Source organism: Meriones unguiculatus, chromosome 15 (assembly GCF_030254825.1).
Source record: "Meriones unguiculatus strain TT.TT164.6M chromosome 15, Bangor_MerUng_6.1, whole genome shotgun sequence".
Classification (NCBI taxonomy): Eukaryota; Metazoa; Chordata; class Mammalia; order Rodentia; family Muridae; genus Meriones; species Meriones unguiculatus.
This window is the reverse complement of record NC_083362.1, coordinates 68,290,703-68,857,051: the sequence shown is the minus strand read 5'-3', so window position 1 is coordinate 68,857,051 and position 566,349 is coordinate 68,290,703. Positions and strand designations below refer to the sequence as shown.

Here is a 566,349-nt window from a genome sequence, read left to right as displayed (position 1 = left end):
ACACACTGCTAGATGTCCAGGGAAGTGGAGAGGAGTGGGACTGTCTCCTGCTGGGGGAAGGCCAGACCACCCCACTCCACCCCACCCCACACCCCTAGCAAGCGATTTCACTTTGGTCACAGGAGGTTCAGCCAGCCAGACTGCCTCAGATCAGTCCCTGAGACTGCAGCTCACCTCTCTGGGAGCTGCTCTGTCTCTCAAATTACTGCTTCTTAGCTACCCAAAGTTATTTGAAGTACTGTTTCCTGCCTGCTCTCGACTCTCCCTGCAGGCTCCAAATGGCATGTATTTTCTTCCCTGCTCCGCTCACACACTCACAAACTTCTCTAAACTGAAGGCCCGGAGCTCCTTGTTTGTGGAATGGATGCATGACGTGTATCTTGACCATCTTCGTGGCTTGTACTTTGAGCTAAGCATGACTGGTATTTCCATGCCACCAACTGGGAGTATGATGCGCTGGGGTAAATTTACTGCGGAATTCACCTGCGTAAGCCAGAGTTCCAACCCAGGCCAACTGCAACAGCCACTTTTTGTTGCTGCGGGAAATCACTGCCAGCTCCTAGGGCAACCTGGGGGTCGAATGAACCGTTAGAGGTATCGCCTAAGACCATCGGAAAACACAGTCATTTGCATTACTGTTCATAACCATAACAAAATGACAGCTACAAAGTAGCAATGGAAATAATTTTACGGTTGGGGCCACCACAACCTAAGGAACTGTATGAAAGGGTCACAGCACACGGAAGGGGGAGGACCACTGCCACAAGGTATGAGAAACCACCTGAGCCCTCCCTTCTCAAAGGAGCATGGGGAGACTCAAGAGAGCTCAGTCTCAGTATACCATCCCTGCCCCCAGCACCAATGGAGTGGTTTTCACAGGAGGAGAATTCAAGGTTCTTAGCTGGAAATGCTGAGTCAGCCCAGGGCGCTGTCAGATCAGCATACCATTATTATTAATGCTGAGAGGATTTATTATTAAAAGAGGAGGGACAGATAGGTTGCTTCATGTGTTTCCAAACTGTTTCCTTTGTGCAAAATACTAAGCCATCCTGAGTTCCTGAGTCACCAGGAATCCTGAGAATCCCAAGTTCTCTTTCAGCAATGATCATCACATGCCTCATCTTGCCTCATTGGTATCCTAACCCCATCTCTCTGTCCCCTTTCCCAGTTTAAACTGTCCCTATCATATCCTTTATCTTAAAAATAAATCCACTCTTATTACTGAAAAAAATTTCAGGACTGAAAATGTAGCTCAGTGGCAGAGTGTTCATCATGTCTAAGCAGATCCTGGTTTGATCCCCAAGCCCTGGGAGAAAATAAGAACTCCCCCAGCCCCTCATCCCTGCCCTCCTTCCCTTTTTCTGCCTCCCCCCACCCCACATAACTACAACTAGTACACATAGAAAGTTAGGACTAATTCCTTGAAGATCATCAATTGTCCCACCGCTGTTGACGTTAGTGCTGGTATTAGTATTTTTAGAGTTTAGTACTTCCCTGACTCGTTAGGGGACAGTTGTAGTTAGTAGTTTTAGAGCACAACCCAAGAATGGAGTCCTAGGAGGAGGCTTCTGAGTGCTTAGGAGAAGACGCCAAGAAACCAAGACAAGGGTTTTGTGACCTCGGTTACTTCAAAAACTCAGAATCATCCTTGGAATGTATTTTTGGGCCCCTCCCAGGTGTATCAGATCGGAATAAGTTTACTTCGGATCACTCATTTACCGCTGGCTGTTGCCATTTGTTGCCATGCCTCTATGGGAACAATACTCGCACCTCTCCAACATGTCCTCCCCACACGGCTTGCCCTTCTGACTGTACACTTTACTCATGTGAGGTCTCTTAACCCTCAGAGTATAAATTGTCTGGTGCTCTGAACAAAGCTGAGACTGGTTGAGACTTCAGTCTGCCTTTTTTTAGCAGCTCCATTCCCCCAGGCCCCACTGCCTCTAGAGCTGTAAACAGGTGGAATGTCTCACACAGCCTGTTTCTGCTTACATTCTCTCTCTCTTTCCCATAGTCTCTCACTGTCTGTGTCATTTACTGTACCCCCAACCTCTCTGTTGTCTACAAATAGGAGGTTAGATCTAGTTTGTTTGTATCTGGTTCAGTCTGGGCAAGAGTATTATGTGTTTCCATTAAGAGGCACATAGCAAGGGATGTCTTTTCATGATATTAGCAGTCACTGACACTTAGTGCCTACAATGATTGACAATTATAAAACGATGATATTCTGGTTCTGTCATTCCCACTTCTACATTAGTTTAGCTGAAGCATGGTGACTCGTCCTTTTAATACTAGCACCCAGGAGGCAGAGGCAGGTGGGTCTCTGTGAGGTCCAGACCAGTCCAGCGTACACAGCAAGTCCCAGGCCAGCCAAGACCACATGGTAAGATGTTGCCTCAGTCAACCAATCAAAGAATCTTCCCCACTTCTACTAATTGCATGACAGAAAGACAAGATAAATATCTGATTCCTTGCCTTTGCTCTCAGATTTCCAGGATCCTCCCTTGGTGACCCTCCACTGGTCTCATTTCAACTTCCCATAGCTATCACAGTCTTCAGGGGTCATTATGATCAAGGGTGGAGAGATATTTGATCCATTAAACCTCATCATTGCTGACATCCTCTCACCATTGACCCACGAGAGATCCGGACCAGGCTCTCGTGTACTTTAACAAAACCCAGACTTGTGATCTGTGAGTTGTGTTCTGGCAGGGTCCTGAGCTTACCACGAGATGAGGGCATGTAGAATGCAGGCCTATCAGAACAGAACAAAAATGCTGATGCCACTCTGACTAGGGCACACCGCCACAGTCTCTTACTGGTTACCAGCTAATGCCTTCCACACCTCTTCCCCAGCCCTGCACACCCCCTCTCACAGCCCTCCACAGCCCCCATCCTGCTTCTATTTTTGCAGCACTCATTTGTAGTTTGTCTGCTTTCCGGTTGTTTCATCTCTCCTGTGGTCTATCATCTGGTAAATACCAGAATAGGAAAGGTGGATAGCAGCGGCTTATACAGCTAGTCAAATGAGTGGTTGTCTTTGTCGGGTGTTTGTTGTGGAAGAAGGATGATTTCCAAGCCATAGATACAGAGCCAGCTCAGACTCGTGTGAAGTCCAAGGTGTTTTGTCTAAGAAAAGCTGGCCCACTCAATGCTAGCTTTCTCACATATGGTAAGAAATCTATGTCTACTTTTAAAACAGTCAGAGAATAACTTGTGATACAGGCAGGCTTTATTTATTTTCATTCCTTTAAGCCCCTCAAGAACATGAGAGATATTATTATCACATTTTATAGACAAGGAACCTGAAGCTTTGAAAGGATGTCTTCTCCTCTGAGGCCATGTGAGTGGTGAGTCATGCAGTCAGGACTCAAACCCAGATCTGGCTGCAAGGGGCTGGCCCCTCCATGCTGTGTTCATTGGATTAGCCGAGCAGAAAGTCCTTAAAGGATGTTAGCTCTTCAGCCAGAACAATCTTTTCAAAATGCAAATGTCATTCAGGCATCCCCCTCAGAAAGCTCCTCCTACCCCCTGTTAAACCTTTCAGTGACTTCATGTTGCTTTTAAGATGAAAACCCAGGGGGCTTCTTCCATTCTGCAGCCTAGACTGGCCTGAAACTCACCACTTAGTCTAGGGTGACTTGGGAATTTCTGTCCCTCCCACCTCCACCTGCCCAGTGTGGGGTTACAAATTTGTGCCATAAGGCTTAATTTTATGCTGTACTTCGTACTGAATCCTTCTGAGTGCAACAGAAGCACTCTGCTAAGACCTGAGCTGCCACCCCAGCACTCCAAGAGACTCCTGGTCTACAAAATTATGCCTCACGGGCCCAGCTTCACACGCTTTGGGTACCAGCGTAAGTCTTCCGCATCGCTCTCCAGCTCTCCTTCTAGCTTCATATGCACTCTCTCCTCCCAAAGGGCCTTTCCACACATCATAGTTTTGCCATCCAAAAATGGCTTCTGTCTCTGTCTCATGTCACATCCATCATGCCCAGCTCAGATCTTGTTTTGTTTTTGAGACACCTCCCACAAAAAACAAAACTCTCTCTCTCTCTCTCTCTCTCTCTCTCTCTCTCTCACACACACACATACACACACACACAGAGAGAGAGAGAGAGAGAGAGAGAGAGAGAGAGAGACAGACCAGTCCCTACTTCTTGATAGTCTGGAACTCACTACACAAACCAGGATCCACCAGTCTCTGCCTTCCAAATGCTAGGATTTCTTCCAAGTGCTGGGACAAGAGCCATACACCAACACACCTAGCCCTAGCTCAGGACTTTCAGAGATCTACCTAACTAAGTCCTTTCCCACAATATATATTGATAACCCATTTACTTCTTCTTTACAGCACTCAGTGCCTTGGCTACTTACATTGCAGTGTGATTTTCATTTAGATCTCTCATCTTCCTGTACACACACACACACACACACACACACACTCACAGCTCTGCAGACTTTATTCAGGAAAAGACCGGGTAGCAGGTCCCAGAACTGCATTATTTCTCCAGCACCTAACATACTCTTGGCACTTAGAAAGGCCTTAGTAAATATTAGTTGAGTGAATAATAAAAATGCAGCGACAGATTGCCAAATAGTAAAGCTCTCCTTGGTCTGAAGCAGCAGGGTTCAGCATTCTGTTGTTGTTGTCTCTGCTGTTTTGGCTCCCAGAATGGTGACGGTTCTGCCAAAATGACAGTGGTTTTATTAACGAACTTGCAAATTCAGAAATCAAACCCCCAATGGTTTAAAAAAAAACCAAAAATCTAAAACCTCCTTGAACACTCTAAGGCCCTGGCCTGTCTTATCGCTAGGGGTGAGTCAGAGAAAATGTGCTGAACAAAAAGCCTGGTATTTGAGAGGCCCCACAGAGTCAAAAGCCAGCTGCCAACTCATTCTCAGCTGTCCCACCCTCCACGCTGTAGGCCAGGCCCAGAGGCGGAGCCTTGAGAGCAAAGCAAGATAAGCCATAGCAAACCTCACGGTCTGTCTGGTGGAGGTTTCAGCCCTCAGTGGTTTTGAATGGAAAGAAGAGGGCTTCCGCTCCATGGAGGACCTCGCTTCAGACTTCTGACAATATCTGTTTCTACAGACTCGCAGAAATCCATTGCCGGACCCAAACCTGTCCTCTTGGTCCTTTTTGCTACCTGCAGTGTAGTCTGAGTTCATATTTTTAGTAGCTTGGACTTAGGTGGTGAATAGGGTTGCCCTATTTAGTTTTCCTGGGTGTAAAAGGTATAGGTTTTATGTTACTTACTTTTGCGTTGCTGTGACCATATATACCCTGGACAGAAACAACTCCAAGGGTGAAGGGCTTATTTTGGCTCATGGTTTTGGGAACATTTCAATCTACCATGGCGGGGAAGGCATGGCTGCATTCATGGGACCAGGAGTGTGTGGTAGAGGTTTATTTGCGTGTGTGGCACAAATTAGCAAACAGAGAACAATAGCTGGAAACAGGGCCAGATATTCAGAAGCTTACCCCCAGAGACCAGCTTCTACCCATATCCCACCCCAACCCCAAGAAAGGACTCCAGAGCCTTCAAAATACCGCCATGGGCACTTGCTTCTACACCGTCTCTGCTAAACTTGGAATGGTACTAAGATAATTTATGTGGTCCCAACAGAGATGGTGTTATAGGCTTGTATTCCCAACCATTCAGGAAGCCAAGGCAGGAGGATTGCAAGTTCAAGGCCTACCTCGGCAACTTAGTGAGAACCTATCTGAAAGTTTTGTTTTGTTTGTGTTGTCTTTTGTTTGTTTTAATGGCAGGGAAATAGATAAGAGGCATTGCATTGGCCCAGTACCCTCAAGGTCCTAGGTTTAGCGCTGGTGTGTTGGTTTGAATGAGACTGTCCAACACAGGCTTCGGATATTTGACTACGGGGTCAGTGCCCTTTGGGTGGTTCTGTTTAGAGGACTGTGGAAATTTGGGGGAGGGAGAGCCTTCCTGGAGAAAATACGTCGCTAGGGGCAGCGTCACTCCCTGTTTGGCTTCTCTGCCTCCAGCTTGCAGTAAGGGCTGTAAGCTCTCATCACCTGCTCCTGACACCATGCTTGCTGCTTTGCTGCCCTGCCTCCTTGCCATCGTGGGCGCTCATCCCTCAGACCTGTAAGCCCAAATAAACCCTTCCTTTGATAAGTTGCCTTGGAAAAGTAACTGATACCCCTGGGTACCACACACACACAAAAATAATAATAATAATAATCACTAAATACGCAACCTATTGAGCACAAAGTATTCAAAAACATGAATCTGTGGAGGAGGCTGCAGATTCAACCCCCAGCAGTTTAACTACTTTTTAAAGATATCTCCATTTGAGGCCCAGTTTTTACTTTTTTTTTTTTTCAGATCCTCAAAAAATTAAGATAAGCCTGAGTTCTCTCTATACTTACTTACTTACTTTCCTCCCTATCACTCCCAAGCCCTGGTTGTCCTGCCTGGCCCCAAAATGCATAGCTCAGAGCCAGCCTCCAGGTCTTTTCCCAAGCTCTCTATCTTGGCTGGACATTGGAGAGCTCTGGTCTCCACTCTTGGTCTTCAGCTCTTCCTTCATCTCAGGCTTCTCCTCCTCCTCCACCTGAGGCTGACTCTTCAAAGAGGCTGGAGTTAACTGACAGCCAGAAGGATTTAGAGAGTAAGGAAACCAGAGTTGTGGGTTTTCTTCTTTGATGGACAATCTCCCGTCCCTGTGGCATGACTTTTTCCAGCTTTGGGCCAAGGAGTCAATACTAATTTTTATGGCCCGTGTAAGAAATGCAAAGGAACAGTTCATGTTGGCCCCACACACTCCTCCAGCCCCTCCCTACCCCTCCGGTTCCACATGGCAGAGAATCACTCAAGTATGAAGCACTGTGGAAGAAGAGCCAACGTGATATTTTCCCTTCCTTTTCTTTCGGTAGTGCCTTCCATCAGCTGTGGTTTGCTTTTTTTTAAAAAAAAAAAAAAAACAAGAAACATTGCTTCCTGGCTTACTCTTTCAATTTTCGAAAAGCACTGAGCTAGAAAGGGGAGGGTGGGGGAAGAAATTACTAAGAACCAGCAGGCAGCGTGCACTTCCTGGAAATAGGGTTGTTCTCTGGGTACGTGCAGACAGCACCCAGAGTGTCAAAACCAGATACCCAAAAGATGCGTGTTCCTCACTACCAACACTGAAAGGTGATCATGTAGCTGCTGCCCCCCTCCCCCGTCACGAGTGTCTGTGTCCCTGCGATGATGCCTTCACACTGAACCCTTGCTGCTGAAGGCCTGCTTTGTTGCTTACACTTGAATTCTCTCTTCTGTACTCATTTTAAACGTTCTCCCACCAGCTGAATTCAGTGTGTTCAGGGTATTCTGGGACCTGGCCAGAACTTTTGTGTTTCTTACTTCACTGGGCCATAAAAGATGATACTCCGGTTGGTTAACAAGAGCCCACCTCAGGCCATTCCAGAAACCAAAAGCAATCTCCTCTGGCTTCATTAATTCACTTATCAGAAGAACAGTTCCTGGACCTTCGAGAGAAACCAGTGCTAGCTTCGAGGCTTCCGTCATCGTCTATGTACTGAGGAAGGGCTATCTGGCAGACAGCAGCGTGTGAGACACAATGTGTCATATGGGGGAGGAGGATGAGGCCATTGAGGGGGGAGGGGAGCTTTGTGTCCCATGTATAGAGTAACAAGCCAGATAACTCAGAGGCCAAACGAAGCAGGGTGATGGATACACGGTGAAAGGAGCAGACTCTACAGGGTGGTCGGTTCAGCCCTGAGAAGGTGAAGGAGGGACAATCCTCAGACTTGCACATCTGAGAAATGACGTACAGCGTGGCCCAGCCTGGAGACTCTGCACCCAGCAGCCTTCCTTCTTCGTCAGTCTGTGCCAGAATCAAGACTCCCAGGCTGCCCTGTTGGCCAGCACAGAACTTGAATCACAATCTTTGGCAGCCAAGGGAAAGAGAAAAAGCTCCTGCCTCTGCAACAGGAAGAGTCTGGGGTAAGAAATGCTCCATTCACACTGTCAATGGAACGTTGTTCTTGCCCATGACTGAAAAGAGAAAGGGGAGCTTCCCTTCTGGTTCAGGGGAAAGAAAGAGGCCCCTGTGGGCAAAAAAGAAAAAGAAAAAAAAAAAAAACCTGCTCTACTTATCAGAAAGGAAACCCCCACAGGGCTTTCTGGTCCCACAGAAAAAGGCAAACAGACCCTTCCTGTGGCTCCTTCATTTGAAGGGAACAGGTAGAGTGATGTTTATTATTACAGTTTGCACACACACCCATGGAGCCATGGGCAGGTCAGGAGTGACTTCTCTCTACCATGTAGGGCGCAGGGATCAAACTCGTGTTGCCAAGCTTGGTGAGAAGCAACTGCGGGCCCAGAGAGAGGGATTTTAAAGGTGGATCTCTAAAACACTTATCGCTTTTCTGGCCAAATCCCAGCAGTCAGGCCATGGCTTTGATTCAGCTTTGGGTGAACTGAGCATAAAGTACCTCCTCTGAGCCACTGACACTCCTGAGATGAGATGTGATATTTGCTCTGAGCTACATCCGTGACACCTTGATAATAATGTCTGGCATTTCCTGCTACTAAGCACCTTCTGTAGAGTGACGCCCCCCACCCCATTAATCCCTACAGCAGCTTTACAGATGAAAAACTAAGGCTGCCAATGAACTGACCACTGTGCTGCTGTCCCGAAGCTGGGAAGGGGTGGCCTGGGCTGAGAAGGAAGATGGTTCTTTTTTTTTGGAGGCCATAATTTAACCAAGGTAACACGATAGCCAATCCGGCAGGATCCAGAATCACCTAAGAGACAAGCCCCTGGGTGTATCTGTGAGGTCTTTTCTCCCTTACGATAATTAATGTGGGGGTATCCATCCAAACGTGGGCCATGTGGTTCCACTGCGGAGGCCACAGATTGAAGAAAAAGAAAAACAAAGAGCAGGGATCTGAGTACAAGCATTCATCTCTGTCTGCTTCCTGGTTATGGATACAAGGTAACCAACTTCCTCCTGCTCCTGCTGCCTCACATAAGCCCTTCCTTCCTTCAGAGGCTTCTGCCAGGTCCTTTGTCATGGCCAGGAGAAAAGTGACTGTATTAACCTCTGCAGGTCTCTGTTGTAACCTCTTCTTGGGAATCTAACTGTGTTCTCTGTCAGACCAGGAAAAGGCTGATGGCGAAAGTCCAAAGGCAAGAGAGTCCCTCCTCCCATTTCAATCAGGGGACAAGACTTAACTGGTACCTTTGACCTGAAGCTCACCTCTGGAAGGATGCTACCAGGTCCCCAGAGCCTTAGTCTCCCCATAGGAAAGCTCTTCACCTGAAAAGTTATTCAAATCAGGGAAATTTCCTGAAATTCCCACACACATGCACAGGAACTCACGAATGCACGCACGAATGCACGCACACAAACCATATCCCCCACGGGGGAAAATGCTCTGAATATGCACTCTGATCACTGTTCCTGTTCTGATCTGTCATTGGTGCTGTGCTGAGAGACTGGAGTGAAACGGCCATAGAAACGAGGAGATCCCTGGAGCAAATGTACAGGAGCATATGCCTCCAGTCATTTTTACTGTAAATAGTTCCACAGTAAAATTATTTATCTCTCAGTATCCTGGCCCTGAGACCACTCACGGTTCAGAAGGTGATGGCTGGGCGTAAGTGATAAACTACGCTCGGTGAAGCTCCTATGCCACTCGGGTGACCATCACTACCTGCTCCCCTTGGGGTTTGAACTTCCCCTTCATTCATTAGTGTATTTGTCACCTCAAGGCCATCGCATCAGCCACCGAGGCAGTTTAGCTGTGATTTCCAGAAGCTTCTGCAAGCGAAAATCCCCTCCCACTCATCTTCCTTACCCAGAGCACTGCTCCACCTTGATTAACTGGAGTCACTGTGGTCGGAGTGGCCTGGAAGTCACCCAGCGGCCCTTACCGAGGGCTCCGCAAGTTTTTATTTGTTCCCAGTAAATACCCGATGAGGTTCAGTTCAGTCCATGTGTCAGATGAAATGCCCCACACACTGCTAGCCACATAAACGGCTTGTCCACTTATTAATGTTTAACCAGAGGAAAGGAAGTGGAGTATTGTGTCTGTGTGTTTTTAGGAAACGGGGTCCATCTTTAACTGGTGCTGGATTCTCCTGTGTGTGCGTGTCCTCGAGGAGCCAGGAAAGCAATGGAGGACTTCAGAGTCAGTCTCAGTTCCAACCTTACGCCTCTCTCTTAAGGACCTTCAGCAATTTGTTGAACTTCTCTGTGCTTCAGTCTCCTCACCTGAAAAAAATGAGGTGGTGGTGGGAGGGATCTTACTAACCTCATGAGGTTGCTATGGCAATTAGGTGACTTTCATCAATGATTTCGGATGGGCCGGAAATCAGCCCCCCACCCCCACCCCCACTGTTGACCCAGGTAATGGTGAGGACTCTGTTGTGGATTCCTGCGGCAGGATGTGCCCGCATTCTCCGCCAAAGCCAGGAAGACATTTAAGTAGCAACCTATGCACCTCGAAAGTGGTATCGTATCCTATCGTGTCCTTTTCTGGCCTTTAGAAAACTGGGTTAGCCCTGCATCTTACGGTTTGAATGCAGATAGATAGGAAGGTTGCAGGAACCTCTTCGGTAATGCTAACTGTGCTGTGGAGACTCACCTCTCCTGCCTGGGAAGCCCGGAAGTGGGCATCGTTCACCCCTGCACCATTCCTAACCAGCGCTGGGTTGCCCCCATGACCCCCGGTGGCTGGGAGCCCTGCCCTTGTTTGGCTAACCGATCTTCTGACCTCACCTCTGCCCCCATGTGACCGGATCTCTGTAGTTCTGTTTAAACTTCCTGATGGCTTTCCTTGCCGCAGCTGAGGCCTAGAGACGTCTCTTTCTAGGGCAGCAATCTCTCCTAGGATTTCTTTGAATAGCTCTACTCCTGTATCTGTGGCCATGCGGAATAATTAAGAACCCTGAACACCCTTGCTTAAATGGTTCTGAGGCTGACAAAGGCTGGGACAAGAGTTCTTTGGAAGTTTCATGTTTGATCTTATTATAGGCCTTAGCCCTTCTGTCTTAATTTTTCTGAAGCCCTCTTACTCATCAATAAATGTTTCCATTTTCTATTTCTATAGCTTTCTACCTATCTCTCTGTCTGTCTGTTTCTGTCTGTCTTTCTCTTTCTCTCTGTCTCCCCAATTCTTTTTTTTTTTTTCTTTTCCCATGCCTTTTCTGTATTTTTCGCTTTAGACTTTTGGCAAAATCTAAGCTACATCATGAGAGCAGTGGTTCTCAACCAGTGGGTCATGACCCCCACAAGGTTCACATATCAAATATCCTACATGGCAGATATTTGCTATGGTTGTTTTTTGAGACAGAGATTTTCTGTGTAGCCTTGGCTGTCCTGGCCTCACTTTGTAGACTAGGCTGGCCTCGAAATCTCAGAGATCCGCCTGCCTCTGCCTCTTACAAGCGTGTGCCACCGAACCCAACTAACCTCAGACTTTCTATGCAGCACGGGAGGAGCTTGTATTTCTGATCCTCCCGTTCCACCTGCAGAGTGCTAGGATTCCAGGTGGGGCTCCCTGGATGGCTTATGTGGTGCTAGCAATGGGATCTAGGGCTTGATGCTTGCTGGGCAAGCACTGGAGCAACTGAGCCACAGTCTCATGCTCTTAAGTGTGATTTAAAACGATACAAATCAAGGAGGATCTTCAACACTTTCAAATGTGACTTCAGAGAGTAGTAATTTGGTTTCTGTACTTTCCACACTGACCACTGGGTTCTCCTGCCTTAGTTAGGACTGTTGCATTACTACTCACCCAGGAAAGCCCCATGTCCTCTGCTCAGTATCTGTGTCCTCTTCCTACATAACATTCACCAGGGGTGGGAGAGCTGGCTTAGTAGGTAAGAGACCCTGCTGCTCTTCCAGAGAACCCAGGTTTGAGTCCCAACACCCAGAACGCTGCTGACAATCATCTGTAGCTCCTGTTGCTAGAAATCCAGTGCCTTCTTCTGGCCTCTAGGGGCACCAGGCATGCCTATGACACACAGACATGTATGCAGGCTAAATACTCATACACATTAACAAACAAAAAAGCAAGACAAAAATACCCTCACCAGACCCCTGCCTGGGGTTTTGACTCAGCTGGCCTGGATAAATCCTTACCTTCTCTCCATCTCGTTTCGATCTGGGGCTGTCTACAGTCGACCATATTTGATATGACAGTCTTACTACCCCCCGCACATACCAGCTCTTTCTGTAGGAACTTCCTAGATACCGCATGGTTGTCATGTATTATGTTTGATGTCTTAACCAGGCCCCATGAGACTGTACGGTCTAAGAAGGCTGGTGTCTTCTCTGCTCTTTTCTCTAATGTATTCTAATTGCCTTAAATGGGGCTAGACACTTAGCAGGCTGTTACTTCATGATGATGGGGAACAACTGAACCCTTGGTTCCGTACTGAATGATGATTAGCAGTCAAAGCGTCAACTCTAAAACGTCTAGGAAGCCAGAACATGATGGAAAAACAGCAGAAAAGATTAAACTCTGTGGCGGATGTCGTTTGCTCTTCACTCAGTATATACTCAGTGACGTTGTTTACCTGGTTTTCGTTTTATAACATAACGTTCTCTTTGTTCTATTTATTGTCTCCCCCAAACTTTCCACATTTCAATTTCATAACAGTTACATTTATTATATACGCCTTCTGCAGTACAGAAAAATAAGCAGAAATACTGCAGTTCACAAATGATGTATTCCAAACCGTAAGTATGGACCACGTGTTCAGGAGTCTACTTATTCATGCCGGATTCTTCTTAGAAGGGATCACCTAAGAAATGATTTAAAAAAAAAATTACACCTCACTCCAATTCACCCTAGTGCCCCTTCCCGTCTGCCTCTCAGCTTTGCGTCATCTTTCAGTTTTGTTTGTTATTAATAATCTTACTTTTGAGTCCAGCTAGGGCTGCGCATGTGCGGGTATTATGTGGCCATCCACTAAGTATGAGCAACCTACCGCCAGGGACCACACTTCCTTCCCAAGCAGCCATGAAACGTCAGTGGTGCCTCCAATAGGGGGTTTTAGGGAGGGTCCCTCCACGGTCGGTCTGGAATTTTCTTCATGCCTCTTTTTTTTTTTTCCTTCATCCAGATCACAGTTTCTCCTCCCTGTGGTTCTCTTCAGAAGAGGGCAAGCCTCCTACGAATATCAACCAAATACGGCTTCAATTATTGCATATCAAATCGAAATAAGAGTAGGCACCTCCCCTTGCGTATTGAGGCTGGACAAGGCAACCCAATAGGAAGAAAGGGTTCCAAAAGCAGGCAACAGAGATAGAGACAGCCCCCGCTCCCACTGTCAGGAGACCCACAAGAAGACCAAGCTACACAACTGTAAAATATATGCAGACATCATGCCTCATATATATATATATATATATATATATATATATGAATAAAAAGTATGGTAATTTTTCATAAAGCAGTAAGGTGGGGTTTCAAGAAAAGATTTATTATTTATGTTTTTATTTCTCTGTATATGTGTGTGCCTGTGTGAGTTTATGTGCAGCATGTGTGGGTACATAGTCAGGAAGACCAGAAGGCATCCGATCCCCTGGAACTGGACTTACAGACAGCTGTGAGGCACCTCATGTGGGTGCTGGGAACTGAGCCACGCCCTGGGCAAGAGCACTCTGAGGCACCTCTCCAGCTGCCTGTTTGACTTTGTGTAGAGGGCTCTGATGAATCAACCGGTTTCTCTTCATAGAAAACTAAAATTAAGCCAGGTGGCGGTGCACACTTTTAATCCCAGCACTCAGGGAGGCAGAGGCAGGAGGATCTCTGTGAGTTCGAGGCCAGCCTGGTCTACAAAGCGAGTCCAGGACAGCCAAAGCTACACAGAGAAAACCTGTATCAAAAAACAAACAAATACACACACAAAAAAAAAAAACCACCCTGAAATTAATATACAGTCAAGTACTTAAAATTCAAGTGTTTTATGGGATCCCACCTGGCCCTTAGAATCTCGGCGCAGATGGCTGTTGTTGAAGGAGAAAAGATGTCTGCTTCAGTGATGTAGCCACTGGCAAGGTGCACACATTCCTACAAACTCCTGCCTCCACCTTGTAAACAGCCCTAATAAAATTCATGGGGTCACCAAAATGAATAGACAGACTAAAAAGTAGAAGGGGGCTAACGGAGAATGAGAAGTGGACTAATGGGAGTAGGATGGACAGAAGGTAGAGCAAGGAGCTAAACGATGGGATGGCTTATACTTGCCACCTTTCAATGACTGACAGTATACTTTTGCATACAGACACGAAGTCATGTGACTGGGAGCCAAAAGCCTCAGTGAGACTTGCTGTCTAGACTGTTGAGACAGACCAGGGGTCACACTAAGCCAGTGAAACTTATTCCCGATCTGTAACTACCGCCAAACCCAACTGTGGGGGAGCTGCAGCTTTGCATCAAAATGCTGACGATGCTGGGAAAAGAAGACATCATAATTGTATCAGGGTCTGCTGCCTGGGGATGTTACAATTGTGTTCATAACCCTCTGAAAGCAGAGAGCAGACCTCTTGCACATATGCAGAATAACGTAACAAAATACACATACTTTGAGTCTTTGTGATTAAAGGAAAATGTGCCCCCCCAACACTGTTTTGGGCAAAATAAACAAGGCCTCTTGCATCTTAGGCAAGAGGTCTATCCCTGAGCTATAGCCCCTGTCTAGGAAAACATGACTTTTTCCTGGCTGTTTGTGTTCTAAGGATTTGAAGAATGTTTATTTTTTTTCTCTTCAACACCCTTTACAAGGTTGTCTTTCACAATCTTGACTCTGACATGATTAATTAAGCATACACAATGGCATTTTACTGCTCAAATCTGAAAAAAAATACCTCGAGTCTAACCTTTTAAAGAAATGTCTGTAACTGTCATTACCTGGTGAGAGGCAACAATAGAAGTTTTTTTTTTTTTCTGTTTTTTGTTTTGTTTGTTTGTTTTTCTCTAAAAAGAAGCAGCAGCTTTTTTGCTGACAGAGAAGGGGATAGCTTTGTTTTCTTAGACAAGGTGGCCTCATGAGAAACTCGGGCCATCTTTGGAGGCTGGTGTGGTTTCACAAAACCCAGTCTTCCTCCTAACTGCCTTCACAGCCCACAGGTATTAATCAAGGCAGACGGGAAGTCATTGTGGATTCTCTGTGGCCTGCTACTGTGAGAACTCTGTCCTGCTTGCCCTTTGAGTATAAACCTTTTCCATCACATGGGGCTTCCTTTGAACTCTGACTCATCCTCTTTAAGCCACGATCTCTTGAGAGACAGGAAACACTAGGCTGAAAGCATACTCTCTGCTCCTACAGAGCTCATTCTCTCTTCAGATCCACCTTGTCCACACTGCCCTGTCCCATTCTAAGTGGTGGCTATGAGCTTTAGGTCTAGAGCCAGGCTAGTTGTGTATATTGCCTGCTCTGGCAGGACTCATCAGTGAAGCTTCAGGTTGTCCATGTCAACTCTCTTGTGCCTTGCTCTTCTTGTTTTATAATGCACACAGCAATCCTAAACACACTGGAGTGTTAAGTGAACAGGACACGGGCTGCTGGGCTAGCTTAGTGGGTAAAGATGCTAGCTGCCAAGCTGGATGAACTGAGTTCAATCAAAAGATCCACACAGTAAGCAGAAGAAAACTCACCCCATGGGTTGTCCTCAGACCCCCACAGAGGAATGCAGATAAAATTCAAAAATAAGAAAAAAAATGAACAAGGCATGGAGCATATTAGCTGTTGCTGTTTCAATGTAGAAATCTATGTATTTGGCTCTAAGCAAATTCTAAGTCTTCTATGGTGTTTCTTCAGTCTTGATTTTCAGTCTTGATCTCATATAGCCCAGGTTGGCCTCAAAGTCACTATGTAACAGAGACTAGCTTTGAACTTGTGTTCCTCCTACCTCTACCCCCTGGGAACTGGAATTACAGGGTGCACTACCACACCCGGTTTTATACGGTGATATGACCAAACCTCAGGCTTCATGCATGCTAGACCGGTACTCTACCATGAATAGAGTATGATGAGCTACATCATCAGGCTCATCTCCAGATTTCTGGATGTGCTGGTTCTTGGTTATTTCACTTACCATAATTATAGCCTGGCTGGCACGTATTCATCCGAAAGGCACCATTTACTAAATAACCAGATTTGACAGATTTTGGGCTCAATGCCTTTTCTGATTGAGACAGTATCTTACTCTGTAGCACTGGCTAGCCTGAAACTCTCCATGTAGACCAGGCTGGCCTCAGACTCACAGAGCTCTTCCTTCCTCTGTCTCTCAAGTGCTGAGATTAAAGATACATAACCACAATACCTGGCCTCAATGCCTTCTGCTACCTGACCCCACTCCTTTCTTTCCTGTTTTGTGTTGCATAGGTTTAAAGCAGAATCTCATCATGTGTAGCCCAGGCTGCCCTCAAACTCAGCATTCTCTCATACCAGTTTCTCATGTGCTAAGATTATAGGCATGTGCCACCAATGCTGGCTCATTTGTTCTTGCAAAGAAGTGCTAATAGCGTCCATCTGACAATAAAGAAACTAGAGCACACGCAGGTAAGCTACTCCCCCATCACAAAGCAAGTATGGTTTAACTCATTTGGCCATCGTCTCTTGCTTAGCTTTCTCTGCGCTGCCCGTCAAACGAGAAGCTGTACTTAAACACCAATCACTGGTTTGAAATGAAGGTACTGTTTGGGTGCTGGAGCCCCATATAATAAAAAGAAGTGGCATTTACATGGCATTGTAAACTTTGCAATGCATGTTCTTCTAAGAGATACATCCTCACTATCTCCAGTTTCCACGGAGCAGGTTGAGAGGTTAATTGGCAGTCCCCAACCCAAATTTCCACCAGTGGTAGAACCAGAATGTAAATACAGACAGGCAACGAACGATACTCCCATCTGCTGTTCTACAGGAACCCCACCCCACCCCACTGCCTCTCTCCTAGGACCATCTGAGACTCGACAAACGGCACCCCACCTTGACAATTCAAGGTGCCTCTGAAGAAGCAGTGAGCACAAATTTGCAAAATACTGTGAAACTATCTTGTCTAAGTTCAAGCTTCAGAAAAAGGAAGGGCAGAGAGACCTAAAGCCAGGCCCTTGAACGTTAACTCATCCTGTGTGAGAAAACAGACAGCTGAAAAGTATTCTTTTAATTGAAATATGGATTTATATACATTAACAGGTCAAAGAGGTTTGGGAACCTAATTTATTTTCCTTTAACCATCTAGGAAGTTCATATCCATCAACAATTCCAGGGCGGATTCGAGTGCCATTGGGAATCTCAGGGGAGTTGTTAAGTTAGCGAACCTTGTAGGGAAAGCACACGCTGTTAACAATGTAAAGATGTCTCTCTAACACTTACCTCCGTGGCTTCATTCTCAGCAGAGCACGCGTGTAAGGAACTCTCCCCGCTGGTCTTCCTCATCCTTAAGGAACCCCTTCCAGCGACTGATTTAAGGTTTGGGATACTGTCATTTCATCAACTCTCTGGCAGTGATCCCTAAAAAAGAGGTTAGGAGGTGATGTAAGCCCCCTCCTCATTTCTAATTGTGAAAACACTCGGTGGGTTATACAACAACAGGTGTGTGTGTGTATGTGAGAAAGACCATGGCTGTGGGTTTAGTAACAGTCCCCATTTCTGTAACCGGCCATTCTCTTCAAGGAGTCTGCTCTCTGCAGATACGCAGAAAGACACAGAAACACAAATGCTGACAGGTGTTTGCTGAGGGAGGAAGATTGCGACATCAGCTCAGGGGGTTGATCTGACACCGGCCTTTGCCTTTCCTCACCTGGGACTGCTGATGGGGCCAGAGGGGAGCTTAACTGCATTATCTCACACTCCAGATGGACATGCTCAGGGCCGAGCAAATATCAGGCAGAGACGTGATGTCTAATGGGTCATTCATTTAACATGTTATCTGCTGAGCTCAGTGTACAAAGTCCAATGTGGTGTTGGGGAATGGAAGGAGCCACCAGATGCTGTTTCTATCCAGAGGCTTTCCCGTGGTGCGGGAAGGGAACGTAAATGATCCTAAAAGTCACAAGGCAGTGAGATAATGTGGGAAATCTGATTTCCTCTTCGGTGGAGGTGGCAGGCTTTGGAACGAACATGGCCCCAGGAGAAAGGAATGTCTCTGGCAAAAGAAAGAAGACAAGCAATTAGGAAACACACAGGGACAGAACCCAGAGGGAGAGGTCTGTTTATGGCGTAGGGTCTCAGAAGGTGAGGTGAGAGCTGGTTTTTAACTTTTAATACTAATTCCTGCCTGGGTGTGGTAGTACACACTTTAAGTCAAATGCCCAGGAGAAGCAGGAGTACTGCAAGTTTCTAGTGATGCTTCAAAAGCACTGATAAGTACCTTTGAATAGGATGAATTCCTGTTAACCAGGCATCAGCGGAACCCTCCCGCCAAGCCCTGCAGATATGTCCACAAAGACAGAAAGCCGCTTGTACAAAGTAGGTGGTGGGACAGAGTTACATGCCAGGTGGCAGTCTAAAGAGCAATGTTCAGCCTTCCCAATGAGACCTAGTTAGCAGGGCCTAAAACAGCCATTCCGATGACAGAGACACTAGTAAAACCTGGGCGTGTCCTTCCTCCCAGCGTGCACTAAAGCAGCTGTTTAATTTCAAGCCTTCCAGTGAACACCAACAGCATATAATATTTGCATGGAACCATCTGCACACCTCATGGTTTATTTCATAATCCAGATGTGTTGAGTCAACTCTTTTCACGCATCAGTGAATACTGTCAGAAGAGGTGGGGGTAGGAAAGGGGGGAATAAAACAGAGAAGGAATGAGGAGGAAAAAAAACAGTATTTTATGACCAAGTCTCCAATTCTACATTTCACAATTCAGTGGACTCTAGGAGCCTAGTATGATTTGTGTCCCAAACAGGAAGTAGGGTGATGCAAGTGGAAAATGTCACGAGGAGTATACAGACTTGGCTATGATTTTTAAGCCACCTGGTGGCTTATTTCAATCTTTTTTTTTATGCTTTTCTGACTATATCTTAGCTTCATCTGTATATGAGGTATGCTGGGCTTGAATGCAACAACAAAACTGACTTTTTTTTTACTCCACTTAAAAAATTACATATTTATCTATTTATTTGGGAGGGTAGCATGCATGTGCATACAGAGGTCAGATGACAGTTTTCTGAAGGCTGAATTTTTGCTCTAACTGAATTAGTGGCACTCTACTCCCTTGTGGACAAACATACTCTGCAGTGCCCTGTTAAGAGGATGTGTTCCCATTGTCCCTGATGTGCTTTCAGCATCAGCACATTAATTATGCTGTCACCAGGCAGAATACAAGACAGGGGAAAGATCCATCAGACTATCAGAGTTCATCTAGGGAGCAGGCCACATCTCCCATGAGGGACAGTGACAGGACAGCTTAGGCTGGTGACTGAGGAAAAGTTTGCCCTGTGGAGTTTTGCCCTGTACAGCTTTTAATATTTGAAAATGTTTCCTGCTCAGAGGGAGACGGATCTTAGGATGGTTTTGCCACTGAGATTGGGTGAGTGGGTCCCGGCTCCCTTCAGGGTTATATCCCAATATCTGGATATATTTTAGGGTGTCTCTTCTCAGGGGAAGGGATTGTTTCTACTGGGTAGAGGCCAGGGATTCACTGGGTACGTACATGCCACAGGATGGCCCCCACAAGAGAAAACTAGCCTGCCTGTGATGACAGTGGTGCTGTGGCAGGAAACCCATGATAATCTTGTCCTATTATCTTTTTCCTATACTCTATACTGCTAGGGATCCACCTAGAGTCTTACACACACATCAGGTAAATGTTCTACCTCAGAGCTACAGATCTGGCCTTTCACTAATTTTTTTTTAATATTTAGATTTATTGAATGTTTTGCCTACATAAATGTGCACGAAGTCTGGTACCCATAGAGGTCAGAAGAGAGCATTGGTTACCCAGGAAACAGAAAGGTAGAGATGCTTGTGAGTCACAGTGTGTATGCTGTGAGTCTCCATCTGGATGCCAGGAACCAAGCCCTGGTCTGCTTCAAGAGCAGCAAGTTCTCTGTACCTCACTGCTTGCTTGCTTGCTCAGCTGTTTTTGTTTTTGTTTGTTTGTTTGTTTAGTTTTTTGTAAGACAAAGTCTCATATAGCCTGTGCTGCTCTTAAACTGACTACATAACCCAAGTTTATATAGGCAGAGCATATCTTTGAAGTCCAGGCAGGCTTACGTGAGAAGGTTTTAATAGTGTACTATTATCCCAAGAGAGCTGAGTGTTTGTCCCCTATCATTGCCACCATGAATTCTTTGTTTGCTTGCTTGCTTGTTTTGTTTGTTTGTTTGTTTATCTAGACAGGGGTTCTCTGCGTAGCCCTGGCTGTCCTAAAACTCACTCTGTAGACCGGGCTGGTCTTGAACTCACAGAGATCTGCCTGCCTCAGCCTCTCAAGTGATGGGATTAAAAGTGTGGCCCACCACTGCTTGGACCTATTAATTCTTTTTTAAGAAGAAAGGAAAGGAGAATAGGGCAAATGATGGAGAGGTAGAGCAAAGGAAGGGTTGGGGAGGAAAGAGAAAAGAAAAAGGCAAGAGGAAGAAAAGAGACAGACATAAGCATTGTCTCTGCAGATCTGAAAAGGCCTCAGCTAGCAAACGTTTCCTGGTTGCCTGTTCTGCACCCAACTAATTTGGCACTGGCCTTGATATCATCTATAAGGTGTGTTTCAGAGCTGAACATGAGGGGTGAATCAGATGAAAAGATGTGCTCCAAAACCATAATTGCAAATATTTAGTTTTGAGAAGCGAAGAATTAGTATTTCCAAAGACCAAAAGCTATTGCAAATCCTTGGGTAGTCCAGACATATTTAGAAACCTGAGAAGCGAGCCAAACACACCAAGAATCTTTGTTACCTATTTTCACAATATGCAGCTTTAAACTGTTGATCGTCATCAAAATATCTCCTTATACATTTGGAAAACAAAGAACACCTGCCCTCTATAAGAGCTATCTCTACCTTGAAATGTTGCCAGGTCACTGCCTTCACCTGCATCCTCCCACACAGCCCTCTCACAGAGTCAAAGGTTGAGCTGCTGAGCTGAGCTAAATTAAAATCTGTTGCCCATTTCCCATGGTGCTAGCTGTACGTCTGATCTTTGGATATTTCCTGATGTGTCATGAGAACAGTGCAGCTAAGGACCAGAGGAGGTGTCTGTGGTGAAATTTAGTACTTGAAGCGTGTGTACAGAGCTGCAGCAGAGACTGCCCATCCCTCACTGTTGGACTCACTCACATTCCTCTCATCACAAATGGAAATGCCAAGGGTAACTCAAACATGAGCTCTCCACTTGGAAGACAGCCCCGCTGAGCCCCAAAGAACTGAGAATCGATCAGTCAGGGTCTGACCTCATCCTGACTTTTTATTTTACTTGTAATCATAATGACCACTATCTGTGTTCACGGTATATATATATGTATATGCACGCCATGCAGGGAGATAGAAAAAGTAAAATTTCCCTTTCCTCTCTGAAAGCCCAAGCGCTGTGAGCTCAGCACTATTAATAGTCTCTCGTAAGTTCGCCCAAAAGTTTTTAGAGAGAATAGAAAAATTATTTTTTTTCCTGTGCCCCAATTTCTTTTTCTTTTTCCCCAGAGTTCTCTCTGTATATTACCACAAAGCCTTTAGCAGGCCAGTACCAGAAATATCTTAGTATTTCAAAGAAATTAGAGAGACAATCAGAGAAAGTAAGAGATGGTCATTACTGTATGTGACAGACCAAATAATTTTTTTCCAGCCTTCAGTGGTTTTCTGCTTATGGTATGATTTTAATGCATATTCACAAGTTCTTTGAATTTTTTTTCCTTATTTGCAAGCTTCTAAAGTCACTTTTATTTATTTATTTATATTTAATTTTTGTTTTTGAGATGGGGTTTCTCTGTGTAGCAGCCCTGGCTGCTCTGGAACTCACTTTGTAGATCAGGCTGGCCTTGAACTCACAAAGATCAGCCTGCTTCTGCCTCCTGAGCGCTGAGATGAAAGGCATGCTCCACCATCCCCTGGCACAAGTATTTTTTTTAATGATAATGTTTATAAAATAAAATTAAAAAACCAAAATAATTTTAAAGTAAAATAATTTAAAATTAATTTTAAATAATAATTTTAAAAGAAACTCTATAATGTTTTGATTAAAGAGAGGGCTTAAGTCCCAGCATTAAGTGGGGTCTTAAACCAGCGTTGGTGGAGCCAGTGAGAAGGCTCTGTCAGTAATGGCATACTCTGGCCAAGCTTGGTGACCTGACTTCATTCCCCAGGACTCATTTGGTGTAAGGAGGGAACTGACCCTCACAAGTTGCCCTCTGACCTCCGCACACATTCTGTGGCATTCCTATACCCCCACACAAACACATGAAGATATAATTTCAAAAATTAAAGTTTAGTTTATAAAAACACAGTCAATGATCATTGTTTGTGGAGGCTGCAGGGCTGGTGTATCAGTTCCGTCATGGAACGGAGTGTGGTGGTCTCAGCCACGAACCTCTCCTTGCTTCAGTATACTGACATCTCATTGTTTACCAGTTACTTCTCTTTTTTCAGTGGTGTAATAATCTATCTTGGCTCACACGGAGGTCTCCATCCACTGTCTCTGGTTCTGTTGATTCTGAGTCCACGGGGAGGCAGATACCATGGTCTCCAGAGTACCAGAGGTGGCTGTCCACCTCATAGAGGAGAGGAAGGAACCAGGGGCTAGGTAGAACCTTCAAAAGCACCCATCCAATGGTGACCTATTTCCTGCCATGAGGCCCCATTTCCGAATGCTTCCAGAACCTCCCAGAATGGCGTCACCGGCTGAGAGGCAGGCAGTGGCAGACACTTGAAATTATTCCACCAACCACAGCCTTGAAATCCTAAAGCAGGATTGTGTCACTGGCCTAGCTTGTCCTCCTGGCAGGCGTTTTGTCTCCCGTGGCTATAACTTAATCTTTGTTCCTTGATCACCTGCTGGGGTAAGTATCCATGTATCTGATTTGTGCCTGTAGAGTACTCAGAGGTAGAGGCATTTTGGCCTCTGGTCTGGCTAAGGGGAGATGCAGCAACTTCATTCACAGTCTCTGTCTGCTCACCTTCTCGGGCTTTTCTTCCTCTTAGAATCAAAGTCCCATTTCCTAACCCCATCAACAAACCAGAAGTCACCCGCCTTCCTCTGTCAATTGCTTGTCTCACCTAACCGTTCTCGTCATATTAGCACATGTCATCGAGGGCAGAAAGTAATGGAAACTTAATACGTTCTTAAATTTAGGCCAGCTAGGTGCTGAAAACAATATGTAGGTCATTTGCAGGAAGAGAGACCTAACTAAATCCATAGCCCGACTGAGGGTTGACAAGGAGCTGCAGCCGGACTTCAGGATCAGCCTTCCTTACTCCTGGCCAACTGGTTCAAGCCATTACCTCTCTCCTAGGCAGCCCACAGCTCCTCAGGGGCAGCTGAGCCCGTGGGGGGTCGGAGGGGTGTCTGAAGAGCCATCCCAGCTGCCCGCATGCTCACTTGAGCTGAGTTGGGAGAAAAGGCGTCCTGGGGCCTTCAGGTAAGTGTCGGCAGTGAAAGGAGAAAGCCAGATGAGGGAAAGGGTCTCTGTCTCCCTCAGGGCAGGACTACAAGCTGCTCCCTCTGGCTGTTAGGCTGTAGCTGACTCAGCACCCAGGGCAAGGTAGGCTAGGGGGAAGGGGAACCTCAGCCGTAGCCTTGGGATCCCATCATTCCTGCCCCTGCCACCAGGCCAGTTTTCCAGTCACCGTGCAGAAGCCAGCTGAATCCAGTGTCTGCTGGACACTGAAGACATTTGAAATGACAGAGAGTTTACTAGAGAACCAACAATTCTACTTTACAAACCACATTTGTGCCTTTGGGCGAAGGAATGCTTTGTGAGACAGCACACTGTGGATACTTCTCAACACCATTACGGTTCCTTTGAATGTCCTTAACGTTCAGCGTGTTTGTTTTGGATTGCCTTTTTTTTTTTTTTCTTTAGGAAATGACTCAAATTCTGTGGGTTTTGTTCTGCCAACTGATTTCAGACATAGTAAAATTTGCAAAAAACAAAACAACAACAACAACAAAAAAACAGGATCAATAAAAATAACAGTTGCATTCAGGGCACTGTGAAGAATGTGGAAATCATTAGAAGGCACTGAAAAGCCCAAGGAGGAAAGGGGCACTTGGTAGAGGATGCTCTGTTCCAATTCCATGCTGTAGGAGCTGAGAAAGAGCAGTCGGGGTCGGTTATCTAGTACCAAGCAGTCAGCTCTGAAATCATGTACATACGAGGAACATGTATAGACTAAGCAGATTGCGTTTATTTATTTAGCACTGTCGTACATATAATTATATATATATTTAAAACAATTAAAAAGAGGCCATGAATTTGAGAGAGAACAAGGGGAAAGAGGTTCATGGGAGGGCTTGAAGGAAGGAAAGGATGAAATGATACAATTGTACTTCTTGTTTCAGAAAAAAGAAAAAAGATTAAAAAGAGTATTAAGGGCTTGGGATCAGGGACTGGTGAAGGGGCTGTCAGCACCATGTCTGGCCACGAAGGTGGCAAAAGAAGCCCCTGAAACAGCTCAAGAAGCAGGCCAAGGAGATGGATGAGGAGGATAAGACTTTCAAGCAGAAACAGAAAGAGGAGCAGAAGAAACTGGAGGAGCTGAAAGCCAAGGCGATGGGGAAGGGGCCCCTGGCCACAGGTGGAATTAAGAAAGCTGGCAAAAAGTAAGCTATTCCTCGTATCTGAGGTGATGGTGACCCTCTTCCATTCCTATTTAAACATCTGGATCTCCTGCCATAAAATCTTTGCCACCTACAACCAGAATGAAGTGTTATCCTGGAGCCTATTGTACATTGTAATAAACTTTTGTAGTAAAACAAAAACAAAACAAAACAAAACAAAACAAAAAAGTATTTAGGAGTAAAAATAAAAAAGTGAAAAGGGACACTTTACCTGAGTCTGACTTTGTTTTCTTCGTTTTTGTTTTTGGACACATTCTGTATCCTCAGGCTGGTCTCAAACTTGTTATCCTCCTGCCTCAGTGTCTGAAATCTGGGATTACTGCCTTGGGCTCCATGCTTTTGTTTGCTTCATAAAGTAATGTCAAACTTCAAAGTACCAAAAATTGTAGAATAGATGGTCAGGGACATAGCTACTTTTAAAAATACTATCACATTATCATCTCTAAACTTCAAAGCTGGGCTTGGTGGTACATACCATAATTGAAGAGCCTGCAAATTAGAGGCAGGCGAATCAGGGATTCAAGATGATCTGGGACTATCTAGATAGTTTGAGGACAGCCTGAATTGTATGAGACCTTGTCTTAACAACAACAAAAAGTAAATAATAAACTTTCTGATTTGGGGAGAATTCTAGATCCACAGGCAGCCATGTTAACAGCTTAACCAAGGTGCACGAAGCCTTTGGAGAGTTGTCCTGAGAAATGAGTAAGGCGGAAACAAATCCCAAGAGGTTTGGGCTGCACCAAGATGGAGGACGTGATGGGAGAGTCTTTAGAAAGGGATCACAGAAGCAGAACAAAAGATTTGAGCCAAGTGGAACAGAAGCCTAAACTCATGTGCACATACCCACAGACAGACACACACACACACACACACACACACACACACACACACACACACAAATAATAATAATAATATACCTAAAAAAAGAAAGAAAGAAAGAAAGGAGCAAACAGGTGGCAGCTTCCTCTGCTTCCTCTGGTCTGTTCATGCCTGACAATAAGCAGGAAGCCACAGTCTCTCGGTGAGACCAACTGCTCAGCCATGGGTCCTCTCAAACCTTCACTGCCTATCGCACAAGACACAAGACTGAAGACACCTGGAACCAGAACACCCTGTGCCTCAGCACACGTAAACATGCGAAAGCCTTTGCAGCGCTGAGTAAACTTTTAGAGCCTGCCCCTCCCCCTTTGAGTGGGAACAGCCTGGCACTGAGAAATATGTGTGGCACCTTTTCCCACACTTCTAGAGAAACAAAAGAAATAGATACGGTAGAAGATGAGTTTGGATAATGAACATAGCTCCTACCCATTGCTTATCACATGACTTGCTGCCAGGAATGTTCATCCAAGAACAGTTAACCCAGAAGGGAAATTATTGTGGTAAAAGCCAAGGCCTTACTAGTATATGTCACCGGTGTACAAAAGGGTGAAATAGTCAATGAGGGATAAAAAGACAACCAGTTGAAAATGATGTAAATGAACAACCAACGCTATGTTTCTTAAAAATATGTTTGTCAGTCGATAGCCATGCCACCCCAAACACACCTGATTTGAGGTAGCTTGCCTAGTTAGTACATGGATGGGAGAAATGCATTTGTCAACAATTTAGAATGGGTTTTGTTATATGCTAGAGAGCCTCAATCAGAAAGCTTTTGTTTAAGTCTTAAGTAGGGAATGAGAGCTTATTTTTTTTTCCAGTACTTTTATGTGTTTTGCTGGAATTCTTACTAAAATAACTAACCCTCCCCAAATTCCTAAGCTCAGAATGACCACATCCGAGTTAATCCCCAAGGGCTGAGAAAGCTAAATGTCAGTGATAAGCAGCCAACTATAGTAGCTGCCGGGCCACGAGGCAGAGTAGCAAGAAGACCCCAGAAAAGCCTTTCAGAGACAGACATTCCTGTCGCCAGCCCTGAAACAGTTCTTGTCTGTTTCTCTCCACCAGATTGTAGAGCGCAACAAAACATTTGGCAGAGGCCAGTTTCCACTTTCCACTTCCTTGGGTCTGGCCAATTGCAATGTTTTTTTGTTCTGTTTTGTTTTGTTTTTTCTTTTCTTCTCCCATAGAAGAAGAAAGCTCACAAATATAGATGCTGCAGGGAGGTGGTGACACATGCCTTTGATGCTCCGGAGGCAGAGGCAGGTGGATCTCTGTTCTACAGAGTGAGTTCCAGGAGTTCCAGGACAGCTCTGGCTACACAGAGAAACCCTGGAGAGACGGCTCCGAGGTTAAGAGCACTGGATACTCTTCCAGGGGTCCTGAGTTCAATTCCCATCAACCACATGGTGGCTCATGACCATCTCTAATGAGATCTGATATCCTCTTCTGGCCTGCAGGCACACATGCAGGCAAATACTGTATACATGATAAATCTTGAAACAACAACAACAAAAGAAAACCCAAACAAATAAACAAACAAAAACAACAACCCACAAATATAGATGCTAAAGAATGTAGTGGAGCTCAAAGCACACACACACAGACACACTGTAATTATGGAGAATAAAGCAGTAATTTCACCATGGGGAAACCTGGCAGACAACTCCATATCCACACGGCCAAAGTTAACCTTGCTGCATTGTGACCGGTCAGCTTCAGGTGTCTCCTAACAGGAGGTACTGGAAGGACTCTGCATCCCTCCTGTGACAGTCTTGTCTAAAGGGACTCCCTTGAGCCCAGCTTGAGTGAGCACACAAACCCGAGGGAACTGAGCAGTGTGTACAGCAACCACCCCGTGTTGTGAGATGGGGACTCACTTGTCCTGGACCCCAGGACACCACAAGGTGATGGAATTCAAACTTTGGGTTCCTTTTGCTATAAAAGATAGCACCGACAAAACTTAGTGAGGTCTGCAGAGAATAGGATAGCACCGTTCAGAGCAAATGCTTGCTTCTGGTGATCGTCCTGTGGTCACATGATGGAATCCGTGGCTTTAGGAAATACAGACAACATTTAGCGAGTAAAACATCATCAAAGCTACAATTTATAATGGTTTGTTGGTTTTGAAACAGGGTCTCCCTTTACCCCAGTTGCCCCAATACTCATTTGTAGCCCAGGTTGATTAAAATTTACCACAACCCACCTACCTCAAGCTCCCAAGAGCTTGTCTGAGCTGTTTTTAGTTGTGTTTCTTTATGTTATATGAGGAGAGATGGCACATGCCATGATGCATGTGTGAAAGTCAGAGGACGACGTACAGGAGAGAATTCTCTTCTTTTACTGCCTGAGGCCTGGCAAGCAAACTGAGGCTTAGGTACAAAGTGGCTTTCTTTGACTGCCTCCCCTGTCCCGTCAGAGAGCTTTCTTTCTTCTCTCCTTACTTCCTTTTTTCCTTCTTTCTTTCTTTAATGTGCATGAGTATTTTTCCTGTGTGTATGTGTGTGTACCAGGTTTGTGCTCAAAGAGGGTATCAGGTCCTCTGGACCTAGATTTAACTATGGTTGTTAGGTACCGTGTAGTCATTGGGACCCAAACTTGTGTCCCATACAAGAGCAGGCAGAGCTCCTAACCTCTGCGCCATCTTTCAGTCCCATCAGAGAAAGTTTGACTGATGAAAATATTCTATATCTCGATTGTGAGGCTGACTGTAATAGTTACTCGGAAAACGCACAGTTGGCAAAGTTCGTTGAACTTAAAGGCACCCATGCCGCTGCTTATAAACACATCTCAAAAACCAAGGCTGTTCATTTTTAATGTTCATTTTTATTTATGTGCGTATCTGTGTTTCTCTGTGTGAATGCCTGTACATATACACATGTGTGTCATTGAAGGCCAGGAAAAAAAAAGTGTTAGCTCCCCTGGAACTGGAAACAAAACTCCGCAGGAGTAGTGAGTGTTTTCAACCTCTGAGTCATCTCTGCAACCTCACAAGATTTTTTTTTTTTAATGTTCATTTTGATATCGTTCATTTTGTTCTGCGGAATACAGGCACTACTCAAACGTGAAGTATTTCTGTTTAATGTTTTATGCCCTAGGGGCATAGCTGGGGTCATCAGGCAAGGGTCATGCTAACTGGCCTCACAGTAGTTATGTCTGTTGCTTAATACTACCTATCGATTGACTGACTGCCCAGATGACTCACGGAGCTCAATGAGTTCTCACTGGCTTGTTACAAACGTGTTTCCCCTGATGTGTCCTTTCCTCTCATCTCTTCTGAGCAGGCAGCAGCACGTCTCGTAGAGTATCGTGTGCACCTTGCTTGCTTTTTAAACAGCTGCAGGCATTTCTTCTCTCAAAAAGACCCTTCAGGCCAGCATGATGGCTTGGTGGTAAAAGGTATTTGCTACCCATGCCTGATGACCTGGGCTGTGCCCCAGCCTATACTAAAGCAACCTTTGGACATTTGACGTCTGACTCTTGTGATTCTACCCCACAGTTCCTGTCAGAGCTCTCCTCCGGTTTTCCCAAATTTCCTAATATTGTGGCGATTGTTATCTAGAGTGCTCCACGGGACGTTCTTCATTCACGAGGAGAGGCGTAAATTATTTCCTTTGTGGGTTTTGCTTACTGGGAGACACGATGTGTCTTTATTTCTACCTCATTTCTGGTGGCATCACAGAACTCCCCACAGCATGTCCAATAATAGACGCAGAAACATCTAGCAGATAAAAATACTTAGGGGGCTGGGAAGGTGAGTCAGCTAGTAAAGCATCTGCCAGACAAGCCGGACGGCATGAGTCTGGAGCCACAGCACCCAGCTGTAGAGCTGGGCACCACGGCAGCTCCTGCATCCCAGCGCTGGACTTGCAGAAACTGGCGCTTTCTGCTCAGCCAGGGCAAGGGCAAGGTTCAGTAAGAGACCCTGCCTCAGGGCTGGAGAGATAGGTCAGCAGTTAAGAGCACAGGCTGGGGCTGGAGAGAGATGGCCCAGAGGTTAAGAGAACTGGCTGCACTTCCTAAAGGTCCTGAGTTCAACTCCCAGCAACCACATGATGGCTCACAACCATCTATAATGAGAGTTGCTGCCCTCTTCTGGCCTGCAGCTAGACATGCAGACTGTATACATAATAAATAAATCTGTTAAAAAAAAAAAGCACAGACCCAGTTCCAAGGGCATTTAATATTTCCTTCTGGCCTCCAAGGGATGCACACACACACACACACACACACACACACACACACAAATGAGAGAGAGAGACACAGAGATACACAAAGAGACACAGAAACAGAGATGGGGAGAGAGACAGAGAGAGAGAGACAGAGAGAGGGAGGGGGAGAGGGAGGAAAGAAGAGGGAAAGGGATAGAGGAAGAGCGAGGAGGAGAGAAAGAGTGAGAAACATACACATAAATAAAATACATCTTTCGAAAATCAGTACTCACATATGGTGGCCTACACACACACTAAAACTCCATTCCCAGGGGATCTGGTGCCCTCTTCTGGCCACTGTGGGTACTCAAAACTCATGGTGCACAGACATTGAGTGAAGGCAAAACATAATATCAAATGAGGAAAATGTATCAATTATTTAAGAAACAAGACCCTGCCCGCCTTCAGAAATAATGTGGGGAGAGATCGGGAAAGGCACCCAGCATCAGTGTCTGGCCTGCACGTACGCACGGGCACACACATGGATGGGCAACCCATGCACACGAACCCCACACACAGACATACAACACGCCGATCTCTCACCTTCTGTCTTTGAGAAACTTGTTAATGACCTGGTGGACAGCGGTCGCCAAAAAGATCTGCATGAAGCAGCCTGTAGCTTCTCTCATTAGCGTTTACAAATTAAGCTAGGGATTCAAAAATGGCTAGCTCCATAAGCAAACTTCCTTTTCTTAGGCTGTGATCAGGAATGAGCAGAAAGGACCGGCCCAGCCTGAGAGCTAGTTCAAGCCCCAGCCTGAAACATGATGAAAATGGTTGTTTTAAGCCCAGCCTGGGCTCCGAGGCTGCAAGGTGCCCTACCTCAACTATAACCCTGGCACAAACTTTTCTTTCTTTCTTTCTTTCTTTCTTTCTTTCTTTCTTTCTTTCTTTCTTTCTTTCTTTCTTTCTTTCTTTCTTTCTTTCTTTCTTTCTTCATCAAAGAAGAAACAATCAAATTGAGAAAAAATCAAATCATGGCTCAGTAACATGCTAAGCATGAGGACCTGAGTTCAGTTCTATAGAGCCCACAGCGGTGGGGGGCAAGAGCTGGGTGCCGGCTGGTGAGATGGCTTAGTGGTTAAAGGCACGTTAGACCCTTCGTGATGGACGGAGCAGACTCCTGAAACTCTGAGCTCTACACATTCATGGCGACATGGTGACGTACCACCCCCCCCCCGACATGCACACATAATTAAGTAAATATAGATGATAGCTTTTTTTTTTTTAAATGCTGAATGGTGGCACGTGCTTGTCATCCTAGCTCCGGGGAGGCAGAGTCAGGGAGGATCCTTGAAATTTAACTATGAACCAACCTTAATCCTGTTGTGTCTATGGATTGGTTTCTGGGAATTACAGCAAATTCACAGTTGTAACGTGATTTACCTTGTTGCTAGCCAGCTGGCCCTTTAAGAGTTCTTAGCTGTTAGAACTGCTTGACCCCATGACCTTCAGTGTAGGCTGTAAAAAACGCCAGCAGAGTCTGAGAAAGGGATGTCGCGTAGTTTGAGAAGGGAAGGCAGCTGGGGCAGAAGATATTGTCGGAAGACAGCTGAGCCAGGAGAAACTGAGCTGAGCAGATAGGCTGGAACAGTTGTTCTATATGGAGCTGCTAGGCCCATACAGTCTGTTCTCTACCCTTGCTGTCCTCTGGTCTTACCTCTCACCGTATTCATCTCTTATTGAAACTGCTTTAATAGTTTAAAAAGTTTTAATTATGTCTGTCTGTCTGTCTTTATATGGTGTGTAAGCGTGAAGGCTCATGCGTGTGCCATGGCACACACACATGGACATCAAAGGGCAACATTCAGAGTCCATTCTTTCCTCCCACCGTGAGTTCTGGGATTGAACTCAGGTCCTCAGGCTTGCCCAGCGAGTCCTTTTGCACGCTGAACCATATTGCCAGCTCACGCTTTCATAGATTTTGATCCTCTCCTTACTAGAACGGCATCTGGTACCTCTGGAATGATACTGTGCATCTGGATGACCTAGTATCTTAGTTTCCTGTCCTGTGGCTGACCAAGCAGCTAACTGGAGAGAGTAAAGATTTGGCTCACAGTGTCAGGTTTCGCTCAGTCACTGTCCAGAAGCCACAGGGCAGGAGCTTGAGGCAGCTAATACACTCACAGTCAAGAGCAGAAATCATATATATATATAAAATTGTACACACACATATACATATGTACTTATGTACACATACATATACATATATACACACACATACACACACACATATATATCATGAATATGAGTTTGCGGATGGGAGCCCAGTGTCTTTTGTTGTAGTTCTGAGACAGTCTTCCCCCTGTAGACAAAGCTGACCTTGAACTTTCTTTCTCTACCTCCTATGTCTTGAGTTAAAGGCATGTGCCATCTTCCTCATTTTCTTTTCTTTTTATTTTTTTTTCATAAATTGCAACCATAGGGCATTTTATACAATTCTTGATTTTAATGTCTTTAAAATGGGGAATGAAGAAAACTGTAAAGTAAGATCCAATTTTTTTTTCTTTATCTTTTACAATTAGGTCTTTGCCCACGCCTAATTTAACAGCATTGTTGAAAACCAAGCTATAATTATCAAATCCCTCAAAGGCTGTAATTTAGTTGCTTCCCTTTTTAAAACAAACATCGTATTTTGATGTAATTTTAGATTCACATGTAAGTAGCAGAGCTGGTGCTGAGTTCTGGATACCCTCCCCAGACTCTTTAATGTCGCTGCAGGCTTTACGGGGGCCCAGTTGTCAAGACTGAACAAGCAACACTGGCCTACCATCATTTACTAAACCCCAGACTTCATTTGGATTAGTACCATTTTTCCATCATCCCATTTCTGTCCCAGGATCCAATTCAGGTGCTTTGCTGCATTTAGTTGTCCTGTCTCCTCAGAGCCCTCTGGCCAATGACGATTTTTCTTCTCTATTTTTCACAACCTTGACTGTCTCGAGAAACACCAGCCATGTGTGCTATAGGATATCTTCCAAGGCCGGGCCATCCGACAAGTTTGTCTTGGTCAGAGTCAAGTTATAACATTTGGAGAGGATAGAGACAGTGCCCTTCCTTGGCCCATGACAACGATTTGTGTCACTGTTGATAACTGGGTTTTTAAGAAAACAATCCTCACCCTTTTAGCACGCATTACCTTGAATCTTATATTATTTTCAATGAATAATGACACATAGTGTGCATAGGATTGGGACACAATGAACTCCTGGAAAGTGTGGGTCTCACCTTGGACAGCAGGAGCTGGGACCTCAGCCCCATCAGGCGTGGGTCAGTGGGCTTCCAGGATGGTATGGAAACAAACCGTACTTCAGTAGTGAGACTCTACTGTGATGCTGAATGCAAGTTAGCTGCTGATATTGGAGACCGGCGAGTCCCCTCTCTGTACTCACAGAGGTGGGTGCTGAGACCTCACAGTTACTTGTTTACTGTTTCCCTCCTCATTGGGAGAGCCCGGAGCTTGTCAGCCTTAGTCATCGCTGTGTCCCAGCACTCAGCAGGAAGCTTGGCACACAAAGCAAACCAATTCCACAGCCGGATGAATCAACAGAGCCGGCTTTAAATGTGCATCTGGCAGGGTCCAGTCAGCAGATAGACGCTGCATCAGTTGTTTCAGCAGAGGGGATTAAAGGCACAATGGTAATGCTAAACTCACACAGAGGCAGCCCATACAGAAAGCAGCCTTCTGTCTCCTCTGCTCACCTAGAGGGCTTGGGAACAAAAGGAATCGACCGAGAGAGAGAGAACACGATAGTGGGAGGAGACACCGCGGAGGACTTGCAACCTGACTCAGAGTGGGGTGCCCCACAACAGAGCCGACGTTTCAAGGGAGGTGTGCTGCAGCCGGTTCTGTAGGTTACGAGTGCCGAGAGCTGCTGACTTGACTCCCCTGGGCCACAGGCAGGACCTGTGGCTGTCAGGCGAGGAAGTGTGACAGGGCTCCAGGTCTCAAAAGCAAGGAGAAAGGAGCACGGACTTCCCCCTCCTCACCCTTCGACTCCAGCATTCCTCTGTAGAAAGATCCTTAGAGGGAGCCAGCTCAGCTGTCGGGCTGTAGTTTGCACATCTCCCAGCCACAGAGTCACAAAGCAGATTATGGAATACGGGAGCTGTGACTGAAACAAATGCTCAGTGCCTGGTCATGGCTGGGATCAGATCCCAATGTGCTAACCCAGTGTCTAACCACCTCAATAGCCCCCTTTCTACCCACAGTCCTGTGGAGCTTTAGCCTTCCTTCCTTCCTTCCTTCCTTCCTTCCTTCCTTCCTTCCTTCCTTCCTTCCTTCTTTCCTTCCTTCCTTCCTTCCTTCCTCCCTCCCCCTCTCCTTTCCTCCCTCCATCCATTCCTCCCTCCCTCCATTCCTTCCTTTCTTCTTTCCTTCCTCCCTCCATTCCTTCCTTTCTTCTTTCCTTCCTCCTTCCATTCCTTCCTTTCCTCCCTCCCTCCCTCCCTCCCTCCCTCCCTCCCTCCCTCCCTCCCTCCCTCCCTTCCTTCCTTTCTTCTTTCCTTCCTCCTTCCATTCCTTCCTTTCCTCCCTCCATCCATTCCTCCCTCCCTCCATTCCTTCCTTTCTTTTTTCCTTCCTCCTTCCATTCCTTCCTTTCCTCCCTCCTTCCCTTCCTCCTTCCTTCCTTCCTTCCTTCCTTCCCTCCCTTTTTCCTTCCACACACATATATATATGTTGTTTGTTTTGTTCTGTTTTCCTGGACACAGGGTCTCATGTAGCCCTGAGCTCCTGATTTTCCTGCCTTTACATCCCCAGTCCTAGGCTTAATGATGTGCACCACTGAATCTGGACTTAGGCCCTATTTCTTGATTTGTTCCCTTTGCAATAATTTGGGGGACTCTCTGGATATATCCTGGGTACCATAGGAATAACTCTAGGGTGTAGTTTTTAACACTGCCATGTTTCCTGGCCAGTGAGCCAGGAATCCTGACGTTTCTGTCAGTGGGGCTCATCTCATCCATCCATTTGAGAACAGCTCCACCTTCTCCATACTTTGAGCTACAAACACCCGAGGGAAAACATGATCTATCTCTGACCCACACAAACTCATAACCAATTTCTCTCTTCCATTTCCTAAAATATTGGAATTCTTGGGGTTATTGAAGCCTCCGTTGCTGGAAATGCCAAGTACTAAATTTTAATTTCAGCCAGGATTTGGTCCACAAGCAAAAATATGCATATACATGTAACACACACAATGAGAAAGAAGAAAGAAGAGAAAGAGAGGGAGAGGAAGGGAAATAATAGTAGTAGTAGTAGTAATAATAATAATAATAATAATAATAATAATAATTCATAGTCTCAACCACATCAGCCAGCACACTGGAGCAAACCTGTAATCTCAGCATTTGAGAGAGAGAGGCAGGCAGACCCTCAAAATGTATGTGTGTGAAGAGTACACAGGGAAGAGAGATCTCGCAGTGCTTTCTTAATAAAAAGCATCCTTCCCTTCAAAGGCCCCTGAACCTTCACCCTGGCAGTGTGGCCTGACCAGAGCAGGAATCACAAAGAAGTCATGGCTGGACCCATTTCTCATAAAAAGCATTCCTACCCTAGGCATTCTTTCTTTTTAAAACTGAGTCAGCTGGGGTGGAGTGCTTGGCTAGCATGCATGAAGCCCTGAGTTTGACGACTAGGAATGGTCATATATGGTGGAGACAGCAGAATCAGAACTCCGAGGTCATCTTCAGCTGCATAGAGTGAGTCAGAGGTCAGAACCTGCCTCAAAGAAAAACTGAAATCGTTGCTAAGATTTAGGGATTGGGAAATTTCCGATGCAATCTGGGTCTCTGTCTTCCTGTGAAAAAGCAGAAGGCTCGAGGGCAGCTGGCCACAATGGGCAGAGTAGGAGTGTGGGGTGGGGCTGTAGCAGCGGCCCGCGCCACTAGCAGACTTTAAACTGCCAGGCCGGACACGAGTTTCACCCAGAAAGGGGCCTTGCTGGGGGAGAAGCTAATGTTGAGAGCTGCACTCTGCAATAAAATTACACTCACGAAAATTCTGGTCAGTTGGGACCAAGCTTCCTGGAATACAAGCTTCAGCAGAGGGTCACAATAATGTAATTGTATTGGGTGACTTCAAGAAACGAGTGTCCATTTTTATAAATAAGACTGATTGTTCCTCTCTTCCCTGTGGTCCACATGCCCCACTGTAGATGGCAATAGAATGGCTTCATTTTTATATCACACGTATCTCTGGGTCAAAAGTCCAAGCAAAGGTAAGTTTCTCGCACATTCATGAATGACCAGTTTACCATGAACTCAAAATAAGGAAATATTGTTATGAGAAATGGCTGAATGATGAAATTTGTGCTTATTTGAAATACCATTTCCTAGTGGCATTTCCCTTTCCGCTGCCTCGGCGGCATTAATGCAAGAATTATTTATGACTTGGAATTTCCCCACAACAGCTGCCCACAAGTCAAGAGCAGAACTGAGGGCAATGAAAGAGCTATGCTGGCTGTACCCGGGGCATATCAGCACTCATGGCCAAGGCTAGACAGCAAGCTCCTGGGGAAGAGCAGGATACAGGATACTCTGGTGTCCATCTGAGTTCAAATACTGATTCTGGAATGTACGGGCAGTATGAACTGAGACAGTCCCGTTACCCAGAAGTCAGTAGATGATGTGAGGTACCAGCTGGGCAGCACTTCCCGCTTCGCTGACCCTGTGTAGCTTGATACCATGATTCAGACAAGCAAATGCCCCTGGCCTCCATGGGCCTCCCCTCCCCCTTACCTTACTGATTCTTGGGGTCCAGGACCTCCTGCCTACCAAACAAGCACTCTAACACTGGCACACATCTTATCTCATCAAGTGCAAATTTTATGGGATCCAACCTCATCAGAGGCTTTAATTCATTATGTGTTTAAAACAACAACAAAAACTGTACTGCAGGGGTGATGGTGACACACGCTTTTAATTCCAGCTGTGAGAAGGCAGAGTTAAGTGAACCTCTGAGTTCGAGGCCAGTCTGGTCTACAGAGGAGTTCCAGGACAGCCACGGTTACACTGAGAAACCCTAGCTCAAAAAACCAAAAATGAAATAAAAATGAAAAAAAAAAAAAAAACTGTACCAAAGCTAGACGTGGTGGCACATGCCTGTAATCCCCGTTCTTGGGAGATGGAGGCAGGATGACCAGGAGTTCAAGGTCATCCTCAGCTACATAATACATAATGTGTTCAGTGCTAGCTTGGCCTCTATGAAACCCAGTCTCAGTCTCCTCCCATCTCCTCAGATCTCCCAAAGTAAAGAGTTCAGTGTGTTAAATATTTAATCACTAGGGTTAATAACATATTATGATTTCACTATATGTATAATACATGTATACACACACATATATACGTACATGTATAATACATACACATACTTTACATATAAACTTGTGGTGCTGTGAATCAGAGTCAGAGCACTGACCGGGTTAGGGACGCAATCCAGCCAGCACTGAGTTCTAGCACCTCACCCCTCCCTGAAATTTCAGGTGTGGGAACCTTCCTCAGCCAAATTCATGTTAATTCTCTCTGGAGATGGGACGTTTGGTCAGACGGGCCCCGTCTGAGCCCGTCTGAGATGGATTCCTGCATTTGTGGTCAGCGGGCTATTGAAGGAGTGGATTTGTTATGCAAGCTGGGACGAGCCAACGCGTCTGCTGTATCGCTATTACACAGAACATTCTCCACCACGTTCCTCAAGAGGAAGGCCTTCGCCACCAAGCAGATGCTGAGCCCATGACGGGGAACTTCCCAACCTCCACAGCCACAGAGTGACCCGAACCTCTTTTATTAGTAAATTACCAAGTTTTAGGTATTTTTGTTATAGTAACAGAAAACAGACCAGGACAGCACAAGAGCTTTGCTAAGAGAACAAACAGTAGGTCCTTCTGCCATACTCAAGAACTCTTCGTGAAATAGAGGACGTGCTAATTCATCCAACTCTGAAAATCATTTTAGTCTAGGTAGACGACACACTGAGGGAAAGAGCAAAGGCTTGATTCAGCTTCTTGCATAATATGTACAGAAATGGGTAAAACTTGACAAAAGCAGGTCCTCATGGGAGGGGGAAACAGACAAACCTAAGTGTTTCCCAGCCACGTAGGTCCTGAAGTATGGAGTGCAGGTCAGCTGTCTTCCTTTCCTTCCTTCCCATACACCTTCCCCCAGAGCACCTCTGTGTGTGTGTGTGTGTGTGTGTGTGTGCACATGTGAGTGCAGGTGCTCATGGAGACCAGAAGAGGGTGCTATCCCTTAGGGCTGGAGTTACAGGCAGTTTGTGAACAGCCTGAAGCAGGTGCTCAGAATTAAACTCAAGTCCTCTGACGAACAGTTCGCACTGTCAAACACTGAGCCACATCTCCGGACCGTGACTGGTGTTTTTGTTTTCTGCTTTGAGATGGAGTTTCATTATGCTGCAAGGCTGATCTCAAACTTCTGAGCATAAGCGATTCTCCTACCTCAGCACCCATGCATCCATCCTCCCAACCCATCAATCATGTGCTGGGATTCCAGGTATACGCTACCATGTCCTGCCTCAGTTCTGCCCAGGAGACCCCCTCGTGAGTCGTGAGTCTTTTCTCCCAGGGCTTCTCACTTGGCTTCCTGCATCTCTGCTTGCTCCCTCCTTCTCCTCATGGCTGGCACCTGCTCTTCTCAGTCACTCAATGCTGGGCTTCTTCCTGCTTGGTATATAATTCCTCCTAACATGATCTCATCTACAGCTCAGATCTCAGTTGTCCTCTATACACCGACACCTGCTGAAAAAACATTTCCTCCCGTGAGCTACTTGCTCGGACATCTTCCTCCCCATTCCCTTAAGTGACTACTTCCAGAATTTCGTATTGTGAGTCCAGGTTGTCTGCTATTTTTTTTTCCTCGCAGTACTATAATCTCTAAAGTAAAATTAATTTCCCTTCTATAACTATTTCCTTTGTTGTTCTTCCCTGCTCTGCTTGGGCTTGCAGATTAAGGAATTCCCTTTTACGGGCTTTCCAAAAATTACTATTCCTTCGTTGTTTTGATTAAAGCAAGACAAACATTGGCAAAAGCAGCTTAGGGAAGGGAGGGTTTACCTCTGGCTCACAGTTGGAGGGGCTACAGTCTGTCTTGGCAGGAAAGCCATGGCTGCAGGAGTGGGAGGCAGGTGGTGACACTGTTTCTACCGTCAGGAAGTAAAAAGAGACTGATGCTGACACCCTGCTTGCTTTCTGTTTTATCATTTGGTCTAGGGTCCTAAACTATAAAACAGTGGCTCAGTGATTCCCACATGAGGTGGGTGTCTAATGTACATTTTTGTCCTCTCAGCACACCATAGATTCTGCCATTTTAGAAGGATCTCAATAAATACTTGTGGGCTGATGGAAAAAAAAAGCTTCATTAATTAAACCCTTTGAGAGGCTGAAAATTGTTTGAGTTCAGTTCTGAGCATTTTGAACTGGGCTCTGGTTACTCTTTAATGTCAAGGTTTCCTCCGTTTGGATGCTTCTCAAGGTTACATCCCCCCATACCCATAACCATCATCAGATGAAAATACTGGAAATCTAAAGCATATTTAGCTGATGAACCTATGAACCTAACCTAGAGTGTTGGTATGGCCAGGCCTGACACTGGCTCACCTTAGTAGAGGTTTGATAAATATTTTTAATGCCTCCAAATGAGGTCACGTTTTAGTAATATGTAAATCAGGCATACCCTGTGCTTGGGGAACTCATACTATCCATAGCCTGGGTTGGGTGGTTAGTGACAGATATGAAAGACTGTAAAAGATAAATTAAGCCAGGTGAGAACACTGAGGAAAGAAAGGGCAAAGATGGTGAGTGTTCAGCTCTGGGGATGAGGGAGCGTCTGTATGAGACAACCTGAAGTAGGACCTACCTACTTCATTCTCTTCCTCTTTTGCTCCTTTGTAGACAGAAATGCTGCTCCACAGGGTCTCCAGGGCTGTGAATGCCTCATTCCAGCTCCGTTTGTCTGGATGGGAGCTGTGACAAAACAGAACGAAAGGTTCAAGAGATTCTGGCCTTTGCAAGCATGTGAGTTCCACCTGGCGGGGGGTGGGGGGGTTGGTGTCAAGGTCGTGGGCTCAGTGTCTTCATCTGTAATTGCTGATATGCAGACCAGATAAGGGACAGAAGAACAGTTATGTGTAATAGAACCACTGTCTGGGGACAATAGGAAAAAATGAAACCCTAGGAAATCCCCGTATATCTGGTGGGTTCAAGAGTTGTCAAATTGATTTTTACTCTGCCTGCCTATTGGGGTGGGGAGAATTGAACAAAAGACAACCAACTTGAAATAACTAGAAGCATAAGACTGTACCAGGAAGCCTCGAGGATCACACAGGCCCTAGAGGGTCTAAGCACACTGTATGACAAACCTGAGCCTGTAGGCCAAAGAACCTTTGCAGATAGGATAACTGGTCTGCCTGTGTCCCAGACATAGCGCCTTCCCTTTCTATACTTGTGGCTTCTCTTTAAGTAGCAGGAATGGTTGCTTTGAATTCTTGCTCTCAAAGGTTGGACTTCAGTAAAACTGTAAAGACAGTATCTTTGGACTTAATAATAGCTGCCCAGCAAAATTCTAAAGACAGTACCTTGGGCTCAGTAATATCTGCCCAGCAAGCTCCATGAACTTTCTCCTGTATGGTCATGAAAAGGAAGGAGTAGGAGAGGCAGGTCTCCCACAGAGAATCCAGAGAGCCTGCAGAGTCCATAACCCAAACACAAGCCCCCGCACCCCCTTCCCTTCTCACAATCCCTCCAAGCAGAACAGCTTGCAGTAGGAGGAGGTGGGTCCCGGCTGTCGCAAAAGACACACGAGGCAGCCCGGGGCTACCAGGAGTTGTCAACTTATAAATAAAGTGTTCAGACAAATGGTTCAACTGTGAAAAGCAGTTGAAAAATTAGTGAGGGTGTCATACATTAAGATTTAGGAAGCAGCTTTTTCCCCCCTTTAAGAAGCTTTTAATTGTTCATCAGACCTCAAGTTAACAGTAAGCTGCTGCCAGCACAGCAGGAGACAAGCACACAAGAGTGGATCCTGTTCCACAGGCTAAGAAGAGAACATACACACTGTCATTCACGAACCAAGGCAGGTCCCTTAGCGAAGAAACCAGACTCTTCTCTCAGACCCCCAAGGGTATCAGATTTGCACAATCTGTTTCTTCTGAGCTATTAAAACTAAGCAAAGCGATTTTTTTTTCAATGTTAGGGACTTTGCATTGCTGGAAAATTTTCATTTACGTATTTATTTATTTGATATGGTCATTCCATAGTAGTGTAGGCTAGCCTCAAACCCTAGCTCCTTCTGCCTCAGTATCCTCTACACCATGCCCTTCTTTGCAAAAACATTAAAAAAAAAAAAAAACTTACAGCAGCTGTTGTGGGGCCAGTCAGCTCCTAGCTACAGGGACAGAGCAGGTGCATCTTCCTAGACCCAGCCAATGCCCTGAATGCCCAGTGTGTCCCAACAGGACCGTGCAGTGGGGAATTAGTTGGATCTCCAGCTAGCTTTTTCGCTGAGTCTTCATAACCAAAGGCCTTGCATGAAAACCTCTGAGCCCTCATTTTTCAAGACAGAGGCCCCTCTCTCAGTGTGAAAGGAGAATGAGTAATTAACATGATTCATGAAAGAGGAACTGGGTATCAAGGGATAAGAAACTTGGGAACTTGATCACAATGCCACCACCTTTCCTTTAGAGGAGTGATCTCTCATCAAATACCGATAGAGGCCGGGCTTTCGCTGGACCAAACATGCTAGTACACATAGGACCAAATGATGCATATTTGATATATTTGCTTTTAGGAATTCATCCAGATTTAGACAGAAAGATGTTCCCAAAGACATACGCAAGTTGGGTCTCGTGGAGCATGTCTGTAATCCTGGCACTGGGGGTGGAGGTGGGAGGTTGGGAGTTCAAGGCCAGCCTGAGCTGAATGTTGAGTTCTTATCTCAAAACAAAACAAAAATGTGAGGTTGCTCAGTGGTGGGATGCTCGTTAAATATGTTCACTGACGTGTTTAGAAACACTCTTTGGAAAAGTTGTAAGACCTAGACATATATGCTTGGCTCCTTTGGCAGGAAACAGGTGACCAGTGAGCAGGGAATGCTGCGGATTTCCACCGTTTGTGCATTTAAACCTTTAAAAAACAGTTTACAGGCAGTTGTGAGCTGCCTCCTGTGGGGGCTGGGAACTGAACTTAGGCCCTCTGCAAGAATAGTGCGTGAACCCTTAACCATGGAGCCACCTTGCCACCTCTGAGGATTGTTGTTTCCAAAATTTTTATGTATGTAGACATGTCTGTGTTGGTGTATGGTACATGTGTTTGGGGATCACAGAGGCCAGAAGATGGCATTAGATTCCCCTCGATCTGGAGTTCTAGGCAGTTGTAACCTGTTTGGTAGAGGTGCTGGGAACCAAACCCAGGTCCTCTGGAAGAGTACCTTAACTACTGAGCCATCTTTCTAGCTCAGTTTGAAGCTTTTGACATTTGTAGGAAGTGTATGATCTACTCACAAATAAGTGGCTTTAGAAGTATATCTAGGGCTGAAGAGATGGCTCAACAGGTAAGAGTGCTTGCTGCACAAGCATGAAGACCCGAGTTCAAATCCCCAGAACCCACGTGAAAAGCTGACTATGGTTGCATGTTGTAACCCCAGTACTGTGGTGGAGGCAGGGTGGGGTGGAGTGGCGCGTGGGGTGGAGAGATGGGTGGATCCGGAGGGCTTGCTAGTCACTTGATCTAGCCCCAGGTTCAGTGAGAGACTGGAATGAAGGGAACAGGAATTTGATAGAGCAGGACACCCTTCATTCTCCACCGGTCTTAGCACAGGCACGCTCAGGCACATACACTGGTACATACACCACACACATAACCCACGTATGCATTTACATGCATCATTCATACGCACACACACATGCAAGTACACAAGAAAAACAACAACAACAACAAAATAAAACAAAACAAAACAAAACAAACAAAAAAAAAAAAACCCAAAAACCAAAATCAATCAAACAAACAACAGCTACTCATAGTATATACGAAAAAATTTTCCTGGTGTTCTGAGGTCTGTAATCTCAACTATGAGGAGGACAAGTTTAAAGCCTGCTTATTAGACTGTGAGGCTAGCCTCTTCTCAAAATAAAAAGAGGACAGGGGTGGGTTCAGCGATGGTGATACTAGCCAAGAATGTGTGAAGCCCAATGGCCAATGCCTAGTAACCCCCCCCAAAAAAGAAAAAAAAACAACAAATCCGAAATCTTTATTTTTCTGTTATAAATCACCCCTTTCCCTCTAAAGTAAGAAATGTTCTGAAGGCCCGAGGAAAATAAAAGAATTAAATTCTTCCTGACAGGAAAGAGAGAGTCTGGAAATTATGCCTGATGGATAGAGTGGGGAATCCTGGCGAGGGGCTGGTGGCTGACAGACGACGAGAAGCTTGTCTGACAGGATTTGGACTGTTCACAGAAACGGAGACGGAGCAATTATGCAAAGCACGTTGAGAGAGCTGTCTTCCTCTCCGTCAGCTCGTTCAACGAACCCAAGCACGTTCTCGCGGTCACTTTCAACTTCCATCCTCCCCTGAGCATGATAGGGCCTTTTCTAGTTTGGTGTTTTTCTGTTTGTTTGTTTGTCTTTAGAATCAGCTGAGAGAGTTCGCTTACAGTGAGGAATGTGGCGATGCCGGGGTTCGTTTTTTTTCATCAGACGCTTTGTGTCCCTTGTGCATTAACGAGCCGCTGTGAGCACCACGTGGCTGACGCAGGGCAGAACCAGGCAGTAGGTAGTACAGGAGCTGGACTACGGAGGGACACCGATGAGTCGGGGAGGCGTACATCCACCTGGCTGAAAGGTCACTGCACCTGCGTATTAGGGCCAAAGCCCCCAACTACAACCAGCCACACCGACCCACGGGAACAATAAGATACTCTTGTCTGGCAGGGAGTGGGAGAGAGAGACTCAGGCGTTGAGGCAGGATAATGGGAGGAGGAATGAGGAAAGCGTCACAAAAATCAACATAATGAAAAAACAAGTTGACGAACAGGAAGACTGGGAAAGGCCTCCAGGTTCCATGAGAGCATCCCACTGCTGTTTCGGGCGCACAGTCATTCCAGAGTGCCAGGATGTGACACATAGCTTAAAGCACACCTCGAGATGGAGACAGGAGGATCAGTAGTTCAGCACTATCCTCTGCTAACAGTAAGCTCAAGGCCAGCCTAGGTTACAAGAGACCTTGTCTCAAAAGAAAACAAAAGAAAACAAAACAACTGTACACCCAATATATGAATGTCCCAGCTATGATGCACAAATGCCCTGTCCTTTGTACCATGGGAACATTTGAGCTCTAACCTGCTTCTCCCTTGAAAGTGTACACACACATACACAAACACACACACATATATTGGGTTTTGTTGTTGTTTTGTTTTTTGAGACAGGGTTTCTCTGTGTAGCTCTGGCTGTCCTGGACTCGCTTTGTAGACCAGACTGATCTTACAGAACTCTTACAGAACTGACCTTACTGAACTCAGAGATGCACCTGCGTCTGTCTCCCTGAGCACTGGAATTACAGGCCCATGGTGCCCGGCAGAAGTCTATATAGTTTTTATTTGCTCTTAATTCATGTTTAATACTAGTTTCAATCCTTCCAGGCTCTTTAGGAACGATTTTTACACAATTCATTGAGTTTAAAGTATTTTATTAGTATATGTTAATTATACATAATAATAGGCTTTCCATTTTCATACTAGAATACAGTGTGGTTTGATCCTATTCACCCTGATTACTCTTTCTTGCCTTCCTCCCACTCATCTTTTCTCTCCCAACTACTTCTCCTTTTACTTTGATGGCTTGTCTTTCTATGTGTGTGAGCCAATCAGTTTCAATAGGGTTTCGTGCAGGAGGAGTAAGGTCACCTTAGCAGAGGCTACATGAGGCCCCAAAATGTCTTTTCCTCCCCCAACAACCATGAACTGCCTATATAGGTCCTCAGGGAGGGGTGGGCCCTCATGAGTACCCTCCCCCCTGCTTCATGATAGGATGTTGATGCCCCTAGTCTTCTGTAGATGTTTAGGTAATCACAGGTACTTTGAGTTCAAGAGTGTAACATCGGGCTGGAGAGATAGCTCAGAGGTTAAAAAAACTGGCTGTTCTTCCAAAGGTGCTAAGTTCAATTCCCAACAACCACTTGGTGGCTCATAACCATCTATAATGAGCTCTGGTGTCCTCCTCTGGCTAGCTGGCACACATGCAAACAGAATATTGTATGAATACTAAATCTTAAAAAAAAAAAGGTTGTGTTTAGAAGACAGGGTCCCAACATTCTCCTCCTTCTTCCAGCTCTTACATTCTTTTCTCCCTCTTTTCCATGATGTCCCCTGAACCTTGGAGGTGTGCATTTAAACTGTGGGTACTCTGGAGTGTCTGTATATCTCATGGAACCTGGAGGCATTTAACTATCACTCTCATTTTTACCAATTATAAGTGTGCTGGATGGTTTTTGCCAACTTGACGCAAACCCAGACATATGTGAGAAGGACTTCTTCTTCTTCTTTTTCTTCTTCTTCTTGTTCTTGTTCTTGTTCTTCTTCTTCTTGTTCTTCTTGTTCTTGTTCTTGTTCTTCTTCTTGTTCTTGTTCTTGTTCTTCTTCTTCTTCTTCTTCTTCTTCTTCTTCTTCTTCTTCTTCTTCAAGACAGGGTTTCTCTGTGTAGCCTTCCTGTCATGGACTCCATTTGTAGACTAGGCTGGCCTCAGACTCACAGAGATCCACCTGCCTGTGTCTTCCTGGGTGCTGGGATCACAAGTGTGCACCACCACGTCCAGCGGAAGAAGGACTCCTTGGAAGGACTCTTGGCTGAGAATACGTGTCTGTGAAATTGGCTTGCAGGCAAGGCTGAGGGGCATTTTCTTGGCTGATGATGGAGTGGGAGGATTCAGCTCACTGCGGATGGTGCCATGCCCAGGCAGGTGGTCCTTAGTTGAAAACAGGCTGAGCAATCTACGGGGAGCAAGGCAGTAAGCAGCACTCTTTCATGGCTCCTGCCCTGACTTTCTTCAGTGATGAACTGTGATGTGGCTGTGTGAACGAGACAGACCTTTTCCTTCCCAAGCTGACTTTGGTCGCGCAGTTTCATCTCAGCAGGAGAAACCTAACTAAGGAGTAAGACTCTATAGCAGCGGTTCTCAACCTTCCTAATGCTGCGACCCTTTAATACGGTTCTTCACGTTGTGATCCCAACCATAAGATTATCATTTCATTGCTACTTCATAACTTCAGAATGTTGCTACTACTATGAATCAGAATGTAAACATCTGATATGCAGGGTTCTTGGCTATGTAAGCCCCTCCCCCCATGAAAGAATTCTTCAACCAGATAGGGGTCGTGACCCACAGATTGAGAACCACTGATCCACAGCTACTGCTGCTCACTGCAAAAAGAAGTTGCTTTGAACAAAGCTGACAGCAGTCTATGGCCGTAAGCATAATTATCTAAAAAAACAAAACAAAACAAAACAAAACTTGAAAGGCTGCCTGTGATTCATGTATCTCTGTCCAGTTCTTTGCTTCTAGGACGTAAAGACCTTGAACTCCTCTGGAAATTCCCATCAAACACTGACATTAGCTTATATTAATGATATTCATAACCAGAGGAAAGTGGCCTTTCATGTGGTGGGTGCATACGTGTTGCATCTCATAGTGGGTGCTGTGTGCACTCGTGTGTGTGTGTGCGTGTGTGTGCATGTGTGTGCGTGTGTGTGTTGAAGCTTGCTTGCTACACAGCTATTTCTGTTCTTATTTCCTCAAATCTTCATTTAAAAAATAGTTAATGGCAAAGTATTAGAATACCGAAAATCTGTGGGTGTGATAAAACACAGTGCTGTGGTCTAGTACTTGAGGCATCTCTGGTCCCTACAACTGTGCTGTGGATTTGGGAGTTAAGAGGAGCCAGAGCTTGCTTCCGGCTGAAGAGACCGGGGAAGGTTCCAATGGGCAGGGCTGTGCATTGTTCAGTGGGAACTTCAAATCAGGGAGTAAGATGAGGCCAAGCCAGAGGCATCAGATGGCCTGCACAGCCCTCCCTTCAGCAGCACAGCCTTGGCGGGGGTGCTGGAATCACCACTTGCCACTCGCCAGTCAGATAAACCGGGAGCAGATGGTGCCTACGAGAAACATGGCTGCCGGCCACGACTGGAGAGCTGACTGTGTGGCTCACATTCCCTCTCTAAGCAAGAATAGATGGTGGTTCCTGCCACCTGGGAAGGCTCCCAGAGAAAAGAAGAGGGGAAGGAAACGTGCTAGAGGAGGTGGATTTATGTCTAGGAGGGTCTAGGCCTTTTCCATTTTGCACTGGACTGCATTCTGTGCCTTGGACTACAGCCTAGCACATAACACATGCACAAGTACATCCTCTTTAGTGATCTGGACAGTCTGTGATACCACTCTTCCAGTGGTGGAGTCAGGAAGAGCAGAATTTCAAGGCCAGCCCGGTTTACACAGTTGAGTTCAAGGCTAGCTTGGTCTGCATGAGACCCTTTCAAAACCACAAAACCCAACCCAATCAGCCAGCTAACAAAGAAACCAATTTCCCCTCCAGTGAATGAATGGCTTTCTTTAAATAGAAGTTTTAGAGACTAAAATCAAGACAGCCTCAGATTTTCTGTGGCTCAGAGTCTGCCTTTTAGAACACCTTGGCACATGACAGTCTAGATGATGAGGCGCCCTGGGCTCTGTCCAAGTGTCCGCATTCTTCCCCATTCCTGGCAAACTGTCTCTACATGCTGACTTCACATTGTGCCTCAGTGACTAGACTTGAGGGCTAACCATGCTGGTTCCCAAAGCTCTTTATTAATTCCTGTTAGGTCTGGGAGGGCAGCCAGACATTCCAGGAGGAGGGAAAGGACTGAGCCATAGGCTTGATGGGTGAGCATACATCGCCCTCTTGTGTCTGTAACGCAGCTCGCAAGATGCTTTCCTGCGTTGGCTCTGCTTTACAGAGACAAAGCCTCTGTAATCCAGTTGACATAAGACTCATCATGTTAATCCTCCTGCCTCATCTTCCCAAGTGCTAGGATTACAAGTCTGAGGAGCCATGTTAGTCTGGAATTAAGCTTTTGTAGTCTGTCTTTTCTGTTTCTTCTGAATTGTTTCACAGCCTTTAAACCTATAAGCCTCAGAAGCAGAGAAAGAAACAAAGGAGGGGGAGAGGGAGAATGTATAAATGGAGAGAGCACACACACTTGCATGCCAGTTTCCCAGGATGTCAGCATCAGTTTAGAATTTTGTGACGTTGACAGTGACAAGGGAACTGCTGACCACACATGGGACAGAAGATTATAACGCCCTGCTCTCCAGATAAAAGAATCACCATGGCGTTCTGGGTCTGCATCCAAACACCAGAACATCAGACTGCCTTAGTTGAGCTGGTTGGAAATGCTAGGCTTCTGAACCGCACCCCTAATTTCATTCACATTTCTTCAAAGCCTTGGAAGGTGGTCCTGGGGACGTTCAAATGGCTGCCTCCTGCTTTACGATAAAGCCCACTTTTTTTTTTTTTTCTACCCAGCATCTCTCAGACACGGGCTATCCCTTTGGCAAGCTCAAACCGGAACCTATGTTAGGTAGCAAGCCCTGACCCCTTCTCCAGCTTTGGTGAAGATTTAAGTTGTGCCCTAAGTTTGCTGTCATCACAGTTAGTGATCCAGATGTGGCCCCAATGAGCCAGATGGCTCAAGCCTGTTTGCTCTAGCTTTTCAAGTACAGAAACCAGAATCAAAGATACTTTCACACAGACTTCTGAAACCACCATTGAACATTCAATTATGCATTGAACTGGATTAGGTAGAAAAAACAAGGGATGAAAAAGACACATTTTGCTTGGTAAATGTACCAAGCAAATATACATTTGCTTCATAAATGTACATTTTACAACTCCACTTCTCACACAGGTGTCCTGCCCCTATAGGGAGCTGCCATCAGGCCCTGGCAGTGATTTAACTCTTTATTTACTCCTGTAAGTTTGTGGTACCCAACTTGGATATCCTTGCAAGCAGCTGGACAAAAGAGCCTCTTAAATGAATGAACGAATGCCTAACCATGGTTTTTAAATCTTGTGTAGGAGTAAGACAGACTTTTTAACCTTTTTTTTTTTAATCCCATCAGTGGCAAATTTTCCCTAATGAAATCAGTGCCTACCTTGTGTTCTTCAGTGTGAACCTTGTAATGAGGTTTCTTGTCTCAAACACATAGAGATAAGCCAGCAAATTTACAGACCATGCTCATGATTGCAAGCTCGTGGGCTTTTTTTTTTTTAACTAGCGGAGCCATTCTTTGGCTTCCTTCAGTATTCTGTCTGTTCTAGAATTGCTTTGTTTTGTTCAGACAGGGTCTCATGTAGCCCTGGCTGATCTCAAAATTGCTATGTAGCCAAAGATGACCCTGAACTTTTGATCTCCCTCCCCCTCTGAGTGCTGGAATGACCAGCTTGCACCAGCACACCCAGTTTATCAGCACAAGGTGTGGAATCCGGGCATCAGGCAGGCATGCTTGGCTGTCCAGCAGGTGATATATAGCTCTGGCCCGTAAGCATGCTTTCTTTAGATGTTCTAAATCACCATTTATTTATTTATTTATTTATTTATTTATTTATTTATTTTGTGTGTATGCTTGTGGAGGTCAGAGAACAAGTTTGGGGAGTTGGCTCTCTCCTTCTAGCATATGGGGACTGGGAATCCCCCATATGATTTGTCAGGTCACCAGGATTTGTGGCAGCTACCTTTGTCCACTGAGCCATCTTGTCAACCCCATAAACTATGTTTATACAGTCTAAGTCTGTCTCTGTCGTCTCTATGAGAAAAGGGCCTTTAAGCTTTTCTCTGTTTGCTTTTCACAGATCAAAGGACACAAGATACAACACCAGGAAATAAGTCTGACCTGCGCAAGCAGCAAGCAGCAAGCAGCAAGAAGCACACAAGGCTGTGATTTGCGACATGCTAGATGAGTTGGTTACCTGTTATTCTTCCTGCTTTCCTCTTAAAGGTGAGCTCAAAGGTGAAGACTGGAATGAAGTCTCTTGGCTTTCCATTGTAACAGAGTTTAGATTCTAAACTCAGTTCTGATGTGATCCCGTTCACTGGTTTCCGGGGAGTTTCCTCTGTCTTAGCATGACAGGGTCACTTGGTAGAAAGGGTTCTGCTCCCACCTCACTGTCACTTGTGTTTGCCGCTCAGCCTGCTGTGACCTGGGTCAGTCACAGCGAATTCACCTCACTCCAAAGTCTTTCTTGGGGCACCCTGGCTGGCCACAAGCCATTGCCTCCTCTCCTTCACACACTGTTCTCACCTTCTGTTTTCTTAGTGCCGATGGAACAGCTGTATATTCCCCCCCCACACACACCTAGGTCTTTTGCATGAACAATCCCCGTCTAGACCTTCTCCTGAGCTCTGGGCACATCCTCCTATCAGCTCACTGGCATCTCCATGGGCATGCTCACAATCTTCCAATGCAATCTGTGGACTCTGAGGTCAGCATCTTGCTTTGCCACAACTAGTCTAGCAGCCAGAGGTTCTCCATCCCCTGTGTGCTCAGGCCAGAGCATGGAGGAATTCTTGACTGCCACCCTTCTCCAGCACCTCTCCTATCCAATCAGTCATTGTGTTCTTCCTAAGAATATACCAAGGGGCTGGGGTGATGGCCCACTGGTCAACTGCCTGCTGTGTAATTGTGAATTCCAGTCTCTAACATCCAAACAAAAGCCGGATACAGCGACAGCCCCAAGCACTAGAGAACCAGAGACAGACAGATCTCTGGAGCCAGTTACTTTAGCTGAATAGGTGAACCGCAGGTTCAGTGAGAAGGCTGGTCTCAAAAAATAAGGCGGAGAGTGATTGAGGAAGACACTTGACCCTTTCCAGGCACATGTGCACATGCACATCCATAGCTACACGAGAGCATGCACATACACCACACACAAAATGAATGTTCATATAAATCAGTGTACGCCAATTCCACTGGCGCCATGCACCGCTGCAGCTGCACCCAAATGCACTCAATAGCATCTCCATCTCTGCCCACGCTAGGAAACTCTTCCTGGCGGGGGGGGGGGAATCTCCATTATTATCCCTTTCACCACTCTGTCCTGCCAGGGAGGCGTGCTCAACCCAGATGGAATTATCACAGTGTCGGAACCTCACAGGTCTTGGTAGCTATCCTTCCTTTTTTCCTTTTCAGTTCACATACTTGCAGACTCCTTTCTCCCTCAGCACCTCCAAAGTTGTTCTTGCCTTTGACCAAAATGCTCTCCTTTGCCTACATTTTCATTTGTCAGATCCTGTTTAGCTCTCAGCTGTGTTTTCCAGAGCACCTTCCCTGACCCAAAAATTAATGTAACCAAATATGCAGTCAAGCTGGTGCTTCTCTCTCCTCTCTCTCTCTCTCTCTCTCTCTCTCTCTCTCTCTCTCTCTCTCTCTCTCTGTGCCTGTGTATGGTGTGTCTATTTGTCTGTCTTCCCACACACCCAGCACAAGTATTTTCCAAAAGTAGTGGAAACTATTCAACTGAAGGGCCATTTAGCCAAGGAACATCTTAAGGAGCCTAGGAGTGGATGCTTATGGGAGGACCACGGTGTTCTGTACACAGAGAGGCGGGAGATTAACAGCAACATCAACTTAGACTTCATCTAGAAATACCAGCAAAGGAGAAAGGAGAGATAGGTGGGTGGTGTGAGACAGAAGGGCTCAAGGAGGGTTCAAGCGGACTGACTGGGAAAGCTTTTGAAGACCAGAGTTGGCACTGGAGCTGGGATGCAGTTCTGTTGGTACAGCGCTTACTGAGCATGCATGAGACCCTGGGTTCAGCATCACATAATAGCAGTTATTCATTAGGGCATATGCCTGTAACCCCAGGACTTAGGAGGCAGAGGCAGGAAGTTCAAGTCACACTTGGCTACACAGTGATTTCAAAGCCAGCCTGGGATACACAAGACTCTGTCTCTAATTAATTAAGCCAATTAATTAATTAATTAATAAGAATGACTCTTATTTGGGATGGTGAAGGAAGCTTGTTATCCCAGCATTCAGCTGGCTGAGGCAGGAAGTCTGTCTTGAGTTTGAGGCCAGTGTGAGCTACATGGAGGACATAGGGATATATATAATAAGGCCCCATCTCAAAACAAGATAAACAAACAAACAAACAAACAAAAAAAACAGGAAACACCACCAAATAACTGGGCCTGGAGGAACAGCTTAGCAGTTGCTGCACTGGCACGAGCAAGTACTCTTGCTGCTCTTTCGGAGAACCTGGGTTCATTTTCCCAGCACTCCTGGGGTAGCTCCTGTTCCAGGGGATTCAGCTCCTCCCTGGCCTCTTCAGTCACCGGGCACGCACACAGTGCACATCGGTCAAAACACTCATACTCCTAAAACAAAAATAATAAACCTTCCACAGGTGTTATCAACCTAAGACCTGATAAGAAGCACACCTGTCTGTACAAAAGACTTCTCTTTCACTAATCCAGCTCCCATCAAACTCCAGTCCAGGAAGGCATTTTCCCTTCAAGTGCTGAGCTCTTGCCAGGAAATGAAATGTTTGCAGGAACTGATTAAGATCAAGCTCACTGCTCCACCTGTGCAGGAGAGTGTCCCATCGACGTAGATCTGAGGAGGAAGGAAGTGCAGAGTGAAACAGGGGCTGAGGGGAAAGGCAGGGGACGTTGCAGTGGTTGGGTTGGTGGCTCTGGTGGACGGGAAACAGGTGCGGGGGTCAGGGTGGGGCTCTCCTGGACCCTTCAGAAAGAGCTGGATCCCGGGGCGGTGGCAAAAGCTGTAAATACCATTTCAGAAATTTCCCAGGATCGATCGTCAGTTGCAAGTCCGTTCAGTGTTCCTTATAAAAGATATTTATAGCTAATCAACATATTCTCAGACACACCCAAATGGGAATAAACCCTTGGTCCATGATAAGTGCACACTGCGTCAGCAGGGAGGTGGGATCTCCTGGTGGCAGCTGCTCCTCTGGCTTATAGATTGCTGTGTTTTGCAAGTTTTGAAAATTAGCCCTGAACAACAACAGTAAGGATTAATCAAGAAGTAGAGGTCAAGCATGGTGGCATGCCTGCAATCCTAGCCTGAGCTACATGAGCTTCTGTCTCAGGAAAAAAAAAAAAAAAGGATTTCACTCCATCAGTCGTGTAAACCACAAACCATAAATGTTTTGGGAAGGAGCCAGCCCTTAAAGCTCTCATGCCTGGCAACCCGCCACCCACTGCGCCTGCCATAGACTCCCTCCCTCTCTCTTTTCTCTCTCTTGTCTTTTTCATCTTTCTCCCCCTTCTCTTTCTCTCTAACAATATAAATCACCATGAGTTCAAGGACAGACATGCTGACCCTTTACTTTAAAATAGGGAGGAATAGTTACTTAAAATTTGTCTTCTATCTTTCAGGCATAAAACATGGTGTTGGGAGATAACATCGAAGTAAAACGATTATTATGATGGAACAAATTAAACAAATCTATCATCTAACTTAGTCACTCACTTTCCGTCTGTGGCAAGACCATACTCATTTAGTTAACATCCAGAAGGCAGTGCGCTGCTGGCTGTAGGCTTTGTGGAATGGGAGCTCTTTAAACTTTTCGTTCTCCGTCTTTGTATCTTCTGACTTATGGCTCTCTGTCCCCACTCTCCTGTTGCTATCTTTGGGGGTCTGTCTTATCACAGTTAGCATAGGGCTTGCACTGTTACTATTTAGGTTTTCTGAGGTAAGGTCTCATGCTAGCCTTGAATTTATTTTGTACTTAAAGATCTTTCCACCTCTCAAGTGATGAGGTTACAGGTGTATATACTTGTAGGACCTTCTTTTTCAGGAATTCTTTCCTTCCCTCTCTCCCTCCAACCCCCTCTCTTTTTTTCTCTGTGGGTATGCACACACACACACACACACACACACACACACACACAAACATGTGCACATGTATCCAAGGAGAAGAAGGTGTTAGATCCCTTCTTGTGGTGTAGAGACCATGGCTTGGGGAGTGCAGGGATCATTGGAGCTATGGGTACTGGACCCACAACTGTGAGAAATTTGCTATTACAACAATTATACATGATGAAGGAAAATAAACAAGAAAATAAACAAGAGAAAGAATTGCAGTTATAGGTACTATCAGAGAGGTAGTACATAAGACCCGGGGAAGACTTCCTGGGAAGAAGGGCAGGAGGCCAAGACATCTGGGGAGGAAAGTAGATGCTGAACTAGAAGAACCGGGTGAGCTTTGTTTGTTTGTATGTTTTCAGGATCAGGTCCTGTTGAGACAGTCTCCTTGTGATAGTCAAGGACAGAGTTTTATGTCAACTTGACACAAACTAAGGTCATCTGAGAACGATGACTTACTTAGGAACCTTAATTAAGAAAATGCCTTCATAAGATGGGTTTGTAGGCAAGCCTGTAGGGCATTTTCTTAATTAGTGGTTGAGGGGGAGGGCCCAGCCCGTTGTGGGTGGTACCATTCCTGGCCTATTGCTTCTGGGTGCTATAAGAAAGCAAGCTGAGCAAGCTATGATGAGCAAGCCAGCAAGCAGCACCCCTCCATGGCCTCTGTATGAGCTCCGACCTCCAGATTCCTGCTCTGTGTGAGTTTCTGCCCTGATGTCTCTCAGAGATGGATTGTGTTAGCTGTGTAGTTTCCCTGCCCCTGGGATGAGGCTGCTGTGTTGGTGTCAGTGGTTTTCTCACCTTCCTGCCTTTCTGAGCCCTTGCTAAAGCGAAGAACATCATCTCGTCCCAGCCATTAACTTGGTTTTCCTCAAAGTCTCTGCATTCAGTCACTAGCCAGGTGTTGTGGCTCATGCTTGTAGACACAACACTTGAGAGTCTGAGGCAGGGGCATTGGGAATCAAGACAGACTTAGATACATAGCACAACATTGTCTTTTTTCAAAAAAGCATACAGATAATAGGAAGAAAAGAACACACACACAAAACATAGTCGCAGAGTGGATTTTCCTTTCTTGACGGATTCTGGCAAAGGTGAAGAATGCAGTACCTGAGGTGGGAAGAAGCTCATTCTGGAGGCCGCACTGGCCATGCTGGTGCAGGGACTCTCTAGGAAGGAGCTGAGGACAGAAGGCGGCTGGAATCTGTCTGACAACAGCTGGCCAAGCCACCCTGAAGATGTGATTTTCCTTTGGAAAGCTCGGAAAAGTGGGAAGGAGGGTTGAAGTAGCAGGAGGAACTGAACAGGAGAGGGAAGTGACCAGCTCAGAAAGAACAGAAAGAACTGAAAAAGCGCTTTGGAGTCCTTACTCCTGAAAGGTAGCTGTAACTGAGTCATCACAACCCACATCCTCCATAGGGCTATTTGGCTTCTTCTGTTTGCACTGATTCTGAGGGAAAAGGTCAGCCTCAGCATCCAGATTAGCTTCAAGAAAACATGTCAGCTAATCCTTGTATTGAGAATTTGTACAACACACACACACACACACAGAGGGAGAGAGAGAGAGAGAGAGAGAGGGAGAGAGAATGTCCCTCTTCATTTTACTTTATGTGCATGTTTTGTCTGCATGTATATCTGAGTACCACATGTGTGCCCAGGGCCCACAGAGGCCAGAAAAGGGTGTTGGATCCCCTGGAACTGGAGTTACAGATGGCTGTGAGCCACCATGTGGATTCTGAGCATTAGATCTTCCCCTTGGAAGAGCAGCCAGTTGCTCATAATTGCCAAGTCATTTCTTCAGCCCCTGTATTTTTGTTTTGTGTGTGTGTGTGTGTGTGTGTGTGTGTGTGTGTGTGTATGCCTCTTTGTGCATGCCATCTGTGTGTGGGTGCCCACAGACACCTATTTTTGTGGGTGCTGGGTAGAAAACTTTGGTCTTCTGGAACAGCAGCCTGTGTTCTTGACCACTGAGTCATCTCTCTAGAGCCCCCTGAAATTGAACAATGTTGACTGTCCCTAGAATCGTATATACCTGTTAGTTAGTCTTACATCAGAATTCGGTATGAAAATTTGACCCTTTTTCTAATTCTGTTTGTCAGTTACCCTCTGTGTTTTCACAAATAGTCTGACATCCTCAAAGAGTGGAAGAGGCAGTCTTCACCGCAGGGGAGGACAAAGCATGCCAACACTCCTTCTAACACTGTCCTAAGCCCATTACGCCCGGGCTTACAATGACACGGCTATAAATGATCTGCCATCACGACATATTAAAAGTTCACGTAGTGAGCATGTGATGGCTGTGTGGCTCAGAAGCTCCAGGCAGGAGTGATAAAGAGAGCAGAGCGGCTCCAGCAGATACCCATGGTTCACCTTTCCCGCAAACTCAGGCTCTGACCTAGCCAGATCCAAGACTCTACATCAAGATAGTGTTATCACAGGAGTGAGACATGAGGCATGAGCTCCAACGCCTGTTACCTGTTGGCTGTGAGCCTAGATGAGCCTAGAGTGAGACTCGTCCTTTTGAAGCAGCTCTTATAACTGGAGGTGGGCTCAGGAGAACCTAGGAGAAATGAGAGTTCTGTTTTCTAAGTGAAAGTCCAGGAAATAGACCTGGAACAACACGGCAGGTCCTCAGCTAAACACAGTCAGAGGCCAAGAGGTGGAGAAAAGATTGAGACACGGGAAACGTCATAAAGGAGAGGTGAGTTGAAGCATCAGGATAGATAGGAGAGCCTTTTCACTGGCTTCATCCAGGAAATCGACAAAACCAGCCTCCTGTGGCCACCTAGACCTGGCTTAGAGTCCCAGTTTTCAGTCACCACCTGGGAGACCTGAAGTAAAGTACTGAAACTCTGACTCAGTATTATCACTGTCATTCCATCCTTTTCTCATTCTTGCTTTCTTTTGGTCCTCCCTCTTTTTTTTTTTTTTCTGTAGCCCTAGGTAATCACTAGGCAGCCCAGGCTGACCTTGAGTTTATGGCAATCCTCCTGCCTCAGCTTCCTGAGTGCTGGAACTACAGGCATGAGTCAACACACCCCAGCAATATCCTCAGTTTCAAAACTGAATACTGATGCCTCCAGGCTCCAAAGAAAATGGGTACAGGTCAACAAACAAGCAAACTGTTAAGAGCAGCAGTGAATCTAACTTAAACCGGAATTAAAGTTTCACAAACATACCATTTAGCAACATTTGGCTAACATCCTATCTTTAACATTAAACAAAAACATACAGATATTCTTTTATAGTCAACAAAACATAGTTATGATGACAACTACGTATCCCTTTTTAGAAAGGAGAATGACTCAGATTTGTGGCAGAGTATTTGGCCTGGGTTTGGCAGCACACTCCATGCTGGAGGGTGTTGTCAGCTTTCCTAAGGTCTCTCTTCACATTTGACAGGCAAAGACAACTTTCTATTTGTGGCATCCCACTATCAATAGATTTCTTACAAGAACAGACAGGCAATGGACAAAAGCAATCATTTTCAACTCTCATTTAATTTTGACTTTACGAAACACACACACACTTCTATTCAGGGAATGTGGTAAATAAGGAACAAGGTCATTTCTTTTCTCTCTCTGCAAAGGCTTTAGAAATTAGGTTAGATGGGCAGTAGTGGCACGCACCTTTGAACCCAGCATTCAGCAGGCAGAGGCAGGATGAGTTCGAGGCCATCCTGGTCTACAGAATGAGTTCCAGGACAGCCAGGGATACACAGGGCAACGGTGTCTTGAAAAACAAAAGACAGTAAATGAATGAATGAATAAAAAATAAGTAAATTCAGATTAAAATGGAAGAAAAATGTAAGGTAAAGCCAGGTGTGGCAATGCACGCACTCAAGAGGCAGAGGCAGGCAGATCTCCTTGAGTTCAAGGCCAGCCTGGTCTACAGGGTCAGTTCCAGGAGAGCCAAGGCTACACAGAGAAACCCTGTCTGGAAACAACAACAACAAACCAATCAATCAATGTAGGTTAAAACGGAAGAAAAACTTCTTAAGGTAGAGCCAGCTCAGAGGACAAAGGCAGCCCTTGGGGAAGAGGTGGAAAGGATGCCCATGTATTGTGGACTGATCACTGGACATGAGCACAGAGGACTGGCAGGACAGACACCTTTGCAGACGTGTATGGCCTCGGAGGGCATAAGAATTAGGTGAAGGGTGGACTTGGGGAGATCTTCTGGGACAGTGTGTGAAGCCCCGCCTGTTCGCAGTGGTTCCAGAGTCACAGGCGCACACCGAGGAGATGGAAAGCAGGGCTTGCAGGGTCTTGGCATGGGGTGTGCAGCCTGCACCTCTTTTCAAAACTCACCCTCCCCTTCAACACCATCTTGTTCTGCAATTGACCTCTCTACAACTAATTATTTTTTAGATTGCTTGTATCGTATGCCTTCGTCTCATTTTAAAAAGCTGCCTATGAGCACATACTGCATATCAGATTTTCATTGGAACTTGAAAAGCCACCCACAGACTTCTGTTTTCCCCGATACTGCTTTTCACTGAACTTATCACATCAACATTGCATGATAACATCATTTCCTGTCTTCTCCTGTGAATACAGAAGCTTTGGGACAGCCATGCTTTCAACAGAATGAAATCTCATAAGTTAAAATGAACAATTGTTTGATTTCTGTAAGTGAGCAGTATCCACAGGCAACAAGATGTGGACGCTTCAGGTAGAGAATTTGCTCACGGATATCAAGTGCCTGCTACACAGTAGATGCTCAATAAATGTTCGCTGGGTGAGGTCAATTAACCAAGGAGCTGAACTTCAGTTCTCTAGTGACATGTTGACAGTCCCGAGCAGTGCCATGGGTGCTGTTGAGTAACCTTCCACATGCACAGAGCTTCCCAGGAGCAAACCCTCCGCCTCACAGATTAGAAGTTGCACGGAAAACGTTCTTTTTGTTTTGGTTTTTGAGACAGGGTTTTTCTGTGTAGCCCTGGCTGTCCTGGAGCTCGCTCTGTAGACCAGGCTGGCCTTGAACTCACAGAGACCTGCCTGCCACTGCCTCCCGAGTGCTGAGCATGTGCCACCACTGGAAAACATTCTGATGAGCAATGGCCAAAGTGACTGGCTGTTATCTTACTTATTACTGTTTACTGTAGACATGTACAAGATGGCTCTTAGAATCACGACTCTTGTACCTGCTCCTTTCCCGCCTCGAAGTTTTCATCCTCCTCTGTCCCAAGATGCCAAATGGCTGATTTTCACTCGACTTTTTTCTTCACTCTAATCCAGAGTTATATTTTTGTTTCCCAGGATATTAAAAAAAAACGAGAAAAAAATGTTTTGTTTTGTTTTGTTTTGTTTTTCTTAAGAAAATGTTTCAGGTCAAGCCTGTGGGTAGAGTGCATTTTAGAAAGATGAAAAATGATGAATGGCAAGGTTTGTGCTGAATGTAAACTGAAATCTCATAAATGAAAACAAGCAATGTTTGTTTTCTATAAGCAATGTCCATAGACAAGGGGATATGGACTGTTATATAAGATCATGGGACAGGTGATGGAGAGATGGGCTAAGAGAACATTCTGTTTGAGTGAGTGTGCGTTACTCTGGATTGAATACAAGGCCTGCTGCATGCTAGGCGAGTGCTCTACCCACAGAGATACATACTCCCAGTCCCTCAAAACACTACTTGTGAGAAAGACATAGGAAGCAAAAAGGGTTCACATAAGCTGACTGTGTGGAGAGCTCCTCGTGTATGCACCGCACTGTGTTTTTAAAAAATACGTCGTGACATCTCTCTCAATGTCACAGTCAATAACACCTCCCCAAATTATTCTATCTATAGCTTCCTAGGAACAAGAAAAAAAATAGACTACACATACCATTTTAAAGAATGCATTCCCTTTTCTCTTAGTCTGTTTTTGCCTTGGGGGATTTGAGGAAGAACAATGTCGGGTCCTCGTTTTCTAAGGTGGGGGCAGGTTCTGTGAAGGTGAGATTTGAGCTGGTTCTATCCAGACCACACCTTCCAAGTCTTTGCAGAAGGGCAGTAAGTGGCATATTGGGGCTGCCCTCATGGAGGACATAGTTTAAATGAGTTAGCTCACTGCTCCTTTAGGAAGAACGATTCATTTGTTCCATGGGCTTTCTTCTGCCCATGCCTAAGCTTTCAGTGCTACCCTTGGGACAAACACAACCATTGTTTGACAGTGGCTTTCAGGTATCCCCCTGGATGGCCTCGTCTTTCCCAGGGTTCCCCCATGCTCCCTATTCTCCAGTCCTATTACCATCGTGTGTCCTGAGCGCAGCCTGCTGTCTGAGTCTTTCAGGCCACTCTATTCCTGGGCCCAGATGTCCAACACTTTCGTATGCACACAGGCCCATCCTGATTGTTTGAAGAACAGGAGGTGTCAGTAAGCCAGAAACCTAGAGACAGGGTTACTAACAGACTTCAATAAAATGCACTCTATCCTTCGGCCAACATGCTCTCCGAGCAACAAATAAAAAGCAATATGCAAATTTATGGGTTTCGGTTTTGGCTAGGTAGTCAAGTAATGGTTTAGAATATAGGAATTGGAAATAGCATAATAAGTATATACAATTTTGGCTGGGTGGGGGTGTGCACGCCTGAAGTCCCACTTTTCAGGAGACCGAGGAAAGCAGATGGAAGGTTTCAGGGTATCCTGGACTACATTGTGAGTTCCTGTATTTAAAAACAAATTTACACAATTCACTGATTATTATATATTCATTCCAGGATGTTTTCCTTCCCTCTGGTTCAGCAAAATTATTGAGTATCTGTCAAGTTAAGATTTAAAGATTTATTTGCAGTGTGCTGATCATGACTTCAAAGATTAAAATGTCTAAACTATGTAAAGTTTGCATATATTTTCATCAAGAGGACAAGAGAGTGTATTTGTCACATGCCTAAAAGTTACCTTCTTTAAGCCTGGTATGGTCGTGTGCACATACATTCTCAGCTATCCAAAGAGCTGAGAAAGGAGGATTGCTTGAACTCAGGAGTGTGTAAACACAGGCAACATAGTGTATAGGACCCCATTTTTGAAAGAGAGAAAGAAAAGAAACAAGTAGAAAAAGTTACATTTCTTGAAAAAGTCATCAACATTACATACAAAAAAAATATAAAAGGTTCAAATTACTAGTCATGAGCATTTAATTTTTTGTGTACATGTATGCATGCTGTATGTGCGTGCACACATGTGTGCAGGCACAGCTGCCCATGTGGAGGGCAGAAGCTGACGTCAGGGTGTTTTTCTCCTCCTTTATAGGTGAGATGGGGTCTCTCATGTTGCTCGCCGGTTTAGGCTCGCTTCCCTGATCAGTCAGCTCCTGGTCTCTGCCTCCCCAGTGATGGGGTTACTGCGTGGGATTTTTTTATTTGGTGTTAGGTGTTCAAACTCAGGTCCTCATGTGTGTGGCAAGCATTTTGTCCAAGCTGTCTCCCTAGCACCCGAACACTCAGCCTTTAAATGAAACCACTTAAGTGAGTCCATAATAGTTAGTCACTCTTTTAAAATAGGTATTTTTTTTTCAAAAATGTTTTGAAGGCAAAAAATAATCATAAGTTTAGTGTCCATTTACTGCCAAGTGAAGAATCAATGACCTGTTATGTAACGCTGCATTTAGACTTTAATGTGAGCAAATCTAAGGAAAATGCAAATTGTCTATTGTTAAAAGCTCTGTTCCGCTCTGGTGTGCAGCAGCTCCCATGTTTGTCCTTAAATACTTTTACCACATGGCAGGCTTGGCTCCGTGCCTGAGCAGGTGTGAGTGGTTTTGTGTGCGGTGGTGAGGGCCTGTGCATGGAGCTGTGTGGGGGAACACGTGTGGGCTTGGAACCCTCAGCGTGAGGTGGACAGGCAGAAGACATCCGGAGGTGCCACAAGTATGGGAGAGAAAGAGAAGGGAACGGTGCGTGCATGACGAAGAGAGATGCAACTGGGTATGCGAGTTTGGTGAGGATCAGCCTGATGTTGAGCACGCTATCACCTGGGGCCATGATGAGGTCCTAGCTATGTCTGGGCCCGAGGACCTGCAGCAGCAGGAGCCTGTGTCAATGTACATGCCCCATGTTTCCACCAAAGGCCATGCGGATGTCCCTGGAGCCATCTTGATGTCCAAGAGCCAAAGATTCGGCCCCGAACCTTACCAGCTCTCTGGCACTCCAGAGAGCTGGTCCTGCCCTTTGCCTGGGCAGCACAGTAGAGCCACAGTAGAGGTGGGTGGCGTAGGTGCAGGAGAACTGGTCCTGAGGGCATGAGCATGGGAGAGCTGGCAGGCCTCTCAAGGACTGCAGCACTCCTGTGGGCCACCTCTTGCCTGGGCAATGAGGTAGAGCTGGCCCTGGTGGCATGGGCTGAGAGAGCCGGCCTTTAGGGTATGAGAGCAGGAGAGCTGGCCCTGCCTTTTGCTGGAGTGTGAGTGTTAGAGAGGTGGCCCTGGTGGCATGGGTGCAGGAGAGTTGACCCTGACAGTGTGAGAGCTGTAACACCAGTCCCTGTTCTTGCCAGCCTGCACAAGCCGGGGAACTGGCTTCACCCCTTCCCCTGGGCCAAGCAGGAGAGCTGGCAGGTCCAACAGCATAGCTATTACCTAGGCTTAGATCCAGGGCCTTGAGTTGGCACATCCCAACATCTACCCCATCTATGAATTGTTGGAGTATGTTTAGGGGACAGCCCTGCAGACCCAAAGCTGCAGGAACTCCATGACACCAGGCAACAACAGGACAATCCTAGAGGAGTCCCAGAGAGGAGTCCCAGCGAGAATCCGGCATTGATAGTTTAGCAGAAGCCAAAGGCCTCAAAGCAGACCAATGAGTCATTGCAATGAACATTTATAAGAAAAGCTTATACTCTGTGACGCACCGTGACACACCACAGCTTCCACAGAGGTTTTTTTTAATGTTCTTTTTTTTTCTTTTTTTTCTTTGTTTTAATTTTTACTTTTTGTCTTCTTTGGAGGGGGTTTTGCAGATATGTAGGGATGGGGAGATGAATGGATGAATGGAACTGGAAATTCACAAAGAACCAATAAAAAAGTTTAAAAAAATGTATATTTTTATCATGCAGTCTTCCCCCACACTCAGAAGCAGTCAGCCACAGACATAATACTTATTAGTGACAGCCATCTCTGGTTTCAGGCCACGGAGCAGGACATCCTGGAGGCCTGAGCTGTGTTAGTCACACAGCAGAAGGACAAGGCTTGGAGGCAGAGAGGTGTTATTTATTTTTGTGTGTTTAAGTGTGTGTGTGTGGGGGGAGTGCGTTTGTGTGTGTGGTATATGTGCACATACATGAGTAGGGGTACAGACTCGGCAGGATACAGAGGCCAGAAGAGGACATCGAGCGTACCACTACTGTTCTATCCCTCTCCACTTTATTCCTTTGAGGCAGAGTCACTCCCTAAGCCTGGAGCTAGGGCGGCTGCTATGGAGCCCGGAGGCTCTGGCCTCTCCACACGCACACTCTCTGCTATGCCTAGCCTTTTATGTGGGTGTTCGGATCCCAACTCAGGTCTTCCTGTCCGTACAGCTGTCTTGTTCACTGTGCCACCCTTCTACTTTGCCTTCGCTTTCAAAAAAAAAACAGTGAGATTCTGAAGTTCAGTCAATAGCCATGACAAGGGCACCTCTTATCTAGATTTGAGGGAGGTTGTGGATGCATGAAAAATCCCTTTGATTATTGAAGAACATGTGAAGACCTCTGCTGTTGCCCCTGGGACAGATGTCCCTTAGCACTGGGCATTGAAATACATGCTTAGAGGCTGTCTCTGAACGCAGCGGCTGGCTCTTTGATCACCTTCCCATGTGGGGAGCAGCTTTACCAGGCCACAGAGGAAGACGATGCAGCCAGCCCTGATGAGATCTGATAGGCTAGGGTCAGATAGAAGGGGAGGAGGACCTCCCCTATCAGTGGACTAGAAGAGGGGCTAGGGGAAGAAGAGGGAGGCAGCGAGGGATAGGTAGGAGACAAGGGAGGGGGCTACAGCTGGGATACAAAATGAATACATTGTAATAAATAATAATAATCATAATAATAAAGAAATACGAGCTTACACAGACACTGTGGCTGCAGTGCAGGATCCTGCAGGCACGGAGACTAAGCTTACAAGGGAGATAAACTTGTACTTCATTCTTGGGTGTATTTCAAGGGTCTTCTAACACTTTTGTTTTCTTACTATTCCCGCTGTCCCAATTATGGTGCCATAGAAGGACACCATACCACAGGGGAATACTGTCGCCCATGTGACCAGGAGGCACAGGGCCGACGCTGTCTAGATGTGTCATTCGTCCAGGTAGACTTCATGTGGTTCATAGTACAGCAGCTCCAGGTGTCACGGTAAAATGCCGGGAGATTCCTCTTTCTGCTAAGTTTTGAGGTGACTTTCACTATCTCTCTTAAAAACCAACCAAAACCAAAAACCCCTTGCCTATTTATCCTTTGCACTGCCAGGATCAAACCCAAGTTACTGCATGCGTGTGGCAAGTTCGTGTACACTCTGGAAATGTTAGTTTGGAGGCCTCCGATTGGCAGATCCTAAAACAGTATTTCTTTGCATCATCTCTGCAGAGATCGGTGATGACATGGAAAGACTGTGGGAAAGGGTTGGTCTCAAGAGTCCAGTAAAAGCTAGGTTCAAATACAAACTTGACGGTGAGCCTCTCATTGGCCATGCAGACAATAGTATGTAAGCAAACTAGTCCAGAGCTCAAACGTAAATATACTTTCAAAACAAATCCGTAGCTAAAAATAAGCTGTTTGTGAGGGCAAAGTTCCCGAAGAAGGAAATAAACCTGAAGTGCTGAAGACGTCTCTCAAGGAAGCTGAGGTAAACAATAGAAACCACATGCTTGGGTCATGCCTGCCTTAAGATGGTATATAAGCCCTGCCTCCAGCAGAAGAAGGCATCAGACCAACCTCTCCTCTCCCAAGTCACTCTTCTGCTCATTTGACCTGAGTCCTCTCTACTGACACCATGGGTTGCTGTGGTTGTGGAGGCTGTGGTGGCTGTGGCAGCTGTGGCTGTAGCGGCTGTGGCTGTGGCGGCTGTGGCTGTGGCAGCTGTGGCTGTGGTGGCTGTGGAGGCTGTGGTGGCTGTGGTGGCTGTGGCGGCTGTGGTGGCTGTGGTGGTTGTGGCTGTGGAGGCTGTGGTGGCTGTAACAGCTGCACCACCTACAGGTGCTACAGGTGCTGTGGTGGCTGCGGCGGCTGCTGCGGCTGCTGTGGCTGCTGCTGCTGCAAACCTGTGGTCTGCTACTACTGCCGCCGCTGCTGCTGCAACTCCTGTGGCTGTGGTGGCTGTGGCTGTGGCTGTGGGAAGGGCTGCTGCCAGCAGAAGTGCTGCTGCAAGAAGTGTTGCTGCTAGCATGGCTGCTGGCCTTCTGGCCTCTAGGCAGGTGATGCTAGGATCCAGGCTCATATACTTAGAGTGTTAGATGCAGATGTACTGTAATCCCTCCAACTTCACCCAGATATCAAGCTGTAAGGGTTAATAGAAATATATCTGAGTAGAAAGCAGGAGACTAAAATCAATCTATGTTTTGCTGGAGATGCCTAACCATGGATAAATGATTCAGCCCTCTTGAACTTGCTCATTTATTGATGAAATAATAAAGTTGAACTCAGAATGTCTAAGGACCTCTTCTACTTTTTCTTTTCTAATTCCTGATACTCACATTGCTAACTTAAATGCAGGGAGCATTATAATGTATTTATATTTTAAAATTCACCCTCAGCCCACTACAAACTGTCAATTATAATCTGCATTGTAACAAAAACAGGACTTCACGAAGGTCCAGAAAAATCCACATTAATGATCTCAGCTGAGGGAAAGTGGTCTTAATATAACCTATTGTTTTGAGATGGTTTACTTCTGATGGAATGCCTGTACTTTTATGTCTGTTTACCTTGGTTGTATACTCCATGTGTCTTAACTTAAAAGTGTTTCCTTCCTTCCCCAATATAATTTATTAATAAAACAATGGAAAAATACCGTGTGTCACTGTCTTTGATTTGATTTTTTTTTTTTTGAAGACTATTGGAACTGATCTTTTGGCAACACAGGTTGCAAATTCCAGTGAAGTTATAAGAAGACAGAATGTAATACAGAAACGAAAGCTACAAAAACAAATAGACATAAAAATGTACAGCGAGTCAATGGAATAGAAGTTTTTTTCTGGTTGATGTCAATAATCCTGGGTAATTTTAGGTAGGCAGAAGGGAATATGAGCCAAAGGCTCCATTCAGTTATTCAGGAGCTTGGCTGAAGAAGGCGTTGACGTGATCAACGCATGACTTTCTAAGACAGTTTTGTTGTTCCCAGTCTGTGGTGGACAACAAGGTAGATAGAGCCCAGTGCTTGCAAAGAAATTTGGCTGGATGGTGACATGGTTTTCTTTTCCTGTCTTTCCATTGGTTGAAAGTAGTCATGTGAGCTTATTTAGCTGTAAGTGGGTAGGGCTGAGAACTGTGTAAGTGTGGAAATGAATAATAATATAAGAGAAAATCCATAAACATATATTCATATATATGTCTCAGCAGTTACCTACGCTGCATGTGTGTCATGTATAGCTGCTGCTCTATCAAGACTCTCGATCGATCTCAGGAGACATGCTAAGTTAGCTTTGGTGAGTATTTTCTACCTGTTTATATCCCGTAAATCCTTGCTGGGGTAGTTCAACAGGTCAGGCAGCAGACTGCACGGTTGAGGCCCGGCTTGACATCATGTGAACCATTTACAAGGGGTAAAGCTTCAGAGACAGAGGGCTGAGAAGACAGTAGGAGCAGGAGAGCCCTGACTTATTCTAAAAATATTACATGTCATTCTAGACTGATAAGCACAAACACTGTTCAAACCACTGTCAAACGATCTGGTGTTGTAACCTAGATAATCTAGCAAGTTTTCACCGTACAATTTAATAAGGTAGCTATGGTAGTCCTGGTGAACTGTCTTGTTTATTACCTATTTCAGTGTCTTTCTGGTTGTCCTTCCTGTACAACAAAGGGGGACGCTTTCCCCAGGGTCCACTGCATCCTCTGCAACGGCTAAGATAAGCAACAACAAGATGGATCTTTGAGTGAGATACGGAAAGCAGGACAAACTAAGGCTATCTTCTCATTCCTCTGTCTATTGCTGTTGAAAAGGCATACGCTGGACCCTGAATCCTCCGTGTTTTATGGCTTCTGTGTTTCATGTGTTTCGCAGTTGAAATGGGTAAGGTCAGTGTTCCAGGGCTCATCCACCAGCCTGGAGTGTGCCGTACATAGGGCACTGATGAAAACTGTGGCATTGCTCTCCTGACCTCCACCTAAATTAGTGTGTGCTTGGACTTGCTTATGGCAGAGGTAGCGGCCTGATTTTTCTGCCTTTTTGAAAGCAGCAGAGGCAGCGGCTCCTTTCAGGTAGTTTAGTTGTCACGTTCTCGGAAGGCTTCCTGCAGACAAGCTAAGACCTTGGCCTTTCCTCTAGCCTTTTCAGCAATTTTGTACACAGAATCCCTTAAGGGCATCTCTTTTCACTTAACACAGACAGAAGAACTGTGATTTTTTTGTAAGTGGCTGACATGGTTACAAGAATGTTTCTGTCACCACCCCTTTGTCAAATTTTAGCCATTTTCAAAGCGTAACAGAACACTGATTCGCAGCCCATGTGAATAAACTCTTCTCTTCTGAGCATTTGGACTCCTGCTTTTGTCAAGCTATGTGACAAAGAATGAGCATACTTTCCAGCAGCTGGTTTTAGTAGCCTTCTGGCTTTAGCTCTCGTGGTTACAGAAAAATAGAAGCCCAAAAAGAGTAGGGCTTATTATGGGACTACAGGATAGGACTCTAGTCGTTCTTTGTAAGGCAGAAATCAAGATGTAGAAAGCCACTGAGAGGTCACTCAAGCCGCTCCTTTCCAAGCACACTTGTTTTCTCCCACCCCCAGCAAATCCAGCAGGTTCCACGATGATGTACTCCCTTATCCTCTCCAACAGCATCTGCAGAATCCGTGCTCTGGGAATGAAAGGAGGGTGTTACAGACAGGTAGATCGAGCTGGCTGATGTTTGAGTGTTTCTCCTGGATATACTCATTTGAATTTTACTACCCACTCATAGTCAGGTGTAGCCCAATGACTCATCTTCTAGCGAGTGAACAGAAATGGAGCAGGCAAGTTCAGGCAGTAACGAGAGCAGCTGCCTTTCAAAGCATGGTGTCAGTGTATACGGGAGCCTGGATGCAGCTGTCGCTGCTGCTCACCTGTGTCTCTCGCGCAACCCAACATGAGTGAGGCCTCCTGTGGGCTTTGGGGACTGCACAGTGTGAACAAGCACTTTTGCATTTGATTGAGTCTTTCTGTGAGGGAGTCAAAAAGATAGCGGGAGAGAGCACAGAGCCGCAGTCTCTAAAGAGAAAGTGGTACACGGTTCAAGGTCTGATAAAGCCAGACACCATCATCTCCTCTCCAGTCTCCCTACCGTTGATTTTGTCATGGTTTCCATATCGGATCACTTCCTTCCGGTGACGTTAGCCAGACTTTCCAGATGTCGTAGGTGGGCTGTGTGCAAATCATTTACAAGACTGGACTAATTCAGAATTAAAAATGCTGCATGTGAAGAAAAAGCCTGAAATAGAACACTAATATGTAGTATAATCGGGGATACTGAGGGGAGGAATATTTTCCTAATCCTACACATGTTCATATTCTCACTGAATAACTCCAAAATAAAGATACTTCATACATAATAGTGTTGACAAATGAAAAGTAGTTTATTCTAATTGGATACGCTTGTCTTCTTACTTTTTATAAGGCGTATCAGTAAAGGAATATTTTAGAAGAGTTATGCCAAACAAGCCCATTTTTGTCAGTTTTCTTACTCGCTTATCTTCGTGTGTAAATTCACCACATAGAAACCATAGACTTTTTTTTCTGTTTTCCTTCATCCCATCATAATATAAAATGATTAGTGGTTCCCGTCATAATCCTCATAACTTCCTGCCCTACTGGACTCTGAACTGGAACTGCTTTCCGAAACTCATTTTTCCTAAGTGCTAAACTTTAACCAGAGCACTGGGATAAAAGACCAGGCGGAGCTCCCCAAGCCCAGGCACTCTGAGGAGGGTTCTCACTGCATCAGGAAGACCATGACGTGCTGCGAGGGGTGGACATCCTGCAATGGCTTCAGCCTGCTGATTCTGGTCGTGCTAGGAGTGGTCATCAACTGTATACCTCTGGGTATCAGCTTAGTGGAGGGAGACTCAGCTTCTCAGAACCCCATCTCTTGCTATGAGTGGTGGTTCCCAGGAATTATAGGAGCAGGCCTGATGGTGAGTAATGCCTACCCGACTTGACTTGGAGAAGGGTGTACTATTTTTTTTTTTTAACCAGTGTCTAAAGTGTGACTTTCAGCCTTGCAGTCAACTATGTCTTCAAAGGATACGGTTAGAAATCCAGTTTGCCATTTGTTTGTACTGTTATAGTCTGAAGACTGATAATTTACATAAGGAAAACTATGGTCCATTGCAGAGACCTTAAGGCAAAAAGTTGACAGAAGTTGGTTAATTCATTACCTACATCATTTTTTCACTGGTGCAATACTTTCGAACCTTATTGTTTTGATATTAAGAAATTTTAGTTTTTTTCTTTTTTAAATGTGGTACCAGAACTCTGGGCTTTACATATTTCAAGCCACCAAGCTACACCCCTGCTCTGTGGGGTATCTTTTAATCCATCACCTCATCTTTTTCTTTGTCCCATTCTGATTTGCAGGTATTTATAGGGAACGTGGAAGAAGTGGGAAGCCGCTCCACAGGACTGAAAAGCCTTCTGTGCTTGGGTGGTCTTAGAGATGGCACAGTGAGATTCAGCCTGCTTCTTAAGGGAGCTGGCCCAAGACATAGAGATCAAAATCCTGGGTCTCTTTTGTAAGCGGCTTGGCGATGGTCATGGTGTTCTATTGCAGCAATAGAGAAGCAATTTAAGGCAGTGTCTGACCTCACAGGCCGTTTGTTTTGGCTCCTGCATAGATCCCAGAATGCCACAGTCTTACAGTCTGAGCATATGGAAGGGGCAGGCGTCTTTGTTGAAATCGGGTGGAGAGTGGTACAACACAGAATTCCTGAGTTCTTGACAGTGAACTGTTAGAGCATTTCGGAGTCAGTTTTCTCCTAGAAATCCTGAGGCAGCTAGTCTGGCAGAAGCCACTTGTAGAGTCCACTTTTCAGACCTGGAAGAACATGAAAGCCTATGGGTCTGTCTCTGATATAGTATGACTACTAAATCACGTATCCTAGTGCTCTGCTTTGGTCCCTGTGTGACAGGTTTAGGGATGCTGAAATTGGCAACTCAGCACCTAGGAACTTGCTTTTGTTCTATAACTTGTGCCGTGAAACAGTGGGTATAGAAAGTGTGAGAGAGATGAGCTTGAGAGAGAGAGAACTATAAATGTTTACATTACAAGGGTTCTGTAGATAAGGTGTCACAGAAGTAACTCTTAAAGAAACTAAGAACATAAAAAAGGAGTTCTCTACTTGTATCTAATTAGTTGGATCTAATTATTGGAGGAAGTGTCTTAGCCCCTTCCTCATTTCATTCTTTTTTCTCCTTTATCCACACAGAGAGTCTTGCTGTGCTTATCTGAGTGAACAAACAAGGCTTGAATCACTGTATTTATAATATATAATATATACATGTATACACACATGTATATATATATATATATATATATGTGTGTGTGTGTGTAATATATACACACATACTCTGCATGTATATGTGTTTTTGGGTTTCTTCACATAAATGCAGTGCCTGTGGAGGCCAGAAGAGGGCATAAGGTCTCCTGGAGCTGGAGTTACAGGAAGTTGTGAGCCTTCTGATATGGGTGCTGGGAACCAAACCTCAGTTCTTCACAAGAGCTGTACCGAGCTCTTAATTCCTGAGCTGTGTCTCCCACCAATGGGTCATTAATTCCTAGTGAAGACCAGTTTTCTCCTACTGGTTTCTCCTTAAGCTTGCATAAAAAAAAAAACATTCTTAGAGCTGAGTATGGTGACATACACTTGGGATTCTACCACTGGAAAGAGTGAGGTCAGAGGATTGCCAAGTCTGAAGTCAACTTGTGCTATATAATGACACGGGGTCTCAAAAAGCCCACCCACCCATGCAGCCAGCCAACCAGCCAACCAACCAACCAGCCCTAAAATAGAAAACAGCCAACAAAAAATACACCCAAACCCTAAGCAACAAAACCTATTAGGCCACAGTATATAAAACTTTGTATATAAAACTGTGCCCTTTGGCTGACACCTTGGGTTTGAACCTGTTGGGCACTGCAAATCCATTCAGGAAGCCTTCCCCACAGGTTGATGGCTTTTCCTTTGCCAAACAATGATCTAGCCATCTGCTTCAGGCAGGCACAGCCACAGGAAAAGCTTTCGCAAAATCTGGGCCACCTCTTCGAACGGTCATGACAGCTCTCTTCCAGGCTGACCAGTGGGAAGCAAAAGCAATGCATCAGGCCCGCATCCTTCTTCTAGGAGGCTCCCTGGCCTCCTCTTCACCCTGTACAAGCAGAGTCAGAAGCCTATAGAGTGCATCTGAGCTAGGCAACTTCTGCAAAGCTCCCATGGGTGCCCCAGCTGAGACAGGCTGTTTAAAAAACTCAGCTATCTCTAGACATGAACTGGCATTTCCCCAAAGCACAGGAGAGAACATTTCAAGGATCTGAGTATTAAAGAAAACGGGGGGCCATTTACATCTCTTGTGCATTTTATTTTATTTTATTTTATTTTATTTTATTTTATTTTATTTTATTTTTGAGAAAGCAAGGAGCCAGAGCAGAGACTAGACAGACCAACAATGACAAGAGAGGCATAGAGCTTTCGCATGCTGACACCCTGCTGGGGATGCAGTTTCATTGCAATCATCCTGGCTGCAATTATCAGATACTTGTGCTTTATAGGCCAGAAAAACAGAAGGTTGAGAATGTTACCCAGGTCACACGATGGGTGTGAAACCCAGTTCTAGATTTATCTAATGCCAAAGCTAGTTAAATGCCATGCTCTTTAATTCTTGTCTCAGGCCCACAGGGGTCAAAGATAAAATCCATAAAGTAGAAGGACCAGGAAGCTGAGTCATAGAAAGGTCTACACACCGGAGAAACACTTCAGAGAATCTGGACTCCTTGTACCACAACTAAGTCTATCTTGCTTCTCTCAATAAATATTAACCAAAATTGAATAAAGCCTCAAACTCATGAAAAACTCTCATGCTCTTCGGAGGCAGTCCCTGAGGCTGGAGGTTAGCCCCTACAAGCAGACAGGTGGCTAACCCTGAAGGCAAGTGTGTGTTCATGATCCGTAGCTCCACATCAAAGGAAGAAACACACCTTTTTCACGGGAATTATGTCCCTCGTGGCATCTGTCACAACTCTGGCTTCTGCAGGACAGTTTGTAAGGAAGACTCCCCTAAGTGTGCTGAGCCCTTGGTCATAGCCCTTGAGACCTTTGGGAAGTTGCTACATTTAAAATTAGGATCTCTTCAGAAAGGGGGATTTTTACAGAAAAACTACAAACTACAAACACAAACTCTGGGGCCCATGACTGATTACTTTATGAAGTCATTTATTTTATGATTTTAGGACCAACCCCAATCAGAGGTGAACCTTTTTTATCTTTGGAAACTGTAACCAAGTAAAACATCACCAAGTTAATTATCTTTAACATTATCTACTAAGGCTCGGGGAAATGTCAATATAAATGAGACTTGACCAAGCGTTTAAAGCACTTTAAAATGTCCCTTGGAAAATACAAACATAAAAGCTCTTTTACTTTATATAGAGTTAATTGTAAGTCTGGTCTTAATCATCCTTTTTATTGATTTTACTGACTACATAAGGATAATTTGTCAGAAGCAGTTATTAAAATCTTAATGGAAAACAAATGGCTTCAAGTCAAACAGATTAGAAGATTGCATGCAAAACCTTTACAAACCAGAGCTTCTATGGTCATGCTGAGCTAGGGCTTTGCATGTTGTTCTCGTGTTCAAGAGCCTAGAGGATTCCCCATAGTCCTACTTCTATCACAGTTTTTAACTGTCTAAGGCTCTTGTGAAACTGAAGCTTCCTTCTGAAACTGTACCATTTCTAAAACTGGAGGAAAACATTGCTTCCTGCCAAGAAACTGAATGGTAATTATTTATAAAACCAAAAGACTGAATTTCACAAAACCTCATGCACTCAAATATGCTTAGGAATATTCAGTCCTAATATTTTAATGCAAAAGCAGCTACAGATATTATGCAAATGAGATAGGATTCCAATAAAACTTTATTTATAAAAATGAGGTGATAGGGGCAAGAGTGTATACTCACCAGTGTATAAATGATGACAAATATTTCTTTTCCCTTTCTTTCTGGGCTTTCAGTTATGCATAGGGATGACTGGGCAGCCATATGTACTGGAAAAGGAGCAGTACTCAATGGATGAACAAAGCTCGGCAACATGGAGTGACATGGAGTCAGCATGGGATTAGATGGGGTGACATGTGTTGGGAAAGCTGCCTTATGAAAGACATAAATCTGTTCTAAAATAACAGGTAGATGTGTCTTTGGAAGAGAATGGAGGAAGGAACAATTAGAGGGAGTCTGAGAAGAGCAAGGGTGGTGGGGTGCCAGGAGACAAGAATGGGTGGCTTTGTGGCTTTTAAGAACCAGTCAGTGTGGGGCAATGGGTTAGAGATCACAGGTGTAGCTTGGCTCCGAGCTCTCCGACTTTGTTAGGCAAGCTCCTCAGACTTGCCCCATCTGACTTGAGAGTGGTAAAATGGGGGATCGAGATAAGAAATACACCAGTGCTCCATCTGAGGACTGTGACAAGGACATCAACTTCTGATTAACAGCTGTTATGTAGTTACAGAACCTGGTCATGTTAGCAAGGCGGAACAGTGGGAGAACCATTCCAGGGTGCCCAGGCTGAGCTGGCAAACACTGAACACAGCTTGTCACAGCTGAACACGGGCAAGTGGAAGGAAGCAACTGACATTCTGTCCTTCAATAATGCAAAACTCCTAGTGAGGAGTTTCCACTCAGAGCTGATACCTAATTCTTTTTAAAAATAGAAAACTGTTAAGAACGTGATACCATTTACAGCTCTCCTCAGCAGTGTACAATGCCACATACACTAAATTTCTTCCTGCCTTTAATCCCAGTACTCAGGAGGCAGCCACAGGCAGATCTCTGTGAGTTTGAGGCCAGCCTGGTCTATATAGTCAGTTCCAGGCCAGCCAAGGCTATACATAGCAAGATCTTGTCTCAAACAAACAAATGAACCACAAACAAAAAACCCCAAAGACTGCTAAGCACCAGTGTAAAGTACAATCAGTAAATATTAAGGATGCAGGAGCAGAAAAGAACATGGGGCCCAACAGTCATTCTCAAATACAGGCTTGAGAACACTTTGCAATACGATGGTGGCCTGGGGTGCAGAAACTGGGGCAACTGGGGATGGCTTGAACTGGTCCCTACTGAGTGCAGGCAAACAATGTTGATTTCCTTCTTTCTGGATTGATTTGCTTAATTTACAGGAAATGAGATATGGCTGCAGGTTATAGTAGCTTAAGGAGAGGGAGGGGAGCCATACCAGGGGAGAGAAAGGTAGAGAGGGGAAGAGAGAAAAGGGAAACAGGGTGACAGAAACAAAATCTTTAAGATTCCTCCCCAAACTCATGCGCTAATAAGCCTACTCTACTTAAAATCCAGGAGGCTGTAGCCAGCTCAGGGTAAACAGGAAAGCAGACAGAAAGCTTCATAACTGCTATCGACTCTTGCCCTTTCGATCTTTATGGCTGGAACCGATCCAATGTTAAGGTTCACAAGCCAAGGACGTCGCCAGATTTCCTCTTTCGTTCTCCTGAGCCCTGAATTCTCCCAAGGGGCAATAAATGGAAGGTGGTGATGACTGGGATTTCATCTGATGAGAAGGGATAGTACTCATCTTTCCCGTAACGTTCCATTCCAGGTCATCCCGGCAACAACAATGTCCTTGGCAGCGAGAAAAAGAGCATGCTGTAATAACAAGAGCGGGGTGAGTACGGAGCAGTGGGCTTGGATGCAGTACATTAGCAGCCAATGAATGACATTTGAGCAAAACCACCCTGGGTCATCAGCCCCTGCTAGGCCTCAGCCTTGGATAAATGCTGGTGAGGTTGGCTATAGTCATGTTAAGAGTAAGAAGACTTTTTTTTTTTTTTTTGGCTCCATGTTTGTAGCTAGCCTTTGGTCCTTTCCTCAACTTCCACGTCACCTAAGGAATTGTCCAAGTGAGAATTTATGTCACATCCAGAACTGTAATGGATCCATTTCATAATACTAAAACACTTGTTTTGAATTGTATATAAAATACTTACGGCAAATGAACCCTCAGCTTTTTTGTTTGTTTGTTTCATTTTTTGTTTTCATAAGCTAGGGTAACTGCTCTTAATTAGGTCAGATTAATGGTTCTTAAGAGACACCAATTGTTTTTTAAACATTTAATGCCTACCAAACCCCAATGTGGGCAATAGTCAGATCTTAGTTCATTTTAATTAATTAATGAATTAATCTGATGAGGGGTGTTTGTTTTTTAAGACAGGCTCTCCCTATGTAGCCCTGGCTCTCTTGGAACTCACTAGGTAGACTGGGCTGACTTTGAACTTGCAGAGATCCATCTGTCCCTGTCTCCTGAGTTCTGGGAGTAAAGGCATGTGCTATCATGCCTTGCAGATGTCATTATTGACCAAAACACTGATGGAAAAAAGGAGAGAGAGAGAGAGAGAGAGAGAGAGAGAGAGAGAGAGAGAGAGAGAGAACAGAAAATAATTCACCAGGATAGTGTAGTATTTTCTAAGCCCACTATACTCCCAATTCTACTTACACCAAGAACAGGACACCGAGGGTCATTCTTCAGAAGTACCAGGAGATTGCAATGTGAGGTGGGTAAGATCCACTGTCCTAAAGGCAATAATGTCCACAGAAGATAGGTTGTGGGTTTAAAAAGTTAGTTATTTTATGTATATGGGTATTTTGCTTGCATTTATGCCTATGCCTGTGGAAGCCAGAAAGGATGCCAGATTCCCTAGAGCTGGAGTTACAGAAGGTTGTGGGCTGATAGGTGGGTGCTGGGAATTGACTCTCAGTCCTCTAGAAGAACAGCAATTATTCTTAACTGCTGAGCCATCTCTCCCATCCCAGAAAATAAGATTTTTTTTTTTCACTTTACTACAAGTCAGTTTTACGTAAATTGGGACTGTCCAACAAAAACATTGTTAGCCACTCAGGATCTCAATTTTGATGTACGAATTAAATTATGGTCCACATTAAAAGCCATGAGACATTTGTTTTGTAATAAATAAGGCAGTGGAATTACTCATTGGTAGCCTTCTTAAGATAAGCTGCCCTTTCTCCCTTCTTCTTAATTCCAGTGAAGATCATTTTTGTCCCAGGGATGTGCTTTTTGGGATTCTCCAAACCCTCCTTCAGGATTTCCTCTCCCCAGGTGATCCTTTGTTCTTGTTAGCTTCTGTGTAGGAGAATCCAGCGGCCTGACCTGTCTCCCACCCAAAACCCCATGGAGATTGGGTCCAGTCTTATGCTTGCCCCCTTTTCCACAGTGAGGCCATTCTGAACAAAGATCTTCTTGCCTTTCTCAACATCACCCATTTTTTAATTCGCTCTGGGCTGGTTGACACCACACCCCGCTCTCTAGCCCAAGGACACGCCAGCTGGTGCCTATGTCAGATTTTTTTTTTTTTTTAAATAAGAGAGCCTTCTTTTGGTATCCTCTGTATGTCTAGGATTACAATTACTTTAACCCTGATATTTTTAGCCTGTCTTTGCTCCTATTACTTTGTAAGTATTCAGTAAGTCTTGGTTTTCCCTTTTATTGCATGTCACTTTTTGTTCCTAAACCATACCTCAGTGCACTTTGACTTGACTTCACTTCTATGTGATACTCACAAATTCTCAAGACATCCTGCTTTGCTTCTGATTCTTTGAACTTGGAAAGTATCTGAACACTTGAACTTTTCTCAATTTCTATTAAAAATTTTTTTTGCACATAACCGTTCAAGAAAAATGATCATCTTTTAAATCACCTTTAAAAAAAAGTTCTGTCTCCTCTGAGGATTAGAGCAGGTGGGAATAGCCAAGCTATTTGCAATTTTTCAATTATGTTGCATCTATGTTGAGTATGTGCTGAGGTTAGAAGAGGATATTGGATCTTTGGATCCAGGAGCTCGAGTTAGAGGAGGTGGGACTGTGGATCCTGGGAACTGAACATGAGTCCTCTGAAGAGTAGTATCTGCCCTTCGTCACTGAGTCACCTTCCCAGCCCTCAGCAGAGGTACTTTTCATGTAGCTACTGGCTTTAAGTTACTAGGTTGTTTTGCTTAACACCAATCTTAAAAATAATTCAGTCATGCTTCAGAAAAATCACAGGTTATTCAAAGCTGAGGACCTTCAAGGGGTTGTGTGTGTGTGTGGGGGGAGTGTGGCACAGAGGCATTCTGTAACATTACTCATGCCGTTAGCAATAGTTTGAGTCACTTAGTGATTGCCTGATTACATCAATGCCATAAAACCTCCTTAGCAATACTTTCAGTTGCTGGCAGCCAGGTGTCCAAGTTACAGTTGGTGCTTTCTGGGTCAAGATAAGACCAAGGTGGCATAAAATTCCCCTCCCCTCTTGGCAGGGCAGGAAGCAGGCACAAGGGCTTTCTCTGTCTCAGTTGTTTCCCACTTAACAGTTCTTTGCTTCCTTCCCCTTTTCTTTGTTTCTCAATATGGTATGATTTTGCTGAATTACTTGAATGACTCCTCACATGGGAAACAGACACCTAAAATCATGTGCAGCAAGGTCCCTTAGTATCGACAAGTCAGAGGTAACAGTGGCACTTCTTGATGAGTAAATTCGGCAGCTGTACAAGTCACAGTAGTATTGGCGAATCAGGATTTACAACTGATCCCAACTCCCATTACTGTGGGCTTTCAGCTAAGGATACCAACTGCCAAGAACCGGAGCACCAGTGTTTCCTAAGATGAGTTTCCTAACAAGCTGTCAGCCTCCTTTCTAGTTTTCTCTTCTCCATAATGAAAACACCAAGAGATCTCTTAGGGCTGTTCAAAGAAAGGGCTGCGTGAGATAATGTACGTGGGGTCACATGCCCTTTGACAAACCTTCATCAAGGCTCTGAAGCACACCGCACACAACCCTCTAGGAGCCAGGAGAAGTGTTCTCTCATTTCACTTTTGATTTTGAAATAATCACCATCACTGACAACTTTGTGAAACACAGGAATTGTTCTTTGGGGAAAAAATACATTCAACATTAATTTTCATCTTTCTTATGCCCAATTCCACACTTTATCTGTTTGTGTGACCCAGATTCATGAGAGGCACAAGATTTCCCTCCAACATGTATTTTCAACCATGAGCAGATTTAAACCCTCCACCCTGACTCCAAAGGGACATGTGGCACTGCTGAGACAGCTTTTAGCTGTCACACTGGACTGGGAGAATCAAGTGACACCAGCACCTGGGGTGGAGACCAGGGAGGCTGACTCATCCCACCCTGCCTCGGAAGGGCTCCAAGAACAAAATGCCCACTTCAGAGCACAGAACTGAGCAGCCATGCTCTCGAATCTACAGCTGATTGATTTCTTCAGGACGCTAGCCACTGACCACTTACAGCATTAGCCAAAGATGGATGGAAGAGTTGGGAGGCAAGAACCCAGGAATCAAAATTTAGGTGGTTAAGATCTAGTGGAGGTTAAATGTGGTCAGAACTATATACACTAGGAAGGAAGAACCAGGTATCAGTGGCCAGGAGTGGGGACAACCCAGGGATATAGAAGTTGAGATTTTTCTTTTGGCAACTGTAATTCAATGGCAGGCTTTGATCTCTGCCCCTTTCATAAATCCTCACCTAATTAAGCTGCAGTCTGGAGACTCAGGACCTACCGCACACACAGCTAGGGAGATGGCAGCTAAGTCAGGGCATGTCCGACAGCTAAGCGTGAGGATCTGAGTTTGGATCCCTAGGGCTCACAGTGGCACCTCCCTATAACCCCAGTGTTCCAGGGGCAGAAAGGCAGATGCCAGAGCCCAGGGCCAGCCAGCTTAGTGCGATGGTCGAGCTCCGGGTTCAGCGACAGACACTTGTCTCAAAAACAAGGTGGAGAATGAGTGATAAAGAAGACACCCAACACCAACCTCTGGTTCACACCCTTCATACATACACAACAAAGAAAAAAAAAAATCTAGGACCACAGACTGGAGAACTGCAGTCAGTAACTGACTAAATGAAGTGCCACACGCCGCTGCTGTCTAACCTGAAACAGATGGACATACGATGATGTGTGCAAATGTCCCTGCTTTGTTTTCCAGATGTTTCTTTCATCGCTCCTGAGTGTGATCACCATCGTTGGTGCTGTGTACTGCATGCTGGTTTCACTCCAGGCTCTCATGGCAGGACCTCTCATTTGTAACACACAAGCCAACAGTACCGTTAGTTGTAAATTTTCATTGAGAAACTTGAGGTGAGTGGCACTTTGTTACAGCGTCTCTCTCACCCGGCTGCAGCTGTGGTACACCATGCTAGGCTTTCCCCTGTTCTGACTACAGGGTCATACATTCTTAGAGAACTGTACATTAGTACTAACATATCGGACAGTGGAGGGGCTGCCACGTTCGGAATGCTTTGAGTATGGTCTCCTCTAAATGGTCTAGTTGATCTCAACATTCTCGTGAACATTCATGGTTCTATGTGCGTCTCTTAAAAGTTCTGGGAATCTAAACTTAGTTTAAATACTTGGGGAACAGGAATGGGTGAGCAAAAAAACATTAGTTTCTACAAGTCTGTAGTTTTTTTAAAAAAAGTTTAAATTTATGCATGAGGGTTTTGCCTGCATGCAAGTGTGTGCAGTACCTGTGGAGGCCAGAAGAGGGCATTATACCCTGGAACTGGAGTTACAAGCTTTTTCAGCCATCGTGTGGGTGCTGAAATCTGAATCCAGGTCCTCTGCAAGAGCAACAGAAGCTCTTAACTGTTGAGCTATTTGTCTAGTCCTTAATTATTAATGTTTGTACTGTAAATGTAGCATCTATGGCGGCCACAGGTGGTGGATCCCCATAGAATGGGAGTCAAGGCAGTTGTGAGCTGCCCTCGGTGGGTGTTGAGACCTGAACTTGGGTCCCCTGGGAGGGGAGCATGTGCTCTAAACTGCTGAGCCAACCCACCTGTCCATAATTACTAAATTTGCAAACCAAAGATAATTTGTAATGTTTGCTGGTGTGGGATAGATACATGTGCAGACGTGGGCCAATGCATAAGGTCAGGGGTTGATGACAGTGTCCTCCTCAGTTTCTCTCCTTGATCACCAAGGTAGAGTCTCTCACCTGGAGCCTGATAACTCAGCTAAGTTCAGGGGCTCCCTTGTTTCTGCCTCCCCAGTGCTGGGTTTTTATATGGGTACTGGGAATTTAAACCCTGGTCCTCAGGCTTTATTCACCCCAGCCTCTCAACTTCTGAAATAAAAATAAACAAACATAAGAAACAGCACCTAGTAGATTCATGTGGTCATCCTATATATATATTTATAGACAGGAATAAAAACATTTAAGTCATGTAGTAACATTGGAAGTTACATATAAATGGTCCATTGAGACAATTCTATGCGTGAATTTAGGCATAATTTTCAAAAACAGAAAGACAACACAGTTCATTAGCTATCTTTAATTTGCCATTCAGTTAGGGAAAGCCACCAGATTTAACTTTTATACTTTACTAAACAACTGTTTTCCCCCATTACTTAGAAAAAAAAGAAAGAAAGAAAAAGAACAAAAGAAAATCTCTCAAAATCTGCATAGCAATTTTTACTGTGAACTAATTAAAACTCAGAGAAATCCTTTTCCTTTAATAGTAAGGAAAATAAACTTCCAACCACCGCTACTGCACACATTTAACCCTCAAGCAATGACAACAGCCCACAGATGTGGTGGGCACAAGGCTACTTGTGAGGACAGCATCACTCAGACATCCAGGGAGGCCAATACAATAGGGCAATCCCGTGGTCCAGGCAAATCCATGGCATCATGTCCATATGCTGCAAATACTGTTATTTTCTCCGGTCCAAAGTCAGTTGTTGGGATCCAGAAATGTGTACTCCCTAAGAGTAGTCCATTTTATTCTGATAAACCAAAAAAAGAAAAAAAAGATCACCTCGAGATAGATGTGTGAGGACTAAAAAAGATTCTTGTTTTAGGTGATAGTAAGTCATTTGAAACGTCATGAGTAAAAACCATCCATCTAGCCTCAGAGCAGATCTATGTGGAAAACTGAGCTGTGTGTGTTTGCTTCCCTGCCTTTGGCAAGTGGAAAGGCTGCATGGACAGGTTCCCACACCTGACACTCTCAATATTTATTTTCTTCCTAACGTGAGAGCACATTGGTCTTACATGGTTCATCTTAAGATCAGGTGTTCTAGGGAGAACAATACAATATGTGATACGTAAGGACTTTAAGTATTAGGGCTATGCATATGTGCTCAGAAAACTGGATCTTAACTATGGGTTCTGTTGAGTTTTACTGTGCTGGGACTTTTATTTTGTTAGTAGGCATATTAACCCTTCTCTTCTCCCCCCAGTAACTTTGATCCTGAATCTTTCAACTTGCTGTGGTTCTTCAATGACACTTGTGTTTCTCCCACCGGGTTAAAGACCACCACCATCAATGACCTTGGGAATAACTGGAGAATACCCAACTCCGGCTCTGAAGAAGACAGACACAGGATTTTCCACTTCTCAGTATTCCTGAGTCTCCTGCTCGTTGGAATCCTCGAGCTCCTGTTTGGGCTCAGTCAGATACTCATTGGTTTCCTTGGCTGTCTGTGTGGTGTCTCTAGGCGAAGGAATCAATTTGTATAGTAGAAAGGGTAATAAACTAGTATCAGTACTTTGAATAATTTGAAAATTGCATTTTATACATGCTTTTGTGACTTCAATAATGAAGCATCTTCTGGAACACTGAGTTCCAGTACAAACAACTTAGTGCAAAAAGTTGTTTTTGGAATCATCTCTGATACAACTTTAAAAAAAAAAAAAAAAAAAAAAAGGGCAACTTATCAAGCTGGGTGATGGTGGCACAGATCAGAATCCCAGCAGTCGGGAGGCAGAGGCTGGTGGATCTCTGAGTTCAGGCTAACCTGGTCTGTAAAGCAAGTTCCAGGACAGCCAGGGCTACACGGAGAAACTCCTCTGTTGAAAACAAAAACAACAAACAAACCTTTCACATGTAAAGCAAACTGTACATGCAGTACAGCTCACTGGGAAAAAGTGGTTGATACTGGGAAGAAGTATAGAGAAGCTTTTTTATTTCTTTTTTTCCTGTGAGTGTTGAAAAACAATTGTTAGACCTGATGATACTTTGATAGTTTTAGTGTTAAGAAATATGTATTATATGTTTAAGAGAGAAGGCCCTGTTTTTAAAATACTTTACCCCACAATCTGAAGTGACAAAACAATGCTGTATTTAGCTAACAGGCCCATGGCACTTCATTTTACTGTATTTTCTTATGTTTATATCTTGTCATGATTTACAGTAATAGCTTGAAAAAAATCAGCCATTTAAAAGCTGGTTTCTATTTATGCTGATCTTTAAATTGTATTAAAATATTATGAACAGAGAAAACTAAAAATTATAAATTTCTGAATGTTTTCCGTCCTGCAATTGATTTCAATTTCTTGTCAATTTTACTGGGCTATGATTTACAAAGTGGGCTGGAGTGATGCCTCTTTGGGTAAGCACTCACTGTTCCTGCAGAGAATCGGACTGTGGTTCCCAGCACCCACAATGGCCTGGAACTCCAGTTTCCAGGGAGCCAGTACATCTTTCTAGACTCCAGGGCAACTGTGCACAGGCAAATACAAATAAATATATCTGAAGAGGTCTCTTTTGACGTACTCTGGACAGATGTCTCGGTATTTAAGATCACTTGCTGCTCTTGCAGAGGACTTGGGTTCACTTACCAGTGTGTACATGGTCACTTCCAACTGTCTTTAATCCAAATCCCAGGGGATTCAGTACCCTATTCTGGCCTCTCTGGGCACCAGGCTCATAGGCACTCACTTACATGGCAGGCAAAACACTCAGACACATAAAAATTTTAAATCTTAAAAACAGAACGACAACAAAACTCTTTAAGGTAAATGTAATACCAATCATGACTGTCCAAATAAATGACATCAAGAGTCTGAAAGCCTTTTTCTAGCCCAAACTGCGCCATCACATTTTCCCTAAACCTCCCCGTTCCCACACAACTATTAACACTCAAGACTTCGCTTAAGGACAAAGGAAATCTGAGATACAACTTTGACTTTTCTTGTCACCCTGGAAAGAGTCTATGCTTCTGCTCCATCAATTAAAAAAAAAGACTTAAGTTCAAAAAGAATGGCCTTTGACAGTAACACCACTGGTGGAAACAGCTGGCGGGTTATTCTACGCTCTTTAGTCTTAATGGAAACTGATGCTACAAATTGCACTAAAGCCCACAGGTGCCCTGACGTTATCTTTTGAAGGCATTCAGTATTTGATCTGTTATCCAAACTAGCAATGCTTGTCTATGTACATGGGGACATGCATCTTTCTCACCCAACACTGAAATCACCCATCTGTAACATCCAATGTTTCTTTCTTTCTTTTCTTTGTTTTGGGGGTGGGGTGGGTGGGTTTCTTCTGTGTAGCCTTGGCTGTCCTGGACTAGCGCTGTAGACCAGGCTGGCCTCAAATTCAGAGCTCCGCCTGCCTCTGCCGCCCCAGTAGTGGGACTAGAGGTGTGCACCACCACTGCCTGGCTTCCAATGTTCCTTGCTAATGTGTGTGGATATGTGTGCGCCACCACAGCGCTTGTGGACGTCAGAGACAACTTCCACGAGTCAGTTTTTCAAACTCCAGCCCCATGGACTGTCCACAGCATCTTCATCCGTTAAGCCACACCAGTTTACAGCCCGCATTATTTAATGTGCTTTATTCATTCCCACACTGCTGCCCTTCATCTGTCAATTCCTTAAAACAGAAAATGCTTATAAAATATTTCCAGAAATAGAAAGGCAAATGTCAGAAGTAGTGTGGTAGTATCTGCTCTTCTTAGTTTTTTTTTTTTTTTTAATGTTCATAAGCCTTAACAGTATCTTTGGTCATCCAGGTCCCAGATTCTTTTTTTGTTCTCTGCTTATTGAAATTTCAATCCATCTCTGCTTAAGTATCTACAAAGTATTTCCTAATTATCCTGACTAGGATTGGATTTGTTCTTAATACCCATTCCTATGCCCTGCCCCTACCCCTGTAATTAGCATATTTTGCTTAACCAATGTAGGACATTCTATCTAAGAATGTCCAGGTCTTTGTAATCAGGAAAAATGACAACTTCTTTATGAATCTCCCAGGAGTTCCCTTTACTTCCACCAGTCCTTTTGTGAAATCTTTTCCATGCCTGCTCAGCAAAAGACGTTATACATTTAATTTATCAAAGCCACATAATCTAAGAGCAAGACAGAACCCTCCTCCTGGATTAACAGAGAAGCAAGAACAGCAATGTGAAATCTACCTGAATCTTAGGACTTCCCTCAGACTCTGTCGAAAGATAACTCATAATGTGCAACGATGTTCCTAGCTGAATTCTACCTGCTCTTGAAAAAAATACTTTTGAATAGTAAAGGCTCCTAAAACTTAGCTTTACTCATGGTTAGTTTGATGAGATTTAGTGTATTTAACAAGCAAATACTACAGTAAAAAACAGGATACATACTTTTATAAAGGTTTTTGTGTTTTAAAATAAACCCAAATCATTCTCATAAATATAATAAATTAGCAAACCATTCACAAGTGCCAGCAAGCCATGCCCTGGGGTAGAGATCTGAGAAACCCAGGAGGCTCTTGTGACCCAGAGGTCACTAATGCACTACCTGCTCCTAGGACAGGAGGACTCAGTAAAGATATTCATATGATGAAATAAATTTTCCCATAGACATTGCTTTGGTTGACAGTTTATTAAGTACACTACATTTATACCTTATTTTTTAGGTTTTTAAATCATTCACACATGGACTTGGTAAAAACATACTTTATAGAAAACTAAGAGGAAAGTCAGAACAACATATTGCACACAGATAAACTGCTCAATTGTTGGGAGGTTTAAACTCCATCTGTACAGGTGATCAAGAACAGTTAGGTGGTTTGATTTTTCTTCAGTCCTGCACCAGACTATGACTTCAAAAGCATTAATGTTGAGATGCAGATACAAAAAACATCTATCAAAGAAACTGTTTAATCATCTGAGAAACAGGACGAAACACTTTTACAGATAGTTTTCTAATCTCACGCTTTATGACTGTCATTTCTGTTTAGAGAATTAGCTTACAGACTGATGAGGCCAAAAACTAATTTTCTTTAAAAACAACAAACCTAGAGCCTATTTACAAAACATGCAGAAGGAAAGTGAGTAGGTGCCACTGCAGAAAGGGCTGAATGCAGACCAGCAACCAACAGGCCTTTATAGACACAGGTCCTCGCCTGCTTTCTGGAAGAAATACATTTTCAGGGCTTGGACTAGAAAAACGGCATACAATGCAAAGACAGAAACAGTGAAGTTTGCAAATCCTTTATATTTCCAGGTGTTGAGACAATATATGTGAATGCTGAGGTTACCTCTAGCGTCGAAACCACAGCCAGCTATTAAGCAGCCAGAATGCTACCGTAATTGAATACATGACCATTTCTCTTTTAGCACGTTCTTTATTCTCCTCTTCCAGAAGTTGTAGACGTCTATTTAATTTGATTATCTAAATGAAGGACAAACATAAAATACAAAATAGTACTAATGCATGCAGCAATCAGGTTTTTAAAAATATATTAATTTGTCAAAGAAATTATTACACTGGAAGCTCCATTTGTACCGCAACAAACAAAACTAAAAATAGAAAACAAAACACTATCCATAACAGGTAAAACCGATTTAAACATGCTTATTCACTTCCATTCTGTAACTCTGAGTGAGGGAGCGTGTAAGGACACTTGTTCCATTAGTGTGACAGGTGGCGCTATCACAGAAGGAGCACAGGATGCCTTCTCCTCTTTGTGCCTCCTACATGAGCACCAGTTGTGCAGCCTTGGACTTGGGTAACTGTGTTCTCAGTCCACTCTAAGACCCAGACAGCCCCAAATTACCTACTATAGTGAGCCCTCTGATATGCCACTCAGACCTTCATTATATATTTGGCAGACATAACGAGAACACCAAATATGCCTTAACAGCGGGAAAGCATGTTAAAAATAAGCACATGAACTCTACACACTGGGCCTATGGTAGGGTGATGAATTATGTATGGAGAGGCAGTGCAAAAATTCAAAGCGGTGTTTTCCAAAAAGAAGAAATTACATATAGTAAAAATTGTCCCCCAAATGACTGTCCATGTATCAAAAGCAAAACACAATACAGGACTAGACTGGTTTGTAAATACATCAAGATTCTTTGATGCTAGCCAGATTAATCATTTTGGTAGCAATGTTTTATGTTGATAAAAAAGATCTGAATGGTGATTTAACAAATCTTTAATAAATCTGAAAGTCAATTACAGTTTACTAGATAATCTGAATTCATGGGATCCATAGGGTAAAAAAATAAAATTATGCAAGCTATTCCTCTGAAATATTTCATAAAGATAGCTTTAAATTACATTTTACTTGGGGCAGCAATTACCTGGCGTCTTAAGGAAGCTGCGTCAACCACAGTCACGTCGTCCGATGCTCCTTCAATGGCTGCATCTATGCTTGGCACGCCATGCCTAGCAGATAGGACATTGAGACGCAAGTTAAAAGCTAAGAGCACTTGCCAAGTCAAGCACTGTGCTGCACGCCACTCCTGCCTAACAACGGGGTAAGCAGTCTCCATCTGAACGGATTCAAGTAAGTTAAAGCAGCTCAGGGTGACCCTCTGGGATGCTGGCAAAAAGGAGGAAAAACACTGACTAGATTCTTTTTTCCAAGCCAGAAAACACAGCAATGTTATAGAAAGGGTCCCTGTCTGAAAGGACCCTAGAGCTGCTACTTTAGGACACAATGACAGACAGGAATCATATGAACCAGTCATTTTGCAGACATACTCAATGGCAGAGAATGCAATGTAAACTACAAACAGAACACTGATCACGTATTACTCTTTCACTTCCGCCTGCCTTTCTTTGCTATTTTAATTTACTTCTGACTCGCAGTTACTATTACATTCTCCCACAAACATGAACATATAATCTTCTAAATCTCTTGCTACGACACTCAGTTATAGAACTTGTGTCTCAATAATAAACCAACAAGGAGCTGCATATAAAGTAATGATGCTGGAAAACCACCAGGATGATGAAGAGAAGGAACATTGGACTACTTTTTGTCAGAATGCACTCAACTTGGTGATACAGTGGCATTTTAGAGATGGAGTCTCAGATGACTGGTCTCAAACTTGCTATATGGCAGGGGATGGCCATCTACTCCTGATCCTCCTGCCTCACCTTCTTCCCAAGTGTTAGGATTACAAGCATGTGCCATCAAGCCTGCCTATAGGCCTAAAATTTTAAAATAAAAATTAAAAAAATAAGTACATCGAAATGCCATTTCTTCCATGTGTCTAGGTTTCTACATTTGTAAGAAAAGAATCTGAAACGTGGTGTGTGTGTATCTGAGAGTACTCCACGTGTGTACATGAGGAGGCCAGAGAGGGCACTGGATCCCCTAGAGCTGGAGTTACTGGTGGTGACTAAGCTGCCCACATGGTGCTGGGAGCTGAACCCGAGAACTCCGGAAGAGCAGCAAGCACTCTTAACGTGTCTAACTCTCTAGCACCAGGTTTCTACATTTTAAAAATCATTTTAATGAAGACTTTTAATGAATTATATTTTATACACAGTGCAATTTATTCACATGTATATCTACTTTATATTTATATAGTTATTTCATGAAATGACATAACCTTTCTACATGAGTGGAATACACGTAAAATTAAAAGTTACTCTTATGTAAGCTACACAGAGCTGGAACATGGATCATTACTCTCACATTCCCAGCAACTCTCCATCAGAAAAACTATATAGCCTCATATAAAGGAATATGAAGGAGAATTATATATTCCTTCAGGCATGCTTATGTGTCTACTCACAAATCTCTATTGTTTTAGTTGTTAAAACAACTCCAAAACACTTTAATAAAGCATGCCAAGAAGAATTTAAATAATAGATGGCATGTATCCATTGTAGATAATCCACAGTAATCTCTGACTTGCAGTTTCTATTATGTCTAGGTCAAATGGTTTACACTAACCACACCTTTTCTCTTACAAACAATGTGTCCTAAAATACTCAAAATAAATAAACTTGATAAAGAGAAATAAACTTAGTTCATAAGTAAATGTTGAAAATGTTTGTAAACTGAGCAAATTACTCTTATAAATACTAAGATAGAACTATTGGAATTAGGGGTGTGACTCAATAGAAGAACATTTGCTTGCCTCTGTATGTCCCTGGGTCTGTTCTTAGAACCATAATAATATAGCCTGCCTCCCAAGTTACTAAATGATTAGTGGGAAAAAATATGGATCAAAGATATTTTTCCCTATGTCTTATCCTCAAAATAATAAAATTTTCTACTACCCCAAGGCCACACCATGAGGTGAATAACTGAAGGGAGGAGTCGTCCAAGAACACCAGCAACTGCCTCAACAGTAAACGGAAGGCTGGGGTGACACTCAGCCAGACAACGCTTACTGTCCAAAGCTGAGAACCGAAGTTTGATCCCTAGAACCCCTGTTAAAAACAGAAAAGCTGGGCATGGTGGAGCATTCTTGTAATCTCAGTGCTGGGGAGGCAGAGGCAGGATCCCTGTGGCTTGCTGACAAGCCGACTTAGTCCAATCAGCAAGTTCCAAGCAAAGTGAGAGCCTTTGTCTGTCTCAAAAACCAAGGTGGCTAATACTTGAGGAATGACTCCAGGGTTGATCTTTAGCTCTCTGTGTATATGTATTTGCACTGACACATGCAACCGCACTCCACCATACACAAAGGTAAAGGAACAGGGATGCTCATACATACCAACACACACACAAAGAGAACTAGCCTCAAAAAAAAAATAAAGTCTAAATGAAAAAAAATTACCATTTACATACTGAATCTACCAGAGTTTTAGAAATCTAAGATAATCTGCATTTGTAAAAAACATAAGTACATACCAAGATTTCACTGTTAATTTAAAACAAAAAAGTATTAAGTAATTTTAATCTAAAACTATATCTTTCAGAACTAAAAACTCTAACAAATGCTGTTATACCACTCACTGAAAACTCCTTCACAGAAAGTTAAAGAGATTAAAAACTAATAAAAAGCTACCAGGGGAAACTAGTGTGGACTAAATTAAGTGCAAAAGAAATGAGTAAGCACAGTGGTTAGGGACCACCAATGCAGCATGGATGAGATTAACAAGAAATGAATGGTTCTCTTTTCTCTTGCTTGGAAGGTGTCCGCCTCTTCTAAAGAAGAGAAACAATGCTGCCAGTTTTAAACCTACTGTAACAGTTAACACAATTCTACTTAAAACTGGCTTGGAAAATTAGAATGACAGCATCTGATTAGCAATTTGTCTGTGCAGAAGATAGGGGAACTACCTGATGGTTTTGGCCCGCCCCCAAGAGCACACTTGTACCTGCCATTCCTTGTCTTTGCATATGACTTGGGCTAAGCATATCTGATGGTATAAAAGGGGCAAATACAGGAGACAAAGGCTCAAATCAACAGATGATAAAAGTTAGTGTATATAAAGCAAAATTTATGATTAAATCTTTTCTCTGCTTTAGCATGATCCCCTATAAAGTTACTAAAATACTGCTACAGAGTATACTGTATATTCTTTTCATATCATGCCATAATTTTGGGAGGAGGGATACTGAGACAGGGTCACTCTATCCAGCTCTGGCTGGCCTAGAACTCACTATGTAGGATTAGGCTGGCCTCAAAATTACACAGATCCACCTGCCTCTGCCTCTTGAGTGATGGGATTAAAGGCCTGTACCACCATAGCCAAGAACAGCTTCATAATATATAATTAATTATATAATATTCTCATCCTGTTCTTAGCAAAACACAGAATTTCCCCTGAGAGAAAGCTGCAGAGGCCTCAGCGGTGTAAGCGTGAACAGTCATGGCTGCGGCATGCATTGCGGTGTCCTGCACAATACAAGCTCCATCAAATCTGTGTCCGTTGGTAATCACAAAGTCTCCAAGTTACCTGACGTTGTCATGATGAGGATTAGAAGTGGCGGCAGCTGACCCACCACGCAACACAGGTCTAGGGCAGGTTTTTGCAGAAGACACAAGACAGAATCAGGAAACAGAGAAGTACGAAAATAAAGCAAAAAAAAAAAAAAAAAAAGACAAATAAATGTCAGATAGGATTATATTGTATGCTTCAGTACAATATAATATTCCTCAAATGCTTTGAAAATCCTTATTTCATGTGTCCTCCCCATTTTAAATGATTTCATAATTTAACCCTTCGTAATCAAAAAAGACAAAAATATGACAAAATAGCACCAACAAATCCTCTAGTGCTGTTTAAAAAGTGTAATTTCTCTTTTCCAACTGAAAAAAGCAAAACCCTATCAAGGACCTGTTAGTAGCGCCTGCATGATCATGGCTGCTCGTAAATATAAACTAGAAATTGAGAGAAATACCCTCTGCCCACAATTCCTTCCCTCTTGCTTCATTAATTCTGATGGGTCAGATAAGCGTTCTGTCTTAATGCGGCTGTTCTCATTCACACACTGAGCAGGGTCAAGACAGTCGAGAAAGCGTAGGGAGAATACCCAAGTGCCATCAGTGTGTGAGCGGCTCTGAGCTTGAGACAAGCACCAGCGACAGCCAGGGCTGCTGCCTAAGGATCAGCGTGCACGGAAAACTTTGTGGGGCTGGTCATTTAGTTTCAACACAAGCGCTGGTGGGAGAGGACAGTTAGTTCAACCTGGTTAAGTTGTGAGCCTTTCCAGCTAAATTTGCTACAATTAAGAAACAGATTCTAAATCTCCACCAGTTAACTGCCTTTAAAATAATAATGTTTATTAGTCAGAAATATGGGATATTTTCTAAGTAACTAATCAGGTTTGCCTCAATTTAAGTATGACAATCATGATAGGGTTTAGAAGCACATTTCTAGCCTTTTTCTAACGTTGTTACAGATGTAGAATATAAACTAATATTTTCTTCCCTGCTTTAAATTTTTTCCTTCTTTCTTTTGACACAAGGTTGCATTTAGCAAAATTTGGCCCCAAGTTCTGTGGTGCTGAGGACGACTTCAGAACTTCAGATCCTCCTGCCACCACACCCGACTTCCTGTGGTGTTCCGGATCAGAGCTGGGCCCTCATCAATGCTAATCAAACAGTTCAGCTGATCTGCAATGCTAGCCCTCTAAATGACTTAAAAAACAAAACAAAAACAACCCAGTTTACACAGGAAGAATTTAACGTTGAGTTTCTACATGCCCTCAAGTGACTAAAGGATAGATACTCTTGGAGCTCAGAATACAAGGGAGTAAGAGGGAGGAGAGACCGGCTTGGCTCGTTTTGCTTGCTATAGAATCCTGATGAATCGTACATTTATTTTGAAGTCTTACTAACTTCTAGTTTGTGCAATAAGGAAAGCAATGTCCTGTAGTAATTTAAATTATAAAAATGTGAGAATGGCTACTGAAATGAAGCCACTCTTGTGTGCTTCCTAAAGCCTTTAAAAACATGTGTGTTAATATGGCCAAACTGATCTGCCATACTGAGCATATTCCACCACAGAGATTTCCCGTTTACAAATGCAGAGCGAGAAAACAATACAGTTACCTTTCACAACGTATCTCATTTTGTCTTCTCACACTGGCAATTGATACATATAATATAAAAGTAAATTAGACATGTATTTGGCAAAATTAGAAACTTCATTCAAGCACCAGTTTCTACCATAAGAATGATTTAATGTTAAAGAAATAGTTCAATAATGTATTTTGTAATTAGAGTGGCAAAAGGGAAGGAAATCTAAGGCTACCAAATTTTTGTAGTGATTTGTATACTGACATTTTTGAGTAAGTAAAATGGGCTAAATTAAGAGAACGCATTTCTTTTCTACAAAATTATTGTAATTAAACAGGCTGGAGGACCAAAACTAAACATTTTTAAAAAGAAAAGTTATAACAAATACTGTATGAACTGTAATCTTCCAGTTACATATAAATCATTCATACACTGGTTTCTATTCCAGTCATTCAAAAACCCCAAAATCTAAAAATAATCGAGCCCTCCGATAAAGCTTATGCACAACTCATATATTAATACTTAAATAATGATTTACATATAAGAGACTAAGTTTCTCCAGAAGACGTTAGTATTTTACACTGTGAATGAGATGCGCAGCTCTAACAAATAGACGAGATGGGCAATTTCTGCCCAGCAAAGGACAAATCTCAACAGCTTTACGGCTGCCAACAGAGCAAAGAACACCTGGTCCTCCTCCTTCCTGATGTATGGGCAGGTTCCTAAACCTACAGCACTAACTTGTGTGCATGAACTCTGTGACAAAACAAAGAAATTCACTTGGCTCTCATGCTTGCCTCTGTTTAGATTACCTACACCCAAGTTCCCAGAGAAGCAGAAAATCCAGGATAGGTACAGTGCCACTTGATGTAGCTCTTATGCTGAGAAACTAGGAATCTCCACCACTTTACAGGAAAAAACAAACGGAAAGCTCTTGCTTTTTTGACAAGTAGTTCCAGTTTAAATTCACTACATTTAATGTGCAGTCCCCAAGTGCAAAGATACTGCATTAGCATGATAGCCAAGAGCAATAAAACAGAAAAGAAAAAAGATGAATAGCAAGGAACATAAAAAAGCTGAAAACTGTACAAGCAAGTATATTATTTTATAATCATGCAAGAACATTATCCAAATTTCACATTCCAATTTCTTTGAAAAATCAGCCCAAACTCTTCAAACATTTTCCAGTTTTTTAAAAACAAAAACTGGTTTGGCATTTAAAATTCTGATTAAACTTTGTACAATTAAAAGACAAAAGCAAAAATCAAAATCCTTTTGTAATGAAGCACTGGCAAGACTGAGGAGAAACTGACTCTCCAAATCTGAGGTGCTAAGTCATGAAATATCTAGAAACAATGTAGCCCTGGTGGCCTGGGACTCTCAGACTTTTGTGCCTCTTTGTCCCGAGTGCTGCTGGGATTAAAGGCATGTGCCACCATACCCTGGTCTTTTTTGCTTTTTGATTCAAAGCTCTACTCTACACCCCAGGTTGGCCCTGAGCTCAGGGCAATTCTCCTGCCTCAGATGCCCCAGTTTGGGATTAAGGTGTGAGCCACCACACACAGCTTTCTTCAATTTCAGAATATTTGTTTGGGTTGATATGATAAATAGGACATCATTAAAATATTATAATGTAAAAAAAAAAATTCACTTAGTGTCCCAAATAGGTTTTCATAGTAAAAGCATACAAATTTTACACTGGTAAGATTTCAGATTTTGAATGCTTGAGCTTTAGGTAAATTTTTTCCTGCCATAGAGGAAAAAAAAAAAATCATACTTCTCCAAGTTCCTTATCACTGTATTGAGCTATGGATGTGCTGTCAGGAGGTGGGATTGGAACAATGGACTGTAACTCTGTCTTCTAGTGAGGACACCTACAAAGGATGTTTTCACTACAATAGTATCTGACATGACAAATTCTGACCCATGAATACGATGTCTCCAAAGGAGCTATCGTAACAAAAAAGTTAAAGAAGATATCTGGTGGAAAAAAATGTTTGAAAGAGAAAGGTGAAAACAGCCTTTACCGATTTTAGCTCCTGAGGTCAGCGTCTTCTGTTCATTACCTCCAAGCTCTCCAACTATACCAGGGACGACCTGAAGCATCAGCCCCATAGTTTAAACAATAGTGACGGGCAGAGACTTGTCACAAAAGAGTCTAATCAGCCAAGTACAATCCCTTCTCATCTTAACAGATGAGGAAAAGGAGGCCAGAGAAGAGACACATTGATATGCTTAGGGCTAGCACACAGCTAGCTGTTTAGTGAAGGAATTAAGAAAGAATCTGAGATTCCCTAATCTACACCGTTTCATCTGAAACCTGTTGCTGTTTATCGCTTCCAAACAGCCAGCATCCATGAAGCTTCAGAGAGCAAAAAAGGGCCTCTAAGCACATGGAGAAAAAGAAACAAACCATAACCATAAATGTATATCTGTATTTACATAGATATGGCTCCTTTTCTCAATACAGTGTGACGGTCTATGGCCCAAATGCACACCATTGCGTTAACCTACAGCTACAGAGAAGGCCGTGAATTCAACAACATGAGTAGTCCAGACACTCGTGGCGCAAGTGAAGAGCTGGGTCTGCGAGGACTAAAGGTGCAGCAAGAACAAAGTTGTTCTGAGCAAGCAAGAGACACCAATTTAAGAAATTAAGGCTTAATTTATTGGGATTCCTTCAAAAATGCAAACATTAACAGTATAATAAAATGAAAACAAAATTTCAAACACTGACGTTCAAAGCACCAGACCAATGTTTAGAGATGGAGTGAAGCTTATCTGACTTTCCCACAGGATGCCAACAAAACTCCCAGACTTCAATCTTTTTAAAAGACAAGGTAAGGTAATGAAGCAAAAAGCAAAAGTATTTTAAATGATTGGAAAAAATTACTTGTTTAAACAAGCTGAAGTAAAAATCTAACAATATTACTGGGAGATGCTCAAAAGTGAGGTATTATCTATGAATATACTGAAAAAATATCAGCATCATCTAAAAATGGTAATAGCACTTAGAAATAGAATTTCTAGTATGGGTTTAGAATCCGCAGCTAACAGAAAAGTCCATGGGGAGCTACTGCAACCTCTCCTTCCTGCTTTATTACTTCACTCCTATCACTAGTATAGGTAATTAAATCAAAAGACTGACGACAACTCGTATCCCAGATGCCACACTCAGTCCAACAGTCCCTTGACAGTATTTCCAAGTGGAGCCAAGCACTTCAACAGGTCAGGAAGGCCTTTGAAAACAGTTGTTACATTTCCTACGTACAGAACCAAGGATCTTCCACAACTGAGGAAGCTAATGGAATCTTGCGAAATGTGAATTTTGGACAATAATTTCAAATTAAAAGCAAGCAAGCAAGCCATTTCAAACCATTGCAACTTAGAGACTAAAAGGAGCAAACAAAAAAGACAACACCACAGTCCACTAAATAAGAAGCCAAAACATACGCAACGAAGTGGCAAGGCCACTGCCAACCAATCACCTGCGGTTTTCATCCAGCACATCCAAGATCTGCTGGTAAGCCCTACGAGTAGAAGACTGGATAAGCGACAAAATGCCACGGGCAGAGGAAAGATTAGCTCCATCTTCCGGTAGCATATGGGGAGGACAGACCCGAGCCTGCGGTGGCGATGGTGTCACACTGTTCACATAAGCACAGCAAATGAAGAGAAAAACACTCACGTCAGATTTTCATAAAACTTCACCAGAGCAGTTTTTAATCTGTTTTTTTTTTTTTTGCCCACATTTCCCACCCTCAATCTATCCAAGAGAACAGTCCAACAGAAGAAGTTTTTAAAAAACATTCTGAATTGCTTTTAAAAAGCAGCTGTGGAAAAAAAAAAGCAGCTGTGATGCAACACTTGCAGGTTTGAAATTATAGGTATCAGTCTAAGCAGAAGGAACACCTGGAAGGAACCAATCCAGTGATGAGTGTGCTCAGGGCTTGGCATGGAGAAAGGAGGCATTGTTTCTTCAGTGACACACATATACGCAATTCAGTAAAGCCAAGGCCTAAAAATCAACGCTGCACATGACTTATGGATGACAGAGAGCGGGACACAGAATTGTTATGTAAATATCAACATCTAAACGCATGAATCCAACAAGATTCCATAAAGACACCACTTCAAATACTTCACAAAGACAACGACGTGAGCCGAGTTTATAGCGGGAAATAATTAAATGATGAGTGAAAACCTCAGAAAGCTGTACTTGCATTTTGATTGTTTACTTTAATTAGCTGAATTTCTAAAATAAAAACTTCCCAGGAAGGAAGACAAAGACACTTAAGTTAGCACAATGGCAGATGAATGACTATTCTTGATTTCTCAGTGACAAAAATCAAATTATTCCCTCATGCCAATAGCTGAGATTCACAATTTCTTTTAGTGCACTGATCACATTTAGATAAAGCTATTTGTATAGTTCTGACCTAAATTCTTAATATTTGTGTTGACATCTTCAGAGAGCTGTTTAATATTGAAGCATGAGGCATTTGACTAACACGTGGACTTGAGGCTTGTTCTTTTTACAGAGAGAAGACCATGACTACCGTGAGGGTTTAGTAGTTTCCAGGTACAAAGCATATGAGACGAATCTTGTTCTTAATTTTCTTTTCTTTTCTGAGACAGGGTCTCATTAGGTAACCCTGGCTGGCCAGAAACTATGTGGCCCAGGCTGGCCTCACACTCACAGAGACCTACCAGCCCCTGGGAATTAAAGGTATGAACCACAAAGGCTAATCTCAATTTTTTGTTTTTTTGTGTGACATTAAAAAAAAAAAAAAGCAGACTCATGAACAGTTGCATACATGGAAAATCTTTTATGTACTCTTCCTCCTTTAACATGTACTAGTCTGAAAACTAAAATTAAAAAGTAGGACATTTTTTTGAAAAAATAGTTACTGTCACCTAACATCTTCAGTTTCAAAAAATGAAACAAAATCTCTGAGTTTATGAATAACTTTGAGTAACTTCATGATCTAAAGAGAATGGTACAATAAATATAAAAACGGTACTTTCCAAAGACTACCTGGAAGAGAAAAATCTAAGTCAAATCTTGTCACATACAAAAATTCTAAAACTTAGCCAAATGATGTCAAGACAAACTAAAGGTTTTAGATATCAATTTAGAGACTAGAAATCTTCATTCCAGAAGAATGAGTGTGTATACACATGAGTGTGTATGCACACACACAAATATCCACATATAAGTCAATGTATAATCTTATATATACATACCTACATATATATTAAAAAGTCAGTGTATAATCTAATCCATAGGACTTGGCAAACCCCACAATAAATACCGGAAAATAGCAGGGAGATAAAAAGAAAACAAGAAAAGCAAACAAAGCAAACTCTCAGAGCGGCTGGGGCGCAGCCTATGTGTGGAGGCTGCGTTTAAACGTTCTTCACACAGAGTGCAGACCTGACGCGCTGGTGTGCCAGAGGCCAGGCGCAGCTCATGTTAATGATGTGTCACCAGGGACAGCATTGTAAACGTAATTCTGTGTCACTATTTGCTGGCATCTTGGGGATGTGGAATGGGGGGATGAGGTGGAGGCTCACAGGGGAGAAACCCTTAGCCAAGAGTCACCTTTCCCCCTTGGGGCTGAAACAGAGAAACAGACAGGTTGACGAAGATGGAAAGACAGACTGATGCTACAATAGGGGAGGAAGAAAATCCAATGCATACCATTAAAAATGGGTTACAGTTTGGGAAAAATACAGTTCTTAATAAAGCTGACAGCAAAGCTGGCGGAACTGTTAAGCAAGTTTGAAATCTGCACTGTTTCTCTGATTTTAGGGTTCACATGAACATTTTTATACATCATATTAATAAGTAAACAATTTTTAGAATAAGCACATTTTTCATTTTTAGTACTTTAAATCAAAGCAACAATGTCAATGGATGGATTCCAAATTTAGAATAAAGTCTATTGGATTTCTGTTCATTAAAATATAAAAAAAATAGTTATTTACTATTTAAATTTGAAAAGCAGGCTGAGGATATAGTTCACTGTAGAGTACTTAGTTTGACTGAAGTGATCAGGTGTAAGGAAAGAAGGAATAGGAGGGAAGAAAAGACAAAGCAAGAAACAAAGAAGAAAAACCTCAAAGTACATACACAGAAAATGAAGTGGCTGTCTTACAGAACAGTCAAGCATAAATACATAAACTGACTTCAGATTAATGGCAACCAATTCTCAAGACAGAATGAATAAAAGGTTAGATTCTATAATAATCTACAGGTGCACATTATATCCCTAATGATTAATTTTAATGAACATCAGGAAAATCAATAAATTGAATATAAAGAAATCTACATATCTAAGACTCTGAGTATATGAAATGCTGATTCAGTAATAAACCACACCATAAACAAGACTTATTTTGATATTTAGCCCTTAAGAGAAATGTTTATGTAGAACAGTAAAGGATGAAATTAAGTCCTGCAAAACAAAATACCTTAAAAAAATTTCCCCCAGTTCCAGGGATAATACCCCAGGGCTTGTACATGCCAAGCAAGTCCGTTCTCTACTGAGCTACACTCCCCAGACCATGACATCAAGTATATCAATACTATTAAAGATATCTGATCAAAGAAAACATTAATGCTTAAAAGACTGGTAAAAAACTTAACTTTTCATTTACATAGCTGTTCTCTAGACATAGCAAAAACAGGACAGGAAGGGTTACATTTAAGCTGATTAATTTTACTATAAGGCAACAAAATTATCTTAATTAGAAACAATAACTTAGTAATTTTTATCTAAATTAGGAAAATAATTTAGCAACCTCAGGTACTCCTGTATACATTTTAAGCAATAAATTTCATTAAAAAACAACAAAGAAAAATATGTCAACACTCTAACAGTTTTAACATAATCTATTGCAATCAACTGTGGAGGGAAAGAGTGATTTTGGAGTTGGGTTTTCACCTTTGTCCAATCACTAACCAAGTAATTAAGCAAGACTTAGTTACTTTTTTGTTTCTATTGAATCAACTATTGTAGAAAATAAAAACATAATTCAAGGCACTGAGATCAGGCATTTAAACACAAATACAGTCTTATACATAATTTAATAGAATGCATTTTGATAATAAACTGCTTCTACTAATGTTATAAAACAGAAAAATCTCAAGTTTAGTTTTTTAAGTAAAAGCTTAACGACTTCTCAAGATGCATTCATGCTTACCATGTTATGTCATTAGTAACAGCTCTACCTCATGCTCACAGACTCTTACATAGACGGGTTAAGTAACAATGGCTAGTCAATGTCAGACCTAAATGAAAACCAGTGACTCAGCACAACCCATCAGGAGAAAAGTTCAAATAGGAGAACTCTCTACACAGGCTTTCATAGGAATGATGTTTCTCAAACTGTGAGGTTAATGAATGCCTCTGCTGAAGAACTAGCCTCTGAAAAAAAGCAGGAAAAAACAAACAAACAAACAAAAAAAACCTACCCAAAACATTTTTATTGAAACACAAACTCTGTTCATTTCTCTGGGACATTTATGTATTTTTTCCCCTGGGAAAATGTCTCAGCATACAATCCTGGCTCTCCTGAAACTAGCTCTGGATACAAGGCTGGCCTTGAATTCGCACAGCTCTACCTTCCTCTGCTGGAATGTGTGGGCGCCACACATGGCCTCTCTGAGACCCTAAACAGAGAGAACTATAATTTGCTGTCCTACGACTGAGGCAATTTAGTAAGTGCTAGAAGCACAGTAACCATCAGAGCATGAGAAGAGTCACTGGTTATCAGTGTGGTTTGTCTGCTGTTTGGAGACGGCACTCACTGTTCATTTGCACATTCATGTTTTGTGCAGGCTGAGTACGGAATCTAGAGCCTTGCATGTGCTGCTCAAATTTTTACACTTCCTACCAAAATGTTCTACTCGCAGAAGCAGGCAGTCATACTTAAATAAAGCCAGGGTTTAATGATTTCAGAAGATTGCTTCAAACATAATTTTCTACAGGGAAACAAAACAAAAACAATTTTAATGACAAACCACACTTAAGACTCCATTTTTTCCTGGATTAAAATAAAAAAAAGGAAAGCTTTTGAATGTAAAAACATGAGTGAGATTTGCTGAGCTTTGCTAAGGGTAATCTGCAGAGAACTCAGAGGCCAACCCAAGCAAAAAACAGAAAATGGAAAAGGGTTTGGTCTTTCTGTGCGGAAATTAGTTCATTTTCCTTTCACCTATATTGCAAACCATGTAACATGTCCCTAATTGCTCTCCTAGGCTCACTTTATAAGGTATACAGTGACAGTTGAGAGATCTTGATGGAGAAGTACTAGAGCAGCGTTAGGAGATTACGTGTCAGTTCCAGGACAAACGGATTAGTACTAACACAAGCCTGCAAACTTATCAACCCCTATGTGGGAAAAGTAGAGCAGATAAAATCTTACGTGTACTCCGGTGTAGAAATCGATGCCTGGAACCTTGAAATTTTATTTCTTGGGGCAGAATCTGATCTGTGCCACCTTAAATAATAATTATGCTCTTTTACATATTCAGCTTTTATAACAAAGAAAACGCTACATGATGCTACTGTCATAGTTCATGTTTGTGCCAACAGATGACAACAATCAACCTCATTGCCTCTTTAAAGTAATTAAAAACACAAAGGCCCATGTCTCTGCCCATCTGCACTTCTCGAGCTACAGAATAAACTAGAGTGGAGGCAAACAAAGGTTCATGCATAATGGACCATAATCAATCTAAAAATCAGAAAGCTTTAAATAGAAATTATATTATAAATTATAAAATTAACAATGGTAGGAGAATGGGCAAGCTTTTATTAATATCAAGATCTTTTTATTAAATATCACCATGACAGCAATATAAAAAAAAAGAAAATAAAGTATTAGTTTGCTCTTAATATTTTGTGCTAAGAACTGAAGATTTTTTTCCTTCATCTAAATTCATTCATCAATACTATATACTTTGTGAAAAGGTGATAACAATACTGAAGTAATCATGTTTTAATTTTAATGATATAAAAGGTCAATTAAGGACCTTAAAAGCAGGTCGTAACTAAATAGCAGGAAGCCTACTAGAAGACTCTGCTGCCTTACAAACTACACATTACACGTAGAGCTGGTTTTACAGACATTAGCCATAAGACTACATTGTGGAGTCTTTTTACTATTTTTGTATCTGGAAACAATTTTAGAAAAATTAGTTTCACGGGTCTGTTCATATCTGCTAACCAGATAACTTAGAAAAACATATTCAATCATTTTTTAAAAATCATGCTAATAAATGGTAGAGCCTTTCAGACAATCTTTCATGTAAGAGACATACATTCAGTTAACCCAATTTCTTCCTATGCAATCTTCAGGATAACTGCAACTGCCATGAGAGACTTTCCAATCAATCAAAGCACTCATAGTTTTCCCTTGCACCCAACATAAAAGAGAATGGAATTTCAATAAAGCAAGCAAAAACTTACATTTGAGATATAACTTCACTGATAGACAGATGCCAATGAGTTTGTTCATTAGGCTTCTTTCAAAGCAAAGACAAAAATAGTTTTTTTTTCAACTCTGACTATTAGTCTCCTGTCCCCATAAGAACCCATGCTGTACCTCTGTACTCTAGAGCCAGGTCTGAACTTAGTATGGTATACTCTAAGAATGGTAACTGTACTGTGCTCTAGTTTTTAGTAAGCTCTCAAAGGAGATATATCATCTCCTGAAGTTTTCTGAGTTTCCAGGGAAGCTAACATGTTTGACATCACAAAGGGATGAGTTCACAAAAACTGGCCAGAAAGTGAATGGTAGAGAATTCTTACTTTACCTAAGTACCAGACACAAGAGAAAAATAGGACTGAGAAATTCTCACAACAAACAAAATCACCAGATTTTACGACTATAAAAAAAGTTCAAGTATAAAGTGATATCCACCAATGTGAAACAATTTTAAAAACTATGAAAATTATTTAGAAAAAGGTACGTAACGGACAAAAAAAAAAAAAAAAAAAAAAGCCTATAAAGATACAATGCTATGGCTCTACTCACATAGAATCATTTCTGACCAACTGTCCATTCTGGCGAACAGCATTTTCACTCATAGAACGCTCTCTTTTTAGCCTGCCAACTGCTCGGATCTGTTAAGGCACAAACAGAGAAGAAAACAAAATATTCTTAGCTTGGAAGCTATTTAGCATAAAAAACATAAAAGACTTTACCCAAGGCTATTCACAAAACTACAAGGAGCTAAGAAAAGCAAACCCAGAAGTAAAGCCTGTGCTTTACTTGTTCTTTACTTGTTTTTTACTTGGAAAGACTTGTTCTTGATTTCTTTTTCCTCTCTCTCTCTCTCTCTCTCTCTCTCTCTCTCTCTCTCTCTGTGGGTGTATGTGTGTATGTGCACACAGTGTGCACACTGGAGGTGAATGTCAGGCTTCTTCTTCAAGCACTCTCTACCTTATGTTTTGATGGGGTCTCTCACTGAACCCAGAACTCACTGATTCACCTGGTTTAGCTGGCTAGCAAGACAACAGGGTCCTTTTGCCTTCATCTCCTCAAGGGCTGGGACTACACAGGTATGTGCTAGTGTACCCAGCTTTCCACATGGGCCCCGTGGCTCCAAACCAGGCCCTTGTGTGCACAGAGCAAGCTCTTTACTGAGGCGCCATCGCCCCAGCCACTGATCCCATGATTAAAATGCTCATAAACTTTCCTCCATGGCCAAGGAAAAAGAGAGTAAAAGAAATTGCTACTGGACTGTGATGAGATTCGCATCCATAAATTTTCTTTTTCTTTTCTTTTTGCCATTGTAGGGCATATCGGAATATTTCCTGAGTACCTGGGAGTCTTCATCATCAGGAAGCTCAGCGGTATATTAGAGCGGCTTGTTATAGACTTCAGGTCAGCTATGATCTTCTGCTTCTCATTCTCAGAGTGGCTTTTATCAATTCTATTGGGCCACCATATGGCACTGATAACCACCTGCTGCCTTGAATGACTGCTACATTAACTTTCAGACTAACATTCCTAGCATTATGTATTATCTTCAGCCCCCAGGGCCACTGCTTTCTCTGTGTAATTTCTGATAAGCTGGTTTAGCTGGATATAATTTCTCTTGATTTCTCTTGATACTTGAGCTCTCTGGATGCACATCTGAGCAAGACCGATGTAAGATTTAGCACCTGAGGATGACGCTTGACAGCTTACTGAACAGTCCATTGAACAACAAAAGTTCCCTTTCTGAAGGCATACATTTTTTTCTTGTCTTCCAAAATTGGGTCATGGTTTACATACACCAACTGACTTTGTTTCTTCTAGATCACCTAACACTTCTAGCTACATTTGGGGTTCAGTCCTCTTCTGGTTTACTTTACAAATGGATGGCATTTCTCTTAAGTGGGAATTGCTAATTTGAGCAAAAGCTATTATAACCTGTCCTTTAGGGTCTGTTTCCTATTTGTACTTCAGTGAACTTTTTCCAAGAGCCTTTGGTAGTTTTTTGAGCTAATCTTTCAAAGCATACTGCTACTTGGATATGATGGTAGGTTCCAAATCTCTAGCTTGAACACTCTTGCAGGCATCAAAATACAAAGACATAATTTCTAACCCTTCTTCACAGACTTCTTTTCATACCCTCTGAAAGAGCTCACACTGGCCCTAGCTGCTTAGGGAAGTTCCATTTTGAGAGGCAACATCAGTGTCAAAGCCTCTGCCTCCCTAGTCACATAGCCAGGTCTACTCTAAGAACCTTGAGAAGTGCCACGACTCTGGCACTCTGAAGCCCCAGCTCTGCTCACATGGCTTACTGCACAGCCCTTTTTTAATACAGGGAGAACTAACAAGCAATGTTTCTGTCTAGAGATGCCTTTCAAATATTGGTAAACATTAGGCATAATGTCTTAGGGTTACTGTGGCTGTAATGAAACACCATGACCAAAATCAACGTGGGGAGGAAAGGGTTTGTTCAGCTTATGCTGCCACATCACAGTTCATTATTAAAGGAAGTCAGGACAGGAACTGAGGCAAGGCAGGAACCTGGAGGCAGGAGCTGATGCTGAGGCCATGTAGGGGTGCTGCTTACTGGTTTGCTCAGCCTGCTCTCTTAAAGAACCCAGGACTACCAGCCCAGGGATAACACCAACCACAATGGGCTTGCCCCATGGCCCAATCTTACAGAGCTTATGAAGGCATTTTCTCAGTTGGGGTTCCCTCCTCTTGTGACTCTAGCCTGTGTCTATTCAAGATAAAATTATCCAGGACATGTACTGAAAGAGTCTGCTGACTTCTTCCTCTGTGTATTAATGTCTTCTCCTCACCTCCTCCCACTGTTCTTCCGAGAGTGGAGCTGGAAAACGTCCAGAGGGCAAGGTAGTACTATTTAATTTTTCCTATAGTGTTTCACACATAGAATCTCAAAAATTGGTTGTGAAAAAAAAAAAAAAAGTACCTTGACAATTTTTGGCCACAATTAATACTCAAATATAGTGCTTTTCAATAAGCAATATGCAGGATATGCATTCTGGCACCTATGAACATAGCACCCCAATTATCTGAGCAGAAGCTAAACCTAAAATAGCAGCAAGACCCAGTACTAAGAATCATACTAACATGGTTTACATGTATGCTTAGCCCTCTTTGGAAAGGACTACATGCAAATGAAAGTAGACAGTTTTAAAACATACATCTGCATATTGTCTTCAAGAATAGAAACTTCAATACTGGTCTTGAATCAACAGCATTGGCAAGGCTTTAATTACACTTTTAATACCCTGTAAGTCCATTTTACCACCAACTTTAATGAGCGACATCAATGTTATCAAACGAGTGGAGAACTTTCATCAAGCAGCAAGAATGGTAGTGTCAGAGGGTTTTCCTAGCTTTGTTTGCCAGGTGACACATTATTTCTTAGTACAGAACTTCCTTTCCCAGGAACACAGTGGTCAGGCATTCCCCTAGCATGTTTAAGGGCTGGTTTAATCTCTAGCACTACAGAGAACAAAAACAAACTTGAGACTCTGACTGCATCATTGTAGGTGTGTTAGAGCTATTCTTCCTTTAAGTCTACACAAATGGTAGCAATACTTGCTCTAGATTTTTACTTTCCCACCACAACTGTTAAATTAGGAAAACAAACAAGCAAATGAACATACAAACCCATTAACATCTCATTTGGGGAACTGTGAAATCAACTAATACCAATATCGCCATATGGAAAACTTCCATTGTCTAAGGCTAAGGTATGCTTCATTGCTTAACTCTAACTTTAGCCTATATTCTTTCACACGTAAGCAGTGGTAATTCTACGTACTTCTTCATTTTGAGGAGTTGGAAGCGGCCTTTCTAAGTCCAGGAAATCTAGTGGTCTCTCGCTCAGCGTGAGCACACGTGGTGGTGTTTTCAGTGCTAGAGGTTTAAAGGGAGTGGACTGGATAAGGTCAAGATCTGCTGGTCTTGAAAATGAAACATCTTCATTATTTCCTAGGAAAGGAGGGGGAAAAAGAGAAAAAAAATGTTCATAGTCTTCATTTGATAGTTCATGAATATTTAACACCATGGTGCAGAAATTATCATGTGTGTGACCGAAACAAACATACACAAGCAACCTGTCTTCAAGTATATAAAGAACTCTCACACTGAAAATTTCGAATTGGCAAAACATTTGAATAGATGCTTTAAAATGTGTTGGTTTGAATGACAAGCATCCCCTGTACTCTTGGTCATTTGAACACTTGTTCTACAGCTGATTGCTTTTTGGGGGACATTTTGGATATGGGGGTCTTGGTGACAAAGTACTGTGGAGGGAGGCTTTAAGATAAAATGAGATAAAAAGCCTTATTCCATTCCCAGTGTTTTCTCTCTCTCTCAGCTTTGGGATTATTGTAGCAAGAATATCTTATATATTGTATGGATGTAACACCTGTCAATTAAAAAAACAAACAAACAAACAAAAACCAAACGAACTATGGCCTATAGGAAAGGGTAGAATAGAAGGTGGGACATCCAGCAGGCAGAAAGGATTCTGGGATAGAGCTGGGTGTGGGAGATTTACCCAGGAGGATGTGAGGAGGGCAGATGCATGGTACCTGAGCAGAGGTAACCAGCCACGTGGCAGAATGTAGATTAGTATAAATGGGTTATTTTAAGTTATGAGCTAGTCACAGAAGTAGCTACCTCTACGGCATATATTTATAAATATATACAAGTCTTATGAGTCATTGTTCTGGAAGCTTGGGTCTGGGAGGAAAAACATACACCCTACTACACTAGCAGTTCAAGATGTGAGGTCTTAGCTTGCTGCTCCAGCCACCATGCCTGTCCATGTCATGCCTCCCCAAAATGACAGTGATGGACTTTTTATCCCTCTGGAACCATAAGCCTAAATAAACCCTTTCTTCTATGAGTTGCCTTGGTCATGGTATTCTATCACAGTAACATAAAAATAACTAATACATAAATAACTCAAAACCACATACACATATGTTCAAAATTATCAATCACCAGGGAAGTAGATATAAAGCAACAAAAATTCTCTAAAATATCACTGACAGAAAAGAAATGTAGCACACCAGTTGTAAAATAATTTGTCAACATTTAAAAAGTTAAATATAACATAATATAGCCATTTCACTTCTAGAGACATGAAGGTCTCTATCCTCCTCAAAGTATGAACATGAATATTTAATGCTCTATGAATCTAAGAAAGAAAACAACAAAAATGTCCGTTATGTCAATGAATAAACCCATGAAAATGGACCCACACATTATTTAGGATAAACATTTGGGATATTTTAAAGCAGTTAACTGGAATGAACAGATAATACTTGCAAAATGTGGAAGAATCTTAAATTCTACACTAGCCAAAAAAGTAAGCATAAGCCTGCAATTCTAGCACTCAGGAGTTAAGGCAGGAGGACCCTGAGTACCACTTGGGTGCACTAAGTCTGTCCAATACAAAAAGTGAAAAGTGGGTTTGGTGGGGCAGGCCTGTAACTAAACAGTTCAGAAAGATGACAGGTACAAAACCTGAAGGTTCTTCAGGGTAAATTCAAGGGCAGAGTGAAGAACTCAAGCTCCGCCTCTTGAATGAAAAATACTGGGAGCATTGTTAATAGAGCTGGGTGGCTCAGAACTTTTCCAGAATGCCCAGACCCTAGCTTCAAAGGTGAGGAAAAAAGTAGAAAGAAAAAATTACTCTTAGCAAAAAAAAAAAAAAAGCAAGGCAAACCAGAATATACTGTAGGACTCCATTTATAGGAGAGTCTAAGAAAGACAAATCTATTGTCTAGGTACAGAAAGGAGAACACAGCTGCTGAGAGCAAAGGCCTGAGAATGATGGAGAATGGGCAACAGTGAGCTTTTTGAGGTGACAACAATGTTCTGTAGTAGATTATAGGGGTTACACACATTTGTAAAACTTGTACAAATACCTCTTTTCAATAATACTTTGAAAAATCTAAAATGTTTATAAAAATAAATAACAAAGATTTACTGGGACACTTTCAATCAAGTGTGAGGTACCTGTAACAACGATCCTCTCTGGGACTTGCATTATCACACTGGCATTTGGAACTCCTTCTTGAAACCCTTGTTCCAGGTCACCACTTGGTGGTGCTACTTTTAATTTTTCCGGGACCCTCATTCGCTGACTAATACCTTCAGTGTATTCCATTTCGTATTGAATTCGACTAATCTCTGCCATCTCAGCAGCAGTGGGAGAAGGAAACGCTGCCCCACTCACCCTACAGAAGAAAAATTTTTAGATCAGAATAGCTGAGCGTTAGAATGTCAATCCCCTCAATGCAGCGATGTCAGAAGACAATACCTTATAGCAGAAAGAGCAAAAGAAAACCTCTCACTTGTAAGTAAAGAAAATAAAGGATCAAAGAACACAATTTCCTCAATATAAAGCTTCTGACTTAGCATCTGAAAACAAACCCCGATGACATCGATTAGTGCAAATTTGTAAAGTATTATACAATCACAGTACAAACGCGCACACATAAACATTCTCTGTGTGCAAGCAGACATACATGCTCCTTATAATTCAAAAATGCCTGAAATAAAATTAACAATTCCCCATGAAAAGGCCCAGAGCATAGTTCAGAGGCAGGCTGCTTGCCTAACATGCACAAAGCTCTGCTTCAATCTCTAAACTGCAAAGAAAAAAGAAATCCCAATTAAGTAGAAGAATGTTGCCTGGACTTTACAGCAATGCAGTTGCCATCGTGCGTGAACTAAAGCCTTCCCGCAAAGGAAATCAGACTCCAAAGGTAAATAAGGCTAATGCTCAATTTATCAAAAGAAGTGTAGTCTCCTCAAATCACATAAGGCAAATAAAAACTTCTTACTGTACACAAATGTGATGAGTGAGATCCAATGAAGGCCAAATACATAGATTGCATCAGTGAGCCCTTAATGTATGCATTCATTTTAAGGGGTTAAATGTCCATGTTCTTAACCTATATTTAAGATCATATTTATACAATAGTTTTAAGAAGTATCAAATATCTGAGGGAAAAATAGTACAAATGCATTGAGTAACCTTCTAAATTGGAGAGGGATCCATGATTCCAGGGAGATGTGGTCGAAAGAATGTTGCCCCCAAATAAAAAATGCTAAGAAAAGCATAAAAGAGCATGGTTAGCTTATGGCAAGCAGCTTTTAAGCTCCTGTCTGTCAAACCTATTAATACCAGCTCAACTGAAAAGAATTTCACTGACCTTCCTATTGCCGTGTCACTGCCCGTTTTCTTACTCATTTTAATAGAGCAAACACACGTCTACAATAGCTATTAAGTGCTGCTACCCTGCAGTTGTTTACTTTACACAACAATTCCCCTACAGATCTGAACTGTTTTTGGAGGTGTACATAACAACACGGACACTGCTTTTCCAGCTGTAAAAAAGAAAGAATAAAAATCAGTATTTCAACAATTCATTTTATAAGAGAACTATGAATAAAAGTAATTATTTACTTAAAATGGCTTGATTTGAGAGACCACATTTCAAACGTTCCAACTGTCACTCTATAGTCACTACAAGTCAGAAAGATGGTTTTAAGCATAGTGCCTATTTCATGACTTTGCAATTATGGTAAATGAAAGTTCTGTCATTACATAAACAAATGTGAAGTCTAGACTGGGAGAAGGATGGCTACCAGAAAACTCCTCAAACCATACTCCAATAGGATCTAAAAAATAATGAAGAAAATAGAAGGGTAAAAGTAAATATATTTGAGGTTACCTAAAAATTTGGTGTATAAGTGATAGTTCCCTGAAAAGAAAGGCAAATTACACTAAATTTCCAGCAAAGTATAAGTTGAGAGCAATACAACACTACAGGCAATATAAATGTTTTCATCACAGAGGTCATTTTGTAAGCTAGGGTTAAGGTAATACATTTTCATTGTCTTACATACCCCAGGCCTTAGAGTAAAGTCCTTGGAGATTCTCCAATATAATAAGCCTAGTGGGATTATGACTGCCAACTAGCTTCTCCCCTCCCTAAATGTCTGCATTTTAAGGAAATGACATACAGATGGCTTAAAGACTAAGAAAACAGAGCCAAAGAGAAAATTTTACTTACAAATGCGAAACAGGCTTGCTATTTGGCACTATCTGCTTCTGGGCTTCATATTAAATCCTTAAATTGCTCCGATGCGCATGTGCTAGATTGAGAGCCACTTTTGTCCCTGAGGGAGAAGAACAGCGACTGAGAAACTAGATAATGTGATTATTAAGAGACTTGGCTGGAAACTCTTCAAATAAAAGCCATAAAGATATACAAGTTTACACAAAGAAACAAAAGAATAAACAAAGAACTGCAACCTTATTACAAGTTTCAGTGTCATAGACAGGGCTCTGTGACTAGTAACCATTAAAGCACTGGTTTTCCCTCTTTCACAGGGGTGGCCTGCAGATATTGACATTACGATGTATAACAGTAGCAAAATTACAGTTATGAACTAGGAACAAAAATAATTTTGTGATTGGGATTACAACAGGAGGAATAACTATATTAAGACTTAATACTACCACAACAGTTTTTAGATTTTATGTTTCAATAAAACAGATGAGGACCTCCTTATTTCTCTTCCACATTAAACTACAGTATTTGGCGTAATATTCTTTGGTAACAAATAAACTTACTTTGGGGAGTAAAGTTTTGATCCCACAGGTTTTGTCACGCATATCAATCTCCACTGGACACCTGTCTAACACACAGGCCCACTTTTTAGGTCATTCCCAAACAACATGAACGTTTTCAAACTTCATGGGGGCCCACACATTACACTTAATTTCTTCTTTAACTTGGCTGTACTTTTTTTTCCCCTAGAGCTGAGGACTGAACCCAGGGCCTTGCACAAGCCCTCTGCCACTGAGCTAAATCCCCGATCCCTTGGCTTTACGTTTTAAAAACAAATCTATTTTTAAGAAAATATTTAATCATTTCCTTAGAACCAGAAAACTGCTGTATGCAGTTTTGTATATAAAAAACAAAAAACAAACAAAAACAAAAAAAAAACAACAAAACAACCAAATTATTTCAAAAATTTAGTCAAAGGGGATCAAAAGTCTTAGCATAAGAACTGATGAAAGTCTGCATTTGCTACAGGAAAACAGGCAAAACCCTCAGAGTACAATAGCCATAGGCAAGGACTTCCAGCAAAGGACTCCAAGGGCTCAGGAAATGACAGCAAGAACTGGTAAACGGCACTGTATTAAATAAGACGTTTCTGAAGAAAATATGAGTGGAGAGGGTCTACAGAATCTTTGTTGGGTAGACATTTGACAGGGGATTCATATCTAGAACTTATAAAGAACCAAAAAAATTAATAAGAACTCCAACCCCATATTTATTAACAACAAAAAATTCACAGAGAGTGACAAAAAAAAAAAAAAAAAAAAAACAACAACAACAAAAAAACCCTGTAAACCTAAAATGTGGCAGCCCTATCAGACAGGAAGGGCGCCAACCCTGAGTTCCTCTTGGTGGACAGTAGCAGTTCAGTAAAAAGCGTATAAAGAAACACCACTGAAGAGTTGTTTTCATTCACAAGTCCTCCAAACCAAAAGATACCCCCCGCAAACATTCTAATTGCATGTTCAGAATACTAAATAGGGCTAAGTCGTCCTACTTCCCTTAAAGGTTTTTCTTTGGGGAATCTCATTAGTAGCCAACGGGACTGAGGGAGAAAGGAGTGTTTCTCACCAGGGAAAAAAGGCATTCTCATTCACCGTCTCCCTGAGGGAGGCAGGCATAGCACTATTGGGCACAAGCTTTATTCTTCTGCAATTAGGAAGCGCCAACAATTCAGAGAGCGCTGCTCTTCCCTGAGAACGTGCCCTGCTCCTGAGCTAGTTGGACTGGGACGCTGGTTCAGTTTTTGGTTTTGCAATTAACACGTTTTTTGCAAACGGAGGTCGGGGGCTTTGGAGAATCAGAACCCAGGTCCGCGGGGCCGGGGTTGGGGCGGCAAAGAACTAGCCTGCATAGCCACCAGTGAGCAAGGATGCTTTGGCCAGCCCGGGGGCCTCTCAAAGGCCTTCCTCTAAGTACACGGATTTTACACAAAACAGTTTATTTACTTCTAAACGGGACGGGCTCAAGGTCATACCGTGATGTGCGTGGGCCCGTGGAAAAGATGCCCGAAAAAAGCCCACATCCAAGCTCACGGGCGTCCTCCGTCTCCTAACCGCGAACTAATAGGTGTCTGGTTTTGTCAGTAAAATTCGATTTTCTGTTCCACAGAACAGAATGCCGAGCGAGGAAAGGGTGAAGAGGCTAGCCCCAGGTATCTGCAGGGCAGGGCCCTACTCCGCCCGGCCCTGGAAGCGAGTGTCCCTGCCCCGGCGCTAGGCCCGCAGCCCTGCTTGGGGAGACGACAGCACTCACCCTAGGCTCGCTGGAGAGTCCCCGGGGAGAGGGCCGCCGCCCGCCGGCTCCGGGGCACTCGGGCGAGCGCTCGCACAGGCCGTTGGCCGAGCGCACGGAGGCGCCCGGGCAAAGGAGCGGCGGAGCGGCCGCGGCGGGCCGGGACGGACGCGAGAACGGCCCGGACTGGCCCCGTCCGGGAGCCGTAGCGGAAGTAGGTTCCCGGCCATGTGATTAGAGAAGGGCGGATGTTGCATTCAGGCTCTCGGGACGTCCGTCAGAAGCCATTTTTGTTGTGGGCAAAGCGCTCCTCAGGTGCTTCCTCTTGAGGGCTTTCCGGACCTCGCGTTAAGAACCTCAGGTTAACAAGGTAAACCAGCAACCTGTTTGAAGGCACCGCCTGAATAAATATTCTTATGGTGGCCCGAGAATCTGCACTTGTAACCAAATATTGGGAGTAATTCTTCAGCACTCTAATTTTGATTTTCCCAAAACTTACAAATTAAGAGTCGGAGAAAGGGGAATCCGAAGGGGTTGGAAGATAGTAGCTGTCAGAAATCTCGTTCAAGTCTAATCACCCACCTTGTGGCTCCCCTCAGGAAGGACCAGGCTGGAAAACAAGAACCAGGCACGCTCATAAAAGGATAGACCAGAAGCCAAATCAGGAAATAACGGTGTGCGTCTCGGTTTTCGTAAACAGCCTAGCAACAGTTTCCCTTCCTTGGAGTCAACCAACCAGGGTTGAAGAAGTTTTTCTCTTTCAGTCCATTCATATTATAGTTAAGCCTGGTGGTACACTCTAGAAATCCCAGTACTGGGGACTTGGGAGGTGGAAGCTAGAGGATCAGGAGTTCCAGGTCAGCCTCAGCTATGCAGTGAGTGGGAACATACACACTCTTTTCATTTTGGTTATTCCCTCCTAATAGAGTATAACATATCTATATTGGATTAAAATATGTAATCTAAAGACAGTTTCAAGTGTTTGTGGGGATGTGCATAGGTTACTTTCAAGCATTAAGCCATTTTTTTATAAGAGACAGACATGTAGATTTGGATATGAGCTGTGGTTCTGGAATACATCTCTCAGTCCCTTGTGCAAAGGAAGAGTATTTACTCAAGTGATGTGGTCTTGTATCTAAAAAAAATATTCCAAAGGCAGTCTTATAATTACACTATAATCACAATATAATTACTCCTATTATCACAATACTTAGGCGTCAGAGGTAGGAGGATGGAGTGTGTGTGTGGTCGGGGGTGGGGGAGATTGTTTCAGGCTTGCCAGTGCTACACATTGGATCCTGTCTCAAAACAATAGCAAAACCTCACATGATAGATAGCCCAGCACCGTTGTCCTTCAAAATAATTTGGCAAGCTTTTTGAATTGCATTTTTGCACGTTCTTTCTAATAAGGATAAGTAAAATTTCCCTTTATCCTCTTAAGGTCTCAGTGTGCCCCTAATTAAATTGACATAAAACAGTAGGCGGACAGGAGGGAAACATACAACTTTTATTTAGTAATTTTTGCTTTATGTTGGAGTAGAAAAATGGAAGACTCAAAGAATCTCTCGGGGTCTAAAATCCATTAGACACTGGCCTCTGTTTTTAAGTGCCTTTGTCTTGCAATAATTTTTATTTCAAAGTGGCCTACTTTGAGTGGTGTGTCCTGCTACATTACAGTGACAAAATCCTTCTCTTTGGTTGCATTAAATAATATTATTCTGTCATTCCAATCAGTAGGGGTTATTCTGGGTAGACCATCTGTGATCAAGACCTTTAAAAGTGAGTTTCCTACTGCTTCCATTAGCTCTCATACTTCTGAAATGTGGCAAATTGGTTTTTCTTTTGTCCCTTCTTTTCACATTCTTTTAAAATAACTTTTAAATAAAGATCCATAATTCAGTTAGGAAACCCTAGTCTTTTCCTGGAACTCTGATTTATCATTTATCTTCTGGCATTGTGTAAGTCTATTGAACAAGACTCTAGTTTTTTCCCAGCAGGTCAGAGCACCTGATGGTACAGTCTTTAAAAGAAAAATGTATGTGGTATGAAGAGTGTTTCCCCCACTCATGTGGAAAGTCTGTTCCTTCCTGTATGTTATAGATTCATGCTGGGTCTTTCTTTTCTTGTTGACCTAAACATTTCTGTTGATGACTTAATCTGTCATTGGCTCTTTCTACAGCCTCATAGTATGTAAATCCAAACAATCTCCTACATTTAGTTTAGTTTCATTTGGATGCATGACTTCTAGCCATTTCTGACTAGGTTCTCCATTAGGTTAAAGGTTTTACTAAATCTTAAATCCTAATAAGGTTTTACATAAAAAAAAAAATTTCCTTTTTAAAGTTCAGACATTCTTTCTTCAGTTACTGTTTTTCAGTTTTGGTATCAAGATTCAGAACATTATAGTTATTTTTTACTGGCATAATTTGATGGTTATTTTGGGTAAGAATGAATATTAAACAGTAGGAGGTTTGATATTCTTAACTTCAAAGTTGCCTATTGCTTTTACAGTGACTTTAATTTTTATAATCTAAAATAAACTTATTTCCATTAAAAAAAAACAAAGACCTGATAAGTTGTTCTTTCAATTTTATTTTGACAAAACAATAGAACTTTGGTTATATTTACAGAAACATTAGTACATTGTAATATATCATAATTTTGTCAGTATATAACAATATAAAATATTCAATATATTTTAAATAAATTTCACTTGGTTATAGAGAAAAATATTAAATTAAGTTTAGTGGCAGTAAGTTACATTTGAAATATAGAAAACCTTTGTAAAATTAGCAATAAAATTCAAATTTAAACATTTTTAATACTTTTATAAATAAATTAATAACGTTTTTCTTGCAAAAACAAACAATTGACAAGTTGGTTGTTTTAGCACACTGTGAAATTCCAAAGTTAAAGCACCAGATTAAAAGCAAACATTTTGTTAATCAAGTTAAAAATGTTTAAAGATTTGCTTTTACTTATGTGGCTGTGCCTGTGCTAATGAATGCCACCGATGTGTGGGTGACCTTGGAGACCAGTTGGATCCCTCTGAGCTGGAGTGAGTTGCCCGACCTGGGTATCTGGAACTGTACTGGAGTCTTCTGCACAGAAGCCAGCATTCTTAAGCACTGAGCCATTTCCCCAGCCACATAGGAAGTTGAAATTTAACTTTATAATTTACTCATAAACACCTGGGAAGTAATATGCACGGGCTGTATTTTAATGGTCACTCTTAGAAGTATGGTTGAATAACTGTTGATATGGCTTTGTTGGGAATTAAGGGGTTCAGTATTACCTGTCTTTCCCCAGAAGCTAAATACTGATAAGAGGACAGGAGTCCAAAGAGGCCTATGGGCAAATGAGGGCAGCCATTTGACTTCAGCACCAGTCTGGTAGTAAAAGAGATTACCCTGAACGTCACCTGTGAGTTTTTAAAAGAGGCAAAGGTAAGAGCATTGTGGCCAGTTTCTTGGGTGTTTGCCTAGTGAGTAGAGTGCACCAGAGCACGAGGAAAGCTTTTGAAACAAAATTCCGGGTGGCTGAGGCAGAAAAATTGGGGTGATTTGGGGGTTAGCTTGGGCTATATAATGAGATACTTCTCATCAAAGCAAAACACAGTTTTCTTGGTTTCCAATTACAACTTCTAATTTTGCAGGTTTAGAATGTTCTGGAATTGGCATTTATACAAGCTCCTGGGTACCGCTGCTTCTACTTGGGGATCCCTCTGGCCACAGAGACTAGTTTCTTCTTTTCACTGATAGAGTGTAACTGGGACAGGAGGGTGTTTTTTGAACAGAAAACTCAGGTGAAATAGATGATTGAAATGAGATGTCGCATGTCTTAGTTCAGGTGTAAAAAGTGTCTTGGCAGCAGTCACATGAGTGGTGAAGTATGACAACCCTTGGCTATGCTCTTGGGTTGCATTTTCCAATACCAAAGCAGTGGTTCACAGCACCAGCCTGAACTTAAATATCAGCACCATCAGTTCCACCTTGGTGGATCAAGAAATGTAGTCAAAGCTTTGCCTCTCAATGCCCAGCCTCTATGAGTCATCAAATAGTGCTACAACTTTAGCTTCTGTGGTACCTAAGAGAAGTTAGAGGTTTTGAATTTACCCTGGGCATAGATCTTATTTTTAAATTTTTAAAAATTTGCCTATGTGTGTATGTGGCTGTGTGTGCAGGGGCCAGAAGTGGGCATTGAATCCCCTGGTACAGGCCACTGAGAAACACCCAGTTTGGGTACTGGGAACTGAACCAGGGTTTTTTGTAAAGGCAGCAAGTGCGCTTAATGGCTGAACCAGTCCCATAGTTCTTATTTTTAAACCTTTTATCAAGCCTGCTGAATTGTGAAGAAAAACAAAAACAGTAGTAAAGGAAAAACAATTGGAGAGAGCCACACCCATATATGAGGCTCTTTTTGTTTGGTTGGATTTGGTGCAGGGGTGGGGTGGGGGCTTGGAGGTGGGTGTCTTGCATGTATGAGACTATTTATATGCAGAATAAGTTGCCTTATTGGAGAGTAAATCAGAAACAAGTCTCTTTCACTGCGCCACCATTACCCCCAGCACAGTCTATGGGCCAGGGATTGGTACTGAAGAAGATACTTGTTCATCTGAATTAAATGAACTTGGGAATGTGTCAATATAATTAAAAGCTGTGTACAGTAAGGTTTTCATCTATGGGTCTCTCTCCACATGGTTGGTGAGAATATATAACAAAAATGTGGTGAGTGTGTGTTTGTGTGTGTGTTTTCCAAAGGAAAAGTTGGAAAACTAACAAAGGAACCAGTCTGTGAAAACATGTTATGAACTATTTGGAACAAAGAAAAATGTTTGGAATCTGGTAAACCAGCAAGGGCCTCCTCGCCTTCTTTCCTGGGTTATTGAACTACTGATAAAATTATTTAAGATCAGTATTTATAGAAGTGGGGATAAAGTGCACATCTAGAAAGAACTTTCCTTGTTACTTTCGAGTACATTGGAAACAATAAAGAGAATATTCCAATGTATGTGTATAACATCCTCCTAAAAATTAGCTTCCTAAGGGTAAACGTTTAACTCGCTTTGACTCTATTGACATAGTAAAATGAGCTCAGCGAACAAGCAAATAGACATCGTCAGCAAAATAGAAAACGAAATTGTACTTTATATCCATGCCTGTTAGGTCTCCCTTCAGGAAGCTTCCTTTGGTCCTAGCTTTGGGAATATTTAAATGAGTCCTAGAACATCACGAGCCTCATTTTCCCTGGGTTCTTAGGCCTTATACCATGTAACATTTCTGACCATCCAGTTCTTTTCTTGGTGTGCTTGGATTCTGTATGTCCTCATCTCCCACGGTCTCGGGAAGGTGGTGGAAGGAAACCACACTCCTTGCGTCAAGAGTGGGAGACAAGAAACACATTGTGGATCCCTGGAGCCAGTCTCTCTTAGCTTGTAGGTCAAGCTTCACACAGTCACCATTTAGTCAGTGCTTAGGGTACAAGTGGAATGTGACTTCAGTGACATTTTGTGGAAAGCTGTTGCCTTTCCTCGGGGAACTTTGAAACCAACAAGTTTAGAGACTGACATCACAGACTCTCTTGAATGAAATGCTTTCTTGTGTGGTGAAACTCTTCACTACGAAATCCTCACAGAGCAACTTTGTAAGGTTGGAGAAAAAGACGTGCTCAGGGTTATGATTTTGTCATGTAAGAAGGAAGAAAAAGTGGTTCTATTTTCTTTGATTTCTTCAGTGTCTTTTCTTCATGCACACCCGACAGCGGCTTATAATTTTTTCTAAGTCTCCCGCTTTCACGGTTGAGGGAATAGGTTTTCTGAAATAAACACAAATCAAAGAATTCATTGGTTGGTGGATAAAAGAGAATACTTAACTTGCTTTGAGTTTTGTTAGTAAATATTGTTGGTTATTACAGAAACATCTCCCTTTAGTAGAAGAGAATTTATGAAAAGATAAATTTATATTCACATATATACACATATATCAATATTTTATATTTTCGTTGTGTTTCATCAGAATTCATGGAACACAGGCTTCCTGAAAACCTACAGATAGAGACTATTTCTTCTTTTTAAACACTCATAAGCTTTGTAATACATTACTTTAAGACCAGCAGATCAGCTAGTGTTTTTATTCAATACTTAACTATAAACCCATATATGTGTTCAAATATGCTTAGGAATAACATAGTCAGATGTACATTTGGCCTTTACTGACAGACACAGTGAGAAATAAAGTCTTCTTGTTGATGTCAAGAAAACCTCTAACCTGGTAGTAAGAAGATAAACAGGATTCTGTTGGTAGGACTGAGAGAGTTCATGTAAGTACATCCACCCATAGGCAACAATAAAAAGCAGATATGGTGGCCTTTGAACCGTTCTCCGGTCCAGTCATCGGATTAAGGCCGGCATTGCAGTTACCTGAACATTCTCTCTGGGTTCAGTGAAGCCAGCCAGAAACTATAGGAGTTTGAGTAGTAGCTACATGTTCCTCGTCCGTGGCATTCTATAAACGGACTGGCTCGGAATTCCTCCAGGCAGGAGCCGGGCGATGCCAGCGCTTGTCCAGCACCCTCCGAGCCTGCGCTTGTGAACTGTCACAACAAAGAGATCCCAATGAAAAACACTGCCCATTGGAGCTCAAATGCAAGTCTTCCACACTTTTGGCTTGGGTGGAGAACAGTAATATAAATTTAATAACAATCAAACAAAAGAAAAAAACCCAGAAAATACTCTCTTATATCTAGATTTGCTAACACTTGGGGTGTCTTCTAGAAAGAGACACAGTCACAGTACACGACTCAACAGGCAATATTTGTTACTTGAAAAGTGCTAAGGTTGGTTTTGTTTTTTAAAATCTTACCATAATAAAGGAAAAACCTTTCCAGAGAGAAACCCAGCCATGGGGACAAGACGGGATAACAGTGGTTTGACTGTGAACAGCTATGGCCATTGCAGGACCTTCACAGACAGTACATCTGTAAAATGAAACCAATAGTATGACAGCCACATTCCATTCCTTACAAGTTAAGTGAGTCACTTGATCCTCTTTTAAAATGAAGGGATTGAGTTTTTACCTGCTAATATAGGGTTCAAGAGCTCTGCCACTAATTGGAGCCATGTCCATTGGCATCAGAGCTGGTGTTGACAGCCAGTATGAATAATCATTTCGTGATGCAAAATTACATACATTATTGATGTTACAGAATAAGAATGGCATTGTGGTGAATCGTTGCAGGCAGCTTCCCAGAGTACCTGATAAAACATGAAGCTGAGTATCACTTCCAGTAAATTACAGTTATTCTGACTATTATTGTTTAGAAATAGGTTAATTATCACATAACCTGTGGAGAACCTGGACAAAGATAAAATAATTATTTGCAAAATGTGGTATTGTAAAGCTTTAGGAATGATGGAAGTCAAAGCCTCAAATGGGTAGAACCAGCCCTCCCTCCCCTATCAAGAATGCTTCCCACAGCCCTTTCTAACCTGCTTGGATAGAACTTGGGACCCGATGTTGTTCAGTTGGGACAATGTCTTTGCTTCAACTATTTCCAGATATTCATAAGAGCAAATAACCAGAGGAAGCTTTAGAAAAGATTAATTTGAAGATTAAGTTAAGAACAAAAGATAGATGGTTGAGGTTAAAATTGTTGGCATTGACCAGTCTAGCTGGGTTCCCTCCAGCAGTTCACACGCCGTGATAGAAACTAAACCTTGGGCAGCAGGTGCTCTCTCAATTGCACCAGAAGACACTGGCAGCATTTACAGAGACTTTCAGAGGCAGCCCCCATCCTGCAAGTACGTTACACTTTGCATCATAAAGTGACTTACCAAGGTCTTGTCCATGTGCATGCTCGTTGCCTTGTACAAAAAGCAGGGAGAACCCACTATAGAGTGGCTTTGTTCCTTCAGGACATGAAGGAGTGGCCACAGTTTGACTGTGGCGTGTAAAGATGAAGCCTTGAAGTCTTGTCCCAGTGGCAGGTGTTCCCCGGTCTCCAGGTTTTCCCTTTAAACCAGGTACTCCATCCAATCCAGGTGGGCCTTTGAAAAATAAATTATACATGTTGCAATATGACCAGACTCTCAAACTTGTTTTTCAAAATAATCATTTAAATGTGTTTATGTAGCTGGTAAGCCTGAACTATGAAAGGGAATGTTAGGGCTATGATGGCTTGAATCTGAAATGCTCCTCAGAGGCTTACGGTTTGAATGCTCAGTCCTTCCTTGGCTTGTGGCACTATTTTAGAGGCTGTGGATCCTTGGGAAGGGCAGCCTGGCTGGTAGAAGATTTTACCTGCCAGTAATTTTAGTTTGCTCTGTTTGCTAACTAACCCACCAAGAGGTGAGAACTGCTTCTATTGTCACAAACTGAGCGGTTGTCACTACTGTGCCTTTCCTATTGGTGACTAACCCTTCCCCCCATAAGTTGCTTCTTTTTTTTAAATGTTTATCACAGCAAAAACAACTACTATGGAGCTTAAACAAAAGATGGTTTCCATTTCTCCATGGCAATTATAAAACAGTTAGCTGAGCAGGGCAGAAACTGGAGGCAAGATTTCATGCACATGTGCGCTGTGCAAGACTATGCTGCTTCACTCTGGATCTAAGCTTGATCCTTGTATCATTCTTGTGAGGCCTCTATAGCATTTGACTACTTGCTAATCAACTCCCAACACAATTTGTATTGCAATATCCTGTGCTTGCTGTCACCTCATTATAAAACCTAGCTTTGGTCATTAAACTGTATAAATTAATAGAACCATTAACAAAAAGCACATTATGAATGAAATCAAATGGGTTGTCCCCTAATGTAGATTCCCAGCAATACTAAATCAAAAGTAACCCTATGGTTAATATCACAATTAATATTACAGCACCATATTTGAAGTGTCTAACCTACTTAGGAAATCATACTTGAAAGTTATGCCTTCTTTAACAAAGTCAGTAACCTCAGGCAGTTAGACATTTCAGTATTTTCCAGAGGCATGCTTTTGAGACTTTTGCAGAAGGCAAATTTAGATCCAGGTTATCAAATTGGCATGCAGAGCTTATATTCCAAATAGAACATATTTGGAATATGTTCCAAATCCATTAAGAGGCCTTTTTACAGAACATACACCTGAGTTATTGACTTGTATTAAAAAAATAATACAGTTAAAGGGCGGCTTTCCTAAATAAGGAAGCAAAGTTGTTCTATTCATGTGAAGGTAGTATTTTAAAAAAACAAAACAAACCAAAACCAACATGATGTATCTTTTGAGAGCTAGACCAAGCCAAGGTATTCCCTGAAGCCCTAATTTATAAAGAAGGAACATAGCTCCTTCTCTAAACCAGAAACATGCTTGGCAGAGTCAGTAATAGCCTGGGGTCAGGGTCTTGCCCTCCCTATCCCCAACATATGGAGAAGGAACAGTGTTCTTTCTCTAAAAACAAGTATGTGCTTGGCAGAACCATAATGGCTTTAGCCAGGGCCTTAGCAGAGTTGTGGTTTAGGACCTTGAGAGCCCAACTCCACCCTGAGGGGATTTGGCCATCAGTCCCAAGGCCGCCCTGCGACCAGTCCCTGACGCCCTTGAGTTAGCCTATCTGCTCCTTGTGCAACATTGGTTGATTGGCGTCCCTCTCTAACCCAGGTCATTGTGCTCCTGTAAGAAATTGTTAGCCAATGTAACTTCTGTAGATAATTAAAAAACAATTTGCCTTTCTGAAAATAGGGTACTAACTGTGCCTGATCAGCTCAATTAGTTCTTAGCCAAAGATTTACATCTTGACTAAAAATGAAAAGTAAATCTGCCCAGAGCAGAATGGACAGTATATTCTGGTTTGTGACTCCTTTTTCCAAATGAACACCTGGTACTCTGCCCTTGTTCTAATCTGAACGCTGGTTAACTGGAAGACCCAGAATACTCACTCTTTCTTGCAGTCACATGATCACACGTATACATGAGTCCCTTCTGGACACTGACACAATACTGCTTCAACAAGGAAGGTGGGCTGGATGCTTACCTTGCTGACCTTTAGAGCCTTTGCTGCCCTTTTCACCAGCTTGTCCTGGAGTTCCTGGTTTTCCATCCTTGCCTGGTGTACCTTTTGGCCCACAGGGTCCTAGGCAAAAGGCTCTGTTATATTACATGCCATCATATTAGAATAAAAGGTGACAATGCCACCCACCCAAGTACGGGCAGGCCTTCTGCAGTTTCATCAGCCAAGACTGACATCACAGGATGGCCTTTAGCCCTGAGCAAACTGTGATGTTTGCTGATTTTTCCCAAAGGCCTTAAGAAACCATGAATAGTGATCAAGACAGTAAGTAATACCTCGCTTATCGCTCATGTGATTCAGATAAGCTTAGAGAACAAGAGTCCTATTCATAACTTTATTCCAATATGCTACGACTATGTAAAGGGTTCAGTTAATTTTCAAATATTGGTAGTCTGGAGAGACTTTAAAGTCATTTTCCCCCTAACACTTGTGTACAGTTGTTAGAAGAGTCCACATTTACGGAACTAGGATGTAGTTAGGTATTCATTTAAAAATTGAGCCCCATAGCTGATGTTTGTCAAATGAGATGGGTGAGATGAAATGAAACACGACATTTTGAGCTGTGTTTTTCCTACTTTGTACGATGTCTAGATGTTTTAACAAGGGGTCTAAGCTCTTTTTTTTTTTCCCCTGCTGGTCAGGGTAAATGAGCCCAGTCCTAAAATGGCTATACAAAACATTGAAGTGTTTAGTGTTTTCTGTGGAGTTGTATTGTCTGCTTCTAAGCTTTACAGATTTTCATTGTTCACCATTTCTTAAAGATTCAGGTCAATGGTGTTAACCCCACACCTGGGAATCCTGGTGGTCCCAGTGGCCCAGGATCTCCTTTCATTCCTGGCTGTCCAGGTGCACCAGGTGGCCCTGGGCTTCCCGGGAGGGAGATGACCTTTCGTGTTCCAGGTTTTCCAGCTGTACCTATTGGCAAAAATACAATGAGAAGATGGCTTCATGAAACTGCCCTTCTTTATACAGAACAACAACAGAGAAACAGATCTGTTTACCAGGTGGTCCTTTTGGCCCAGTTGGTCCTGGATGTCCAATTGATCCAGGAAATCCTGGATTACCCTTCTCTCCTAAGAAAGAGAAGAAGAGTAAGAAAGAAAAAAAGAGGAAAAAACCCTTTAAATTTTAAAATTCACAGGGAATAAGTGTTTAATTTTTCAGTTTAGGAACCTGTGAAGTCTTTTGGGTAAGCTATGAGGTCTCACTGAGCCAGTGTTCTCTGGATGAACAGTTGCCTCAGTTATCTACATTCTTATTTTGTTGCTTCAGCTGTACAGATAGCCCAGAATTTATGCCAAGAATTCTCATATAAAATTTTGTATGTAACAAAGTGTCTAGCAGTTCACTGCTGTTCATAATATTTTGTACAGATGATTAAAAAGCTACCGAAAAATAACCATTGATTTTGAGAAATACTCCTTCAAATAGTATTAAAATTGTATAGACATGTGCTGGACATGGTGGTGCATGCCTTTAATCCCAGCATTTAGGAGGCTGAGGCAGGTGGATCTCTGTGAGCTCAAGGCTAGCCTGATCTACATAGCAAGTTCCAGGATAGCCAGGACTACGTAGAAATGCCATGTCTCAAAACAACAACAACAACAACAACAACAATGAATTGCTTAGACATTAGATCTAATTACTTAAAAATACTTTAATATTAAATAGGATATCAATAGGTGAAATGCAATAAGCTTGGCCTTAGTGATAGAGGCCTGTAATCCCAGCATTTGGGAGGCAGAGAATTGCAAGTTCAAGACTGTTTCAAAAAAAAAAAAAAAAAAAAAAAACAGAGAAGAGATAAAAGAAACAGAACAAAATAATTACTGCACCAAAAATTAGCTGACAATGACTCTAAAAAATTATCCATTTACTTTGAGAACCAGAAGAAAGTATGAATGTTCACTTATGAGTATTAGAAGCAATATAAATATTTTGGTGATGGAGCTTTTTCCAGATAAAGTAGTGAAATCATTATGTAAACTAAGAGTTTTATTCTGAAATCCGATTGTGTCCAATGGGGTATATTCACAGGAATTGGTTGTAAGAATCTCTTCCCTGCTTATCTCTCAATATTTAAAAAAAAAAATTAAAGGATACTTTTCTTTAGTGGAGCTTTTATATGCTTTTCTCATTGTTGATATTTTTATTCTGAGACTTGGGAAGATGGAGTCATTAACCTGACCCAGGCTGAGCTGCCTGTATTCATATGCCCCACATCCAGTGAGAGTCCTTAAACTCACTCAATGATTTATCCTCAGCTAACTGCTCCTTAGAAGGCAGGCCTTTAAAGAAACTGAAAAAGATGTTTTAAAGCCCACCTGGTCCTCCGTTGAACCTAGAAACAGTTTTCCTTCATGGAAAACTTGGCTGTGTTCACAGTGAACACAATTGTTATTTAGTACCTCTACAGGCTCTGAGAAGAGATTCCTTCCCTTATGAAACTCATTACAGGGGAATGAACAGGTAAACAAAGAATCTACTAAAAATTCACTTGCATTACAACCTTCCCACCCCCAACAGAATCTCACTGCATAGCTCTGGAATTCACAATGTAGAGCAGGCTGGCCTTGAACTTCTAGTAATCTTCTTGCCTCTGCCTGGCATATCATACTACATCCAATATTAAGGCTACAATGGCATGGATTTTGGTGTTAGAGCTTTTGTCAAAGCTTTGGATTCAGTCCCTGTCACTATAAGTAAATAAACCCCATAAAACACAAATGTATAAATGTATGCATAAAAATTCACTTTTCCCACATTAATGGTCTGGTGGCTGTTCTTTTAGATTTTATCAGCTTTCCAAATTATGAAATTAAATGCACATGGCCAAAACTTAAAAATATTGCTGTTAGTATTGATGCAGTATGCCACCCCTCATCCCAGTACATTTGAATTTTTTCAAAGGCAACACTTTTCAATTGTCTCTAATTGTCCTAGAGCTTCCACGTCAAACCCGTTGGTTCAGATGTTAGTAGAGTGCCCTGACCTTACACTGAAATCCTGTTCGTGGGTCCTCATGCTAAGGTTTGTACTTTTGTACTGTCCCTACTGTCTCTGGTGGCCATAAAAGTTCATCGAACATGATGTGCAGTTTTACAAATGTGATTTGAGTGGCACTTACCGTTTTTTGGATCTAAGAGCAATGGTGTCAAAATAGTACCTTTTAAGCCTGGAAATCCAGGGAATCCCGGATCACCTCTGAGACCTGGATGACCTGGAGTGCCTGGTGCTCCCTATATTTTGAGTACAGGGGAAAGAGCAGAACCACAGACAAACTTTTAAAAGCGTAGTATCCATGACATATTATTTTTAAGCAAAATATACGACTTCATATTGGATAAGAATAAGGTAAAAATGATGTCAGTTCAGCATTCTGCCTACCTTTAGCTCTTACGTTTCCTAGAGCTCTTCTTAGGAGCTCTTATTTAAAACTCCCTCCACTCCACCCTCCACACATAGACTCACACAGACACACAGACACAGACAGGCAGACACACACACACACACACACACACACACATACACACAAAACCTTCCCATCTAATGTTAGTGTATATTGTTTGAGTGTTGAATGCATTTAAATGGAACTGCCCTGTATTTTGGGTCATTTCAAGAAGAATGAGCCTGTAATTGTTCAAGGACTGTAGAGCCATTGTGTAATCCAAGTGTCATTCTGCTAAGCTAGCGGAGTTGTAAATTACTCCTGATAAGGCTCACAGGAGAACTACTGTCTAGAGATGGGATCTGAAAGGGCAGTAGGGGGAGAGTTTGAGCCTACTGAGTAGGAGGTACTCATAGTAATTGCTGTTGGATCCTTAAGACACTCAAGAACAGCCATAAGAGAAGAGAGAGAGCAGGGCTTCCCAAAAGAGCCATACCTTAGATCTACTCTCATGCTGCTCCTAGGAACTGAGACAGAATGCTATTGAAAACAACCAACTAGAAATCATGAACAAGGTGCCAAGAATAACAAAGGTTGCCTTAGAATCTGCTGCCTTGGGAGGAAAAGGACAATGGTCCAGGTGGGGTGAGCTAGGATGAGGTTGAGAGAGAGAGAGAGAGAGAGAGAGAGAGAGAGAGGGGGGGGGGGGGGAGAAGCCATCTGATCTGATCAGGGACTCTGTGGCTTCTGGTAACTGTCTGTTGTCTTCAGCAAAAAGCAGCAGCTAAGGAGAGTTGGATACTGGGCTCAGCCCTTGGGTGGAAAGGGAGGTATTTTATTTTATTCAAAGAGAGTTGTTAAGAGGGTCAGATAGGACATTCATCAAGAAGATTTCCATTGGAAATAACTAGAAAAGCACCCAAAGAGCTAAGAGAGGTCCTGTTTACAGCCTGGACGTTTGATCTGCCAGTGTCCCTGGAAGAAATTTAGATGCAATCACCAGATCAATAGTGGCAACTTTCAAAGTACCATAGACTACATGAGTTACAGCAGCAGATTGGTTGTGGGTGGACGATATCTCAAAAAGTAGATTCTAGAGACCAAATAACGAAAGAGATTAACATGCTTCTAATAATAGTCATGCCACAGAACCTCCATATTTACTAGTGGGGTGTTAGAGGTGGGGTGGTAGGTTGGGTGATAGAGAGTCTGTATTTTCACGTGATCTCTCCACCATGCCTTTGTGGTCACAGTGACTGCAACATAGGGCAACTGGGAGAGGTTTCAGGCTTGGTGAATGACTAAAACAAAGGCAAATTATTTAAAGGATTAATTTCAACTTGTAGAGGAAGCTTGACATACATTTTTGAATGAAGAAGTATTGTACTGATTCTTGTTTTTTTAAGGTTTAGTTTTAAGTGTGTGTGTGTGTGTGTGTGTGTGTGTGTGTTGGATAACTTGGAGCAGGAGTTACACTTGGTTATGAGCTGTTGTTGCTGGGAACTGTATCCAGGTCCTCTAGAAGAATAGCAGGTGCTCTTAACCACTGAGCCACCTCTGCAGCTGTAATGTATTACTGCTTAGTCTAGAAAATGAGACCCTCTTGACCTGAACTCTTTGCAGTCTTTGGTCTCCTCTGGATGGGTTCACATTCAACCGCAGCCTCCAGCTGCACCCTCCCCCATACTCACACTGTAGCTAGTCTTCAGATTCTGAAGACTCTCCTTTCCTCACAGCCTCCACCCTTGCTTTCTTTGTTCTCCTTGGCAACTGATGTGTATCTTTTCAGACTCAGGCCCAGAGCACATTCCACAGAGGAAATGTGGAGCCTTTGCTGTGTTCCTTCAGCCTTCGATCTTTCATCATAGCACACAGCATGAAAACACTGTATTTCAGTATTTGTCTTCTTCACCTTACACTAGGCCCTTTGAGAGAAGAGGACTTCCTTGACCGGTAATTGTACAGAGCAGATACTCTGTAGTGAGCATTGGAACACATTCACTTATTCAACACCTATTTCCAGGAGACTGAGAAACACAGGAATGAACTCACTGAATGTGAGTGAACTCAGGGGAGGTGGTAGAGGTCGAGGGAGGGACTCAGAAATGAGAGGTCTTGGGCTGGGATCCTGAGAGTATGGGCCTGCAAGAACAGAATTGCATTTTTCGAGGTAAATGTGAAAGTTCTGCACTTGTGTCTCAAACACCAACAGCACAAGACTTGACAAGGAAGACATGAAAGAAACACTGATATAGGAGAAACTCAAAGTATGAAGTTGGTGTTGTAAAGGATTTACTAATGGGTTTGCTTAGGAGACATCGATCATACAAAGTGGAATTTAGCTGAAGGAGTTCTGCCTCCAAACAAGCCCAAAGATGTGTAGCTAGCTAGGCCTGATAGAGAGAAACAAGGTTTGAGATGCGAGGATGTAAGTGTTACCAGGATTGACCAGCCAATCACCAAAGAGCATGCCTCCAACAGGATGCTCAAGGAGCACACACAGTCACAAGCAGTAGTAAGTCCCAGCCTGCCATAGAGCCCCCGGTTCTCTTCCTGAGAAAAGCTAATTCTGCCAGTTGGTCAAGATGAACCAGGGCAACCACTATTAGGAAAAAGTACAACATTGATGAGCTTAAAACAATTCTAGCAGTATCTTTGTTGTGAAAATCCCCCATTTGCCTAAATGGCTGGATTTACAGCCTCCTGTCTCAGTTTAAATTGTTCAGTGTGACCTGGAGCTAGGACCTAAGAGGGTTTTTTTTTTGAGGGAGGGGGTAGATGGTATCGTATGTGAAATGTATAGGCCCAAGGTGTATATAAATTAGTAAAACCTATGCCAGGCTGGTGTCTCTTGGGCATCAGCCAGGGCTGGACGTGTGCTATTAAAGAGCTTTCTTCTTTTCTCACCAGGAAGGCATATTATTTCTACAACTACAAAGTTGAATTTTATGAAGAAAAGGCTTGTTAGCACAGCTGGTTCTAAGCTCAGTGTATCATTACCATTGTGGCTGTGAGTCAGCTGAGTGACCTAAAGGGAACTTAGGTTGAAGTCCTAAAATGGTAATGTTGAGGGCAGTGAGACACTTCCCTCCCTTAGCCACTCACTGGAGGACTTAGCTCTTATTTCTGAAAGTTGTTCTATTGCTGGCTTCATTTTAAAGGGAAATACTGTCAAACTGGGGTATACATTCATGGTAGAGGGAAGGCTGATGAACAGTGAAACTGAATTTGCCAGAACCAGGCAGAAAATAATAGGAAGAAATGGAAGTTACATTCAAACATTTCATGGTATGTGTGTGCGCGTGTGTGTAGGGGGTTATAAAATGCAACATTTACAAAATAGCAAAGGTCATTTTGAAAGTGTAGTAATAGAGGACAAAATGACTATCATTTAAGGTAATTTGAGGGCAGTTGCCAACTACCACGTACTTAGATTCTTCCTCATTGGAACATCTGAGCTTACATAAGCAGGAGTCAGAGGTTTGTACCAGATAGACCCATGTGTTAGAGGCTTTGTAGAGGTCAACTCTTTGCAGCCCTTAGGATTTTTTATTTCCTGGGCTCTGTGGGACCTTGGCTGTATCTCCTCACTGTGCAGATGTATCATAAGTGGTGAATGTGCTGCATTCAGAGGCTTCTGAGCACGCACAGCAGTCAGCTCACTAGAGTCAACAGTACAGTTCGTGAAGAGTGAGCACGCGCGACCAGTACTGATAAATACGATATGACTGCAGTATAACAACCGCAAGTCAGAGCTGCACACTAACATTCCACACTCACCGGGTGACCTGGTGGACCCATGTCTCCTGCTGCTCCGGGTAGACCTTTGGGGCCAGGTAGGCCCATAAATCCTTTGTCACCTTTTATGCCATCTACGATATGTCCTGGAGGTCCAGGGGGACCTGGCTTACCTGGATTCACAAAGAGTTCGTCAGAGTTGTCAGTAAGGGAGTCTTGAGAGTCCTATCATGGATTCTTTGAAGTGAAATACAAGCCCCATGCCTTATTATTGACCCTTTTCATTGCTGCTGGGAGGTGGGACTGTGGTGAAGACAGAGCAAAAGCAAGCCAGAGAAACATGAGGAAAAGCAGGAAGGAACCATATCTCTATGAGAAAAGTCTGTGGGGAAACATCTGGACTGATGCAGATTTCATGCACAACTAGCATACTTAATTCAACTTACTAATATTTTACCCAGGCCACTGTCCCTCAACATCATACCAGCTCACTGCATATGAGAGTCAGAAGACCAGGAGTGAAGCAAGAAGCTATGAGGTAATGTGAGAAAGAGCACATCTGACAGCAAATGTGACTTCCATTCCAACACTCTACCTGGATTTCCACTTAAGCCAGGGAGACCTCTGTTTCCTTTTGGGCCAGGGACAATTGCCCCAGGTAGACCTGGAGGTCCTGGGACTCCAGCGATGCCTGGGGGTCCTCGAGGTCCAACATCTCCCATGGCACCTTTCCTGCCAGGGAGGCCAGGCAAGCCTGGAACTCCCCTGTCTCCTTTGACACCTGCAAAGAAGAAAGCTCATTTGGGTGTACAGTTTGTGGTTAGCTTTGGTAACGTAGGCAGTTTCTTTGAAAATGTTAAGATTCATAGTCTATTTTCTTTAAAAAAAAAAGGGGGGGGGGCTGGAGAACAAAAATAGAGGCCTATAGGTCTTCCTCTTGTTTTATTTTATTTGGTGTGTGTGTGTGTGTGTGTGTGTGTGTGTGTGTGTGTGTGTGCGCGCATGAGCATGTTACCTCGGCGAGCTTAGAGATCATTGATTTGGCTGTGGTGCCTAGTTATTAAATTCCAGGGATCTGCATGCATGTCTCAGCTTTCCCAGTGCTGCCGTTACAGATCCTGTATATTTCATACTAACTGAGCCATCTCCCCAGCTCTTCATTGTCTTATTTTAAAAGTAAAACTATACCTGTCATAGCTCAGTTCTCTGAAAAACATTTAGCCAACATAGAGACAAAAGGCATGATACAAGATCTAAAGTGTCATGCATATGTAAGCCACTGTTATTATTTGGTGAACTTTATAGTGATATTATTTATTTACTGATAATTCAATAGAGTAGAAAAAAGCTAAACTTCACGGCAGTGACGTGTGCTCGGAATTGTTAGACAGAGATAGTTATAATCCTGCTCAGTTTCCCTGCTAAATTTTTTTTCTACAAGTGTGACACTGAGTCTGGGTGGGGTGCAGGCAAACATGGCAAGAGGTATGATAGAGGATCCCAGAAATGTCACAGCTTACTACCAAGTATTATTTGTCATCTCAGAAAACCTTCAAGAAGCTGTGCTTTGGCATTTCTGGATGAAAGATGTAGTACAGGTTGAAAACAATCTTCCCTCCATTTCCCCATCTCTATGGAGTATTTTTTAAGTTAAAAAATGATTTATGTATTTTATTTTATGTGTATGAGTGTTTTACCTATGCATTTGTATGTGCTCCATGTGCCTGGTCCCCAGAGCAGCCAGAGGATGCATTCAGTCCCCTGGGCCTGGAGTTACTTGTGGTTGTGTGCCACCGTGTGCATGTTGGGAACTGAAGGCTGGTCCTCTGCAAGAGCAACAAGTGCTCTGAACCTCTGAGCCATCTCTCCAATCCCCGCTCCCCCCGTGTTATTCTTGAGAGTCAATGGCATGAATAAAGAAGTGAAAGTGAGGCTGGTGGCTGGAAAAGGTTGCGGGTGGGTCACTGTTGGGTAGATAGTAAAGACCTAAGGTGATAAAGAAAATGAATCAAACTATTGACTCTTAGGATGTTGTCCTTAGTGGATTTATTCATCAGCGTTGTAGTGCTGGGATTCATGCTGTTAAAGTGGGCAGAGGGCTTCAGCTTGTTTCTGGCTCTGTATTACTGTCTTTGCATAGCAATGACCTCATGCACTTATGTCGTGGGTTTTATATTACAATTTTGTTAAAAGTTCATTCTTTTTCTCTAATATGAGTTATCTTGAGGATTTGGGAGAATAAACTAATGAAACCAATCCGTATCTTCCAGGTTTCACTGACCTTGTCGTGTTTTGTTTTCTGAGAAGCATTGAAGCATATATATATAACTAACTGGACTATTTTATTTTATTTTACTTTTTTGGTCTAAGCTGTGATTTTTTTTTCCTTTGACATTTTATTTGCAGTCAAATGCAAAGTAATACAAATACAGAATTTTTCTTCCAGTAGGTTTTAAGCTTAGCCTAACAATATAACAGAAACTTTTTCTTTTGCCTACGGCTCTACAACTGGCAGGGGCAAAGGTTCCAAGCTCATAGGGGATGGAAGGCTCTGGGACACGTGGAACACTGAGGTTGATCAGAAGGACAATCAAGCCATTAAAAAACAAAGGGGAAAGAGCAGCTCCTGTCTACTTCACATTCTGACTCTAGCACAGGTCAGTTCCACCATCGACTCATCTTTTGCAGGTTCTCATAACATCAGTCGTTATGAATGAAGCATAATGGCTACTTTAACCTAATAAAGATCATCAAAAGGTACAAACAGTCTGATGTTTCTCTTGGCTTCCTTCTCTACAAAAGAGGAAAGAGTTCAAAGAATCTGCTCGTCCTATTGCACTAGCTTGAGAAAGGTGCACTTGCGGTCTGTTGAGAAAACACGCAGAGACTTTGAGAAACATGTTAGATAAGTTGTCATGTCCCAGATGTCGAGAGAGGCACAGCGGAGCCATTGTCAAAGAGTGACGCGAACCACAAGCTCCGTGCAGAACCTGGGATCAAGGTGGGAAATGGTGGCACTGACACTGTACCTCAGGAGCAGGGAGGGTGCTCACAGGGAAGCCAACTCCACCTGTATCCTTTTAGGAGTCAAGTCACCAGCTGACACCAACAATGCAAATACATATGAATTCTTTTTTATCTTTAAAAACTTGCATAGAAGGAAATCCAAAAAGCCAGAATGCAGCTTTGGATCAGTTTCCTTTGTTGTGATAAGTGGTTTTGATTGACTATTAAGACTATAAATATTTAGTACCATCATTGGGACATTTTTCATTTGCCAAGTTATATTGTTTGACAAATTAAACATGGAGAAGTAGATTCTGCTCTTGGAAATGTGTATTTTAAGGCCAGGAAAGAAGAACTGCCTACCTGGAACACCAGGGCTCCCCATTGGGCCTGGATAGCCCCCCAGCAAGCCTGTAAGAGGTAATTTGATACATTAACATTTGATTGATCTTGGTACAGCCTATATATGAAGTACGTATAATTGATGCACACTGAGAACGTGTCAGAGGACATCAGTTCCATCAATGAAGGATGATTAGAGCCACATGGAATTAAAATGCTATTAATAAAGCAGTGGGTAGATCAAATATTAAAAGCAAGGGTCAGTGAGGTAGCCCTGTGGATAAAGGCTCATGCCGCTCAGACTAATAACCTGAACTCCATCCCCCAGAACCTGTGTAGGGTAAGAGGAAAATCAGCCCATGTAGCGCATCCTCTTGACTTCTACACGAATGGATCCATTTACATATGCACACACAAACACACACACACGCACACAGCTGTACCTGATTCTCCCTTTTGTCCTGGAGGACCAGGAATTCCATCATGTCCTTGGTTACCTCTCATACCCATTGGTCCAGGGAGTCCTGGGAGTCCTGGAGGGCCTGAAACAAATAGAAACCCAAACCATGCCATTCAAAGACAGGACCTCTCTTTCTCTCATGGCCTACTGTGAATAGCAGGAGATAGGTGGGAAGTGCTCAAGGTGCTGAATTTTCAGAACCATAGTCACGCAGAACTGCATTCATAGTAAAAACAAACAAACAAACAAAACACAAAAAAACTATGCTTAGATCAATACCACCATGAGATTACCACAGTGTTTTATACTGACAGATACTTCAATTAGATTGTTAGTGTTATTGACTCCACTGTTCTGCATTCTACAGAAACAGTGAGCTTAGACAGTTTAATCTCAAGGAGAAAGTGTGTTTTCTTTAGGCAAAGGGGGTAGAGTAAGTTTTAAAATAACACCTGGAGGGCCAGTGCTTCCGGGAGGGCCTGGGAAGCCTTTCTTTCCTTTAAGACCCATATCACCACCAGGACCGGGTTTTCCTAAAGATCCAGAGACAGGAGAGAGAAAGTAATACCAAGACATAAGTGGTCAGTCACATCAGTCCCTGAGACAGCCAGTTCCTCCCATCAGCCATTTTCAGGCTGCCCTCAGGAGAACTCCTGACAGGTCACCTCAGACATTTGTCAGGAAAGATGTTGTCTCCACAAAGGTGTGATTCCCTTCTATGTGGAAGTTCTAACACCCAGCACCCCATAGTGCCATTGTATTTTGCAATGTGGTTGTTAAATGCCGGGGGCTGGTAAGACACCTAAGTGGGTAGCAGTGCTTACAGACCAGCCTGACAAGCTGAATTTGATCCTCAGGACCCACGTGATGGAAGGAGTCAACTGATTCCCACAAGTTGATCTTCTTGCACCTTGTCCCCTGACCTCCACAAGTATCCACACACCACCCGCATATACAACAAATAAATAAAGTAAACAAAAATTACAAGTTAAACAAAAGTGAGGACTCCAATCGGACACCTGTGGCATCTTTGTAAGAGATAAGGATGCAAACACAAGGGGAGACAGGAAGAGACAATGCTAGCCAACCCCAGGGGTCTCCCAGTGCCCTACCAGCCCTTTGGTCTCAGAGTTCTGGCTTCCAGACAGTGAGAAAGCAGGCTTCTGTTCAGTCACCTAGTCTGTGCATTTCTAACAATTCTCGCTATCTCGTTCTAACCTAAGCTTGTGCGGGGAAGTGCCATTTCATGCTTCTAGGCTGAATTTGTTTAGACGGCACTTCAGATGTTTTGATGACAAGAGCAGGTGTTTAGATTTCGGTCCATTGAACAGTGAAGTGAGGCCCCTCCTGATTCATTCACTCATTCATTCATTCATTTTAGTGGTGTGGGATTTGAAGTTCAAAGTTGAATCCAAACAATTGTAGCACATACAACCAAAATTGTAGCTTTCTGTTCTGAAAGGGAAGGGCCATCCTGCACACACTGCTTGCCCTTTCCAGAACTGTAAAAACGGGTCTCACCTGGGTGGCCAGGACTCCCGGGACTCCCAGGGGCTCCATCAGGTCCAGCAGGCCCCGGTTGTCCAGGTGGCCCCGGTGGGCCTCTCTCTCCTTTCTTGCCTCTGTCGCCTGGCAATCCTGGATCGCCCTTAAAATTAGTCAAACACCTTTAAAGTTCTCATATAAGCAGGGTATGTGGTTAGGATTAAAGTAACAGAAACTGCTTATTCCTTATCAATCCCGCTAAGTAGCTTCTACAGGCTAGCACCACGAAACGTTCGGGGAATAGGTTAGCCACATGCTTCGTGAGGCAACATGCAAAATGACAAAGCAGCTCTCTCTTTTTAAAGACACCCAGAGGGTGACAGCAGAATATTTAACTAAGCTGGTGTCCCGCACAGCACTGGTCCTAGTGATGATAGAATATCTACCCACATATGATGCACACAGGCCCTGCCTTCATGGACTTTAGAGTTACCAAACAATCATACAAGTGGAAAAGTGCAAAAATTAGGATGCCTGATGGGAATAAGAAGTAGGCTAAACAGATAAGTTTCCTGCAGGTACTATGCTTGAAGACGCATGTCTACAGTCACACAGTTAAAAAGCCATTTGGCTGATTTAATATTCATCACGTCTGTATCTCAGATTAATGATAATTCAGATGAGGCATGGTTGATGGTGGCTTACAAAACTGCCATCAAGGCTGATTAGAATACTATTCTCTTACAGGGACTCCCTAACGAGAGAAAAACCAGCCTGTGGCCCAGAATGAGCTCTAAACATTTCATGTGAAAATCTGAGCTGGAATTGAACTGTACAAGAATCCATTCAAATAGGATTGCTCTTTGAGAAAATGCTTCAGTGGAAGGCATCTCCCTGGTATTCTGAAAAAAACACTCTAACCAGGAAGGAGGACACTTGTGCTTCAAGTAATAAGAGCTTGTTTTCCCAAGTCATTGTGGCTTCTAAAAGATTTCCTTCTCATTTTGGCAAGGACTACTGGAGGAAATGGAAATAACAATAGCAATTTGTTGTTGTTGCTGCTGTCTTGAGACAGGATCTTGTAGCTTGGGCTGGCCTCCAACTTGTGTAGTCAAAGGTGACCTTCATGACTGCTCATCTGCCTCCACCTCACAAGAGCTGGAATGACAGCCTGAGAGACAGTGCTACTCTGCTGGCTCAAAAGAGACAGTTTTCAAGGCAACAACTTCATGGTTGGGATCCCTAAAGCCTCAAACATCCAATGAAAAAATATCTGCCCCCTTTACAAAGACATGTACCCAAGGACTTCACATCCAATTTAGGAGGTTAGTGTGTCTCTTGGGATGCTATGAATTTCTCCAGAGAGGACCATGAAATCCCATGTTTAAAAGTTCTGCTTACTGGAGTATCTGTTATTGACTATATCCTAGTGTAGCTCTGACTGTTCAGTGCAGAAAAGGGGCGGGTGGATGGAAGGAAATAAACCTAGAAGAACAACCAAGCCCTGCTTAAATGTGTAGTAGTTGTCACACCTGTAAAGAGTTTTGATAGCCAACTTTAGCCTGATGGAACACAAGCCCTGAGGGGCGAAAAAAAAAAACACTATAACAATGTAAAAAACATTCTGTGTAATGAAGTGAAAACACTTCAAAATCTTCTAGCACAAAAACACACACTTAGGATTTTGTTTGCTTTTTAATGATGCTCTAAAGTTATTTTATTATATCTTAATGAGACAAAGAGTTCTGCGTATAGAATGCAAAATTTCTGTTCAAAAACTTTGTATGGGATAAACCCATGGTTTCTATCTGGAGGAAAGAAACTCAGCCCTGGTCAGTTTGTGTGGACCTATCACTACTGCCCCTGCTGGGAGCACTCTTAAGTGGCAGGGATAGAGAAATTGTCCAAATTGAGAGCACGAGAGATACAGCTTCAGTTGTAGAAATAGGAATGTGTAAAAATACAAAACAAAACATCTCCCCCAACCAAACCAAAACAACTTCAACAACAAAAACAAACAAACAAACCATAGCAGCCTGAATGTATAGAAAGCTGTTCTTTTTTTTCTCCTTTCTACACGGAATCTGGCCTTTGTTGATATCTTAAGGCTCTCCATCTTTGCCAAAATGTAACCGTGCCAGTGGTTTATATACCTTTGGTCCTGGTGGTCCTGGCCTTGCACCTTCTGAATAACCTGGCTCCCCCTTGTCTCCTTGGGGACCATGGATCCCTGGCAGGCCTGGTCTTCCAGCTAGACCCGGCATTCCCGAAGTTCCTTTTTTCCCTTTAGGGCCTGGAATGAGGATAGATATCTCGTAAGAGATGAGAAGGAGGGATCTTGAAGCATCCCATTTTGATGCGTGTGTGAATCATTCTCCAAGAAGATGGTGTCTTAGAATCAAAAATATTGGGCTATATAATATATGATTATTATACAATGTATGTATGTTACCACTCATATTAAAGTTGCACACAGTACCTTTGTCTAAAAGCAAAGCTTTTAGTTGACATAAACTTTCTATTAAATGAAAAAATGAAATACAGAAAATCTACAGCTCTGACTTGTGAGCTCCGTGGCTGGTCACGGCAGGATGATAGCATTACCTGGCATACCCATGTTCCCCATGCTTCCTGGCATGCCTTGGGGTCCTGGTCTTCCGGGATTTCCACTGCTCCCCATATCTCCTCTAGGGCCTTAAGAAGAAATAGAGTCACATGACCCAGTTCCTGAGCATACGTGCTCAACACATATCTTCTGCTTGCATGAGTAGATAAACACAGAACTTTCTATTAAACGAAAAATTAAAACAACCCAAACACAGAAAATCTGCTGTTCTGATTTGCTGTGAGCTTGAGGGCTTATAATAACAGGATAATCGCATGAGTCGGCACATCTATCTTCCTCAGGAGTATGTAAGTACACTACTCCTAGGCCAGCTGGCTAAGGGTTAACTGTCCTTTTGTCTCTGTCCTTAGGCTCACCACAGGATTGGGGACTTATGATGTAGAAAACTGGGAAGGCGAGAGTCCTATTATTAGGCCTATTCAAAGCCACTCAAAGACCAGCATCAGCAGAAAAGCAGGGCTCCTCTGACCATCTGCAGTGCCGTAGTTCCTGACAGCATCCTGAAAGTTAATTGCCACATAAATTACTTTGGTATCAAGGTGGCTATGGATAGAAGACTGCTTCAGTAGCTTAAAATTGCTTTTTAAACACAATAACTTGTTTACAAAAGACGCAAAAGCAAAAACGACTAGAGCACTAATTTTTCTCTCTGACATGTTAAAAATAAAACTTTGATTATAAAAACGGAGTCACATGTAGGATATTTTTTAGCCAATAGATGCCGGCTACTAAACACCTTCACTTTGGTTTAATTTAGAGCAAACTTCTCCTGGAACCCTTTCGGGGCAGATTTGATGTTTGACCTAATAAATTTAGAGGTAAATTTTATAACATTTAGATATAGGAAAGCTTAGAACATGATTTTTTTTTTTTTTTTTTTTTTTGAGAGCTAGCCATACCTGGAGGGCCCGGTAGTCCAGGCAGTCCCGCAAGGCCTTTTGGACCTGGTAATCCTGGAATGCCTCTGTTTCCTTTTTCACCTGGATTTCCTACAAATCCTAAAGACAAAGACCAGATTTTAAAGATATACATTAGGGGCTGGAGATATGGCTCAGTAGTAAAGTGCATGTATATAATTCACGAGGCTGTGAGAGACAGCCAGCACTGAAACAATCTGGAAGTTCATCAGACTCATCCACAATGGGCTACTGCCAAAGTGCAGCATCACACATTTATTAAGAACACAGACAGATGTGGGCTTCTCTCTCTCTCTTTCCTTCCTACCTTCCTTCCTTCTTTTCCTTTTTTTCAGAGAAATTGAATGAACTAAGATGTAAAAAGCATTAGTGTAGTGTCTGGCTTGAATCAGTTCTTAAACAAGGGCCAACTATGCATTTGTGCAACACTTAAAAGGTTCGTTCAGTGGTAGATCTCTTCCCTAGCATGTGTGAGGCAATGGATTCAATCCCTAATGCTGCAAACAACAAGATATTTCAAGATTTAGTAGCCGAAATACCTCTTCATTTTTTTTGTAGTAAGGCAGTATATGACACTATTCTTATATAAACAATTCTACTCTCCATTTGTTAAGATTTTTTTAGGCATTGGGTAAGTCAGAGACTCTGTCTAGAATCACACTGTCAATCGGCAATAGCACTGGGACTCGAAAGTAGTTTTGCCTAGCGAGGAAGCTCACTAACGTCCCAAGACACCCTTCCATCCCTACAACTCGACTTTGATCAGCCTATTCCCCTGCTTATTGATATTCACTGATACTCTTTACCAGTGGTCAATTACAAACTTCCCTAACTACATGGAACATTCTACAGTCTGCCCTTGGCCTGGCTTTGTGCCCCTTTCCTGTTTATACACCTATTTTCATGTGGATTAAGTGTCTAATTAACAGACAGGTCTGGGGGTGTTTTCTGGAAACAAAAATAAGTCACGTTCCTCTTCCTAAGTTCTCTGTGCTTAATTAAGGAGACAGCCAAGCAACAAACAGTTGCCATCCAGTGAGATAGGTTCAGTAACACAGGGGGGCACAGTGGGCGACCCAAGGGGGAATTTCTGGAAGACAGACTGTTCTGTGGCTCAGCTTTGAAGATGTGTAGCTAATTGGATGAAGAAGGCAGGGAACGAGACAGGATTTCCAGGCTACACAGTAGCCTATGCAAAGATAGGCATGGTGAAAGGGTTAGATTGTTCTGTACCGCTGCTTTTCCGCTCATCATCATCTAAGCATGCATATTGTTCAGTGCATGCGTTTGCTGTAGCCCGCAGGCCATGGATAGCTTGACTTTATTCATTCATTCATGTACGTACTTAGTTGGCTCTCTCTATCTGCCTTTATGTGGTATCTGAAGACTGAACTGAGGTCATTAGGTTTACATGGCAAGCGCTCTTACCCATGAAGTCATCTCACAGGCCCCGGCTTGATTTTATATGGCTCTAGAGCAAAGGATGATTTGTACAAAATGTATAACAGCGTAACAATGTAAATTATTAAAGGGTTATATAAACAAAGCCATAGAAAAATATACAGCAGAGACCTCACATGGCCGACAAGCCCAACATCTCCTGCTGGGATCGAAGCAGTGCTCAGGTCTCAATTATGCTGTTACATTGTTCATGTTTTCTTATAGAAATGTCTTTTTCCCGTACAGACTCTTGAAGTAATGGCAGCCGCTACAGATTTTTACCCTCAATGTCTCTTTCACACTTAGAAAGAATGAATGTCTCTGTGTATGAAATTTACATTTTATGAAAGTGGGTGTGTCATTGCACCCCCAAGTCAAGAGGAGAATCTTGAGTTTGAGACCACCCTGGCTACATAGTGAATTCAAGGCAAGGATGGACTATATAGTGAGACCCTGTCTCAAAAACAGACTTTAAAAAATAAATCATGCAGACATTAGAGAGCTTTAGATGATATGTTTCTTGTTGTTGTTCAATCTGTGATCCTCAACTGTGTGTCAAAAGCTAAGTGACTTTGCTTAAGGAAATGATAGCTATCCCTTTCCAGCTTTCCTTTATGAAAAATAAGTAGTCCTATAAATTAATATTTTCCCAAAGATCGTTAATTTTCTCTGTTGGCAGATGTTAATTCCAGGAAGCTCGTGGGTATCCCTGGAGAGACTCTATTCAGCCTTTGTAGCATGGGCTTTACAGAATTTGTGCTTGTTTTGAGACACGGTCTCATTATGTAGCTTTGGCTGGCCTGGAACTTGCTGTGTAGACCAGCCTGAGTCTTTATCTCTCAAGTATCGGGATTAAAGGTGTGCATTTCCACAAAAATTCCATGCAGGATTTTCAAAGCAGATATTCTTTCAGCCTGTAAAAGCTTATGTGCCGAGCACACCAAGGTTATAGACGGCCTCCTGATTTCTCAAACCACGTGAGGCCTTTCTCCACCATAATGTGCCTCTGCAGCCACAGTGCATTTTTCTTTTAATGCTTTCTCTTCTGGGAGAGTTTATCCTCAAAGGCAATGCTTTATCCAGAAATTCTGTTTGTTTAAAGTTGCTTGAGATCTAATCTGAATAGGAGAACTACATCTGAACCTGCTTAAGATTTGGCTTGATACTGTGTATAAACTGCAATAGCCAGGTGATTTTAAATAATTTGAATGGATTTGACTTTAGCCAATAACCAAACCTAACAAGTAACCATGTGCTGGAAGCCTAAAGTTCAGGATAACGTATGTTTTCCTTACTGTTATCCTCCAAGGACTTTAAACATGAGAAGATATTTTGTGATACAATCAGAAATATCTATCTTGATAGTTAACAGAATAAAGTAGAATTTGGAGCAGAGGTTTCAATTTCCAGCAGAAGCATTGTTTTTGTGGCTGTTAATTTGTTGTTGTTGGTGATGTTTTTGTTTTTGTTTTTGTTTTTGTTTTTTTGAGAGGAGATCTTACTCTGTACTCCAGATCACCTTCAAACTCACTATCCCCTCATCTCATTCTCCTGAGTGCTGAGATTACAGGTGTGTGCTATTACATCTTGTTACTTGGCTGGCTCAGAGAACTTTAAAAAAGAAGATAACATTATTTATTTATTTTATTACAGTGATTTTCATAAGGCCATTTTCTTGCAAGAGTAGAAATTACTTTGAGCATATTCTGCTCAGTACCCCACTACACTCTCCTTTCTTCTCCTGCTATTGGTCCTCTTTGCTTCCTTAGACAGTTTTGCTTGCACTTTCATTTCATATGCACTACACGTATAAAATATAAGTATAAAATCTAGATACACATATGAGAGAAAACATATGGTATTTGTCTGAGACTGAATTAGTTAACTTAATATAGTTATTGTTGGCCGCATCCATTTTCCTACAAGTGTCTCAGATTTGTTCTTCCTCCTTACTTTAAAAATATTTCCAGTGTATACAGACACCAGTTTTTCTCTGTCCATTCCTGTGTTGAAGGACTCCTAGGCTGGCTCTATGACTTTGGTGTCATAAACAGGACTGCAGTGAGCATTGCTGCATAGGTGTCAGAGAAATAATGTCTTATAGTCCATATACTTCTCAAAAAACACGGTTTAGAGGATTATGATAAAAAACTGGGTTTAGAGGCTTATGATTAAAAAATCAATTTAAATTAAATTTAAAAAAATCAAATTAAATTTAGCAACCAGAATGTAAAACTAATTTAGTAATAAGAGCGAATGCTTCCAGATGGCTGTGTGACTGAGCACGTAGCTCAACACAGTCCTCATTTATCAACTAAATGAGTTTGCTAGGGTAGTTTGTTGGTCCCAGAATCAGCCAACTCTAAGCATGAACCATTCTTTACCTTTGATTCCAGGTTCTCCTTTGTCCCCCTTTAAGTGCGGTAGGTGGGAAGGCCCAGGGATCCCCTTCTCTCCTCGTTCACCTTTGTCTCCCGGGCGTCCTCTTTCCCCTTTGATTCCGGGGATTCCAAGACTACCTGACAGACAGATGTAACCACATCAGGCCCTTCACTTTTCAAGTAGTGCATCAGAATTCAGTGTTTAGCAGAGTGCACAATAACGTGGAACAAAGAGTGACCAGGGCTGAAAACTCTATAGTGTTTCTGAACTCTCCGCCACTTGGCAGTGATGGTGTGAGTTTGCAAGGTGAAAATAAGATCCAGTCAAATGGGAGAAGGGATTAGAGTACACAGAAAACTCAAATATGTTCTTTGCTGACAACTATTTTTTCTTAAAGTATGAATGCCATTTATTTTGCGATTATGTGAACACTATCCATACCTCATAGCACTGAGAAAGATGTCATCACTCACCTCTCTGCCCCTCTGAGCCTGGTTTCCCAGGAGGCCCCGGAGGTCCAGTGGGTCCAGGAAAGCCCATCATTCCAACCTCTCCTTTCTCGCCTGTGGAAACAAATGAACACAAAGTATGTCCTGATGTATAGCCTACGAAAAACAAAATATTCCAGAAAGTTAAATAATGTAGACAGAGAAATTGGTAGTGGATGGTTTTTGTAAATAGGAAAATAACAAGGTTTGTGTAAGAGATGGGTTGGCATCTTTTACAATTTCATCGGCCTGTATTGCAGCAAATCACACCATGGCTGACAACAGAGTGGCCTGAGTTCCCAGTGCATCTGTCCTCTTACTCCTTCCCAGTATAATTTTTACTTGATCAGGTTTTATTCTGACATTTTATCTTATGCATTTCATTATGCTTTGTTCTTATGCATCCTAAAGCTGGTTTTATAATGTAGGTTTTATTGCTCTTCTCTGATGGGAGATGTGCCATAGACTCTAGTTCCAAGAATAGAGTTGGCACACGAGAGAAGCCCAGTAATAGGAACCAAAGTATAATGTGTCAGTTAAGCAGTTATCCTGATGTCCTCCCTGCAGCAGAGATCAGTAAGGTCCTTATGTCACGAGTAAACAGAATATCTTCACAAATGAAGGAATGATGAAAACAACCACAAATTAAAAAGAATTAGGAAGATATACTATTATGAGCAGTTCTATGACCACACTGTGGAGGACTTAGATACAATAGACACACATCTAGAGCAGCACAGAACCAAAACCAACTCAAAAGGAAATAGAAAACCGACTAGTACTGTTTCTAGTCATTATAAATTTACACTGAAGTGATAATTATGTGTATGGGTGACCAGAGAGACTAGGGGAGGATGGAAGGGTCCCTGGAGCTGGAGTTACAGGGGGTTATCTGATGTGGGTCCTTTGGGAGAACATTGAGTGATTTTTAACTGCTGAGCCATCTCGCCAGCCCCTGAACTGATTAAAGACTTTCCACAAAAAAAAACAACCTAGAGCCAGATGACTTCTCTAATGAACTCTATCAAATGGCCGAGGAGCAGATATGCTTCATAAGCTCTTCCTTATGAAGAGGACCCCTTCTCCTACAAGGCAGGCGCTGACCCAGACAGGATTGAACCATCCCAAGGAAACTACTGATCAATGGTCCTTGGGGATATAAATGTGAAAACCTCAAGAAAATACTAGTCTGTATCTTATACAAAAATTACTCCACCACAAAAATAACCACAAACAGGTAATTATAAAATATAATGAGTCTACTCCCCAACTCTCCTGTCCCTTGCTCCCTGCCCTCTTAAAATTAAATTAGGAGGAAAAAGAAAAGGCACACAGCATGCCCGAAGAGTTAACTGAAGGGAAAAATGAGGAAGAAGACGTGGAAGACACGGGCAGCAAGGATACCTGGTAATCCTGGGAATCCTGGAGGTCCTGGAGGTCCTATTTGGCCAGGTGGTCCCATCCCACCTGGATGACCTGGCATTCCTCGTGGTCCAGGTTGTCCAGGAACTCCTGACCTATCCAAGCCTGGGATGCCAGGGTCTCCCTTTGGCCCTGTATCACCTCTTCTACCTACACATGAATAGATGAATAGATGAGAGAGGGAGTTAACAAATGCTTTCCCTACCAACTGCAAATTGTTCAGCTACGTGAAGTTGGGTAAACAGCCCATTTATCTGTGAGTTTGCTTATTGTCTCTCCCTATAATCCATCAAATCCCCATTGCTCTACCATTATCCATTTCAGGGGTCATGCAGAGATGAAGGTAGAGTATGTATGTCTGTTTCTGAGGGCTGCATTCTGGCATTGTGCTTTATGCCCATTTCCCAGTCTTTCCTTAGATCTACATAGCAGCTCCTGAGAGGTGAGCTCCCATGCGCTCTGGAAACAGCAGTGCCACTGTGATGTAATATGTTGGCCAAGAGTTTATTTGTGACAGGTAAGCAGAATGGTTCTCTACAGATACTAATGGAGATCTGAAGAATGTTCCCCAGGAACCACCACCAGATCTGGTCAAAAGGGTCCAAGGAGGAGAAGTATGTTCCGCAGTACCTGATCATGCAGCCTGACTCACTTAGGTTTATTTTCATAAATCTTGGTTTCATGTTGCTTATGAATCAATCAACTGTGTATTTTACTTTATGCTTTATTAAGTAGGTAACTTTGTGTATACTATTACCATTTTAATCATCGTAAAGTTACGGCTTCCTTATCCTTATGGAAGTTTTAAAAGTAAAATATCGATTGAAAGTTTATGTATATGCATTCATACTGATGACTCATCTATTTGTCAGTCTAGCTTTGTCATCTTATCTGTCGATGGGGTTCATATTTCCTTACATAAAAGGAACAAGCCAACTCACTGTATTGCTTGAATCTCTTCCTATGACCAGGACATACTGCTATCTGGGATATCCATGAAAGCCAGGCTTATATTTTCAAAAGAACATGTCATGCTGAACAGTGGTCACGGCTTGTTGCTGGACAGTTTCCATGCCAAAGAGCTAAGTACAGAGGCAGAGGACACATCACCTGCCTACCTAGTTCCTGGGTGGGAAGCCTCATCCTACCTGGTTGCCCTTTCAATCCGTTTAAGCCCGGAAGTCCTTGGGCGCCCCTGGGTCCCTGTGTGCACCTCCCTGGGGGTCCTTTTGCTCCAGGTGGTCCAGGCTGTCCTGGGTCTCCTGCAATAGAGAGCCCAGGAGTTTTCTCAGTTGGCAAGGTCCAAGGCCCTAGAGTTGCTATCCCCTCATCTTTCTGCAATGTCACCTTCCCAAACCGGACCTGTACTTAATACCATCCACATGCTTGTATAGAAGACACTCATGAAAGAGGAAAGATGTATGGAGGGAAGAACGTAGAAGAGCCACATCAAATGGAAAAAGAATTAGGGCTCAGAGCCCCCTAGAGTACCGCAGTGGTGCTCCCTGAGGAGAAAGGTAACCACACTTGGCATTGTACCTGGAGGCCCATCAAATCCATCTTTTCCTGGAGTTCCAGGGAGTCCTGGGAGCCCAGGCAGTCCAATATCTCCATTTTCCCCAGGATTGCCTCTTTCTCCTGGAAGGCCTGGTTTTCCTGGCTCCCCAGGCCTACCCCGGGCTGGTTCTCCCTGTAGCAGAGACATGAGGTTACTGTCTCTAACGGAATGCTTCTCAGTTCAGCTTGGTAGGGGTGCTCTAAATTTGTTTGCATAGACACCATATCTCAACAAATATTTCCCTTTCAACTTTAATCACTGACTTTGCTGCAAAATCATACTTAGTGCACATTCAGGATATGTATTCCACATCCATTGAAGAGAGTGTGGGTGCCCTTATAGACTCTGAATATTTAGGAAGTCATTCATAAAGGAATAGAAATGTAAGTTTCCACAGGAACTTAAAATTAGTATTTACAAATACACTGAAAAAATAATATCTCTATCTACAAATATGCTGACAACTTCTGAACACCAAGTGTCTTGTCTGATAAGGGCATTGCAACTGATGATTGTAATTGCCCCTCCCTGAAATCAGTCTGTGTTTTAAGTCTCTGCAGACCTTGGCTCCTGGGATGCCTGGTTCTCCAGGACGGCCAGGCTTTCCCATTTCCCCAGGACAACCAGGCGACCCTTTTGTTCCTGGCAAACCTTGATCTCCTACAGAAAAACACAAAACAAAAGCAATTAGCATCAGAGATTAGTCTCATAGAAAGTTTATGAGCAATATTTCCTTTATCAAATACACTTATGAGCCATCCAGGTAAAGAGATGTTTGTATGAAAGTTTGGATGATGATAAAATCAACTGATTAATCAGTAGTTAAAAACAAAACAACAGCAGCAACAAAACAACAAACAAACAAACAAACAAAAAAACCAAACCCAATCAAACTGAGTTCCAAGTCAAATTAGATTAGCTTTGAAATCTGGTTCAATTTAAAAAAACAAAACAAAACAAACAAACAAAAAAAACCTCAACCAATCAAAATGCAAGTTATGGAGCTCAGTCCCAATGAATACATCTACAGTATAACTCCCTGATCGTCTAGCTCCTACACTAGTTCTGCTTCCCATAGTTGCTGCCTTTGCCCAGCAAGTGAATCCAGAGTCAAAAAGTTAGCATTCAAGGGTCCAGGAGGGACTAGGAAAAATCTGGGCTAGGGTCCATTACTTCACAGAGAAAGAAATCCATGAAATTAATGCCAAAGCTGTTCTTAGGAATATATTTTCATTTACTAAGTATTCACTTACTTAATGGGCAGAATTGATGTGCAATAAATAACCGACAATGACTTGTTAACAATACATAAAACACCAAAATGTTGATTGTATTTTTAACAAACAAGGAAATCATGAAACAAACACACAGTTATCATAAAGCCTACTATTCTATGTAATAGTCCATAGCCTGAAGTGTTTTTTTATTTTTATTTTTTATATGGATCCTGGACAGGATTTTGTTTGATATGCTTACGGAGGAACAACTCAAGTTATTATCCAATATGAGCAACTGGAATTTTCAGAGTGTTTCCATTCTGGTAAAAACAGCATGTTTCTTTTTCTTGTCAGAAAGATTTATTTTATCATTTTAAAATTACTTTTTTGCATGTGGGCACATGCATGTGAGTGCCAGCACCCACAGAGCCTGGAGGCACAGGTCTCTCTGGAGGTAGAGTCACAGACAGGTGTGAGATACCTGGCAGGTTCTGGGATCAAACTCCCGTCCACTCCAAGAACAATATACATACTCTTCCCTGCTCAGCCGTCTCCTCAGCCCCCAGCATCTTTTATTAAAGGAAAATAACTTCTCTAATTTACATTCAAACTCACAGGGCCGACTAGGTTTTTGTTTTGTGCTGTTCGACGCTGCGGGATGAATTCCGTGTTTCTTCCATGCTAAGCACACTTTACTGCCGGGGTATACCCCTGGCCCAATTTGTGATCTAATAATTAATTTCTTACTTAAAATGTGTGAACTCAAGAATTATAAAAACCTGGGAAGCACAGGATTAAATAATAATAATAATAATAATAAAGCTTTTATGACCAGAAAGAATTGCTGTTACCGTTTTGGTGAATTGCCTTCCAGTTTTTTTGTTTTTTGTTTTTTTTTCCTGTGTGGTATGACTGACAGGCCTGTGTGATGGCTCAGCATATAAAGTTTCCTGCTGTCAAGCCTGACGACCTGAGTCCGACCTCTGGGACCCACATGGTAGAGAGAGAGGATGGTCTCTCTGGCTTCCACCTGTGCTCCCCATGCCCAATGGCACACAAAATAAAGGAGTTAAAATGTAAAAAGAAAAAAGTACGATTGACATGTTACCGCATGAATCAATGTGAATTCTGTCCTCTCACCTGATATTGTCCTAAGACTTCTGAAGATTCTTGGAAAGCATTATTTGGGCAGCATAAAATAGGTAGTTTCTGTTTTATTCACTATTCGTAGTTACAGCTTTGGAATATCTACAGTGAGCCTTATATTGTACCGTTTTTAAATTTACCCTTCAGTCCTGGAGGCCCTGGAAATCCAATTCCTGGAATCCCTGGTTCACCATCAGGTCCAGGAAGACCAGGATCACACTTTCCCACAGGTCCAGGCAAACCTTAAAAACACGTACATGTGCATGTCAGTGACTTATCTTCATTTGGGAACAACAACAAAATGTCTGTATTCTCCATATCCTTCCAGCACTTTCTGGAAATTATGGAATAATTTTTTTTCATCTTTTCTTCCCATTCCTATGGCGTGGGCTAGAGGTTAGGAGTTGCTACAAATTTTAAAAATATAAGTTCATTCTTTAAAAATGATCCTAGATATCTTTAACTATATATCTTCCTCTGTAAATGCAAAACTTAAGTTTCAACTCACTTTAGCAAAGCAAGTTTCAAATGAAGTTGCTGAGGAAAACACCCTGGTTCGTGGGGGGGAGGGGGACATTGATTGCTCTTCCACAAGAAGCCATGCCAGGTCTCTTTTGGAGTACCAGGGGAGCATATGAGCAATCTCAGGGACAGCAGAAAGTCCCCCTGCCAGCTGGAATTTTAGAATGGTTACCACTTATATTATACTTTCTTTCAGACCCAACAACTGTATTTTTTCTTTATATTGGGAGTAGTGTTTTCTGAGGGAAGTCTGAGTGCCTGCCATCTGATGTCATGGATTATACTCAGCAAGAGGGGTACTCACCAGGTAGACCTCGGGGGCCAGCCTGACCAGGGGGTCCTGGAGGGCCTGGGGGACCTGGAACTGGTGTTGCTACACCTGGCTCCCCTTTAAGACCTTAAAAAGAAAACATGGTTGTGTGATTGGGTTGCATGTTAAAGTGTGTTTTTACAACAGTGGGAAATATTGTGAGGGAGTTATAAACACAGCCCAAGAAAAATAAAAACCAATCCCTGTTTTTATGTGTTTCAAAAGTAGTTTGGGGTGGCCAGTCTGTAGAAACATTTCTACTTGATCTGCAAATATTTATAAGCATCAGTTTAAGCCTGGCTTTAATTAATAATGCAGAAGGATGGTCTACTGAATGAAAGATTGTTCCAGAAATAGAGACTAGACATGAAGTTGGTGAATGGTGGTAGGGTACCAGTTTATTCGACGGCTGGTATTCATGGAAAGTAATGGGGTATGTTGAACAAAACAACAAGTGTGACTCAGCACATGGGCCTGGGTTTGAAATTTGGCACTGCTGTTTGCAAGCTTCTTGGGTTTGGGCAGATTTCTTAACCTCTTTGGGAAGTTCCTTATCTGTCCCTGTGGAAATGATGCTTACCTGGCAGATGTTCTGAACATAGTGACTAATGTTAACCCATGTTTGTGATAAGTCTTCCCACAGGCACATATTTATTTAAAAAAAGGTATGGTTTACACCATGTAATAGAAAATTGGATAATGTATTTTGTGAAAATGAGCTCCTTTGTTTAGATTCATATTTACAGAGAACAAAAGAAGGTTGGATGAGGGATTAAACAGAAGTCCATAAACTATATAAAGAGCCGGACAGTAAATAGTTGGGTCTTGTTGTTCTGATCTGTTGCAACTACATTCTCTGCCTTTGTGGAGCAGCCAGAGAGGACACAGAAGTGTGGCTATATTCCAATAGCCTCATGTACGAAAACTGTAGTTTGAAGTTTATAGATTTTAATGTGTAACAGAATGTTGTGAAAAATTTCTTCAGTTGTTTAAAAGCATAGGAACCATTCTTTACTTTTGAACCACATAAAATCCATTGATGGGCCAGGTTTGTACTTCCATACAGCATGATAAAATCCTGGATCAGAACAACAGTCTCCAAAGTAATGTGTGGGAAGAAATAAAACAAACAAATATCTTAAAATAAGCTTTACATACATGTGGATAAATGTACATGTTCACTTGATGACATATATGAATACCATGAAAGGGTACCCAAGTCTTGGTATAAATAGAGACTATGCTATCCTGGCAATCACTGTTCGAAGTGACCTTGGAAGTGATAAGTGACCACATAGGCATTACTTGTTGAAAACCCATAGAAAGAACCCATTTCTCCTGGACAGAGAATTATTTTCAGTACTTGTAGGTCCCCGAAGGCCCACCAACTTAAAACTATTATCAATGATTTTTAATATAGCTTAGATATTTTGAAATTTTGTGTTTGTAACCTGGAGTCACGCATCTAAGAGAAGACAGTTCTTCAGATCAAGTGTGTGGCTTTTTGCCTCTTCAAGTGTCTTGCAATTGAGTTCTACTCAGCCCTTGGGAAGGGATTCATTTCGTGTGTTGATAGTAGTCATAGATACTGATGATTACAGGAAGTTTCAGATGAGCAGCTCATGACAGGGAAACAGGATTTTGTCTGTCATGTCTTTACTTGTCCTGTCCCAGTCTCTGAGGAGACATATTTGCCAGGAACAAGTCTGCATGTATATTCACTAGTTGTGAAGGAGCTTTGTTGGCTGTGGGAATTGTCCCCCACTTCACAGAAAAGCAAGACTGGAAAAAAACTAACCAACCGGCTTCTCCAGGTGGTCCCCGGGCTCCAGGGACTCCTTGGGCTCCCTTTGGACCTGGTTCTCCTTGGGGTCCATAGCCTGGTGGTCCAGCTGGTCCTGCAGGTCCTGGTGGCCCCGGGGATCCAGGTGCCCCTGGAGGTCCCTGGTCCCCTTTTCTTCCACTCAGAGCCTATGACAACAAGAACATGTTTGGTAGTGCCTCACTGCAGTGACTCTTTACCACAGATTCGTATTAGCCCATACAGGGGGACCAGACAGGCTAGTCTTTAGATGCATCAGGAAGAATAGTCTACCATATCTACATCTGGGAAAGTCAAATTTAACTTGTTAGAGAGTCTGTAAATTAGTGTGTGTGTGTGTGTTTGTGTGCACACATGCGAGTATCTGTAAGCAATTCTTCAAACTTGCTTATCAAGTTTTTCCAAACTGCCCCAGCTGAGAGGTCCCTTTTATTAGATAAACCTGATTAACACTTGGAGAAGCAGAGAAGTTGGCATTGTTGTAAACTAATATGGACAAACTTCTCACAAGTCCTTCGTGGAGACCCTTGGTTTGTCACTCTATGACATTTTTAATTGGGTATGTGAGACATTCTGTCCAGTGAAAAGAATAAAATTTGCATAAAATGAAATGTTTTATACATTTTTCTTTATTTGACTTTATTTACCATTAAATATTTTATCTTAGAAGAATAGAAATAGCCCCAGAAATGTTTACTAAAAATTTTCTGTGTGAGTAACATTCTGTTCTTTCCTTTCCCTTCCTCCTTTTTCAGCCCTGGTTTTCTGTTACTTTTTGTTTGACAGGATTTCACATAGGCTGTGTTGGCCTAGAATTTCCTGTGTTGCTGAGAATGACTGTGAACATCTTCTGCTATCACGTCCTCCATGGCTAGATTATAGGCATGCACAATGATGAACAGTTTTTGGTGTTGAGGATCGAATCCAGGGCCTCCTCTGTGCTAGGAAGGGTACTGCCAGCTGAGCCGTAGCCTACTCTGACATTTCTGTTCTTTTCTACAAATGAATTTGATGTCCATATTGAATTATAAGTTGTGAACCATAGTCAGTGTAGAGTTAGAGCTAGGCTAAGCTGCTGAAAGGAACTTATTTTGTCAAAATGCCGTGCATATTTGCTCAGATCCTTAGTTATTTTGAAGATGCCTTGTGTTGGTCTAGAGTGAAGAACGGTGTACTTTTTGGTGATTACAGTGTCTCCTAACGTTTCACTACAGGGTGGGAGAGGTGAAAGGGTTCTTCGATACAAACCGGTTCACCCCTAGGTCCTGGTGATCCTTTCACTCCTGGATGTCCAGGATTTCCATCGAAGCCCCTTCTCCCTGGCGGACCCCTGGGTCCAGGATCACCTGGGTCACCCATTTGTCCCCAGGGTAGGGGTGTTTCACCTTTGCTCCCTTTAATTCCTGGATGTCCTGGGTCACCTGGGAATCCCTATGGCGATACAAAAGTGAGTCGGCCTGCTGTTTTGGTGGAACTGTCCTTGGTAAACATTAAGACATTATCGGTATGAACTTTTCAATTTTCATAAACATGGATTTCCCCCAAAACACATTTAATATTTATATGTTGATAGACATATGAATGTGTGTGTTTATATAAAATATCTAATGTATACATGCTATGAAACACACACGTTAGAGACTGATTTGTAGTTGTAACACTAAGCCCCATGAAGCTGCTTTGTGGATGAGTAGACAACCCAATACCCGTACCACAGAGACTGCCCACATGCTGCCCTTAGTCTCCGAGTCTTTCTTCTGCTCTAAAGACTGGATAGATATGGCTATCTCTTGGCATACATTACTTTTGGTGGAGGGGCTTGCTTTTTAAGACAGGCTCTCAAACTGTAGGCCAGGTTGACACTAAAGACACAGTCATCCTGTCTCAGTATCTAGTGTTAGAATTACATGTGTAAGCCACCAAGCTTAGCTGTTATGAACTCTTCTGTCCCACAAATGAAATGTCAAACATTTTACTTATTTTCTTTTCTTTTGTTTTGTTTTTTAACTTCCGGAACAGAAAAAGAAGCCAGGTAGACAGTACAAGTCAGTAAAATACAAACAATAATTACTTGAGAGGGACATAGTAATAGAAATTCTACATGCCACACCACTGTCATAATTATCACTGTTTGAACGTTGATGAATTCTAACATGCATCTTAGTTATCAGACACAACGTTTTGATTCACTATAATAATGAATAGTATTAATAACAAGGTTACATATAACACACTATAATGACAGATGATCAGTAATTTTAATAGCTATATTGACATATAAATTACATACTATAAAACTGACCCTTCATATGTGTATATGCATATATAATTATATATGAGTAACATTCAATGATAGTTACCATAATCAGCATTAAAACATTTTCATTGCTCCCCAAGAGCCCCTAAAATCCATCTATAGTAAATCCCTGTTTCCACACTCAGCTGAGGGCAATGATCTGATTTCTATTTCTGCTACTAAAAATGACATATGGATAAATAAATTCACTAATTTGCTCATTTAATCATACCTATGAAGTACCTTCCAATTAAAGACCTACACTTTGCCATGGACTGCTGACTTATGTGAGATGTAATCATATTTTCAGAGGGCTCAGCTTGCCAAGCTGAAGCTTAAGTTTATAACCACAAAATCTTACTGCAAATCCGGGGAGACCTGTGCTTCCTGGGGGCCCCGGATTTCCTTTCATACCAGGTGCACCTCGTCCTCCTGCAAAGCAATTTATCATGAGCTACTAAGCAGAGCCAATGTATGGGGGAAATACATTTCCTTGTGAGAACAGAAAGACAATTTCCATCTTAAAACATCCATGCAGTCAAAAGTTGTCAGGTGGAACATTTAGATCCTAGCTTTTCAGTCCTCTTGTCCTTGTAAGTTTAAGGACACATATATTTATACTTATTTTTCTCATAATAGAGATAATATGTGCTCATTGAAAGAACACTATACAGAAGCAAGTAACATCTGTAAATTTACCATCAGAAAGATAATGTTTACTCAATTTTAGTAGATGTTGTACATGTTTTACATCCATAAAATCCTAAGACTCATGTATATTCCATTTTAGAATCATACAATATACATGTCAATACATAAATGTAGAGGTATAGATTCACATTAAAACTTCTTTGACTATTATCTGGCTAAGCTATCAATTTTTTTTTTTTTTTTTAGCTAACTTGCTTTTAGACTTATAGATGTGTTTTCAACTTTTAGCCGTTGTTGTCAGTGCTAAAAAAAACTCTCTTCAGATATTTAGCTCTTCAAATGTGCAATTCTTTATCTGTCTTAGAGATGGAAAGCTAACACAGCTGGTAAGGTTTTCCCCATCAAAATTTTGATTTAGCACCTAACGTTAAATAAAACATTATAATAATAAATATATTATATTATAAACATAATATAATAATAAATAATACAAAAATAAATAAAATTAAAATCTTTTGAAATAAGAAAATCTTTCTCATGAAAAAGAGCTTAAAATAGTGAAGAGTATAATCGGCTAGAGCAGAGTGACTGACAGGCCTCTCTCTCAATGTGCCTGCAGGCCTCCTTCCCTGAATTTCGATAGAATTCAGTTTCCCAAGTATAACAGGGCCAAGATACCAGGCTTCTGAGATTTTGGCTCACTTTATGGTAGCCTAGTGTCTCCAGAACTCTTTAAATTCATTACAGCATCCCTGCAATCTAATACTCCTTTAAACGTCCCGTGGTGTTTAATTTTCTGTCCCTACAAAGCTATACTTTTTTTTTCATGCAAAGTGTCCATACCTGGGATTCCTTTGACACCATCTAGTCCTGGAGATCCTGGGAGACCGGGGGGCCCTGGGATGCAAGGGCACTGTGCACACGGGAGGCCCGGCTCTCCTGCAGCGGGACAGTGCAAGCATTGCTTGCCAGCCACACAGAGAGGTCAGAAAGGACGGGTATTCCCCACCCACCAGTGTTGGCGTAAACGGTTTTTTTTTAGTGTTGTGGAACTGATCACTGTATTGGCTCACAGTTTCATGTGTGATACCTTCTTGTGAGCTGTAGCTTTTTGAGAGGGGAAGTGTAAGATCTACACAAAGCATCTACCAGCCCAGTCTCTCCCTATGCAGGCGGGATAGGTTCGCGCTTTAGGCTTAGCCAGCGATTCATTGCATGTTAAATGGACTACCAACTTACAGGTAAGTGACTACTCACCTAAGTGACTACTTCTAGGTAATTTGTTTGGGAAAGGACTCACTTTCTCACTGTTTATGATCACTGCTGTCTTGAGGAAGCAGTGATGGGGAGTGGGCCTTTCTAACAGAACAACGCTGGGTTTGAACAAACCTTTGGGTCCATCAACTCCTGGGTCTCCTGGAGGTCCTATATCACCTGGCACTCCGCGGTCACCAGGTGGACCCGGCTGAAAACTAATGTCACCTAGGAAAAGACACCATGAGAGCTCAGTTTTGTTTGGGGGCGGGGGTGTCTGATGGGATAGCTCAGTGGTTAAAGTGGTTGTCTGATACACACAAGATGCATGAGGCCCTGGATTCAATTATCAACACTGAGAAGACACAAAACAAACATAGAAAAGCCCAACACTATCACCAAACACACACACACACACACACACACACGCACACACACGGTTAATTTTTTATATATGTCACACGGTTAATTTTTATATATGTTTTTCCAAAAAGCAAATTTTCAATACACATATGATTTTTCCTGCATCTTTTCATCTTTCTGGTAGAAGATGAGCCTTTACAAGTTGAGCCACAGTGGAGAAGATGCATGCTAACCAGCTCTTACAAAGATGCATTGTTGTTTTATCTTCTACTTTCTGGGACTGTCCTACAGGCACGGCAGCACGGGCCTGAGCTTACGTGGGTTTCATGTAGCTGTTCTTTGCACCAAGAGTCACAAATAAAACAGACACCTAAACAGCCCCATTTTATATCTTTACCTGGACTTCCTGGAGGTCCTGGTGGGCCTGGTGGACCTGGTGAACCAGGACATCCTGGGGGTCCAGCAGGGCCAATAGCGAATTCTCCAGTGGGTCCTCTCTCCCCTTTCCTTCCTTTCAAGCCTGGCTGTCCGAGGGATCCTTTAGGGCCAGGCCTAGACAGTCCTTGGAGGAAAGAGTCATTTGTAAGGTTTTAATATTTTTTTCTGATAAACATGTTTTTCAGTTGAAAACTGAATGACACATTTTTATTTACAAGGGTTGTACAGTTGAAAGCCACATAGAGCATGTAAAACAAAAAGTGAATATCCTTCCTTGCTCGGTGGCCTCGTAGGTCACAAAGATAAGAAGCTAGGAACCCTTTTAGATCAATAAATGGAAATCTGTCTTTTATGAATAATGTGAACTTACAAGAACAGCGGGTTTTCCCCTTTTACAAAACATTTTTATGTGTGTTCAAAGAAACAAGGACATACCAGGACTTCCAGGAACTCCGGGGGGACCACTAGGACCTGGGAATACATCACATTCATTAATTGCTTACAAGTTAATAGGTGCTACCCTGTCCACTTTAAAATCATCTATGATGTAGTAGTTCTTCAACTTTTAAGATATACTCCTTACAGCATTTTCATATAAAATATAGAAATTGGAAACTCAAAAAATATCTCTATTGAAATAAAAACTTTCCCTTCCTACCTCCTACAGAAACTATCATAGTTCTTTTTTTTAAATTTAAGTTTTATTCACTTTATATCCCAATCGTAGCCCACTCCCTCATTTCATCCTGGTTCTACACTCCCTACCTCTCCCCCTCCCCCTCCCTCACTCCTAGGCCTCAGAAAGGGGGAGCCCTCCTTTCCTGACCCCAGCCTATCAAGAAGTCTCTTCAGGACTGGATGCATCCTCTTCTCCTTTGGCCTGGCAAAGCTGTCCTTCCAGGGGGAAGTGATAAGAAGCAGACAACAGAGTTCATGTCAGAGATAGCCCCTGCTCCCCTTTACTAGGGAACCTACTTGGAGACTGAGCTGCCATGGGCTACATCTGAGCAGGGACCTCGTCCTCTTCATGCATGGTCCTTGGTTGGTGTGTCAGTGTCTGCAGGACCCCTGGACCTAGATTTGTTGGCTCTGTTGGTCTCCTTCTGGAGCTCCTGTCCCCTCTGGGGTCCTTCTATCCCTCTACTCCTCCATAAGACTCTCTGTGCTCCACCCAAAGTTTGGCTGTGAGTCTCAGCATCTGCTTTGATCCCCTGGTGGGTGGTGTGTTTCAGAGGACATCTGTGGTAGGCTCTTGTCCTGTTCCCCTTCTTGAACTTCTTCCAGTATCTATTTACTTGCCATTCTGAATGAGAATTAAGTATCCTCCCTAGGGTGCTCCTCGTTACTTAGTTTTTTTAGGTCAGTGGGTTGTAGTATGGTTATCCTGTATTATTTGGCTAATATACCTTTATAAGTAAGTATATACCATGTTTTTTTCTGAGTATTATAGTTCTATAAACATTATTCATCACCTTGAAAGACAGAACAATGACAGTAAAAGCTCTAGGAAGAAATGTATCCTTACCCTGTGGGCCACGAGCTCCTTTGGGCCCAGGTGGGCCTGGCATGCCTTTATCTCCCTTTTCCAGGTATGCATCATAATACACTGTCTTAAAGGAGAAGGCAAAGAATAAATAAAAGGAATAACTACCAGTGGACTGCTTGCAACCCCATTTATTTCAGTCTCTTCATTTTGGCCTAAAAGGGAATTTCCTTGTTTTCCTCAGTTCAAATATTTGTATATTAGCAGAAATACGGCGGCCATGCCCCGACAAGTGAATAGATGTAAAGACAAAGATGACCTTCCTGATATTATCATGTATTACATGGGATTTCAGCTAGAGCTACATTTATTCTAACTACATTTTTAAGTATTTTTTTCTGTGATGAGCATCAAATCCAGGGCCTTATGCATGTAAGCAGTGGACCACTGAGCTATGTCCTTCACCCTAGAAATCAATGTTTTAATAATGTGATTTAACTAACATGTTTATATATTTGTTGACTCAAAAAAAAATGAAGTAACAAGAGCCTCTTGTATTAAATCACTAAAGGTATCAGTAACAATGACAATATTTATCATCATAAATTCTACAATGTTTTGTGTGTACCTGCTGGGTATTTGACTCTGCTACAATTTATGGTTTCACAAAATAAAGTAGCCCATCAAAATTTCCTAGCAATTCCATAAAAGCTATGTTGGGGTGATTTGTCTCTGAAAAAGAAAGATATAGATTTTTGGGACCTACCTAACTTCAGTGAATTAGCTTGGGGAGGGGGGAAGGTCTCAGAACTTCATTTTTTAAAAAAGACTTATTTTATGTATATGAGGGTTTGCTTGCATATGTATGTATGCATGCACGTATATATGTATGTATGTATATATGTATGTATGTACCACTCATGTGCCTGGCACCCAGAGGGCAGAAGAGAGCATTTGCCCCTGGAACTGGAGTTACAGGTGGTTATGTACCACCGTGTTAGTGTTGGGAAACAAACCCAGGTTCTTTGAGGGACAAGCAGTGTTAACTGCTAAGCCAACTCTTCAGCACTTTACTTTTAATTGTGTGTGTCTGTGTGTGTGTGTGTGTGTGTGTGTGTCTGAGAGAGAGAGAGAGAGAGAGTATGTGCATGTGTGTACAGATTTCCAAAGTGGCCAGAGGCTCAGATTCTCTGAAGCTGGGGTTACAAGTGATTATGTGCTGCCCAGTGTGGGTGCTAGGAACCAAACTCAGGTCCCCTGAAAGAGCAGTAGGCACTCTTAACCTCTGAGCCATCTCTCCAGCCTTGAAAACTTCATTTTAAATAAGGTGCACGCCATGACTCTTCGCTATCCTGGGCCATTTTTACAACCTGTACCTTCAGACATAGAAACTCTACATTGGGTACGAGACCGACCACTTTGGGGGAATGAGCAGATGCCACAGCTGAGAGCCAGTGGTCCCTCTCATTCTTCTCATGAGGCCTGTGGTGACATCAGATCCATGGTTATGTTGGGCAGCGTGATGTTCCCAGTGCAGTGGTACTTGGGTTGTAGGGACTGGTTCTTGTTGACTTGCATTAAACCCATGGCTGAGCCTTGGCTGCCTGCTGTTAAAAGTGGGCATACACAAAGAATGACCGAGCACTCTAGTTCCCTGGTACCCTGGCTGTCTTCAGCAGCAACCTTCTCGTTACACCCCGAGAACACAGAATCACCTTGGGCAAACTGTGACTAGGCCAGGTTTTTTCTTTTTTGTTTTGGTTTTGTTCTTTTATTAGTCAGAGTTCAAGATGTGCTTTATTAGTGCATTCGAGGAACCAAACACAATCGAATCAGAATATTTATCCATTGCCAAACAGGTAACTAACGCTACAACAAGTTTTTGCCTTTGCTTGATAAATGTAAACGCTCTTCTCTTCATCACAACAGTTAGTGAGAAGTGCCGACTTAAAATTTGCTGAGTACTTAGAAGAACTTAACTCTGACATTGCTATCTGTAGTTGCACTTACTGGACCACGGAGTCCTGGGGGGCCAAGGTCTCCTTTCCATCCCTAAATTGAAAGAGAGCTACAGATGAGTATGCAAGCCCAAAGTAGCATAGTCAAAAAAACCAAAATGCATCGTTGGATAGGAAGTCACCAGTCAAGGTAGTGTCATTTAGGAATAATATGCAAACAGGACTGTAGGGTTTGTAATTGCCTTTACGTCATCTTCCCAGAGAGCCCTTGTCTAGGTGGGGGTTTTGTCTGCAAGGCTGGGAAGAAGTGAATGTTAGCCTGTCTGTTGTCCAGTTCTTCGCTACGTCACCTTCACCTCATGGTCACATGACTTGCACACCCACATTCTCACACACTTTGTAGTTGTAGGATAGCCAGGCCAGGCTTGTAGTTAATGACCAGCATCCCCAACCCCGTTTGTTTCAGGAGGGCAAGCCAGAATTCTCCCAGGACTGATTATTAAAAGACAGACTTTGAGTCTGAACGTAAACTTCTGCAAATGTGAGTTACCAGTGAATATCTGCAGCACATCAGAAGCAGGTAGTGTGGAAAACCATCCACAACTAGTCGATTGTGACCTTTCAAGGACACGTGACCCAGGCTGGGTTTACAGGATTCAGGCCTACACTTAACCTCAGATGACCAGATGGGTCCCAGCTATTGTGGGCCTTTTCTGATAGCCTCTTCATAGAGGCTGATACCTCACTGAGGAGTCCTGAGCCAGCTAGTCTCTGCTTCAACAAGCAGCTAAGACTGTTTTCTGGCTCCTATCATTATTTCATTCTCATGCATTCAAAGAAACGTGATCTAAAAAAAAAACATTACATAGGTTTTCCCCTTCCTTTCAAACTTTTAGCAATTATCAACAAAATAAGTTTATCTTATTTCAATGAGAAACCTCTGTCTAACTCAAGACTGAACAAGCTTGCTTTACAACGCACAGACATCCATGATCACAGCCCTGTTAGAGGGAAAAGGCAGAGGAAAAGACTCAGGAGCAGGAGTCTTTCCACAGGACTGACAGAATGTCTGCCCACTGTCAAGGGTTCTTCACATATTTGTCATTACTGAAAATGAAGAACATTTTTCATTAGATGATTCCCTTAGATTCCTGACCAGTGGTCAAGTCACAACTTTAAATCTCAATACTTTGTTAACAGAAACATGATGATGATGATGATGATGATGATGATGATGATGATGATGATGATAGAGCAATATGTATGGGGAAGCGAGATGGTTCTTGCACGAAGCCTGATTATTCAACTGATTCCTCAAACCCACATGGCAGAAGAGAGAAGCAACTCCCACAAGTTGTCTTCTGCTCTCTACCAGTATGCTCTGCTCTAATTCATGTGTCTTCCCCCAATAAATAAACGTGAAATGAGAAATGGTACAACAACGACAGAAAAATCTAAAGGAAATTGAAATTTAGGGAGACAGACGGGCAGGGATCTGTGAAGCAAATGTGTGGGATTGTGGGTTACACTTGCTCTTCCTACCCACCGGAGAAGTAACCACTATGGCAGGTGGCGAGGAAGGAAGAGTGTCTCCGAGAGCCTGCCACGTGATGGGTATTTGCAAGAGACAACCATCCTGACTGTGAAATGGGACTCGCACCCATTTTCCAGGAGTGGCTTTGGGATCAAGTAGGAATATCTAAGCAGCAGTCAGCTGGGCTCATATCATGCTTCCTAATACTGACAGCTTTCATTCTATGTGGAGACCTCAGAAGACAGTCATGAAAAAAATTCACAGCAACTCAGCGTAAACTGATGTATTTTTACAAAGTCTGCGGCTGCAGTTGCTTGTTCCTGAGAAGGTAGGCAATGCCTAATCAGTTGGAAAAGGCTGAAGATAGGATGTTACCTTAATGCCGGCTTCGCCCGTTAACCCAGGAAAGCCCCTGTTGCCCTTGGCTCCCTACAGAAAAGATAAAAGGAAAGTAGGTCAGAAGACACAAGTAGATTGTGTCTGTGGGAAGCATGTGTGGTCTGGACTTACTTAATTTTTTAAACATTTAAAATTCATTTTCCCAGTCAATGTATACACATTTGGTAAATGATGTGATGTTTCAAGACCACACTGGTTGTGATCTCTATAATCACATTCTATCTATTGGATTGTGTACTTCGTGTGTTCGTCAGGCCAGGGAACTAGCATATTCCCTCCCCCCCCCCCAACTGTCCATCATTTCCTTATGAGGTTAGAGATCTTCTTAGGTACTTTCACGTAGACAAGATACCATTGCTGATTGGGTTGGTCTTGCTGGTTAAGTGTGTTCAGTTGACCTTCCCACTGTGGGTCTACAGACTCGACTGTAGTCTTTAAGAGCTGAAACCACCTGATTGTGCTTTCTCAAACAACCTTCCATTGCTATTATGGCTACTCAACAGGCACGTTTTACCTTAGTGCCAGGGAAGCCAGGAGCTCCGTCTTTTCCAGGTTTTCCCTAAAACAAAACACTTAAGTCAACAAAAAGGTTAACTTTAGTTAACAGAGAAAACACCCATGGTACAGTCTCCTTTTGACATCAGGCAAAAGCTCCTCAGGGAGGTCCCTCACCGTCTGATTCTCTCAGGCAGGACTCGTAGTTACTGACCCAGCAATGGGCAGGCATCTTTTACTAGGGAAGGTGGAAGGCAGGTCAGATCAGTGATTAGACTCAAAAGGAGGGAGGGAGGACATTGGCTATGCTTTGAGCGGAGTTCCTGTCTCATCATGATCTTGGAAGGAGAATCTGGGAAGCACCAAGCAGATAGGAAATAAGGAATTTAGAAAGAAGGAAGGGTTTACAACTTATTGATTTGAAACATAATTTCTTAAATCCTTGATAAGTAGTATGTATGTATGTGTGTATGTATGTATGTATGTAGATACGTATGTGAAGCATATTGTGATGTCTTCCCAGCCATGGCTTTCAGATGAAATATTGTGATATGGACCCTTTTTGGTAGAATTAAAACTCAGGCAAGCTGCACTATCTTTTTTTCTCAAACACCCCTACTCCACTTTCTCCTCCTCAATACATGCTTTTTAGGGTCTTTACATGCTATAGCTGTTTAAATCTAACAAAATGGAGCTGAGTGGGGAAGTGGGTCCTTTTTGCTTCTCTGTTCCCAGCACCCCACTTCCAGACACTCAGTACCCTATTTTCTTTGGGAGCTTTCTGTCCACACTCTGGCGGATTCTGATGTGCTGTCACTCACAGAAGTTCATTGTCTAGCCAATCATGGACATTTTCCCTGTGGCCATAGCCATTATTTCAGAGCGAGACATATGAACAAGCAAGATTGAATCTCTGGAGTTTTCTATAGGTGTGTGTGTCCGTTGGTCTGTCTCTCTGTCTGTGGCTGTACCTCATTTCTTATCTTCCTCACAGAAGGTCCTTATCATTTATTGGACAGAATAGGCCTGGAGCCTAGAGAAGAGCAGAAGTGAGGTAGAGAGAGTCATGCCCCAGCTTTCAGGTTCTGAAGTCCCTGGGGCATGTTTTAGTCTTGAACTTTCCGGATACTTGGAAAAATAAATCCTATCTACGAAAACTTCAAAAAAATCATTTTTTCAAAAAAAACAATAGCTAGTTGGAGCATCTCTGTCACCCAAAGAGTCCCAAGGCCTGCCTTCCCTGGGCTGCACATGGCGCTGAATTGTCACCTTACCCGAGGACCAGGCTCTCCAGGCACACCCTTTACTGCCCCATAGGAGTCTCCGGGTGGTCCCTGTGTGATCAGAGTTATGAAAAAGCTTTAGAAATGACTGTTCTTTTCTTGATTAAAAGAATAATTTGTCTCCTTTATCAGCCATATTTAAAATTAAGTAATCTAAATCTTATTATAAAAATTAGTTCTAGATAGCTATTCAAAATCAGGTGGTCCAGGTAAGCCAGACATAAAATAGTGAAGAGATTTCACCTAGAAATTGCTGTAAAATGATTTTGAATATTCCTGGGCCTTTACTTAATATCAATATTTGAAGGTTTAGCATTCATCACAATATGGATGAAGTTTACACTAATTGAACTCCATGGATTATTAAGAATAAGGCATGAAGGTGGTTGGGGGTGTGTTTGAGGAATGGGAGGATGGGCGAGAAAAGTCATGAGTAGATATAATCAAGATACATTGTATACATGTATAAAATTGTCAAAGAATGAAAATAATCTTAGCACTATGTATTAAGGCTCTGTTTTATGTGTCACAGGAACAAAATAACACAAATGACCTACCGGGGGTCCAGGAAGTCCAGGTTCACCCATCTCTCCTTTATCTCCTTTTTCTCCCTGGAAGTCCTGTTTATAAATAGAGTTCAAAATCACTATTACAAAACAACCAAATAAGATTAGACCAGTTGTATTTGGAAATACCCTCTGTCCAGAGAAACTAGGTCTGAAGACCAGTATTGGGCCTCATGACAACAGCCAGCATCTCTTCTTGTTTCTCATTTTTTCACAATTTATACATGAGCTCACATTAACACAAAAGTAACCTTTAGGACATACGTATGTATGCATATGTGTTTGTAAGCAGCCATGTCAGCCACCTGGCTTACAACCTGCCATGTGACTCCATCATATTAAGATGAACACGTGGTATAAAGCACCAACTATAAAGCTTTTTTTAGTCTTAACGAACTCCCTGTTTACTATTTTTACCTCCTTTTTGATTAAGAAAGCAACAGGTTTCATTTTAAATTTCAATGGATTTTTACAGTAATTGAAAGTTATGCTTTTCACAACATACTGTATATATGACTCAATGCCGATACAAAATGTTCTTTATATGATGGTGAACTTTTAAAGTTATAAAGGTCTATTCAGATTAACAAGCTGATTTAAAGTGTATGTCTAACTACTTTATCTTTGCTAGTTCTTGGATGCACGAATGAATGTAGTTTCTTCTTTGTGAACTTAAAAGGAACTAGTGCAAACTACAGGAAATCCACCTGAATCCACTTCTCAGGTTAAATGGATTCCAGATAAATGCTGTCACTCAACAGCAAGTTTCCCACCGATGGCCTATTTCAGAGGGTGGGATTCCTCCCCCTTTCGATAGTTTGGGGCTCCCCTCCCCCAGCTACCAAAACCATGGGTCCAACAGCTTCAAATGTACACCTAAAAAAGAATTTTCTTCCTACCCTACTTATCTTTGTCTTCTGCCCATGTACGTGTTCCAGTATCCTGGCAGGCCCAGGTGTTGCCTACATTCAGGACAGCAACAAAGTAACTATCCACAGGTGGTCCAGTCTAACCTCGCAGATTGTGTTTGCTGGACCCGTGTTTTCCATCCCAGCCGTAGATGTTCTCACAGATCCCGGACAGCACTAAAACAGCGGCTCTCCCCGGACTTCTCCAAATTTTCCTAGGGTCCCCAGAGATGTCTGTCGCCCTCAAGTCAGCAGGAAGCAGCCCTTTTTTAACTCAAGGTGTCCTCATTCCCGCCTCACCATCCCTTCCTAGTCCCTCATTTTTTTATTAAGTGAAAAGGGAGAAACGTTGGCGTAAGAGGAGACTCAGCTGGCCTGCCTTCAGGGGCTTCCATAGGCCTAGAAACCTCTGACGTCATCACCTGCCCCTGCCAGGTATGTGCCTGATAAGAGGACCCACCCGCCAGCCTCCCTAGCTCTCTTTCTCTTATACTTTTGGTTTCACTTACTCTCTGTGTCCCTCTGTCTCTCTCTGCCATGGGTGCCCCCCTCCTCTCTCTTTATTTCTCACCCCTCCTCTTTTCCCACAGCAAACCTCCTTTATACTAGACTGTTAACCATTATTATAACAGGTGTATGACATGATGTTAAAAGAATTTCAATGAGTGTTTGAAGCCCTCCAAAGGGCAGCTTCTTAATCTGTGTATCTTTGGGACTTTTGAAGAAATTTGATCCCTTGGAAAAGGAACTGTTGTGAGAGCTGGTAACTTGGCACCTGAGTGCATGTTTTATCCATAAACATATTCCAATCCCAGCACTCAGGGAGGCAGAGGCAAGCGGATCTCTGAGTTCAAGGCCAGCTTCAAACTTGTCTATAGCACAAGTTCCAGAACTGCCAGAGCTGCACAAAGAAACTCAGTCTTGAAAAAAAAAAAAAAAGGATAATTTGGACCTAATTACATTAGTTTACTTACCAAATTCATTTCTGTCATAGCGCACTCATTTCTAAAACATTAAATTTCTTTTTATTGGAATAATACTTTTCTGTTCAAATGCCATCATGATGAATTGACTGGGTTCCTGCGAGCCATTATCCCACTTAATTAATCAACCCTCCCCTGCCCCACAATATCTTTCTCTTCTTGGAGACACTAGTTTTTTCCCAGGTCAAATGTTGCAGATGTACATTCTGTAAATGGAAAAGTGTATTTTTTTTTTTAAGAAAATGATGCTTCAGGGTTCATTAATTTACTTTTTGCTGATGGCCTCTGAAGAATTCAGTTATTTTTCCTCAAGTCATTTTTTCCTCCTGTCTTCTGTGTGAGTTATTTATCTCATATTAAATTTTACCATGCTTTCTCTGAACTCTTTTTAGTTTTTTTTCTGGTCATTTATACTATGAACAGGCAGATGGTGCCTCTAGGGTTTCTTTTTAGTATAAAGATAATATTCTAAGATTGCCAGTGGTGATAATTAACCAACCCCATGAGCATCAAAAAGCCAATGAGTTGATCATAAATGAGTGAATGCTGTGGCCTGCATTTTACACTACAAAATCTATTAAAACCCAAGAGGTATACTTTAAAAAAGCATATTTTATATTTAGATCATGTTTCAACTAAATTATTGTCTGAAGCAATTGAATGTAATTTTCAAAGAGAAAAAGGATTTGAGTTTTTGGTTAATTTAATGCCGTCTGAATTCTTTATTTCCCCTCCCAGACTTTTCAAGTCCAGGCTAGTGTCTGGATTGGTATATGGTACTGTGGAGTCATTTCCTAAGTTCAGCTCCATCTGCTGGTCCTCTTAGTCATTCCGCTTTGGGGGAAAAAAGCAATCAGTGTCTAATATGACATGGGGTAGCGTTCTTGGAGAAGACTGGGCGTGTCCTTGAGGTTATACTGGCCATGCAAAGGGTCCCACTAGATTGTAGCACTCCTCTACCCTGTCTAGAGGTCCCTGCCATCCTATTGGATCAAAGCCACACACAGTGTGTAAGAGACAATGAGAGAGAACAGAAAAGAGGTGTGAACAAAGTCAGTTCTGTGTCTTGGGGCCGCTTGTCTCAGCCTCCTCATTGGACCTTTCCATCCCTCACCATGAAGGATACAGGAGGAATTAAAACTAGATGTTTAGACTGGCCAGGCATGGGAAACTGGGGTGAACGGGGCTCCTGGGGATCACTAAGATGTCTTTGCAGAAATAAAGGCACAGCTGTAGTCATGATGCTGCAGCCTTACCGATTTGTTGTATGGGCGCCTGAGTGTGACAATCACTGTTCCGGGCAGCCCGGGAGGGCCTGGGGATCCCTTCTCACCCTAAAGACAAGTACAGATAATGAGAGCCATGTAGCAGCGTCATGGGCACATCAGCTGTGCCCTCTCCCAGATCCGGTTTTTTCTGCTCTCTCAGACACAGCGGAACAGCAAACGAAAGTGTTGAGGTTTCAGCACGGCCAGTGGATACCCTGGAGGCAACGGCACTGCGTGCTTAGAGGTTCTGCCCCACTAACACCCATAGTGGGACGGCAATTACCGGGTCTCCTTTCTCTCCGATCATTCTATTGCCCATGTGACCCTGTAAGAAAGCATGAAATACCATGGTTAGGTCCCAGAAAGTCCGTATGTCTGGTTCAAGCTAGACTATAACAAGATTTCTGAAAGTCAGGGAGAAGCCGGCATTCCTCAGGAACTTGTGAAATGTCCCCCACAAGAGTCATTCCCCTTGCCTCTGGCAGAGGGGGGACATATGTCTCCACTGATGCGCACCTGTGGTTGTTCATCAGAGCCCATGCCCCGGGCTCCCTCAGTCCTCACTCACAAGTGCTTGTTATGTGTTTCAAAGCCCCCACAGTAGCATCCTCTCTCCTCCCGGATACCTGTTTGTGTTCTCTATAAAGACAAAGCGTCCCGTCACCCCCGCCCCCCTCCTCCCAGCTATCTCTCACTACCTTACTATTTCGTGCCTTCTCTCACTCCCTGTCCAGTCTCTGGTTATGCCCAGCCTGCTGTCTTTTATCTCTGTTCTGGACTATTCCAAATACTCGGGATGTATATTTTTCTCTCATTAAAAATCCTTTCCCCTAATAATGGAGCAGTCTTTTTGGCAGTTTTCTTACTGTACCCCATCACATTCGGTCATTATATTAAAAAAATAAATAAGAATAATTGCCCTCATTAAACTTCTAGTCTTTGTGAGGGAAGATATTTTCATCTTAGTTTTGAAATTATAGCTATATTACTTTTTTTTAAAGTAGAAAAACAGCAATATGTGTCTCTTAAAGCTGGTGGTTTTGGAGTACAAGAAACAGGAGTCTCATTGAATATTACGGATGGCACAAATGCTGGGGGCAGGGGTTGGAAGCCAGCACAGGTTATTTTTCTGGCCAAGCCACTATCTGGTTTTGATCCTATTGGCTGGCAAGTTTCTGGTTAGCCCTTAACTTCTTGGCTACCTAATTTCCTTTACTGACTGCTTTACTTCCCGATGCCTTACTTTTGTCATGCTAAAAATAAGAGGGATGAGTAACTGGACTTCAAGATTCTGAAATTCAAGTCAGAAAAGCCAAGAGGGGAATGCAAGCCATGAAATGTCATTAGTAATTCAGTGACAGGGAACCACTTGAGGTGAATAGATCCCATCCATCAAAATGCCTGCTGTGGTTTGAATACCCATCTCAGTTCAGGAGAAAATCCAAAGCCAGCTGTAAAGTATCAAGAGGAGGGAATGGGTGGGACTTTTAAAAGTGAGCAGATTCATTCATCGACGGATTAAGGGAATAGTGAGTTGTGGGGCAGTGAAGCAAGCTCTCTGGATATCTGGTTCTCCTCGTATGGTACCAGCATTTCCTTGGGTCTCTGTAGGGAATCCTTTACCCAGGGGCTAAAAATGGCTCCATTGGTAAAGGTACCCTCTGGCAAGCCTAACAATCAGTTCCATTTCCCAGACCTACAGAGTGGAAGGAGAGAACTGACTTCTTTAAGCCATCCTCTGTCCTTCACACATGTGCCTTGTCGTGTACTCTTTACAAATAAAAAAATAAGTGTAAAAAAAGATTAAAAGGAAAGAAAGATCCTCGACACCCCTTGACATTGGATTCCTCAGTATCTAGATATGTAAGGAATAATCTTACAAAAATGTGGATCAGTGGCATAATCTTACCAATTAACACTCTTAACACACATGTAGGGAATCTTACAAAAACTACTGTAAAATCAAGACTTTTCACTTTGCAGCTTTTTCTAAGAAAACAGCTTAAGGTGGCCACATAGCAGTCTTTGTGGCAATATCCATAAAATAACAAATTTTATGTGGACATTTCCTAGTTTAGAATATGCCATTTCTGCTTTAAAGAAACTTCCAGCAATAGCCTGGCACAAGTTTAGGTAAGAGAGAATCTTTGCTTTGGAGATATGTTTTTATTGTTATTTACCTGACATTTCCTTTCTATCAAAAGTTTCTGCTGAATTGTGGCTTTTCTTTTTTAAATTTATCTTTAGCATAGAGTAGCATGCCTTGTGGCATTTCTATACATACGTAGTCTGGGCTGTTTCTGCCCCTCCACCCCACGCCTGCCCCTTTCCTGAAGTGTAATCTTGCTTTTGTGCCCTAGAGGGTGTGGCTGTTTGGTGAGGTGGTTACCCTTGATTGTCAACTCCATGGGACTTGGCATCACAATGGAGTTGACCCCTGGGTATGTCTCTGGGATGATTTTCTGGATTAGGTAGATTGGGGTTAGAACACTGGCAGCACCATTCCATAGGCCGGGGTCCCGGACTAAATGGAAAGAGGAAGATCCAAGCAGTCCTATTCATGGTACTCACTCTTCCTGACTATGGATGCAGCATGACCAGCATTTCTGCTGCCATGACGTCCAACTTGATGGACCATATCCTCAAACCCAAGCCCAAATTAGCTCTTCCTTCCTCAAATTGCTTTTGTCATATACTTTGTTGCAACGATAAGAAAAGCAACTGCCGCCTTCTCTGTCCCATGAGCATAGAAATCTCAGGGGAATCAAGTTATTTCAAGCCTTTGTTGTCACTCATGTAATCTGAACCTCTGAGAGGGAGGGGTAGGGGATGGAGAAGTGAGAGGGACAGAGAGATGCTTGTGTGTGTCTGACAATGAAGTAATAAATGTGAAAGAGCTTTGGGGTGTGTCCTGCACACCAGGTCATTAATATTAATAAGAAACACTGCTTAATAATACTTCCTTGGTGAGGCTCGGCCTTACTTAATATTTTTACCTTTAAACTACAACTTGATTTTTGAATAGGAACACCTGAAGCACCCCAATTAAAGACCACAATGAAGTCTCCTTTCATTTAGTCACATAAGAGCAAACGGATTTCGCAAAGCAGCCCATGACAAGAATTGATGAGATGAAGCAGGGTTACCAGAAATGGAAACCTATACTTGAGAAACCTTTGCTTTTTCCTAGTGTTCGGAGTCAGGGATCAAGTCACCGCTGGTCCTGTCCCTTTTTCCTGCTGGGGCTCCTGTGATCCCAGGAAGGTAGTCACAGTGGTCTCCTAGGATTTTGGACTGGCTAGGATGCTCTGACTACTACAAGTTAGGTTACTTAGACTTACTTTTGATCCTCTGGGTCCCATAGCTCCAGGAAAACCCTAAAAAAGCCACAAACACAAGTCACAGCAGGAAATCTCACCCAGCTGGGAGACTGCTCTAAAACATTTTGTTATCCCCAATGTACACATTTAGAGTGCATAGCAACAATGACGTCATACTCACAAAAAGTCCAGGAGGACCTGGTGGACCAGCAGGCCCTGGAAAACCTGGGGGTCCTGGAAAACCCTTGAAGTTAAGGGAAGAGTGAGTTTAATGTAGTCAACAATTAATGACAAAACCCATTAGTCAGACATAGTGACATTTCAAGGAAATCTCAAGAGTAAACATTTAAGTGACTGAAGCCAACTACAGTAAATTCCAAATGTACTGCTGTAGGCATCTTGATTTGGGCAGTGTTCAGGCTATCTCTCTCATTCCCTGTCTTTCCCTCCCTCTCCGTATTTGGATAGTCGTGTTTCTCCTCCTCCTTTAAGGCTGTCCCCATCTGCAGTGCTCCTGCCTAGTTTTCCTTCTACCTGTATGAATGACTATTCCCCCTCTTACCACTGTGTCACCCTCTCAGAAGGCTGCATGCTTTGCTGGCTCAGTGCCCTCAGTTAGCCAACTGTGCCACTGAAATTCTGGGTTCCTCTCAGCCCATCTAAAGTTGGCGTCTTTTTTTCCAGGTTGATATTTCTATCCCGGTTCCCTGCATTTTTTTTCTCATCAGCATTCATTAATGTGTAACACACCATATGGTTATTGGTTGGTGTTTTTTCTGTCTGCTCATTAGAACGTAGACTCCAAGAGGGCAAGAAGTTTTAGAACTGTTTATTTATTTATTTAGGCTCATCTGGGCCCTAGAGCCTAGAGATAAGCCTGCTGTGTAACCGGCATCTAAGAAAGCCTTCTTATAGGAGGACATTACACTGTCTTCAGCACCTGCATAATAAGTAGTGTACAGAAGACCCTCATGTTTCTGGTCATTGCTCTTCTTTCTGCATAGTTGATCCCTGAGCAAAGGATCAAGAATCGTCCTATTTCACGCCTTTCTCGGAAGCCTATCCCAGCCCCTACTAGAATTCCTGTGACGGGTCAGCTCCAAGCTTATCATCAGTTGGCCCTGGCTCACCAGAAGAGCACACCGATGACCTCAACTCCAACTCCAATTCACTGAGGCAAACTCTTCTCAGAGATCTCCACACTTCATTATGAACCAAGTTAGGTCACTTCTGGTTAATTAGCCTGAAATCTAGCAATTATAGTACCTATCTACCTAAGGAGCCTTCTGAATCAGAATGTATATACACAAGCCCCAAATAGCTGTGTTTCCTTGGATCTGTTATGGAATACCTCCAGGCTAGCTACCGATGAACTAGTGAAGCAAACCATTCAGTGTTAAGAGGAGGGAGCTACATTTCAATAAAACTTAAAAAAATATACTGTGTAAATATTTAAACCAGGACGTTCTTTAACACTCCAGTTGCAAGTGGTTGACAGTGCACAATGAAGACCCATCCTTGATTTCAGCCAATACAGAGAGAGGAGAACTCTTCCCTGAAGAATCTTACGTTCAGGAGCAGAGTGACAGAGACTTAGGAAGAGACTAAAAGACATACAAGATGTCGTTTTTGCGTATCAGCATATTGCTTCTTCTAATGAGGTCAATGTTAGAATGGAGGGGTGAGGCAGTCAGTGTAGACCAGGAGAGAAGAAAGAGGGAGGTGGGAAGGAGGGAGGGAGGGAGGGAGGGAAAGAAGGGAAGACAGAAATAGAGACAGAATATGAACATGAAGGAGAGCTCCTTCTGGAAAGCTTTGTACCTGGAAGCCTGGTGCCCCCGGAGGCCCAGGATCACCTTTTCCAGGGAATTCCCTGTCTTCTACTTGAGCAGGTTCACCCTTAAAAACAGAGACAGTCATCAACTTAGTTAATTTTGTATTTTCAATCCCAACCATATTTACTTATTGAAGGTTTTGCTTCCTCAAAGACCAAAGTGTTTAGGAGGAGACGCATTTAAAAATTTTGAAGTTATTCCATTTTAAAGCATTTCTTAAAACTTAAACATTTTGTTAGCTTATGTAAATTATACACATTGGTGAGTTTCAGTATAAATGTTATGTACTTGTACACATAATACATTTTGATCGTATTCACTCCTCTCTACCTGTATCCCTCTCACACTCCTGCTGTTATAGTCCCCCCCATACTTTCAAATCTTTCTCTTTCTCTCTCTCTCTCTGTGTGTGTGTGTGTGTGTGTGTGTGTATGTATATAGCCAATGAGTTTAATTAAGGTTTCCTATAGGACCGTGGCTGAGGGACTATTCAATAGGCGCATGGACAACTTATCAGTCCACCATTGAGGAAAATGTCTCTTTCCTCAGTAACCATTAGCGGCTTACAGATCCTCAGGCAGGGGTGGGGCTTTACAGGCACCTCCTCCGACTTTTGTACTATTTTTTTTTTAACACTGACAACTTACTGCGATAGGAGGAAGGATTAGGAATAATGAATCGTTTCCCAAGATACCCAAATTGGTAGCAATTCCTGACCTACAACATGGAGTCTGGAGCATGAGGTCAGTTCCTTTCTCCTAGATCTTCCCTTCTTAAAAGATGACACGATTGACCCAAAGATCTGTCTATGGTAAGAGTCAGAGGAATTTGCTCAGTAGAAGAAAGTGCTGTGTTTTAATTTCTATGGTACCTGAATTTTTAATGCCAGGACCTGGTGTATGAGGTCGGTTTGTAATAGTCTGTATTTCATTAGCTAACTGAAGTCCTTTTGATACACGTGGTTAGAGACCGTCAGTACCAGTAGCTGACAAATGGCTCACCTTTTGTCCTTTCAAACCATCAGGGCCCTGGGAAAGAAGCAGCAATATTAGCAACTAGAAGCCAAACAAATCCACACACTTGACTTTGTCTCTGCTCTGTTATTTTGCTTCCTGGCACCATAATACTCCTGCCACTGGCTTTCAACGGGCTCAGATCTCCACATTTTAACAGAGCAACACTTTCTTCTTCATCTTCTGTCTCTATCCAACACAGCCAGTCTCTCTTTCATCTTGCCTGCAAATTTGCATCTTGTTCTTCCTCTCCCTATTCCCCAGTTCCTACCCAGTTCCGTCCTGCCATGGAAACACTGCTTTCCAAGGCCAGCCATGACTTCATGTTGCTAAGACCAAGACACCATTCCTTGTACTACTAGACTTTTAGGCAGCATCGGGCTGGGTCATCATTCACTGAAGAGCATCTTCCCCCAAGACTCCCATACCACATTCTTTCTGGTTTTCTCCCTGCCACCAGGGCCTTTCTCCTTTCCCTGCTTGTTTCCCATGACTTAGAAGTTACATGCTAAAGTGAAGTCTGACCTCTAAATCCTGGTCTTTGCTCTCACTCTGAATTGCTAGAAACTTGAGCTTACATTCTCTCCTCCTGTCAATTATTTTAATCTTTATGTAGATATGTCAAAAGTAAAGCAAAGTCTTTTTTTTGTTTTATTTTTAAATTTTTCTTTATTATTTTTATTTATTACAATTTATTCACTTTGTATCCTGGCTGTGTCCTCCTCCTCCTCTTCTCCTGTTCACCTCCTCTCTTCCTCTTCCTCCATGCCCCTCCCCTAGTTCACTGATAGGGAAGGTCCTTCTCCCCTACTATCTGACCCTAGCTACTTGATCTTATAATTCATTCTTTCTCCCTTTCTCTCTCTCCTTCCTTCCTTCCTTCCTTCCTTCCTTCCTTCCTTCCTTCCTTCCTTCCTTCCTTCCTTCCTTCCTTCTTTCTTTCTTTCTTTCTTTCTTTCTTTCTTTCTTCCTTTCTTTTCTTCACTGGCTTTCCCAATGTCAAGAGAGACTTATGTGCACAGCACATGGAATGGACTACTTCCATTCATAATTCATGTCTGTGAGGTGAACTTGGGGGTACTTACCGGGAGCCCCGAGTAGCCTGGTGTCCCTGGAATGCCTGGGAATCCTGGCTCACCCTAGAAGACACGGAAGGTTTGTCAGAATTATTAGTTGTGCTAGAATAGCCCATAGCTATCCCCATGCCTCCTCTCCACCCCCACGGTGAGAAATCTAGGCAAACCAATTCAAATTTCTGATGGCTGCTGATCAGAAGGCTGAGGGCCAAAAACCCATTATATTAACTGAGAATAAGATCAGGGTCTACTGCGTCTCAAATTGTGCGTAAGTGGCAACCTAATTGTGCCAAGAACTTTTTAATTGCTGCTTTTTGGAACTTCAGTGATTAGTTCACTTGTGGCCACCATTCTAGGGACGAGGGGGCTTAGTTAGGACCAAAAGGAGGCAAGTGGGCCTGCAAAGCTCAGGCTTGTCATTCCAAACACTAACTTTGTACTCAAGACTTTAGTCTCTGATCGATATCTATAACCTCTGACGCAAGTAAGAAGTTGAGATTTGGTAGGAGCTGACTCAGAGTTTTCCCTTAAAACCATACATAAAAAGAAATGAAGGAATTCCCATGCAAAGTCATGCTGTGGGTTCTTACTAAGAGAATGTTCCTAGATAGTCGACTTCTATCTCACTACAGCTTTACCTTGATGTAGTCAGCAACACTCTCATCAACCATTTGTGCAAGAGGACATACCTTAGAACCATTGCATCCTGGTAAACCAGCCAGCCCTTGAGGCCCAGGATGGCCAGGGATGCCCTAGAGAGAAAACAAGACTCACTGACTAAGACAGAGGCAGCACCACAAGGCCCAGAATCCTGCAAAAAATGTCAGGATTCAAGGGAAGTGATGGATGATTTTAAACAGCCATTAGCTAGAAATCTTTTCTTAAATGCTTACATAGCAAAGTAAAATTGTAGACTTTAGGTGTGCTTTAAATATCAAAGCAAACAAAACATGTTAACTAAGATAAAGATTGTTGGATAAGATGTGGACATTTTAGACAAAATATATAGAGAACAGAAAATGGAATTACATGACATGCTGTTCTAAGCAGGAGATTAAGGGAGGAAAAAGGAAGAGACACAGACACAGAGGTGAACTATGTTACCGTTCTATGCTACAGACAGGATTGTCAGCTTGTTCTATTGCCTCTTCTCAGTCCTGCGCATGTCACACAAATCCACACTCTGCCATCATCAGTCCTAGGGTGTGTTTTCTTCTTGTAAAGTGCATGTTTGAACTCTTTCCTAGTGTGACTATTTTAACATCTTCAATAAGATAAGCACACGAGTGATAGTGCACACATACACATCACACGCACATATACATATATACAAATCTACACATACATACATGTACACATATACACACACATAAATACACACACACACACACACACACACACACAGTTCTCATTACTTACTGGAAGTCCAGGAGGACCTGAAAATCCTGGTAATCCAGTTATTCCCTAAATGCAAGTAAAAGAAGATGGGGTAGAAACACAGTTAGAAATGCTCATCCTATAAACATAAAGTCATTTGTCATCTCATTAATCATCTTTACAACCAGGTATTGAGTATGATTAGAAAAACAAAAAGACTTGGAAAATATCTTTGCACACCTACCCTTTACACACTTGTAGAACTTTTTGTTCTGTTTTGTGAGAGTCAGCCTCACTGTGTTTGTAGTGTGGGCTGGTCTCAAATCTGAGCACCGTGATATTCTAGGCTGGCTTGGAGCTTGACTTTTCTGCCCCTACCTTTCATTTACAGAACTGGTGTGTGTGAATGTGTGTGCCTCTACGTCTGTGTATGTGCATGTGTGTGTGTGTGTCTCTGTGTGTGCACATGTATGTGTTTCTCTCTGTGTGTGCACGTATATGTGTCTCTGTGTGTGGTGTTGGTGACATATATGCCACAGTATCCTTGTGGAGGTCAGTGGACAACTTTTTGGGAGTTTGTTCTATTTCTTCACCATGTTGAGGCAGGGCCTCTCTTAATATTTCTACCATGATGCACACTCCAGGCTAGCCAGCCCATTTTCCTAGCAACATGTTCTATTTGGATGTATGAGTACTGATTGGCATTGTACGTTATTGAGTCCTTCCTTCCTTCCTTCCTTCCTTCCTTCCTTCCTTCCTTCCTTCCTTCCTTCTTCCTTCTTCCTTCTTCCTTCTTCCTTCTTTCCTTCCTTGGAGTCATGTGGTCATGAGTCATGCTCCCAATCCTCCTGCCTTGTCACTGGAGTGTTCGGATGCTAGGCACCCCATCATGGCCGGCATACTTACAGTCACTTTGTAATTGCCCCCACCTCAATCAGGAACACCACCTTCCTCTCTCTACAAAGTTCTCTTGTGCCCTTCGCCTACCAGCTCACACCTGTCCCTAAGGTGGTTACTGTGATTTTGGCCGCAGCCGGTGGGTAAGTTCTCGTGTTCTCAGGCTCTGTCTGCGGAGGCAGACACGGTGTACCTACTCCCCTCGGACATTCGAGCAACAGTAAGGTAGAAGAGCGTTCAGCCGACTGTCAGGGTGGATGGGTTGGATTACTAACCCTGATGCCTTTGGGGCCAGTGAGTCCTGGAAGCCCCGGGGAGCCCTAGATTCAAAGGGGAAAAGGAAAGGTCAGTACAGTAAAAACCACTTGGCCCCAGTCTTGTTTCCCTCACCGTGTAGTTTTGCTCTCATGATTATTTCATTATAAAGTTTGATCACTTGCTGCTTCCAATAAAGTACCAGGTGGCGCGGACAAATAGAACTACATTTAAACCCTTGCTGCTCAAGGGGGGAACAGGGACCAATGGCCAGTGACTAGGCACAAACCTTCGAGCTTGGTGTAAGCACAAACATCTCAAACATCCCCACTCCTTTGTTCCCTCCCAGGCCTATAGAGTCACAGTCCACATTTAAATAGGATTCTGTTGGGGTTCCCCTGGGCTGGAATGTGCTGTGGGCCTGTAAAAGATCCACCTTAGCCAAGCAGCTGCTGAGGTCTGATAAGGAAGAATGCCATGATTACAATAGCAAAAAAAGACCAGCAAGCGGTGATTCTGTGCAGAAGAAACACTTTATAGTGAAATGTGCAGACACGAGTAAATAAATAAGAGTGAGTTCTGCCTGCGCCAGAGATAGTATTGCCTCCAGCGAGCAATGAATCTTGGTTTGAGGACCCCTTTCATATCGAATCACCTTAAATGGAGAATATTTTAACTAAGCCACTTGCTGTGAAAGTTCCATTGTTCAAAAGCTATTCTCATCATTCCAGAGAGTTTCAGTTTTTATTTTTTTTTCATTTTTAGGAAAGGCTATTACAGAGTCTCCTGAGATTGGACTATCAAGGCCAAAGTCAGCCGTTCCCTTCTGAGGTGAAATTCCTGAATGCAAGGTCATGTTCAAGGCTGTCTCTTTTCCCTGTGGGAGCTGTTTGGTGTTATGCAGAGGGCAGAAAAGAAGACAGACTTGCAGGTTTTACTTCTCTGTTGTAAATCTTCTCATGCAGAAAATAATACTGAGAATGCTGAGAATGAAAGCTTATAAATCTGAGAAAATAGTTTGGCAAGATTTTATTGTTCTCTGTTTTTTTTTTTTTGCCTTTGATAAGGTTCTCCTTTGGGGTTATATGTATCTATAAATCTATAAGCTATGCCCGAAAATAAGATCTCATGATATGACAGGTATTTTCTGTGTTAATTTTATGGAATATTTGCACATCATGCAATCCACATGAAGTATGGTGATAACTCTGTAACTGCAATTTGTATTCCTAAAGAAACGCTGAAGCCAAGCAGAGTAGAGTGCAGACAATAAAATAAAAAAGGAGTCCTGGCTGGGCCACGCTGGCACGCAGCTTTAGTCTCTGCACTTGGGAGGCGAAGGCAAGTGGATCTCTGTGTTCAAGACCAGTGTGGTCTACAGAGTAAGTTCCAGGACAGACAGATAGCGCTACACAGAGAAACCCTGTCTTAAAAAAACCAATAAACAAACAAACAAATGAATGAGTTAATTAAAGGAGTCCTTGGCTAATCTACCTGCAGGCTTCCCATGTCGGAAATCCTTTTACCAGTGAAACAAAGAGCAATCCAAAACCCAAGCCCTGAAAGTAGTCGATGGAAAATTCCATCTCAGCGCAGAATCTGAGTTGTGTGTGTGTGTGTGTGTGTGTGTGTGTGTGTGTATGTGTGTAAGCCAGATTTGGCATTAGGTGTCGTCCATCTTATGGAGTCTATCACTCTGCATCTTATGTTTTCCAACATAGTTTCTCACTGACTTGAGAGTTTATCAACTCATTGCCTGTTTCTGTCCTCCACTCCCAGCCCTGGGCTTACAAATGAAAGAGTGCTAGGCCTGGATCTGAACTCAGGTCCTCATGCTTGTGTACCAAGCACATTTTACATTGTGAGTCACCTCCCCATCCTAGCATGGGAAGAAGAAACAGAGAAAGAGAATGCTGACGTGGATAAGATAGACAGAAATGGCAGAATGTCTGAGAACCAGGTTTGGTTTTATAAGCTATAAGTATGGGTTCAGTTGCTTTGGTGCAGTAAACAGATACTTGGCTCTGCCTTCAGTGCCTGGCTTATAGCTCCTAAACTCCTTTATTCTCCCTGAGAGATCGAGGCACAAGGATTGTCTCTAGTCCTAATATTTGATTCATGCAAAGTTTCCAGATTCCTTGGAATTCCCTGGCACATCAAGAGACACACCTTTTGCTGAGGGGATTTCTGATGGGCTGCTGGCCGGTCACCAAAAGGCCAAGCCCTGATTAGAAGTGTAGACACTCTAGCTGCCGCTCTAGGGAGCAGGGAAGTGAGAGACTGGATTAGGAGTGGATCCTCTCTCCTAGAGGAAGCCTTTGCGAGGATCCCCAACCCGAGATGATTACAGAGAACTCTGGGCTGGTGGGTATCCATGTGCCCGGATGGGGATAGGGGCACCTGCCCTGGGACCTTCTGTGTATCCTATGCTCTTGCCCATCTGTCTGTTCACGTGCATCCTTTAGAACAAAGCAGTAAACAGACAGGTTTCCATGAGTTCTGTGTACTTGGCATCACAAGGTCAATAAAATACAGGAAGGAATAATCAGGGGCCAGTGCTTGGTATAAGTAAATGCATCATTTAAGCATTATTTTAATATATATGTCAATACAGCATGGAATTTAAAAAGACTCCACAAACATCAATTACAGTTATCTTTTAGAGCTCATCAATTCACAGCTTGCTGGAGGCCACTAGACAGGGGAGTGAGTTTGTTTGCCTGACAACCCACATGCCCATCTAGCTAATGTCCCCAGTAGGAAGAAAGACAGGCAGATTTAGTGGTTCATGGTTATTTAGTAAGTCTTCTTGGCTATTTATTGAAGCAAGGCCTTTGGCATATCAAAGCCTTTAAGACAAAGATGCATAGCAAGCATGAAGGGTGGCAGGCTCTGCTACAAACCTTAGGAGCCCACAAACAAAGAGGTGGATGAGGAGGCAGGAAAAGAATGAGGGGTAGGGGACAAAACAAAGGCAGACAGATGTTTCCAGATGCACCTAATTTGAAATAGATCAGAGGTTTGTGTGGGGGTTAGACACAAAAGCACCCCAAGTCGTCGTCATTTGGAAGTCACTGGTGAGGTTTGCGGGAATGTTTTCAAGGGAGGAAGCCAGAGGCCAAGTTTCACCCACAAGTACCACATTGACTCTTCCTTTAAGAACCTGACCTCGGGCTGGAGGGATGGCTCGGAGGTTAAGAGCACTGGCTGCTCCTCCAGAGGTTCTGAGTTCAATTCCCAGCACATGGTGGCTCACAACCATCTATAATGAGATCTGGTGCCCTCTATTGGCCTGCAGACAGAACACTGCATACATAATCAATCAAAAATCAATTAATCTGAAAACAACAACAACAACAACAACAACAAACAAACCTGGCCTAAAGAAAAGACAACATAGAGAGTATGGTTAGAAAATCTACGTGAAGTTGTATTAGATAGCAGCATAGCAAAAATATTTACATGGTTCAGCATTGAAATAGAAAGCCAGCATTAAAAAAAGCACAATTCATAGTCCCCTTAGAAATGACTAAGATCATGGTGGGAATCCCAGTGGTCAGGGTACGCGTGGACGGACAGGCCCGCAGTGAAAGGGGAAAGACCTCATTTTCCCATGTAAGAGAAGCTTGGCTGGATTCTCGGGTGGCAATTCACTGGGACTGCCTGTGTACTAACGCGGTTCTGAAAGCTTAGCTGAGCTGGGAAACCAAGAATGTCGTTTTGATCCACCAGGATGGGGGATTCTCTTCACAGTCCGCAGTGGCCTATGTCGTGGGCATGAAGAAGGGGGAGGGAGACAGAAGATTCACCAAGCACGCAGGCTGACGTACCTTGGGTCCCTGTGGTCCAGGCAAGCCTTCAGGTCCTGGAAATCCTTTTTGACCAGGAAATCCAGGGAGCCCAGGAAAGCCTTTCTCACCCTGTGAAAAACCAAAAGGAATCAAGAAGCTAGTGGCAGTCATCCAGCAACACACACTGCCGTACCACAGCCTTTATGACACTCTTCCTTTGGATCACGGGGTCAATAGTTAGAGCTCTACTGAGTGCTCTATGACTATAGGCTGCAGACGACCCATGTCTTTAGAGGCGTCTCTCAGATGGTAGACCTACTCCAGGTAGAGGTTAGAGGAAAGGGGCCACTAGTTGAAGGACAGAGTGGGGAAGTGCTTTGTAGGAGTGAATAACACAGAGTTTCCCCAACACAAACCTCCCCATGAATGGGAATGCTAGAATTGGTCTTCAATAGCCAAGGCTGCTAGTTAATTTGGCCAATTTTGTTACAATTGGCAAATGCAATAAATAAATAAATAAACAAACCCATGGAAAACATCAAAAGTCTGCTATTTTACACTTTCATAGGCGAGCACATCCAATAAACAGAAAGAGGAGGATTTGCTAGAGCCTTTTCACCACTCAGTTACTCTCATGTCTTACATCTGCATCACGCCTAAGCTGAGACTCAGCATATACAAGTTCAAGTACAAAGAGTGAATCCCAGAGCAAATGTGAACACTCTACAATCATAGCTTTGGGGAGACCCTAGAGCAGGCGAATTACATGTATAATATCTGTACAGGTATATGTAAGTTGTGTTATTTAAAGTGCTCAAAATATTATTTCTTTGGAATTTTTTTAATAGTTACTCTTCAATACTATTGAACAATTAATTAACGTCTCCGAGGAAGGTGTTTGTAAACAAATAAAAATACTTTAGCTCTGCCTCTGTCTCGATTGTCATAAATTGCGAGTTAATGGAGCGAACTGATGACATTTCACAGCATTCCTTTTCCTTGAATTCTGCAATGGCGAGAGCGCTGCTGCCGATTTGGCCACCAGGGGGCGGTCTTATCCCAGCGCTGCGGCACAGCTTCTGTGGGTTTCCATGTTTACATCGAAGAGAGACGCTGAAGTTGTTTTAATTTCTCTCGTGTTTAGCAACATTATAAATATAGCGTATTCTAGGGAGGCTTCTTAAAATGTTCTTTTTCTGCCAATTTGCTACTTATTCAGCCAAGAGAGTTACAGACTAACTGCCAGTATTTACACAAGTTAGCTGAAGCTTCCTAGAAGGCTTTCAACATTGTTTAAGGTTAATGTTTGCACACAATTACTTTAAAGGTGGATTTAGGAGACTCGGTAACATAGTGATGATCTCTGCTACAGAAGGGTGAAGTGTGACAGGCTCAAGGCACATCTGGTGTGAAGAGGCAGCGGAAGTTCTCTTACCTTGTCCCCTTTGGTCCCCATGCAGAGGCACTGGCCTTTGCCTTTGCAGACACAGCCCTGGGAAGAGCAAAAGAGGGCAGTTGATGCAAACCCATTATCCACACGATGTAGCAATAAATCAATAAAAGTGAATAAAAAAATCATAGAAGTGCCAAATGACATAGAAATACATATGTATTATCTGAGTAGGAACGTAGGTAATTTACTTGTGGAAAAGGCAAAGTATGCTATCCCTTCCCTTTTCAATGATAATAAAAGTTGAACTTTATGAAACTGCCATTGTTGTAGGTGTAAAGTGGCCTAATATTGGCATATTCAGCAGAATACATATGTGTGTGTGTCTCTCTCTGTGTGTATGTATGTTTGTGTGTGTGTGTGTCTGATTTTGTTTCAACGCATATTTGTACCTGGCGCTCATGTGTGCAACATACCCATATATTATGACCGAATGCATTCCATTTTCTACGTGTAGTTTCAAGCTTTGCTTCCTTGAAATAGCATTCAAGACTGGTTTAAGAATATTAATGTCCAGATACCCAGAGGTGGCAGCACCTGTCGTTAATCCCAGCACTTGGGAGACAGAGGCAGGAGGATCTCTTAGTTTTAGGCCAGCCTGGTCTACAGAGTGAGTTCCAGCACGTCCCAAACTGCACAGAGAAGCTCTGTCTTGATAAAGCAAAACTAAAACTACATTAACAAAAAACAAAAACAAAAAACAAAGAAACCCCAAAACGTTGATGTCCGCTGTGTGTGTCTTTAAAACATGCATTTACTATGTTGAGTTCAGAATGATCTTTCTTATGCAAAGAATGAAAAATACATCACTGAGCTATGGAAATTCTATCCTATCTAGTCACCCTAGAATTTACATACAAATCAACAAATATTACCTCCCTGCAGAAAAACAAGGAGAAAAATAGTTATAAGTAGTAGATTTAATATGTTCTTTGACACACATAATATTTTGTATGGTCATATATGAATCATTTCCTTAATTGTTTTTTTAGTGAATATGAACTGCATATTAGTTTGTTTCTATAGAAAAAATATGATTGATAATTGATAATATCAATTGATAGTAGTTTGATGCCCTAACAAGTCTAGGAGAGGAGACTGGTAGTGAAATTACAAAAGAAAACAGGGAATTCTATTTGTGTAACTGAAAGGGGAAAAGGGTCTCAAATGCAATTAACTGAATGTGTTTCCTTAGGTGAGGACAGGAGGCTTTTCTGCCATTCACAGAAGAGGGTGGGCGATGATTTTCACTCTTCCCACCCTTGTCACATTCATACACTGTGATTTACATGAACAGGAGGTAACTGCCCGAGGCATCCGTAGTCTCCAGGTCTTTGCGGTTTTCCTCCAAGGTGTCTGCAGTGATGAAGACCCATCCTAATGACTCAACCTTGCGTTTCTGGATTTTTAACTGTCTATATTCTGGTCAGCCATGTCTTTAACTGCACTCTTATTAGCAGTGGGCTCCCTGAACATCCGTGTCATCTGGAAAGCTGTCGGGAGGGCAGATTCTCAACTCTCCCCTAGGACTTAACCGAATCAGAAGCTTTGGGACCAGTTCCCAGGGATCCATTTCATCAAGGCCTCTTTGCTGCTGGTGATTTCTTTCTCACAGCTGACAACTCCATCTCTGAGTGAACTTGACATGCTATGGGCAGAGTGTCCTAACCACTGACCTCAGGTAGAGCGTTTATGGAGGCCCTGGCCACTGTCCTCAGCTGATAACAAGAAGCTCTGCTTCTCACAGACACCTGGATCCTGAGCATCTGGTCTAGGGAAGGGAAGAACATGATGGCCATCCTCTAAACCTGAGAATATTAGGTGGGGCCACGAGGCAGGCTTAACTCAATTTTATTTTGTTTGTTTTATCTATTATCTATCTGTCTGTCTTCTATCATGTATTTGTTGTCTATCTATCTATCTACCTATCATCTACCTCTCATCTATTTGTTTTTAAGTAATAGTCTTCCAGCCTCTACTCTGGAAACCTTCCAGCTTCAGCGTGAGCAGAAGCATCCTTGCCGATTTCCTTTAGTGCAGCCCTCATCTCCTATTCACTCTTTTACAGAAACTTGGTACTTTCATGTTTAATGCACATTTCTTTTCCTGATGTCCCAGGAGAGAAGGAACTGTCCAGCAGGAGCATGCCCAACTGACATGTTGTTCATGTCAATGTCCTGCTTGTGCTATATATCCTGAACAAATTCTGGGCTGACTGGACGGAGTGAACTCCACTTGAAATGTTAAGGCGCAGGAATTATATGGCTGTTGTTGGACCACTGTGACCAAGGTGCTCTGTGTGTGTTTGGTTTATGGACAATTGTGATCAAGGTGAAAAAGAGTGAAGTCAGAGCCCTTGGCTATTTTAACATGTTAAAACTGACACAAATGGATTCATTTGTTAGTTGCTTGGACTGAAAGAGTTTTAGAAAAGCACTAAGTCCTCATGAGGCAGTGCAATAAACACTTATATACTGTCTCGTTTAAGCTCAACAGCTGTTGGTATAATTCCTCCATTTCCCTCTGTCTTTGTTTTCTCCCTCTTTACGCCCCCACAGAGAGAGAGAGAGAGAGAGAGAGAGAGAGAGAGAGAAAATCACTCAAAAGTAGACTGCATGCAAGCTGACATGTCACCTCTAAACAAGCATATAGTGTCACCTAATTGCAGCAATAAAAGTAATAAACCAAAATGGATGTCATTTTATCATACTATTTATTAGAGGACCATAGTTTCATTTAAGATTCTTAATGATGGTAGAAGATTAAAAGCTGGTTAATGTCTAGCAAATCCTTGATTTTATAGTAGAGATTTGTATGCTACGTGTGTGTACCTTCAGAGAGCAGAGAAGTACATATGATTTCCCAAAGTTGGAGTTATAGGTGGTGATGAGGCCCCAACTTGAGTGCTAGGAGTTAAACTTGGGTCTTCTGGGAAAACAGAATGTTCTGAACTACTGAGCCATCTCTCCGAGATTTAATCTCAATTGACGTGTTTTCTCTAACTTAAAAAAAAAGCTGTTTCAGCCACATTTTTTTTTTAGAAAAGAAACTTTCTCTCAACAACAACAAAAGTATTATATAAATAGTATTATATATAGTTTTATGGTTTCATTGCAGCATTGTGGATAGTATGAGAGTCTTGCGTAGCCTAGAACTGAGCCACTTTTCCAGCCCTTCAGTTTTATTTTCATTAAATCCTTCAATACTGTTTTCATAGAATCATATTTTCACCCATTCATTTAATCAAGTTGTTCCTCAACATTTAATTAACTCGCTTCAGCTTCATGACAATCCTGTGAGCTACAGGCAAAATCAGAGTGGGAATAACGAACTCTTGCCAACTCTAAAAGCCACAGATGGGCATGTGCTGCTTTCCTATAGCAAGCACAGCATCTCAGTTGACCTGTTGACTGGATGGAGGTATGGAGAGTCAAACCTTTCTGCAAGCCAACTCAATGGGCAAGCGTTCTGAGTGGACTAACGTACCCTCTCCTCACACGTGTGCTCTTGACCGCTTGTGGCTGTGCAGTGGACGTGGCTCCGCAGCTGGGCCCACAACTGTCTCTTTCTGCCTGAGTTAGCAGAACTACTCCAGAACCAGTCAAACAGCCAGGGTGTGGCTTGCCTGTATGTCCAAACAATTGTGCTGGCTGGGACTTCAGAATACGTGACAATTTGCCAGCAAGTGGCGTCTCCACATGACTGGACGAAGTCGACATTACAGTAAGGGCAGCTCTCTGGCAGTGCAGAGGCCTGTGAGACGATGATGAGAGCCTGGTGTGGGGCCTCAGGAAATAAGGACCCCCCCCAAGAGGTGATCTTGTATGCAAAATATAAATTCTTCTCATGTTTGCCATTTTTTCCTTGAACACAATTTAAAATTGGTGAATGTCTCAATCCGTGAATCATTAGATTATTTCACTAAACAATGCAGAGACCATGGTTTCTCTTTTCCATTCATCTTGATGGGCCCATTGTTGAAACACCACAACCATGTTAATGGATGCAGCCCATTAATTACTGTTCAGAAATTAACTCCTTGAGAAGCAGGGTGGCCAGCAAGTATCATTAAGCCAACACAACTGATGGCTATGTCTCATGCAACACTTTTATGAATTTTCTTTTCCTTCTTTAACAACAAAGCAGTTCTTAGTGGCCTCACACTGAACCTCAAGGAAGTTAAGAGCTGGAAGCTCTTAATAATACTGCTGTTCTCTCTCCCTTGGAATCAGAAAGCTGCCCAAAGTTATATTTTAGCATGTTTGAATATTAAATAACTCGTCTGGGAGAATCATTCTTTTAATGAATGCTTTCATTTTTTATGGCCTCAGGATGCAAGATAAACATCCAGTGTAGAGAACTTAAAAGTTTTAGAACTCTAGTGACCACAGGCCTGGCATCTGTGGCTTACTGTATGTCCTGTGCATTATCTGTTCAGGTTCTAACTGGAGTTTGGGATCATTGCCAAATGCTTTCCAATTGCCTCACTTGAAGAGGAAAGCATTAAGATACCCAGCAGGGTGTCAAAGCAGATGCTGAGAATCATAGCTAAACTTTGGGTAGAGTACAGGGAATCTTATGGAAGAAGCGGGAGATAGAGAGACCTGAAGGGGACAGAAGCTCCACAAGGAGACCAACAAAGCCAGAAATCTGGACCCAAGGGGGCCTGCAGAGACTGATGAATCAACCAAGAACCATGCATGGAGAGGATCTAGAACCCCTGCTCAGATGTAGCCCATGGGCAGCTCAGTCTCCATGGAGGTTCCCTAGAAAGGGGAGCAGGGAGAGTCTCTGGCATGAACTCAGTTGCCTGCTCTTCGATCACCTCCCTCTTACTAGGCCACAGGGAAAGAGAATCCAGACAGTCCTGATGAGACCTGAGAGACCAGGGTTAGATAGTAGGGGAGGAGGACCTCCCCTATCAGTGGACTAAGGAAGAGGCATAGGGGGGGAAGAGGGAGGAAGGATGGGACAGAGAAGAGATGAGGGAGGGGGCTACAGCCGGGATACGAAGTGACTACATTGTTATTATTATAATAATATAATAAAGATTTGTCTTGTGGCATGTAGCAATTAATGAACAAAGAGCCCATGAATTTGTAAGAGAGCAAGGGAAGGCATATGGAAGGGTTTGGAGAGAGGAAAGTGAAGCGAGAGATGATACAGTTATGTGATAATCTCAAAAAAGAAGAGAAAAAAGATTTTTGTCTTGGGGTGGTGCGCACAAAGGGATACGGATTGGTCAACGGCTGCCTGCAGATGGCTGTACACTCTCAGGCACTGGGGACTTCCCCTCGCACTGTTCCACCTAAGACTGTTTGCCAAAAGACAGCCATGTGACTGTCTGGTCTTATCCTCAGTCGGTCTAAACGAGCTATGTTTCCCCCAGACATTTCCTCTCTAGTTTATCCAGTGGCAGAGAACTGGCCCTGACTTCCAAAATAAGGATGAGACTGAAAATTCTTTGTTATTCCACAGCTGATTTATAGTGTCTGTTGCCAGCATCCTTAGAGCACACCAAGAATGTTTGTTGATTAGCCGAATGTTATTTGTTCATGAGCACAAACACAGTAACGTTTTATTTATTTAATAAAATGCTGGTTAGAAAGCTGTGGTATTTGATGCCCATAACGAGAGGTGCCACATGCAGGAATTGCATGGTGTTCACCTATACAGCATTAAAATTAGCAAGTGTTTGAGGCTGGAGAGATGGTCCAGTGGTTAAGAGTGCCTGTTGCTCTTCCCGAGGATATGAATTCGGTTCCCGGTGTCCATGCTAGACGGCTCACCACCACTTGTAACTCTAGCTCCAGGAGATCCAGTACCCTCTCCTGTCCCCAGCAGGTACCCCACACATGTGGCATTCACCCACCCAATCCTACACATCAAGAAAAATAAAAAAAAAAAAAAAAACTAACAAGAGAGCTAACGAGGCATATACATTCTTACTGTTTATTGCAAGGTCCAACAAATGTATACATACATTTTTTACTTTTCATTGATAGGAAAAAAAATCAGATCTGCCTCCTCTTACTCTCTGAACACTGCATGCCTCATTTCTGCTGGCTCATGATATGGCCTCCTGTCCCCTCTGTCTCTCCCTGCATCTCGCTACCCTGGGTCAGTGGGAGGGGAAGTTGGCATCTTCGAAGCTGGTTCACACTCTACTGAGCAGGGCTGTTGATTTTGCATTAAAATTTTTGACCCTGCCAGCCTCTGTGCCCAGCCAATGGCCCGAGGCAATGGTTTTTGTATGTGAAAAGAAGAGCTGAGCAAGTTCAAGCCAAGCGGTGCCAGACAGGCCCCACCAGCTGTTCTCTGTGGAGCGGCCTCCACCCAGTGACTGTGAGCCTTGGCAGCCTGCCCTCCGGCAAAGAAGGACGCGGAGAGTGGCCGCCTGCCTGCCGCACCCGCGGCCATCTCCACTGAGGCTGCCACTCTGCCCATCTTTCATCTCCTGCCCAGGGAGATAGTGCTAGTCTAGACAGCTAACCCAGGCACCCGCTTGGGATTTTCTGGGTGACAGCAAGCATGCAGGTGACTGACTCTGACAAAGAAGGTAGCAATCTGAGGTCTCCGGCAAGGTTGGAAATATACGCTTTGGTAAAATCACCTCCATCCTGCCTTGTGTATTGCAAGAAGTGTGTGTGTGTGGGGTCTCTGTTGCTATGAACGCCAACCTCTCCTTACCCTAAAACGTTTAAAGATTTTTTTTAAGTTTTAATTCTTAACAATCTCTGATTAGCATACACCGTAAGATGGGATTTTCAAACAAAAGTTGTTTTGTTGATTCTGTCTCCCTTCTTCCCTCTCCTAATCTTCCCTCAAATAGCCTCCTTTCTGCTTTCACATCTCATGGGTCCTATAGGTCTCTCCATTTCCCCAAAATCTCTCATTCTCTTCTCCCGAGCTCTTTTTTAGTTTCATGAAAACTATACCGTCCTCACCCCCACCCGCATCCATACTTACGAACATTATAATCTGGGGTCTTATAGAAGAGAAGACACTAGATTTTTATTTTCTTTCTGAGCCTGGTTACTTTGGTTAATATAATACTTTCCAGATTCATCTGTTTTCCTGCAATCTTCATGATTTCAGTTTTCCTCATAGCTGAATATAATTTCTTTGTGCAGAAGTACCACATTTTTTTTAGCCATATTTTCAATATCCACCCATCTTTTCCAGTTCCTTCGTATTGCAGACAATGCAGCAGTTAGGTATGGGTCTGCAAGTTCATGTGTGGTGAGACATGCAATCTTTGGGGTATATGCCAAGAACTGGCACAGCTCGATATATTTTTTTTTAATGTGGCAAGCACTTTATTTATTTATTTTCCTTTATATTCTTTTATTTTTATAATTTATTCACTCTCTATCCTGATTGTAGCCTCCTTCCTCATCTCATCCTGGTCCCACACTCTCTCCTTCTTTTCCCCAATCCCCATCTCCTAGATCACAGAAAGAGGGAGCCCTCCTCACCTACCATCTGATCCTAACTTATCAAGTCTCATCAGGACTGCCTGGATTCTTTTCCTCTGTGGCCTGGCAAGGCCTCCCCGCCAGGGGCAAGTGATCAAAGAGCCAAAGAATGGACAACCAAGTCCATGCCAGAGATAGCCTCTGTTCCCCTTACCGGGGAACCCACATGGAGATGAGCTGCCTATGGGCTACATCTGAGCAGGGAGTCTAGTTCCTCTCTATGTATGGTCCTTGGTTGCTGCATCAGTTTCCACAGGGTCCCCTGGGCCCAGATTTGTTGACTCTGTTGGTCTCCTTGTGGAAATCCTATTCCTTCTGTGTCCTTCTATTCCTCCCTACTCACTTCTTCCATAAGACTCCCTGAATTCTGCCCAAAGTTTGGTTAAGAGTCTCAGCATCTGCTCCAATACTCTGCTGGGTAGAGTCTTTCAGAGGACATCTATGGTAGGCTCCCATCCTGCTCCCTCTCTCCAACTACTTCCAGTGTCTATTCTATTTGCCCATCTGAATGAGAATTAACCATCCTAAATAACAAGGGTCTTCCTTGTTGTTTAGTTTCTTTAAGTCTGTGGATATTAATATGGTTAACCTATATTATATGGGTCTTATGGTAGTTTTGTTTTTAATTTTTGACAAACCTCCATACTGACTTCCATAATGGCTGAATAGTTACCAGCAGTGTGTAAAGGTCCTCTCTTCTGGCATTTGCACCAGCAGTCCTCACTGGGTTCCCTGATCTTAACCATTCTTAGTGGGGCATGCGGATTGTGTATTACAAAGAGTCTGTATGTCCTTCATTTCCTCAGCCTAGAGAAAATCTCACTGGCCAACACGGGTTAGGCTGGGAGTAGACCCTTGCTGCCTCCTCTCACCTCCCTAGCTCTTCTTGTGAAACACTATTGGCTTTATCATTTGTTGTTCTGGAATTTTCTCTTAAGGAGTGAAAGAGAGCTAATTTTACAGTGTCATGTGCTATCGGATCCATTAAAAAATTCCAGCATGTTACTGACAATGTTTTCAGGAATCAATAGCTCCTAATTCAAAAAGCTCTCCAGATGCACCAAAGAGTAGAAAATCCAAACTCCATGCTGGGAAGCGAATTTTTGTGGATTCTGGCTCCTAAAGTCTTTTAGAAAATACTTTAAGTAATACTCCTTGATCTTTTACAGTATATCTTGCTTGTGTACAAAAGCTGCACTCTTCTTGGCACTGGTCAGTTGCTGGGGAAACAGTGACATTCTGTTTGCTGACCAGGTCTAAGGCATCCGGAGGTCTTAGAGATGCTTTAGGTAACTGTAGGTGTGTCTACGCCTCAGTCTGCAAGTTGCATGTGACCTGATAAAGAATCACAAATGCACTTAATATATTAGAGGACTTGTTTGAAGCTTGTTTTCTAACTTGGCTGTGCGAGTCTCCATTGTCAGTTTTATAGATGAAACATCATTTCACAATGTCAAAAGGTTGAACACACCATCAGTTTTACTCACTTCTTGACCCCATGTAAGCAACACTGACTGGCCAGGCAGGATGATCCCATTGGTGCCACAGAAGCGAGTCTGGTATGGGGGTAACCAACTGCCTTCTGGTTGGATTTTATGCCCACTCCAGAGGAAAGCTTTTATGTCTGGAACTGTAAACCTAGCCCTAAGCTTGTGACTTGAGAGAGATAACAGGTCCTGGTAGGGAAGCTACTGCTTTTGTTTTGTTAAATGGGAGTGACACGCCTGGCAAATTGCCTTCTGAACATCCACCTTTATTCCTGTGTCAGCTTTGGTCGGAGTGATCAACCCCAACCACAGAGACTTATAATCAGTCCAGTATAGAGAATATGTAACTATTAAATGTCCAGCCACAGATAGGGCAGAAGCCTTATTTTTCATCCCCTCCAAGGCTCAGAGAACATTTGGGAGAAAGGGACAGAAGGAATGTAATAGTCAGATGAAGTAGGGTGGGGAGCAGTGTGGAATGCTGACTTCTGGGCATGTCATGGCTCTTTCGCTCTTGAACTTACAGAGGTGGAGATTACCTGCACAGGAGCTGCGCAGGAGCCTCTCAGCACCCTGTCAGGAAAGGCAGAGAGGCTGATCGGGTCTCACTCCCTCTGAGGATTTATCCACTGATGTGTTCATGGAGAGAGAGACAGACAGACAGACAGAGAATGAGAAGGAATCATTGGAGGTAAAATTGCTGTTGTGGAGTTGAAGCTGGCTGCCCTCTGGAGAGGAACTCAGGAAGGGGCACCAGGAAAAGGAGTGCACATTTGTTTCCCGTCTTCCATGTTAAGAATATTTCACTATTATGTTTTTACTCTGTGCATGTTTTACTTTGCTAACAATTAACAATAAAAGTAGAAAGTCCATTTAGGATAGTTTTTTTCTGAAAATAAAATTAACACCCCAAAGAAAGCCTGGAATAATAAAAAGTTCATCTCAAATGCAGAAAATGACTTTTATTTTACATCCAAAATCCTGTAATTTATTAATCATTTTCTAAAACTAAAAAACATGCCAAGTTCATCTTAGATGGTATTTTTCTCCATTTGGAAAACTACTAACTTAACTTTGATTTCCTTGCAGGAAAAAAAAAATACAGTCAGAGTAAACAGAGGAAAGTTTTAAAAGGAAAATGATTAAGGCATTTGATGAAAAACCCCCAAAGCTGGAAGATTTCTACTGACATACCAAATCTGAGGGGTGCCTCAGCTATTGCTGGTGGAAGACAGTGCCTTTGAGTTATAGGATGCTAAGATTGCCTTGGGTGCCGGGTGCCACCATCTCATTCTCATTCTAGAATTGGTCCAGATCTTCTTTGGAGCCTGGATCTTTCATTTGTCTTTGGCAAATGAGTACACTGAGGAGGAGTATACTCATTTGGAGGAGATTTTGGAAAGACATGCTACACTTTTCTGCTCAGTGCTTGCCTAGAGTGGAGAGCCAGGATGGATGCGTATATTTGCGGCTAAAGTGGGCTCCACCAAAGCTTTTTACTACTCTGCAAAATCTCTTCTCCCCCAAAGAGTTGACGTGATGCTAGCTAAGGAAGAGGCTGTGGGGCTGGGCCTAAGTGAAGGAATCATGCCTATAACTCCTCCTATACGATAAGAAACGTGAATTAGCTTTTTAAAAATTATATTTTTATGTATGTGTTCTGTGCACTGTGTGTGTGTGTGTGTGTGTGTGTGTGAGTGTGTCTGTGTGCCATTTCAATGTCCTTAAAATAAAGCTTTGTGTATCGTAGGCTTGCCTCAAATTTGCTTACCTGTCAACTCCACCTCCCGAGGTCTGGCATTACAGGAGCGCACTACCACACTTGGTTTACATGATGCTGGGGATGGGGCCCAGGACTTCATGCAAGTTAGGCTAAGTCCTCATCCCCTGAGTTTCGCCTTTTATAACACCTGATATAAACTTGTTTGAGATAATTTTTTTCTAACTTACATGTTTGTATGGTAGCATCGGTTCACATCAAATTACGTCTTAGAAAATTATCAAAGACAAGCTCAGTTTCATTTCAGAATCATTTTGTCAGCCCCTGTGACATTTCTAGAACAATAAGATAGTATATGAAGTTTGAAAAGCATGGACTAGTTGGGGATACTGAGCAACCCCAAATGAACTCCCCAAATTGGATTATGCCACTTCCTCAATTAAACATATTTGCTTATCATGAATGGCCATCAGTGCCAAGTCCACAGTCATAACCCTAGGACTTTTGTGTGTGTGTGTGTGTGTTCTGGTGACCTGCATCCTCCCTCCTCCCCCTCAGCTGAAGGCCTGGTTCCCATGGAGTGTTGTGTACTGTGCCCACCCCCAAATGCTGCCTACTCATTCACATTCCTGTGCTTGTCCATGTGGCATTTTGGCTGCAGTGGCCACTTCTCACTTGCACATTTGGGAAATGTGCAAAGGTCACCCCTTTCTCTTCTAAATCCTCAAAGCAGTCACTAGCTGCCTCGTCTATTTGTCGTGTTGTGTTGCTGTGCTTAGGTCATACATGTATTCAGTGCAATTCTTTGCACAACTTTCAGTACCTTTCAGCTTCTCAGAGGAAGTCACACCTTACTCTTCTCTGTGTTCTGACCAGCTTCACAGCATGGGAGAAAGCTGGAACTGTTCTCCCAGGAGGAAACCATCCCTTTTAGCTCCCACAACCTCATGAGGACTCATGAAAGGACACAGTGCGGATGGTGGGAGTGGGTGTCAGCTTGAGAGCTGGTCAAGAAGTGTGGAATGTGCAGTGTTTACAAGCAGACAGCAATTGTGTGGAAAATACATGTGGTCTCAGAGAGAGAGAGAGAAGCTAGGCTGTGGTCTAGAGAGAGAAGCTAGGCTGTGGTCTAGAGAGAGAAGCTGGGCAATGAGACTTGAAGGGATCAGGTTGGCAGGTTACCCTCTCTTTGCTTGAGGGTACTTTGGGGGCTTTTTAACAAGATCCTTGAAGAAATCACTCTCTGTGATGGATGACATGGTACATTGCTCACTCTCAGAGTTCTCCCCCAGCACACACACTTTTCCCTACTTTCCAACTTCCCACTCATCAACAAATCTGGAAGCCATGTCTCCATCCACTCATCCATTCATATGTATTGAATGCCTACTCTGCGCTAGGGAATATTTTACACATGGGCACATGTAGTTTATCCCAGCACGAGGAAGGAGAGGGAGAACGACAGACAAGTAAAGGTGTAATGCAGTGCATTCACCAGAGTCATTGAGGGGAAAAAATGGAAGCAGGAAAGAAGGAAATGAATGTGAGGGCGGACTAGGAAACATTCCATAAGGAGTACACAGTACAGAGTTCAGGGACCAGAGGGAGGCAGCTTCATTTGGCTGAGTGCAAACTGTGGAATTTAAGCAAGTTTATTTTGCCAGAGGAGCAAAGCTAGAGAAGCGGAGAGTGCATATTAATGAGAACCCTGAGGCCTCACTGATTATGGAATAAAATTAACCAGGAAGAAGAGACATGGACACCAGGAACAGGCGTACAGGTTGCCGATTGCTTTGTGTTGGGGAGGACTAATCGTTCCAAAAAAACATGTACTAAAGAATCCTAGAATGACATCCACCCACAATTCTGGTTTGGACAAAGTGCTTATCTCCTCAAAATACCTGGCAGCTGTTCTGAGAACATGAAATGGAGGCCGAAATTTATTATGACTGACAGGACATTAGTGCCAATATTTTATCCTAACCTTCTTGTATACAGAAAGTGGTCAAGATAATGTCACCAACACTGATCACATCTGTGATACAAAACCACGCAATTCAAAGGAGACTGAGCAAGAGGCACTCTGCCCCACCAGGATCCACCAATGAAAGACTAGTCATGGAAAATGAAATGTTGGCAAATTTTGGTCTCCTGGAAAAAAAAAATCCAGAAAACCCAAGGAAGAAGCTACTGATAAAACTCCAGCCTAGAGAAATTCGGAAACCTGAGTGTCTGTGGGCTTCACCCACAGAAATGCTGCCGAGGTCACAGCTGCAGAGAAAGGGCTCCTGGAACAACTGGCCATGAGAAGAAGAGCTTATCACAGGTTGTTAAGTACGTAAGACAGACCACGGGTGTGCATTATTTAGCTATGCAAATCATCTAACCATTACTAAAGCAGTCGAAGAAGATGAAACTTGAGACCGAGATGGCATGGAAAATGGCGGAGTGTCATGGCATCAGGAGCAGACTGGGAAGAAGCAATTAAATGTGATGGGAGCTGCAGGGGATGCTGCACAGAACAGCTGCCCAACTGGAAGCCACAGCTCTGCCACAACACCCGTTTGGGTACTTTAGACATCCCGACAGTTGACTGACTCTTTCGCTACTCATACAGACGACTGATACCAAGTCAGTCAAATCTTCAGAGCAGTGGAAGAGAAAGCCAAGAAAGAAATAACCACAGCAGTCACAAGGCAATACAAATAGCAAATCGCGAGAGCAGAGCCATGCCAGAGCCAGAAGGGGCTCCACAGGGAAGGTGGATAAAAGCAAACAGCGGGTGGGAGGGCAAGAAACTCACTCCACGTCACAGTTGCATATGGGAAGATCAGACATGCTATGTTATGGAATACGAAAGGAAATGAAAACAGAATTAGGTGCGTACACGCGTGACCATACACCTACGTGGATATGCACCCATGTGCTTATCTGTGCGTGTGGTGTATGTAAGCCAGCAGTGATGCTGAATGTCCCTCTCTATTGACTGCCACCTTGGTTTTTGAGACAAAGTCTTTCACCGAAGCAGACGCTCACAAACTTAGCAGGACTGGCTACTCAGTGAGCCCCAGGGATCCCCAGTGCTGGGATCTCAGGCATATGCTGCCACACCCAGAGTTTACGTGGACTCTGGGTGGTTGAACTCAGGTCCCCTACAGACTGAGCCTTGGAAAGGGGATTAAAAAAAAAAAAATCAACTCTGAATTTTAAAACAAAATATACAAGTAGGCGGGGGGGGGGGGGGAGAGAGTCCAGATAATTTAGAACACAGAGAGGCCGAGTTTCCTGTCCCTGGACTTTTCCACATGCAGTGTATCTCTGGGATGATTGTGTTTTCACACTTTCCATATTTGCTTTGCTCTTTTTCTTAATATCAAAAATATTTGGATGTCATTGCTAAAATAGAGTTTAATTGTTCAAGTTGGCTCAGAAGGTGAGGCATTTACACAGCCTGCTTTACTGTTAGTTTTGGAAGATACACTACAGAAAGAACAGCAAAGGCACACGGAATTATTTTCTTAGCACAGAGGTGCCATCAAGTGTCGTGCTGGAAGAAACGTGCCATGTTTTTAACCTGACAACTTTCCACATGTGCAGTTGCACCCAGGAAACCTTTAGCGTGGGTTAGGTAGCTAGTGACTAGGGCAGATTCTAAACATTCTAGTTGCCCATGAAAGGCGACCTGTAAGACGGCGCAACTCTCCCTGCTCTGTCCCTGAGAGTTGACCTGTGAGATAGGACGACTCTCCTCACTCTGGCCCTCAGCTACCAGGACTGCTGCATGTTTCAGTGCTCAGGACTGCACTGACATGCTGTCCTGCTCTGGAATGTCCAAATGGTCTTGGCACTGGGAGTTGGAATGCATATCTTAATGGGTGGATGTGACTATCACAATGGCTCTGAGAGTTTCTCTGCACCCCTGCCCCACCCCCCACCCCCTACCCCCCGGCCCCAGCACACACTGTTTCCTTTGCTGCCATCTCCGTACTAAGGCACAGGCAAAATCTCCGTGGTAGGCTTAACTTGTAAGGGTTCTATGCTCCATCTCTGCAGAAATGGTCAGGTTCTATCACAGGCTAGGACATGGGAGTTTGAAAATGATTACAATGGACTTTACTGTGGTTTCTTGAATTGTTTTAATTGCCACTCACTTTATTATCACTAAATGTCTAACATTGTGTCAAGAAGGACATAGGACAATGATGATGGAAGGATAGGATGTTGACAAGTCCATAGAAGTACAAGATAAAGTGAATGTGTTAGGGTTAATTTCTTGCCTTATTCATCTGCCCTCGACCAACTAAACAAAACCTCAATACAAGTGTCAGACATTCAAGAATGAGTCAGTCTGAGAGCGTTCTCAGGTACACTTCTCATTCTTGTGGGACTGGTAAATGCTGTCGCTGATAGTCCTCAGGGAAAGAGGCGATAAGAGGAGAGTTCTTAAGCCAGACACCGGGCCCCAGAAGTCCAGGAGTTTATAAGAAGCCTTACCAGAATACAAAATCAATGAGACAGAGGCTGACATACCTTGCTGACTGTGTTTCAAAGGGCTGGGTAGTGAGTCTCATGTTCTGGGCACACAAAGCTCTGAAATGTTTCTCTCTTTCCAATGCCAGTATCTATATTTCCTAACAGCAGGGATTTGAAGAATGAAGGCCTCGTTGGAAACCCAGGTAGCATTAGGACTGTGAAGTGGCATTGTGGGTTGTGACTTATAGATTTAAAAAAATAAATAAATAAATAAAGGACACCAGGGCCAGGGAAATAGCTCAGAAGGAAAAGACATTCACTGCTAAGCCTGACAGTCTGGCTTCAATTCCCAAGATCCACACAGTAGAAAGAGAGAGGCAACTCCTGCAAGCGGTGTTCTGATCTCCTCATGCTTGCCACGGCACATATATAGTCACACATGTACGCACACACATACACAAACAAGTGTAATAATCTTTTAAAGACATGGCTTTGGCCCTATTCTTAGTGATTAGTGCTTGGAACAGGAAGTAGGAAAGATAATATGTAGAAGTTGTGAAAACATAACACATTTCAAAATGTCTGAGACAAAAATCCTGAATCTGAAAAGACAGAAGTGACAACACTCGTGTTGAAGAGACCCTCTTGCCTGGAATACCGAAGTTTTACAGGGCTGCCTGGTGTTCTCGCAGCCACACTCCACCTGGCGGTTTTCAGACGCTCCGAACGCAGGGACAGAATGGAGCATCAGCATAACTCTGTCATCCTGGGGTGCCTGGGTCAGGGGCTCCACAGAGATGAGATGTGTTACTGAGAACGCTCACAATAGTTTCCATTCCCAGTTTGGGATTTGGTGGGAAAGTGTCCATGAGATAACAGCCTTCCATTTCATGTGGAATCTGAAATTTGTAAGCCATCTTCAGAGCTGAAGCCTGCAGCACAGTTAGTTTCCTTCTGGGAACAGTTTTACCCCTGGTTGCTCCTAATTTGCCATCAGAACCGGTAATTACAGTGGGGGCTCTCCATGTATTTTCCTCTGCCTTTTATCACCAAAAAAAATGCAGAAATAAGAATTTACCGCTCCAACACAGGGGTTCGAACAGGGTTTGCTAACTGCCATCGACTGGGGACATTTGGCCTCCCGATCTGGTCTTACATGGCCCCTGGGCTGAGGGTGATCCGCATCTTTAGATTATGATATGTCAATCAAAACTAAAAAAAAAGAAAAAAGAAAGAAAAAAAAAGAAAGGAAAACTGTTTCGCTTTCCAGCAGGATAGCTGCTGAGAGAATTGAGCATGACTCAGCACACAAGGGCCAAGATAGCCACTGTTAAATTTTCCAGGTTAAGTTTGTCACCCCAGTGATAGAAAACATTCAGACTGGGTTAGAAGCAAGGAGGTCTGAGTCCTTTTTCAGAATGCACGACAACTAGGCTACTCAAGTGCCCTGGGCATATACACTCATGCATATGTAGCTTTTGAGCCTACATTTTACTTCAGCTCCTTAAGAAACCCTATGAAATCTAACATTGTACCTCAAGAACAATGTGGTGACACTGGCTTGCAGTGGAGGAGGTCAGTTTGGGTCAGGATTAAAGGGTAGTCATTATGTTTATAAGTTCTTAAATGTCAAAGGAAAAAAATTGGTCCAAAATGGTTCTGTCTGTGACTAGTCAAGGCCACTCCGACAGAGGCAAGAGCCATTTCTTAAATGTATCTTGAGTATCTTTTTAAATAGGTTTATCTTCTTCATTCAGCCCGCATGGCAGGGTGATTGTCTTAGTTACTGTTCTAGTGCTGTGAAGTGAGACCATGGCCCAGGCAACATATAAAAGGTAGCATTTGATTGAGGACTTGTTTATAGTTTCTGAGCGTTAATGGGTCTGCAGGTGGATCTGGAGTTGGAGTAGCTGAGAGCTACATCCTGATCCACTGGCAGCAGGCAGAGGGAGAGACCCTGGGCCTGGTGTGAGCTATTGAAACCCCAAATCCCACCCCCAGTGACACACCCCCTCTAGCTCCCAATCCTTCCCAAACAGTTCCACTACTTCTGACCAAACGGCGAAACATATAAGTCTGTCAGGACCATTCACATTCAACTCTCTACAGTGATCTCAACTTTGAAACTTCTCAAGTTCTTTCTTTAAATCACACCTATGATTAAATTTAAAAAGATCAGTGTATTTAACTCAAACCCAGGAATGAAATTCACACACACCACATTAGCAAAAGTTCCAAGTGAGGTCCGTACTGGCAAACACTGAGTCTGGTTGAGCAAAGGTTGGTGAAGACTGCAACTCTCATGCGCTTCAGCCAAGACTTTCATCTATTTTTTAAAATAAATATCAGTGCACAAGTCACTCCATCCTACATCTAAACATTTTCTAGAGAAACCCTGGCCCTTGTGTTCTGTATGCTGCACGCTCTGCTCTGGGGCAGTATTGTGGTGCTTGTAGCAGAGGCGTACAGCAGTGTTTGGAGACACCCCATTTCTGCAGCAATGGTTAATATCAGATTTAGTTTGGCTTAGCCATGTTCCAGATTCCTACATACTCATACCGTATACTACAGAGCTTTACTAAGTATGCAGACTATTGGAGTAACCTGTTAGATCCTTATAATTCCTTTTTTCTTAAAGATGGGCTTTAATGTAGCTCAGGCTGGCCTTGAACTCACTATGTAGCCAAGGGTGATCTTGAATTTCTGATCATCCTATCTCCACTTCCCAAATGCAGGGATTACAAGCCTGGGCTACCAGGCCTGGTTTATGTGGTGCTGAGGATTGAACCCATGACATCACGCATGCTGGGGAAATACTCTACCAACTGATATATACATACATACATATATATATATATGTATATATATATATATCACTTTTCAAGTACATAGCAGGATTACTCCCAGTTAGCAGACAAAAATCTGATCCCCTTCCCCTCAAATGACACTCCAGTCTAGCAGCCTTCTCATCCAACTCCATCCTGTCAGTCACATGAGGGTTTCTTGGCACACATCCATGCAAAGAGATGATGAGAAGTACCTGGGTAAGGCGGCATCTTTTAAAGTCCCAAGTCAGAAGAACTGGAGTTTGGAGATTATATTACTACAGCTGCACAGATAAGAACAACAGTGTTCTAAACAGTGGGGCCATCTGGGTGCAGGACAGTAAGGGCTGGAGGTGAAAGGGGCTGCAGGCATCGGATCAGGTTGTCAGGAAAGAAGGGGTAAGAGGGAAGTAGCAGATGATAGATTGAAAAATCAGACAAGTATCTGAGTCACAAGGTCTCAAAGAAGTTGAATGTATCCTAATCCATGCACCACAGAAGAAATCCCTTAGGATTAGCCCAGGATAACCTCCCAAGGGCCTCAGTGCTTATGGGATTTGACTTAATGTTCCAAACACATGATCATGGATGGCAGAACTGTTCTTCCTCGGGTTCTATGTTGTGTTGAGATGGCTGGTTGAGGTAACTAGTTAGTTCCCAAAGCTTGCTGTTAATGCTCTGCTCCCTTGGGACTTCTTCAATGAATGTTTTACTCTCTTTCTTGTCATTCTTGTTTTAGAGAAAGTTTCTTGTGAAATATTCGAAACTTAATCATCATGCTTAAAAACATGCACAGAGTTTTTTTTGTGTCCAGCCTACCCATTGGTGTTTTTCTTTACATTAAAAATTTATGTATGTGTATGTGTGATTTTTGTATGGGTTTGTGTAGAGCATGTGCATGAAGGATCCGTGGGGATCCTGAAGGGCACATCAGATCCCCTGGAGCTACCGGTTGTCGTAGGCAACCTGATGTGGATGCTGGAACCTAAGCCAAGTCCACTGCGAGAGCAACAAGATCTCTTACCTTGTGTCGTGCAGCCCCAGCTCTGACCTTACTGTGTTTCTTACTCCTCTTTCTAGAATTCTCCACTTGCCTCTCTCTCTGTATGTAAGTATGGGAATACTGGGGGCAACAGAGTAGAGAGAGATGATATAGAGAAATAAGAGAGAGGAAGGAATATTTGAAGATATTCTTGCTTATGCAAATCTGTGTGTGTTTTTGTGCTTAGCTGGGCCCGCTGGAAAAAGCATACAATCTCCATCTGAGTTTCAAGTGTTGTGGGAGAGAATATAGTGTTTTCATTGATAAATTTGTGCGTGCATTATGCACACTGAATCAGAGGAGGACTCATCTCCATCTTATCTTATTCTCCATCTTATCGCTTTGTGGCAGGTCCTCTTACTGAGCTGTAAGAGCTCACTGTCTGAGCTAGGCTGGCTGGGATCTGCCCATCCCTACCCCTAGTGCCAGGATCATAGGCACTTGCAGATATGCTCAGTGTGCTGGACAGTTTTGTGTCAGCTTGACACAAGCTAACGCCATCTGAGAGGACGGAGCCTCAACTGAGAAAATGCCTCCATGAGGCGGGGCTGTGGCTAAGTCTGTAGAGCGTTTTCTTAACTAGTGATTGATGGGGAGGACCTAGTCCATTGTGGGTCCTGCTATCCCTGGGCTGGCGGTCCTGGGTGCTTTAAAAAAGCAGGCTGAGCAAGCCATGGGGAGCAAGCCAATAAGCAGCACCCCTCCACGGCCTTTACAGCAGCTCCTGCCTCCAGGTTCCTGCCCTGCTTGAGTTCCTGCCCTGACTTCCTTTGATGACGAACCGTGATGTGGAAGCATAAGCTGAATAAACCCTTTCCTCCCCACGTTGCTTTCACCACGACAATGGTGACCCTAACTAAGATACTCATCAGCCTCAATGAATATTTTGATGCAATTTATTTGCTTCTAATTTCTTTTTTTAAAAAACAAGTAACAGGTTTAGCTTTAAAATATTGTTAAGGAAATTGTACAGATGACTGGGATTATTTACAACTGTAGAAATGATTTCCAATATAAAATTAGTAAGTCTTAGTTACACGGTACAATTAAAAATATTGTTGTTCCAAGGCCACTGCAAACAAATTTCCTTAACGTCATTAGTTTTGCAGCACTGGAGGTAGTTCTCATGGCCTTAGGTGTGCCAGGCAAGTTCTGCCAACAAGCTCCATCAGGATTTCCTCCTTGTCCCGCTCCTCCCCTTCTTGCTTTTTTTGTTTGTTTGTTTGTTTGTTTGTTTTGTTTGTGTTTGACTGCATTTCATACATATTTCTAATTAGTGCTTATTTTTTCTTGAGAATTTCACACACGTATGCAATACAAGATGATTATAGCCAACAGCCATTTCCTCTCTCTCCTCAACCAGCGGACCAGATTCCCCTCAACACAATCCTCCCCCCATCTTCTTGTAATTGTCTTTTTATAAGCCGCTAAGTCCAATGAATGCTTACCATGTGTACAGGGTGTCATCGCCTGGAGCACGGGGAGCCTACCAGTGTTCGCACCCATGAAGAGTGAGTCTGTGGGTCCTCCCCACCCGCGCTGTTATCCTGCTCATCATCTTTTTTTTTTTTTTTCCAGGTGAATTCTTTCTTATAAGGGAAAAATGTAATGTTTGTGCTCTGTCGAGATCGCCGCTTTGGGATAATTGACCGTGGTGGTTGATCTTCATTTTATTGTTTAGGGAGGCAGCTTCTCGATACGTGGCCTGATAGCACTGCTTTGGATCCTCGGCGGCTTAGCTTCCTGAGTGTCTGGTTTACAGGCATGTGTTGCCACTAGGCCCAATTTAGGTTTTAAATTAAGTCTTTAATTGACAAATCAGAAATGCTTGTCGCGTGCGGAATGATGAGTAGGGAGACGTGCGCATGTTGGGATGGCTTCGTTGGACCTCTTATCTTGCTAATCCTTATCTCAAATGTACAGGCAAAATTCTCAGCAAGTGGAAATAGGGCCTGGGTATACAGTTCCGTTGGTAAAGCATCTGCCGAGCATGCGCAAAGCTCTGGGTTTGATGTTGAGCACCATACAAACCCGGCCTGGTGGTGCACAGCCGTAATCTCAGCACTCTGAAGGTAGAAGCAGGAGGATCGGAAGTCCAAGGTCATTTTCACTTTCACGGTGAGTTTAAGGTCAGCCCGGTCTAGGCTAGATGTAGTTGTCCGTATTTGTAGGAGGTGTGTGGAGGCATCACTCACCTTCTATAAAGCAACCAGGTTTACATTTCCACTGGAAGAGATACTGTTTCTAATCTACGAAGTAATTAGGTTTGTATTGGTGTGTTCCCATGCACAGACTCAGCCACTGGTGACGTACACTAGAACTGATGAAAACCTGCCCGATTCTGGAGTTGCACACACGCACACGCACACGCACACGCACACGCGCACACGCGCACACACGCACACACAGGCACGGTGGACCCCACAGGTTGCTGCAGTGTGGATCCCACAACCTATTGTGAGAACAGCTAGCTCTTCTTGGTTAAATAGGAGGCTTACCCATGAGCAGCTTAAATGAGCTGGCTGAGGCAAATCTAGAGATAGAATTTGAAAAATCCCTCGCCACTTGATCTCACGGGCAGCTCAGCAGTTGTTGGGCTTAAGGATTAAGCTAAGAAAGGGGTCCTTTCAGAGAAAATACCAGACAAAGAATTCTGTTAGTTTGTTTATAGAAACTCAGAGAACTTTGGCTTCTGAGCTACGGGTTTGTGGAGCTGCAGGCATGTGATCTCAAACACACCGGGACTAAGTGGCATTTGTCAGAGTTCTTGGATGGTTACGGTAAAGGAGAAAAGAGAAAACAAGAAGAAAAAAAAAAGGTGATGGCGTAAGGCGGAAATAGAGGAAAGCGCAGGAGATGGAGAGAGCAATAGACACAGCGCCAGGTGAGAGCTGAGAGACTGTGGCGCGCCCATGGGCCAGGTGTTGTAGGGTCATCTCCATTGCTATGGTAAAGCAGCTTGGGAAGGACAGGGTTCGTTTGGCCTACAATCCCAGTTTACCATCTGCCATTTCAAGGAAGTCAAGGCAGGAAGCTGTTTCCTCGTGTTGCCTAGGATGGCCCCAAATACCTAGTCTGACTCAATGTCCAGTGCTTTGGGAACTATAGCCACACCCAGTCCAGGGTCTACTCGGACAGAATGATGCTTGATGAAGATGTGTAAAATCACGATACTGGTGGAGGTACTAGGGACTCAGCAAAGAACAGAAGATAAAATTCCATGTTTATAAGGTTTGTACCGTAGACAAACATGTTTGATGTGTGTCTAATAATGATGGGATATTATTACTGAAGTTGAACTAAGACAGAAATTGACTCTGCTTCTGCAGAAAAATAGAAAGAGAGAGAGAGAAAAAGAGAGACACACAGAGAGAACTAGAAACCGCAGTGTCTAACACATTTGGGTGCTGAAGACAGCCCTAATTACAGAAGGTAGTGCTTCAGTGCATGCAACGTAGATCTAAGGGTAACATTTGATGGGAAGGACAATGAAACCTGAAGAAGAAAGATGTGAAGACATCCGCAAGGAAGCTGCGGGTGAGTCCTCATTACACAGCTCTCTGGACATAGGCGACACAGACAAGCTAGCTCAGGTGACACTGTGTTGATATCAGGCGTTGGAAAAGGCATGTTCCAGGGAGCTTCCTTTTTTTTTTTCTATAATACCAATGATTCAGTAAAGGAATTTTACACTTGGAGTTTCATGCTGCTGACCAACCTTGAAATCAGACTGCTAGGTGGGACTCGGTACCTTGGCATGTCGTCTGCGTCCTTTTACCAGCATTCAGGTTAATGGTTAAGAGCTGGCATTTAAAGTGTATGATAATTTCCATTCAGGGACTTTAGTTAATAATACATCTTTCCATGGTGTCTGAAGGATCTGTCAAAACAAGTAATGGAAAACTAGACCAATGCATTTAAGAGCTGCTTTGTACAGTCTCAACCTGGTATCTGTTCCCAACAGACAAGAGCCCCCGATGCACACAATTGGAGCCCGTGGAGTCCCACAGACTGCTGTAGTCTCTGGTTGCATTCAGAAGCCTTCCTACTTTACAGCTGAAAGGGGTGGGTCATTTCTGGTTGGGGTCTGTAGTAGCATCAGGTATTTTTCGGATTTCGAAATGAACTATTTGTCTCTCTAAACACACGACTGTCTATTGAAATGAAGGTCAACTGGGAACATATATACGCCTTCCATTTCTTTTTGTGCTTGCAGGCTTTAGCTTCAACCGCTGGCTGACATCTGAAAAGTCGTCGTGAGTCTGGGACCTAACAAATTTTCCTCTTCAGCCCTGAACATGTTGGCTTTTGGCTTTTGATCCTACGTAACTAGGTCAAGTCTGGTTAAGCTACTGTAAAATTTTACCAGCAGAGGAATTTTTTTAGTTGCTGCTTCTCACTGGAAAAGTTCCATGCCCTAAAACTGTTCGTGAACTTGTAAGCATTTTTTTTTCCCTCACAGAAAATAGTCTTTGTTCTTTACACGGAAGCTAAGCAAATGTTGCTCAACTCTTACTTTCTTGATTCTTTTAAGGGTTGATTGTTCCTAAAATGATTTATGGAAGCAACATTGTAATCCAATTAAAACAAGTGTTTTAAATATATTTCTAAGGTATTTCATTATTTTTACAATAAAATTAAATATGAAAAGTGTAATTTCTATATTCATCTCAATTTAATTTAACAGAAAATTTCAAATGTTGAATATTTTCACTGTAGCATTTTTAGAGAAAAAAAAAAGCAAAACAAAAAACAAGCTAAGAGAGGTAAGAAGACTGACGTTTGTAAAAGGTAACAAAGCCCCGGACCTTATTGTGAATTAGTAACAGAGACCGGTTACAGGTGCCAATTGTGAGAACTTTTGAAGTCTGTTCTTAAGCACTTGGAACTTGCCGTGGAGACTAAAACCTTCTACCCCACTGTGCTACCAGAGAATCAACTATGGAGAGCTTTGTGAGCAGTTTTGTGAGCCTTAGTTCCAGCACATTCTAGAAACTTCAACAGCAACTTTCTTGTTTCCTGCAGTGGGGGGTGGGGCACTATCAGATACACTCTTTAAACATCAGCTGTGGGCCACAGTATCGGGCCTGTGGAAAATCCCTTTGTGTGTTAATGGAGCCAATGATGTAGAACAGAATGGGGCTGAGAACAGTCAGGGGCAGTCGGGAGAACTGACTCTGTTCCAGAGAAGAGAGACTTCCCCAGGCTAATAGCATCCAAAAGGGATTTTGAATACGGTGGGGCTGAGGAATGTCCAGTAACCATATATTGCAGATAAAGTCCTTGTGTAGAAGTGGGTATACAGATACACACTTTCTTTCTTGACAGTCCACATTCAGATCTGGGGAAGCTGGCTGTATGCAACTAGAAGTTTCTTTTTCATTCTCTCTGGTCCACTCCTAGGTTTCTTATGCTTCTAGATTCTACGAAGAGGTGAAACCACGCACAAGGCCCTGAAGTACTTTTAAAGCTTCCAATAAGCACAAACATAGACCAACATATTGGATAGAAAACCATGCCACTAAGAGCTTCATTGGGCCTTCTTTTTCTCTTAGAAAGCGCTGAAGGCACGACCTGTTTTGGGATAATTTTCTGACATTTTTATGTAGTTAACAGCTGCTTAGGCACTGCGGAGGATGCAGCTCAGTTGTTAGAGTGATTTCTTAGGGTGGACAAAGCCCTACACTTGATCAGGATTCTATATACTGGACATGGTGGCATACTTCTGTTTTCGCAGCATTCCTTAGGGGGTGGGGAGAGGCAGGAGGATCAGAAGTTCATGATCATCTTTAGCAACATAGTGATTTGAGGCCATTCCCAGCTACAGGAAACATGGAACCAGATAAAACCACAAGCCTCCCCAAACCTACAAGTCAAATAACAAGAATTACCCAAGGAGCTTGCTGAGAGCAGCTGCCATCCACACGTCCTCTCCCCACAACCTGTCCTCATTTTGATCCAGGAAAGTTGAGTAAGAGCCAGGGATGTGAATGTTTAGTCTGAGCTCCTCTCTGGAATCTGCCTATTTCCGTTCTCTCAGGTGATTCCTGAGGGTCACAGGTGACAGTTCAGGAATACCAAAAGCAAGGAGTTAAGCCCGACGCCTAGTCCTTGTCAAGCTGAGGGCTTGCAGGGACTGTAGGGCAATTTCAAGTCAATCTCTTTGGAATGCTTCAGCTTAGAAATAAACCCTGGGTCTGTTTGATCCAGTCACAGGCCTTTGGAGCCAAAATGAACAACGAGCCATGGATTATCTGGTTGTATTTGAGTTTCTAAAATATTTCTTTTTTTCTTTCTTTTCTTTTTTTTTTTTGAATGATGGCTTGCCAGAGGCAAGGCTTACCAGGTGTCTATGCTAGAAACAACACAATCCTGTGTGTGTGTGAACCGTCAAGGAATCTTGTAACATGCTCTGCTGTGGAAGTGCTGACACCAATCTTCACTTGCTGATTTGAGCTTCTCTGAGCCTAACCTAAGTGGCACAAGTTCTCACTTCACAAGTCCCGTCCCAGTCCTCTTTTGAGAGTGAAAGCAACTAGGATTCTCCAAGAGATGATCAATAAACAAGTAGAGAAAAGTGTCACCACAGACAACGGTGTCAGCTTTGCCCTGAGAGCGTCAAGCGTTACAAACATAATTTCTGTTCTTCCGTATACATGCATATCATTTCAGAGCAGCAATTCTCAAGGCCGTTGGGGTGGGGGTATGTCTTAGGCCCTCTGGAGCAACTGCTAACTCAGCAGGGCCATCGCAGTTTATTCTGTCTCTAGGCTACTCTCTCTCTAGCCAGGCGACCTGTGTAAAATGCAACACTTTGACTTCCTGTTGCGGTTTATGCCGGCACTCCCTTGCCTTTCGCACAAAATTAAGTTACTTTAAGTCGAAGAGAGAAGACAGTAAAGACCTCCTTGACAGGCTCTTCTCTCGGGGTTAGTCAGGTTCACCTCATTGTAACGATTTGCCACTCATTTTGAAACTTTTGTATCTGCCACTCTCATGGGAATGCTTGAGGTCAAGGACGTTTCCTCTTACGCATTTTAGTACCTAGAGTATGGCCAACTGTTTCTGTCAGATGGACATATAATGAGTCTGCATTCCGTATTTCAAATACAGAGTCTCTGTGTTACCCAGGTGCTTCTGTCCTCAGCCACTGAGTTCTAGGACTGCAAATATGTTCTGCTCATTGTTTCTGATTTTATTTATTTAAAAAAAAAAAAAGGACCTGTGAAAGAAAAAAAAAACTATTGGACATGCTTGTCTTAAAAAACAGACGTATTTCACTTTCTCTGTTGGAAATTATAACATGGTGTCGCTTCGGCAGTACTGGGTTTTGCTTTATTAGGAGATATCTGAGGTTAAGGCCTCATTCTAATGAGAGTCTGGTGGCCATTCACAAATCCGAGTTCACTAAACCCTGCTGCAGGAAGCGGGAGAGAGAGCTGCGCTGTGATCGCTTACGGCAGATGGCCCACATAGATAGCCGGGCACTGAATACGCTCAGTTCTGGCCACGAGGAAAACGCAGCATCCCTTGAGCCGCAAGCTAGCACTCAGGCCCACGGAGAGCCAACATGCCGTTTCCAAGAGAAGTGGCATTTTGACTGTTCTTCATCCCTGCATAAAGGTGACTGCCGAAGCTTGCAGAGGACCTGGGAAAGGCTACATGTTTCAGGGATCACCCTCAGAGATCTAGAACAGATTGTTACTGGCTCCACACCAAACAAGCAGTTCAGCAGAGAAAGGTTTGCTTTGGTTCAGTTTGAGGGTAGAGTCCGTCAGGGTCCCTGGAAGGCATGGCGTCAGGAATGGCAGTAATCATGGAAGCACCCAGTCACATTGCATCTACAGTGAGGAAGCAGAGTGAGAGGAGACCTGGACCTCCATTTCCTCTTTTTAGTCACCCCGGGACCCAAGCCCATGATATGTGGATAATCAGGGTAGATCTTCCCTTCTCAGGTAAACCTCTGTGGAAGCACCATCATAGTTACGCCCAAAGGTGTGTCTATTGAGTGACCTAAATCCTGCCAAGTTGATAATGATGATTAACCATCAACCAGTGAGTGTGTATGTGTATGTGTGCATATTAAGAAATTGCTAAAAATCTTCTTAAATACTTTCCAGTAATGTGAAGTGTAAAGTTGTATTTCTTTTTGACTTAAACACCCCCAATTTTGTAAATAAAAGTGTAAGAACAACTTTGCACTTCTAGAATGGTACCACTGGGTGTGCTCTTTTATTCTTTGAATATTCTGAAATTTTTATTTTATTGTTTTGTTCTGCCAATATTTTACCCAGAACCTTTTCATGCATGAGATTGGATTATAATGATATTTTTCGGTATTATTTTCCTTGATTTCAGAATTCTGTTTTGATGCTTTGTAAAAATGACAAAAGAAGACACTAAAATTTCGATTTTTAAAAAATTTCCTGTGTAGGTGAACCATTTAATACCCCCAAACTTAACTGTCTCTGAAAACAATATGTGAAAAAGTCATTTGTGATAATTTTGAGACAGGAGCTTCCATAAAAAGTATGTTTCTTCGGGCTTTCTCTCCAAATTTTTGTCTTTTATTTTATCTCAAAAAATTCACTGTAGTTTTTTCATGTTTTCAAATCCATTATTATGGAATCTCTCTAGTTTTGTTTGTTTGTTTGTTTGTTTGTTTTGCACTGAGTCTCTTTATGTTTTTAAACCTGCTCCCCCTTTTTTGATTTAAGAAAAGAATTCAGAATTCACTGTTGGCAATATTTTTTTCCTTGATTTTATTAAGAACTCTCACATTTCCCGCCACCTCCACGGTCTCACCGTACATCCCAGGCTGGCCTCAAATTTGAGATACCCTTCCTGGACACCGAGCACTGGGCTCACAGGCATGAGCCACCAGCCCCAGCCTTGCCCTGTGCTTCTTAGTGGGAGGCCAGCAACTCAAAAGCTAAGTATTTCCATAGACTGCACCTTGCTGAACCAAGAGCCTCAAGCTCTATCCTCAGCCTGCAGAAGGCAGTTTAACTTAGCTTCGACAATTTTATACCCATTTTCCTCATCTGCATTTATTTACATATCTTGCCATCATGACCTTGAGTGTCTCCTTAAACTGAGAATCATTCAGGAGAAGTATTTAAAGTGCATTGGTAGCTTTCCCCCCTTGTTTCTTTCTGACGTCGCTGCATTCTAAATAGACTTGTTTCTTTAATTCTAACAATGAACTTACATTTGCAGAATTTCTTCATTTTCCTGTGATCATTCTGATGACTCTATAATTTTTTTTTTTTTAGTGAAGACTAGAGAACATGTGTGTCTGTGGGTGGGAGCCAGATACAGTCAGCTGTGTTAGACCATGCTTTAACAGTGAGGTCCTCTAAGCCAAGGCAGCCTTCAGCCTATGCCTCAGTTTCTTATATGTCAGTGGTGAGCTAAGTGCAGAAACTGATGTAGTAAAAATTCAAGATGCTTAGAGCAATTTAATGAAGCAGTTTTACACTGATTGAATCTAAAACAAACTATTTGGCTACATTTTTTTTATATCATTTCCTTTTATCCTCTGCCCTGAAAAGAAATTAGCAGATTTATTCCAGAGTTTTTATGTCTCGGAAGAACATGTTTAATATTTTATTATTGGTGTTCCAGAAATTAATCATGACAAAAATTCTTATTTTTAGGCTTTTGGAAAGCCATTTCTGCTCAGGGTAACCGGAGACTTTCCCAGGAGTTGTGAGCACAGCTGACTTCCGTTAGAACTGTGTTGGAATTTCCTGAAACCGAAGGCAGTAACTGTAACATCCTCGCTATGTCATGTCTCTACAGTGAGTTATTTGACAGGCCTTGGAATCTGATCAATCTGATTGGCGACGCACCCTTCTACGGCAGCCACTCAGCACGTCCTTCACAGCTGTGCTACGGTGGCTCCAAAAATGCATCCGTGTGGAGCCTTTCGGCAGTCTTTGATGGCTAGCACAGTGTGGGCTGCTTCGCAAAATACTTCTTGCCCATTCTCTACCTAATTCTTCTCCTCCTCTGGCTGTATTTTTTTTTTTTTGCATAAAATCTGAATTCATAAATGGGTCATCTGTGCACGGCATGTTCAAAGTTTGTCTCCTGTACAAAAATCGGATCCCCTATATGAAACAGAGTGTCATATGTAAATGTGCTTACGGCAGTATTAAGCAAGACGGAAAAGGATGAAGCTGGGCTTCGTGGTGTGATACTGCAGGCCCAGCACTCAGAGACAGAAGAATGTGAGTTTGAGGACAGCCTGGTCTACAAAATGAGACCTGTGCCAGAAGAAAAAAAAATGCTCTGAATATCTACTGGATACCTAGCATAAAAATGGCTGATGGCCTGAGAGATGGCTCAGTGGGGAAAGGCAGTTGCTGCCAGGACTTACCACTTGAATTTGATTTCTGGGACCTGTGTGGTGGCAGGAGAAAACTAAGCATATCAAGTTGTCTTTTGATTTCCACATACATGCCATGACATGCATGTCTTCCCCATAAGTAAATAAATGCAAAAAAAGTTAAAGAAATGTTCAAGAAAGGTTGAGTTTCTAAATATTCAACAGCACAAACTAAAAAAGTTTGAATTTTAAAAATTATTTTGAAGCCCATATAAATATTATTTATGTTGTCTATTTCTGTAAGAAAAAAGCGATACAATTGTATACACCATGTCTATATTCTAAAAATTAATTTATATAATATAAATTCTAGGAGAAAATTCTGGAAACATTAACGATATTGCCTTTACATAGTGAAACTTGTATTTCTTTCTGTATCTTACAGCCTTTGCTCATTTTCCTGAATGAACACATGATATTTTTTTTACTATACATCACCAGAATAGTTTGCACTGACTAAATATGTTCCTCATACGTTACATTCTTAAGGAATGTGCAAATCTGGCAGCTACTTATCTGTTGTATAATTTTATCTTTTAGTCTAAAATAATATACTTATGCATGCTTCCAAATAACACATAAACTGCAAAGGATACAGATAGGAAAAGAAGGCGGCAATTAGGTCCATGTTTTAAAGGGGCAAGATCCAGGAGAGAGACTTGGCATACTTGCATAGTCAGCAGGGGAACTCAGAGAGGGTCAGAGGCAGTAATCCATGGTGGAGTGGGGCGAAAAGTTATTCTCTCCACCATGCCTCTGTCCCTGTCTATGACAGGGAAAAGGCTCAGCTTATGCAAGTTTGAGGACTGAAGTTTGGCTCCCCAGTACCCATGTTAGAGCCAGGCAGGCATGGCATCTCTGTCATCCCCACATCCCTGTAATCCTGTCACTCAGAAGGCGAGACAGGAATCCCTGGGGCAAACTGGCTAGCTAGCCAAAGACCTTGCCTCAAAGTAAAAGGTAGACAGCAACTGAGGGGTACCCCCACTGTCAGTTTCCAGCTTCGCGTGCATGTGCACACTCACACACGGACACTGCACACACGAGCATCAGCACACACCCGAACTCACGTACGCACACACACAGAAAAAAAAAGAAAATTCTATCTATCTAAAATTCTATCTCTACGGTTGGGCGAGTATTTCAACACAGCTGATTTACCAGCAGTGACTACAGCTAAAAGTCCCTCTCTGAAAGACTCTCCTTTCCCCTGGCTCGTCTCAGCTTGCATTATAAGAAGCTCTGACGCTCCCCTCGCTCCTTCCCAGGCATTGCCTGCCATCCGCCGTAGCTGCCTGCTGATTAGGTTTAATTTTTACTAGACTGTGCGGTCTGGAAGAACACGCCGCCTTTCTCATCGTCCCAACATCTGGCAGACAGAACCTGCTCTGCGCACAGCCACGGAATGCGTCAGTTAAGTCAGTGTACGGTACCACATACATAGTGATATAAAGGTCTATTCAGCACGTGTATACGTATGCGTGTCTGCTTCGGAAAGTCATTTCCTGGGATGGCAGTTTGAAAATACAGCAGTGTTGGATAAGTTAAAGTGTTTCATTCCAAGTCCGATTTTATGAACCACAGAAGCGGTGCCAATTTCCTAAGCAAACTGCTTTAACCCTGCTACATGAGCTGGGGTGGGGGAGAAACGCTTTAAAAATAGCCGACCGGATATCCTTCTTGGTGGCCCGGGTTATGTAAAAGCGTCCTGTGTTAGGCCAACGTCTCACGTGTAATTGCGGGCCTCTTTTCGGTACTAAGCTCTGTTTGTAAATAAGGACAGGCTAAAAAAAATGTTCCCAAGGAAATGATGATATTTTGAAATAGATACCAGTTTTGAACTTTATAGCCCAGGAAGGAGTTTGGGCTGTCATCAGTTGACCTGTTGCTTTGGGAAGGTGGGGGAAGAAGCCTATGGCTGACAGGTTGCTTGTCTCCTGAAGTCAGTAAACAAATGAGACTTGGGAAGGGTCTGGGGCTGCAAGTTGTCCTCGGAATACCACATGTGCCCCGGTATGAAAGTATGCATTGTGGTCGAGAGAGAATTATTCAAAAGCCTGTCTAGTGCCCCCCGTGCCCCTCCCCCCTCGCCACGAACACTTAAATCGTTCTGGTTGGTTTGCCCTGCCCCGCCTTCACGAGTATGAACTTTAAAGGTGTTCAGGTTTTGCTATTGTGCTGTATTAGTTTGGTATGTCACTATTTCACGTTCTAAGTTATTTGGAGCTAGCTCTCTGTGGAGGAAGCTGTGATGAGCTTTCTAATTACCTCACGCAAACAGGTTAAGTCTGTAAAGACATTTTGCATGAGGTAAAAGGTGACCCTATCAAAAATGATAATTATTAGGGAGTTAGAGTTCAGAGGAGAAATAGGAGCAGAGGTAACCACCCCTGTGTATATTCTAAAGCACAACTGAGCAAGCCTTAGGGTTGTAGCTGGCAGTGCTGCTATGGTAGACACCGGCCTAGACTGCTTACTGTTGTGGATAAACACTCTGACCAAAAGCAATTTAAAGGAGGAAAGCATTTGCTTGGCTTATACTTCCAGGTCACAGGTGATCACTGAAGGAAATCAGGGCTGAAACAGGAACTTGAAGCAGGAACCACGGAAGGGATGCTACACACTGGCTTTCTCTCTGGCTCGCACTCTAGCTCGTGTTTGGCTAGTTTTCTTATACAGCAAAGGTCCTCAAGGCTAGGTATGTCACTGTCTCCAGCAAGCTGGGCCCTTCTGCATCAGTTAATAATCAAGACAGTTCCCCACATGCATGCCCGCAAGGCAATCTGATGTGTCATCCTCTCAGATGACTCCGAGCTGTGTCAGCTTGACGGTTAAAGCCAGCTAGGACGGACGCCATCATGTTCAAGGTGCCCACCTGGTGAAGAACTATTTGAATTTTGCCAACCAAACCCACCATGCTCACATTGAGTAAACAGAAAGCTCAGTGGCTGAGAACACGCGCTGTCATAGAAACAGAGTCTACTCTGTTTAGAGTAGCCCAGTGATTTATCCGACAGAAGGAGCATGGCGCGCTCACAGGTGAAAGCAGGTGAGAACTCCTGAAAGCTTCCCCGTGGCATTCTGAAGGTGAACTCTGCTGAACGGACTCCCAAGTAAATCATTTACAGTGTGCCAGCTGGTGCATGCCAGAGCAGTTGGCATTTACCTTCTGCTTTTCTACCAGAATGTGGAAAACATATGTACATGTCAACTTGTCTGAGTTCTTGGGTTGTATGTGTGATACCTCCAGAGGGGTCAGACTGATTCTTTGTTTCGACAGGGGCAAGTTGGGAGTTCCCACATTTTTCCTCTGCCAGGGAGCCGTGGGTTTTCAGGTTGTTTCTGTTCCCAGTCTGTTGGTTTTCCCCCTTTCTTGCTTCTGAGGTTATACTGCAGCCATTGCACAACCACATCTGAGATGAAGACACCCTCAAACTATCAACTCACTGCTCAGGTGATGGAAGGAAGTCAGGCTTGTCACATGACTGATGCCAGGGCAGCCTGAAAGAACCCTGGAGAAAAGCTGACAGGTATGAGGCTCAGTGTCCTGGTGGAAATCATGAAGATAGATGAGGGGAACACGACTGGGTTAGAGGGGAGGTGTAGGGAAAGAGAAAACTGTTTGTTGAAACACTAAAAACTCTCTCCCAACAACCAGAAGGATCCAGAAGCAACATCCTCATGCTGTGGTGATGGCGGGTAGAAGAGTTGGAGCCTGACTCCTTCCCAGTTCACAGCTGTCACAGGCTGCGGAGGGGCCCTTGAAAGACTGGGCTGATTGACGGGGCCTTTCTTCCTATCTGACACTTGGCTGGCTCCCGATGGTAACCAAGGACAGCGTGAATAGATTCCAGGTTTATCTATGGCAATGAGGTCTGTGCTTCATCTTGAGACTGTGGAAACCCTGGCACCATTCAAGATGTGTCTTTGGCTTATTTTGGGTCAGAACTGAGACAAGTTAAAAAAAAAAAAAAGAAGATGGACAGGTGATTCCAGAAGTAATACCAGACAAACTGGTATTTGGGGAATTTTATTACTCAATGAGCCATCATTATGCTTATTTGGGGGATTCTTTTAAAAGAAAGATTTAGTTGTCAGTTTCCAGCCAAACACAGGTTTCATTACGTAAGAAAAGAATATAAACTATGTGTATGTGTAATATTAATTGTTGTACAGTTACAAGATAGGATTTTTCAGTAACTCTGTCTTATTTTTGCTTCTTGCATTAAAGCTTTGTTATTTTACAAATACAACTTGTGGTGCAAAAGGTTTTATGCTAGCTGTACTTCATGGTTTTATCATATGAATCTACTACAAAAACCAGACACGAAGCAAGAAAAGTCATTATAGACATCACTACTAATATCAGGAAATCTGATTAAGTTGTAGCATGTAAACATGATAGAAAGTGATGAATTTTTGAAGGGCTATTTAATGTTGAGAAAATGTTCACAATATAGTATAATATGGAAAAGGTAAGACTCGGGGCTTGATGTATCTCAGTGGTCTAGCACTTGCTAACATGTAGAGCAGCCTAATTAGTTTCGTTCTGCGTTTTTTAAAAAAATAGTAATTTATTCATTTTACATCCTGACCATATCCCCTTCCCTCATCACCCTCCCTTAATCCATCCCTTTCCCCTAGTCCTCAGAAAGAGGGACCCCTTACCAACTGATCCCAGCCTATCATGTCCCTTCAGGACTGCCTGCATGCTCTTCCTCTGTGGCCTGACAAGGTTGCCTCCTCGTCCAGTGAAAGTGATCGAGGAGCAGGCAACAGAGTTCATTTCAGAGACTAGCCCTGGTCCCTTTACTAGTGCACCCACATGGAGACTGTGCTGTCTATTGGCTATATCTGAGCAGGGGGCCTGGGTCCTCTCTATGCATGGCCCTTGGTTGGTGCATCAGTCTCTGCAGGGCCCTCTTGGCCGAGGTTTGTTGGCTCTGTTGGTCTTCTGGTGGAGCTGCTGTTCTCTTTTTTACTTACTCCCTTGGGGCAGGATTTGTCACTGTACCTGGACCTCACTGATTTTCAGATAGGCTGGCTAGCCAGCATGTCCCAGCAAATCTTCCATTTTTTATCACTGACCCATCTCCAGCTCAAGTGCTGAGATTATAGCCATGCGTGCGATGCTTGCCTTTTCTTGTTTGCCTAATAAGTCCTGGAGATTTGAACTCAGGTCCTTGTGCTGGCATAGCTAGTGCTCTTACCCACTGAGACATCTCCCAGTCCTCCAAATTATTAACATTAGCTGTCAGGAATAGCTCTATAATTAACAAGTATGTTAGTTGAAGTATTAGGGAAAATCCCATAAAAGTGATGACATCACCAGCAGAGTTTTAGCAACATTGTTTGCATGGGATGGCGTAAGGTCAGCCAATGACTCACTTTTAATGGGGACAGTGCTCAGGGAGGATGTTGTTTCTGCTGATGTTTTAAAATGAAGTTATTAGAAAATGCCAACAGTAAAGAACGCACCGAATAATATTTTTGAAAGTAAGAAACTCCTTACTACATTCCAGGAAGTCCTGGTCACAAGACAGCAGGGGCATTTCAGGAGCTTGAGAAGTGCATTCAGACAGCTGCTTTGCTGACGGGTGGAAGCTTTCTTGTCTCGGCGATACCTGGCATCTATGGAATGCTTGCCCGGGCACAGAGTGTGCTTAACTGCAGCGTTTCTGAAGATAAGGGGGACAAAACTTTACCTGCCTCATTTTATGACTGAGGAAACAGAGAGCCCTGGAATTTTAGTGCCTTGCCCAAAGCCATCAGAACAGTGTCCCTCTCCTCGTACCTCCTGCAAGGCTCCTCCCAATGCTGGGTGCTGCCTGTGTTACAAGACGCAATGCTTCAGATGTCCCCTCCCCCCACCTGCATGACTGCCCTAGTGGGTCTGGGGATGTAGCGCACTCAGGTCACATGCTGTCTCTGTGCTGTGCTTCAGAAAAGCCTGAGTAGGTCACAGGGAGTGGAAAATGGCCTAAAGGCTCAGCCCCAGGTATGTGCAGTAGTCAAGAAATCCACCTGCTGGTCTCCACCAGCCATTAGAGAGCACCTGCCTGGAACACACGGGCAGTCTTTCTGTGAGTGCGAACCCTCACGGTATCTTTCTTAAGGTTTCGGACATTATGCGGTCCTAGTGTTAAAGGCTTAGAGGGGACTGTGCAATCTATGTTTGCGTGGGGTGGCCAATGAAGAGGATCCAGCCCCCCCCATAAGCTACCAACAGGAGTTGAAGCTGGGCCACAGCTGTGGGTAGGAAGTTACAGGTACTGCCCAGAAATGCTGCCTACCGCTTCCCAAGCTCACTGCCAGCCCTTATGGATTTTACTTTGAAGATACAGTTTTTCGGTCAGTGAAATCTTCCTCCTCTTGGCTTCTGGGCTAAACATGCTGCCGCTCTTCCACCGAGTTCTGTATTTACCTATTTTGCTTCATCCTTCTAATCTCCACCACTCAAGTTGTACTTTTCCATATTTGCCCTCTCAAGGAATGTATCATTTATCGTCTGCGTGCTTATCCAGGCCTGTCTCCTAGGCACATACTCCACGAGGGTGGGGGGAGGGGACATTTTAAAAAATATTTATCTTTTTTTCTGTCACATGGTACTGTACCTAATACACAGCAAAGATATGAGGAAGTATTTGAATTGTTGAATTAATAAATGGCTTGTTAAATATTTCATCTGACAGTTCTGGTTTTCTTTTTTTTATAATTTTTATTTTTTTAATAGTAATTAGAGGTTATTTACTTTGTATCCCAGCTGTAGCCCCCTCCCTCATGCCCTCCTAATTCCACCCTCCCTCCCTCATCTCCTTCCTGCCCCTTTCCAAGTCCACTGATAGGGAGGTCCTCCTCCCCTTCCATCTGACCCTAGCTTATCAGGTATCTTCAGGACTGGCTGCAATGTCCTCCTCTGTGGCCTAGCAAGGCTGCTCCTCCCTCAGGGTCAGGGGGAGGTCAAAGAGCCAGCCGTTGAGTTCATGTCAGAAATAGTCCCTGTTTCCCTTACTAGGGAAATCCACTTGGATACTGGGCTACCATGGGCTACATCCGAGCAGGGGTTCTAGGTTATATCCATACATGGTGCTTGGTTGGAGAAACAGTCTCATAAAAGACCCCTGTGCCCTGGTATATTTGGTCCTTGAAGAGTTCCTGTCCTCTGCAGGTCTTACTAACTCCCCCTTCTATCATATAATTCCCTGCACTCTGCCAAAGGTTTGCTTATGAGTCTCAGCATCTGCTTTCACACACTGCTAGGTAGAGTCTTTCAGAGGCCCTCTGTGGTAGGCTCCTGTCCTGTTACTTGTTTTCTCCTACTTCCACTGTCCACCCCATTTGTCTTACTAAGTGAGGATGAATCATCTTACCCTGGGTCCTCTTTAGTTCGGTTTTCTTGAAGGTCAAAGGATTTGAGGAACTGGTCATTCTTTACCAATGTTGTGGCTTTCTCATTTAATTCAATTTGGTCCAGTCCCACAACAGCTCATTTGAAGGCCAGAAATACCAACGGTGAAGCTAAGAGCTGGAATCACCGAGAAAGATAAGGGATGATACCTGTCTTCAAGAAGCTGATTGGGTCAGATGCATGGAAACAGGTTAAACCATTTGTAGACTACAGAGAGAAATTGTATTTTAGCAAACAAATGGAATTAGATTTTTATTAAAAGGAGGAAATCGCATCAGGAATCACTTATTTCGATAACCAAAGCATTTTATCTCAAATATTTCGTAGTTCTTTAAGCAATAAACAGGTAGTACCTGATGTGCCTTTTCAGTTATCTAGAAAGACTCCCAGGACATCCCCATTACACACTCGCTTCCTCTGTTATCTGAGAATGCTCTTGGAGCAGACTTCTATCTGTGAACTAGAAATAATTTTAATTTGCACCACAGCTCTCACAAATACATGACATGGGGTTGGGAGTTTGACAGGAAAGTATCTACATTATTGAAAAATCATTATCATTAAAAGATGACTTTAGTGGTTTATATGGCTGGAGCTTGGGTCCTTATGCTTGTATAGTGAGGGCTTTACAGATTAAGCTATTTCTTTAGCTCTTACTTCTAATTAATTGGAAAATTCACAGTATGTCCAGCTGGGTAGCTTTCTTTAGTAATACATGGCACCAGCCTGCAAAGAAGTCCTCTCTAGAAATGTGAAAATCGTATTTATAATAATCAACAACACAAAAAATACATCAGTTTACTCTTGGATGGAAAAAGTAAGCAAAAAAAGAGACCAAAATGCTAGCAATGTCATCTTTAGAAAATATGATTGCAGAGTATTTTTGTTTTCACTTTTAAGCACATTGAGCTTATTTTGAAATCCAGCATGCAAATTTTTCAGCTTTCTCAATATTATACATAAACAAAGAACACAAATTTATCCCTGGTCAAACAAAGAAAATAAACTTCTGGCCTTGTTACTTTGCCTTCCCCCCCCCCATTCAAACTTTGTCATTTGATCCAAAAAGAGAGGATTACAGATTTTTCAACTTCCTACTTATGGAACCTTTTCCTTGAGAAGTTCACATAACAACAAAAATATCATGATGGGAAAAAAATTCCAGTGACCTGACTGTTTTGTCTATATTACAGCAAATCTCCCAGTGTTTTTAAACACACTTGAACTCATTTTTAAACAGTGGAATAGCTTGTCTGAGAGTCCAATTTGGAGAGACAATCTAATTAAGAAATACAGATCTTGATGATTAAAAATGGAAACTTTCTGACTTCTCCCTGTCCTAGTTAGGGTTGCTATTTCTATGATGAAACTCCATGGCCAAAACAAATTGGGGAGGAAAGGGTTTATTTTCCCTTCACTTCCACACCCATCATAATCCATCATCTAAGGAAGTCAGGACAGGACCTCAAACATGGCAGGAACCTGGAGGCAGGAGCTGATGCAGAGGCCATGGAGGGGTGCTGCTTACTTGCTTGCTCCTCATGACTTGGTCAGCCTGCTTCTTGTAGACCCTAGGACTGCCAGTCAGGTGGTCACACCACCTACAATGGCTGGGGCTCTTCTCCATCAATCACTAATCAGAAAAATACCCTGCAAGTGTGTCCACAGCGGGATCTTATGAAAGTATTTTCTCTATCAATGCTTCCTCCTCTCCAGTGGCTCTAGCATGTGTCAAGGTGACACAAAACTAGCCAGCATACTCTCCAACCTGCTGCTACAATGATGAAGTGTTTCTATGGCTGCAACTGCTTGTTCATTTACTTATGTATTTGTTCTAGTTCTAAGATTGCACCAAGGGCTTTAAACATAGTAAGAGCTCTACCATTGAACTATATCCCCAGTCTTATATTTTAAATCGCTCTGAAGATTACAAAATTTTAAACCACTTCCACATTGTAATAAAAAATAAAATATTTTAACTATACATGTATGTAAATATGTATATACCTATATATTACACATACAATACCTATCATGGCACATGGAAATGTTCTTTTTTTTTGTCTGTAAGTGTTTTGCCTCTGCATGTCTACATGCCACATGTGTGCCTAGTGTCCACAGAATCCAAAAGAGGGTATCAGGTCCCTTAAAACTGGAGTCAACAGGTGGTTGTGAGCCATCATGTGTGTGCTGGAACGCAAACCCAGGCCTTCTGGAAGAGCATTCACTGTTCCTAACTGCTGGGTCATCTCACCAGGCCCAGTGGAAATACTTTTTTTTTATGCACAAAATTGAGCTTTTAAACTTTTCCTCTCTGTGTGTAATGGTCAGCGTGCTGGCTTCATGGGTTACAGAAGCAGAGCAAGACTGGGCAACAGCTATGCTGATCTAAAGGACTTCCCCTTCCTTTCTGTTTTACTTCTTCCCACCTCTTTAATGCGGTTTCATACTCTCCGACTTGGTGCCATTTTCAGCAAATTCAGATCCTCCCCAGTGAGGCTGAGGAGAGACAGGCAGTGAGCCTTATGCCAAACTGGATGAGAGAAGGGCATTTAAACCCGCCACTGTATGCATGGTTCACTCCTAAGCCTCCCTGAGAGGAGACAAGGGTAATTCAATAGCGGTGGTGAGGAATACATAAATGCTTGTTTTGTTTTTGTTTTTCTTTTTAAAAATCAGTTTGTTAAGCGTAAACATTAAAGCCATCCTTAATCAGCCATGCATGACCCTGTGGACGTATCCCACCAAGTCAGGATTTGAATGTGATTTGTCACCCAGATCTCAAGGGGGGAATTTAATCCTCAGTCTTATATTAATGGTATTAATGATAGAGACTCGATTTATCGTTTTGACAATGACTTTCTATAGAAAATAATTACACACTGTTCTTCCGATGGGTTTGACCTTGTAGACTGACCCCTACCTATGCCACTGGAAACTCACTTATCAGGACCGTGGCTACACACAGAAACGTGTCTTGTCCCAACTAACATGTCCTAGGAATGCACAAACTACTCCCAATTTTTGAAGACATGATATGAAGATCACTGCAAAACATCTCATCAATGTTTTTTTATTAAGGTTTTTATAGTATCTCTATATTTACATGACATACATGCATTGAGACGCACGTCAAAGGTAACCTACATATTGCCTTGGATATGTACATGAAACTTACAGAATGTAACATGATTTGTGTGGCTCAGAGGAAAGGGCTCACATCATATGCCTACTGTATGGCAGACACACAAATGTTTATGCCGCTGGAGTTCTGATGCTGTGGGAAGTGGAAACTTACTGAGCTAATGTAACCCAGTTCAGTCTCGGCCAGAACAAACACCTGAAGCCAGAAGCCTCAATTAGCAGATCAAAAAGGGGGAGAACTCTGGGAATAAGGAAAGATTGACAGCTGTTTCAAGAAGACAACAACCGGTGATTACATCTCCCGAGATAAATGCAGAACCCAGACTAAAAGCCTGTCTTAACAAATCTGTACATACTTCATCACGGAGGTGTCAGGCCTCTGTTTGCTGCTTTGTGCTAAGGTCAGCAAACTGTTTTCTGTCACACTGTTCCTACTGACAAGTAACACTGAGAAGGCTTACTGCCTTCTAAGCATCATTGATAGCTTTTATCTATCTCAATTTTGGGTCAAAGAGCAAGACACTTTATTCACAAGAAACCTTCAGACAGGTATAAGATATTATGGGCAATCTTTATATCCCCTCTCCCAAATCTACACGTTAGAGCATGACTATTGGTATGGTACTGTCTGAAGACGAGGCATTTGGAGGAAATTAAGTTCAGATAAGACCATAAGGGCAAAGTCATCATGGTGGCAGTGATACTCTGGTAGAAAGACAACAGACAGCTACCTTACTCTTGCTACATGAGAACACAAGAAGTTGGCAGTCTGCAAGCCAACATTTGGGCTTGAACTATCACTTAGCTGTTTGGTACCCCAAGCTAGGACTTACGATCTGTGAGAATTATGAGAAACAAATATCTACTTAAGTCTAACAACCCACGGTGACTAAGACATACCCAGACAGACAGATGAATTCTACAGAACATGAAAACATCGCAAATACAGCATTTCCTCCCGCAGATACCTTTCTCATTTAAGACTTCTATTTTTTATAGGTTTTGGCAAACATGTAAACACAACGTGCACCTCTTAGATGAGCACCATGTGTACCCAGGGAACATACTGAAGTTCAGCTGCATTCATCTCAAAGTCTCACCACAGCCTTGAGGCCACGGAGGCTTTTGGAGAGGGAGGCCCTTTGAGTGCTTATGTAGAAATCCAGGATCACTGTGATAGGGCCTCTCAGAAAGATGGCTGTTCTGTTGGAATGATATCATCCTAGTTTCCTTTTCCCCTTCAACTGGAAACAGGGTTGAGGTAAATGAGCTATGGCGAAGCTATGTTATGATTAAGAGTTTAGGCGGAAGCCAGATAAAAACCTCGTGGAACAAAAATACTCCACATGCTGTGTGTTTTCACTGGGCTCGGGGGGGAAGTCGTTTACCCCATGATGGATGGCGGCTCGTTGGCTAAATGCCACAGCACAAGTATGGTCAGCTCCAAAGGGATGCAGGAATGCAGGGCGTTCTCCAGCTAGACAGCACTGCAGTTGGAATCGCATGCTGATGAAAGCTCCTGGGCCCTTAGTCAACTGCAGTATTGAACAAAACGAATCTCACTTATGCTTAACACCAGGAAGTCCATATTGTGCCCTGGTAAATATAGTCAAGTGTACAGGGGAAGCGTGAAGATGTATTTCACTAAAGTTGCTGTTTTTCCTAGAGTCTACTCAAGAACAGCCAACTGCTTGTCCTCAGAAAAGTCCTCAAGGTGGAAGACCTTTGACATTAGTAGAGAGAGTGGGCTGCTGTGCTGTGTTGACCTTGACCCCTGTCTCACCAAACAGAAACCTGATATATTTGGAAAGGGCAGCAGGAGGAACTGGAGGAAGGTGACCATGGGAACATGAAGAGAAACTTGCTTGTTACCTTCTTAGCTTATTTGGACTGATTTAATAAAATACCTTAGTCTGGGTAATTTGTAAATAATAGAAATTATTACCCACAGTTTGGAGATCAAGAAGTTTAACATGATAATGGGTTCACTGTCTAAAGATACTGTTCTCTCTGCTTTGACCAAGACATCTCCAGACTGTCTTTATTCAGTGTAAAGCTTTTTGCTTTTTAAAGGACACTAATCACATTCATGAGATTCTTCCCTCAAAAGTAAATCTCCTCTCAAAGGTTCCATCTTCCAATATCATCACTCTAGGGGAAGTTTTCAGCATATGGCTTTGAGGGAGACACAGACATCTGACTCAGGAGAGCCTCCCAGATAGCTACAGAACTACTTTGTTCTGTAGCTCCAAATGGCTGGGACCCCACCCCTCAACCCATATCTCTCCCTCACATCTGTCTCCTCATAAGAGAGTCAGCAAATAGAAGATGCAGAGCCTTGATATATAGATCAGGAATCTGAATGATAGTATACATACTTGTAAAATGTATAAGATGCAGCAAAAGGAGCTATGGGAAAGAATAGAAAATGTGTAGAGACTGGAGATTCAAGTAATCATTGAAAGTAAGATCTGATGACTATCAATGATCAGTTAACATATGGAGAATGATTACATGCCAATGAAAGGGTGCATATTAAATCATCTGGGCTTCATAAAACATTAAGGCCCAATCTATTACCTCCATTTTTTCTTTTTTTTAATAATATTTATTTTTTCATATTAATCACATATTATTTACTTTGTATCCCAGCCGGAGCCCCCTCCCTTATTTCCTCCCTCCCAATTCCACCCTTTTCTCCTTCATTTTCTCCCTGTTCCTCTCTAAGTCCTCTGGTAGGGGAGGTCTTCCTCCCCTTCCATCTGACCCTAGTTTATCAGGTCTCATCAGGACTGGCTGCAATGTCCTCCTCTGAGGCTTAGCAAGGCTACTCCTCCCTCAGAGAAGGGAGGGGAGGTCAAACAGCCAGCCACTGAGTTTGTGTCAGAGACAGTCACTGTTCCCCTTAATAGGGAAACCCCCTTGGATGCTGAGCTGCCATGGGTATTACCTCCATTTTAAGATGAGCAGCTAAGGCAGAAACTACAGCTGGTAATAAATAGACCTGGGTAGTAATGGGCATCATGTAATTTGAGTTCATGATTACTTCTGGGGAAAAAAGAAATCAGAGGATTTTCAGAGGAAAATGCCCTGAAAGTTACAAACAGCTGAAGAGAGAATTAGAGAACCGGAGGGAGGGTGGAGGCGAGAAAGTTTCAGAGTTCAGTGTGGAGGCAAAAGGGAGATTAAAATCTAAGAAGTAGCTTGGCCTGGATCCTTCCAAAAGGAGCATGTGAGACAGCATATGTATAAATGATAGTGGTTCCTACTGGACTATACAGAGAGTCTGTGTGAGGCTCTGTGGGTAGAAGATAATTTATTCCATGGCTCCTATTTCTGTTTCCCACTGGAGGAAGATTTGCCTATGGAAGCTATGAACTTTGAGGTCCAAAGAGAAAGCAGCAGGACAAAGCCAAGGGAAGCCATCAGAACAAGACAAAGACTGTAATGCTGGAAGTGACTGGGGGTTGCAAAGTGAAAGATGAAGATGCTAGACTCAGGGAGGCCAAGAAGATTTGATTTGCATAGCAATGCGTTTCACTTAAGAAGTCAGGGGTCAGTGAGAATGAACTTTCCACTAAGCCCAGCAATGTTCACCTAAAGTGGGGGCACCTCAGAAGCTGAGGCAGCAGGATCCTGAATTACAGACCAGCCTGGGCTACATATTGAGACCCTGTCTCATATACTATACTTTAATGGCATGATCAAAATCTTTGACCTTCACAAAACTTTTTGAGAAATCAGTCTATCACTGTTACCATAATTAAGAGCAAAATATAACCGAGAAAAACTTAATCTACTTGGGGATTAAGAAAGATTGTTTTGATAACCCACATAACAGGCTATCCCAATACATATTTTTAAAGGTTTTGAGATTAGTGATATTAAAACACTATTAATTAACTTTTGAAATGAAATTAAAGCAGGAAGATTTTTCATTAAATGCATTTGTACTTTTAAAGTTACTTGCTCAGTATCAAAATACCAAATTCAACCAGGTTTATTATGTTTTTAATAGTCAGATTATTAAAAAGTTTAAAATATACTGTGTATAGTAGCACCAGGAATATAAAATTCTCAAAGATTAAGAAAACAGCAACAACAAAACCTCAAAAACTATTTCAGAACCTCATAAATAAAGACATACATGGTAACATTACTTGTAATGGCCTCAAATTGGAAGTCATTCGTAGGTAGAGATACTGTCTTTATTCATACCCCAAAACACTGGGCAGTGATGAAAATGATAATCCATCACAAGCCACCAACAGATCAGTCACAGTGAAAATTCAGAAGGAGATAAGATAAGGACAAGTAAGCCTCTATCTTATGAATCTATAAACAGAAATTTCAGCCTTGGTAAAGTGCAAGTGAGGATTCGGATAAACACTTAGATGACAGAAGTCTTAAGAAAATAAAGGAAGTGATTACTTGAAATCAGATTTTGGTGTCTTTTAAGGAAGACAGAAAGAGGCATGGCAGAGAGAAATGGAGGAGTGACTTTTGTTCTCTTGACTTCCTTGGCCTTCCTGTAGATGTTCAACTGATGACCAGCTATACTCATTTGTTAGTGTAGCTAACAAATGTTTATGGTTCCTTTAATAATGAGTGTGTTTTAAGAAAAGGCATTGTGACCAATTGAGTGTTCATCCTACAGTAATACAAGGATGGTTTGACATTCAAAATATATTGACTTGTTACATTGGTTCACTGAAGACTATATTGTTTTCTTAAAATATATACAAAATGAGTAATAGTATAATATCTATTCATTTAATAAAATAGAAAATACAAGATCTATGAGGGAAGGAAACTGACAATCAGACTGTCTTTAAACTAATCAGAAGATACTTCGTTAATAAAATGTTAGAAGCATTCCCTTTAATTCAGAAACAAGACAAGACCAAAATGCTAATTATAATTAGAACAGTATTAAAAGGAAAAAGAGGGGGCTGGGAAGATGGCTTAGTCAGTCGAGTGCATGAGGACTGCTGGAGTTCAATCAATAACATCCACATAAAAGTCAGGCAATCCCAACACTGGGAAGCTAAAACAAGGTCATCCCTGGAGCTTGCTAGCCATGCAGTTTAGCCAGTTGGTGAGTTTCAAGATCAGGGAGAAAGCCTCTATCAAAAATAATTTGGAGCCCCACAATGAGACCAACAAAGCCAAAAACAAAACAAAACAAAAAAAAAAGCTGGGCCCAGGGAAGACTGCAAAGACTGATGCATCAACCAAAGATCATGCATAGAGAGGACCTAGACCCCTGCTCAGATGTAGCCCATAGACAGCTCAGCCTCCATGTGGGTTCCCTAGTAAGGGGAGAAGAGAGTCTCTGACATGAACTCAGTTGCCTGTTTCTTGATCACTTCCAGCTGGTGGGGTGACCTAGCCAGCCTACAGAGGAAGAGGATCCAGGCAGTCCTGATAGACTAGGGTCAGAAAATAGGGGAGGAGGACTTCCCCTATCAGTGGACTAGGGGAGAGGGGTAGGGAAGAGGGATAGGGGAGGAAGAGGAAGGGAAGGTAGGACTGGGAGGAGATGAGGGAAGGATCTACAACCAGGATACAAAGTGAATAAATTGTAAATAATAATAATAATAATAATAATAATAATAATTAATAATAAAGTTGGAGAGAGATTGAGGAAGACTTCCAATGTTGATCTCTGGTTTCCATACACATGTGTAGGAACCTCTCCCCCAAACGCATTCAAACACATACTAATAAACATGGGAGAGAGAAAAAGAGTGTGCAGGAACCCCTCCCCCAAACATATACACACATGCTCATGTACATGCTCTCTCTTTCTTTTCCCCCCTCTCTCTCTCACATATGTACACACATACACACACACTCAGACAGCGAGACAGAGAAAAACTAAATATATAAAAGTTAGAAAGAAATGAAGTAATCATTCATTAATAATATGACTGGCTACTTTGTGAAATCTAAATGTGTAAGTATTAGAGATAATAAGACGATTCAAGAGGATTTCTAGACTCACACTAAAGTTTCAAAATCAGTAATATTTGTATGAGACAGAAACATATTCATGCAGCAGCACAACCTATGTATTACATGGAATGGATATCAGCATCCAACGGAGATTTTTGATAGAACTTGGTAAGTGGATGCCAGACCTCATTCAGAGGAACATAGAAGAATGGCACTGGCAATTTTATAGAAAAGTATAATAGCAGACGTGACTGCTCTGTCTGGGACTCACTCTAGAAGATGTAGTTGGAAAACAGATAAAGTGGTCAAAATCAGTGTGTTATTGCCATAGAGAATAAAATAAAACAAGTCAACACAATAAAAAGATTAGTGGAATTGAACAGAGAGCTTACATACTTTACATGTTTACAAATATAACTGCAAAGCAGAGAAATAATGCACCGTTGAAAGAATATGGAATAATTTGTTATCTATTTGGGTAAAAATGAATCCATATACTATAAGTTGATGACAGTTCTAATGTAAAGAATTTAAATGATAAGACTTTGTTTTTGAAAATGGAAGAATATAAAGTGGTGTTTTCATAGTTCCAAGAAAGGATTTTTTTGACAAGGTACAGAATACAAAAATGCTAAAGAAGCACGAGTAACTTAAAGTTATGTTGGGTGAAGGGTAACATTAAGATACCGACAACTAAATTAAAAGGTAAACCAACAATTAGAACCACCTTCTTGTAAAACATCTAAATAGCACAAGTTTGACATCCAAATATACACGTTACTTCTGAATATTTGGCAAAAGAATGGCAAAGTGTGTAGTGGATGAGCAGATGAATAGGTGAGCAGAAAGTGGTCCACGCAGTTCACAGTGGGGAAATACAAGTTGGCAATCAAGCATGAAGGCTTATTAGTCAGACAAGATCTCACTTACTTGTCAGCATCCAAGCATATCAAGTGTTGCAACGGATGAAGGGAAAAAGTAAACAGGATGAAACTTCATTGTAGATTACCAACACTGAGTTTTCTGTAGGCTCTCAGGAATTCAAACTCCGTTGTCACAGTTGCAATAAATACAGAAAGGCACACATTGCAACTTGGGAAAATGAAAGTGTGAGGACAGGCTTATATTTTTAGGGGAGCAGCACAAAATAATGTGCTTTATATTACAGAATGCTATGAGACAGGTATTCTACCCCTCCCCCCAAAAAAACCCATCTATGTCAATATCAATACAATCCAATGACAGAATAGTCAATGATTAAAAAGAACAAGTGTGTAATATGAAACTTTCACTTTTGGAAAAACCACAAAACAATAATATTTATATTTAAGGAGACACACACACACACACACACACACACACACACACCACTCATTTGTGTGGAGCATAAACACAAAATCTTTCACGACCTTCTGGGCCAGAAGAAAGTTAGGACTTTACATATTATGACGATCTGTATTTTTCTCCCTAACACAGGGACTCTGAGACACAATGAGCCAAGTTTTATTAATATTTTCTTGGCGTCAAGGATAATTTTGTGCTATTGCAGTACTTTCTGTTTCTTTGAAATGTTAACTAGTCTAACTGAAGTTTTTTCATTTTATTTTTTATTTTATTTGTGCGTGTGCACCTCATAGTTCTTCTCAGAACTTAAGACAATGTTAACCTAGCTGGTGACTTTTGCCTTATCCAGGAAACAGAGGTGGGCATGTTCCACCTCTATCCTTCACCTATTTCCTGGAGCCATAACAGAGGGCTTTCTGGTTTGATATGGATGAGCTCGGCAGAAGATAGCTAGCTGTAAGCCCTAGCCATATAATGAACAGCGAGGCAATGCCTGGCCTCTCGGCCAAGCAGCAAAGAAAGACCTTCCCCGGGGTGCTCAGGGACAAACGGAGTGGTCAGGCAGGTTCACCTTGGCTAAGCAGGGCATGCAGGGTCAGCACTGCTGCTGGCTTCCTGTTTGGGGAAATGCTGAAGTACAACTGGCGGCGTTCGGCTAACATAGCAGCCAGATTATACACATGACGGTCCAAAGGGTGGATGTGGTGCTCACTCACGTCGTTTCACTCACACTGCTTTGCTTGCTTGTTTGTTTGTCTATTTTGTTTTGTGTAAAGTTGCTTGCTAATATCAATACCAGAGATTTATGATTAAAAGTAGACTCCTAGTGTCTCTCCCAGAAGGATGCTGCTGGCACGTTGGGCCTGGATTCTACTGTCAACAGCCGGATGGGCCTGAGGGTTGTCCTCCGCTCCACTGCCTAACTCATTACCTGCTGTCTACCGGAAAGATGTCAACTCTCTTATGTCACAGGTGAAAATGCGATCCTGAGGACTCTACCTGCCTTGCTCAACGTTACGGTTGATTGGTAGGTTCAGCCACGCAGGCACATGTCACCCAGATACCAGTTGATTCGAGACATCTTTTCTCTACAGTATGACCCATTTTGTAGTATTTGGGGCACCTAGTCTGTCTCCTTCAGAAGGTGCAATGGTAATAATAACTCTGGATGCTTCAATCAAAGGCTCACTTCAAGCTTCAGCAGACACAGGACAGAAGGACTCACTGTGGTCGTCATTAGCTTTAACTGTGATGTTTTGATCTCTCCAAACTCAAAGCAGAAGTAATTGTACATGTCAAGGGCAAAAGAATATGACAACATAATTGCACATGGTACATCTACGGGTTCTATGGTCGTATTGTACTGCATTTGAAAAATTACATTTCTCCATTTTATCTCATGTGTGAGTGTTTTCTCTGCATCTATGTATGTGACCATGTGCATGCTTATTGCCCACAAGAAGGCACTGGATCCCCTGGGACTCGAGTTATGGGTGGTTGTAATTCACCATGAGGGTACTGGGAAATTAATCCAGGTCCCATGCAAGAGATACAACTCCTCATAACCATTGAGGCATCACTCCAGCCCCAGGACACCACATGATTCTTCCAAGAGTCCCATGGTCCTTTGCAATCTCATTGTTTTTCTTCTGAGTCCAGGGAGATTGTTATTGTTGTTCTGAAATGTCTCCAGGTCTTTGTATCATGTGCACTTCCTTTAGGCTTTTCTCACTTACTGGTTTCTGCTAAGGCTGTTAGACAGTCCACGCCAGTTTGCATGAGTATTTTTCAGCAGGATTTAGCCACCTATTTTAGGCAGTCCTAGTTTACTATTATCTATCTATCTATCTATCTATCTATCTATCTATCTATCTACCTATTTATTGTGGGGGGAATTAGAAGACACAATTTTCAGGAACTAGTTTTCTTATTCTTCTTGGGAATTAAATTCATGTTTTCAGTTTTTATACACTGAGCTACCTCACTAACCCTAAAAATCTGTGTTATTTGCAGAGCCACTTTACATAAGTTATGAAATATTTTAGAATGCAACTCTAAAGACACTAAGTCTTCTTCATGTTAATGAGTGGTGGGTGACCAGATCAATTAACTTTGGCTCATTGTTAAAAGCGAGCAAACAAAGTAAAAAAGATAAAAAGCGGGAAGATCTTAACCACAGCTGCAAAGAGATCTTTAAGTTGCCAGAGGACACATTTAACCTGGAAATAGTTTTGTTAAAAACACAGCTTTGGGGCTGGAGAGATGGCTCACTGGTTAAGAGTGCTGGCTGCTCATCTAGAGGGTTGGGGTTCAATTCTCAGCACCCACATGGTAGATCTTAGTCATCTGTAATTCCAGTTCTAAGAGGTCTGATATCCTCATATATATATGTATATATATATATATATATATATATATATATATATATATCCAGCCAATACACCAATGTACGTGAACTAAAAATAAATAAAAATGTAAAACTCACAGCTATGCATTGTTTTGCGTCTGTAGTTATATATCTAAGCACACAGAAACTGGAAAGAAACACCACAAAAAGGGAGCATCTGGGTTTTTATGGGAAACTGGAAACCGGAAATCTATTGGGATAGGGTTTAGGGGGAGTGTTAGCTCAGCTATGATGCTGTAATGTCTCCCTTAAAATGTAAGCAGAATGGAAACAATTAGAGTATATGCATAGGTCCTTAACATGTTCTCAGGTAACACATAAGTGGCTCTGTATCCACTGCTCCACATCACAGTTTGAGTCATGCAAGACTAAGATACCTGTTCCTTGTCAGAAATGAAGCTTACTCCACCCAAATAGCCCTTTAAATATAAACCCAACATCATGTATAAAAATTAAAATTTTGATTTACAAATCAAAATCAAGTCAGTTAGGTGTCAAAGGACAAGAATGATGGAGTAGATTCAAATGAGCACAGGGTCACCCATATTCCAAATAGAAGACAAATCAATGTGGCATTTCTTCCTAATGTAAATTCCATGTCTTGATTTTGTTCTTTTTTTACAGTGATGGCTTTTGGGTCCAGAGAGTCCAAAAGAACACTGAGCCCCAGGGAAGTGGGAGTCAAGGGGAGGTCTAAACTAGGAAGGAGTAGGGCTGAGGTTCCAAGGAGGCTTCTCCTACCCTAAGGCACTTCTAACCACCTAAGCCATCTATTCATTCACCATCCTGACACCACACCTCTAGTACCCTGGCCATTATCATCATTATCTATCTACTATCTATCTACTATCTATCTATCTATCTATCTATCTATCTATCTATCTATCTATCCTCTATCTATCTATCTATCTATCTATCTATCTATGTACTGTCTATCTATATCTATCTATCTATCTATCTATCTATCTATCTATCTATCTATCATCTATCCATCTATCTATGATCTATTTTTTGGTATCTATTTCCTGGTCTTTGGAAGCTTTTCTGCTCCATCTGGAACTCCTAACGTACTGGACAGCTGGTTGGCTCTTCACTTCTTCGAGGACCATACATTCCACCTGCTCCCCTGGGCTGCTGCTCTTTCCCCCTGTGCTGTGCTCTCAGGACTCAGGAAGAGCTGGTAGTTGAGCAGCCCTCCACATGGTGACCCAAAGGCAGAGCCCTAGTGGGTGGGACTGGCTTGTCCCTCACACCGGGATAGGGATCGCTTGGCAGGGGTGGGCTTCACCCAGCCCTTCAGTCACTCACCTTGCCAGTCACAGGCTGGGCGGCCAGGAACAGCAGCAGGAAAAGTAGCGGGAGCACCTGGAATCTCGGAGCACTCTCTGAGTTCATGATGGACATTGGTCCTGAGTCCCGGTGCGTCCAGGGGCCTACCGGACCCGCGGGCTCTCAGGCCTCCGTGTCCCCTGCGGGACACAGAATGGGGAGGCCCTCTACTGAAGCTCGCCTTGCTGGCCCACTGGGGCGAGTTTTGTAGGGCTCGACCCACCGCGGTCTGTTTGTCCTCACTCAAGCTTTTGATTGCGACTCCAAGGGAGGGAAGAAGTGGCTGAGGTCCCGCCCTCGTCCCCTCTCCCTCCCAGCTCGCCAGGCACTGTACTGTCCCTTCAACCGGGCATCGTGCCCAGGAAGTGAGAAAGGGCTGGGCGGCCGCAGAGCAGGCAGGTGGGCGCAAATCCAGGGTCAGGGTGAAAGGGGTGATGTCCCCGCGATCCTGGGACTCCGGTGCTTAGCGGGTGCCGGTCAGAGCGAGGAATTTAGGGGTGTGCGGCAGGGAGGTGGCTGCACAGGGTGGGGGAGTGGCCAGCAGCCCTGCCCAGATTAAGCGGGAGGCGCGCGGGAGTCTGCGACTCTGGAGGCCGGGTTTGCTGGCAGCTCCCGCGGCTGCACATCTGCTGCCTGCCGGCCTTCAGCTCGCAGCCAGCGCACAGACTTGAAGCTGAGCAGGCAGTGAAGAGGAGCACGGTCACGGGTGGATTCCGTCCAGCCACGAGCGCGAGGCGCGTGTCAGGTCTGCCGGGTGGCCTGCAGTGCCTTCTCTGCCTGGTTGTTCCTCAGGTAAGCTGCCCGCAGGCAGGCATTGCCCCAGCGCCAGGGCACCTGCCTGGGAGCGGAAGCACTGTGGCATCTAAGGGGTGGTGGCTGGGGAAGCTGTGGCCTTGGGGTCAGCAGAGGAGAGCTTCCCTGGCCCCCAGGCTTCCCTGCCAGGGCTTGAACTGGGCACTGTGTGTTTTGATTAATTTGGAGGCTCGAGTTACTGTCCTGGCAGATGCAGCGTTCCAAAATGCCAAGAGCAAGAGGCAGCTAAGGGGAAAGAGAAAGCTCATCCTATTCTCCGAGTTGAACTGCTTTTCAGGCTAAACCTTATCTGCGGAAACGGAGGAGAAAATGAGAGCCAACTCTGGTCCGGGGTGTCCCTGCCTGGGAGGGCCTGGGATGCAAATGCCACCTCTGGCTTGGTAGGGCACCCTGTTGCAGGGCTCCTATGCTACCTAGTGAGACAGCCTGCACTGGATGGGATGAAACATTTAAAATGCAGGGGCTTCAGGGAAATCACAGTTTTACTTAGATACAGTTGTCACAGTGCTAAAGGAGAGATGTACTAACGACAGGAAGCATTATTATTGAATGGTATTATTATTACTGAACGGTCTTATCTCTGTAACACTCCCACTGAACAACCGTGATACCATCACAGTGGTAAGTGAGAACGAGATCTTGTGATAACCATCCAAACGTCATGGTCATGAGCATATCAGTGAGTGCAAACTCAGCTACCAGCATTGGTGGGTGGCCTGTTAGCCGATGCTCCTCACTGAAGGAAAGTCCCAACTTCCACGAAGAACCAGTGAACACTTACACACCACTGTTGTTTTATCTGGAGCATCTTGTTTCCATCTCTCCTCCCCCCAGTCCCTAAGTCCAGGTTGCAGATTGAAAGGGGCATCTTCCATGATGTACAACTGTGGCCTTACATTAGAATTTTCTGAGGAACATGTAAAAGTTCCAGCACCCAGCGAATTCTAAACCAGTTGTATAAAATTCTCTGGAGAGACAAACTTATTGGTGCATGGTAGAACCTCTTGAATATTCTCTGTGAAAACATACTTGGTAGTTGGTATATTTTTATTTTATTTTAATCCTTCTCTCTCATACGTTACATCCAAACCATAGTAATTTCGGTTAGCTGCACTGCATTAGGGTCTCTTCTGTAGAATAATAAGAAGATGCTCATTAAAGTCTTTACTAAGATTTAGGGGCCTCGTGGAGTTGGTGCCTAGATCACAGATGTAATTTGCCACACGGTGGCTTTAGGAAGGTTCCTGCGGGGACTTCTACCATCCTCGTGGCATTGGATATCAGGTACTTTGCTGATGAAGTGACAATGCACAAGGATGCTGAGAGGCGTATAATTGTCCTTTTCAAACTGGTGCTGCTACCTGAAGAAAAAAAAAACAACAACAACAACATAATCTCAGTCTTGATATCAGATGCCCCTTCCCTATTTGGGATTACAGAAAATCTGGATTTTGAATGGCTTTATTGAGGCCCTTAACTACCTTAATCTCCTCCTCTCTGTGTGTGATGCATGTATTCATGTGTGCAAGCTCTTATGTGTGCACATGCTTGAGTGGGGAAGCAAGAGCCACAGGATGTGTAGGATGGTCGAGTAACAACCTCGAGTGATGGTCTTCACTTTCCGCCTTGCTTGGGACAGGACCTCCTACCCTCCTGGCTCTGTGAGCCTCTTCAGTCTACACCTCCAGGCTTGACTTAGGAGTGCTGAGGTTTTATAGATTCACATACCTGGCTCTTCCTGCATCTGGGAATCCAAACTCAGGTGCAAACTTCCGCAGCAGGTGCTTTCTCACTGAACGGTATCCTCAGCCCAGAGCCCTGGAGTTTTGACGGAAGAACAGACTGAGATTTGTCAGCACTGAGCAGTCGCCTGCATTTCTGATGCAGCAGCAGAAGGAAATGGGATGTAATATAGGCAGGAGCAAGCAGATGCTCAGGAGCCTGGTATCTGGACTACCCCCTGGACTCTGAATCCGTTTGTACTTACTGGCGTGGATTAATGGCTCCAGGGTGAACTCTTACCCTCTCTAACATCAGACTAATTGTGGTACCAGCCTCAGGGAGTTGTAGGACTCTGATAATCCCTCAGAAGCTTTTTGTTCGTGTAACCACCAGGTGCTACTGCATTCTGATTGGGGTTGCATTAGGGAGAAACAGATGGACACGATGAGAAAGGGTGGCAGGGCGAAGGGATGCTCTCCTCAGTTCAATACTAATGAACGAGAACCAGGCACAGCGCCACATTAACTCCAGGTCAGCGCACTGTCAAAGCACCCAGAAACCTGCCTTGGCTTTACCAAGAACAGCAGCAGTGGCAGGAGCTGCTGGAAACTGGACTCTCAGCTGCCACCCACACTCAGCGAATCAGAAGCTAACCGTCCAATATCCACGACTGCTAGCTGGTTCATTTGCAAGCGAAATGTGGAAATGTGGCTTGTTTGAAGGCCAAATGCAAGCACCCAGTCCTCACCTCTCCACTACACACACACTTCACTTCATTATTGCCTATGCCCACCTATGGTTGTACTTAGCCAGGGCTCAATGAGAGCTCATGGATTTAAAGAACTCAGCACCAAGAGCATTAGTGTTTCGTAGTTTACTCCTTAAATGAGAAATACAAAAGGAAAGATATGTTTTGGGTTTTTTTTTGCACAAGATTTTTTTTTAACACTTGATACTAGATGGAGGTTTTAAATACAATTGTCAATACCTTTGACAAGCTCTATGTACTTATTTAATCTGACTTTAAATTTATAATTAATATTATGCCTTTTATGCTTTCTTTTTAATTCTTAAAGATTTATTTTGTTAGTGTAAATATTTCGCCTGTGTGTGTGTGTGTGTGTGTGTGTGTGTGTGTATTCTGAGGCCAGAGGAAGCAGTCAGATACCCTGTCATGCGCAGTCTTGTGCCCTTAAGATGGGGTCTCTCACTGAACCTGGAGCCAGGCTGGAGGCCAGCAAGCCCCAACAATTCTGTTTCTGATCCCTACAGATCTCTGCTGGGTTTTCAAGTGTGTACATGTAAAAGTCAACCTGGCATTTACATGTGTGCTGTGGATTTGAATTCAGGTCCTCAAGCCTGTCAGCAAGCATTTTTAAAAATTATTATTGGTTTTTTACTTACTAAACAATATCTCACAGCCAGGTGTCTAAATATGAGTGCCCATTTCACCAATTTTCAGTGTAAAGTCCTGTTAGGAAAGAGGCCTTTCGAGAATGCATGGTTAAATGTGAACAGCTTGCCAAGCTCTCACAGCATTCTTATTCACACTTACTTCTTCGAAATCCCTAAGTTTCTCCAGCCTCGACCACACTCGTGGCACACATATGCAGGATTAGGTTGTCCATGGACCCTTCTCTAATTTCTCTAACTCCCCTCACAGTCACTTCTCTCCCCACCTCCACCCCCAGAACTTTCTCTTATCATCACTTCCAGGTGTTTTTAGAATCTCAAGAGTCACAAGCAGCTCACACTAGTTCTTGCTCCTGACTTCTCTGCTGCTGCTCTAAGGTCACAGCTCCTGCCCTGGTACCCACTTTTATTATCCGTAGACTGTGGTTGCCTTCTAGCTGGTCTCCTCTCTCGGGAGCTCCGTGAAATCCATCTTTGATGTTTCTGTCAAAGCTGCCATTGAGAATTGCACACGGGGCTGGGGCGATGCCATGGCTGGGTAAAAATGCCTGCTGTGTAAGCACGAGGCCTGGAGAGAGCCCACATAAAAGCCATTGGATGCAGTAGTCCACTCATGCTCCCAACATGTGGGAAATGTAGAACAGGTTCCTTGGAGCAGGCAGGCTAGCTACAGCCTCACCAAAATGGTGGCCTCTGGTTCAGAAAGGAACCCTGCTCCTATATATAGGGTAGAGACAGATGAGACCCAGCATCAACCTTGGGCCTGCAAATGCGCCTACACACGTGCCAACATGCCTACGTGTGCACACTCACACATGCACTGTGTTCACATAAAGTGATTATAAACTGTAATGGCCATAGAAGATAGACAGAGATGTTTGCCAAGCCAGGAAATCAAGCCTTTTCCCCTCTATCATGTATAGCATGAGTTAGTGTGAATAATAGCCAGATAGATACTTCTTGAGTTAATAACCATAGATATTTATGTAGCATTTAAAGTGTAAGCAGATGATACAAGAAAAAAATACTTCACCGGTGCCAACCTAATTTACAGAAAGTACCCCATATTTTCATGATTTGTTATATTTAATAATTTTAGTTTATAAGTCGTTCTCATACTTGTTATATATAAGCTAGATTTAGTATTTTGTTCTTATTTCTTTTTATTATAAAAAGTAACATAGACTTCTTTCTAGCTTTTTTGTCTGTGTTTCCCTCCCCCCCCACAGGTCCTTTATTTCCAAAGTTCATAATGAAAGAGCAGGCATACTTTAATTATAATTATGGAACTCTTTTTCTAGTGATGTTTTCAGCCGCTATTTTTTCGGCCCTGCTGTCCACTGATAACCTTATGCATACATAGAGCATTCTCTTCACCCCACTTAGTATGTGGTCCATACTGAATGTGTTGCTAAGCTCCACAGTGAACTATGGGAAATCCATGACTCTTGAGCCATTTTGTTTTGTTGTTGTATTTTCTTACATTTATTTATTGGGGAGGGAGCATGTTACGGTGCCTGTGTGGAGGTCGGAGGATAAGTTGCTAATGGTTCTCTTCTTCCACTGTGTGGGTTAGTGGCAAGCTCATTTACTCAGGGAGCCATCTCCATCCCTGAAGCCCAGGTTTGAGCCCTTGAATCTCTTGTTACAATCCTGAGTGGCACAACCGTTCAGTGTGGAGTGTTGTTCCAGGTCTTGTCCTTAAGGAAGACACATGGTAAGGAGATTCCAGGCTCCCAGCAATCAACTCCCACAGCAAGCCAGGATGGCTTAAAGGGTGGCCAAAAGCCAGGATGTGGCCATGGGAAAAGCCATGCTAGCATTCTTAGGAAAGAGGAGACCTTGTTTGAGCCCAGTTGCTCTTCTCCTGTACTCCTCCCCGCCCCAGAATTTCTGCCTAACCTTAAAGTTCATCTGCCCACTTTTAATGAAATCTTTCTTTTCGCTTAAACACTTAAGTATTGCCCTCTTCTCTCCCTTATAGAGAGGCAGTGCCCCTCTGACCTCTGTAACATGCAGACTTTTAGACTTGAATGCCACATTCCAAATGCAAAGGCCTCTACAGGAGAACTTGGGTTTTCCAAGATGCTGAGGGAACAGAACATCTTTATGGCACCTAGCCACTACATCAATAATTGATTTTCTATGCTGCCAAAGTCTTTCTTTCCTGACATCAACTTCCTGAAACTCACAAATTTTCATCAAAGCTATGAAGTGTTCACAAAGCCTAGAACATACTGTACATTCAGCCTCTGTCAGTCCTTATAATTGTTATAATGGAAGGATGACCATAACAACGATGGAGAAACAGAAGAGGAGGAGAGGAGAGGTGGAGGGAGGAGGAGACAGAAGGGGAGAAATAAAGGTGGGAGTAATAAGATATTATGAGGAGGTGCGAGAGGACTCCATGCATGCCCCTGGTGTGCCTTTTCTTGTATTCTCAGGGTGAGCATGCATTAACTCAGTAATCCTCCCTAGAACTGTCCCATGGTATGCTTTCTTCTTCTACAGTAACAGAAAAGCCACCCCTCTGTTAGATTCCCTTCCCTTGGTGTTTGAAAGGTTTTTAACCCCCACCAACAACACAGGCCTATAGACCAACTCTGTAGGAGGTAGAAACAGGAGGATCACTTGATCTTAAGAGTTTGAGCTCAACCTGGGTATCATAATAACATCTTGTCTCATCTCTAACTAACTAACTAACTAACTAACTAACTAACCAACCAACCAACCAATTAACCTACCAACTAACTAAGCAACCAACCAATTAACCAACCAATCAACTAACCAATCAATTAACCAACCAATTAACTAACCAATCAATTAACCAACCAATCAACTAACCAATCAATTAACCAACCAATCAACTAACCAACCAACCCACCAATTAACCAATCAACCAGCTAAGTAACTAACCAACTAACTTACTACCCAGCTACCCATCTTCTTCTCCTCAACCTAAAAGCTCTGTATCCTCAGATCTTTCTTCCCTTTTAAATAAAATAATCTCTCATTTGGGGCCATTTCTATTTTTATAACCATTTCAACATGTTGGGAAGTGTTTTTTGTTTGTTTGTTCCTTTGTTTTTGTTTGTTTGTTGTCTCTATTATCAATTAGGAAGGAAAGAAGGGAGGAAGGAAGAAGAGGAGGCGGGGAGGAAACAGATATGGAGCCAAGCACTGCACAGGGGACTGATTCAGACTCATTTTGGCCCCTCAGGTTATTAATTTTCCATTTGGAGAAATTCTGTACTCAGAGGAATTACAGACTTGCACAGGGCTACCCTAACTGGGTATTTTGATTACATAATGAGTTGGCCGTGTGATCTTAGCAAGAATCTGAATCCCAGCCTTTCCATCCCTCATCCCCTGACTGTCTGAACACAAAGTTGGCAGGCAGGGAAGCAGACTCTCTCTACATAGGAATCACAGCACTTTCCACTTGGGAATTCAGCTCTTCATTGCCCTTGGGGATGGCCCCACCCAAGGAATCAGCTCATGTTATTGCCAGACGCTCATTCCAAAGACAGATCTCAGAAGTCTAAAAGGTCCAGAGAGCTGAGATAAGTGTTCTGCCAGGGCCAGAGAAAAAACTCATAGATGCAGGAAAGCTAGAGTTTAGCACTTTCAGCAGCACATTACAGAGTATTATGAACTACGGATGCCACTCTGAACTTGGAGGTCAGAGGGCATTCTGGTTTTGAAAGTTAGCTGTGCATTTTTTATAATGTGAACCATGTTGTTCCTAGATGTGACATTATTGTGGTTACTGTCAAGTTTTCTGTTGATATTGGGAGGAGACCTCACAAAGGAAATGATAACAAACGCCCGTGTTGCCAGAATAGTGGGTGAGCTGAGATAGGGTGCGCTTGGCTCTGCCTTTACAGACCCAAGTCCAGTGTCATCTGAGGACTGCAGCATTTATACACTCCAACCAGGTCGACAGGGTAGGAGAGGTAGGGTGGGCTGGCTCCAGGCCAGGGGCATTCTGTTCCAGCTGGAATTTAGAGTAGTTCTCAAGAATGCACTTGAGTAGTTGTCAAGTTTTTCCCTTTCGGGGAACATGAAGCTGCAGCCACATTCCGAGGGTCTTCGGACCACACAGACTCATGACCCACAGGAAGAATCTTGTGTGCAATGAGGTCGACTGTCTCTGCTAAAGAACTCAAATAAACCCATTTTTAAAGGGGGTGTGGCCTGGGGTAGAATCGGCTGAAATGAACGACATCAATGGGACTGGATGGAACTCACCATGTTAAGTAAAATAAGCCAGACAGAGGCACTCACACCACACTCTAGCTCATTCATATATTGAGTGTGAAAAAAATTATTTCATAGAAGTTGATGGCAGAAGGTGGGTGCTAGGAAAGTGGAGAGAGGGAGGGAGAGGAGAGAGAGAGAGAGAGAGAGAGAGAGAGAGAGAGAGAGAGAGAGAATGGGATGGAAAGAGGCTGGTCAGTTTGTGGTAGGTCCTATTAGGTAAGAGTGAGAAGTTCTGAGTGACAGTAGATAACCATCCACTTTATGTTTAGAAACACCACAACATTGCATTTTATACACCTTCAACATGAAGAAATGACAAATGAGAACATGTTTGAGGAAATAAGAGAGTTTTTCTTGAGTTAACATTATACCGTATGTGTGTACTATCACATAGTTCCTCGTTAACACATACTAGTTTCATGTTTTCAAATGTACTGGTGAAAATAAATTTGAATATAAAAATTGACTGCATTTTACTTATTTATTGTGTATATATTTGTGCATGCATGTGTGGGTGTGTGTCTCTCTCTGTGTGTGTAGGTGGTGCTTTTGCATGCCTGTGGAGATCAGACAAGTTTGGGGGAATCAGTTCTCTTATTTCAACATTTTGGTTCTCAGACTGAACTCAGGCCACCAGGATTGGCAATAAAAGCCATTGCTCTCTGGACCATCTGGTCGGCCCTAATTTTTTTTTTTTTTTTTAGTGAAAATAGGAACAAGTAACTAGCTTGTATATTGGAAAACAGTTAACTCATCTATCTATCTATCTATCTATCTATCTATCTATCTATCTATCTATCTATCTATCCATCCTTCCCTTCCTCCTCTCTCCCTTTGTGTATGTGTGTGTGTGTGTGTGTGTGTGTGTGTGTCTATCTATCATCTATTTTTCTTGATACAGGGTTTCAGGCTGGCTTTAAAATCACTATGCAATCAAGATGATCCTTGATCTTTTGGTCCTCCTGCCTCCACATCCTAAGTTTTGAGATTACAGGAATTTGTACTCTACTACATCCTATTTATGCAGCGCTGGGGCTCTAACTCAGGGCTTCATGCACGCTGGGCAAACGAGGACTCTGGCACCTGAAGTACGTCCCCAGCGCTTAACACTTAACAGGGAAGGTGCAAGCCATTAAAGGAAGTTCTCCAGTGGACTGGGGTAAATAAGGCTCAAGACAGGTAACTGGGAGCAGTTCTCTAGTCTTGGAGAGTCTTTTCTTTATTTAAAAATATGTTATTTTCTGTGTATGAGCGTTTGCCTGGATGTATGTCTGTGTACCTTAGGTATGCTATGCCTGAAGGGGCAGAAACAGGCATCAGATCCCCTGGTGCTGGAATCACAGCTGGTTGTGAGTCAAGGTGTAGGTTCTTATCATTGAACCGCAGACCTCTGGAAGAGCAGCTTAACCACCGAGCCACCTCTTCGGTGCCTCCCCTCACTCCCTATTTTAAATGAAAGTTCAAGCATTGAGCTTTGAAAATTCTAGTTTGGAAAAAGAAAAGTTACAAGATTATTGTCCACACAGAATGATTTGTTATTGGAAAGAACCTTCTGATAGTTGTGCATGGTGGAAAAGTACATTTACTCATTGAGTAAGTAGGAAATTGTTTCACAAAAAGAAGAAAACCTGGGCATTTAACAGAACTCACAGATTTAGTGTCACCAATGGAGGCAAAGACAAACTTTTATAGTAATTTTGTGAGCAGAAAAGTCCAGGACTTAGCCTCTTGTTTATCTGGTCCCCAACCTTGGCCACTGGCCCACACTGATGAGAACCCAGCAGGGTGTGTTTCAACCTAAGAGCCTGTTGCAGAGAAAACAAATTTCCCATGGTGGAACTCATGGAAGATCTTGGATCTTGTTCCCAAGATTGGAGCATTTGGAAAACATTGAGCCATCCCAGGGGAACCGGAAGCCAAGACTCCTCCTTTCAAAATAAATGAAGTTCGATTAATAATCACAAGGAGTTAGAGGAAGAGGGCACGGTGACATTTGCTGGTCACACGTGCAAAAGGGCTTCTGTTTGTATGCTGGCCGAAGAGCCTGGGGCCCTAAGAGGGGACTCCAGTGATCAGGTGCTTAGAAAAGGACTAAAGTACTGGTATACATCTTTTCTCTTGGAGGGCAAGGGGGCTTCCTGTGAGAGTGGAAACCCACAGGAAGGTGAAGGCTTCCCATTCACCTCATCTACACGGGTCTGTTCACTCAGACACAGGAAACCCACACTGAAACTACAGGAAGGGGTGGGGCAGCTTTCGTCCCCTCAGCCGATTGACTCTTGCTGCATTTTCATCTCTGACAAGAGCTTTTTGTGACTACTTAGCATATTTGTTTTCTTTTAAATTCAAGGTTACTCTTCACCTGGAATTTACCCGGGGCCATCTCTTCCTGTGCCTTTCTTCTCCCACATCTTTTCTTCTCACTGTGTTTATTTCTGTTTGTACTGTTCCCCAGCCTAGAGTCTTGAGTTCTCTGCCACAGACACTTGCTTTGAGTTGGGTTGCCTTGTGGTCCTTCCCATGGAGCTGAGGTGACAGGATCAGATGATAGAAAACATGGCCATGCCCCCAGGCAGCTGGGCTGAGGGTGAGACCCTGCTGTCATCACGGATAATGTTCCTTTTGTCAGTAACAGTCAGCAGTGGCAAAGCAAAGCGTTTCCTCCAGAATACACACCACTTCTGCAGAAATTGCCTGGGTAGAAGGCCAGCTAACATTATTTGCATATATTCTAGTGCCATAGCACTTCAGGGTATTCAAGTTATGTTTGTAGCAGTGATACATTTAAATGGAAACATACTTTCTCCTCTATTTCCATATAATGTCACTTATTAACTTAAAGTGTTAGATGGCTGTTGTGAGAGATAGGGTAATTTTTATATACTTGGAGGCTGAACCTAAGCAAACATGTTAAAATGCTCAACACCGACCATTGCAACAGAGAAACTCTGCATAGATTGCATATAGCATACGAGGTCATGTCTTATGCACAGAGTGAATGCACATTGCTGTTGATGGTGTCAAGATGACAGTGTGGTCAAGGCTCTGCTTCTAGCTGAATCATCACCATGAACACAGGAAGTCTCCGTGTGGCTGGTCTGTGAGCTGCAGAGATGCACCCTTTAGTGTATACCACCCCATCATCTGTCCCTGATAAAAAGACCTTTTCTTCCCTCTGTCAGCTTGCTTAGAACAGGTCTTTACACTGAGGCACACACATTCTGGGGGAAGCAAAAAGTGCTTCATAAATCATTTTGTGGAAAAAAAAAATCAATGTCCAGATTCTCAGATATAGTATGTAGTCTTTCATGGACTTCTGTCTTCGATCAAATTTCTCATCTCTCCTTTCCCTTCTTACGCTTTTCAAGAGAAGAGCATACTCTCTGAGCTAGTTAGTTTTAACCTTCAACTTGGAACAACCTAGAACCACCTAAGGCAAGGGTTTCATTTGAGGTATTGTCCAGATCAGGTTGCCTGTATTTAGCTAAGTCTGTGGGGGATTATCTTGTTGTTAATTGATGTGGGAAAACCCAGCCCACTGTGGGCTGCACCATTACCTACACAGAGAACCTTGAACTGCATAAGACAGTAGGAAGCTTAAAGAGAGCAAGTGGGAAGCATGGGTGCATTCATTCTGTTTGCTCTTGACTACAGATGTGGCATGACCTGTTGTCCTCCCTCTGTGACTTCTCTGTGTTGATGATTCATAACCTGGAATTGTAAGCTTGATAAACCTTCTTCTCTAAAGTTGTTTTTTCAAGAAATGTTGTCAGAACAACAAAAATGAAACTAGGTTACTCTTGTCCTCATATTATCCCAGATATCCCTTGGGCTTCCCATCCAGTCAAGGCTATTTGAACTCCAGGCTAATGCTAGACCCTTTCTCAAGGAACAAGAGAGATGGCATGTGAAGGACAACACTTGAGCTTGACCTAGGACCTTCATACACACACACACACACACACACACACACACACACACACACACACGTGCAGCTATGCACACAACAATAGAGTATATATGGGATGATCGCTATGTAAATATGTCTTCCCAATAAACACTGAGTATTATAAATTTTCATTAAAGGATGTGCAACACTTTTAGCTGTCGGTGGTGAGAATCAGACTGTGGTGGCATTATGATGCTCTGGAGATTTCTAAAATGACGCTGAACAGTTTTATTTTGAAGTCTCCAAAAATCATCTATCCAAGTGTATTGAGAAACTCCAGATGTTTGTCAAAACAGTAGTCAAACTCCAGATATTGGGACAGTAGTCAGGCATCCTTCTTCCTCATTTTAGTAGTGTTTCTCTGTGAAAACTTCTTCACAGCATGGCTATGTGAGTTGGTTGCACCAATTATTATTTTTAACTAAAATGTACATATCTCCGATTTTCCATAATTTTAGACACTTTTCCTTTTTTTTTTTAACAATATTGAGTATAGTTTAAATGAGTTTTCAAACCAATTTGCATTTTCTTTCCAAAATCATAATTCATTTTATTGAGACTTGTTTCCGGAATGTAACTTTTATCATAAACTATTTAAAATGATCACTTTAAAATAGAAAAAAAAATCTGTGTTTTCTATAATTGTATTTATTTCTACTTGGTTTTGAAACTATGATTGAATGTGGTCCTACCACTACCAGAAAAACTGGCCTTTACTTGGCACAGTGTTGATTATTTTGCCCAGCTTTCATCAAAAAATTTAAAAATAGCTCGTAATATCTGACATGACTGGTTTCCTTCTCCTTGCCAGTTCCCATAGGGACAGGAGCTCAGAAGAGCCAAACTTTAAAAAATGAGACATCTCCGTTCTTTGTGCCAAAGAGATTTTAGATAAAAATAAAGAGTTCTTGAGGTCAAATAGAGAAAAATAAATTTTCTCTTGTTTACAAATAAAATTCAAAACATGAAGTTCACCATTTTAAGTCTTCTCAAGTTTATAATTGAGTAGTCCCAGATACAGTCCTGATGTACACCATGTCTGCTTTCTAATTCTGGGACATTGCTGGCATTCCCAAAGTAACCCTGTACTCCCCGATTTTCCATTTGCCCCTACCCATGACAATTGCCAATCTGATCTACTTTCTCTCTATGGATTTGCCCACTGCTTATGTACTTTTGATGCTCCCAGTTCATGGTTCATGGTTCATCCACGTAGGTGCATACCCATGTGTAGTTCTGTATCACATCTAAATAATATTACCTTGCATGGTATGATATTTTGCTTTTGCATTAATCAATTAGTTAGTTTTTTATTCTTTGATTGTTAAGATTATCATGCACAAGTATACTGTGAAAACGATTTTAGTTCTCTTAAGTCTTTTCACTTTTCTTTTTAAATTTAATTTATTTATTTTTTATTAACTACAATTTATTAACTTTGTGTCCCAGCTGTAGCCCCCTCCCTTGTCCTCTCCCAATCCTGCCCTCTCTCCCTCATCTCCTCCCATACCCCTCCCCCAGTCCACTGATAGGGGATCCAACTCCCTCTCACGGCTTCCCTGGGTATTGCATGTACATGGTACATAGGCATGTGCAGGTAAAACACTCACACACATAAAAGAAAAATAAAGACAACCCCTTTTAAAAAGTTTACACAGTCACATATTTCTTTATAGTAGTTTCACGCATTCCTCATCTTCACCCCTCACCCCACACCGTTCCTCCTTTCCATGTCCGAGTCCCTCCCCACCATACCCTCTTGCCCTTAGAAAGATTATTTTCATTTCTAAGAATGTTTATTCAGTACAAAAAGTACTAAAAAAGATTGCTGTGTCAACAGCCATTGGGGTTGTTTAGGAAATGTCTCCATCGTGGACAGAATAATGGAAGCTGTTATTCTCAATTTTAAGGCACACGGATCTTATAAGAGACATATTTGTATTTCACTCGTGCAGATTCTAACACAGGACACTGACTCCCAACTGTCCATGAGAGTCCCCTGGAATAGAGGAGAAGGCTGGAAGACTATTTTGGGCACAGAGGTCATCTGTGAGGGCACCAGGGCTCAAGGTCTTCATGAGGGGCTTTTTCAAGTGGACCCAGCCCTCAGTCACAGTCTTCTGGTGAGTATCCTTGTGTGCATTTGTTTGCGGAACAATTTCAGCTGCCGTGTGGGACCAACCCTGGCTGTGAAATTCCAACCTCTTTTCCATAATGTGCTAGCATCATGACCAAATGTGAAGCTGTTCTGTACAAACAAAAGCACCCTGGTTCCTGCTATCTTACTAGATGTGAATAGCAAAAGCATTAAGTGCCCAGAATTTCAGGGTTCCCGAAACTAGAGAAGGAGGACAAAGTGCTTTCATGAATGCAAAGGGCAGGTTAATGACCTCAGAAATGTCTACATCCTCATCTTTGTTAATGTTATTTACACGAGAAAGGGAATTTACAGCTGCAAATGCTATTCAGGCTGTCAATCAGGTGATCTTGAGATGGCAGGAGGTATCTTGGAGTATCTGGATGTCATCACAAGTATTCTTAGATGTGAAAGGGAGAGGAAGGAGACCAGCATCAGTGAAAAAGATGTCACTGCAGAGGCAGAGGCCAGAGAGTACTAGTTTTGAAGATGGAAGAGACTATGAGCCAAGGGACATGGACAATTCTAGAATGTGGGAAAGGCAAGAATCAGACTCTCTGTGTTTAGGAAGAGAGCCCCCAAATATCTTGATTTCAACCAACAAGCACATCCAGTTTATGGACTCTTCAAGGGCACAATGCATTGTCATTATCTATAATGTTTCTATTACTCCTAGAGAAAGGATGACAGTGTAGAGAAAGAGCGTTCACTTAGCATGCGATTCCAAAGGAGGGGGAAGCCTGTACATGAAAACAAGGCCAAGGCCAGGCTCCAAAGATTGGGGTTGGAGACAGGGAGGTGTGGCCAGCATCACCATAGATGATCAAGAACCAAACGAGGTGATAGGCACTGAAGGCCTTTGACAAAAAGATGCATGAGCATACGTTCCTTTGGTCTTTCTCAGTCACATCCCTCTGTTAAAATTTGTTTGCAATAGCAGCAAAGCCCCAGGTGGATTTTGGCTGTGGGCCAGCTCACTCTTCCCTAGTGATTCCATATTATTTCCACTCACCCTGAGCCATTCTTATCAGTCAGGCAGCTTTCCCTCTACCATTCCTCCTTGCACTGGTTCTTTTAAGTGACCTCCTGGATGTCACAGGTCTCAGGTGTGTCCCTAACCACAGCTGCCTCCCTCCTTCTTTCCCCTCTCTTTCATGGGAAGTCATCTCATTGTCCTTCACTGTCCATTCAAGCCCCAATCTCTCCTTGGTACCCCTATGGTTTCCAGAACCTTGGCCTTCAATATAGCCATACCAAGCCCCTTCAATATGTCTGCCTTGACTGATAAAAAGAGGACAGGCGATGATGCCAGCCAGAGAGAGGATGACGTTGGTTGTGTCAGGTGGTAGCAGTCAGAAGGGAGAATCAGCCTTCTGCAATTAATACTGTTACTCTGTTTAGGCTGCTTCCCATTAAACCAAACACTTAGTCTATATTTTTGCTTTCTCATAGGTCACTAATATTTATTCTCTTTACCATACAATATGAATACGGGGTAAGTATATTGATTAATTCTGTACATGGAAATTCACTTTGTTGAATATATGATTTATTGCAGTGTGTGTGTGTGTGTACTTCAACTAGTCCCTCTCTCAGGGCTCAGTTTTCTTATCTTCAAAATGGATATTTAATAAAGCACAGCCGAGGGCCACTTTAATATTTTTCAATCAAAGCCACTTATAGAACTGTCCGAGTGTTGGAGATGTCTTTATCTTATAACAACCACAGCCCTTCCTTAAATTCTTTTTATTTGGAACAGAAAAGAAATAGTTGAGCCATTTCAAGATTAAACCAAGAAATGTAAGATTCAGTCCGGATGCTTTTTAGCACTAGAGAAATCTCAGTCTGTAACTAGCCCTCTTTTCTCCTGTTTCCTCAAGGAAAAACCTAAATTATGGACCCAGCCTCAAAAGGTGTAAAGATAATCCTGTTAGGGGCTGCCTGCCACTCAGGGCTGAAGATCACTGGAGTGACTGAGCCCATCTAGCTCAAATCCCTTGATTATCAGGGACCTTTGTAAAGTAACAGAACCCCAAAATCATCTCTTCTCCCCTTTTACTACTGGGGTCAAGGAATGAGAAACCCTTGCTTTTTGGCTCTCCCAAGTCACTTATTCTCTAACCCAGCTAAGAATTGGTCTCCCTCCCATGTTGAGCAGGGAGATGGAGGCCTGTCCAGTTTGGTTCATCTGCATTTGAGATCGTCCGTGTGATGCACGCTCGTGAGCATTTTTCTAGTTAATCTTACCTGATTGTTCCAGGCTTATTTTTTTATTATTATATTGATTTAGTTTCCTATCATCATCCTAAAATTCACTCCTCCTTGCTCCTTATATTCACGCGAGTGAATGTGAACCAAAGATAGTTTAATCCTAGACATTCCCATCAGCTTGTGATGCAGAGAGATTTTAGTCTTCACACATAGGGTAGCCACATGATGGCTGGGATTTAAGGGGAGGTGTGAATTGACACAGTACCCGTAGAAGGCAATTTTCATATTCTAACAAGATTTTAAATGTGCATCCTTTTGGCACAGGAATGCAGTAAAAAAATCTGTCACATATTTTCATTCTGGCATGTATAAAGATGAATGCACAAGAATATTAATTGCAGGGTGGTGTTTAGCCACTAAAGAGAGGGATAAGCTAAGTATTCATCAGTATAGAGTGGACGCACAGGCTCTGAGACCGTATGAAATGGACAGCTGCAAATTAATGTGAAAACAGTGATTATGTGAAAATAGGTACTAGCCAGCATGAAGCAACCCCAAGTCACCAACGGTGTGGGTATTTGTGATTGAACATATTTATTAATACTCAGGTACCGATGTAAAGAGATGCATCCTTTCAGGTAAGAAACTTGAGCCCAGGACAAAAAGGAAAATGTCCACTATTACATTTTTATGCAGTTTGATGTTCTGGTTTTGTGTTTATCATTTTCTCATACACACACACACACATACACACACACACACAAATGGGTTACAGATACAGGGCAGAGTTAACTTTGTAGAAGTTAATGTTCTACTTTTTAAAACTTTCTATGCCCTAAGCATGCGTTTTATGACATCTGAGGTAAAGAAGGGTGGCCTCTCCTGTTTTTACCTTTGGAGCAAAATAAGTTGGCTTGAGTATAAGAGTGTCCCCAGCGAGTGTGTGTGTAGGCCTGTTCCCATTGATCTCATGCTCAAAACCTATGAGTGTAATTGTGTTCCTAGTGAGCTTATGAGCGCAGGTGTGTTCCCAGTAAGTTTTTGAGTATGGGTACATTCCCAACCATTGTGGTTGAGGCCATGGACATTAAATTGTCTGTGGTATTGTCAATGCTCTTTTTAATGGCTTTGCATAATCTCTCTCTCTCTCTCTCTCTCTCTCTGTGTGTGTGTGTGTGTGTGTGCATGTGTGCAAGTCAGCATGCATGTGTTTGCTGAGTAAGGAGGCGAGTAGACAAACTCAGATGTTGCTCTTTAGGCATCATCCACCTATTTTTGTTTGTTTTAGAGACAGGTTCTCTCATTGTCCTGGAACTTACCCAGCAGGCTAAGCTGGCTGCTGTGAGCCCCGGGGATCTGCTAGTCTCTGCCTCCCCAGTGCCAGGGTTACGAGCCTGTACCACCATGTGTGGTATTTTCACGTGGGGGCTGAGCATCAAACTCAGCGTTTTTGTTAAGTGCAGACTCTTCCTCTGCAAGCTTACACCCCCATTTCATGTGTCAATGGCTATTTCTTTCTTAGAATCTGCTGATCTATTTTTAAATGACTCCTGGAATGGAATCCTGCCACACACATCTCAGCGATGCTTGGCAAAAAAATAAGCAAATATCAAATAAACAACCCGCCTTTGTCGTCAAGGCATCTAATCTACTGACTGCATTTTTGCCATCTCTGTTTTGGTGTTTTGCTGAGCACAGTAATGAATCCAGACCTTAAATGAATCCGAGTACTCAGACTAGCGACTGCGCCTGCATGCTGTCCCAGCCAAGCCTGGGTATTTAATTCTTAACCTTTTTAGGATCATGCGTTCACAGATTAAAGTGTTAATCAAACCTTAGGAGTCATACACTTCTGAAATTTCAAACTCATTTTTGTGTGGTTTATGTGGTATGTGTGTTCACACACACACACATATGGCGAGGCCAGAGGTCAACACTGAGTGTATTTTTCTATTGCTCTCCACTGTTAATTGAGACAGAGTTTCTTGTGAACCTGGAGCTCATCAGTTCAGCCTGGCCAGCAAGTCCCAGGGATCCCCCTGTCTCCACCTCTCAGCGCTGGGATTACAGGCACGTTCTGCTTTGCCCAACCTTGTATGTGGGTGATAGGGACCTGAAATCAAGTACCCATTCCAACGTGACAGATGCCTTACAGACTGAGCCATCTCTTAAGCTGCAAACCCTCAAATTCTTCAATGCTTTCAATGACCCATAAAACCGTTGTTTCTGAAAGATGTCTTTTTCGCTTAATGTTCCTGCCTGTCTTAGTTGGGGTTTCTATTGCTGTGAAGAGACACCAGGACCACAGCATTGCTTATAAAGGAAAACACTTAATCGGGGCTGGCTTTCAGGTTCAGAGGTTTGGTCCGTTGTCATCATGGTGGGAAACGGTGGCCCACAGGAAGACACGGTGCTGGAGAAGGAGCTGAGAGTTCTACATCTGGATTGGCAGGCAGCAGGAAGAGCAGCACCGGGCCAGCCTGAGCATCAGAGACCTCAACGCCCACCCCACTTCCTCCAGATGCCGCCTGTCCTAATCCTTTCTGATAATGCTACCCACCCCCATGAGCCTATGGAGGCCATTTTCATTCAAACCACCACACCCCTGCCCCTTGAAGAAAGTTTAGATTGGGTGGTTAAAAAAAAAAAAAAAAAAAAAACCTTTTGAGTAGATCCTTTGTTTTGTCTCACTGTCACCCACATTTATGGACATATGCATGTATATGTGTGTGCTTATGTATGTATTTGTATGGAATATACATACTAACATGTATTGCACTTACTAGTCTTCTACCAGGGCCGTAACTATTGGCTTAGCTGCTTTCTCTCTCTCTTTCTCCTCTTCTCTCTCCCACTTTCCCCCCTCCCCCCTCTTCTTTGACAGTGTGTCATGTATCCCAGGCTGGTCTTGAACTTGCCCTGATCCTCTTACCTCTACCTCCTAATGCTGTGTCTATAGGGTAGTACTTCTCTATTTCTCTCATTTCACATTTGTTTATGTTCATTCCTTCAGCTTAAAAGATGCATCAGTTATGCAAATAGGCAAGGTTGGAGTAGGCAAAGTTTATCTCTGTTGCTTTCTTGACGGTCTGATTTCTTCTAGTAGCTCCAGCACCTAACTCCTCCTGACCATCTGAGCCTTAGAGGATAGACAAAAGCAGGTGCTCGAAACTGGCTAGTTTTAGTAGAGAGCCCACATAGGGCAACAGCTATTCCTGGACTACACTTAGTATTGAAGTGGCTGATGGCTCTGGGTATAGATAATATGGACATTCAGTGAATGACAAGGTGCCGTGTCTCACAAAGGGCAGGAACACTCTTGTTCCTGTGAGGTGTGTGCAGGTGCGTGTGTATGTGCATGTATGTGTTCATGTGTGTGTGAGTGAGTGTGTGTGTGCGTGTTTGCTGGAAATTACTCATGTTCAGGAGCTGGGGACTGAGAAACCCATTAGACTCACAATGATTCTCAACCTTCCTGATGCTGTGACCCTTTACTACAGGCCCTCATGGTGAGGTGACTCCAACCATAAAATTATTTCATTGCTACTTCATGATTGTAACTTTGCTGTGGTTATGAGTCATAAACACCTGATATGCAGGATAGCTGATATGTGATCCCAATGGGTCACGACCCACAGGTTGAGAATCATTGCATTAGCGAAACCACCTCAGCGAACCAGCAAATAACAGGAATTAAAATTTTAAATCCAAACCAGAAGTTTATCTAGAGAATTGCCCTAGGAAGGATTTGTCTGGTGAGGGCCACATACGCTGGCCGATCTGGGAGGCACAACAAGGAGGCCATGGGAAGAAAGTCAAGCTTATCATCGAAACTAGACTCCTCTGTGCCAAGCCTGCCTGGCTGCAGCACTTACATACACCTCTAAACCTTTCTCAACTTACCACTGCAGTCCTCATGGAAAGGCTCTAGGCGATTCTGGCTCTGCTGGCCTTTGAACAAGGTTCCTCTTTCTCCAGTGTCCTCAGTGTCCATGGGTCTGACCCATGCAATCAGCCCACCTACATTGCAACTTGGTGCACTACTTTTTATGTGTTGGTCCTACTCATTGCAGCCAGGTGTGATGGGTGGGGGGGTTACTTGTGAAGCTGAGGCAGGAGGATCAAACGTCTGAGTGCAGCCTGGCTTCCTACCTTCAACCTGTCTCACAGTAAATAAATCAGCATTTGCTTTGCCTGGATGCAAAGGTAAAAAGTGTTCTGCAGGATTTGCACACGTTGGGCTTGTTCTAGCGTATTTTCTATGAACTGGACCAAGCCCCGAGGCTTAATATACTTTAATATGCCTTACTTTCCAGAGTGGCAAGAAATACGGCGGCCCCTGTGGAGGAAGAAACTGCTCTGTCTGCCAGTGTCTTCCTGAAAAGGGATCTCGGGTGAGTGACTGGGAAATCAACGTGGACAGCAGGCCTGGGGTTCAAACCATTCAGCAGCCTCCAGTGCTGCTGTTAGCCAGCAGTGCGGTGCTGATCTCTTACAGTGAGTGCTCTTCGTGGTCTTAGGGAAGGCTGCAATTAACTGGGACTATGTGTGAAGCTGAGAAGACAATCTGGGCTGCGCTGTGCACCCTGTGTTTTATACAACACTAGTGTCAGGAATCGCCCTATGAAGAAAGGCCTGCGGTGTCCGTTCTGGGTCACCTCCTCCAAGGCTTATTGCATAGCAGTGTTTTAAAGACTCTGAGAAGTGTGCGAAGGAAAAAAAAAAAACAACTAACTTGGTTTAAAGTCATCTTCCAGACATCTGACCATAACACCCTTTCATGTAAAGCACCCTATTGAAATTTAGTATCCCAGTTTAAGGCAATAGCTGTACATTGCAGGCTCCGTATTTGCCGTGACTATTCTATCAGCTCGAAATGCCTTACCTAACTCTCTGGCTCCTCACCTTACATACAGCAATTCTGCTTTGCAGAGGACTGAGCCCAAGACCAGTTTCTAGTTTAAGGCCACCCAGAAGAGTTCTGCTGGCAACTGGACTCGTGTCTATTTCATAAATCGCGGGGCCCATCTTGGCTACTGTCTTTTGGGGAACTCATATATGTGTCCCTGGGCTGCAGTTGGCAGCTTGTCAGCCATGTGCTGAGGTTCAGATGAAGTAACTCCTTTGCTTTAAAACCCTCTCATATATTTTTTGTAGACCTATGCTGAAATACCAATCTTTATACCTTAACTACTCATAATTGTGTGTCAATTACAAAGGAGAAAGTAAAAGACCGCAATGGAAATATCCCCACAGTCTGGCAAGAAGGGTTAAGGTTGGTTGTCTTCCTCAAGCTTTGGATAGTTTTGAGGTCAATTCAACGGTTGGTTTTGATGCTGTAGTCTTCATGCTACTGAAACAGAGTGCATTGGAGGCCTGTCTCAGTCAGGGTTAGTTACATTTGCTGCAATGAATGAGACACCATGACCACAAAGCAAGGTGGGGAAGAAAGGGATTATTCAGCTGAGTCTTCCACACTGCTGTTCATCACCAAGGGAAGGCAGGACAGGAACTCCAGCAGGGCCGAAACCTGGAGACAGGAGCTGATGCAGGCCAAGGAGGAGTGCTGCTTACTGGCTTGCTCCACACGGCTTGCTCAGCCTGCTTTTTTATAGAAGATCACCAGCCACAGTGAGCTGTGCCCTCCCTAACTGATCACTAATTGAGAGAATGTCTTATAGCTGCATCTCATGGAGACATTTCCTCAGCTGAAGCTCCTTCCCCTCTGATGACTCTTGAGTGTGCCAAGTGGACACATAAAACCAGACAGTACTGGGCTTTAGTCAACTTAAATCTGTTTCTCACTGTTCTGGAAGCCAGCAAGCCAAGTTCAAGGTGCCTGCAAACCTTGTGGCTAATGAGAGCCATTTTCCATCTTGAGGATGGTGTTTTTTGGAGAGAGACAGAGAGTGCTCTAGGATCTTCTCAGAAGGGTTTCGTGGTGATGATCAAGTTACCTCCCAGATACTCCATCCCCTACTCTTGACACATTAGAGCTTGGGATTTCAACATATGTAAAAGGGACATAAACGTTTAGTCCAAATGATGCCCATATCAACCCTACAGGGCTAGGCATGACACTCAGAAAGCATGCTTGGCTGGCAGTCAGTCTTTAGGGCAAAGCATTTCCTTCCTCCCACTCCGTGGCTTTATCACTGCATCCATGTACCTTTAGGAATCTCAGTCCCCTTAGTTCAGTGGTTCTTTGCTGTGGATCATTTTGTTTCACCCACCTTTCTAGGGACACTGACTGTTGAATCACATTTTAGTCGTCACAGTTGAGTGGAGGGAGCTACTGGTGTCTAACGAGCAGAGGCCAACAGTTCAGCTCAGCTTCCCGGGTGTCATTCAGGGTACATGCTACACCAGAGGTTGATGGGTGCCCAGCACCAACAGAGCCACATAGAGAAGGTGGGGTGGGTGTGACTGTTTGTGTTTCCATCTGGTGGTGGAAGGAGCCCGAATCGGAGCCAGTAACCACATCCAGGTGCCTGTCCTCACTTTCCGCCCTTGCCCCACAGGCAGGGAAAGGTTGTTACACTTAGATTCCGACACCTGGGTCTACTGTCACCCCGTGAGCTCAAGCCCTTTACATCTGCTGCCTGGATCCCGCTTCTGCTTCTTGAACTCTGTGATCACAAGACAATGACTGTGTACAGACTGTGCTTTTGAGCTTCCAAGGCTGTCCGTTGGACTGCCAGGGCTTCCTAGGCTGAGCTTCTCTCTGCTATGTGTGTGTCCCCGGGACTGGGTGGCCAAGGGGACAGTGTGTGCAGCGCTAGCAACCCACGCCTTTCCTGGTGGCTGGAATCTTCCTGTGAGGGCTGCAGGTATGGGTGGCATTTTTCCAGCCGAGAATGTGGGAGGAAGGCCATATGGCACTGGGAGGGGCTGGAGATGGAGGCGCTCAGTTCTTAGCGTCCAGCCAAGCTCTCTAGCCACAGTGGCAGCTCCCTGTGGACTGCTGAATGCTAACAGCAAGTTGACACTGAATTCCAAGGGCTGGAGGCATCTCCCTGAGGTTACTCAGCCCAGTTAGGGAAAGTCTGGTTTCCCTAAGAAGAAAGTTGTGGCTTTCCTGTGGGGTCAATGGGTGGTTTGTTTAAGCCCCATACTAGAACTCTTGAGTCTGAAGTGATTCTTTTTATTATTGTTTATTCCTTGATAATACAAGCATATAATACATTCTGGTCATTTAATATCACCATTATCATCTGTCATCCCCCCCCCACACACATACACACTGAAAACTTTCTTCTCAATAAGTCCCCTTCCTGCTTTGATCTCTCTCTCTCTGTCTCAGTGTGTGTGTGTGACAGGAGTGATTCACTGAATTTAATTGGGGTTGGTGACACTGGGGCAGTGTCACCTTACTAGTGAGTGCAGCACTGAAGAAGACGACACCTCCACAGCAACCATCAGTTGCCATGGGTTCCTTACAGAGGAGGAGTGGTGGCATCATGAACCCTCCCCCATCCTTGGCCAACAGCTCGTACCAGGTACTTTTCACTTCCTAACTATGGCTTCTGGAGGAGCACCAAAGCGCAGGAGGCTGAGTGATTCTTGACGAATGAAGCTAGCTTCTTGCTAACAGATTAGCTCTTTGTCTGGGTCTGGAGTTACAGTGAGGTAGAGCAGGGACAGATATGTGCAGTGTCCAGCCTTCTCACTCCGTCAGTTTTGAGTACGGCTATGTCTGGACGCCCTCATAGATCCTAAGCACGTGCTTGTGGTGGGTCATGAAAACAGCCTCTTGACTCACAGTGCACACTTTAGAGGGACACAATCTTGCTCATTGGCAACCTTTGGAATAGGTGTATTCTGTTGCACTGCTTTGAGCAGGCAGGTGGTCTACATGCATCCATCAATAGACTCCAGCCTACAGAGAATTCGGTGTGCAGTGCAAGCACACTGGGAATCCGTAAGAAAACCTGCTGTTTCCAAGAAAGAAAAACAGGGTCAACAGTGAGTCTCCCCTCTGTACCTAGCCCTCCTATCTCACGTTGCACTGCTATAAAGTGAGCAAGCTCCCGTAATTCAAATCCCCGGGAACTTCAGGTATGGCCAGAGATGAGCATCTTCACAGTGAGTCAACTCTGACCACCGTGGCACTGGGAACTTTCCAGGCCAGTGGTGTTGGGGTAGTGGAGGGGATGAGAGTGCACTTTCTGATGGCTGGCTGGCAGATCCAAGCTCAACAGAGGAGAGAAAGATTTGTCTAGAGGGTAAATCCGTCCCTCGGAGTGATGGTATCCCTTGGTTCTGGGACGTAGGGCATGAGTGGATAGCTGCTGAGTTGCTCCCCTACACGATCCAGGATTCTGCCCATCTCCTTTCCAAACTTGCTGTTCATCTCTCTGTAAGGAGGCAAATGGGATAGAATCGGACAGGAGTTTAACTTAGTCTTTGTCAGTCTCAAGGGAAGCAGCTCCATGTAGTTAGTGGTTGTCTGTAAGATGAAGCCATGTCCTTATGAACCAGGACGGGACCTTTGATGAGTGCTGGGTTAGTAACTAGGAGGGTAATAGAAATAGTTTATCTTTCTGCAGCTTTTTTTTTTTTAATAGAATGTGTTTTATCATCTGAGGGAGTGAAGCAGCTATGAAACTAACAGAGCTTTGAGATGTGATGGTCTCGGTACAAGGGGCAAATGACTTTAGACTCATACCGTCTTCATGTTTTTAGTGTGAAACCCAAATATCAGTGAGTCTCTGTTTCCTTTGGGATTGTAAATCGCTGAATATGCTTAGTACAATGCATCACGGCACTCACTGACTCACCCCTTATATTTTTATCAGCCTGCATCCTGTGATTAAGAAGCAGAATTTACGTCGGGATTTTCAGTTATTGTTAGTATTTTTCATACCATTAAATTATTTGCACACAGTTCTAACACTCAGACGCTTTATCATGGACACAGCTGTTTTCAGGACACTAATTTCAGCCTGGCAAATGGTATAGAGCAGTGGTTTTATGTCTCCAAATTCCCAGTAGTCAATAACCTGTTTTTACAGGAAACACAATCCAGTGACAACCAAAGGTTGGTAAAGCCAGCCTGTCACCCATTCCTAGGCTTTGCTGCTACTTTATTGTCCTGTGCATCTTATTCCTCCAAGGACTCTCTGGATGACTCACTTTGTCATCACCAGAAAATTCTCTGATCAGTGATTCTATCTATCTATCTATCTATCTATCTATCTATCTATCTATCTACATATACATATATTATGCAAGTAACCTGTGGTCAGAAGGCGAGGACCACTCTCATTGATAAGAATGAGGCACTGGGCCATGCCTTTGTCCTGCAGAGGCACAAAACCCCAGAGTTTTTCTGAAACCCAGTCCCCTGCTATCACATGTAGTTCCTGTGGATTACAGCTGCCAGGCTGCAGGTCACAGTGTTGGTTTAGCTTGCTCAAGGGTTTATTTCAGAAATGGTAACTTTTTTTTTTTTTAACACCAGAACACTTGCAGAAGCCAAAGGAGCCTATTTCTAGATTTGAGTTTGCTGTGTCTAGGGGTTGAGTATTTTGGAGAAGGGCTTTTGGAGCCTGCGCTTAGCAGAAGGTCTATCTACAGTATCAAGGCAACAACAACAGTCGAGGTCCATCTGAAGAGTAACTGCGCGTAATCCCATCAATTTTGGTATGCTGACAGATCTCCCTGACATGTAGCATTTGTGTCTATGAAAGGAGGAGAAAGAATATTTGCCTCCTTCATTGTACAGTTGCAGCATATTTCCCACCGAGCCAAGTCCATGTGGTTCTAACAAACAGGACTTCTTCCAGGCTTAATTTTAGTGTGGGCTTGATGGCGGTTTCCAAGTATCTGCGTATGCCATTCATTTCCTTCAGTGCAGTGATTTCCAGTGGGGTTTCAGGTCTCCCTGTGTGGAGTCCAAGCTCTTTTTTCATCACTTTGCCGTGCTATCTTAACTGCAAGTAGCAGGAATACTTTCCCATTTGTTCGACAAATAACCGTCAAACACTTGCCAGGCAAAGGACAAGGTCGTGTCATAAAGAAGAGAGTCCCCAGGGCTGGGAGGTTTCGCAGTCCTTAGGAGAGACAGAGGAGAATAATCCTCAAGCACTCTGTGGGCGCTTGAGGATGCCTCATGGTAAAAGGTCCTGGCTTCTCCTTGGGTGGGCAAGTTGGTTCCCTGAGCTGGCTTTGCTTGGCAGCATGTGGGCATCTGGCAGAGGATGCTGGATATGCCCTCCAGTTTGGACCTGCTGGAGGTGGAGGGCAGCCAGCCCCAGTGTGGAGGAAGAGTCACATTGACACCCACAGCTTCTGTGACAATTTGGCACACGCTTTGGTGGCTTGCTGGAACAGAAGTGTGCGCTTTAACGAACCCCCGAGACCAGATGTTCAAAGGCAAGGCATTGGCACTGCCAGCCTCCAGCTGCTGAGTCTGCTCCAACCAATGTGGTTCTTAAGAGTGCTTAACATTCTTCGGTTCTGGATGCACTTCCCCAGCTTCCTTCGTGTTGGTTTATTCTCTGTGGTCTGTGTCGACTCTTACCCACACCCTTCTTATAAGGAAATGTGGGAGGGCAGTTAGAACTCCCCTGGGTGACCTAGGATAAGATCCTAACTCTTGTCACCTTATAAGCACAGTGGGCATAGGGACAATGGATACCTGTGTCTGGGGAAGAGAGGGTGTTACTGGGAAGGCCTGCTAATAGGCTACTGCATTACCCAGGTGGGAAGTCAGAGTCTTACCAAGGAGTGGATATGGAGGTGGGTGGGCTCGGAAATATTCCCGAGGCTGGCTTGACCACGGAGGGAGGCTTGGGAACTGTGGGTGAGTGCTCAGTGTGGTACTGTTTGCCCAAGTGAGGGTGTAAGTTGTGTCGACAGACAAATATTTCAAGAGCTACAGGCGGAGGGAACTGCTTAACTGTGGATGCAGTGTGCTGCATGGAAACACACAGTCTTCCCCATGAAGAGGAAGGCAGAAGGGGCCAAGGCATCCACCGGAGCTCCAGGAGAGCTGCTACAGGAGGAAGAGGAGCTGTGCAGGACACAGAGAGGGGAAAAACACGAGGAGTCTGGGGAAGGGAGGAAGGGATGCCAGGACAACAGGGCAGAGGAGGAGGGAAAGTCACAGGAGCAGACTGCACAGGACCCCACCTGGTGTCCTCGGTCTCCACCGCGCTCAGATTATGCCAAGCTGTTCCCAACACACTAATGTGCAGGATGGGAGACTCGCTCATCAGGGACTGGTCCAGGAGGTGACCTTATTGCCCAAATGGCTTAGCTTTCTCCTTTGGACCTCTGTACAGTGTTTTTGGATTGCACCTGCACACTGCCTCTTGAGGGCATAGCCAAAGTCCCTAGCATGCCCCAAGGCAGACTGATCAACGAACCCCACAAACGTGTTAACAGGTGAGGTGATCGTAAGGTACAGGAACATTCTTTGCTACTGCACTCCAGGACCCTTGGACTGCTTACCACCTCTTCCTTCTCCAGTTTTGAAATTCTTCCTAATGCCTAGACTCCTCTCTCCCCCAAATGATATGGGAAGATTCAGGAGGCCCTGTGTGCCCAGAGGACTCCAGCATGGCCTTCTTTCCGCCCAGTGTGAGGGTGTTTGTGATAGCGCAGTGACCCCTAGTGGCCTGTTCTCTGAATTACACTTATGTATTAAAAAGAAAAGGGGCGTTAAAGGGAATGATAACAACATCAGAGTAAATAGATGAAGCAAAGGGAGAGCTAGGTACAATGTTTATTTGTAAATTCTAGTTTCAGTGGGTGGGACCTGGAGGAGAGGAGGGAGGGCGCCACACATTTAAAATTTGTAGTGTGTGAGAGACAATGGCCAAGGTTCTGTAATGGGAATGGTTCTCTGGTCCCAAAGACATTCTAAAGGGCATTATGTTAAACAGATATTAAATCATATACACAAAACATTAATGGAATGAAGGTGGGGAATCTTCTTGGCTGTTCTTTTCAGGTGGCTGTGGGTTTGAGGTCAGTGTGGTTGGTGAGGTCTGGGAGGGAAAGGGAGGCAGACACCTTGAAGTCAGAAGATCTGTGTTCGGATCTCTTCTTCCCCAGGTACTTGCTGTGTGGTCTCAAGCAAAATGCTTTGTCTCTCTGAGGTTAAGAGTCCTCACAGGAGAATGAGGAAATATACAAGAATGGCTTTCTGCTCTCCATGGTTGTAAAGCGCCCATGAGAAGAAAGCAGAACACCATATTGAGCTTAAGGCAGATGAAAATCCCAGACCTTGGTGGCATGGTCATTAATGTCACTGCCATCAACATATTTTTGATGAGAGGAAAGTAGGGTTTGAGTGACAGGCGAGGAAAGGCCGCTGTCATCTCTAGGATATACAAGTGTAAATGGAGCAGGGACAGGTAGGTTGGGGTGGTGGGGCACAGTGTGTCATCAGAGGGTAATGGCACAGGAAGAGGGCAGACTGAAGAGAGCCATGTTGGGGAGAAAACTGGGGTCAAAGGATTGAAGGAGACTGACATGACCATGACTAAGGCTTTGCAGTGGGATGAAGATGAGCTAGACATATGGCAGGAGTCGTCTTTAAAGGAAGACACAACAGATGTGCTCATGGGAGGGAGAGACGGCAAGGTCAGATGGCCCACAGGGTGCTGTGTATAGATCAGTCACACTGGCAGTCACGGGGAAGAAGACTGGGAGAGAGGAGCCCTGCTTTGACATGGTGAGTGTGAATTAGGAGGAAGATACCCAAGAGAGTGTAGAAGACAGAGTCTAGAAGACAGCTGGAAAACAGAGCTGGGACTAGCAGATGATATCAAGGCCCATGGGAAGCGAAGTCTGCAGTAAATTGGGTTAAATCTTGTTTCCTAGGGCTGCCTCATAAAGAAACAGGGAGCTCGTGCAGATATACTCTCAAAAAATTAGACAAAGGTGAGCTCAGTGCTAGAGTGCTTGCTTAGCATTCCTTAGACTTCAGTTCCTGTTTCCTCCCCAAAGCAAGTGAAGGCTACATACAAAGCATACATTACAGCCGGGAAAGGTGACATATGCCTGTAACCCCAGCACTGAAGCCAGGGGTCGGCGTGAGCAGAGGCAAGAGGTTACCGTGTGTTCAACGCTCAGCACTCCACTACACAGAGAAGTAGGGCCAGCCAGGGCTACAGAGTGAGATCTTGTGTCCCCAAAACTGGATGATGATGATGATGATGATGATAAGTAGGAGGAGGAGAAGGAAAACCAGAAATCTCACTTCAGACACCATAGGAATTAGTGGGACCCTGTGCTCTGTCAGTTCATTAGTGGGAGGCAGAATTGTCTGGGGAGAAACTGAACCTCCAGTTAGGAATTCAAGGCAGCAGCGATGTGGGATTGAGGCAATGTTCTCAGCTGCCCCTGTGGATACAACGTGGCACACCTCTCCGTGTTTGGCTATATTCCCTGGGGTAGTAATGGAGGGTGGCTGATCCATAACCAAGTTTGGTAGGTAAACCTTTCCCCCTTCCTGCGACACTTCAATAGCCACCACCATGGTCTTACAATCCAAGGGTGAACTGGAAACACCTTATTTGCTACTTCGTTCATTTTTTTTTTTACATTGATTAGAATTTTTTTGCAGAGAAAAACCATGAAAAAGTCACAGGAGAAAACTGGACAGACAGATGGACAGACAGACAGACACACTCTGTCCTGACTCATGAGGGCACTCCATTTCTGGCTTTGGTTGACAGTCTCTCAACGTTCCCATGGAAAGGTCTCCTCAGTGTGTGTGTGTGTGTGTGTGTGTGTGTGTGTGGGTGGGTGGGTGTGGGTGGGTGTGTGTGTGCACGTGTGCACAGAAGCCAGAAGACTGTATCTGATGCCCTTTCACCTGTTTTGAAACAGAGTCTCTTAATTGGCCTGCATCTCATCAAGTAAGCAAGGGGTCTGCCTGTATCGGCCTCCCTAACTCTGGAATTATGAACCAGTACCTTTCTACCTAGCTTTTTAGACTCAGGTCTCCACACTTGCATAGCAACCATTTTGCCAGCTAAGCCACCTCCCCACCCCTGTATATGGGTTTGTAGCTGTCAGTTTGCAACTAAGCTGCTCAAGTCACAAAGGAGAGGGGTGGTTTTTCTCATCCTTCATGGGTTATGGGCTCAGAAAAACAAGATCAGTGGCTGCCAAAAAGGCTGTCTTGAAATTTTGATTTTTTTTTTCCTTAGAAAAAGTATAATTTTTTTGTCTTTTGATTTCTTCTACTTTGTGAAACAAAAGTGATTTTTCTTACTCCTGCTGCTGAAAGGGTATTCCTCAGTCAGGTAACCAGGAACAAGGTCCTAAGGAATGTCCAGACCTTGGAGCGATTCTGTGTGTACTCTGATCCACCTCCTTTGTCCAGCTGAGCCAGCTGCTGCAAGAACTCTGATAACTAATAGCCATGATGGTCCTTGCCCTGGGGTAGAGGGGAGCAGGGCCACCTTATGGTGTCACTCACTTGCACAGGTGTCAAACTGCTTGTCATTCAGTTCTGCTCCCCAAGACTTCACTCTCTGATAACGAAAGTCACAAATCACAGAGTTGTTTTTTTCACACATTGTAGGAAATAAATAAATCACCACTCTTTAATATAAAACTCACTCGCAGGATTCCACGCGGAACTCATTTTAATCCTGTCATTGGTGGGTGGGGACTAGGAGTTATAGGATCCTCTATATTCTAACACATTTAAATGTTAAGAAGTCTTGTGATGATTGAATTTCTAGTTATGAAAATATCTTTCATAGACTGTTATTTTCCTCTATTCACTCTGTAATTAATTCTAAGGTAGCTTTAGAGGTAAGCAAGCCTAAATATTTACTTACAAGGATTTTTTTTTTCTGACCTCATTTTTATGTGAACTGACTTAAGGAAAATAGAAATTCTTTCTGCGTTACTGTAGATAAATTATTTATTCTAATTCAGTGAACTGGCAAACCACTATTTCAAAGACTAACATTTGGAAGATTTTGTGAGCAGCCTTTAGACAGTTTCAGTACAGTCACCCAAGGTTTAATGTGTTTCTTTTAAAAATTTTATTATATAACAAAATAACTAATAATATTAAAAGGCACTAAAAGGAAGTAATAAAGTTCCTATTCTTCAAAGGGAGACATTCCAAATTTTATGTGAGCTTTCCACTTACAAAGTTGCTATTTAGGGAGTTTGAAATCAAGGCCTGCTGGCATCTATGCCGTCTTTTGTTAAGACTCCAGTAGGCCTGCAAGTAGGCTTGCTGCTCAGCAGGTGGCGCCGTACTCTAAACATACACAGTCCTGCCGAAGGACCTCAGTATTTTACAGAAGTCGTGCGAGCCGGTGTTCTGGGGGCCAGTAGTTCGGGGCTACAGGGAAGTATTTGCACCCATCTTTTCCTGAGGTCGGGCGGGGCTCACCTTATTTTGTGAAGCATTGATTGTTCTCTGCCATTATGGTCTGAGTGTGTTTTGTCTCCTCCTAAACTCATGCAGGGGCTCAATCCCCAAAGTCCTGTGTTAATGGTGTTAAGGAGCCTCTGTGGAGTGAATAGGTTAGAGCATGAAAGTAGAGCCCCACGTTTGAATCTTGTGGCTCTACAAGGGTGTGGGAGAATACCCCCACCCCCAAGACACACACACACTCACACACTCACACACTCTTTCTCCCATCATTACATGGTATAGCTTTTTGGGCTCCAGCCAGAGCTGTTCTATGTCATTTATACCTTGCATGTACTCTCAGAACTATGAGCCCAAATAAATGTCTTTCTTCTTCTCCTTTTTCTTTTTCTTCTTCTTCTTCTTCTTCTTCTTCTTCTTCTTCTTCTTCTTCTTCTTCTTCTTCTTTCTTCTTCTTCTTCTTCTTCTTCCTCTTCCTCTCTCTTCCTCTTCCTCTTCCTCTTCTTCTTATGTTTTTGTTTCCTGTGATCGTGGAGATGTGCTCTACCACTGAGCTACATTCTCAGACCAACTTTTTTAATTAAAAAAAGTCTGCCCCTGGGTTGTTTAATTATAGTAACAGAAGGCTGACCAGGACATCTTTCTTGCTAGCATGGGCGTGGTCACCTATGTTCTGTGTCCCAGATGGTCCTGGTTCAGGAATGTAAGCTTACAGGAGGGTGCAGGTAAAGAGAGGACGGTAGAAACAGGTGAGAAGTGTTCTTCTGGCATCTTGGAGAGGCATCTTCATTCTCCAGGGCAAAGGCAGGAAGTGAGGAAATCAGGATGAGGAGACCTTTCCATGGGAACTTTGTGAGACTGTCAAGCAAGGGCAGGAATGGAGGGCCCTCATGAGTCAGGACAGCATGCTCAAAGCTTTGAAAACAAGAGCTTCCCAGAAATGGCCAGAAGTTGGGTGCATGTTGGGGTCAGGGGAGGGGACCTTGGAGGAAGAAGGTTCAGTTTCCTTCAGTAATACAGACAGCTATTTTCTGCCCTACTGTTTGTTTTTAAAGTATTTTTATTGTTCTTTCTCTAATCAGGACCCATTTCCACAGCATAGTAAATGTAATTCTGTAAGTCTTAGCACCGTGTTAAACATTTCCACTCCTTCCCCCCCCCCCCCGCATTAGCTTACTGGACTCAGGATTGCATGTCTGAAATGAAACCCATTAAAGAGATTTATGACCAGTTAATTGGTCGTCTCTTCTTATTTTCCCTTTTAAATGAGAGTTCATCTTGCTATGTCTCTAAATAGCACATTATTGTAAAGCACTGTAGTCACAGAAGATAATTTGGGGAGTTGATGTACAAATTACTTGCAAGATGGAAAGATAATTCCCAACAATATAATACTAGTTGTTTTCTGATTTTCATATTTAGACAGAAAGAGAACTTTTAAATGTGTATTAATTAATCTCACTTAAAAGATTAATATTAGATATAAGGTTAATTAATGCATGGTAAGAAGGTCATCTGAAGTCACTATTATTCTTTTTAGGTTGTGGTCTAGAATGTATATGCTATCCATTGCAAATTGATCTACCTTTCCCGTTCTCCCAAAGTTTCATTACTGCTATTTTGTAACACACACACACACACACACACACACACACACATATATATCAGAATTCTTAAATTTTCAAAGTTTTTATAATTCTCAGTTAATTGTAGGTATTATGTCAAGGATGGAAAAAACATGAGGAAAAACTGTCTAAAGTACAGTTTTGATTTGCTCAGTCTGGGTAGATGTTAAAGTTTGTCAGTAATGGCAGTGGAGTCGGGTGACATAATGGTGACACAGAAATGGCAATTTATATTTATTACAAAGGTCACACTTGCTGATTCTAGGATGCACAAGGAGGGGGTGTGAAATTGCCCTGGCTTGTATTTTCCCTCCCTTTACTGTTTGCACACCATTCTGGAGGCCTCCATTTGTAAGCAGATAGTCAGCAAAAAGGCTGTTCTGTTTCTTGAGCGTTGGGAGGATATGATGAACTGTTCTGTTGCCTGTTTTTGTCTTTTACACATTTGTCATAATCGTGCATAATAACGGTGGTTAACATTTATCATGACAGGTACTCACTTAAACAACTTTGTAGGTTTATTCATTTTGGCCCCTGAGCTATTATCTGACAAAGATGCCCAACATGAGAGAGGTTAAGGATATAGTTCAGAAATGTCATAACGAGGCCAATTATTTTCTATAATTAATATATGCTAATGAGATATTTTTAGAAGAAAGAAATGTTCTCAAGGACACACAGCCAGTAAGTGTGGCCTTGAGCTTTGCGCACAGGGACTGAATATTGTGCTTGGGTCCTTAATCACTGTCGTCCTCATGTCCTCCATCAGCCAGGATGGACCTTTGCTGCTAACAGCTGTTTGTAAATGCCGTCGATGCGGCACCCGCATTTTCTCATGGGAGTCTAGCTGCCCACATCGGCACCTCTATGTTAATACCTCAGCCTCAGAGGGGACTGCCTGGCTCTGTCAGGCCAAGGAAGGCTAACTAAGCAGTGCCTTCCTGTGTGGGGCTCCTCTAACTGTCCCCTGAGATGAGTGACTTTGGTTTTTATCCTCCTGGGGTGCCTCTCTTGCCTGTATCACTCTCTGCTCTCTCTTCAGCTAGGCTGCCCTCCAAGCTGCTTGTCTTTCATGTTTTCACTGTGGTACTGAGTGGGTGAGTCTACATGGTGCTTCGTTGTAAGAAGTCACACAATGACCCAGGCTGGCGGGCTCTCATAAGACTTTTTTTCTGCTATGGCAAATGATAATGTAGTGAATCATCTTGTATTGTTGCTAATGGCTCCTTCCTCGGGCTGCAGTTGCATCATCTCCCTTGGCTTGGCTGGGCCTGGCTATCGACAGCACCACTGTCTCGGCAGGGTCTAAGTGTGGTAACAGCGGGGGTCTCAGTTACCACTTCTTCCCAATTGGGTGATCTCCTGTGTAGAGGTTTTTGGTATTCATGCATATGCGCTGGTCTGGTGGGAAGACCTGGCTATTGCGCTGGTTTCAGGGGAACATCTGGTTATTAGAACCCTCCCAGTTGCCAGCACATCTGCAGAACATCTGGTTATCAGAACCCTCCCAATTGCCAGGACACAGTACTTCCTTATCTAAAATGAACTGTGCTAACACCTTGATTTGGGATATCTCAGAGTTGTATACATGTAGGACTCCACAAGAAATATTTTTTTCTGGGACCCTGTGCATCTCAGAGATCATCCTGCATGTGTTCTAGAAATCCAAGCAGTATGATCTTAGCTCCTGAAATTTATCAAACTTTTCTGTCCACGTAGCAAGACATACCTGTTCATCGAATACAGTTACTGGGCAGTGAGATGGCTCAGCATTAAGGCATTTACAGTCAAGCTTGATGGCCTGGGTTCTATCCCAGGGACCTACATGGTAGAAGGGGATAACTGACTCCAGAACTGACATGCATCCCTGTGGCACGCATGTGATTGTTCATATGTATAAGCGTGCATACACACATTTATTTATTTATTTGTCTATCTATCTATCTATCTATCTATCTATCTATCTATCTATCTATGTTTCTTGAGATAGGGTTTCTCTGTGTAGCCCTGGCTGTCCTGGAACTCGATCTGTAAAACAGGCTGGCCTCAAACTCACAGGGATCCTCCTGCCTCTGCCTCCGGTGTGCTGGGATTAAAGGCGTGCGGTGCCCACCACTGCCTGGCTAAAATGTTCCTTTATAAATGATACAGTTGTGAGTGTCATTGGGGGTAAGAGGTTTTTGTTTTGTTTTGTTTTCCTTAATGGATTTTAGATGATTTGAAGAACCACAAAACCTCACAGCCCAACTATGAAGGAGCTTGATGAGTGTTTTCCGACTCTAATGGGCTATGACACACGCTGAGCTCTAGCGGGAAAGCAAGCCGAGAGCGTTTGCACCACAGTGTGGGCTGTTGTGCATCCAGACCCCCATGTGCTGGTGACGGCCTTATTACTCAACAGCTCATTTGCAATCTTCCTTCCGCTTTCTGTCAGCATTGTCGCTGAGGACAAGGCAGGTTATTACACATAACAATTGAGTCGAATACACTTTCCATCCACGCTCAGTTGACAGAGTGTTGAGACACAGCGTCGTTCAGACAAGCTGATTCTACCTCTCAGTCCGTTCAAACAGCCTCCTTGCCGCCAGAGGTTGATTATTTTATAAGGAAATAAACAACTGAATTTCTGCAAATCAAAATTATATTTTGATAGAATTTTGTTTCCTGGAAGTTCAAAATCACTACCTACAGTTGGTACAGGGGCATAGGTGGGGCTTAGCAACAGGACATTAAAAAAAATCATTATCCCTTTGAAGTCTATCAGGCACTTTCTCCCTCACTCATAGCTGTGTTCTGCATGTGCTAAACATGGAAGCAGTAAGACTTTCACATGTTTAATTCTATGATTCACAGCATATCTCAGGAGCCACAAATGCACTTGGCAGCGTGAAAATAATAGCACAGCTTTAACCCACCCATATCTGGAAACATATATGTGTCCTCTTGGGCCCATACACACACATGCAAGCACACACGCACACAGGTGCACATGCACACACATGCACATAGGCATATATGCACACACGCGCCTACAATGATGCAAATTTACCATTGAGTTTAAAATCAGCTTGAAAAGGCAATGCTATAGCTTCTACTTGTATTCGGCAGTCATTTGTGTTTCTATTAGAATTTGCTCAACTCTAATGTTCTGATTTTTCTATATTCGCAGGGAAGTGCCTGCATTAGCAAACAGCATTCATGGCTTCTTTTGCTCATCTTTTCATTTCAGGGTCATCCAGGACCACTGGGGCCACAGGGACCAATAGGGCCCTTGGGACCCCCGGGACCCATTGGGATTCCGGGAGAAAAAGGAATGAGAGGTGACAGTGGCCTTCCTGGACCAGCAGGGGAAAAAGGAGACAAGGTGAGTAAATTAATATCTTACCTGTTTCCAGTGCCCAGGGTTTGTTTGCTTGTTTAAAAGTCTCAGGACAATTTACTCATATTTAAAAGAAAACTCTCCCCTATAGACAAGCTGTAAATCGCAGAAGGTACCTGAAGGAGGAGAATGGAGATGAGAAGGAAAAGCATATTCAGTCTAAGCTGGCATGAAGGCAGAGAGGCATGGGGGCATGGAGGTTAGACACGTGACTGACGGACAAACAGCCCCGTGACAGGCAGGAGAACTTCCGGGAAAAGTAAGGGAGCCGAAGCTGTTGAGGAAGCCCAAAGTGTTAGGAGAAGCGTGCTTAAAGAGAAAGAAAGAAAGTTGAAGAGAAAGATAGAAAGTTGAAGTCATCCCTTCTGAATAATGTGAGGCATGCGCAGGTTTGCGGCACTGCCTACCGGTAGCCTGGTAAGTGGCTGCCCCGTGGGTAGCGACTCTGGGAAGGAAAAATACAGTATCTCATTAAAGGACAAATTATTCTGCCCATCTCTTCATAACACTCAGGTTCATATGTGCACCAGGTCAGAAACTAAGACACAGGACTCTGTGTTAACCAGTCTTTTCCCCAGTCCCTCTCCTGGGAGCAAGCTGCTTGAGAACATTTCTCCAATCTCCGAATGTCCACACAGAAGACTTGTGATGTTCATAGGCTTTCGGGACAATCCCAACGAAGCATTGAGTGTGACTGGCTGAACCTCTCATTTTTCAGTCAACAATATGTCTTAGAGAGTATCTATCCTATGCTAATTTCCTTTTTTTTTTTTTCCTTTTTTGGTTTTTTGAGACAGGTTTCTTTGTGTGGCCTCGGCTGTCCTAGACTCACTTTCTAGACCAGGCTGGCCTCCAACTCATAGAAATCAGCCTGCCTCTGCCTCCAGAGTGCTGGGATTACAGGCGTGTGCCACCAGGCCCGGCCTATGTTAATTTCTTAACCCACATACATTTCTTAGGAAAAAAACAAAAAACACTGAATATGCCATCCTGTGTGAAAAACCACAGCCTGTTTTCTGTTGGTGTAAATATGGTTTTGATTTTTTTTTTCAGTTCTACAGATACAGAGCCAGGGCAGGGATGTAACCCCATCAATTGCTGTTGTTCACATTAAGAGTCTGTTGTCCTGGGAAGGATGCTGAAGGCTGGAGTTTGACAGCATGCTGAACGTTTAACTTGGGTTGGTTCTGCTGAGTTGCCTTCCTAGGCCCATACAGCAGCGTGCTTTAAATTTAAGGATGCTTCTTAAATCTAGGGGCCTAGAGCAATCACTGTAAAAACAAGTGACAACGAGTGCTAAGGTCTTTCGATCTGGGATTACCAGCTGTTCATAGTTTCAGGAAAATGTACTTGCCAATCTAATAACTTAGTCATTTTTACATCTTTGTTTTATATTTTGGAATTAGGGTCCAACTGGTGTCCCTGGATTTCCAGGCTTGGATGGTGTTCCTGTAAGTGTGCCCACACTTTTCTCCGTTGTTTTAAAAAAGAAAGAAGCAGCCGCTAGAAGCCTTAAAGTGATGCAGAGTGTGACAGTGTGCATATGTCATCTGAGTATGCAGGAGGCTGAGGCAGGGGGATTATGAGTTTGAGGCCATCTTGGTTTGCATATGAGAACCAGAAAACAGAAAAAAAAAAAGAAAGCAAACACACACCATCATAAACAAATGTCCCTGAAAAACATATGCTCAAAGAAGATGTATGATTGGTTCTTGCTCTTAAATTTTCTAGAATAATTAAAGAATGCTTATTCAATTTTGTGCAGTAATTCTTGAATCAAAACATTTTACACAAAGAGCAGAGTCTTTGAATGAATTAAAGAAAAAAAAATTCAAATCCAGAACTGACGCCAGCTATACCTGCCACAGCACAGACTGTGCTCTAAAGAGAGAGGTGCACCCATAACAGAAGCCTCCTTTTCTGGTGTGTCCCAGCTTTGCAAGTGACTTTCAGAGTCATACAGCACAGAAGCTCAGTGGAAGAAGGGAGCCGGCTTTGGGGAACATTACAATGCAGCAGATTCCTCCAAAGCTGGAGAATAACTTGCCATGGACACAGTATATGTTAAAGTTGTAATTTTACCATGTAACACTTTTAGGAAACCTCACAAAAGGAAACAAGTAAACAGACGAGTCGTAGTTTCTGAAATTTGGTGGTCCAAGTGGGACAGCCTTTGCATTGGGGTTTTTCTTGCGGAAAGATTTCACTCACAGTCCTGTCTTCTGCAGGGTCACCCGGGGCCTCCAGGACCCAGAGGCAAACCTGGTGTGGATGGCTACAATGGCTCAAGAGGGGATCCTGGATTTCCAGGAGAAAGAGGAGGTCCAGGCCCGGGAGGCCCCCCTGTAAGACACCTTTAACACAGATTCCAATGATCCTAAGTGAAAAGACTTTATCGATTACAGGAATCAGTTTGCTCTATGTGGGAAGTGGAGTCACTGCAACTTTGCCTCCAGCACGGTGAACTAAAATAGTTTGGGAAGGGGTTTGGTGAGGTGGATAGAACCAGAATGTGTAGGGGCTTCATAGGCCGTGGGAAGAGAAACACTGAGTGGCTTTAAGGAGGGGGTGTGAACCAACTGGTTTCGTTAAGGCGTTTCTAGTTTCTGCACAAAGACTGGGTAGCTAAGGAGGAGGAGACACTTTACCAAAACTTACACTCCACCATGCAGCATGAGTTTGTGTTCAACTATAGCTTCAGCAAGGGATATTCTCCTATTCTGGCCACCTACCTTCCCACATCTCTCACTTAAATGAAAATCAGAAAAAGTTTGGCCTGGGTCAGGATGTACTGTACGGAATTCCCAAAGAACTAATAAAAACTGAGAATTTTTTTTTAAATAAATAAATAATAAATGCTTTCCCTTAAGAAAAAAGTCTCTCAGCCTTTCTCCTTTGCTATTTAAATAACTCTTCTCCCATTCTCCCAAAAGGTTTCCCAGCGGCTCTACCAGAGCCATCCATTTTCTCTTCATTCTTCTTCCCAGTGCTCTCCGCTGAAGGAGGACTGGCTAGAACATAGAACTCAGAAGGAATTCCAGGCTGGCACATTTCTTGATATCACATAAAAATCACCTTGAGTGCTAAGGCTCTCAACCCAGTACATTCTGCTCTAAGTTCCCGAGCAGTGAGCCGAATGTGCACATCCTCTGCTCTTCCAGCTAGACCAGGCTTCACTCCACTGACTCAGGCATTTCAGAGGGCGAGGGCTCTCAGGGCTAGCCTTACCAGAGCAAGCAGTACTGACGCAGGGTTGGAATGCCACAATAGTTCCTTGCTTGAGCAGCGTTCTCTCTTTTTGGCTCTTCTGAACACCCTGCCTGTAAAGTGAGACTTTCATGAATGCTAAAGCTAAAGCAACCTCAGCCACTCATGGGGAAAGTTGCTACTGTCTTGTGACTTTTTAAGTGTTGGAGTTAATCCGTTAAAAAGTTGCTGTCACTTATAAATCCGTGAAAAAAAAATTGAACTAATATTTATGTAGTTCTTTGTACTCTGAAACAGTGAGAATCAAAGCGCCGTGTTGTTTGGTTAAAAAAGAATTCTCCAGACTGTTTTGAAGAGTGCTTCCCTTTTTCATATCATGTAATATATAATATCAAATTAAGCTTTTTTTCATGCTGTGGCAAAATGTCACTCTCTTTGTTTGGGTCAGTTTTCATTATTGAGAAATATCTCCCTATGTTTTTTTCAATGTGCATTCCTTGCCCAAGTCATTTCCTTTTCATCACAGCCGCCGTGTCTCTGTGGACCAGCCCATCCTCCCTATTTGCTCTGGCCGCCATATTTCTTTGTAACTCCACTTCCGCTTTACCCCAGTTTCACTTGCAACATTGTAAATGCTTTTCTACTTTTGTTTCCCTTTCCTCTTCCCTCTCTCAAGTAGCCCTTTTCGTAAAATGTTACTTGGGTTTATCTTTAAGAGATAAGGAAGCTACATATCTATGTGTTTTGCTGTGCTATTCTCTGTCTGTCTCTGTATATACACGTGTCTGAATAAAAGATTTATAGTCACACTCCCATAGACAAAATCTCACCCGTGTTCCTGTAGACAATCTACCTGAAACTCACTGGGTCACAAAAAAAAAAAAAAAAGAAAAAAAAAAGAAAGACACAAAAACAGAAGGGACACTACATGGGAAGAAGGAAATCAACAGAAGCGGGAGGGGGACAAGGGAGAGTAACTGGGTGAATATGAAGGTGATACATTATGTACTTGTACGAAAATGCCTAATAATGCATTAAAATAAAAAAGAAATGAGAAATGGACAAGGTCATGCAGTGATCAATCATGGCAGGCTTATGCAGTGGTCAGTCATAGCAAGCTTTGAAACACATGATTCGTCACTCGTCATGACCAGTCTGTTATTCATATACTGATTTGTGGATCAAGGAGCAAGCAGTGATTTATTTTATTTTTTTAATTTGGGGGATCAAACCAGGATCTCAGGTTTGCCAGACAAGCATTCTGCCTCCAAGTTATAGCTCTAGCCTTTGTGCCGCTATTTGATTGAGTTCCATTATCACAAGTGATTTAACTCAATGTGGGACTGAAATCCATGCAGACAGGACCTGTAGGAAGCCAGGACTGCCTGTGGAGGCAAAAGTGATTCCTCAAGGAAACAGTTGATGAGACTTACCAGAAAGCCATTGAGTTTTTCCTACTGGGAAAAAAAAAAAAGTCAGGCTCTTTCACTGGTGGGATCATTGGGAAATTCATACTCATTCACAGAGCTTGATAACATGAAGAAGGCAGAAATTCTGTGTGACAAGCAATTTAATGCATGTAAGATAGCAACTGGGATTTTAAGTTGTTATATAGAAAAATTAGAATGGAATCCATTGAGCTAATTTATTTAACCATCTAAAAATGCTCTAAACTGCTGGACATAGTGGCTCTTGCCTTTAATTCCAGTTCTTGCGAGGTGGAGGCAAGCAGTTCTCTGTGAGTTTTGGACCAGCCTAACCTAAATAGCCAGTTCCAGGTCAGCCACTCCTACACAGTGTCACCTTGCCTTAAAATATCACCCAGCCAGCCACCCAAACAAAATAAGAACAGCTTCACAGGAGGGAAAGTGCTGTACATTTTGAAAGTCAGTCTTACAAAGATCACATACGCTCTATTTTGAAAACAAATACCCGCATGGATCAAATTAATACTCTTAAGAATTTTTTGCTGGGGCATAAATTAAATTGCAAAATCATTTATTTGTAAGAATAATGCCTTGCACTATACTATGAGAAGATGCAGTCTTTCTGCTGCCTGATTAGTAAATATCCATTAGTGAGTGGCTTGCCTTCACAGACCTTACCAGAATGCCTAAGATTTTTGAACCTTGGACCAGTAACAATTTGGGAGACCATAAATCAATCCCAGTGAAATGACCACAGTGCTGCCTGAAATTTTGAATATTGAAATGGCAATCCATTTTTTTTCTCTTTCCTTTTCAGGGTCACCCTGGGGAAAAAGGAGAAAAAGGAAGGTCAGTGTTCATTTCAGGCGGCTTTAAAGGTATTCAGGTGAGTGTTACGGCCATTGTGGGCTTAAGAAAGCCATTTTCCCAACAAGAAACACACGGGCAGGGATTTCTTACAAAGTACTATTGAATGTACTGATTTCTTTCTTTCTTTTTTTTTCTGTTATGAACTTGACACGACAATATGGCTCTCTTCCTCTTGTAGGAAGGCACAGGTCTTAGTTTCTAAGGCTATAGATTTCCTTGCCTCCTACACATTCAGAATGATAAGGACGCATTCATCCCAAGGTTCCTTGGGTCCGTTGCTGTTGTTATTTGGGCCGGGCAGTCATTTGTTGAGGGCTGACTTGAGACTCGCAGGGCACTGGGAGCTCTGAGGTGGCGTTCATTGAGTGGCACTGAGAGAACAACACCATGGAAATAACTATACCTAAAAATGGGTAAAATCTGAAAGGGCACCTTGAGTAAAACGTGCTTAGAACGAGCCTGTGTGTAAGAGCATGCACACTCAGTGATTGGCATGCAGAGCAGACGAACCTTAGCATTTGAGTTGAGTGCTAGGGTGGATATCCCAGCAGCAAGGGATGCTCCTGTCACCCTGGTGTGGTGCTTCTCAATGCCGTCACTCTTTAGTACAGTTTCTCATGGTTATGTTGACCCCCGCTACAAAATCATTTTTGTTGCTACTTCATGACTGTGATCTCGCTACCGTTATGAGTCATTATGTGATTGCCGGACATGCGGGGTATCTGATAGGCGACCCCAAAGGCATCGCGACCCAGAAGTTGAGAACCACTGCTCTAGACCAAGGCCCAGTGAGGCCACTAGACCAGAAATAGGTGTGTCGTGAGGAAACAGGACATTTAGATCCACACACCAGAGTAAGATGAGCAGAAGGACAATCACATCTTTCTTCCATGTTGTCCCAACTCCAACAACCTTGTCTAGTCTCTAGTAGATAGGAGAATAAACAAAGAAAACCCACTCCACTGAATGCTTCCATGGTTTTCTTCTCGAAGGGAATCTGCTGTCTACCTAAGCCAGTACAGCTCATTCCTGTTGCATTTGTCTTTCTTTGTCATCGATGTCCTAGAAAGCTGTCCTCCTCTTGTAAAACAGCATAACATTGTCATTGCAGGGAGACCGTGGGGACCCAGGACCACCCGGCTTACCTGTAAGTCTCCCGAGAAGACCACGGACATCTGCCTTCTTTGCAAATAGCACTTTAGATTTTATGTCCAACAGGACCAGCCACGAAATGTGTGAGACCCAACCAATATAGAATAAAAATGAGGGAGGGAGGGATGGTGGGAATGGAAGGGAATGAGGGAGCAGGATACAGCTGGGATACAGAGTTAATAAAATGTAACTAGTAATAAAAATTAAAAAAAAAAAAAGAATTTCATGGCACTGAGAGCAGGGTGTTAAGTCCATGCCCTGTGATACCCTAGTTTGCCCCCCACCCACCCACCCAGGGAGCGGTCTCTGAGCTCAGCAAGCTGCCTCTTACAGACAGACAGACAGACAGACAGACAGACACACACACACACACACACACACAGGACCTTTTGCATAAATGTATCGAACGGAATTTAGTGCCACTTCTGTAACATTTTTGCCTGCCAAATTAATAACTTTTTAATACTCTTTTGCCCCACTTTCATCTCCCTGGAGTTTGTCACTCAGTGATCACATTAGCCTTTCTACTTCATCAGTGTTCAGGAGACTGAAACTGAAGGGTGTTTTGCCTCGCAGTGATTAACCTGTTCTGCTTTGCGGCTTCTGGCTATGCACAGAGTTACTCTTGCCGGCCGGTCCCTAACCGTACGGACACTCGATTTCCATGTAATGAATGAGGTGTTTTGGATGCCACTGTTGAAATAGACGCCAGTTCATCCTCCTAAAGAGGGCAGATCTTCATGCTCATAAGTCATTTGATGTAGGTTGGAGAGCAGGGGACTGTTCTAACCAGCCTTCCAGGATTGCCTGGCCACCCCTACCATCTTCCACAGTGTAAGCCTTGATGCTGACAACTTACGTGAGGCAGAAAATTGCTTATGTCCGAACCATCTGTATCTTGGAATGGGGACAGTGTTTCTGGGGACTTTGGTCTTCTAAGCCACATTCCAAGACTATTTTTTTAAGTACAAATATATTAATATTTGAATACGGGGACTGGGGAGATGGTTCAGTGGTTAAGAGCACCTGCTGCTCTTGCAGAGGACCTGGTCCTGGTTTCCAGCACCCACATGGAGGTTCATAACTGTCTGTGACTTTAGGTCTAGGGGATACACAATGTCCTCTTCTGGCCTCGGCATGCACGCCACACATAGACATACAAACAGGCAAATATTTATAAGCATGAACTAAAAATGTCTCTAAATAGGAATGATACCCAAGACTAATATGAAAAGAGATCTTGATGTGTATAAAGTTATAGTGAAATTGGGAAGAGCTAGTGAAGGTCCCTTGTTCGTGACTTTTATTATTACCTAGATTTGTTTGTGAGGTGTTGATTGTTCTCTTGACCTGTAGGGAGCCCTACAGCAGACTGTGTCACGCTTACTGGAGTGCTGCTCCCAACTCTGCTAAAGATGCTCTCACTGACCATATGCGTGTGTTCGGGGAGGGGTAGGGTGTGGGGGGAATGCGAGGGGGTTCCAGACTGTTTCAAAGGGTTTTATCTACTAGGGTTTACACGCCAGTCTTTCTGTGAGGATAATTGTGGTTTTCACGTAAATGTGCTGATCCCTCTCTCTCTGTCTCTGTCTCTCTCTCTCTGTGTATGTATCTCTCTCTGTCTGTCTGTCTGCCTCTCTCTGTGTCTCTCTCTTCCCCCAGGGACTTAGGGGTCCACAGGGATCAACAGGACCCATGGGGCATGCTGGTGCACCAGGGCTGACGGTAAGTGTGACTGCCGATGCTGCCCCTCTGTAGCCAACGGAGCAGCAGTGAGAACAAAGCTGCATTTTTGGTGAGGCTGATGAAACAGCCTTCTTGTCAGGAACCCATCTTGACGCACGGGTCCCCTAGAAAAAGCCACTGTCCACACAGCAAAATAGCCCATTCGTGTTTAAAAGTCCAGTGTGTGTCCCTTTCAGTTTAAATGGCATATAATGGTCCACATGGGGCCAGAGAGATATCTTTCCACAGGAGCCTGAGGACTTGAGTTCTATCTCAGAACTCACATCAAAGATCCACTCCTGGCAGCACATGCTTCTAATGCCAGGGCTGAGGAGGCAGATATAGGTGGAACTCTGGGCTCCCTGACTAGCTGGCCTGGCCTCATTAGTGCACCCCACATTTCAGCTGGAGACACTGTCTTTAAAAATAAGAAATGACCTCTGAGATGGATCCTGGTCTCCACATGCACTCCACACACATTCACCTTCATACACAGGAGCACATACATGCTTGCACACACATGTACAATTGTATGTATTCATGAGCTACAGCCTGATGCCTGGATACATGCATTTACTGTGCAGTGATCCAAATCAGGACAGTCAACACATCCATAACTTGTAACATTCATCATTTCTTTGTACGGGAAGCATGTAAGCCTTTGGGAGCCATTTTGTAATGTGCGATAATCCCCCTCTTCCTATCCAGTCTTCCCAGACTCTGGCAACCACTATTTTTCTCCTGACTCATATGAGATCAAAGTTTTATCTTCCTCATAAGAATGAGAGCAGTGGTCTGAACAACTTTAAAATCAGGCGTTTCCTAACTGAAACTGTCATGTGGCTATTCCTATAGCCACACACTGACCACTCGGACACCAGACACAGATTGGTGGAAGTTTATCGAATGCTCAGCAAAAACTGACCAGTTAGGGCCATAATCTGGACTCGGAGCCAGACTATGATGCTGGTCTGTTTGTTTGTTTGTTTAAGATTTGTTTATTGATTATTTATATAGTATTCTGTCTGCATGCATGCCTACATTCTGGAAGAAGGCACCAGATATCATTATAGATGGTTATGAGTCACCATGTAGTTGCTGGGAGTTGAACTCAGGACTCTGGAAGAACAGTTAATGCTCTTAACCTCTGAGCCATCTCTCCAGTCCCCTGCTGGTCTATTTCTAAGGCAGTTTTTTTTTTTTTTAATATGAAAAACCAAAACCAGGGAACAACCAGGTAAGCAGGTATAGGAAGAGAGGAGGCAGCATCACATCATTTTGACCAGCTAAACATAATTATTCTGTTCCAAGTGTATTGTGTTGTATCTAGATAGCTAGACAAAGCACTTTAAGCTGATTGGCTGGGATTTAGGGTAGAAGAACTCTTGGGAGCTTTCCAGCTTTCTGGGAGTAAGGAACATGTTTTGATTGTTAACTGAAGCCAAACATGCATTTATCATCTGTTGTTTGATTCTAAGCAGCGAGTATTGAACTACTGAATTGTATCCTGGTCTCAGGCATGTAGGCCTGAGAACTTGAACTTAATTTCACCTTATGCTCAAAATGGAGACTTGGAGGAAAAAATGGCTTCTGATATGCTAAAGGTGACAGCAGGTATAGAGGGGCTATAGTTAAGCTAAGAAATAAGTAGGTCTCAACAGAAGGGCTAGAGAGTTTATGCAGGTTACAACAAAACTTGGGGTAACCAGGAAAGACATCCTGATGACTATGATTGATGGTTGATATTCTTCATTGATTTAGGGACGAGTCGGTCATCCTGGGAGCCCTGGGTTGAAGGTAAGTTCTGAAGACATCATTAGAATCTGCCCTCCGTGAAATAACTGGTTGTGGACTCTGTCTCCATCATACCTTTCCTCTTATCAGACTTCCCACTTAAGTAAACCCTAATGAGTTGCACAGATAAAAGTCTTAATTGCTTTTAATCACCTTTTGAAAACTAAAAAGCAATTCGAGTTGTTTTCTTTTCCTTTCAGGGAGATTCTGCTGCGGGACTAAAAGGGCAGAAGGGAGACCAGGTAAGGATCGCCTGTGCAGAAGGGCAGATGTTAGGATGTGTGCCTTCTCTAGTAACAGAGGCCCTTGCAATCATTAGTGTTCATTGGGCAGACACTGACCAATCTATAGCTCATAACTTTTGTTTGCTGAGTTAGTTTACCATAGCTGTAGAATGACAGTTCTCACAGAAGATAGTACCAGGTCTAGGAAAATAGCTTCATGGGTGGGGTACTCTAGGAAGGTGGTTTAAAATGGTGGCTCACCTGAATGCCCAGTAGGTAGGTAGGTTCGTCTTTTGCCAGACTAGAGAAATAGCTCTTGAGCATGCATTCCATGGCAAGGCGGGGTGGACATTAGTAAGACAGACCTGTTTCCAGGGTAGTTAAGTTACAGCACAGCTGTTCAACAAGAGTCAGGAATACATACGAAGACTTCCTGATGTAGGAAATGCCCACCATAGGATAGTGAACATAAAGGCCAGGTCACGTTTGTAAAAGGAACAACAAAGGACACAAATGTCAGGCATGGTGATGCATGCCTGCAATCCCAGCCTTGGAGGGTGAAACCTTGTCACATGGGAGCACACATACAGATTCATGTGCACACACATGAACACACACACACACACACACACACACACACACATTCTTGGAAAAGTTGGGCAAAGTGTTCCATCCCTTTAAGCACAGCGTTAGGGAGGTGGACATAGGAGGATTAGGAGTGCAGGACCACTTTTTTTTGGGGGGGGGACTACATAACAAGTTTGAGGCCAGTTGGCCACATTAGACATTATCTAAAACTTAAAAGAAAATAATAAAAACGGAAACACCGCTCTACCTGTGTGTTACTAAGTATCGCTGGGTGATGTGGTTGTGGATCGATCACGTTTTATTCTTCAGGCTTTCCTTTGTATGTGTGGCCATGCTAATTATATGATACTTTTTAGGATATGAAAAAAAAATAGTAGCATGGCCCAGTTTGGAAGACATCCCTTTTTGTTGGTCCGTACATGTTGTGTCTGTTGGTGGTTACCATCATCAGTGCCTATTGATCACTCCTGCGCTGTTTATGTGTTTGTTCAGTCAGTCATCTACTTACAAAATATATGTGGCAGCCAATATATCAACACTGTTAGCTAACAAGGTATAAGGAAAAAGAAAACCTCACAGTATTCCTAACTTCTGAGCTCTTCGGGGGCCTCCCTGGTCTGTGCACTAAGCCAGAGTCATCAGTTACACTGTTTTCAGTAAACTTGAGATGCTATCCTTCCCGAAGACACCTAGACACGCCAGGCAGTCCATGTTAGCCTCCAGCCTGTGATGCTTCGGCCTCAGCCTCTTATGGGCTGAGATCACTATGTGATTATTACGGTTAGCTTGATGGTCGTTTTGAAACTGCATTTAACAAGACGCCGTCCACACTCACGAGCAGACGAGTGTGTATGCGTGAGCATGCATTGTGTGTGATGGTGTGCGTGAGTAATCACCACAGAACCCTACGCCAGCTGTCTTCTGTAGATTGTCTCTAATAGCAACATTATGGATAATTTTTGCTTTTATTTTTTATAAATCATCTTAAGTCATATTTTCATAAGAAACAATAAATAGAATTTTGTACCACATAATACATTTTCCATGATTTTTATTCTTAATCTAGGACAGAGAGGGTTGGAAACATTATTTGTAGGTGAAAGTTTTTTGGGTTTGGTTTGGTTTTGTTTTGCTTCAAAGCATAAGTTAAGATGAAATCCCTATTTTCTTGATGTTTCTAAAGGGTGAGGTTGGCCAGCATGGTCCTCCTGGGCCCACCGTAGTTGTGCAGCCACCTGAGTTGAGTCTCTATAAAGGAGAGAAGGTAAGTCCCACTCACCTCCCAAGTCACCTCGTGAGGCACAAATAGGAGACCTTTCCTGCACGTGAGGGGCTGAGCTTCTCGGCACCGTCACACGGATCTCAAAGCTGCCTCAGTTGACTGGTGCTCCTGTCATTCCCCGTGGGAGGCTCAGAGCCGTAGCATGTTCTTAGGTTCACGCAGCTGCTGAGGGGCACACTGGGCATGGGCTGAGCCAAGTCCCCCACAACACAGGACCTCAGAATGCTGACTGCAAAGATCAGTGGGAGTCCAGCTGCCCTTTCAGAGGTGGGCTTTGTGTTTGGAGGACCAAGAAGCTAACAAGTGAACAGAAGTGGGCACATAAGAGGCTTTGGGAAAATGCTAATTCATCTGTCCACCTCCGACACTGCATCCCCAATGCTGGATGCACAGTTTACACTCGTAGTAAAACTATGGCTTAAACTCTCCTACCTTACCAAAAACAAGCACGTTCTCCCGACAGCTGTATTCCCAGCCCTGCATCTGCTGTCTGTTTCCGTAGCTCACCCCCATGTCCCCATAGGCTTCTCATACTGGCCTAAATAATACCAGGGTTTTAAGTAGTCTTAGGTCTTAGTTGCTGATTTGATCCCTTACATACTTTAAAAAGAAAGCCTAATGAGAAACAGGTTGTCAAAAGAAATGATTTATGAAGCATATGGAATTCAGTGAACACTATATAATCGGATTGTATCAATCATACTTTTTAGGGTATAAAAGGAATTCCTGGAATGATTGGACCTCCAGGACCTCCAGGACGCAAGGTAATTTAAATTCCTTTCATTTATTTAGGTGAGACAACATTTTCATCTAATTTGTTTGTGTGGCTTTATCATTACTTTAATTACAGCTGGAATTTTCCATTATCTACTATAACCTCGCAAACTTCCTCTGTAAAGAAGTGGCTCTCTTTAAGCTGTTGAGGACATTTTTGGTTTTGTCAAAAACATCATAACATTGTCATCTTTTATAGGGAGTGCCTGGTATCGGGATGAAAGGCGAGAAAGGCATTCCTGGGTTCCCAGGGCCCCGGGTAAGGATCGTTAGTCCTAAGCCTCAGGAAGTTTGGAAGCATTGTTTGTTCACATACCTGCGAGACTGTAACTGTACCCCATGAGCTAAAATGTAGAAACTGTTTCACATACAGTAACGTCTTTGCACAAGAGCAAAGACGTTCTGTTCCATGTCTGTCATTTGGAGACAACAGGCACAAGACAGTGAAGCCCGGGGAGGCAGGTGACAGGGTTGTGGCTGTTTCTGTTAGCTCACTGTCAGTGTGGCAGGTTGCCTGCTCTGATTAGTTTGAACCTGCTTCATAAACTAAGGTGTCAATGGAAGGGTATCTAGGAAGAAAGCACTATGTCTGCCCCTAGATGTCACCTAACATTGTCAGTAATGGTATGCTCTGTGGATGCACTAGGGAGGCCAATTTCCAGTAGGCTTAGGTAACTCTAGTTTTGGTACCAAATAGTCCATTGGCTTTTGCGTCATTTTTATTGCTAAAGTTGCACAGAGCAAACTGTTCATTTCCATGCAAATGAGTGTACTGCAGATTTTAAAGAGATTTGACCTAGTGCAAGCTTTATGCTAAATAATTTAACTTGGAAGAGTAGAAACAGCAAAAGCATGCATATTCTTAATTAAACACTGGTAATGATGTGAATTTTCTGACTAAGAATAAAACTTAAGTGGAATGAAAAATGGCAGAAGTACAGAGAACCCATTTTATGGTGATTTTGTTCTGCCGAATATCAATGCATATCAAGACTATGTAATATTATTCTGCTGCATATCCAAGCACATCAAAACTACCTGTCAATACAAGGTTTTATCAAAGATAAAAACATCATGCCTTATGTTTGCGCTCTCCTTGTTGATTTTTTGTAATTATTAGGGTGAGCCTGGTTCCCATGGATCTCCAGGTTTTCCAGGACTCAAGGTTAGTGCACATCCTGGCAGAGGGGACAGATGTGTTTCCAATAGTGCAGGGGGCTTAGCGCCATGGAGAAGCTGTACTTTTGTATGTGAATGCTGACAGGAATTGGAAAGGCAGATGAATTCTTTGTTTTTCTTAGGTCTTAATTTACTACATTTATTTATTTTATTTGTGGTGTATGTGTGTGTGTGTGTTTGTGTGTGTGCATGGCCTTGTGCATACATGAAGCTCGGAGGACAATTTGAGGGAGTCTGTTCTTTTCTTCCGCTGTTTGGGTCTGGAGATAGAACTTTGGGCTTTGTGGTCAGAACCTTAACTCATGGAGTCATTTCACCCTGTCTTAGTTGGGGTTTCTCTTGCTGTGAAGAGACACCATGACCACGGCAACTCTTATGAAGGAAAACATTTGACTGGGGCTGGCTTACAGTTCGGAAGTTTAGTCCATTATTGTCTTGGCGGGAAACATGTTGGTGTGCAGGCAAATGTGGTGCTGGAGAAGGAGTTGAGAGTTCCACATTCAGATTCTGCGGCAGCAGGAAGAGAGAAAGACACTGAGTCTGGCTTGAGCTCCTGAAACCTCAAAGCCCACCTACAGTGACACACTTCCTCCAACAAGGCCATACCTACTCTAAGAAGGCCACACCTCCAATAATGCCACTCCTTATGAAGCTATGGGAGTAATTTTCATTCAGACTACCACACACCCTATCCATGTTTTATTTTAAAGATTTAGTTTCATTATATATTTAATTTATATATTTAAATTATATATATTTATAAAATGCATATATTATAGAATATATTATGTATTACATTATGTTAATATAATTCATCTGAACATGTTATTTATATAATTTTAAATTATATCATTTATCTAAACGTGTATTTGTATAATTTAAAAATGTATGTAGAGTTATGTGCACATGCAAGTGCAGGCACCCACAGAGTCCAGAAGACATCAACAGCTATGAGCCACCCAGCAAGGGTTCTAGGAATCCACAACCAGCCGTCTGCAAGAGTAATACATGCTCCACAACACTACACCATCTCTTCAACCCCCTCTGGGTTTTCTGAAACAAGTTTTGCGTAGTCCAGGCTGGCCTGGAACTCATTACAAACTTGTATAATTGAGACTGGTCTCGAGCCCCTAATTCATGATCCTATTACTGTTCCATCTTAAGTGCTAGGATTACAAGCCTGTGCTATACACCTGGCTTAAATAATTTCATTTTATGTATGATACAGTGGTTTTCAACCTGTGGGTCACGACCCCTTGAGCAACCCTCTGTCTCCAAAAATTATTTACATTATGATTCATAACAGTAGCAAAATTATGTTATGAAGTAACAGCAAAAACGATTTTACAGTTGGGGGGTCACGGCAATGTTGTGAAAGACTTTATTAAAGGGGAGCATCATTAGGAAGGTTGGGAACCACTGTATTACAGGCTCGTGTTGTGGATGTTTAAAACTGGATTACAAAATTGATACGATCCAAGAGTGGTTCAGACTGCCCAGGGTCTCCGTGAGTGTGCACTGTTTACCTTAGATGGGGGCGAAGTGACATCAGCCCAAGCCTAGTGAGTTGTTTGAACTATGTCTTCGGTTGTTTGTAGGGGGAACAAGGACTGGCTGGAGGTCCTGGGATGTTTGGATTTCTTGGTCCAAAGGTAAAAACGTGAGTCCAAGTCAGAGAAAATTTTAGATCATTCTGTTATCAAACTAAGGGCTGGAATATTTCAAATAATCAGTGTAACTTCTGAGAGAGACAGATGTAATCTTATGAATCTTACTTTAATGCATGCTGTGTATTATGTAGGAGTTTTCATGCCGTTATTATAATTAGTACATGAATCACAGTTGTGCTTATATTCGAGACACAATTCGTTTGAATGTGAATAATAATGAGAGTTTCAAATCTCTCATGAGATCATAGTATTGAGATCATCTGCTTTTGTAACACTGGCTTTTTTTTCCCCCCCTTTTTTTCCCTTTATTTTGTAACTTCTGGGATCCAATATTCAGTTCTTGTTCAGAGCAAGCCTGGCTCTTCTCAGGGGATATGATCAAATGAGAGACAATATTTTGCTGCTCTAATGAAATGCAGATTCAGGTCTTGCAAGGTGAATAAATTACTTACACTGGAATGCCTTGTTAGATACTAATGTTCAAAGTATACATAAGAAACGGAGTGACTTATATGGTACTTAACTTAGCGGCACACAGTAATCAGTTTATGTTTTTATTTTTCTTTTGTTATAGTTTTGTCTGTTCATTGTTTATTTGTGGGTGTAGGTGACAGATGCCTGTCGGTTCCTTCTGGAACTCCTTGGCTGACTCACTTCTCTAGCCAGCCAGCTGTCTTTCCATCCCTGATGAATGTTCCCGTGGCAGTCTAACCTTTGCTTACTATCAGGAAGCATCATTATTCCCAGGGAAAGTAAATGAATGAATGATTTCAGGGGGATCCTGGAGATCGCGGGTACCCAGGACCACCAGGCATTTTGGTAACTCCACCACCTCCACTCAAAGGTTTGTGTTCAATTTAGTTCTTCCATAATTTATACCAAAATGGCCTAGACAGGTCAGGAAAGAGTTTGGTCCAGTGTTCCTGTGGCTGGCACTCCAGGGAGGATAAAGATCATGAATATTAATATTTAGATACTTTTCTCATCGCTGTGACAAAATATATGGCAGAGGGGTTTATTTTGGCTCATAATTTCATGATGCTAGGGAAGGCATAGTCCAGAAGTGCGGTTGTGGGCAGATTTACATATAACATTCATACTTGGAAGCAGATACTAATTGCAATCAGGCAGAGCTATGTAGTATTTTCAAAGTTCCTTCCCCCATTATCTTACTTCCACCATACTGGTCTTGTGCCTCTCTCTCTCTCTCTCTCTCTCTCTCTGTCTCTCTCTTTTTCTCATTTTCAGAGTGGTTCAAGGAAAGGTTTCTCTGTATAGCTCTGGCTGCCCTGGAACTCACTCTGTAGACCAGGCTAGCCTAGAACTCAGAAATCCTCCTGTTTCTGACTCCTGAGTGCTGGGATTAAAGGCATGCGCTGCCACTGCCTGGCCTGGACTCACGCTTTTAAGACTCAGCGACCTCCAAAACCAGTGACACCTATTGGGGTTGGAGGGTTCAAACTCATGAGGGATGACATTTCAGCTTCAAGCCATAGCAGTTACCATGAAGATGTCGCTCAATGTTCAGAAAGAACCTTGCATCCTGGGCTCATGTCCCACTGGCAAATGACATCAAATTTTAATTCAGAATGTAAATATGTGGCAGGTTTTTTTAATTATTTAAACTTTCAGAAAAGTTTTTCTTTAGCTGCTAAAAAAATAAAAAGGAGTGAGTTCATTTGATTAACATCTCCCGAGATGTCTGTGAAAGAAGCCTAAATCAGTACCAGGGAACTCTGCTCAAGGCTCGTATGTCTGCAGAGGAGAGGCAGTCAAAGGGGACCCAGTCTGGCACACCCCTTTTGAAATGTGTCAAGAAACTGCAAAAGTGTCTCCTACTTGGACTTTACTGAGACTCACAAAGATTCCTGAATTTCAAGATGTGTGTGGACATTTGTCTAATTACATCTGTTGTCACCATTGTCAGGTCCTCCAGGGGACCCAGGGCCTCCAGGCCGCTATGGAGAACTTGGAGAAGTTGGACTGCAGGGTCCACGAGGACCCCCAGGCAGACCAGGGGAAACTTGTCCAGGTATGAATCGACTGTCTGTCTCAGTGGATTTCCTACCCATACCAGCTGCAATCCTCAATTCTAGCTGATAAGGAGGTGGCCTTAAGAGTTTAGGAAAGATGGTTGCCTGTGTCCACACCAGGCCCCCTATGCTAAGCTCTGATGTCATAGCAACGGCCCTGGCTTTCTAACATCTTGGAATGTAAACTAATCAAAGGGAGGAATATAGGTTCCTTTACATACATACACACCCACACCCACACATACACAAACACACACAGTCTTGGACAATCAGAACTGTTGTGAAGCAAGTATTTGTGTGACAGGCCTTCCATTAGATTTCTACTTTCAGAGAACATTTGAAACTTCTGCTAGCTAAAGTTTTTACTTAGTTTTATTATTGTCCTGGAAGATTCTATCAGCTGAAATCTACTTGCAGAATTCCATCCATCTACCTAGGTACTGATACTCTATGTCAGATGTGCAAATAAACAAGGATTTCAAAAACCTTTGATACATCCTTACTTAAAGTGAAAGGCTCTTTCTCCTTTGCCCCCCCGAAAAAAGAGAATCAAGGGAAGCATAGTTCACATGACATTTGACAGAACCTAGGGCAGGTTCTTGCTGCCATTAGGGCCAAGGACCCCTTTTGTAGCTGTGCTGGTCTATATTCCAGTAAGATCAGGAATGGGAGTTTGAAGCCCTTTTCTATTCTGTGAACCCAGGAGAACAGACTAAACCCAGCAGGAGAAAAATCTTGAGTAAATATTTTGCCCAGCCTGTGTCTCTTGAATTTACCAAGGAGTGTAAGAAATTTGGGGAGCTGCTCAAACACTGCCAAGTTCTGTTCACTTCTCCACAAATCTAACTTCTTCAGTTTTTCAGAGTCTGACAACAACAATATCAAAAAGCCTTGTCCAGATGAGTCAGTCTTTGGAGGCTGCAGTGTGAGTTTAATTGACACCGGATTATATCAGCCAGCAGGACTACCCTCTCTTGGTCAGAAAACACTGAACTCCAGTCTTAGCTTTTTGTTTATAATAAATCATGGGCTGGAGAGATGGTTCAGCCATGTAGGCTCACAACCAAAAATATAATAAAATTATATCTCCAGTGAATTGAAATCTACCCCCTGGGAACAACATATTCAAATATACAGGAAGACTCTTAAGTCTTTTTAAAAACAGATTATTCCTGTTCTAGGAAGACAGCTCAGTCAGGAAAGTGCTTCTCACTCAAGAGTGAGGACCTGCGTTCAATCCCTGGGTCCCACCCAGGTGTGGAGGTGCACTCTGGGAATCATAGGGCAGAGAGAGACAGATTGATCCTTGCGGCTCACTGGCTAGACTGCCTAGCCAAACTGGTGAGTTCCAGGCCCGTGAGGGACTCTGTCTGATAAAAGAAGACAGACAGCATCCGAGTAAGGACATGTGAGGCTAAGCTCTGCCCTTCATATATGCACACATGCATACATGCATTTGCCACTCTTCACATGAGTTCATACAAACAAATACATCATTCACACCAATCAAATTAACCCAGTGGCTTCTGAATCTAAATATGACCCACAGTAAGACATAGATTTTTATTTTGCATTACATTTCTATCTCATTACCAAGTGTATACACATTAGTTATAATTCAGACTTCACAGGATAATTTTCAGGACATGATATAACCTATTTTCTGTTCCTTTTTTTTTTTTTACTCTGGAGGGGAAAAAAGAGCTAATGCTAGCCAGCCACACTTAATTGATTCTGTGTGAGAGTGTTGGGTGGCCGGGCCGAGGTGTGTCGTAGAGTCTAGCCCGGTGCCTCCGGTGAAGAGGGTTGGGTATTGTTCCTGGTACTGGACAAAGCAACAGGTGGTGCCCAGTCAATGTGGAGAAACCTGTAAGGTCTTAGGAAGGGCGGGAAGACAGATGGCGCCCAACTCACAGAGGTATTTGCATTTGCTGTTAGTCCATTCGTGTATATAGGACACTTTGTTTCATTTAGCTGTTACCTACCTCGTCTAGCACAGGGTAGGTGGGTTTCAGACTCAGACCCTTGCAACTGGATCAAGCCTTGCCACACGGTAGACGGTGAACGACCCACTGCAACATTACAGTCACCGCCCTTTACAAACTGTGTCATCTTGGACACTTACGGAGCCTCTCTGTTCCTCATTCTCCCCATTTCTAAGATGGCATCTTGTTGGTGTTGGAAGGCAGATTAGGTGGGCAGGCCTGAGGACCCAGCCTGCATAGTAAAGAATCGGTGTGTGCGCTGTTATTACGGCTACTGATGCTGCGTGCACCTGCTATGCCGTAGCACATGAACACATCAGTCACATACACAGTCAGGTGTGTGTGTGTGTGTGTGTGTGTGTGTGTGTGTGAGTGCACCCACCATGGAGTGCTGATGCTTTCGAGGCCGAAAGAGGGTATTTGGATCTGGAGTTACAGGTGTTTGTGGGTCACCTGATGTGGGTTCTGGGAACTGACCTCTGGTCCTTTAGAAGAGCTGCAAGTGTTCTTAACCACTGAGCCATCTCTCCTGACTCAAGTCCATTATTATTATTATTATTATTATTATTATTATTATTATTATTAAACTATATCCTGCTCTTCTTTTTCTTTAATACAGTTTATTCAAATTATTGTGGTGTGGCTCCTGCCTTTTACTTAGCAATTAGCCTTGTGTAAAAGCAGGGCTTTTGTCCTGTGTTTTTTTTTTAAATTTTTAATTTGGCAGTACACTTTCTCCATGAAGCCCAGGCTAGACCCAATCTTATGATCCTTCTGTATCCATTTCCCCAAATCCCTTTCTCTCTCCCTCTCCCTGTCAAGCTTGGATGACTTCCTATTTGTGTCTGTGTAAAGGATAGCACTTGATGTTCTGCGCACAGCAAGGTGATTACCACAGCCTAGTGGACTAACACGCCAGCCTTGCCTGCATCGCCGTCGTTGGCTCATGTGCGCATGTGCCTGCGTGTGAACGGGAGGAATGTTTTATTTATGATCTCTCCTCTTAGCAACTTCAAGTGGACCGTGTGGTTTGTTAACTGCCCCACTGCGTGCTGCACACTGGGTCTCCAGAGTGTCCTCAGCTCTCCTGAAACCCTGCCCCCTAGATCAACACCTCCATACTATCCACTTCTTTCTTCCCCCCAAATGGCCATTCTGTTCCTCCTTCGATGAGTTTAACTATGTCAGAAATCACAGGTAAATGAGGTCACAGGGAGCTCCTCTTTCCATGTCTGGCTTGTTTTGCTAGGCAGGGTGTTCGGTTTCAGACCTTTTCCTCTAAATGTGCTCATTGTGATTTCTACCAAAACGTTTACTCTTGATTTTCCATGCAGGCATGGTGGGTTTCCCAGGGTTACCTGGTCTTCCAGGACTTCCAGGGGAAGCTGGTAGTCCAGGAAGAGTCTTCTGTGCCCCAGGAGAACCAGGGAAGCCAGGACCGCCTGGCCTGCCTGGAGCACCAGGACCAAAGGGGACCCCTGGCCCAGATGGTAAAATGTTCCTCATTTATCTTTATTAACTCTTACACTGCAATTCCCATTTATAGGTTAATTCATAAAGTACAGTTTTATAAACACTTTAAAACTTGTGTAATATTTTATGGGTCAAGTTAGTCATATTAAAATTCTTTTTTATAAATATGGAAAATGATATTGAACTATCAATTAAAATATGTGAAATTTATTAATTGTGAGTTTAAGAATGAATGATAGGATTTTATAAATTGCTAGATTTTGCTTTGTCAGTATAGTTTTTATTTTTATTGGACTTACATGTGAGCTTGGTTTAAAAGTCAAACTGTCAAAAGTCACAGAGCCTGTTATGCACAAAAGAGAGGTGAGGCTATGTTTTCTCCTGTTCCTTCCTATCCAAAGACAACTATTTTCACACACATAGCTGGATCTTTTGATATTTGTTTCTACATTGTCATCCATCACACTTGTATTTCTGTTATTAAAGTTTTTGCTTTGTTCATTGGCATTTGACTCCTCCCTATAGAATTAACCATTGTTCATTCACTCTATATGTCCACATTTTCCATTCTCACTGCCTGCTGGGAGTGATATTGTCATAATTTGGGTTATAGAAATATTCGGCATTTCCATTTATTGGTTTTTAAGTTCTACCCACCAGCTCAGCCTATAATGATCCATTTTTAAAGATTTATTTAGTTTTTCTGTGCACTGGTATTTCACCCACATGTATGTCTGTGTGAGGATGCTGGATCCTCTAAAACTGGAGTTACAGACAGTTGTGAGCTGCAGTGTAAGTGCTGGGAATTAACCCAGGTCTTCTGGAAAACTAGCCAGTGCTTTTAACCACTGAGCTACCTCACCAGCCAGATACATTTCTTATTTTTCTTATATCTTTTTACAGAAACATTTGGTAAATTGTCTTTTGTGAGTGTGTCCATTTGTGTTTGATTGACTTTCAATTTAGTTACTTGCATTAACCTGAAACCTCCTAGAGTTTTGTATCTATCATCATTATGTATTCTAAGTCATTAAATAGCCTTACAGTGTTACTTTTAAAATAAATGTTTCCTGAAGCTTTTTTACTTTTTCAAGTTAGTAAGATTGCACTTTTGACACATTGCTGAGCTACTTGGAGCTTTTCGTTCACAGTTATTTTAAATTGTTTTTATCTAATACCATTTAAATACACTATTGTAGAAATGATAATAAAAATTACAGGTTCAGATGTGATTCATCTCCTTGGCCTCCTTCTCCCTTCCTTTTTGCGCACCCTGTCCTTCCTGCAGTAATTCCTCTTCGCTTTTGACATCTCATGTATTCTGATGCCCTCCCTATGGCTTTCCCTAAAGCAGCAGTTCTCAACTTTTCTAATGCTGCAACCCTCATGGTGTGGTGACACCCAACCATAAAATTATTTCATTGCTACTTCATAACTGATTTTGCTGCTGTTTTGAATAGTTTTGTAAGTATCTGCTATGTAGCATCTCTGATATGTGACCTCTGTGAAATGGTCATTTAACCCCAAAAAGAACTCCTGTCTTTAAACCTCTTTTCCCTTCTCATGAACCTCCTTCTAGTTTCTTTGCTCCTTTCCTCAGCTACTCCCACTTGAAAACACATGCTTAACCTTTAGAAGCTAGAATCCACATACAAGGAAGAACACGTCATATTTGTTTTTCTGAGCCTGGGTTACATCTGTATTATATTTTCTAGTTCTGTCCATTTCACTGCAAATTTCGTAATTTAATTGTTCTTAAACATGGAATAAAATTCCATTGTTTATATAAACCACATGTTTATGATCAATTTGTGTGTTGATGGACATCTAGGCTGATGAAAAGAGCAGTAATAAACATGAATTCACTGTTATTTCCTCCACATTTCTCTGGTGCTTTACCTTCCACTGATCAGATTTCCTTCAATTACTTCCTCTCACCCTACACTTCCAGAGAAATATTAGAAATAAGAGAGTAAATCTGGGGACCACACTTATCTAACATACCTTTGCTCTACCGGGTTGTCTGATGGATAGTTTAGCTGAGCATAAAATCCTGGGCTGGAAACCTTTCTTCCCAGGATTTCATTCTCTAGACTCCAATGAGATGACTGAGAACCCTACTATTTTAATGTCTGGTCATATGTTTGAAATCTATTTACATTTTGGAGGCTTTTAAAAATAATTTCTTCAACCCCATCTTCTAGCTCTTACTGAATTTTTTGTTGTTGTAATTACTATGTGTATTTTTGTTCCTGAGAGCTTAGTTGATGCTGTTGTTATCTTCCTTCCAGTGTTTCCTTTTGCAGCAATCTGTTTATTTATTAGTATGAAATAGTGCCCCTCTCCACTGTTTTAATTACATGGTTTTTACAGTGTTTTTCTTGAAACTTTGTTTTGTTTATGTTTTTGAAGGGCTGTTTTTTTCAGCTACTATTTTTTTGAGAGGAGTCTTCCCATCTAAATATTTCATTATCAAATCATTGTCGGTCTATCATTCTACTATGAAAGCTCCAGAGGAGATTCTCTTGTGAAGCCTGCTTTTTTATTTTTAAAATTTTTCTTTTGTCATTTCTTCATTGATACTTAGATATCAACATCTCTAGGGCCTACTGGATTTTTTTTAACCTTCTGTTGCTCTTGTTTTCCAGTTTTTGTTTGTTTTTTTTTTTATCCTAGTGGCATGTCTAGAGAATGTAGAAAGTATCATTTGCAGTTTATCTGTCATCTTTACCAGATGTCTTAAAATTTTTGCTTTTGCAAGCCATGCTTTGTTTTTTCTTCATTATCTGGTAGTTGGTAAATGAAGGAGAAAAAACAATTATTGACATACACTGGCTCTGCCTTTTGTTGCTCATGATTTATTTTTCTTTGGTATTTCTTGTTGTCATCTATTATCTTATTCTGGAACCCATTATCCTAGGGCTGGCATTAAGGATGTCAGTATCAATGGTGATGGTAGAAGAAACCCATTAATCTAGATGTGTAGAGATAAAGGGAGAGAAGGAGGGAAGAAGGGATGGACAGAGGGAGAGGGAGAGAATTGGGAAATTGGAAATCATGAATTGAAACAGGGGGCAGATATAGGAAACAGAGGGAAGAGACTGTGATTCCACCACACTGGTGCCCTCAAGGAGACTTTAACTAAATCATGTGATTCTGTCTGCCAACCCCTTGCCTCCAAACAGTGTTATATTGTAGTCCTGGGTGTCCTGGACCAATAGGAGAAAAGGGGAAAATGGGTCCCCCAGGAAGAAGAGGAGCCAAAGGAGAAAAAGGCAAGTATACATGAAGGATAGAATTTATACATGGCAGAATTTATACATGTAGAGGACCAGGAGAAGGGTGTTTATGAGAAGGACAACCTGTCATGCCATGCAAGCTTATTTCTCAGCTTTGTGACTCTCCATGAGGACTGCATGCCAGTGTGCATTCTAGTGTGAACAGGTCACCAGTTCCGTCAGACAGAAGCTTCTTACACTTGGCCACTCATGATCCATTACCTGAGAATTTTTGTGCCACTTTAAGTGTATAGGTATATAAAACAGGTGTACAAATCAAACCTTTATCAATAATAAATGATTGAGAAATTTGTTTTAAAATACTTCTTTAATGGATATAAGTATTATTATTTAAATATGAAAGCAAGTTTGCATACTAATATGATAAAGGTGTATATTTTGCATAAAGAATTAAATCTTGGCTGAATGTTTAATGCTGCAGGATACAGATCATCTTCAAGGTTTTTGAGAGTAAACTGATATTTTGATTTTATAATCAAAACTGAGAACATTGTTTTGCATAAACACAAAGCCTAAAACTACAGAAGCACATTTAAGTTCATTTTAGGAAATTCTGTACTAACCCCCAAACTAAAATTTATTCACAACTTTTTCAAATCAAGTCAGCAACTACCACAGCAATTTTAAAAATTAAGCAGTTTAAAATAATCCACTCCAAAGACATACCAATTTAATATTTAGATACTGAGGGATTGTGGAAGGACAAATAGTGAAAGGCTCTCTCTCCGTAACGAAACCACTGTGTCTGAATAAGAGGAGAAAGCTTTGTGGGTACAGCAGCAACACTGCAATTCCCAGCACAGCACAGAGTAAAATCTGAGATGAGGGGTTTGGGCAGCATGCATAGGTGTTGTGACATGGCATGCATAGTGCAAAGTGCATGTTGTGTGCTCAGAAAAAAAAATGCCATGAAGTCATGAGCTAATACAAGGGTGAGAGCCGGCAGAAATATTTTGAACTCATTTGGAATTGTTTTTTGTCATTGCCTTTCATTGTTGCCATTTTGTTTGTTTGTTTGTTTGTGGCCTCTCATGTTTGGTTCTACAGCCCCATAGAGGGTTGATGCCCACAGTTTATAAAAGCGGGACTTAAGAGTGTAAAGGCCACACATTTTTTTCTTCAGGGAGCAGCTTTGCTCACATGGTCCTCATGTACAGATTAGGCATTATTGATGTTTTCTCTCTGTGGATCTCATGTTTTCTGGACACACTGAATACCTGTGGCTCTGTCCTTCCTCTCTAGCTTGTCAGAGCCTTTTGGCCAACTGAGCCAGCCAGTGTGAGGGCAACACCACAAACCAATTTGACTTTCCCAAGCTTTAATTTTTCAGACTGAATGTTCTGATCATGAGGGGATGTTTTGTAGGGAATTAGCAATTGTAATGTGCCATCCAATCAATAACCAATAATGAAGATACATTTTGTTTCTTTGATTATTCAGGGTCATGCCATAATTAATTTATCTATATAGTTAGAGTAATTTGTTCACTTTTGTTTCCTCAGTAACAGATTTAAAAAAAAAAAAACCCTTTCAATTATTCACCAAAACTGTATGTTAGCTTTAGGTGAATTTAAGGCACAAATGATTCCTTTTATTTAGAGAGTGTGTGCCCATCCCACACAGACCATGTGACAGATGCCCCCACCCCCTGCCCGTTGCTTCATTTCAGCCCTCATGTGACATGCTCTCACCCCACACAGACTACACCATCTGCCCCTCTACCCTGCCCCAGGCTGCACTTCAGCCCTTGAGTCACTAGTCTTGTCCCGCATAGACCACGCTAGAGACATCATCCTGTCAGGAGCCGCACGCTAGCTGCATGGCACGTGGTCTCAGTGATAGGGTCTGCGTCCTGCAGATCTTTTTTATTCTCTAGTCGTACTCTTTATTTATGTTCTAATCTCAGCTTCCCCTTCCTCTTCTCCTCCTAGTTCCTCCCTCTCACCTACCCTTTGCCTCAGAAAAGGGGAGGCCTTCGTTGGAAATCAACCAGCCTTTGTATTTCAAGTTGCAGTAAGACTAGGCATATTTTCTTTTATTCAGGCTAAACAAGGCAGCCCAGATAGGGGATGTTTATTTTTTGTATACGTAAATATATATATTTACATATATATATATATATATATATATATATATATATATATATATACATTTACTGGGGGTTTTGTCAGAAGCTATGTCAAAGCTGACTTTCCACCTCTGTCTAGGAAATGAGGGACTCTGTACCTGTCCTCCTGGTCCCATGGGACCCCCTGGCCCTCCAGGCCTTCCTGGAAGACAAGGAAGTAAAGGAGACTTAGGGCTTCCTGGCTGGCATGGAGAAAAGGGCGATCCAGGCCAGCCTGGTGCTGCAGGACCGCCAGGACCACCGGTAAGTAACTCCTACTGAGCACAATCTCTTCCGCTAAACAGGCTGGACAGAGAGGGAACTTAGTGCGCCCTTGTCGAGCGTTAGACGTGATGTACTGTGTGTTTTTAACCTATAAACATGTTAATGACCAAATACTTTCTTGTATCCATTCATCCATCTGTTCACCATTCACTTATTTAGCTAACATTATTATTAAATATATACTATCTTCCAGGCATGATTCTAAGTTTCTAGGGACAGAAACAGGGACCAGAGTAATATTGCAGTTCTGGAGTTTTGAAGAAGACCCAGACTTAATGGTAAAAGAATTAGTAAATATATAATATTGTTATATGAGGACAAAAGGCCACAGTCAGGTCTTATGGTGTGGCTTGAGTGGAGGAAGTGAGTTAGGGGAAGGAGGTCCTGGGTTTCATCCCCAGCACACATGCATACACACACACACACACACACACACACACACAGAGTGCAGATCATGGACTTTGCAGGTGGGTCAGGTTTGAATGTTTGTCCTGAGAAACATGGAACAGCCTGGGGAGTCCTAAGAAGAGGAGGCAACACTCCAATATTCATTTTAGATGGATCATCAGCTGCTCTGCGGAGAAGAGAACACAGGTAAGGGAGGACGCATGGAGAATAAGTGGAAGGAAGCAGATTGAAAGGGCGGGGCTGTGTGATAAGAGGAAGTCAGCTTCTAGACATCCTTTGACAGCAGAGTCCAAAGACTGGCTATTAGGTCAGATACACAATAATGCAGTACTAAATGGAAGTAGAGGTGGCACTACTGTCCTTTGTCTGAGCATCTGGAGGAAGGCACTTCCCTTGAACTAGAATGAAGATACTGGAAAGATAGACATTTGGTGGGAAATGATGTAGAACTGTTTGAGACATTTTAGGATTGGGTAATGATTAGACAGATTGAAATGCCAAGTGTTTGGGTTGATAGCAAATTCAAGGATTGAGAAGTGTGGTCAAGGCTGGATGTCTGGAAAGTGGCTTTATTGGAGGCTATGTGATGTTTGGTCCTAAGAAAGGGATGAGTGTGGAGACGGAATCATACACAGAATAGAATCACTCTGGTCCAAAGGATCCTCCAACTGGATGAAGGAAGCCATAGCTGTGGTAACCTAGACAAACGAGCACACCATAGTCAAAGACCAGCGAGAAGCATGAACCTATCTGTCACAATATGGCACCCACTTGCTGAAGCCAGCCTCCCATCTGTCTGATCCTTACAAATAACATCACTGCTCACAGGAGTCCTCCCCTGGAGTCTGAGACAGCCCACTGTTCCTCTATGCCGGGGTGACCCAGGACTAAATTCTGAAGTTTCCAAGTTGTTCTCCATTTTTCCTAGAAGAATTTAATGAAGATGAAAATTCTGATCTTAAGTGAAAGTGGTGATCCGGATCTTCAGTCCAACCCTTCCCACATGTGCACAGTACACCTGCAAGGCCGTCTCAGCTGGAAACTTAGAGGAAAGGGCTCAGTGTTATCGTTAATGCCTGGAGAGTGAACAACCGTGCCGAAATTATTCTGTACCTTGCATATTATAGTTCATTCTGTAGAATTTAATTTTTATCATGGTCAGGGTTTTTATTTATTTTTTTGTATGTTGCTACTTCATTTTTTTTAGTGACTCTGAAATACTTTCGTGGCTTTATGCTTAGTTGCTTCCCGGGGCTAACATGTTTGCATGTTACTAGTTTGCTCAGGGCTATTCTGGGTAAGGTTCGGCTGTTCTAGGTCTCATTGGGTTGATGAATTCTCTCTCTCTATAATCACCACATTGTTCTTAGAGATGGGGGCCAGGATAAGGGCATGGGGGGAAATTCTTACTCCCCCTTCTCCTTCTTACCAATTTCCATTAACACTACTTTCCCCACCTTCAACTGTGTGGAAGGTCTTACCTTACTCACTTTGCTCTCATTTTCACAGATTAAAGGCTAAAATAATTTAAAATATTTTTGATGATACATAGTTATTTAGGATACATTTTATTTAAGACTCACCGTGAGGTCTTGTATCCACAAGGAATTGTCATGTGTGGTTGCCCCAGATTTAAAAAAAAAGAAAGAAAAGATTTATTTAAAAAATTTCTTACGGGCCTCTATGAGTATCTGCATGTATGTATGTGTATCATGCACATGTGTGTATGAGCATCATGTGCATGCCTGGTGCATATGGAGGCTAGAGGAGGCAGCCAGCCCGCTGGAACTAGAGTTACAGTGTCTTCAGAGTCACCATGAGGGTGCTGTTCACCAATGAGTGTCCTCTGCAAAGGCAGCAAGTGCTCTTAAGCACTGAGCCGTCTCTCCAGCCCCGACTCCATGACATCTTAACCACCATGAACTGCTAAGATAAAAGAGGCACTGATAAATTTCTGCCAACCCAGATACAGAATTACGTAGATCTTAGCACCAAGAATGTTGAGTTTTGTACAATAGAGCCACTCCAATGGGCAGAAAAGGTAAAACAAAGATTTCCAAGCCAGACCCTTTTAAACAGAAATTTAGAAAAGAAGAGAAGGTGCTAGAAAGACAAGAATAGGAATGACTTCTGCCCTATCAGAATTAATCTAAAGCACTGCTTTTAATTTTTTTTTTAACCAAGGGAAAACCTGGTGCCTTGGGGCCCCCTGGCCACAAAGGGGCAAAGGGTGATATGGTCATATCAAGAGTGAAAGGTGAGTGTGACTGATTACTTAGCTCCCTGACACTTTATGAATGATCTGTGCACAGCCACTTGCATTGATTTCCCCTGTGACTGCAGATCAATTGTATATAATTTAAGATTATTGAGATTTCCTTAAGAGTATTTTCTGCCCTTCATAGAATGGTGCGGCTACTGAGCACCGAATCTCCTGCCTCTTGTTTGAAATCATAAACGTTCCTCTAGTGACATATTCAAATCTTCATTGTGGTGAGCTTGAGTTTGAAGCAAAATTTCTTTTGACTTGTCTTCTGCATTGTAATGTATTCCAGTCATCAACGGCATTTAAATTACAAGTAACAGATGCTTATTTTAAAGTAATTTATAGACCTACTAGACAGAATGTGAAAATGTAGGTGTAGGGTTCACACTTGAACAAACAGATCTAAAGCCATGCATGGCATCAGGCATTGTATCCCTCATCTCTCATTGGTCTATGTCTATTTGGTCCTACATGTCTGACTTTCTCTAGGCTACATTGCCCCCGGAATACCATGCATGAGGCAGCTCCATGTCCTTGAAATCAGAGAGGAAGAACTTCAGAAAGGATTGTGTAGTTTAGGACAATAATTTCACCGCCAACTCCCCCATCCACCAAGACCAGGACTAGAATGTTACATGCACTGTCACTGAGACACGAAGTGTCCAAGACTGATCCCTCCATAAATCACCTAAATGATTGCTAAAATGGGAAGAGGAGAATTTCCCCAAGTAAAGAGAGCCAGTAGTTTTTGCAACTGCCATTCTTCCCTTTGTTTTTGTAATGGTTTGGGTGACACTGGGCAACTGAGTCACTGAGGAAACTCGACCAACCCTCGCAGAATAAAGTCATTATTCTTATCCTGAGCCCTTTCTTCCCTTCTATTTCCACTCCCCATGTATGAGACCTTACAAGTCTTTTGCTTAATTTTCTCAGGGAAAAAAGGAGAAAGAGGACTTGATGGGCCACCAGGATTTCCAGGACCACATGGGCAAGATGGTCAGGATGGACGTCCTGGAGAAAGAGGGGATCCTGGGCCTCGAGTATGTGGAGTTCTGCTATAGAATTTAATTTTCTGAAATGTTCATACAAGCCAGGCAAGCAAGTTTAGGCCATACTCTCACACAGTAGGGATCACAATTTGTTGCATTTGTACCCACAGATATAGAAGGTAATGGAGCCTATCTGGGTACATTCTAATAAGGATATAAGAAGCTGCTCATTTGAGATTTTCGTTTGTATGAGGATCTACCACTTGACTTACTTTTTTTTTATGTGTTATACTAATGTTAGTGGTTTCTACATACAAGTTTCTCTTCTGTATGTAAGGTACAATACAATTCACTTTCTGCTTTTGAGGCGTAGACTATACATCTATGTCATACATATGCATGTAAATATGCAAAGTATCTATAAAATATTAGAAAACATTTAAATTAATTCTTGCAAGCCACACTTGTAGAGTTACTGTCTTTTAAAACCTGGGATTTTAAACATGTAGACTGCTTTGAATTCACGGGCTTTGAACGATCAATAATAGACTTGTAACCTAACGTTCCCAGGGAGACCATGAGGATGCAGTCCCAGGAGAGAGAGGACGTCCCGGACTGCCAGGGCCTCCAGGAAGAGCAGGACCCGCGGGGCCTCCAGGCTTGGGATTTCCAGGCCCACCAGGACAGAGAGGCCGACCAGGAGAGCCGGGGAGCCCAGGCGTGAGGGGCTTTGATGGCATGAAGGGGCAGAGAGGTAATTTCGGATATTATTCGTATGAGAGGATATTAAGTGAAATCATGAAAACTAGAGGGCGTTTCTGCTGGGCACAGTTATGGCCTCTGTGGCAGGCTGGCTAAATGAATTTTGTCCAGGTGCTGTGGAGTGCTGGCAGCCTGTTCCACAACTAAAAGCATTGTAGCACAGTCAATATTTAGAATGAGTGTGAAATGCTACTCTCTTTGCTACTTTGTTTGTCCTACCAACACTGCCTTTCATTCATTTCTCACTATCAACTCGTAATGGCTAACTGTATTTAAATCATTCATATGTATTCAAAGTATAACATTTTACAATCTTCTCAATTATGTGACATATTTTAATAAAAGATACACTAGTATTTTATTTAACAGAATATTGCCCATGAAAACACACTTGTAACCATTTTGGGGAGAGAAAAAAATGATATTTTAAGCATATTTGACCGATATGAACTTCAAAAAATAAAATTATTTTCTGAGTCATGGCTGACAGAAAGAGATTTATTTAATAATTTTTTTTTCTTTTGTAACATGTGTTACATCTTGAGCTATAGCACTAATTTTGAAGTTTGCGGATAAAATACACTCTTTGTTTTGACAACACATAAAGACAAGTACCTTTTTATTCGATAAGAAGCAACTTTGTGGTATGAGACTCAGAAAAAAATGTAATATCTTTTTTTTTATCTTCCACATTTTAGCTTGAAAGTTCATGGAGTAATAAACCATGAGGTACTGTTATTAAGGTGAAAGTTTTGTTTTTAGTAAGACATGAGAACTCAGGGGCACAGGCTTTGAGTTACTTCACCAATTAAACTGGCCATGACAGTACCTTCATTGCTGAGTCCCTGGAAAATCAGGAGACAATAGATCCTAAGAACCTGTCCCACAGAGCTCTCAAAATGGCTGCTGTCATTGATATCTAACAGTCTCTTCATTTGTGTAGCTCCCTGGAGTCAAAGAGCAAGGGCAGCTGAACTCAGTGCCGAGTTCATGAACTCAGAGCTTCCCCATGATCTATGAGCATTTTCTATCCCTTCCACCAGAACCTGTGCGCCTATAAGCTATCATTTATATTAATAATTTACATTTTTCCAGGTTATTAGAACCGGTACATCTTATACTCAATAGCTTTTCTCATAACTGCTTGTAAGTGCTCTGACAGCTGAGACTCAGGTCTAAGGATGGATCCAGAAAGCTGTCTCATGAGGCTTGGAGACTTCTCTTCCTCTGAATTCAAATGCACCGTATGAAAGTTGCTGCAGAGACATGGACGCGATGCTCAGTGAGCTAAATGTCGCTTTTTTCCCTCTCCAGGTGACACCATTCCTCATAACGTAACTTACCCGGGGAGACCAGGCCTGCCAGGCTTTGATGGGCCTCCAGGTATCACTGCGACATCGTTCTTGCCTTACACACTTTCCAGAGCAAAAGAACCAAAAAGACAGATAAACCCTCACGGCCAGGGTACTTCTCAAATTAGTGTAAGGTCTCGAGGGACAGGAAACTAGGAAACGCATTTACAGTCCTTAGCTCCTGGGACTTGTCCTCTCTGGTTTGAGCCCTTTCCATGGGCCTTTTCAGAGTCTGTGTGCTTCGGTTTGACCAGTTAACATGTCTGCCCTTGAGAATTCTAAAGCTATGTTCTTTTTCCCTTCCCGTGGACCGAGAGCAGAAAATACCACCTGCCTGTGGACAAGAGGGACAAATCCTGACTGTAAAGAGCCTGAAGAATGCCCCTGTATCAACATCTCTGAATACATGTTTATGTATCAATTCCATTTGAGTCAATCCCCTGTGCTTAGCTGAAGTAAACCCCCCAAACCCATGTTTATGCCTTTAAAGTTTATTTAAACTAACTCAGTACTCGCATGGTTAATAAATGTGGCTTTTCTTGTCCAACACAAAGATAGAAAAGGGCTGGGCAGATTGCTCTGCAAGCCTAAGGAGAACCTGAGTTCAGATCGCCAGCACCTGTGCAAAGAGCTGAACGCTGCAATGAATACGTGCAATGTCAGCAACTGGGGAGGTGGATACAAAGACAGAAAGCCAGCCCAGCTGAATCTGGAAGTCAAGATTCAGCTAGAAAACCTGAAGGAAAGGGTGGGGGAGCTGCATGGCCTCGAGGGGAGTGTGAAGGATCTGGGAGGAGTTGGGGGAGGGTACAGTGAGCAGAATATATTACGTGAAAAAAATTTCAACTTAAGAAAAAGAAGAAAAAGAAAATGGGAGTGATAGAGGAAGACACCTGACATTGACCTCTGGCTTCTGTATTCATGGTTTAAAACACACACGCACACACACGACAAAGTAACTACGGGTCCAGCCATACCCGAGTTGACTGGGGTCTTCCGGACCATTTTTTTCTGTCAGTGTTTCTAAGTAGTTTCAGCATCTCAGTGAGTTGCAAACACCCCACATGCTTGTTTTGTTTCCTGTGAGTCTGAAGAACGATGGGGACTCAGCTGATCTAAGACAGTGTGTGTTGGTGCAACCCTGGTCGCGGGTTAGGTTCAGACCAGCAACCCTTGCTCTATTGCAGAGCCAGTGTGTGCCCTTCTCATGAGACTGCAGGAATGTAAGTGGGCAGGGCCAGTCTCTCAGGATCACCTCACATCTCAGGTGGCGGAAGTGTGTGTGTCATTGGCCCAAGCAGTTTCAAATCTCTTTTATAACTATATTCACACATATATGTATATATGCATATACCCATACATATATGGATACACACACACAGACACATATACATATATCATAAGAAAAAAATCCCATTGGCTAAAGCCGGTCGTGTGGCCAAGCTCCAGCTCAAAGGACAGGGTGATATATGTCATTCACCACTGCAGCTGTGAGAGGGCAAGACAAAATTCTACATCAGAACAGTGGTGAACTGCTGGTTGCCTCACTGAGCATTCATTTCCACTCTACCGTCACTTTCCTGGGGATGAATGAAAAACTTTGACTGTTCGCTGGCAGTGTGAGTTTGCGGGAAGTAATTCCTCATAGTATATAAGCAGTTGTACCTCCTCCTCCGACGTTCACACTTCAGAAGTTGTGTGAGCTGAGCTAACTGTTAGGAGGAAATCGTAGATTTAAGGTAAAATCGCCATTCTTTTAGCAAGTAGTCTGCCTATGCTCTGTGTAATACAGGGCTCCCTCTACGCGCTCTCAGCAGGATGAGCTCTGGCCATCACCTTGTTCTCCTAAGGAACAGGCTAGGCCTGTGGGTTTGTGTAGCAGACCTGCCATGGAAGGCACTACAATTTAGGTGAATGGTGGTGTATGTGTGAGAAGCTTCCAGAAGGAATTCTTCACAGTACCGAGGATGAGAAAAGTCACTCTGAAACATTTACCTGGAACAGTGACTGAAGAATGCTTCTGTAAACCACAACGGAAGACATTTTTACTTCCATAGAATTGACCTACTCCAAAAGACATTTAACACAGACATTTCAAAGTCCCTTCTTCTGTGCGATTGAATCTTTGGTGTATGTGTTCTTATTTTAGGTCTGAAGGGATTTCCAGGTCCCCCGGGTGCTCCTGGAATGAGATGTCCAGATGGGCAGAAAGGCCAGCGGGGCAAACCAGGGATGTCTGGAGCCCCAGGTCCACCTGGTAGGTGACAAGTTGTAGCTGAAGAGAATCCTGTGCAGCTGGGGGTTCTTCCAGGGGGATGCCTTAGCTGCTGGTTGTCACAAGTTCATTGTGTGGTTGGAGCCACTCAGCCCAAAGCCGTGTCTGCCAGATGAAGAATGTGGTCGGGGGGGCTGGGCACAGCGGAACTCACCTGTCATCCCAACACTCCAGATGTGGAGGCAGCACAGCAGAATCACCTTGATTTCTGGACTGTCCAGGGATATCTAAAACAGGCTAGGACAGCTTACCTCAAAGACACAAACAAATAAATGTAAAAGAAAAAAATTTTTGAAGAAGAAGACAGGATGCTTCACTGAGTAAAAATTGCTTGCCTCCAAGCCTAATGAGCTGAGTTTCCTCCCTGTGACCCCCACAAGCTGTCCTCTAAGCTCCACATGTGCCTCTGCAAGTAAATAAATGTATGCAGATAAAAGTAGCAAAAACTGAAAGCAACTGGTGTTGCTAAGAGAGTGGCAATATTACCTATCAAGTCTCTAAAGCTGTAGAAACGTTACCTATTAAGCACTTCTTAAGAGGGCCTATAGTTTTCAATCAAAGTGTTGTCCTTATATTATCAGACCTATATTTATACATAGAGCCTTTTGTTATTGTTGCCCAATAGGTTTTCGAGGGGACATGGGAGATCCGGGCATCAAAGGTGAAAAGGGGACCTCTCCTATTGGACCCCCAGGACTACCTGGGTCTCCTGGAATGGATGGCCAGAGAGGAATCCCAGGAGACCCTGCTTTTGGAGACCCAGGACCCCCTGGGGATAGGGGTCTTCCAGGAGCACCAGGCATAAAAGGACAAAAAGGTTACCCAGGATGTCCAGGACCTGAAGGTACGAGATCTTTGCTTTCTCTTTGTTATAGGATGTCTGCTCAGTTTTGGACCAATCCAAAAACAGTATTTATCCTGTTGTGCTTTGGGCAGTGAGTACATGCACATTTCATGTTCGAAAATAGGAGCTGATCACATTGATTAACCTGAACCTCTGTGTTACCTGTGCACTTAACTGCTGGTTTGCAAACGCAGGGCCACACTGGCTCAGTCCACTCAGCTTTATCCGGGCTATGAGTTTTCTTCAAAAGCCACCAACAGCAAGGGCTGGTCAACCTGTCACTGTCAGAGCCAGAGTGAGGCAGAGCGTGAGAACTCTAGCCACTCAGGGGCTTAGCAGGCTCCATAGCAGTCCAATAGAAATTTGAAAGGATAAACTGACAAGCCCTCTCACCAAATACACATCCATGTATCACGCAATGGGTGCATCTCACATACCTAGGTGTAAATCTGCTGCAGACGCAGAGAATGGTAGAATTAGGGAAGACTATGGCCCCTTGTTTGCCTAGGTAACTTCTTTGTCATCTGTAAGCTTATCAAGCAGCCCACTTAGCAAGGCATGGGTTTTCCCTTGGATCTGTATCTAAGATGAAAATCTATCCTGACGGTTAGCCCATGAAGCCCAGAGTCAGAACCAAATTGTTCATTTCTGGAATTGACGTGCATGAGTGATATTATAGGCCATCTGTCTCTACAGTGTTGACTCATGAATGCCCCAAATGCATCTTATCATTTCAGGGCCGCCTGGCATCCCCGGATCTCCGGGTCTCAAAGGTCCCAAAGGCAGAGAGGGAAATCCTGGGTTTCCGGGAATCCCAGGAGACCCTGGACATTCCTGTGAAAGAGGTGCTCCAGGGATCCCAGGACAACCAGGACTTCCTGGAGCTCCGGGTAGTCCAGGTAAGTGCCAGCGGGTGCCGAAACAGGAAGTATCTGAGCTTCCCCTACTTATAGTCAGAAAGCTTGCCTCCTGTTCGTGCACGGATGTCGGCAGAAGCATGAGTACCAAGTCCAAGCCAAAGACCCTTTTTATCCATGAGTTCCATATTGCTCTGCGTTATTTTTCCACATTCTGTTGGTGAAACATGTATGGAGCGGCCTAGAGGCTGCGCACGTGGTGGGTTGCTGTTGTATAAGAACTTGGGAACCGCAGGTCTCGCAGCCTTCGAGTCATAGCAGCCTTCAAGCAGCCGCTTCACATCCTGAGGAAGGTGAAGCAGGATCTGTCAGTCACTCACTGCAAGTACAGCCTTGGGGGCCGCTCAGGTGGAGGGCGGCACACCCATTTGAGACGAGAATGAGTCGGGGCTTGTATCTCCCCACACGGGAGCTCAGGGACTCCTTCAGTCCACTGCACTGACTACAACCAAATGCCTTTGATTGAGTAATTTATAAGTGACAAAAAATGATTAGTAGGAGGCTAGAAAGTCAAAAGATCAAGACACCAGGGGTTTTGAAATCTGGCAAGAACCTCTCCCACACAGGAAACCCCTTCTAGTCTTTTCACACAAGCTACCACCACAGGTCTCTTTTACATGTTCACGCTGAACCATCTTCAAAACTCTTTTCCTCTAAATGCTCTCACAGTGGTGATTAAGAGTCAGCATAACAGTTTTGGGGAGACACATTTCCCATAGCAAGATCGATCTCCAATATGCTCTCATTTCATCACCGGGGCTGTTTATTCTGCAACGTACCTGTTTCTGCTCTTACCCCAATGCAAGATGCCCAGACAAGTTGGGCATCTGAAAAACCAGACAAGTTGGGGACAGAGTTTGCTACTACAGCCTCATGGCAAACACCAGTTATTCTGGCCAGTGCTGCTCTCACTTACACAAATCTTGTATTATACTTAACAGCATGACTGAAGTTTACCGGAACAAAGGGTCAGAAAGTGCCGGGAAACTTCTTTTTCTTCTCCTCCTCTTCTTCCTACCTCTTTCTTTCTTTCTTTCTTTCTTTCTTTCTTTCTTTCTTTCTTTCTTTCTTTCTTTCTTTCTCTCTCTCTCTCTCTCTTTCTTTCTTTCCTTCTTCTTCCTCTTTATCTTCCTCCTCCTCTCCTCTTTCAAGAGCACATATAAGTACAGTTTTTGTTTTTCATCCGTCTCTATATTAAAATAGCAAACTGTGTAATCTTTACTCATTCCTACTGGGGGTAAATATTCAGATGATCTTCCCCCACTCTATAGTGTCCGGAGAAATATATTCTTAGGCAAATGAAAAGTTGCTCGTGATACTTCAACTGATAAAAATCGTCTTGTTCTTGTTTAAATTGCCATCGGTGCATAGTTTAAGCTCTCTGGAATGTGATTTTCCTGTGAACGTTTGAAGAAAGTTTTAAGATTTCCTGCCTCATGGTGTTTGTGCTTTGTCTCAGGGGCCCCAGGTTGGAAAGGTCATCCAGGAGATAGGGGGCCTCCCGGACCAGCTGGGATGAAAGGCCTTCCTGGCCTCCCAGGCCTACCGGGAGCAGATGGTCTTCGAGGGCCTCCTGGGATTCCAGGCCCCGCTGGAGAACATGGCCCACCTGGTCTTCCAGGCCTAAAGGGTGAGTCGTGCTCTCCCAGTAATTCTGCCAGTTTTACAGACTCAAAATGAAAGGTCAAACAAAAGTGGTTAGGCATGGCTCACATTTCCAGAATGTATTAATTAGCTTGCCTTTGCCCTCTGCTTTCAGATGTATTGTTTCTTCTCTGTGTTATCCTTTCTAGCAACAGAATGTTCCAGCGTGGGTTAACTGACAAAAGGCCTTGGGTTCACAGGGCGAGGATACCTCAGCTCACAGGACCAGGCAGCACTGATGATATCATTAGGTCAGGACTAATACATTTTCCTTTCGATGGGCCTTCTGCTCGCATCACTTCTCTCTCTCAATGCTGTTAAAATCTGATGGGCTCTGGACCCCCAAAACATCAGCGCTTACCTGTTAGGTCTGTTGGATGGGAAGTAGGAGCGGATGAGAGAACACGGCTATTTAAGACCACAGTCGTGTTCAAAATAATGACTTACTTTCAGCATGAAGTCTTGGCAGGAATTTGTACCACTGAATGACCAGGAGTGCGAAAGAACCATGCTTGCCTTAAAGTGCTTCTCTAAAACTTAATGCCCTCATTTTAACAGGACACCCAGGGCTGCCTGGCTTCCCTGGTTTTCCAGGAGAGAGAGGAAAGTCGGGCCCAGATGGACAACCTGGAAGAAAGGGACAAAGTGGAGAGAAAGGCTGGCCTGGCTTGCGGGGAGACCTGGGCGAGAGAGGTGCCAAAGGCAAGTGGTTTTGACAACACAGGGGTGCTGAATGACTTCGTACCAGTATTTGGTCAAATGCCATTAATGTGCCTCTGGACTTCTTCAGTTTTGTGATATGGTAGGAATTCATTTTTCCTGCCTCTGGCTCTTACTACACGAAACTAAGGTAAATGAATCGCTCTATTGTTGGAGACACCAACAAGTGTTCCTTAATGCATTGTTTTATAGATCTGGGGCTTCAGAGACCCTGCTTGCCTCGAGGTAAACACCTGTAAAGAATGTCTCAGGCTTTGGGGCCATATGGCCTCCGTTACAATAACACACTTTGGCCTTGGCATGTGAAAACTACCAGCCACAACACATAGACAACACACAAACATGATACAATTAAAAGTTGGAACAGAATTTTGGTTGTAGATGACAAAAATTTGATTTTTATATAATTCTCACAAGTAATTTTCATACATTATTATTTGGGGTTTTATGCTTTGAACCCTGCCCCATTAAACATTTACAGCATAGATGTCTCCTTTGGCCCCTCAGGAGTAGCATTCCTCATAATGAAGGAGTATTTTTAACCCTTAAAGCTCTCTGGGAAAATGTCCTCTAATTTCATTCAAATGACTATTTTCAGTTGTATGATTCTATAGTTGTTTTGGTTTGCTTGTTTTATTAGCTTATAAACTATTTACAGAGAATTAAGAAATTAAAAATTATAGGGACCAAAAATTTATTTGCTACATAAGATAATTGATGTTTGCAGATAATTCGTGTTATACTAGTAAGCACTTATTCCACTGAGAATTAAAAGCTGTGTCAATGCTAGCTAGCATTGCAGTTGTAAACTAGCTCTCTCAAAATGTTCTCTGAGGAAAACGCTACCGTTGACAGTGCTTGCCGATTACAATCGTGCAAATATGCCCACAGCACCGTAAACACCCCCACTCCTGCAGGTGTCAGACAACTAATGCTATCGCAGTGAGTCTCAGAATTCTCTGTTAGCAATCAGCTCCCGTCACCTTGGTCTGCTGAGCCTGTCTCGGCACACTGCTCTGAGTGGGCAGTGTTTACAAAGAAGCTGGAATACGGGACACGGGCCCTAGTTTTTGGAAGTCCGCATGCAGAGAACAAGGCTGCAATGTGTGCTTGTTCTCTTACTGTAAAGAGCAGAGAGACGACGGTAAGGGAGAAAGGTATGGAACACCAGCCGTGAGCGATGGATTATTCGGACTCTGCAGGATAAGCAAACAGTCCTGTGGATTAGAACGCTCTGAATGTCCTAACCCACGGAGGATCCTGTGCAGATTTACTGACTGCCCCTTGTTCCAGGGACGGATAAGTGGTGACAGGAATCGGTTTTCAGTTCCTGATACTGATCGTGAGGGAGCCAGCAATACAGCACAGGGGAGGGAGGTGGGGTTCTCTAACGAAGCGAAATGCGATAGAACAGGAGCCACATTGGGTAGTATGTGTGCATTTGTGTTTTTTCTCATATAAGTAACGTTTACAGGAGACAGAGGACCTCCTGGTGATCCAGGAGAAATAGCCATCATTTCCAAGAAGGGGGAACCCGGAGATGCTGGGCCTCCAGGAGATGGTGGGTTCCCAGGGAGGAGAGGTAAGTGCTTGAGGTTTTTCAATTTTTCAATCTTTTCAGATAAGCTGGAGTTTATATAGATCCTTCTGGCAAACCAACATACCGGGCAACTTTCCCTCCAACAAGGAGTTAGGAAAGGTCATTTCTTAAACATAATTACACCCTGCTAAGCTTTCCGGTAACCTTTCGGCTTTTCAATACTAAAAGTAGTTGGAGTTCATATGTATTTATAAAATTGAGTATTCCAAACTAGGAGCAGCACAAGGTATATGTAAATCACTTGTTCCAAGCGTAAACCCCTCTGTTTGGGGAAGCTGGTATTAGTATCTGAGGCTGCCCTGATTGTTTTGACCAGCCCTTCTCGAACATCAGTGTGTATGTAAAACATCCAGGGTTCCTGTCTAAATTGAGATCCTCACTCTACAGAACTGGGGCTACCAAGGACCCTGTTTTTCTAACAAGCATCCCAATGACAGGCTGCTGGTCCTCAGAAACATGGCAGAGCAACAACTGTTGGCAACTGAGTTTGTATTCTCTTCAACTTTAAGTTTAAACTGCATGGGTTCTATCCTGGATTTCTCTTTAGTTAGCCATTAGGAAAAAACTATTTAACTTCCCTGGACTGAAATATTCCTCATTTGTAAGGTGTGTGTGCTGGGCCTTGTTTGCTCCTTCCTTCCACCAATGGCTGCAAGTCTATTCCTGGACAGCTCCTTTCAATGTGAGGCTGTCAAGGACAGGAACCACAGAGATGTGGCTTTGAACAGAAGCCAGCGCCCCCAATTTTGTTGTCTTCATCTTTTACAAATAGAACTGAATCATTCAATACAATCTTCACTTTCAGCCAAGGGTTCTATAACACTGATGACCTTAACAGGTGATAAAGGAAGCCCAGGGATACAAGGGGCAAGAGGAGATCCTGGAAGAGATGGACCACCTGGACTACACAGAGGGCAGCCTGGGATGAACGGGCCTCCTGGGCCTCCTGGTGCTCCTGGCCCTCCGGGATTACCTGGACTAAGAGGAGTCATTGGTTTTCCGGGATTTCCAGGTGACCAGGTAAGGAGCTGCTTCTACCAGGGAAAAGAAAGAAACTCTTTCTGCTCTCAGGATCCCACAAAGAGTCAGAACTTGCCAGTATATGCTCTTGTCACTTACTGGCTTTTTTAAACTAAGCAGTATTATGAAGGAAGAATGGAGCGTTCTGGAAGGTTAGGGTGTAACTGAATTTCCTGCAGTAGATGAGCAAGTCATGTGATTCACACATTCCAGCCCAGGTTTAAATAACTCATCGAGCCTTGCCTCGTGACTGATGCCTTATTGGTGGTGGTGGTGGGGAATCCTGAACACTGCCAAAATTCTGGTTTCTAAGCCTTACCATCTGTTTGAAGATTTCATATATTTTCCGTTAACTACACTTGGCCTTTATAATCATGAGTAACATTCCCTATGAGAAACCAGAAAATATAATGTAGTAACTTGTTTCACACTTCTGGAAGATGTAAATCATAGTTGGCTTTCCATCTTTTGGAATAAAATGGATCCTTAAAAGTTATGACACAGCAGAACTTTCAATATTTTATTTTATATAAATTGATTTGTTCAAAGCATAAATTCAAATTGTATGACACAGTTACTCTTCAGTAATTGTGGATAAAGATTTCTTTGCTTCTTGCTGGGATGGATAGCTTTGATTCTGGAGGAGTTTTGCCTGCTCATAAAACATAGACACCGTTCGTATTATGCTTGCAAGACACTAACAATTTCCTCCACCGTTGCCAATTACAAACACTAAATCAGCTGCAGAAAACTGTAATGCCTTTGTGCCATTGCATGGAAAATCCAACTAGGGTCTTATTATTGTTCCATTAACTGTCAGGGTGATCCAGGTTCTCCAGGCCCCCCTGGATTCTCGGGAGATGATGGAGCAAGAGGACCTAAAGGTATGCTTCGGAAATGTTCCCCCCATCAAACTCAGAGTTCTGAGAGTTATAACACCGCGAGTTATGAACATTGCATTTTTAAAGGATAAAATGCATCACAAACTAGAACTCAGAAGCAACTCTTAGACTCTTCTTGACAGCGAGACACTGAAGCTTCAAAGGGTCCTCGTCTCCACGCAGGTCCAAGGGTACCAGACGGGATACAGCAAACCTACAGGGGCATCATGACTTCCTCGCCATGGAAGTCTCAGAGGCTGCCCGTGTAGTGACCACAACTTCTCAAATTGTAGCTGGTACAACTGACCAGACCTGGGTTCACTTGGACTCAGAAATGCCATTTTCCATAAGAACCAGCACTCATCTAAGGATGTCCTATGTTCAGCTATTGAGATTCTACTTACGAGAATCACAGAACATAAATATCCCACCAGATGTTCATTGTTTACTTAAGAATTCTCAAGCCAGATGTAACTTATAATTCAATGATTTTTATCCCTAATCAAAGAAAAGAAGCTGGGTTGTTTTTTTTTTTTTTTAAACTTTGTGGGGCACACTGTGTCAATCACAACTACCCATCTATAACCCAACAAAACTTTATTTGTAGAATAGCTGCAGGCTGGCCCAATAGGCCTGAGCCTAACTTGTGCCCAAAACCTTGTTGCCTTGAAAACACAACTGAAATTGTACTCTTCACAAGTCATGATATGTGAGAAAGAGAACTTTTATTTACCTTTTGGAGAGACAAACATGCAAATAAACTAAAGTCATGATATACTAAATATTTTCATACAACATTCAAAAGTTTAACTATCTTGGTAACCTCCACAGGCACCTAGTATTTACACAATACACACACACACACACACACACAGGTAACACACTCATGCACAAAGAATAAATCTTTTTTAAAAATCATAAATCACATCTTTCATCTATAATTTCATTGTTCATTGTCCATTGTGAACAAAAATTGTTTAAATGTCTCCTGGAAAACATGAAGCTAGATTATTGAAGACAAATACCATGGACGTTACTTGTGTGAGACCAAATGATATTTCCTTAAGTAATGCTCTCGCTATTATAACACTAACAGGAAGCAAAGGCGACCCTGCCAGTCGGCACGGTCCACCTGGCCCGAAGGGTGAGCCGGGCACCCCTGGATTCCAAGGTATGTCCCCACATATTTTTTAGTATAATAAATAAGACTTAGTTTGAAACACAAAGTAATTACTTTTACACTCACTGGGAATGATTCTATCATATTTTCTTTACCATTTGCCCATTAAGGTACGTCTCAAAATGCTTCTGTGTGGCATTGTTGTAGCATCCTTCTTGGAAAAGGATACCAGGGCTGGTCACTGGGAACTCGTGACCAATGACATTGGCACAGCAATATACTCCCTCATAGTTTTACAAAGGCAAAGTGACTACTCAAGCAATTAAAATTCAGATTATTTTGCCATGTCTGTCCTTTAATATGGCCATAAGTTATTCTGGAAGACTCCCTTTTCCCACTGGTGGCAAGCAACAGACCAGTGAATGTGGAGAGAGCAAATTTGCACTTTGTTTTGGGCCCTCTAGAAACATGCATCAATATTTAAAATATGCTTGCTGTTTGACACGGGTATTCTTCTGCTAAGAGCATATCTGGAATGAATAATCAGGAAATTATAAAAAGATACACACACAGGAATATACACTGCATGGACAGAGCAAACCTCTGCCTACAGATGGTTGGTTAAGTCTTGTAGGCCCAAATGCAATCAGTCAGTAATGCTAAGACGTAAATCTAGTCAAGGATTGACAGTTTCCTTGTAAATTAGGGCTCTGTATTTAGAATGTTGTTGTTCTATTTTGTTTTCTGTTAGCGTGACAAACACAAAAACAACTTAGGAAGAAGAGTTTATTTCATCTTATAGTTTATAGTCCATCAATAAAAGGAAGTCAATGAAGGAACTCAAGGCAGGAGCCTGGAGGCAGGAACTGAAGCCAAGGTCATGGAGGAGTGCTGTTTACCGTCTTGCTTCCCATGCTTTGCTCAGTCTGCTTTCTTGGACAAACCCAGGACCACCTGCCTACAGTGGTCTGAGTTCTCCCAGGTCCATCATTAATCTAGAAAATGCCCCCACAGACTTGCCTACAGGCCAATCTGACGAAGACTATTTCTTAATTGAAATCCCCCCTTCCCGGATGACAACAACCTAACTAGGCCATCCGTGCATCACCTCGAAGTTGCATTTGGCAGGAGTCATATTTCGTTTCCCCAGGTAGAATGTCTAATCAGAACATCAAATGAAAGTCGCTTGTAAACTGAAAACCACACATACATTATCATGGATGACTTCACTACTGTGAAGTCAACAAAAGAGTCAGAAATGTTCTTGTGCTTATGGGTGTTTTTGTCATAAACCTGATGATATAAAAATTTCCCAGGCTCAAAGTAGCACAAACTGGGGGCATTTTATGTTTCCTAGTATTTTAAGTTGAAACCCATAAGTCTGTGGATATTTTATACTGAGTCAGGCTTTTCCAGAAATTTCGCCTTACCCTGCTTGATTTGGTGTCCTGTGGTCATCAGTGTTTAAATTGTTCTGGTTTCTTATTTGCCATGGCTTAAGCTTGGAGTTTTAAAAAATTGTTCTGTTATTCCTCAGCACAGAGTTTAGAAACTCTATTTTCCTTGGCCAGGGATTCCCACACTGCACTGGAGTGAACTCAGCAAGGATGTATAGAGAGCTTGGCTTGTTCCGGGATTATGTAAGATTGTACTAAGTCAGTTATAACCCCATCCATCCACTTCACCTCGGAGGGAAATATAGTGGAAATTACTCCTGAAACTCTGCTCTCAACACAACAACCATCACTTTGGGGTACAGTTTTGAATGGCTATTTTGGCAACTGGAGCCAACAATGGTGATGCCACATGTTCCTTGCAGGAAGGTGTAAGGGATCAATCAGATAACGCAGAGCGGGGCTAGAAGAAAGTAAAAGTACGAAACTGGCACAGGCATTGGTTGCTTTAGCGTTGTACTGAATATTACGCCTCCATGGACTTGGAAATACAAAGCTGCATATTTTGAAGATTCAGCCATTGATTTTTCAGTATAGACTATTGGTTTACTATAAATTTGAATTAAAGTCACACATGTAAATAAGCATATGGGAAAATAGTCATCTTTCTAGTAATAAAGTAAATATAATTTAGAGTGTACCTAGGTTCACTAGGGGAATAGAATCAACAGATTTTATATTACATATGATGTAATCATGTATTACATATGTAATATAAAATATAATATAACAGCACACAAAAAGGATTTATTTGATTGGCTTACACAGGGGAAGCTAGGTAGTCTAACAAGAGCTGTCTGATCTCTGGGGAGCCTGAGAGCTCATTATCTGCTCAGTTCTGAAGGTATGTGCCCCAGAAGTCCCACTGTGGCATTGAAGGCCCGAAGGACACTTGGAGAACCCGCGTGCTCCCCTCCTGCACACTCAGTTGATAGAGGAGGACTGCCCTTCCATCAAGGGTCTATGAGCAGCTGTGCTCCCCTGCTGGAACCGCCAGACTATTTGCAAATTAGCAAAAAGCAAAGCCGCAAACCCAGTGTCCTCAGTGAGAACGTGGCTCATGCCCGGGATGTTGAGTGCAGTGCAGTGGGTGGGAGACACGTGAGGAGGAGGTTGTATGTACTTCCATCCAGCCGCTGGCGACTTGTGCCAAGAATCAAATGCTGACCAGTCTCTTCTAGAAGGCTTAGAGAGCAGCCAACCTTTCCCTAGGGAGTCAGGGACATGAGGCGACTGCTAGAGACTTTAAAGATATGTATGTTTATTTCTTATTATTTTAATTTAAGAGCTGTGCCCATTAGGCCCCATGTGCAGCTCTGGTGTAGAATTTAGTGAGGTTTGCTACAAGGACAACAGGTGGAGAGGGGCTGGAGTCTGGAGTGAGCACTGGATGACCTGGGGGATTGTTACTCATATTCTTCGCTGCCACAATGTTATTTTGGCAACCTAGACAATTTCTTTTTTCAGGCTTACCTCTTGATGCACTTTGAGATGGAATTCCGCAATGGTTAGGTTTTACTTTAAAATATTTTAGCATTTAAAAATGTATTTTAAGGGAAACCCAAATATCACACTATTTACCAAGAGGTTCTGCTCCTGGGAAATAGGAAAAGTATTTCCTAAAGAAATAGTTCAAAAGGATAGAGTGTGGCTAAGGATCTATAAAGGAGAATTGGAGGAGGAGTGAGTGAATGTGATCAGCACATGCATTATGAAATTGTCAAAGAATAAATAAATAAATATGTATCTTTATATTCAAAGATCAATGTGCATAATAACAAAAAGTATTAGAAGCACTTGATTGTCTAGCAGTGGGGAGACTGATTAAAGAAAGACTGATCAAGACACTATCATTTGAAAATGGTTAAACCATCACAAACTTGGAAAACTGCATGTGATACAATATCAGTTTTAAAAACAGAAAATTTTGTCATCAATTTTTTTCCTTAATCATGTTTTCCTTGTCGACTGAAAAAAAAGCGTAAACACAAACAAACAAACAACCCCAGCAGCAACACAAACCCACAACAGAAATAGTGAGGCTTCAAGTTGGTTGCTTGAGAGCCACTGTTGCAAAGAGCAATCTACAACTAATCAAATTTTGATCCTTCCTCCTTTAGGACAAACTGGAGCCCCCGGAGAGAAAGGCTTTCCTGGAGTTGAAGGGTCCCGAGGACCACCAGGAAGACCTGGACAGCCTGGCTCTTCTGGACCACCGGGGAGTCCAGGTACCTTTCAAGAAAGCCAAGAAAACCTCCGAGCATTCCTGTGACTTGGTGTACCAGAAAGAGCTTTTCTTCGTGTAGAGCCCTTCTGCCTCTCACGTGCCTCAGGACGGAGCATGCACACTTACCAAAACTAGCCCAACTTCACAGGCTTGCACCGCCAAATGAACATAGATGACCCTATCTGAGAATGGTATCTCCATAGCACTGTCTGAAAGACTTCTCTCCTGTCCCCAGGTGACCCAGGGATACCTGGGCTCAAGGGCCCCCCAGGAGAAGAGGGAGACCCCGGGCCAAGAGGTGACCCGGGATATTTAGGGAGGCCAGGTCCTCCCGGAGTAAAAGGTAAGTAGGGAGAATGTCCAGCCCTCCAGAAAAGGCCAGCCCACTGGGGGCAAAGTCGCAACTCCTTTCCTGGGCTTGTGACTTGGCTCCAGCAATGCTAGCAGCCGCTTCCCCCACCCCAGGGGGAGGCTTGAGGCCATGCCTTCTGTTGAGGCTTGACTTCTGTTGGGGAAGGCCCAGCGTCTTGGTGTTTCCACCCTGTTTCTTCAGAGGATATGTTGCTTGTGTCTGTATGATGCTCTCATCCACTCATTTGCCTCCGCTGACAATCAAGCTTCCTTTGTGCCCTAATTCCGTTGCATTAAGTGTGGGGTGTCATTTTAAAGAAAATATACGGGATTCCAGCCTTCATGGAGCTATTTCATAAGAGAGATGGTTGTGGCCTCTAACACTGTCTGCTTGCTTAATGCCTTACATGTGAATTATTTTCTTCACAAATGAATCTTTGGGAAACATGATCTGTGTCCAAACTACTGCACAAGAGGTGGCAAGCATTTGAGCCCTGAGAATCGGTAAGATCTCCAGGACCCCCATAAAATGAAATTTCAGAATTAAAGGCATGCTTGCCTGTGTTAAGATATTATAAATAAACTTAAAATAAATAAATAAATATATGTAAAAATAAAACATCTTTAAAATCAGCCTTGAACCTGTGGGTAAATTACTTGTGGGACAGAGCAGAGCCATAGAGAGGTTAAGGAGAGTTCTAGAGGCTCTGGAATCACTCATCTAAATCTGATAAGGGCATCCAGTCACACGAGGGAAGGAGTCTAGCACTCAGGTTTCCAGATATAGTTTAACCAGCAGAAACGGCTTGGTAGCCACTCAGGTTTTTTAGCACTAGCTACACTTAAAAAGCTACAAGAATTGCACAAATGCCCACTTCTTGAGTTGCAAGTAACGTAAGCACTGTTTGCCGTGTTTATAGAGTATAGAGGCCAGGCTCTGTTTGTGTGTATATGATGTCAGAAGCACGGTTTTTAACCTTGGTAGTCCGCTATATGGAATAGAAGCACCTCAGCAACCACAAAAATTAATGGCAAGTGTTTTCAGCATTGTGGACACTGATGAAGAGAAGGTTCAGAACTAGGAGAGTGGTGCACTATAGCTGGCCACAGCAGAAAGCGACAGGCGTTAAAGGATTTGTATCCATGAGTCCATGTGGACCGGCTATGGCAGGGTGGTAAGACAGGGGGGCTTTTGAGAGAGAGAGTACCCTTTTACGTTGTGTTCACTTTCTTGGGCAGATATAGAAACATGTGTCCTAGCTGTAGTTTTTGTCTTATAGAGGCACTAGTGGTCTGATTACTTGTCTGGCTATAATACAACAAAGTACGCCACAGAATGCCCACTCTAACAATTATTCGTGTCCTCGCATTCTTCTGCCTTCCCCTCATTGGGCCATTTTGCCTATTCTAGACAAATGGTTTCTCTTGTGTGCCCTGGACACACGTCTAGCACGCCTTCAGAGGACTTTCTTACCAACAGAGCATGATTCTTTTTTTTTGAAAACCAAAACCTTTTTATAATGTCCTTGGTGCCAGCTGATGCACAGTAAGTATTTCGGTTGGTGAATAAGTAGTTATAAAGTTGGGGGTCAAACAGCGGACGAGGGGCCAGGCTTTTCTTCGCCCTCCCAGACAAGTTAGCTCCTTCTATTTCCTCTTTTTTTGTTGTTCCTTTAGTCCCAGCTGACTCCAGGACCTTGGCTTCTATACATATAACGTTAGTAAAACCAAAGTACTTCTTGGAAGAGTTAAAAATCACTTCTGGAATTAAACGTCATTTTTATTTTTTATTTTTTGAAAGTCCAAAGTCTATTCTTTTCATCTTTTCTGCTCCTCACTCCCCAGCTTTCCACGATTCCTAGCTCTTCAACAAGCAGTGGGTGATGTCTAATTCTTAGTGCAGTGCTGCAGAGAAGGTGTGTCTTCCTTTGGAAGCTTTCAGCACACCCAGGCATGTACTGGCAACCAAATAACCTGATGGGAGTTCTTGTCCGAATAAGTGACCTCTTGATACTTTCTCCATCTTCACTGATGCTTGTGGTAATGCGAAAACCAGACTCGTGATGAATTGAAAGTTTCACACAAAATGATGAGACTGTTGTTCTGAAGTTTTTCTCTGGTGGCTGTGGACATTTCCTGCCTTTGGCAACCCCTGCAGCCCTCCTGAGCTCCTCTTTGACTTCAACATTCTTCCAGTCTGGAAGGACTTGGTAGGGGTCCAGAAGGAAACATTTCACATTGTTCCGGGCTCTCTTTCCACAGCCTTCCAACTCCACACAACAGGAAACATTTCCCAGGGTCTGCAGGTGGCTGTAATATATTCTTCCTTCCCTTTGGAACATTTATCAAATAGCTTCCCTATGACATTGCTTTAAAAACAAAACAAAACAAAACCTTCATAGACGTGAACTCAATCCACAACAAAATCACTATAAAAGCAATTGCTAATTGCCTCCTAATGTTGGGCGCTGAAATACTTGAGTGTGTAGGGAGGTATTGGAAGGCATTTCACTTCCTGTGCGCACCCCTGCTGCAGTGCCATGTGGCTGCCACTCGGGGACGCTGTTTCACTGCACACGGCACAGCAAATGATCCAGCCAAACAGATCAAAAGGAAACAGTGGGATACATTGTTAAAACTCAAAACATCACAGGATACACCCATTGTTTCAGTTTATCATGCAGATGTAAAAACGAAGCCGGATCCAGCAGAAAAGCTTTGAACCTAGAAACTAAATATTTGAAGTATGTTTTGAGTAAGGTAGGGAGACCAACTCTCTTGTTTGAACAAACCAGCTGCTGAACTCAGATGTGTTTGCTCATACAGACTGTATGGATTTTTGAATCCTGCTTGGGTCCAGCCAGAATTAAACTTTAACTTACACACAGGCTACAAGGGCCTTGGTTGCTTGCTTTCTGCCTCTAAGAACATGTACTCACTAAAAAGTTGTACATCCACACAAGATGTGGAGGATGGAAACCTGAGAGTTACCTGTTGGGGGACTGTACTATACGTGGATTGGGTATCTGGGCTAGAGGCTGTTAAAATGGTTCATGTTTGTGTGTGTGTCCATACTTGTCCATATGTACGCACTTGTGCCTATGGGCATGTGTGGAGGCCTGAGGTCAATGCTGCCTGCCTTTCTGAATTGAATTCCACCTTTTCTTTTTTAGGTAGGGTCTTTTACTTTCAATTGAAGTTCTTCCCAGATGACCTAGTCCGTATCAAGTTGACAACAAAACAAAACAGACAAACAACAGTATAAACTAACGGGACACTCCCAGAACCTGGAGCTCCCTGGTTGGGCTAGAGTAGCTGGCCAGTGAGCTACGGGAGCTGCCTGTCTCAGTTCCCACACTGCTCTGGTCACAGATATCTGCTCGACCTTTGCTCTCTCTCTAATGTGAGTGCTGGAGATCAAAACTCAGGCTCTCATGCTTGTACGGCATGTACTTCGCTAATGGAAACATCTTCCCAGCCCAGCTAGTTTGAAATGTCTTTTATGAGGAAGAAAATGCCTTCCATCATAGAGCCATGACAAACAGGGCCCCCCATTTCACCCCTACCCCCTTTTCTGTAACTGCATTATTCTCCTGTCTCCCACCCCAGCACATATCAACCTAGATGTCATTGCTTCTTTGTCCTGTCAGGTCAGGGATTATATCTTTCTTGCTTCCCATTGTCTCTTCAGTACTTGTCATGAGATACACTCTTGGGAGATGGAGCTGTGTGCATTAGAAAGCCATATTTATCCTTTCAGTGGGTACTCCTATATTTGCTAGCTTAAATCTCGTTTTGGAATCTTTTCCTGAGAAGAGTTCTCAAGGGTTTTCAACCTTTGTTTATAGTTGTGAAGATTTCTCTTCCCCATCAACATTAGCGTCAGGGCGGCCAGGTGCCTCCTTTTGCTTGGGACTGTCATAGGATGTGGAATTTCCAGTGGTAAAAATTCCAGTCAAACAGTAGCACACTGGCCACCCTATTAACACGTAAACCTTACCAGTGTCCTGGGAGTATAGAGTAGCATTTTTTTTTCCTGACTTTAGAACAAAAATACAACCTGTCAGCAAGAGCGGGATGTCTAACACAGAGGAGGGCACAGTGTGCTGGGGCAGAGGTTAGACTCACTGACTGAAGGAAGAGCAAGCAGACTGGCCCCTGAGTGCAGCCGGGTGCAGCCTTGAATGGTGGTTGTTAAACAGAAGGACGACCAGAGAGGTGAATAAAAATTCCTCATTACCCAGGAATGTGCTTTGTTAGCCTAATTGCCCTTCATCTGCTCTGTATATATTTTATGCATGAACAACTTTCTGATTTAGAGATGGGACTGATAAAAGCTTTCAGTAAAAGGGGAAAATTATGCTTAAAACCCTGCCCAGATGTAGCTGCATTCAATTTAGAGAGATAACATTGGGTCACACAAGGGTCGGCCAGTTCAACAATGGCAAGGGGCTGGGCTGTGGCAGCCCAGGATCTGGATGTGTTGATGTGACAATGGAGAGCTGGCAGAGGCTAGGACAGCCCTCCTTTAGCCAAGTCCCCAAGCCATCAATCTTGGTGGCTAACACTCGAGATCAAAAGACATAGAAATAGCAAAATGGTCTCAAAATTTTATTATCATTTTAGATAGATTGCAATAAATATCCAGATTTGGCAGATGAGGAAGGTCGTTGTGTTCTTTTGGTGCAAACTTAAAATACTGGCTCATAAAATAGGAAAGAGGATTGGAAAATAAAGTAAGCCAGGAGGACTATGAAAAGTGGTTAGAAAATAAGAGATTTAGGGAAGATAAGGACACATGCCCTTCCCCCCCTTTTCAGTGCAAAAAAATATGGCTCATTTGAATCGATCTAAATTTGAGATCCTAAAAGGAGAACAACAGTTGTCTATTTCAAGTGCTGATGATAAATAGGATGGAGCCAATAACTCTGCCATTCTCCAACAATGAGTCTCAGAACAAAGGATAATTAGCCCTCAGCTTGTTTACCCATAGGTAGTAGATGACTCGACTTCTCTGAATTATAGCTGTTGTACAAATGGATTAGAGAAAAATGTGTAATTTGAGCAGAAACTGCAGTGTGTTCTTTCACTTTCTCCCCAACTCTTCAACCCTCTCTCTCCTTTCTTCACATTTTGTAATTCACTCATTGAGTCGACAAGTATGTTCAATACTCATGAGGTGCAGGGAATATGTTCAGTGTGGGGAGAGAAAGACTGACTAGTCTTAGCCTGGTTTGGGGCACTGATTTACCCTTGATTCAGGAAGGCAGAGGCCCAAAGACATGATTGTTGTTTCATGGCTTGTTTCATCCAGGGAGCCCTAGTCAGGCTCCTGTTGGGTACTTCAGGGACCACTTTCCATGTGTTTGATCACATAAGATGACCGTGTTGTTGTCACAAACAGATTGAATGCTAGTCTGAGTGAGTAGGGGGCTGTGTGGAGGAGAGCTTACCTCTGGGTGAAAAAGAACAAGCCTGGATAAAGTCCAGTGATGAACTCGGAAAGTCATTGGGTTTGGCCAAAGGCTGAGAAACGCGAGCATCCTAGAATCACACAGTGGGACAACAAGACACAGTGGGACCACATGTGCCTGGGCTCTGTACCCAAGAGGGACTGGGTGATACTTGTTATCCACCTATTTTTTCCTCTCTGTCCCCTCACTTCTGCCCTCCTCAACTGAGTACTGTCCTGCTAGAAAACTCTCACTTGAAAAATCCATCATCTTCTGATGGAAAACCTCAAGGAGCAATTCCCACTGGACGCATTTGGTGGCAACGTAAGTAAAGCCAGGCTGGGAGCTTCCTGTTTAGAGAACTCTAGAATGCCTTTTGGTTAGTCCAATCCCATGTGTACCAACATCGGTGGAAGCGTAAGGTCTGGCTTCAGAGGCTGGGTTTGACTTCAGAGGTCACCGCAAAGTCTGTTCATTTTGCTGTCAGAAGGTAGTGGGACTCTTCTGAAAGAACTAGCTGCAAATTAATAGCTACCGCTGAGCTTGACCCACAGGTCTGTTTTCCAGTGTGGAACAGTGCTTAATGCAAAACAAGGGGAACAGGTAATCCCAACACACCGCAGCAGGAATAGTCCTGTTGTTTCGCTTTGTTACCATGGCTACATCTGGAAGGCATTGGGACCAGCACACCCTGCTGGAAAGGGGAAACTCAAACTGGGAAGCAGCAGGTTTGGATTTCCTGTCCTCCAATCTCCATCTCTGTCTACAAAGATTTAGCATCATCAAAATCAAAGGTCACTTCCTGCGCCCAAATATGGCAATTGTAGACAATCTCCCATCATGAGATAGTCACAGATCAAGCCAAAGAAATATATTTGTTACATCTTCTTGTCAGAAAATCTTCACCAAATGAATGTGCTGAAAAACTCTCAGGCTGGATTCCTAACCCCTATGATGACCTCCAGACAGTGATATCTGTCAACTTTCCTTCCTTTGACTCACCCTCCCCTGGGATAGGCATGTGACTGCAGCCAGACTAGGAATGGACAGCTGGTCTCTCCTTTGGGACACAGAGTCTGTGTTGTGTTTCAGGGCCCCCCGGGTCTCCTGGTCTGAATGGGTTACATGGTCTGAAAGGTGAGAAAGGAGCAAAAGGTGCCTCAGGTAAGACGGATCAAACTTTGATCAATGGACCCAGAGATGAAATTGAACCTTTCCCCAGTATTTTTCATGTCACAAGAATTGGGGGGGGGGAGTGAATCCAAAAGAATAGCATAGGATAGACAGTGTTGGAACTATTTCCAGTTCTGTGGATGGCTTATATAAAAGGGATATTTAAGAAAACTTGATGCAAAGGAGTGGCAGTTAATATTGCTTAGGTCTATCTGAGTCCTTGCTAAAATGGGACCTGATTGCAAGATGCTGCGAAAAACAAATAGTCTTGTTATTTTTTTAAAATGTATATCGCCTTGTTTTAAGTATGCCTATGGCTAGCACAACCAAGATCATTGAATTAGTAGTGCTGGCATTCTTTTACTGTGACTGTTGAGAAAAATTACTTGAATAACTTCCTGTTAGTTTTTTTTTTTAAGTTTTATTTTTAAACCTTTCAGTGTCTACATGGGGATATGTGCGTGTGAGCACGGGTGCTGGAAAAGGCTAGAGGTGTTGGCTCTCTCTGTTGCTGGCGTGATAGGCAGTTATTAATGAGTGGTAGTACATGGGTGCTACGGATCAAACTTGGGTCTTCTGGAAGAGTGGCAAGTGTTCTTCACTGCTGCACACAACCTGCTGTTATTTTTGAGATCACAGACAGGATAATCTTCAAACACCCAGTTTTAGCTTGTTCCATTTAAAAATCTCTATTGTATTATTCTCTCATTACAAAAGACCTGCAATCAGACATGGTAGTTGAACCCAACTTGTGAATTTGAATAATGGTTAGAAAAGAGATTTTACAGCTAAGTGTTACTCTGTAGTTGGTGAGAGCTGGAACCTTGATGAATTTTATGGATTTTTTTTTATGCTCTTAGAAAAAAAAAAAGAGTAAGTTAGAGTAACTTAGGTCACTTAAAATTTGTTTGGTAGCTCTTTCAATTGATCTGGTTAAGTATGGAAGTGACTCTTAGAGGAAATCAAAGATAGCCTCTCCCTTATCAATGGGAAGCTCTACCATACAGTAGTTCATAGGGCAGACCAGTCTCCACTCAGATTTCTAGGCAGTTTGTTCACAGTTATATAGTCATAGCCTTTATTTTTGCCTTTTGAAACAGTCCCTAAAATAATGGTTCTTAAAATGTGGGACATAATTTCTCCCCTCTCCCCCCAAAAACCAAACCTGTGGTTGGTCATTGCAATGGGTCATAAGAAAGAAATGGAGACTTAACGGATTGAACATCATTGAAGCTGGAGTTTGGTCTCTGCAGAACCATTCACTTTCTCTGCCACACTCTTGCTGGGGGCTGGGTTCTTTTTAGGCGCTGTGCCAGGTACAAACAAGGAGAAGACTGCGATACTGATGCTGTTTTTCTCATTAAGGTTTGTTTGAAATGGGTCCACGTGGGCCAATGGGAATGCCTGGGCTAAAAGGAGAGAGAGGTGACCCTGGGAGCCCAGGGATTTCTCCCCCGGGCTTTCCTGGAGAAAAGGGCCTCCCAGGACCTCCAGGTAAGAAGCAGCATACTTTGATATTTCCTCAAGAGCTAGTTTGATACGTTTTAGATATGATGGGGCTAACACGGGAACCTGTGCTTCCACAGGGAGACCAGGACCAGCTGGCCCCGCAGGGGCCCCAGGAAGAGCTGCTAAGGGTGGCATTCCTTATCCAGGTCCACCTGGAGACTTGGGACTTCCTGGCCCTGATGGCCCAAGAGGTATGATGGCATCATGGCTGAGGATGGCCAAGAAAGTAGTCTCTTCCTTAGAAGCTACAAGCTAGATGTGTCTGTAGCATTTCACAGAGAAGTGCCAAAGCTGCTCTACCAACTTAGAAGCTGGATGAGTAAGATGCACCCGGACAGGCAGTATAGTTAGCAGTATTTCCTAGGACCAGGAACAGAAAACAGCTCCCCTGCCCTTCTTTATCAACTTCATCAGGCTCCTGCTGTCCAGGTACAGAGGTGGAACAAGCATTTCTGATCACTAGATTGAAACTGCCTGTCCTAAGTGCTCACTAGGAAAGAGTTGTGTACTCCTTGTTTTTTTAGCACCCGTCAGCTGGCCCAGAGGGACAGGACCCATGCCTATCATGTACCTAGAAAGTCTGCACATGGGCTGTCAGTAGCACCTGCTGCCTCTCATTGCCTCACAAGGATGGACTCTGGCAGGGCAAGATTCTGGAAGTTATTAACAGCTAAAAGAAGTGGTGGGGGACTAGGCTGGTCGAGGGGTCAGGTGAAGAGCTTGGTTTAGTGATGGATTCTTCCTTACTGCTAGCCACATACACACTGGCTCATAAACCTCATAAGGAGACAGAGACCTGCCTTCTTAGATGTTTTTTAGAACTTTAGTAAGGGTGGGATTGTAGAGAGAAAATGAAAGCAATAAAAAACTGTGCTAGGAAGCACAGAAGTTAAGTGGAAGAAGAGTTAGGGTCAGCTCACTCCTACGTATAGATATTTTTTCAACGTAAGATTATAAGTTTGAAGGCACATTCATTTCTCATCAACTATATTTTCTTAAAATTTCATCCACCCATCTACCCATCTACCTACCCATTCATCCATCTAACCTTCAACCCACATCCCCGTCCATTCATTCAACCATACATTTATCCACCCACCTATTCATCTATCTATCCATTCACCACTCACTCATCCACCCAGACATACACTCATCCATCCACCCACTCATTCATCCACCCCCCCATTCATACACCCACCCATTCATCCATTCATACACCACCCACTTAGCCATCCACTCATTCATCCATCTACTCATCTATCAATCCATCCATCCATCCATCTACCCACCCACCCATCCATCCATCCATTTACTCACTCACCCAGCCATACATTCATCCATCCACACACCCACCCAGCTAACCATCCAATTAACCACTCAATCACATGCTTTTCCCCACCCCTCACTCATGCATCCATCCATCCATCCATCCATCCATCCATCCATCCACCCACCCATCCATCCTGTTAAAATAATGAAACGGTTGAAGATACAAACCATTAGCTAGTATTTTCTTCCAAATGGTTCAGAAGGGAAAGGGGTCTAGTATAAGTCTATTTAGTTTAATAGTTATTAACCTAACTTTTCTGAGCTTGGACCCTGTAGCCCACAGTTTGTATTTCACTTCTGATACTGTTGATTTCTTTGTGCTTCTGATTCTCTACATACATTGTTTGCAAATCATGATATTTCTTTCCCTGAGAAACCCTCAAACCACCACTATTCACCTTTGTCTTTGACTGAAAGAATGTTTTTGCCTCCTCCCTGCGTCAGGAGTACCTGGGCCTCCAGGTCCCCCTGGGAATGTCGACCTTCTGAAAGGGGATCCAGGTGACTGTGGTTTGCCAGGACCACCTGGCTCCCCAGGCCCACCAGGCCCTCCAGGCTGTCAGGGTGCCCCAGGATGTGACGGAAAAGATGGACAGAAAGGTATGAATGCTGGTATTCTTTCTGTCGTGTGTGTAGAATTTTTTTCCTTATCTTATTCTAAGAGTCTGGGATAAAGTGATGCCATTCCTATTCCTTGTGGAAACAATGAGGCCATTTCTAAAATGCCCTGGCTTCCTCTAAAAAAGTCCTCGAGTTTGAATAAAAATCAAAAGAAAGACACTGGAAAGGCTGGTGTTGGTAGAATGCCCTCAGTTTTGATGCCCAGCGTCTCATAGACTGGATGGTGGTGTTCTCTCCTTATTTTAGCACTTGAGAGGTAGAAGCAGGAAGATCTGAAGTTTGTTTTTTTTTTTTTAAAGATTTATTTATTTATTATTTATACAATGTTCTACCTGCAGGCTAGAAGAGAGATCATATCTCACTGTAGATGGTTGTGAGCCACCATGTGGTTGCTGGGGATTGAACTCAGGACCTTTGGAAGAACAGCCAGTATTCTTAACCTCTGAGCCATCTCTCCAGTCCCAGATCTGGAGTTTGTAATACTTTTCTGCTATATAGTGAGTTTGAGGCGAGCCTAGGGTACATGAGACCTGTCTTAAATAAATAACTATGCTAGGAAAGGAAAAGCATGTACCCCCTGGGCCAGAACCAAGCAAGATAAATATAGGGACCCTTGTATGTATGATTTAAAAATGAAGAAGCCACATTTAAGAAGTGAAACTAGGCAGGCATGGTAGCTCATGTGTATAATCCCAACCTATGGAAGGCTGACACATAAGAATTTCTGTGTCCAAGACAAGCTTGGGCTGGCTGAATAGTGCATTTCAGGACAGCCTGAGCTATAGAACAGGACCAGGTCTCAAAATGCCCATCTTCCCATAAGATTTTTTTTTTTGAAAGAAGCAAGCAGAATTAACTCTTGTACTTTATCCAATAAAATGTGTTAAAATATTATTGTTTTAAATATATAATCAGCGTAAAATTACCAAGGAGCTATTGCTGTGCCTCCCGCGAGTACGCCACTCCCCCTGCCTGCCACTGGAACTCAGTGGGTATCACTCTTATTCCAGCCCAGACCAGTATGGACTGATCACATTTCGTGTGCTCACTAGACATACTTAGCTTGGAAAGTGGCTTCCTGGAGCATTCCCGGGACATTTTTGTTGAAAAGAGACTAACGAGTATTTGTTTTCAACTTCCTTATTTTCTAAGAAAGAGGTCTGGGTTCCAAAATCCCACCTCTGACATTTCCAGAAAAAGACCCAGTAATTAGCACCTTGCCTGAGTTCTGAATTGAGTGTGAAACACGGCAAAAGATTAAGGCAGAGGGGAAACCAAAATTATCCCAAGGCTGTGACAGCCAAGGTGCAAAGGCTATCTGTGGGGTTGTGTGGTGCACATCTATGCAACAGCGTGCAGCAGCCTCTTTATCAGCTATGAAATATTTTATAAAATCTATAAAGCCCACGGTGATGCTGTAACTTACATGTACAGAATCAGACGGACGTGCCACCAGACATGCCATGAAGCTGACGTGTCTGCAGCATGCATCGTCACCTGGACATCAGCTTTAGAGCTGGGGAAATAGCATGCCAACTTAGTCACAGTGACCTAGCCAAGGGCAGGGACATTAGAATAGTGGTATGTGAGGCTGATGGTTCAGTGCCTGCAAAAGTGCTTGCTGTACAAGCATGATGAACTCAGTTGAATCCCTGGAAATAGAGAAGTGACTTCACCAAAGTGTTCTATGACCTCCATACCTGCCCCCATCTCCCTCTCTCTCTCTAACACACACATAATTGTGTATGTTTTTAAATTAAATATTAGTGAAGCCACTGTCTATGCTTCCTGCCTCACTCCCATTCTAGGAAGCACACCAGCCAGTTCATGCTTTTCTGTTACAAGGATAGGGAGTCCTATAATCTACAGCTGTGTACTGGGCATCTACTGGAGGCTGGAGGGTACTCAAATTCGAATAGCATCTACATGGACCAACAAGGAGAGGATGCTGTGGGTGGGCCTGACCCTAAGATGTAGAAGAAGATGGTGGTGGGACCTCCAGCCATGCAAACAACTTACTTCAGGCACCTCTCCTTCCTTTCCACACAGTTATAATGCTTTGATGTCCTCAGCGAATATTCAGAATACAGGACTTTGCATATTTTTTGTATACTTTCAGCTCGATATGCCTTCTCATTGGCCCTGGGGCTTTTTTATAGAGGCAGTTCTCAGGTTTCCAGGCAAAGCTCCTCCCTCCCATTGGCTCCGCCCTGTTCTTTTTTGGAGCAGAACTTAAAGCTACTCTACTCAACCAGTTCTAGACAATGTGATGCCACTTTCTATGCCTTCATCCTTATCTTTCCTTTAGGACCAATGGGATTCCCAGGGCCTCCAGGGCCGCCTGGTTTTCCTGGGGAACCTGGAGAAAAGGGATTACCTGGCCCTAAAGGCAGAAAAGGGCCAACAGGCCCTCCAGGTAAGCTCCTGGTGGCCATGTCCATATATATCCATCCATGTCCACCCATAAGCCATGTCTATACAGCCTCCCTCTAAACAGTTACTATGAGGATCACTATTTAGAAGCCATTGTGGCATACTTATGAGTTAAGCACTTCTGACCTAAGGAGTGTTTTGTTTCAGACTGCCTCATCAAATCTCACATATGATAAACTATCCATACAAACGTGCTGAAGAATTAAGAGCTGGCCTCACATCCTCACATATATTATTTATATAAATATCTGTGTGTTTTTCACCCATGAGACAGAGGAGGATTTGACTACTGTTAAGATTGTTGGCTTACTTCTTGTCCCCCAATTTCCATAGATGTCTTGTCTATTTTCTGAAAAGCACATTTGTTCCTGCTGGATGAGAGACTATTTGATGTAATTATGTAGTCAATATATTTGTTTAACCATAAGGATGAATTGGGAAGAGAAAGGGCAAACAGACATATGTGTGTAAGGTTACAGGAAGTAATGTCTTTAAAGATCCCCAAACAGTATCATAGACACTTAGTGATAATTCACATTGTTTTGCAATGTTTATGGCACTGTAATCTAAGGTAGAAATATTGCACACTACTTCATCGAGGGTCATGGTACAACAAGACAGAAGGTTGATATTTGGATTCTTCTTGCTTTCTTTCTGTGCATATAACCTATAAAACATGACAAATTAATACAGAATTTTCAGAAGCCTCCAAGAGTCACAATTCCTGTACACACTCATTCGGGACAATTCACGATAGAAAATCGACTAGAATTGTCCATTTCCCGAGAGAACTTCATTTCAAGTCCTTGTAAAGATGAAAACTCCATTAGTACAAAATCATAGCTGCTCCCATCAATCACAGCGACACCAACTCTTTATGTAAATACAGCGTTGTCACTCTGCTTGTCACTGATGCTCCCTCAAATTATTATTTATGTTCTCAGCCACCGGTTTCACTTTTGTCCTCACTCACAAATTTAAATTTTCTTTCCACCACGTGAAAAATGTCGCCTGGTTTTGCATTTCGGCAATGGATCTCCTCAGGCTGCAGAGGTAAGAGTTATATGGAATGGATAATTTCCCCTGACTCTATTTGCTGGCCATTTCTGCATTTGCCCTGCCCACTGTGTTTGTGAGTTAAAACTGCTGCATTTTTTTTTTCTTTTTTGTAAGTGGAGTTTCTGGAGTCATAAAAGGTTTTAATGCGTTGGCTTTTTCATTGCAGTGATAGTAACCTCATATTAGTATCCTGGTGATGACCCTCATTACAGGTTTGCAAAGTGAGATAGGCATTCAGCTTACAGAAATTCAGGTCAGGCTGTCTGTGTAAATGCTCTCACTGTTGGATGCCACAGGGCATGAAAGTGTAGCTCATTTTATGATTCCGACAACCTGAACATATATAACATACCCACAGTGGGTAGCACCAACATTAATTACTAAAAGATGGAGCTTGTACCTTGTGAGAGGCATATGTCCATTTTCAAGAACAAATTTATTCGTATGCTAAAAATATAATGTTCACATAATACTCTGTCATGCAAAAGGAATGTGTGATTTTGTATCTGGCATTTAAAAAAAAAGAATTTAAAAAATGTTCCCAAAAGGGGAAAAAACAGACATGTGTGTTGGTTCATGTATGTAACCCCAGCATTGGGAAGCTACGTCAAGAGCATTTGCCATGTCTTCTAGGCTAGCCTGGGCTGTAGACTGAGATCTTTTCTCAAAAATCCACCAAAACGGGGCTGCAGAGAGGGCTCGGGAGCTAAAAGCACAGGCTGCCGTTCTAGAAGACTAGGGTTCGAATCCCAACACCTACACAGCATCTCACAATTTTCTGTAACTCCAGTTCCAGGGGATATGATGCCCTTTCTGGCCTCCACAGGCACCAGACATGCACACAATTCACATACATACATGCAACCAAGCACCCATACACATAAAATTAAAAGAAAATCATAAACCCACCCCAGAAAACAAAAAAGAGGAGAAACAAGGAAATTGTGAAGATGTGCATTTTTTTTTCTTTCCAGGTATTTGTTATTGCTCTACAGAAAATTACCCCCATACATTATTTCTAGGGATTTTATAAGAACCCATTTATCCCTTTTTCTTTCAGCTTCTACGTTATTAAAAGGTAAAGGAAACAGAACAAAAATATTAAAAAATCATATTATTTTAAATACTCATAATTTAAAACTAAAGTTGGATGTTGAATGGGTTTTCGTTTCTGCCTTCTGTGTGTGATAAGCTGGAATTCATTTAAAGATAATATCACAGTCCTCACCTAGAGTCCAGCTAAGACAGGAGAGGAGTCTCACCTCTATAAGATGAGCACTTGGTAGACGGAGGCAGGAAGGTTGTTTGATGGAAATTGTCATGGGCTCTACAGTTTAGTGAGATGCTACCTTAAAGAAAAACAAAACAAACAAACCAGCCGAGCTCTCCCAACTTGCCCTCTTCTTGGAAAGGTCCAGCTTATCCTGGGAAAACAGGAACATTCCTGTGCATTTCTCAGTAGCCTTGGGGCAAAGTCAAGTTTTATACTCAGCTGGATAGATTGTGAAAAGTTCTCTGGATCCGTGTTGCTTATAGTTTCTTGCCATGTTTTATGAAAGGCTAAATTCCAAGCAGCTTACAGACCTCAGGTCCACTCTGTAAAGGCAGAGGAAGTATTGTGTGGGTTGAGCCGACACTCTGTAGTGAAGGCCCCAGCTTCGCAGATTTTCTTGCTCCTTCATTATTGGTGTCTAACACTATTATACACGTTTGCTTGAACCTTGAGAAAACTGTAACTAAAAAAACAGTGTGTTCCTAAGCATTTATTTTCTTAGAAGTTATCATACATAGTATGAATCCTTTGGCTGTGGCTGTAGCTGTAGCTCAATGGTAGAGTATATGAGTATTCATGGGTCCCACATCACAGGGGCAGGCATGCGTGCGTGTATGTGCGCACACACACACATGCATGCACACAGTCACACACACGCAGACACACCGGGTGGGGCGACAGAGAGAGCGAGATGGAGAAATATAGAGACAGAGGGAGACACAGAAGCAGGACAACTTGATGATATGCTGGTAAGGAAGGTATATTTGGAATCAGAGCCTCCTGGATTGTCATGTGGACCCTGCAGTGTCTGGAGTGTGTAACAATAAATACACAACTTGTCCCTGGGTTTTTTTTACCTGCGATAGTCTGGAAACACAGCGCCCGGCATGGTTGTCCGGAGTGTGGAGTGATAAAGCGCTTCGCACAGTTCCTGGTACACACACGACCTTCAAAATCTCTCCGCTGCTCTCTGAACTGCCCCGTGGTATTTTGGGTTTCTGTGGAATGTTTCAGAGTGAGGGACTGAGGCTTTGGGAGGCAGAGCATCTTGCTGCCTTAAATACAAGCAGTATTTTAAGAGCTGTCAGACCCCCAGTGCAGTGGTCCTCACGGTCAGATTGCCTGGTCAACACTGTTCATCTTGCTTGAGAACGCTCTAGAAGTGCACATGTTAGATCCCGCTTCAGACGTCTCGATTCAGAAACTGCTTTCAAGCCAACTGGCTGACAGCTCTAAAAGTCAGGACCCAGCTCTGCGGGGGCGCTTCTCAGCTCTGGCTGACTCTGGAATCCCCTGAAGAATTAAACTCACACCAGGCCTCGGGTTCCACCTTACAACACCCCAGGGATCCCATGCGCAAAACCCTTGAAACTCATTTGTAGCTGGATTTATCAAGCCCAAAGTTGAGGGCACAGCTGAGACTACCAAGCGCTGCAGCACTCCTTGGGGCCGGGGGCGCAGCTAACAGGTTATCTTTGTGGTCCGTGTAGATCATCCCAACATTCACTCAAGATCAAAAAGTCACTGTAGGAGGGCCTCTGGTCATCCTGAGCTCTGTCGGGGTGACTGATACTGGGCAAAGCCACCTGGCTCCAGCATCCTGATTTAGGAACATACCAAACTGAGCTTGAGGGACCCCCAGTTCCTCTTTTCAGTGACACCTATGACTAGCTTACTAGTGAAAAATGGCACAAAGGTTGGAAATCCCTTGAAAGTCATCAAAGTATTGTTCCATCGGCCAAGAGGCAGTAATCGCCATTTCTGCTTTCACTGTCAGCCCATCTCTCATCCCTATCAGTTGCTCTCTTAATCCATAAAGTCTTACTTGAAGATTTGGGTGTGTCCCTGCAGGGAGCAAGGCCAGTTCCTACCATTGTGGAGATCACACTGGACTGTTGAAGACTCTTGTTAAGCTTTTAGCACTGTCTCAGGAATCCGTCATATAGCAGAGGCTGCAGAAAGAGCTGTGAACCCATTATACACCCTTAATTCTAACCACAGGTGAACCTGGGCCACCTTCAGATATGGACGCTTGTCCTCGAATCCCGGGACTTCCTGGAGTGCCAGGCCCAAGAGGACTGGAAGGAGCTATGGGGGACCCTGGCCAGAGAGGACCCCCTGGACCAGGTATGAACTTCTCTGAGTTCATTGTCAAAATGAGAATCTAGGTGTTTTATAATGTTGCTCTTCAAGAGGAATCTAAATAACTAGAGAGCAATTCTGTGAAAACTCCCTTCTTTCCCTTCCTTCCTTCTTTCCTTCCCTCTTTCTTTCTTTCTTTCTTTCTTTCTTTCTTTCTTTCTTTCTTTCTTTCTTTCTTTCTTTCTTTCTTCCTTCCTTCCTTCCTTCCTTCCTTCCTTCCTTCCTTCCTTTTATGTGTGTGTATCAACACAAAGAGAACTGGATTCTAGATCCACACATCTTTTCTATTCTTGTGTTGAACTCCTACTGAAATCTTTTATATTTGGCAGCATTTGGAAGGTGTGTTTAGAAACCCCATAGCCTGTCAGAATAGATGCCCTATTCTCATAACTGTTAGCTTGGTTGTGAACAACAACAACAAAAATAAAAATTAAAAAAAGCAACCAATCAAACAAACAAAAATGATTAAATTGGGAACCAGTGGAGCAGAAACAGCTCGTGAGAAGAGAAAAGGAAAGGAGCCACATGGAAGATGGAGAAGGAAACAAGGGGGAGCATTTCTAAATTCTGGCAATGGCTTCGTTTTTCCTGGAATTGCCCTGATGAGAAGTGGTCAGTCATTGTCAGGCTGGAAGGACCGCTGTTAGCACACAAACCAAACTGTCCTGGCAAAACAATTAAAAAAAAAAACAAACATACATTCTCCACATAGTTTATTTTCTCCTTGCCCATCCTGCCAGCATTGGGTGATTTGGCTGAGCTAAATCTGGAAAGCACAGATCTATCTCTTCAGACCAGTTGCGGTGCCTTTGAGTTCAGCATCTGTGTACAGGGTGTCAGAGGGAGGCTTGGGGCCCGCCTCTCTCCTTCTTCTTCCACTGCCGGGCTGTGACAGGGTTCTTTTCAGCGCAGTGCCAAAGGATGTGGAAGTCGACTGGAATTTTGTATCCCTTCTTTTCCTACCACCCTAGAGACCGGAGAAACCCAGAACCCCGGGAGTGGGGTTCTTACTGCTCACTGTTGGATCCCCACAGGGTCATGGGTCATGGGGTGGGGGGAAGTGCCTGGTAAATGCTTGATGGAGGAACACACGACATCCCGAGTGCCTCTGCCTCCCAAGTGCTGGAATCAAAGGCGTGCACCGCCACCACCCTGGCTTGGTAAAGTACATTCTGCAGAGGCATGAGGAGCTCAGTTGAAACCCCCAGAATGAATGTAAAAGAGTTGCATGCAGCCAATGTGCCTGCAACCCCAGGGCTGAGAAGGCCAACACAGTGGGAGCCCTGGGACTTGCTAGGCAGCTCATCTAGGTAAGTCAGCACGCTTCAGGTTCCATGAGAGACCCTGGCTCAAAACAAAAACAAAGTGGGGGAGGGGAGACTGGAAGGAAGGTGATTGTCAAGGAAGTCGCTTGACTCCAATTTCTTGTCTCTGCACAAACATGCACAACCACACACGTGTGCATGTGAACACACGCTAACACACGCTAACCAAGACAACAGGAATAAAAACAACAACAAACTTACTACAGGAGTTTAAGCAAAGGAAAGCAAAGGAAAACAAAGCAAAAACAAAAAACAAGCTAAGTAGACACAGCTTTAAAAGGCACAGTTGGCTATCTGACCATTCTTATGTCTGCACGTGTTTAAAGAGTCCAGCCTACCACACTGTTTTGCAAACTGCTGTTCTTAACATGCCATTAGTTCTGTGTCATTACATATTTTCCGACAACATTGTCTGTGGCGGCTGCAGAATATTGCATTATTTGATTGTGCCATAATTCATTTAACCACCGCTTTCATGAATTATTTATCGATTGTTTTGGTGGCAGCACTCTGCAAGAAATGAATGAACACAACAAGGCCCTTGGAGCAGCAGCAAAGGGAAAGTGAAGGTACTGACAATAGGCTGTGATGTCCGGAAGGTTAGCAGAGGTAACTGAATTTTCCTGGGGAGAGGAGAGACAGATAGAGATGTGGAGACAGCTGAAGCCTGGGATTTCAAGCCCTTTGGAAGTTCCAAATTCCTCCCTTTACCCATCATTCCAGGAGACCTTTTTTAAAACACATATTCCTGGCCCCAGACTATACTTCCTGGTTTGTCAAGTGTGGATTAGGCTCTGTGAGATTTTTTTTTTTTTTTTTTTTTTTTTTTTAGCATTCTGGGTGCTTGCTGATGTTCTGGGACCACCTTAAAAATGCATTTAAGGTGGTCTCACTTTTTCACTCTGATAAGCATCTCCTAAGGCATGTCTGTCTGGGTGATGACCATTCCATACTTAAGCATCTCTGATTACATCAGAGGAAGCGAGGAAGCGAGATGGCTCGGAAGGGACACTCTGAAACTTTGTACACTGCTCTGGCTCTCCTGTACACAGAGGCTGGCTCCAAGACAAGTTAACTGTCATTGCTGGGCCGAGAGCAAAATCGATAGAATGAACAGTGAGTCTGTTTGCTATTGTTATCGCAGGTATTGTTTTCTTAATGTAAAGTTCTTGAGTACTCTCTCTGGTGTTAAAGGTTGGCAGAAAGAGGCTGGAGAGATGACTCAGTGCTTAAGAGTACTTGCTGCTGGGAAGCAGAGGGAGGCGGATCTCTGAGTTCCAGGCCAGCCTTGTCTGTAGAGCAAGTTCCAGGGCAGGAAGGGCTATACAGAGAACCCTGTCTCAGAACAAACAAACAAACAGTCATGAGGACTAGAGTTCATATCCTAGCACCAGTATTGGGCAGCTCACAAACACCCATGACTCCACCTTTGAGAGGTCCATGCACTCTTCTGGCTCTGTGAAGACCTGAATATATATATGTATGTGTGTGCATACACACACACACACACACACACACACATACATGCATTCTCACAGACCTCGTGTGTGCACACACATGCAAGTACACCCATGCAAGGGTGTACACACACAGATGGAAGGAGACCTTAAATAAAATTAGTTTCTAGGAAAAAAAAAGAATAGGCAGAAAAGTTGCAGAAAAGTTGCAAAAAGGAGGAGCAGAAACAGAATAGACAGAAACGCAGGGTTTTCAAAATATACCACCAAGTTCATTGCCAGAATGAGTTGTGAACTTCAAGGTCTAAAGTTGTAGTTACCAAAACGTGGTCCCTAATACTAGCTGCATTAGCACCATGTGGAAAATTGCCAGAAATGTAGATTCTTAGGACCTGGGCCAGCCCATGGGGGCAGATGCTGATTCCAGCCAAATCTGAAAGCTGCCATTTTGGACTCTTCTGGGTTTCTGTTCTCAACAGCAGCAGGGCCTGTGTGGCTGTGAATTGTTCTGGCATGATGGCAGAGGAAGCCTGGTGCCCAGGGCACTCTAGGCTAGTCAGTTATTGAAGCAAGAGTATGAACCCCAGCCAGGGCCTAAACTAGGGCAGCAGAGGGAACTGCAGAGGAAAGGGATGTAGTGCCGAGCATGGAAGGAAGTGATGTCTGCCATCCCGGTGTTGCTAGCTTGCAGAGCCCGGACCCTGCACCCTTCTTCAGGATAGAGGTGGTGTTTGACAAGACAGGATCTGGATAGCGTCTTTGGTCAGTTTACTTATTTTCTAGGTTCATCCCTGTCGTCGGCAAAGTTTCTTCTCCCTGCATCCCCTCATTTCTTGGTTCTGGAGGGCAAGTCTAAGATTAAGGCAGCCACAGGATTGGCTTTTGAGGTTCTTTTCTCTCTTCCTTAAAGACCCCACCCAGATTGGGTTTCCCCAACATAAGACCTCAATTTGCCTTGATCATATCTTTAAAGACATTGTTGCCAAAAAAATCAGCATTCTAAGCCACTGGGAGTTAGGAATTCAATATGACTTAGGAAGAAGGGTCGTACACACCAGCCCATAATAGTATTCAAGGCAGGGGCTTAACAAGAGTCCAGAAACGTGGAGAGGGCTAATGATTCAGCTAACAGCATAAATGGCAGCACATGACGGGCATGGGAGCTGCCATGACCCCATAGAAACTGCAGTTAAGGAACTGGAAAGAAGAAGAAAGATGTCAAGCACTTAAAATACCCTGCAAGACGAGTGTGACTGTGCCAAGATCCACAAGTGTATATCTGAAGTTTGTCAAGAGCTGGGGCAGGGCCTGATGGAGACCACCTCTACCCATTCTCTCTGGCTAGTTCATGTGTGCTCTCCATTCCTGCTGAAGTTTCTCTCTCCCTCCTGGAGTAAGTGCAGACTGGGGCATTATGGCTGCAGACTGGGGCATTTATGGCTGCTGCGAAGACTCAGTTAATAATTCGCAGGAAGAGGTTAGCTTGAAAACAGCATGTCGTAAACACTTGATAAGAAGCCATTCTGGGAAACCAAATCCCAAACTGGGCATGGTATGGTACATGCCTTTAATCCAAGCACTCAGGGGCTAGAGATAGGCAGATCTCTGAGTTTGAGGCTAGCCTGGACTACAGAAGAAGTTCTGGGACAGCCAGGGATACAGTGAAACCCTGTCTCAAAAACAAACAAACAAACAAACCAAACCACAACAAAAATGAATCTTATTAAATTTGACCCACTTCTCCATCCAGATTTTTTAAAACATCACCATGAAAGAATACTTGATCATAAAAGCATTACATGTTCAATGTATTCTAAAAGGAAGCAAACAGACAAAAAACAGTAATGAAGAAATTGGAATAACCTCCCTTTCAACACCTTCCTGGTCTAGGGCTACCGATAGGACAAAATCCTTTACTAGACTGTGACGTAACTTAGGTCAACTTGCTCCACCTCTAAGGACCTCCATTTCCCCAGTTTCTTGGGGGAGGTCATAAGCCAATGTCATGCACTTGGGTAGACCAAATGAGTAGAATCAATGTCACCAAAGCGGGAGAGAGGTCAGAGGCAGCTCATGGGATGCACATGCTGTGGTTTTCACCACTATCATCATGCACTTTCCTGCAGGGTGCAAAGGAGAGCCTGGGCTGGATGGCAGGCGGGGTCAGGATGGCATCCCTGGACCCCCCGGTCCCCCAGGACGCAAAGGTGACGCTGGAGAGGCCGGCAGTCCCGGAGCAACAGGTAGAGTTTCCCTCTCTTCCCTTTCCGCTAGCACTGCAGTCTTTGCTCTTCGCAGCTTCTGATGTGGATGAACAAATAGACTTGCCTTGGATATCAGCTCTGCAAGTATCGGGAGGGATTTTCATGTTTTCTGTTTTATGCTAACCAATCCCAATCATCCAGGAGGTGTTTTTGTTTTGTTTTTTGTTTTTCTTTTTAGTCTTTAGTAACTGTGAGGGGGGGGGGGCAGCAGCACTTTCTAAGACACCCCTCCTCTACCCATAGGTGAAAGCCTTGGGCTTCTTTGAGCCTCTCTGAAGAGCGTATTTGCACATAACCTGTGTACTTTGTGTGTGTACACATGTTCAAGTGTGTGTACATGCATGTGTGTGGTGGCTAGAGTTCTTCCTCAGCTGCTGTCACCTAGTTTTTGATCCTAGCTTTCTTGCTGACTCGGGAGCTTACCAACTGGCGAGGCTACCTCACCAAGGAGCTCCAAGAATCCTCTTGTCACCATTCCTGTAACACTGGGTTACAGATGTAGCAGTCTTTAATGCCGTTCCTGGGGATCCAGCTCTCTTATGTTACCTAAAGTGACATCAGCACTGTGGGTCATTGCTATGATGCATCACTTAGGGAAAACTAACAAGGAACAGAGCCTGCATGTTTAATTCAGAAGCAATTACAAAAATATTTTCAGTTCTCCGTTGAGTGGCCAGCCCTTGCCAGAAGCTCAATGGCTTTTCTGGAGGAGTTGTGTTTTTGTGTACTACAGACAGACTGGAGGTAGGGGAGGAATTCTCTAAAAGAAGGCTGTGTCCTACTCCCCTCTGTTTCCTGATGCTGAGCATGAAGCTTAAACAGAGATGCTTGAAAATGATTATTAAGTGGATTGCCCTAACTCGTGGGCTTTTGCTGTTGTTTTTCTTTTGTTCTGCAGGCCCTCCTGGTCCTCCTGGTGATCCTGGGCCCAAGGGGTTTGGCCTTGGATACCTCAGTGGCTTCCTCCTTGTTCTCCACAGTCAGACAGATCAAGAACCGATCTGCCCTGTGGGCATGCCCCGGCTTTGGACAGGGTACAGCCTGTTATACATGGAAGGACAGGAGAAGGCACACAATCAAGATCTTGGTATGGTGTTGTTATCATGACAGAAAATCCAAATTATTAGATTTTACCAATAAAGACTCAGAAGCCAGATGCTGGGTGAAGACCTGCTAGCTCAGAGAGGCAGAAAGAACACCCAGCTGACCTTCCTACTCAGCTCACTTCCCAGAAGGAAAAAGCCCTTCCTATTCAGCTCACATCCCAGAAGGAAAAAGATCCTTCTCCACACTGTCTTAAATATCCTTCAGCTCAATGTCCCTTCTTTCTACTTCCTGTGCATCTCTCTATCCATCCTCTGGACTTCCTCTCACTCTCTATGGTTTTTTCCATCTTCACTTCCTGTCAATCTGGTTGCTGGCTCCACCTCTTGATCTAGGGTTAACTTTGTTTAATCCTGTTTACAGAAAGCTCTTGGATTAAAGGTGTGTGCTAGGGCTTAGCCACACCAGAAGTACTTGTTTACAGTAAACAGAAAGCTCTAGGGTCGAAGACTGAGCTATACCACAATTAGAAACTGGTTTTTGCAGTTCACAATGGGATCCAATATCGTGCAACAGTGTGGACACACCAAGCATATGCTGCCATGTTCTATACAGGGGTCATGCATGTTGTAAAAATCTAAATCTATTACCCTTACAGATTCATCACTTCTTTGCCACTAATCTTCCCTGGCATGTCTTTCTCTCTCTCCCTCCCTCCCTCCCTCCCTCCCTCCCTCCCTCCCTCCCTCCCTCCCTTCCTTCCTTCCTCTCTCTCTTCCCCTTTTTGGTTTTTCGAGACTGGGTTTCTCTGTGCAGCCTTGGCTGTCCTGTATTCACTTTGTAGACCAGGCTGGCCTCAAACTCACAGAGATCTGCCTGCCTCTTCCTCCTGGAGTGCTGGCATTACAGGTGTGTGCCACCATGCCCAGCATTACTACTTTTTTTTAATTAAATTTTTATTTTTTACATTAATTACAGCTTATTTACTTTGTATCCCAGCTGTAGCCTCCTCCCTCATTTCCTCCCAATCCCACCTTCCCTCATGACTACTTTTTTAAAAAAGCTCCGAATGCTAATTCCCATGATCCTGTTAGATGCCACAGAGGCTCATTCTCATGATTGGTTATTGTATGTCTACTTATTACAGTTTTGTTGTTGTGTGTGTGTGTGTGTGTGTGTGTGTGTGTGTGTGCATACCTGCACAAGTGTATTTTGTTTTGTTTTGTGTTTTGAGATGTGGTTATACTATGTACCCCTGGCTGACCTGGAATTGTGTAGACCATGCTGGCCTCAAACTCAGAGAAATCTGTCTCTCCTTAAAGAGAGCTGAAACTAAAGGCATGGGCCACCACAGGCATGCACCTTGATTGTCTTGATTTTCTTGTTTGTTTGTTTACAGTACCCTTCTGCAATAGGATAAATGTAACTTTGATATAGAATGCAACTTTTTGCTATTAAATATAGATTATGTAATTGGGCATGCTGAGATCCCATGTTTTATGTATGGATTGGCTGAAGGCAGAACTTACTCGGTATATACTATAGCAATGGCCAGCACTAATTCTCAATTACTTTGTTTTGTTTGATGATCAGAAGACTTTACACATCAGTGCTCTGTGTTCTTGCCCATCTTGCGATAACAGATTTGTAAGCTGCAAGACCCAATGTCAAGGCATATGATAACAGTGGCAGGGATGGCAGGTGCAGGAAGTGTGTCAATAGGAGTAGTGACAGCTAAGTTAGTCTGACTGCCTTCACCAGGCTGGTGCCTGGCTAGTAAAAGGATTACACAGTGGCAGGCCTACAAGTGGTAGCTGTTTAGGTGCCCACCTTTATTTTCATCTTGGTACTGCCATGTCACTTCCTTCCTCAGATGCCTAGGTTATTTCAAGATAGGGGAAAGAAGAAGGAATGGTTATCTTGAACCTGCTTTTTCTCCTTTCTTTTCTAACATCATGTTTTCTCTTGCCCTGGTCAAGTTGAAGCACCTATCTTAAAGTTCTGTAGATCCCCCTATGCAAATTCCAAGCCACTTAATAAGATTACCAAAGCCCACATCCTGTGGTCTGAGTTATCTCCAGTTAGCCAGAGATGACGTTATGCAGGTGCATTTTTCCTGGCTCCACTGAGCTCTGAGGTGACATTCTGTGCCTCTGGTTCTCCCCATCTCAGCGTCTTCATCTCTTTTGAATGGTTACCACCATCTCCAAGCCTGGTTAAATCTTTTTGTGTTAGGTATCACGGCTTAAAATAAAGTTGTTCTGGGCAACCCTCACCTCTCCTCCACAGAGCTTCTCCTTCTCATCTGTTACCACCTTGCTCACATGTATTGAAAAGTCAGATGTTTCTGTGCTCAGCTCTAGCCCGTGGTGGGTTGTTGGGCTCCAGAGAGAGGGATGAATGGATGGAAGCTCTTCCACAGATCAGGGAGGTGGCCAAAGTGGCAGTGGTCTCTGGCACGGCTCTCCATAGGTCATAGTAGGTGTCTGTAAACGGCCACATGTGGAAATCACTGGCTGCTTGTTCGCAACAGGCTGCTCATACATTGTGTCTTCTTCCCACCCAGGCTTGCCGGGGTCCTGTCTTCCTATGTTTAGTACTCTGCCCTTTGCCTACTGCAACATCCACCAAGTGTGCCACTATGCCCAGAGAAATGACAGGTCATACTGGCTGTCCAGTGCAGCGCCTCTTCCCATGATGCCACTCTCAGAGGAGGAGATCCGTCCTTACATCAGCCGCTGTGCTGTGTGTGAGGCCCCGGCACAGGTGGTGGCTGTCCATAGTCAGGACCAATCCATCCCACCATGCCCACCGATGTGGAGGAGCCTCTGGATCGGGTACTCATTTCTGATGGTGAGTCTCCTGCCCTTGAACCTTATTCCTGGCTAGATCATAGTTCCGTGTACTGTGTAGAAACCAGTGGACACGGGGGTCGACCAAGCCACTGCAGACAGTAGACTGCTGAGATAGAGTGCCATCATCAATTATTCTTTCGGTAAGTCTGGAAGATGGATTTATTTCAGCTATCAGTGAAACTGGCCCCATTTTGCATGCATATCCAACACACCTCCTACTGTTTTTTATGGAATGACTTAAGGAAGAATTTTAAATAGACCTCGACGAGGGCTTGTCACTGATTCTGTCCGGGTGGTCTGGAGTGGCTGAGCCCTCATTTTTCTTTTTCCTTTTTCCTCTGGGTAGCACACTGGAGCTGGGGACCAAGGAGGAGGACAGGCACTCATGTCACCTGGCAGCTGCCTGGAGGACTTCAGAGCTGCGCCATTCCTCGAATGCCAGGGCCGGCAGGGAACCTGTCACTTTTTTGCAAACAAGTACAGCTTCTGGCTGACCACGGTGAACCCGGACCTGCAGTTTTCCTCTGGTCCATCACCGGACACCTTAAAAGAAGTTGAGGCCCAGCGCCAGAGAATCAGCAGGTGCCAGGTCTGTGTGAAGTACAGCTAGAGAATTCACAACATGCCAGCCGGAATCAAGAGAGACATCCCATGGAGAAAAAGCTCCCCTGGCTGCTCCAGCAAATTCAGTGGTGCTCTCTCCAGACTCCTTCAGCCACGTCTTCTGTCTTATTCCCAGCATCCTCCTTTCGCTCTCCACAGGTGAAGCAAAGGAAGCACACGTGGATTTGTTTGGTTCCGACCAATCCAGGTGAAACCCACACATTCTCCTTTTATTGAAATGATGGAGGAACAGGCTTTATTTGAACACGTGTTAATTCCCAGAAAAGCAAGTGAATGAATGACAAAGACCAGATTATAAACGACTGAAAACTTCATTCATTTGTTGATAGCATCTCAAACAACTGAAGTCAATTATTCTGTAATCCATTGGGCTCCCGGCTAGATTTTACAGGACAAAAATATAAATAGGCCAACAAATGAAACTACAAAGTAGAGATTGTCAATGTTTCAAAATGATTTTCTCTATAATCTATTTTTTAAACCATGCACTTTAAATAATTGTGAGATCATGGCCCAAAGAGGTTTTTAAAAAGGAGGAAGAAAAGAAAAACAACCTCTCTACACTGCCAGCATTAGCAGTTCATTTCAAAGCAGAATGAGTCATTATGCCAGGAAGGCCTGCAGTCCCCATATTCCAGAGCCCTGACATTAGCATAAACACTTCACAGATGAATATAAAACATTATGTTCTCTCCTGCATTTTACAGAGAATGGAAATGCCTACTTTGGCAACCCTTTTGAAAAGTAGCAATTATAGAAAAAATATATTCAATAAGGGATTAGGAGCCTAAAAGCTATTAATGAATATTAAGGTAGTGATTCACAAAAATTGACTCCCCATCCCAGGGAACTTGCAAACAGACCACTTTTCCCCAGTCGGGGGGCCAGCATGTCCTCCTGCTAATGGGACTGAAGCGACATGGGGCTTACAAAGCCACTTGCTCTCCTCCCCAGGAGAACCTGCGAGGCTCCTCCTCCACATGGATAATGGCAACTCACTCCGGAAGTGACAGGGCTATCATTATGCACTTGGGAGAAAAATGAAGGGCTGACTTAATTAAAGTTAGGTAAGAAGATTCATTTATGTCACGGTCACCCCACCAGGAAGGCATGGGGCTTTCTTGAACAGAAACAAAGACGCTCTCCAATCTGAATTTTGTGTTCCAATGATTTTTTTTTTTTTTAAACGGGAACATCTGTCTCACCAATTTTCAAACATTCTTTACATTGTATTAGCATCATGGCAAGACAGCTGTTTGACGCTGGTACTTAACAGATCCTGTACATGGATAGGATCCATGTCAATTGGCAGTGACTTTTCTGCATATCAAAAGGTCTGCTGGTCACCAAGGCAGGGATCCCTACAAATCACAGATTGAAAGGTTTGATAGAAAAGATTTCTTTCTTCTGAAACTCACCTTCCTCAGCTAACGCAAGAAAAGCTCCCCCCTCCCTCCCAAGAGAGACGCGCATGCCAGAGCTCACTTTTCAGGGCACTTGCGAATAATTGAAAGAAAAACTCAATTAGAATTTTATTTCTGGACTAGAGAGGAGGCTCAGTGGTTAAGAGCACTTACTGAGAATCTGAATTCAGTTCCCGGGACCCAGGACAGGTGGCTCATAGTCACCAGTTACTCCAGTTCCTTTTTCTGGCTCCCACAGTCTGTCTTGTACACATGCAAATACCCATACACAAACGCATACTCATATACATAATTAAAAACAAAAGCAAATAAAAATATTTCTAAGGTGTACTTTCCTTGCTATCCTTTGGTCAGTGATGAACTCCTTTATGGAGAATGCATTCAGCTTCTTAGTTCATTCCTTTCTCTTTCTTTCTTTCTTTCTTTCTTTCTCTCTTTCTTTCCCTTCCTTCCTTCCTTCCTTCCTTCCTTCCTTCCTTCCTTCCTTCCTTTCTCTCTCTTTCTCTCTTTCTTTCTTTCTTTCTTTCTTTCTTTCTTTCTTTCTTTCTTTCTTTCTTTCTTTCTTTTCTTTTAATGTCCATTTTATTTTATCATGTTTTTAGACAGCCGCCCAGTCTGTAGCTTAACTTGGCCTGAAACCCACTACATAACCAGGCTGAACATCTCTACTTTAACATGAAATATTTTCTTCATGTAGCAGCAGAATATTTTCCAATACTGACCTATTTGATTTTAAGTTCATGTTATGCATGTTAAATATTTCTGAGTGTATGCAATTGGAGCCCGTTTCTCCTTTATTTGCATTAGCCTTATGTTTCCAGAACCTTTATCTATCACCCCAAACCAGACCTCTTGAAAGCTCATTATGATCTTGGCCTGAGAATGTATCCCAGGAAGAGGTGGGGGCACAGGTGAACTGTTAGAGAGCACACGTGGCTTGTTACTTAACAACCTTAAAGCCTTCAACTTTGCTGTTAGACTAGTAGCATGCTTCATAAGTCAGTTATGACAGGCTGATTTAGAAGGGCAGTTCAGCTACCTGAGATAGTAGGCATGAAGTTCCAACTATAGATTCTGTGGTCTTCCTCTGAATTGGTAATATATTCTGAAATGGTCCAGAAGGGCAAAGCAATAGGAAAAAGCATTCTTGGGACGGAAGAGCATGTTATTTTAGAGTTGTTATATCTCTTTCCACCTGGCTATATATCATGTTTTTGGAACAGCCTTGCTCAGTGGGGACCATGAACAAAGCTTTGCAGTTATCCTAGCCCATTACTGTGATGGTCTTAGCTAAGCCTCATTTTCAAGGTCTCCACCCTTGACCGACTAGAATGTGCCAAGTTCTCTAATGGGAACGTTTCCTTCTGGGTTCTCATTCTTGGTAAGTGGGACCTACCAGTCCGGTAGGTGATCTGTTCTCCAGACTGAACCTGGTTTCACTTTTTGTGTGTGTGTGGGTTGCCACCTCCTCTCCATGCTTCTTTCATCTCACACAGGGATGTCTCCAGTTTGGAATCCCAGCCATCCTCTAAATTCTATCTAGATTAGATTAGTTATCTTTTGGCTTAAACTCCTCAATGACCACACTGCCTGTGAAATCCAAATGACCTCACATGGGGTAAGAGGTCCACTGTGAACGATGAGGCTTACTGTCTGAGAAGTCCTCTTGTCAGCTTGGGCTGCACACAGCTCTGCAAACACTTACATAGCTCCATGGCTTTGGCTCATCTTTCTACTCTTGATGTCCTCTGTTGGGTCCAGTGGTTTGGTAGACACGTTTCTCCTAGAATAATGGGTTAGTGGTAGGTACATGAGCTTCCTAACGAGACTTGGGGAGCTATCTGTTCTCTATTCTCAAATGTCTCAGGATACTTCTCTCATTCTCTGGCTAAAAATTGAAGCCCTTGTGGGGCAGGGTCCATGCATTGCTAGTCTTTGGGTGTCCAGTGTTAGCACATGAATGAGCCTATCTGTTATCGACTCAATTCTTTAATTTGGTGATAATTTGCTATGCCTTGGTAGTCTTTAATGTGCAGCTCTGCATGTAAGAGCTCCTTGGTAAAAGGGTGACCAGCATAAGCCTGTCTTGCTTCAGAATATCAGAAAGTTAAATACATCCACACATCCACAATCTAATACAATTAGCACCACAATGCCAATAGGCAAGCGTTGACCCTTCCTCAATCCACAGTTAGTTACTTCTCTATGAACTGAAATTTTAGAAATGACTTGGCAGAAAGAAGAGCCTTCACTGAAAGGACATGATGACTCATGCTGCGGTCTGTATTCCCTCAAGACTGAAGGGCTTTTTGGCACCATTTTGCCTCTACATAGTCCTTGTACATTTTGAGCCCTTAGAAAAAGTCAGCAGAATGGCTTATGAGCATTGAACTTCATCAGAGTTTCTTTCACAAGTCCTGCAGTTTATCACCTAACAGACCACCCTCCTCTGTGATCAGTGTTCCTATTAGCCCTCTGGAGGGGTTTACTTGCTATGGTGTCAAGAATAGTGGGAAAATGAGGACTTCTGACTTGGTTGAATGCAGATTTCAATCCATCTGTGTCGCTTCTCAGCTCTGTTGCCAAGGGTGAGTTCTGCTAAATTTCCCTTGTTTATATGGCAGGACAATGCACTCATATTGAAACTTAAAGGTCGGATTATCACCTATCTAGTTCATAGCAGTAACCATGCACCAATTATGGACACATCTATTTAAAATAAGATATTGTAATATGAAAATTATTCCTTGGTTTTTTTTTTCCCACACAACAAAATTACATGTTGATTCTCACAGGGCATATAAATTACTGATTAGAATTATTTATAACTAGCCAGTTCTTAACATCTTTTTTATTTCAACTCACAAAGTTATTGTACCACAAAAAATACCCCGATTGCCTGCAGAGACATTATGAGTAAGGTCTACAGGGAACAAACAGTCGACATTAAAAAAAAAAAAATCAGCTTTCTGCAATTGTCTCTGTTATTATCTGCAAGGAACTCTGCATAATGCATTTTAAACCAGGATGTCTGGCTGCCACATCCACATGAAATGCTTGAATTTTATGGTCCTTAAATATTTAATGATTCGTTGGAAAAAATGTGAAATATGTCCATTAAATTGCATCCCTTTCTCTAACCCATGGTTTTAAACGATTTTGGTCACGCACCTTTCGCAAGATGCCTGATCTACTATTGACACGTAAATATTTCTGTGTTGTCACAGTGTGGTTTATTACAAATAAAATTCTGTGATGACTTCCAAAAGCACTGTTGTTGATGAAATTATTTGCTTTTAAGCCAAAGTTGGTTTCCTTTTAAGTGTATATGTGTCCTTGTACACAGAGGCACGTATGAAGTCTGTTTATGTATGTATGTTATGTGTTAGATGTAAGTAGGAAAAACTCTAAATTGTTGTTCCTCAGGGGGCATCTGGCTGGCCCGGGTCCGCTCCTTCCCTCAGGGCGTCCAGGTACTGGTATGCACAGATGCTGGACTTGAAGGAAGCTTAGCCTGGTGGGCACGTTAGCAGGATCTCAGTCTGGTGATGAATTGGGAGAGGGGGCTTTTCTGAGATAGTTTTCAGTGAAGCAGCTCTTAAGGGCATAAGGGCTCTATAAACCTTGGGAAAGTGGGTAGAGGTTTTTGGGGTGAATGTGCTTGGGCTAAGGTGCTAAGGATGCTTCACTTGCATGAAGAGGAAATCCAGGTTCTGGCCTGACATGTCCTTACATGTTGTAACCTGAAACCTGAAACCTGCTGGTGGAAGTGGGGGTTGCAAGACTACATGCACAGGGGCATGCAGGCCCAGAACAGGGAAGGAGAGCTCCTTATTCATCAAGATGAGATTTTAGGGGTGCAGACATGTCTTGACCTAACTGTTGCTCCAGGCCAGTACCCTTGGTCCCATGGCTTACTTGCCCTACACCATCTGAATAAAAATAAGTAAGTAGGTAAATAATTAAATAAATAAAAGAAAGAAGAAAGGAAATGACTGCTTCAAGGTATGGTGGAGAAAGTTTATTGCATATATGTGGGAGACCATAGCCAGAGGCAAAGACATCTGGGAGAGGCCGGAGTGGACATGACCAGACTGAGATGGGCCATGTGGAGAGAGGGAGGAGGGGAAGGGAGAGGGGAGAGGAGGAGAACCAGGTACAACAGCCAGGAGACACAAAGGTACAGAGAGAGGTTGTAACCAAAATGGTTGGATTATATAAGGAGCAGCCCAGCCCCTTGAGCTGGAGAGTTCAGGGTAGGGGGCAGGGTATACTAGACAGAAAGGAGGATTCTGTAAATAGGTAGGGACTGAGGGATGCAGGAAGAACCTGGCTGCCATCATCCAGTAGGGTATGCTAAGTTGGCATCTCAGCCATTTGTCCGAGGTTTGAAACTCAACATCATCCACCTTATTTTTTGAGACAGCATCTTTACTGGCTTGAAATTCACCAAGAAGGCTGGCTGGTTGGCTAGGGAGCCCCAGGTACCTACCTGTTTCTGTGTCCTCAACACTGGGATTGCTAGCATGTGCCACCATGCCTGGCTTTCTTTAATGTGGGTTCTGGGAGATTTAAACTTATCCTCATGTTCTCAAGGCAAACACTTATGACTGAGTTACTATTCCAGCAACCCCCATGCTTATTTTAAATCTACTTTGTGGTCTATCCTTACAACTGGCTTAGGAGGAAAAGTAAGGTGAGGAAAGGAAAGGAAGGGCCAGGGCTGGGAAGAATAGACTCTGAAGCTCTGTGAAGCACAGTTCTCTATTCAGGGTTGGGGGGAGAATAGAAATGAAACTAGGCTTCAAGCAAAAGGGCTGCATCAACCACGGGCAATGGGAAGTATGGGTCTCAGCCAACTATGAGCCTTAGCTGTCATGTTAGTTAAACAAGATGAGACTGCCTACTTCCAAGGTGACTTGAAGGGCTGAAAGTGTGAAGGCCAGCCTCCTTATGCTAGTGAGCATTTACATGGCTGTGGGGAATGCCCAAGAGAAACAACTTAAAACTAGGATTTATTTGGACTCAGTTTCAGTCCAAGCTTGTCTGGATGAACTGAGGTATGAAGAGGAGCCTTATATAGTGGGAGAATGCAGCAGAGACTGTTTACCTGACGGTGGTCAGAAAACAGACTGAGAGAGACCAAGACTGGCCCAGGTCAGCATATAGCCGCCAAGCTATATGCCAACACCAACTAGGTTCCACCTCTGAAAATTTCTATCACTTCTCAGCAGCAACACAAGCCTTCAACACACCAGCCTGAAATGGGGCAGGGTGAGCACCAGGGACGGGTCACATCCAAACTGCAACAGTGTGCTCTGCTGGACACGGGTATTCCTAGTGCAGTTATCAGTCAGAAATAGAGAATGTTAATACGGGTGACAGAATGTTACACTGGTCTCGGAGAAGTCAGTTTTCGTTAGAATACACATAACTAGGAGGTGAGATAGCTGAGCTGGTAAAATTCCTGCAACACAAGAATGAAGATCTAGGTTCAGATCCCCAACACCCATTATAGTCAAGCTTGGAGTGGTCTTGCATGAGGGCTGGAGTCAGGTGCGTCCCTGAACCCTCCAGCTAGACAGTCTAAGCCTATCAGAATGTCTGGTTCAGTGAGAGACCTTGTCTCAAAAAATTCAAGGGATGGTACTGGGGGCTGGAGAAATGGCTCATTGTTTAAGAACACTGGCTGCTCATACAGAGAACTGGGATTTAGTTCACAGCCACCATGTTGGGCAAACCAAAGCCAGTTGCGTGGGATCCAATGCCCTCTTCCCGTCTCCCTGGGCACCTGCACACAAACACACAAATGCACACACACTCTCCAAATGTTGCATACATGCAACGCATGGATGCATGTACACACGCATGCACATACACACTACACTTGAGAAGCACTTTGGCTTACCACCTGTCATGATACGAATGAGCTTCTTTCCATGTCAGTCCTCAAGTATTTACTGGTTCAGCAATGAGGACAGACAAGAGAAATACAGCTCCAGTTCCTGCCGTGGGGAGGAAGACATACTCTCACGGCACAATCAGCATTACCAAGTGACATGTGGGTAACCAAGAGACATAGACCCAACAACAACAGCAGGCCTGAGATGTGAGCCATGGTCCTCAGAGAGGCCTCAACCATCGGACAACATAAGGAATACATAACGGGCCAAGGGAGAGGAGATGCTGCTCCTTACACAATACCGAAAAGATCCTAGTAACAGAAGCATTCATAGCCTGGAAGGCAATGCCAGTGAGTCGGCTGTTAAGAATAAACGGGATGAGGTCCAGAGCTGCTGGGAGCCCAGTGGTTGAAGTTAATGGCTCTGACCTTTAACATTGGTCAACAGACAAACAATAAAAGATATCCAAGGTGGTGAGTGGTATTGCTAACACCGGCTTTGAAAGCCTGACTGGCAACAGTATTTAGGGTTGAGTGAAGAGGTATTTTAAGTACTGAGCCAAGTAATGAATTGAGAGGCTTCAAGGTCCTTCGAAGCTGACAGTTTGTTTATGATTCTAAAATACGGGAGGAGAAGGCAGAAAGTGGGGTCAGTGGAAATTAGGTTAGAAAGTTGCTGCAGTGATCCATGGGAAGGGACAGAAGAAATGATATACTTACGAGTAACTGAATACTTCTGTTCTGAATACCAACTCCCAAGAGAGGTCCGTTCTGTTTGGAGGGGGGCAGCTCTGTCACTCCTCTAGCCAAGTCATTTACTAGCTCCAGCCTCGCTAGCAGGCAACTTGGAGACTTGATGACACTTAAAGTCATCAAGAGGAAGCAATTTTAGCTAGTCCTTCCTCTTGAGGACCAGGAAAAGATTCTGAAAGAATCTGTAAAACTGACTGACCACACCAAACTGGGAACTGGACACATAAAAGACACTTAGAAGATCACTAATAAAAGAATCAAACTTAAAAGTCATCTCTGGGTGCTTACTCCCTGTTGGACGTAATCAGCTTCTGCTATGCTTAGTCCACTTCCAGTTTGCTGACATAACTTTGAGCATTCCTTATTGTGGATAGAGCAAAAACCAACAAAAACGTAACAGCAAACAAAAAAGTCCCAGACACAGAAAACAATAAGCACTGGCTACAGGCAAAAGCCCATGACTTGGACAACATAATTATTGTAACATCCAGAACATCTTTATTCTGAAAGACATTTGGTTTTCATTTATCACCAGAATGATCCTCCCCCACATCTGTTATAAACATTTGGTGACATCCCACTTCATAAATATAGAAAAAGTGCATATTAGAGCTATACCACCCCAAACCGGGATTTCATAGTCTTTGTGTCCAACAAGTCAAACGCAACAAGCAGGCACTATCACTGGGCTAAAGCTACACATACAAGCTGGTGTGATTCGAATACAATTGAAAATAACTTTGGTTGGAAAACAACAGTTAATGGGCCTTCGAGTATGGAGTGAGGGAGACAGGGAAGGTGAGGGAAGGTTAAGTGTCAGGCCTTGTTCTAGAGTCACTTGGAACCACACCACCACACAGGCATGATTTCATGTAGGTCTGCACAAACAATACTAGTATCTCAGAGTGTTAGGGCAGAATTTCCAGGAGTGAGCGAAGGATGACAAATAGGGTAGAGCTTAGTTCTCATCATGGTATGGAAGGTGACTGTACAGCTTGGGAGACAGGAATAATTTAGTTTGACCATTATAATTTAAATGTGTTTGAAGGCGCCAGGCTCATGGGCGTAATTCATAGCATCAACTAGCTATGGCTTTACACCAAATCAAACGAAGGGGCTCAGGCACCACTGTCTGGATCGCCTGTCCAAAAGCTCTCAGACTTTGAAAATTTGCTTAGCTCATTTATATGCAAGCGTCAAAGGCATTCCAGGTGGATTCACATGAACAACTATGGAGCTGCACAGCTGGAACGCACCAGATGTGTCAAATGCAGACAATAGAAAACCAGGACGTTAATAGACTCAAAATGTCAACCCTGGGCACCAGCTCATTTTAGCGCTGAACACTGGTTTGTAGTTTTATTTATATACTGTGAATTTCATACCTTCTTTCCTTCATCTCCTCCCGCCTTCCTTTCCTCCCTCTTTCGTTGGTGTATAGGTGTGTGTGTATGGTGTGGTGTGTGTGTATATTCTGGCTGGCTTAGAACTCCACATGTAGATCAGGTTGGCTCTGAACTCAGAGATCCCCCTACCCCTGGATTCTGAGTGCTGGGATCAAAGGTGTACGACACCACGTCTGACTTGTAAATTTTCATAATGAACATAGAGAACCTAGCTTGAAGTTTGTTTTGCTGGTTACATGTTTCTTGATTTAGTATATTAATTCATCTTCTGAAGGCAACACACACTCACATACATACTTTAAAAAAATATAAAACTGTAAACAAAGAAAGTCAGGTTCCACATGCTCCCCCAACAAGGCTAATCTGCATTAACAGTTAGTATTCTTTTCCAGATGTTTGCATTTTGCGTAAGAAAGCCTGTCTACAGCTTTTATAATCAGACACCACACAGAATGGTGAGTAAAGGAGGAACGCTAGTTGTTGCTCCAAACTCCCTTTGAACTAAACGCTCCATGACAGTAAGGCAGCAGGATATTCTGTCTCTGTCCTTTTATTCTCAGAACACAACCAAGGGAAATGCCTTCAGTGACGCTGACAATCTGTGCATTAAACACTGCAGTTCCCTGGGGCATTTTTTGGACATTTGTTTATGACAAATAGCAGGCACAGTGGCCAATGGAAAGGCACTTTTGTGAGGATAAAAAATACTTCCTGCAAGAGGGATTCCCAGCGAGAAATCCATGGAACAACCTCCCTTCGCTGTCCGTGTGGCACCTGCCAATGCTCTGCAGGAACAGTTAAACAGGCCTCGTCTCCCGCGCCTGGGGTGCTGGCTGTGAACCTAAATTGCTGGTGCCACGTGAAATCTGATGAATAAGCAGGTTCTCCCCCCACTTTAGATCTTTCTTATTCCCCTCCAGTCAGGCATGCTGCATGCAGAACACAGCTGGAGTTGTGATCACCGAGCAGACCCAGCGGCCTGAGCACCCTGAGGGGCCTGAATGAAAGAGAACAGAACATCCTGGAAACATCCTCTTTCCACACCATCATGGAAATATGTCAGCAGGACCGGGGGTGACGCTGCCCCTCCTGCCAAGCCAAGCACCTGGCATAGGATACCAGACAGAGTGACGGTGAATGCTTTCGCCTGGTAAAATAAAATAAAAATGATAAAAAAACAAACAAACAACTTTTTATCAAGGTCACATAGTCTTCAACCCCAATGTGGATGTACCACTGAGTCTGGAGGAAAGCAGAGAAAAGTGGAAATTGGTCCCAACTGAACAGGTGAGATCACAGACAGGCCACCTGGGGAAAGTTGTGCCCTTCCTGGGTCAAGCCTGGTTTCCAGACATGTCAACTGGGCTTGTGAGTCTGAACACATGGGGGCCGTGGAGTGACTTTTCATGGCAGACATGAGTTATCTGCACCAACAATGGTGTGCTCTGCTTTTGTTTAAAACCAATCAGGGGCATGGGGAGTAAACTGAACGGGCTATGGTCACACAGCTGGACCGTGGCTTCCCAGGCATGGCGCCACATCAGTGGCCATCAAATCTGTGAAGACGCTGTCTCCTCATTTCTTCTTCTGGCGTGAGACGGAACCCATACGGTGCTGGACCATGTCTGGTATTTCCTGCAGTGAGAAGGCAAAAAAGGGAAATCACACATCGCCTATCCATCGTTTTGACATTTACAAGGCATGGTGTACTCCAGTATTCCAAGAAGAGAAAACCAGCTGTTTTGGTGTCATCTTTGTTTCAACGTTAAAAAGACACATAACAAACATATTTCAAGTTTAGCTGTCAATACTAATTTCAACACAGACTAAATATTTTCAGTGTGGCTCAGCCCATGAACTTAATTGGATGCATTCTCAGCTTCTTGATACTCAGTCCACTTTGACATTTTTCTTCTACCATGCTCCATAATTTGCATCATTTACCCTTGCAAATGTCTTAAGGCCTCCTTTTCATTTATTTATTTATTTATTTTTAATACCCAACTCAATTAACTCTTCCGTAGCCCACTCCTGACTATGCTGGCTGGCTTCTCCTACTCAGCCCTGGGGCCTCCCTTTTCTTTCCTCTAACCTGCTGGTCCTACCAGTCAAGGCATCAAGAAGCACATCTGGCTGAGGGAAATGGGTCCTACCTTCCTTGAGGTGAAGGGTAGCAACACAATGAGCAAGTACCTGAGCCAGTGGCAGTATAACAAATGTTTCAAGAGATTAGTGTTCTGCCTTTATTTTTATACTCCTCTCAATCAACTCATCCCCTTTCAGCAACACACACACTTTGCTGGCTGACAGACAAAAACACAAGCATAATAGTTACTTCATGGCCTTTTAGTGCAGAAAAACATGTTACTGTCTTAGCCTAGATGAAAGATGACAGAGAATACACTTAAAACTTACACCTTAAACACTTTATGAATATTCATGATTCAAAGTTTTTACAGGATACATTTTTTGCTATTTTTATAAGGGAATTTGTCTTTGCTCAAAATGGTTAATTTTTGAAATAGCAAATATCTGAATCAAATCAACACAAGTTTATTGCTTAAAATTGCCTCATGTAATCAGATCCAAATCCAGCTTTGCTGTTTATGGCTGCTTTTAACAAGAGAATTTTTAATTGTACTTATGAACACAGGCCATTCAATATTTGACAGCCCACTGCAGATGAGCTAGAACTCTATTAAAATGAGCTGCGGGTAGAATCAGGAGCAAGTTTAACGTGGCACTGTTGCCACCAGGCCACCAGGCCTCTGTTGTGTTTTTAAAAGATGACCCACAACTGCCTTTGGGAGGACTAATAGTCTCATGCTGGAGAGAGAAGGAGTCAGGGGCAGAGGGTGAAGGTTCCATAGGTCCAGAGCTCTCCCCTCTCCCCCTTTCCTCCCTCTGGTTCCATCTGTAGTGCATTCAAGGATAACCAAGGCATAGCCAACAGAATGCCACATGCTGAGTAGAGAACTCACAGCCCTATCCACTTAGAGGTATGAAAGTCACTCCATTAATAGAGCCCTCTCAAGGGCTCCTATTTCACTTAGCTTTTGTTCCCAATCTAGTCATCCCAGTTCCACTCAGGGGCCAATTAAAGGACAGTGAGTGTTAGCAAGACATCTCAGGCCACCTGGCCAGTGCATAAGGGGACAATATTGGAGCCAAGGTTTTCTGACCTCTTACAACCTACCCAACTGCCATCCCTTCTTAAGCGCTGAACAAGTTAAACACCATAACTTCTCACCATGTCTAACCTTTCCACCCATGCTTGATGCTTCTCTCCATGGATATGTGGGGCTCACTGCTATCTGAACACAGGAAATGAGGGAAGTCTAGTCTAAACTAAGCCCATAACTCTTATGAGACTCGGCTAATATCAAAGACACAGGTCTAAAACCCCATTTCGAGTTTCATTAAATTCCAGCACAAACCACAGCGGTCCATTTCTGTCAGAGCACCATAGTGCCACGATTTCCACAGTACTGCAGCATTAGCTCAGGCCTCACTCTCTCTCTCAAAAATCCTTCAAAATCAGTTTCTGAGAATAGCAAAGCTATCCTAACTATCTGAGTTGCTTATTTCAGGATCCAAACACTATAACCACTTGGTTTAAAAGCAGTTTTCAAAGGAAAACACATCCCTGATATTCTGAAAGAAATTTTAAGTCAGCTGCCAGTCACCCACTCGCCTACTGCTTACTGTGTGTGCACAGTGGGTCAGCAAGATGTCAGGGGGCAAGCACGGAATCTGTCTACTCTGCCATGCAGGTCCATCGTTTGTGCTGACTTTTAAACACTTCATCTATTACAGTTCTCTCTCCTGGGACCTCAAATGTCTGGGATCCTGCAGACATGTCTCAAACTGTCTTAGTCTCCTGTGTCTGATACATGCTCACATTTGTTAAGTGTACAACACAGGGCCTTGGCCAGCTTCATATGGGTACAAGATGTCTCCAGTTTCATAATGAGAGCATGCTAGGGGAGAAGCAGAGATGGCTTCCTGGGTCTGCCTGGAACTCATAGACATGCCCCCACGCAAGACACTTCATGAGGTAGGCTCTAGTTGATTCCTGTGGGTCGGGGGAGGTGCTGAACAAGAGAGCTGGTGGCCCTCCACTGCTCTGGAGTGTAACAGCCTGACAAGATCCTACACTTCATTTATAGCTGTGGTTCTCAACATGCGGGGCGTGACCCCTTTGGGGGGGGGGGGCACATATCAGATATTTATATCACAATTCATAACAGCAGCAAAAGCACAGTTATGAAGTAGTAATGAAATAATCTTACCGTTTGGGGGTCACCACACCATGATGAACTTAAAGGGTTCATTAAAAGGTTGCATCATTAGGAAGGCTGATTGATGAACCAGTGATTTGTAGCTATTTATCTTTGAGTAAATGGCTTCCCTTATGTTGGTCATAGTTTCCTAGTTTATGAAATAGTATAGTGAGAGTAACTTCCCCATGAGACTATTAAGAGTACTGCAAGAGATGGTGCCTCTATCTGACTTAGCAGCCTGGAGTGAACACCTGTTACACCCCTAATGGCATCAGGAATCATATTGAATGCCTGTGTTTGAAGAGAACTAACTCCATTAAGATACGCACAAAATGAAATCCCAAGATTATTAACTCCTTAATAAAAAAAAAAGTCGTTATATTTGTGGATGCTTTCAGCGGTGATTTGTACACATATGGAATTATTAGCTACTAAAACTTTGCTTTCTAAAGGAATGAACAGCAAAAGGTAACAAACAAACTTCCCTGGGTAGCACACTTGTCTAACATAGAGGAGCCTTTGGGCTGTTGGGAAAGCCCCAGTGTCCAGCATGGAACTTTCATCCATTTAGTGAAATCTCACATTGACCATAGACAGGCTTGGGTGAGGTGACCCTACTCTGCAGAGGCTGGTAAAGAATATTAGTATTTATGAGACTCCACCCCATGTCCCTGTAAATGGAGGTCAGACCCCAATCTTGCTCAAAGAAACAGCAGGGATGCTTCAAAGGGCCTCGGGAACAATGCCCGGTTGAAGATGCCTTACCTCGATTACAGCACCAGTAGTGAGATCATACAATTTATTGATTTGTGGTTCTTGATAGCAAATTTTCAGTTTTTTGCCCTTATGTATAACGCAATAACCTCTACATTTTATGGTGAAGGGAAGGGAAACAATTTTCTCCAGATAAGAATTGCTGAGGAAGGCTGAGAGTTGATGGCCATTTTCCCTACTGCTCACCACCAGTGTAAATAGGGATGTTTAATTTGCTGGCATTCACAGATCTTTGCGCGTGAGCTCCTAAACACTCATGCCATTCAAATTATACATTGAAGTTGCTGGGTGGATCATATCTTTACCTTAAACTGGAGGGCTGAAGAGGAAAAACAAAGGGTAAAAATTTTAAATAGAGCACTAGCGCTCTGTGGTATATCTGTCAAAGAACAGGGCAGCATGGGTCCTCTGTTCTCTTTCAAGAATGTTACTTTATTACAATCACAAAGGCTCCTGACAGGACGACTAGAAGTCATTTACTTAAAAAGACCAGAAGGGTCTGGAAGAAACTGTAGTTCTACCAGTTTAGAAAGAAGGTCTCTGGAGGGGGGCGGACATTTAGTACAACTGTACTTTCAGGATCATTAATTGTATGATTTCTCACTCTCAAAATGGCTTGGATTTTACCTAAAACCATGTGATCTTCATACATATGGAAGTTTCATGATGGCTTGAAAGAAGGGTAACAGATAATCTCAGAATGAGAAAAAAACACTGACATTTCCATCCTGCCACCCAATCAAGCCAGCCAACCTCAAATCTCACTGGGTACCTGGGATCTTAGTGTGAAAAGCTCTGACATGCAGAGCAGTGTGACCCTGCTGTCATGTGGTTCTCTTTTCTTCAGTTGGTTGATGTTGAAGCCATTTAGTGGACAAGAGACACTTGAGACCAATAGGCAAGGAAGCCACTGAGTAAATTAAACTGTCAGGTGCGTGGTGTTTGTTTCTCAGAAAGAATCAGCACACACAGTTTAACTCTTCTCCATGCCCACCCAGGCATACTTCTTTTGGGGGTATATTACTTGACCAACTTTTATGAACTGAACACGTGGACGCAAACACACACGTAGAAATAACAGAAGGTGTCCAGAACCCAGAAGCTCCCACCTCTTCCTTTGAGAAGGGCATGTGGCTTCCTTTCTTGTTTTATCCATTCTAAGTGTAAACCATTCTAATATCTTCATCCTCTGGTCCTTATAGCCCTGTTCTTTCCTCCAAAGTCTCTGGGGTCTAAGCTGTCCCTCGCCATTCTCCTCCTCTTCCCTCTTATTTACTCTCTCTTCTCCCCCACCTCCTGTGCTGGTTTCTAATACATGGGTCCATTTTCACCCACACCATCCATAAAGGACTTCATAAAAGTCGATCTGAGGGGGCCTCATCTTTCCGTGACATTTGAGAAACTCTTCCACTTTGTTCTGTGTGGTCTTGGTCCGTCTTATCTTTCCAAGTAGAATTTTCTTATCTGTTTTGCAGGCAAACTGACATAGTAGAGTTTTAAGTAACTTACCAAGGCTCCAGCCCTCTTCCCCGTCCAGGGTGCCCCAGGAATGGATGTGGCAACACTGGCGACTCAGGCACTGGATCTATCTGAAAACACCAGGCACTTACCTTCTGCCCTGGCTAAGATTGCCCCGCAAGTGCCAATTTTATTTAGGATCCTAAATGTGTCTCTATCCCAGTGAGAAAGACTAAGGCTCAGCAGAACCCAGCATTGGGAGTTCACTGTGGTTTCAGAGCGCACAGAAGGCGAGAAGCAGCAGCTGACTGAGAGCCGAACTTGAGCCCCAGTCTCACAAGCATCACTACAACAGGAGAGATTTTAAATGAAGAGTTAAAGATTCTGATGTAAAATTTGTGACGTAAAAGTGTTTAGAAAACTCAGTTTTTCTTGAATCTCTTCAAAGTTTTCTCCCCTTAGCGCTTTACCGTGAGGGGTTTCAGTGGGTCTGAGAATGGTGTTCAGAGGCTTGTCTATACAGTTAATAAGGCTGTAGAAGCTTCTAAAATGTCCTAGTCTGTAACAGGATGCTTTTTGTCTGTAATCTGGAGGTGCCTCAGTTTACCTAATCACAGAAGCTGAATATGGAGGTTCAGAGAGACTGTCCATCCCTGAGAAGCCCTTCCCTTCTCCTGTCCATTTAGATGTCCCACTTTTATCACTGGAAATCATCTAGGTATATTTACTGGGGAAATACATACAGTCTCTGAGAAAACTAGACACAGGCTCCCCAAGGACAGAAGCTGTAGTGTATCCTTTGCTCCAAGTTCCACAAGCTAATACACATGATGCCACAGAGACAGAGAAAAGGACACTCAGCACCAGACATGGGTGTAAGGCTATAAGTAACAACGGAAAATAGAAACCTGAAAGTAAAATATAGACATCAACTTTGTGCTATGGGTCTATGGGGCAGGGGTTAAGTAAAACATAAGAAACCTAAAAAAATGCTAGAAAAAGGATAAAAGCCCGTTAGCATACTTAATTAAATCCCACTCCTCTCAGCAGCTGTGGGGGTGGGGTGGCTGGCCTTTCCTGATGTTCCTTCCAGTCGAGTCCATAGCAGACAAAAAGGAACACAGAAGTATGGCTGCTCCCCACCGCAGCCGGGCTGCTTTTGCTCAAGTCCTGTAGGCCTTCAAGAGTCCCCTCACTTTGTCTATACATCTCAGGCCTCCGTGGCCTCTGCCTATCCTGACATTTGTCGGGAAGGGATGGGGCTTGCCACTGTCTGCTTAGAGCTGGCTCTCTTGAAGGTGGGACTGGGGTGTGATGGAAGAGGGCAGACAGAGACGTTCTAGTGGCCTCAGAGCCCAGGCGGGAGTCTCCTTCTCACTTCTTGCTCCTCGATCTTGGGGTTGTATCCGAGAACGTTTTAGTCTCACTCTTTAACAAGGGAGAGGCCGGCTGGGGGTGTAATGTGCAGCGCAGCAAACTGAGATAAAAATGTGAATGCTGTGTCTGGACACAGTGGCGCACGCCTGCAATCCCAGCACTCGGGGAGGCGGAGGCAGGTGGGTTTCTATGGTTCGTGGCCAGCCTGGTCTACAAAGCGAGCCCAGGACAGCCAAGGCTACACAGAGAAACCCTGTCTCTAAAAACCAAAGTAAGTACGTACGTAAATGAATAAATACATAAATGAAACAATAAAAAGAAAATAGAAATAAAATTAAATGCATTAGCTCCTTCTGAGATACAATGAGGCTGGGCCCAGCCTCTTGCCACCTGCTATGTCCTTCATCTTCAGTGAATGGTGGTGCTCCTAGGCACAGTGGTTTCCAACAAATAGCAACCACATAGCCAATGGTGGCAGACGCAGAGCTGAGATCCTAGCCACTCAAAGGCTCTAGAGCAAGAGTGCCGGACAAAGCTAGGTGGTGTTAGGCACGGCTGGGGCTGGAGAGCTGTCACTGGTGCCCGGCCTCCAGCTTGGGTGTGCACAATTCACCAGGTGGGGCTCTCTATGACTCCACAGGGACTTCAGACTCTTCATGTGTAAGTGGCTGGCCCGGACTTGTGATACTTCTGTATGGAGGTTCATGTGCCCATGACCAGTTCCCAGCTAGTCATCAGGGCTGGCAGGGTGCCCTGGAGAGCACAAATTTGCCCTGTCTGCTGCCTGGAGCCAGGATAGCCTCTCTGGAGGATGGTGCTTGGTTCTGACTCTTGGTAGCTGGACAAGGAACCGCTACGTGGTGCTCATTGGCAGCGTCCTTCAACTCATTTGGTCTCATTCGATGCCCTGCTCCGACACTCCCCAAACATTTACAATTACTTTACATTTTTCTTTCTTATTAGAGTATTTGTATATTCATTTAAAAACTGGAAAAGCTAATGGAAAATTCAATTCTTGTGATGTTAATGCCTCAGATTATTAAAGTAACCTGTCAATACTAAGAAACAACCATCAACAATGTTATCAAGAACATAATTCCAGACCTCATTCGGATTTTATTTTTTTATTTTTTTTTGTTGAAAATTGTGTTTTTATTACTATAGACATACAAACCTTACATGTTCACAAGTAAACTTTGTCACATAATTTAAAAGTGGAGAATACATTGTGACCAAGTTTACCATACATCATGAGAGAAAAGATTAATCATATATTCGGAGCCAAGAAATAATCTAGAGGACCCAGGCTTGAGTCACAGCACCAACAAGAATCTGTTTGTGTCTCCAGTTTCAGGAAATCTAACATCCTGAAGGCATTCATCTGACACAATCATAGCATGTGAAGAATTCATATACACATAAAATTAATACAAAAAGTATTTTAATACCAAAAAAAGCAAGACCAAAGGCAAGCTTGTAGCACAGAAGAGTTCTTTTTAAAGTCATTTTCATGGAAGATGACAGTATTGCAGTTACAGGCTTCTTTTTACCACCTACAGAGACTCCCATAGGCAGAGGCCACATTATTACAGAGCTTCTCTGCAGGAAGTATTTGTAACTGGAAAGTGGTACAGGACGAAATGGTAGATCAGTGAGATATGCAATGGAATTAAAGGCCACCACGTTTTAGGAGGAATTCCATAACTACATTCTAGAAAAGACATTAGGGAGAAGCAAAGGAAAATCCAGGCAGTAAGAACCAAAGGCAACAGCCAACACAAAAAGTTACAACACACAGAAGAAGTCAGGAAGCACAATTTGTGGAATAGATAAAAGCCATTCTACATCCAAGGATGAACAGATCAGGGCTGAGTAATGCCACTTTACTGTCTATGACCTCACTAGACGATCTAGCTAGAAGGAATACTGTTAGATTTTCATCTGTGAGCTCATTCGGATTTTAAAAGCCAGTTTTAAAAGTTTTTTTCCATGGTCCAGTCCAGGGGATCACAGTTCACCTAGTCTCTTGGCTTGTGGGAGTTTCTTAGTCATTCCCTTTTCTCCTGTGACTTTGCCTGGCCGATACCCACTGGAAATTCCTCAGTTACGTTTGCTTGATAGTTGACCTCTTATTGGACTGAAGTTCTGAGTTTTGACAAAGAAAAAAAAAAAAAAGCCAAAGAAATAATGTGTGCTTTTTGCCCCACATCAAGGACACATGTTGAGGCTAACTCTAAGCAGTTGGCTAAGGACTGTTTTGCTAAGCTTCTCCACTGTACATTTCTGGTAAGATTTTATTTTTATCTGTGTTATTTATGTGTATGTACTCGTGTCTGTCTGTGTGTGAGCATGTGCACATATGAGCAGGTGTCTGTATAGGCCAGAACTGTTGGATATGCTGAAGCTGGGGTTATGCCTGGTTCTGAGATCTCCAACATGGGTGCTGGGAACTGAATTCTGGTCCTCTGCAGGAGCAGCCAACATCCATGACCGCTGAGCCATCTCTCCAGACCCATTGAAAAAACTTTGTTTGCGTTCCAAGAGGATACAGTTTAGTTCTTTGCCTCTGTGAGTCCCCAGGATAAGATAGAAGTGGGGAGTCTGGGCATTTCAGAGGAGGTTTGTCACCTGGTTACTCATGCTTGGGAACAGGCAGGAAGTGGTGACCTCACTCAGGGTCGTAGAGGCAGGTGAACTGCTGTGAGTTCAAGGCCAGCCTGGTCTACAAATCAAGTCCAGGACAACCAAGGCTACACAGAGAAACCCTGTCTCGAAAGAAAAAAAAAAAAAGGAGAAAAGGATTTGTGTTCGGTGAGGTTGCCAGTAAGCCCACACACCCAGTTTTTACTGCACTCCTGCATGACCATGAATGTGATGCACATTAGCCATTGAGGAGGCTTTCAACTGAAAATATCCAGGTTTCATTCAGTACTTGCATTTGCCAGCAGGTGGAAGCAGAGGCCCACAGCACGGAGTCTGCAGATGAAAACTAGGACAGGTTCCAGTCAGCCAAGCATTCCGCATGGTAAGCAGAATAAGGGCCATTTGGAAACAGATGGGCTCTACGGAAGATGCTGCGCCAGATATTAGGGACTTGTTTACTGTCTAGATGGTCTGTGGGCTATTTGCCAGCACCCAGCAGCTTCCAGATCACATCACAGTTCTTCCTGAGGAAAGACGAACACGGCGTCGAGAGAGAAGGTAGCTAGCGCACATAGAGATTTCTCATCAGGTCCAAAGTCAGAATTCATTTTTGCTCTTGTGCCTCGTGCTGCCTGACTGCCAGTCTTTAGCTCCCTTGCAGCCCTCACTCCAAATCAGAAAGATGAACGCATACAATTTGGGGTGGCTTCAAGACTAAATGCAGTAACAACAGCAGTAAACAGTGGCTCTGCTCACTGGTCCAGATGGCCACTCCAACCTGCAGCCTTTCCTATTCTCACTGCTGTAACAACGCTTCCACCAGAAACAGCTTTACGAGAGGAAGCATTCACTTTGCTCATGGCTTCAGAGTTTAGTACAAAGCTGCTTGGTACCACATGCCTGAAGAGAGCATGGGAGCAACAAGAGCATGCGTGAGGCAGAGGATCTTTCCTCACGGTGGACAGGAAGCAGAACGAAGCGGAACAGGAAGGGGTCAGGTCAGGACATAATTATCAACGACACACACCAGTGACCTAGTTCCTTCAACCAAGCTGCCCCTCATACTTTTCGGTACCCGCTAACACTGCAATTCTATTATAAATTCTGCAGCTGTATTACAAATCCATCAAGGGGTTAAATGACACATTTAGTTAGCACACACACAGGTGCGTTTTCCTAATCTGGACACTTCTCTTGTTGAAATTAATTTTTATTTATGTGTGTGTGTGTGTGTGTGAGGCTTTGCGGGTACAGAAGCAGGCATTAGGTTGCCTGGAAATGGAGTTATACATGGTTGTTGAGTTACCATGTGAGTGCTGGGAACTGAACCTGGGCCCTCTGGAAAAGCAGTAAGCACTCTTCCAGCTGAGCCATCCCTCCAGCCCCAGATCTGGGCATTTCTTAATGTAAACATGTTTATAGTCAAGAGTCATCTCTGTGTACCCTTCCTTCAGCCCTCACACCTGCTCTGGCCACTCTCTTCATGAACGTCAGACAGAAGGGAAGGAGGAAGAGACAGAGGGAAAAGGCTGATGGATCAGCTCTCGCTGTGACAATAATACAATTACGCTGTGCGTAATACAGTAGTAGTTCTGAGTGTGGACAGCCATATGAGGACAGTCAGAACATGGTTTGACTTGTTTTTCTCTTTTCTTGCAAACGCTGGGCTGACTAGGACTTAAGAACAGGGAATGCCACGAGTTTGGAAAATCTGCAAAGCCCCTCCTGCACAATGATTTTTGCCAGAAGAATTCGCCAGTTTAGCTTATGACTGGGAGCTAGCTGCAGCTTGTCTGTTGGTGCAAGCTTAGAAAGGCACCGGTGTGGACAGGACATCTGTCTCTTCTTCCTGCACTCCATATGATGAGGTCCGAATCTTCACTGTGGTGCATTTACAGCCTTGAATGGGTTGTTAGATGAGGTCTCTACAATGAGGCTGGTGCCCTTGTAAGGGGATGGAGGGGTGAGAGCTTGATGGCTGCCAGAGGCACAATGGGGAGGCTATCATCCTAGGCAAGGGACAGCACCAGGACCCAGTCATGGTAGCACTTAGAACTCAAATAGAGGAAGCTAGGAAGCCATAGGACTTGAAAATACAAGTCAGTCTGTTATGGTTCTCATGAATTTGCATGGGCCCTGGAGTTCTTGACAAATTCAGGAGCAAGAATGTGTCAAGAGATGAGATGTATCATATAAAAAATAATATTATATATATGTATATGTATATATATATATGAATGCTGTCTTAAAAGCCATAAATATTCACACTATACCTTTTTCAAATACCACAAGCCTAGTCAGTTTATAAATACATGTTCAGATATTGACACCAATGCATAATTATGGAAATAACCCTTGGCATAGGAAATTGTCCCTGACAATCTTACTGGACCAGGGAAGCATGGCAAGTGTTCAAAGCCATCATTAAAGCTAAAAGCCCTCTGGGCATCCATCTCTTGCAGGTGGAACCCTGGACATGACAGTGAGATAGTCAAGCACAGGGCTGGGCCTAAGACTCTATGGATGGACAGCCCAGGGTAGATCCATCACAGAAAGAAAGCAGCTTCCATCTTATGGCCTCATTCTTTGCCAGACAAAAGTGAGAGAGAGAAATTGAGAGAGAGAGAGAGAGAGAGAGAGAGAGAGAGAGAGAGAGAGAGAGAAAGGCAAAGAGGATAAGAGGACACGGGGGAGAGAGAGAGAGAGAGAGAGAGAGAGAGAGAGAGAGAGAGAGAGAAAGGCAAAGAGGATAAGAGGACACGGGGCCAGGGGGCTGAAAAACAGACAAAGAAGGCACTCTGGACAAAGTGTGATATATGTTCATGCCTTTCGAGTAGCAAGGCCTAGCAAATAACTTGGAAGGTGAGGACGGTCCAACCCTGTTTCCTTCCCAAGTGGATAAGCTAGGAGATAAGCAGCCTGAGAGGCCTTCTGGAGAAATACACAAACAAGCAGGAGCCTCGGTCCTTGGTCCTCAGAGCTCTGCCATTCTTATGTGGGTCAGGGTCAGCCCGGGATTGTGACGGCTAAAGCCAGTTCTGTGATGTGATAAACTATCCTAGAAGAAGCACGTGTTTCTGAGAGTGATGGCATTGAGCCTAACCCTGAGTCTCATTCCCACTTTCTGTGTGGTCTTCTAGGTCTGATGAACTCACTCCTACCCAGAATCCTGACCTCGTGTGCCGTTAGACCCTGTGCCTCTGTGTGCATCTCTTATGCATGCATGCATGCACCAATGTTCTTCATGTACTTGTATCTGCACACACACACTCTACATTCATGTCTACATTAACATACACAGGAAGAGGTTGCCCTGAGACCAAAGCATAGCACCCTCAACAAACACATCCTCCTAGGAGTTTCTCAGGGAGATTTATGTGCTCTTGACCAAGTGTCCCTTTAACTACCTTGAACTGGCCAGAATTAACCTCAAAAATGATTCTGAGATGTTCTATATTATTGAGATTTGATAACAGTGCAAGTGAGCTACTCCTAAACACCTATTCACTCTTATCAGGAAAGCAAAGCTAACTTTATAAACCGAAGAGGAGAAAACAGAACCAAACTTTGTGAACTTAAGACACCACAACCGGACTCATTTTGGACAGCTAAAGGTGTAGATGAAGGGAAGGTAAATTGCTCTCTAAGCATTTTTAGAAACATCTAAATTTGTGGCTTGGTCCTACAAAAAGTACTAGAAGTTCTCTCTGTGGTTTTAGGCAAAAAAAAAAAAAAAAAAAAAAAAGATTTCATAAAGTTTTTGATGAATGATGGTACATGCTTAACCCCAGCAATCAGCAAACAGAGGCAAGAGTTAAGGTTAGCCTTGGCTACATAGCAAGCCCGAGGCCAGCCTGGTCAACAAAAGAGCCTATCATTGGGTAGAGTATGGAAGAAGATTCTGTGAGTGGCATCTGGGAGATTATCAACATTGTGGAATTTCAGAGCAGGGAAGAGGACTTCCAGAAAGGCAGCACAGTTTTCCCAAGAGCTGAGAGGCGTGACCCTGCCTCAGTCCATTCGGTAGTCTGTTCCAGCTGCATGGCTGCTTTGCTTTCTTTTTTTGAGTCATTTCATACAGGAAGAGTCCAAATATCACCCACCAAACCTGAAGCAAGCATCAGAAGTTGCTCTATTGCTTCCTGACTGTGGTGGGGAGTCATAAGGAAAATGAAGTTTGAATCTGGGCTTTCCCTTTATTTGTGCTCTCAGACAAGTTCTTGGCGCTGGTCCTCAGCCTTCTTTCTTATTTGTACAATGTAGAAATCTAGAGGATGCACTAGATTCTGAAGACCAAGTGGATTCAAGGAGTATAGCACCCAACCTGAAGGAACCCCCTTTCTAAGCTGTTCTCTCTCTCCGAAGTCTCCACCATTCATCCAGTCACACAAGCCAAGTCAAGGTCTTTCACACCCTTGGTGTACCCTCTACCTCAGCACTCCCAAGCCCCCCCAAAAGCCTGTGAGTTTAACATTGCCCCAATACAGAATCAAGTTAATCCCAGCTCTCTTATATCCCTCCATGTTGCTTTCAAAACCATAAGCATGAGGCTTCCTTCCCCTGAACTGCACTCACTCTGACCAGTGGCTCCAAAAATGTTATTCATATTAAGTGGGAAGGTAGGAGGGTGCATGGAGAAGAGAAAGTAAATTGCTACAGAGAATATCTGAGTTTAAATAAAGGAAACAAGAAGGCTGGGCATACCTTTAGGTACTTGGGAGGCAGGCACAGCTCTGTGAGATCCAGATCAGCCTAGCCCAGGTGCCAAGTTCTAGGCCAGACAGGGTGACAGTGTGAGACATTTTCTCAAGAAGAACAGAAAAGAAAACAAGAACAAAACTGATGGTCTGGAAAAAGCCTAGGGTTTGTTGCTGCAAGTGCAACGGTTCCCAAGATCTGAAGACTGCAGGTAAAGGCATCTGACTTGGCCAAAGGCCCACCCCGTTTTTCAAGATAACTCTCTTAGGGTACAAAAACTAAGGGCAGTAAAGCCCCAGTGAGGAGCTCTGCCAACGTGACTGATCTAAATGGAATGCGATCCTGTGAGTCATTTGTAGCTTTAAATACTATAGAGAGAAGAATTTGTAAAACATGCCCAAACAGCCTGGCTTTGATGTGGTGGACTCTTTTAAAACCACATTGTTCGAATTTATGCTAAAATGCAAAGCCTGCATGTTTACAGTAGTGTTATTGGAAGAACACAGAAAAAAAAAAGTACAACTGTTAACTTTAAAGGCAAGACTAAAACTTCAGAATAGGGCGATTCCCAGTACGAATTTACAAGCTGTTGAACCTCAAGAGGCTTCTTCAATTAGCAGTGAATGCTCTTGATGTGTCTTGGCCTGATAAGGGGCAGCCCTTTATATAATTTGGGGTGCACTGCTTTTATCAGAACTTTTTTCTTGCTTTTATCTCGGTGACAACCATTGTGTATGTCCCCCAGTGCTTCCTTTAATCCTGTTAATTATCCGTAGAGCTAGGGCAGTGTCTCAAGGGGCACCGTTGCTCCTGGGGCAGGATACAAATTACACATAATGTATTACACTGTAACTGACACACTCTGAGCCAGGCTAGCCTTTCCAACACAAAACACTGACATCCGAGTCATTTTATTATAGAAAACAGAAGGGGATTCTTTGGGATTATAAACATCTGAAAACAACGTTCTCATGAATTCCAGGCAGCTATTTTGGACACACAGCGGGGCGGGTCCAGCTGAAGAACAAAGCAAATGCACTTCACGTTCTTGTTTGTTCTTGTTGACAGAGGAGGAGGTAGAGGCAATCATCAAGACAAGATCACATTGAGTGCAAAAGAAAATGAACACAGAGCAAGCTGCAGGCAGAGTACAGCCGCCAGAGACAGGCGTTCCAGTGACGGTCCAGGACCCCTGTAGGCTCAGCCACCTCATTCTGAATGCAAAGGTCCAGACCTACGTAACCACAGAGAGCCAGGACGGACCTGTCACAGCCTGATGGTGTTCCAGGACCCCATGTCCTGTACCAAGCACCAGGCCTCCCACCATGACCTTGTTTGACGTGTCTTAGAAAAAGAGATAGATCTTCAAGAGGACAGGTGGGATGTACTAAAATGAAGCCTCGAGGTGGGATAGAATCATGAGAGCAGAATCATGGTTGAGGATCAGCACCACCTCCATGGCCCAGGGCCCGGGTGCCTATATGCCGGATGCCTGCAAAGGGCCTCACCTTGTCTGCCTGCCTGTAGTACTCATAGCTGCACCCAGGTTAAGAGTTCATGCTTCTGACCCCCTTTCCTCCCTCCCCTTCCAAATCAGACAATAACTCAACATGTGAATTCACCTGGTTGTCTTCCTTCTTCCTCTTAGAACTGAACACTGCTTCTTTAATGCGGCTGCATCAACACAGTCATTAAGTAGGTATTCTCATTTTTTTTCTCTGTCTGGGGTAGCATCAGGGGGTGGGGCTGGGCACCTCTAGATTTAAGGATGACCAGCAGATACGGATGAGGTAACAGACAGGAGATCTGAGGGATGACTAACAACAGCTCTAATCCGACTTGAGGATGAGAAAACACTTCAAAGCTATGTGGCTCCTGCAGAAAGACCAACAGTAAGATGCATCTATAGCATTTGGCGCTCACTGAACCACAGAGGCTGGCGAGGCATGCTTTTGTCCTACAGGTGCTAAAACGTAGGCAGATATTAAGGACTAAAACAGCTAGCTCTGACAATGTTCGAAGTGAAACCAGCCTCCCTGGTCCCGTGTCTAACCCACCACCTTTAATGGCATGTGCTCAGCAAGGATTCGAGAGAGGGGCATCGCTAACATGGCCCAAGCAGCCCTGCTCATGTACGTACATACCTGTTAGGACAGTGGCTTCCCTTTGAGATCGGATCACAAATACTCAAAAGTGCAGTCGGCAGGCAGTTAACCTTCCACTAAACAGGCCCTTAACTGAGTTCTCTCTTTAACTCCGATTCACATGAGCAAAAGGCTCAGGTAATCCCAAACCAAATTTCCATTTTTCAATTGATAGAAAAGTATGCTTCAAGCTACAGCAGAAGTATAAGGTTTGAGAGCCTAGAATTCTAATTGCTTAAATCCATACACTCAGTGCTGTGTGAAAGGAGCCACAGAGAAGGAATACGTTGGCCATACCTCGAGGCTGTGACCCTGTAGCAAGACAGTGGGTTTGAGAAAACCCTGCAAGGCAAGCCAGAGCTCTAGACCCTTCTCTCACCTCAGATAGGTCCTTTTGCTACAAGTAGGCCAGACGCTGAATGGGAACTCGTTAGAGTGGACAGCTGCTTGGATAAATAGGCAAAGCCTGTGGCTCTGGGTGGGGGTGGGGGTTGGTATGATTACTTATGGGCTCTCTGCCCACTCCAGCTCTGAGAAATACCACAAGAGAGTTCAGTGGACCAGTCCTACCGGTGACAGAAGCACCTTGGGGCTCTTCCCCCCTCAGGTTGTTACTCAGTTATACAGTAACAGTGAATGGTAACCAAAGGCCTGGGCCCTTGCAAGAATGAAAATCTCTGCAAGAAAACAACTCAGACAATACAAAGTCCCTGCTGACAGGGTTAGGCAGGGGGAGTGAGTGTGAGAGGTCATGTCCAGGAATCATCTTTATGAAATGCTCCTGAGGTGGTAGAACTTCAGGCTTAATGAATAAGCACCTATCTTCAAATAGGGAGTGGGGCTAAGCCAATGCCTGAGCAAAGGAGAGGGCAGAATACAGGATGAACCAGGAACAATGCCACCAACCTCAGGAGGTAGAGCCGGGCATCTCCCTGCCACTCACTCACAATGGCCACCTCTAGAGCAAGAGAACATCTCATTGATTCTCTCGAGAAATTGCTGCCTCCAAATGATTCCAGGAAAATCTCATTTTCTCCCTGGAGAAAATGTACTTTGGGATCCCTGTCACTAATTAAATGATCTAGATGAGTTCATAAAAAGACCATCTGAGGACCGTTTTATGAAAGCACACACACACAAACATTTATGTGCTATGTAACATTTCAGTCAGTGATGGACAACACATATGACATCAGTTCCATTAGATTACATTATCTACTGATCAGAGCTCGACACAGTGGGACCAAACAGACCAAACAGAGATTTTTTTTCTCTAAGGGGAAAAAAAAAATCTGCCTTATTTGTATGGTATCACAAATAACTGAATCCCAAAGGATTTTCACGAAGGGAGGAAAAGTCCCCTCATTCCCAAATCCTGCCTTGAGCCAAAAGCTTGGACCATGCAGCAGTCCTGTATGCTTTGAGTTGAGCCGCCCACAGAGGCCCAGCTCAGTTGACAGTGTCTTTCTGATATGCAGACATGCTTTTAGAAGTGAAGTGATGCTGAGGACACAAAGGATGGCTCTTCCAGGTACGGCATCGTCGCCTCTCTTCCTTCCTCACATTTAGTCTCTTGTTTCCTTATTTCATAAAATGGGCCTTCCCCCTAGCGTTCTATCATGTTCAGATTCTAAAGAACGGCCGCATAGACTCTGCTTTGGAGTTCTGAATAACCTGTCCCATTCCCAGTGTTTGGCTGTACTCAACTGTCACTGGGTGGAGCCTCTCAGAGGACAACTCTGATAGGCTTCTGCCTGCAAACATAGCGGAGTACCATTAATAGTGTCAGGGATTGGCCCTCTTCCATTGGGTGGGTTTTGGGTTGGGCCAGGCATTGGTTGGACATTCTTTCAATCTCTGCTCTATCTGTTCTATCTTTGTCCCTGCAGGTCTTGTAGGCAGAGTAAGTTTTGAATAAAAGTTTTTGTGGATGGCTTGGTGTTCTCCTCCCTCTACTAGGAGTCTTGTCCTGTCCAGGTAGAGGGTGTCCTCTTCAGTGTCCATGGAGCATAGGGAGTCTAGTGGAAAAGTGGGGGGAAGGATAAAAGGACCTAGAGGTCACAAGAGCTCCACAAGAGGACCAAAGAGCCAACCAAGCAGGGCCCAGAGGGGCCTATGGAGTCTGAAGCACCAACCAAGGACTATGCAAGGACTAGGTCCTCTACATATATGTAGCTGATGGGCAGCTCAGGCTTCGTGTGGGTCCACTAGTAAGAGGAGTGAAGGCTGTCTCTGACATGGACTGTGTTGCCTGCTTTTTGATCACTTCCCCTTACGAGACTGCCTTACTAGGCCACAGGAGAAGAGGATGAACTCAGTCCTCATTTAACTTGATGGGCTGGGGGGGGGTAGGAATGGGGGCTTCATTTTTCTGAGGAATTGGGGAGGGTACACAAGGGAAGGAGGGTAGGACTCGGAGGAGAGGAGGGAGGAGGACATGATTGGGATGTAAAGTGAATAAATAAATAAAATTAAAAAAGATGTCACATTCTGTGAAAAACCTAGAATTGTAAAGCACTCAGAGAAATAGGCAAAAAATACCTCTTTGATTATGCCAAGGAACTTAGCTGAATACTCAAATATTACTAAGAATCACACATATTCCACGAATGTAAGACAAATCAGAGTGAACTAAAGCAGCAAAGCAGAGACAAGGCGTTAATGGTGACTTGAGAGTGGTTACTGCATCGTATAAAGAGGAGTTCCTCCATGTCCTGAAGTCAGTTCTCTCTGTGACTCAGCTGTCACAGAAAAGACAACGGTTTGAGAGAGAACAACAAAGAGAAACACAGAAATGTAATCGTTGATCAGAGGGGGATTCTTTATGTAGAACGGAAGTCTGAAGCTTGTGATCTTCCTGCCCCAGCTTCCTGGGAGGCTGGGGATTTGTAGAGTGTCCATTTAGCTTTCCCATGACTATAAAAGAAAAGGAAAATAAAAGCTACATCTTTAGAGGGTTAGACATGCATCAGTGCTGGACTTCGTGTTCTAGCCGTCACTTGCTTGTTCATTCTTTTATTCTTTACCTCAAGCATTTGGTCCTCCAACAAGTATTTATTAAGCGTTTGCCTGGGTTCTGTCACAGGGTGGAGGAAACTGGAAGGAATGAAAGCATGTAGGTGGCTTTAGAAATTGCAGAAACATTGTTGGGGGGCAATGGATTTTTGAGAGGCATGTGGAAATACTTAAGGCCTATAATGATTCGTTGGCTCCAAGACAACGAAACTAGGGAAATGTAGACAAGCATTTAATTACATGCTATGAAAAGCACCATCTCAACAATTTACAACTCGGTTACCATACGGTTAGATTCTATATATTTATACTTCAAATTTGTATTTAAAAACTAAAGGTAGGACTGCATATGTTTTAATACACTGGAAGTGATATGGAGTGAGCTCCAGAAATACAGAATCCACAAAAGCCCTCAAAAGCTCCCATATGATAGGCAGGACATGTATACCTCTCATGGAGATTACAGTTTGCTGAAGGCAGTTGTCTGCCTTCTAAAATATCCAAGAAAGTTTATCTCAACAAGTCTTAAAGAAGACGGAACTATAGCACGCAGGGAATGCTCGAGGACAAACATTTTAAAAGTGGGTGGAAAAATATGCCAGACGCTGGCACAGGCCAAGGGGAAAGTGTCAATTGTTTCACTCTGTCCCTCTCATGGAGGCACCTGCTCGCCTGCAGAGAAGGTCAGTATTGATCCAGAGCTTAGCCACACCCCAAGCACGGCCACTCCACTGCCCTCTGCAGTCAGTAGTGTTCTTGACGTACAAACCCTCACCTGGAACTCACAGGCACAGCCAAAGCCTGGCCCATATCACTGGAATCCAAAGACTTCCTTTTAGAAAAAGAAACCACTTTTCAATTAGCTGCAGCCAAGCAGATCCCACTTTCTATTTGCTCTGAGCGCAAGAAGCTGGAGATTGCTCCTAATTCAATTTCATTTCTCCCTTTTGTAGAAGTTTTATCAAACTCCTTAATCCTCCTGGCTGGCAATGGCACTAGGTAAAAGGGGAGAATGAACTCAATTTTGAAAAGAAAAGATCACATGACAAAGCATAGAAATAGGCCTTGGGAGGCAATTTGATTTCATTCTTTGTCCTTTTTCTCATTTCTCACTCCCTCTCCCCCAGTCCTCTTCAGGGTGCCCCTGTGGGCAGCAGCAGAGTGGGAAAGGGCTGGGAAGGAGAGGTGAAGAGGTTAGAAGTAGCCCAGGATATAGCATACAGAATCGAAGAAGGTTAACAGCCCTACAAACAGATGCCAACTGCCTCAAACGTGCCGTGTCAGCACACTAGGCTTGCCGGCCCCAGCTTTGCTTTGCACCTTCACCATGACAAGTGTTAAGATGATACACAGTGTGTCAGACAAGAAAACAAACCAAGGAAAAAAATTAGCTTCGCGAAGGATGAAAACCTACTAAAAATACTCTTTAAGCGACTTCAAACATGAAATCACATTTGCAAAATAACTTCTTAATGGCTTAGCCAAAAATGATTCAGGAACACATGGATTAAATTCTCTTCAAGATACATATGGCTTTGCAAACTAGGGGAGAGCCTTGCTTGGCAGACTTTGCTTTGCTTGTGGGGCACAGCCCTGGGAGAAAGAGTTAGGCCTGTCCTCACTCTGCCATGCCTTTGCTGGTGCTTTCTTTGTGACTGTCAATTGGCCAGTAGTCATTACCAAAACTTGGAGCAAGCTCCTTGCAAGCGGTTTAACTTTTTTCTGTTTAGGCAAAGGGTTTAATACTTTATAGTAAATGACTTTTCCTCATCTCCAGTACCTCAAGGATCAAGAATACAGCATGCTTGCTCCTGGATTAAAAAGGAAATTTTGCCTTGTCTTAGGCCCAAAGCAAACGGCTTTGCAATAACTGGAGGTAGATTGATACACAGGTTTCTCATCCACTTCTAGTCATAAGGAACTAATAACAATACGGAGAATACTAGCTTGTGTTTTTTACCTTAACTGAAGATGTGTACTTCAGGAAAAGTGTGTAACATGAAGCTCCCTTTCCCCATTAGCCCTTTCGCCATCCCACCAAATTCCAGCTCACATCAATACAGCATTGCCACTGTCATTACTATAAAATACCATCTTACTGTTTCTTGGTGAAAATTTCTGATAACTACTGAACCCTATTTTTTTTTTTAAGATGAGAAAATGGAGACTTGAGGGTCAGAGAAAGGCTGTGTTGCAAAACCAGCCATTCCAGACAGCCACTGTCCTTCCTGGCTGGGTATGTTTCATTGTTTGCTTTGGTTAGTTTCTATTCTTCAAACTGTCTAGAAAGTCTACTCTGAACTGATGCCTCTGCCATTCCTTAAGGACCAGAACAAACACGAGTCAGGGTGCCGCAGCACAGGTATCTGCGGGGTGGCTAAAGTCCACAACAAGCTGCCTTTCAAAGGTGACTATCTTAGGCCATCTGGATAGGGCTGAGTGTACCGGCTGATAGGACCAAGAGGAGCAGCGGAAGAAACTCTGTCACAGACTCAGTCTCTAGTTACACCTGTGAACTCTGGCCTGCCCTTCTGGACAGTCTACCGCATGGAATTTGGACTTGCCTGCTCGGCTCCCACTACCGCATACTCCAGTTCCTTGCAGTAACTCTTGATACCATCTCCCACCGGCTCTGTTTCCTGCTTGAACTCTGACTGACACACTAGATAATGTTCCCTCTGTGTTCCTAAAGTTCAGTTAATTCTTGTAACACCCCTAGATTTTTGCTGGTACTATACTTTTTTTTTTTTTTAGTTGTAGGTAGGCTTTTACCTCAGATGCTCTTGGAACCCACAGTACTTAATCTTACATGTGAGTAAGCATGTCCTAGAAGAATTACACCACATTAACAAGAGCAGGAAAAGAAGATGTTCCACGCCCCTGAAGGACTTAGTAAACCTCAAACAGATGCTCACAGGAAACATGGTGAACGAAAGTGAGTCATAAGCCCAGAGGTCATATCACTAAGAAGCTATTAATGTCTGCTATGAACAGGTTATTGTGTCTCTTTGTGGCACAGGATAGTTAGGTCCCAGGCCCTGACCAGTGACCATTTCTCCCTTTGCCTTTATGTCTCCTGTGATGTGACTATGCAAAACCCAATACATACGAACTTCCAAGTGCCCCATAGGCACATACCACAACTATATCTAATTAAAAAAACCAAAAAGCTAAACCCACCTTTTAACCATGGTAACACATTTATCAAGCTACAGAATAATGCCTTCTAATGATGTCTCAAACAAGCTGACAAAATATGGATCAGAAAAGTGGAAATTGAATATAATAAATTGTAAGGGATGCCAAAGCTGAGACAGGCAGGAAGCATTAGGTGGGGTAGGAACTTTGAACTCCAGACATTTAATTTAGGCTGATTTATAAGGCTTTTTACTAACTCAAGAGGTATTTAAGAACTCCTTTGTTACTAGATCATGAGATAACAGTGAAAAAGAGTTTCACAGAAAGTACACTTGGGACGTGCTGACTCACACGTTTACTATGTGGTATTTATGGTACACACTCTTGGGGCTTTGGGGCCCCCTCACAGGGCCTGGGTCCACCTTCTAGATTTGGTTCCCAGAGCAACACCCAGATGGGTGGATGAGGATATTATCACCAGACCCACCACTTCTGGAGCTCAGGGTGGGGCCCAGCAATGATTCCTAAACTGTAGTATGGATTTCAGGCTAGCCCAAAGAGCTTTTGAAACCCTGGCAGAGCTTCTGGCTGAGCAAGTCTGAGCCCAGGTCTAAACATTTACACATCCAGCAGATTCCTGGGTTACACTTTGAGAGCCAATGCTTTAGACCTGCGCTCTACAGTGGCCACTGGGAGCCAGGGCTCTGTACATTTAAACGATCTTAAATTGTGTAAAGCTAAGCAAGCAAGCAAGCAAGCAAAAAATAGTTGTCCCGTTGTACCAAACACATTCTCAGGGCTCAGCGCTTTTGGTTGCCATATTGGGTGTTAGAGCTACAAATGCCCCTCACTGCCAAAAGCCATGAGCACGCAGTCAGGCACTGTAAGTAGAGAAAGCTGCATGTTGAAGAGCCTGGGGAAAGATGGCCTAAGGAGAGGGGCCACTGTGGTCAAAGACTTCTCATCCACATGAGTTACTCTACAAAACAAAGCAGGAAAAGCTAGAAGCAGAAACAGGGGCTGCACTGGTCATTGTTTCTTCTTTCTTACTCTAAACTGGGCTCTAGGTTAGGAGCACTGAGGAACTCAAGGCCTCTGTGAGATGGATCAAGAGACAAACACAGAAATCCTGTAATGACCCAGCAGTAATCTGACTTTTGAAACAGCTCATCAAGGTTAATTCTTGTGTCTACAATGGAAAAGCTACACAATGAGCATGAGTTCTCACCTTACCAGAACTATCAGGGGCATCTGCAATTCCTGATTTATCTTCTAGAACTCGACTCTCTATTCTCATTTTTTTTAACCCTCTTTCAGTGGTCCCCCTTGCCCGTGTCGAACCTTCTTTTCTCTCCAACCAGGCAGTAGCTGCCCTAGTACTCAACTCATGAGACTCTTCTACATCCGCTTTGTTGATTTCAAACACGCTCATGAGCTTCAACTATTTACAGCATGCTGGGGTATTCTTCAAACACACATCACAACCCTTTCCCAACCTCATACCCAACCACTCATTCACCATCCCAAAAGTGGAATTCACATGGTCCTCTCAGGGTTTATAAAACCAAGTTCTCCTATTCTTACAGACCTCCTCTAGCTCTGAGTGCACATTAATGATAACAACTGCAATGCATCAGTGGCCTTAGCCCAATACCTCTACACTTCGCTTTCAGTCACAACCACTGTCTAACAGCCCTAAGACTCTGCTCCCCAGTCTATCCAGAAGCAGAGTCCGTGGCGCTTCCTCTTCTGCTGCTCTTATTGCCTGATTCCTGCTGTAGACTCTGAAGTAGCCTTTCTGCCTCTGCTGCCCCAACAAATTACGAAAGGTGCAGGATCAGAAAACAATAGAAATGTATTTCCTTTCATGTTTGGAAGCCACAAGTCCAAATTCATGGTGCCAGCTGGGTTGGATTCCCTCAGGAGGAGCAGAGAGAATCCATCACATGCTGCAGGGGTGCTGGGGGTCCTCAGTTTACCTGGCCTCCTGTCTAACTGCAGGCTTCCATCTGTCTTCCTGCGACCCCATGCTTCTCTGTCTTCCCCTTTCGTCTCTTTTATCTTCTCTTTCCTCCACTCTAACCTAGGACGATATCACTTTGAGAGATCTCCACTGCATTCACAAAGATACTTGTAGCACATAGAGTCACACTCTGAACTTCTGGGTGGGGATATCTTCCAGAGAAACCATCAACTCACTGTGCTGTCCTACAGATCATTTCAACCCAGCTGCCCTCTGTGATCCTTTTGAGTGGTGGGTGCTAGAGCACCCACCTCTTTTAGGGAACAAAGGATGAGGCCTGTGTGATCAGGTTTCATACTACTCCAACTCTGATCATCCAGTCAAAGGTCCCCGAAGTGACCAAAAGTAGATGCCCCCAGGACATGTGTGGAAGCATCAGGATCACCTGGCTACTGACTGCAGCCAGGAGGTAGTCAGGTGGACAAGCTCTGGAAGCGGGAAAGAATTACAAATCCAGGTTTGCACAGCAGCTTCTGAGATGTCCTCGGGAAGGTTTATAGTTTCAGAAACTCCCCACGAAATCTGCACTGAGGAGACAAATCTGGAAGTAACTGTCCTCTGAACAGTATCTATAGCCTTGGGAGAAGAGAAAAGGTCCTACAACCCAGCCATGAGGAGAGCAGATATTTACAGGTGGACAAGACAGAGAGCATGTGAGATAACATGAAGGGAGCCTAGAGCACAGTGAGGAAGGCAGGGACATCTGCCATTAGGAGGGCAGGGAGGAGTAGAAAGGACCTAGAAGGGGCAGGTGAGCCGCAGAAGGTAAGTCCGGGAAGGATGGTGGCCCTCGGCCTTAGCAACACTGAGCTGGTAGGAACTCAGCCAGATCTGCTTCATTAGAGGCAGCCAGCCACTTCCTGGTGGCATGGAGGAGTCAGAGTTGGTGAGGGCAGCAGGGTAGTTTTTCCAGGAACTGCAAATGTGACTAGAAAAGAATAGAAGCTGGAAAGCAGTTGTGGGTTATTCTTCTCTGCTGGGTCTGCCCCTCCCTCACACTCCAGAAGGAGATCTCTCTTGAGACTCAAGCACCAAGGAGAAAACAACATTAAAAGGATTTCCTGAGCAGATGGGACTAGGTGAGAGGAATGGGCTCCTCCAGCCTTTGGTCAGGAATAGATGAGCTCTGTACAGGCTCAGGTTTGAGTCCTTGGGAGGGAGGTGAAGGCACTTCCTACAAGGTTCTGTGTTCTCAGGGATGTTCATAAAGAGCTTAGGACCTCTGGTCATCATTAGCACACACTCAATGCCTTCCCCTTCCTTCCTTCCTTCCTTCCTTCCTTCCTTCCTTCCTTCCTTCCTTCCTTCCTTCCTTCCTCCCTCCCTCCTTTCCTTCCTTCCTTTCCTTCCTTCCTTCCTTCCTTCCTTCCTTCCTTCCTTCCTTCCTTCCTTCCTTCCTTCCTCCTTGCTTATTTCTCTCTAGAAAGATTAGCATCTCTGATCTTTCCCAGCTCCTGCAGAGTGGAAAATTAAGTTCCAATCATACATCAATTTCGATAAAATTTCCCTATTAGAAGTAAAGGTGAAAGAATTTAGTAAGACGGCCCTCTGCCCATATGCAGAAATGATTAAAGACCAGACTGCAATTAGATTCAGAGCGGAGTGACGGAAGAACAAATTTATGAATGGGTCTTCTTTTCACAGTTCTACTGTCAGGGCTAATTAGTTGTATTAATTAGAACTGTCAACACATGAATATGCTCGCTGAAGCCACTTCCTGCGGTAAAATATGAGACCTGTAAATATCAAGACACTTAGAAAATGCAGACGTTCGCTTATTAACGACTCTAAGTGATGCAGAGTACTGACTGCGCAGGAGCCTTGGGAACTGACAGCAAACAGGTTCCCAGGTTATGGAGCTGCTCTTGGACCATCTCCCTTGCTCAGGCTGCAGGCTTGTTCAGCATTGGGGTGAAGCGGCTGCTGTGGCCACGTGAGAAGGACAATAGCAAAGGTGAGGAAGGAACTCCTTCCGCTACTGGAAGGAGTCTAAGCTGACCTGGTAGTGGCTTCCTCGTATGTCCTGAAAAGTAAAATACAACAACTGCTCAAGTGATAGGAGGGACTGTTGGATTTCGCCCCGAGTGACACACACAGCCCCCAGTGTGTGGCCCAGTGGACGGGTCACTTTGCCTCTCTGTGATATGACTCCTTGTTCTGAAAAAAAATGGGGACAGCAAGAACTTGAAAAGGGGGTGCTGAACCTCACTTGTGCACCTTCAGGGAAGAGGAGACAGGAGAATGAGGGGGAAATGTTCCACGGGTTTCACCTCCCACCTCAATGCATGTATCTCAGATACACTAGGAGGGCGTAACTCCCTGTCCACAAACCCCTTACATCCTGCTGTGTCTGTCCACTGGGGAAGGAGAGACAGCTGGGTTTATAGCCTGGGCTTGCATGACTGCAAAGCCGGGCTGCAGAAGGACTCACCACAGACTCCAGCGACACACACGCTAAACCCTTCTAACTTCCTTTTCTCTTCTTACATACATTTCAAAGCATAGTAATCAAATTCTTAATTTGATTACTGTCAGTCTCACCTGATAACTATCATAAAAAAATCTAACATGAAACCCATTTTAAATTAAGGTCCGTTGATGGTGATATTTCAGTTTTAATACAGCTTTAATAGTTGGCAAAGATCCACCAACGACAGAATTATTCTTGTTCCGTTGTTTGCTTTGCAAGATGTGTAGGCTCATAATTCTCTCTGTCAATAGAAAGAGCTGCAAGAAGCAACTTCTGATTGTCGGAGACCATACTGCTGAGGTCCCTCCCAATTCATAGCCCCCACAATTCCAGAAGGTAGCAAGATGTAGTATTAGAGTCATAAGCTAAAAATTCACTTTCTGTAAACTTAACTTGCAGAAATCATCAACTAACAAGATGCTGATAATTCTTCATTCTTTTCTGAAAAGAAAATCCCTGAGCAATACTATAGAAATCGATCTGATCCAAATACCCGAGCATCAAGATAGTTAACACAATCCGGCATGGTGGAGTACACCTGGTTTCCTAGCACTTGGGTGGTAGAGACGGGAGGGCAAAGTCTCAGGCTAGCCTACACTATATAGCGAGATCTTTATTAAAACAACAACAAACAAGGGCCAGGGCACAGCTCATTGTCTAGCACGCTCAGGATTCCGAGGGCAATCACCCGCACCTAGCTCACCCCTTTCTGTGGCAGCTTTTGCCATGTGTCCTTCAAACATGCCCGAGTCAGTTCTTCCTGCCAGCTGTTTTGTGTCAAAGTAAATAACCTTGATGATTACAATCTATAATTAGGTGATTCTAAGGCCCAAATAATCCTCGCACTCTGATTTTTAACAGAGATGTAAGGCTGCAGAAAATGCAGTGCACAGAAACTAATACTGGAACTAAAAGAAAGAAACCAGCTGTTTCATTTCCCAGCAGAAATTGTGGCCTGCACACTGATTCCTGAAGCAGAGCCCTATGGAATTGGCAGGTGACCCTCCCAAAGCCCAGGCTCGAGTCTGCTTCAGAGCAAGGGGAAACAACAACATAACTTCTGCAGATATCACTAATGGACCCCAGAGTCTGAGTATTCAAAAGTCCAAGAATGCTGTCTGGCTAGAGGAAGGGACCACTCTCGCACCAACAGTTCTTCTAGACGGAGAGCTGTGTGGGTCCAAGCCCTTCAGCATGGGAGCCCTGCACGTGGAAGGAGACCGGCACAGGTTAGGGCCGGGTATTGACTCAGAGTGGGACTCCTCAGGGAGAGTGCATGATGATGGCGGTCTAACACAGAACTGAATTCTGCTTGCTGGCCACATGCCTTCCATTTCCTTTCTCTGTGTCCTAGATTTTCGAAATGGTACGTTATGGTGTTGTTATGGGAACTGCATGCTCCTTTATCACAGTAAAGGGACACGGGGAAGGCACCAGTGCTAGTAACTGCATGTGGTGAGAACTTAGTAGATGGTAGCTATTTGATGGGGACTGAACCATGTTCTCCCCAAATTCATCTGTGGAAGCCCTAACCCTGTGTGTTTTCACTTGTGGAGAAGGCTCTCAAAGTAAATAAGGTTAAGTGAGATCATATGAGCTCAGACCTAACCCATGATGAATGGCGTCCCACAAGCAGAGTCAGGAGACATGGACAGAGAAGAGCATGTGCGAACCAAGTGTGGCGTGGCCACCTCAAGCCACAGAGAAGCCAGCTATGCCAACACTTTGATCTCAGCCTTCTCGCTGACCCCAGAATGGTGAGAAGTGAGAATTTCTGTTGGCTAATCTGTGCCCTATGAAGGCGGCTCCAGCAGGGGAGTGTGTCACTGCAGATGAGCCAATACAGCAGGATACAGCTGGGATGACATGACATTACTGCTCTGTTTTCAAAGGCCAGTGATCCCAGCCATTAAATAGAGAAGGATGTCAAGAGAATAAAGAGTGCTGGAATGCCCCAGAGATACTGTGCTGGTGTCTGGCCTCATCTAAAGTTTATCAATGTTTACTGAGAAGCTTCACAAACTAAACTGCAGCTTCTTGATGATGGATATGCTACTTTACCTGATTCTAGATGGGGCAAACCAGCACACAGTTCCTCATGAACTGTGGCTGGGAAGCAATGTAACAGGGATCCTGCCTTCCACCTCCGGGCACTGCCAGCCTTGACTCTTTGAAGCCATCCTCAGGTCTAAGGCAGAGCCAGACCCTCCAGAGCCACTGAGGGCCTGTGGCCCAACGTGCTGTGTCATGCATTTCACCCACCGCGTGGAAACATCTTCTTGCTTTACATCCGTCGGACACACAGACCTGTCCCTTCTTCACCTTGAAGCTATTGGAGAACAACCCCTCAGGGATAAACATGACCATAGCAATGTCAGCTCCACCCTGTCACTTCCCAACAGGAAGTGTAAATGGCATGGATAGAGTTTGCCTCTTTCCAAGCTGTCTCCTTTACTTCTCATGTTTGCGGCCTAAAGTCAACTGCTAAATCCTGCGTCAGCAGAAAGGCCTTTGGATATCTTCCAAAGCAGTTCTGTTTCCTTTCATTGACTCCAGTATTTTCTCTAACTAGACCCTATTTGCATCTTTTCCATGGCAATGCCCCAGTGGTGATGACTTTTATGTACTTTTGTATCGTCCTCCCATCAATCTCTGACCTACGTATGTTCTTTATTGACTGCTTTCTCTACCAAACGACATGCATCCCTTTAGATCATGGATGATGATTGATTTATTTGATAAGAGAAACACTTGATGGTCCTTTATTTCTTTTTGTACACTAGGCCACAAATTCACAAGGAATGGGACGCAATGGCTCTAGCTCCTTCCTGCTAGTCCCCACGAAGTGTGCTTCTCTGGGTGGGTCTGGCTGCTCCAGCTGAACCTAGGTGCCCTTCTCTTTGGCCTCCTTTTTCTTCTGATTGTTCTGATTTTCTTCCTTCACCTGCTTCAAAAAGCTGCCTTTGCTCTTAAGAGTGCCCGATGTGCTCAGTCTGCACATTAATTAAGAACCTTGCCCTTAACTTGCTTGCTTTACAATGATGCCCACGGCATGCTCGGTGACATTGCAGACTCTTGTGGCTTTGCCGTGGTAACACTTCTGGGGCATTCCTTTTTGAACAGTGCCCATCCCCTTGATGTTTACAATATCACCCTTCTGGTAGATTTGCATGGGTGTGGCGAAAGGAACAACTCCATGTTCCCTGAAGAACATATAGTGAGTGCCCCTCCTCTTTCCCTTTGCGTTCGTCACCTTGGCAAGTTAAGGCAAGATGGCTGCTGCGGCCGAAAGGCAGCATGTGTTTTATTTGCCACCACTGTGTCTATCTTCAGCACCACATATTAGGTGTTTCACCAGTCAGTGTTGGAGGAGCACAAACTGCAGTAAGAGGAGGAAGGCTGGCTCTGCTTAAGTTTGACCATGGTTCTAGAGGTGGCGGCTGGAAGGAGACAGCACCTGTGCTGCCCTCATCCTGCAAAGGCAGCTGAAAGTGCAAGAACAGCTTTAACATTAAACACAAGATGGCAGGCTTGCCCTCTTTCAGTGTCTTTCCACACCTTTTAGGTTACTGGCTGTCATAACTTTGGTTTGGGGGGGTGTCTATCATTAAATGCTTACTAGAACCCATTAAAACTTATTTTAAAAGACATCCTTTGACCTCTTAGCTGTGGTTCCTCAGTAGGTATTTCTCAAGGCACATGTAGATCCCAAGGCATCTTACTAACAGTCCTCTACGGTAGTTGAGGAATACTTAGTGGGCAATGCAGTACTTTTTCTTGAAGAACTCAGCTTATATTTGGATTGAATACCGTAATGGAAAAGTGAATCTGGGTGATGGTGTAGTTTAGAATGCTGGGTGTGTGCCCCAGTACTCTTTGAATTAAAATGTGTGAGTCCAGTGTGAGCTATTAAGAAGGCAGAGACCTAACCTGACTGTGGTGTTTAGAGATGGGACCTTTCAGAGGACGATTATAATTAGAGCAGTGGTTCTCAACCTTCCTAATGCTGTGACCGTTTAATACAATTCCTCATGTTGTGGTGACCCCCAACCATAAAATTAATTTCATTGCTACTTCACAACTATAAATTGTCCTACTGTTGTAAACTGTAATGTAAACATCTGTGTTTTCTGATGGTCTCAGGTGACCCCTGTGAAAGGGTCATTAGACCCCCTCCCAAAGGGGTCATAACCCACAGGCTGAGAACCACTGAGTTAATGTTATTTAGCATGCTGGAATCCTAGTGACTTCATGTTGGAGAGATAAGAGATACCAGTGCATACCCTATGCCCTGCACCACCTGGAATGATCAGCAGGAGGCCATCAGTAGACACAGATCTTAGCTTATGTCTCTATAACTATAGACCAAATAGACCTTTCTTCTTTATAGCTCTCCCAATCTGTCAAACTGTGTTATTGCCAATGGCAAATGGACTAGCACAGGTGATACAATAGAAATAATTCTTTATGAAGAGCGGAACGTACAGATTCCAGGATAGGCTTGGGGAATGACAGTCCATATGGCTCGCAGCCAATGACAACCTCTCTTCCTAGGGTGCACTGTGCCAAGGTAGTCTGGACCAGCCATCTCCAAGGCTTTCACAGAGAGATAGTCCCAATAATAGCTGTGTTAATGAGGACTTTGTGTAATTTTACAGGCCAAACTGCTGCCAAACAGCTCAGAGACAAGTCCTTTTTTCTGAGTCTAAGTGTCAGCTGAGCTCTTCTTAAATGGCACAGCCCTACCATCACATTATAGCCAGCTCTAATTAGGAACGAAAAATTCCATTCCTCCCTAATAAGAAACACGTTAAAAGGCAAACATTTTTAAAAGGCACTATAAGCCATAATCATTAAAATTCATTGCATTATGTTAACATTCTTCAAAAGTCTTAAGCCTAGAGCATAACATACGTACAAATTGAACTATTTTATATTTTCTTAATTGCATAAATTTCCATAAGAGCTGGAATGTGATGGAAGTTGGTCTTAATGGCTTCTTTGTCCCACATGGAGATATACAAGGGAACTATCTTTACATGTGGAAGGGGTATAGAAAAACCTACTTTATCCTTGTACAATATGGGTTTTCCACATACTATTAAATTATACACACAAATTTTAGGAAAGCCAGGTCATTGCTTACAGTAGGTGGTTCTGTGTATATCTTCAACTTTAAAAAAACAACAACAAAACAACGAAGTGCACACTGGGTGTCCCGGTGCAAAGCTGGACATGACGGTGCACACTTGCAATGCTGGTTTCCTGGAGGAAAAGGCAGGCAGGTCTCCCTGAGTTTCAGATCAGCCCAGGCAGGACTGTGTAGGGAGACCCTGACTCAAATAAGTAAAGAACCAAACAGAAAACCTCGAGTTCCTACTCTGTTCCTACCGATGCAGAGGGCAAGGAGAATGCTCTGCTCCCCGCGGCAAAGCTGTGCTGGGTTCACCTCGGAAGCAGAGTTCCTCCACTGCACCAGTGTCTGTGCACACTCACTCGCCCCGCCCCACCTGCTGTAGCTCCTGACTCAGGGGCCAGATCATTTAAAGAAGCTGTGCAACTGACTCTTAGAGGCGGCCATCGCTGAGGACTACCAAGAGCTTTGGGGAGGGGGTGCACGTTAAAAACTTGATTAGCAAACTCAGGCTTTGTGTTACAGTCCGTGGTATGCCCACGGTTGGCACTCATATACCGAAACTCATTGGAAATCAAACATTACTGTCCACTGATCAGAAATAAGTGAGGCCACTGTATCCTGCCCCTTCTTGATGTAAACTGTGTTGTTGGTAAAGTCCCCTCCTACTCTTTTTTTTTTTTTTTCCAAGACAGGGTTTCTCTGTGTAGCTTTGGCTGTCCTAGAACTCACTGTGTAGACCAGGCTGGCCCTAAACTCAGAGATCCTCCTGCCTTCGCCTCCTGAGTGCTGGGACTAAAGGCGTGTGCTATCATCAGCCAGATTCTCTCCTACTCTTAATATTGTCTTTAAATTCAACATTTCCATTAAACTGAAAGCCTACATATATAGTTGGATGAATGTTGTCTGTAGGTTGGAAACTACTTTGAGATTTCACATTCTGTGGTCTTTCCCAGCTATCCATTAAAAAGACTGAAAAAAAAAAAACCCTCACATAAAACCTGTAGCAGAAATTTCTATAGAAAGCTTAATCTTAACCAAGTAGGTATTAATAACCAGCACTTTATAAAAATTAACTAGAATTTTTCATGAATGTTTTACAAAAACTCAAAACCTTTAACACTAAAATTTTCTAATTTCTATCATATGGAGATGAACAGAGTACAAAAATATAAGCTAAAATAGTCAGACATTTGTAGCATTTACTAGAATATGAAAACTATTATTATTACTATTATTATCAGGGGCTAAAATGCATTCCTCCCACATATATACCTTAAATTCCTAAAATCTAGAATCTCTCAGATGTGATTAACTTAAAATAAGGCTTTCAGAATACCCAGACATAGAAGAATGATTTTATACCTGTACTTCACCATATATAGACGAAGCAACTCAAAGTGGTAGGAGGAAAACATTAAGACCTGAAAGTATAAAACTACTAAAGCCAAAATGAAAGAAACATCATGAGAAATTCTACAATACTAGTCTGAAGAAGATTGTGCTATATATGAATAAATGCTACATATGTATGTATGTATGTTGGGATATGACCCCCAATGCACAGACTTTAAGAATGGTAAAAATGGACAAATGGGATTTCAAACCTAAAAAAAATATCTTGTCAGAGACAGTCCCTGTTCCCCTTACTAGAATCCAACTTGGATAATGAGCTGCCATGGGCTACATCTGAGCAGGGGTTCTAGGTTATATCCATGAATGGTCCTTGGTTGGAGTATCAGTCCAACCAAGAGAAGACCCCTGTGCCCAGATATTTTGGTTCTGTTGCTCTCCTTGTGGAGCCACCGAGGAGGACAATGCAGCCAGTCCTGATGAGACCAGATAAGCTAGGGTCAGTTGGAAGGGGAGAAGGACCTCCCCTATCCGTGGACTTGGAGAGGGGTATAGGCAGAGATGAGGGAGAGAGGGTGGGGTTGGGAGGGGGCTACAGCTGGGATACAAAGTGAATAAACTGTAATTAATATAAAAATTTAATTAAAAAATCTTCCATGGCAATCAATTAATGGAATGAACAGACCATATATAAAAATGGGGGAAATACCCACAAACCATGGATATGAGGGATTAATATCTAGAGTATATATTAATATCTAGCACTTGAACAGCTAAACAGCAAGGAAACAAATGACACAATCTAACGATGGGTAAAGTCTGAGTAGACGACTCAAAAACAGACACACCAAGGACCAACAGATATTTGAAAGAACTGTTCAGTGTCACCAAACCTAAAGAAAACGCACATTAAAGCCACAATGAGACAGCTACCAGCTGTGAGACAGCTACCAGCTGGTAACTGCTGCAGAGAAGGGGGAAAGGAACCCTTCCTACTGCTGACGGGATGCCGGTCAGTGTGCTCACTACACTCAATACTATGCAGGTGGGCTCGGCGAGCTGGTGTGCTCAGTAAAGCGCTTGCTGCTACCTGTAAAACAGGAGACCCCGAGTCTGGTCACCAGAGCACCACACATAAGAAGCCGGTTTCACATCGGCAATCCTGGCCCCAGGGAAACAGACAGGAGGCTCCGGGTGCACGCTGGCCAGGTGCACACTGGCAGGACAGACTAGACGAACCGGGAGTTCCACATCGGTGGGAATCCTTGACTCAAAAAAGGAGGTGGAGGGCAACAGGGAAAGGGATGTGCTCATGACCTCTGGCCTCTGCAAGCATGAGTGTGCATACCCCCACATGTGAACACGTATACATGTATACCACACACACACACACACACACACACACACACACACACAGCTGTCAAGGATTAGATTCATGAACACCTGTGAGGAACTGTTTTGATTCACTTGGATTCTGGCCCTGCTAAACTCCTTTAACTGAGGTAGGACGAGCACCCTCTGTGGCCAGTGCCACTGCCCGAGCTTCCGGGAGTGCTACACTGCACATAAAGGGCAAAGCTGGCTGGTTCGTTCATCCCTCCAGGCTTCCGGACTCTGGATGCAGTGGGACCGGCCCCTCCACGCTCCTGCCACAGTGATGGACTGTGCTCTCAAACTGTGATTCAGAATGAACCTCTTCTCCCTTAAGCTGCTTTTGTCTAGGCGTTTGAGCTCAGTGACAGGAAAAATTACTATGACAAACAGCAGAGATTCCTTAAAACGTTAAAAGTAGAACTAAGGTGAAATCCAGAATCTCTACTACTGGGTGTATTATGTAAAGACACTGAACTCACTATGTTGAGACACGTCTGCACTTCTACCGGCTGGCAGTATTCACAACAATCAGCGTGGAATCAACCTAAGTGCCTGTGAATGTGTAAGTAATAATGGAAATGATATGTATACAGAGTGGAGCAGCGGTCGCCTTAAAAAAGGAATCCTGGCATTTGCTAGAACCTGATAAACTTGGACTACGTTGAGTGAATAAGCCAGGCCAGAAAGGCAAATGAAATCTGCTTATGTGGGTAAAATAGTGGGTACCAGGAGCTAGGGGCATGCTGATCAACAGATGTGTGTGTGTGAAAAGTATGCTAATTGGTTTGAATGAGCTATTCCACACTATATACATACTTCAATCATGCTGTTCATGAACAAACATATATAGGTTTTGTCAATCAAAGCAAGTAATTTCCCCAAAGAAGCTGTTAGAATAAGCCCTTATTTAATCTGAATATGTCCTTGTAAGAGGGAGTTTGTACCTTCTGAGACGCATGAACAGAAGAAAGATAACACTGAGGGCTTGGGGAATATAGGTCACCACCAGCAAGACAGCTAGTGAATTCTCGGGAGAAGCCAAACCTAGCGGTGCCTTGATCTTGAACTCCTGGCTTCTGAAGATGTGAGAGAATGAATTTCTGTTGTTTAGTTGACTCAGCCTGTGGTATTTTGTTATGGAAGCCCTGGAACACTAATAATTGTTAAATTATCACTGATGAAAATATCACAATTTTACCTCCTAAGACAGCATGAAAGCAATGTGAGATTATAGTCTGGGGCTGGGCACTGGGTTCCACCCTCAGCTCTACCCTACTCGGCTCTGGGCCTCAGGTCAGTATCCCAGTCATGCGCCACTCAGGGTCATGCCCACACACCCGTGCACATATCCCTCACAAAGGTGCCCGGGATACTGCTCATCACTGAAGTCCCAATACCCTCCATGATTTTCAAATACACGTTTTTCTTACTCCCGACAGTTTTTGTTCTTCGCTTGCTATTTTCTTTGTTTGGGGTAGTGTTTGTTTTTGTTTTCTTTCTTGTTGAGTTAGGGTCCTGGTAGCCTAGGCTGGCCTCAAACATGTAATCCTCTTGCCTCAGCTCAAGTGTAAAAATTATAGGTAGGAACGGCCATGCACAGCAGGTGTTCCCCTACTTAGAACCCTCAACGCTCTACAACAGCGGTTCTCAACCTGTGGGTCTTGACTGCTTTGGGGATCACATATCAGATATTCTGCATACCAGATATTTACATCACTTTTCAAAACAGTAGCAAAATTACAATTACGAAGTAGCAGCAAAGTAATTTTATGGTTGAGGGTCACCACAACATGATCAACTGCACCAAGCGGTTGTAGCAATGGGAAGGTGGAGGACCGCTAGTCTAGACCGTCCTCGGGTTCACGGGCAAAGCTCTTAGCTTATTTCTACATACTCTCGGCTCTTCGTGGCTTCGTTCCTATTTCTGTCACCCTGGTCTCCATAGTGCAAAGTGTTCTGGAGCCACAGCCCCTTCACCCCTCCAGCAACATACCTTTCCACCCTGGCTTTCACCCATTTCCTCTCTTTTGCTCAGTCCTTTATTCACACCCTTCTAGTATCTAATCATATCCAAGGTAAAACTAAAATCCACACATGGACTATGGTTTGGAATTCACCAATTTCATGTTTCCCCTCTGATAGCCAGTCTTGGCTGCAACTTGAGTACAGCTAGATTCAACTAAATCCCAAGCATCTGGCCCACCTATAAGGAATTTTCTTGATTGGATTATTTCAAGTGGAAAGACCTGCCTTAAAACACTAAAGAAAGAAACCTTTCTTTTTGCCTGCTTGATCTCACTCTCACTGGCAAGTTCAACTATCCTGCCACTGAGGCATTCCTTCACTGACAACAGAACCTACTTCTTATGAATTCTAACAGACTCATGACCACTGAGACATCCAGCCTTGTGGACTGAACAACTCTCAGGTTCTTGGTCTTTCTATTAGGAGACAGCCATTGTTGGACCACAACCTATAAGTCTCTCTCTCTCTCTTTCTCTCTCTCTCTCTCTCTCTCTCTCTCTCTCTCTCTCTCTCATCCATACATCTACCTACCCAACCACTTACATATCTAAGCTATCAGTTCTGTTCCTTTAGAGAAACCTGACTAATAGAAACCTGACTAATATACACCTCAAACTTTAACTTTATGCATTCATCGAAAAAAGGCTGTTCAGTACCTAAGTATTTTGTCTGACAATACTTCAGATTAAAAAAAGGTGACAGATGTTATGATATCATTTTGGACATTCATGGGGGCAGGGCGTGGATCTGCATTCTGTGCTTAGAGTAAATGACACCGAGTTTGCACACTTCTCTCTTTTATCTATTTTACTTTTTCAAAGTTAAGTGTTTGTCTGTCTTATAGCTGCAGAGAGCAGAGAAAGCATGGTTTTTAGAAAATATGAGTCTTGACATTTTTAAGGACAGCACTTATTTGGTCTCATTAGTAGGCTAGTTAACTGACAGGGAAGAACATCTTAATTGCTCATTAACTGATGATGTTCCTTTGTCTGGTGTCAAGGTCTGAGAGAGAGAGCACAGGACATTCACAGAAATGCTGATTCTTGGGGGACAGCTGAAACCTGTTTTAATTCTGGCTTTAAAATTCCTTGTTAGGGTAGCTATTTTTTCCTCTGGCTAATAGGATGAGCCATGCTGGTGATTAAATATTATTTTTTTTGGAGCCGCAAGGTCTTTTTCTGTCATTGATTATGGAAACCATCCTTGGTTAGACTATAATCTGTAAAACCTGACAGCCAATGGAAGAGGTACGATGAAGACAGCTTTGGCTGGGGCTCTGTTGCATCCGCCCACCCAGCCTTACTGCGCACAGGTCTGAGCAGCAAGTGCAGACATTGTTCCAGGGCCTCTTGGGTCCCTTCCTCAAAGCACACAAAGAAACCCAGGGACTCCACTAAGCATGTGTGTACACACCAGGAAGCACTGTCCGCATGATTGTCTATGTGCTACATCACACGTGCAATGTTTACATCAAACACTGAAGTATCAATTAGCAAACAATTCAAGCTACTAAGGCGTAGGAAATGTCATTATCACTGAAACGTCACATTCTCAGGGGTGAGCTCAAAATGGGCTTTGCTGGAACTACCTTGAGTAAGTCGAGGCCTTATGTCTGTCCTCATTCTGAAGCATCCTACACACAACAGCAAGTTATCAGAGGTCTAAGATTTATCTTTGTCACAGCACAGTGTGCCAAGAGCAGATACCTGCCTGCCCCCAGAGGCAGAGTTTATTTAAAGGTTTAATGAAGACAGCAGATGTTCTTCTATACAGATGCTCCTCCTTTTAGAAGGCGCTTATTAAACACCCTCTTTTCCTCACTGCCCACCAGCTAGCTGTGGTTTATTTCAGCATCACCCTAGTTAAAGGCAAACCGTTTTCTTCCAGACTCAACTGGAAAAAACAAAAACAAACAATAACAACAAAACTACTGAATGGTCTTTTTTGGGTGTTTCGGCTTCATTTGCGATTCCAAATGCGGCAATGTTAACAGCCAGCCTTCTTGTTTTCTAGTAAGATAAAAATCGCAGTTTGCAGTGCAAAACTGCAAATTGCTCTTCCACAGAGAGCGAGGAGCACACTGATCTTTTGCTAGCATCCTAGCCTTCTAAGCACCGAGGGACCTTTCGGTGAGGTGATTCAGAACAGGTAGGAAAAGGACCCCTCCAGGAAGACTCTGAAGCTTCACACTGTTGTATGCTGGAGAGAGAAACAGAAATACTTGGTGCTGAGCTAAAACAACCTAAAAGTAAGTCTACAGAGTTCTGGAACCCCCAGTAAAGACTAGTGCACTTTTCCCAGGTCTATGCTATTATGAAAAAGTTACAAGATCATTCTTTGTGTAGACCAACATATCTCTCAGGTATATATAGGCATGAGAATGCTGGGCTATGTGATACTCATTGTCTAGCTTCATTAGGAGAGGCCAGGCCTCAGATTGGTACTATTTCATATGGTCCCTAGTGATGTGTGATGGTTCTAGTTCCCCAGCATCTGCCTGAGGCATTTGGGGTGGTCCAGATTTTTGCTATTCTAATATGCATTTGCAACCATGTAGTATTAACTCATTCAAGTTTTAGTTTTTGCATGTCCATGATGAGCAGTGATGACAAGCACTTTGAACTGGTAAGGTTGACAGACAATGACCAAAGTCAGAAAAATGTTTACCCTTGTGGTTATCTGGTTACACACATATGTGAAAACCACTAAGCTACATACCTCCAATTTAGGCATTTTAGTAATAAATGTTTTGTGTGGTAACCAGGAAGGGTGAGACCAACCGAGGCTCCACGGTGAATTACAGACCAGCTTGTGTAAGAGCATGAAACCCTGTCTCCAAAAAAACAAACAAAAAGGAACAAGGAACCACAGAACAAAAACAAAGTAAAAGGATGGGGAGATCTGGCTAGGATGCTCTGGCTTGGCTCGGTCTCCTTCATCTTGCTATCTGGCCACAAACACCCTGCCAAGGCTACAGATAAATTAATAAGGTACAATTTTTGTTCTGCGTTTATGGGATTGTGAAGAGAGAGGCAAAATATTTAATATTTTGGTAATGCATGGCTTTTTCTTAATAATATTTTTCTTCATGAATGTTCCATATCAATGGCAAAAGTTTTAGAACTGGACAGGAACCAAACAAAAAAAAAATAATAATAAATAAATAAAAGTCACCACATCTTGTTTCTGAGGGGTAAAGTTAATTGACATTTTGTTGAACATGATATTGATGGGAGCAGATGAAATTTTACTAAGAGCACCACAGCACCCTACTTCTCAGCAGACACACCCTGAATTTGCTTCCCTGTCCTTTGACAGGATTATTCCATATGATGATTTATTTAACCTGTCCTCTGTTGCTGCACCATTATGCCATTTAGATTTTCCAAAGCACGTGATTACAAAATTTAAACTATCTTAATATTAATCTCAGTGACTGTGAAAGCTGGGCCCCGTATGACCACAAAAACGTATTTAAATAGCACGGATGTGCTCTAACTGAAATTGGCGAAGACACATAAATACATGTAGTACGACCCTCACATCTGATTCGTTTACGGTCAAGTGCAGTGGAAATAAGATAGTTTTGCACCCTTCGTGTGATAAAGCTAGACCTCTCTGAAAGTAAACTGTGATTCTACAATACAGAGAAACCAATAATATGATTCTCGATTTTCCCATCAACGGCACAACACAAGCAATGACACATAGCAGATACAGCATGTAGGAGAACACACACAAGCAGGACACAGGAGAGGCAGGAGCAGGTGGGGGAAATGTTCTTGTGTGCGCACTGGGTATTATGTTATCACGTGAGGATTTTGTGAGGCAGCTCAACCACACGCCATCTGAAGGCACACTTCATGTGAGGCTCACGTGAGCACATAACTCCTTTTCGTTATGAACCACTTCTAAGAGGAAAACAACTGAAGACAGGTTGAGTCCTAATTAACAACTTCTACAGCCTTAATGCAAATGTTACTTTAGATAGGTAATGATATATTACTATATGTGTAATTATACACACACACACTTATATTATTTATCTCAAGCAGATATGGTGGGATATAGTTTCAGTGTCTGGGAGGACCACTTGAGAACAAGGCTAAACAACATAATGAAACCTGACCTCAAAAAAGAAAGAAAGAAAAGAAAAGAAAAGAAAAACAGTATTTCCATGTGTTCATTGCAGCCTTCTCATACATGGAGGTAAATCTTTCCCAGCACAAATAATTTATTTCATGATTTTTAAGTTCTTATCAGAAACTTTTGCTTAAAAACTTTCAAACTATCGGAACGATAGAACTGAGCCAGACATATAGGGACAGTTGTCTCAGTGTGCTTTCCATTGCTGTAACAGAACACCCAAGACTGGGTAATTTACAATGGAAAGGTACATTTTGGCTCATAGTTCTTAGCTTACAAAGTACAAGAGCAAGGCATTAGCAGGACCAAATATATCTGGGCACAGGAGTCTTTTCTGAGATTGTTTCTCCAACCAAGCCACATGTATAGATATAACCTAGAACCCCTGATCGGATGTAGCCCATGGTAGCTCAGTATCCCAGTGGGTACCCTAGTAAGAGGAACAGGGACTATTTCTGACATGAACTCAATATGGCTGGCTCTTTGACACCCCTGCTCCCCCCCAAGGGAGGAGCAGCCTTGCTAGGCCACAGGGGAGGACTTTGCAGACAGGCCTGAAGACACCTGATAAACCAGGGTCAGATGAAAGGGGAGGAGGTCTTCCCCCATCAGTGGACTTGGATAGGGGTAGGGAGAAGATGAGGGAGGGAGGGTGGGAATGGGAGGGAATGAGGGAGCGGGATATAGCTGGGATACAAAGTTAATAAACTGTAACTAATATTAAAAAATAATAAAAAAAACCCTTAACCTCATGGCAAAAGACAGGAGGGCAGGCAGGCACACGAGGGAGGAAGATTCAAACAGGAAGAGCACCCAGTACAGCAACCCATCTTTTGGTAACATAGGAGCAAGAATTCACTCCCACTAGAAAAGCACCAATAAAGGTTCTTTATCGATCTAGTCATCCTACAGGCCATGCCTCTTCTCATGATATTACACCAGGAATTGGATATCAGCATGACTGGCAGGCATGAACTGTCTAACCCACAGCAATAATTAAGGATGAGAGTCAAAGATACGTGACCATTCTCTCTATAAGTAATATATTCATTTAAAAAAAATTAACAAAGAGTTGTCCATAGGGGCAACACACAGTGCCCACTTTTTGGCTTTCTGAATCTAAGTCGGTGACAACAGACGGCGTGACTGAGGACAGGGAACGCCCTCTGGTTCAGTTCTGCAGACTGACTGCGCTGAGGGAGACCGACAGTTACGCTGATCTGTGCTTCAGCTCACAGCCCCGCAGCAGCCTGCATGGCTCCTCCTTCCCTGACAGGCTGGGCTGTACACCATGTAGGAGCAGAGACATCTGCCTTCTGGTCTGGTATTTCCTGCTTAGAACGTGACCCTTCTGGCAGGTCACTTAATTTTGTGTGTGCTTCTGTTTCCTATCTAGAATAATGGGGGTAACTGAAAATGCATACTTCACAGGGCACATGTGCCTTCCAAACATGGCAAGCATGAGCTATACTCACCAACCTGGAAAGAACCTCACCAAAAATGTTTACATGTGGCTGCAAAAACACACCCCAAACATGAAAGAGTTTTTTCTGAATGGTAGAGTTACAGATTACTTTGTGTGTGTGTGTGTGTGTGTGTGTGTGTGTGTGTGTACGTGTGCGAGTGAAACAAACATTTTACCAACTGAGCCATCTTCCCAGTTCCAGTTTTATGTTTTTTGAAACACCTTCTTGCTTATTTGTATTTCTCCACAGTGACTATTATTACTTTATAACCATAATAATATTACTATCCCAAACTGAAAAGGCCATAACAGATCACAGCCTTAATTAGTTTAGGGGTACAATGACATCATGATATATGTACAGCAATAAATTAAGTAAAGGATCACAGTAGAGCTATGTCCCCGCCTCCAGACCTGAGTGGCAGTTACATGCTTAATATAATCAACAGCACAGCTCTTTATGAACACCCAAAGAAACTGCAACTCAATTAGGACATAAAATATTAAGATACTCCCTTGAGACATGCAATATTTCATTTTGAAATGTGCTTACAATGCTTAGAAAGAACTCAGAAAACTTCCATTAAATATACAGTTTTGTTTGTTGAATGTATCAACTATTGATTTTATATACTGGCATCTAAGACCTTTAGTTAAAAACTAAACAAAACAAAACAAATACAAGAAAAAAAATAGATTCTACTTATTCTGTGCCATTATTTTAGTCCCAATAACAAAACTTTGAACACTTCTTCACATCTCTTGATCAATGAGAATACAAGATGCAGGCAATTTTAGCATACTCCTTGATTGTTCCTTTTCTAAAGTAACACATTTTTTGAGAAATGTCAAGACTGGAGCATGCCAGTAATTCATGTTTCATGGATTATTTTATGAAACACCAAATATACATATCAATATACATATCAATACCTAAAGTCTGAGATCAAAAACTTGCATAAAGAACTGGAAAATCTAAACAACTGTATTAGTAAATCCCTTGCTCTACCCCTTGCCCTATTGTTTCTGATAGTCACTTGTGGCTGCTGTTGCAGACAGTGTCACCGGTTGGCAAGTAAGGCCACCACCTCCTTAAGTGGAAGGCTACTTACTGCCCCTCTTTCTTAAATCTCCATTGCTTAACTGAGCTACAGTAGGGCACTCAACTCTCCTGTTAACCATCAAAGTGCAGAGTATTCTTACTTCATAGTAAAGACCAAGATTTGGTCACATTTTCAGCCTAAAGTGCTTCCCCTTTGTCTCTGCTTGTATGGACAGAGACTGAGACATCTCCCCCCCATGCCCTGCAGCAACAGTGATTCTGAAAACAGACTGGGCAGCCCAATGAGCAGCCTCTGTGCTGAAGGAGAAGGGAGATGGAAAACTAATTCATTAGCATTCCAGCTATATTTTATTGTCAACTGTACTCATTAGCATATCAATGATACCCCTCCATACATTTAAGTGTGGGCTCAGAAAAATTATAAATTAAATCACATATAACTTCTCATGTCAACTTCTCAACATATTTAAGTCCTTTATAGGCTACTTCAATATTTTTAAATGGTGGCCATAAATTGAAGCCTTCTACTTTCTAAAAGGAACCCACACAGAATTCTGATTTCTCTATTACTCCTCTTCCATACTCACGGGTTAACAGTTATGTGCAATGCTTCTTTACAGGCACAATTTCACACCTAAACACGGTCTCAAAGAGAAAACTTTATTCATCGAAATAATGCTATGTGCAGAGTAGCGAGAAAGAGCCAGTAATTTAAGGCAACCGTTGTTCTGCACTGAAATTGCTTTGAGACAATCTGGCAGATGGCACTATTTTTTTTCTTATTACATAGAAGTTTTCCTCCGGGAAAACATATCAAATTACTAAAAGAAAGAAAGAAAAGGAAAGGCTAAGTGGCCACACGGAATTAGCATTAGCTATACATCTTTGTCCTGGCAGCAATGCTCCTCAGCCCAGCAAGGCAGCAGCTGGAATTTGCATATGTTATAAACTACCAACTGCATATGACTGCATTAAGCCAAGGAAGGCTCACAAAACTCATACATCTAAGACACAACCATATCCTGTGTGCACCTATCAAGGCAGGGCTTCCTCACCCGGCTGTGTGAGTTTATCTTCCGCAAGTCTTTCATTTGTACACCAGGAGACCTAACAACGCTCACCTCCCTGTTCTACACTTCCTAGCCACGCCTTCCTCCTTTCCGATCCTACAAAATAACAAAACTGGACTTAGCAATGGGGGCAATTAACACAATCAACGTACTTCTATAGATATATGAGTATGTCACTGAAGCCCATTTTGTACAATAAATAACTGATTTTTAAAAAGGACTGAATGCAATTTAATCCACCTTTCTTATGATTTACCACATAATAACATAATCAAGACAAATACTACCTTTACAAGCCTTGATGTTGCTACAAAGAAAGGAAGAGTGTACAACTGAGTCACAACAAATCCCCCCTCACTTAAATCATCCCTCAGCTGATTTCCTTGAATATGTAATTCTCATAAACAGGACTCAAAGATATCAACAGGAAAAGTGCCAGATATTAATTGAGAGCCTATTTCTTTTCCATTATGGCAAGCAGTTTCATTCTCCAGCCAAGGATATTGTAGTGTGTCTTGCCTTGATTTCAAATATGGCTAAAGAGCAACCCCGGTGCACAGTGAGTGTGTGTGTTGGTGTATGGGTGTGTGTGTGTAGGGGGGGTGATTACATGGCCTGATCTTCACAGGACAGCCAGTATGGATTTGGACACACATCAGCAAGGAGTTACAGATTAAATCAGGACACGGGCCCCAGACTGGCAGACAAAAAAAAAAGTTGGAAAGAACAGAATTTTGTGCCCAGTGCCATCTGAACTTGGTGGCAGGTTATTAAAGAACAATGGGGAGGGGAGCAGAAATTACACAAGGCGTGGGGAGGGGAAAGAACAAAAACCACAGTGAGCTAATGTTCCTAGCTGGCATCTGCCTTTTGACTCAAAGAGATGGCCCTTTTCCATTTTTTTTTTCCTACTATTATGGTATCAGCTGCCTCTTGGACTCATTTATAAGTGCTAACTGCCAACAGAACAAGACAAGATTTTTGTTAATAGTGAATGTGCGAGTCCTTGAAATAATAGAGATCTCTCTGTTTCTTCTACAAAGGCTACTTTGGTGTTAATATTCCTGGTGTGTACTTTAGGACTTGTAATCATGGCCAGGTATTATTTGGAAATATTGGAAAATTCTGGGGTTAAAACATTGCTACCTTGATTTCATAACTTAATTTACAATATATTTAACTGAAGAATAGTCTGAAACTAATTGGTGTGGGCTTGGGATTCTTTGCCCAACAAATTTCTCTTAGCTGGTCTTTTAAAACAAAGCACAACCATTAAATTAATACTCCTTACTGTAACAATCCATGGATCACAGAGAAATATGCACACAGGCTTAGGAACTACTGTTTCTAAAGTATCTACAGTCAAAAGCAAAAATAAATACAATGAATAATATGAAGCTTCTAAAGTAAATTTCTAGGGAATGACTGGCTCAAATCCCAGAGAGGAAAACCCTGTGTGAAATGCTGAGAAGTGCAGAGAAAGAGCGTGCTAGCCCGTAAGATAAACACAGAAGCCGCACCATCTAAATGGTAACTTTCCCAGAGTCCATTCAAGAGCTGAGGGGGCAGAGGAACCACCAAACCTTAATTCTGAAGGGTGCTCTGGGAACGTGCTGACCTCCTCAGGTGTGGTTTCCAGTAAGAACTCAGAGACCATGAGAAGAAGGGTGAAGGCTGGAGTGTGGGTGAGCAAGCGATCACAGAACCACTGCTGCTGATAAAGGTGGATCCACACACAGACCTTCAAGCACTTCTCAGGGCTTCAACTCATCTCACAAGAGAAGCCAGAGGAAGAGTCTCTATCACCCTAACGACAAAAATAAAAAAGGTCTGACAGTGTGTATCTAACTCCTCATGGCTTCTGTGAAGAACACATCAGTATCTATGTCATAGTTGTGCTAAAACTGGCTAGCCAGCACATAATGAGGGCCTAATGTGGTTGATAATATTTAGGAGACAGAGAATAGAGAGACATGTCAACTGCACTAGGAAGAAATAACCAGATCAAATGTAGACTTCTTACAGGTTAATGGGATTGGTGTCTCTACTGATTCGTTTCATGCCAACTTGATTCAAGCTATATGCGTTTGGGAAGAAGGACCCTCGACTGAGACTATATGCAGAGCTGGGTAACCCTGTAGGGCATTTCTTGATCGCCACCCCCGGACTGCTGATAAAAAAAGCAGGCTGAGCAAGCCATCAGACACAAGCCAGGAAGCAGCACTCTGGCTTCAGCTTAAGTTCTTGTCTCCAGGTTCCTGCCTTGAGTTCTTGCCCTGACTTCCTTTGTTGACTATGTGAAACTACAAGCTGAAACAAACCATTTTGTTTCCAAGTTCCTTTTGTTCATGGTGTTTAATCACAGCAATAGAAGCCCCAAGTAGGAGAGAAATTTGTACAAGGTTCATATTGCTGAGGTTGACCTGATCATGTTTTGGAGGAAGATCATGGAACCACTCTGGAACTTTAGCCTGGAAGAGCTATTGAGTTCTGCGATAAGCTGCTCTGTGGGAGCTTGGAAGGTAAGAATGCCAAGAGCAATGCAGACAGTGGAGGCCTGACTTGTGAAGTTCTAGAGGGACGTTTGAGAGGCCCTTAAAGACTATTTTGAATCAAGAATCTGTGGTTCTGGTCAGCTGGGGCTGAGGAATCAACTGTGATTAACAAGAGACCCAAAGCCGCTAACGTGTAACCTCTGCTTTGCTGAAATAGTCAAGAGTGCTCAGCTGGGGAAAAAAAAAACAAAAACCAAAGCAAAGCAAAACAGCTGTGATAAAGATGAGACAGCTTCATCAAAACAAAATCTTCCTTACAGGACTTCCCAGGACCAGCACACAGAAGCCGGTGGTCCACAGCAGCCCAAGGCTTCAGGCCAAGCCAACAGCTAAATCTACTCATGGGTAAGAATCTCCCACAGGTAACTGATTTGGGTGGCATGAAGCTGCCAATATTGAAGAGGTCATGGAGAGAAGGTCTACTTCAGCTGCAGCAGAAAAACCCCAAGATTGAAGGGGCCTTAACGAGTAGTTGAGGCATGGCTCCAGGCGGAAGGGACTGCGTTCTTGGAAAGGAACCAGGAGACACTATTGGTGAAGGTGCAACCCAGCTGCAGTGATAATCCAACATTTTGGAGATGGCAGTTCTAAGGACGGCAGCACCTGTTGACAGGAGCCAGGCTAATTCTAGGAGGGAAGCTGTTCTGTGCTATCAATGTCAGAGCTGGACACACGGAGCCTTTGGAGACCAGAGGATCGTGAGTGGATCCCAGGCTGTGCTCGAGTTCTTCCCTTGCAGTAAACTCTATATAACCTACTTTCTATTTTACAGGAGCCTACAACATTTTAAGGGAATGTTACAGAGACTTTGGATATTTCAGGAACCTTAGATATGTTAGGGAAACTGTGAAAGACGCTTTGGAGGATGAACTTTTAAATTGTTTCAATCACTGAAGACGGTGGGACTTTTTAAAAGTTAAGAGTGTTGTGTAGTGTAAACATTAATATTGACAGGCCATCCTGGGGACAGATGAGAAAGAAAAGGTTCCAGCTGCACAGTGATGTGTTCATGACATGAGGTCCATTGTGCTGGCTGGTTTTATGGCAACTTGATACAAGTTAAGAGTTATTTAGGAAGAGGGAACCTTGATTGAGAAAACAGCCCTCCCCCTCCCCTAGACTGGCCTTTGGAAAAGCCTCTGGAGCATTTTCTTGATTGATATGGGAGGGCCCAGATCACTGTGGGTGGGGCCCCTCTGGGCCGCTGGACCTATGTGCCGTAAGAAAGCAGGCTGAGCAAGCCAGTAAGCAGCACTCCTCCAGGACCTCTGCTTCCGTTCCCGCCTCCAGGTTCCTGCCTTGAGTTCCTGTTCTGACTTCATTTGATGATGGAATGTAAGTTGAAAAAAACAAACAAACCCAAAAAAAAACCATTTCTCTCCAAGTTCCTTCTGTTCATGGTGTTTTATCACAGTAATAAAAACCCTAATACAGTCTGGGGGGGGGGAACAGGAGGCCTAAAACAGTGTGTAGTCTTTATATAAAAAGGAAATAATCAAAGATAACATTGGTGACTTAAAAAACAAGGTTGGTATAATGGGTCAGTATATAAAGTGCCCATCGCTCAGACCTGGTCACCAGCAAATCACTGAACCCAGGAAGGACAGAGCCCACTCCAAGTGACTTCTGACCTCTACACACACACACACACACACACACACAGTAAAAAATTAGCTGATATATATATATATATTTTTAATGAAAACTGGTGAATTTTAGTTTGGATTACATGTTAGATGTTGGAGAATTGGAGAATTGCTCATATTCTTGGATGTGACAATAATGTATATAAGTAGCAGGATGTCCTCTGTTCCTGGGAGACCCAAACCACAGCTCTGGGAAGTAAAGTAACACAATCTGTGCAAACCACTTTACAGGCCTCAGCCAAGACAGTACTCCCATTCGCTTTCTCTCTGGCCCAAACATATTCACCCACAAAGTCCACACTCCCAACATATGGCTGGGAAAACTGCGAGCTGCACTCCCATAGAGAGCCACCATGGCAATGGTGTACTAATGATTTTAATTAGTTCTGCTCCAAGGGAACTAATGTATTAAATTAATTGTCCCCAAACTTGCTTGACCACAGAATTTTACTTTCAATGAATGCTCTCAATAGCATATGGAACTAATTTCAAGAAAACTGATCTAAAGCAATTTTATGCATAACAGTGACAGATAATAACAAAATTTCTGTTTTTATAAAACTGCTTACATTAATTCCAATTTGTCGTCCTTAAAATACTTTATTATTGTTTTATTAAGGTAAAAAAGATATGTTTTGAAAGAGCTTTTAAAATTATTTTTCACTTTTTCCTTATGGGAAAATTCTTGATTTTTTTTATTATATAAAATGATAATTATATTGTACACAGGGTTTTGTACCCTACTTGACTTGCATGTATGTCTGTGTACCACATACACAGGTATGGAAGAAAAATTTAAGTTGCTTCTCTTGCTATCCAGCCTGGGGCTCATTTCTGAGTTGTTTTCAAAACTGTCTTTTAGAAAACTGGATAAAGTCTGGTCAGGTATGGCAGTACATGCCTTTGATGGAGAAGGATCAGGAGTGCAAGGCCAGCCTGGGCTACATGAGACCCTGTCTCAAGAGAGGGAGATAGTACAGTAGTTAAGAGCACTGGCTGTTCTTCCAAAGGACCCTGGCTTGATTCCAGCATCTACATGGTGGCTCACAACCATTTATTTTCAGTCCATTTCTAGGAAATCCACACCTTCTTCTAGCCTCAGTGGACACTGCATACTGTGGTACACAGACATGCAGGCAAAACACCCAGACAGATAAAATGAATAAAATCTTTAAAAATACAGGATTAAATGTATGGAACCTCTGAAGGTGGTATGTATCTGATTTTCTACCCAACACTAGGTACTTAAATACTTTCATTTTCTGTTAAATATTATTTATGTTTATATTAGCTTAATAACTAACAGAGGTTTACAAATGAAACATTCTCAAAAGCTGACTCTTAACTCCCTTTCCTGATCCACAAAGTGCAGGACCTGTCCTCTGCAGTTACGCTTGTCTCTAAAACCACTCTGACATGGCAGGCCCACTGGAGGATGCTTCCTGCTATAAATAGCCTACACTAGCAGTCTACCTGTGGGTCACAACCCCTTTGGTGAGAAGAGGCCAAGCAGCCCTTTCGCAGGGGTTGCCAAAGACCACCGGAAAACAAAGACATTTACCATTATGATTCATAACAGTAGTGAAATTACAGTAAGGAAGTGGCAATGAAAATAATAATTTCCTAGCTGGGGGTCATCACACTATGATGAACTGTATTAAAGGGTCGCATCATTGGAAAGGTTGAAAACCTTTGCCCTACACACTTGTCTTTGAACGATACAGAAGGCAACTGATTACTGAAGGAAGCTACTCTCTTTCTGAGAAATGTCTGCGATAGTTTGGATCTGATGTCAGTCATCTATCCCCAAAGGCTAGGGTGTTGAAGGCTTTGTCTCCAGCAGGAGGAGCTCATAACTGAATGAGCTGTTGAGAGGTGGGGTCTTGTTAGGTGAAAGAGGTCACCAGGAACCTGTTTCTGAAGGACCTGTCTTGCTCTGGGCCTCTTCCTGTCTGTTCTCTGCTTTCCGGCAGCCAAGGGATGAGCAGCCTGTCATAAGTTCCCACCACGACCCTCTGCATCACCTCAGGCTCAAAACAACGGATCCAGCCAACCCTGGACGGAAATGTCTGAACCAAGCTTCCACCCCCACCCCCATGCCACCCATGTCTTTAGGCATTCCATAAGCGCTTTCCACAGCACCTTTGCCTCTGACTCCTTTAAAGCCAGGGGGTGGAGGGAGGGTGGGGGACAGCTGACAAACTCAAGACATAAAGACTTCACAGAAGGATGCCTGCTCTCTTGCGACTGAATCCTTTCTCTTATGGAATTTGCGGAACGTTCTAGATCTTAAGCTTGTATTCTGACTCAAGCTGCTTGAATTTTCTTCTGATCTTTTATCACATTTGAAGGCTTGCCATTGGTAGACATTTTCTTTTAAACAGATGGGAATAATCCAATGTTGCCCCCTCAAAAACCTAAGTGTTAGCCTGTTCTGTCATACGTGCAATTCTGTGGTTCCTGGGATTTATCTGAAGTCAGTGAGAAGGGGATAGAGACAAGCTATTCACTCTAAGTGCATGAGCCCTGCCTTGCCTTGCTTGTCCATGACACATCATGACTAGCCACATGCACAGGACTATCCATGAGGATTCATTAGGATGCTGGCTCTGGAGGATGCACTTATTCCATCTTACAGTTAAGGTGATTCAGCCCCAGGCAGGGAGAGAATAGCAGAAGGTTGACGTAGCTGGTCACGCTGTGTCCAAGGTTAGGAAATAGAAATACATGGATTCTGGTGTTTGACCTGCTTTCTCCATTTATTCAGTCCACGAACCCAGTCCACGATACTTAAAATTTTTTGGGAACTCCTTCATAGACACACAGAGGTACCATGAAGATTTCAAATCTACTGGGATTGACCAATGACATCAAACACAACAACACCATTCCAATGGGGCTTGAACTGCAAGGACTTCTGCCCCAGGCCAGCTTCACAGTATTCTCCCCTCTTTCAAGGTGCTCAGTTCAAAAGCACTGGCTTGAGCATACCCCTTGTTTCTCTGTTCACAGCAACACTCAGAGCAGCTCTGTAGAATGTCTCTGAAAAGCCTACACATTTCTAAAGTCTCAAATGTCTTACCTCTGTGAAGATCTAAAGACAGTCGTCCCACCCCCCATTACCCTCACCGCTAGCACCCACTGAGCCTCTCCTGGCTACCTGAACTTATGGCTGCTTGTGCAGTACAATACATAGCATGAATACCCTTTGTAAGATGTAAGGAAGCTTTTCAGGGCTGATCCTGGGTGTTGTAATTACTCATGGAGGAGGTGTTATCAACTAAGTACACACACAACCAGAGACAGTGAAGGTTTCCAGGGTGGGGCTCACCCTCTATGTTCACTCTGTACCTGGACAGAGCCCTACATTAAGGATAATAATGCCTGTTTAGACGCTACTTAGTAAATGGCCACTTCTTAGTACCTCACAGTAGGACAGTAATGAAAATATCCACACCCAACTTCAAAAGCCTGACCCAGGGCAAAGACAGCAAAATAAGAATACTGACCCTTACACAACAATTTGTAAAATAATCTTCTGGGAAGTGTGTTAAAACTACAAAACCTTAGGCTTTGCACCTGCAGGGACTGATTCAGTAGGATGCAAATGTGAGTCTATTTGATTCCAAGGGAAATCTGGAGGGGAGGCTCATGGCCAAAACTTTGATGCATGATGATACAGTGCCTCCTTTACAGTCACGAATTCCAAAGTTAACCTTTCTCATGGACTTAAGTGTTTTGTTTTAAAGTTTCTTGGCTTTAATGTTAAGGCACAAAGCACAGCAGGCCCATAAAAAGAATACTTAGCAGTCTGGCACCTTGGGAGGTTAGGCTGTGGGACAAGATCATCACACCCCATTCTTTGAGATCTGTGTCTGCACACGGCTTTCATCTATACACCCTATTAATAAACTATTCAAGGCTTCAATTTGCTACAAATAGTCCTTTTTCAGATTACCATGCCACGAGGCCAGTTTCAAAATAGCCAAAGAGTACAAGGCTCCTACCTTGGTCCCGGAGGCTGTCTCTCAATGCTCTCTCCAGCTGCTCCTCCTCGCTTAGTCCTGCTGTGTAGACATCATAGTTCCTATGACCTTCTCCATAGACCCCTGCTCTGCCACCTCCGTAGTGATTCTGATATCCAGAGGGGCCTGTGGGAACAGCGAAAAGGTTAAAGACCCCAGTAATATACTTGTCTGTTGCTTCAGAACTCAAGCTTTGTAGATGCAAAGAGAAGCAAATAACTCATGTCACTATTTTGAGCGTAATAATAATCTTCTAACTTAGAAAAGATGGCATATAGAGAAAACTTGCATCAAAGTGGGCAATGATGATCCCAGCACTGCTAGCCACAGTGCCCAACATGGACCTGGGCATGAATGAGATCTTACATGCTAATGAGGAAAAGAAATGACAACTTATAAGGCAGCCACACATGTTGGAGAAAAGACTGGAATGGGCTTGTTGGAGTCTATTAGAGCTTTTGAGCCCTGGAGTATTTCCCGTGATGTCCTGACTTGAGTGGGGAGAATGGTGGGAGACAGCTGAGAAAGGGTTACTATCTTGTGGCTCCATCCAAAATGAGACAAGCAATGTTTCATACATATACCAGAGTGCCCATGCTGAGTACTGTATTTCAAACGTTAATAACAAGATTGAGATGGATGAGCCAATTTCTCTGATTATAACTGAGCTTCCAATTAATAGCACTTTAAAAAAATATTGGCTACTTCACTGAACAAGAGCTAGGATGGTCATTAAATAATGCCTCACACACTAAACAGACACCAATTAAGAAAGGACAGTAGGGAAACAAAGTTTGCTTTTGCAAAAATAATTCTGTCCAATTTTTGTCAGTTTGAATCTAGTGCTTACATTTTCTTTAACTGTCAATAGTTACAGAAGTGGTTTGAGGAGACTTTTATTTATAGATAACAGTGTGGCAAAGGGAGAAGTTATCTTCTGTTTGATGTTCCTCTCCTGTCATCATCCTGTTTTTTGAAGGGGATGTTTCAAGTCTTAATTAATATACTTGGTTGTTGAAAAATCTGTATGCTGCAGCATCATCTATCTCCATGTCATCCTACACAGTGCATGAGTGAGTACTAACTTTAGTAACGCTACAGAAAAAACACATAACTGGGTTGAGTGAAATGTCACACTCAGAAATTTGTTACTTGGAACTCAGGTATTTTGAAAGTCATTTTTGACCTTATGATTATTAAAATACTTTAATATGCATGGTTCTTAAACAAAAATTTAATTTAATTTTTAATTACCATTAAAATGGTATAAGGCTTCTTTATAGCATTTTTATATGTACTTAGTTTTAGTTGACCCTTGCCCTCATTTCCTCCATCTCTTTACCCTCTATATCCAAGACTAAAAGGGAAAGTTTTGTAACTAGCAGAAAGGTTCAGTAATTTAGAATCCTTATTTTTCATACAGCCAGCTTCAACTGTTAACCCTATACTAGTGTGAGTTCGCATCATTATCTGTGTCATATGTTTCGAGCGTATGGAGGTGGGACCTTTGCAAAGTAATGCAGATTAGAAAGGGTCCTTAGGACATGGCTCCCAGGATGTTGTCCGTGGCTGTATGAGAGAAGGAAGTGAAGCCTAAACTCACTTGTTCTGTGTCCATGTGATGCCTTCCACCATTTATGAAGTAGCAAGAAGTCCGGAGCAGACCCTAGCACCACCTTTGATGTCCCATACTCCAGAAACATGGGCTAAACAAACTCTATTCTTCAGAAATTAATTACCCACTTCCAGTCTGATTGTAGGAACAGAAAAAATATTAACCAACTACTAGTGAAAAATTTACCAATTCAGTTTTTCAGTATATACATGTAGTTGTACCATCGTCACCACAAATAATTGTAACTATTCTTGTAGTTCACCTGAAGAAATGTGTACCCTTCAGCTAAAACCCTCCGTTTCCCATGCCTCCCAGCTCTAAGTGATCACTAAGCTACTTCCTATCTCTATAGAGATGTCTGTTCTGTACAAATCATGTAAATAGAGGTATACAGTGCATGCTGTATTGTGTCTGGATCACTTTAAAAACATGTTCTCAAGGTTTCTGACTATTGTGACACATAGCAGTATTTCATTCCTTCTTACACTCAAAAAATATGCTTGGCTAGCTAAGCCACAGTTTGTCTTACCCAAAAGATGATGGGCATTTACTTTTATGCGTGTGTGTATGTGTGTGTGTGTGTGTGTGTGTGTGTGTGTGTGTGTGAGTGTGTAAGCCTATGAAGATGTGTGTGTTACTATATCTGAGTATGTGTGATTATGTGAGCCTGTGAGCATGTGTGTGTATGTGAGGGGAGAATCTCCCTGTTCCCAAGCTGAAGCATCAAGGTCACACAGATGTCATCACACCTAGTTTTCACGTGGATGCTGGGGATACAGACACAGGTTCTTGGGCTTATGCAGCAAGCAGCTTACCCATGAAGCTTTCACACACCACCCCAGCCCTAGATCTACCTCTCAAATACTTTAAATAATGCTGCTATAAACATCAGTGGGCAAATGCACATGTGAACTCACATTTGTGTTGCTGCTGCGTGTGTATCATCTGACTGAAGTTTCATTTAAATCTTTCAGAAACCACCAGAATGTTTTCCAAAACTGTTGCCCCTTTACAATCCTACAAGCAGAAGACGAGGGTTCTGGCTCCTGAACACTCAGATCAACCCTTGCTATTGTATCTTTTTAAATTTAACCATAGCCATTGTAGTGGTATGATGGCTATTCCTGGTCAACCCCAGTACAACTGGGCACACTGGTGAGGGACATTTTATCAATTAAATCATTTGAAGTAGGAAGATGCACTTTTAATCTAGATCTCTGAGGTGGGAGGATAAACCTTTAATCTAGATCCCTCAAAATGGGAAGATCCACTTTTAATCTGGAATACTGTAGCGGCCTAGAGAAAGAACGTGGAAGAAGGGAGTTCTCCTTTTGCCTACTTGCTCTTGCTCTCCATTGCAAGTCCATTCCTTCACTGGCATTACAGCCTTCTTCTTTGGGATTCCAACATATACTGAAGACCAGCTGAGACGTTTAGCTTCATGGACTGAGCAACTACTAGATTCTAAGACCTTCCACTCATAGGCAGCCATTGTTAGACTAGCTAGCCTACAGTCTGTAAACCACTCTAATAAATTCCCTTTATATACATACATATATATGTATGTATAAATACACACACACATGAATGAATGTATGTATGTGTGTGTATATATATATATATATATATATATATATATATATGGAGAAAGAGAGAGATTCACTCTATAAGTTCTGTTTCTCTGAGGAACTCTGACTAATACAAGCAGGTACAGGGTGGTATCTCACTATCTTGTTTTTGCAGCAGGTTCTCAAAAATCACCCAGGCTGGTCCTGAACGATGTAGCCCAGGCTAGCCTAGGACTTGTGAAATTCCTGCTTCCATCTGCTAAGGCAGAAACCTGCCACTGTTCCCAGCCCTTTCACTGCAGTGTGGTTTAATGGTCAACAGTGCTGAGAATCTTTTTATGGGCTGATTGGTCATTTGCATATCTTCTTTAGTTTAGAGAAATGTCTAGGTGGATACTTTACTCTTTTAACTGACTATTGTAATATTCCACTGGCTAGGTTCTGTTTTGTTGAATATCCTTAACACAAACAAAAATGACTACTGAAAAACAAGCCATAAATAAATCTTTCTTAGAATCCAATGCATAATTATGAAGGTTTTGTTCACAGTGCAGTAAATACCACTGACTATTTACTCAGCACTTCCAACAGGCCCATTTCTATATTCTTTTTTTACATGACCCACAGCAGAATGATTTTCAGAATGACCCACATTCATGATTTTTAAAGCAGGAGAAGTAAAATAAAAATTTCTAAATCCTCACAGTGGTTTATGACCAACTTGGGAATGGAACACAATTTCAGAGATGGATGCTCTCTTCAAACTATTCTCTACCAAATAGAATCATCAGAAAATTCAGTTCCCCCTGATGTATTAGGGATACTCTTAGCATGCTTCCTATATGGAGAACAAGAGAGAATGTGACAGAACTGACAGAATTACAGATCTTTGCTTTTTCTACACTTCGGCAAACACTAAGCACTGCAGAGGACAAAAGTGGTCAAGGCAAAAATCCACAAACTCACTTCACCAAGACTGAATGGAGGGTTTAGCCACTTCACAACACTAGGAGGATACCTAGAGGTCCCTCACCAAATACAGCAGAATACTCCAGTCGTCCCTAAGTGGCGAAACTGCCCAATCCCCCTGTCCCAGAATGCGAATTATTTTATTGAAAGGCAGAACCAGAGTGGGTTATTTTCCCACATGGCTCATTATCATCATTAAAGCACCGATGAAATATTGTGCTGCAGAAGGGCTAAGCGGCAGTCCTACCTCAGCCACCCTGCACTACTCGGGTAATTCCAAACCCAGCTCTTCAGCTCTTCAGTGTGTAGACAGGACCTGCACATGCAGATTCTCAACTGCACGGATGTTAACTGCAGGGATTTTAGGTAACATTTTCTTTATACAGAAAAAAAAAACAAACCAAAAAAAAAAAACATTTTTTTCTACATGTTATTCCTATGTTGAAAAAAAAAATCCAGCAATGTTTTAATGAAATAAATCCAACAGTTCATATGAAAATTATAAAAATCTTAACTTGACACTTGACAGACAAAAATGTGGGGACAAAGAATGTAGAAAACCTTGTTGTTTTAAGTCAGAAAGGACTGGTATGATAAAGGTTCTGTATCATCAATCATAAATCACCAACAAGACCAAAAATGCTATGAGTATCTATTATGATAATGGGTCCCTGATAAACAAAATGTTTCAACAGCTGCTCTTCTAATGGCCAATCAGATGTTTTAAAGTCATCATAATAAACAAGGACAGAGGAATCTAACAACCAGTGCTTAGGATAAATAAGCTTAAATTATGTCTTGTGATGAATACTTTTTAAGTTATATACTTTGGCTCTTTAATAATAATAATAATAAAACCCAAAAGCTCTTCTGGTTATCATTACTTTGTTAACTGTTCCATCTAGTTGTTATACACATTCCAGGATCTCACAAGCAAAGAGATCAAGAAAAACAACACAGATTAGAAAAATTGGTAACAGCTTTTAAAACATTCCTTAGTTTCTTTGACCTCTAAGGAGTTCCCCAACTGAAGGTGGCCATGTTACGAATAAATCAGTACTTGCAAGGGATATGTATGCTCACATCAAAGTTGCTTAGATGACCATTAGTCCGGCCACCTGGGCCCTCTGTAGTGCTGTCTTTGAAGAAATCCAATCACTCCACAGGAAGGAATATAAATATGTTAATCTCACAGGACATCAAAAAGGAAGGTTAAAAATGAGCTTGGATTTCTGCCTTGAATTCTCCAGTCGGTCTGTATGCTGTTTCCATACCTCTCACAGAGGAAAGGAGAAAGGAGTAATGGAGAGGGTCTCCTTTACTGTCTTCAAAAATATATAAGTAAATGTGGCAAGAAGGGAGGGTAAGAAAGAGGGATGGAGAGAGAAAGAGAGAGGGACAGGAAGAGACAGACAGAGAAAGACACACACACACACACACACACACACACGGGGGGGGTGAAGGAGGGAGAGAGAGAGAGAATAGAGTTGCTCTATTTCCTAAAGTGTTGTTGTCAGAGTACATGTGATTCTCACATCCCTACACAGCAGAAAAGCAGAGGCAAATGAATCACTGGCTTGCATCCTTGTCCTAGCCTTTCCCTTAGCTACCTGTGTAAATGTGGCCAAATCATCCACCCTTCCTAAGCTGGTTTTTCAGCTGTCATGCAAGATGTCAGGACCAGGAAGTCCACGACAAGCCCTGTCTGTGCACGAGTGTAGTAGTGCTAGTTCATTCAGCCAGAAGAAGGCTGCTGCTGCTGTTGCTGTATGTGCATGTGTGCCCACGCATGCACGCACATATGTGTCTGCACACACAGGGGTCCAGACTGCATTATCAAGTGTGTGTGTGTCAAGGCCAGGGGATAACTTCAGTGGTCCTTCCTCGTGTCTCCGTGCTCTGGGGTCCGCTAAGCTGACTGGCTAGGCTAGGCTGGCTGGTGAATAAACCCTTAGGATCCAAACGTCTGTGCCTCCTTGGTACTAGGGTTACAAATATATGCCACTGTGCCTGTTGTTTATATACATGTATGTGTGTGTGTCTTTACATATATATATATGTGAATTATATATAGTTTTATGTTTTTGACACAAGGCTTCTCTGTGTAACAGCCCTGGCTGTCCTGGAACTCACTTTGTAGAACAGGCTGGTCTTGAACTTACAGAGATGTGCCTGTCTCTGCCTCCAAAGTGCTAGGATCAAAAGCGTGCACCACCAACCTCCAGCACTGTTGTTTATTTTTTAAAGCTGGGTCCTGGGAATCACACTCAGGTCCTTCTGCTTATGCACTAAGAACCTCACTGACCGAGCTCTTGCCCCAGAATCTACTGCTGTTGCTTGTGGAGATTTACTAAAGCGAACCAGAAGAGAAACCCCTTCCCTCAAGCTGCTAGCAGCCTTGTCCTCTGCCTCATGCAGAGTAGGAGTCAACAAGATGAGCGGATGGAAGGTAGAACTGTGATGGTTCTCCTGACCAGCTCTGATCCTCCCAGCCACACAGGCCAGGGAACATGTCTCTTCTATAACACCGACTGTAAGCTGGTTTCTATAAAGGACCGCCAACGTGCTCTTCCAGGGATCATGGTTATCACCGCTGTCTATAATGACTGGTCATTCACACTATCTCGGTTCAGCTGACAACCACTACTTTATCCAGACCAAGCACAGACAAAGCTTCATCTTGAGGCAGAGACAGAAACAAAGGCAGTTTTCCAGGTTGTGTGGTGTAGTGAGGAGAGAAGACCAGGGCAGAACAGGTTCCCTGAGTGCAGAAGTCTTCCAGGAGAGCTGGAGGTGAAACCTGACCAGGAGGACTAGGCAAAAATTTAACAAATGCTAGGATTATTAGTTATCCAGTTACATTACACCATGGCTCAGCTTTCATCTTCATCTAACTAGGCTTATGGTCCCCTTTGTTTCATCTTCTCAAATATACCCACCCCTATATACTCACTTATAAATATCCATGCCTACACCCATTCAATATACCCACACCTATATACCTACCCCTCCACTACATACTAAGAGAGGAACTGCTGTTCTTTTCTCTTACAGTGTCCATAACAGCACTCTCTAAAATGTGACCTTCTCAGAGTGCTGCTGGATAAAGTGTGTACGTGTATACATATATATGTACATACACACAAATACATACACAAGCATGTGCATGTGTGTATATATGTATACACTACATGTACTCAGTGTTAGCTTTTTCACCACTGTGGCAAACACCCAAGAGAGCACCTTAAAAAGATGGAGGAGTTGGCTCATGCTTTCAATCACCTCTGCCTGTCCCTGCTGTTAGGGGCATGAGGGAAGACAGAGCCATTGTCACAGAGAGGAAGCAGAGAAGCTGAAATGCTCACTTCATGCAGGCCAGGATGCAGAGAGAGAGAGAGAGAGAGAGAGAGACAGAGAGATAGAGAGACAGAGAGACAGAGAGACAGAGAGAGACAGTGAGACAGAGAGAGAGATTGAGAAAGGAGGGAGGAGGCAAGAAAGGGAGTGATGATGTCTGTCCTAGTAAGCTTCATTCATTCCTCTTTCATTTGAGGGGGCTTTAGCCTACTAGATGTTATCACCCACATCCTAAAAAGGTCGTGCCCCTTCAGTTAACTGACTAAGGAAATTACATCACAGACATGCCCAGAAAAGCCCTTTACTGATTTTTTAGGCAGATCTCAATTAGTCAGACTGACAATCGAGATCAACCATCAGATAAGTAATAACAACAATTCTTTGTACCTGTTAAAGGCCTAAGTAAGCCAGGATTCAAAACAGAACAAAACTACAACCCGTAGTCTGAATCCAACACATGGCTTATTTTCATAGACAATTCCAGCCCTCATGATATAAGAAACAGCTGGCTAGTTAGAACAGGATCAAATGGGCAATAAAGCCTGGAGTGTCTAAAACACTAGCTATCTGGTGCTTCCTAAGAAAGGCTGCTGGCCTCAAATCTAATCTGTGCCATATTAACTGATGCAACTGTAAAGTGCATACTGTGAATACATGTTGCAGTCATCCAAGTTAGGATGTGAGCTTCAGCTCGGGGGAGTACTCTCACCTAGCTACTGCTAGTGACTGCTACTGACTGTATACTCAACCAGCAAGAGGCCAGGGAGCTCCTTAGAGTCCTTCTCCTGTGGGCTCTAATGAGGACATTACCTTATAGTGATTTGATTTCATTCCAAAGGCCCTATGTCTAAATACTGTCATGATAGGGGCTAGTGTTTCAATATAAGCATCAGAAAGAAGAGACATTCAGTCTATTGCATTAAGACACCCAGTACCCACCACCACATCACTCAACCAACCATCCAAAAAACTACAGTGCATCCGCCCATGCTCTCCTCTCATACAGTAGCGGAGTCCTCAATTGTATAGGTTAATGGCATGAATAAAGAGACTAGATGCTTAATCTGACTGTGTTGTTTGGAAACAGGACCTTTGCAAAGTCAGTCACCTTAGTTAGTGGTGTAGATCACCATCCAGTTCTACCTGATTTGCCACACACACATATACATACACAATCACATCTGTTTCTGTCTCAAGGCAATGTGATGCTCTGTGCAGTCCCAGGACTCTTCTAGCAAAGAAGGGCATCACTAGATCTGAGCTGAAGCTAGTACCATGTTCTTGAACTCAAAGCTGTCAGCTAAATAAACTTTTTTTTCTTTACAGCTGGTCTATTCTCCCAGGATTGAGTATAAAGGCTATAGCTGAAAACAAGTCTTAGACCTGGACAGATAGTCCTTTCTATCTTTGTTATACAAAAACCCTGAAAAATGCATGCTGTTCTTGAAGCTGCATGCTATGAAAGTCCATCTTGGCATATTAGGATGAGCTAGAGCCTTCCTGAATGTGTAGATGGGCTAGACCGTGGGAAACTGTGCCCCTGTGCCCAGTCCTAACACTCTGCCAATGGGAATCTTGGGTGACTTGGGGTTAATATGCACCTTATTGAATACGAGAGGCCTTTTACCAATCAGATAACTGTCTCATGCCAGTTACCCTCTTCTTTACCTTTCACTAACAACCCATCTCAAGCACCCTGATTTACCCTACCCCGCTCAGCTTCCAGGAAGAATCAAGGTACTGCTGTGTGACCTGTGAGCTATCCTACATCCAAAGCCAATGCTATATTAAAGCAGCTCCACGACGCCGTAGTTTGTTTTTTTTTTAAATGAGTTGAAATGTATGAAATGACATGAACTTACCTGCACCGTTAAAGTGGTACTGCTGTCTTGGATACTCAACACTGGAGGAAAAGATGCCTAAACACAGAGGAAACCAACATTTTAACAGAGGTCACATGGCTTTAACAGGTAACAGTTCTAACAATTGTGCAGTTCTTCAGGAGAAAGCCCAGGGTCACATTAAATGACTTGTAAACAACTGTTAAAACAAACTTCATTTGTGTGTGTGTGTGTGTTGAGGAGGGGGTCAATAAACCCCTAGGTTACATGCACTGTGGTTCCTTAAAGGTCCTAGGGGACACCAGCTGGCTTTTGCTTCACAGGACACCAGGCTTGGGTTCTGAAGCCACTGTAAAACCAGAGATGCTGTGGTGGATCAAAGTCTTCTCCAACAAGGGTATCACAAGGGTCACATCCCCTAACCTTCCTAAGGGACTCTCTCTCCAACACAGGTGAGCCAGACAAAGAGGCCCAGGCACACTCTCAGGATGACCCAATTCTTTCAGGAAGCAAAAAACAGCAGGCTCCGCATTCTTGGCCATTTTTTTTTTTAAAGTTCCCTGTGTTACTTCAATTTTCAGCTCACTATACATCCTTTCTCTGCCTTCACCAGAAAACAATTTGCAGGCTATCTTTCAAACTTACTTTTTTCCTGTGTCACTTTAAAAAAGATTGATGTAAAAATGTCTGCACAGAAAACGGTATAGTATTAGGGCATTCCTCTCTCCCCTTACAAAAACACCCAAAAGCTTAAATGTTGTAATTGTGGGAAAAATCCTTTTTGAAAATCAAATCAACCATGTATCTAAATTTTATAGATTGTCCACACAGAGCTTTAAGATGCATTAAATCTACAGACACATACAGGAAGTGGATAAAGACAGTGCAGTCACCCCCTTTATCAGTATTCATTGCCAAAGAGGCACTGTCCACCTGTGCTGAGGCTGTGACAGAACAGGGCACTGTTAGCAAAGACTGCTCCTGTTCCCTCCTCCAAGTGCACACAGGCTGTGGTAATGGGCAAATGCCTGGGAGTGGGAATGTGTGTAGATGCAGCACAGCCCTCTAAAAACCACCCCAGAGTGAAAACAACCTGCCAATAAAGGCTGCAGGAGGAGTACCCAGAAAGCTTTCAGATGCCATGAATATTATATGGTTCTCAAGAACAACAGTCATCGGCACAAACTGTGAAAACAAATTATTTATGGTTCAAGAAAAGGTAAAATAGTCTCAGAAGATTTCCCATGAATAAAAGATGAAATATTAGAATGCACAAGGTCTATAAAACAAGTGTTTGCAAAACAGTTGCCTTACAAGTCAAAATCAGTACAGTATTTTATATTAAAGGGTTTAAATGCATTCACTACTAAATAAAACATTTTCATTGAACATCAGTTTAGAGGGGGACAAAACAAAGAAAAAGGGCAAAGAAAATAAAAAGCAGGCATCAAATCGCAAGAGATAAGTCACATGGCTTGGTCTCCTGTGAATACAATGCCTCGCCCACCAAGGACCTAGTGGTCACTCTGACCTCTTTAAATTACTGGCCCTGTACTCCAATCTAGGCTTGGTTTCCTCCTGTAACCTTGCCAGGCCTGTCTATTAATTCAAGGATTATTATAGAAAAATATATTATCATAAGCTCACATTTTGAGGAAAATTACAGCTTTCTGTGAATGCTTTAGGTCTAAGGGTATAAGTCTATACCAGCATTTGCTCCCTAAGAACACTTCAGAATAGAAATTTGGGTTTGCATTCTTCTTCGTGGAGCAACGTGAGTGGCTATCTTGTTATCTCTCGGTTTCAAGAGAAATCTAAGTATATTAGAACATTTCTAAAGTGAAGCCCAAGGAACCTTAGGGCTGCCTATGTGCACATTAGAAGGAGGGTGACCATCTAACTGCTGTCAGGCCGAAGGTGTTTGTTATGTACCTGCACACGTTTCCATGGCTTTCTTCAGAGGCCCCCGTGTGTACATCAGTCCAACGAGAATGCCGGCCAGATGCCCAGCAAAGGAAGCCCTAGGAGGGAAGGAGACCCTTTGTGAAGGTTTACTCTGTTGCGGATTAGAGACATTTTGTCTTCTCATTAGCTCGGTGTGTGACAGTCACAGTCTGCATGATCTGTTCCACACTGAACCTTTGATGCTGAGTAGCATTTAACTGAGTCCAAAGAACAACATTTCTTACCCTAAAAGAAAAGAAAAGAAAAAAAAAAAGCAAACAAATACAACAATGAATAATAACGTCCACACATTTAAAAATACAACACCCTCCCTTTACTGGAGCAGATCTGCTTGTTCCTCTGAAATGATGGAAGTCTTCCATCAAGACAAGACATTGAATGACTTCTAGTCCTTCTCTGGACCTGGTATCACAAAATATCAATGAAATCAGTTTTCTCTGCTCGGATTTCAATCTGGACTGCTCAGCCACTGTGAGGGACAGTGTCTGTCTGTCCTGTCCTGTCTGTCTGTGTGCACAGCCCAGCAGACAGCTGCATATTTATGCATGACTGACGAGTAGAGCAATTAACCACTAAAACTCAGGACGGATGCCCTGACATACCACCCTGTTTGGTTTCATAAAGATCTTTCTGTCATTCTGAAAAAAGCAACAAGGAAAAGACTCCAAGCTTGAAGAATGGTTTGGGAACTGCCTCTTTTGGAGTTACCACGTAAGTCTGACAATCGCTTATACAATAAAACGTATTTTCAGACACAGACGTTTACTGAGACAGCAGTATTTCTAGAGGCCTGCGGTTCCAGACTGGTTGTGTGCTGGGGACTGTGGAGAGTTCACTGCCTGACTGATCTGTCAGCCCAACTTCAAGAATTACTAGGGATTTATTTAACTGCATACTTCACCACCAAGATGGCCGAGTTCCTCTTGTCAAGTGCCTGATGGATTGTCAGCTGTCTGGAACCATCTGAACACACAGAGATGTGCACCTGCCCCTTCGCCTTACTTAAACTTGCCTTTTCTCAGGTCTCACTTCCGTACAGTTGTTAAGTAAGTTCCATCTGTGACACTTGTGGCACTGCAGCCTTTCTATGCCTTCCCACTCTAGCTATGCATGTCCTTAGGACTAAACTCTTTGGGAAAAGTCCAACACTGGATATAAGCTGAGCACCAGATAAATACATGTTGGACGAACACAAGAAAATCGGCTAATGTGCCACTTAGAGCTTTTGCTCCAATACTAACCTGCAAGTAGTATTTGTCTGGAGAGGAAGCCATGCCACATGCATGCTTCCGTACAGAACACCAGGCATGCATGTGGCTCCTGTTCTTGTGTTGTTCATCTCTTTCCTTTAGCCCAGATCCTGCCACACTCATCTCTGCACACCCGAACACTCTCTGTGGCCTGAAGCCCAACCCTAAGTGCCGCTCCATCAGAAACCATGAACTCTCCCTTCCTTCCGCCTGCCCTTTGGGCTGTTCCTTCTACATCATGGTAGCACACATGCATCTACACTCATTGGCTAAGAGGGCTATTATTTTCCCCAAAAATCTACCTCATGATATTTAAAACCTAATAATAAAAATATGGGATTGGTTAACGGTTTTCCATGGTACAGAAGGACAGTAAGAACATGACTTTTGTTGGGGTGCCCTCACCCACATTTGTGTTCTTAATTTACTCCCTGTTCAGCCATCAACAACAACACACACCACTCCACCTAGTCAGAAGTGAGAAAGTGGTGGCTTAAAGGCACAAAAAGAAGCCAGCTTTGATTTTAAAAGAAACTGACTTCAATTTAACTGAAAGGAACTTTATTTTTTAAAGAATCAGTAATTTTAAGACTTTTAAACCAAGCTTCATATTGAATCATATAGATATAAAATGGGAAGAAGTTTCAATTTAAAATCCAACCTATTAGACAATTAATCTTAAATCTCATTTACAGTTTGGAGCATAATACAGTAAAATGAATTCCTTATCTTTATAATGGGTTTTCAGAAGCTTGAGTTATAATCTAATTGCTCCGATATAATTAAAACAGCAAAGGGGAGCACACCGCATCATCCTCCGACCCTGAGCGGCCGCACAAAGGCCCTAGAACAAGAAAATTTGCCATTGTTATTTTACTTCATTTATGCTCTAAGGAAGTGTTCGTTTTTTAAAATAAGAAGATGAGATTGTGATCTTAATCAAAACTGGGAATCTCACATCACACACCAAAAGCGGAAACTCACCACAGAGAAAGGAGGTGCAGCTTGTTTTAAGGAGTTCTGTGACTCTTCCTTGCAGCTTGGAACCATTCACTAGTAGGTCTCCCTTTAAGACACAGGCAGCCTGGGTGCAAGAGACTGAGCTGGGCGGTTACCTTTGGGAGCAGAAGGAAGCCAGGGCAACCTTCAGAGTTACCTACTCTCACTGAAAACACGAAGTGTTAATCACTGTTACAGTTACTGTCCTCATAACTGAGAAAAAAATACCTGACCAGAGCATCTTAGGGAAGGAAGGGTTTCTCTCCACTCATAGTTTGAGGAAACAGCCAGTCATGGCGGGAGGGGCTTGAGGCAACTGGTCACACATTGTATTCATAGTTGGCAGTGGCACTGCTAAGGTGAGTCTTCCTACCTCAATTAAACTACATAATCCTTTGTAAGCATGCTTGTCTCCTGGTTGAGTCTAGACCCTGTCGAGTTGACAATTAATGTTAACCAATCACAATTCTGCCCCTAGTCAACTTTTCACTCAAATTCATTACTTTTAAATCGTAAGCTTCCCATTCCTGTACCCTTAGATCATGGCCGTTTAATATTGCAGAATATGTTTTGTCCAACTTGGAGAGCCCACATAGTCTTTTGATTCCAACACTGAAACTCCAGGCAACCTCTTATCTGCAGGCTTCCATAAAATAAAAAAACAAGTGTCAGGCTTCTGGTATACAGTGGCACAGGGTCCACATCCCCATTGCTGCTGTATTCTCAGAAGACAAGGAGAATGCTGCACACAAATGGCCTCAAGCCAGTCCCACATAGCATGCCTGTTCCTTCGGAAGTTTCCAGAGCTGGGCCTCCACTGCACACATTTCTCTTCTCTTGTATTTCAAGCACCCACCAAAATAATCCATTAATCCCGGCTTACAGTACCCAAGGGCATTTCTAGCCCAGAGTCCAAAATTTTCCACAGTCCTCTTTCAAACAAGTTCCAAAGGCCTGAGAATCACATTGTTGGGTTTATCCCAGCAATGGACACACTTCTCAGTATCAGTTTCTGTATTAGCTACTTTTTCTACCACTGTGATAAAATACCTGACAAAAACAACTTAAAGATGAAAGGACTTACTTTCCACTAACTTTGGCTTGGATAGCATGGTGATCAGAGCCTGAAGCAGTTGGTTGCGACATACCCACAGTCAGGAGCAGACAGCAGTGAATGCTGGTGCTCAGCTCTAGTCTTTTTGCTCACTTCAAGACTCTAAGCCCAGTCTTCCACCTAAATTAACATGATCTAGATAATCCCTCACAGGCATTCGCAAAGGCTCTCTACACAGTCCTTCACAGGGGTGTCCGGGACTTCTCTTCTCAACGAGTTGAGGTCTTGTCAATGTGACAGCCAATACGAACCATCACTGAGACTATTAATAATCTTGATGCTAAAAAGAAATTTTGATCTCAAACTTAGCTACTTTTGTGTTCAGCTATACGTGGAAACTGACATCAACAACCTGGAGTGAGAGCAACTAATCACAAGCAGAAGAATCTCAGAGATTAGCGCCATGCCAAGGCTGTCGTATGATAAGCTGGGAAAACACTGTGTTACTCTGGGGCAGAGGGAGTTGCCTCCTATCTGTAATGCCAGCATTTGCAAATCCGAGACAAGAGGTTGTCCATGAGTATAGGCCGGCCAGGGCCACAGAATGAGTCTCAGACCATCCAAGGTTACAAAGTGAGACCTTGTCTCAAAAACAAACATAAAATAAGTGAGCAAAAAAACCCAAACAAACATTTCTCAGTAACCAAATCACTGAAAACGGCAACAATCTATGCAAAGGACCTGAGTTTAATTGCCCTCATTGTTTTGCTGTTGTTTCTGCAATCGCATCACTCATTTCTAGGTTCATTTTCCTCCTTGCTCAAATGGAATTTTTAGCAATTGAAAATGAAAATTAAAAATAAAAATTCTTTTTGTGGCTCAGTGTCCTAAAAGGTCTTTATTTTAGCAGTGTCTGGTATCTGGTGGCTTCTAATAAATGGAGGCAGCCACGTTCCCCACAGAAAATCTGTCTCTTCTGCCTTCTAAGATCTTCTCTTTACCCTGGTCGTGTGGCCACACACCACCATCATTCTAGTTTCACATTGCTTTATTTAACCTGCTTACAATTTGGTATGCTTTTTGATATACAACCCTCTCATGTGTTTCTACAGTTAATAAATTCCCAGTCATGACCAGTTTTTGTTATATTTTTATATATATGTGCATACTATATATGATATGTATATGTGTGTATATATGTATCTTTGTGCATATGTATGTATCTTTATGTATATATAACAAAAACATGTATACGTATATTTGTTGACATGTATTTACATGGGTATGTGAGGGGGAAATAAAAAATAAAAGATGCAAAGCTAAACTCAATGACATCACGTATGACTTATTAGAATAATGACTGTGGAAACACAATGTCTGAGCAAAATTAAGACAAAGATGCTGAAGATTTTGTTATGTAAATGATATGCAGGTATCATTAATACCAACATGCTCTTTCCCAGGGAGGGAGTCACCATTAGCTGACCATGGCCCTGTAGGAAGACATTTGTAAATTGTTAAGTAAAATCACTCCTGTTCTCATGTGCTGCTGTCAAAGCCTAAAAATCTGAAGCTGTGATTGAAAGCTTTGACAAGCTATAAAGGTCCTCCCCTGTTAAATGGCAGATTCTTTCCACAGCTGAAGGGAGCTTCCTCTCAAGCAAGCAGACAGTGTATTACCACAGACACAGTTTCACAGTGTGAGCAGAGTCGATGACCTCATTAAGGGCAGGAGCTGATGGAGACACAGTGTTGGACAAGGTAAGGGAAGATCTTGTAAGGGAAGGGGCCTGCAGTACTTGCCATAATCTCTCCTGTAAAAGCTATTAACACCAGTTGGAGACCTAGTTGATCAGAAGCTCTGGGGCTTGGGGAGCTGAATAAATGTTCTTAGGATAGCAGTGCAGGTACATGACAGAGTGAGGATTTCTGACAGTCCTGAATATTAATGCCACAGGAGACTGTTTTACTGTTTCTTCCCAGGATAAACTGCCCCCAAATGGCCTACTTTCTGTTTTTGATGTCTTCCCTGACCACTTAACCAGCATGTATTTTCGGCCATGGAATGTGGGAAGGACTGAGTCTGTCAATAGCTGTACCATGCCTCCCTAACACCTTTGGCATCCCAGGTAGAGTAGCTCCTTTTTGATGCTCTCCAAAGGCAGGCTCTACATAGGAAAGATGTCTTATGCTATCTGTTTTGTTTTCTTCAACACAGTGCCAACTGGAGACATGAGGCTGCTGACAGACTACTACTGAGGAATTCTACGTGAGGGGCCATCAAACGTGATCGGCATAGAAATAAAAGTCTAGGGAAAGCAGAAGGACTGCTTGGGAGCTGAAGTATGGAGGGGAAGAGAGGAGCAATGAGGTGGAAAATGAATGCAGTACAATGACATATGTGTGGTTTGTATAGAAGTGGCCCCTATAGACTCATATATTTGAATGTTCAGTCACTAGCAAGTGACACTATTAGGAGGTATTGCTTTGTTAAAGAAAGCGTGTCATCAGGGGTGGGCTTTGAGGTTTCAGAAGTTCAAGCCAGGCCCCGTATCTGTCTGATACACACACTCTGCCTCTGCCTCTCTTCCTGCTGCCTGCTGATCTAGATGTAGAAATCTTGGCTTCATCTCCAGCATCATGCCTGCCTGCATGCTGCCATGCTTCCCACCATAACAATAATGGACTAAACCTCTGAACATGTGAGCCACTCCCCCCCCCAATTAAACGCTTTCCTTTATAAGAATTGCTGTGGTCATGGTGTCTCTTCAGACTAACAGAAACCACAACTGAGATGACATACATGTTCAAAACCATCATAACAAAACTTGTTTAGTATGTTAGCTAAAAAATAATAATAAAAATTGCAAAGGTAGAGAAGCCTTTCTAAGATGACAGATGATGTCTGACAACTTCCTGGTTGTCAATTCCACCTGCCTATGCCAGGCGACAGGATTACTTAAGCTGAGTCAATAAGAAATTATTCATTTACTCAAATATTTACCGACTGACTACCACATAAACAAGATAAAAAAAGTCCCTGTCTCCTTAAGCTTATAATCTACTGGGATAGATAGGAAGATAAATGGAAGGGCAGAGAGTCAGACAGACAGAGAAACCGAAGGCTGTAAGCATAAAAAGGAGCTTCCTTTCCACAGTGTGGTGTGGCATGGTTTCTCGAGTGTCATTTAAAGCGACGCTGTAGGAGAGGGAGCGGACCCCTCAGAGGCAGTATGCTGGCTAGTTTTTGAGAAAATGTCTCCCTAAGATCTGGCTGTAAGTAGGCCTGTAGAGCATTTTTTTTTTAAGTTAGTGATTGATGGAGAAGGGGGGGTCCAGCCATTTGTGGGTAGTGCCACCCATGAGCTGGTGGTCCTGAGTTCTTTAAGAAAGCAGGCTGAGCAAGCCATGAGGAGCAAGACAGTAAGCAGCTCCTGGGACCTCTGGAGGCTCCTGCCTCTAGGTTCCCACCCACTTTGAGTTCCTGCCTTGGCTTCCCTCGATAGACTGTGACTTACTATATATTAAACCCAAAGTGCTCTGTGTTTACATAAAAAGCACAATTAAAGGCTTTAGCTCAAATAATCATAAACAGGTTTTTTACCTGTACAAGTCCCTCAGCAGAACATATGTGTGGGGGCATGAGTGTGCACATGCATTCACACACACAGGATCATTCTTGTAGGGGCTGTCCTAAATGCATCAAGAGAGGTAGTACCGTTATCCCCATTATAACAAATGCCAGCGGCTCTCCGACTAATCATTATGACAACTAAAAGCAATCGTGTACATTTCCAAAACCAATGGAAAACATTCCCTTACCCCCTGGAATATGCTTATTAAATATTTATTTATTTTTCTTGATGATCTTTAATCATGAGACCTCAAAATTTTTTCTTTGAAAGCATTTCCCATGGGAATATACTGTGTGCAGATTCTTAGAATTCCTAGGAAAGCTACAACATATTGAACTGATATACAGAGAACTTTTCCCGTAACTAAAATGCACATGGGGAATGGGAGTGTTGGAAAGAGGCTATGATCACTGCCACACTGAACTCTGTTAGAGTAAGCTCAACTTGGCAAGAGAAAATGTTCTGCCATCTGTTCCCAGCACAGAGAATAACACTTCTGGAGCCCACATGACTGTATTTTCCCCATCACCTCCAGAAAGTAAATTAAAAAAACAAAACAAAAGGAAGAGAAGTACTGTTTACAGCCTGATCTTTGCATCTGCTACTGTGATGATGCAAACGGACAATGCTGTCCTGAGCTCAGCCCTTGGAAGGCATTTCAGATGAGCAATGACTGGCCCTTTGGTGCCTGTGCTCAGTGCAGCTGCAGGAAGGGGCTGACATCCATTAATGGGAGTTCAAGATGATGAGGCGACACAGACAGGTTCAACAGTAGGGCTGTGATAATGACCTCTTCATTTCCACCGTACACACAGTAACAGTGTGGATAGGTGATCTTTCCCGGGTCCACATCTCCATCTCTTGATCTTCAATTCTAGCTGCACATGTGAACCTCATGAAAAGGTTTCTCAGGTTACTTGGACATTGATATTGTTTTGTTTGTAATTTTTGGTGTTGTTTTTACTCCCCCAGGTGGTTATAATATAGTAAAGATTGTTACCTTAATCCCAAGTTCTAATTCCAATTGCTAGGTATCAGCTGATACGTTAGGATAATAAAAAAAAAAAAAAATCAAGAGCAGGCAAGACTCCACATTTTATAAATGACCACATAGGAATGACATTTGTTTTCATTTCTCTTCCTGCTAAGTTGGTTTTATTGAATGCATTGTTCTTACCTGAATACTACGTACAACCCAGCAAATGGAAGAGAAGAAGCATGAACTTACTTCAAAAGATTTACAAGGATTTTGGGTTTATAAAAACCTGATAAGAGACTAGAGAAACATCTCTGTGAAGAAGAGAATTTCTGCCTTTGCAGGGAACCCAGCTTCAATTTCTAACACTTGCATGATAGCTCAGAACCAGCTATGACTCCAGTCTTCTTCTGGTCTGTGGTCATGGTAAGCATGTGGCACACATAGAAGCATACCAGTCCACATACAGTCATCCGCATGAAATATAAACAAATCCCAAGGAAAACCTAAGTCAGTTTCCTGACAAATACAACATGTGAGATGAGATGATGACAGTGGGTGGTTTGAGAATAAAACTTTAAACGATGAAAACTGAAATAGGATCCCACTGGTAGCACATTGTGTTTCCTTCCCAGCATTATTTATGTTGATATTAACCAAGAGTGCCGAACCGTCAGCTACAGGGTTCTGGAAGCTGTCCATTAGAGCAGAATCTTTCTGCAATGCTGCCGGCCACACTGGACATCTAGGTGCATATGTGTAATTCCCCTCAGATCAGAGCAGTGTCAGTTAAAGAAGCAACCTCACCTCTCGAGGGCCACGAGGAAGAGTTCCTTATCTCCCTTCTTGGTAGCTAGAGCACAGGCATATGACCTACACCTTGCCAGTCTTATGTACAAGGATAAGAATCTAGTGATGAGATCAGCCTAAGGAAACAGTGGTCAACTGCAATAAGCATCACTCGGTTCTAGAGGTTTCTCCACCCCAGATTTTTAGTATTCTTAACAGTAGCTGAAACAATCTAATAGCCTTCTAGTCAGTCCTTTCCTGAAAGTGGGCCAGAGTGGATGCCGTTGTATATTCTGGAACTGACAGTCTTGTAGAGAAGCAGCATGGGAGTTCATGGTCATCTCTGTCACTGTAGAGAGGGCCGCCCGAAACTGAAGTGAGGTAGGCTGACTTTGAGATACCCCCCTTATTTCTCATCCCATTATAAGACCTTCACTCTGTCCATGAATGGGACCCATGACTTGTTTGTAAACCAACAGAATAAAGCTTGTCACTTTCATATTTATGGTTCCCAAGTCTCCAGTTTCTACCTCACCAGCATAATCCTAGAGGTAGGAGACTAAAACTTGATTCCAACTGACATAGAGACTTAGCTCAACAACCCACGAAAGGGCAAACCCCAAGGACTTGAAAGAAAACCCATCCTGAAACAAGCCTCCAGATGAGACTTCAGGGGAGACTGTCACCTTTGTTACAGCCCTGTGAGACAACCTCAACAGACATATGGATAAGCCACGTCCAGGCACCCGAGCTATAGAAACAGATGTGACAAGTGTGTGCTTCTTTAAGCCAGTGCACGTGTTGCTTAGCAGCAGGTGACTAATAGAGTGGAGCCAAGAGGCAGACACTGGAGTGGAGTTCCAGAGTTGTGGGGACTGCTGGAGCCTGGGAACCATATCATATTGGAAATACCTGGAACCGCAGTGGGCACCACTGGCAATTTTAATTACACAGAGCTAATAGTTATCCTATTGTTTCATAAGCTCACAAGGTTTCCTAAAGCTGTGGCCAGAAGAATCCTGGCCAAGAGGAGAAAGATGACATAGGCCGTAAAGAATCAGGGAGTCTCAGAGAGGAGTCTGCTACATACTGTGTTCACTTCCTATGTGGGCCAAGACTCCAGGGAGACAAAGATGTTGCCATGCCGATGACAAGACATTAAAGCTACCGCATTAATCCCAGGGATTGCACTCTTTAGCCCGACACAGTGCGAACACTCATGTGTAGGTTGTAGTAAGAGTCATGCTACATGAATGGGTGAAATGCATATGGAGGAATTCTCCAAACAGTGGCCATGCCAGAGGGCAGATCACAGCTCTTCAATTCAGAATGCCACTTCTATGTACGTCCTCTTTTCAATAGCTCTTTAAAATCCACCCGCATTTCCAGAAAGCTGTTGCCAGATGATTTCCAAAGGAGTCCACAACTGATAATGCTGCCAGAAGACCTCCGTATGCTTAAGCTCTGACTGGCCTGAGCTTAATTCATAAGCAGGCACCCATAGGGGACAACACACAGATAGGTGCTAACACGGCACCAGCATTTTCTGGGTTACCTCTCAACAAGCCACAGCTTGAATACAATTACTGTCCCACTTCAGAGATAAGAAACTAAAATTAGAAAGCTGCTGAGCCAAGGACCCAGGGCTGTGAGAGCCAAAAAGTAGGTGTGGCGCTCAGCACAAAGACACTGAAAGAAATAAATTTATCCAGTAAATCCATGCCTGGAGGCTGAGAGAACACCCTCTGCAGCCTTGACTGGATTTGCAGGTCCCTGAAAAAGTCTGATCTGGATTTACAGTCTACACAAAGGAACAAGGAAGCAACCACAATTACGATGGTCAGGTATAAAGCTGTTCATGTAGCGCAGGTCTAACAGGACCACAGTCATGTTTTGAAGCACAAAACACTTCCAGAACATAATCTACTCTGCTGATTTGCATTCTTCAACATGTTTCACAAAAAACAAAGAAACAAAAGGAATTACTTCTTTTCACTCTTCTTTGATAGGGTGGCTTTAGTCAGTGTCACTACTTTCCGAAAACATTGCCTTTTCCACACACATACCTAGTTCTGGCTTTTTACTGTTGGGTCTTGGCTGAACCTTACAAACAATTGCATGCACAAGATCTAAGAAATCCAGATGGAAAGGGGGCTAGGGCTGATTACTGAAACTGTGAGCTCCCAGAAGGCCCTTGGACTATGTGGAGTATGTAAAGAACTCAACAGCCCAGTAGTTCCTACCAGTAGCTTGAGGTCCATGTCAGCAAGAGCTGGGTAACATGGCGTGCCACTGCACATACCGTATGCTAAACAGTACATGATTGGGTGCTCCAGGCACGTGATGTGCTCCACATGCACTGTGCTCCAAGAGACCCTGGGAAGGGATTTACAGAATTTGCTGAGTTTTTGCAGTTAGTTTCTTAGGGCAAACCTTGTTACCACAGCAATGCTCAAAGTTTTCAAGGTATTGTTTGAAGACAAGTATGTTCCACTGAACTCTACCAACTTTCTGTGGGTTTCAGTCACTTCCCAAGCCTTATAAACACACATGGAACATTCTGTTAGGAGAGCCTTTTGACTCCCTGGAGATACGCATATCACAGAGGTCCAGTCACTCCTGAGCATGAGCACTCCCATTCTTATCTACAGAAAACACCCACAAGTCCTGAACAGGATACTCTTAGACAAAAGGTTTGGCCTTCAGAAAAACCATGGTTCTTTGCTACTCTTTGTCAGGAGGGAGGAATGTGCCGTATTACACTTTCTACTTAGCGAGTTTCCACAGGGTGGAAAAAAAAGTTGTGTTTTTGTTTGGTTTTTTGTTTTTTGGTCACATCTCAAAAAAAGAAATGGGACAGGAAGAATAAGAGAAGGGTGACTAATGAGCCAATGATAGAAGTGGCTAAAACTCACCATGACCTGTGATCGCTGCTTTTCCACTGCTGTTCAGCTCTAGAACACGGGAGTGACTTTTGATGAACTCTTCAGGCAGAGCACAGCCACTAAGGGCTAGCGGGCAAGCACTGAGCAATCTACTTCTCACTCCAAGTCAACTGTTTCCTGTCTCCTCTGTCTGTACTTCTGAAGCACTCAGAGGAAGCAGAAAGAGGCAGCCACCACACGCTAGCCATCGCCTCAGACGGAGCAGACAAGACCTGTTGTCAGGAGCCTAGCTCTCCATTTGCAACATGCAGCATCTACTGGAATGACTGCTCTGCAACATGCAGCATCTACTGGAATGACTGCTCTGCAATTCTTTACGGGAAAGACTACGCCAGCAACAGCAGAAGTTCCTCTACTCCACACTGGTTACTAGGACAGGATGGATGGGAGAGATTCGGGGCAATTCATGGTGCCTTCTTGTATATGTAACACAAAAGAGAACTGCAAGCTTGTAAAGTCATTTTCTGCTGCCTGGATGGTGCTGAATTATTTAAAACTCATTTGAAACACGCGCACACACACTTTTGACAGTTTTTAAAATACCGTTTGACAACAGCATCTTCAGCATCTATAAAAGCGTATGCGGCAAGAGAGCAGATTATGTGCACATTGTCTTTCATTAGCAGGTCTGGGTTATTTTTACCCAAGGTGCATTGCACCTTACCATGGTGCTTTAGAGAAACGGGGGCTGGGAAGCCTCTGCCTGAGTTCAGATTACTCAGTATGTATTAATACCATCTTCTCAGTAAGAGGGACTGGTTCATCAGAGTCCTCAAGTTAACCCTCCTGGGCAAGGCTCCCAGGAAAGGTACAGAAGAACTATGAACTCCCAACCAACTGACACCAGGACTGAGTGCTCTCTGCGTGAGAACTCACTGAATAAAACCCAAAATGTAACTTTGCAGGAGTCTGAGGATCTGGTTGGAAAACAGCAATTATAACACATCAGGGACACACAAAAAGTTCTGAAAAATTATATTCCACTCTTTGGATCATGAGAACTCAATGAGATTTCTTCCTTATATAAAAAAGTCATGCTTGAGTATTTGCCTAAGTGTTTTGAAACAGGGTGAGCTGTCTTAAAGCAGCAAACTCCATTCTCTCACAAAAATATAGTCCTTTCTAAGATGATCTGATATCTTCTCTGTCTAGAGTGATATATTGGTTTTCAAAACTACTTACTGAAGTTTTCTTTCTACTTTTTCTTTTCTTTTTAAGACTTTTTATTTTACTTTTCGTGTATGAATGTTTTGTATGCACCAATAAGTATGCACCATGTCCATGCCTGGTGCCTGCGGAGGTCAGAAGAGGGTGTTGGATCCCCTGGAATTGGTGATAGATACAGATGATTATGAGTCACCATGTGTGTGCTAGTAACTGAACTAGGGTCTGGTCTTCTGTAAGAGCAACAAGCACTTTTAACCACCAAGCAATCTCTCCTGATTAATCTTTCTTCCTTTCTTTTTCTTTCTTTCTTTCTTTCTTTCTTTCTTTCTTTCTTTCTTTCTTTCTTTCTTTCTTTCTTTCTTTCTTTCTTTTTCCTTCCTTCCTTCCTTCCTTCCTTCCTTCCTTCCTTCCTTCCTTTTTCTTTTTTTTTCTTTCTTTAGGTTTTTTGAGATAAGGTTTCTCTGTGTAGCCCTGGCTGTCCTAAACTCACACTGTAGACCAGGCTGGCCTCCACCTCAGAGATTTCCTTCTTCAGTCTCGGCAGGCTGTGATTAAAGGTTTGCACCACCACTGCCTGGCAATTGATATTTTCAAAAGTGTAAATTCTTCATGTATCAATTCTATCATATCTGGCTCTAAATTTTGCCTTTCCCTGCATTTTGGACAATTGTTTTCTGTTTGTCTCTGTCTGTTGCAAAGAGAATCTCCTTTCAAGAGTGACAAGAGCTATACTTAAAGGTATAAGGATAACTTTAGAATGCAGTTAGGGATTAAGCTAGTCTAGTAAAGTGGTGAAAGTAGGTTCTCCTCTAAGATCCAGGACCTCACTAACTCCTGGTAGTTGGCTAGATTTCTAGTACCAAGTATGATTTCTTTCCTGTTGATCAATTAAGTCTCTTCATACAGTTGTTAGTTATTGCCAAGATATAAGTGCCACTCATATCTTAGGACAGGCTTTCCGGTCAGATCTAGCTCATAATCTTCAAACTCCTGTGTCTAAAGTATGTGGTGTGGTGTGTTTAGCAATTGGGCTACCCTTTAACCAAAGGCAACAATAGGAGTCTATATTGTCTTGGGAGTCTCCTGAACTACCTGACCAAAACACGAAAGGTTTTCCCCTAATTGGTTTCCCAACACCCAGTCATATACATGCCAGCAGCACTAAATGGACTCAGCAGGTTGTATTCATTTAATTCATATATATATATATACATATATATATATATGCACATATAACAATAATTAAAAAAAAAGAGACCATGGAGTCTAGAGGGAGGGATGGCAGATCTGGAAAGAATTGGAGGGAAGAGATATTGGGAGAGGTTGGAGGGAGGATAGGTGAAGGGGATGTTCATGTAATCATATTTTAACTATAAATGCGAAAAAAATTTAAAAATGCTTTTCTCATACTCAACCCCATTTTCCTCTCATCTCTTATTTTTCCCCTATTTGAATTTCTTTATGGTTTAGTTAGTTACCTTTAACTGTTTCTTGCGATATAATAAAATGTGCTTATGTACTGTCATGGCCACAGATTTCAATACAACAGGTTCTCAGAAGCCATTTTTAATGTCTCTTAATTTCTTTTTACACACAGACCTAAGATTCCAAGTGATTCAGTGTTTGTAGTACTCTGTGTTTATATCAAGCATGATCAAGTCGCTGCAGTTGCCCTGAGAGCAGAGAACATGACCTACAAGCTTCTGCATCTCACCCATGCCTGAGGCTGCCTCTGAGGTCTCACCAGCTAAATGGAGGCAGCTGTTTCCCACCCAGGACGAGCATCTCACCTGCTGACCAGCTGAGACATCAACTGCTCCGCTGAGTCCCAGACAGATCCCTTAATTTTCACTGCGTTTAGGATCAGCCCACCTGTGATTTCCTGGCTTGGGTCGAAAATCTGCTTATTTGTACTTTGATTTTCATCCTGCCAGTGGCTGGCCCTCCCCAAACTCTGATTTTATTCAACTAAGAATTATTGTGAAACTATAATGTATCAGCCAGTGTCTGAGGATAAGTGGAGGACAAGACACAAGACAGGTTAGGATTTGTGAGATGGTGCGACTGTCTGGTTATATTTCAATGGCTTGGCTTTTCCATTATAAATAGCATATTCCCATGAAAGGGAATTTGGTAGGAAAAAACAAAGGTTTAAGAAAAAAAAATGGTAAGATATACCCATACTTCACGTAAGTTGACCACTATTGATATTTTGGAGTGTTTTCTCTTTAGCTCTTTGTGTGTGGCTAGTTTTTACCTTAAAGGAAAAACAGCAAAAACTGAGAGTGGCAGCTCGGCAATACAGCACTTGGTTAGTGTGTGTGAGGCCCAGGGTTCCATCCCAGGATGTGAAACATAAAAATAAAGCTGAGAACGTGCTGTACCCCACTTTCCACCCTTATTTGGCCACAAGTATTTCCCAAATCCATTAAACTAATCTCTAACGACAGTTTAATAGCTGCATAATATTCTATTCCATAACAATTACTGATTTATTTACCTGCAACTGGACATTTAAGTGGCTCCCCACAGTCCATGTCAACACACTGACGGATAGCAATCATCTCCTCTGTTTGTTTTTCGTATTTATAGTTTATTTGTAGTTTCTACAGATTCTCAGAAATCAGGGAACATAAGCCTTTTTCCTGGTCTGGACACTAGCCATCTATGTCCCCTGTAGAACGCTTGCCCCAGGGTGCGTCTGGCCATTCATATCAACGCCCAGCCCACCACAGCCTCAGTAATACTGATGGCTTCTAAAAAAAACCCTATTAACTTAGCGAGGAAACAGCCTCGCTGCCTTAACTTCTCATTACTTAACAAATCAATCTCTATGCACTTAGTATGCACTGACTCACCTCTGTGAACAGCCTTTGCCAAGCTGTCTGTTGGGATTTCTCCTGAAGCTCATGCTGCTCATTATAAAAAGGGGAGTCATTTCCTTTCCTTAATTTCTAGTGTCTTATTCTTTCATTTTGGTTTATAATGAAATTGGACCTGAAAAAAAAAATCCGTTCCTTTTGTCTACATCTACTACTGTGCTTGTTGCTTTTAAGCAGAGAAACGTAAATCTCAGCCTGGCACCAGGAGACACTTCATAATCCCAGGGATGGTGGAGGATGGTGAGTTGGAGACCAACCTCCAGGCCAGAGCTCCATCTCAAAACCGAAAAGGCCGACGTCCTTCACATATTCTTAGGCATCTTCAGATAGTTCTTATCAGAGTTTCTAAACATCAAACGTCCATGAGATGAAGCTATGGCTTTATACAAACAGCAAAGCATCAACCACCACCACAACAAAACAATCTGTAATTAAGCAGCATTCTTATTAGTCCAATGATGCCTAATGTCACTCTCATTAGGTGTTCATGGCCCTGTTACATACTAAAGAGTTGTGTGTCTTAGAATCAAGGGATTGCTAAAATATGAATTATAGCAGTGACATATACTGTTAAAAATACAACCTGATATTTATTTGACCTGTGTACTATAAATGGCTACAACATTAAAATGTTCTTGAATTCAGAAGGGAACAATGTCCGTTTAAAAAGAGATAAACGAGAATCAAATTATTTTCTCTCATTGAAGCTAATGAGAATCCAACTTTAAATGGAAGGAATGTCCATGGAGGCTGAGGCCTGTCCTCAGCTGTTATCTCAGAATAATTGATGGACTAATGATCTCAATTCATGGTGCCCACTGTCTTCACTTTGCATAATGCGAACCAAATCTGAATATAAATGACAAACAGTCCTGTTGCCTGCTTAGTGACCATGACCTTTAACTAAAAATCACTTAATACTGCGGGAGAAGAATTTAGCAAGTATAAGAAACTCTATTTTGAAACATTCCTCCTCATACAGAAATGGAAATTAAGTAAAAGTATCAGGAAGTCAGGAAGGCCTGGGCTGTGATTTATCATCTTATTATTTGAGAGTGAATATTTAATTATGAAACACTTATCACCAACAGTGTCTCCTGAAAGAAATTCCACAAAAGCCAAAGCTTATATCATAAGTGGGTCAAAGGGGGGGGGGGGAAATGAGCTTAACATGTTTCATTATTTTTTCAATGAAAAAAAAATGTTACTATGAAAATTTCAAATCAATGTAATAACTCCATCTGTAGTTAAAGTTCCTGTTTACAAACCAATCTGCTGTATGTGGCCACACTCCAATGGGGTGGCCTCACGTGGGTAAGTGAGTGGCACAGTTGGACTCGCTGGGTTATTTAAAATAAGGCCACAAAGTTGGGAGGAGGTGGACCAGATGGAAGGGTGAGAGGTGAATGTGATCACAATACGTCGTATGCATGTGTGAAATTCTCAACAAATTAACAAAATGTTAACTAAGTCAGCCATCACGTGTAGAAACACATTACAACGGGATGCCCCATTTTATCTGGGGCAGGTATCACCTGCTGAACTAGGAAACGTGACTTTTTTTAGCTTTCGGTCTTTTTAAAATAATCGGCAATCACCGTGACCTATGACAGACAACAGAGGACACTGAAGCCTCCCACTTGTCACCAAGTCACCAAAAAGACTCCTTAACAAGCGTGTTTAGTTGGGTGTAGACTGAGTAGGTGTTATCACCCATACAGCAACAATCGGATGACAGCATGATGACCCATTAGTTCCAACCTCCATTGTGAATGCTGTTCCAGGCAACCCTGTGTTCAACTAGAGAGATAGCTGCTCTGTGATTCTACCCAGTGCTTCCTGTTATTCTGGCTGACTGGGGAGAGCAACCCCTCAAGAGAACCTAACTTATTTATGGATAGAAGCAATCTTCCTTACATATTTACATGGCTCAGATGGTATGGAAATTTTTCATATGTGTATTTCTACCTCTGTAACAGATTTTTTTTTTTAAATGGCACCACAGCAGGCCTGTCCAATTACATAGGGCAACATGGACTCCTGTTACTAATTTAAAATTTGCTAAGAAGTCATGTGATGTGGCTGACAGAACATGGCCTTTGAATCACACGCAGACAAATGAGGATCATGCTCATACACAGATACTCAGAAGTGATATTTTCCAACCTTTCATTACAAAAATAAGGAAAACTGCCGTCCGTCAGAGGCAACAGGAGCCACTGTGGACCAGCTGTGTCTTTGCCAAAGTAATACAATGAAATCCTGATGCCCAATGGGAGGTGTCTAAAGATAAGGCCCTTGAGAGATAATTATGTTTAGATGGGGTAAGGGAGGGTGCGGCCTTGAGAATGGGATGAGTATAAGAAGAGGTACCTTCTATCTCCCCTTCTTTCATGAGATTCCTTGCACTCTGCCCAAGGTTTGACTAGGAATCTTAGCATCTGCTCTGCCTGCTGGGTAGAGTCTTTCAGAGGCCCTCTGTGGTATGCTCCTGTCCTGTTCCCTATTTTCTCCATCTTTCGAGGTCTATCCTGTTTGCTTTTCTGAATGAGGATTGAGCATCTTACCCAGGGTCCTCCTTCTTGGGAAGAGTACAGGGAATCTTATGAAAGAAGGGGAAGATAGAAATACCTGGAGGGGACTGGAGTGCCACAGGAGAGCAACAGAACCAAAAATCTGGACACAGAGGTCTTTTCTGAGACTGATACTCCAACCAAGGACCATGCATGGAGATAACCTAAAACCCCTGCACAGATGTAGCCCACAGCAGCTCGGTCTCCAAGTGGAATCCCTAGTAAGGGGAACAGGGGCTGTCTCTAAAATGAACTCAGTGACTGGCTCTTTGATCACCTCCCCCTGAGGTGGGGCAGCCTTACCAGGCCACAGAGGAAGACAATGCAGACAGTCCTGATGGAACCTGATAGGCTAGGGTAAGATGGAAGGGGAGGAGGACCTCCCCTATTAGTAGACTGGGGAAAGGGCATGGGAGGAGAAAAAGGAGAGAAGGTGGGATTGGGAGGAGATGGGGGAGGGACTACAGCTGGGATACAAAGTGAATAAATTGTAATAAAAAATATTAAAAAAAAGAAGTGGTATCATAGAGTTTGCTAATGTCTAAATCCCTGTGTCTGTCCTTTCTTCTCACTCCTTCTCTTCCTTTCTCACCCACCCTTCCTCCCCATCCTCTCTCCATCTTTGTTCCTCTCCCTTCTCCTCATCACATGAGAACTAAGGACTACACTAAGAAGGTAGCCAGCAAGACATGCCTAACTAGGAACTAGCACCTCATTCTCAGATTTCTCAACTATAAGAAACCGATTTCTACTGTTTAAACCAGACAGTCCATGATATATTGTGACAGTCAGAGCTGACTGAAGTCTAGACTTGAGTTCACTATGAAGTGCCAACAGCAGCTCACCATTTCAAGCTAACATACCTGTTAGAGTTTATATATGAAGCATCACCCCAAAGGCTCATGAGTGAAGGTCTTCGTACCCAGATGGTGCTACTATCTGGGGGGGGGGGGGGCGGTTTAGAAACTTTAGGAAGTGGGGATTAGCTGGAGGAAGTGGGTCTCCAGGGGTGTGTTCTTAAAACTGTGTCTTGCCTTGCCCCAACCCCCACTTCCTGTTACCATGAAGTGAGAACCCACTGCCAAAAGCACCTGCTGCCATGGTGTTCAGCTTGACATGGCCAAGCTGAAGCAAGTACCAGAGATTGAGACCACATGAGTACAGACAAATCCTTCTTCAAATTGTTTGTTGAGTTTTTCTCACTGCAACAATAAAGCCAACACAATAACATAGTACTACAAAATGTTGATTATAGGGCAGAACTGGGTGTGTGGAATGTTGGACCTTATTTGTTTTTGGTACATTTTTGCATTTTTCTTTCTGTTAGCTTAAAACCCTCTTAAAACAGATCAGATTTAAAATACTTAAGTAGATCTATGTCTTTAATTTTTACCTCAAACAAAGTTAGACCTTTATTTTCAGTATTAAAAGATCCTGGGGCTGGTGAGATGGCTCAGTGGTTAAGAGCATTGGCTGCTCTTCCAGAGGACCTGAGTTCAGTTCCCAGCACCAACATGGTGGTTTACAACTGTCTGTATCTCTAGCTCTAGAGGACCCATGACCCTCTTCTGGCTTCCATAGGCATTGCATACATGGTATTTGCATACATGGTATATACATACACACAAACACACAGACACATACACACAAACTTACACACACACAGAGGGGAGGGCAAAACACCTATAACATAAAATAAAAAATAAATAAACAACAAAAACTTCACATTTTCTGTTTGGTTAATCAGTAAGGGTACCCTCTGTCAAACTTGACCATCTGACCTTGACTCCTGGGGACCACATAGTTGAGGGAGAGAAGTGGCTTTTAAGGGATGTCCTCTGACCTACACACACATACACACACACACACACACACACGAAATGTAAGACATAAAGAAAGGAATCTTGGTTCTTCTCATCACCCATTAACATAAAGAATCACAACCCTTCAACCCCTTTTAAAAGGATACAGACAAGACCAATCAAAGACAAGGGAGTATCATTCTGGGAAACTACAGAAGTATTCACATTTGATGCCCGGACTAACAAATATGACTGACAAACACTGTCACCTGTATTTTGCATTGGGTGGTAATACCAGTCAGTAAAACAGGTGAATAGGAAAACAAATTGAAAAAGCTCAGTAGAAAACATTACATAGCCATTAAATCAGAGGCTTCCAGAGTTCTGTGCTTAAGCTAAATGTAGAAAACATCACTGCATGCTGGGGTCAGGCATAAGCTATAGCTGTAGGATGGGGTTTTTTCCCCTGGATGAACAATGACGGGTACATGTTAAACATACATGTACATTTAACTTTTCTGCAGTATGTTAATCTTTCCATTAGGACATGGAAAACCAGGCACCTTTTCTTTTTGTTAATAGTTCATTTTCAGCTTATTTACAATAAACAACATGTGTGTGCTCATGCACATGTGTATGCACATGCATGTGAGCAGCCACTGGCATAGGCTCCTGCTGTCATGATGCTTGTCTTCACATGCGTGTGCACTTGCTTGTGTTGGTGCGTGTATGTGCACGGGGAGGCCGGAGTCAGCGTCAGGCGTCCTCCATCCCTCGCCACCGTACGTTTGGAACAGAGTATCTCGCGGATCCTAGAGCTTGAACACTCAGCTAAGGTGGCTATCCAGCAACTTCCAGGCACCCTCCTATTTCTGCCTCCCCAGAGCTGGGCTTACAGACATGCACGACGAACATCGTTTGTTTGTTTTTTTCCTCAATTATTGTTGCGTGTACAATGTGTGTACGTAAATGTATGCGTTTACACGGCAACTCACGCCATGGTTGGTGAACATGTCGAAGACAGAGGCCGGCTTTCCAGAGTTGGTTTCGCGGCAAGTTTCCTCTTATTTCTACCACACTGAGCACTGCAGGCTAGCTCACTGGTGATTTTCTTGTCTCTTCTGTGTCTGCCTCCCACCTCCCTGTAGGTCTGCAGGTTCACAGATGAGCACTACCACAGCCGACTTTTTATGTGGCCTCTAGGGATTGAACTCCAGTGATGAGCTTTGAGTAGCAAGTGCCTTTGCCCACTGATCCATCTCAGTGACTCTAAGTGGCCAGGCTTTTGCTTAGGCGTCATGGATCCAAATCCATGTTGTCATGCTTACAGGGCAAGGACCTTACAGAGTAAGTCATCCCTCCGGGGACAAGTCATTTTTTTTAAAGGAAAGCTCATACCACATCTCAGGAAACAGTAGGTAAAGTCAGCATAGTAGTCAGGTTCAACTGTCTTCTCTGGGTGGAGCATACCCGACTCCTTCAATGCTGGGGGAATAGGTAGATTAGAGCCCAGCTCTTCAGGCCTGGGCTGGACTGTCTCTCTTTCCTCAGGTTTAAACTCCATGGACAGGGAGATGGTTTATATACCACCTTTCCTTTGGGGAGTTCCAACTGTAGCAGGAGGAGAAATATCCTGCTTCAATATTTTTGTCTCATTGTATAAAGTCCATCTCAAGGGAATCTTGGTTTGGAGTGAAATACTGCTCCCACATGGAGCTCTAACTAGAACCCCTCCTGGAAGGCAGGTGGTTTTACCTGCCTTTATGGGAGCACATAAGACAAAAATCATGAAATACATGAACAGACACCCAAGGAATAGAGGAAAAAAACAAAACAACAACAACAACAAAAAAACAACATTCACTCCACAAATATCTCAGTTCCGCAGTGCTGAATTGAACAAAACTCTAACAGGCTGAGAAAACAATTTCCATGAAATGAAGCAGGATGATCATCATTCTACATACATTTGCTGTCTGAACTCATTAGAATAATGCCACAGCGGGGCTGGCGAGGGGGATGACTCACTGGGTAAAGGGCTTGTTTTGCAAGCATGAAAATCTGAGTTTCAATCTCCAGGATCCATGGAAAATGCCAGGTGGGTGGCACATGGCTGCAATTCCAGCAGTGGGAGGTAAAGTCAGGAGGGTCCAGAGGAACCTAGCTAAATCAGTGGGCTCCAAGCTTAGTAAAAAAATTAAAAAGTAAAAAGGGTATAAATGACGGAGAGAGACATCTGATAAAAATCTCTGGTCTCCACATAAAAAAAAGAAAAAAGGAAGAAAAAAAGTAATAGACTCAGTAAATATAAATATAAAATAAAATATATGGGCCTACAATATAAGAAAATGATTATTATTATTATTATTTTTTTTTACAGAAACATACTTATCCTGGACAACAAATACATGCACGCTCCCCCCACCACCACCACACACAAAGGGCACTTTGTGCTAAACCTAACAAAAAGGATGGTACAAATTGAGTAATTTCTTGAAAAATAGTATAAGCCATCCTTGAAGATCCCAAATCCCAGACAGCAGGCCTTGGACCTCTTAAGAAGATGCATGGATGTTGACCAAACCCCAAGAGAACAAGATGTACTCTGGAGCTTCTAACTGGCAGGCTGTTCTCGCTAGAAAGCTTTCTCTGCAAAGCTTGATGGATTCAAATATGGCTGGAGTGGCATGTTTACACCTGCTTGTTTGCTTATACAAACCCTCATGTACAAAAACACGGCTCTAGAATTGGGGGATTATGTTAACCTTTACACCTCTTTTCCTTGCTTTTGATAACCCCGTTTATTTTTTTCAAAAGGAGTGAGTTAAAAACTCTGCTTACAGCTGAACGACCACTATGAGTGTTTCCGGTTCAGGTGAAGAATGGACCGCACATTCCACAAGCAGACATATCCTGAGAGGTGGCGGTCATTAAGAAACCTTGTGGACAAACAGTCCTTGCAACCACAGCCCATTCTTCTCATGACCACCAACATCCTGGCCATCAAATGCACTCTTCCATTGCAGACACAGACTCTGACACTATTTATATATTTTCAACCCTAGTGGAAGAAAATAGTGGCTGATTTAAAACAAAACTCAAAACATTTTATGATCGATCACATTAATTTTTCTTTTTTAGATTTAGCTGAGCACCCATACATAAAGCTGAAACCAAAGTCCTCTGAAGCAGTATTCAGCCATGCTACCTACATGCATCACTGACTCTGATTCTGACATCTCTTCCTCCTCCCCCTCATCCTCTCTTCCTTCTTCCCCTGTCCACAAGGTCTTATGAAACCCAGGCTGGTTTAGAATTCAACTCAACATCTTTCTTCCCATCTTCTGCCTCCAGTGTGCTGGGAATGGGCCATGTCTGCGAGCTGGCTAGAGTCCTTCAGCAATTTCAGTAGTTATATCTAATTTTACATTCTCCGGCCTCTGTTGCCTGCTATATGAGGTTCCCTGTTCTACTGCCCAGGTTCTGCGTCCCTGGATTTCATTTCAAGCTAAGAAACCTTACAGAGGAACTAGTGTTTGAAAGAACATACTTTCGGGAACAATGCTGGCTCTGTCTCCAAGGATGTGCTACAGAGTCTTGCAATGCTTCTTGACTGAGGTATTTCTGTTTCCTTTGCAAAGGCAAGCACACCTGCCTCGTCCTGCCTTTTTTTTCTAATAGTGAATATATACATCTTCCTCTCCATGTACATACACCTTCCCCTCTGACACATCTTCCCCCCCCTACACATACCCTTCCCCCCATTTACGCACACCTTCTTCTCTATCTTAGTTAGGGTTTCTATTGCTATGATAAAACACCATGACCAAAAGGCAAGGGGAGAAAAGAGTTTACTGGGTCTACCTTTCTATACTGTAGTCCCTCATCGAAGGAAGGAAGCTAGGACAGGAACTCAAACAGGGCCGGAACCTGGAGGGCTGCTGCTTACTGGCTTGCTCACATAGCTTTCATATAGAACCCAGGACTGCCAGCCCAGGGATTGAACCACCCACAATGGACTGGCCCCTCCCACACTGAGCACTAGTAAATAGTTATTTTCCGTCAAATGGACACCTGGAAGAAAGAACCTCAGCTGAGGAGTTGTCTGCATCAGACTGCCCTTTGGGTATGTCTATGGGGAATTTTCTTAACTGAAGATTGCTGTGGTGGGGCCCAGCTTGCTCACTGAGGATGGTGCCACTCCTGGCCAACTGGGTGCTGGGCTGTGTAAGAAAGCAGACTGACCAAGTCATGGGCAAGAAGCCAGGAAGCGGTTTTCTTTCAAGGTTGCTGCCTCGGGCTGGCTCCCCTCAATGTTGGGCTGTAAACTGTAAGCAAAACAAACCTTTTCTTTCTTGAGTTACTTTTAGTTATATTCTTTATCATCGCAGCAAAATAATAATGATAATAAAGAAAAAAAGAAAAACTGGTCAAAACAGAAACGAAATGTAAGTTCCTTTATGTCAAAATACACTTGACAATGCATTAAAAACCACTGTAAATGTACCAGTTTCAGTCAAGTTTGAGAGTCATACAAATATACTTTAATGATATGGCAGTTGTCACACCCAAGCAAAACTGCATTCAGGGTATATCACTAGTTATAAGCAGAAATAACCAACAGCATCATGGATTCCTGGTAACAGAATTTCCAAAGAAAGATGAGCATTAAGAGCATTACTTAAGTATTTATTAAGCATTAATTAAGAGCATTACTTAAGTGTTTTAGTTATGTGTCAATTCAGTACTAAGCACTGAGATCAGTGAAGAAATCAAAGTCACACTACACCACCACAGGTAAGTGACTGCATCCCCGTCAATCAAACAAGACGTGACAGTGGTCAGTCAGTGCACAAGCGAGCTAGGAAAGCATAGGAGACTACAGAGTGTATGTAAAACAGCCTGACAGAGGCTTTCCCAGACTAGACAATAACCCAAAAGTACATAAGGGCTTATGAAAGAGTGTTCTCTGAACCAGTTAATAAGAACCTAAGTTTGAAACGCCCTGATGTCCTCACTCTGGAAATGCCATCCCTTGATTCTTTTCATAGGAGAGAACAACAAATTCTGCAGCACAAACCTGTGTGGGGAACTCCGCAGGTGGGCCTGGCAGTTAACATCCTGCTCTGTTGGTGGATTTCAACATGTTGACAATAGAAAGCAGTTCCTAAATTGCTGTGATTTCTTTCCTCACTCAGTTTTTTTTTTTTTTCCTTTTGTATCTGATTCCCTCTCTCCCTCTCCCATCCTTGGAGGAAGATTAACAGAACAGAATAAAACTGATGCTTACAAAATTAACCCTGCTCTTGCCTTCAGCTCCCTCTTATTTCCATCAATATTCCTATCAATCCTGGTGGGAGTCTACAGGAAAGGCCTATTCTCCGCACCCACCCTGAACTGCACCCCACACACTAGAGCAGGGACACCTCTAGTGTGGCATCTACTAGAGTCCCAGGAAGGGGAAGGGAATGAAGGGACAAGTAAGAAGCTGAGCAGTCATAAATAGTGACACCATGTAAATGAGTTTGAGTACCCGACTCTGGGGTCAAGGGCATGCTCTGCCTGCCTGTTGGCTGTCTTTTCTGGACACTTTGCTTCAGAACACTCAAGAGTACCCAGGCAATTACAATCTATGGCTCTATGAAGCCCGGGGATGTACCAAATGTTTGCTTTGACAGACTGTTTTTCCCTCCCGGACATAGAGCGGCCCACATAGTTCTAACAAAAGAGCAGGCTTTGTTCTAAAGACTCACCATGTTTCCCCAAAGATGATTCTACTTGACAACCACCAAAAGGTTCACAGTGGAGAGTACAGAGAGCACTGGCTTTTCCCATTCTTTTTCTTTTTGTTTTTCCTTCCTATTCTTCCCCCCTCTGCTGTATGGCATTAAAACAAACAAACAAACAACTATGTCTTTTACTTGTTTGAGATTACAGATCAGTCTTCAGGAAGCACTTGCTTTTTTTTGAGTCTCTAGGCCAGTGGTCAGCTCAATCTGTATTTGGACACATGCTTAAGTAGACGCTTAGACATTAGAAGTTTATCACTCAAGGCAGTCAAAGCTTAAAAATCAAAGGACTTATTCTTTCACACGTTAAAGGAAGGAAATTTCATTTAATTCCTGAGCTCAGACTATCACATCTCTACACACAGAACAAGGGTATTATGCAAGGAAAGACACACACACACACACACACACACACACACACACACACGCACGCCTCAGAAATTCCTTCAAGAGAATATAAAAAGCACTGTTTCCCAGTGGTCTCATTTATAAGGCAGAAGTTCAAGCACTGGAGGGGGTGACTGTCATATGAATGTTGAGTACTGCCAGGCACAGACAACAGCCTACTGGGTACACAGAAAACCAAAGTAGCATTGAGAGAGTGGAGGAACTGTGAGTGACAAGAGAGGGGGCTGTTAAGATGAGAGATAGACATAACTAGACCCTTTTGCAAAGAAAACTCTGAAGATTTTGCTGGGCTTTCTTCCTTCAACTGTCATAAATAGCAATACACTTGTAAATGAGTGGTGTTCGGTGCCACGGCTGTACCATTTATACACCAGCTGCCAATGATGGAGAATTAGCATTAAAGAAGGATCCAAGTTAATAAGTCACCACACAACAGGGAACATTTCCTGAATGGGGCATAGCACCCAACAAGTCACACAAATGAAAACCAAAATAAAAGCTCCAAACTGAACAAAAATTAAATGAATAAATGAATGAATAAACAAATGAAGTCCTCCTTTTTTTTCTTATTCTTGAAATCTCCCCCTGTGTAAACAGTGCCCAGGTCCATACAGGAAAAATAAACAAGCCATGTTTCCAGTGTCATAATACAGACTGTGCGAACTGAAGAGAGTAGGAGAGCTGGGACATGTGACATAATTCATCCTCCTTTGTTAAAATAGCAGAGAAAGAACCAAAGCTGGAAAGTTCAGAGTGAAAGGTAGAAATCAGGAGGTGAAATCAAAATGAGCCTAGTGTCTCCTGGGAATGATGTATCAAACTCTACATCTCTATGTCTTCATGGATACAGGAAAAGATTGGATTAGCAGGTCCAAATGGTAGTTCTTAGACCCCTGAGTGTTCTATAGGGGGGCCTGTGAGGAAGCCTCAATAACAATGGAGTGAAGGCAAAGTAACAGAGTAGAGCCCATGGCTGCCTCACAACCACAAATGGTTCAGAGTTCATTTTGTTGTCTTGTTTTTCAAACATGTGGTTGAGGCTGACTTTTAATCTATGATCCTCCTGCCTCAGTCTCCTAGATTATAGCCTGCACCACCACACCCAGCAGACTTCATCTGTTTACAGTGTAAAATTTTTCTGTTTAAAGAGTTTTATTACCAAGGCAATAACTAGTTTAACATGGCTCCAAAGCATTAGGCCAGTATGTGTGGTGTGGTGTGATTTTTTTTTTTTTTTTTTTTTTTTTTATCTTCCCATGGTATCTAAGTGGTTCTCTAGAATACTGCTACAGAATCCATCAGTGGCTGGTTATTATTGATCCTCAACTCTGTAAACTACAATCTCTTATCCCCAATTACAAAAGAAGAAAGTCACAGTCCTAATTTACACAGTTTTTGAATAGCTAATGGATTCAACCAGGGAAATGTCTAATATCAAAATCATGAAGCTTAAATCTTTCTTCAGAGTTAAAAAATAAACTTCCATTGACAAATCAACTTGTTTTGTTTTAGTTTTTGAGACAAGGAATTTCTCTATAGTCCAAGTTGGCCTCAGATTCCTAAGTGCTGGGGTTACAGGCCAATACCACATAAAAAGATAACTTGTTTCCTCATTATTATTTCCATGCCTGTCCACAAGGATCATCAAGTTCCTATGCTTATTCCCTGAGAGTAAGAACTTACCCTGGAGTGCAGAAGTGAATGGCCACCAGCTCTGCCCAACAAGCAAATCTGTTGGGGACAGGAAAGCCCAAGATGTTGACAAAGCCTCCGGGGCAGTAATGGTTGTTAAGAACTTTCAAGGCAAACAAAACTCCTAGAAAAGAAAAGAGAACATCCCCAAATCAACAATTCAAACAAGGAGAGAACCAACTGGCACCAAAGAAAACTAAGTCAATACGAAAACAATTACTCAATTATTACATCCAACTCAGTCTGTAGAGCGATGAGCATGGCAGTCATCGCTTTGATGGATCTGACACAGAAATTCTTACTGCCTCCGTGGAGGTGACACAGCAGGTGGAAATGGGCCCCCAGGAATAGTACCAAATGCCAGGGAATTGCCCACTTTAAAGCAGCTACTTTTATGTGATCAGAATATGAAAAATGAACAACTAGAACCACCAAGAGTTCTGCAGTCTCTACGGAGAAACAGCAAAAGCAGGGTGTGCTTCAAACTACACACAGAGGCTGCATTTTCGGAAAGAAGGGAGGAAGGGAGGGAGGGAGGAAGAGTGGATGGGGCAAAGTCAGAGAGGAAGGTTCTTTCCGTTTCAGGATCATACTCCCCCATCCTCAACCCACACTCCACACTCTCACACTTAGAGGACACCTAACTTAAATCCCAATGGATGGCAATTTCAGTCCCATGAAACATCTGTGAAAACAGAACTTCTGGGGAAAGGTGAGGTGCAATGCACATGGTGATGGCATCCAATCTGGGTTCAAACCCCAGCTCTGCTTCTCAGTAGCTGGGCAGCCTTGAGCCAGCGGCTTCACTTTCCTCATCTACGATGCCAAGAATGAGCCACTCCTTCCGGATCCGCTACATGATCAAAGGAGGAGGAGTAGTGGCGCGGGGCTCTGATGGCTCCCAAAATACGGGACACACACCATGTTAATAGGTTGGAAGCTTACACTTTAAAGGTTCATTTTTACGTTATGTATATGGGTATGTGTCTGTGTCCAGGTAAATATACGCGACTGCGGGTGCCCAGAGAGGCAGGAAGAGTGGCACCTTATTTTCTGTTATATGACTATTCACAAGGAACAAACACCAAGTGTGTATTCCTGTAGCCGCTATGGAAAAACCCTGCCAGCAGGTATATGTGCTCCAGTGGAGCTGGAGCTACAGGTGACTGTGAGCCGCCTAACGAAGGTGCTGGAAATGAAACAGGTCCTCTGGAAGAGCATCCATGTTCTCAACCCTCGAGCCCTCTCTCCATCATGGCTGGATATCTGTTTTAATGAAATGGTTGAGAGGCACACGCAGCAGCATTGTCTAGGTAACCTTGAACCTAGGCGCAGTTCTTCCCCTTTCATACGCACGACTCTTAACGATAACGGTGGGAGATCTGCAGTGCAACATGCTGAGATATAGGCATTGCTGGCTAGCCCAGCCTGGGTTCTCGTCTAAGCTTGTCCTTCAGGATTTCCTATGACCCTTGGGTGGACAGGGGTGAAGGAAGGCTGACATTTAGAGGTGTCATCTGCAAATGTGAAATATACGGTCAGGAGGTCATCTACCCTGGGGAGCCATCTGAGCCTTGGGGATCAGCTCCCAGTGAAGGCCAGGCTTTTTTGTTGCTCCATTTGCTTCGTGTTGCCTGTTGCATGCAAGTGGGTTATTCCCCACTGGACTCAGACAAGTTAGGAACCAGGGTACCCTGAGCCTGCTTCATGGGCATACTCACCTTTTGTAAAGACGCCTGCGACCCACTCCATTCGCTTACCGTGAGGGAGCCAGTTGTGTGCTTCCGGTACTACACACCACCTCCTAGAAGGCTGTCGCCTTAAGTGCCTCAAAATGAAGACGCAGCATAATGCAGAACAGCCTCAATAATGCCTGGTTGTACCCCACTCGGACTGTTCTTCGAGATGCAGACCCCCAGGACTTGGGGTCCTGTCCCCTTATCAACCAGGAGAGAAAACAGCCAACCTTCCTCCCGGTCCTCACACATTTCCTCGGAAAGTGTCCTCCTTACCTGAGAAACCGACGGCACAGTTCCTTCTGAAGTCAGGCTGATTCATGAGTTCAGCAACGGCGAACTGGAGGAGTAAATACACCACCCCCGTGAGTAGGGAGAATGTAGTGACGACGTAGGCAAACCATCTACTTCCCAGTCTTCTCTCCAGCTTTATTCCTTTCCAGAGCATGGACACCATGTTGAAATACAAATGCCAGTCATCTGCATGGTGCACGGGCGAGAGCAGTAAACGCTGCCAGTCTTTTTGGTGGTAACACTTTTCCACACTGAGGCAGGAATGGTACAGGGACTTCAAAGGATTCAGAAAGAACCAGACGTTGACAGCCAAGGTTGCCAGAGTAACAGGTGGAATATTGTTGATCCCAACATGGAACACTTGAGAAAGGAGCATCAGGAGCCCCACATTGACCCCTCTTGACCTCCGCTGCATGACTGGCTATCAGGAGCCCAGCTGGGGAACTGTGGTCAAGGAACGCTGAGAGCTGCACCTGAAACACACAGTGCACGTGAAGTTTATCAGCTGGGAACAGGTGTGCTGCTAGGACCGGCGTGGAGGACGCACACACACTGGCGCAGCCTACATCTCATCCCAGCAGAGAGGCCACCAACTTTTTCCTTTTCGCATTCTAAACTGGAAATTTTATCCCAGATCCGAGTGGACTTAAGGATGGGCACACTTTCCCTGACCATTATGGTCATAAACTTGTAAAATTAAAAGGCAAGCCTGGCAACCTAAGTTTCGTCCTTGGACCGATGAAAAAGTAGGAAAGAACCAACTCCCCAAAGTTGTTCTGACTTTCACAGATGCACCATGATATGCTGATCACAATACACTCATTATATACACACAATAAATAATAATAACAGAAAAACAAGGGCTGGGGGAAGACTCAGGGTGTAAAGCTTGCCATGTAAACATGAGAACCTGAATGCAATTATCCAGAGTGTGTATCGAGCTGAGCATGGTTGCCTGCATCTGGCATCCAGGGCTCCTATGACCAATCTGGACACAGAGATAGGACAGTCTCACTAGCCTGGTGTACACAGCAGTGAAGAACAGAACAACAGGCCCTGCCTCAACCTAAGTGGAAAGTGAGAACCAGCATGTGAGGCTGCCCTCTAACTGCCACATGCATACAACGGCACGTGTGTGCCAGCGCTCACACATGCTAACCATACACATACATTATATACATGTACGCATATCATACACACTTAAGCACGGACCATAGACACATAAAAAAAGACAAAAATGACAACTTGGACTATGACAGTAAACCTACAAAGACAGTATGCAAATGTTAAGTAATTTTGATCAAATCATTGCCAATTTTCTTTATCTCTTCTATTTTAGCAGAAACACTCAAAATGTCAAAAAGTAGGTTGTAAGATTTTGTGAGCATGTTATGGCCTAACCCAGTCTTCGTACTACCAGGTGTCTGCTCCCTGGATTATTCTTTATTTGTCGTAAGCTTTTTAAAACTTGTCTATGTGCCAAATCCTACATTGAAAAATGTGGTCCTTGTCTCTAAGCCCCCTTGTCACCAGGAAGTCAGCTAACCACTGCCTCGGGATGTTGTAAGCACCGAGAAGGAACCCAAGAACACAGGCACGCAATGCTGCCGCAGGTGGTGGCAGGCAGGGCCTGCTGTCTTAAGGAGTTCATTTGAGTTAGTGACAATGAAGAGTTCTGTGAGGCAGCGGTGGTCCTCCCCACCCTGCGGGCTGGCATTGTGACACGCTTCCGGATGAAAGAAAGCAGAGAGGCAGATAATACAAGAGACGCAAACATAGACCCAAGATGCACTGCAAGCTTCCGTTTCCTGGGTAAAGTCTGGGCTAGTCTACACAGGCTCTGGTCCTCTGATGGTCCCTGCCACTGGTGGCTAACTTTCAGGCGCAAAGCGGTCTAGGTGACCCTCCTACTTGGAACCACAGAGAGGTAGGTTCTGGAGTGGTTGTTAAACAGCAAGCACTAACCAATATAGATGGTATTGACTTTGAAGAGGGATTGGCTCCTACTCAGAAACAGCTAGTGAGGAGAGGGGGTGGGGCAGGCAGTGACAGGCTTAAAAGAGTTCATATAAAGGATCAGGTGTCTGAAAGAACAGAAGTGGGGGATGGGGAGTCAGGTATAGATACAGGAAAAACAGGCAAGGAAGGTGACAGATGTTCAGAAAATGTGCTCATTCACTGATATGTGTTTTCTCCTGGTGATTTCTCACCTCCCAACTCGAGTCAGCAGTAACTGAGCATACTAGACAATGCATGGGCTTCACAGAAAAGGATGGAATTATATTTTAATTTAAAAAAATTAAAAGTATTGAAAAACTAATTTGAAAGCGTCTACTTAGGAGTTGCATAAGTGAGACCACTGCTTAAAGCTGCCAGACCTCAGTATCTTCACACTTACCTGGAATAACCAGTGACATCCCAGGACTGCTAAACTGTTCTGGGAGCAAAGGAAGTACTGGAAAATGGCTAGTATTTTCATTTCAGTAGAGTCAGATCATTGAAATCAGTTGTGCAAAAAGGAAAAAAAAAAAAAGAAAAGTTTAAATGTTCTCTGAATCCCCATGATAGATTTCTTCCAGTTTTTTAAAATTCTTTTATGTATTAAATAATGAATTTTAGTAATTTTCACCCCCATCCTCCTCCCTCTCCCACTGAAACCCTTCTAAACAAGCCCCCCCACCACCACCACATACTTTCATATTTTCTTTTTGCTAATTTAGAATAAGTTGCTGGAGTGTGGGAGGAAAGTTATTGAGTGGAGCAAGGGCCACTTCTCTATGGCTATACCACTTAGGAAAGTGATGTCCCTCCCTTCATAGGCTTTCATAGCTGATACTCCTTTGAGGAAGGGTATGGCTTCACTGGTGCTTCCTTCATCTATGATTAAGTATTGGTGGGTTTAATCTTGTGCTAGTCTTATGTAGGTAACCATGGCTGTAGTGTGTTCATGAGTACAATGGCTACATCACGTCCCAAAGACATATTTTTACTCCACATCTCCCTCCCCATTCTCACAGTTTTTACATTCTTTTTGCCCCCTCTTCGGAGATGTTCCCCGAGCTTCTGAGGGTGTATTATGGTGGTTTGAGTGAGAATGGGTCCCACTGGCTCTTACAAATATCAAGTTTTACTGGTACTGGTACTGGAATACTTGGTGCTAGAACTGTTTGGGAAGGGCTAGGAGTGTGGCCTTGCTGGAGGAAGTGTGTCACCTCAGGCTGCCTTTGAGCTTTCAAAGGAATCATGCCATTTCCAGTTTGTTCTCAGCCTTCCGCTTTTGTGAGCTCTCATCTATTCCCACCACCTTCCTCTGCCATCATGGACTCTAACCCAGGAGAACCGTGAGCCTAATTAAATGCTGTCTTGGCATAAGTTGCCTTGGAAATAACTAATACAGTTATTAAAGTTGTCCAAGTTGGGATAGAACACTCCACCATCACTTATTCTCAGCTCTTTTCTGCATTAACAATGCCTGATGCAGTAAGAAGCTTATCTGAGGAACGTTTGCTGGCTAGTTTTACATCAACTTGACACAAGGAACAGTCATCTAAAAGGAAGGAGCCTCAATTAAGAAAGTGTCTCCATGAGTTCAGGCTGTTCCCAAGACTACAGGGCATTTTCTTAATTAGTGATGATGGGGAGATTACAGCTCCTTGTGGGTGATGTTACCACTGGGCTGGGGTCCTGGGTTCTATAAGAAACCAGGCTGAACAAGCCATGAGAAGCAAGTCAGTAAGCAGCACTCCTCCATGGCCTCTGCATTATCTCCTGCCTCCATGTTCCTGCCCTGTTTGAATTCCTATCCTGGCTTCCCTCAATGACAGACTACAATGTGAAAGTGTAAGCCAAATCAACCTTTTTCTCCAACTTGATTTTGGTGATGATGTTTCATTGCAACAACAGAAATCCTGACTAAGACAAGTTGGTGCCACAATTGTGGGATATTGCTGTGACATACATATGTTGGTTTGGGGAGAATTGTGGAAATACCTTGGAACTTGAGGCTAGAAGAGCTATTGAGTGTTGAGAACTCGGGGAGTTGCTCTGTAGGAGCTTGGGAGATGAGCATGTTAAGAGTGATGCAGAGGACGGAGGCCAGGCTTGTGAAATTTCAGAGGGAAGCCAAGACTCTGCTGTGCCTTTTGTGTGATGAACCTGTGCTATCTGGTTAGCTGGAGCTGAAGAATCAGCTGTGATTAACAAGACACCAGAACAACTAGAGTAAAACTTCACTCTGCGTGGGACAATGGATGCTGATTGGCTGGGGCTGAGGAATAAACACTGATTAAGAAGAGACAAGCATCATTGAGACAAAGTCTTCTGAGAAATGTGCCCTCATTGTCAGCACACAGAAGCTGTGTTCCAGAGGCAACCAAGGTCATACCTTAAGCTGGCAGCTGAACTCAATAGTGCAAGAGCCACCCAGGTGGTGCTGGTTTTGAACTCATGAAGAGGTCAGGGAGAAGAGCTGAAGCTTGGCACTGTGTGGCAGTTTTGGAGATGGCCACCAAGAACAGCAGCAGCAGTGGAGCAGAACCTTCCTGAACTTAGGAGACAAGCTTTGTATGCTGTCAAGAGCAGAGCTGGAGAAGTGACCCAAGCCCTTTGGAGAAGCCCTGAAGTTGTGAATACATCACAGACATTGGACAATTAGTTATTTACTGCTGGAACTTGGTCTTGTTTTGTTCAGACTGTGATTGTGCCCCTGTTCTTCCTCCTTGAAGTAAGATGTATTTAGTTTATTTTTTATTTTATAGGAGTCCACAGTTGAGAATGACTTTTAAAAGAGATTTTTAAGTTTTAAAAGAGACTTTGGATTTTTAAATAGGCTGAATTTTTAAGTGTTTGAATTTGTAAAGACGGTGGTACTTTTAAGACTTGGAATATTTCATATTGCGATATCCGTATTAATGTGTGCCTTTGGGGATAAACAAGAAAGGTTATGGCTTAACAGTGATGTCAAGCTGACAGGAGATCAGCTGTGCTGGCGTTTTTTTACGTCAACTTGACACAAGGCATAGCCATCTGAGAGAAGGGAACCTCAATTAGGAAAAATGCTTCCCTAAGATCAGGCTGTAGGGAAGCCTACAGTGAGTGCAGTGGTTTTCAACCTTTCTGATGTGACGACCCTTTAACACAGTTCCTTATTTGTGGTGACACTTAAAAATTATTTTTTTTATTTTTCATAATTTATTATTTATTTTTATAAGTTATTTTTATTTGCATTGGTGTTTTGCCTCTGTGTTTGTCTGTGTGAAGGTATAAGATCTTGGAGTTACAGACAGTAGTGAGCTGCCTGTGAGTCCTGGGATTGAACCTGGGTCCTCTGGAAGGGCAGTGATGAGTGCTCTTAACCACTGCACCATCTCCTCCCTGCTCCCAATTACTTTCATTGCTACTTCATAACTAATTTTGCTATTATGAATTGTAATGTAAATATCTGATATGCAGTATATCTGATATGCAAACCCAGATGTTGAGAACAGCAAACTCTTCACAGCTGTTTATATCTTCTATCCTTAAAAATCTTTCCTATAAACTCACATGCTCAGTTTTGTCAATTCTTTTTATCCTGATTTCCAAGTGTGGTTTGTTCAGCTCTGACTTCTGAGCAACCTCCCAGGTCACAGTCTTATAGGAGGCATACAGTGTGTCTGGTATCTTGGTCTTTCAAAGGTAAATTCTCCTTTCTAGAAGAGTAATGAGTCGGTCATCCCTTTCATTCATCTACTCCAAATGTCAAGTATTAGGAGGACAGCAAATTCCAGAGCACTTATATTCCCAGTGCCTACGTGACCATTTATACTTATTGAAGGAAATGAAGATACAGGTTCCGGGAAACAAGACAAGCACACATATATAGCATGCACCCTCATTTAATGCACACATCATGCAAAGGTGGACACAGCCACAGGAGAAAAGGACTGTTTTGGGGGCCCCTCCCCCAGGAAGGCTAGGATATTACTCAAGGAATTTTAGGTGGCAAAGAGAAAGCTGTCCTATAATAATTCTATACTAAAATTTCCTCCGATCAGCTGTGGAGTTACTCACTGGGGAGGAAAGATGTAAAGGGGGAGTTCAGACGTGCTCAGGTTCACTGTGATGGTTCCATCTTGTGCTTCCTCTCACACTGGTGTGCACACCTCGAACAAGTACTACCGGAACATTTACCAGGACACAGTGGCCACTTATGTGGCCTCAGGCATGTGGTTCTGTCACCTCAGATTTCATACTGTAACCTTGAGTAAGGTTAAGTTGAACCCTCAGTATAACCCTTTCAGTGGCTTATCATCATGGTGAGAATACCGTGCGAACTGTTCATCATAACTTGGCAGTGCTTTCTCCAGCGCCCCACCCACCTTTGGTCTATCAGGCCAGTCTCTGCCTTAGTCACTCTGCTCCTCCCATATCACAAGAGTTCCCACAAGCGCAGCTTCAGTGGCAGAGGGCAGGGGTAGCCTTGTTGAATGTGGCCACCGCAATTCCACAGAGATATTCTGTGAACACAGTGACCAGTACATGGTCTGTGCTTAGAGGGTGTCCCAAACCAGTCATGGTTGGAATCTTGACTGAGCTTCCATCACACAATGGAACAAGCATGGTTAAGAAAATCGGGACACCTTGCTGATGACCGCTAATTCTCCCACAGCTGTAACAGCTCTCGCACCAGGTGATGTACACTACTCTACCTTCAAGAGCACTGGATTCGCTTCCCAGAAATGAGCCCGTGAGTCACTTAGAATGTGTTGACGAATTGCTGTGCCAGAACTATTTGACAAACAAAACCACCGTTTTAATTATGTAGTAATAATACGTTAGACAGCACTATATCAAGGTTGTGGCAGAGACATGGAAGACTTCTTGCATATCGATGGGGAAATTAGCCATATTTACTTTTAATGAGAAATTAAAAATTAAACGGGTATGTAATAAGAAAAACTACATGGCTAGAATAAACAAAGAAACTGAATTCATAACTTGAGAAACCAGTGTGTCTCAGGAGAGGGAGGGGGAGGAAAGAGGAAAGAGGAAAAAGAAACTCATTACAGGGATTTTGAATTCTACTTGCAAAGCAAAAAATATTTCACCATTATCATTTACCAAGGCAGTATATATCTCAATTTTCAGATTTAAATGTTCAAGAAGAACTGAAACCATTAAACTACAAGAATACGTACCAGTTATAAATTCTATTCCCAATTTGGTGTGTGATACTAACCAAATTAATTCCACAAGAAACAGACATAATAGAGTCTTAATGGGAGCAATTAAACATTGTGCTGAAGACTGGGGTCTCTGTATTATTGTAAGTGCAACAAATTTACGGAAATCATCTTCCATTGTGTAGCTCCTTCTCCAAGAAACTATTTATTGTTACATAGCTGAGAAAGATCAATTGTGTGCCATTACTGCTTTGAGACCTTTGGCAAATTTCATTCAACAGTTTTACACAGTTAAATACACATTCTTTTTAAAAAATAGGGAAATATAATAATTAACAAGTATTTATGAAAGGCCTGCTATTGCCTAGGCTGCGAGCTTTCTAAATATCCAACTTTCCAAATGCTTAAGTTTAAAATTCTTAAAATAAAGACATAATCCACATAACACAATAGTCACAGTCTTGAAGTACGCAACTTAGGTTTTAGTATATTCATAGGCTGTGTAACCATTGCCAGTATTAATTCCAGAACTGTCTTCCTGCCAAAAGGAAACCCCAGACCTTCTAGCAGTCCCACTCCTGCTCTTCTGCTGGACCTTAGTAATTGCCCACCTAATTTCTGAAAAAGAGTGTGCTTATTCTGGACATCCCATTTAAGTGAAGCCATTCCATACAGAGTGTTCGACTTCATGGTCACTGATACTACACCAACACTTGTTATGGTCCAGCAATATGTCACTGAGTAGATATCCATTTCCTGTTTCCCTACTCACCTGCAGGGTTTTCCCACTGCTTGAGGCCTGGCCCTACAATGCATAACACTCCCACAATCCTAGTGTGCTACTCTCTGTATGAATATTAATTTCTGGGCCCAACAGCAACTATATCTTAACTTTCTGGGTATTAACAAAAATTTGTTTTTCAAACTCACACACCATTGTGTGTTTGCACTATCAGGATGCAAAGTCTCCGGCTTTCTTATCTCAAGAATCTGTGCTTTTCATTTTTTACTTTTATTTTTTTCAGTTTTTCAAGACAGGATTTCTCCGTATAGCCCTGGCTGTCCTAGAACTTCCTCTGTAGACCAGGCTGGCTTTGAATTCAGAGATCTGCCAGCCTCTGCCTCCCAAGTGCTGGGATTTAAGGCATGAGCCACCACCGTACAGCTGGAACCTTGGCATTTTATCTGTGTTTCTTATCTTAGCTTTCCTAGTGAGTATGAAGTGGTATGAATATCCATCTCTATAATGTAAGGCTAATGATACTGATAAGGCTAACTTTACATTGCTGGAGACGCCATGTGAACTCACACAAGTTCAACATGTACAAGTAAGTGTGCTTACATCACCCCTTAAGAAATCACCGAACAAGCCTGGATGGACAGAAAGCACCAGTAAGAAAGGTGAAATCACTAAGAAAGCACCTGGCTGAACTGCAAAAATTGGTGCCACAATTCCCCAGGGATATGGTATGTTGAGAGGAAACTTGAATGCCCTTTGACAGCATGGCACAGCTTAGATGAACACAGCAGCCTCTAAATACCACAAAAGCCCTTCAAAAGCACACAAAGGCTAGTGTTTTTTAATTACTGCAAGCCATGTAAAATGTTATGGAAAGAGCAAAAGTTCATACTGAACATAAAAACAACTCTGCTTTCTTAATTGCAAGAGCCAGATAACAAAGTGATCTATGACAAACGGCACACTAAACTCAGTCAAGGGACCAAGAGAATAGCCAGAAAATACCAGTGTACCTTGCTCCCTGCTGGGCTCAATGAGCCTGCTCTCTCTAGGACAGGATAAACTGACCCCATGCATTCTTAGAAACCTTAGCATTCAAGTACAAACTTAGGAAACTATTTTCTCTACTTGTCACTGGAGTGTCAACAGAGGAGAAAGTTTCCACCCAGAATGCTAATATGCTAATGCAATTATTTTATTCCTCTATTGGAACAATTTCATTTTTGAAAAGGCAGTAGTTTCCTTAGGTCCTACAAGATCCTAATTATAATGCAGATATTCAAGATATCCCTGAAAATTAAAAATATATATATATATATGATACATTGACATTTAGTGAAAAACAAGAATTTCCTTAACTGAATACTTACAAACAAATCTGGTCTGTTTTCAAATAAATGCGTTTCAAGTAGCTCTGCTAAAAGTTTTATGAAATGACATAAAATTATGCTTTCCAAACTTACCATTTAAATATTAAATATAATAGCAGATGGTATGGCTTCACATCATTACACCCTGCTCAATTTACCAGAAAGCATCATCTACCTAAGTTGACTAGTAAATAGGGGGTCCTGCGGGAGACAGTGTGGAATCTTCATCAGACTCCATAATCATCTGATGACAAGCCGCACACGAAAAACAGGGTTTTTTTTTTAGTCTTCTAAAATCTGTTAAGTGGCTTCGTGAAGTGTACTAATGACAAAATCAAAGGGAATCAGAATGGTGCTCTGTTTTCTCCACATTAAAGGGAGAAATAAAGAGAGATGAAGACAATCAAATGAATAAAAGCGAACTTCATGAATAAAACATGAAGAACTGGGATCAGATCATATTAAGGAGGTAATGGGAGTCTGGTTGTCGTGAATCTCAAGACGCTCTCAATAATTACACTCCAAGATCTATTCGTGGACATGCCTACAGCTTGGATTCTGCTCCAGAGAAGTAGGGATTAAGAACACTGTCTTCTCTTCAAATCTACAGGGCCCTTTGGTATGATGGCTCTTCACACACAGCCACCAAGCTTGGAATGCCAGCTCAGAGACTGCCTGAAGCCACTGGCTTCGTCTTCCGGTTTTAAGTGAGACCACTTAAGTGTTCACCACACAGGCTCATCCTCCTGTCTTTCTGCCCGTTCGCAATCCTCACAAATAAAAAATTTCCTCACCCCTTAATGTGATGATGCCAAAGTGTCTTTTAATAGTAGCTTCCCTTTTTTATTTATAGCATGGTTTGTTGTTTTTATTTGTTGGTTAGCAATAAAGCTAAGAAAAAAAAAAGAAGGAAATGGGAAATGGCTTGCCTTAATACTAATCACATGGAAAGCTTACACAGTAAAACATGGTAATTTGGAGTGAGGATTTAAGAGCACTAAATGGACATAATATTCCAGACAGGTGAGCAGCCATTAATAACCTCGTGCTGATGTGGTGACACAATCCACAAAGGTCAGGTCTTCAGCACATGATACTCTCCCTAATCTACTTACAAAATGCCTGATTCAATTTGCTTATAATCCCAGTTCATCACACCTTCTTCCCCTGCGATCCACCAAATCCTTTTCTGAACTTGTGAAAATCATGAAGCAGGTCATGGTTAACTGGACGGGGTTTAGGGCCAAAAGGCCTAGGTTTGAAGATGGTCTTACATGCTTTTAGACTGTAAGATCTTGTGAAAAATATACTTGTTGCTGTTTTTGTTTATAGGGCAGGATTTCTCTGTGTAACCCTGTCTGTGCTAGTTGCTTTCCAGACTAGGCTGGCCTCAAACATCAGAGATCTAGCTGCCTCTGCCTCCCAATGTAGGAATCACCACACCTGGCTCTTGAGCAAATTCTTAGTCTATGCCAGAACCCCCTCACCTTTGAAGCAGGCACTAAATAATGAGACCTCCCTTCTAGAACTGATGACTAACAATGCCTGAACCGTAATAACTGTAGATATCCGCTGATAACACTCCTTTATCATCATCACTGACACACTAAGGCTTAGCCTAGGAACTAAAGTCTTACAATAATCTATATACGTTTCAGTATCATCTGATGGTTACACATTTAGTTTAAAAGTGGATATCTGTAATTTGTTTCATTTCACTTAGTTCTTATAATCTTAGGAAGGCATTCTTTATGTTTTATATACCAGCTGGTCTGCCCAGGACTCATCCAGAAAATTGTCTGTGTTGGTGCCCACCCGGAAGCTGTTTTGCAGTTACTCACAGAGGTAGTTCAGTGCTGCTTTTGCCTATGATACTCAAGGATGCCAAAATGCCTGGCCTTCTCTGTCCAAAGTGCTTACTTAATACACAAGGCCATCTTCACAGACAGACAGTCACATGGGCTCTTTTACTACCTGAAGGAATGGAAGTGAAATCTTCAGACATATGTTCTCAATTTCAAACACAGGGGCCTGAACCAGTGACTACCCTTCCAACAGTCCTGGTGTGAGGCTGTGACAGAAATTCCATTTTCCTTACACAGATAAGAAAGGCCAAAGGGACAATACCCATCAACTGGACCACTAGGACACACACCTAGCTCCTAGACAGACTCTTCAGATGTTTGTCTCTCTCATCAGTACCATTGCCTGCCAATGCCAATGCTTTGGAGAGGTCCCAGCAGCCCACCTACACATCACTCATAAAAGCCTAGTTCCCCAACCTGCACTTGTACAGCAGGTGACAAAAGCCTCAGATGCCTATTAATTACAGAAATAAAAATTTGTGGAAGCCTTGATGGAGTAGGCCAGGAGATAGTTCAATGTCCTGCTGTATAGCCAGGGTCTTCTTACTTAAGTCACAAGATGAAAAACTGTTTAAAAAGGATGACACCTATTTCTCTTCCATATGAATGCCTATTGGAGGATAAAATAAAGTCTGAAGCAATTTCTTAACAGTACTGAGAGGAACCAATTTTTTAGATCAGCATTATTCATAACATATACCATGAAGTTTAGTTAGAACTCATGTGAGAATTGTAATTAAAAGTGTGATGATGTCAATGATTTAAAAGTAAAGAGTTTCCTTTCATGAAAAAATCTTACCAAAAGAAAGGAATATTGTAGGCTTAGATTTTTCACCAAACCTACTTTAAGTTCTTAAACACCTTTACCTCCCTTCCAACCCCCACCCCCGACATTAGATAGGACATTAATAGGGAAAAGGGCTATAGACCCCTTTTTATCTACTTCCTGCTAACTAGGATCGATGGGTTTTTAGGGGATTACCAAACTCAGTGATCAGTCCCGTCCCAAAAGCCAACACCAAGCAGCAACATGATTCAGAAGATTGGGGTAAGTCAGCGAAAGCCACCAGACTCAGTTGAATTGCCCCCGAGAAGTTCTCAGGAACTTATAGTTCAACCCACTATAAGCAAGTGTCATTCTGGTAACTATGAGAAGATATTAAATGAAATATGGAACAACTGCTTCAAGTTAGGAGGTCATCTGTTCTGAGCCTAGAAATGTGAGACAATAAACATAACCGGGGTTGAAGATGAGGGTGTTCTGTACTGTGGACTTCAAAAACCCAAGATGCAGTTTTAACACTGAGCCATAGTGTTGGTAAAAATGTGAGGTCAGTGGCGTCCAACCAGGAAGATGGCAGAGCAGAGAGTTTAGAGGCCAACAGGACTCCAACCTGATCTCATGACTAAAGAAGGAGATACAATGCACTAAATAAATAAAACTACCTCTAGTCCCACATCAAAAACCAAGCTTTTCTATTCTGTTGAACACTGGTAGTTTGGCATCAAGGATCCACACGAACGAACTGTGTTGGCTTCAATGAAAGGAACCAATCTAGAAAGAAACTGGAGATTCAAGAAATGCTCTGAACTTACCCACAGCAGTAACCACCAATGCACCAGATAAATTATATTACACATGAAATAAATGATTCAAAATTACATTCTCCAAGGGAATAAGGACTATTGTGGATAGTGTTTCTCTTGCTGTGAAGAGATACCATGATCATGGCAACTCTTACAAAGGAAATTGGGGTTGGCTTACACTTCAGAGGTTTAGTTCATTATCATCATGTTGGGAAGCATGGTGGCATGCAGACAGACATGGTATTGGAGAAGGAGCTGAGTGTTCTAACAAATGGATCTGCAGGCAGCAAACAGGAGGAGAAAACAGTGAACCACTGAGCCTGGCCTTGAGCTTCTGAGACTATGAAAGCCACCCCCTACTGACACACTTCCTCCAAGAAAGCCACACCCACCAACAAGGGCCACAAGTTCTAACAGCACCACTTCTCTATGAGCCAAGCATTCAAACACATGAGTCTAAGAGAGGCTTTCCTATTCAAACCACCACAGGGACATCAGCCAATAATTAGAAGAAATGGCTTTGACATCAGTGAGCAATATGCAGGGGTCCCCAGATGTGAGGATTAAACCCAGTCAAGTTGACAGGATCTAAAATCACCTAGGAGACCAGCTTCGAGGCGTGCCAGTGAGGGATCATCTTGATTAGGTTAACTGAATTATGAAGAGCCATCTTACATATGAGATACACCACTGAGATCCCAGACTGAACAAGAGATGAGAGCTGAATGCTAGTATTCAGCTGTCTGCTTCCTGACAGCGGATGCAATGTGGCCGGCTGCCTCAAGGTCCGGTCACTACGCCTTCTCTGCCTGACGAACCCTGGAAGCATGAGCCAAAATACACCCTTTAGTTTAGTTTTGTTGTTTCTCCTTCAGTTATTTGTCAAAGCAATGAGGTGAGTGACTAACACACCAGGCAACATGGGTTTGGGAAAATAATGAAATGGGCGACTGTTACACAGGCCACAGCACACGCTTCTACTCCGATATCTAGTTATTCAAAGAATACAAAGTGAGACCACAGGCCAACTAATACACATACATACACATCGGTAGTTAATCCTCAGTTATGCACTCACTTCAAGAATATGTCTAGGTCTGGCCAACCCTTTAACCATGATGAAGCAGGTCCCATCGGTGCCCATCTTGTAAACAAGCCGGGATTTACCTAAAATAACGTAGCTCAATTGTCACTTCTTTAAAGGATACCGTGTTCCAGCTTGCAGAAGAGTTGGAAGTTTTAACTCTCCAGGGTCCCTGGTGTAGGTCCCACCCAATGAGCCATCTTTGTATGGGTACATAGCACCACTCAGCCTTTCTCTTCCTTGTGCAAAAGCTCGACAGAGCCAGAGACATGGTACAGTTCTTCTGCTGAGAGCCTCAGCTGTCTGAGTTTAGTGTTGGCCTTTGTAACAAGCTTGTGTCTTCTGTCATCTAATACACATGCTTTTCAGCAATGTGCCGATAATATACAAACCTGCCGAAGCAGAACACGGTTAAGTCAAACTACAATTCGGAGAAGACCTTAGGGCTGTTTCCTTGCTGAGCCAGGCTTTGGAGGAAAAAGAAAAGTAGGTAGAAAGGTGCTTTGAAGGTGGAATGGCGAGCTGATGCTTTCAACACAGAGCCCTGAGGACGTGGGTGTGCAGGAAAGAAGGCAGAAAGTGTGGTGGGTTCTGCTAAAATATATCTTTTGAAATAGCAAATATGTTCAAACTCACCCAATGACCACTCGAACAGAATTCCATATATGATGCATTCAGACAACTGTACCCAGCTGGGGTAAATGGTACAAAGTAGACACCTGCCTAACACCCACCACTACCTCATTCACAGAGGACTCACAACCTTCTGCCCATTTTTATATTCCACCTTATTTCCACCACGGAGCAGTAAGCCACAAGCTGTGGTCCTGACAACCACTTTCAGTTGGCCCAAGGCTTTCTGAACAGAGAGAGCCATGTTTTCTGTGATACTCACACATTACTTACATGGAATGCATGTAACCCAAGCTTCCGTTGCATAAGGTTGCTATCTTGTTCTTGAAAACATTGCCTGTTTTCAAAGCGCTTTAGTTTTCGGAGTGATTTCGCATGGCATCATGTTTTTTAGGAATGGTCATGTCTTACTCTAGCGGGGCTGACAATACACTGTGGAGGACAGTGGGGTGGCTAACCCCTGGGAACAGCTGTTAGTCGGCCACTTCTGGTCTAGGTTTCTTTCTTACAGTCCTATCTTTAACAAAACTCGCCAAGGGTCAGGGTTCTCATCACCCAGTTATTCTGAATTACTCTTAGCCTACTTTGCCAAATTACAATTCGGAATAAACCTTCTATCTATCAAGTGTGGCCCTAAATCTGTCCACCAAAAATTTCTTACCTTCCTTCACACAGGCTTTAAACCAGATTCGTCTAATTTTGATATTTGTTCCCTGGACCGTATATCCCAAATGGGCCAAGGTTTCATGTCTGATTACAGTTCTTCAAGGACACAGACATTTGTATTTGGTCAGATGCTTTTAGTGAGAGATATAAATATAATGTCCAGTTTGGGACTACAATGCTAGGCCAGCAGTTTCAACAAAGAAGTAATGAAAGAATGAAAATAAGACCCCAAGATCAGCCAGCCTGACAACACACGCATCCCAATGAACAAACTGCATTTACATTCATTGTGCGTGTTTCACTTCCAGACAGTACACAAGGTCAAACTGCTAACTGTCAGTTACAATAAGCTTCTAAACTCCTGGTCAATTACCTGGTTAATAACAAAAGACAGGGCTATGACATCATTACAGTTATAATTAATTTACACAGATCAGCTTCCTGTTAATCAAATACATCTTTAGGAGCATTTAATTTTTTTTTTTTCACCTAGAAAGCAACATTCAGCTTTGTTCGGTGTAAAGCAATCTTGCTGAATTCCACATGAAAGCCTGTCAGGCTGCTGTGAGACAGGAAGGACAAAAGGCTTCACAGGACTCGCTGCTGCACCATAGAGCGGCTGGCACAGGCACAGCAAACAGAAGCCCGAGATGATGGATAGCACGGCACATTTTAACAGTTTCAGAACATAAAAGTTGTCAGGGAATGGGGGTGTTAACAAGATAGGCTGGTGGAGAGAGGAACAGTGGGGGGGGGGGGGCCGGAGCAAGAGGGCCAAGGAAGGGACCAATGCTTTTTGACAAAATTCTGTCTGAGGTCAGCAATCCTGCTGCACACAGGACAGGGCAGTGTGGCTAACGGCATGATCCTTAGGAGGAGCTCCACAACACGCTGACCAACCGATGTTTAAGAAAACTGATAGTTTTCCCCCTGTAATGGGATAACACAGGCTTCTCTGGTTTTGTGAAGACCAAGTGAGAGTTCAAACACACACACCACACAATCATTGAGAAATGATAGTAGTCTGTGTACATAAACAAATAGATTACAAAAGATCTTAAGAAAAAAAGTTGGAAATGCTTCTGAGTGCTTTTATCAGGTGGTGACTAACATTTTCTAAGAATTCTAGTCCACGTTTTTAAGCTGTATTATGTGGATCCACTATATACATACCTTTTCAACAGTGTAGTATATGAGGGGAACGTGAAAGCAGAATTATTTTCTATTGCCATGCGTGTACATGAAGCTCTTGGAGAGGGAGAGCACATGGACATTACAGGACAACTTTACAGAGTTGGTTTTCTCTCCTACCTGTACATGTACATAGGATTAAACTCAGGTTATCAGGCTTTCAAAGCAGATACCTTTAAGCAATGGGCCGTCTCACTGGCCCTAAAAATTACTTTTTAATTAAAATACACTGTATAATAAAATAGCAAGCCACTTCTTATCAAGATTATCTGAGACCATGAGAATTTAATGACCTTTCATTTATAGAGATTAAAAAAAAAAATCCCAAAATATCAGCTGACAAAAATTTTCTTTCCCTCTCCTTTAAAAGTGCTATTGGCTCAACACTAGTGATCAGACTATATTTACACATGAAAAGTGACTGAAAAGTTGAAGCTACTAGATTTTGCATATAAACCCTCAAGTTTTGCTCCACAACTCCTGGTGAATTCTCGCCAACTCCACCTCTGCCCCGTCAACACTTATGATTTCCAGGATCAATCATAAGCCAGTTCCTCCTCGCTCAGACCACACGTTTTAGTGTAATGAGAGCTCATTAAAGTTTCCCTACTGACAGCCCTGCAGCTGTAGGCTTGCAACCGGGATGCACACGGGGACAGCAATGCGAGCATCCCGGGATCCTGCCCTTCAAGGAGCTTTAAGGACTTTCCACTCTCATCTTTGCTCCACATCACATTTGTCTATCCCAAGTCAGTGGGAAAGTGCTGCCCGCCACTGCCACCCCTCATTTTGTCTGTGCGTGAACTGACTGTGAATTATTTATGGAACCAAATCCACTCTGCACAAAAACTAGACAAGTGGGAAAAGCAACCATACTTCAAAGACGGGGTATGGTTCTGCAAATTACCTGTGATTGGGACAGGTTGGGGATTTTTGCCTGTTTAGCATAAATACCTCGTTCTTTCTCTAATAAGAACCTGTGGTCCACCCATTTAGTGGGATCTTGGGGGAAAAGATGGGACTCTCAATCAGGGGAGAGGGAGAGCGAACTTGGAGTAACAACTCTGCCCTGGAAACTAGCACGAATGACATTGGGACTAATGCAGCAGTCACATGAAAGAGCTTGTGAAGGTGGCCAAGACTACACAACCCCAGAGAGCTCTCCTCCTTGTTGACCTTTATTGAGGTACAGCCAGGTGGATTGTCTGCTGTCTCTGGGCTCGTCGACATGGCTTCCGTCAAGTTTCTTGTCTTTAAATTACTTGGATCACACAAATTAGATAGTCTTGCTTCTGTTTGTAATCAAAGATGTCTACCGACATCAGCACATATTTACAAAGTGCTCACAAGCAGATGTGAGTTTCCTTCAAACATCACATGTCCTTTAGACTAACAAAGGCTCTAGTTCCTAAGGGAACCAGAACATGGAGGTCACACCTCAAGAGTTGACAGCAAGCACACTGTTCCTAAAGACTGGGGTGCACAGGACTAAGGATGTGAGTAAGTGTACTTTCTGCAGGACGTCCTCTTAATGTTCATGCTCAGTTGAGCACGGGATGAGGAATGTGGTCTCAAAAGGAAAAGCAGAGGGCCTCACTTGTGTCTTCAGTTTACACCATGCTGATGTTTTAAAGAAAATGAATATTAGTAATTATAGAACTGGTTTTCCAATGCATCTCTGTGTCTCTGTTCTTCATGGAAAATAAGTCTAGAGTACACACATCAGTGAAGTGTCCCTGGATAAAAAGGTCTACCTAGAACTTCAGGGTAAATATCAGCACCAATCCATTTAAAAAAAAAAAAAAAGAAAAGAAAAAAGAAAGAAAACTGAACAAGGGTTCAATCTCTTCAGTCTTGTGGCCTTCAGGGGGGTTCTGGGTGCTTTCCAGAGATTCACCTGTTCATGTCTCAATTTACTCAATGCATGAACAAAACACATTTCTCTAATCCTGAGCCTGGGGACAGGCAGCATACATGTCTGAAACAGCATGAATGGCATAAATTCTTCAGTCTCGACTCCTCTGTTTAACAGGCTAGTCCTTTCAGAAAGCCACAGCCTAGAAAGGCAAAGCCATGAACAGCAGAATTAGCACATGATGAAGAAGGACTTCAAAACTGCACCCAAGTGTGCATGCACACAGAGGAAAGCGCAAAACAAGCTTTAAGTTTTCCATGGCAATGAGAGAAAAAGAAGACACTAGGAAAAGTACTATCCTTGACAATGAGGACGAAGATGAAATGACTCCCCAAACTCACCGAAACAGCAGAACCATCTCATGAAACTTAAAAAACTTCTTTCAGGATGGAAACTAAGAAACCTAACAGGTCCCTTACTAGTACAAAATTAGCACACTTTGATGGGAAGAAAAAAAAATAGTGGGTTCTGTGAAGATAGTATGTGGCAGCACGCAGTCTTTCTACAGTTGCTTAAATTTGGAACCATAAATCATTCATTACAACATCCAAAATTACAAAGTTGCTGCTCCAGTGCTATGAAATGTGTCAAAGTTTCATTGTTGCCCAAAACACTTCATTCATGGAATAAAGAATCCAGAATTATGCATAGCTGCAACACACATGCATACTATATAATACTTACAAAACTGAGGTTATGTATATAAATATCATTCATTGCTACTCTAACACTGCGACTCTGGATTAAAACTGTCATTTAGAACCATAGCGAAGTAAATAACTGATGGCGTAAGATCCCTGAAGTTAAAGTCAGAAGGGGTCAAATATGGTGTGTGGCTTTGGATAGACCACATCCTCAGTGCTGCTGAGCTTCCTGGTCTTTTATCCATTGGACAAAGAAAACCACACTTACATCCTAAAGACATGGTGAAGAATGGATAAAACAGAATACCGCATAAAAGCATGAAGTACACCATTCAAGTTCAATTTTCATTTTCCCCTTCCTGTCTATAAAGCAATGGGACTTCTCCCCATGGAATTGGACTTTATTGCTTTGTAATTATGATGTGCATGTAACAACGTCCAAGAAACTAGACGGTAAATAACAGACATGCAAGCCTGAATGCACACACTGTCAGTTGGCTATCATCTAGATCCCAAAGGGCTCTTGCACACTATCTATTGCATCCTAGAAATATGCCACATTTTCTTTTCTGAATACGGCCAGAATTAGCCACCAGCTTTGAAATATCACCACCATGATGCTGCAAGGAGCAGCTGGTTGATTGAAAGTGGCTCCCCTCCCCCACTCTCCAGCTGTCACCAGGAAACCCCCCCTCAATGTGTGAAAATGACACTATTACTACTACCACCACTAATAACAAGCCAACAAATGGTTAGACTTTAAATTACTTTTATGAGGAGTCATTATTAAAAAAAAAAAAAAAGACAAAACACCACACATACACACACACACACACACACACAAAATTATTTACCATATGAATGAAAACCAGATGCTGTCATACAACAAACACATTGTGGGTTGTATACACAAGTAATACTGTATTGTATACTTCTTTTGACTCCTTATTTCTCTTCCTTGGTCACTTATGATACTAAACAGTTGAAATACTAAGAAGCTTTAAGAGTGATACAGCTGTCACAGTGTAAAAGGATTTTTAAAAAGCTTCAGGGTTGTTTTTCTGCACAAAATTCTGTAAACTACAGGACAGAGTGAGGACTGTGTTTGTTTGGATGTTCTTGTTTTGAATAATCACCCATGACTCTCTGTGTGAACCCAGACATATGCTTGTCCTGGAGACAAACCCAGCAATTCTGCAGAGCGTGTCTAAGAATCCCAAGCACCTAGATTCCTAACATCACAGATTTTAGGTGCAGCTCATGCTCAGAGCTATGCTACCGACAGTGACTCATACACAGATCCCCGAAGTACTGGTTCCCTGGACACATTCTGGACCAGAAGCCTGTGTCCTACAACCTCACCAACCTAAAGCATCACAACTCTTGAACTTTCTGGGTAAATTTGTGCTTGATAGGCTCCAAGTTTAAAACAAAACAAAACAAAAGATAAGTAAGCAAACAACAAACAAAAAATGAGAATTACTGTTTAGATAAAATAATGGCACCTTTAAAGGAAATCTTTTAAAGAACAACTTCAGAGTTTTAATGGCTTTTTACAATTATTTTTGATGTATTTATACATGTATACATATAAGTTATGGATTTCTTTTTTCATTTGGTACCTACCTTTATATAATACACTACAAAGTAAACAAAAGTATGGCATATTGTGAATGCCTGCAAGTATATTCCATGTTCATACAGTCATAGTTATGTAAAAACATGAAGAAAATATATAAAGACTTTGTACTCTTTTAAAAGTAGAACATAGCAGGAAAGCATGTACATTGAAAAGATATCAATTTTTCAGGGTCAATAACATTTTATGCATTCACTTGCAGAGATATCATTTTTTATAACATAACAGCATCACATGACATAGCTATAGGATAATCAAAGATATTTTGATGTTAACTTTCTCTAATCTTCTGGAAATTATAAGAACAATGTCTAGAAATTATGAAATAACATCCTACCATATTGAGCTGTAATTTTCTCCAAGTGTTGGCTTTCTCTCACAAATTATAAAAGGTTTGACTCTCACTTTAGCGTCATCACTTAAAAAGTAGTGACCAAGTAATAAAATAAGCTCATGTGTAAAAGATGATGAGGAAATTAACAGGGCATTCAGAATTAAATTGATATTTCTTCCCCTTTCAAAAGACATTACCCTAACATACAATGTAGTAACAGTTAAGAAACTGTCTCATTTAATAGTAACCTCTACTTTGCAAAGGGAGAAATTAAAACTGGAAGCATGCCCATTTGTCTACAGGGCATAATCAATGCACAGAAAGAGGCAGAATTCAAGCATTTGGTTCTGGGTTTGCCTGACCCAGAACCACAGCCACACATCTTTCTTACACAGAAAATAAGAAAACATTTAGACCCCTTGAAAAACAATTGCTTCAAAATGAACAGTATCACTGTAGTTAACTGTTACTGATGGAAGCTGATATCACAGGTGACATATTTACATGAACATTCAGTCCCCAGAGTATCTTAGAGTTTCAGCATGGCCTTGGCACCAGGGCTCTCTAGTCAAAGCTCTGTGTTATATGGGCCACAGTCAGTCACTGACCCTTTTTAGCATTAACAATCTAGCAGCAGTTTCAGACCCTGAATGACTATTTCTTTCTCTAGATCGACCCGTGGAGAAAGGAACGGTTCTCAGAAAGTACTACATGTATTTTAATTTTAAAAATTAAATATTTAATTTAAAATTAAACCTAAATTTAAATGTAACCAATTTTTTTTCTTTAAAAATCAGCATGTTGAGAGTATGTCTAACTTGACTGTGATCCTTCAAATGGACATAAGGCCTTCTTTGCTATAATGGAGTTGTATAACATATGAGGGCAAAAGAAAAGGATAGAAACTTCATCAGCTTTGGCTGTGGAGGGCTAGCCACTCCACTATGCTTCTTTTCGGCTACGTTCTGGCCAAACTTAGGTACAACTAAGCTCAAGAAACAAGAGGCCAAAGAACTTTAAACTACCTTACTGCAATTGCTAACATTTCTTTTTCTAAAACACTATAATGTAAATAAAATCAGTGTCACTAACTACTGCTGTAACTTTCTGGTTTCATTTTATTTGCACAGGGTCTCATTATATATCCCAGGCTGGCCTCCACCTTGCGATTTCTCTTGCCTCAGCCTCCTGAGCATTGGAGTTACAGGTGTGAGCCACTACTGCCAGCTAAAAAGTTGTTCTGTGTCTAAGTTTTTACTATTCAGAAGTAACCGGGATAAAAGTAGTGTTCTCTATGCAACAGTCACAACAGCCATCTACTCCAACTCCTACCTAACCCTACAATGTTACCCTTCCTCCACAACATACGTGCTTTCTTCACGCAGCTCTAGTAACTTAGCAACGCCTGACCTTGCGTTAGCGCTACCACTTATTTTCACATGGAATACTTGGCACTATGAAGTCATAGTTAAGTGACTTGCCCAAATTCCATATCTAGGAAACACCTCACTTTATTCAGACCTCATTATCTGCGACCCCACAATGAGTGAGTGCTTTCGATGGCTATGTTAGTCATAAAACTTAGCACCCAGAAGCACTGGAATGGACTGGAAGGCTTGCTCAAAGGGGTATGACACTAAAATCTGTATTGCCAACGATTACCCCAGAAAATGCTCATGGGGGTAACTCCAGGACCAACGCAGGAGGAGCACCCGTACATCTGGAATGTGCCAGAACACCAGAAGATGCGAGGCAGATTTAGTAACAGAAGCAGGAGGGTGGTTAAGGAGGTTAGGACGTTGGGACAAGGAGTAGACAGGGGTTAAAAAAAACCGGGTGTCACGCCCCCTCAAAAAACAAAACAAACAATAAACTAGGTGCCACGAACCTGACAGGAACGTTAAGAGCCTGACAACTGAATCTTAAACGTACAAATAATTCGATACTAACAGTTTTTTTTTTTTAAAAAATAATGTCTGTTTTGGAACAACGGGGCAGCATACTATAGGAGCTCTCTGTGTGAGCTGTGTCCCTCGGGTGTATTTCTACCCTCTATCACATGGAACAACCATACAGAGGTTGGCATGGGTCTAGGCGCAGAGACCAAAGTGCCATCGCGCAAACACCTGCCGCTGCAAGCTCCGCGGCTGACGCAACTTCGCTCCAAACTTCCTCAGGTCAGAGGAATCCATGCAGCGCCCATCGGGCCAGCCCTGCCCTCCACGCGGTCCGGGCGAGACCGCACCCACCTAGGCTGAGGGTCTACTGAGACCCCGACGCCGCCGCCCGCTCCCGAAGCAGCGCTTCCGCTCGGAAGCCCCTGGCCCTTCGCAGCACTTCCGCCCGGCGGACCCTGGCCCCAGCGCAGCGCTTCCGCCCGGCCTGAGCCTGCCCGGATCTCGGCCCCGGCCCCTCCGACAGCAGCCCGGGGAGGCCGCGACCCCACGCCGCGCAAAAGCGACGCCGCAAACTCAGCCGAACAGACGCGGAAACTCACTCTCGCTAAGACCTGCGTGCGTCCTCACGTATCCCCGCACACGTGTGTCATCCCGCCCGGACGCCGAATCCGGAGGCTCAACTTCCTGCTCGGAAACCAATTCCGGAGTCCTCACTTCCGGAGGCCCCGGGGAAAGGAGCGCGGCCGACCGCGCATGCTCGGTGCTGCGTATGTCTTTTCTCCTGTTTTTCTGAGGCGTTGGGAGTCATCCCGCTCAACCCCGAGCAACGAGGCTGTCTGTGTACCTTTACCGCCCTCAATGACCAGTGACCACTTACCACGCGAACAGCGCTTGAGCCGGCTCCCCAAGGTTGAGAGCTTCTTCCCCGTCCAGTGTAGCTGAGGCAGTGGCTTCTGCACATGGGCCTCGTGAGAGCTGCTAGTCTCTTGAACTAGGCCAAGACAAGGCCGTGGTGTTCATTTCAGTCCCCAGGCGCGGATCCGAGGCCGCATTGCTTAGCCTGTTTACGGCTTTAAGGGCTTGAGGTATACTTGGGTCATTTGCTGTAAATTTCCTTCTTCTAGTGTAGAGCCAGTTCCCTGGGCGGCTTCTAAAGGCAATGCTGCATTTATTTCATACATGTCTTTGGCATAGATTTCTTTTTTTTAGTATTGGAGGAAATGAATCAGGTACAGGTAACCTTCTGCAGCTATTTATGTAGCAAAAGTTTCAACAGCCATGTTTAGTTAGCCTAATAAATACTTTTTATGCCCCAAAAGTTTATATTTTGTTATTGTATAATAGAAAAATTCTTACTAGAAATTTTTTTTGGAGTTGGAATTTAAGTGAAATTTTGTCTCATTTATAGAAATACATATATGCATATCTTTTATATATGTATATGTATGTATATGTATGTATATATATATATGAATTTCAGATGACAAAATTCTTGAAAAGTTGGGGATGAATTCTTGAATCTTATAGTTTAACCTTTTTCAGGTTTTAAAAAATAAAAGAGTATGTTGTTCCAAGACTGACAATGAGAAACTGCATTCCTGGAAATGGGCGCCCTAATGAATTGGGGGAAGTAAATTGCACCTAGAAATATGTCATCTTATGAAAAAAAAAAGTGCAATTTCTCAAAAGGAGCAAACTCCTTATTTTTTCTTCTGATCAATCACATGTATCCATTTCTAATAATAGTCCTATTTTGTATTCTGTGCCACCTCTGACACAGTTCTGTACTTACACTGTTTGTAAGTATCATGTATAATTAAATGCAGAAGTGACTTTAAAAGAGCCAAAAATCAAGTCTCAAATCGGTAATCTTTAAAAAAAAAACAAAAAATCAGTTGTGGATAGGGCTTAGGGAACAGGGTGTGGTGGTACAAATCAATAACCCTGACAGTTCCAAGGTAGAGACAAGATCAGGAGTTTGAGGACTGCTTCAGCTACATAACTTCAAGACCATCAGCTTAGGCTATATGATTCCCTGTCTCAAAAAATATAAATAAAACATTTAACCCTAATTTAAATATAAGTAAAATGTTTCATTGGCATGTAAGAGAACAGAGGGGGGGAAATTGAAAAATGACCTTACCAGGCATGGTGGCAAAAACCTGTAATCCCAGTACTTAGAAAGCAGAAGCAAGAGTATCAGGAGTTCAGGACACCCACCACTGCATTGAAAGGCTGTGTCTACCCTGAGCCACATGAGACCTTCTCTCCAAACAAAGCTCTTTCACCCTGTGTGAAATGATTTGAACAGTCTAGACTTTAAAAGTTGTAGATGACCCTATTGTGTCATGGTGGGGTCTCTTCTAACTTGACAGATGTAATTCGGGTAAAAATTTTCCAGCCTAAACTTTGATAGACGGACAGTCAGTAGAATTCTTACATGTAAACATACTCCATGTAAAAATACTACAGAATCAATGCCAGAATAGGACCTCTAACATTTTTTAAAAGCATGTAATTGTTACATTATCTTGCAAAACAATGATTCTTAAGAGATTAAAAGTATTTTAACTGTCAAGTAAGATATCACTGTACATTTCACTTAATATATGACATATTTAGGGTAAAGATGCAGTTTTAAATTATATCTAAATCTTGATGGACGAACAATTCTTAGCCATTTCACTCAAACTATTATTTATATATGTGGTGCTTTTGTAACTGGTGTTTGGTTACCTCCTTTGTACAGTTTCAAGATAGACATTCCCATCTTATAGAATTCAGCCTGAAGGAAAAAAGATGGCAGGCTACAACACCATGCCCCCAAACTGGATTATCTTGTAGAGGAGTTTGTTTTTATTTCTTACAACTTCTAATGAAACAAATATATTACACCCAAAACTGTTTTAAAATATGGATAGAGATGATTAAGTTGATTAATGGTTGTATATCATCCTTCTTATGGAAAAGCTTTTAAATTAAATGAGTGAGCTACAAAAATTATAACAGGGCAAAATTGGATCATGTGTTGTGGTAAGATCATTAACACTTAACAGATTACACGCACACACATTCACACTCACATACACACATACAGACACACTGTTTTCATACTTTTAAAAACTATTTTATTTTGTTTTTTTTTTATGCTTCTTTCTCCCTTCTCCATCCCAATCCTTTCCAACACCCCAGCACCAAGTAGGAGAGAAAGAAGGTTAGTGGAGAGAAGGGACAGAATTTTCCTTAGCTACTTCCTGCTGGTTAGGGTCATTGGGTTCCTTGGAGCAAGTCCAATCCTTTTTTGAGATATCTCCAACTTCTTTGTGTCATCAACAGCAACCAGGAGCAGTAGTGAGGAAACACCAGCAGCATTCTTCTTCGTAAGAGCCACCCCCCCCCCCCTCGGCTCTGACCTTTATTTCTTCTCAGAGTTCTCAGAATAAAACTATCTGCAGCTGGCAAAGTGCCCCCTCAGAGCCCACACGAGGCAAATAGTTTGCTGCAGTAGACAGTCTGGATCAGTTCCACATCCCACACCTGGCATTAAAACAAAAACATGTTTACATATCATAAAACCAAAATGTCCACAACAATACACACTTACATCACACACACATACACATTCGTATACATATGTACATACATACATACACACTAACCCTAAGAGACTAATATGGCCATAGAAAATGGGCTTTAAGAAAATAAAGTTTGTAGAGACAAAAATATTTTTGTAATAAGATAGCCAAAACATTAAGAAGATACAAAACTCTAAATTTCCATGTTTCCAACAATATAGCCCAAAGTATATGAAGCTAAAATTGGTAGAATTTGGAGTTTAGGGTGCAGGCAAATGTTAGAGCGCATGCCTAGCAGACACAAGGCGCCAGAGCTACAAAAAGAAAGGGGGGGTATATCCCCGTGGATGGGGGGGGGCGGGGGTGAATTGAGAAGCAGACAACAAAAGTCTGATATTTCAATACTCTATAATGGGTAGGAAATCAGACTGAAAACCATTAAGTATATAGAAGCTGTAAAAAACACTCAACCCAAATGTTAAGTGCAGACCACTTTACTTAATAACAGCAGAATTTATACTCATTTTAAGGTGTCTGCTCTCTGGGATAGCCCCATATGGTGGGTGATAAAACAAGTGTGAATACATTTAAGATGAATGGGATCATACAGCGTATCCTCTGTAACAATGAAATTAAATTAACAATGAAATATATTTGGAAATTAAATTACGCGATGGATAAAAAGGTAAAGAAAATTAGAAAGTTTTAACTGGTCTAAGAGGAAACACAGGAATTCCTCAGTCCCACCTAAAACAATGATCTGAAAGGTACTTGCTGCTTTAAAGCACTTTTGTACAAATTGTCTCAATACTTTGGCTTTGAGTACTTAAAAAATAAGAGTACCTTATACACACACACACACACACACACACACACACACACACACCAAACATTAAGGGGGAATTAATACACAGAATTAATGGAGGAACTGATTCTTAACAACAACAACAAAACCCGACTATTTGATTTTCAAAAAGAAAGACACAAATGTCCCAAATGAGGCATAAAATGGGTATATCACCTGGCCCACTCTGCAGAATTTAGATTATATGAAACTTTGTATAAATTTATGTTAATAGGGGAGGCATTGCACTAAACTAGAAAAGGCCTTAAGTTGAAACTAACAAAACTTGTTCAAGGACTAAAAAGACTCCCTTTCCAAGGATTGTTTTTCTAGAGTATTTTAAAAAGAAGGAAAGAGAAAGAAAAATTCTAGATAATGTTTTAGGTCATTATCTACTCATTTGCTCAGAGTTCTAGAGGCTGAAGTCCAGTATCAAAGTGTTGCCTGGACCATAATCTCTCCCTCTAAAACCTGGAGGGAAAATTCTTGCCTCTTTCTAGCTTCTGGTGTTTACAGCATACTTTAGTTTTTCCTGGTTTTCACAGCAATACTTGTGTCTGCCTGTGTTAAGTCATTGTGCTCCCCCGATAGCACTTGTGCATTCGTGTGTGCATGCATGTGTGTGTGTGACATTTGAATTCAAAAATCTATGGAAATAAAGCCTTCCATGTGTGATACCATGATAAAGAATTCATAAGAAAGAGCTACAGATAATATCCTTCATACATACATATAACAATTCCAAGTAATCTATTATCAAAACAAATATATATATATATATATATATATAAAGAACAGTAAAGATACAAGTTTGATTTTACTTTAATAAATAACATGAATAACAATTAATAGACTAAGGTAAAAATGCTGACACAAATGCAGATGATGAAGGCTAGGGAATTTTGGAGGAAAGTATACCCAAAGACTATTGGTGTTTCTGTGTGTGTGTGTGTTATTTGAATTAAGAATCTATGAAAGTAAAACCTTTATTTTACTGGGATAATGGGTGCTGGGTTAGCTAGGACTGAGAAAATTGGCTGTGATTAATAAAAGACTAGCACATTGAAGTGATATCTTCTGAGCAGTGGTTCCTCCTTGCCAGCACGTGGTGGCTGAGGTCCAGGGAGCCAAGGCTGCATTTCAAGTTAGCAGCTGAGCTTGGTAATGTGCAAGAATCTCCATACTGGTTTTATAGGCACAGGAGGTCACTGAGTTTGGCTGAGGACTGGCTTCATATGGCAGGGTGAATTTCCTGACAAAAATTCAGAAGCGGCCATTGATAAAGACACAGCCTCCGTTGCTGTGGAGACATCAGGATACTGGAGATTCTAGAACCATGAGATGTCCGTCAAGGACACTTGAGTTTACAGAATGAACTGTGTGCCCTGAGGATGGCCAACACAGAGAAGACGAACTGCCCAAGCCTTCTCTGAGTCCCAGAATTCAGACATTGAGCTACAAGATTTGGAGCTGCACTGCTTTACTTTGGTTTTTGCTTAAGTGTAATTGTCTTTATGTTTATTTCTTCCCAAGGATTAAGAATTACATAACTTAATTTTAATTTTACAGGAACCCACAGTGAAAGGATTTTGATTTTTTAAAGCAATATTGAACTTTTAGAGCAACATTCTATCTATCTATCTATCTATCTATCTATCTATCTATCTATCTATCTATCTATGGTTTTTTCCAGACAGGGTTTCTCTGTTCTTCAAGACGTATAACCTTGGCTATACTGGACTTGCTTTTTAAAACAGGCTGACCTAGAACTCACAGAGATCTCCCTGTCTCTGTCCATCAGAGTACTGGGACTAAAGGAATGCACCACCATGCCCAGCTGCAAAAACTTTAACGACTTGGATTTTGAAAAGTTGGACTCTGTTTTATATTGTGATATCAATCTGGAATCTTAGGGACAAGAAAGAAAATGTTATGGTTTAACAGTGATGTGTTTTATGGCCAGCCCATGGATGGTGCCATGCCTGGTCAGGTAGGTCTGGGCTGTCTAACTAAGGTGACTGAATGTGGCCTGGGTGTGAGCCAGGAAGCAATACGCTTCTGTATCCTCTGCTTCAGTTCTTGCCTCCAGGTCCCTGCCTTGGATTTCCTTGATGATGGGCTATAACCTGTGAGCCTAATAAAATCTTTCTTCTCTTCGGATTGCTTTATTCCCCCCCCCCCAGGATACCTGTAAGGTTTTGTTTTTTTTTTTTTTAATTACAGTTTATTCACTTTGTATCCCACTTGCAGCCCCCTTCCCCATTCAGGTTGCTTTTGGCATTGGGTTAGGCTTGTTCCCAACTAGCTCCTATAACTTAAATTAATCTGCTTATACTCTTCTACGTTCTGCCATGAGGCTCGGTACCTTTCCTCAGTTCCAGCACCTGTTTCTTCTTTCACATGTGGCTGGCAACCCACCCCCAACACACACTACACACACACACACACACACACACACACTCCTGATTCATTCCCAGCATTCCTATCTCTGCCCAGAAGTCCCACCTGTCTCTCCTGCTTTGTTATAGTCCATTCATTATTAGGTGGTGGGGAAGATGTTCACAAGACACTGAAACAGATGACGCTTCATAAAAAATAACAGCACCAAAGTCCGGCCAGTTCTGGACTCTCTGGCAGTGCAGAAATTAGCATTTACAAAGACAACCTTTACAGAGTATACAAGAGATTATCCCAACACAAACTTCCAATATATACCAAGTAAACATTCCTGTTCCAAAAGGGAGGAATAGTCACAGCAGAGACAGATTAGACTAAAGCAAGACTGAAGGCCGGCAAGGGAGACACTCATTTCTGAAGCTATATGTCACATATTGGAGCACGTGGTAAAATGATCTGAACACAAAGTGGCCTGGAGTAGCCCCACCCCATGACCCTGATGCCTACAATGCACTCTGTCTCCCTGTACTGGCTGGTTCTGTGTGTCAACTTGACCCACATTAACAATCATCAGAGAGGAAGGAGCCCCAGTTGAGGCAATGCCACCATGAGACCCAACTGTAAGGCATTTTCTCAATTAGTGATCAAAGGTGGGGAGCTCAGCTCATGGTGAATTGTGCCATCCCTGAGCTGGTGGTCCTGGATTCTATAAGAAGCAGGCTGAACAGGCCAGGGGAAACAGCCAGTAAGCAGCACCCATCCAGGTTCAAGCCCTGCTGGAGTTCCTATCCTGACTTCCTCCAATGATGGATTGTGATCTGGAAGTATAAGGCAAATAAACCCTTTCCTCCCCATCTTGCTTTTTGGTCATGGTGTTTCGTCACAGCAACAGAAACCCTAACACAGCACCTAAAGCTCTCCTTGCCAGATAGCCTATATTCCTAGTATCTCCAACATCCCAGACTAAAAGGAATAGAAAATTGTCATGTAAGGAAAGCAGAAAACCTATAGACTGTATGTTTAAAATTGAGACTATTAAGTCCTGCCTGGGGAAAAAAATGCCATTTAATGATAGAATCCATTAGCGTGTTTTAGAAATTTTTATAATGGTCTTTTCTTTGAGTCTTCACATGAGAGTGTGTGCTTTAGGATTTAAATGGTTTCCCATCGTCTTAGATGAATACAGAATTAAGACTCCATTATGATTGAGTTATTTTCCACCCAATGAGAAAAGTCTTATCAGCAATAAAGTATAATCCAAACTACAAGTACAACACTGCATTTACAAGAAGACCTGTGCTAGTTAATCATCGCAATGAGATTATGGACATTATTGTAATAGCCTATCAATTTTCACTAATCAACTCTTGATTAATTTAATGGAGCTGAGGAGAGCAGTGATAACATTAAAATAATTTGTGCTACTCCACAGGTATTTAAACATACTTGACAATTTAATGCTTAAACTCTGCTCATATACCAAGCATTTCCTGATTTCCAATCATGCCATAAACAGATTGTTCCCTATTTTGGGGCATTAAACATGAAAAATTTTATTCTCCCATCATGAATTATATTTCCCCCTAGGAGTCATCTTTTCCCACCACAGAAAATAAACAAGCCTCATTCTTTCCATCCTGGTCCCTAAAAGGAACAGTGGTCCAGTATAGAATCTGTTAGTCAAAGGGTATCTCTGAGGACTTTGGGTGCTGTCTAGAGGTAACTAATGGACAGAGTCACATCAACACCTTTATGTGGCAGAGTTTCAATGGAGAGCTAGAGATTTTGTGTTGTTCCCCGCCCCCAATGAAGACAGGATGGAACGGGGCTAGCAGTACAATCATGACTCCCTAAGTTTTAACACAAATGTTGAACCTCTTTACTTGCTAAGACCTCCAGATTCAGACTGTTTCCTTATAGCTCAGTTTTATTTTAGCAGTCTTGAAACTCCTTATTTGACTACTGGACACCCTGTAAGAGCTCCTGTGATCACCAGTATGACCTCTACTGTCCAATTAAGGATTGTGAGTTTAGAGCTTTTATCAAAGTGGTAGGAACACGATTAATGTGATACAAGTTAATTATTTTTGAACTATTATTAGTGTCCATTTTAAGCACCTGCTATATGCCAACCTCCAAATGAACTTGCCGTTTTACAAAAAAAGGAGACAGAGGATCAGATTTGGTGGCTAGTGAACATAGCATGACTAGCTCATATGTATTTCTCCTTCTAACTACTAAAGTTCTAGTCTTGGATAGCACTGAATTGTATCATCCAAAACATGAGTTAATTTGCTTTGTACTAAGATGCCTGTTTCCATAATTTTAATTTACTGTTTCATTGTCTCAGTTACAAATACCAAAAGTAATAGCTACTTACTTAGCTACTTATTAACTGCTTCTGGATTATTTTCAATAATGTTTTTTTTAATTTTTGTACATTTTAAAAATGTTAGGAACTTTTTCTGTAACCTGTGTGCTGTGCAACCTTCAGCTGTACTTTAACTCATTATGATCAGTATCTCCAACTCCAGTTTAGAGATTTGTTACTGCTCTTCAGGTTGCAGGCAACAGGACCCAGTTCCAGAGTTCCAGTTTCTTTCAAATAATAAATCTTACCTGCTGTATATTAATAATCACTGATTTAAAATATTTTAATTTCAGCTACCACTTCTATTTTTTACATCAGCTGAAATCCGCAGGCTTCCATACCCACAATGAGAAATCTGAATCCAACCTCAAGTTGCCTTTTCATGCGCCATTTGCAAGCTCAAAGGAAGTGTTCTAAGCCAGATTGCTAAATTCAGCCAGACTGTTTCATGAGCACTAAATGATGTATGAGAAACAAATTCAGATGATGAGTTCTTGGGAGAGGAAGAGCTATGGGTGTTCTTTCCAGGAAACGTGTGTAAAATCTTGGGAGCTGGGCCATGGTCACGTTGATCAAAGCTGCAGGCCTTTGGCTTAGCTTTCCTGCCAACATGTGGTCTGAGAGTGATTTTGAGACCTCTTCTGGCAACTGTGAACATACCCAAACACAAGGGTATTTCTGCCATTAGTTGCTAATAGCTAAAAATCCCTTCAAAGGGGTCTCTTCCTCACAATTTGATCTAATGTGTTTAAAATAAGTTGGACCAGCGAGATGGCTCAGTGGGTAAAGGTGCCTGCCACTAAGCCTCAGGACCCAGGCAGTAGGACAGAACCCACTCCTGTAAGTTGTCCTTATCGCCACATGCCCACTGTGGCATAATTACACCCACACATATATACATGGCACCGACGCATTAAGGAAAAATGTCAAGCGTAAAGGTTACTTAGAGACGATGACACTGAATAATTTTTGGTTCAAAGTTCAGATTCAGCTCAATGTTTCCACGCACCCACCAGCAAATGGCAGTCATGTGACGAGAGCAGAAGGAAGCCAGGGGAGAAGAATATTGGTGAGGGCTTGGGATAACAGGCTCAGTTTAAAGTTTTGCAAAATTACTGTTAAAGTTCTAATAGGGCTAGAAGAATAGAAATGTGGGGTGGTGCAGAGAGTCAAGAGACCTCACCCCCCATAAATTTAACTTAGCCTTCTCTTAGTTTAGCATACCTGACTACAAAAGGCTTTTTGTTTCCTCTTTGTTACTTGATACTTAACTTTATAAACCAAAGGCTGTCACTTATCTAAGATGCTAAATATATAAGAAAACAAGATGCTTAATTGGTTTTGTTTATTAAATCACAGGTATGCCAGCTTTTAAGTGTGATAATATCTGTCCTATTTCATCCATGCTGTCTGTCTCATATTAATGAACATTATATGATTACATGCTATATGATGTATATTTTATAGTATATAACAGATATATGTATGTATAATACTAATATTCATATATAATGATTATGCATACACATATATTTTTTATATATATATACATACAGGAAAAATGTCTATGCTAGTATTTATATATGTCTATGCTAGTATATATATATAAATGTCTATGCTACTATATATATATATAAATGTCTGTGTTAGTATATATATATGGATACATATACTATATACATATAATAAAAGCACATATATGATATATATAAATGAAAATTCTGGAATGGATTGCTTTGGTTTCGATGTTTCCCCCCAAAATTTGTGCATTGAACTTAATCCCCAGTGACAGTGCTTATAGGTAGGGATTACCAGGAGGACTTTAGAACATGACGGCTTCACTTGCTTGAAGAAGTCCACGCCATTATCTCAGGAGTAGTTTAATCCCTGTAGAAGTGAGTTTGTTTTTTTGCTTGTTTGTCTTCTGTTACTCTTTCCTGCTGGCATGACACATTCTGCTATGCGATAGTGCAGAAGAGTGGCCCACACCAGATGTGTTTTCTCAGTATTGGTCTAAGAGTGAATGCTGATACCGAGAAGTGAGGCAATTGCCCTAACAGATACCTGAACGTGAAGGAGAGGATGTGGGACTAATGACAAATGTAGAGAGGCTGGAATAATGAAATACCTACCTAGACTGCTGTGAATGGAGCTGTAAGGACGGTCCCCAGGGGGTTCAGAGACAGGAGCTACTAGAAGCATTGACAGTCTTCCAGGGACTCCTTACACGATCTTGACCACAATGTTGGTACAGTACAGAAAGCAAATGCCATTCTGCCGTGGCCTCAGAAACAATGAGGAGCAAGGCACTGGAACCCAGAGTAAAGACTGGTTATAGAGCTGCAAACCCAGCTGAAAACAGTGTCCACGCCCAAGGGCTTTGTAAACAGGAGAACTGCAGAGCAGCCAACTGGGTTCTTTGGCAAAAGGAATATATAAGCAGCAGCGTTGAAAGCGCTCCATGGCTGCTTTTGGCCACTGATGGTAAAGTGGAAGAGAAGACTAATAGAAAGGGGAGGGAGGAATGACGGATGACAGATAGGAATGTATATATGTATATACCTTTCCCAGTTCATTTTAAGGTATTTTGCAGACAAAACACCCTTTTATGTCCAAGTGTGATTGTTTTTTAAAGACAAGGATTTGTTTCTAAGGAAAAAAAAATGTTATTCTTATTTCCAAGGTAAAGGCAATGTATCAGTCAATCATTAAGTTGCCTATTTCCAGCTGACCTGAGGCTCAGTAATCAAGAAATGTAGACAGCTGCTCCATAGCATACATCCAAATACCAAGTAGAACACAGACAGGGATTTTGAAAACGAAGCACAGACTGACTCTGTTTTAGATCATTTAGGAAGCTATAACTAAATGCCATAGGCTAGGTAATTTTTGGGCAGCAGAAACTTATTGATAATGTTTCTGTAAACTGAGAACTCAAGATCAAGGTTCCAGCAGATCTGATGTGTAGTGAGTAAAAACCTCTCTGCCTCATCCATGATAACCACCTGCTGTCCCCTCACGTAGAAGAAACAATAACACTCACTCTGGCCTTTTGTTACGAGGCACGGTTCTAGTCACAAGGCTCCGTTCTCATGACCAAGTCCGATCTCTAACGTCAACACAATGGCGTTCAGCATATGACTTTTGGAAGCACACACACATTCACCCTATAATAGATGTGTTGATTTAAGATGCTGAAAAGACGCTTAAGCATTTTTCATGTACACGAAAGAGCAAGGCTCCTAACAAAATTAAATGTTATTAGGAAGTAGCCAAGAACCTTAAATTTAATTACTCGAGTGCATACAATATTACACAAATTATACAATACAAATCAAAGCCAAACAAACAACAACAAAACAACAAAAACAAATTATCAGAGAATGAGTAGACAGAGCTTGGATGGAGGGATCTGCAGCTGGTCCGTCTGTAACAGGCTGTGGTAGAAATTACTGTTGCACAAAGCTGGAAAGCTATTTGAGTGCCTAATAGAAGTTTTTCTTTCTAATGCTTTTGTCATACATTGAGTAAGAAAGTACAGAAAATTGGAAAATGAAGAAAAATATGATTTTCATCTCTCCCACGAGCTATGCACCCTGATGTAAGCTCCAAAATATAATTTTCTCCATCAAAAGGTGATGAAATAACATTACATTATTTCTAAAGCTCTTTTTAAAATTTGGGCTCCTAAGATCTAGAAGAAAAAGTAAATAGAATTCTAGGGGGAAAAAAGGATCAAAGAAGATGGTAATATATTAAAATATTACTGGAAGTAATAGTTACTAAGCCCAAGGAAATTTAAAAATTTGAGATACAGATAATTATCTTTCTTCTGTCTGTCTGTCTCTCTCTATATATATATATATATAATATATATATAAGTTTCCACTCATGTCTTAATTACTTTTCTACTGCTGTGATAAAATTCCATGACTACATCAACTTATTTTTTCTTTTTTTATTTTTTTTATATCAGTTACATTTTATTAACTCTGTATCCCAGCCGTGTCCCGATCCCTCATTCCCTCCCAGTCCCTCCCTCCCTCCCTCATCTCCACCGTGCCCCTTTCCAAGTCCACTGATAGGGGGGACCTCCTCCCCAATCATCTGATCCTGTTTTATCAGGTATCTTCAGGACTGGCTGCAAGGCCCTCCTCTGTGGCCTAACAGGACTGCTCCTCCCTTCGGGGGTGGGGAGACCAAAGAGCCAGTCATTGAGTTCCTGTTAGAAATAGTCCCTGTTCCCCTCACTTTGGGGAACCAATTGGTTACTGAGCTACCACAGGCTACATCTGAGTGGAGGTTCTAGGTTATATCCATACATGGTCCTTGGTTGAATGTCAGTCTCAGAAAAGACCCTGTGCCCAGATATATTTGGTCCTTGTGGAGCTCCTATCCTTTCCCCATCAGACTAACTCCCCTTCTTTCTTATGATTCCCTGTACTCTGCCAAAGGTTTGGTCATGAGTCTTTGCTTTGAAAACACTGCTAGTTAGAGGCTTTCAGATGCACTCAGTAGACTCCTGTCATATGTTCAATGCACATCCCATCTGTCTTTCTAAACGAGGATTGATCATCTTACCCTATGTCCGCTCAATTGATTATCTTTTTTAGGTATATAGATTTCATTATGTTTATCATATAGGTCTATATAAGTGAGTATATCCCATGTTTGTCTTTCTCCTTCTGGGATATTTCACTCAGAATGATCTTTTCTGGATCCCACCATTTGCCTGCAAATTTCATGATTTCCTCCTTTTTGATTGCTGAGTAGTATTCCATTGTATAAAAATACCACAATTTCTGTACCCATTCCACCATTGATGGACATCTGGGTTGTTTCCAGGTTCTGGCTATTACAAATAGAGCTGCTATAAACATGGTTGAGCAAGTGTCCTTTTTGTGTACTTGAACAAACTTTGGGTATATACCTAGCAGTGGTATAGCTGGGTCTGTAGGAAGCACTATTTCTATTTGTCTTAGAAAGCGCCAGATAGCTTTCCAGAGTGGTTGTACCAGTTTACATTCCCACCAGCAGTGGAGGAGGGTTCCCCTTTCTCCACAACCTCTCCAGCATGTGTTATTGCTTGAGTTTTTCATCTTGGTCATTCTGATGGGTGTAAGGTGATATCTCAGGGTCGTTTTGATTTGCATTTCCCTGATGGCTAATGAGGATGAGCATTTCTTTAAGTGTTTTTCTGCCATTCGATATTCCTCTGTCGAGAATTCTCTGTTTAGCTCTGTTCCCCATTTTTTAATTGGATTACTTGGATTGCTGCTTTTCAGCTTCTTTAGTTCTTTGTATATACTGGATATTAGTCCTCTGTCAGATAAAGGGTTAGTGAAGATTCTTTCCCAATCTGTAGGCAGTTGTTTTGTTTTGATGACGGTATCCTTTGCTTTACAGAAACTTTTCAGTTTCATGAGGTCCCATTTATTGATTGTTGCTCTTAGAGCCTGTGCTGTTGGTGTTCTGTTCAGGAAGTTGTCTCCTGTGCCAATGAGTTCTAGGCTGTTCCCCACTTTTTTTTCCAATTGATTTAGGGTATCTGGTTTTATGTTGAGGTCCTTGATCTACTTTGACTTTAGTTTTGTGCACGGTGATAAATATGGATCTATTTTCATTTTTCTGCATGTAGACATCCAGTTGGTCCAGCACCATTTGTTGAAGATGTTGTCTTTTTTCCATTGAATGGAATTGGCTTCTTTGTCGAATATCGAGTATTCATAGGTGTGTGGATTTATTTCTGGGTCTTCTATGCGGTTCCATTGATCCTCCTTTCTGTTTCTATGCCAATACCATGCAGTTTTTATTACTGTTGCCCTGTAGTACAGCTTGAGATCAGGAATGGAGATACCTCCAGATGATCTGTTGTCATACAGGATCGTTTTGGAGATTCTGGGTTTTTTGTTTCTCCATATCAAGCTGAGAATCTTTTTTTCAAGGTCTGTAAAGAATTGAGTTGGTATTTTGATGGGAATTGCATTGAATCTGTAGATTGCTTTTGGCAGTATGGCCATTTTCACAATGTTAATCCTACCAATCCATGAGCACGGGAGATCTTTCCATCTTCTGATATCTTCTTCGATTTCTTTCTTCAGAGACTTGAAGTTTTTCTCAAACAGGTCTTTCACTTGCTTGGTTAGAGTCACACCAAGGTACTTTATGTTATTAGTGGCTATTGTGAAGGGTGTTGTTTCCCTAATTTCTTTCTCAGCCTTTTTGTCTTTGGTATATAGGAGGGCTTCTGATTTTTTTGAGTTGATTTTGTATCCTGCCACTTTGCTGAAGGTGTTTATCAGCTGAAGGAGTTCTCTGGTTGAATTTTTGGGGTCGCTCATTTATACTATTATATCATCTGCAAATAGTGACACTTTGACCTCTTCCTTTCCGATTTGTATCCCCTTGATCTCCTTTAGTTGTCTTATTGCTCTGGCTAGGACTTCAAGTACTACTACATCAACTTATAAAAGAAAACATTTATTAGGGTTCAGAGTTTGAGAGGGTTAGATTTCATGATCACCATGTCAGAAAGCATGGTAGCAGGCTGACGGGCATGGAGCTGTGGTGAGAGCTTACATCTGATTCCCAAAGGCAAGGCAAAGAGAGCTATGCCCTGGGAAGAAGCATGGACTGCGGAGACCTCAAAGCCCACCCCTAGTGGCACATGTTCTCCAGCAAGGCCACGCTTCCTAACCTTCCCCAAACAGTTCCACTCTCTGGGGACCAAGCATTGAAATATATGAGCATGTGAGGACCAGTCTCATTCCAAATCCACACAACACGCTAAACAAGAACCTTATCACTGAACTACCCCCACAGCCATGGAATCAGCATAATTTTTAACGTTTAAATTCTTATATACGTCATATTAAAGCCTGGTGTGGAAAGTGGGAAGAATAAAATATAACATTTTGTTTCTATTGAGGAATAGAACAAAAAAGTCTGAGATAAATGGCATTTCCCAGATGCTTAGTAAATGCTACCTGTGTCTTGATGTCTGTAAAACATAGCTCCAAACCAACAACAACAACAACAACAAAACAAACAAACAAACAAACAAACAAAATACCCCTACATTATATGATTGTATGAACATGCACGACTATAAAAAAATAAAACAAGTCAGGAAAAAGGTTAAAGCATTTTAATCTAATAAACACCACTACTTTTTAGAAAAGAAAAGAAAAAGCACAGTAAAGTCAACAACAGTGGCAACAACTCAAACAAAGAACAGTTTGTTTGTTTGCTTTGGTTGTTTGGTTTGGTTGTTTGGTTTGGTTGTTTGCTTTGGTTTTTTAAGACAAGGTTTCTCTGTGTAGCTCTGGCTGTCTGGGAATTCACTCTGGAAACAAGACTGGCCACAGATACTTTTTAATTTTGTAGGAAAACATAGAAAAAAAAGTTAATTTGTTGATTTTTTTTAAAATGTGAAAAACACCGCTAGCCCCTACTGCATTAGCAAGTGGCTTGTAGTCAGACAAACTCCAGATCTGTCTCGGTCACAGCTTTGGAATGCTGAGATGTGACCAGTTTCTGGGGTTGGATGGTTGTTTCTTTCTCTGTGGGTTTTTGGTAGGCTCAGTTGAGGGGAAGCCTCGGAGCACCTATCAGTACAGAGCCATCACGGCTACATCCTCCAGGCCGACAGATGTAAACTGAAACTTTGTCACCCTTCGTATTTGACTTTCTATCTCAAGGGAAAAAAACAAAAACTAAGAGTTTGGCCACCAGAGGCAGAGAAAGTGGGAGAAACAGAAGCCTAGACAGTGAGCAGACAAGGTAATGATGTTTGCTCAGCTTTCTAGACCAGTTAAAGGCCATGCTTCTTCAACGTTATTTTGTTACACACCAGCAGCTTCCTGCCAACACCCCACCCCCTTCTTTATCTTACTGGCTTTTTAAATGTTGATTTCCAAGGGAAAAGTTAAAAAAATATTTCTCTTCTGTGAAATTCTTTTGCACACATACCCGGGAAATAGGAGCAACATGAAATCTTGGGCGGTAGCAATAACTAGCTGTTAGCTTAAATGGTCTCTGACACGAAAAAAAAATTTTTTTTTCCATTTTTCTCGTCTTTCGTAGGGTGAAGAAAACGGCTTAAAAGAAAAGATGGAAACAGGAGTTTACCACTTCTGTTCTTAAAGAGCCTTTCCTTGGGGTCCTTTGGAGTCAGCACAGAACAAAAAGTGGCTTCACTAATAAACATAAGGGCTGTCTCTTCCAGTCCACTTTACCCATCACACTACATGTACCCTCTGAATGCAGCTACGATGTTGCAGTCATCATTAAACTTCTATACATAAAGGAGGCCAAAAACAGACTATTTCAGGTTCACACAGTCAAAAATGGAGAAATATGAAAAAACTGTGCCCGTGTGCAGGTGTGTGTGATATAATCATGTGTATGAATGTGTGAATGCACATATCTAAACACAGCAGCCAGATGAGGATGCTGGGTGTCCTGCTCTATCACTCTCTACTTAGTCCCTTAGGCTGGGTCTCTCCTTGAACCTGGAGGGAGACAGCCAGAAAGCCTCAATAAGATTCATGCCTGCCTTTCCTCCAGCGCTGGTGTTGGTCATGAATGCACCCCCCCCCCCCGGTGATGGGGCTTCTAACTCAGGTCCTAGTGTTCTCTTACCTACTGAGCCATCTCTCTAGCCTCCAAACCTAGTAAGTCACCGTGAAACATGCACGGATCTTCAGCTTGCCCTAGCCAGTAGGTAGATGCAAATTTACAGGAACAAAAGACTATTACTATAACATGTAATTTCAACTTGATATTATATTTACAGATTTTTTTCCCCCTCAAATTGTCTTGAGGTTTATTTTTCAGTGCATGTCATCAAAGGAGTAAAAAAGGAGGAAGGACTTATTTTCTAGGGTCAGTTTCATTTTATTTTGGGAGAAAAGCAGTATGTTGGGTTTTAAAGGCCCTACTGAGAAAAATATGAAATATTAGCTATTCATAGTTTTATGGAATGGGAGAAATATGGGATCTGTTGGGTTATCTTGGGCTATTCGGCACATGCAAGTGATTTCAAGCAAAATTTCCAGTTTACCTAGAACAGCTTCAGTAGTTTCAAGGGGCCCCCATCCTTCCATCCACAGTCTCCGCCATCATTAACGCTACCACATTGACGACGGGTGATGAGGCTGCACTGGCACATGATTACCTACACATGATTTTTTCAGAATGGTTTTTAATTATTTCATTTTGGTAAAAAAAAAAAGATTGTAAATGAGCATCTCCTATAAGACATTAGTCTCTGTGAGCAATGTTCTGCCTTTTGTTGTGGAAACGCAAAGTAAAACATGCACATCAAATAGATGAGGCAAATTGCGCAGCCTCTCGGAAAGGCTTGTGTTAGATTGGGCCTTCTTTTGATGAATGGCCATTCTTTAAATGAATGAGTCCAGAGTCTGCCCAGGAGCATAGAAAGGGTATCCCAGGGGAATGCACTAGGACAAGTCTGACTGTGTACTATCTGTCTTCATCACCAAATACTGTTCAAATGCAATCGGCTTTGAAGTGCTCTTAAGACAGGGGTCATAAACTCAGGCGCCCAGAGGATCTGGGCAGGTGATATAAATGAGTCAAGTGGGCCAGCTGCAAGGAAGCACTATAGTGACAAATGGCACCTGACACTTGACCACGGTGTCAGGGAGATGGTGGCAAACTGACCAATGGAAAGGGAAGCTGCTTTTCTATTTTAGCTGACCAAGGCAAGGCAGACATCTGGGGCCAAATGCTTCTCATATGATTTATTAACACATATTAATTGAATATGTTACTGGTGTTTACTGTGCTACTTGCATACATACTTACAATGTGTATTTATTGTAGTCTACCATCTTTCTTCCACCTGTAGTGCCCATAAAACTGTCCTCCAGCCTCTAGTGACCATTATTCTAATTCTGTGGCAATATTTTTGTGGTTTCTATATATGAGATAGTATGTGTGGTACTTGCCTTTTTGTGTCTGGCTTGTTTCACTTAACATATTGCCCCTAAACTGTGATTTTTCAAAAAAGAGAGGGGCGATACTATCATATTTTGATGTATTATCTTCTAGCATTTAATGTTAATGTCTATTTAAAAATACTATTTGGTTTAATTACAAAGATGACGAATTTCTCACCTTGTCATCAGGCCACCAGTTTACAATTTCTGATTTCAAGAAATAAGATGGCAATAATGGAAGTAAGACCTGCAAAGAACCTCATCATTCTGAATCCTTACACCTCTGAACTTACCTTTAGAAACCATAACTCATGCTCGTGCCACATTTAACCAAAACAAATAGGAAAGCTTTAGGGATTTATGCAAAACCACAAAGTGTATTTTCCAATGTGGGAAACACACCCTACCTGCTGCAGAAACATCCGTTTAAAAAGCCCATGCTGCGTTTGTACGTATTTGGTCCCATGTGAGTCCTAGCATGTTGACATTACCCATGCTATCATCAAGTGATTCTAAGAGACATTAGTAGAATTTCTCCATTGAGATCACACTAACTATACGGTAATTTCACCGCCACCCTTAACTTGTGTCTCTTCCCAATTCTTCCAGGCAGAAACAATTTTAAAAGGAGTAAATTTTGGATCTTCCCGATCTGTGCTCGGCCGGGTGATCCTGAGCATAATTGCATGTGGGTCATCCAATTACACAGGTACAGGTTGACATTTTATAAAGACAAATGTCTACCTCATTAGCATCTAGTTTATGGTTTCAGTTTATGTCTTCATTTAGTTAATCCCTTCCAGGGTTGTTTTCCCTGGCTCCCTACTGAGTATCAGCGTAATGTACCTGATCGGTGCTCGGTAAGTAATTTTTGATTGACTATTATAATGCATTAATTAGAACACTGTCAATGAGGCCTACCAGATCAACTGTCTGTGAACAAACTGAACAATCATTTACTTTAACCTACTAGGCATTTTAGTCAGGCCAATAACTAAACTAATTTTTAGCGTTCAGAAATTCGTTGTATGACATTGACCAGAAGAACTCATCTACAAATAGTCTAACTCCCACCCTCTCTGCCTGCTCTTAACCCCAGTGAGTAAATGAGCTCCTTGGAGTAAATGGTTTATGACAACCTCTTACACAAGACAAAAAGGCACCATAAAGGTTATAGCAATAACGATCAGGATTTGCAGAAAGAACTATACATTTTAATGTCAAGGGGAAACTGCAAATGAAATGTAAGTTGTTATTTTTCCTTCTGGGAAAAATTCAGTCAAAATGCAAAGCATCACTTAAAAACACTGATGTCAGAAAAAGGCAGTTGACCACCTTCTTCTTCTTCTTCTTCTCCTCCTCCTCCTTCTTCTTCCAATTTTGTCTTCATACCTTGTAAACAACCAAGTCTTGGATATGGGGAGCATACTTTCAGAGAGAATTTATCATAAGTAGGCTATTTCTTAAACCATTTCAAGAATCTTTAGACAAAAACAATATATGACTTCTGAGGTAACCCTTTCCAGAAGATGAACTAATAATTTCTTGAACAGCTTTTCTCTTCCCCACCACCATCATTCCCACACAATTCTAGCAAATGCGACCAGACTTGCAGGTCAGAATACTCAAATATCCTATTAGGTTTTGGGCCACAGGGGTGGCTCTTGAATTCATCCTAGCAGAAGCAAAGTAATATTAAATTTGTCACTGCCTCATCTAAGTCAGCAAGACAGGGTTGCATAATATCTTTAGAAACACTAAGTTATGAAGTCCGTGGGGAAGAAGGTGAAAAGAAGGTCAGCTGCTGATATCAAATCAGGTGTCAGATGTGACGACCCTCACTTAGCCAGGGGCGCTGGAGCCTGCAAGTCAGCAGAATGTTACTGAGTCCAGATTTAACAAAGCCAGATGCTTGACAAAGGCAGGCCTACCTGTGCAGTCAGCATTGTGTTTTATAAGCCGGAAACTAGAGCGGGTGTGTGTGTGGGGGGGAGGGCAATAATTAAGAACAAACACTTCAGGCTATGCCTGGCCTCTTCTCTAGTCTGCTCCCTTATCCCACACTGTTGGTGTTTACTTTAATGCCTACACTATAGAACCATGCGTATATTATAAAGAGAAATGAAAATAGAGTTTTGATAAGCAGAGTCCTAAGAATCAGAGTGACATCATCATGGGTTCTGCTGCACTTCCATGTTTGGGTTTGTTTCCTGGCTAGAAGTACTAATGCATAGAGTAGCAAGCAGCCTGCCTTGAAGTTCCTGCTTAAGCTCTGGCCCTAACCTTTGGAATTAGTAGACTGTGATCTGGAAGTATAAGCCAAATAAACACCTTTCTCCACTAAATGTTTTTGTTTTTGTTTTTGTTTTTGGTGAAAGCATTTTGTCACAGCAACAGAATGAAACTATAACATCATGGAATGCCTACTGTCTTTCTTCACTTTCCTACCATTATTCATACAAGCCCAATCCTAGAACATTCTTCAGCCCCCTTTTAAGATGCTTCTTACTCACTTAAAGGGGGGGGGGGGCGAAAACACTGGTTAAATTGTACACTTTGAACACAAATAGACATAAAGGTAATATTTCAGTAGGTTCAGAAAAGGAGAAAGTCAAATTGTTGACCATTTGCACCTTCTTTAAGGATGACATTTTGAGGTGGCCACGGTGGATCTAACTTGTTATTTGAGCACTCCAGAGGTAGAAAAAGGAGCATCAAGAGTTTAATGCCAGCCTTGTTGTGTCCACATACAGAGTCTGAAGGCAGCCTGGACTACATGAGGCCTGACCTCAAAAAGAGAAACAACCCCTCAAAGATGGACTTTTGTGATGTTTCTGTGTTTCTTGGTGCTATACATGCTCTGTTTTGCAGTGGAGTGTGGGGAGGAAAGGTTTAGAACACGAGGTAGAGCCAATCATCTTCAAGATACCGGATGGAAATCACTGGCAGAAGAGATGGTTGGGGCTCATTATTCATCAAGAACTGATGATAACAGTACTAACAATCTGTTTAAAAGCTCACATCAGGGACTGAAGAGAAGGCTCAGCAGTTAAGAAGACTTGCTGCTTCTGCAGAGTACCTGCGTTCAATACCAGCACTCACAATAGTAATTCCAGTTTCAGGGGATCCAATGACCTCTTCTGGCACTGCATGCCCATGATGCATATACAAAGAACACACACACACACAAATGAATGAATAAATAAATTAATGGATAAATAAATGCAAGCTTACAGTACCTTAACAAGATACTATTACTTCCAGGTTATTGATACTTAAGACACAAAGGAGGTCAAGTAAGCACAGGGATGGTAAAAGGCGGGGCCGATTGAGTCTAGGCCACCAGAGCAAAAGCCTGAACCAATATCCATTCTATGAATTGACTCATAGCAAAAGAGAAGTCTACATGAGTTAAATCCCTCAAAATTCTGTGTGAAGTCACTCTTTCTTTAATCTCCTGTTTCCTAAGCCATCTTCTAAAGCTACGATCCAGTGTGTCCTCATCCTGATCCAATGGCTTCCGCTACTGGGAAGGAAATCTACTCTTACCTTGCCCACTGATGGAACTTAGGAAGTGTTGTTTGCCTTGTCTTTTTAAACAAAGCATCTACGTAACAGGTGCAGAAGGGAATGTTTATTTTGTAACTAGGCATATGGAGATAACTCTTAAAAATTACATCCATTCATTTCTGTGTGGGCAAGGGTACATGGACCACACTGAGCAAGAAGAACTCAGAGGGCAACTTGCATCTCCTTCCATTCTTCCATCGTGCAGGGCCTGGGACTCGAACTCGGATTATCAGTATTGGCAGCAAATGACTGTACCTGCTGTGCCGTCTTGCCAGCCCAAGATAATCCTTCCTTGGATGGAACCAATGGATTGTGGGGAAATTTGGTTTTCTATCCACAGAAATTCTTTATTGGGCATATTCTAGCAAAAATAAGTTCAGCTGAGGAGTGAAAGGGGAAAACAGTGAAAGTGAGGTCTCGAGCCAGAGTGTGGAATCACAGTATCCTTTCTTTTCAGTGGTCCTGTTTGTACTTTGAGGACACTCACCTCATAGGGCTGCTGTGAAAAATGAATTAGGTAATTTGTATACAAGGCTTAAAACTTCACCCCCACAGGAATTCCGAAGCAAATGGTAACTCAGCACACACCTTTAAGGCTCTCATTGTTCTGTACTGTAATTGCACTAGCTTTAGAACATTGCTTCATTGGTTTCGATTTTCAAATTGTGTGTGTAAAGGTGTTTTGCCTGCATAGATGCCTGTGCATCATGTGCAATGCCTGATGTTCGTGGAGGCCAGGGAGGCACCAGCTCTCCTGCAACTGGAGTTACAGAAGGTTGTGAGTTATGTGGGTGCTGCAATCAAACCTGCATCCTCTAGGAAAGCATCCAGCTTCCCTTCTCCCCCATCTCTCCACCACTGACCTGTCTCTCCAACCCCGTACTGCTTTTTCAATTTGATTACATACAAAGCAATTTAACCCAGATAGTAATCTACGAATGTCGTTAAAAAAAATCAAACCTGGAATACAAACCAATTGTTATAAGTCAGGCTCCTGCTGAGAGAAGAAGGACTGCTCGTGAGTGTCTTCTAGACTGTCTTTACATATACAAAGCATCCAGCGCATTTACTAAACACATAAGCGAGCACATCTGTGGCACACCCTGCCCTTCTCCTGTGTGGGCTCTTCAATACCAGCATGTATAGATCTGCCACACTATTTTTAACGGCTATATATATGTTACTTCATTTGAAAAATGTAGCGGAATTTATTTAGCAAGTTCTGCTCAGGCATGTTGTTTCCAGTCATTTTCTTTGACAAAATACATTTGAATGTATCCTTTCTATACTCAATATATAGTTCTTCTTCTTCTTCTTCTTCTTCTTCTTCTTCTTCTTCTTCTTCTTCTTCTTCTTCTTCTTCTTCTCCTTCTTCTTCTTCTTCTTCCTCCTCCTCCTCCTCTTTCTCCTCTTCTTCTTCCTCTTCTTCTTCTTTACTCCTCATAATGGAATTTCTGGGTCAAATAAAATATGCACTGGAGATTCACATAGGTCTTCTTCAATTGCCCTCTGAAGGGGCTGAAGTAATTTATATAGTTGCTATACCATAGTGAGGGAAGTTATTTGACTACATTTCATATAAACCATGGGGTTTTGTCAGTTTTCCCATGGCTTTAGACAGCTCCATGTTGTACCCTTATGTTTCACTCTTCCCTTGAATTGTTAGTGTTTTACCTAGATCCTACAGATGTACACATACAGATGCACTTGCAAGCAACAGGTAAATATCAAGGGACATTTAAACATGTGTGCAGGGTGGGGGAAGATAATTACTAAAGGGATGTTGTACAGTTCCCGATACTTGGGACAGAGCCTCCATGTATGCCTTATAGTCAACCAGTCTCAAGGCTGCTGTCTCTGGATGACTTCTATCTCTTTCGTGGTGGGCTGGTGCATCCCAGAGATCTTAAAAATGTGAAGTTTTGCATACATAGTACCAAGTTATAAATGGCAAACTCCAAAAAAATTGGTCATTTTCAACTGGTAACTTACACCTACTCACTTTCAGTGTCTTCAGTGTCTGTCATTAGGTGAAATTCAGTGGAGAAATTGTTTTGTTTTTTAATTTAATTTATTTTATTTTTTGAGACAGAGTTTTTCTGTGTAGCCTTGGCTGTCCTGGACTTGCTTTGTAGACCAGGCTGGCCTCTAGCTCACAGAAATCCACCTGCCTCTGCCTCCCCAAGTGCTGGGGTTACAGGCGTGTGCCCCAGCGCCTGGTGATAAATTATGTTTTATTTGGAATCAAGGTATTTTCATGTGGTCCTGCTTGTCCTGGAGATCACTACATAGACCAGAAGGGCCTTGAACTCCTGTGTGATCCTCTTGCTGCAGTCTACCGAGTGCCGAGATTACGGATGTCTGCCACCACCTCCGGATTTCAATGACGTCAGAAAGCACTGGCCATATGTCTGGAGAAGTAATTCACCCCAAATTTTAGCATCTCAAGAATCCATCCTTTGTTACTCTAACACTTCACCTTCAGAAACACTTCTAGGATTTTCCCACCTATAGGACTAAGGTCTTTTGCTGTGCCCTCTTCTTGATGCTGTCCACGGTCCTGAATGACACCTTGACGTTCCTTTCAGAGTCCCTTAACGTGACATAAAAGAAACCAAAAAAATAGAGAAAGTGAAGAGGCTGTTGAGGAATAAAAGAAAAGAAAATATGTGTGTGTGTGTGTGTGTGTGTGAGAGAGAGAGAGAGAGAGAGAGAGAGAGAGAGAGAGAGAGAGAGAGATTTTAAATTCTCTTAGCCACTAATAAATAAGCCACAGTAGAGCTTGGAAAAATTTGTCTTTATCCCAGATTCATCTTTTCAACTTCAGTTTCATGTGTGTAAATGTGTACTCATTTACTGCAGCTTGGAGGTCCTCATCCTCCCTCATCTCCTCCTTTTCTATCTCTCTATAGTTTTCCATTTTTAAATAGTTTTTAAAAGTGGCTACAAGCTGGGCATGGTGGGTTTAAACCCAGCACTCTGGGAAGCAGGGACAGGTGGATTTCTGTGAGTTCAAGGCTAGCCTGATCTATAAAGCAAGTCCAGGACAGCAAAGGCTACACAGACAAACCATGTCTCAAAACCCACTCTCACCTTCCTCCCCAAAAGGTGGCTACAAAATTTTCATACTCAACCCATCAGAACTGTGGTTTAGGCTCGCTTCCTTTTACTTTAACTGGGCTTGACTCCATTCACTAATGGGGCATATGTGTGCAGTGGATACGAAGCCCTGTGACCTCTAAATGGGTTTATTAAGGTGAAAAACTTCTGCTTGGTCCTAATGCAGGATCAATTTCTAAAAGCTTCCTCTTGAGATATCTCCTTGAAAATCCAGCCCCTCTACTGTGAACATCCCAAGACATACCCAGTGTAAGTACTCTGCTGGACTCATCTTAGTCATCCAAGCAAGGCACCAGACACATTTATGAAGAAACTTCCAAAAGCTCCCAGACTTCAGCCATTCAAGCAAGTTATCTGAGATATCTCAGCTCAGACCTCTAGATAGTATGAAGCAGATGACACTTTTCCCCTCAAAGAGCTGTCTGAATTCCTGACCCATAGACTCCTAAAGCACAGGGGGGAAAAAGGCCATATCCATCCTCTACTCCTTCCCTTCACCATCCCCAAGTCTCCCATTCCATCTTCTCCAAGCTTCATGTCTTCTTTCTATTTTTATTTCTTGCAGTTCATAATCTTTGATCCCTGCTAGCGCTACTCTTACGTACATAGGTGTGTGGCTTTCCTCCTGGGCTTGACCAATCTACCAGTGACCACATCCCACAAGGAGAGTGATTCTTCCTGTCTCAACAGCCATTCACTGGCAGTAGCTCCTCCGGTAGGAGTAGGAGCTCATGAGCCCTTCCCAACTCTATGTGAAAAATATCAGCTGGCTTGGTTTTGTACCCGTAACCACACACACTGTGAGTTGTCGTGTGCAACAGCCATTTCCAGAAGTCAGCAGTCCATAGCTTTCCTCCTCATTTGCCTGCCCTGACATTCTTTCTGGCCCCTCTTTCTAGATGCTTCCTATGCCTCAAATGGAGAGAGGTTGATACAGATGAACCACCCATAGCTGAGCATCCAGAGTTTTTTATATTCAGATCTTTATGGTTAAAAAAAAAAAGGTCAGTGAAGCAGACTTGTAACATTCCTGAAGGTCTAACTTACATGCATTTTATAAAATCCCATGTGCATGGTTTTAGACATAGGCTAACTATTCATTAGTTTTCAAGTCTTAGCAACCTTCCAACTCATGATAATGGAAGTGAGTGAAGTTCACATGAGTCCTTTTCTTTCTAGAAAAAAAGAAACTAATATTTCTAAGCTTTTAGTTGGTGATGGCCTCAATTTGAGAAATTTCGATGAGTTGGCTTTGATTTTTTTTTAATATTACAAAAAGAGAGAAGGCATCATTGCTAGCTGTAAGTTAAGGAAAGAGTGCAAGGAGAAACAGGGGTGTGGAGGTGAGTGTCAGATGCTGTGTGGGGTAGCTGTATGTCTAGACCCTGCCTTCATTGTGGAGGGCACAGAATGTCCTGATGATCACTTTCATCACTGATGAATTTCAGCAATGAAATTCATGTGAAAAATAATCGATGAACTATCTGAAAGGCAGTTTGCGAATCAAATTTTAAACTGAGTGCATTGTAGCAGAACCAAAAAATTGAGATACTGAGTGGAGCTGGAGTCATACTCTGCCAATGCTGATCCTCTCAGCTACTTGGGAGGCTGAGGCAGATTGAAAATCTGAAGTTTATCTGGACTACAGTAAGTTCAAGACCAGCTGGGCATCCAAGTGAGACTCTGTTTCAAAATAAAGAGTCACAAACAGGGCTGCAATACATCTCAGTGGTAAGGGATTAGTTGAGCAGACATGAGACTCTGGTTCAATTTCTAGTCCTGAGCTCCTGTGCCCTGATGCCACAGCCAATACAGTGGCCTTATCTGAGCTATAGGACCTGAATGACACACTCCCCACAGGTATTAAAGACAGCTGTAAAGAAAGTAAAATACCACAGTTCTAATAAAGATGAACAGAAGGGTTGGAGAGATGGCTCAGTAGTTAGGAGCATTTGCTGCTTTTACAGAGGACCTGGATTCAGTTTCAAGCACCCACTGTGGCTCACAACCACTCATAACTTCAGCTCCTGGAGCCTGATGCCTTTTGGGTGTCTACATGCACTAAGGCACACACACTTACACATACAATCAAGTACAGTTTTTGAAAGATGCAAAGAAAATTAAAATCAAAAAGAAAATAAATGTTACTTAGACAAATGCCATGTACGGACTTACTTTTGGGTTGGGGGCATCAATCTGCAATTACTGAAATGGGAGAATTAAATCATTGCATTGAGTTTTTACTTTGCCCCTTTCCTCCAATTTTATTCATGTGTTTATAACCTGCTTTTATATACCCAAAATGATGAAAGTTTTGACATTGTGGAAGGGATTAGTGTATTTCTGAAATCCTGGGTTAGCACTCGATGCATTTACTTTCCCTAAATTCCCCAGGATACAGTGTGAAATCCAGACTGTGAGCAGAGATGAATTCTCGCCAGCTGATTGCCAGTAATTGATTTTTCTCAAAGCTGCTATGAGATGCACCCAAGCGTGGGTCATTGCCTGCTCCACCAAGCTGCGGTAAACAGCCCCCAGATAGAGACCTTTAATAGGTAACTCTATGATCATGTAATTCCATAGCACCTAATTAAAAATTTCCCCTTTATGCGTAAGCCAATATTGCTGAAAATTCTCTTAAATAGGAGTCTCTTGCAATACTGCTTTAGATGAGGGTATTTTTACTAGATGTTGGTTTGGGGCTTGGATGGGGTCAGAAATCTGCAGTATTTTAATTACGTCTTGGAAAGAATAACTCTCCATGCTTGGTACCTGTGATTGAATAGAGAAGTCCCCAAGCAGTGAGAGCTCCGTTAAGTAGGATGTTTATTGCTGTTGTTCTCTTTGAACACGCATGAAGCTGTGAGGTAAGAATCCTGCTTTCATTTCACATCACCTCACTATCGTGCCATTTAATTCACCATCAGGAAGAGAACACCACGAGATCAGCAGCACCGGGTACACGTGAACAACACAGGACTCCTGCCTCCCTCCCTGAACCCTCTGACACAGGACCTTCATTTTAAGAAAATCTTGGGGTCAGAGAAGCCACAAATGTAGCAAATGCAACTTTAGAGTTCTACTTTAATTATCTTTTCTAAGCCAAAAGGATGAAAGACTTTAATGACAAGAGGGAAAGTTATTAAGGGTAGATGCATACATGACTGTAAAATATATTGTCTATGAACACCACCTTACACCTCAGAAGGCAGGCGCTTGCTGTGTGATCTCAGGCACCCAGTACTTTGCTATTTTTTTTTTTTAAATACAGACAGGTCATTATGTTCAAAGAGCTCAGTCCTGACACACATGTAGATGTTGAAGTCAGGAGAAAATCTGCTAATCACTTCATGAGTTGTTGCTATCCTTGGAGCTCAAGCTGATGGCTCTTCTATGTGAAGTTTTTTTTTTTTTTTTTTTTTTTTCACTTTTACATCCAGTTGGACTCTGTGCTTGAGTGACTGTCAGGTACTTGATATTTAGCACACATGGGCACACATACCATAGATAGCAGTTATTTTGTATCTTCGATATTAAAGCTGCAAGAATCTGTCTCCTGTGGTTGGGGTGGCTTTGCAGAAGAGGCTTTCAAATATTTGTAACCATGCATGTATGCTAAAATAAAAAAAAAATAGACCTTCAATGAAAGAAATCCATAAGTCTTGATTTTCCTAAAAGCATTGTTCCAAACTCTCAAGATTAATTCTGAGATTCTGATGGCTTCTCTAGTGTTAACACATTTGTATTAAGGAGCATGTCTGTTGATATAAAGATGCTCATATAAAGTAATTTTGTAATTTTAAAATAGATAGTTATAGTTTCACTGTTATTTCAGATATTATAAATATAATAATTTGACAGTTTTTATGATTTTCTTGGTAACATATGCAGACCATTTTCCCATTTTAACAGTAATTGTAGATACGTTAATAAAATGTGGACCAAAGACATGTAAAATTTTTATTCCCACAGTCATGACTGCATTCAAGACATCAAAGTGTCAATTTAGTTCTGGCAATGTTTCTAGTCAATGTTGTAAAATGCAGCTTTCCTTTATTCATTTCAGAAGTGATCTCTAGCTGTCCTAGAGATGGCAGCATTGAGCAACTTAATTTGGTAATCAGCTGCCCGTTCTGTGAATTTTCTGTTAGGTGTAAATTTTTCATACAGAGTATTTCATTACAATACACAAGACTAATTTAGAACGAGGTGACAGGATAGTACATGCATCTGCCTAACATGACTTCACTTAGATTCCACAAAAGCAGAGGTAAAGGTGGAGCACAGACTGAAGGAATGTCCAATGAATGCCTGGCCCACCCTGAGGCTCAGCCCATGGGAAACAGCCAACCCCTGACACCATTAAAGATACCCTGCTATACCTACAGACAGGAACCCAGCATAACTGTCCTCTGAGAGGCTCCACCCAGTAGGGGATCAAAATGCTGAGATTCATTGCCAAGCATTAGGTGGAGCTGGGGAGCCTTGTGGGAGAGTTGGGGGAAGGACAGAAGGACCTGGAGGGGACAAGAATTCCACAAGAAGACCAATAGAGTCAACTAACCTAGGCTCATGGGGGCTTACAAAGACGGAAACACCAATCAAAGAGCAGGCATGGAACTGGACCTAGGCCCCATACACATATGTAGCTGATGGACAATTTAATCTTCATGAGGGTGTGCTAGCAAGGGGAGCAGGGACTGTCTCTGACATGGACTCTATTGCCTGCTTTCGGGTCATCACTTTTCCCTAGCAGGATTGCCTTGTCAGGCCTCAACGGATGAGGATGCCCTCAGTTCTGATTCAGCTTGATGTGCTGGGATGGGTTGGCACAGGTGGGATAGGGGAGACCCTTCCTTTCTGAGGAGAAGGGGGACAGATGAAAGAGGGTGGGAGGGTAGGAACCGGAAGGAGTGGGGGGGGTTACCATGGGGATGTAAAGTAGATTTAAAAATATAAACTTAGAAAAAGATTAGAATATTAACTACCTTTAAGATTTAGGTAGTAAAACTTGAGAGACAGACACAGAAAGAGACAGAGAATATGGGATGAATTTTACTGGTGTGTAGTTTGTTACAATGACTTGGCGTGTTTGTCTGTGTGCGTGCATGCGCACGAACGCATGTGTGTTTCTGGGGATCTAACCCAGCGCCTTGGACACCTCAAAGCAGTTTCTGCTTCATCTTCGGCCATAATAACAATTACTTTCATATCACGAAAACCCTAACGTTCTGTGAGGATGACTTGTAAATATTTTCCAAGTTAAATTGCTCTTCTGGTTGTCCCCTCTGAGAAAATGGTATGTTTTCCCCATAGAGGTGCATCCTCCTTCCCTTCCCCCCTCTATTTTTTGTTTGTTCTTAGTCGGCGATTGAAGGAAGGAAGGAACTCATTTAAAAAATGAAAGTCTATGGATTTGAAGTGCGTTCGTGCAGAGTGTGAATTAAGGCCTCCTCCTGTAAAAAGCCCTTTGGCCCAATCTAGACCACCCACGCAGTTGGTAGTAAAAAGCTGTCTACTTCCTCTGTCTCTCTCCCTCTGTCTAGGACAAAACCTCCAATGATACTCTTCTAAGCATCTCTACCTGGCACCCCCCACCCCCAAGCCCTTCAGACCTTCAGAATCCGATTCCTGCTATTGCTACCTCAGTACCATTTCCAAATTACTTACTATTTATAGCCTTCCCGTAGTGGGCACGTGTGCCCGCATCACCAAGCTGTCTGAGGGGGAAAGGAGGGCTTTCAATTCAACCTGTGTACCCGATAACACATTCACCGAGGTTTAGAAGACCCTGCGTGATAAAGGAGAAGGTGAAAAGAGAAACCGGGGGCTCCCTGGCTTTCGTGAGGAGGCGGCACCTGCAGAAGCGGGACACCCCAATTCAAGAACTGCAAGCCTCCGAATGGCGCCAGTACCTGCGTCTGTATCCTCTCCCTCCCGTTTACCGCATCTGTACAAGACGTGAAAGACAGGAGACTCCGCCAATCAGCAAGCTGCCCCAGGAAACTCACCCCGCCCCTCGCCCCGCATTAGGCCGAGGCGCGCCCCCTCCAGCCCCCCTCCAGGCCAGGCTGCGTTGTGCGTTGAGCATGGCCAGCACCTTTACTGCCGCAGCTCCCTGAGAAAGTCCTGCGGTGCCCCGGAGCTGGAGGCTGAGGGAGTTCCTGGCGTGGGTTAGGAGGTGGAAACCTAGAGCCGCCCGCGGCTGCAGTGGGGTGGCCCTAACGTCACCTCTGTTGGTCTTTAATGCCAGTTGGGCTAGACAGGGACATCCTGCTTGGTTTATAGGCCAAACTTTGGGGAGCGTCTGCTTGTGGTGACACTGAGTAACACGCTTTGCAACTAGGCTGCTGACCCGTTTTCATCCAGAAGTATCCATTTTCCTGTACAGCCTAACCTCCTATCCTTGTCTCCCTGTGGCCAAGGTTAAAAATTTATAGGGTCGCTCAATGCGCGTGGAAACTACGAAACAAACATTTGCTAATATGTACACAGTAGGGGTTTGGACTTATGAACTCTCTGAAGGTCCTTAACAGCTTAAAAAAAATCACAAATAGACTTGAGAATGTGATGAGGGGGCGCTCGGTTTCCTCCGCCCCCAGCCTTTGCTCTAACCCCAAAGTGCAAGTCCCTGTTCACCTGCATTAAGGGAGTGAAACTGTGACATTTACGTTTTATTTCCTCCCTTGGCGATCTGCAGATAATCTCAGCAGCGCCAGGCAGGAGATCCCAGGTCTTGATTCCTAGAGACCCTGACGCAGCAACAGTCATTGCCCTTGGGCGTCCCTCTCGGCGTCTTCCAGGTGCCTCCCCGCAGCACGTCGGGAGATTCCAGGTAGAAGGCTGGCCCAGAAGTCCTTCAGAAAGCCTCGCAGACGCGTAAATCTCCCCATCAGGGCCACTCACCCAGGAACCCACAACCAGCTAGCTCCCGGGGGTCGCCCTTACCTGTTGGGTGAGAGGTAGCAGGTCCCCCGCCTCCCCCTCCTCCCCAGCTCTCACTCTCGGGGCTCTGCAGCCGCAGTGCACCCCCTCCCACCGCCCCCTCCCTCACTCCTGCGTCTTCCCCAGATCGCCCCCTCCCGTTTTCCCAGACTCCCCTCCTGCTTTCCGGTAGCCACCCAAACACGCCGGGCCTCCCTCCGCGGGGATTCCTGCGGGCCGGGGGGCGCCCTGGGTGGTGCAGGCATGGGAGGAGCGGCGCCCGGGGCTCCGGCGGCCACGCAGGGGCGCTGCCCGAGCGCGGCAGCGGAGGCCCAGCGCGGGCGCCTCTGCGGCACGGCCGGGGGGTGGAGAGGGGCGGGCGCGGGGCGGGCTCAGCCCGGAATGTAGAGCGAGAAGGGAGAGAGACCCGGGCTGGAGCCTCCCGGCGGCAGCTCGGCTGCAGAGCGCAGGGGCTCCGTCACGTGTTTTGCTCCTCCGGAGTGAGACGGCGGCGCGGTCTGGGGAGGCCGGCGCACAGTGCCAGACGCCGCCGCTGCCGCCGCCGCTTGTTTTGGTTGGGGCGCTCGGCAACTCTCCGAGGAGGAGGAGGAGGGCGGAGAGAAGTAACTGCGGCGGCTGCGCCTCCCGAGGACCGGGCGTCTTCCCCGATCTCTTCCCAAACCTCCTCCCCCCCCCCGCCTCCCGCCCTCGTCCCCTCCCCTCCTCCCTCCTTGCGGACTAGAGCTAGGGGCAGGGATGAGCCTGTCCCTCTGGACCGTCCCCTGCTCCCCCGGCTGCCCAGTAGCGTTGCGCGTGGAAAAGCCACTCTCCCCGCCCGCCGAGATGGGCTCGAGTGCGGGCTGCAGAGGACGCGTCCTCGGGCGGCGGCAGCAGCAGCAGCAGCAGCCACAGCCGCAGCGCCGCGGTCTCTGCGATTGAGCTGGTATTTGGGCGGCTGGTGGCGGCGGGGACGGTTGGAGGGTGGGAGGAGGCAGAGGAGGAGGAGGAGAAGGAGGAGGAGGGAGAACCCCGTGCAACGTTGGGACTTGGCAGCCCGCCTCCCCCTGCCCAAGGATATTTAATTTGCCTCGGGAATCGCTACTTCCAGAGGGGAACCCGGGAGGGAAGGCGCGCGCTCCTGGAGGGCCAAGCGGGGACTCCTCGGCCGTCGCTGCTTCCCTGCACCGGACTCCACCGGGGTCGGCAAGGGATGCACCGCAGCTTCTTCCCGACTGCAGGGACTCGGGGGAGACTTAGTCCTCGGAAGATTGCGGCTGCGCTCACCCTAGACACGCTGCCTTCCCCTTGGGGCATGAAACGCCCTTAAACTCGGATCGGGCTGTCTTCCTTGGCTCAGCTACCTCGTCCTTCGGCTGCCCCTTCCCCAGCGCCGAGAGCAGCGTGGATTTCGGAGTCAGGGTTTCTGCTTCCCTCAGCCCGGAGTGCATGTGCGGGGCCGCCTCGAGGAGCCTCCCCCCACCCAGTTTGTCGGCACCTCCCTCTGCTCCGCGGCAGCATGGCGAGCCCTCCAGATACCGATGGCTTTTCAGACGTGCGCAAGGTGGGCTACCTGCGCAAACCCAAGAGTATGCACAAGCGCTTTTTCGTGCTGCGGGCGGCCAGCGAGGCCGGGGGCCCGGCGCGCCTGGAGTACTACGAGAACGAGAAGAAGTGGCGGCACAGGTCGAGCGCCCCCAAACGCTCCATCCCCCTGGAGAGCTGTTTCAACATCAACAAGCGGGCTGACTCCAAGAACAAGCACCTGGTGGCTCTCTACACCCGAGACGAGCACTTTGCCATTGCGGCCGAGAGCGAGGCCGAGCAAGACAGCTGGTACCAGGCTCTTCTGCAGCTGCACAATCGAGCAAAGGCCCACCATGACGGGGCTGGAGGTGGAGGCTGTGGCGGCAGCTGCAGCGGCAGCTCGGGCGTTGGAGAGGCCGGGGAGGACTTGAGCTATGACACGGGCCCAGGACCCGCGTTCAAGGAGGTCTGGCAGGTTATCCTGAAACCCAAGGGCCTAGGCCAGACAAAGAACCTGATTGGCATCTACCGCCTCTGCCTGACCAGCAAGACCATCAGCTTTGTGAAGCTCAACTCGGAGGCAGCGGCCGTGGTGCTGCAGCTGATGAACATCCGACGGTGCGGTCACTCAGAGAACTTCTTCTTCATCGAGGTGGGTCGTTCCGCCGTGACAGGGCCCGGCGAGTTCTGGATGCAGGTGGATGACTCCGTGGTGGCCCAGAACATGCACGAGACCATTCTGGAGGCCATGCGGGCCATGAGCGACGAGTTTCGCCCGCGCAGCAAAAGCCAGTCTTCGTCCAGTTGCTCCAACCCCATCAGCGTTCCCCTGCGCAGGCACCATCTCAACAACCCCCCGCCCAGCCAGGTGGGGCTGACTCGCCGGTCTCGCACGGAGAGCATCACTGCCACCTCCCCTGCCAGTATGGTGGGGGGGAAGCCAGGCTCCTTCCGGGTGCGCGCCTCCAGCGACGGCGAGGGCACCATGTCCCGGCCGGCCTCGGTGGACGGCAGTCCCGTAAGCCCTAGCACCAACAGGACCCACGCCCTCCGCCACCGAGGCAGCTCCAGGCTGCACCCTCCGCTCAACCACAGCCGCTCCATTCCCATGCCTTCTTCTCGCTGCTCACCCTCAGCCACCAGCCCAGTGAGTCTGTCTTCCAGCAGTACCAGCGGCCACGGCTCCACCTCGGACTGCCTCTTCCCGAGGCGCTCCAGTGCTTCCGTGTCTGGCTCTCCTAGCGATGGCGGCTTCATCTCTTCCGATGAGTACGGTTCTAGTCCCTGTGATTTCCGAAGTTCCTTCCGCAGTGTCACCCCGGATTCCCTGGGCCACACCCCACCAGCCAGGGGCGAGGAGGAGCTGAGTAATTATATCTGCATGGGCGGCAAGGGAGCCTCCACCTTGGCTGCTCCCAACGGCCACTACATTTTGTCCAGGGGTGGCAACGGCCATCGCTACCTCCCAGGTGCTAACCTGGGGATAAGCCCGGCGCTGGCTGGAGAGGAAGCCGCCGGTGCAGCAGATCTGGAGAACCGGTTTCGGAAGAGAACTCACTCCGCGGGCACGTCCCCTACCATCACCCATCAGAAGACTCCCTCCCAGTCTTCAGTGGCTTCCATTGAGGAGTACACAGAGATGATGCCCGTGGCCTACCCACCAGGAGGTGGCAGCGGAGGCCGGCTGCCCGGCTACCGGCATTCCGCCTTCGTGCCCACCCACTCCTATCCTGAAGAGGGTCTAGAGATGCACCCCTTGGAGCGTCGTGGGGGCCACCACCGACTGGACACCTCCGCCCTCCACACTGACGATGGCTACATGCCCATGTCCCCAGGCGTGGCGCCAGTGCCCAGCAACCGTAAAGGGAATGGAGACTATATGCCCATGAGCCCCAAGAGTGTCTCCGCCCCGCAGCAGATCATCAACCCCATCAGACGCCACCCTCAGAGGGTGGACCCCAATGGCTACATGATGATGTCTCCCAGCGGAAGTTGCTCCCCTGACGTTGGCGGTGGCTCCAGCAGCAGCGGCAGCATCAGCGCAGCCCCTTCCGGGAGCAGCTATGGGAAGCCATGGACAAACGGGGTAGGGGGCCACCATCCCCATGCCCTGCCTCACGCCAAACCCCCTGTTGAGAGCGGTGGTGGCAAGCTCTTGCCTTGCACGGGCGACTACATGAACATGTCACCTGTGGGAGACTCCAACACCAGCAGCCCCTCGGAAGGCTACTACGGCCCGGAAGATCCCCAGCACAAGCCAGTCCTCTCCTATTACTCGTTGCCAAGGTCCTTTAAGCACACCCAGCACCCCGGAGAGCCAGAGGAGGGTGGCAGGCACCACCATCTTCGCCTCTCTTCTAGCTCCGGACGCCTTCTCTACACTGCCACCGCGGAGGATTCCTCCTCTTCTACCAGCAGCGACAGCCTGGGTGGGGGTTACTGTGGGGCTCGGCCAGAGCCCGGCCTCCCGCATCCCCACCACCACGTTCTGGGGCTGCCCCGAAAGGTAGACACGGCTGCCCAGACCAACAGCCGCCTGGCTCGGCCCACAAGGCTTTCCTTGGGGGATCCCAAAGCAAGCACCTTACCAAGGGTCCGAGAGCAGCAGCAGCAGCCTTCCCTGCACCCTCCTGAGCCCAAGAGCCCGGGAGAGTATGTGAATATTGAATTCGGGAGTGGCCAGCCTGGCTATTTAGCTGGCCCCGGGACTTCCCATAGCTCTCCTTCAGTCCGGTGTCCACCCCAGCTCCACCCAGCTCCCAGAGAAGAAACTGGCTCGGAAGAGTACATGAACATGGACTTGGGGCCAGGCCGGAGGGCGACCTGGCAGGAGAGTAGTGGAGTTGAGTTGGGCAGAGTAGGCCCTGCACCTCCAGGGGCTGCTACCATTTGCAGGCCAACCCGGTCGGTGCCAAATAGCCGTGGTGACTACATGACCATGCAGATAGGTTGTCCTCGTCAAAGCTATGTGGATACCTCACCAGTGGCCCCCGTCAGCTATGCTGACATGCGGACAGGCATCGCTGCCGAGAAGGTGAGCCTGCCCAGAACCGCAGGGGCTGCTCCCCCTCCACCCACCACAACCTCTGCTTCTGCTGCGCCTCAGGGAGCAGCTGAGCAGGCTGCTCACTCTTCCCTGCTGGGAGGCCCTCAGGGACCTGGGGGCACGAGTGCATTCACCAGGGTGAACCTCAGTCCCAACCATAACCAGAGTGCCAAAGTCATTCGTGCAGACACTCAAGGGTGCCGGAGGAGGCATAGCTCCGAGACCTTCTCAGCACCGACTCGGGCTGGCAACACGGTGTCCTTTGGAGCAGGGGCTGCAGTAGGGGGCAGTGGTGGCGGCAGCGGCAGCAGCAGCAGTGGCGGCGAGGATGTAAAGCGCCACAGCTCTGCATCCTTTGAGAACGTGTGGCTGAGACCTGGGGACCTAGGGGGAGCTTCCAAGGAGACGGCTCCGGGGTGTGGAGCTGCTGGGGGTTTGGAGAACAGTCTTAACTATATAGACCTAGATTTGGCCAAGGACGTTAAACAGCGCCCTCAGGAGTGCCCCCCTCAACAGCAGTCCCTGCCACCCCCTCCCCCTCACCAGCCCTTAGGCAGCAATGAGGGCAGCTCCCCGAGACGCTCCAGTGAGGATTTAAGCACCTATGCCAGCATCAGCTTCCAGAAGCAGCCAGAGGACCGTCAGTAGCTCAACTGGACATCACAGCAGGTGCGTTTTATGGCGGCAGAGTCAGAAGACAAAGGCGCTTTTACCCGGGGTGGTTGAGTTCTCCTTTTTACCTGCATCCCTTCTCACTCCTTCCCACAGTGTCCTTGGGGAGGATCCACTTTCAGGAGGTGGGGGGTTGGGTGGGTCAGGGTACACAGATGCTCACCCCACAATGACACCTGGCAGATAGTCAAAGAATGTGTCAGAGTAAGCCACAGAGGGGCTTCTGTATTTGAGAATTCCCAAGTGGAGTACTTGCTGCCGCATTTTAAAACTTACACTCTATAAAACCAGTTCTGAGGTTTGTCAAGTTCCTCAGTAAGAATCATTCTCTTCATATCAACGTTTGCTTTTGACTAAATATTAAGGTCAGCAGCTAGTAGGGACAGTTCTACAAGAATACTGGCCAAAAAGCCCTCATTTAAGATCCTTTTCTCAGGGTTCTAAAGGGCAAGCTTACCGAGAAGCTGTGTGCAGTTTTGGTCGGTGGGTTCACAATATCAAAGCAGTGTAAACAGCAGCGACTTTCATTTGGGCTGTCTTAAAAAGATTCACGAGTAAGAGCTTTTTAGGCATGAGTATTTAGAGGGAAAGTCTTAGCTATCTCTGATCTCCAAAGAAAGTAGTTGTGGGGGACATTTTCTTTTTGTTCTTGTACCAGGATTCAGGAAATGTTTTTTCACACTCAGACCTACCATCTTGCAGGCATGGCTGCTTTTGTACAGAATATGCAATAAACACCATGCGCCTGGGACCCATTATGAGTTAAGAGTTATGGAAGATCACCCCAGCCTGTCTGCCTTGTTGCTCCTTTTCTTGTTCTGAGGCGTCACACATACCATTTGGGGGCTACTGTACATTTTTCTGTAACATTTCTTAACATTTTTATTAGTGGAATGAACAGGCATTGAGTCAGGGGAAAAAAGGGTATTTGTTTTGGTGTGTGTTGAATGAAGAGGCAAAACTGTGTAGTCTCCATTTGCAGGGTATTTGTTTTCCTTTAAGTTCATGAGCAGATGCCTCAGGGATGTTGTGAGACGGCTTTAGGTCACTTGTGGCCACGGCTGTATTGAAAATGAGAAACATTTGTAATAGGAAGTCAGCCTGCCCTTGGTTCTGTGAGTCTGTTTTCTGGTGGTCATTGTGGTTAGAGGAGAGGAGTATCATTCCCAGTTAATGTGAGGAGTTGGCAAATCAGAACTTTCCAGAATTGGAAGCAGTTTATTATGACAAACTGATTACCTTGTGAATTTTATATGTGCTTCACAGGAAGAGCACTGGAAAACGTTTATTATTCTTAATAAGTCTCTTCATAAGAAATTAATTTGTGCCTTGGGCTTTTATCAGTAGGAGATAATAATAAATAACAGGAATAGTTATGTGGTCAAAATAGTCCTGATTCTGCTTTCAACAACTATCATTCTCTATTTTCTAGGACCAAATAGAGGCACATGAACATTAAAACTAAGATTTTATATGATTTGTTTAGAAAGCACCATGTGATTGGTATTTGTTACAATATTTGCTTTCATCACTGGGACAGAGAGGTTTTATTGACTTGTTGCCAACATAAAATCCTTGGTTATTTCTATCATGGTTTTTGAAGGTTAGGGCTCCTGCAATAATTGCCTTTAAATTCCTTAGTTCATAAAGTAGGAAGAACCTGAAACAAACAGATCCAGTAAAACTAAAATTGGCGTTTTACAGGAGATAAAGAAGAGAAATGAATTTCCCACACTTTATATACTTTCTCACTTCATATAGATTTTATTTTACAAAACAGAATAAGCAATGTTTTGTCTTCTGAAGAAACAAAATGACTAAACAGAATCTTCATTGTTTGAAGAGGGGATTTAAAAGAAAATCCTGCTTATGTATAGAACACACACACACACACACACACACACACACACAAACAAACATACATACATACACCCCCCCAAAAAAAAAAAAAAAACAAAAAACAACTCTCCGCTCCCAGAGAACTTTAATGCTCAACTTTTCATTCTTAACTTTCTTAGGGAAAATATGATAATCCAGAAAAATCAGTCATGTCTATTACAATACTAGAATAGCAATAGATTATGCTTTGCCAAATGCTAGAAGCAGCTTTCTATAATGTGTGTCTAAATTTTAAGTGTGTGTGTGTGTGTGTGTGTGTGTGTGTGTGCTTTAGGCAGAACACCTAGTGTACACCTAGAGTACCTAGCGCTACACCCTCAGTTGTGCTTGCTTTTGCTGAGCTTAAAGGTTTTGTTTGCTCGTCAGTTATCATCAGAAGCTGAGCGGGATCAGGTCTGCCAGTGGCAAACAGCTTCTGCTCACAGTGAGTTATCAGTTAGCTATTCTAACCTCCCCTGCCATTGCTGTCGCGGCTACTTCGCCTGGCTTAAAAAAAAGAAAAAGAAAGAAACATGGTTAAAGGAATACAGCTGCCACAAGGAGTGTGTGTGCGCGCGCGTTCTCAGAGCCCGTTTTAAACATCTCAGCTTGTTTACTTTGTTTCAATGTCAGTTCAAGGGGAGCCATTTGTGAAGCCTTTAGCTCCCGTGCCTGACTTGACCGATTCAACAACAATCTATTCTGTGTCATTTTCCTCTGATGCACGTCAGGGTCACCTCCAACTTAGTTCTGACCTGCCAGATTGTGCTGCGGAAAAATCACCCCCCCTCCCCCCTACCCCCCATTCTCTTTGTCCCCACCTCCTAGTGAATGGTGCTGGCATTAGTACAGTCATTGTGGCCTACTGTTTGTACCAGGTTAACCCCTGACCGTCCAAATACCTTTAACCAGCATTTGCCTTAGATTTGACCTGGAAACTGCAGCTTGACAGACAGAGCGCACTTTACTTTTGCTGACACGGGCTGGTGTCATCCCTCCGGGATTTTTTTTTTTTTTTTTTTTTTTTGGTCTTGCTTTTGTTAAGTCCCCTTTAAAAGAGAATTTTTACCATTCGTTTCCCTCCCTGTTTTTCCTTACTGCGACCTCCAGGATTCCATGCCTCCGCAGCTGCCCTCCCCCCGCTCCACCCTCCCGAGATGCTCCCCGCCCCGTGGCCTTTGGAGCTGGCGCAGACCCGCGAGCCCTGGCACTTTCCCTTTTCCCGGGTCACCTCCGCTTCCTGTCTGGCCCCCTCTTTGCTTGGCTCTGGTCCCCGCCCCTTCTTTCGAGACCCCTCCCGCCCTGGTCGGGAGACTCCGCCACGAGGAGGCCCTCCAGGCTCCCGCCCGCGCCTGGCTCGGTCCTCGCGGGACAGAGGGGCCCCTTCCCAGGCCTCGAGCTAGGTCGGGGTAGCCGAGCCTCCGCCCCTCATCCCGGTGGGCTGGACGCTGGGTGCCGATTGGCTCTTGCAAGAGCCAATCAGCATGAGTAATGGCCAGGGCGGGGGCAAGCTGGGGCCGCGCTGGGGAAGCTCTCTCCCCCGTCTGGGTGCTGCAGAGCTGATCCAGGTCCTCCCGCCCCCAGGCCTAAGATGCGCTGCGCTGCGCCCCATCTCTGATGTATCTGTGCCAGAATCATAAGAATGAAAAAGCCTCAGCAGCGGGCTGGCAGAGGCCGGGAACACCGCACTTCCTTTTCGTTTTAATTGAGAAAAATTCAGGCGGCGACCGACCATGTGACGTGCCCCATTTTGTTTCCCTCCTGTCTTTACTACGGCTTACTACGACGCCTCCTCCTTTTCCTTCATCTACCCATCTCCAGTCTGCGAGCGGGAGCGCGCGGCAGGCAGCACGTGGCCTGGGATTGCTAGGGCTGGCTCGCGGTTCCCACGTTTCTGTCTCTTGCTGAAAGGGAGGAGCAATCACTAGCCTTGCTAACCCCTTTGCCTTTTAAGAGCTCCAGGCCCTTTCCAGTCACTAACAATACACACTTGATTCAGCACCTGCGGTTCACAATGCACCTGAGCTGGATAAGATCAAAGAAAACTGGTCTGGGATCCCCATCCCCCTTGTGAGGCTACAGAATCCTTAGAAACGCTTGAAGAGTACAGTCTGCTCTTTTACCAACACTGTGAGGGAGAGTGCTTGTGTTTTTCAAACATTAAATTTTGGCCTGTGAAATCCCACCAGGGCGTCCGGGGGTGATTTTTAAGGCTGGTTCTAATTGCACCGCGCTCCCATAGCAAAATTTTATGAGTATGGGAATGGAAAAGGTACTAAAGAAAGAAAATAAGGAATCTATAGAAGTATCTTCTTTCCCTCCTCTCAGAAGTGTTTCTCGGCAGCCAGCGTCCTTCTCTGTCACTCTCATGAGTCACAGAGGTAGCGTTTTTGTTTGTTTTTCCCCTGAGGTGCCCATGGAAGAAGCACTGTTGAAAACAATGCGAGGACAGCTCAGGTGTGAAAGGACCCCAGTTTCCTTGAAAGCAGCGGGGAGAGTTACCACAGCACCCGGCTTTTTATTTTCTGCCCTTGGTTAGGTTGCTTATGTTTTCAAAGCGAAATCTCTCTAGAATAACCGTTTGTTTGAACACCTCTAGTATTGCCCTACAGGAAAGACTTGAGCTCCGAAAAGCATGCTGCTTTTTTTTTTTAATCTTTTTTTTTTCCTGTTTATCAAAATTCCTGGAAAATCACTTTGTGCTATCTTGAATGATGCAATGGAAAAAAGCTGCTCCCAGGAGTAAGCACTTGAATTCTAGCCTCGTGACCTTGATCAAGTCACTTCATTTCCTTGGGTCTGTTTCCTCATCAGTCACTGGAGACTTCTGTTCCACATTGTTCTAACCTTCTTTGCAGCTCTAAACATAGGGATGGTTTGGAGCAAATGACTGATACCCTTTAATGAGTCATTTGTTCTTAGTGTTTTTGCTCCAAAAGCTAAAGCCGGGGCCGTAGCAGAGTACACTAGCATGTCCTCATTTGTTCTCTTCTTACCACGTGTCAGATCCTCTCCCTAGGCAGATGGAGGCCTGGAAGGAGAGCTTTTTGACTTAGGTCTGGTTTTGTTTTTGTTTTTTACTTTTCTCATTTGGAAAGGGCATTTTCATGTTTTAACAGACTTTAAGGCAAAGCCTCCTGATTGTATTTATCTTAGTGTTTGGAGCCATCTCTAGACTGGGTTAAGTCTCCTGAAGCCTCATTTAAAAATAAGACATCCCAAGGGATTGGAAGTCACCTGCAGTCTGTGCTGCCCATGGTCATCAGGACCATCACACGCCATGGTGTAGGTCAGGCTGGATTAATGCAGGTCTGTGACACGGCTCAACATGTTCTGCTGGCAATCTCGCCCTCTTGTAGGTAGTCAGCTTATGGATAGTGTTTCTCACTTGTAGTGTCAGAATTCTCCAGTGAGATACCCATCTCAGTGAGCGGACAAGAAACCCAACTACCCACCTGAGGACTATGGGCTATCTTTAATTTTCCCCTGTTAGGTGTATTAAACAGCTCAGTGCTTTTTTTGCAGGTAATATGTGTGCTGTCCCAGGACTCTTCCATGCCTTAGATTTTGGAGTACTTTGCTGAACTATCAATATATGTATTCTGTTGACTGACCCAATGTTATCTTGGCTGTGGAGTTAATATACTCAGAGGCTCCTGTGGTATTCACATCTCTACATGGGCTTCATAAAGCGCTCGAATAATAGTGTGTATACTTTTTTATTTAAAACAATTCACTTAGCCTTTTCCCATCGTCGTAGTGTAGTCAGATTTTTTAGATGAGCTGGAGATAAATGGCTCCTTTTATTGTGATGGGTTGGTAATTCAGTATAAAAGAACTTCACAGTTTTAAGGTTTTGTTTTGTTGTTTTAAAGAAAGACTTTTCCTCAATTATTTCCGTATGTTACAGAGTTCCTGGAAATAGCATTCAAGGAAAATGACTTATTATGAATTTGGTTTGAAGTCATTTTTTTTTCATTAAAGATTCAGTAACCTTTTTTTCAGACTAGTATTTTAAGGGGAGGCTTTAAAAATAATAGATATCCTCTCAACTTATGATTATGTATTTAGCTTATTATTTAATTTATTACCTTATAGATCTGTAACTACATGGCCAACTTTAAAAACTCTTCTTAAAAATGTTATGTTTGAAATGTTTAAACAACATAACTATAAGGAATTTTTTTTAACAGAATCACATCTGTATAATGCTGTATAATAATAGTATAATTCTAGGGTACTTTGGTCTAATATCGTACAGCTTAAGGAGTGAATAGAAGGCTATTTGAAATGAGAGGCTCGTAAGTGTCATCAGTTGGCATCTACTTTTGTCTTATAGAAACAGTAGTGTCCTTCGCAATGTTTAATTCATACAAACAGAGAGATGATGGAGTAGACAAGGCTAAGTTACTTGTCATCCCCAGGGAAAGAGTTGTTTTTTCATTTTGGGTAAGAGTGTTGCTACCAGTCCTGCTATAATCTGTTTGTTAACGTAAATTTAGCTGGATAAATGTCAGTTGTGCCTTTTCAGTGAGTCGTTGATCTTTGAATAACAGGGTTGCCAAAATAATGGGTTTATGTAGAGAAGGCCGTGCTTCCCTTTCAATCCCTCTACTGTCTTTTCATTCCTGATGGCAGGTGAAGGCAATACTGTGGTCAGACGTTAATTTAGTTGTGACAGTCTTCAACAGAGAGGAGATCTAGTGATTTTATTTCTATATCCCAAGTGCTTCATTGACTAAGCTGAGTTATATTCATTGCTCCCTTTACCACTTCATGTCTTAATTTTGTTTCTTGCAGTTATATGGTGCATATATTCATATAAATATATGTATCTATATATCCTCCTATTCCATTAGTTGTTTTGTTTGACCAAGTATTCTCTGATGTACATTCTTTGATCTACCCTGACATATTCAGGTCATGTTACGATCAATATAGTTTAGTTTTTAGAATGTGATAGTTGTGTTTACTAAAGTAATCCAAAAGCTGTGATTTCATTTCAAACATATGTTGCATTACAAACAAATTACGTCATGCACAGGAAGTTCTAATTCTTGCTTTCAGGAAAGACCTAGGACATATCAAGTTGTTTTAAAATTCAACATAATTTAAAAATAGCTGTTGGGCCAACAAGATGGCTCAGTGAGTGAAAAGGTGCTTGCTATCAAAGCCCGACAGATAACCTCAGTTTGATCTCTGGAACCCAGGGTGGTAAGAGAGAACTGACCTCCACAAGTTATTCTCTGACCTCTACACATGCACTTACACACACACACACACACACACACACACACACACACACACACCCCAAGAGAATGAGGAAGAGGGAGGAGAAGGTTAGGTGCTTAAATTTGTTTTTCTGAGTCTGGCTTTTATCACTTAGCACAATAATCTCCAGTTCCATTATCCATTGATGTGGCAATAGATGTCCATGGTATTTCTCTTTTTTAGCTGCTGTAAATAGAGCAACAGTAAACATGAGCGCAAGTATCTCTGTGGTATGTTGACTGAAATCCCTTGGGTTTATGCCCAGAAGTGGTATGGCTGCATCATATAGTAGCCCTATTTGTAGTTATATTTGAGGAACCCCCAAACCAAACCGACTTCCAGAGTGGCTGTATTTATTTACATGCTCACTAGTAATATATACTTTTTTTTTTTTTTTTACTCTTTCTCCACCCACATTCTCATCAACATTTGAGTCATTTGCTTTCTTGGTGGAAGCCATTTGGAATGGCTGAAATGGAATGTCACTGCAGTTCTGATTTATACCCTTCTGATGGATAAGGGTGTGGAACACTTTCAGATATGTATTGGCCAGTTATATTTCTTTTGAGAACTGTCTGTTCCGTTCCTTGACCCATTTATTGGCTGAACTGTTTTGCTTTTAATTTTTGCAGTTCTTTATATAGTCTAGATTAATTTGCTGTCTGATTATAGGTGATAGAGGGCCCCTCCCCCACCATAGGCTTTCTTTTCACTGTGACAGTTGTTCCCTTTGCTTCCAGTGCTGCCTTGGCAGTTAAGAGCCTCCTCGTCCAGAGGACCTGGGTCTGATCCCCAGCACCCACATGGTGGCTAACAACCATCCATAACTGCAGTTTCAAGGGATCTGGCGCTCTCTTCCTGCCTCTGAGTGTGGTCCACATAGACATGCATGTCCTCTCTAAACACCGGGACACATTAAACCACATGCATCTTTTTAGATATTAAGATATGCCATTTACATATTTTAATTTTCAATTTTTTTTTTAAGGTTAGAGAGTAGAAAATAAGTCTCCCTTCTGACTACTACACCCATGCTCTCTTCATACAGGCCACCAATACCACTTCCTTTTGTCTATCTTTCAGAATTGTATAGACTGAAGCTTAATAATAGGAAGCTGATTAAATCCCCAACTCCTCAGAGCTGCCTATGAGAAAGTATGCTCTGCTTCCAAGTTTGGTTGCTGAAAGAGCATAACAGATTAATATACCTGGTATGGCGGGCTCCTTGCTTTTGTTTTTCTTTTTCCCATAAAGGGAGGGAAAAAGGAGAAAATAGACTCGAAATTTTAGATACAGCAAGTTTCCCGAGGTTGTGTTTAGTCCAGTAAAGATGAAAGGCATCAGTTAAGAAGTGGTCAGCACAGGAAGACTGTGTTGAGGAGAAAGGTCTCTGAACACTGAAATTGCAAATGTTATCATTTTTCTTTATTTACTTGCCTGGTAGTACTCATGTGTCCTTGCTGCCCCTCAGATGGAATAGATTATAATTCCTTGTCATGTAATGTGGTAGGGCTATGTATAAAGGGTAAGGATTTCTATGGAGGCCCCAAGGCATCATATTTTTTGAGAGCCGGAAGAACTCGGTGCTTTTTACTTTTTTTTTTTTCTCACTTCAGATTCTGGGAGCAGTGTGTTCTAAGCACACAACTGTATACACATAGTTAAATTCCTTTACCGAAGTGATCTTGCCTTACTCAGGATCTCCATGGGACCAGAGTGGAATGTAGAATGTCTCTCCTATCCGAAGTGGGAAACTGGTCAAACAGCTTCTAATTTGAAATGAAATGAGACCTTCTTTACTGCTCAACACATAAATGACTGACATCCTTTTTTTTTCCCTCCTGAATGTGGTCCAGGACGATTGTGATGTTACAAGGTAGAAAATTTCAAGACTCTAAAAATCCATAATAATATGTATTTAATAATTATCAATGTTTGCTCACTTATGGCGATATTTCCCCACAAAAATATAGCAGTCGTGTCCCCTTTCTTCGAGTTGTTTGGAATAAGGAGTGAAAAGTCTTATATGTGAAATTGTGAATTTTCTTAGATACGATGTATATGTTGTTTAGCTTTTGAGGTAAAACATACCATTCCAAGACCATATTTATTAAAAAAAATATGTATATTTATTAAGTATTAGTTCTGCGGCCTGGTGTTTTGGACTAGGTTCTGCTGGGCCGTTGCTTTGTGTGTCTGCCTGGGTTGTCTGAGGTGAGGTGGGAGCCATCCTTCTTCATTGATGCTTCAGATAATGCTTCTACGGATAGGGCCATGTGTGCCCAGGAGACTAACCTGGACTGCACATGGCATTAGGTAGGTTTCCTAGATGAGGGAAGCAATGATTGAATGTAAACACTTTCTAGCCTCTGTGCCTGTTTCCTAAAGCCTAACTCACACAGCCAAGCCTGCATCTTTTTTTGCATCTGTATAATATGTACATGTGTTATGTATGTGTGTGTATGATGTGTGCATGTATGCATATGTCTGCATGTTTGTGTGTGCAATACTGAGTGTGTAGAGGTCAGAAGATGACTTCAAGTGTTAGTCCCTACCTTCCTTGTTTGAGACAGGCTCTCTTTTTTTGTCGTTTGTAATATATACCAGCCTAGCTAGCCTGTGACCTTCCTGTCTTCACCTTCCCATCTTGCCTCAGGACAACAGGGTATCTCTGAATACAGCCCAACACAAACTTATAAAATTATTGAAAATGTAGGAGATTTGTGTGTGTGAGGGGTGTTGGGGGGGTGATCGTGCAGTTATAGAAGATGAACTTTGTAGATGACAACTTGTTACCATATGCCTGGTAGAGGGACATACTTGCCCTCAGGTGGTGGGACCTAAGAGCCAGGGTTATCAGTGGAAGGGAACCTAAATCCTGAGACATCTTCCCACCACCCCTCTAATGGTGGCTAACCTGCAGACTCATCAGGCTGGGACAGATGAAGGACTAGCTGGGTGGGGAGAGGGGCATGGCAAGGGCCTGAGAGGGACATTTTAATGCTTTGGAAGCGTTTTCTGAGCACAAGTGCAGAGACTGGCAGTATGGCAACTCCAGTCTCACCTGGTGCAAGGACTGTCTCCAACACTGGGTAACCCTCCCAACAGCCATTCCTTATGGTTTTTCTCTTACTGGAGTCACAAATGCCTTGAAAGTTCTTGAGGTCAATGAACACAAGACACTGTATGAAATACATTTGATTGGGGGGGGGTCCCTAAAGTTTTATGTCCGGCTAGTTGAACTGGTGTTATTTATATTGTGATTTTGGTGGCTCCAATACACCCACCACTCCAATCTGCCCCCCTTCTCGAATTCCAGCACACTCTTTCAATCTCAGCTAAACAATAACTTCCTTTCAAAGCAGATTTTATACCCTCTGCTTAAGCTAAGAAATATATATATATATATATATATATATATATATCCTATTTTTTAAAAAAATGCATCATGAAATAATTTTTGAAACTATGAGTTGAGTACACTGGAAATCGCTGAGAATACAATTAAAACCTTTTTTTTTTGCCTAAACTTCTCTGTTTGTGTGTGTGTATGTGTGTGTGTGTGTGAGAGAGAGAGAGAGAGAGAGAGAATGTTTGTGTTTGGGGTTTTTTAGGAAAGTTAAGTTAGAAGGTGGGAACTAGAGTGGAACAAAAAGGCAACATTCCTAAAACTAGGTCTTTAAAAATATTTTGTAGCCTAAGCCTTTGGTCCCTCACAAGTCCCTACAAGGGACGACCTTCAGAAAGTGCTTCAGAAAGTGTGCAGGCTTGTTGTCTCTCTGCCTTTGAACTGGGTGAAGAATGTGTCTCGAGATGGAAAAATGAATGGCTGGTGCTTTTAGCCTGCAGCGTGAAACTCACTGGAGGAATGTCTTTATGTCTTCAAAGCCTGCTTCCCACTACAGTGCATTAGATGGGCACTTGAAAAGTGTCCTTGCATTGTCAAGCATGACACACACACACACACACACACACACACACAAAACGTGCCACCCAATTCGAGTTCATTCACTGGCTCTTTTTAGGTGGATTTTTTTTTTAAATGAATGTGCCTCCTTTATAAGAATAGAGCTTCATTTGGCTCCTCCTACACCTCACTGGTAGGATTTATTGTTATTCTTGAATCAGGAACTTTCAGACTCCTTGCCCCCCTCCCTGCAAGAGGAATATTTGTAAAAATAATAACAGAGGTATTTAGAAAACATCATAGATATAAGGAGTTCTGAATGAATTTCCCACATAAGTAAATTGTGTTTCTCAAATGTAAGTTAAAAACATAACAAAACAAACCAACCAACCAAACAAACAAAAAACATTTAAATGACCAGAAAGGCATAGTAGTATTTTATATTCCAGGTCCTAGCATACTTAGTCCTAGCTGCTCTTTCAGAAAGATCACCCTTTCCTGAGGCAGAGTGACAAGTCTTATTTTTGTGTTGCAGCAGGCTTCCTGGCATTCTTTTTTTTTTAAAAAACTAAAAGTTGTAAGCTGTGCAGGAGTGGGTGCCATTGTCCAACCTGGTACTCATAAAATCCCGTTAAGTTGAAAACTTGTCTTCAACAGTTCACAGAAGAGCCTTTGATCACAGAAGGGGAAGGGTGCAGGAAAATCCCTAAGAGAAAACAAAGACATAAATATATATTTACAAGACCCCAAATCAGTTCATTTGCAAAACATTAAAAAAAAATAAAATTAGATTTAGTAATATCATAGGTATTAAATACAGGCAAAATTATAATAGTTTTATGGTATGATATACATGTAAAAATGTGGGTGAAATTACTTACAAATGAATGTCTCATTTTGAAATTGCAAAATATCTTTTCCTGTGTGCATGGTGTGTGTGTGTAAGCTAGTGGCTGAGAGAATCTTCCTTAGTTGCTCCTCACCTTATTTTTTTGTCATAGGGTTTCACACTGAGTCTGGTGCTTGCATATTTGGGTAGACCAGTTCTCCAATAATCTCCAGGACCCCTCCCATTCTGTCTTCCAGGTTGGTGCTGAGGTTGCAGATGCACCCTGCCATGCCTGGCTTTTTAAGGATGCTCAGGAATCCAAACACTGATTTCCATGCTTGTGTGGCAAACATTTTATACACTGAGCCACCTCCTCAGCTCCTGCAGTGTATCTTAAAGTCTTGGATACTTCTCCTGTTTCCCAAACCATTCATTTGAAGATTGACAGAAACTCTGCTGTGTTGTGACAAGATTTATTTCTCAGCTCCAACAGCAGCTCATCAACTTGTATTCTATTAATATAGTTCTTCTGATGTTAATTGTAGCTCCGTGATCTAGGTCACAGCATAGTATTTTCACTGAGGTTTAAGATATCAAAAGCCTAGGGCGTGGAGACACATGCCTTTAATCCCCCCACTCTGGAGACAGAGGCAGGTGGATCTCTGTGGATTGGGTGCCATCTCATCTACACAGTGGGTTACAGAACAGCCAGGGTTACATAGTAAGACCTGTCTCAGAACACAAACAAACACATAAAAAGATCAAGAGCGGTGAGAAGATTGCTTTAGAACTAAGTGTTCTATGAGTGACCTCCGCTTTTTAGAAAAGGCCAATCATTCAGTTTGTGGTGCATAAACCCCTTCTAATGTGCCATTTTGCTTGCTTCCTCTTGGGTATGTTATTGCCAATTAGACCCTCAGTTAAAATATGTGGGGAGGGCTGGGCAAAGCATTAAATTTAAATGAATCCGTTTGGCAGTACAGCTGTTGTTAGCAACCCTGCTAGTGTTTTCTTGGTTCGGGAAACTGATCCCAGTTGCTAAGGATTTGAGGCTTTCCCATTTTGTTCTCTAGAATTCATTTCTGTACTTGCTTTTGAAGTTCAGTTAGTATTATGTCCAAAGAAATTCAGTGTGTATTCTAGGCTCAGTTGACAGCTGTTACAACAATTCTTTTTTAAAAAACAGTATTTGAGGGCTGAGTTTGGTGATCTGTGCCCAAACCCCAGCAACTGGGGGACAAAAGCAGGTGTAGCTCTGTGAGTTCCAGGCCAGCTTGGTCAACAGGGTGAATTTCAGACCAGCAGGGCCATCTAATTAGACCCAACCTCAAAAATGGCCAACAACATTATTTGGCATTTCATACGTGAAAACTAAAGGTAAGAGCCAAGCAAGCGTACATGTAACAGTGAAAAAAAAAAGTTTACTCTTTTTGTATAAAGTCACCAACCACTCAAGTTTTATCACATAAATATATTGTCTTATTTTAAATAGAGATTCGGTTCTGTGGTCCCTTTGCAGGCCCTTGACACTTAGGCTAATTCCTAAAGCTTGAAAGTATTTCCCAACAGGTATGTATTGGTTATTAAGGGAGGTGGTTCTCTCTGCAGCCACATTGTTGGTGAGCTTCAAATACTTGGTGGAACAAGCCTGGCATTTGGTAGATCCTGTTTGTGGTATCTAGGTATGAAATAAGTGACTGTTGCACCATGGTTTTAGAGTACAGTATAGGAAACATTCAGGCAGGTTACCACCTGTAAAGCAGATCCTACCTGTTGAGCATAGAGATTTGCTTAATGACATTACTGTTGCCTGATACCAGAGGAGTTTGGACATTGCCTTAAATTGCTCCACTTGTCGCACATTAAGCTTTTATATTTCCTGCACCCAAAAATGAGATGGAATCAGCTTCCAGAAGGTTGCATAATGTGTGGAAGGGGATTTCTCAAAAATTTGTAGGCTAGATGGGAAAGAATATTCTGGTTAATGGCTACAATGAGGAGGTACTGAATTGTTACGACATAAATTCTAAAAGTAGTTTTGCTCTGAAGTGACTATGTCAAGCCCCCTACAGCTTCTGTTCTTGAGAACAGTTCAAACAAGTGGGCTGTAAAGGAGGGAAAGATAGACTGAGAAAAGGTCCAAGGACTTCTGGCCCCTTCCATAGACTGTAAGAGTTGACTAGAGCAGCTAGTTCACAGTTTCCTTATAAAACTCATGAATTCTTGTATGTAACTATTTTGTCACTCTCCTGTACTTGTGCTTTTCTCAACCATGGCTAAGGCTGTCTCGTGACACCCAGATGAAACAAAGTCAGGCTCTTCTGATGTATATAGAATAAGGATGAGGAATAAAAGTAATATTTGAAATCTGTGTTTCTGCTTGAGGGAAGTTGTCCAAGGTGAATGATCTGAAACAGGTGGCAGTAGGGGCCACCAGGGAGCATTAAGCCACACGTTTGCGGAGGTCATGAACCCTAGCTTATGTTCTGGGGTTATATGTTGGGAATTTTCAGGGGGTATTAGGTTTTCTTTTAAAGACCATATTTAAAACTGGTAATGCATCTTTATGTTAATCCTTTGCTAAAATTTGTTGAAAAAAAATCACATGAGAAAATTATTTAATACATTTGGTTTTCTCTGGTGTATTCCTTCTGCAGATTGGGAGGAAAGATTAATGTCTTGAAACTGATCTTATATGAGAAACTTTTATTTTGGTATCACTATGTGTTTTATAGGTAAAGATCGTCATCCATTTTCCTATTAAACCTGTACCTGGCTGGAGGAAATCTCGAAGTTTTAACATTACTTTCTGTGGTGCTAATAACTATTATGCTGGGAGATTCCTTCTGAGATGACTCATTCTAATTTTGTTATGACGGACGTTTTAAAAATGTTTAATTTAGGGCTTTAAGTTATTCTTGAAATTAGGAAGTTCAAACTCCTATGTTGTGTGACAGAACTTTCTCTGGGGAGATACAACACATACATCTCCTCACCCCAAATAGGGGTCCTGTGACTGACCAAAGAAAGTACAAGTACCAAACCAGACTTCAACTTGTTGAAACAGTGAGTTTTATGGGAACTACTTACAGAAGTATGGGTGAGAGGTTACTTACCAGAGCAGAAATGACTTGAAGACAGCTGTATCACCAAGGCCCATCCTACCATGGTGACAGCTCACAGAAGTTTGGACTCCTGGAACACACTGCACAGCCTGCAGGCAGCTCAGTAGATTGGAGAGTGGCCTTTCCAAATGATTCTGATCTAAACCTCTTCCAGGTGGCCCAGCTGGTTTCCTCGTGTTCCAGGCAGCTGGTAGGGTCTCAGAGTCTTCTTCTGAGCTCAACTTTCTTCCATCTGAAGGGGAACTCTTAGTTTTTTTGCTTAATCTGGCTGGAAGGGGCCTAGTGAATCTGATCAGTTTCAGGGACTTCCTGAAGCTATTTTGAATTGTTTACTTTTCTGTTTAAAGAGCTTCCCTGTGGGATAGATTGTTTCAGTATCGGAGGAAACTGTTGCACTACATCTTCTAATTGTTGTTAGCCCATATTCCTCTGAAAAGGAACTTTAACAAATAGAAGTGAGTGTTGTAATTTGCTGCCATTTGCTTTTATTCTCATAGACTCCCTTTTGCACCCCTTAATTCCAAGTTATTTGAATCGGTTCTCACCCTGCCCACCTCCTTCAGTGTGGTCATTTCATACATTTGCAATACATTTAGAGTATTTTGTCACACTCAGAATTCCACCTGAAGATCATTGAACTCAAAAATGGTTTATTTAAGTTTGCATTCATTTGAGTATTCTATTTATGCCATAAAGTACTATGGGTTTTGCAAAAAGTGCTTAACATTTTGTGTTCACTATTAGACTATTACACAGAATCGTTTAGTCATAAAATTGTAACTTGTGACAACCACCAGTCTATGTATTATTTCTATGCAATGGGAATTGTTTTAGTGTATTACGTTATAAGACTGAGTCCTTTTACTTAGCAATATTCGTACATGATTCATCTTCATCTTTTTGTGGCTTGGATGCACAGTTTTTTTATTGCTGATTAATTCCCTTTATGGCTGTACCACAGTTGACATGGACAGTTCATTGGCTTCCTGTGACACATTTCTTTTTATGAATATTTGAAAACCCTTGTGAGGCCAGCCTCAGTTTTTTCCTTAATTTTATCATTTTCAATTTTCAGTCATGACTCTAGTTTCTCAACCTTTGATAAACCCTGTGATTGTTTCTGAAACTTACACCACATATGTTTCATGTTCTAAATTGTCCAGTGTTTTGGAGTGCTGTGCTAACCAAAGTATTTATAGCTGAAGACTGCTTGTTTCTCGTTTCCTGTTTGTCCTGATTTTAATATCTTCTATGTCAGTGTTATTTGTTCACTGATGACAGAGCTTTATGGATTATGTGCCATCTTAGGGTCACTGTGATTCTCAGGGATCAAAAGTAATAATCCTACACCTTCTAGGGAAGATATGGAAGAGATGGGGGAGGGGAAGAAAGGGAATCACAAGTGTGCCCAGAAAAATGTACTAAAAATTCCAAGCCATTTTTGCTGTCTTGTGCAATTCCACATACTCCTTCCTTTCCCTTTGAAAACGTAGGCTCTCTCTTTCTTTGAAATGGTCTCGATTGTCCTGTAATTATAGCAATAAAATTCCTGACATAGTAGATCGTAAAGATTATAGCTGACATCTCTCACAACTCTGTGTGTGTGTGAGGGAGAGTTTCATATATTTTAACCTTGGATTACACATGTAATTCTTCAGACCCATTCCCTTATGATCAGTTTTGTGCTATATACTTGTTGACTGGGAAATTTATTTTCAGTAGCAAACCCAGAAGTATTATTTTACATGGCCCTTTCACTAAAATGGATTACTTGGTCAAAGTTGTTTTTCTCTAACTGAAAAATCTTATGGTGCTTTTTGAGTTGTATGCTAAAAACAGGACTATATTATCTCCTAATGGCTTCCAGAAATAGTCGACATAGAGCCCCGTAGGTCTTTGGCTGCAGGCATTTGTGGTATCCTCTATAGAATTACCGACACTGCTTGGTTGTGTCACCAAAGTCTACAAGTAACTGTGATTGGATTCCATTTGTGTGTGGAGAATGTACCTGATGCCCAGGGGTACATATGCTAGGCTGTTTATGCAACAACTACAGCTGAACCTCGCAAGATGTGCTTCGGGGGAGTACCCTAACTGTGAAGTTCTGTGGTGGAAAAAAAGTTTTTTCAGATAAGAGCACAGAAGACAGGATAGGACATAGTGGTAACTTATTGCTTCCTGTTTTGTTGATAAGAGTACTTAGAGCAGCTTAAGTTTTCACTTCTGCTTTCCTAATCCTAGAGTTCTTGTAATCTTCTTCTGTAAGAGGATTAGAAATTTTGAAGAAGTGTGTGTGGAGGGGAAAGAGAATTTACCTGCATATTTTCTCCCATCTTTATAAAATCCCCTCCCTTATTTTCTATCACTCATTGTCCTTGTTTAGCTAAGTGTGAATCTGATTGTTGATGTTCTCTTATTCCCCAAGCCCTGTGTTTTGTTGACTAGAGAGTACTGACTGACCAAATACATCTATATCTCTGATACAATACCAGGGTGATTGCTAAAGGTTAATGGACCCAATGACAGAATTGAACCAGCATGGTCAGAAGAAGTGTGGATTTTAATTCTTGTTCCTGCCTGTTTGGGGAGACCTGTCATTCTTTGACCTAATTTTCTGGTTCATAAAATTGGAGGAAGTAATATTTCCCCAATCCATCTTCCAGTGCTGTCTTGCAGATCAAATGAAAGAATGAATGAAAGCATGTTTGTAAACTGCAAGTTGCCTGTGGAGATTGAGGTTTATAGTGCTCCACATATATTCTTCCAACTCCCCTTCACCTTCAGATCACAAGGGCACTTTTGGTTGGTGTTGTTTCCTTATTCGAAATATTTTTCAAATTCAGCCAGCTTCCCTGATTTCTTGGCTGGAGGAGTGTATTATGATTGAGTGCGTGAAGAGACACATCAGTGTTGACTCTGCAGCTCAGATATTTATTTCACAGAATAAGCATGTTATGCTCTCAGCCTAGGAAATTGGGTTGCATACATTAGGCTGACACAGCTTTTAAAAAGTTATACATATGAACTAAATTATTTTATAAGCTCTAACGATATATTAGGATTAAAGACTGAAACATATTTATTAAACTTAAAAAGAGCTATGTAGATATGCATTCTGTAGTTCCTGTGGATTTAATTACATATTAAACATGGAAGATAAAAATAGCCCTGCGAATGTTCTTTCTTCTACAAAATCCTTTTTGATAAATATCTGTACTGACTATCAGTACTCCTCAGTGAAGAGATCCCCTGTTATAAGTTGGGCTGAGCGGATACGAGTACCATCTTGCAATACCATAGTTCACCTACTTACTAAGCAACCCAGATTTTTTTTGTTTCTTTATTTGTTCTTCAAATGGTTATAATGTCAGACACTGTTTTGGGTGCTGGGCACGTGAATGGAAAAAAAAAGTATGGTTGTTCGTGCCTGTAATACCAGCCCTCTGCAGGAAGGACAATGTTGACTTCAAAGCCATCTTTGGTTATACTGTAAGACCTTGTCTGGAAAACAAAAGAAGAGAACTTCTTTTCTGCCCTCTTGGAGCTTATGTTCTAATGGGAGAACCAGGTAATGAACTGATGAAGTTCTTTCAGGCAGTGGGGGCTACGCAGCAGCCAAAAGCAAAAGTAGAAGAGTTTATGGGCAGAGAAGCTGAAAGGACTATATTCAAATTTATTATTATTACGGTGGTGGTAGTTACCATTTAAATGTATTCATTAGCGTTTGCATATGTATGTGTGTGTGTAGGTGGCTGTGTACATGCACTCATATGCACCATGACACATGTGTGGAAGCTAGAGGGCAACCTGTGGGGGTTTTATCTTTTACCATGTGGTTTTTGGGGCTCAAACATAGGTCTTCAGGATTCGTGGCAAATACCTTTACCTGCTGGGCCACCTTGCCAGCCCTTTTAATTATCATTTTAAATTTAGTTTTAAATTGATGTTTTCCAAGTTCCTTTTGGAAACTTTTATCAATCAAGTAAGAAGCCATTCAAATATATGGTTGGAGGAAAAATAATAGTTTATAAGAATAATTAAAGGAATTAAAAGGTAGCTTGTTAAAGGATGTTCCTCTTTTATAAGTAGAGTTCTTGGTTATTAGTTTTTCCTAACAGTAATTTGCGAGCACTGGTAATTACTGTCTATGACTTAGGCAGTCTTAACCATGGAATTTTAAAACTGCATATATGATTCGTAGGACTTCTTACTGTCTTTCTCCCACTTCCCTCACCCCATTTTTCTTCTGTTTCCCTTCTGGGAGATGAATGGATTTCTTTTCCCTTCCACCATTTATTAGATGCAGCATGGTGAAACTTCGATATTATATTCTGTAAGATTTGAAAGTCCAGACCTTATGCAGGTGTTAGGCAACCCATGGTTGGCTTCTTCATTAACATGAATGTAACTTATGTTTGGTGAAGAGTCTGGGTTCAATCAGAAATTTTTGCAGCTTCTATTCCATTTGATTACAATTGATTGTTCATATATATGCTTCCTGGTGTCTTGATACAACATTTTCTGGCAGAGAAGTCCGTTTTCTCTCCTGTTCCCATAGACAGGATGGTTTTGCTAGACTACTTTGATAACCATAATGACAGGTCATGGTAGGTCCATAACCACTGGTTGTCAATTGGAAGTTGTTTCTTAGACTTCTTTGAATGTTCTAGGAAGGCTAAAACAACATCATCTTCATGTCTAGGTCTTCCATACATGTGCTGATGAGCTTCAGAGAGAGGCCCAAGAATGGCCCTGTGGTTCTATAGAGTGCTGTTGGCTTATGCTACTTTTGACTAATCTTCCTTAGAGTTGCTCCTGAAAACACTGCAGTTGTTTCTGGTTCAGCTTTATTTTCCTCTTGGTCACTGAGTCATAGATCTTGGATTGCCCTGAATTCAGGGTCCACATACTACATTATTAGTGACTGTCCCTGGCAAGGCAAGGGTAGTGGCCTCAGGTATTTTCCAGTTTGATGCTTGTCATACCTCATTTCTGTTGTGCTCTGAGGACTGCCATCATCTTCGTGTGGTTAGTGCTTTAAGTGGGAACGGGCCCTCACAGAGCGATTCAGTGCTAGCTGTCATGGTGATGCTATAGGATTCTATTGTTTCTCATCTTCTCTTCAGTCGCATGAAACGATACTGAAGTACAATAAGTTACATGAGCCATATTGACTCTGAGCAGTCACGTGATGAAAGTATTACCTCATTGTTATTGCAGAATGTGTTCCAGAGAATCCCAAGAAGAATTAAAACTTGAGTAAACTTTCAAGGCCATTCAAATTGGTTTGATGACATGCAGGTCTTGTTTCAAATGGATCTTAAAATCAGCAAATTAAGAGCCATGCTCACTGCGGCCTCGGTAGCTGTTGTAGCATACAAAGGGCTATGTTCCTGAGTAGCGCCTTGGGTTTGGTTTCTTTTTTTTTTTCTTCTCTTCTTCATATATATTTTGGGGGATGTGTGGATGTATGTGGTGTATGTGTGAGTGTATGCACGTGTATGGGCACTTGTGTATACACATCTGACTATATATGTACCTATAGAAGCTAGAGGTTGAGCCAGGCATGGTGGCAAACGCCTTTATTCTCAGCATTCCTGGAGTCAGAGACAGGAGATCTCTATGAGTTTGAGGCCAAGTCGGTCTACAAGGCAAGTCCAGGACAGCTAGAGCTGCACTGAGAAACCCTGCAGCTTGAACTGCCTCCCCCCCCAAAAAAAAAAAAACAAAAAACAAAAAACCAGAAGCTAGAGGTTGACCTCACATTTCCTCCTCCTTCTACTCCTCCTCCTTCTCTTTCCCTTCTTCTTCTTTGTTTTCAAGACAGGCTTCTCTGTGTAGCCTTGGCTATCCTGGACTTGCTTTGTAGACCAGGTTGACCTGTTGGAACTCGCAGAGATCCACCTGCCTCTGCCTCTAGGAGTGCTGAGATACAGGCCACCACACCCAGCTTTATGGTTTTGTTACTGTTGTTGTCGTTGTTTGAGACAGTCTCTCTCATTGGCCTGAACCTCGCAGATGCAGCTGGTTGACCAGTGAGCCCATGGTGTCTTCTTGTTTTTGCCTCCTAGCACTGGCATCACAGGCCCGTACCATCATGCGTCACTTATGCCACAGGTGCTGGAAAGTCAGACTCAGGTGGCAAGCAGAGTACTGACTGAACCATCTCCCCAGCCGCTGGTTTGTTTTGCCTCAATCTTTCCAATTTTTACTACCTTATTATTTAGTATTTCATTGCTTTATTTTAGTATAGTCGGTATATATCAATAAATACTTGTCCAAGTTTAATATATATCCAGAAATTTTTTGCATCTGGTGAATTGGGCAGAATATTAGGTTTGTGTGTTTATGGACTGTGTCCTCTTGTAATGGAAGAGGCAAGTGACAACCAAAATTAACATAGTTGCCAAGAAAACCAGGAAAGAAATCCAATGCTGTAAAGGGAGAGAGAAACAGGGGTAGGGTGGGCTGTTTTTTGAGAGAGAAGGCTGTGTTTGAGGAAAACACGGCCTCCTAGCCTCTGTGGTTGAGGCAAGGAGATAGATGCATGACCATCCTCAGGCCGGGATGCTCCTGGGAGACTTAGGAGCTGCAGAAGGCTGCAATGGGAAGTTTTGGCTTTTTCCGGTACATCTGGAGGAGCAGGAGTAACAGAAGGAGTGAAATAACAGACTTGAGCCAGACCTTGGAGAGATTGTGAGACCATCGTAAATTGGGTTTTGTTCAAATTATGGTGGAGAAGGTTAGCAAATGTGCCAGGACCACCCACCATGCCACCAGGTGTTCTGTTGCAGAGATGTACAGTTCTGCATGATCTGTTATCCTTTGTGTTGGCACAGCTCATGAGCTGGGATCTCTTAGATGTAAGCTAAGCCCGTTTCTGTCCTAGGTTGCCAGAGATCCATTCTTAGTACCAGCCAGGCATATCTGAAGGGTGGCTTCAACAATATATTGCTGTCGCCTCTGAAATGTCCATTGATCAACGCAGGCCTGTTGAGAACTGCCAGGAGAGTTTAGTCTTAGATCTAACCCTACTTGGACACTGGGCCACCCATCACTCAGGTGTGACTTTTGACACATACCTTGCTGGGCATACCTGTTCCAGTATCTTGAGGGCTAGAACACCAGGATAAAGAACAGCCAGGTCTTTCCTTCTGAGGTCAGGTCTTTGTTTTAACCCTCCAAAATAATTCTAGCTATAAATAATTTGACCCAGTTTTTAATATCTCCTGAATTGGTCCTTTTTGTTCTGGAGGCTGTGTCACCTGATGTGACCTCTCACTTCCTGGCCTGCTTTACCTCGGGCCAGTGTTTCAGCACTCTTTTTATTGGAAGCGGTTTTTAGGTTATGAGATCCAAACTTAGCCTCACTGATAACACCTGGCTACGGCTTGACTGGCACTGTGTGGAGGTCTCATTATGTTTTAGGAAGTACCGTGTTAGTTCATTTCAATCCTTTAATCTTCCTGTGTGCTGGATAATAGGCAGCTTCAACACCTACATTTCAAAGCTTTTTTTTTTTTGTAATATTTTAAACTCACAGTAGAAACATGTAGCACCATTTAGGTACAGTGGGTTTGTTTCAACTTTTTATTGCATGCACTCTCTCTCTCTTTCTTTTAAATCCTGATATTTCCTACTTCCTGGAAAATTATGTTGGTTGAATTAACCTTCAGTGGCTTTGTTGAATGTATATACCATTTGTCTTTAGGTGCTAATTCTGTGACTATTCTGTTCTGAGTGGCCATAGACAGCTGATACTAGTAGTTCAGGGAGGCAAGCTAGAGGGTGATGAAACCAAATCCTTCCATATGGTGGCGGGGGAGGGGGAGGGTGATCTTCATTATCCGAGTTCGAGTTCGTGTATGCTCTCCTGGCTGGTAGCTCACTCCACTTTAATACATGGCGTCTATTCCTGCATCCCTTTGATTCAGTGTGAACATGAACACTTTTGAAAATGTGTCAGACGTAATTAAGTTAGTGAAAGTGACGTCAGAGAACCACAAGTTTCACAAAGCACGGTGGCAAGTAGGGAACCAGCACAGTCAGGTGAAACGAATAGGGAGGCCTAAAGGTTATGTCCACCCAAACGCTCTGACACTTGAGAAAAAGGAACACTGCGAAACTAACAAAGAAAACTGAGAAAAGTTTTTGAGCGGTTCTATGGAAATGTTCCTCGTTTTGATTGTCCTATAAGAAACCAGACAAGAGACCAAAGATGAAACACGATGGAAAAATAATCCAAAAAGCGAACATTTACCATTTGTTGATACTTTGTTCGACCGTGGGACTGCTGTGAGGTAAACCTTATATAACGTTAAGCATAAGATAACAGCTGTTTCCCCTTATTTCCCAATGTAAATTTCTAATTGAATCTGTTTTAGCATAAGCGGTGGGCCCACATTTCTAATTTTTACCTTTCTGGTTCCAGTCTTTTCACTTGAGGAACATCACCTAACCTCTGTTGCTCTGATGAGGTGGCTGAGGAGGGTCACGGGGAGGACTGGCCTTTTTCTCTCTACCCTCTACAGAGCAGAGTTCCTTACTTGCTCCAAAACTCTAAGGTCAGTTGTTGAGCAAGCAGATTGCAAAGCCCCATGGAGTCTTCACTTACAGGAGTTCGCGGCTGATTGTTGGAGACCAGAGGCTATTTTGGAAAACTTCCATAGATATAGAGGGATGTTACTTTGAAGAAAACCCACATAAGTTAGTTGCTGGTTTCCCATAGGGTCATAAAAAAAAAAAAATTCTCCCAGACCCTGTATGGCTGTATATGGCTCAGACCCAGAAAAGGTAGGACAGAGAGCACTCCCTGACAAAGTTTGTCTGGTAACAAAAGCCATTCATTATGAGTTTGCTCTGTGCTAGTCTGTTGTTGAAAAAAAATGTCATCGGGCTAAGTGATGTTTATTATTTGTCCTATAATTATTACAGTGATATTATTTAAATTGCTATCACAATCAATAAGACAGACATCTGTTAGATTTTATAATTGATTTATAACGCTTTGGGCTTAGCAAATAATTCCACCTACTCTATCTCAGTAACCTCCCAGCCCCAATCCCATGTCATCTACCTTAACCCTTCCTATCTGGGCTACCTTTTTATCCACAATCTTATAAATACTTGCTTATATTTCTTGTTTTGGTGTTGGTGTTTTTTTTTTTTTTTGTTTGTTTGTTTGTTTTTGTTTTTTTCCATGCCATTCTTGGAGCCTTTTCTCCTGGCCCATATAATTCCTTCTCCATGCTAACCCATCATGGTGTCCTCCTTCCTCCTCTTTTCCTGTCTTTCCCATGATACTCCTGTCCCCAAAATCTAGAACCTTAGCCATGGCTACCTCCTTCCACCCTGCCCAAGTACAGGCCTTTCTTTCTTTCTTTCTTTCTTTCTTTCTTTCTTTCTTTCTTTCTTTCTTTCTTTTAATTAACCAATCAGGAATAATGTCTTAGGCAGGTTTTCACAACAAGGATAGGACAGTAACCAGATCTTGAGAGCCAGTAATTAGCATTAAAATACAAGCATCAGAGCAACCCCCAATACTAGTCAATAGAAATCTAAAGCCATAATCTCACATCTGATTTCCACTTCAACTCAGCTGTAAGTCCAGAGGGAGGTGAATTTGAGCAAATCTTTCCCTGAGGAATTGATGAAGCTGTAGTATGAGTTGGGAGAGTTGGGTATATACTTCAAGAAGTCAGAAATGTAGTTGTAAGCAGATTCTCTTGGGTCAGGAGGAAACTAATAAGAACTAAAGTTTTCGTGGTAGAGTTCTGCATGCAGGATTGATGGAATTCCTTGAGGTGGATGTGACTGTTCTGTTCTGAGCATCTTTCACATAGCAGTTAGACTTTGGCAGTGCAGCCCAATAGGCAAATGGTCCTAGAATTCACCTACAGAAGTTGATGCTTCAGAGGCCTATCATTTTGATCTATTTAACTTCATTTTCTTAGGTTGGTAGCCCCATTCTCTCTCTGTTACCTACCATTATCTACAATCTACAATTATCTATTATCTACAAAATTCCAGTTGTGTTCAAATTTAGGACCCAAATAATATACAATTGAATTTAATTTGGAGGAAGAGCAACACTCTGCAATTTCATGTAGGCTTTGCTAAGTTAAAGCTATCAAGCAAAAATTGTTTAAGGACAAATGACCGTTGAGTTGAGTGGGGAAGGCAGCTGGGAGAAATTACGTGAAAAGCATCCATCGCGTGGTCTGGTTATGAGGTGTAGTTCTTGGACGTTGGTAGAGAGTGACTAAATAAAACTGTAATGACTGACAGCAGGGCCATGGTGACGCACGTCTTTAGTCCCAGCACTGGGGAGGCAGAGACAGGCGGACCTCTGAGTTTGAAGCCAACCTGGTCTACAGAATGAGTTCCAGGGCAGCCAGGGCTATACAGAGAAACCTTGTCTCAAAAAACAAAACAAAACAAAACAAAAAAACAAAGACAGAACAAAACCCTAAAACTGCCATCCCACAGCCTGTACACAGCACAGCTTTGTGGTGCAGGACTCCTAAACTTGTGTGGTCAAAACTTCAGTTACAACAATGGCGAGGTTTAATACTGAAGTGCATTCCAAAGCAATTATGTTGTCAAATACCTGGAGGGCTGGATTTTATTAGTATGTTTTGCTCATTAAAACCGATAGTTAAGAATTGAATTGTCTGAGTAGTCACATTCCTACCCACAGTGAGTTAGGTCGTGAAGCTTGATATAGATCCAGTTTGATGTCTAAGTTCAGCCTGACATCGTGACGCGGTAGGGTTGGTTTTCGCAGGGGCAGTGCGGAGAACCTTAGCAATTCCTAAATCTATACTGAAATGTATGTGGGAGCTGCTTTGAGAAGGAATGAAATGTAGCCTTTGGCTTCATGTTACTTTCACAAATTGGCCTTTGTGTTACACGTATTTGGTTCCAAGGCTTCTAACCAGGTACGATGAAGATGGCCCCTTGAATTTCAGACAGCTTTGGTGGCAAGTTTTGAAGTTTTGTTCTTGCAGTATCTTTCAACCAAAAAATACAGCATTTGGTGTCTGACAATAGTACAGATTTTCATCTTTTAAAAAAGCACATGTCTCTGGCATTATCTGAAAATGAAGAGAAGTGGACGCTAGGGGATTAAATGTTTGACCATGTGCATGTGTAAATAAAAGTGCTTGCCCTCATGCGTGCGCAAGTTTTTGCCAGTTGTGTACTCTGTGGAGGCAGAGGAGCAAGGGTTACCTCTAATGTGGAAACATTCCAGATGGACAGAGTGTAAATGCCAGGTTACATTTTTTTTAGGGGCTTACTAATGGAGCCATAGGAGATTAGGAGGGAAAAAAACCAAAAACAAACAAACATGGCTGTGGATATTTGTAGAGATGTGTGGACTCAATTAGATTTGCTATCTGTGAGATCTAGTTTATTGACATTTTATAATTTGTGTTTTCAACTCTCACCAAGAAATAGAAAGGAGATTCATGGGGCGGGCTTTTGTTGGAATAGTATTTGGAGCAACTTCTTAGTAAAGCCAGTTATTGAATCTCGGTTTTATAATTAATTTTGAATCTTGTCATAAAGTATAAAATAAACCAAATAAAATTAATTGGTGCCCATGACTTAAGTCTTGTTGAAAGGATGGGTGAGCATATTCTCCTGCCTCTCCTTCTAGCAGACTATTAGGAGCTGAAACTTCTGGTTGTATTCCTGTGGTTTTATCTATCATTCGCTGTCTCTTTGACTTTAATTGTGGCTTAAAACCCCTGAGTTTTCTATGAAGGAAGGTACAGGTTTAAAATTGTATCCAGAAGTTTTTTTTATTCGTTCTCATCGAATTTTGAAACATGTCTCTACCTTATTCTTTAGTTCTTTAACAGGTACCTTTGAAAGTCTGTAACGGCTTTGGTCCTGACAGCTTCTGGTTGCTTCCTTTGGCTTTAGCGAGGACAAGTGTTTCCTTGTGTGCCAGCATTTACCACACTATAGGAAGTAGTAGGCCTTGGAATGTGTCTTGATTCTGCAGCTGTTTGGTGGTTGATGGCTCAGGACATTTGCCAGCTGCCATGGTTCTGCCATGTTTTATTGGAGCTGAGCCAAAGCCCTTGAAGTTTGAGGTTCCAGAAGCCAGTACGTCTGTGTCCTTTTATAAAATACAAGTGCTATGTTTAGATATTTGTTTGCTGAAAAATCTCTTTAACAGTTTTCTCTGAAAGAAACGTTTCATTTAGCAGAGAGCATTTTTCCATTGAAGAACATAACAATGCAAAAACCTAGCAGCGGTATGTCACAGTTATACATATATACATATGCATTTGGAATTGGCTTTCAGAACCACGGGCACCTAATGAATATTACTTGCTAATTGTAATATTTATCTGTGCTCTGAGCCTGCATAATTTCCAGATCCCCATAACTGCAGTTTTGGACTTTTTTTTTTTAATTGTACTTCACTGGGCCTCTTAAGTCATACTCTGGCACAGACCTAAGGGAATGTATATTTACAAGGCAGGTCTTATCCCACAAATATCTAGGTGAAATCAATTGTGATGTGGAAGGAACACTTTTGCTAGAAGCTCTTATAGAACATCTTCAAAGATAATCTTGGTACGTTGTTCAAAGTCTCCCTCTTTTAATAGTTTAGGAATCTACCACTGACTGTGTCCTGCTCAGTTGTTCATGAGGTTTTTTAACCACTTGTGGGATCAATTCATTTCAGCCCCCTCTATCCCTTGCCACTATGCCCTTTATGTTTCAATTTATCTTTACAGTGGAATTTAACTTAGGTGTATGTCTTAGAGGCCAAAGAGGAAATCAAATTAATAGTCCCATTGATTAGTTCTGTGTGATATCCAAGTCCAATAGCTTAGTATGTAAATTTTTTTAGCAAGTCAGAATATTCCTGTTAAGAATTTTACCCTTCACAATTCCCAAATAAATACAAATATAAAACTGGGTAAGTATTTAGGTTCAAAGGCAATAAAATAACATTCTGCTTAAAAACTTGAGACAAAAAGTATTGATTTTTTTCTTTTTAAAAGGACTCATTGGGTGTTTGGTTTTGACTGAAAGCTGACAGACGTATTGGTCTTGTGAGAGTGTGAAGTGGTTTACATTTCCTCTACTTCTTTGAGTATTATTTTAAATGATATGTCCAACAATAAAGCATGTTGTTTATAAGGCATTTGTTCACCAGTGCTTGGAGGTAGAAACGGCTTTCATGAACGAATCTGGAAACACAAAGGGCGATAGAACTCAAAGTATGCTGGTGAAGACCTAGGGAAGTGGAAAGAATATATTAAATTGAAAGGAAAAAGAAAATATGAGGGGAAGGAAGAGGGAGAAAGGAAGCAGAGGATAAAAAACAGTGGGCCATGTAATGGTATGATCTTACCTAGACCATCCCTCCCCTGCACGGGGGTGGGAGGAGTGTTATATTGCTTTTTCATTTTTTCCACCATTTTTCTACTTCCTCATTTTCACTTTCCTCAGTCCCAGAGTAGCAAATATTTCTTCTGACATCTAAATAATATGCCAGATTAAAAATTATTGATGTTTTATTTTCTTTCTTAAACCATTTGAGGAATTTGAAAATAAACCAAGCATGGTCTTTTCAAAGAAAGCATAAGTTTTTTTTCTATAAACTTTATTTTTAAATAACCTAAAATGTATAATATGTAATATATTGATACACACATATGTAGATATATATATAGATGTATGTATGTATGTATATGTAATATATTGATACACACATACAATGATTTAATACACGAGATATATGAGTGTGTGGATATGTGTATGTGAGTGAGTGTAGAGGACACATGGATATTGATTATTTTTCTTTATCATAGTCTACCTTGCTTTTTGAGACAGCATCTCTCACTGAACAGGATGTTTATCGCTTCTGGCTAGCCAGCAAGCCCTAGAGAGCCTCCTGCCTCTGCTTCTGCCTCCCCTGTGCTGAAATTGCATGTGCACTGTGCTATGCTTCTTTACCAGGCTTAGGTTTTCAAGCTTGTGTAGCAAGCGCTTTACTGTGTTGAATCATTTCTCTCGCTCCTGAGGACAGCTTCTTGTTAGTGTTCAGATGCTTGACAGGCAAGAATTTAACAAGAAGAAAGGAGTCCACCTGGTTTTCTAACCCTGACCATCCAAAATGGGCCGAGCTGAATTTATGGGTGTTACTAGTTGAAAGAATGTATTAAAGTGAGAAGAAGAAACGTTGAGGGGAAAGAAGAGGGAGGAAGTAGGGGATTGAAAGAGTGTGCCAAGTAATGGATGGCCTTACCTATTTAAGTGAGGCTGGCTCCAAGCTTGAGTTGCTGAGATTGACCTAGTCCAGGGCGTTACAGGCATGCGCTACCGTCAACCCTAAGACCTCGTACCACTGAGTCGCTCAGACATTAGAGCACAGGACTCAACTTCAATGTGAAAGAACCATATCTGTTATCTAGACTGGATGGAACTTAAGGCTCATGCTAGACATCGTTTTAACAGCATCATAGGTAATTTTTTTAAAAAACTTTTCTGTAGAGGGAGATAACTAGCACACTTAATTACAGGTCTCCATTGGAGCATTCAGTTCAGTTGCTGCCGACTGTGTATAAACTTGGCCCTGTTTACATGTAAACTGGGTCGTACTTTAAAGCCAACGTCACTGTTTTCCTCTTCTTCAAGCACAGCATGTTTTGATCTACACAGGGAATATTTTTAAAAGCTGGATGTCTAAGAATGTAAACAAGTGGGAGGGGAGATGCAGCTGTTTGCAGTTTACTTTTTAATTTTATGTTCTTTTGTGGCCTCTAACGGTGAAGGACTTTTATTTACCTATTATAGCGTATGGTTCATGACTATATAAGTATAGTTTTTTTCTGCTTTTTATATAGCTTTCTAAATAAAGGAAAGAAGGACTGAAGGAAAACTACTGGGTAAAAATATCACCATGGCCACTAGGTCTTAACCAGAAACAGTGGGGCAGCATAGTTGGGCCCTTTAAAGGGAAAAAAGGATCCTATCTTACAGGGTCCGTAACCGGCAGGCCTCAGTCTTTACCTTTGGCTCTCCTTGTGTTTGGTAGGCTCTATTAGTCACACTCATTGCTTGTGTCTGCCGCTGTCTAGACTCCACCGTAAATGAGGGGGTTATGTTTTCAGTGTGTCCCCCCACACACGCAGGGAGAGCACCTAAGAAAGGATAAAAGCATGCTTTCTGCGATGGCAATCTCACTGGCAGACGCTTTCCAGCAGGGAAGGTATTTCTGAGATGTAGGTGCCTCTGAGGTGGACTGTTGTTTTTGTTGCTGTCTATCAGTGTGGCATTTCAGCATGTAATTTCTCATTACCCTCTGCAAACACAGAGCGTACCCTTGGCTTCCTTTTACGAAAATAACTTTGTATATTGCAGTGGACTCTGTTTAGATGAAAGGTTTAACAATGCTTCCACCCATGCTTTTTATAGCATTGTCTGTGAGTGTGTGGCTAAAAGCATGGGATTTGCATTCCAACAGCCCTGGATCCAGACTGGGAGAGCTTGAGGATTCTTACTCACCCTTTCTAATCCTTCTTTCACTTGTTTGAAAACAAGAACAATGGTAGATTCTCGGTGCGGTGGTAAGGATTAGAGGAAATGCTGTACGTTAAGATCGTCAGTATAGCTAGGCGTGTAGCTGCAACAGTCTTCAGTGTTGACAGGGACTCTAAATTGCTTTCTATGTGTTTATGGACAGGGCTGGATTACACTTTGACCCCATTTCCAGGATGGGAGGAGGAGGAGGATACAAATATAAGTTGAAAACAATTATCATCATTATTAAAAGTGCTTTCATTTCTTAATCAGGGTGCATGATTGGTAGCATTAAAAAGTCGGCTGAGTTTTTAAGAATATTATCAAATTGAGGGGGAGGACTGCTGAGAATCAAGCACCAGGACCTCTTCTAGGCTAGTCAAATAATTATCCATTGGCCACACCCCAAACAGGTCCCTGTCTTCAATTACTGAGAGCTGTGGGGATCTCTTTCCCAAAATTTGAAGCGCATTACCTTTGCTTTAGGTGAAATCATTTAACCTTAATCAAGTGGCCTGGACCTGTGGATAAATGAATCTACACCCAAAAATTTGCCTATAATTTGTTCAGACAGCAAGCACAGTTGAAAGGTTCCCTGAAAGACACATAAAAAACAGACTAGCAAGTGTATCAATCCACCAAAAGCTTATTTTCTTCCTCAGAAAATTATGTTTCATGACACAGTTGGAACACAGTGGGAACTTGCACTGCCTAGACATGAGTTTGTCTTCTCGATGATGACGTAGAAGAATATTAGTTCTTGAGAATATTAGTGAGTGGGTGCTTTAGAATGTCTTGCTTAGTTTAAGGGCAGTGCAACCCAAATAACAGACAATAGACACAAGGCAGGACAAGAAGGACCTTCATGCCCAGTAAATTAGAATAAGGTCTGTTTTCATATGGTGTGTGTAACTGTTTTGATGTTGTGATTTTTACAGATAGCCAGGGAGCTTCCAAGCCCAGGACTTCTCCAAGTTAGAAAGAATCAGGGCCCCAGGGAATAGCTGGGCTAGGAAGGTGCTTGTCTTTGCAAGCATCAGAACCTCATGTGATCCCAACAGCTAGTGTGAAAGTGCTGGGCTTGGACTATACACGTAGCATGCGAGTGCTGGGAAGGTAGAGACAGGTGGACCGCAGGGGCTCACTGACCAGCCAGCCTAGCCTGCTGGGCAAATCTTAGGACACAGAGAGGCATTGTCTCAGAAAAACAAGGGACATGTGATGCCAGAGAAAGGACCCAAAGTTGATCTCTGGCCTGCACATGAATGTACATGTGAACACACACACACACGCGCACACACACACACACACACACACGCACACACACACACAGAGGCCTGGGCTGTCTGTAGAGCCAAGTAGAAGTGAGTCTTGAAAGATGAAAGCAAAGGCTCAGGACCTTTGGGGGCAGCAGGTGAAAGGTCACCCCCTTTGCCAGAGGAGAGAATTTTGCTTTTTTGTGTGAGACAATGAAGAGCTGTTTGCAGTGGTCTAGGAACCTTCACCAATGTCTTCTTCAAAGGCCCGAGAGTTGCAGGCAGCCGTGTGCACATTATCAACTCCTTCAGATTATCTTTCAAAATTTCCCCCTTACCCTTCCAGCTGCCAGTGGTTAGACTTGATTGTATCTGGCATCAACTTCAGCTTTTCAGGTTGCTCAGGCAGCCCTGACTGGTCAGGTCACTGTCCTGTTCGGTCCCTTCAGATGAGAGATTGGAGGAAGGAACTTAGAAACCTAAGCCACCCAGTTCCTACCCCACAGTGATAAACATGCTTTGGAAACTAGGAATGGTGCACTAAGAACGCTCCAGTGAGCGCCTCTCTGAGCTTGTTCGCGTCATTTCTCTGTGAAAGTTTTCATTGTCAGACCTAAGAGAGGGCAAGGGAGCTTCTGGCTGCTAATATCTTTCAGCAGCAGAAGCAGCCTTTCAGGGGTGTTTTCAAATGAGTGCTACTGTCTTTCTGGTAGCTCCTGTTGTGCCTCTGTCCCTGTATAAAAGCATACCACAGGACACAGCATGAGCTTCCCCACTGCCATCTAGTCCTTTCTTTTCTGTTGTCATTTCCCGTGCCACCTCTTCTCCAGTGTCACTGCATCTCTCCCTAAGCTACATACCCGTTCTGCCTTCAGCGGTAGCCTGTGTCTGTAGTGTGGTCTGTACACCTGTTTGTGTTTGCTAGTTCCATGAGCTGTTCTCAGCTGGTAAGTTTTAATGTTTTCAGGCCTCAGGAGACTATCTGAGTGCCAAGGATTTCTAGTTCTTAGTCAGAGGGGTTAAAAAAGAACCACAGATTAAGGACATCTATAACACGCATAATAAAGAGAATTTCTGTGGCATGCACAAGAAGGAAATTTCACATATCGCCTCGATAGAGCTTCATGATAATCCTACGCAGGGTTATTGTTATTCAGTGCTGTAGATGAAAATATTAAACTTCAGGAGAGTGAGTAACTAGTCTAAAAGTAAAGAGCTTAGAACAGCTGGGGAGGAGCTGGTAGAAGCTGCCGTCGCTTTCATTCACAATTTAATTTGTAAGTTTGGAGTTAGACAAAAATGATCTATTAAAAGGCAGTAAAGCTATGCAATAGCCCCATTTTCATTTTCGAAGTAACTTTTGCAGGTTGACTTTGCCAACATACGTTTTAGAATGCATTCCTCTATAGGTTACTTATTTATCACTAGAATAGTGGCAGTTCAGGGTGTATTCTTTAATGTTGTCCACTTGACACAACCTGGAGTCACATGAAAGACGGAGAATTCTCCAGAACTAGTTGGCCTGTGGCCATATCTCTGAGTATTGTCTCTTAACTGAGGCCAGAAGACCCACCGCATTGTGGGCGGGACCATTCCCCAGACAGGGGGTCCTTAACAGTATGAGCAACAAGAAAGCTAGCTGAGAACAAGCAAGCAAGGATGCATGCTTTTGTTTCATTCTTCACTGTGGATGCGATGTGACTTTATTCAGGTGCTTGCTTTCACTTCCCTTCGGTGATGGACTGTGGCCTGGAACTGTAGGCTACATAAGGCCCTTTCTCCCCTAAGGTGGTTGCTGTAGGTGTTTTATCCTAGCAATAGAAATAAAACTAGAACATTGGACAAAGCACACATAGTTGCTTTATTGTAAGGAACATCTATAGTTTATCTTTGACACAACCCTTCTATAGGAACCTTAGCTTTGGACTTTGTAGTCGAAGGTGGTTGGCATGGTTTTCTAACTTTCCTCATTCTTTTGCTAACATTTGATCTTAGCCAAAAGCTGAAGGAGTGATTAGGGGTTTTTGTTGTTGTTTAAAATTTAGCCTCATACTCCACAAACTTTTGTAAGTTGTATTTCCTTAAGAGTTTTTAACTTAGATCAATGAGATCTGTTTGGAAATAATGCCATATTCTTAGGTATTTTCAATTACTTTCAGAGAGAAAGTGCTCTTTTATTAATTAGACCTTTTTTTTTTTTTGAACAGTTTACTTAATTTTAAACAAAGATCAAATTTGATGCAGCATGTTTCTCCCTGCCCCAAAGTCTCTTCAAAGTAAGAAGGGAGACAGTCAAACAGACAAAACGTTTTCCTTGTTATTTGACATGAGGGTTTCCTGGAGATGTTATTTAGATGTGTATCACATTAGCGTGTATAACATTAAACTCCCAGGAACTGTTGGGGGTGTCAATGTTTTCTAATAGACCTGTTTAAACCACCTACGGGGTGGGACTCAGGCCACACCACTGAGGTCCCCTGTCTCCATTAAGACCTTCTTGTTTGGTTCCATAGACATTTCTTGCATTACCAAGATCTTCCGTAAAACCGACCACAACCATAATACCGGGGCCTCCAGCTCACATTTGTAGCCATCAGGAAATAGATTAAACACAGGTTTCCCTATTTCTCCAGCTGCCAGGAGTGATGTCAGTCGTGGTAACGTTAGCTCAGCTCCATGCAGACCCAGGGCCGTCTGTGTGAATGTCTGTCCTGGGCCCTGTTCTCACGTTGTTATGGAAAATCTGATGATGGTTGGGAAACAACTGGGGTATGTGGACATTTACTTACATGCACAGCCAAAGGTTTGCCTTCTTGGAGCAATCAGACTCCAGGGAAAGAGCACGCATGAGAAACTTATTTAGTGTTTAAGAGCAAAGGAAAGGTTGTGGCAATAGGTCTGCTTCCTTCCCTTCTTGTCCAATTACAGAAACTGCGTTGCAAACACTTTTTCCTCTCTCTGTACACCACATTGTAAAGGAAGCCATGATGTAATTTATGTCCACTGGTTTGTATCCAAGCCAGACTTATAAATTCTGTGTCTTGTATTCTGACCATTATAAACAAGATAAAACCCCAAACCAAAAAATGACGTGATGTTACAGTATAATCCCCAGAGCTACCTAGACTGCAGTTCCAGTAAGAGGGGAGATGCTGTTGAAAGAACTCCCGTGAGTGTGGAAGACTTCCTGCCTCAGGACATTGATGGTCAGACATTGTCCTGAAGAGGAGTTTTTCTAAGTCTTCCCATCTTTGATTCTAATATTCGATTCTAATAAGTAATATTTATGTCCACGTATACATTACTTATTTCATTGCTGTGACAAAAGCAGCCTGAGGATGGGAGGGTTTATTTAGGGCCGTGATTCAGGGATACAGGCTATCTTGGTGAAGACATTGTGGCAAATGGAGCATAAGGCAACTGGTCACGTGACATCATCAGTCAGGAGGCAGAGGGGGCTGGGTCCCGTGGCTCAGCTCACTTTATCCTTTTCATTCACTCCTGGATTCCATTCTACATTTAGGGTGGGTCTTCCTGCCTCAGTTAACCTAATCCAAAAGGCTTCTCAGCAGCATTCACAGAGGCTTGTCTTCTTGACAATTCTAGATCTGCCAGGTTTACAAAAATTATTAATTGTAGTAACATGCAGTATTGATAGATTTTGATTTACAGATTTCCAGGGACACTGTTATGCCATTGATACCATTTGCTTTATTATCATGCTCCCCCTTAATTAGCTAAAGGAATGATTAATTTGGTTTAAAAAGATTTTTAAATTAATTTTATTTTCTATTTATGAGTGTTTTGCCTGCATTAATGGGTACTGTATGTATTCCTGGTGCCTACAGAGGCCAAAAGAGTGTGCTTGATGCCCTGGAGTTACAGGTGGTTGTAAACGGCCATGTGGGTCCTGGGGCTCAAACTGGGTTCTCCTGGAGGAATACTAAGTATTCTTAACCCCTGAGCCACCACTTTAGTTCCTATTTAAAATGATTTTCAATTTTATTTAAACCTCTAATTGAGAGCACACCTTTATTTATTAAAAACTGAACGTGTTTGTTTAAATTTCTCTTCTGATCCCTGATCATTTTGAGAAGTTTCCAGAGCCCCGTGGATGCTAGGGAAGGAGGAACCCACAGTGAGGTCAGCACTCACCCCAGCAGGACACAGAGGAACCAAAAGGCTCAATTGCCTCCTTGGTAGATCTTGATTTTTTTCCTTTTAATAAAGCTTGCCTTTCTTCGTTGGTGGTCTCCTGAAGTCATCAGCCCTGCCAGAAGGTCTTTTGCAGGGACAAAGGAGGAACTGGAGCGAGATGGCCTCTCACATGTTGGCACTTCATCCTGGATTTTCTCCCTGGCAACTCTGTGCTCATGAAGGTCTGGCCAGCAACCTTGTTATTTTCACCAGCCCTCTCCATGTGACTGGCACCAGGCACGAGTGCTATTTAAGCAGCTCCATTAAAGCACTGGTTTGGCCTGGTTGGTTACCCTTTGCCATTTAAGACCACGGAACCCAGTGTTGCCAGCTCAGTCTTGGCCAGGCTGAAAGAAGTTTTCTTTCTTTTAGCTTATATGCCTTTTTATTTTCCAATGTCAAGTAGCAGCTACCTCAGCCCTTCCTTCTAACTTTCATTCAGGTCTAACTTTATTCATTTCAGTGTGATTACTGCATGGCCTTCTCACCACTTTGCTTCACCTTCTTCCAAAGCTTTAACTTGACTTAATACCTCCTAACTGCGCCTCTAAAGACCAAGTAGATTCCCTGTGCCCTAAACTTTCTCTGGTCCTAGCTTTCCTTTTCCTTAAGTGGATGGCTGGCAGGGCTGAGGGAGGACTCTCCAGAATGCTTCTTGGTTCCTAGGGTGCTGTCATCTGACAGCGTTGGAGTTCTGACTGTCAGGTCACAGGGTCTCATTAGCAAGTGTTTCACGGTCTATCAAGTAGAGTGGTGCTTCCATTTCCACATCTAGAATTGTGATAATGATGTTATAATTCAGGGATACCTGTTCACTGCAAGAACTGTGATGACATTTGCAGCTGGTGTATTTGGTGTTGTTATTCTTTAGTTTACTGGGTTCATGTACTAGATTGAGAAATGTTTTTTTTTTAAGAGTTTTCTTGGAGTAAATTATAGATGCCGTATGACTATATCAACTTTCTAGAAGATGTGATTTAAAAAAAAAATTAGTAAGACCAGAAGTTATTGCAGTAGCAAGGAGAAAGCCAGAGGAATGAATGACGGTGGTGTGAACTTGGATGTAATTTGTGTGACATAAGAGAACCGAAGACTGGCAAATCTGGGGAGATGGTAAAGTGCTTGCTGTCCTGAGGCTCTGAATTCGATCCCAAGAGCCCACTTTAAAAAGCTGGGCATTATTTCACATACAGGTGATCCTAGTGTTGGGAGGCAGAGACAAGAGAATCTCTGAGGCTGCCTGGGCTGCTAATCCAGCTGAATTTGTGAGCTTCAGATTTAGCGAAAGACCCTGTCTTAAAAATATGAAGTGGAAAAGTGGTAGAAGAAGATGCCGAATGTTGCTATCACAGGCTTCACAGCCAGGCCTTATACACAGTTGTTTTTTTTTTTCCTTTTGTAGATCTTCCTGTATTTTATAATATTCTGTATTGTAACTTTTCTAAAAATTCAGAGATGTATGTTAAATGATACACTAATATGCTGCATTTACACTATTCTTGCCATGTAGTAGTTTGAACCCAGGACGTTACACATGCCAAAAGAACCAGAAGTGGCATTCCAAACTTTGACTCATTTCTTTAAGTATGGGGATTTAGTTGACAGGAAATTGTCTTACTAAATCCACAGTGAGATTTCAAACAGTGATCTCCATGGAGGGAAACTCAGTCCTGCAGTTCTTTTAAAAATGTCATCAGAAGAGAGGTTACTTTTTGACTACACTTTAGAACCATATTTTACCCCTGAAAGTCAAGACCAGTAACTCTAGTCAGACACTAAGTACTGTGTGGCACTTGACTTCACAGACTGGCAAGACGTTTCAAACCATGCAAGCACAAGTTGGTAAATCACTCTTATCAATGGTTTTGATTAAAAGTACGATGCTGGAAGGGTACAGATCTGTCCTTCTGTTTTAGCTGTGCGCTGTTTTCAACTCTCACTGTCAAAACTGACAGTAGGCCAAAACAAGGTGAAAGGAAGCAAAAGCTGTGTTTGTTTTTCGGCTCTAGCAGGCCTGGTTTAAGTGGGTACAGTTCCGGAAGATGTAAATTCTTCATGGATGCAATAATGCAATAATCTGTTGGATTCCCGTGGCATTGCTCAAGTGTTGACTCATTTGATAATGCTTTAAAAGCTACATTTTTCATTTTCTGGCAGCAGGACTAGGTGGGTTTTATCTTACAAAGAAGATACACACACAGAAGGGTGAAGTAGATACTGATGTGGTGATGAAATTTTGTCAGAGTGTAATTTCCTGCTACAAAATCTCTGACAGGTGCATCACATTTCTGGGTTCAACAAGTTATCCCCCAGAGATGTAACCGGAGAGAACATCGCTGTGTGACAGAACATCAACACTTGATATTTGCAGTGTCTTCTGTTAAGGAAACGTGTTGCCGTTTTGTTTTCAGTTTATGAATAGGACCAGTGAGCTCTTACATTTGGGAAGTAGCATGGCCACGTTTGGTTATGGGGGGCTGGTATCTGCCAACTGAGCCTGTGCATATCCAGTATATTGCATGTACAGATGACCGTGTCATGTTTGCTGTTGCTTGTTATGGTATCTGTCATTGCATTTGTGTCTGTCAGCGGTATTTATTGAATTTGGGTGACTGTGAGGACCTAGTGGGTAGTGGGTATGTGTGTGTTTTCCAAACATATTCTTAAATTACAAAAACATGGGTAGCTAGAGCCTCCTCCTTTTTTCTCGTGCACTGGCTGTGGCGGGCTCAGCCTGTCTAGGTTGCAAGAGTGGAGTGAGGAGGATGTGGGAAGCCTCGTAAAGCCTCTGAGAAGTCTTCTGTGAAAGACGCAGTTTCCCTGATGCGTGAGAAGAACTAAATCTTTGCAGCTTCAGTCTTGATGCTCTCCGGCTTTAGATAATGGGTTCCTGGGAACCCTCAACCCTGCTTATTCAGCCCCTTTAGTCACCATATCTGGCTATGAAAGCTTTTTGGCTGTCTCTGAAGATCAAATGTGCCTTCCAAGAGCTAAGACCGGCTGCTGTAGAGACCATGGGAGAGACCATGTCTGTGGTGAAGACAGTTCCAGAAAGAAATGGGAGCTTGAGGAGGCATTCCACAAGCAATGGCTGCATGATTGGAATGAGTATGGTGAGGGACAGTTCTCACTGAGGGTTGTTAATTAAAAAAAAAAAAATCTGTGTCATTATCTGACAGTCAGCCTTTATATGCAGTCACAGGTTCATACCATTGTACAAAGCCAGGCAGGTGTGAACTTCAGACTTCCTCGATAGCCCTCCGTTCCCTCCTCCCCACATCACCTACAGCTTTTACTTTTTCGTAAGTTCCTATGTTGGTGACACCGATAGGTAATACATGTGGCTGAAGTGTGTATTGACAAGGATTGACAGGAAAACCATTTTAAAGTAGCACGCTAAGAGTGTGGAAGGAAGGCATTTGATGTAGCGTGTGTTCTCTCTCTCTCTCTCTCTCTTATTCCCTGCCTTTTTGAACATGCTTACGCAAAATTATAAGCGTGGCACCTGACGGTGCAAAGCAATCCTTTTAAGCCCGTAGCAAGGCCACATTTTTGTCTCTCCTCCAAGGGTCCCCTAGTCCCTGCCCTGTATGCTCATGCTGTTTGGCATGTGTGATGATAAACCTGGGTACAGTTTGTTCCTGACCTAAGCTGTTCGTTCAGGCCTTCTGGAGGAGAGCCAGGTACGAAGTGAAAAACATGCTGCGTGCCCTCCATTCTCCCACCCCCTCTGCATTGTATATTTGGCAGTTTCTTTGTGGTGGGTTATTTCATATAGTGTGGCCCACCTGACTTATTTTAGGTCCAGAGCTGTGAAGCTTTTTTTTCTAGGTGTCTCTTGATATTCTGAGGGGAGTTAAAAGAAAATGAGAAGCCTGTAGCTTGGCTGGCAAGTTTCATAGCCCAGCTGGGGCTATTGGAAGGGTGGCCTGGTTCTTTCTCCTCCTGAAGTAAGTCCTGTCTCACTGAAGTGAACGTGAGAAACCCAGGACCCTTTCATTTGTTTGTTTTCACTTTGGCATTTCTATTCTGAGTCTGTCTTGGTAAGTAAAAAAGTACCTTGTTTCTTAGAGGCAGAGTTAATATTTTTAAATAAATAGAAATCTCCTCCTACAATGAGAGTCTTCATTTGGTAAACTTCGACTCATCTGAAATCCATTATGTAAATAGTAATGTTAGTGGCCTAGAATCATAGTCAATCTCTTCAAAAGGAGGTAGAGGCCGGGCTTGTTGGTACACACCTCCTCTAATCCCAACACTGGAAAGGCTGAGGCAGGAAGATCGTGAGTTCAGGGACATCCTGGACCTCATAGCAACACCCAATCTCAAACACAAAACTAGGGAGAGGAGAGGGAGAGAGGAAAGACAAGTTGTGTTGGTCAGCATTTGTGCATGTGAGTTTTAGAAACCACTCCCCTCCTTGGATCTCATGTGGACCTTGATCTTATCTGAAGGCATCGCCTTTGTTAGTCATGGAATTAGATAAGAGACCTCCAGGGCTGTCCATTGAGGTTTTCAGTATGTACCTGCCTGAGATCTGTATATTTAACTCCATATGTCTTGTGAGGCCTTTATCAATCCTGTAAAACTGCATTCCTCTTATGGCGTATGCATTGCTGGGCTCTTACCGTCACAAGTCTTTTGCTATCACATCTTCAATGGCAAGCCTGTGGCATGCCTGCCCTTTGTTCGGCTCACATTTATTAAGTGCCTGCTATGTGGGAAGCCTTGTACAAACACCAGGGCGAAAATCCTTGTTTCCACATCCCCGGATTATCCCCTTTCTTCTGAATGCAGCCAAATGTGTCAGTAAGGTACTTAACTAATATTGTTAGCTAAAAGCACCCTTCTCTCCTTTGTGCAACTAGAATTTTCCTTCTGTGCACCTGTTGTGAAATTCACCTGTTTGCTTCACTTTCTATCAAGGTACAAATGAAACTGGTTTGCCTTTCTGGAACTGCTAGGAGGCAAACTTCAGCACAATTCAACTTTGCACACTCTGTGGCATTTTAATAAAACCACTTACTCATTCAACAAGTTTATGACAATCAGCTCTGCTCTGCTGCAGAATGTTTGGGGTACTCTGTATATACTGATATGTATAGACTCAGTTCTGAGTGTATAAAAATAGGTACTCCCGAAGGACTGTCTGATGTAAAGCTTGAGAGCAAGAGGTGCTTTCAAGGGAAAGGGTCTCCTTTCTGAAAGAGAATTACAGATAATGCCCTGTTCTGGTCAGCTTTGTTGAACTGCAGAGAAGAAATGTAATGTTTTTCCCTAAAGAAATTTCTATGCCACCTAAATTAGAAGCCTGATTTTAGGCTCTAACTCTTCCTTATGTTTTATAGTATTTCAAGAACTACAATGTACATTTTTGTTTCAATCATAACCTCAAAGACTTTTGTGTTTATCTGTTGCCAAAACTCTGAAATGTATGCGTCAGGTTGATGTGTTTGCTATTTTGGAATTGACTACTTTTAGTTTGTGATTACTATAAACACTTGTATCTTGAAAGAAAGGTTAAATACAGTGTTTTGATTTCATGTAGGTACATGCTACCCCTTGTGCCTACAACTTTAGTTGATCTCATCCAGCCTCCCTTCTGAAAGGGGTGCGCACCCCAAGTTGTGATTGAATACACATTTCCAGATGCCTGTGGTGACATTTTTTTCCCCCACTTTCTTTGCAGAATGAAGACCTAAATGACCTCAGCAAATCCTCCTTTTAACTCATGGGTACCCAGACTCGAACTATTTCACGATTCACAACCAGGACCTCACATCTTCCTCCTCAGTAGATGGTACGATGCATTTGTTTACCTTGTACAATCCTCAGGAGTTCACTGACTGAACTGCACGTTCTGTATTGTGCCAAGCAACAAGAAAAGCACTGTGACACCGGAACAATGAGTCTGTGTAAACGTCATCTTGAACTTTAAGGACTTAGCTGGCCGCGATGTGCTGGTGTGCACCTCCACCCGCCTTGCTGCAAGAGAATGGGTTTACTCTCCTTGAATTTACAACGTCTGTTTCATCTACTTGGAGACCATGTTCCATGAAGCACCGCTGTAAATTATTTCATATGGGACTGTTCACGTTGGGTGGAGAGAGTATTAAATATTTAACATGGGTTTTGATTTATATGTGTAATTTTTTTAATGAAAATGTAACTTTCCTTACAGCACATCTTCTTTTTGGATGTGGAACTGAGGTATTCAGTGTTCTCTTATAAAGAGTGGAGCAAATGCTTAAAACAAGGCTAGAAAGAGTAGACTAGGAGGGTATAATGATCCTTGTTTTAAGATTCTAATTCAGAAAAAATAATATAATAAGAATCATAGTGCCATAGAAGGTTCTGGACTGTATAGTTGTACTTGCTGATACTGTCTCTTGTAATATAAACTTGATGTTGAGCTGAGTTCCTTTTAAGAATTAATCTTAGTTTTGTATTTTTTTTTTCCAAATGGAAGGAGAATGTATTCTACTGGGGTGTTTTCAAGTGTCGGCTTAGAATTGGTAATTGAATGGAAGCAAAACTGCAGAAAAAAAAAAGAAAAAAGAAAGAAAAGAAAAAGAAAAAAAAAGGAAACCACAGACTTCCACTGTATATACTGTAGAGAGAAGGAAACATGAGTGATTCCTTCAGCTTAAAAGCTCTCTTTGGAATGAAGAATGTGGGTGTTTCTAAATCCTGGAAATGTCTCTTTGTTCATAATAAACTAGATGCTGTTGGTCCCCCCTCCCCACTTGATAAGCTTTTCACCCCCACCCTCATTCTTTTTTCTGTGTATACATCATGTTTCATTTCTTTCATGGTCTTGAGAAGGCTGGTAAGACAAGTGTATTCTTGCTAACTGGAAATTAAAATTCCAGATTATTTTTTTTAAGTCATTACCAGGGCTCTGTGTTATATTCCCTAATGCACCTATCTCACATGTTCTGAGAACTTCTATGTTACGTATGTTTTAAAGGAATGCAATTGGCCCATTTGCCCTAGTGTTTGCCGGCGTTTTAATGGTTATCTAATAAAACACAGTTTACAGAGAGCATACAAAAACAAACAAACAAAAACAGTGACCTGTCATTGAAACATCTAGCCAGCAGTGAAAATGTTAAACTTTTCCTTGTTTGGAAAGTACACGTCTTGGAATTTTTCACTTATCAAATAGAAATGACAATGAATACACCTGAGGATGTATCCTCCAAAATGCTAAATTACCTTGCCATAAAACTTCCTGAAAGTACAGTGAATTAAGGCAGTGACCAGGCTCCCCCTGAGTCCCTAGGAACTCAGCCCTGCTTGTGGGAAGGGTTGAGCAGCCTGGCTGGGGCTTCCAGGAAGGAGCAAGGGTTGGAAGGCACTGCAGTTCCTATTGCCCTCATCAGCTGGTTGGGGACCCCTTGCTCTATTCAAAGAGATAAATAGATCTCCAACTGCTGAGGCCTGGGTTAGTGTGCAGTCAGCCAGATGGCATGAACCTCACAGACTGCTGTACAATGCTCATTGTTGCAGATCTTAATCATTTGCATGCTCATCAATTTCTAAGGTAAGTAGGTCTCTAGTCATAAGAATACATTGTTTTCAAGGAACTCACTGAATGACATCATTTGCTATCAGTAGAAAATCCCACTGGCTTTGAAAATCTGATGTGATGGTCTTTTACAAATGTGTAAAAAAAAAAAAGATTCTCATTGTCAAAGTAACTTTTTAATTTTTTTAAGCATGCCAACTCAAACTCTTGCTAAGGTGAGAAGAAAGCAAGCTTTCTAGAGAGAGACCAGTGAACAAAGTCAACCCAACTATTTCCCTGTCAAGTTGGCTATGATTTTCAAGGAGCCCAGGCCTCAAAAATCTAGGAGTACGTACCTTTCCATGGGGGGTTATTGACATGTAGGGTAAGAACAGAAATGAAGAGACTAGACAATCGTCTCCTGGTTTCTCTTTCTCTTATGTTTTATTGAGTCAATAGTGCAAAGGCAGACATTCTTGCTTTAATGTCTTCAAGAGTTACCTGAGCTGGAGTTGAGGAAAGAATCAAACTTGTCTGACTTAGAACTGGAAGTCACTGGTACCCAGGCTGAAATCTCACTCTCTGGCTCTTTGAAGGGTTTACTTTAAGCACATCAGTTGCTAAGTTATTGTGCTCAATTCTTACTAAAGGGGGTTGGCTTTTATCTATTCCCATGTATTTGCGGGCCAACCAAGGGCTTGCAGTAATGGGGCTTCTAGTGGCTCTGGCTAACCTGGAAGTGAGTGGATTTTTCTTTAGGATACCAACCTTTCACAGCATTCTTTCTTAAAGACTTGTTAGGACAGAGTTTTAAAATTCTCCTTTGTGAAAAGAACAACTATTTTCCCTGGTTATGATGATACCCTTGTTTTTAGGTAAAAGCCTAGCCCTAGAAGCAGCTAGAAATGAGGAGACTCAATTAATGATCAACCACTTGGGTCAATAATGACAAATCAGTACTGATGCTACTCGTGTGGCTATTTCTTTCAAACTTTCAAAGGTCAGGGACACTCTTGACTAATTTAGTGACTACAAAAGTGCACCCACTCAAGAGTTATCTAGCCAGAAGTAGAGAGTTTTAGCCTGCCTTTCCTTGGCTTTTGTCTTCTAGCTGTCTTTTATGTGTGAGACAAAGTGTTAAGAAACAATTGTACTATACTGTAAGAAGAAGTATTTTATAGTGCAGAAGCCCTATTTGAGTCAGTGTTACATCCTGAAAGCCGTATACCATGTAGTTGGAAACATCTTTAGAACAGGTGACTTAAAGGTAGGGGTGGGTGGCTCACCACATGATGACATTAAGAGCCATGGGGGGGTAGGACAGTTGTGAAGTTCTGTGGCTACGGGGGATAATGAAACTGTATTTACCTCATGCTGCCTTAGCTGAGCTCTGTAGGTGAGATGGCCATGCAAAGAGGTCCTATACCAAGATACCAACATTAACACCGACAACAATGGGGAGCAAAGGATTTTTAATTTTTTTTTGAAAGGCATGTGGAGGCCAACTGGGAGATCCACATAAGAGATAGTTCCTTTGTAGTGACAGGACAGGAGAGTTAGTACTGCCACTACAAAATGAATATTAGCAGGAGGTGATGGTAAAACTCACTTGTTTGGGGTGCTGAAAAACCCAAAGAAAGCAGGGTGTTCCTCCAGGACTGTGTGCATGCACAACCTTGTCAGTAATGACAGGAAGAACTTCCATCCTGGGCTGTGGGCTTAGCCATGGAGAACAAAGTCAGCCTTCCATATAGTTAGTAGCTAAATGACCATTGGGCCTTTGGTCATCCCTGAGCCAAGACTGAGATTGTGAAGGTTCTGCTGGAGCTTGGTCTGTCTGTCTCCTCCACGGGTCTGCAGAAAGTGTGGCTCAGCTGATGTGTTGGGTATCCATCACTCACTACTTGCAACTGGAGCATCAACTAGATGCTGGAAGCAGATGGAGATTCCCTGGAGGTGTTTGGCCCTACTCTCAATTAAGAGCCTACACTTAGCAAATATGGTATTTAAAGGTATGACTTGGGTAAGGCATCTTCCTTCCCCAGCTTATTGATGACTTGGCATTTGTGATGTCTCCACCAAGAGATGGGTGTGTTATCCTTTTGCCATTCACCTGCCATGTAAACTTCTCTTTTGTCCATGCTGTCCCTTTCTCCAGTGTTAATCATTATGCCATATCATAGAACAAATTCACTACCCAGGAAAATGTCTGTTTGCATATACATCTGTAGTGCTAGAATTATTATTATTTTAGTCCATTTTAGAACGTTGCCCCTGCCTAAGAATATAGTTTTCAGAATAATCTTTCTTGTGTAGTTACTTTCCTTATACCTCTTGGCTACAGGGTGGGCCAAACGAATGCCATCTATCCATTTGCTGTGTGTGGTTTGGTTTATCTGAAGATGGTGGTGCTATTGACGGTGCTACTTCATCTGTATACAAAAGACCGACGCATGGTCTATGTTGCTACCAAAACATTTACTGTATATATGTGGATAACGTATTATGTATATATGTAATGGGTACCAGGCCAGGTTTATATTTTTTTCTTTAGAAGTGTTTCACTTTTCCAAGCTTTCTTTGTAGTGTTATGCTTGTGTTCAATTCTTTTACCCCCAATTCTGTCTGGTACTTAGAATTGTAATGTCTTCATCGTTAATTAAAGAAAACTGTCTAAATGATGTGCTTGGTAGTCATTCTTACTATATTTCACTATGGGACCTCCAAAAGACATGGGCCATTGGTTGGATATGGGTAGTTTACACTGTGAACATGCTTCCGTAAGTGTTCTTTGGAACAGTTTTCTGGGTCTATATCCAATGGCTGAGTGTATTAAGAAAAAGAACTGAAAAGAATTTTTAGCTACTTAATGGCTGCTGGTAACAAATGTGAAAGGTGTGGAGAGGAAAAGAATGCGTCTTCTTAGTGGAAAGATCTGTGTTTCCTTTCTGCTCACTGGGAAGGCCTTGCCAGCCTTGAACCTGCACACAGATGCCTCTGTTCAAATGTAGGTCATGGTGTGGGGATTTGAATTGCTAGTCCCAGTAGACCCATGACACTGAGAAGTGAGACAAAGATGCCTCTCAGCCCTGGTTCCATATCATTTGGAAAGATTTCAAAAGTCCTCATGGTTGGGACAACTCTGAAAATGATGGTCCAGCTGTCCTGGGAGTGGGGCCTGGGTGTCATTTGTTGCTTTCAGTGTTCCCTGGGAGATTCTAGCAAGAGGTCAGAGTGAGAACCTCTGACAGGAGCTGTTGCCCAAACTTGTAGGCTCATTAGAACCACTTATTAGAAATACCTGCTGGAGCGCTGAAATACTCCAGGAATGTGGTGGGGGCACACGGGCTTTCCTGGTAGGCAAGTTTGGGAAATCCTGATTTCTGTACAGATGAAACCTCTGGATTATTTTTGTCACCAGAAGGATTAACAAACCTTTAGTAGTTAACTTTTCTTTTGCTGGGCTAAAACTTTATGACCAAGGCAACGTACAGAAAGAACAGTTTACTTATGCTTGTAGTTCAAAAACTCTTATCACCATCATGACGGGGAAGCGAGGCAGCTGGCAGACATGTTGGTGGCTGGAGCAGCAAGCTCAGCACTCATGCATTGAATTACAACAGGAAACAGAGCACACTGAGAACGTCCTGAGGCCCTTGCCCAGTGACATATTTTCTTCAACAAGGCTGTATCTCCTAAGCCTCTCCAAATAGTGCCACCAACTCAGAACCGAACATTCAAATGTCTGAGCCCTTAGGAACACTCTCACTCAAACCATCACAAAGACAGATCTAGAGCTTTTGGAGATAATTGTCTGAGTTGCAATGTCAAAGCAGCCATGTCCCTTCCCCTGCTCTTTTGAGGTTTCTTGCTTAAAAACTCAAGAGCAAAGATGACATTCATAGTTTAGTTCGTCAGGGCTAACTCAAGCTGGTAACATTTTGGAAACAGATTCAAGGTTAAGTTTAAACATTTACTATTATGTTGTGACCATGATCTTCCAAAGGCTGACTTATTTGGTACAAAGACTAGAGACAGCCGCCTGACAAGATAATTGATAACCTTATTGTTTCAAAGGAGCACACAAAACTAATTTCATACATGCTTGAAGTTGTAGTTGATCTTTACTTTCTATTACTTTTCCCCATTTATATTAAACAAACAAAGAACATTTTCTTGTAGTGGAATTGCAAAGTGAGTAGAGCTCTATCGCCTATTGAAATCAATCTGAGTATCACTAATTAGCACTGATTAGAGGAAAGACTAGCTGGAATGCATCAATGGTGTGATTTATAGCAGAATTGTCTTCTTACCTTTATACACATGAAAAGCATAGCACATAAAGTGTTGCTGACAAAGGACTTTGAGAAGTAATTGCCAAGGAGAATTTGAAAATTAGCTCAGCAGTACTAGTAAAATCAGTATCAGTGTTTGTTATACACCAGAACTTGTGTCAATTATCTGGTTTCCAACAACCCAGAGGTTGACAAGGTATGTGTCTGGCCACAGGTTTCTGAGAAGTTGAACAGCTTGTCACTGAGGACTATTTGCTGGCAAGTTTTATGTTCTCATTAATGGCCTAGTAAACCTCTCATACACATGTGTTTTAAAACTATGTTTCAAATATTGAAAACACTACTGAGTTAGGTTACATAGTTAAGGAACAGGAATGCTTACGTAGTCTGCAAGAGGCCCTTGGTTTGATATCTAGCAACACACACACATACACACACAGGCCCCTCAGCATCCTTCTAGCTGTCTTGTGTTAATGACTGCAGAACAAAATGTGATTGCACTTGAGGTTGAAAATGTGGCTCTGTCCAGCTTATGACTTCCACAACACAAGCTAATAAGGTCTTACTCTTTATGTCTAGTTTAGTTCACGTCTATTTGGTTTCTAGCGTCTCTTGTTTGTCTTACTTGGTACACCTCTTTTTAGCAAGAGAATAGAAACATCTGACCTTATTTTAGAAAGAAGATAGCAACTGTGAGGTAAACGCGAAAGCTACACTCAGTCCAGGTTGTGTTTGTGGGGATTAGCTTTTACATCACCTCCACTAAACCCTCCTGAATTAGAACTTTTAATATTGTCTGCTAAGGACACCAATAACCAATACTGACAACAGGAAAGAGAGGCAGATGCCTGAGAGTCAACTGGGTGGGAGAATGAGCCCTCATCACTTGGTTGATGCTCTTCACAATTCAGAAATTTCTCTTCTCTGATAGACACTCAGTGCATATGAAGAGCTGAAGTGAGAGCAGCTATGATGGAATTGCTAAGATACCAACAGCATTATAGTACAGATTTAACAAAGGGCATAAGAAGTACCCACCCCACCACACACAAATGGAAGACTGTGTTCCAAAATACTAAGAATTAATATGTCTGACAGCATGGCATTTCTGTAAAGTTGTGCAAAGATTTGATCTGACTTGGAAAGAGAAGGAAATCAATAAAATATTTAAGGTACAAAGGATGTTGGATGAGAATCATATCAGTGAATCCTCACAGACTTAGCACTCCTTGGTCTACAAATCAGAGGTTGGCCACTTACGGCTGGAAGTCAAATCCAGTCTGCTTCATGGTTTTGTCATCAAAGTTTCATTGGGATGTAACTGTGCTGGTCCAATTACACAATGTCTATGCTATTTGACAGTGCAGTTGAGTGGGTACCACAGAATTGCAATGGCCTGCGAAGTACAATGTGTATTGGCTGGCCCAATGTTTCTCAAGAGGGGCATCGCCTGCCCCAGGCCTCTCACATGCCAGGACCAGCTACAAACACTGTTACAGGAGAAACTGAATCTCTGCTGTCACAGTCACCATGGTTACCATGCTGCTGGATGGAGTTCACAGTCCTTGATGCATCTCCATGCCACTGACTGTTAAAGATCCTTCCAAGCAATGTTATGTATAAACTAAAATGCTACTTTATAGTTTGGCAGAAGCTTTCCATGAAGTAGGGCTAAGATGACGCTTCTCTGTGCTGCCTCCATTTTTATGGAATATAAACCTAAAAACAAACAAACAAAAAAAGGTAGAAATCAATGAAAGGTTTTTCTTTTCAAGCAGAGGCTGGGTTTCCTTGAAGGCCAGAGAAATGTCAAAGGCGATCATGGCATCCAGAATGAGAAGACCTTAATAAAGATTAGGGAAAAGCAGCAGGAATTTCTTTTCCATTATTGTTTGCTACCTGCCACAGAATGGAGGATGGGTATATCCATTTTGGCCAGAGAGCTATCTAGTTGCCTACATGGCAATGATAAAAAAATGTGAGGGTTATTAATTTAAAAAAAATACCATTGCTCTACCCTGGCATTAGATGAGACAGGAAGGCAATTCCTTGGTATTTCATCACCAAACCTCAACATTCACTGAGTGTTGCGGAGGCAGGCACTACTGTGGGTGAGATTTGTGCCAGAGACTGCTTTCAATGTTTTAGCACTGGAAATAAGCTCAGGTTTTGACTTGTTTGGTTTTCTTTTATAGGTAAGAAAACTGGATTTAATTTTAATCTCCATTTACTGTGACTTTATTTTAAAGTCATACTGATACCATGCTGACTAAAATGTATGTTGAAAGTGCCTTAATGTCCTCCTCTCAGCCAGCTTTTGGAATACCTGCCTGGACACAATATAAAGCTGGTATACAGATTGAAGAAGTCAGGTTTCTGGGAGGTTGCCAAAGCCAGTTAGATGGCCAGCCAGCTGGAGAGAAGACAGATTCTGCACTAAATGGAAACAACCAAAAAGGCCCAAGGGCTGAGATAAAGGGAAGGAGAGGACACAGGAGGAGAATGTCCTATAGGGGAATGTTCCCAGAGTTCAAAGCACAAAGACACTCCCACATGCCTTATGCTGGATGGCTCTTCTATCTGTCATAAGATGAAGTCAAGAGGCTAAGGTCAGCAGTCTTGTTCATGTGTTCAGAAGTCTTGTCTAGATCAGAAATTGTGAGCACCCCCCAGGTAACACCCACAACTCATCTTCCCCAATTCCCAAACTTTTGCCATGCTCCTGTTGCTGGCCAAAAACCAGTTTGGGAGGGGTTTCCAAATAACATTTCATCTCAATGCACCACTTTAAGGATACATGACTGTCAAGTGGGATACTAACTCAGATCCATTAACAAGTGAAAGACATGGGAACTGGAATAGCCACATCCCTTGAAATCCTGATGACCATTACTGACATCTGGAAAGCTCCAAGAGCCACACTTCAGATCCAGTCTGTTATATCTTGCAGCTTCTCACCCTTGAGTCCAGTTCTCTCCTCTAGTCCTTTTGTGGCTAAGTCAGGATGGAAGTGAACCTTGCTGTTCTTAGGCTCAGGTCTTAAGGACTTTTCCCATCTAGGTCAATGCAGCTTTCCGTGCCAGATACGTGCAAATGCACACAAGGCACAATTCTAATCATACATATACACCTATATCCCTAACCCCATAGCACACACACACACACACACACACACACACACACACACACACACACACTTCAAGGAGGACACAATGGTGCATTTAAAACAGTCATTAAAAAATAGCATTTTCTGCTTTAAATTTGAATTCTTCACTTAATTTTGCATCCTTCTCCTCTTCCCCACCACAGGGCAGCTCTTCCACACAGCAGGATTCCACGCCCCATACGTGAAAGAAAAATTCTGGTTCACTTCATCTGTTGAAAACAACATCCGTTTGGCCAAGCTAGAAAAACTTTTCCCTGAGTCTAGCAATCCTCCCATTTTTGTTTGCAGAAATGTCTGACAGCTGTGAGTCTGATTTCTTTTCCTGACCATGTGAAAACTTCTGTTCTCATTTTGGCATTCTAACCCACTGTGTGACTTTGGGCAAAGTTCTCCCTGGCCCTCCAACCATTTGATGATAGGAGGTGAGTGTTAACGCGTCTCAACTCAGGACTCCGAAATTTGTCAGCACATCACAGGCACTGTATCTATAAGGTGATGGTGTGGCTGTGTGTGTTTTCTATTCCTGGAGAAAGGGTTTACAATTTTTATAAAATCCACCAAAGTTTCTATGGGGACAAAGAAATGGTGCCTTAAAATAACCACTGGAGCCAGAAGATGGCACAGTGGAGTACAGCGCTTGCTGTGTAAACATTGGGACCTGGGTTGGGATACCCAGCACCCACTAGATGTGGTGGGTGTAATCTGTAATCCCAGGTAGAGACAGGAAGATCCCCAAGGATCTCTGGCCAGACAGTCTAACCAATTGGTGAGCTTACATTCATAGAGAGACCTTGACTCCAAAACTAAAGTGAAGAAAAGAGAAATAGACACTCAATGTTGACTCCTTGCCTACACATACTTTGGCACAGGCACAAACCATCTAATTATGATCTTATTTCTACAGCTTATGGTATAGAATCAGGCAGTAGCTTAGGATAAACCAGGACATGGCACTGACCCCTCTTCTCCCCTCATGACTATGAACTGGTCAACAGTTGGCATTCTCTCTTGCCTAATGCTTCCATGAGACTGGGTCTTCCTGAAAAGGAGAAAACACACATTAATTATATTTTTGGAAATGTCTATGAAATTAATGTACTAATTCCTAGGACTAGTACATTTGCCTCAATAACAATAACAAAAAAAAAAATGCCTTCCAGGGAGAGGATGACACTTTGGCAATAGGAACTGACTGCCATTGATGCCACTCTAGAGGTCATTGCTTCAGTGACAGAATCTGAGCAAATGTAAAACATTCTAGGAATAAGCCCCGAGAATCTTGAAGCAGTCATCCTTTCTCCCTATATGTAATAAGAAAACATTAATTTATAAGTGGCATCAAACTGGTGTATGTACTAAATGAAACATTTTTTCTAGATTTTTTTTTTTGTGAATAATTTGAATTCTGGATAAACACATCCAAGATTTTCCCCCCTCAAAATTTGGAGCAGAAAATTACAGAGGTGACTGATTGGCTGACTCAACACCCTTCTTCTTACAGTTCTGATATTATCAGTGGGTGACTGTTTCCTCCTCACAGCACACAGCCTTGGTTCTGCCCAACTGAGATAGTCTCATGCGCTTAGGTTGGCCTGCAAAGAACTAAACTAGGTTAGGAAAAGAATTAAGGAATTTACTCTGCCAACAGCTCATATTTGCTGCCACTAATGGGAAGTCTAGTTTTTGCTCTTCCCTATCCAAGGTCTGAAGTTATTTTCAAGACACAAAGATGAACTCAGGCAACGATATGGAAAAATGTACAGCTCTTCACAGGCTCTAAATTTAAAACAATTTAAGAAACTACATGACTGTATTTAAGGTCGGACCTCTGGTCTCTGAATTCTTGCTCCATGAACACGTTAGGAACATAAAAAGGCAACCAACAACTGAAGATATTCATCAGCGGTGACCATGGAATCAAGATCTGCTGCTGAAGCTTTGAATGTGCACTTGTGCACATTTGTGCTTGTGTTTGCGTGTGTGAGTGCAGACCAGAGGGCAGCCCCAGGTGCCTTTCCTCAGACACCATCTACTCTTAAATGATTTTATTTATTTATTTATTTTGAGACAGTGTCCTTGACTGGTCTGTGACTGCCAGTTGCTAGGATGAATGAACTCCAGAAATCTAAGATTACAGGTGGCATGTGCCACCACAGCAGGCTTTTATTCTTTCAGTGGAGATTCCCAGGATCAAACTTACATCTTCATGTTTGCAAGACAAACATTTTAGCAACTGGATGTCTTCCCAAATTCTTTTTTTTTTTTTTATTCGTCACAAGAAGATGAGTTTTTATTTTAGAGAATGACTTTGGCATCGGAATTAAATAGCCTTGAGCCAACCTTGAGATTCCTAATTAGCTGAAAGCATGAGAAAACCCCTTAAGTTCTGAGAGCCATAGTTTTCCTGTCTGTATCTGAGGATGCTGCTGCTCACAGTGCAGGCTCATGCTCATTAGGCATGTTCCATACTGCCTACCCAGCTCACACCTTCTACATCTAGCCTCAGAACATAATTCTAAACATCTTTACAAAAATCAGGCACAGTCTCTTACCTCATGACAAATGGTGAAGTTAAAAGGCCTCATAGGACAGACAATTCCACACTTGAGAACCTCTTTGTCCTTCCCCTCTCTGCCTTCTGGTAAAATAAAGTTGTGTGCTAAGGGCAAGTTTAGAATTAAGCCAAAGGTGCAATCTTGGCATGGTTCTGTTGATTCCCAGAATGCCATAGTGAGACTTCCTGATCTGCCCCCACTCCTAATCCCTGCCTCCGTGAGGAAAGCAGGGGTGAGCAGTAACAAAGCCAGTTCTATCTCTCATTCCAAACACTTCATTACGACCTCAAAAATAGAAACTCCCACGGAATACAACTTGTATACCTTTACACTGGTGGTATATATATATGCACACAATATATACATATATGTACATATACACATACAAACATGTACATATACACATACATATGTATATATGTATGTATGTATGCATAGGTATATACACATATATGTTCATGTGTGTGTATACATATGTATGTATATATGTATATATGTGTATTTTCCCCAAGACTAGCACATCTACACTTCTGGATCATCCAGATGATGCTGCTGTTTTGTTCAGAGGCGTAAGCATTTGTTTGAAGATGTTGATCCAGGAGTGGACGACCTCTGAACCATTTAGGTTACTGTGGCTGACTAGGTTTAAGTTCCATTCTTTTTCCAATTAAGATTAAAAAATTAAAATAAAAAAAAACATTTAAGAATAGGCAGTTTTTCTTCTTCATTTATGATCTAATTCCATCAACAATCCTGTTTTGTTTTTATTTTTTATTTTTTTTCTTTTGTTTTTAAAGAGCAGAGGGTGTCCAGAGAGACTTGCCAAACCAACTCTATTATCCTGCCTGGAGACATGGAATGCCTTCTAGACCACAAGGAGTTGGAGGCCCTGGAGAAATGCTGGTCTGAGCAGGCCTTAGCCTCTGTCTTGAGTGTTATCTGCTCCTATTGCTTCCCAATTTTCTCTCCATTCTTGGGCTGAGCCAACCTCTGTGGCATCATTTTTACTTCTCATAGGGTAACAATCATTATTCTGGGGATACCCCCCGTACCTCCACTCCATTCTTGTTTTTTCTTTCACAAAGATGTGCAATGACTCTTTGTCTGTGTGATCAAAGGTGCCGGGGACACTTTGTGCTTTACTTTAACCCATTGCCTTTCCCTGAGGTGTTTTGTTTGTTCAATTACACATGAACTTTTAATTCTCTACAGGCCTGTGTGTTCTGTCCAGACTTCAGCCTGCCTGTAGCTTGGCCTGCCTCCTTGTTTAGGGGAAAGCTTATTGCTTCACAGTAAGACCATCTGACAGTTGTTATCTGCGACCTGAGACACAGAACTGCCAGTGACGGGTGCCAGAGATAGAGATGAGCAAGACCTCCTGGTTTCCCAGGCCCCAGCACCATCTGGGACCACCCCAGGAAGGAGACAATATGGCAACAAATGTTAACAGGAGGAGGGAAAATCCCGAGATGGCCAATCTCACTGTGGACTGGAATCTCTGAAAACCGTGGAATCCACCAGTCAAGATGTCTCCCCTGATAGTCCCCTTTCCTTTCAGTTTTCTTTCCTTCCCTTTTCCTGTCTTCCTTCGACCTGTGCTTTTCACAGAATCCTGAGTGCCAGCTGCTGGGTGACATCTCCCTGGGAGGCAGACGCAATGACAGACATAATTCTAAGCCCACTCAGTGAGCCATGCTTTCCCAGAGATCCCCAGGTCCAGTGGGAATAAAACCCATTCTGCGCATGAGGCCAGCTGGGCCCTACAGGGATGTGGCACGTTGGCTTCAAAGCCCCTCGCAGGTATTTCCTTCTTAGCCTGTTCCGAGTCCAAGTGCTCCTTTTCCTTGTTCTCTGTCCCTATCACTCTCTGCTGTATGTCTTGTTCTCAGTTTCTCTAGAGCATTATCTTCATCTGTCTCTATTTGTTTGCTTATTCATATTCACTTTCCCTCTGTCCATTTGAAGTGCTCTGTACTTATTTCCATGTGATTCCTACTGCCTGGTATGTAACTTGCAATCAAGACATATCTGCTGAATAAGCAGATAAATAATTAGAGCATATAATAACTAAAACAACACCACCAGTAACAATGCGAATAATGATACTGACTGCTTTCTTTTTGCATTCTACCAAGCACTATTTAGTGCATATTATTTCAAATTCTCAAACCAATTCTGAGGGAGAGGAGAATTTTGCTTTGCTAAATCGAAAAGTGGAGGCTCCCAGGAGTTGGTGTTTTCCCAAGGCCACCCACCAAGTGAAGGATGGACCTGGGTTCCGTCCTCGGATGTGTCTGCCTCTACAGCCAGCGCACTTTCTTTCCTCTTATTCTTCCTGCACATAAGCAATGTGCCATGGAGCAGAAAGAGATAACACAGAGATGAAACGTCAGGGTAGTTCAAAGGAGAAAGAAGTGACCTCTGGGGTAGGGCTGAGGAGGAAAGCATCTGTGACAAGATGACTGTTTTTCTGGGTTTTATTAGAAGGGCACTGGGACAGCTGGAATGGGAACAAGAAATCCCAGGACACTGGGCTTAGGAAGGTGGCTCAGTGGATGTGAGGCCCTAAATTTGGAGTCCCAGATCTCACAGAAGTTCAGATGCTATGATACTAAGATATACACACACCCTAGAATACACTGTGAAAAAAATGCCAGAAGGCTATCATAATGAGTGAGTGAGTTTGTGTGTACATGTGCATATGTGTGATGCATGTATTTCCATGTATACATCATAAAATAAGGCAAAAAGACAATATAAAATGAGGTTAAATTTGATTCAAAGGAATTAGTGTTTAGAAAAAGCAGCAATGTCTTCTGTTGCAGAAAATAAAAATAGCTAATAATGTTTTTTTTTTTTATTAATAGCCTACAACTGCTACGGCGGCATTATCCAACGTGCTCAATGAAAGTCAGACACCTGTTGTATTTTATTTAAATAAGCCTTCTCTCACTTGGGGCTGGCCAGACATTCCTTGTAAGCTACACTGTTGCCACCTAGGACCTATCCCATGTGTCTGCTTTAACCATTCCTGTCTGAGCTACTTCCCATCTCTAATCCCAAAATACTTGCACATCTTTGCCATCTGGGCCACTCCTCTCAACACCATTCTCAGGTTCTCCACCTATCTCAGAGCAACTCTGCTTCCTTCTGCTTCCTCCCTTATCTGTCCTCCCCTCCTCGTGACCCTTCTGTCCTCAGAGCCCAAGAATTTCGGCCATGCCTATCTACCTCACTCCATCTTGCCCAGGTATGTAGGTGTTTATTCTGCCAATCAGGGATAACTTGCAGGCATGGATTACAAAGGCCATTTTGGGGTATGTGAGTGTGTCTGTTCATAAACTATAGCAAGCAGACCTCATGGGGCAAAATAATTAACAATCAAATACAGAGCACCAGACCATGTCATTAACAGTCTTCTGTTTAGTTCTAACTTCAGTTCTTAAAGGCAGATGTGCACATCTGTACATACTGTACCAGAGCTTCATATGTGCCCAATGACCTTCCAAATTTCTGTTCAAAGAAACCTTACTGTTTATCTATGGAAAATGTGTTTTGCCATCAAGTCACATTTAATTTTGGATGTTGTCTAAATGTTCGGAAAACTGTCTAACCTGAGGGTCGCCATACCCACATTACCACTGAAACCAAAATTTCATGATTCACCCTCCTCTCTCAATCAAGGACTGCAGCCCTTTGGAACAAGCTCTGTCCTGATTCTTTTGAATCTTCAGGGCAGGTTGGATCTGTTCACTGACAAGTCTGTCGTGCTTGGCTCTGCTGTAGGCAATGTTGTCTCCACAAGCTTTTAGGCTTCTGCTTTCAGGCCAGCTCTGTCTGGTGGCCCCAAAGCTAATGTTCTAAGGTTCCAAACTGGCTGCATTCCTTTTAGTTCTCATGGTCATGGACTCTTCATGGTGGCTTCAGGGGATGACAAAGGTATCCTTGTTGCTAAGCAACAAGACCCATGGAGGAAGGCTGGAGTCAGATTGTCAGGACAGCTAAAGGATAAGCACACATGATGGAGTCTGTTTAGATGAATAACAACGCTACAGAACCGAGCACTAATTTGATCTCCTGGGTAAAGAGATGAATTGTATCATTTATAGCTGATAAATCTATCCATAAAATTAAAAGTATACTTAAAGTGTAATAGCAGATATTATAAATTACAACTGAATAGCAAGGATAAGATGAATGGGAAGGAAACAGAATTATGATAGGTCCTATCAAGTGGGCATCTTGATTATTATATGAATCATTTAATATAATGAAGAGTGTGACTCAGAATGAGGACTTAACATTTGGGAGAATACACATGCCTAAGAACAGGGTGTCTGCGTGCAAAC

At 43.0% G+C, this 566,349-nt stretch overlaps 6 protein-coding genes, 3 long non-coding RNA genes and 1 pseudogene across 22 annotated transcripts; 7 read left to right on the top strand and 3 right to left on the bottom strand.

The window, feature by feature from the left end:
- The first annotated feature begins 24,556 nt into the window (after nt 1–24,556).
- Nucleotides 24,557–24,880, top strand: LOC110563250 (translation machinery-associated protein 7-like; annotated as a pseudogene).
- Nucleotides 24,881–49,278: 24,398 nt separating this feature from the next.
- Nucleotides 49,279–59,032, top strand: LOC132648109 (uncharacterized). The gene is made up of 3 exons (XR_009586486.1): nt 49,279–49,408; nt 49,740–49,885; nt 58,147–59,032. It is a non-coding gene; the product is annotated as an uncharacterized LOC132648109 (long non-coding RNA).
- A 9,784-nt stretch (nt 59,033–68,816) lies between these two features.
- On the top strand, nt 68,817–82,465 carry Tm4sf20 (transmembrane 4 L six family member 20). Its single transcript, XM_021635101.2, has 4 exons — nt 68,817–69,051; nt 74,736–74,801; nt 79,139–79,290; nt 81,397–82,465. The coding sequence occupies exons 1-4, from the start codon at nt 68,869–68,871 to the stop codon at nt 81,674–81,676; spliced, it is 681 nt and encodes a 226-aa protein (XP_021490776.1). The 5' UTR covers nt 68,817–68,868; the 3' UTR covers nt 81,677–82,465.
- Nucleotides 82,466–84,781: 2,316 nt separating this feature from the next.
- Nucleotides 84,782–111,711, bottom strand: Mff (mitochondrial fission factor). 11 transcript variants are annotated; one of them, XM_060368715.1, is made up of 13 exons: nt 111,525–111,711; nt 109,215–109,320; nt 108,351–108,525; nt 108,173–108,245; nt 107,149–107,369; nt 104,939–105,108; nt 101,680–101,768; nt 100,066–100,140; nt 95,121–95,279; nt 91,666–91,698; nt 90,068–90,127; nt 86,506–86,590; nt 84,782–85,588 (listed from the first exon to the last, which is right to left on the bottom strand). In XM_060368715.1, exons 5-13 carry the CDS (start codon nt 107,327–107,329, stop codon nt 85,457–85,459), a joined length of 984 nt encoding a protein of 327 aa, XP_060224698.1. In that variant the 5' UTR covers nt 107,330–107,369; nt 108,173–108,245; nt 108,351–108,525; nt 109,215–109,320; nt 111,525–111,711; the 3' UTR covers nt 84,782–85,456. The 11 variants fall into 11 exon arrangements, with proteins under 11 accessions (XP_060224698.1, XP_060224694.1, XP_060224695.1 ...); XM_060368711.1 differs by lacking the exon at nt 108,173–108,245; XM_060368712.1 differs by lacking the exons at nt 91,666–91,698; nt 108,173–108,245 and having other exon boundaries at nt 111,525–111,710.
- An 80-nt stretch (nt 111,712–111,791) lies between these two features.
- On the top strand, nt 111,792–136,126 carry LOC132648108 (uncharacterized). 2 transcript variants are annotated; one of them, XR_009586484.1, is made up of 3 exons: nt 111,792–111,873; nt 129,136–129,212; nt 130,415–132,071. It is a non-coding gene; the product is annotated as an uncharacterized LOC132648108 (long non-coding RNA). The 2 variants fall into 2 exon arrangements; XR_009586483.1 differs by lacking the exon at nt 111,792–111,873 and adding an exon at nt 134,715–136,126 and having other exon boundaries at nt 128,837–129,212; nt 130,415–131,331.
- On the bottom strand, nt 114,502–231,850 carry Col4a3 (collagen type IV alpha 3 chain). The gene is made up of 52 exons (XM_021635104.2): nt 231,698–231,850; nt 180,696–180,752; nt 179,300–179,389; nt 175,490–175,534; nt 174,360–174,404; nt 173,630–173,692; nt 172,950–173,003; nt 171,853–171,879; nt 170,838–170,915; nt 169,198–169,260; nt 169,038–169,073; nt 165,980–166,021; nt 165,685–165,762; nt 162,529–162,591; nt 161,963–162,022; nt 160,708–160,752; nt 160,170–160,223; nt 158,313–158,354; nt 156,345–156,429; nt 155,255–155,290; nt 154,779–154,943; nt 154,154–154,246; nt 153,608–153,703; nt 152,475–152,545; nt 151,066–151,248; nt 149,798–149,966; nt 147,990–148,082; nt 147,304–147,405; nt 145,363–145,460; nt 144,782–144,932; nt 144,391–144,504; nt 143,225–143,392; nt 141,806–141,895; nt 141,335–141,469; nt 137,493–137,591; nt 136,572–136,661; nt 136,121–136,260; nt 134,004–134,130; nt 132,935–133,015; nt 132,466–132,564; nt 132,044–132,091; nt 129,270–129,455; nt 128,717–128,847; nt 124,715–124,787; nt 122,550–122,621; nt 122,338–122,463; nt 121,513–121,611; nt 119,335–119,547; nt 118,578–118,755; nt 118,364–118,478; nt 117,922–118,094; nt 114,502–117,317 (listed from the first exon to the last, which is right to left on the bottom strand). The coding sequence occupies exons 1-52, from the start codon at nt 231,791–231,793 to the stop codon at nt 117,233–117,235; spliced, it is 5,022 nt and encodes a 1,673-aa protein (XP_021490779.2). The 5' UTR covers nt 231,794–231,850; the 3' UTR covers nt 114,502–117,232.
- A 483-nt stretch (nt 231,851–232,333) lies between these two features.
- On the top strand, nt 232,334–347,745 carry Col4a4 (collagen type IV alpha 4 chain). Its single transcript, XM_021635103.2, has 48 exons — nt 232,334–232,510; nt 245,834–246,001; nt 247,468–247,510; nt 252,543–252,620; nt 268,439–268,573; nt 269,995–270,039; nt 270,817–270,933; nt 274,040–274,108; nt 275,204–275,239; nt 276,907–276,969; nt 278,731–278,766; nt 278,964–279,005; nt 280,759–280,839; nt 281,568–281,621; nt 281,831–281,890; nt 282,752–282,796; nt 284,409–284,462; nt 285,255–285,324; nt 286,408–286,512; nt 289,833–289,988; nt 293,157–293,246; nt 295,478–295,641; nt 298,255–298,327; nt 299,270–299,376; nt 299,896–300,079; nt 301,402–301,470; nt 303,589–303,696; nt 304,340–304,558; nt 305,296–305,457; nt 306,935–307,105; nt 307,678–307,821; nt 309,314–309,421; nt 310,278–310,459; nt 311,280–311,343; nt 312,437–312,511; nt 316,035–316,142; nt 316,377–316,484; nt 323,038–323,109; nt 324,484–324,612; nt 324,705–324,818; nt 326,401–326,556; nt 328,886–328,993; nt 330,055–330,063; nt 333,344–333,469; nt 338,393–338,509; nt 339,429–339,617; nt 342,141–342,427; nt 342,776–347,745. Exons 2-48 carry the CDS (start codon nt 245,955–245,957, stop codon nt 343,037–343,039), a joined length of 5,043 nt encoding a protein of 1,680 aa, XP_021490778.1. The 5' UTR covers nt 232,334–232,510; nt 245,834–245,954; the 3' UTR covers nt 343,040–347,745.
- Nucleotides 347,746–351,607: 3,862 nt separating this feature from the next.
- Nucleotides 351,608–471,179, bottom strand: Rhbdd1 (rhomboid domain containing 1). 2 transcript variants are annotated; one of them, XM_021635107.2, is made up of 7 exons: nt 471,051–471,179; nt 447,706–448,196; nt 445,685–445,817; nt 417,700–417,788; nt 415,789–415,845; nt 406,400–406,543; nt 351,608–354,173 (listed from the first exon to the last, which is right to left on the bottom strand). In XM_021635107.2, the coding sequence occupies exons 2-7, from the start codon at nt 448,136–448,138 to the stop codon at nt 354,079–354,081; spliced, it is 951 nt and encodes a 316-aa protein (XP_021490782.1). In that variant the 5' UTR covers nt 448,139–448,196; nt 471,051–471,179; the 3' UTR covers nt 351,608–354,078. The 2 variants fall into 2 exon arrangements, with proteins under 2 accessions (XP_021490782.1, XP_060224706.1); XM_060368723.1 differs by lacking the exon at nt 351,608–354,173 and adding an exon at nt 402,457–402,581.
- Nucleotides 449,551–457,786, top strand: LOC132647993 (uncharacterized). Its single transcript, XR_009586317.1, has 4 exons — nt 449,551–449,650; nt 454,373–454,450; nt 457,373–457,464; nt 457,606–457,786. It is a non-coding gene; the product is annotated as an uncharacterized LOC132647993 (long non-coding RNA).
- A 32,766-nt stretch (nt 471,180–503,945) lies between the features above and the next one.
- On the top strand, nt 503,946–554,665 carry Irs1 (insulin receptor substrate 1). 2 transcript variants are annotated; one of them, XM_060368708.1, is made up of 2 exons: nt 503,946–507,775; nt 550,164–554,665. In XM_060368708.1, the coding sequence occupies exons 1-2, from the start codon at nt 504,734–504,736 to the stop codon at nt 550,200–550,202; spliced, it is 3,081 nt and encodes a 1,026-aa protein (XP_060224691.1). In that variant the 5' UTR covers nt 503,946–504,733; the 3' UTR covers nt 550,203–554,665. The 2 variants fall into 2 exon arrangements, with proteins under 2 accessions (XP_060224691.1, XP_021490768.1); XM_021635093.2 differs by lacking the exon at nt 550,164–554,665 and having other exon boundaries at nt 503,952–508,452.
- Nucleotides 554,666–566,349: the final 11,684 nt, after the last annotated feature.

Bases quoted from the DNA above. Each gene is read 5' to 3' on its own strand.
- Tm4sf20 (XM_021635101.2), top strand. From the start codon at position 68,869: ATGACGTGCTGCGAGGGGTGGACATCCTGCAATGGCTTCAGCCTGCTG. The intron at 69,052-74,735 runs GTGAGTAATGCC...GTTCCATTCCAG, and splicing joins TTATAGGAGCAGGCCTGATG to GTCATCCCGGCAACAACAAT. The intron at 74,802-79,138 runs GTGAGTACGGAG...TTTGTTTTCCAG, and splicing joins GCTGTAATAACAAGAGCGGG to ATGTTTCTTTCATCGCTCCT.
- Mff (XM_060368711.1), bottom strand. From the start codon at position 108,388: ATGAGTAAGAAAACGGGCAGTGACACGGCAATAGGAAG. The intron at 105,109-107,148 runs GTACCTCACACT...CTCCTTTCCTAG, and splicing joins AGAGAGGATCGTTGTTACAG to GAAATAATGAAGATGTTTCA. The intron at 91,699-95,120 runs GTGATTGGTTGG...ATCAATTGCCAG, and splicing joins GTGCTGGATGAAAACCGCAG to TGTGAGAAGACAAAATGAGA.
- Col4a3 (XM_021635104.2), bottom strand. From the start codon at position 231,793: ATGTCCATCATGAACTCAGAGAGTGCTCCGAGATTCCAGGTGCTCCCG. The intron at 122,622-124,714 runs GTACTATTTTGA...TCTCTTTCTTAG, and splicing joins TGGATTTCCAGGCTTAAAAG to GAGAGAAGGGTAATCCAGGA. The intron at 119,548-121,512 runs GTAAGCATCCAG...TATTTTTCAAAG, and splicing joins AGGCTCTAAAGGTCAGCAAG to GCCCACCTGGATTGGATGGA.
- Col4a4 (XM_021635103.2), top strand. From the start codon at position 245,955: ATGAGGGGCTTTTTCAAGTGGACCCAGCCCTCAGTCACAGTCTTCTG. The intron at 299,377-299,895 runs GTATGTGGAGTT...TAACGTTCCCAG, and splicing joins GAGGGGATCCTGGGCCTCGA to GGAGACCATGAGGATGCAGT. The intron at 305,458-306,934 runs GTAAGTGCCAGC...GCTTTGTCTCAG, and splicing joins TGGAGCTCCGGGTAGTCCAG to GGGCCCCAGGTTGGAAAGGT.
- Rhbdd1 (XM_060368723.1), bottom strand. From the start codon at position 448,138: ATGCAGCGGAGGTCAAGAGGGGTCAATGTGGGGCTCCTGATGCTCCTT. The intron at 417,789-445,684 runs GTAAGTTCTTAC...CTTCCCTCCTAG, and splicing joins ATTCACTTCTGCACTCCAGG to GGCTTCCTTTGCTGGGCATC. The intron at 406,544-415,788 runs GTAAGTTCATGT...CTGTTCCCACAG, and splicing joins GTACCACTTTAACGGTGCAG to GCCCCTCTGGATATCAGAAT.
- Irs1 (XM_021635093.2), top strand. From the start codon at position 504,734: ATGGCGAGCCCTCCAGATACCGATGGCTTTTCAGACGTGCGCAAGGTG.